Source organism: Mercenaria mercenaria, chromosome 2, assembly GCF_021730395.1.
Source record: "Mercenaria mercenaria strain notata chromosome 2, MADL_Memer_1, whole genome shotgun sequence".
NCBI lineage: Eukaryota > Metazoa > Mollusca > Bivalvia > Venerida > Veneridae > Mercenaria > Mercenaria mercenaria.
In genome coordinates, this window is record NC_069362.1 from 5484920 (window position 1) to 6061635 (window position 576716).

Consider the following 576716-nt stretch of genomic DNA (forward strand, 5'->3'; position numbering starts at 1 on the left):
TATCGGTCTTGCAATTGATACAAATATATCTGATGTCATAATAACCGGTGACTTCAACTACAATGTATTCAGTCCGATAACAAATCGCAAAATTACTTCAATCACACAACAATTTAATCTTGAGCAATTAATTGATCAGCCAATTCATTTTACCGAACACTCCGAATCTTTGATTGATCTTATTTTTGTTTCCAACAAGAACAACGTTCTCTATTCTGGTGTTGGTGAACACTTTCTTGACCAAGAACAAAGATATCACACCCTGTATTTGGACTTCTTAAATTTCAAAAACCAAAACGCCACTGCTTTGATAGACTTATTTGGGAATACGACCGCGGTGACTATGATAGTTTGAGAGATGCTGTCAAAAATCATCCATGGGATAACTACATTGATGTAGATATCAACACATATGCCAATAAAGTAATAACAACTATATCTGACCTTGCAAAACAAAACATTCCTAACAAGACTATTAAAGTAAGACCCCTTGATGTACCTTGGATGACAAATGACATTCGAAGAAATATACGTAAACGCAAACGTTTATACAGAAAGGCCAGAATAACATCAACACAACACTACTGGCAAAAATTTAGAACAGTTCGAAACGAAACAATCCTATTGATACGCGAGGCCAAATCAAATTATTTTCTTAAACTTTCTGACAAACTCAAACGCGGTTCTCTATCGTCCAAGGATTGGTGGAAAACTCTTAAATCCTTTATTTCTAAACCAAATAAGATAAACATTCCCCCTCTTCAAGACCTTAACACCACCCAAATAACATACTCTGACCTTGATAAGGCTAATCTTCTTAACGACTACTTTGTTCAGCAAACAAATATTGACGACGACAATAGAGAAGCCCCTGACCTTGGCCCTCCCAACTCCTTGTCCTTTCTATCTAATCTAATTCTACGCCCAGTCGAAGTTGAAGATGTCCTCAAATCATTACAAGTTGACAAAGCAGCTGGACCAGATGGTATCAGTAACAGACTCCTACGAGAAATTTCACATGAGCTCTCTTTCCCTCTTTGTAAATTATTCAATGCATCTTTACAATCTTGTACACTGCCGTCAGCTTGGAAAGAGGCCCATGTAACTGCTATTCACAAGAAAGGCGATGCATCACTTCCAAGCAATTATCGGCCAATTTCTCTTTAAACACAACTGAAAAGGTGTTCGAACGTCTGGTTTTTAAGCACGTCTTTAATCATCTTCAAGATATCAACTTTCTAACTACAGCTCAGTCCGGTTTCATTCCTGGTGACTCTACTGTCAATCAACTGGTCCTCATTTACGAAACACTTTGCAAAGCTCTTGATGATGGGCTGGAAGTTCGTGTCGTTTTCTTTGACATAAGTAAAGCCTTTGACAAAGTATGGCACAAAGGTCTTTTATCCAAACTAGAATATGCAGGTATTACTGGACCCTTGCTCTCTTGGTTTCAAAGTTATCTATCAGATAGGCGTCAACGGGTTATACTTCCTGGCACTCAGTCATCATGGGCTCACATTAAAGCAGGAGTTCCCCAGGGGTCAATCTTGGGACCTCTGCTATTTCTTATCTTTATTAATGATATTGTACAAGAAATACGATCTTGTATAAATCTCTTCGCAGATGACACTAGCCTCTATGTAATAGTAGAACAGCCTGATTCTGCCGCAACTCTTCTCCAGTCAGATATCCAGACAATCTCGTCGTGGGCCAACAAATGGTTAGTAACATTCAATCCATCTAAATCTGAATCTCTTCTTGTAACCAGAAAACGTAACCGTCCGCAACATCCGCCTCTACATATGTTCAATCAAGAAATACCTGGGGTCCTTGAGCATAAACACCTTGGTGTTTTTCTTTCTAGTGATTGTACATGGCATAAACATATCAACTACATCACAGACAAAGCATGGAAACGTGTTAACATCATGCGTAAATTAAAGTACTCACTAGACCGTAAATCCCTAGAAGTTATTTATACATCTTTTATTCGGCCAATATTAGAGTATGCTGACGTTGTTTGGAGCAATTGTGCCCAGTACGAATTCGATCAACTTGACAAAATTCAAAACGAGTGTGCACGTATTGCTTCTGGGACAACAAAACACATCTCTTTGGAAAATCTACACCAGGAAATCAATTGGGAACCCCTATCGGAAAGAAGATATAAGCCCAAACTCGTTATATTCTATAAAATGCAGGCAAATCAAACACCCGATTATCTCTCATCTTTGATTCCCGACGCTGGTAACCCACGATACTCACTAAGAAGCTCTGATGACATACATAATATACATGCCAAATCTGCTTTATATTACAACTCCTTTTTACCTTCAGTCATTCGTGATTGGAACCAACTACCAGCAGACGTTCGCAACTGCTCAACTTTGTCAGCCTTTAAAAGTCAAATTTACAAGAACAAAACGAAAACGCCACAGTATTATTACGTTGGTAGCAGAAAACTCCAAATTCTTCACACACGACTTCGCACTAAATGCAGTTCCCTCAACCATCACCTCTTTATGAAAAACATTTCTCCGTCTCCTTTATGCACGTGTGGAAAAATTGAATCAAACTTCCATTTCCTTTTCGAATGTAGATTATACAGTGCTTGCCGTAACGTCTTACTACTTAATCTACAAAACTATGAGATTGATCTCAACACATTGCTCTTTGGAAACCCATTCCTTTCAGACCAGGATAATACTATAATATTCACGCATGTTCAGAATTACATATCTGAGAGTAAGAGATTTTCGTGATGCCTTTCCTTTCATTCCGAGACAATACTCGCCCCCCCCCCCCCACCCCCTATCTTTTTCTGCCTTTCCTCTTTCTGATTACTTTAGTCTTTAGTACTTAACGTTGTTCTATTTTCTATTTTTAATTATCATTATCATTTTACACTATACAGATACTTGTATCACGACCTATTCCCACTACGAGTATAATATGATATAATGCTCTTTTGTGTTTACATACAAACTTTATTGTCCGCCTAAGGAGAAGAATTCTATAAGACATGTCTTTCATTCTTATCCTTTCCTTAGTATCATGTTAACTTGTTGTTGTAAATATACGAATCTATGTTATGTACTCTTTGGAATAAATATGTTTAAACTAAGCATTATTTTACTACTGAAAATTCAAGATTATAACATAAAATTTGAAAATTAAAAGAAAAATTAAAAAAGTAAAAACAACAACAGATAACTGATAGTAGGCTATATGTCTTAGTTTTAAATACGCAGTAGCACGGCGTTTAGCGTTTAAGTCACGGCATATAAAGATTCATTTAGCGTTTAAAGTGAAATGCGCCTTAGTTAACGTCACTTGATTCCGTTTCGACATTTTGTTTAATATAAAATTTAGCATATTCCACATTTTTGATATTTCTGTATTTTTTTTCTCTGCAAGCCTTCAAACACGCCTATTGACGTATATTTTGATGAACCGTGATTTCAGATCCGTCAGACTGGTTTCGTAAATCGTTTTTTTAGTTAACAAGTATCGATTTGCTAACAGATTATCATGTTTTCATTTTAAAATGTCTTTAAAATGGTGTAAAATTTGTTGTGATTTTTCTTATTTTAAAGTCGATATTTGCGTTAGACGTCAGAGCGACAAATTTGACGTTGAGTTTTGCATAAAAAGTTTGCTTTAATCTTGTCTCATGTAAAAACCCAAACGATAAAATTTGACAAAACACTAACATAATGATGAAAACTTTATTTTCTGTCGATTAAAGGAATAAAATTATAGGGTCATTGAATTCATTTTTTCGTGATATTAAATTACGCTACCTCTAACCCAAAATCATAAGATAACGGAATTGAGTACTTTTCTCCTATATTTCCTTTGTTTAAAGATAAATCTTTCTATTATAGTTTTCATATTATGATTAAATAATAAGCCTTTAAAACTCAAAGTGTCGAAACGGATCCCTATAAATTCAATTTAGGCGCATTCCACCTTAAGGTGCGGTAAATTGCGGCAAATGATTTTGCAACATTTAGCGGTGGTTGTGACATTCAACGTCAACCTCTTGCGACATTAAACGGTGGTTGCGACATTTGGAGGTACTAAAACGTTTATCGGTGCCACATATATAAAAAAAGTTTCAGGCATTTTACCATGACACATTATTTTGTCATTGTCATTTTGGCAATGACAAAACAGATAGGCCATTGAAAACGGTTGTTTATAAACAGTGATGATCAAGCATTTAGTCGTATTTATTTTAAAACAGGCAACATGTAGTAATTATACCAATTTAAGAGATTTCGTCAAGCGCGTATCAAGTTTTAACGGCTAAGAAAAAAAGGTGTACAAAAGAAACAAAATTCAACATAATCAAGTTTTGATGTATAGAAATATAAATGTGTAAATATAGTATATAAATGTATGAAACATGAATACAAATGTATATCTATTGAATAAATATAAAGCCTTGTACATGCAGGAGTTTACACGATCAAGTTAAACACTTCGATACAGTTTTATTGTCATTGCGTAATAATTTGTAATTTACTTTCACTACAAGAACAAAGATTCTGACCGAATTCCATTCTATCTCTATGTTTACTGCTTTATACCTGACAACACCAGTAAATAAAAACAAAACATTTACCTCTGAAGGCCACCATTTGAACTCCGAGTACAGATTCTCGTATGATTTAGTCTGCTTGCCCTTTCTTACGTTTCTGTTGAGTTAACAAAACTTTGTTTCCAAATTATAGTTTATAGACTCGCATTTCTTTTGTCGTACGCACAGCACCATGCATTGCTCAACGTCATGTGCTTTAGCCCCCCAAAACTTCGACGCACCGAATCCAGTTTCATTAGAAACAAATTTTTTAGAATTAAAACACCCCTGCGATTTCACGAGATTGGCAAACAACAATATTACAGACACGATATACGCGCACGGAGAATTGAAGTTTGTCATTGTTAAACTTTGATAAAAAGAATAACTTTGCGCATTCTTAAACCGTTCAAAGAAGTTGTTATAGAACTAAATGAATCTGCTGTAACAAATCTTTTGACTCCGAAACATAAAATTAGATTATCCAATGAAAATATAACACGTTTTATAGCTAGGTTTGTTCCATTGCCAAAATATAGATTTATTATCAGGTATCCAATCAAAACCTGATTTGATTGCATTAATACATTTTAACATAATATTTTATTTTTTCCCCATCAGTATGTTGATCGGGAACCGTATAAATCAAACTTTAATATTGTCTGCAAGCTAGACTTGGTACATTCAAATGCATATAAATATTTTATAATTTGGAATTGATACAAAATGAGCACTACAATTAATATCAGACTAGTGTTGTATATTAAACATGTGTTGTATTATACAGTTACGCGCCAATATATTTTCCCCGTGCTTTTCTGGCACATTTTAAATCTTCACTTTTACAATTTATAGATAATCAACATTCACACATGACTCATATTAAAGAACTTTTATACATCTCCATACTTATATATTTTGGTTATAGTTTATATTTTATATAAATATCATAACTTTTGTAGATCTTGCGTCATACAAGTTCCCGCCATTTTTATTGGTCAAGAGACGTGCTGGAACAAAACTTCTGAAATTTCTGACGTTGAATTGACGTGAATAGCAAATTTAAGATGGCGAAATTTAAACCAACTATTTTATAGGTTTATACAAAAAATGCCTGATAGAAACCTTAACTTCTGCATTAAAGTGTAATTGTCGATGGGTGATTGCGACGGAGAGTGACTTTCAATAATGCTCATAGAAATGAGAGATTTTTAATAAGATACCAGAACAAAATTTGTTCCATATTACCTTTTTTTCTCCAGATAAGGCCAAATGAAATAATGCGATTCATTAAAAATGACAGAGCCCATTTTTCACAAAAAGAGGAACATGTTAAGTAAATTGCCCTGTCAGACTAAACCAACTTTAGGCTAAATGGTCTACATGTTAACTGAACATTTTTGAAAGATAAATTTTCAGTCCCCCTAACCACGGTTTCACTGTATGGTGGCTACAACAGTAGACGTGTGTTTGGATCAGTCCAGTAGTGCCGCTCAAAACAAAAGTCAATGGATCGATATGTAATTTCATGAAGATATTTCCAACGTCTTTTTAAAATTTTATTACCAAACTTTGTTGAATAACCCAATTAATGTCCAAAGAAATAATCACCAAACTTATATTTAGCATAAATATATCTTCCAAATTCATAAAAATTGTGCAATTTCATGTCGGTTCTTAACAATTTTGCTTTTATTCATAGTAAACTCCAGCTATTTTGGCTTAATTAGTGTAAATATACATGATAATTTCTAGTATAAGTATGTATTAATTGTACCTAAATATCTTAAAAGGACACTGTTTGCGGAGCGTAGAAGAGGCATGAATGTAACGGTCTGGATAACAAGCGTACACCGGTTTGGATAACTTTGGATGTTTGCGGTTTGGACTTATCTTTCTATACCTGCTAATTTTAAGATGATAATCCGACAAAGAAGAATAGTTATCAACCACTTGTTGTAAGATTTTTTATAAATGTATATGCTTATAAAATAGAGACGTATACTTTGAAAGAAGTACTCATATGTAGACCAAGAGAAAATATGAGAAAATACACATTGATGCACATCTCACACTTAATGTTTACGTTAGTTTTTTGCCCAAAGAAACCTCCTCGTTGAACGGTATCTGTAAAGGGGATAGCTTTAGGGTCTTCCAGAAATAAGTTGAGTGATAGGTTGAATATTTAGTAGTTGCTATACATGGCTAACAGACGATTAGTTCACATTTTTGTCTTTCGATTTGTATTACACGCACCTTTCTGCTATTCCTGGAGTTAGTGTATAGGTAATAACTGCAGTCATATCAGGTTTTTTCTGACCTCGATATTTCGATTATTCGTATCCATAGGGTTACACTGTTGATACATGTGACTGACTACAGGCCTCTGCCTACATATGGAAAAATGATTCTTCTTCTTAAACGCTTTTCCTAATGATACAATTCCAAAAAAATTGATACAAAGCTACTTGGGAATTTTCAGAAACGCTTTTCAGTGTTTCCCACCTAACTAGAGGTGTACTGGTCAGGAACCCAGGCAATCCTTGCGTGTATCAGTGCTATACACTGGGCACGTTAAAGAACCAGGCTGTCTATTCGCAACGAGCTAGGCTAAGTTAGCCGGACAAGCCTGTATCTGATTTCTGATCTCTCTGTCGTGGGGGCTTTGTCTCACTCTGTCCCTCTGGTCAGATCGCTCTGTGTCTGTACTAGTAGAGGATGAATTATGCGCCCTGTGTGGCTGCATTTGAACTATGTAAAGCGCCTTTGAACGTGAAATTGATCATGAAAAGGGCGCTATATAAATCTGGTATAATAATAATAATAATAATAATAATAATAATAATAATATCATTTGAAAATTTCGTTTCGTATTTGCTTCTTGATTGCCATAATTTCCACTTGTTTTATTACTTAATAATTTAAACAGGAATGCTATGATCATTTTATATCTAATAGCTTTTGACCTTAGAATATTGGGGTGAAAGCGGTATCAACGTTTATGGAAAATATGTGATAAATGGTGTAAATCATCAAAATTTTCCTGATGCTTTCGTCTTTTCGTTGTTTTTTTTTTTTTTTTTTTTTTGTGAGAGGCTATATTGGATAGATCAAAACACACTGCCATCGGGAGTAGTTACCATACAGTAAGTTTAGATTAAGGTTATGGAATTCTATATTCACGGTTAATTCTTTTTTGTCTAGTTCTCGCTTTAATCAAACATATTAAATGAATATTTAAGTCCACATAGGCAGAAAAACAGTTACGTTAAACTTAAAATTTGAATTATGAATTGATTAACATGGACAGACAAATATTATAGAGTTTGTACTTGATATTCAAGTTTGCTTGTTATGCATTCAGTTTAGAGCGGATGAAAGGAAATAGAAATCTAAGCAATGCTTAACATGAATTATTTCATAGGATAAACCATCAGGGTGTGCTTTTCATCGAAATGTAAATGAGACTGCTTAATAATTTATGAAATTGACGTCAAAATGGAATCGGAAATTTAGATTGTCTGCAACCTTGTTGTTGTGCAAACTTTGAAGGTCGACGAGCTCCCGCTTTCCGTTTTATACATGTTCATTGTTGAAGATGATGGCAATGCAGCTGTTGAAAAAAATTGCATCAGCTCTACACGTCGTACCTATGTCAATAATAAAACAACTAATTTAAAGTAAATAAAGAGTTTATCTTTTTACACTGAAAATGAAGATTTTAAAGTATAACAAAAGTAGCATATTTGATCTCACGATTTTTTTTTTATCTGCAGATGGTTCAATCAAAGTAATGTTTAATTAACACTATATGTTTCAAACTTCCAAAAAGCCCACCCGCTTAGTTCAATAGGGAGAGTGCGGGGTCGTGAGTTCGATTTGATAAAAAAAACATTGTATCTGAAACAATTCATCCTCCACATGTAATTCAATTGAGGAAGTTGGCAGTTACTTGCGGAGAACAGGTTTGTACTGGTACAGAATCCTGGAACACAAGTGAAGCTTACTTACTGAAATACTGTTGAAAAAAACAAACAGCGTTAAACCGATAAAAATAAACAAAGACGAAAAACAACAACAAAAAACAACAACAAACAACAACAACAACAAAACACAAAACAACAACAACAAAATCAGAAAGACAAACTTTTCATCGTGCGTTAATTGACATTTAAGAAAGTCTGATTTAAATAAGGTTTCATGTAATGTAAATTCGTCGAATTATTTACCGAAGTTGCAAGTTGTCAAAACTGAATTTAATCAACAATAGACTGAAACTATTGAATAATATATGCAATCAACGTCAAACTGAAGTTGCAAATTCATTTTCCTTTCACATGGACGCTAGAGTGTGAATAATTTACATGAAAATGATACGTTAAGCTAGGCATTGCATTAATAATTGTTTATGTCATATCCAAGAGTTGCAATTGATTAGAAGAAATATAAAAAATATCAGCTCAATGGGTAATTCTAGACATTCTGCCGAAATCGATCGACATTTAACTTTTTTGATAAGGGTTTTGCGCGATGTTCGAGTCAGCAAAAACGTATGTAGAAATAATTGACTGATATTATGTATCGTATAGATATTGCTTTATTAGTAACCAGCCGGACCGATATTCACGGCACCTGGCTACTATGTTGGATATTGGTAGTTTAAACACACATATTTATAAACGTTTCGGTAGTGGCTGGTGGAGTTTAATTACGTAACGGGCAGACGTGAAACTGCTTTTAAAACTACATGTATCTGCCGATATTCCAAACTATGGACATGCTCACTTGGTTGTAGCACTATTTCAGTGAGAATATCCAAGATATCAAACACCTACTCACATGTTCTCCGAAGATATTGACAGCTTTAAACATCAATTCGATATGAAAGATGGATGAATTCCTATGTCTCGTCTTCCCCGGTCGGAGATCAGGTAAAAAAATGAATTAACCCTGACGTATCTGCGTCTCGCCAAGCGGTTGAAGATAAGAAAATCACCTCACCGGAGGAAAGAGGTGTAAAGTGGATGAATTCCAACGTTCTTTCCTTTGTCAAATCTTCGACTTTCCCGGAGATCAGAGGTGGAAGATAAATGAATTCCTACATATGTCTTCTATAATGTTTTCGCCTCGTCTAGGGAAGGAAAATATGTTTTCGTTTTGCAAATTTTCCTTCGGTCAGAGGTTCGAATTGGAATATGAATGAATTCTAACTTGTTGTCTTCTGTCCATTCTTTGCTTCACCCGGAGATCAGAGATGGATTTGACGTGTTTTCTTCTGCCATTCTCACCTTATGTTCGGAGGTTCAGTTTTATCAATGTTTTAATTGTTGAGGTGGTAACGAGGCTCTGTCGAGTTTCTAACAAAGCAGTTACCAATGGGGCTCATCCACAAACAGTGATATCATTGTTTTCTTGCACGCCATATTCAACAACTATAGAAATTAAATGAAACGAATGAATATTTAACTGCAACTCTTCTTACAGTAGCGTATTTATGCAAAGCGTGGAAAATTGACATCTGTAAACGGGAAAAACTTATTACCAAGGAGCTCACAACAAAGTTAATTTCTAATGACAATTTATCGTCTGCAGCTGTAGGTTTTCATGTAAAATTTTGTATTTTGCTCTGAAACAAGAACTAAAATATAAGCAACATTTTTTTTTTATATTTTACCCGGTTTTGCGTAAAAAATACAATTTACTACATACATGTCATTTACGCAATAATAGATGAACCATATAGAGACTGATACCTCTCGTCCATCATGTAGGAAAATGAATTCGATATTTGTCTTCTGTCCAATCTTTGCGTTGGAGTTGGAAGATAACGTCCACTTTTCACTGAGGCCGGCCTCGAGACATGCATAGCTTACTGATCAGTTGACATTGTAAAATTAATTTTGAATTGTATTATTATGCATTGGTGAACATGTCAGCGGAAACATCTAAAATCTGTAGTTTCGTGTATCAAAGCATGTTTTAATATTTAAAGTCCCAGTAGACTGTTTGAATCAATATTTTAAACCTGTTTGATTTAGAATCAAAATCAGCAAACGTTCGACAATAACAACTATAGAATAAATCTCAAATTGAACGAGATAAAAAAGACATGATAGTATAATAGTCTCTGATACATCTATAGAATAGAATTCCACCTTAAAAGCGGTACTAGATGGTGTGAGTGGGGTTGAAAATTGCACTACCTCTCCTATACGCACTTTTACAACTATCACAACCCGCCGAGTGGCATCCGTCAAAAGTTTCAGATAGGTACAGCAGCAACATCAACAGCAGCAACAACAACAACAACAACTTTTTTAAGTTTAAAAATGTAAAAAAAAAATGGAACAGATAAGTGCAATTCGAATATGTTTGTAATCACATAATCAGGAAACTTAAATTGTTTAAACATGTATGCACATGTTTTGACCTGTTGTTACATCCGTAGCTGACATAATTCTACGTTACCAAATTCAAATTACTTGCATTACACAGAATTGAAAATTCACCAACGCCGCTTAGTGATGTTACAATCGTAAAAGATCGATAATCATAAAACTACACATAAGGCAAGCAATTATCTCCATACCGTTAGAAGAAATATCAAGAAAAATAATTAGAAAATTAACATACATTAGTTTTGTCCGTCCCTACCTAGACATTTTTTTTCAACTTGACTTGTAAAATTGAAATGGTACACGGTATGTCTGCAACATGGAGCAGTGTTTTTCAAATGATAAGTCTGTATTTAATAATCCCCCTTACTGCATTTTACAAAATTAAATTGAACCTAGTCCATGTATCAACTGTAACGGGAATATGAAATTCAAAATTTAAGCACTCAGTACTTCTCAAACTCTTCTTTCAAAGAACAATCTAAATCTGGAAAGCCTCCCTCAGACATGTACAGTTTAGCGCCAGTCTATCTGCAAACCGACTGGCCACTGTACCCATTTATGAAGCTATCTATGTCTTATTTCACTGTTCCAGTATACATATATACATTTTGTAATACTCGATACTCGCTGCACTTTTTATAACTGCCATAATACTTGCGGCTTCATAATGTTATCAGTTACAATATCTTCTTGTGATTGATTATTTGAAAGATTTTTCTCATAAATATGTTTTAAGAAACATTTCTAAGAAAACCAACTCTGAAATACGAATAGAAGGTTGACTTTTCCTATATTCACTTCATTTTTCGTTTGTTGCACCCATGGGTAACAGCAGCCTGACAGCATTATCATTTACATTACCTCCTTATATCCAAATACAGTTTGTGCATATAAGATAAGTATAGTATTATCAATGATATGATAACAAAACCTAAAGAATAATTTTATTGTAGACGTAACATTATGTTATTTTCAGTTTTACAGGGATCAAGTTACTTCTAACACCCAGTTACAGTTGAAACATGCTATTTGGAAAAGCTGCAGATGATGCAAAGAAACTACCACAGAAGTAAACAATGCTGTGACCTTAACTGAAAGTTACACAGTTATTTTCAGTTATATACACATAACAAATCTTCTTATGCAATATTTAATATTTTGCGTATGTCTTTAAAACTCCCAAAACTGCATATCTTTGTTTGAATTCTAATACGCAAATTAAGTACAGCATGCTTTCTCTAACATATTGCAATTTCAAAGATACGAATCAAAAGATTTTATTAACATCAATATTTCGTAATATAAATCATAGTCAATAAGTTTGAAAATGAGAGATTGGATCGTGGAAGGAGTACAACCGCAAATTACTAGATTACATGTCTGTTGAAATTCAGAAAATATTTTAAGTAATCCTGAAGACATTTTGAAATTATATAGACAAGTATTGCATAGGTGTAAAGTTGGTAAATATGTTTCTGCCAAACATTAAGTTTGTAAGTGGATAGAACAAATGGCTATGTATCATATTGTGGACCATAATTGCTGAATTCAGACTAAAATAGACATTGAGCTGACAACTGACCCTGCTCCCCCGCCCCCCACCACCAGGAGGAATTTTCAGCACTATGATTTTCTTAAACCTTATGGTAGTTGGCATTCACAGACGAAAGTTTGCAAGATTCCGTTGGGGCTTTAACGAGTTACGGAGATTTAAAATACGTTAGCATGCAAATTTTCATTTAATTCACCGTTTATGTTAATTTAATATTATAAACATGCCTGTTGTACAATTAATCGTAATAAACAAGACACTTAGATATGTTTATACATTTAAAATTGAAATTATCATATGTTCATATCATTTTAGGTGAACAGATGTTATGTATTATCCATAACTTACGTTACCCTTTTTGAAATTACTAGAACATAGAAATTTATCAACAATGATGATTTTTTAAGTTGTAAAATACTGATAATGGCCAATACACAGTTCAGTAATTAAATTTATATATAATAAAACTGTCCCCAGAGTTAACTTATTCAATACGTCACATATGATACGTTACCTTTCCGAAATATGTGTTAAAGAAAAAATATTTAAAATTTTGGTATTACCTATATGATTAGGATTTTAAAAAAATTATACATTGGACTATAAATAAACATCACCAGACATGAAAAACATTATCAAATAAATGTATATAGATTTTATAATTCATTAGAAATATTATTTAAATGTATATTAAGAATATATAGCTCTTTGAATGTACCAGTATGACTGAATATCATAATTATCATTAGTATAATTAAATAACATAGACTCCGCAGGGTGAAGCAATATTAGTCCTAAGGTATGACCTCTGACGACTAAGTGTGACATTGAGCTTGAAGTGAAAATCGTATTCACTATACCAGGGTCAACACTCTTATTAGGGGCGGAAGAGGTTTCTAACGCTAAAAGGCAGATGGCCTTAGATTTCGGTTGTTGATGATAAATACAACTGCATTCAATAGAGTCTGGTCGAAAGGAGATACTCCTCGTAAACGATTGATCCTCCTAGCCATGTGATGTCGATCCTCCTCGCTGATTTGCTGTTTCTCCTGTGACCTCTGACAGCGACCTTGGTAACCATTAACAGCATTCTCACTACACTCCCCAGCCCTGTTCTATAAAGTGGGTTATAAGGGCTTGGGAGGCCACAAATGGATTCCTTGCAGAATCAGACATAACATGGATACCCTGCAGGATAATTAACAAGGAGGTTTTGCCAATAACGATTATACATCTAATGCAAAGCAGGCCACAAGTACTTCCTTCTTAAAACAGACGAGATTTCCCAATGGATGGTTAATTACTATACTGAAGCAGTTATTCCACACATTTCTTATAATAACAAAACTTAAGGTCATGGGATACCCTGACCCAAGTTCATAAACTTCCCGGGATGCCTGGAAAAAAATACCAAATTATTAAGGCCCTGGGATACCCAGAGCAAGGACCATAATACTGACACAAATGTATGCCAGGTGATACACATACTGCATTAGTTCATAAACTCTTGCACGGAGAAATGTACCAAATTATTACCGTGCTGGAATACCCATACTAATGTGTACTATGGGATACTCATTCTGACGTAAATTTCTAAAACACAGTCAAGATACCTTGCAAAACATACAAATCTGAGAAACTTGGGTTTTCTTGAAAGTTTGGCGGACGGATGGACATAGCTTCTGCATCTTTCACAAGGATAAACCTGGGATACCCAGGAAGCTGGGAAGACTTCAAACAGATGGACACAGTTTCTGCGTCTATTGCTGGACTGGGCTTTGCCTCTGCTGACACATATCTATACGAGGATCTAAAGTAAATGATCCAATACCCGAAGTCCCTTTCCTAGGCCTCCAGCCCAAGAATCTCTATTGCTTAAACCAGACAGGTCCCGCAACAGGTCCCGAAATACCAATACCCATCTGGGAGGGACTCGTGTTTCAACCAAAGTACAAAGGATGTTGTGGTTAAATAAAGACTGCACAGCCATATCTACCATCAGTTTTAGAGACTGCAGTCTAACACTGGAGATAAGTTGATCTTGTCGCCACTTAACCAAATCCACACGTCCACTTACTGATTAAGGGTAAGCAAGCCAAACAAAACCAGACCAATAAGTTAGACTCTGGCACAACGTGCCCCTACTGGTCTATCCATCAGAACAGGAGACCTGAACACATCCCATAGACCCAGCCCCTCCAAGTCAATGTTTCCATAATTGTGTAAAGCCATAGTTTCAGGAGCAAGGTCCATACAGTAATTGTTGTCATAGCCCAACCCTTTCCCCCGGAATGTGCACAGTAAGGGTAGTGTAAACTACCAACCTCGGAATGAAGGAATTAGTAAAATAGACACGAAGGACACTGATCCCCAAACAACGAAACTGCAGTTTGCGACGCAGGACAAGTATTGCTCAACATATATTTGTTCCATAGTTGCTGTCATGGAGATGGACTTGATGTACATGCACTTAGTTTAAATGCAGGAGGACGGAACCCTGTTAGAGAAGGTGGTACCAAATACAATAAGGTTTCTAGTGGTGGCAATCACCAGGCCTGTATGCCCTCATGACCTAGACAAATGCCCTCATGACCTAGACAAAACAATGATAGATTGACTGTTGGTACCCAACATTATTAAAAGGCAACTGCCCTGTGTGATTGGAGGGCAGTACTCTTGCGGGCTTTTGATTTTGATGTTGAATAGGGTTGCTAGTATGAGGTCCACAAACCTTTGAAAGGAAGTGGCCTCCGAACTTCACACAAGTGGCTTGACTTTTCGTAACAATATTCCCCAATAGTGTTATTTGTCTCTGACCTTAGGTTCTCTAGAAACCAGTTGAGGTTCAAATGACTGGAAATCAAATAGGTCCTCTGTCTGGCATAAACTTGTCAACTGGTAACGGAATTCACCCATAAAGTTTAAAGTCCCATATTTGCCATCAAAAGAGTTAGTTTTGTAAGAACTTGCCTTCAGACTGGGCAATCAAATGCACTTTACCTACTAGAGTAACATTATTTTCACTTGAAGAATATCCTATTTTGAGGCAGTTCCTATAATTGTCTTATTGAACTACCATCAGTATATACATACCGTATTAAAGAAAGTCACAGTATTCCAGTCATGACCATTACTGGATACCGGCTCCATAGAAGATACATGTACATGATATATCTACTTAAGGATACAGTTGAGATTGACAACATGTTGGATGAAGTCTATGTTGATGAATAAATCTACTAGTACTGTACATTCAAAACAATCACAGTTACAACATACAGCAGTTAACAAAATGTAAAATTTGTGTGCATAAACATGCACAAGATTTCTAAATATCGTGATATGCCTGTTTCAACTTTAACACCTTTATAGAGCATTGTGTTGGGCAATGTCTGTATATATTATAAGTATGTCACTACAATGTGCTTAAATAGCTGAATATATATATCAATTGTTTAAAAAATGTTTGGGTGCGTCGTGTTCTCGGGAAGGTGTAATCATGGACCATGTAATTAGGTTCTAGAATGTGTTTAGAATTGAAAGCAAAATATTAAAAAAAAAAAATTGTGAGTTTGCTATTTTTCAAAGATAAAGTATATGTTCACAATACAGAATACATGAAACTGTATAGCTTATATGTTAGGTAACGTACGACGTAAATTGTAACGTAGACTGTTTTTTAAATACATGGGTTTAAAGTTAAAACGCAAAGTAATGTTAAAACATATTTTGATTGAATTGTAGATATGCTTTTTCTAAGTGCTACAGTTTATTTAAGGTAACAGAACACAAGAGATATAGTTAGTTTGTTCGGTAACGTAAGTTGTAACTTAATTTGATATATTTATACGTGTTTTAAGTTAAACCTTCAGTTTGAAATGCAAAACTATGCTGTTGAGAACAGAATTATATTGTTGTTTTTTTTTCAACTGATAAAGTGTGTTTAAAAGAAAATGAAGACATACAATATAATTTGTATGTTTGGTAACGTAAAATGTAATGTAGAATTCAATGACATCTTACAAGTTAGAGGTTTGTTGATAAATAAGTATATAGTTGTATTACATGTAACTAAAGAATGTCAATATAAAATTGATAGAACATTTTTATGAAAAACATGTTTGAAGTAGGTATGATTGAAAATTAGCATATTTTGGAAGAATGACGTTACATTTTAAGAATCGCTCAAAGTATGCTTTCCCTTAACTTATACTAGCAATCTTTATATCATTGTTTTTGCTGAACTTTAAACTTTTGAATAGTAACTTCAATTTCTAATTACCTGGTCATCTAAATTTGCAATAAAAACTTCATTCCAAAAATGTTTTTTTTTAGGGTAATGTATCTTTTTCCGATATTTTTCTTCTTTAACATCACATTTTAGATATTAAAATTTAATCAAATTGCAGCATCTGGTATACACCTTGTAATAAAATATGCAAACTTGAAATGATTTACTAACATAATAGTACCATTTGTCTGTAAAAATTGATGAAAAAAATATTGGTTTTGAGGGTAACGTAATTTAAGGTGTTGTTACGGAGAAAAGCCCCACTCGCCAGTTGAAAACTTTATGCCAAAATGTTCACCACACATTGGAGTTTCAAAAAAATATGGTCCACAAAACCCCTTCTGGCTCATAGTCTAAAATGGAGTAAAAGCGTATATCTCAAGTTACCGGGGTGAGCTGTTTTATTTCAATTTCATCTTTGAGGTAATCATATTGAAGTAAAACAATTATTCATTCACATTTGTATCGTTTGAATATGATCATTTGATGTACAAACTTACCGGGAGGGCACAGCAAGAAGTGAATTGTGAGCACATTGTTTATGATGATAATTTAAGTAACCTTTGACCTACATGTGTATACTTATATCTCATCATTGTAATCAATTTAATCAAAGAATGACAATTCAATTACATACATTCCCCTGCCCTAAAGGAGCAACATGTTGACATTAACTGTTATTCACAAGTTACAGAAGACGACATCTTAGCAATGAATGATAATTTCAACTCAGTATTGTGCATTTAAACTGTTATAGAAATTATATAATTATATCCCGGAAGTACTTTACTAGTTTCCTGTCATTTAATGTTATTCATGCTTATTTCTCATGAATAAAATTAATCTTTTAAGTTGTTTTAATGAACAATATATTCCTGTTTTCAGACTTAATATTGTGCAAATAACAAAAAACCCTACCTATATAGATGTAAAGGGTATGTCACAGTACAATTCTTGTAAAAAATATTACGTTACCGTTATGTATGTAACATTTTAAACGGAGATGCCACTCGATTATATTGACTTAAGTAAATACTTTACTGAAAAAGGAATGTCTCATAAATATATACAATAAGAGAAATCCTACCTATTAAAAGTGCATACATGCAACTAACATAACAAATACATAGTTAGTAAAGTTTTGAGGTTCTTTTCAAACAAAGTTATGATCTTTATACCTTTCCAAAAGTTTAACTAAACTTTTTGCTAAACATGCACAACTGTTACCACGTTTTAATTAAAAAACGTTCTGTAAGTGGCCTCTTGCTAAAATTATTTAAAAAGGAAAAGAAATGCTAACAGACCGTGCTATGTATGTCACACAGCTTATTATTGCGAAAAACGTTGACATTTTCAATTTGTTTTAAAAATTAGAAGCATACTTGCAGGAACATTAGAAAATGTCACAAAGTTTTCATATTTTTATCATTTTACATCATGATTTATTATCTTGAAATGAAATTTAAATTCTAAAGGATTATACCTGTAACGTATTTTCAAAGTTTTCACATAAATGGAACAAACTAAATGTAGTAAAAGTAGTTTTAAACTAAGAAACATTTATATATTTTGATCAGATTCTGATTTAAACATTCTGTCTTAGATGAAACGTCTTAGCATTAAAGTATTGCAAGGTGAATTATTATGAAAGGTCATTTATCATCAAATAAAGAGTTCTAAAGAAATATAACCATATTTTCCTTATATTTTTAATATTAGCTGAATCTTGGAAATTTCAGAGTCACGTGAAATGTTTGTTTAGAACATATTTGCACAGGATAAGATAAAGAAGGTGCTCATGGTGTTATATCTTCAATGAAAATTAGCTCTTTTACATGGGGTTTAAAAATTTGCTGATAAAAAGACTTTCCCAAATGATGACAAGATGTCATCCGGCAGTTTCTTGACCAATATAACCTAAACAACAGAAAACTGCAATAAAACCTTGTACGTACCGTAAGGTTCGGTCTCTTTTCTCTGTTATTCTACTGGACGAACGTAATGAAATTTGGTGAGAGTATAGGACTGGACCAGCTTCTGTTGCCGTTTGTGTGGTGACGACTCACCGCTAAATTTTTACAACCTGATTTTAAACGTCAATTTATTAACGTATTATATTTTTAAATAGGTGTAAACGCTTTGTATGTTGCGTAAATTAAAATCCTTAAAGAGGGCCCGTACACACGAAAGCTTCTGCAGTTAGTATGTCTAAACGTAGAAAACAAAGTGTCATTCGTTATCATAATGTATTATGAAAACTTCCTATAGAGGTTTCATTAACTATCACAGTAGTGATCTGTCGTTAGGCGGTCGTAAAATGTCACCTCGTATTTGGAATTAGTGTTATTAATTTTCTGTCCTTTGGGGTCTTGGAGTCCATGCGATAAAGTTCCGCCTAACAAGATGCTAGGGGGCCTCAGTGATTTTATTAACCTTTACCCTGCTAAATTTCTAAAATGAACCGGTCCATTATTCAATTTGGGCAGTACCATTTGTTATTCGAAGGGGTGTTTAATGAAAATTGACTAACTGAATAGCGAACGGTGCAGACCAAGATCAGTCTCAGACGTTAAACCTGAAGTGATAGGTATTCATATGATTATTAATTTTGTAAGCATTAAAGCCTTATCGCACGGCCCATCAGGACCGGGCATATAGACGTGGTTAAAGAATGTGCCATAGGTTCGGATTTGACAATTTTTTCCCTTCGAGTCATATTTCTGTTAAATTTTCGTTTGACACACAGAAAGTGAATATTCTAACGTGTAATCGCAACAATAATGGAATTGATATTATTTAATTTTGTTCCTTCTGGTTTATATTTTGCAATATTTGCAGAATTTGCATTATATTGAATCGGATTTGAACAATTTCAGCCTTTCAAGTTATTCGCGCAGGGCCATTCGCGCATGCTCAGTGAAATTATGTCATTCTTGCTGTATATTAAAGTGTAGTCTTTTTATAAAATATTTTGAAGTGAATTTTGTCAAGAACAAGGTAAGTTGTTACCAACAATATTGTTTTTGACAACAATGCAATGGGTGCCAATTCACTTGCGTTGATCTAAATTTTAAAATAAACCAAACTCAAAGCGAGTCACCCTAAGTGATGACCTACTTACAATAGGAAACATAAATACATAGCATGCTTAGACTTTTTGCTTAGTTACGCATTTTAATAGGTTTATAGAGGTGAGTTGCAGTCAAAGTATTATAAATCTGTAATGCGCATGCGTGAAAATGGCAGCCAAAATTTGAAATTGTGATAAAAATTTGGATTTTATTGACTTTTATTGGGTTTAAAAGGCCAAAACCATTGTGAAATGGATGTTATGAATTGCTTTTAACACTATATTTGTAGTTAAAACAATTATTTTGACGATTTAACCAGTGCTCATGGATTATCATGCATGTTTTGTTTGACACTCTGTTAGTGTTATGAATGGGAAGAAAATCGAGAAAGCGAAACATATCACAGGGTTCCCCAGGGTCAACCGTCGATACTCCTGATAAAAGGCAAGTGACTGGTCAAGGTATTATTGACGCTAATTATTCTAAAAGCATGAATATGTCTGGGCAACAAACATTTAACCAACAGATGCCCCAGTTTGCAAGTTCCCCAAATCCTACCCCTAATGGACAAATGATGTACGGGGTACCTATGAACCAGTCATTCTGTCAGCAGCTTGGATATAATTCCCCACCACCCAAGTCACAGATGGTACCCCCTCAACAGGCCCCCCAAAGTACGAATTATTTTCAGCTAACTGTGTTCAATCGATTAGCAGATTTAGACACTAAATTGAAAAAGCTCGATAAAATTGACAATTTTGAGTCTCAGCTCACTACATTGACACAGAAATTGACCTCGATGGACGTTCGAGTCAAAACGTTAGAAAATAAAGTAAGTGAGTGTCAATCGCAAGTAACGGGCCTAGAGGCGAGTCGAGCATTTGATTCTCAAACATGCGACGAAGTGAGAAAGAAACAATTATCTATTGACAAATTATTACAAGATGAAAAGTCATGTAAGCATAAAATCGAGCAAGAATTAATTGATCTTAAAAAAGAAAATGCGAGACTTAACAATGAATTGCTAGATGTGCAGTCCCGATCGATGAAAGACAATCTTCTGTTCTTCGGATTTGATGAATGTGCTTCTGCGGAAGAAAGGAAGAACGAGAACTGTACAACTAAATTACACTCTTTCTTCACAGATTCTCTTGATATTGATGATGCGTCTGCAACCGTGAAACTTGATCGTACGCACCGATTAGGGACATACACAGCTGGCAAGACAAGGCCTATTATTGTCAAATTTAACTACCCCCCTGATAAATACATGATCAAAAACAAAGTTTCCGAAAAGAAGCAGTCGATTTCAGTTACTGTAGGTGAGCAATTTCCGAAAACAATAAAAGAGCGTCGCAGGCTACTAATCCCCGAACTGATCAAAGCCAGGTACAATAAAAAGACTGCGTCGCTCAAGGGTGATAAACTGATTATCGGCAATCGCTCATATACCGTTAATTCTCTGCCGATCAAAGAGTTCGAAGGATTACAAATGCCTCCAAGCACGGGTGCTAGCGGTTTTACGTAGGATTACGAATCGGAACAGTTAACCTTTTTGCTCTGGAATGTTCAGGGTATTGGATCAAAAATCAATGATAGCGATTTCATAAATTTTGTAAGTGACTATGACTTATTGTTATTCACGGATTTTTGGAAATCTAAATTGTCCAATATAAACATTAAAGGGAACGCCTCCTTCAATTGTCCACGGCCTAAATTTAACCACAGGGCAAAACGGCATAGTGGAGAGGTTGTGATTTACTATAAATTAGAACTAGAAAATAAAATTGAACTAGTTAGCCTAGATAACAAGGGTTTAGTCTGGTTCAAACTAAGAAAAGACTCGTTTGGGTATGAAAATGATGTATATTTCTGCACGTGTTATGTACCACCTGAAGACTCAAATGTTTACCGAAATAACAATTCAAGTCTGTACGAGTTTGATTTCTTTGACCATTTAGATGACTGTATAAGGCGATATAGCACTCTTGGTGATGTATACGTCACTGGAGACCTGAATTCGAGGACTGGGACCCTTTCAGACCGCATCGAACATTCCAATTTGGATCGCTATGTTAATATGCCTGAGTCCGAGCAGTGTGAATATATCCCCCCACGGCGTAATGACGACTTTCATGTTAATAACTTTGGAAACCGTTTGTTATATTTGTGCAAGCAAAATAATATATCGATAGCCAATGGACGCCTGGAGGAGGGACGTTTAACTTTTCACTCAATGTCAAGAAATGGACCACACTCCAGTACTGTTGATTACTTGATAACAAACTTTGCTAACTTTGATAAAATATATAATATTTACGTTCTAGATCAAACTGAATTTTCTGACCATTCGCCTATTTCTTTTTCAATTTGTTTTAATCATCAGGTGTATACGTCTAATGTTAACCCACGTGTAGATAAACTATACTGGAATTCAACTGAAACTGAGCGTTTCAATGAACTATTGGAATCCAATAAACATGTTTTTGACGATATTACAGAAAAACTATGCAATGGAGAAAGTGATATTAACACTTGTGTTGACTCCTTGTCTAAATGTGTACATGATATTTCTTTTCAGTGCTATCGTAGATCATGTTCCACAAAACCTTCAGTGAAAATGAAAAAGTCACCTTGGTTTAATAAAGAGTGTCGTATTGCAAAAAGTGACTTTTGCCAATGCAAACGTAACTTAACAATGAATCCATGTGATCTTACAAAAACTGCTTTTCTCAAAAGCAGAAGCAATTATGCTAAATGTAAACGTAAAGCTAAATCATTGTACTATAACAAAGAGAAAACTAAACTCTCAAAAATGAGTAAAAGGTCACCAAAAGACTTTTGGAAATATGTTAAAAAGTTTAAAAAATCAAATAATAATGTATCGAATGATATCAATTCAGATGAATTCATGAATTATTTTTCCAATTTATCTAAGGGTAATGATACTGGTCAATTTGATTTTCAAGACTCGGCAAGCACTCCTGATGAAATTCATATTGATCAGCTTGATTTTGAATTCTCAATTGATGAAATTCGTAAAACTATATCATGCTTAAAAAGAAACAAATGTTGTGACTTGAACAATAATGTTGCTGATTTCTTTAAAGATGCTAATGATTTTATTTCGCCATATTTGTGTAAAATTTATAATAAGATATATGATACCGGTGTTTATCCAAGTGACTGGTGCAAAGGGTATATTGTCCCGATTCACAAAAAGGGCCCTACAAATGACCCTGGTAATTACAGAGGGATTACCATAATCAATGTTATATCCAAGATATTTTCATTGTTGTTGAGAAATAGACTTAACAAATGGTGTGAAAATGAAGATGTATTTTGTGAAAATCAATTTGGTTTTCGGGATAACCGTTCTACTTCTGACGCCATATTCTTACTCCATACAATCAAACAGAAAGTTCTACATGCGAAGTCCAAACTTTGGTGTTTATTCGTTGATTATCAGAAAGCTTTTGACACTGTAATACACGATGCTTTTTGGGTGAAACTTGTTGAATCTGGTATCAGTTGTAAATTGGTTACCATGGTAAAATCTATTTATGCAAATGTTAGCTCATGTGTAAAAATATCTGCAGATATGTCAATGACAGATTTCTTTGATGTTTCACTTGGTGTTAAACAAGGAGAACCACTTTCGCCGCTTTTATTTATTTTATTCATCAATGATGTCGTCAATTCTGTTGATTTTAATAACTTAACTGATAATGATCTCAATCTATTGTCAATGTACATAATGTTATTTGCCGATGATATTGTATTGTTTACTACTGACCCTGTTAGTCTACAGGCACAAGTTGATAGCCTTTATCAATATTCTTGTAAATGGCGATTGACAATCAATATTGCAAAAACTAAAATATGTGTATTTGAGAAACGCAAAACTCGTATTCTTCCTAACATTTTTATTGATGGTGAACAGACAGAAAGAGTACAGGAGTTCACATATCTTGGTATAAAATTTACTTACACTGGAACCTTGTTTAAAGCAGTCAAAGCTCTATCTGAACAAGCTCTGCGGGCATATCATAGTCTGCTTACTATTTTTGATAGAGTAAAGTTAGATGTTAAAACAAAGTTGCATATGTTTGACTCTATGGTTGCTCCTATATTATTATATGGATCTGAAGTTTGGGGAGCTTACGATTATAAAAAAATCGACAAGCTTCATATCAAATTCTGTAAATATGTATTAGGTGTTCGCAAACAGACACCAAATGTTGCTGTATATGGTGAGCTAGGCCGATTTCCTATATCTGTGTTAAGTAAAATCCGATCATTAAATTATATGTTAAAAATCAAGAAAAACATTGTTTCTCCTATATATGCTATGTTCAATGATCTAGAGAGGAAAAATATTATAAACTCTTGGGCATCATGTATGGATATTTCTATTGATAAACTTGGTTTTACGTATATTTTAAATGATTTTAATCCCAATGTAAATTATATGCCAATTCTAAAGAGACGAGTGTATGATCAATATATTCAGGATTGGTCAGCAAGTATAAATACTATGTCCAAGTTAAGAGTATTATAGAAAGTATAAATGTACATTCAAATATGAAACATATTTAGACTTAGTGTCAGATGACAAACTTCGCAAGAGTTTAACATGTTTAGACTATGTTCACATTCATTGGAAATTGAACTTGGGCGATATGCCGGTGTAAATAGAGAAGACAGACATTGTAGAATATGCAATAATAGAGTTGTTGAATCAAAGTATCACTTCTTACTTTGTTGTGATAAGTGTACTGATATACGCAATAAGTACTTGGGCCATATGTCATGGCCATCTATGAACAAATTTGTTAATATCATGTCCTCAGAAAATAAATGTAAATTGCTTAGATTATGTAAATATGTAAAACATGCTTTTTCTTTACGAACTGATATCCTTGATACTTTACAAACTGTTCCTTAATTGTTATTTTGCAGACTGTTTGTATTGCAGTATATGTTGAATGTGTTGCCATTTTCATTGTATGTAATTGTATATGATTGTATTTGGCCAAAGGCAATTGTATTGTCGATTTGCTTCAATAAAACTTGAAACTTGAATTATTTTTTAATGTGTATAAATGTGATGTTTTTGAAGACGGAAAAGGGTAAACAATAGACCACGTGACTTTTGGCGTGATTTTACTACACATAAATGTACGTATGCTACTTTTGGCAGGTGGCGCTGTGTAAGGTTTCTTAGCTCACCTGTCACGAAGTGACAAGGTGAGCTATTGTGACCGCTTGATGTCCATCGTGCGTCGTCAGTCGTGCGTCGTCCGTCAACAATTTCTAAAAAAAATCTTCTTCTTGAAAACCAGAAGCCTAGAGCTTAGATATTTGGTGTGAAGCATTACCTAGTGGACCTCTACCAAGTTTGTTCAAATCATGACCCCGGGGTCAAAATTGACACCGCCCCAGGGGTCACTTGATTTAACATAGGAAAATCTTAAAAAATTTTCTTCTCAAAAACCAGAAGAAATAGAACTTAGATATTTGACATGTAGCATTGACTAGTGGACCTCTACTAAAGTTGTTCAAATCATGACACCGGGATCAAAATTGACCCCGCCCCAGGGTTCACTTGAATTTATTTAGATTTTCTATAGGAAAATCTTCAAAAAATTAAAAAAATAAACCAGAAGGCCTAGAGCTTAGATATTTGACATGTAGCATTGCCTAGTAGACCTCTAAAACATTTGTTCAAAATTGACCCCGCCCCAGGGGTCACTTGATTTTACATAGGAAAATCTTCAAAATTTTTCTAAAAATAAACCAGAAGACCTACAGCTTAGATATTTAACATGTAACATTGCCTAGTAGACTTCTATAAAATTTGTTCAAATCATGACCCCCGGGGGTCAAAATTGACACCGCCCCAGGGGTCACTTGATTTTTCATAAGAAAATCTTCAAAAATTTTCTAAAAATAAACCAGAAGGCCTAGATCTTAGATATTTGACATGTTGCATTGCCTAGTAGACTTCTACAAAAAATTTCAAATCATGACACCCTGGGGTCAAACTGACCCCGCCCCATGGGGTTACTGGATTGTATATAGAAAAATCTTCAAAATTTTCAAAAAATAAACCAGAAGGCCTAGAGCTTAGATATTTGACATGTAGCATTGCCTAGTGGACTTCTACAAAATTTGTTCAAATCTTGACCACCCAGGTTAAAATTGACCCAGCCCCAGGGGTTACTTGATTGTACATAGGGAAATCTTCATAAATTTGCTAAAAATAAAGAAGGCATAGATCTTAGATATTTGATATGTAACATTGCCTAGTAGACTTCTACAAACTTTGTTCAAATCATGACCCCCAGGGTAAAATTGGCCCCGCCCCAGGGGTTACTTGATTATACATCGGAATTTTTTCCAAAAAAATTCTAAAAATCATCTGTTTGACATTTGAAACATGTAGCTCATATTACTCAGGTGAGCGATCAAGGGTCATCATGACCCTCTTGTCTAATGATTAAATGAAGCTATTTATAAACACATCCCAATGTCCTGCAGTTACTGAAACATTAGGCATTTTAATTTATCAATTTGAGACCGCGTCAGAACCTTTGACTCGGTGTCTTGGAGAGAATTTTCTCTTGTACATACTTCCTGATAACAAGAGGCGCGAGTCAAAATAATCCGACGTATAAGCTTGTCTAAAGAGATAACAGGTCTAGGATTTTGTATGTTCTAGAAAAATCTTTGAAATCATGGGTGGTCCATATATGTAGTGCACAGTATATATTTTAAAACGAAGAAATCCTAGAATATACCATATGACTTATGGCGCGAATTTACTAAACATGTACATATGTTACACTAGGCAGTTGGCGCTGTTCAACGTTTTTCCAATTATTAAAGCGAACTATTTTTAAACAAAATCCAATGTCCTGCACAAGGGGGCATTTCTTCTTATTATAAGGTCCAATAATAGTCCAGATAATGGGCGATTTGAGACCTCGTGAAAAATTTTGACTCCTGTCTTCTGGTACATACATGTACTTCCTGATTTTATTATTAAGTGGGACCTTTCGGAAACTATTTTTGTGTACAAAAAATACGAATAAGGGGGTTATTCCTTTAGAGCATCAGTAACAGGGATATAAACAAGCTATTTTTATTTCTAAGGGGCCCAGACTGTCAAAAATAAATGTTTAACATTAGGTATATGGGCATTTTCTCCAACAATTCTCTACTCTTAGGTCAGCCCAAAATTAGAACTTGGTATGGCCCCGTAGGATAAACGATATGCTGTCTCACGATACATATGTATCGTGATACAGATGCAACGATTACAGTACATACCGCGATACGAATTGAGTATCGTAAGTAAGCATTTATGTGACAAAATAAAAAATAATCAAGACCTATGATTCGATACGTGTATCGCCAAACTGATGTATTATGATAAAATGAATTTCGAAATAATAGGCCTATGATACGATATGCGTATCGCCAAACTGATGTATCATGATAATAATAGGCCTATGATACGATATGCGTATCGCCAAACTGATGTATCATGATAAAATGAATTTCGAAATAATAGGCCTATGATACGATATGTGTATCGCCAAACTGATGTATCATGATAAAATGAATTTCGATATATCGTTACACCCTTAGCCCCTGCTGATTTTTCCTTGAGTAAGTTGATTTTTAACCTCACTGGCCATGTTTAAAGCATGAAAAGTGCAGTTTTTCAACTTTTTGTTAAAACATTAAATTAAAAAAAAAAAAACTTCTCCGAGGCAATGAAAAAGAATTAGGGTCCGGCCAAAAATTTAGGGTAGGTCGGGATACCGGAAACAAACTTTTTTTCTAACCTAATTTGTATTTATTTGTGACAATGCTTGTTTTAAATATTAAAAGAGGATTTTAAGTAATATTTTTGAGATAATTTCAGCAGGCTCAATAGAAAAAAAGGTGGTAAATCAGCTTATATGCTCCCTTTCATCTTTAAAAACCGTGAATCGAACATTATCTTAAGTGATATTGCTAGGATATTGCAGTTCCACTGGCCAGATAGCTCAATTGGCAGAGCAACCCAAAATTGAGGAAATTACGTATTGTAATTTGTGTTTTGGGGAGGTTCCAGGTTCGAATCCTGGTCTGGCTGTGCAAACTGTCGCGTTGTGAAGTTAACTTTTTCCAGGTTTTTTTTTTTATAGAAGATCTACAGGTAAAATATGAAAATGCATTTTATTTACTTATATTGCTGTAATACAGTTACTCTTGGAGGCATATTTGTACTCTTTGATTTTTTAGCTCTTGTGATCACTCGATGTCCGGCGTCTGTCGTCTGTCAACATTTAGCTTGTGTATGTGATAGAGGCTTTATTTTTCAACTGATCTTCATGAAATTTGGTCAGAATGATTATCTTGATGAAATCTAGGCCAATTTAAGTTCGAAAATGGTTCATCTGGGGTAAAAAACTAGGACACTAGGTCAAGTCAAAGAAAAGCCTTGTGTATGCGATAGAGGCTGTATTTTTCAATTGATCTTCATAAAATTATGCCTGAATGATTGCCTTGATGAAATCTAGGCCGAGTTTGAATATGGGTCATCTGGGACCAAAATGTAGCTCATAGGTCAAATCAAAGAAAAACCTTGTGTATGCGATAGAGACTGTATTTTTCAATTGATCTTCATGAAATTTGATCAGAATAATTGCCTTGATAAAATCTAGCGAGGTCAAGTTTGAATATGGGTCAAACACTTCGATTTTTGGGCCGTGCGACCATCTATTTGCTGCATCTTGCAGCAATTTGTTACTTGTTAATATATGTATAGCCAAATTATCAAACCGCGATGGTAGGATAGTAGGATATTATAGGATAGGTAAATTGAATAGTAGGATAGCGATGTAAGGATAGCGATGTTAGGACATTTGAATTAAGTTGGTCTGCAGTTCGCAGTTCGCAGTTTGCGTTTCCAATTGCGAACTGCAAACTGGTCTGCAGTTCGCAGTTCACGATTCGAATTGCGAACTGCAAACTGGTCTGCAGTTTACGATTCAGACTTCAAGGTGCAGTCTGATCCGAACTGCCCTGCGAACTGTGGACAACAATGCATTTCACAATTTGAAGCCCACAGCCTTTGGAATCGAATTCCAAACTGGGGACCAGTTTGCAGTTAACGGTTCGAATTGCAAACTGCAAACTGGTCTGCAGTTCACGATTCAACTTTCAAAGTGTAGTTTGATCAGCACTGCCCTGCGAATTGCAAACTAGAATGCATTTCACAATTCGATGGCCATGGCTTTGGAATCGAATGATAAACTGCAGACCGGTTTGCAGTTCACGATTCGAACTGCATGTGCAAACTGCAAGCTAGTCTGCAGCTCACGATTCAAAAAGAAAGTACAAGGAATGCTACTATTTTAATTTTAGTACTATGTAAGTAGTTGTTAAACAGGGATTATGGATCAGCACTCCCTCACTCTCCATTAGAATTGCAAACTGCCGGCTAGTCCGCGGTTGGCAGTTCACGATTCGAAATGTGAACTGCAAACTGGTCTGGAGTTCACCTCTATTAGAATGCAAACTGCCGGCAGGTATGCAGTTCTAAGTTTCCGGTTCAAATTTGTGAACTGCAGTTCGCAGTTCACGATTCGGATTGCGAACTGCAAACTAGTCTGCAGTTCACGATTCAAATTGAAAGCAAAAAGAATGTTATTATTATAATTTCAGTACATGTACTTAGTTAATGGTTGCTAAAACTGCCGGCTTGTCTGCAGTTTTTAGTTTCCAATTTGAATTGCGTCTGCAGTTCTAAGTTCGCAGTTCACTGCAAACTGGTCTGCAGTTCACGATTCAGAATGAAAGTACAAGGAATATTATTATTATAATTTAAGTACTAAGTAAGTGGTGGCTAAATTGAGGTTATGGGTCTGCACTCTATCCCTTTTATTAGAATGGCAAAAGTTTGCGGTTCTCAATTTCCATTTCGAATTGCGAACTGCAAACTAGTCTGCATTTCACGATTCAGAATCAAAGTATATTGGAACGTTACTCTTATTTTTTTATACGTTAAGAACGTATTATGTTATACAACGTCTGTCCGTCTGTCCGTTATCAATTTCGTGTCCACTCTGTAAATCTTGAAGCATATCAAAGGAGCTTGACACAAATGTTTACATCGGGATAACGTGCAGAGCGCATCTTCTGGATGGCTGGCTTCAAGGTCAAGGTCACACTTACGGATCAATCGTCAGATGAGTGTGTTTCGTTTCCACTCTGTTACTCTTGAATTATTTGAAGGATTGTAAAGAAACTTGGCACAAATGTTCAACACATCAAAAGACGACGTGCAGAGTGCACGTTCTGGATGTCTCATTTCAAGATCAATGTCGCACATAGGGGTCAAAGGTCATCGCTCTGTAACTCTTGAACCCCTTGAAGGATTTTGAGGAAACTTGACACAAATATTCACCACATCGAGACGATGCGCAGATGGCTAGTACAAGGTCAAGATCACACTAAGGGGTCAAAGTTCATACCTTCGGACATATATTGCTCCACATTGCGGTGCTCTTGTTTAATACCTAGTAAGTGGTTGCTAGATAGGGGTTAAGTATCTGCACTTCCTGTTCCTCCATCAGAATTGCAAAGTGCCGGCTAGTATACAGTTCTGTTTCCGATTCGAATTGCGAACTGCAAACTGGTCTACAGTTCACGATTCAATATGAAAGTACAAGGAATGTTACAATTATAATTTCAGTACATAGTAAGTTGTTGTTTAATAGAGGTTAAGCGTCTGCACTCACTTTCCCTCTATTAGAATTGCAAACTGCCGGCTAGTCCGCAGTTCCTAGTTTCCGATTCGAATCGCGAACTGCAAACTGGTCTGCAGTTCGCAGTTTGCAGTTCACGATTCGAATTGCGAACTGCAAACTGGCCTGCAGTTTACGATTCAAAATGAAAGTATCTAGGAACGTTACTCTTATAATCTAAGTACTAAGTAAGGGGTGGCTAAATGAATGTTAATGCTATGCACTCCCTCCTTCTCCGGCAGGTCTGCAGTTCTTAGTTTCCGGTTCGAATTGCGAACTGCAAACTGGTCTGTAGTTCACGATACAAGATCAAAGTTAAATCATAATTTAAGTACTTAGTAAGTGGTTACTTAAATAGAGGTAATGGGTATTCACTCCCTCCTCCATAAGAATTGCATAATGCCAGCTAGTCTGTGGTTTTCAGTTTCCGATTTGAATTGCGAACTGCAAACTAGTCTGTAGTTCACGATTTCAGATAAATATATATTGGAAGGTTACATTTATAATTTAAGTACTAAGTAAGCGGTTACTAAATAGAGGTAATAGGTATTCACTGCACCCTCCGTAAGAAATGCATATTGCCGGCTAGTCTGCGGTACTCAGTTTCCGATTCGAATTGCGAACTGCAAACTAGTCTGTAGTTCGCAGTTCGTAGTTCACGACTCCAATTGCGAACTGCAAACTGGTCTGTAGTTCACGATTCAAGATAAATGTATACTGGACGGTAACATTTATAATTTAAGTGCTAAGTAAGTGGTTGCTAAATAGACGTAATGGGTATTTCCCCGCCCCCCCCCCACCACTCCCCTCCATAAGAATTGCATATTGTCGGCTAGTCTGCGGTTTTCAGTTTCCGATTCGAATTGCGAACTGCAAACTAGTCTGCAGTTCACGATTCAGTATGAAAGTATGTTATAATTTAAGTACTTAGTATAAGTGTTTGCTAAAAAAAGGTTATGGATCTGCACTCCCCGTCCTTAATTAGATCTACAAATTGCCGGCTGGTGTGCGATTCTCAGTTTCCGAATTGAATTGCAAACTGCAATCTGGTGTGCCGTTTACAGTTCGAATTGCAGACTTCAAATTTGTCTACAGTTTATAACTTAAAATTTCAAAGAGCAATCTGACAAGCACTGCCCTGCAAACTGCGGACTAGAATGCATTTCACAATTCGAGGGTCATGGCTTTGGAATCGAGTGGCAAACTGCAGACTAGTCAACAGTTAGCGGCTCGAACTACGAACTGCAAACTGGTCTGCAGTTCATGGTTCAAATTGAAAGTTCTAGGAATTGTACTATTATAATTTCAGTACTTAGTAAGTGGTTTCTAAATAGAAGTTATGGGTCTGCACCCCCTCCCAGTCCATTAGAGTTGGGATATGCCGGCTAGTCTGCGGTTTTTTTAAGTTTACGATTCGAATTGCAAACTGCAAACTGGTCTGCAGTTCGCAATTCGCAGTTCGCGATTCGAATTACGAGCTGCAAACTGGTCTGCAGTTCACAATGCAAAAAAAAAAAAGTGTATTGGAACGTTACATAAGTGGTTGCTAAACAGAAGTAATGAACCTGCGATTTGAATTGCATACTGTCGGCCAATCTGCAGTTCACAGCTTACAATTCAAATTGCGAACTGTAAACTGGTCAACAGTTTACGATTCAAAAAGTAGGAATTAGGAGTGTTAAACTTATTAGTACTTAGTTTGTGGTTGCTAAGTAGAGGTTATGGCAATGCAAACTGGTCTGCAGTTCGCAATTCGCATTTCACGGTTTGATAGTATATTGAAGTTTGAAGTATATTGGAACGTTACTTTTATAATTCAGTACTTTACAAGTGGTTGCTAAATAGAGGTAATGAATCTGCAGTTTCCCCTAAGAATTGAACACTGTCGACCAGTCTGCAGTTTACAATTTACAATTCAAATGGCGAACTGCAAACTGGTCTGCAGTTCAGAATCAAAATGTAAGTATTAGGAGCGTAACTCTTATAATTTTAGTACTAAGTTTGCGGTTGCTATATAGAGGTTATGGGTTTGCACTCCCCCCACCCCACCCTCCATCAGAATTTGAAACCACGGCTAGACTGCGATTCGCATTTTCTGTTTCGAACTGGTCTGCAGTTCGCAATTCGTATACAAATTGCGAACTGCAAACTGGTCAGAAAGGGAAATATTGCCATGTCTTTCACTAGTAATGATGGCTTTAGTAATATTGGTAAAGGTTCATCCAAAGAAAGTACCTTTGAACTGGTTTTAGGATTTGGACAGTTTTTGATGTTTCGCCTTTGTATGTATAGGGAAATGTTACCACAGGCTGTAAAGGCCATGTTTTGTACGAATCGGACTGATTTACCATTCTTGGCTCATGGTAATCTAACGAACCATGTCTGTGTAAAATTATTTAAAATCTGGCCATTAGACGAGAAGATCTTTCAAGTTACCATTATGTACATACAGGAAAAAGTGACCGCGCCCTCTAGTGGCCATGTTTTGGCGAATCTAAGGAACTTAACAATACCGACAGAGGGTCAAAATTAGCAAACATTTTATTTGAATACATTTTTGTTTTCTTGCGGCCATGTCTTTTGACCAGTCGGATAACTTAAATACACTTGATGGAGATTCCCCCATGAAACATTTCTGTGTAATAATTTTGAAATCAACATAATTTTCTTTAAAACATCATTTCAAGTAAAATATATTTTAATAAATTGTAATCCTTGAAAAACCGCTCCATTATTTAAAAAAAACAACTTTCAATAAAGCCATATCCAGAAATAGAAATTTTTATATGCGCAACCGAGATAATATTTCACAATTTTTACTCTAATTACATTTTCTAGGTAAATGTTTATGAAATGAGCAACCGCTGGATTGTTTCAAAAACCTCAGTAAAACATTCCAAAAGAAAAGATATTATAACATCATGACAGCAAACGGGTTGGGCTATAAGCTATTCAAGAGTTACATTTGGCCATACATGGCTGTAGACGATTCCTTATAATGGGTGTACATGGCTTCACCAGACTTTACAATGAAATATGTAAATTACATGTCACAGGGCTAACATATATCAACTCCCGGCGTAGGTTCGTTCTGTTTTATTTTCCGTAATATAAAAAGTCTAAAACATAATAAGGATGAAATTAGCAAACGTGATAAAATAAAGATAAAATAATACAAAAATTGCACGCGCTATGGAAAGAAATACATATTATAAATATTAACGAAATCTCAAAATATACCTTACCACAGCGACTGGTGAATTAATTGAAGTAATCGAAAGAATTCTAAATGATTTTAATTAAGTTTTCTCTGGATTTTACCGTCTTACTCGTAAGAGTACATTAACTTTTCTGAGGGCAGAAGGAATTTGGCGGTAAAAAGTGCTAAGAGATTAAAAAGAACACACCACACAACATAATGAAACCGGGCGCTGTCGGAAATTTGGCTTCGCGAGGGAAAAGTATTAGTTTCCCGCTCAGAAAATGACTTAATGCACGGCGCACGTCACTATTAAGTATAAAACAGTATATAAAATGTTACGACCCGTGACATACACACTATAATTTCTACATGTTTTCTTTGTTTATATTTAAGCTTATCTATATTCGTCACCGGTAATTAATTTGGGCAGGTCCTACATATATATATATGTTAGCAATTTCATTGGAAAATTCCTGCAAGATACAGAGGACGCTCCGCTTCAAGAATCTTCCTTACTTATTTACTGTTCCAGATGTAAAGCACCAATGCACGACACTCTTATCCAAATGTTAGTAACTTTAATTAAAGGAGGGTGTATCGAACTAATAACCTGGTTTCATAGTTAGAGAGTGGATCACTGTGTCCGCTCTAAGTTTGGTTTGTTTGCATTTAAATTTATTTGTATAGTCGCCAATAGTAATTCTTCGGGATGACTCTTTAGCGTGTGATATGTAAAACACACAAACAAACACATAACCATTCAATATAAATGATAAATTGAAAAATAAAAAATGTTATGCAATTTGAATTACAAAACAATAAAGTGACAGGAATCTTCAATTTTAAAGACAATACCAATTTGTTGTGGGAAAATGAATCTCAGTACTGTATATATCTGCAGTGTGCAGTTCTAAGAAATTGCAGGCCCTTTACATCTATTCAGCAACCACTTACTAAGTATTAAAATGATAAGAATAACGTTCCAATATACTTTCATTTTGAATCGTGAACTGCAGACCAGTTTGCAGTTCGCAATTCGAATGGGAGACTAGTCGGCAGTTTGCAATTCTTATGGAGGGGGTGGGGGGGGGGGGGTGCAGACTCATATCCCCTACTTAGCAACCACTAACTTATTACTTAAATTATAAGGAAAACGTTCACATATACTTTAATTTTGAATCGTAAACTGCAGAACAGTTTGCAGTTTGCAATTCGAATCGTGAACTGCGAACTGCGAACTGCAGACCAGTTTGCAATTCGCAATTCGAATCGTAAACTGAAAACCGCAGACTAGCCGGCACTTTGCAATTCTAATCGAGGCAGAGGGAATGCAGACCCTTAACCTCTATTTAGTAAGCACTAACTAAGTACTTAAATTATAAGAGTAACTTTCCAATAAACTTTCATTTTGAATCGTGAACTGCAGACCAGTTTGCAGTTCTTCATTCGAATCGTGAACTGCGAACTGCAGACCAGTTTGCAGTTCGCAATTCGAATTGGAAACTGTGAGAACCGCTGACTAGCCTCCAGTTTGCCATTGTAATGGAGAGGGAGGGAGTGCACACCTATAACCTCAATCTAGCCCCCGCTTACTAAGTACTTGAATTATAGTAGTAACATTACTTGTACTTTTATTTTGAATCGTGATCTGCTGACCAGTTTGCAGTTCGCAATTCGAATCGTGAACTGCGAACTTCGAACTGCAGACCAGTTTGCAATTCGCAATTCGAATAAAAAACCGCAGACTAGCCGGCACTTTGCAATTCTAATGGAGGGGAGGGAGTGCAGACCATTAACCTCTTTAAATTAGTACTTAAATTATTAGAGTAACTTTCCAATAAACTTTCATTTTGAATCGTGAACTGCAGACCAGTTTGCAGTTCGCAATTCGAATCGTGAACTACGAACTGCAAACTGCAGATCAGTTTGCAGTTCGCAATTCGAATTGGAAACTGAGAACCGCTGACTAGCCTCCAGTTTGCCATTGTAATGAAGAGCGAGGGAGTGCACACCTATAACCTCAATCTAGCCCCCGCTTACTAAGTACTTGAAATATAGTAGTAACATTCCCTGTACTTTTATTTTGAATCGTGAACTGCAGACCAATTTGCAGTTCGCAATTCGAACCGTGAACTGCGAACTTCGAACTGCAGACCAGTTTGCAGTTCGCAATTCGAATCGTGAACTTCGAACTTCGAATTGCAGACCAGTTTGCAGTTCGCAATTCCAATCAAAAACTAAAAACCGCAGACTAGCCGGCACTTTGCAATTCTAATGGAGGGGATGGAGTGCAGACCCTTAACCTCTATTTAGCAAGCACTAACTTGGTAATTATTAGAGTAACATTCCAATAAACTTTCATTTTGAATCGTGAACTGCAGACCAGTTTGCAGTTTGCAATTCAAATCGTGAACTGCGAACTGCAGACCACTTTGCAGTTCGCAATTCGAACCGGAAACTAAGAACTGCAGACTAGCCGGCAGTTTGCAATTCTAATACAGGGTGCGGGGAAGCGCAGACACGTAACCTCTTTTTAGCAACCATTTTCTAAGTATTAATAAAGTTTCCTTTTAAAAAGGAAAGGCTTGGCTGGTTTTGGCATAGTCTACATAACTGGACAAGTGAGGGTAGGGGTCATTACATAAGATTCTATGCAAAACATGATTGCGATTTTCTACTGCTGTTCCCATGGGAACGCCAGTCTTAACTTTAGACGCAAGGGTATTAAACAATTCTTGGCGATTTGGGTTTTGAACTACTGGTGTCCGGTGCACGTACGAAAAACAACCCAGATTTTCCGTGGCATTCACCAGTAATTACAATACGAACTCTGATATACAAAATACGGTGGTATTGTGAAAAAAAATGGTTTAATATACCTTGCAGAGCTACTTCCTTAATTTGTTTTAATAACACCCCTACAACAATAATCGAACCAACCATAATAGTCCTGTCAAAAATTGGCGGCAAAATGTCTTTTGAGACACCTTTTGGCAGGTTACATCCTTTCAGGGGGTGTTCTCTAACAAATTTCACAACTGCCCGTTAAATCTTTTTAACAATTTCTACAATGGATAAATGTAAACTCAATCATGAATAATGTAAACGTCAAAATTGAGAAGTTGTCAGTTTATCGTACAGACTTACGTTTTATAGATGTATTCATATTGCTGTACACCCCCATTTTAATAATAGACAAACAAAAGAGCAACTGCAATCGGAAAACTTCCAATATTTCCGCATTGCGCAGCTTACGTCACAGGTCACTTGTTGCTGCAACCAATCACTGAATTTGTAACATATTGATCTCGGTTTGCGGCAGCTTCCCGGCTTTTCGTTTCATACTAACACACAATTGGGTACCAAAAAAACCAAAAACAATACATAGGCTTGGAGCCAAAAAGTTAGAGTAACGTTCCAATATACTTTCATTCTGAATCGTGAACTGCAGACCGGTTTGCAGTTCGTAATTCGAATCGAAAACTGATAACAGCAGACTAGCCGGCAGTTTGCAATTCTAACAGAGGGGAGGGAGTGCAGACCCATAACCTCTATTTAACAACCACTTCTCAAGTACTAAAATTATTATAGTTACTTTCCTTATACTTTCATTTTAAATCGTGAACTGCAGACCAGTTTGCAGTGCCCAATTCGAATCGTGAACTGCACACCTGTTTGCACTTTGCCATTCGTTTCCAAAGCCATGACCATCAAATTGTGAAATGCATTCTAATCTGCAGTTCGCAGGGCAGTGCTGGTGAGAATGCACTTTGAGATGTGAATCGTGGATTGCAGACAAGATGCAGTCTGCAATTCGAACTGTGAACGGTAGACCAGTTTGCAGTTCGCCATTCGAATCGTGAACTGCGAACTAAAGACTAGTCTGTCATTTGCAATTCGATTCCAAAGCTATGACTTGAATTGTGAAATGCATTCTAGTCCACAGTTTGCCTGGGATTGCTGATCAGACTGCACTATGAAATTCGAATCGCGAACTGCAGACTAGTCTGCAGTTTGCAATTCGATTCCAAAGCTATGGGCTTCGAATTGCCAAATGCAGTCTAGCCTACTGTTCGCAGGACAGTGCTGATCAGACTGCACTTTAATATTTGAATCGTGAACTGCGAATCAGTTTGCAGTTCGCACTTCGAATCGCGAACTGCAGACTAGTCTGCAGTTTGCAATTCGATTTCGAAGCTATAGGCTTCGAATTGTGAAATGTATTCTAGTCCGCAGGGCAGTGCTGATCAGACTGCACTTTAATATTTGAATGGTGAACTGCGGATCAATTTGCAGTTCGCAGTTCCAATCGTGACCAACTTAACTCAAATTGTACATTTTGAGTTACATTTTGAGTTCATCATCTTCTTCTTCTTCTTCTTCTTCCAATGTAAGGGTAGAGATCCTGACGGAACGTCTAGTACCCTGCGTTAAAACTGTACTGCCCGATAAAACAGCTGGCTATTACAAATAAAATTATGTACATCTCGCTCGGGTATTACAGACGTAAAACCGATTAACAAAGAGACTATTTAACTATGTATGGAGAACTCAGTTTCAAACCTTAGAATCATTTGAAATCCATGATGACAATAAATTTTATCATCGGTCAATGCATTGAATACTAGTATCGCCTACTTTATTATGTAAAACGATATTTACAATTGCGATCGTCTGGAAATTCTAAACAAAATACTGAACCAAAACGTTCAGTCTTGCCGACTGCTGCTTTTCCTACAATGAAATGCATTAAATAATTTATTACTTCAGCAATTGTTCATCTTGGAAGCTTTTAAACGGATCTGTTTGATTCCAATTTTCATATCAATATAATAAATAATTAAGTTACAATTAATCAGAATGTGGTTTCTATCAAATATCAGTTATCTCTCATGGGTACGGTTAGATGAAATCCTTTGTCATTTGAATTTCTGTCAAATATTAAACAACACAATAAATTGAAAAGCACCTATCCTCTAACGTATTTTACGCTTTTGCATGTTTTGAAATATACATGATGCACTGATGCATAATGTTAAAAATATATTTCAAACTACGCCGTTTCTGTTATCTGTATATTTGCTTTACATGCAGTTTTCTGCAGTGACTCTGCTGTAAAGACATTTTTTGAAGTCCAATTGATAAATTAAGAGTGAAGATTAACTTCGATCCCGTTTGCTGTAACACATATTTTAGAAACCAACAACGAAAATTTCTGTAAAGAGACATTACAATATATATATATATATATATATATATATATATATATATATATATATATATATATATATATATATATATATATATATATATATATATATACTGTAATGTGGTCTCTTAAGGAGTTAAAAGCATTCGTATGCTTAACATTGTACGTTTGTTTTGTAAGCGCAAAAGCCTGCAAAATGTTTCAAGTCACAATGACTTCCACCACAGATATAAAAATAGATCTATAATGGATATGTAATAATTATAAATAAATATACACTTACTGAATGACATGCTGGTCAGTAAATTAAAATTATTGTCCGGCGTCTGAATATAGTTTTGTCTGTTGACCAGCAAACCATACAATGAGTTTTTTTTATCACATGGCATCAGAACTATTTTGTATTATAAAAATATCTAAACAGATGTAAACCAGGGGCCGTGAGTTCGATCCTTACTTGGGACTCCATTGTTGTACTCGATCTTATTTGGTACACATTACCAATCATAAGAAGGAGGAATATGTGGTCTGTTATTTTCTTTATTTTTCTATTTCTATTACAACAAAATACTTCCTTTTTCTATCAAAGTGTACTCCGATCATATCTGGTTCAGATTTTTAGAATCTGTAAACCATAGATGGAGAGGCACAATGCCACCACTCTGACTAAACAACTGTCACACTCACTGATGCTTTAATATGTATATAATTGTTTAGCCTTAAACTGTTGGTTTACGGAACAGTGGAAGATGATAAAATAATGCACTGATTTCAAAATCCGCTTTTCCTCTTGAAATATTTGTGCCAACTCTCGATTTATCTCTAACACAATGAGACTCCCGCATTAAAACAATAATGAGATCAAAGTGGAAAAAAGGGGGTAAATACCAGCAAGGTGGTATTTTTACCCTTCTACACAGAGATCTCTAAAGATGTGAAACCACAGGAATTTTATAGAAAATAGCCATACACATGTATGTTATCTTATTGTTTCTACGAGATTCAAACAGACACGGAACCAAGCCTTTAAAATTGCAAATAATAAAGAAATTTTATACTTTTCCAACAGAAATAGAGAAAGTATATTTACTGTTGTTTCAGATACAAACGGACAAAGATTTTTATGAGATGTAAAGACTGTGATCTGGAACTGACACTAAAGATTTTATATAAGCTTTATAAAACTCAGCAATCATTTAATATGACTTTGTGAGGCAGATATTGGTTAAATATGAAGACATTAAATTATCATTGGAACTTTGTCGCTTTACAAACTGTATTCTCTGAGTAAATGATGCAGTTTACTTTACCCTTTATCCTGTTAAATTTCTAATGAACTTGTCCATCTTTTAATTTGGACAGTACAAGTTACTGTTAAAATTTTGTTTTACGTTTATCGCAAAATATCGTACAGTTTTCAGTCTTTTTTGTTTAATAGGAAAATTACGAAACGGGTCTTGTAGGAATTATCCTGATACATTATATATGTGAATATTAACCATCAAACAAATCATATATTACCAAATATATTGAATAATTTATATATTCATTGTTCTTTTTGAATATAACATCAATTTCAGCGTTGCGCTTTTGTAGTTTTATGTATGACATTCAATATTATGAAAACTATCAGCGGCAAAACGATGAAATCTGACGCTTTCAAACTTGTTTATATCATTCCAGATTCTCACTGCTTTGTAATGTCAAATATATAGTTTAAAATGCAATATTTCACAAATTCTGTAATAATCAACAGTCATGATCTTGTATGTTAGAAATGGCAAGCACTGTAAGTTAAAATATCGAGTACAAACGATGCATGGAAATTGAAGACAAGAAAGAGCTGTAGCAAATGCACTCCATCTTTAGGAAATACTTCTGACGTGCTATAAAGTTTGTTCTAGATTTTGAACAACCGTCTCTACATTAGTGGTTTAGAATATACATGTACTATTATTTCCCGGAAGCACAGAGCACCCCAAACACACCCATAGAACATACATTAACTATGTACACTATACCTGAAGCTGATTAATTTAAAAGAAAAATATAAAATATCGTCATATGTTTTCATGACAAAAAGTATAATAAACAAGATCTCATGCATAGTTTCTTCTTTGTATCCTACTGTTGTATTTTGCAATTGCTATACTGTAAGCATATTACATATTGTTCTTTACTTATTAGATCATTTATGATACCATTTTTGTAGTAATTGTTACCCTTTCTGAGAAATACAATTCATCCTAAAACTTTTTGTACCTATGTTTTCGTCCCCTTTTTCAATACCTATATTTCCACAGCTGTAACGTTAAGCGTATTTACAGCTCTAACTTTTTCATTTTTACAGCTGTGAATTTTTATACGCCCGTTTGAAAAACGGGACGTATTATGGGAACGCCCCTGGCGGGCGGATGGGTGGGCGGCGTCCACAGACTTTGTCCGGAGCATATCTTCTACATGCATGGAGGGATTTTGATGAAACTTGGCACAGTTGTTCAACATCATGAGACGGAGTGTCATGCGCAAGAACCAGGTCCCTAGGTCTAAGGTCAAGGTCACACTTAGAGGTCAAAGGTCAAATTCAAGAATGACTTGTCCGGAGCATATCTTCTTCATGCATGGAGGGATTTTGATGAAAGTTGGCACAATTGTTCATCATCATGAGACGGAGTGTCATGCGCAAGAACCAGGTCCCTAGGTCTAAGGTCAAGGTCACACTTAGAGGCCAAAGGTCAGATACAAGAATGACTTTGTCCGAAGCATTTCTTCTTCATGCATGGAGGGATTTTGATGTAACCTGGCACAATTATACACCATCATGAGACGAAGTGCCATGTTACTATAAATAGCTTATATTGTAACTTTTTCATTACTAGTCGTAGGGAAAAATCGAGACCACTTTTCTGTAATATAACATGCATGCTACATCCAATTATGAGGTGTATTTTGACCAATCTCTACCTGGTTAAGATTTTTGTGTGGACTTTTTTGGTTTTTTTTTCTTTTTTTTTTTAAAGATTAACTTCCCTTAGTTGTTACTATAAATAACTCATATTGTAACTTTTTTATAATTGACCGTACGGAAAAAAAAGATCACTTTTCTATGGTACAACATAGATGTTACTTTCACATTTTAGGTGTATTTTAAGTTATCTCTACCTGGTAAGGAGTTTTCTTTTTGTGGACTTAGAAAAACAAAAGACTTACAATGATTACTAAACAACCACAAAATTAAAATTCCATTTGCAAATACAGGTGCTAGAGTAAAGAAATTTGTTGTGACGGGCGTATATTGTGACATTCTTGCACTCTTGTTAAAGCTGTATCTCATTTGCATAAATCGAACTGTTTTGCAGTCGTTTTACAGATTTAAATTGAAATCTACAGCTATAAAATCATTTTATTTATATAAAATCTACAGGTGTAAATTTGAAATAGTCATTTTAAGTATACCAGATACTTTGTACCAGATTTGTACACAAGAGTAGCTATTTGGAAAAGTTAGTCAGGGGCCGATTATTATGCTGACGTTCAATATAACCGAGACTAAATACATGTACTGGTATAACATTGACCTGCCAACCAAAATGAAAATAACTTTTATTTACAAACAGTCTCTACGCGTGTACAATGTCTATGTTGCGTCTAATGGTTCTCAGTTTGCCAATGCAATTGCGCAGATAGCAAGGTAAAACAAAGCCTTCATGTGATTTTAATGCTTCGATCTCTTGCGTTGTTTGTAAAGAAAATTCCTATTGTAATACCGACCCGTCGGAATACGCAAGTACTTGTTGTTTATGCAATTTGATACCCTGCAAACTGGCGTATTGTGTTCACTGCATATGAATCTGTCAAAATAAAACATTACTTCTGGACAAATAACTCATTACAGGTTTTAAATTCGAGCCGTTTACTGAAATGTAAAATATTCAATTATTTAATAACCTGACTTATTTCAAATTCAATATCCAACAACATCATAAATAATAAAAGTAAAATTACACTGAACGTGGGCTTATTGGATCAATTTATCAACATTTCAACAGTGTCGGTACTGTAACGTGGAAAAAAAAAACAAAGAAAAATATCAAACATGGAATGTCACGTACCAGAAACGCAGCCTCCCCAAAACGAAACCCACAGTACGCAGACGCGCACACCACAAACACACACATACATACACGCGCTCACACAAAAAAAACCAACACATTAGGACAAAACGAACAAACAAAGGAACACAGAGGGGCACCGCCTTGGAACGGTCAGTGGCAAAAACACCACTGGGGAGCTTAAACCTGTTTATGGCGCGCACCCAACCTCACTCTTACCCCCACCATGTTCCAAAGACACGGGATAGTGAAAATAAAAGTATTCCCTCCAGGTGAATCTCTAACACACGTAATGGAAACAAAAAGGCATGGCATGTAAAACACAAAAATGCTCGTGTATAAATACATAAAAAGCAAACCTTTAGAACCAAAAACGTATGTACTCAATGCCTTTTCAGAAGACAGAGCAACAAGAGAAACACCCTTAAGGGCCCGACGAAACAGGCCAGAAGACAGATATCAAAACAGTTCAGTCCTGGTAGGATTTAAAAACTGCTTATCATAGAGTCCTCCCCCTCTTCTGTCAGACACAATCAAAGAGGGAAGCGTAGTGTCCAACTGTAAACGGGTTGAACACTAAACATGCGGTATGTCTCAAAACAGGTGGGTCGTAACCTCTTTTAATAAAACGTTTTATAAGCAGAGTTTACATGATTTTAGAGGCATTTTGTCATGTTTAAAGCAAGGAAAAGTTTAAGACCTGTCTTGTATTATTTACGCCACTGAAGTATTACAAATAACAGCAAACCAAATGACAGTACGATGAATGTCAGAAATGTTTAATAAATGCTGCGTAACAATGTCAATATATTTAGAGAAACTGTAACAATGGTCAGGTGGCACCTTTCCGGCTTTTAAAGGTGGAGGAAGTCCCCAGGTACCCCTCCGGATATTATTTCAGTACGGATGGGCACCTGGATAGAACCATCGACCTCCCATAATCAAGCGAGGTTTCGAACCCAGAGTGGTAAGGGCATGTGATTAGCAGACAACGACCTTAATGATTCGGCAACGAAGGCCCTCGTCAAGTTTTACAAAGTAATAAAGTATGATAAAATTATTTACATTAAATCCGATGACAAATATCAGATGAACACTATAACCGCAGTATAGTTGCAGGAATTTACTTTTACACTGCATTCAAATAAAATAGACATGTCTGCATCTCATACTGCTATTATCACGTTGATGATTAAAGTACTTTAATGAATAAAGAAACAGCATGTACATCACTATTTTTATTCTTCAAAAATATGTCCGTTTCTAATTTAAGTAAACTACAGCGTTTTTTGTTTTTGTTTTTGTTGTTGTTGTTGTTTTGACATTATATAGAAAACTAGCCACAAAGTCTGTTGAGATCAAGTAATCTGTAATAAAGTATATTCTTTCTTCATACTTACACTAACATTTTCTCAGAAAAAAAACTCTTTTATCTCTAGGCTCATCTCAACAGAGTTTACAGATACATTCTTTTTTTTTTTCAGAAAGTGATATTTAAGTGGATTATATGGCAGAGATATTTATCTTAAATGACTCTAACGTCTGATGCACATAAACTGCTAAACAGATTGTTTGCACTTGCAATCAATAACTATTGGAATGGTATTCTTTGTCCGATAAAGAGTAAAACACGTTTGGTCCGATATATCACATTGCCTATCAAAACTGGAAAATTCTTTCATGATTTAGCTTAAACAATGATTACAGGTCTACCGCTAATTTATATAAATATAATTGTTATTCGCTGCTCATTTCGTAAACGTTTACCTAGAAAATGTATTAGAGTGAAAATTGTGAAATATTATCTCGGTTGTGCGTATAAAATATCTATTTCTGGATATGATTTTATTGAAGTTTTCTAAATAATGGAGCGGTTTTTCAATGATTACATTTTATTAAAATATATGTTACTTGAAATGATGTTTTCAAGAAGCTATGTTTAATTCAAAAGTATTACACAGAAATGTTTCATGGGGGAATTTCCATCAAGTGTATTTAAGTTATCCGATTGGTAAAAAGACATGGCCGCAAGACAAAAACAAATCTTCAAATAAAATGTTTGCTAATTTTGACCGTCTATCGGTGTTGTTAAATTCCTTAGATTCGCCAAAACATGGCCGCTAGAGGGCGCGATCACTTTTTCCTGTATGTACATAATGGTAACTTGAAGGATCTTCTCGTCTAATTGACAGATTTTAAATAATTTTACACAGACATGGTTCGTTAGATTACCATGAACCAAGAATTGTAAATTAGTCCGATTCGTACAAAACATGGCCTTCAGAGCCTGTGGAAAATTTTCCCTATATACATACCATTCAAAGGTATTTTCTTTGGATGAACCTTTACAAAAATTATTAAAGCCATCTTTTCTAGTGAAAGACAAGGCTATATTTCCCTTTCTGGCTATATGGTATACTTCCTCTGAATCTACAGACCAAAGTACAAAGTACAGAAATGACTCCTTCATGACTCTCTGACACGCGTGCTACCCTTTCCATTGTGAAACTATGATGAGTGACTTAGGGCCATCAAGGTCCTCTTATTATTAGTCTCCACAGACAATTCAAGGGAGATGCATTGTTTTCTGTCTGTCTGACTGTCCGGGTTGTCAAATTCTTAAGCGCGGGCCTTTACAACTTGAAGGCAATGACCAGCATATAATGTAGTTTTTCATATCGTTGGCACATTCCACTAGGATTATTTTTGGCATTTTATAGAATCTGATTTTAATTATTTTAAAATAAATACTGACTCGTTAACCTATACAACAGGTTGAACGTTATCCGTATATTTTGCGATTCATGAACGGTGCCCGACGAACAGAGGACAGCAAACTACTCTTCAAAGTTCGACTAGGGAAGTGCTGATCAGACTGTAGTTTGAAATTTGAATCGCGAACTACCTGATAAGAACTTTAAATCTCTGTTTAACCACCATGTTTTAGAACTAAAATCAGAAGAATAACGTTCTTAGGACTTATTTTGAATTGCGAACTGCAGAAAAGTTTGCAGTTCGCAATTCAAATCGTGAATTGCGAACTGCGAACTGCAGACCAATTTCCAGTTCGCAATTCGAAACGGAAAGTGCGAATCGCAGACTAGCCGACAGACCAATTCTGATGGAGGGTGGGGTGGGATGCAAACCCATAACCTTTATTTAGCAACCGCTAACTATGTACTAAAATTATAAGAGTAACGCTTCTTATACTTACATTTTGAATCGTGAACTGCAGACCAGTTTGCAGTTCGCCATTTGAATTGTAAACGGTGAAAAACTGCAGACTGGCTAACAGTGTGCAATTCTTACGGGAAATTGCATGTTCTTTACCTCTATTTAGCAACCACTTATAAAGTACTGAATTATAAAAGTAACGTTTTAATATACTTTTATTTTGCACTGTGAACTGCAAACCAGCAGTTCGCAATTCAAATCGTGAAATGCGAATTGCGAACTGCAGACCAGTTTGAAGTTTGCAATTCGAAACGGAAAATGCGAATGCAAACTAGCTGGCAGTTTCTAATTCAGATAGAGGGGGAGGGAGTGCGAACCCATAACTTTTACTTAGCAACCACTAATAAGAGTAACGCTTCTAATACTTACATTTTGAATCGTAAACTGCAGACCAGTTTGCAGTTCGCAATTTGAATTGTAAACTGTGAACTGCAGATTGGCCGACAGTGTGCAATTATTACGAGGAATTGCATGTTCATAACCTCTATTTAGCAACCATTTATGAAACGTTCCAATACTTTCATTTGCATTGTGAACTGCAGACCAGTTTGCAGTTCGTAATTATGAACTGCAGACCAGTTTGCAGTTCGTAATTCGAATCGTAAACTGAGAACCGCAGACTAGCCGGCATATTCCAACTCTAATGGACGGGAAGGGAGTGCAGACCCATAACCTCTATTTAGCAACCACTTACTAAGTATTAAAATTATAATACTACAATTTCTTGTACTTTCAATCTGAACCGTTAACTGCAGATCAGTTTGCAGTTCGTAGTTCGAACCGCGAACTGTTGACAAGTCTGCAGTTTGCCATTCGATTCCAAAGCCATGACCTTCGAATTGTGAAATGCATTCTAGTCCGCAGTTTGCAGGACTGTACTTGTCAGACTACACTTTGAAATTTGAATAATAAATTGTAGACAGATTTGCAGTCTGCAATTCGAACTGCGAACGGCATATCAGTTAGCAGTTCGCAATTCAAATCGGAAACTGGAAATCGCAGACAAGACGGCAATTTGTAGTTCTAATTAAGGGCAGGGAGTGCAGACCCAAACCTCTTTTTAGCAACCACTTATATTAAGTATTTAAATTATAATATACTTTCATTCTGAAACGTGAACTGCAGACCAGTTTGCAGTTCGCAATTCGAATCGGAAACTGAGAACCGCAGACTAGCCGGCAATATGCAATTCTTATGGAGGTGTAGTGTGTGTGTGTGTGTGGGGGGGGGGGGGGGGGGGGGGGGGGGGGGGTAAGGTGGATGGGACACTTAAACTCTACTTAGCAACGACTTACGAAGTACATGTACTGAAATTATAATAGGAACATACTTTGTACTTTCATTTTGAATCGTGAACTGCAGACCAGTTCGCAATTTGAACCGGAAACTTAGAACTGCAGACACGCCGGCAGTTTGCAATGCTAAAAGAGGTGAACTCCAGACCGGTTTGCAACGCGAACCGCAGACTTGCCGGCAGTTTGCAATTCTAACAGAGGGGAAGGAGTGCTAACGCATATACTCTATTTAACAACTACCAACTTAGTACTAAAACTAGAATAGTAGCATTCCTTGTACATTCATTTTAATCATGAACTGGCAAACCAGTCTGCAGTTTGTCATTCGATTTCAATGAGTTTCGAATAGTGAAATGCCTTCTTGTCTGCAGTTCGCAGGGCAGTGCTGATCAGACTGCACTTTGAAATTCGAATGGTTAACTGCAGATAAGTTTGCAGTTCGCAATTCGAATCGTGAACGGCGAACTGCAGACCAATTTGCAGTTCGCAATTCGAATCAGAAACATAGAACTGCATACTTCCGTCAGTTTGTAAGTCTAATGGAGGGACAGGCAGTGCAGACACTTTAACTCTTACTAGGTATTAAAAAGGTAAGAGTAACGTTCCAATGTACTTTCATTCTGAATCGTGAACTGCATCTACTAGTTAGTTGTTCGCAATTAGAATCGTGAACTGCGAACCGCAGACTCGCCGGCAGGTTGCAACTCTAATGGAGAGGGATGGAGTGCAGAGTGCTGACTCATAACCTCTATTTAACTACATACTTAGCACTGAAATTATAATAGTTACATTCCTTGTACTTTCATTTTGAATCGTGAACTGCAGACCAGCTTGCAGTTCACAGTTCGAATTGTGAACTGCAAACCAGTCTGCAGTTTGCCATTCGATTACAAAGTCATGACCATCGAATTGTAAAACGCATTCTAGTCCGCAATTCGCCGGGCAGTGCTGATCAGATTGAACTTTGAATTGTGAACTGCAGACCAGTTTGCAGTTCGCAGTTCGAATCGCGAACTGCAAACCAGTCTGCAGTTTGAAATTCGATTCCAAAGCTTTAGGCTTCGAATTGTGAAATGCATTTTTGTCCGCAGTTCGCAGGGCAGTGCTTATCAGACTGCACTTTGACGTTTGAATCGTAAACTGCAGACCAGTATGCAGTTTGCGATTCGAATCGCGAACTGCAGACCTGTTTGCAGTTCGCAATTCGAATCGTGAACTGCGAACTGCGAACTGCGAACTGCAGACCAGTTTGCAGTTCGCAATTGGAAACGCGAACTGCGAACTGCGAACTACAGACCAACTTAACTGAAATTGTTAGGATAGCGATGGTAGGACAACGATAGTAGGATGGCAGTTCATCATCCTACCAGCATACCATCGCTATCCTATACAACGCCACTATCGCTATCCTACTATCGTCATCATACCCCTTCGATTTATGCAAACCGTCTGCGCATCACCATCGCCATGTCATAAATATACTTTTGCGCTTTGCAATCGTACTGCTGCGTTTCACCATCGCACTGTCGCGGTTTGGCACGACCCCGTCATTTAAGTACTAAAATATCAACTTTTTGCCACGCACCCCCACTAATTAGCGTGGTTTTCTGCCCTGCACGCCCCGCTTTTTAGCGAGATTTCTCTCCTCGCTTCCTGCTATTTAGATTTTTAAACTCGTGTTTCGCTTGATAGGATCTCGGGGCGAAAAGTCGAAAAAGCAAGAATTAGCCGTTATAGAATGTTGCTGATTATTGTCTCAGATCATTGGTACATTGTCCTACCAAGTTGCAACAATTTTTCAAAATATGAAAGATCGGTGTTTTTTATTGCGGTGTTACCTATGCAAGTGCTGCCAGGTTCTTTACGGTTCTTTATTTCTATAACCAAACTTGTGCCGGTGAATGACGAAACGTTCGTCCTTTTTTCACATTGAAATAAGAAAATGCGAGTTACTGATGTAGAGATGTTGTTTTTAACTTTAGAGAGGTTGCAGTTTCATTCTTGATATATAATATCATATGTGAGATGATATGATATGATATGATGACACGACATGACATGACATGACATAGCATGATATGTGAGATAATATGATATGAAATAATGACATGAAATGACATGACATAGCATGATATATGATATGATATCTGATATATGATATACGACATGAAGTGATATGGTATGGTATGACTAGGTGATATATGTCCACTGCCATCATGGGCTGTTTCTAATGGACGAACTGTGGGATCTGTCAATATTTATACGTGCGGCAAGGGTACTGTTGGTGGAGGGAGCGCCACGTGCTTACCTATTAAAGTGTGGGACAAGGAAATCATACCAAACTGCACTCGTGAGTATTTTAAAACTTCTCAATATGATATAAGGCATTCACTGACAGGGAATGTTGTCTAATTGAAAACTTAAACAAAATGTCAATCCATTTAGAAAAATATGCATTGTTTAAAAAACATTTTATAGAAAAAAAGATTAAGTGAATAAAGATTCAACACGAGAAAAAGGATATGGAGAAAGAAGTATAGTACCTCTGTGGTAGATTTAACTCACTTGCTTAAAAAGGTTATTATCATATGCCGGATAAAATTCCAGAATTTAGACAGTACTCCAGTTATATATCTAGAGGTCAGATAACAAAACTTTGTTCCTTGAGTTTTTGATAGTTACACTGTGAAACTCTCCACATGAAACCAGTGGTGGTGACTCAGTCATCGCAGAAACCATATTGGTAAGCCTCACACTTGATATTTTAACCTTATATCTCCTATTTGCGAGTTTTGTTCACTGCCAATGTGCTTACGACGCGGCTGCAAAATTTTGAGCAAGTATATAATGGACAAGAAATGAATTATCTCAACTTTAATTGGAAATAACCTTTTTCCAGCAATTTTAGACCATCCTTGCAGTGACGATAAGCAATGTTCCCTCATTAATGGATCCTTCTCGGCAAATGGACGGTGCGAGTGTGGTCTCTACAAGACATATGACGAAACTAAAAAAGAATGCGTGCTTGGTAAAAAAAAAAGGCCTTTTCACTAATATCATTTCTGTCGGCAACAGAATTATCTTATCATACTTAATACCCCAGCCACACATACGGCGCGGATAGCTACGTCTAGCCACGGATAGAAACGTAGTAATCCGTATCGATCCGTACCTGAGCTGTACCTCAAAGTAGTAATCTGTATCAATCCGTACCAACATGTCGTAGGGTGGATTTGTACATTTTGGTCCCTGTTAGCATCTTTATGTTTAATAGGTCTTTTTGTGAAATGTATATTTCAACATGTCAATTGTCAGTCTCTGTATTCTAAAAGAACCCGTTTTGTAGCAGGAATAGTGTATTCTAAATAGTTTAATTAGTAAAGTATGTAGTCGTATTTAGAGATTAAGATAGTCTCTCCGTCACTTATCCCATTTTGTTCGATTAACTTTTGCACTCGTCAATAACCAATCACACCACTCTCCGCTTTCTCCGCCATCATTCAAAACGTAAACAATGCCATTTTGTGCCCATTCAAATGAAATCCATTATTTGTGATTGTATATTTATATAACTACAGGTAAACATGTGTTATAGTTACTTTATATGTGTTTCATTGAATTGTATTGGTCGATTGATGTAATTGTATGTATTTTGTTCATTATTGATTAGATTTGTGTGTACGAATGTGTATATATAATTACAGGATCATATCATACAGGATCGTATCTGTTAATCCTTACTACCAACCCCAGGGTCCCAAATACAACCCAAAGCTCTCCCCATACAAAAGCTAGTACGGCGACAGTGGCGCCCAACGGGTGAATTTCAAAGATCCAAGAATGGTATTTTGGCACGCAAGAACGTTCACAGACTTCAAGGGATCATCCCTCTGTTGAGCAACCATATGGTAAATAGAGACAGCTATAAAGATCTGTGCACAGATGAAGTATAGTGAGTACTATAGTAAATAAGTATAAGGCCTTATAAACTTGAGGAATTACTACAAGTGTCTATATTCAAGGATGGAGATTGACCCAAAGGAAATTTGACCTTTGACCTTACAATATATCATTCACAGGATTCCAGTGATAGACCCAGCAAAGAGTGATTTAAAATATATTTATATTATGTTATTGTGTTTATGGAGTATTTTGCTTTGTGTTTAGGATAAGTTTTGTGTTTCAGGGTGTTATTTGAAATTTAATTGTGTCATTATTTACATTTGCCCTAAATTTATATTGAAGTCATTTTTTCTTTCTTTTTCTGTCTTTTCTTCACAGCACTTACTAACTGCATTATAACTAACAGGCCTTCTTACCAGTACTGTATAGATAGTTTACAGAGTAGAAGTGATAGATATACAGAGTAGAAGTGATAGCATTAAGTAGTCAGTGTGAGAAATTTATTTTTTTTCAAAACTAATATAAATAAGTGTTGAACTGGCCTGATCAATCTTTTCCCACTACAATATTATACATAAATCGTTTGTAGACCTACTGAAGTGCTTCAGATATTGATATATTACAGAAACTTTGTGGAAACAATATTCTGTAAGATATTGTGATATTGTCTATACTTAGAAAATTTAACCTTATCCGCGACTGATTGTCCTTGAAACGAGTCGGTGAACACGTTGTACTCGGTATTATTAACCGTATCGAAAATTTATAGCGTATATATAGTATATCAGTTGCGTGGCGCAGTCGGTAAAGCGGTCGGCTTTGTAATCTCGAGGTTGCCGGATCGAGTCCAGCTGGAGTCGGATTTTTTTTAAAAAATTTTTGACAGATATTTTTTTACATTGCACACACATAAAACATAAAATAAATATTTACATATCATAAGAGTACGCTTTATTTAAAGCTTATATACATAGTGCATATTCATACAACATATGTACTAATATAAGCATACACTTATAAAGATTATCACAGACATTTTTGAAGTGAAAGTGAAATACTAAAAGTGAAGTTGAAATATAGAAGTGAAGGTGAAATTTTGAAGTGAATGTGAAAAGTTTTCACAAATCATTGTAGTGAAGTAGTTAATCGAAATGAATAAGTAGTTGAAATATTACAGAAGGATTTGCATAATGAGAATTGCAAATATCAAATAGTGAAACTATTGAAAGTGAAATAAATAAAATAGTGAAAAGTGAAATAGTGAAAAGAAATTCACAATTCATTCATGAAATTGAAACATAAGTGAATACTGATCAGTCTGAAGGTATAGTAAGAAAGTATTGAAATTACTGTATAGTGAAAATACCTGGTCAGAGTTTAGAAATTAGTGCTGAATGAAACATATAGTGAATATGGTATAGTGAAGAAAGGTGATGAATGCTTGAAATGATGAATAATGCATAGTGAATAAATTGATGAATACTTGAAACAATGAGTAGTACATGGTGAAGAAAAGTGATGAATGTTTGAAATAAGTGAATTATAGAATTCTGAAATTTGAAAATAGTAATACTTGACTTAATCATGGATCCTCAAACTTCTGAAAGGGAACAAAGGAAACTAAGAAGAGCAGCTATTAGAGAACATCAACAACAAAGGCAAGTGGAGGATGATTTAAGAAATGAAAGATTGAATAGGAGAATAGATGATGGTGTTAGTGTAGAACAAGGAATGAGAATTGCTGGAGAGCAGCAGTGTAGACAAGATGGTAATCAATATGATTTGAGAAATGAGTTCAATCAAAATAGACTTCAAATGGATAGAGAGAGAGAGAACAGCAACATAGACAAAATGTTTATACAGGAGATAGTAGAAAGACAATGAGTTACACATATGGAGAACAAGATAGGAGGCCACAAGAGACACATGGAAATCATAATAAAGAAAGTTCTGATAGTTGCAAAATGTATAGAGATTATGAAGAGGATGTTACGAATGAGGGAATAACTTTAGCAGACATAAATAAGAGACATAATTTTAATGGTTGCTAACAGTGAAAGATTCGCAGGATCAGGTAGTAGTACAGGAGGCAGTTATGATAGACATAGAAAATACGAAACAAGTGAAAAAGACACTAGAAACAATTCATATTCAGGTGAAAAAACAGAATACCGCAAGGAAAAAGTGTATCTTTTGATGAAGTAGTTCAAAGGTGTGAAGATGATAATGAAATGGATCCAGATACAAGTTATATCAACTTGACTGAAGAAATAATGGAATTAGACAAGAAATTGACATTCCTAAGAGAGAGTAATGCAAACATATTAGATCAAACTAATGTTGCAACAAGTACAATGATTAAATCTACACCTGAAAGTAAACAAACAAAATTCACAGATCGTCAGAACGACAGGGATAAAACTACGAATTATAGAACGGGTGAACAAATCCGAGGATAACAAGAATGAAGATACGAGTAGTAAGAGGAATAAAATTTCGTCGAATATGGTGATGCAGTACACAATATGACTACCATCAACAAGGAAACACAATAGCAGATACTATGTTTGGTACTGACAGCATTAAGCAACAAGGATATTCTGAAATACCAACACATTTCAGAGATGGAGCTGGAAGGGTGTATATTCCAAAAAGCAATATTGACAGAAGATATGAGAGAAATACACAGCATAGAATGTCGACCTTGAGTATAGAACGACGATATAGTCAACGACAATGAAGATAAAGGTTACCATGTTAGACAGTACATGAACCAGATATAGTGAAACAAGAAGAATATTATGATAGAGAAAGGAGATTCATGAATCTCAGAGATACAAAAGCGTCAAGTGATCCATACTCGAGACATTACAAAGAAGATGGATTTAGAATGACAAATCAAAGTTCAGTTCAGTCAGACTTGGAAAAAGAATATGACATGATACAGAAACTGCATGACCAGAAAGACAAATAGATTTAGAAAGAAAAATCAAAGAAGAAGAAGAAGCGAAACTTTTACAGAGAATACACAGTTTAGAACTTGCGGGGAGTGAGCTAGAAAAACAGAGATTGCAAAGAGTAAAGCTGCAAAAAGAAATCGATAAAAAGATTGAACTCGAGAACCTGCGAGAACAGAAACTGAAGTTACTGAAAACCAGAGAAGAGGAATTAGCTTTAAAAGTAGACAGAAAAGATAGAGATAGACTAGAGGGAAGAGATAGAAATAGGACAGAGATGACAGATAGAGATAGTTATGGAATCAGAACTGAAGACAGATGTAATGAAGGATACACATATATGGACAGATACAGCGATAGAAATAGAGACAATGATATTTACAACGATAGACAACGATTCCATGAAACTGTGATTGACAGAAACAGAAATATGAACATAAATGCAAGACAAACATCTGATAACATTGTTAGTGATTATGTGGTGATAATGTAACAAGACTAACTTCTGGATTTGGAAACCAAAGATTCCACATTCGATGGTACAGACTTTAAATATGGAAAGTAGAAGTAGAGTGCATCGTTTTAAAAGCAGAATGTATCCAGAAACTATAATAGCACAACAATGAGAAATTCATTGAAGGGTCAAACAAGAAAAATACTACTCCCCAATGGACCCAAGGGCAAGCTCCAATGTCATACTTAGAAAATTAGAGGATATATATGGAACAACACAAACAGAAGATTCTATCATGCAAGATTTGTTTAATTCTAAACAAGAAGAAAAAGAACATCATCAGATTGGGCGTTACGACTTGAGTCAATTATGCAACTAGCAGTCGAGACTGGAGAAATATCTGAAAGCAAGAAAAATAGCTTGTTAAAGCAGCGCTTTTGGAAAGGTTTAAAGAGTGAGAAATTGAGAAACAATACAAGGGTAACTTTTTGAGTCTCCAGCAAATTTTGGGAACAGCTAAGGAAGAAGCGAGAATTGAAGAAGAAGAACTGAAGAGGTCAGCGGCTGATTACAAAATTTTTGAAACTAGACGACACTTCAAGATGAAAGAAGAAAAAGAGCCCACCACCTCCAATAAAACAGGAATCAATTATACAGCAAAAAACAAATGAAAACAGGTTCAGCCATGACAAACAGATGTCGATGATGCAACAACTGATGGACAAAATGAACAAATTAGAGAAAGAAATAGAGAATATAAGGAAAGAAGGTGCAGAAAGTAAAAGCACGACAAAGCATCACAACGAAACTATCAATATCATATAGAGGAAATTACTCAAGAGGTCGAAGACCCTTCTATCATCAATACTACGGACAACCTAGACAACCATATTACAGAGAACACTTTGATAGACAAAACCACAGATATAATGGTCCACTAGGCAACAGGGTGACGACAATAAAGATGGTTCTAAAGGAGCTGAAAATAGAAAGGCTGAAGACAGAAGTGATAAAAAGCCTACAAATGAAAATTTAAACTCCTAAGTGCTTCCATCGCAGGGCATGATGCTAGCAAAGATACTGAAAATTGCCCTACTATAAATATTTTCAACAGACTTGTAGGTTCATCAAATGAAACATCTATTTACTTGGAGGGCATAGAAACAAAAGCTTTGATAGACAGCGGTTCAATGGTTAGCTCAATTTCTGAAATGTTTTATAACACATGGTTAACAGACCAGAACTTCACAGTTTAGATGAATTTGAATTAGAGGTGAAGTCAGCGAACGGTACAATGGTTACCTTATCTCGGTTACATCGAAGCAACTGTAGAGAGTAAAAACTTCCAAGATGGTTCTTTAACAACTTTGTTCTTAGTGGTACCTACTACGGAATATCATCACAGTGTTCCTGTATTGATTGGCACAAACATCATTCGCGAATTGAAAGAGAAGCATAAAGAATTAGAAGAAACGCCTGACGAATGGAAAGCTGCATTTATGTCTGTTGGATCAGCGTCAGTTGGCAGAGTAACCACTACACAGGCAGTCACACTTCAACCTATGGAACACAAGAACAGTTAGTGGATTCGTTCGAAAAGTGAGAAATGTAGAGGCAGCTGTAACGGAACCAATAGATGATAGTTACATCAGAAACCTTTAGTATGTCCTCGAGTTGTCGAAACTAACAAACGCAGGAAAAAACAGCTCGTGTTCCAGTTGAAAATATGCAATTTATCTGCAAAAGTCATGAAAATACCACCCAGATCAGAAATTTGTCATCTGAATGAAGTGAAGGTTCTACGGAACATAGATATTGGAAATAATGACAAAGCTCCTAATAAAAAAAATATCAATTCTATCAGTGACAAACAATATACAAGTCTCCAACAAAGGTGTAACGTCTAATCAAGTCACAGCACCTGTAATGGAAAAAGAAAACTACTTACCTGATCATCGAGTCCTTCGTCGGATTACTACCAAGATTTCCAAGTCAAACGTCAGATCCATCTCCAGGTCTTCAGTGTCAGTCTGAAAAGAAAACAAACATGTTACACCAGAACATAATGACCAAAATGAAAACGCATACTTACAAGATCACAAGATTCTTTGCTAGATGACGAACATAGGTTACCTGAAAAAGAAAAAGAAACTTCATTTAATGAAGAAAACATAAAGGAAGAATTTGGTGTTGACATAGAAGATTCTAAACTATCGTCTGAACAAAAGAGGAAAGTCTATAATCTTTTTAAGAGATGGGAGTCTGTTTTCCCAAAGAACGATCATGATCTAGGACATACTTCAGCGGTTCGACACAAAATCGAACTAACAGACAACATCCCATTCAAAGAGCCTTATAGAAAAATCCCTCTGCAATCTACAACGAAAATTCGGGAAACCTTCAAGAAATGCTCAACGTCGGTGCAATTCGAGAATCAAAACGTCCCTGGTCATCAAATGTGGTTATAGTTCGTAAGAAAGACGGGTCAATCAGATTTTGTATTGACTACCGGAAGTTGAACATTAGAACGAAGAAAGATGCATTTCCCAATTCCCAGAATCGATGATACATTACATATGTTGTCAGGATCTCGTTATTTTTCGAAATTGGACTTAAAATCTGGTTATTGGCAGGTCGAAATGGAGGAGACAGACAAAGAGGGTGACAGCCTTTCAAGTGTGGGGACTTGGCTTCTATGAATGCAATCGTATGCCATTTTGGGCTCTGCAACGCGCCTGCTACCTTTCAACGCCTGATGGAACGGTGCATGGGTGACCTAAATTTGAAAGACTGCTTAATCTATTTAGACGACATCATTATTTTCTCAGAAGACATAGATTCACATATTGATAGACTAGACTCCATTTTCCAGCGATTATCAGAAAACAACAACTGAAAATTAATCCTTCAAAATGTCATTTCTTCAAAGATCAAATTACTTACCTCGGACATGTCGTTTCTAAAGATGGTATCCAAACAGATCCTGAAAAGACAAAGCTGTAAAAGATTGGCCAACACCTACATCAGTCAAAGAAGTCAGGAAATTTTTGGGGTTCGTCGGTTACTTCAGACGTTTCATCAAAGGTTTTGCAACCATCGCTGACCACTGAACAACCTTTGATTGGTTATCCTCTTAAATCAAGTAAACCAGCCACCAAACGAAGAGACAAACGACAGCCATTTGTTTGGGGAAATGAGCAGCAAAGCGCTTTTCAACAACTAAAAGAGAAACTGATAAAACCCTCCAATCCTCGCATATGCAAACTACAAACTCCCTTTTAAAACTACACACAGATGCATCTACGAAAGGTCTTGGCGCAGTACTTTATCAAAAAACAAGAAGGAAAGAACCGGGTTATTGCATATGCGAGCAGGAGCCTTAAACAATCAGAAAAAATTACCCTGCTCATAAACTGGAATATCTCGCTTTGAAGTGGTCAGTAACAGAAAAATTTCACGATACCTTTATGGCGCAGTATTCTCTGTTGTTACTGATAACAATCCACTGACATATATCAACACCTCAGCAAAATTAGATGCAACTGGACAAAGGTGGATGGCTGCATTGTCCAATTACAAACTTCACCATCTCTTACAGAAGGGCAAGAACAACGCTGACGCTGATGGTTATCAAGAATAACCGACAACACGTCTAATGAAAGCACCATCGATAAATCCGTTATCATGGCTATGTCATTAGCATCCTCAGCTGAGCCCTCACAAACTTCCTTTGGCAACATCAGTATTGACACCAGAATCTATGGAAGAAAACTAGATCCTATTCCATCAGATGAAGTACCAGCTGACATCATTCAGTCACACTCTTTGAGTTCAAAGGATTGGAAACGGGCACAACGTCAAGATCCAATCATCTCTAAAGTTATCGGACCACATGGAAAAGGCACTAGACCGTCAGCTAAGCGGGTCAGTGGCAGCGTCTCTCCAGCGGTCAAGTATTTACGTGATTGGGACAAACTTGAATTCAAAGAAGGTGTATTGTTTAGATCCGGTCAGTACAAAGGTCAGACATGCAAACAACTGCTACTTCCAGATGCAGTAAGAGATGAAATTTTCAATGCTCTTCACGATGACCTTGGCCATCAAGGCCGTGACAGAACAACTTCACTCTTCAAACAACGTTTCTTCTGGCCTGGGATGGATGCCTTCATCGAAGAAAGGTCAAACGATGTCCAAAATGTATTAGAGGAAAACATTGACAGGAACAGCACCGTTGGTGTCCCCTATCTTCGAACGCGCCTATGGATATTATTTGTGTGGACTTCCTTAGTCTAGAGCAGTCCAAAGGAGGCTTTGAACATATACTTGTGGTTACAGATCACTTTACAAGATATGCCCAAGCCTACCCTACCAAGAACCAAACTGCTAAGACTACAGCTAAAGTGTTATTTGAACAGTTCATTGTCCACTATGGATTTCCCGACAGAATACATAGCGATCAGGGAGCTAATTTTGAATCTAGTCTCATAAAAGAACTATGTATTCTGGGAGGCACAGAAAAGTCCCAACCACTCCATACCACGCCATGGGAAAACGGATATGACAGAAAGGTTCAACCAGACGCTTTAAAGATGCTTGGAACCTGGAGGGGAAAACCCAAGGGAAAGCTGACTGGAAATATACGTAGCGCCTTTGGTCCATGCCTACAATGTTACCATTCATGATAGTACCGGCTTTTTTTCCATATTACATCATGTTCGGGAGACAGCCAAAACTTGCCATCGACGCCTTGCTTGGTATTCATTTCGATGAAGACAAAGCCAAGACAAGGAATGAATATGTCCCCAAGCTAAAAGACAGACTTAGTTTTGCATATGAAAAAGCAAAGAAAACCGCAGAGGAAAAGGGAAATACTAACAAGAACATATACGACCAGGAAAGCAAGGGCCGCTATAAACTACATCCAGGCGATATTGTTCTGGCAAGAAATGTTTTCCATCAGGGGCAAGCACAAGATAGCCGACAAATGGGAGTCAGAACCATATATTGTTCTATCACAACCAGATAAGAACATCCGGGTGTACCAAGTAAAGAAGCAGAATCCGAAGTCAAGAAAAATTCGCACGCTTCACAGAAACCCCCTCTTGCCACTTAAAGCTCCATTGCCAATAGAAGATGCTGCTGCACATAACAATCACGTCCCCAAATATGTAATCCCTCAACGCAGAAATCACGATGCAGAAGATGAATCCAACAATGTATCATCCAGGCCTAAACGATCCCGCCGAGTTCCACAATGGCAACGCACAGACGAATGGATAATGAAGTAACTGAAATATCAACTTCATGATGATATTCAACAATAAGGATATATACATAGTGAACTGAAAAATACTTACCTTGGTGTATTATGAAACATGAATCTTACCTGTATAGGAATGTTTATTAATACTTACCTTCATAACTGAAGACAGAACAATTACCTGTTGAATAATGAGTGAAAAATGAAATACTTACCTGTATGCTCAAGTTATACAAAAGTATTCATGTGTAAATTTTGCATCGGAATGGACGATGAATAAGTGTGAAAGATAAAATAAATTGCCATTGCCATAAATGAATGAAAGTAGTTTTTACTTACCATTTTAGTATTGGAATGAAAATATAAATATGCACGGTATTTGTTAAACTGTGAAAACTATTCTACGATGAAATATACATGTTTTAAGAGTGTGAAATACGTATATGATATACTTACCTTTGGAAGTTGTCTGAGGAAATAGGGTTACCTTATAGCTGAATATGCTCCAACATGCTGATTCAATGTTGTAATATAGAATACCTCATTACTGAATTACTGTATTCATAGATATGTATGTTTTACTTAAAAGTGTATGACATGATATCAGAAATTATTGTTTAACTGTTATGTTGTTTATTACAGGTTTGCCTGACATAAGCATGCCAGTTATATTTACGGTGGCGAAGTTGTGTTGCATTTTCATGCAAATATTACATTAATATTGCATTGTTTATTATAAATGATATGTAATAGAAGTAACCACTATTATATTAAGGCTTAATAATTACGTGTTTGTTTCAGGATATAATATTCTGGAAGTAGTATTTGAAATGTCGGGACGACATTTTCAGCCGGGGGGAATGTGTCGTAGGGTGGATTTGTACATTTTGGTCCCTGTTAGCATCTTTATGTTTAATAGGTCTTTTTGTGAAATGTATATTTCAACATGTCAATTGTCAGTCTCTGTATTCTAAAAGAACCGTTTTATAGCAGGAATAGTGTATTCTAAATAGTTTAATTAGTAAAGTATGTAGTCGTATTTAGAGATTAAGATAGTCTCTCCGTCACTTATCCCATTTTGTTCGATTAACTTTTGCACTCGTCAATAACCAATCACACCACTCTCCGCTTTCTCCGCCATCATTCAAAACGTAAACAATGCCATTTTGTGCCCCATCAAATGAAATCCATTATTTGTGATTGTATATTTATATAACTACAGGTAAACATGTGTTATAGTTACCTTTATATGTGTTTCATTGAATTGTATTGGTCGATTGATGTAATTGTATGTATTTTGTTCATTATTGATTAGATTTGTGTGTACGAATGTGTATATATAATTACAGGATCATATCATACAGGATCGTATCTGTTAATCCTTACTACCAACCCCAGGGTCCCAAATACAACCCAAAGCTCTACCCATACAAAAGCTAGTACGGCGACAAACACTTGGTCAAAACGTATTCAAAACTTGTCCCAAACTTGCAAGTTCAACTTTTGAACATGCACAAAAGTTTGAGCGATCCGTAGCCATTTGAGTGTGACTTTAGTCCAACTTGGTTGAAACTTATTCATCCGTAGTTAAACGTACTAAACACAGATATCCGTACTGAAACGTACCTTGCCGTAGTTTGACATGATGTCATCTTTTTGTTCCCCGTTTCTCACCATTTTTCCCGTACTAAGACGTACTGCTCCGTACTTATCAGTGTCCGTTTCCCCACGGACCGATCCCATCCGCACCGTACCTCAACGCACGGACATATCCGTATATGTGACTGTAGCTTTACCAGTATTAATTCCGTCGTGTACAATTTCGCAATTATGTTCCTAACTTCATTTTTAAAACGGCAATTAATTCCATAAATAGTTCCGCAAGTAGTTTAACGACCTATCGTTTTGTACTGTAGCCATAAGGCGATTGAACTCTTTTTAAAAATACATGCCACTAAATTAATCGCTGTTCCGTGTACATGTTACCATCATCCAAATGGGTATTTTCACATTTAAATTGCAGTAAAACTATACGAACCTATTTAAAATCTGTTCGATACAAGAATTTTGTACTAGAATATTTATTTTTTCTGCTGTTATGTATCTGTTTCGTCTGTACGTGCGTGTTTATTAGCTGGTCGCGAAGGATACTGCGCGGAACGCCATAGCGGACTTGTTCAGAGCGACTAATGGTCGGTATAATCTGTACAAAATTCATCATATGCTGTGGTTTGGTCGTTATATTCTGTGCAAACCACATTTTACTCCGTGATTTGATTTGCATGTTATGTCGTGTACAACTCTTATCTTGCTTTGTGGTATTAATCACTGTGCAATGTGCAAACTACATTCAGTATTATGTTCTGTGCCGACTTATTATGATCTGCACTGTGTCTTTAGCAAGCCTATATATGCGATTTGGTCCTGTAAAATTATTATATTCGGTGGGTTGACATATTGTAGCTTTTACAGGACATAACAACCAAATCTCACAGCAAAATGCAGTTTTACCGGACAGGAAAAGCAGACTAAATCACATACCGGTAGCGTAATGAAGTTTGCAGATCACAATGCTATTTTTAAAGGGCAAAACAACTCGTATTGCATAAAGCATACACCATAATGCAGGTTTTACGGACCTTATGACGAAACCACCTAGCATACAAAGGCTTGCTCAAGATATTAAGGAAAAATCGCATTGCAAAAGTACATGACATCAGGACCAATGAATTTGCCGCATGAGTTATATCGATCAAATCATAGAATATGTTCATGTCAGTTATGGGGTTCTATAATACTGGGATTGTTTTATATTTGCGCGAAGCATTACATACCGTTTCATTTTTGCCCATTTATCTTTGAACCAATTGAAATATCTAACTATTTTCCCATGCCGATACAGCACCAGTTTTTTAAAGTCACACTCTGGTTTACCGTGATAATATAGAACATTTTACTTTAATACAAACACATAGATCAAACAGTTGATATGGTAAGCTTATTTTAGCAAACTAATGAAGGTATTATTAATTCAATTTACGTAAAACCAAACGGAATGGGCCACAAGTGTTGCCTACATTACAGGGTTGGCCTTTCCCAGTTATCACACGGAATTAATCAATATGAACATTATTTTCTGCTAGTGTAACAGTAATGTAAATAATTATTGAAATTAAACAGTTAAAAAATGTAATTGTTCCAAAGACGAAAAAGAATCACACACAAGAGAAAAAATCCATAAATGTCTATTGTCCGCTCGAAGTGCAACAAGGAAGACTAAACATTATTTTTGTCCGTTTGTAAACAGTGATGTTGAAAGTATCTACAATCACACCGGCCATAGCATTATTAGATTAGGTGGTTTCAACAATGCATGACTGGTGAATTTTACGCGAATGAGTGGACGAAATGACACATTTCCGGTCTTAGACAATTCACCCCATCACATGTCAAATCAAAGAAAACGATGAGTGCATCTGGAGCGAAAATGAGTCCGTTTTAACTCATATGTTAAGCTGAGATATGTGCCGTTCTTCAAACACTTCCCTACAAATTCAGTATGTTTCCTATAAACAAAATAGTTTCAGAATCAGAGTGATACATTTCCAGACACATACTGTTTAAGTCAAATGGGACTGGATTCCAGATCTTTTAAAAGCTGATTTTTCTTTTAAATTTATGTTAGGTCATATTATGAACATTAGATTTTAAGAAAGTGCTAAATCAAGAAAGAAAACGTGTCTTAGTTGGGACTTGAACCCGGGTTACTCCGGCAATAAAAACGATTCCACCATATTGACCAATAAACGCACCGTACTTAACGACCATTTATGTAAAGGCAGTTTACATATGGTATTGAGTGACAAACGCTTTTCAATTTTGAATGGAAAACATTAGTAAAACAATCAATTCTTATGTATCACACTGATTCTGATATATATATATATATATTTGAAATACCTCTTAAGAAATACAGAAGACCTTTATGCCACAACCTGTCGAATGTTTATCGTATGCCGAAGAAGACTATACATGTCGAATGTCTTATAAGTCTGATCATGAATATCAATAAACAGTAGTGGCCTTAGAGAAATCCAGCTTGATATTACTATATATCCTTATTTTCATTTAAATGCTATATAAATACTTTCCATTACTTTTCAAAGACAACTTATCAGAAATACAGGTCTGTAGCTCGATGGGATTGATTTGTCACCCTTTCTGAATTTTAGCATCAAACGCGTGTCTTTACCTCCAAGATTTCCATTTATGTGTGATTTACACCTTACATGTTAAGGAACCAGGGTACCTTCAGGAATTGTAGCGTCTGTTACGTCTTGCACCCTCGTTCAACTAAAATAACGAACAAACTTTTGGTGTAGCCGCCCATATCGGTTACCATAAAAATCCGGTGACTATAAATAAAAGTATACACACATCATATGCAAAAACCGATCTTGAATGGTTCCGATACTGTTCAAGCACAGTCATGTCGTTGAAAACAGCACACCCAAGAAGCGACGAAAACGATACACTCCATATTCTTTAGAAGCAATTTCTTTTTTTGCTTACTCCAGATAGAAATGCTACTTTAGTAACTCTTGTGTATCCTTACACGACTGTCTTATACCTGCCTTTATGAGACAGTTTTGTGTTACACTATGCTGGCAAAAACGATTATTCGTTTTTTATTTTGGTTGTCTTACCATGAAAATAAATAGAACATGCTACAACAAAAAGAGTATACCGTCCATCTGTACCGTGGCGGCACTTGACATTCGACGCAACGACATTTAACAAAAAAACAACATAACAGAGTATTTCTTGTCTTTAATTACCGTAATATTTCATGTCATATGCATCAATAACTGTGTGAAAATGGATAAGATATCATTCAAGAAACATCCGTGTGTACTCCGAACAACAATAGTCAGCCATTGTAATCATGTGGCGTCACATCACTAATTTCGCGGTATAGGTCAACAATTATGACAATCTCATACAATCAAACTATCATAGGTTACTAAATAGCATTCAAAACATTGAAAAGCTATCAAAGTCAAACTAACAGGAACACTCAAAAGTCATTAAACGCCAATTTATCAGTAAAAAAGTACTTATAGAGAAAAATATAATCTGTGACCCTTACGGAAATCTTAATGGAGGACTGATGCTTTTAAAGTTGAACTATTTTCGTCCCCTAATTGAATTGCTTAAGGTACATACTGTAAACAATGTGTTTTATCTTAATTTCACCTTGATGATGGGTTTTCAAGCACAATATCTAGTATATGTAGATATTATTTACTTTCCAACTGTAAAAAAGCCGCTGATTTTAACATAATATTTATTTGATTTCCCACATTTTGCTTTCATAAGAAACATAACTGTAAGCGGTATACGTGATCCGTGTTTGCGCGAATTGTTTCCCTTAACGAGTATATTGCTGCTCGATGACTGCTGAGACAACAATACCACCAAGAACAAAACATTAGCTGATGTATATTGTATACTTTCAAAGGCAAAGCTATGCTTCATCTATTATATTAAAGAACATACGATTGTTTGTTTGGCACTGACTTAGCTTTTAAAATGTGTTCCGTTATGAAGGGACAGTTTTCGTTAATTTTGCATATTTTTATTGCACGTCGCACTCATTATTTATAACAAGGTACGGCATTAACCTTTAGCCTGCTGGCGGCAAGTGATTTTGTCTTTGCGACCAGTGCAGATCAAGATTAGCCTACACATCCGTGCTGGCTGCTCATGGTCTGCACTGTTCGCTATTCAGTCAGTAAATTTTCAGTGAACACCCCTTCGAATAATAAATGGTATTACCCAAATTGAATGATGGACCGGTCAATTTTAGAAATTTAACAGGCTAAGAGTTAATATTTCAAGTTTTGACAGTATGATCCTCAATCAAAAGTGTAAGCAGGTAAGGCTCGAACACTCCATAATATTTTATAGTACATGTACACTGACCAAAGATTTTAGTGTAAAAATGCAATTGATATCTTGAGACGTGCCTTCTGTTTAACTTATAAAATGCCGATGACTACACAATGTTAAATAATTTTATCCCATCTTTGACGCCGTGGGAATGAAATAAAGCCATTACATACATTTAAAGCTTTGACGTTGTCGTCGCTTTAAGTATAGTAGACATTGGCCGAATTTACTTGGTCCATAATAGGTAAAGAAAGAGTAAAACATTGATGATTCAGCAGGAAAAGCTTATATGTGATAAAAACGATATTACATTTTTGTCTTTCCATCTTGATATTATTAAACTCGTTGTATAAAATTAAGAGCATCGCATTATATTATTTTATTCATCTCGTTTAATTAATTCAATATGAAAAGACGCTCATGTTATATCCTCTATTTGTATCATAGCTTGGTGTTTTTTCTTAACAAATTTGGTGCAGGTAATTCGTACACTCTGACTACAGGGTGCGGTAACTAAAAGTGTGCAGGTATTTAATACCCGCACGCTAGTTACCGCACTGTTGGATAGGAAAGTATGCCAGCGTGTCTGGAACAGTAGACAGCGATGTGTATTTTATTGATTTTCTGCTCTAGCATTGGTTTATTTTACCCGGGCTTTACACATTTGTAAAGCAAGGATTTTAAGTACTCACTGAACTGCTGTATATGGCAATGTGGAACGCCTACAACTACCATATATGGATGGCTATGATACAAAACAGAAAGAACATTAAAACTCTCGGGTAAACGATTATACTCGGGGGCTACGCCCCCTCGTACAAATCGTTTACCCTCGAGTTTCAATGCTCTTTCTATTACATATTCTATCGGAACTTGTCTAAAACAGTAAAGGCTCTGTTGTATTGTGAAACGTCATGCCAGTTGGCAAGGCAACACCTCTTTTTATCTTATCCGAGATGTAACCGCTGCTTGCTCTTAACGTTTCCTTTTTACTATAAAATGGATTTTGAAATTTTGTCCATGTCGAATAATAACAAAACAACTACATGCTCTTAACACTATTTTATAAGTTCTAGAATACCCGTCTCTGGTACTGTGACAGTGTCACCTGTTGCTCATTTAATTTCAAAGATGAAACCTGTACTTTACAAAATCGTTTCTGTTTCTTACAGATTAAAGCAGTTTGAACACAATGAAAGGATCTGAAGCTACTAGATGTTATGATTTTCATCGATAATGTTTCATATTCTCCTATATTGTCTATGGTTCTAATTCTAATCTTTACCTTGTACAATTTCTTAAATGGACTGGCCCATCATTCAATTTTGGCAGTATAACTTATTATTCAAAGAGGTGTTCACTGAAAATTTTCTGACCTGGTCTACACTTGTCGCAAAGGCAGAATCACTTGCCGCCAGCAAATACTCCGTACGTAACAGTGCCGACAGAGTGCCCAGCGAAACGTTGTTTTATATTCACAAATAGAATGTTGACTTTGATATAGTTTTTCAATCTGTCACAAAACAAATAATGGAAATTTCCCTAAATGACATTTTTTGTATCTTTGTACTGTTCGGCAGCTAAGTGCAATGTTAACTTTTAAGAACTTGGTGCAACTTCAGGTTGGTGCGCATCAGATAGACCTAGTCATTTAAAGTATTTGTTTGATATATGTCTTCTATTGCAGAAAAATGCTTCATGTAAGTAATTACAATATTCATACAATGAAGAGACGCCTTGGTAATTCGCGCTGGCATTTTTGTCAAATCTCTTTAAAGTTTTCTCGGTGCGATATATCTTTATGTACTATTTTAGCTAACTTAAAGGAACTATGAACGTTAAACACATTGGCCCAGTTGTTCGAAACTTTAATACACTGTTAAACTAATCGCTTGTTAAATTTTGATTCAAAATACTAGTCTTGGTTGGAAACAGAAGTATGATGTTTTAATTTTACTGTGAAGGAGTTTTAGTGGTCATAACCTTTCTGTTATACATTTGTTTTTCTAAGTTTTCTATAATGTCGAAAATCAATCTAAAAGTTAATCAACCGTTAGCTTAATCAACTGTTAAAATTTTGAACAACCGGGTCATTGTGTCTTAAATCATTCGTCCTCCTCCTAGATTAACTGCCCGCCGTTACATAACTGAAATACTGTTGAATGACGGCGTTACCCCCCCCCCCCCCCCCCCCCCCCCCCCACACCCCACCCCACACCACCTAAAAAAGTGAACGTTTGACGGTATCATAGTACTAACTTTCTTTTCAAAACGCATAACTGTCGGCTTGTATAGCGCCAGTATGTGAAGGGTCTGTTAAAAACAGTATCAACAGTTTGAAGTTCTTAAAAAGTCACTGTCTCTAGTATCGGAGCTGGTTTCGCGGCACGTGCTAAAACGAGAACAGTCAAAATGTCATTTGACATGGTGTAAATATAATCAAATAATAAGACGTCTGTTATAAAAAGGTAAAGATAACAATCTTATTCCATTTTGACGTATGGACTATACTTGAGACTTCGTCAAGACAGCGAGCAGCGTTGTCGTAACTTTGGCGTCTTTCCTTTTGCTGTTCATACAAATGAACGTCATCATTTTCAATGGAAACAAAAAGCGTCTTTAAAAAAGATACACTGCCGCATTAGTCAATGCACACTTTAAATTTAAGCTACGAAACGTGCATGCACTCTTCACTTTTACATACGATCGGATACTTATAAAGCAAAACAATATGTAGTTTTTAAAGTAAAATTTTCATGTTTTTTATGTAGAACATATTTTACAGAACACAAATGTTAGTCACAAATATATTAGTATCATAATTATATTAATCATAAATCATAATCTAGGAAACTTTGACAAAATAAGGCTAAAAAGGAGGGCCGAAAAGTAGGGGACGGATTGACCATTTTTGAAACTGTCAAGGGATACGAAATGACCAAAATGGGGACGAGATGACTAGGGGACGAGTTGAATGTAAATCGTTCACGGGAGGTCCGTATCAGTGTGGCAGAGTTAGCAGGTATTTTTAGTCGAACTCTGTCGCAGTTTCACTAACGAGGGATTCCCTCTTGAAGCAATAATCAAACATGTTTTACTTCTGATACGTTTCCAAGACAATGAAGTAAGTGAAATGAGTACTTTTCACCATGAAAATCATGTTTCTATTGTAATTCTCGTGTTTCGTAAAGCTGATTTTAAGGAACTGTAGTAGACAAATACAATATGGTTACAAAATATTATAATATTTAGAATTTGTATAAGTTTCATGTAGATTTCTATAATGCCGATGTTACTGTAAGAATTACCAATTAGTATGGTGTACTTCAGTACTTAGCAATTTTGTTAAGTATGTTCTATTCTCTTAATGAAAGTCCTATTATCGCATCGGCAGCAAGTTGTGGATTGCATCCGCTCAATGTGTACACAACTTATTGCTTGATGACAAAGAACACGGAAATGTTATTTGTTCACAAGGAGGCAGCAAACAGTAACTGTTGTTAGCTGTTAGTGTCGATTTGATCTCCATCAAATGTGCAAATAAGAAACAATTTACTGATTGCAGAGCATAATTCGTGGCCTCAACGCTAAACTAGTCTATCTGCTTCTATTTCTATATACACATAGACTAGTTTCGCGTTGATGCGACGAATTGTACTACAAAATAAAAATAATTTCTAGAACTGAAGTTTCAATGGCAAGAATTGAGTTTCAGTTATTGAGTATATATTAGTTGAGTAGCCTTGACCTTGAAATTATGACGTTGTTACTTGCAGATGCTAGTACATGCCTTTGCTGAGCTGGATTAAAGTGGATCTTTCAATTTGACATGTGTTTCAGAAAAAATGAAATCGTGAAAATATTCACTATATATTCACGGGTGGCTCTGAAAAGTGTTTACTGCCTTTCAAGCATACCTACAGAAGAAGCATAAAGCACATTATAGCCAAACTCTTTTCGTGTCCATGACACTCTCAATAATTTAAAATCGTCCCGTCTATGCTTTTGGACAGTTTGATCCTAAAACATTTTCGTAACGCATATTTTTAAGAAATATGCAAAAATAAACATAGGCATAAAGGTGGTAATTTGTCTGTGCTAAACGAAACGTGACTACTCCCCACCCCCACCCCGATGAAACTCATATTCGGATAAAATTTTCCGGATATAAAGAAACTCGGTTTTCGCCACCGGACAAGAATATCGGATATGGTTTAAGACGTTATACTTAACTGACAATTTTGTCCAATGATAAAAAGGTAAATTGATTTTTACGACGTTGACGTAATTTAAAACGTTCACTCGGTGTTGTCAAATGCGGAACCCTAGAGCGGAAGCCTATCCAGTATACTTTCTGTGACTCTCCCATACCGATATAACTGGTTGAAATTTTCGCTTAATAGCGTTTCAACAAAAGGTTTGGAGAAACGCAACTTTAAGTCAATACTGATTTTAATAAAAAGATCTTTAATTGATAAACGTCGACATATTATTTGGCGACATACGGGTGCTGAAAAAGACACATTTGTTTTATGATTTTATAAAAATGCCATTTAATAATCGTAATGATATAATAAGAGAATAGTGTTACTCTTAATTCACACACACGACTTGGTGCAAAGCACGAGTTATGAAATAGTGCTTCACTATGGCTTTACTTGTTTACAGGTACATAAAAGTTATATTAGAATCGAAAAAATAAATAGCATACAATACGATTCGGATATACGCCGCCTGTAAATTCTTCCGCAATAGTATAACCTCAAGGCATTGTTTCGATGTGTTATAACATATTTATTTATTTATTAAAGTCTCTTCACTGTACAGTACATCAATATACAACATAGGTTAAAGAAACAATAATACAATGTACAATGTTATTCATATATGAATTATAAGAGACTGAGATAAAATTGATTTCTACTATAAAAAGCCAGACAAAAGTTTATAAAAAACATATTCATATTTACTTTTACTAGTATTACCACTAATTAAAATTCTATATTAACTATCTAAAATCTAGGAATTAGACATATAACTACTAAGACAGTGCCATTTAAAAGTTTAAAACAGTATAACACGGTTCTTAATTTTCACATTTTTATAAATGCTCGCTTTGAATTTCGAATAACGTGAATTACAGCACAAGCTACACATGCACAGGCGACAAACACGCTTCACGTATCACGAAAGAAACCACCATATCAAATCAGATTTAATGAAAAATGGTAAGTGAATATATAAATAGTTGAATACATGTTGCAAGACTAAAAAAAATTTCATATACGGATGAAGCGTTTCTAAAGTCCTTGTGTATATGTGCAAAATAGTTAATGGCTTTTTGTTTATGATTAAAGCATTTAAACAACACACATACACGTTAAAACAGAAGCAATCGATTATTTCATAGATGTATTGCTGCGCATCAAGTTTGCTCTCTTCACCATGATAATGAAGCCATCAATCTCAGTAAGATAAAATGGATGAGATGTAAAAAAAAACTGAATTTTGTGCATTTGATATAAGATTTGACACACTGAATGAGGAGAGTTTCAATTATGGACATGTGTTGCTATGTTAGCAAGTATGAAACTAAACAAGGAAAATGAATAAAATAACGATTTCGTTTACTTATATTGTCTCATATTTTACAGATGACATTAGTTTTTTTTTACACTTTGAGTATCAAATCTACAAAACTGAAAGTTTACTATACCCTAAAAGACGTCTTGAATACTTTCCCTAAAGCATGTATAATATATTAATGCTTAGCAGATTCTTTCTGAGACAAAACATTTAAATTATCATTGTAAAATTGTTCGGCGACGCATGGGAATGAGCAAAATGCTCAGGTTATCCGAGCGACCCAAACGTAGGAAGTTTGTTTACCCATTTTCATTGTTGAAGTCAAAACACTCTTGTACCTATTACTACGTCATCTAATATGTGTAAAAACAACCAAAACTGTTGGAACTTTTATTTTTAGACATCAACTTTGATTTTGTAGAATTTGTTTACACAGTTTAGAAAAATTTTATTCAATTTTCAACACATACTCAAACTCACAATTGTCCATTCACAATTCTTGCTATTGCAAAAGGGAGGTAATAAGTACACTTTTAATGCAATAGTTGCTTTAATGTTAAAGAAGCAAGCATTGGTCAATTATTGATTAAAGAACTTTTTTATGTTTATATCAATCGAGCGATCCAGTTATCGATGCTAAACCCCATCACGGTAATTTCAAACAAAACAAGGGAAAAATGAATGACCGGGACCACAGGAATTGCTTCAGTAAGCACGATCGCTTGTGTAACTCATGCCCGAACAAGTGGTGTTTCATTGTGTATTTGAAAGAAATTAAGTGTCAGTTCACAACTACTTAAAATTTCAAATGTTTGACTTGTATTCTGTACAAAGTGCAATGTTCAGACCGGTTGCGATTTGAAAAAGAAAGAGTTTGTTTTCATTCACATATATAAAGTTTGGTAATCACCGACATTTTTTCATCTGGGGCGCGGTGGGGGGGGGGGGGGGAGGATTTCCTTTATTTCTGATTACTCTTTTATGTTTATTAAATAAACAAGAACAAAACATAATTTGGTACTTTTTCGTTTGCTCGACTAAACAGATAAACCCTTATTGTGATAAACCCTTGCATGTCACCTTCAATGCAAACGCACAGGAAAAATACTCATGGAAAATAAACTTAATACAAATAACTCACTGCAAAAAAAAACCTCAATGCAAAAACTCACTTGTGTACCAGTATTCTAATTTGTCACTGGTAATTGCATAATTTTAGCTTCATTTAAATAAACAATAAAATTACAATTAATTAGCAATTTATTCCGGACCAGAGCTGTCGTTGATCGAGCTTTTATGTCGATGTACGTTTTTGTAATTATAGTTAATTTAAGGAAGCTGCAAATACAAGAATGTCTTTAGGAACAATTACAGCATCGTCTTCGTACTGTTCAGCAAATCGGAGAACTCATTTTTATACTTCGTAGTGATGGAAGGAATCTTTCAAAGATGTGTTGATTTTACTACCCATTGCCTGCAAAAACACAATAAATACGCCGACATAAAATAGAAATGTTTGCGTGATTGAACAAATCTATTTGCCAACTTCTAGCATTTTCCAGAGTAAAATGATGGTAATAAGACAACCATAAACACCGAGGTTTACGAACAATCCAAAAGACATAGGACAAGCTTTTATCAATCAGCCTATGTTCTCGGCAATTTAAACAACAATCATAGATAGGATCGCAATCGGCGCCAGCTCGATAGAAAACTTCATGAATATATATTGCATCGAAAGGCGGAATAAAAGACACATTTAATGTTTTAATATCTATTCAGATGACAGTATGCTTCGTTGCCAGTGTTGCTCAGCAGGACAACCTGCAACTGGAAATGTTGATATCTCTGTAGAAATGTTAAACATTTGATGAAGGATTAATTTCTGAAGGTACCAATGTATTTCATATTTTTACAGAATAACCATGTTTCTAATATAGAAGTGACTGTAAAAGCTAACAAATTATTTTTGTTTTGGCAAAGAGTATTATTGTCTGCAGACATATTCCTTCAGCTTAAATGATTAATTAGTTTTTAGGCATCTCTGCTTGATATAGAAAGTCACTTCAAATATTTGAAGCTGCATCCGTACCCGTGTAATTTATGTAAAATAAAGTTAATTTTATTTTCAGGTATTATATATATATTGTTATGCTTGGTTGTAAATTATATATATACCCGAAGATAGAAGCACGTTGTTAAGTGCAAAGGCTTAGTATTGCTTAGTGACAAAACAAAAATATATGTATTTGCGACTTCAATTACGTCAGTGACGTGCGATGATCATCGTTTTACATGTTTTCTGTGTATGTCGATATCTTAACAAGTTACCAATATTTTTATGATATTTTCAAACAGTAAATCAAGGTACTCGGGCAAGAATTATGTTGTTTTCTTTTCATGCTATACATTTTTACGTCTCCAGTGAATTTCTTTATATATATATATATATATATATATATATATATATATATATACATGACAAGTAACTGTAATGTCTGTACACAAGATTGTATTATTTGAGTCTTTGTACTTTATCTTCCAAATTACATAGCACTTGAAGTTTTAATCTTTACATATAATGCTCAACTGAATATTTCATTGTTGTAATCGTTGGGACGACATTATATATACTAATTCAAAATAGAATTTCCTCACTCTTTGTGCTCCTACTTTTGATGAGTTATTGCTATGGTAAGTTATAGGTTACATTGATGCGCCTGTGCCTAAGGACAACCTTACTGCTATGCGTTACTGTACACTGTCAGGTATTTTGCACGTGATCTAAGCGGGGAGATGTTTCCTTTCACATGGTTCATGAGGTTAAAATTCTGGTAAAGAAGAGGTCGCTTCACTACCAATTTACCTTTCTTTTCGTTGCAACTGACCGCTCAAAGGTGCATCTTTTGTTAGACTATTCAAGATTATGTTTATGTTATTTTCAGTTATTTTGAAGTAAAATAATTTTATCCCAGATATTATATATTTTTATAAAATATATAACTTTTTAATTTTTCGCTCTTGTAAAGATAGAGCATAAAGCTGTGTTATATTTGTGGACAGAGGTATATGTACTTTCGCAAAGTTCAAATATGCTATCAGTTATACTTAATCTGTTCTTAAAATGGTTCAAAAGAATTCATAAGATGTTAAACCGTTTTGTTTGGGTTTTATTTGTTCTTAAGGAAAATACCTAAATGCTTTTGTACACACTGTCAAATAAGTTATAAGTTTTCCTCGAGATGTTTCTAGTTGTAAATCACTGTAATCACAACAATTTTCTTCAATAAAAAATAACATCGATTTGTTTGCCATGTAGTTTTATGTACAATCGACGTTAAATCGGTGGCAATTATGAATGAAGTATTACTAAATGCAATTGTTAAAATAACGTGACAATAACACTTTCGTGTAGTGCTTGTTTGAATATCTGCAATGGATCTACAAAGATGTTATACATGTATGAATGATATCAGTTATCTATTGAAAGGTATGATCTTTGTTTAACTTAAATGTTTTTGTTCCAATCATTTTGCCAATGTGAAAAGTCCTAATAATTACGACTACAATGTATATTTTCTAGTCTCATTTATTCATAAACCATAGTGGTAATCATATAACATGTACATTTTCAATAATGCGTATTAAAATATTTGTTCGAGCTATGTGCCACAGTCATGAACACTCGCCGAAATATATTATTGTAAATGCGCACGCATATCAAAGTAAATGAATGCTTTGACATATTGCAGTAGTTTTGACATAAAATTAATTTTATTTTCTCAAACACGTTAGCTTATATAAAATAACAGAAAAAGCAAAATGTCTTATATTTTTATGTTCTGTTATTTTAAGTCACGTCATTGTCAATTCATTATTTATTAGAAATAACGCATGCTTTTTCGTGTTATAACATCTGAAGAATTCCGAGGGACTGGTTGGTGACCGAGCCTGGCAGGGCAAGAATATTGTTTTAACAAGAAACGGACATGCGCTAACGCTAAGCCTAAAACACGTATAAAATAATAATAACATATTGTCCCTCACCGTCATTAGATTTCCACGAAATGCAAACTATTGTCTGCGTTGTATTTCCACGTTGACGTCATTTCCTTTTGAATTATCCATTTTGGGCCGTAAAGCGTTGACGTTTTACCACGGAACGCGCATATATAAAGTTGTTATAACAGCAACTTGAGCGCAGGAATCATCCCTCTGTGCACACACTTTTTCTCTCCTGTTAAGCCACCACCAAGAAGTTACAAAAACAGCAGTTTAATGCTAGAATGTAAGGAAAATGTGGAACCTATACTTTCCATGTGCATTGCCTAGAAATGTGCTTTGCCATATTTTCTGGCAAACTAGTGAAGATATTACCAGGCGAATTCTATAATGACAGATAAAAAGCGACTGTTTATGCGCAGCCATGATAAATTAAATGTTCTATGTGCTTCACATATGATTGAAATGTTTGGAAAGATTTATAACCACATTAAACAAAGGCTGCGAATTACAATGACATATTTTACATAGCACTGTGCACAGAGGCGCCTTTTTTTTTTACAGGAAAAGTTATTATGAGTTATGCTTAAAAGGCCTTCAACTTTACTGACTGAACACCAAGTTGCTCATTGCATTAACAATATTTGCATCAATAACATGGCAATCAATCATTTATCCTCTTACATTCAGCATTTTGTTATAATTATGTTCAGCTATGCCCTAGACGTCATTACGCACATTTCATTCCAAAAAGGAAATGAAACAAGGACGAAATATATAGTTAAGCAGAAATATCTGGAATGAAACTTTATTTCCTGTGTAAATGATCTTTAACATTACACTACGATGACAAAACAGTCTTTCATCTACTTTTATTTACTGAATTGGTTTAAACAATATTTTATTCAGTATAATTACAGTTGTTACAATAATACATATAGCAACATTAAGGATTGAGTAGGAAGCTATATTAGCTTTTTTAGAAACTCTCTCCATATACATAATATAGTTTCAACGGTAACAAAAATAAATAATCTATCTTACATGTTCTGCTCGCAGTTTATTCATTTATCATATGTTATGAGACATAAGTTTGTCAAGTTTCAGTGTTTTAGGCTGGAAAAGAAAAATACATTTAAGGAGATAAAATTTGAACTGTTTATATTAACTTAATTCTGAACATAAATAAACTTATTGTGTATTAATCTTAAAACTAAAATTAAAAGAGGGAAATGAGATAGAGAGGTAGAGATTAATAGGTCAGGAATGCCACTTTAGACACATGAAAATTTAAGGACTTTTCTTTAAAAGCTATGAAGTAGGGCCAGGATGGAATAAACCTTAGAAATGGAGCTATCGTCAAAGATATAGTTGTGAAAAAAATGTTTAAGCTACCTATCAAATCTCTTTGTTTTCTGTATATATTTGTGTACATGTAAGAAAATTGATTCATTTAGTGTGCTTGAAATTGAGGGATCACCATACAACAACGTATTTAGTGTCACAGTAGTTATTGGCCTTATATTGTTTAGGAGATCTGTGCGTTCCCTTTGGTGTAAGGGACATCTTAACAGGAAGTGATATGTGCTTTCTTCCTCCCCACAATCACACAATGGACTATTAACAATATTTTTTTAAGAAAAGATGTTCATTCAAAGAGCTGCAGTTAGTTCTAAGTCTCCCATGAAGAATCTGGTATTTTCTTTCGCCTGCATAATACTGGCATGGGACTTTCTGTACGTCTGAATAGAGTCGTCTTTTCAATATACTTAAAGTGGCGGAATTCCTGTGATCTAACGGAAGTTCGTTCCAATCAGTGACAGCCGATGGCAGAAATGAGTTAGCAAAAAGTTGGGTACGACAATACAGGTTTCTGAAATCGCCAGCATTTCTAAGATTATATGAAGAAGTTTGCGCAACAGTTTCAGGTACCAAGGAGGAAAGATATTGCGGTGTTAAGTGATTTTTCATTTTATAGAAAAGAGTGAGTTTGTGTTTTTGTCTTCTGACTTTTAGAGGTTGGAAACCAGTTTCTTTGTAAAGACTGTCAAAGGAAACGAGTTTGGTGATGATTCTGCATGCCTCGAGTTGAATTTTTTCAAGTTCAAATTCATCGTACTGGGTGATGTTATCCCATACGACATCAGAATACTCCAAGAGAGGACTTATAAAAGACAGATAGATAGTTTCAAGTGATTTGCGGTCAAGAGTAAATTTTAAAGTTCTCATTATATTTATACGTTTCCATGCTTTTTCTCTAATGCTTTCAATATGTACATGCCAATTTCCGTCGTTCGAAAATATAACCCCAAGATGCTTGTGAGACGTCACCTCGTTGATGAGAACACCATTCATATACAAAGAAGGATGCGGGGGCTACGGAAAATGAGTAGAGATTCTGTTTTCCGAGGATTAAAGTCGACCAGCCACTTATTTGCCCATTCATCTATTTTCATTAAACCCGAATTTAGGGTTACGGCTGCAGTGATGGGATTGTCAACGACGATGTATAAGCTAGTATCATCAGCAAATAGTTTGATAGTTTAACTGATATCGAGGACAATGTCATTAATAAAGACGATGAAAAGAAGAGGACCAAGAAAGGAACCTTGTGGTACACCTGCAGAGATATATACAGTATTAGAAGAACCTTCTGGAAGAACAACTTTCTGCTTTCTCTCGGATAAGTAATCTCGAAACCAATTTAGCAGTTGTCCAGATATACCGATAGATTCTAACTTGAAGAAGATCTTTGTGCCATACGCGGTCAAAAGCTTTAGAGATATCACAGAAAACTGCACGCAGCTCTTTTCCTTCATCTAATGCTTGGCAAAAAGTATTATATATAGAAACAAGTTGATTAGTAGTTGAGTCATTGGGAACAAATCCGGATTGGAGAGCTGTTATTGTGTTATTTGCTGTAAAGAAGTTAAAGACATGCCTATGGATTATTTTTTCAAGTGCTTTGCTTGTTGTGCTAAGCAGCGATATAGGTCTGTAATTAGAAACTAGCTGAGGATCATTTTTCTTGAAAACAGCACAAACATGAGCTAATTTCCAATGGGATGGCATTCGACCAGTGTATATGGACTTGTTAAAAAGCTGGCAGAGTGGTCTTGCAAGTTCCCGTGAAAGTTCCTTCAGAATTCTATTATTTACGTTATCGGGGCCTGCTGCTTTACCTACTGTGAGAGATTTTAGTGTTTTCGTTACTTCTTCCTCTGTGATATTGATTGAGTCAAGTTTTGGTTGGTTTGTATTGGTTTGTATTGATAGTAGTGTTATGTTATTATCATTTAATAGTGTTTGAGATTGAGAGAAATTATTAAGTAGGTTTGCTTTATCTGTATCTTCTGTAACAAAAGTACCGTTCTCATTTAGTGGTGGAATAGATGTATTTTTGTTGGCGATATGACATGTTTCAGTATCTTCCAGTATTTAGATGTTTTGAGGTTTTCGTTATGTAGTTTGTTTGATAAATTTTGTGACAGTTGTGCTTTTGTATTTCTTAATAATTATGTTGTTGTGTTTCTTATTTGTTTGTATCTGTTCCAGTGATGTTCATTTTGAGTTCGTTTGGCCTTATCCTATGCCCTCTTTCTCTTTCTAATATGTTTTCTTATTTACTGAATTATTATATCTTGACACATCTGATGACACTAGAAAATAATGTTCAACACAATAAGAGAGACACAGATGAGATACACTTTCGATATTTCAACTGTGACTGAGTTTTACATAGAGGATAATTCATAAGTGTCTTTTCATATTGAATTTATTAAACGAGATGATTAAAATAATAAAATGCGAGCCTGTGCCGAGTAAACGGTTTGTAAATCTTACAGTGTCAATTTACCATTGCAAATCATCATTTCTACATTAACTGTTACCATTATAATAATTATTATAATGTCGTGTTTTGTTCTTTATATAAATCCGGACACTTTTGATGGTTTTTGGACGATAAGTTTGCATTCTGAAACTACACGTGCATAAAATTTCGAATGTATAATTTTAGGTTCTATATAAATCTTTCAAGCTGATTTCATCATAGACAAGCAACCGAAGTGGGCAAGTAAAAGCTGTCAAAATCGACCTTCAGAGTGCCTAAAAATTCGGACACTATTTGGGTATGGAATTCCACGAGTTAGTTCTCCAAAAATAACAATTAATACGGTTTTGTCTGAAGCAGTCCTGTAAATAAATACATACGGTGGTATGTTTAGGACATGCATTTATTTTTTTAAGATTAAATTATCTCGTGCGCACTACATCTTATCTCGCTCGAGATAAGATGTCGTGCGCACGAGATAAGATGTTGATAGCTCAAGATAAGATGTCGTGCGCGCGAGATTAGATGTTGATCGCTCGAGATAAGATGTTGATCGCTCAAGATAAGATGTTGATCGCTCGAGATAAGTTGTTGTGCGCACGAGATAAGATGTTGATCGCTCGAGATAATATTTCGTGAGATAAGATGTTGATCGCTCGAGATAAGATGTCGTGCGCACGAGATAAGATGTTGATCGCTCAAGATAGGATGTCGTGCGCACGAGATAAGATGTTGATCACTCAGGATAAGATGTCGTGCGCACGAGATAAGATGTTGATTGTCGTGTGCACGAGATAATTTAATTTAAAAAAAATTTGCATGTCCTAAACATACCACCGTAAATACAGACATCTCCGTTCGATTTAACTTTTATTACCTGTTAATCACGCGATCATTTGAACGAGTTTCTAATTTAATATATAACTGCCAAATATAACAATAATATAATACGCAATAAAATCTATCTGAGCGACAAAAAATACTTTTACCTTTCTGCAGATTCTGGGATCAAAAGGGAAAAAAGTTCATGTAGAAGAAAAATGAGCCGATTTTATCTAACGAGTTGCTTCCCTTGTCTGCAAAATAATGGCATTATTTCCTCTATTAAAATAATTATTATAGAACAGAAATCGATTGAATTTCTGAAATAAATACCGATGGAAGTACAGAATTCTAAAACATGTTTTTTGCACCTGTTTTGATCAACTTAGAAAAAGAGTTATCTGCAATAGGCAGAATGTTTGTCTTATTAAATGAGTACCCCGTCGCACCTCAAATAACTGTTGCGCGCTGTATGACGTCATCCACCTCGACACACAGTGTTTACTTTTAGCGTTGCGGATATTTGAGGGTAGTTTTCTCTGATAATACTTACATTTATACACTGTTGTTGACAACTGGTCACCAAGGCGTTCGTTTACGTCGATCCTGATAATTCCAGTAAAAATCACAATCGTACAGCGCTTTTCAATGGTGTCCGAATTATTAGGCAGTGTCCGGATTTAGGTATTTCACTAGTATGATTATTGTTTAGCTTGTCCGTTTAACTATTCTTCATAGGTATGTAATTTCGATATTATAGTTTTGAGTTTACGTACAATTCCGGCCACGACAATGCCTACTCCTCCATATCTCATTGAATATGATCTAATGTGATTTTGTCTAGTTGTAAACCAATACATCAAGAAGCAATTTTCTGTATCAATTGTTACAAATGATTCATTTCGCTTATTGTAATTACAACATGACCCACGTGAAAGTGACAGAATGCGAGCAATGATTAGTCATCTTAATGTCTGCACTGCATAATAAATTTTGTTTCCTTGAGACAATTTATCATATTTCCACATAAGATTTTCTATAGAGATCAAGGAGTAATAAAGTCTGTGAAAAGATCTTTTGGAAGCATAGAACGCAATAAAGCAACATGATAGGAGACTCGGTTTGATTGAGTCTGTTCATGAGAGGTACTCATACCCTCTAGCACAAGCTTAAGCGGATTTCTATTGCTGTAACATTAAAATAAATCTATTCCAAAATCTGAAATGAGCAGAAAAATCTACATCACTGAGTCCAAGTACAGGGAGACTTTCTGCAGCTGCAACACGGCGCTTGAAGATTGTTGTTGTGATTTGCCTATTTCATTTTATTTTTAGATTTTCCAATGGAACTGTCATTTATAAATTAAATGTAGAAAAATGAATCAATAACATATCAAAAAGTATTAAGAAATACAGGTCATTTAATATGCACAGTTGTAAATGTAATATGCCTAATTGATAAATAAATGTGTTGCAGAAAATATATACACACTGAAAGATGGCAATAATTGGAAATGAAAAGGAGAAGAAGTTTTTCATTAGCATTGATAAAATGTACTCCAAATTGTACTTACATTTCATATGTTTCATTTGGACATTTAATAGTTTAAGAGCTTTTAAATTAAATGAACTGTTGGGAATTCTTTGATATTCTATATCCGTCAGGTACAGTTACTTACTACCATTATAACGTCTTCAAACAAGACTTTCCTGTTGGGTATGAAGCAGCTTTAATGATAGCTCTAGCTAGCTACTACATGTGGTGTTGTATCTATGACAAAACCAATTGAATATCAGCTAAATACCTCGAATATGATAAATGAAAGCAACAAAAACAATACTATTAGTTACACTGCTTGTTGGTGACAGGATACGGGATATACGCTGTCGAGGAAATCCATATCGAAGCTCGAGCCTGATATGGATTTTCGAGACAGCGTATATCCCGTATCCTGACACCAACAAGCAGTGTAACGATTTTATCTTGCCGACTACCTTTTACATCCTCGCTGTAATTAACATATTTTTATATTTATTTAATAAAGCTTCTTACAGTTAATACAGTGCAGACTGAAATTCTGCAATCTTCTCGGGTCATCATGCTTTGATTATCGTTGATTAACACCAGCCATAAAATGCAAAATGAACTGTATTTTGACTGAATCACAAAACACAGAAGCTCATTTATACAGGTCATGAACTGGTTTTGAAAAACTGTTATGGTCCGTCCTTTCGAAAATCATCAGATTACACGATGTCAGAAATGTCATAAAACTTCGGCTTTCGTCCCGTTTCCTGTTAATTCCCTCATCTTGCAGGTAGATTAATTGATCCTACAACAAACTGCTGTCTTATAAATGTGTTAATTCCTTTGCTTTACGAAGATTTAACTAAAACAACATTTCAACCTAGCAATCGCGGCCATCCTATACAGAGTTACTGTTCTTTTATTTCCACTAACTTCACGAACCTAATTTAGATAGGAAAAAATAGAACGGCAAGAAAACACTAAATTTTTTAACACGAAACGATATCTATAGCTGGAGCTTATAATCTGACTTGATTCAATTACGCTAGCGATGCGGCAGCCATTTTGTTTTTAATCAAAATTCATATCTGAAATAAACTTGCAGGATATGGAATATATCCTGTCTCCACGTGACGTCTATTGACCAATAGAAAGCAAGATAAATGTAATAATTAAACCTTATAACTTTTATATAAGCTTCAGTAATGTTCGTACATGTACGCGAAGCTGTTTGTTTTCTGACTTAAAAGCTACAAAATGGAATTGCCCATTGTTACGTCGCCATATCAAGCAGTAACATAGCGAACTAACGTATGATCCACCATTTTGTCTATAAACGTCTGTAAAGTGTAAATTTTGTTCGCGTTTGTCCTGATCTCATTAATCAGGAACGAAATGTAATTCATGAAAGGAAAATTTATCTATGATTCAGAGATATAAGCATATGTCTGGAATTAAGAATAATTTTCAAACATGAATATTTAAATCGTGATCGTTTTATTATTAAATAAAATAAGATTTAGCTGTAAAAGTTCAAAAATTGTTACTTTAAATGTAAAGTTGAAATAGAACAGACTCAGTCGAACCGAGTCTCCTATTAGTTTGCTTAATTGTGCTTCATGATTCCAAAGGATCTTCTCACAGTCTTTATTATAGATTGACCATTACTCAAATTACTTGTTCCAGTATGCTTTTAGAGCTCTAAAATAAAGTAAAATAAAGCTAATAATATTCAGTTGTTTATAACATGCAAACAAGCATCCGATGATTTAAAGCTTTCCAATCTAACTGGTTTAAAAAAAAGATCTGACTTTCCTGGAATTGCTTGCAGTCGTTGTATCTTTCAACAGTCAAAGTATATTGATCCTATCGAAAATATATTTATAGTGAAGCAGCTTGAAAATGCTACTTCAGATGGTTCAGTCAGTAATAAATTCATATTTTAAATATTCGTCGTCTTGTTGGGTATCAAAACATTACTTGTTATATCTTAATACAATGCACCAAGGATAAAGTGGTTTCAGTAATTAATGACATTTTGTTTCTTTAGCAGTCTGGAAATAGTTTAATCACTGAAACTATGTTCTTCTCACCACATCGCAAATTGTTTAAATCCTGTACAGATCAACTTAATCAATTATGATATACTTAATTGATATATAATAAGAAAATGTTTTCGCACAAACCGCAAAATAGAACATGAAATGTTTTATGCGACTTGTAACTTAACAGTTGAAAATTCCTGAAAGACTGCCAAGTCGATAACAATATAATTAAGGTACCATGAAAGTTAAAAGTCTTTTTAATGTTTGCATTGCATTTTTGACACATTTTATCTTTTATCAGCTTAATTATACACTTTTAATGTCTCAGATTGTGAAAACAATCACCCCATTTATCAGAAAATGCCATAGTTAAGAATCATATTCTTTTAATGTACTATTCACCATAAAAAATAAATATTAAGGTTAGAACTTATAAAGGATGTTATGCAAACTGGATTCTTCTATAAGCATCAGCGTTTAGACAAACTTTGATAAGGAAGTGGAAAAATATAGGTCATATTTAACGTGATACTATCGATGACACCATATTAATCATCATTTTTACTGATATCAGACAAAACATATTTCGCAGACACTCATATTAATAAGGCGATTCCGACATTTGGGTTTTGAAGTAAATAAAAATAATTTTATTATTATTAGAACGAGAATCAGAATGCTATGGACGCATGCCAGATAAAGTCACACGAGTTAGGTCTCTTAATAGATATAGGAAATCTGTACCAAGTGTAAAATATTTCTTTGAAAGTTCCATTCAATACACGTACAAATTTACTATCACCAGTGGAGCTTATTCTGACAATCATAATTTAGCACTTTTTCCAGATATTTACCTCATAATATCTCAGTCTACACAGATATTTGAAAATATTGAAAGTGCTTTTTCTGTAATTAATATCTCACTTAAAAATTGCGCTATAAATGGAATTCAGTATTTTCGTTCAAGCCTGGAAATGTTCCTGTCTTCATTTTCAAGTAAATCGTAGTGTATTTAAATCATCTTGTTTCTGTGCCTCTGATGCTTAACATAAAATTTCTGCTTTTCGCCAACATTTTGATGAAATAACACTGACATGTTTGTTAATAAACTTGTTTACTGATACCAAAAAACAAGATCCTCCGATAATTTTGAAAGGTCATGTTTAGTTACCACTTCGATAAAACTAATTATGAATATGCGGTTCAACTTAGTTGCTAAAACGACAGGGTTATGTAAAGCACATATTTGGTAGTTATGTCTCCCCCAGGAGACATATTGTTTTTGCCCTGTCCGTCCGTCCGTCCGTCCGTACGTCACACTTCATTTCCGAGCAATAACTGGAGAACCATTTGACCTAGAACCTTCAAACTTCATAGGGTTGTAGGGCTGCTGGAGTAGACGACCCCTTTCGTTTTTGGGGTCTGTCCGTCAAATGTCAAGGTCACAGGGGCCTGAACATTGAAAACCATTTCCGATCAATAACTAGAGAACCACTTGACCCAGAATGTTGAAACTTCATAGGATGATTGGTCATGAAGAGTAGACGACCCCTATTGATTTTGGGGTTACTCCATCAAAGGTCAAGGTCACAGGGGCCTGAACATTGAAAACAATTTCCGATCAATAACTAGAGAACCACTTAACCCAGAATGTTGAAACTTCATAGGATGATTGTACATGAAGAGTAGATGACCCCTATTGATTTTGGGGTCACTCCATCAAAGGTCAAGGTCACAGGGGCCTGAACATTGAAAACCATTTCCGGTCAGTAACTTGAGAACCACTTGACCCAGAATGTTGAAACTTAATAGGATGATTGTTCATGCAGAGTAGATGACCTCTAACGATTTTGGGGTCACTCTGTGAAAGGTCAAGGTCACAGGGGCCTGAACATTGAAAACCATATCCGGTCAGTAACTTGAGAACCACTTGACCCAGAATGATGAAACTTCATAGGATGATTGATCATGCCGAGTAGATGACCCCTAACAATTTTAGGGTCACTCTGTTAAAGGTCAAGGCCACAGGGGCCTGAACATTGAAAACCATTTCCAATCAATAACTTGAGAACCTCTCGACCCAGAATATTGAAACTTCATAGGATGATTGTTCATGCAGAGTAAATGACCCCTATTGTTTTTGGGGTCACTCCGTTAAAGGGCAAGGTCACAGGGGCCTGAACATTGATAACCAGTTCCGATCAATTACTTGAGAACCACTTGACCCAGAATGTTGAAACTTCATAGGATGATTGAACATGCAGAGTAGATGACCCTATTGATTTTTTGGGTCAGTCTATTAAAGGTCAAGGTCACAGTGGCCTGTTCATGTAAAATCATTTTTTGGAAATAACTTGAGAACCACTTGATCTACAATGTTGAAACTTAATAGGATGATTGGACATGCAGAGTAGATGACCCCTATTTATTTTGAGGTCACTTGATCAAAGGTCAAGGTCACAGGAGCCTGAACAGTGACTTGAGAACCACTAGGCCAGGAGTGTTGAAATTTAGTGGGATGACTGGACATGCCAAATAGATGATCCCTATTGCAGCTAACCATCAGTGTCTCTTTGACTTTCGCTCCTGACCCCTATTCTATAAAACTAATTATGAATATGCGGTTCAACTTAGTTGCTAAAACGACAGGGTTATGTAAAGCACATATTTGGTAGTTATGTCTCCCCCAGGAGACATATTGTTTTTGCCCTGTCCGTCCGTCCGTACGTCACACTTCATTTCCGAGCAATAACTGGAGAACCATTTGACCTAGAACCTTCAAACTTCATAGGGTTATAGGGCTGCTGGAGTAGACGACCCCTGTTGTTTTTGGGGTCACTCCGTCAAATGTCAAGGTCACAGGGGCCTGAACATTGAAAACCATTTCCGATCAATAACTAGAGAACCACTTGACCCAGAATGTTGAATCTTCATAGGATGATTGATCATGAAGAGTAGACGACCCCTATTGATTTTGGGGTTACTCCATCAAAGGTCAAGGTCACAGGGGCCTGAATATTGAAAACCATTTCCGATCAATAACTAGAGAACCACTTAACCCAGAATGTTGAAACTTCATAGGATGATTGTACATGAAGAGTAGATGACCCCTATTGATTTTGGGGTCACTCCATCAAAGACCAAGGTCACAGGGGCCTGAACATTGAAAACCATTTCCGGTCAGTAACTTGAGAACCACTTGACCCAGAATGTTGAAACTTAATAGGATGATTGTTCATGCAGAGTAGATGACCCCTAACGATTTTGGGGTCACTCTGTTAAAGGTCAAGGCCACAGGGGCCTGAACATTGAAAACCATTTCCAATCAATAACTTGAGAACCTCTCGACCCAGAATATTGAAACTTCATAGGATGATTGTTCATGCAGAGTAAATGACCCCTATTGTTTTTGGGGTCACTCCGTTAAAGGGCAAGGTCACAGGGGCCTGAACATTGATAACCAGTTCCGAGCAATTACTTGAGAACCACTTGACCAAGAATGTTGAAACTTCATAGGATGATTGAACATGCAGAGTAGATGACCCTATTGATTTTTGGGTCAGTCTATTAAAGGTCAAGGTCACAGTGGCCTGTTCATGTAAAATCATTTTTTGGAAATAACTTGAGAACCACTTGATCTACAATGTTGAAACTTAATAGGATGATTGGACATGCAGAGTAGATGACCCCTATTTATTTTGAGGTCACTTGATCAAAGGTCAAGGTCACAGGAGCCTGAACAGTGACTTGAGAACCAATAGGCCAGGAGTGTTGAAATTTAGTGGGATGACTGGACATGCCAAATAGATGATCCCTATTGCAGCTAACCATCAGTGTCTCTTTGACTTTCGCTCCTGACCCCTATTGACTTCTTGCCTATAGGACTTTGCATTGGGGGAGACATGCGCTTTTTTACAAAAGCATTTTCTAGTTCTAATTGCCTATGCAAGTGAATTATATGCATGTTCCTGGTATTAAGACGCCGCTTTAAATACATAAACTAAAATTTTCATAAAAAATATCCTTTACTTGAACAACTTTATGACGTCACCGCTTTTTGAAAACCTTCCACAATTCATTTAATCAGATAAAATTGAAAGTTCGACTTCCAGAAAAAGCAATAAATTAAGATAAACAGTCATATCAATTTATGCAAATTTCCTTATCCATTTTGTAACAAAAAACACGCTTTTTGTCTTCTAAAGTATTATCGATAGAGTCGACCATAACATGACCATATGGTTTTCAAAAATACCTGCAACATTGTATACATTTTATGAATTTTGAAATTTCTGAAAATATCTGTGGATTTGCGTATACGCACTCTTTCATCACCTTCCCTTCGATCGATTATTGCTACAGTTTTAAAGTTGTAAGATTTTGATGTTTTTCCACTCTTTTTCTTGCTATCAGCACACCAAACTAAGAGCCCGAGGTTAGACCTATTTATCACCTTACTGTTAATCATTTCTATAGTTACGTTTTATCATTATTATCACTATTATATTGTTATAACTTTGCTCATTCGGTGTAGTTTATTATTACACTCAGTTCCGGCGTCGGCAAAATCTAATACATATCTCTTACAATCCAATCACGCTTACTATATCTGTCTCAGTTTTCCCGGAATGGTTACAAAGTCTGTCTGTCTGTCTACCTGTAAACCAACACACTATAAGCTTACTTTTATACATCTAGTTTCAACTACTGCAGATATGAGCAATCACTATTCATTTAAATGTCTTTATTTCAAAAGGATTTTGTTTATGCTTTTATGCTTTTCTTAACAGAATGTTGTCGGTAAATGACACAGACAGTGCGTGATAAAATGCTTGTATGGAGAAAATAGATGTAAGGGCTGCAACAAAAAATAAGTGAATTTGTACCTTTTTTCAGGGATTAAAAAGAAAAAGATAAATGATCAAAAGGAGGTGGGGTGGAAATTCTCCTCTATTACATGGATTTTATATATTGATTTAAACATTTCAAAGTCACTATGTCAGTAGGAATCCATATGGCCAAATGTCATGGTTAAATCCGTATCATCTCTTGGAAAGCTCTAACTCTGTGGTATTTTACTGATTTACCTTTCCGCAGTATTTAGTATCAAACTCAAAAACTTCTTTCTTCAATGCAGCCACCTTGTTTTGCCCTTATCAAAATGGTAGTCAGTAATCCTACTTACAATTCCAATGTTACTGTGTAAACTGTGTATTGTATGTCGAAATGTTATATTGCTGTTGCCATCATTTCATTATTCACAATTATCAGCTTCTCATTTATTCTCCATAATGATAATCGACTCATTTATTTAAACATTTAAGGATAAAAATGATGTGTGAAATACTAGTCGCATTTTGTAAAAAAAAATGGTATTAAATGATTATGTTTCACGTCTATTATATCACGCGGAGGGGAAATGGGAGATGGGGGGGGGGGGGGGGGGGGGGGGAAGAAAACCTATGACCTCACGCACTCAAAGCGTGTGCTCTTCCACTAGGCTACTTAGGCTGTGCCAGGCTATTTAAAGTCATCACATTGACCACTAGGCAAAAGAAGCTATGCTATAACATCTGTCTTGATCGTTCATTACAATATCAATAAGCGGCAATTAATAACATTTAATTTTGATGTAACAACTGATTTACGTTATGTGTTAATAGTTCAGATGCCATATTACATAACCTGGCAATTATTACTTTTCATTTATCAAAACGTCAAAACGTTTTAGACAATTAGCATCATCACTCCTTATTTTGATTCAATATTAAATGCACTACACGTTATTTATTCCTTCCCATGTCTGAAGTACTTTCTACATCGCACTGATTTTCTTACCCGATTATACACTGTCCGTATATAAGTGATTATACTAATATAATTATATACAATACAATACTGTGCCTCTACATCGCCAAGTGTTTACATTTATATTCTAACTAATAATATTCAAATTGATGAATTAGCGAACAGCAATGTTCAACATTCTGCAGTTAGCTTTGCAAACTTTGAAGAAGATGAACTTACCAGATCGACTTATATTACTGGTATAATAACCCTATTAGACTGACAGAACTGATTATCATTTATTCACTGGGCTGAGGTTATTTAAACATTTATGAATACGCTGTATTTTTCAGTCATTATAATGAAAGGTCGTATCTGCCACTTACGGCTCTTTTCACTATATAAATGTGTATCAATATCTTATATTATGCCATATTATAAGGTCGTAAGTTGCAGGTACGACCTTTTTATTATAAATGAATGTCACTCTGTATCACACATACATGATTTTAAGTTTAGGTTGCGGCCCTTTGAGTTCAGTTTCCGAATATGTGTAGGTTAAATTAGGTCGTAAGTAACATCTACGACCATGTATCTATGAGTCGTCGAAATCATCTAACCTTAACAATGATACTTTTAAATCTTTAAATTACTTAATCTTAATTTATCCCTCTCTTAATACGTGTTCTACATGTTTACTTATATTGTATGACTACCCGGCAGGTTCTGAGTAAAACTTGTGTTGTGACTATTTCATACCAAATATTTAATGGAGTAGCTACGTAGGACGTCACGTCAGAAGTCTTCGTTTTATTAAAATTGATTCTAAAGAATTTAGATCTATTACTGTGTTTTGTACAATTGATACAATAAAGGCAATGAGATAATGCTTTATTTGTAATTGAAAACTAAAGCTACTTTAATGTATTTTCACTCAGGGCAAACAAGTCATCAGATATATTCTCAAGCTGTTCATAAAATCATAATGACTGACACATTTTATATTTCCTTGAGAAAAAAAAGCCAACATGTTCTTGAGATGTATGTAAGCATTATCTACGTAACTGCTTGATGATATAGTTGTATAAATACTGTCATATAGTGTATGTTAAATACTTCTTTCATTTTCTCTGAAGACTCTTTTAATAGAAGTGAAGAGATTTCTTATAATTGATAAGTTATGATCGTGTTGTTGAAAGACATGTTTAGCGTTTAGATTTACTTTGGAACATTTTTAAGGGTTGGTGTTGACTAGTGTATTCAAATTTAAGATATATATTAGCTATAAAGAATAGATTTTAATAGAAAAAATAATGCAAAGGATAAGCTGTATTTTACATATAACAATGTGAATTAAGAGACATTTTGTATATTATTATTATAATTGTAATTAGCAGTGTTTTTGGCTGTGAATATATCAATTTTAAATACAGTGTGTACAGTAAGTCGGTGTTACCTTTACAAATGCGACAATACTGTCTTTGCTTTTAGCACCTTACCTCGAATTCAGTTGTTTGTTTCTAGGAAAACTGCTGTAACATTGGCCAGACAGCTATAAAAATGTCATTGCCAAATGTTTTAATAGCATCGTGGCTGACTAACGTATGGTCAATCTTTTGTCCTACTAGGCTGTAAAATTGTTCTTCCTAAACGTCATGAATCATACTCTTGATTTCAGAAGGGAAACACTATAGGAATATATGTGGCAGCCTATAAATTATTTTTTTGTGAAATATAGTCGTAAAAAAGCTTTCGTAAGTTAATATGGAGTTTGAAATTTCAAAAATGGTTTACATTGATGACCGATGTTGAATCCAAACTCAAATCCTGAGTTCCAGTTTGAAATTACATCTTCAGATAACGAAACATACTGGGGTTTTAAAACATACAGCGCAACATCCATTGATGTGAGGTTTGCAACGTTTTTAATAATGACTTGTCTGTCTCAAATTTTTGAAAATATGTGCTGTTGTTTAGTCCTTTAATGGTTAAGTGCCAACAAAGCTTGATTCCAACTGCATCATATATTTTAGTTAACTAAATGATTGGAAGTTTTGAACTGCTACTTAATATGGTCTAAATTCTTCGTGTTTTCGTACAATGTACCGTGCAAATTGTTTTTAAAACACGATATCGTTTGTTTCTAAAGCAACCTGTATATCTTTTATCATCTGAAAGTAAAACTCTTCACCGCTTCAGTAAACTGGAAGGATCCCCTGTAGATTAAGGAATTCAATTATGATGTAGATCTACTACATAGATATGCAATAAAAATGTTTTCGGACAGATCGTAGAGAAGAAAAATTTGCACGTATTATGAAAATCCCTTTAAACTTTTTTATTTATATGTTTTAATGTGATCAAAAATAGATAACAAAAGCAATGGGAAACATTTTATCTAAACGTTAATCTAACTTAACTATTTATTCCAGCCTTTATCAGCTTCTGTTTACTTCTTAATGTTTTATGTCTTGAAGAAAAGAAATACGTATATCAGAAAATGCAAGAGAATTGAGTCTGTGATGCCCAAAGTAGTTTTAAGCCTACATACTTCTTTGAAAACATTTTCGATATATAAAGATTTAAAACTAGATATTTGACGAAGAAAGCGTTATGTTCTGTCCATGCATTTTTATTTATAAAGTAAAATGTGCTACTCTGTCTTAGATCTGTTGGACATTTTCCACTCACAATTTGCTTCGATCATAGTTTGGCGGACAATATTGTCAAGCAAAACAAAATAACCCAAAGGTATGCAAAATCAAATGAATTTATGATTAACGAAAAATATCCCTTAGATAAAAATAAAGCTAAAAGCATCCGCGATTACTGGTAGTAACGTAGTTACACATATTACTGATGTTAAGGTAGTTCTGCACGTGTGATAAACCGAAAGTGATATCGTGACGTCATTTATCCGGAAAACATCTGACACGTTAAATAATTCAAATTAATGTCTTAAAATTAGCTTGAAATGTGCGGTTCACTTTAATCATGATCAAATATCTAAAAAACAATTAGCACATCATTTTATTTCACCATATTATAGTCCATACGTTTATTTACGACTGCGAGAAGTTTATTAAACTATACATTGTTGAAAATTTTCTATTCGCAAAAATGTTATGAAAGTTGAGATTTTTCCATAGCCTCGGATTATAAAAAATTGCGTCAGGTCGATTTTTTCAAATCAATCGAGCATGAATCCAAGCACACGACCCATATTCTTTATGTGCTGAAATTTCTAAGGATATTATGAAATTTTGAAAAATCAGGGTTTAATCAAATTCTACAATGTTGAAAAAATTTCGACCCGAACGTGCAGAACTACCTTAATATAAGATACAGTACTTTAAATGATATTAAAAAAGATAATTCACAGATTTGTAGGCATGTTCCAGAGAAATTCGAATACATTTTGATTTGTTTTTCACTCCACTGTCCGGGTATATTAACATTAAAATCAACGTGATTTCGTGACTACGGTCATCGTACTGGCGTCATGACGTTTGGACTATAATAATAATAATAATAACTTTATTTAAAGAAGGTAACACATAAAGATATATAACAGTGTTAGAACATATTAAACATCTTAAATCTCAATATGGCCTTCTGTAATATTAATAAAACAGTTCAACACACAAAAAAATAGATAAAAACTGATTATCTAATTATAATATAAGACAGAATTTGACTCAATAAATACATTCTTTTATAGCTACAAACGATCTACGGCAGTATCAATTAAATTGTGGAAATGTAACATTATGTAGAGACTTACCCATAAGCCCTCTTTACACAAGGGAAACAATCTGTTTATATAGTAAAATTGTTTAGTTAACACTGTTTATTGATCCTAATCCTGTCCATGTTATATCAGTGCAATAGAAAAGTAATCTATCTATGTTAAATGCTATGCATGATAAGCCAGTCATGCATCTAAGAGTCATAAAAATTATTTCTTTGATTTTCACATATTTCTAGATGTTTTTCCCATACTTTGACGCATACATATGGGTAGCAGAGATTGTTCTCTTTCAAGCAGTAGCCTTTTTAGCATATTTTACCTCGTGAAATTCTGTAGGTTTCGACTTTTTCAAAAAATCGTCTATTTGTTGACAAATTTCACAACAGAAAATGTCACACTTTCCCCAGGGCATTAACTTATTTGATCTTTGCACAGTTTTCTATTCAGATTGCTAATCTTTGTGGCAGTTATACATGCTTCTCCCTGCATAGAGGTAAAAAGTGCATAGTTTGCATGGGGTACTAGGTCAATAGCCACCTAAGCCTACAGTATAGTCATAGCGGAGTTGTCTCCATTTTTTTCAAATATTTTACCAGGGATCATTTTTTTTCAGCTCAAATAACTTTTCTTCTGAAAATGATATTTAAAATACTTTTTCAAAAAAGCTTGAAGTTTGTATTTTTAATTTCACTGCCTACATTATGTAAACAGGGACGGGAGGAAAATGTAATATGTACCAAACAGAGCATCGAATTAGATAAATACGATTTATAGTAAAGATCATTTAAGAGGTTTACAGTTTTGTATTATAATCATTTGATAATAGAATGGCATCTCGCGGTTTAATGTATAACTTTAATGTTGATATCTAAAGTCATTCTGTTTGGACAGGTCATGTTAAGTTACTAACTGTTCAAGAAATATGTAACCAGTTTGAAAGCAATAGAAAGCCAATTGAAAGACTAATTAATTGTGTAATATGAAACATCATTTAGTTAGCATAATTACAATGGTAGTTGAATGCAACAAAGCAAAATAATAACGAATTTAGTCTGACTGAGCCTGTTCATGAGAGTTAATGAAATACATGCAACGCATCTTTGGCAACAATGTTTGGTTATTTATATATTTGGTTTATATCCGATTTGTGGCTACGTCATATCAGTTATGATCTGTACTACAGGTCTCAGTTATACTTACTCCATAGATCTCAGTTTTCACAGGATAATTATAGAGTCTGGCTGGCTGTAAACTTTATATGCTACAACAGTTGCAAATGATATTGGTTGCCTAGTATGTTGACAAGATTTCCAATGAGATGACAGACCATGACCAATCACATTAATATCTGCACTGCATCAAAATTATGCTTATGATTGGCCTAGACACACTTGATCATAATTTCATTAATTAGAGGAAATGGAAAAGTTTTTTTTTTTCAAGAAATTCGGGAGGAAAATACGATCGCAAATGAAAAGCAATATCCGCCTTGAATTGCAAGACATTGAAACATACATGATGTATTCTTTGGCATGCGAGCGATTTGTACATAATTGAAAAAAATGAATCTATGAGGTGCTGGTACGATCTGTCTTTTTTCACTAGTAAAATCAATATGTTTTCTAAAGATATCAAAACAAGGAACTAAGTTAGTTTACCGAAAGGTCTTGTTACTTATTTGATTAAAAAGCGTTAACTTTTGAAACCAACTGCGCACGAAAAATGAATTACGAGTTCCGAAAAATAATTGATTATAATTTTATATAAGTTCATATAATACACGCATACACATTGTTAAGTAGCAACAAGCTCATATTGCAATATATTTAAATAAATTAAATTTAAAAGTACTTTAATGATACACAAGTTGTGCGTTTTCCAAAAAAAAAAAAAAAAAAAAAAAAAATGAGCAGTTAATTTAATATTTTGTTGCATCGATTTGATAGTGTTGCCAAAAGGTAATAAACACATGAGCAGAAGGAAATTAAAAAGTTTAAAATTCTCTGTAAGATGAGTTTAGGATTTTGTATTAATAACTTCACTGTCTCTATGTAAAAATATCTATCTGAAAACTTGAGACCAAATTAAATGGCTATTTACATATAAAATCTTAGTAAGCATGTATTTGTACAGGATAAAATTTTCTTCAAACAATATATAGGAATCTCGTATACAGTGGTGTTTTATTAAAAAAAAAAACTAAAAAGTAACTCCTTTGCAGTATCTAGAATGCAATTTGTTACGACATATTGTCCTTCAGCTGCAGTCACTAGTTTTTCTTGTATTGCTCAAGAACTAATTCGCAGCCTCATAATTATTCTACACTGTATACTTCTATGTTTCAGAGTGTTATAAAATATGGGTATTTTAATATGGTTAATGAAATTCACATATTTTAGGGTTGGGAGTGATGTCAATATTATGTTGTATAAAGCAAGCATTTGGTGTATGATTTTTAGTATGATATTCCGTTAAAACACACGTTGTTTCAAAAAGCGCTGAAATGCTTTTGATATGATGTACAAACCAAACAGGCTACATGAAAAGTAACATATATCTGATACACGCATGCAGTTCTAATTCTGTTTCTAAATCGAAACGTGTTGCTGTTATGTGCATGACTCATTCGTCACATAGATTACAATTTGTGTCAAATGGTGTCTTTCCAGCATTAATCAGTGATTATATCAATGCAGCCGTAAGTGGGTAGAACATCTTTGGTAGAACTGCTAACATTTTGGGCGTCAGCTTTTTGCTGAACTTTTTACCAGGAGCTTGACTCTGAAGGGCACGTGATTTGAAGTAAGCAATTAGAACACTTGGACACAGAAGCCACACTAATGATGGTAATCTTAATTGTTTATTGCATTAAAGCTAAGCGGGCATTAGTACCATTAGATTATGTTTCAACAGTCGTCTAATTTTATTCAGTTTTAGCTCATCTGATTTTTTGAAAAAAAAAATGATGAGTTATTGTCATCATTTGAACGATTGTCGGCGTCGGCGTCGGCGTCTGCGTCGGCGTTGCCTGGTTAAGTTTTATGTTTAGGTCATCTTTTCTCCTAAACTATCAAAGCTATTGCTTTGAAACTTGGAATACTTATTTTCCATCATAAGCTGACCCTGTATAGCAAAAAACATAACTCCATCTTGCTTTTTGCAAGATTTATGGCCCCTTTTGTACTTAGAAAATATCAGATTTCTTGGTTAAGTTTTATGTTTAGGTCAGCTTTTCTCCTAAACTATCAAAGCTATTGCTTTGAAACTTGGAATACTTGTTCACCATCATAAGCAGACCCTGTACATCAAGAAACATAACTCCATCTTGCTTTTTGCAAGATTATTGCCCCTTTTGGACTTAGAAAATCAGTTTTCTTGGTTAAGTTTTATGTTTAGGTCAGCTTTTATCCTAAACTATCAAAGCTATTCCTTTAAAACTTGCAACACTTGTTCACCATCATAAGCTGACTCTGTACAGCAAGAAACATAACTCCATCCTGCTTTTTGCAAGATTTATGGCCCCTTTTGGACTTAGAAAATATCAGATTTCTTGGTTAAGTTTTATGTTTAGGTCAACTTTTTCTCTTAAACTATCAAAGCTATTGCATTAAAACTTGCAACAGTTTTTCACCATCATAAGTGGACACTGTACATCAATAAACATAACTCTATCCTGCTTTTTATGCAAGAGTGATGGCCCTTTTTAGACTTAGGAAATCATGGGTAGGACAATATTTCTATTATACAAAAAAAATTAGATGAGCGTCAGCACCCGCAAGGCGGTGCTCTTGTTTTAATTTTGTCATTCAAATGCTATATCACTTAAAGTGTGCAATTATAAATTTACATTAGAAAGAACTAACGAAACGTTTCATAATGTAGACAGTGAGGCAAGTGTCATTTCCATTAAAAGTTAGAATTACACGACACGTTTATGATTATTCAGTAATCTGACAGTACGACATACTTAATTCGGCAATACGGACATATTATCTCTAATTCAATAAAACTGCGACAGAAAATGTAATCACAGTGATACTGACGCTGTCTGAGATTCTGTGTATAAATCCATATGTAAAGAAACGCAACATTGGCACATACACATTTCATAAAAGCTCAACATGTTTGAAACATAAACTTTGTACTTTTGTTTTCAATTTTATCCAAAAACAAGACATGTTAAACATTATCTGAATGTTTATTATGAAATATATTTCTGCAGATTATCATAAACAGAATAACAACAAATAAGTCTGCATTCATCTCTTCAAAATATATATGAATTACAAAATGCAAACAAACCGCGAAAACTTAATTATGATTTTATTTTCATGATTAAACAGGCATCTTTATTCTCAGTCATTTTACCCAGTAACGACATTGCGGGAAAGTCAGGAAAATAATTAGTAAGACGATATTAACTTACATTTATTGTTTCTGGTTAGAACACAAATTCAGTAACTTAGTGAGTAGCTTATAGTTCAAACATCATTTTTTATCCAATGACAAGCGAAGGATTTTCAAAAAAGTAACCAGCTTATTTTCATATCATTTCATAACTGAAAAAAATGGCCCAGTAGTACAAAATTAATGAGTATTCATTGTTCCGCCTGCTATAGGGGAGGCGGAGCAACTACCAAAACAGAGACTGCATACAAGAAATAATGTGTCTATGTAATGAACGGACCAAATACATAAATATCAAATTGTGGGGTTTTTTTTGTTCTTTTTAATGCAAGCTGTACTTTCATAGTTCAAGTTTGACCTTTCTGCACCTTTCACTCTTTGTATTATCTCCACGATCAGTTACCTCTACTGGTCTAAAAATAAACCCGAGTGCACTTACTTTGTTTTGTTTCATTTTTAAAATTATACATGTAGTTGCTTAAATAGTACTGTTAGATTATTACGAGTTAAACCTGCATATGATATTTTCATCGAATAAGAATGTAATATTGTCTTCTACAAACTACTCGATAAGTGAGTCGTCCATTATGTATTTATAATTACATCCGCATGATTTTGTGTACAGACAATGTTGGCCACACCTCCTAGGGAAATTCAGATACAAATCTTTTCAACTTTTTTCTCAAAGACACCTTAGCAAAATAAAACAGAAACAATTTTTTTTAATCAGAAATTGTAAAAAGTCACTATGTACAAATGTGCAAATTAAAAAAGAAATATGTTTCTACTAATTTTCAAAGAAGGATTCCCTGTGTGGTTTAGTTTATTAAGACGGAGATGTCGCTGATTGATGAAAAAGGGGTGTTTAAACAAACTATAAGTCGGTTATAGGTCGGTTATAGGTACATTTATTGACATTCTAATGCATTACGTTTTGCCTTCACTACGCTACGCTCGGTTTCGGCAAACTTAATTACATTACAAAGTCAGTAAATGATCTATAACCTATACATAAAGTACTTCAGAACTGGAAAATTGAGGCAACAGGAGAAAAAATAAGACGTCTTGTTCTGATACTCTTGTGGTTAAATATAATCAGTAGAATCCAATATAGTTGTCTGGTATTTAATTTTGAGATATTTAGCGTATCACTTCGCCTTAAAGTTCATTCTTCTAGAAGATAAATTGATATAATTTGTTTCCCATATGTCCTTCTCAAAATTTGACTTGTACATAAAATGTTCTTTTTTACATGTATTACCTAACTGTTTTATCATCTTACATCACCAAATTTATAAGAAAAAAAGCAAAACTCTCAAACTTAACTTTATCCTGAGACTGAAAATGTTGAGAATACTGCCTACCCCAGTACACCAGCTGACAGACAGCTGGTGTCGATATACAATATACGTACACACGACATACATGTATCAAATATGACGAGCTATTTTAGCAATACATTTTACACCACAAACAATATATTCTTTGAATCTATCTTATATGTGTAGTATTGATTGTAGACTTTCAGGTTAATTCTCACCAAAAAGGCGAATGTTTATACGCGGTCCTAAAACCTTTGACTTCACCTTTCCTTTGAATAGTAAACTTGAAGATATCCAATTGCTTTCTTTCACTGAAATATTTCATACTTAGATTGTGTACGTAGAGCTTACATATTCATAATATTATATACCCTTCTCAAATGCGCTCATTTGATTGGTCGAAATGAGTGCACGCGCGGGTCCGCAAAAAGCGATATTGACCTACAAAAGTGATAATGACACTTGTGATATCACTTTTTCTTATATGTATGATATATGGGTCAGTCAAATGAATGCATTTTGAGAAGGGCATATAATATAACAAGTATAGACTTATGTTTCGGTCAATATGTGTTTTTACGGACCTGTAAAAACACATATTGACCGAAACATAAGTCAATACCTGTATAATAAATGCATTTATAGTTTATAATAAAATCTGGAATATTTTTAGTGGTAGTAATCATTTATACTGTATTCAGCCATACATATGTACAATTTGTACTATTCTTTAACCTAATGCAAAGCATTTGATAATCTTTCTGAATATAATCAGAAAGCAACTTCATATTTTGCTCGTTAAGTATGAAGGATGGATGTTACTGTGTCAATTTCGGGCTTATAATTTGCATCCATGTAAAATAGAATGGTGCCAAACGTCGCCAACAATTGTTAATCTCGATAAGGACAAGTTGTAATAGAAATGGCCTTATTTTATGCAAACTTCTCGAGCAGAACATTTTGTACAGTTTATCTAATATATAAAATAGTGACAATATTAAGATAATGCTGTATTGACGTTGACAGACCGAAGTTGTGTAGAAGTATTTTCTAAAATATTAAGTGGGTTATCAGCTCACGTTGTCTCGCGTCTTTTAAATAAAAATAATGCATATACGATAGAAGCAATCATCGGAAAAGGTACTTTTGTATAGTATATATTTACTGTTCTGTTCACAACATAGTTTAGCACTGTGCCAGTACAGTATACATAACATTAGTATTATTTCTCCCATAATCAAGTGTGTAGTATAACTTCAGTGTTCAAATAGGAATACACATGTTTGTTGTTATCTAAGGTTAGCTCTCTAAATTTTTGCTCAATATCTCTAACAATACGTTTGTAATGACATTTGTTCGATATACACAGTATTCCTAAGTAGTATTAAATATAGCGTTTTTGAAACATCTGACCCCACTTAACCTTTTGACCACTTCTAAAAAGTCGACCAATGCCAGACAATTTAAAATCCACAGGTTTTAAACCCAGTAAAAACCAACTAAAAAGTTTTAAATACATATGATATAGATGAGTTTACAGAATAAAATATATTGTTTGAAAGAAAAAAGATTTACTGATAATATAAATCCTCATTATGTTACAACAAAAAAACGGGAGAAAAATGATAAGGGCTACTTGTTCATCTTGTGGAAAAATGAAATCAAAGTTCGTTAAAAGTACAGGGGGTAATTTAGATATTCACAAAGCAATGTTACCTTTATTACCTAAGAAAGGTTTAACACTCCCAGGATATAATTATTGTGGACCAGGAAATCCCCTAGATAATGGACCCCCTGTCAATGAACTGGATGCAGTATGTATGGACCATGATTTTTGCTATGACAGTGGTGTAAAAAAGGGTACATGTGATAAACAAATGCTTTCCAATTTAAATAAAACTAAATCAAAAACATTTGGAGAAAAGATTGCAAAACATTTAGTTGTGAAAGCTATAATTGAAACGAAATACACACTTGGTCTCGGACAAAAATCAAAAAACGGGAAAAGGGGGTAGAGTATACCCCCGGAATCACTGCAGAGCCGGTAACTCTGAGCTACCGCTGGAGCAATGAATTAGCAGAAGAATTACACAAACCAATTAAAAGAAAATTTAGGAAACGAAGAGTGATAGTTAATGATATTGATGATACTTGGTCAGCTGATTTAGTTGACATGCAAGCTTTTTCAAAATATAATAAAGGAGTAAAGTACTTGTTAACCGTTATTGATATATTTAGTAAATATGCTTGGGTTATTCCATTAAAGAACAAAACTGGAGAATCTGTTACTGAAGCATTTGAAAAAATAATTTTAGAAGGACGATTACCAGTAAATTTATGGGTAGATGAGGAAAAGAATTTTATAATAAAAAGTTTGAATCATTTTTGAATAAAAATAAGATTAATATGTACCATACATTTAATGAAGGAAAGGCTGTAGTAATAGAAAGATTTAATAGAAGTTTAAAAAGAATAATGTGGAAATATTTTACAGCAAATAATACTTATACTTATTTTAAATAATTTGCAGGATATGGTTGATAAATATAACAAAACAAAACATTCTAGTATAAAAATGACACCAACCGAAGCTAGTAAAAACTTAAATAAAGGTACTGTTTACTTTAATTTATATGGTGATTTAAAAATACCAAAGAGTAAAGCAAAATTTAAAATTGGTGATCGAGTTCGCTTAAGTAAACTTAAAAGACATTTTGAAAAAGGATATACACCAAATTGGACAGAGGAAATATTTATAATTTATAAAATTAATAATACAAATCCCAGAACATACACTATTAAAGATTTAAATGATGAAATAATTCAAGGTTCATTTTATGAACAAGAACTTTTACCTACTACACAAGAAGTTTTTAGAATAGAAAAAGTTATTAGACGAGACTATAAGAAAAAACAAGCTTTAGTAAAATGGAAAGGTTATAGTGAAGAATTTAATAGTTGGGTTCCGTTTAGCGATCTTGAACAAATTTAATTTAGAAACTAAAAAGTTTAATTATATAAATGAGTAATAAAAGTCTTATTTCTAATAATAATGGAATAGAAACAATAGATCAATTAATTATTCACTTAACTAAACTAGCTGCTGCTTACAGAAAAAGTTATAAATTTTGTGGGAGAGTAAGTACCGGATTATATATTACAGCAGGTGTCTTTGGTTGCTCAGCTGCATTAGCACTTGTTCCAGCTATTCCTATATTTGTAGCAGTTGCTGGCGCTGTTCCATCAGTAATTACCATATTTACTAACAGACTAAAACTTGACGACAAGAAATTTATTTTAAAAGCACATCATCACAAAATAAAACAACTAATAACAAAAGCACGGATTGGAAAAGTAAATAAAGAAGAAGATAAACAAGTTATTCAGGATATTTTTACAATACTTTTAGAAATGCAGAAAGAAAAAAAATATTCAATGCCTTTTGAAACGTACATGAAGGAATTTAAACTTAACGGATATAAAAGTAAAAAAGAAGAAGAGCTGTATTAACTTTAATTAAAGATTTTTTCTGTAAGTATTTTGTATAAATGAGAAAAAATATATCAGTTGAAGGTAATATTGCATCAGGAAAAAGTACATTTTTAGATATTATTAAAGAATATAATCCTAATTTTAATATAATTCCAGAACCAATTCACGAATGGCAAAATGTTATGGACTTTGATTATAATTCATATAACCTTTTTGAACTTGCTGCTCAAGAACCTTCCAATATTTATTTCCTTTTCAGCTAACAACTTTAAACAGTCATATAAAAATGTTATCTTCTGCTAACAGTTTGATGGTGTTTCTGTCCTTGAACGTTGTTATTTAACTAACAGTAAACGTTTTTACAAAACAACATCACGACAATGGTGTTATAAATGACCCGAGTGGGCAGTATACAATCTTTTCTTAACTGATCTAATTATAAAACCATACGGAAAAAAACCCAATTGATGGATTTGTTTATGTTAAAACCGACCCAGAAATATGCTTTAAAAGGCTTCAAAAAGAAAACAGAACGGAAGAAAATAGAGTTGGTTTGGACTATTTAGAAAAACTACACAAATTACACGAAGAATGGTTAAACAGAATGTTTCAAGAAGGTATTAAATTTTAACAGTTGATAACAATTTAGAAAAAATGACTTTAAAATCTTATTCAAAAGATATAGATAATATTACCTATTTTTTAAATGTTCTTTAGATGTGTTTTTAGAGATTTTTTTTCTATAAGTATATTATATATAGATGGTTAATAGAAAGGTAGATAGAATGATTATGCCAAAATTATCTAGCACTTTAGGAGAAATAATGAATCCAGACAAAAATTCATATAAGAAAGTTCTTAAAAGAAGAAATGTTATTAAATCAAAACTTGATCAAATAGTTAGCGATGAATATAAAAATCATGTCATTGATAAATTACAAAATGTTATAGATCCTTATCTTTTAAAAAATAATTTATTTGGAATGGAACTGTGGTGTTATTAAATGAAGAAGAAAACGCTGAAAGATTATGTGATTGTCCAGACCAAATAATATTCGAAAACAATCCTAAAAAAGTAATTGTAACCGACTGTGATACTAATGATAGAAAAAACATATAAAAGCAATTATGCAGCGTCTAAAACCTTGGTATTAATTCTTGGTTAATAACAATGTGCTGCAAAGGAGAAAACCGAGTAAAATGTGGAATATCAAAAACTAATGGAAAAGATATAAGTTTAAATATTTTATTTCTTCTTAAAGATAATTTAAAACTTTATTTATTTTATTATTTTTTTAATATTTTTTTTAATTATTTTTTTAACCCTTTTTTCTTAACGAATTTTTTTTCAAAATATAATATATAGAGGGGAAATCGAGAGATCTACAAAAAAATTTTTAAAAAATTTTTAAAATTAAAAATTACATATAGACAAGACCAAAAAATCAAATTTTTTTAAACTATAAACGACCTTATAAAATACTTAATTGAACTTAAAACTTTAAAAGGTAAAAAAATAAACGTTTTTTTAAAATAACTTTTGCAAAAATGGATAAACCTGATACAATATATAAATCGCTTATTTTCAATCAAAGGTTTTTAGAAATTATTAACACAAACAAAATAAAAAAACTTAATCAAGCTTTTGATGAAATAAAAAAATAGAATTGGAAAAATTGGATTTCTGAGGAAGTGGCTGGAGAATAGATCGTTGATACCTTTATAAAAATGATAAAAGTAAGTCCTTTGGGCTGCTTAAGTTATTTAATTACCAAAACCATTACAACCCCAATGAAAGGATTAATAAATTTAAAAAAGATGATAATGAATTTTTTCAGATGGTGTCATTTAGTTTTAAAAATTTCCTGTTAAGAAAACCCCTCATAGAGTTTCAAATATAAAAACATATAAACGATTTGTTTATCTGGAATTAAATTTCCTGTTACATTAAATCAAATCCTAAAATAGAATTTTTAAATGAAATATCATTTAATATTTTTTGTTATGAAGAAAATATATTTACCCTTGTACATATCAAAATATAAATACGAAAAACCTGTGACATGTTCTAATTACTAATGATAAAAAAAATAATAAAATAAAAAATAAAAAAAATGATGAGATGTAACCCCTCAAGAACTGTAGTCCAAATTTGTTTGGATAAAAAGACTTTAATAGTTAATGTTTAAAAAAACAAATATCAACATAAAAAAACATTCTGTAAAAGCTGTCTGAAAACATTTTTCCAAAAAAGGGAATTTTAAAATGAAAACCCAAACTGTTTAGTTTAATGTTCCCAAGGTGTAAAAAATCCCAAAAGAGGGAAAAAAAGAAAAATTTAAAAAAAATTTTCATAAAGGTTTAGCTTCCCTTTTGTAATTTAGCTGATTTTGAATCATTAACAAAAAAATTTTTTAACTGCTTTACCCAATGAATCTTATTTACTAAACCATATCAAAATCATATAATTGTATTACGGTTAAAAGTTGTTTGTTGTTTACGATAAATAATCCAAACCCAATTTATAGGGCCCTAATGCAGTTTATAAGTTTATTGAAAAATTCTTGAGGAAGGGAATATTGTAAAAAAATTTTTGTTAATTTTAAACAAAGAACAAAGAATGTCTAAAAAAGATAAAAGTAATTTAAAAAAAAAAGTTTTGTCTACGTAAAAAAGAATAAAGGAAAATGAAAATCCTGCCCGGGGATCACGTCAAAAACGGGAAAATTTGAGGAAGTGCTCATCAAAATGAAATAAATTTTAAACTAAAAAAAAAAAATTTCCTTTTATTTTTTCAAAAATTAAAAGGGGTTATGCGGTTTTTTTTATGCAACAAATGGGAAATTTAAAAAAGAAATTAATTTTTTCCTAACAATAGGGAAAGAATATGGTTTTTATGATTTTGACTTGGTTTTTTATTGATTCATTCCAATTTTGCTCAATCAGGGGAAAACCTAGAAAAAAATATTCCAGATTTTAAATACAATCAACTAAATTTTAAATTGGGGAAAATTTTTGAATTATTAAAAAAAAAGGGTTTTCCATAGATTACAGGTTCATTAAAAAATTTAAAGAAACAGAATTCCCTTTTAAAGAAGGTTTTATTAAATTTTTAAATGAAAACCATTTGAAAAAGAATATGAACATGCAAAAAATATTTGGAAAAAATTTAAAAATTAAAACAATGGAGAATTTTGATCTATATTTTAAAAGACGTATTATTTTAGCTGTTTTTGGAAAATTTTTTAGAAAAATGGGAACCAAATTAGATTTTGGTATTATTTTAGGTCCTGGTTTAGTTGGGGAAATGTTAAAAATGACTGGTTTAAATTTTAGTTTAATAACTGATTTTGTATGTATTTTTTTATTGAAAAAGGATGAGAGGAGAATAGTTTTATTTAAAACAAATACAGTAAAGCAAAAAAATAAATAATAAAAAATTATGATCCTAAACTTGACAGCAAATACATTATGTCCTCGACCAAAAACCTTTACGGTTGGGTATGTGTCAACCTTTACCCTCTGGAAACTTTAAATTTTACCCGAAAAACTTTTAAAAATTTTTTTAAAACAAACTTTATAGTTGAATGGATCTTGTACCCAAAAGAATTACTAAAACCCCAACGTTTATCCTTACCCAAAAAAAATAAAATCCCGATCAATGGCTTCTGATTATAGTAAAAATTAAACAAATTTGAAATGGGGAAAAATAATGTAAAAAAATTAGTTCCAACTTTAATGAAAAAAAAATTATGTAGTTTTATAAAAATCTTGAACTATTACACAATTAGGGTTAAAAGTAACAAAAATACAAAAATTTTAAACTTTTTATTGAAAGCCCTTTGGGTTTAAAAAAGTATTTTGATTTTAATCTCAAAAAGATCTAAAGCAAAAAATTCATTTTGAAAGGGCTTTTTTAGTTAATGAAAAATTCTGTATTGGGTAAGACGGGGGAAAATTTTACGAAAGGGGGTTAATATTAATTACTAGATGAAAATATTTTTTAAAATACTAGAAAAAAACCCTTCATTTTTTAGTTAAAAACGATGTTTAACAAGAATTTGTTTGGTATCATAAAATAAAAGAAAGTTTTTTATTAAACGCCCTTTGTTATGTTGGAATGTCATTCGATTTTCAAAATAAAAAATGTATGATTTTCTTTAAAATTACTTTAAAAGAAAAGTCGAGGGAATTTGAAAAATTACTATTCACTAAACTGATTCTTATGTTATGAAATAAAAACCAAAGATGCTATGGGGTTTTTTATAAGGAAAAAAGATTTTTTTGAAACAGGATTTATAGTATTCAAAATTTTTTTTGAAATAAAAAAAATTAAATTTTAAAGATGAAGTGGGGCTTTCCCCATTGTTGAATTTTTGGATTAAAAAGTAAAATGTTTTCAATTTATTAAAAATAAGTAAATGTTAAAAATGAAAAAGGAAATTTAAAAAAACTTTTGTTAAGAAAACAATGTTCATAAAAATTATAAAAGAACTTTTTTTAATTTAAACCCCAAAGTAATCACCCTTTAAATTTATTCGTTCTGTAAACAAAATCTTTCCAGTTATGTTAAAAATAAAACATCTTTTCGTTTGACGTAAAGATAATTTTTGTAATGGTTTTTGATACTTACTTATTTTTAAATTAAAATTAAAAATTATAAAACCCCATAAATTTTTTAACTGAATTTCATAATTTTAAAAGAATTAATTAAATAACACATTTATTTTAAATTCTTTTTGAAAATTAATAAAAGATTCATTTTTTTATTTTTTTTACTTATAACTTTGAAGAATTACATTTTCTTTTTTTTTTAGTTGTAATTTAGTTTTCCCCTTTTTTAAATTTTAAATTTGCTCAAAAAGAAAATTAAGATGGAATTTTTTTAATTGTTACTTTTTTCCTTTTTTTGAAAAAACCGGAAGTTTTACATTTTTTCCATTGAAAAAAACCCCCATGGTTTTTGGGTATGACTTGTTAAAAACAATGGGGGTTTTCTTTAATTTGTGTGAGTTTCCAGCTCTCAAGGATGAGCCCTTTTTCTATTTTATTTATTTTTCATTTATATTATTGAATATTCCCATTTTATTAATTTTTCCGTTAATTTACTGTCTTTATTAGTTAAAAAAATTTGTAATGTTTTTTTCTTTTGTTTTACATTTTTAATTTTTAGTTTTTTAACAAAATCATAAACGGTTTTATTTGTAACTTTTTAATGAAAAATAAACAAAAAAATAACCAAAAGTGTATTGTTTGTCTTGATTTGAACATGTTGTATTTTCATTTGGTATATCTTAATTCTTTTCGGCGGAGGAAGTCAAAAATGGGTAAAAGTATAAGTATTAAAGTAAAAAACCCCAATTTTTCCAGGACCATAGATCGCCCAAATTTTAATACCCATTCAACCTTTTCTTTTAATTTAAAAAAAAAATTATTTCTACTAAACACACCCTAAAGTTTTTAATTTTTATTTTTTTTACCCTTGTTAAATTTAAAATTTAAAAATTGGTTTATTTAAAATTTTTGTTTTTTTTTTATTTAAGGAATTCGTCTGAAAGGGTTCCGTTGTAAATCAATCTGTAGTCCTTTTCCACAAACAAAGATGTAATCAAAGGTATCCCTAGACTAGAGCAACAACCTAAAAACCCCCTTTGGGGGTTTTTTTTGGAATTTAATCACCCCGCCCTACTTTTTGTTTTTCTTTGATTGGGTGTAAGAATGGTGTTTATCATATTTCTCTTATCTTTAGTTACGAAATAATCCCATTTCCAGTTTTTACTAACACCGTAGGGCCATCCAGAAAGGGCCCCAAATGCCTAGAGGGGCTAAATTTTGGGCATTTTTGCTCCCTTTGGGAAAGAATTGTTTTTCCAAAAAACCCCGCCAAAGCCCCTAAAAATCCCCCCATTTTGACCTTGCTGACATTTGTTTTTTTGAAATTGAAATTTTTTTCCCCTTTATTTTTGAACGTTTTTTTTAATTTGATTATTTTGTGTTTTGAAAAAAGAAAGGGGGAAGTTTCCACGTAATTGTTCATTTTTTGATCTAAAAGTATTGGAATTTTATTATTTAAGCTTGTGTAATTTTTCTTTGTCCATCTTTAGGTTAACTTTATATTCAATAAATTTGATGTCATTATTTTAAAAATTTTTTTTTTTTTTTAAACAATACAGTTCTTTTCCCAAATGTATTTATTTCAATGTTTTTTCATACAATACAATTGCGTAAACACGAATTTTAGCTGCTGGTAAATTTTTAAATTTTAGTGTTAATGTAATTGCTTGGGATCTTCTTTTTTTTCCCTTTTTAATTCTAAGTTAAAATGAACAAATCCAAAAAAATTTAAAAAAATTTAAATCTATTTAAAAGATTCCCAGTAGTTTTTATTTTGTTTATAAAAATAATAAAATTCTCATTTTATTCTGTATACTTGTGTTTTTTTGTTTCTGGATAAAAAACCCCATTCCCAACTTCAGGACAAGAGCCAAAGTGCATTTTTCTTTTGCGCATTAATTTTAAAATGATCTAATAAATGTGGATTATGTTCTTGTAAATTTACTTTTGTGGGCTTTTGGTAAAAAAAAATACATTTGGGGTTTTGTTACACCCCGTTATTCTAAAAGTTTTTTATTTTGTTGTGTATCATTTGTTGCGTCTTCATTTCCGAAGGTATGCCCATTTGTTTTGTAAATTTTCAGTATAATTAGATCAAACCCAAATTCTTTGAAAATTTAAAACGTGGAACCCATAGAATTAATTTTGTTCAATTACTTCCTGGATCACACATTAGTTTAAAAAATTTAATTCATATCATCTGTCGCTACAGGTTATTTAAATTTTGACTTGGGGTATAATATTATTTTCCCAAAACCCCTGAAAAAATGAAAAATTTTTTTAAGGGTTTTAGTATTTACTTCTTTACCCCCTTGGTTTAAAAGCCTTTCTAATAGCAAAACCATTTTTTCGTTTGGCCAGGTTGATTTCAGTGCTGCGTTGTTCTAAATAAAAAAACTCCTTTGTTCCAGTTGATTTTGCAAATCTTCAGATAGTTCAAAAAATCTTTACATTTTTTAATTTGTAAAAAAAAAAAAACAATCATATAAAATTTTTTCCCCATTTTGTTTAACCACTAACTGATCAATTAATAGTGCTTTTATTAATTAAAGAACTTTACATTAACATCAAAATTATTCCATTAGCAAGCTTATTTATTTTAAAAATTTACTTAAAAATAAGCTTTAAAAACCAATCAAAATATGAACTTCTATCATTAATTGTAAAGTGAAAAACCGTTTTTTTTGTTTTTTAAAATTATTTCCCGGACGATTTAAAGCTGATCTAATTGAATGGAGATAATTCATATCTTTCCCAAAATTGGCAACGTTATTTATATATTATTTTTTTTTTATTCTATTTTTTTTTTAAAATTAAAATTTTAGTTTTTATTAAAATTAAAAATTTTGTTTTTTAAAAATTTAAACTGTTAATACGTTTTTGTTGAGCTGAAGTTCCCGATCCCGACAAATTCTATTTATTCCATATGAAAATTCCCCCCTCCTCCTTTTATTTTTACTATTATTCTTTTCTTGTAATTCCTTGGCAATTAAATTACCAAGCGGGCAGGTTTTTTTTAAAAATTTTTTAACAATTTTTTGCTGCAGCTAAATTCCCCCTTTGTTTCCAAAACCCTTTTTTGTTCCCCCTTTCAAGTGTGCTTTTTCCCGCTGTTTCCCAAAATTTTTTTCCGCGTGCTAATTGAAAAGCAACTCCCCTTGAAAAAATTTCTTAAAGTGTCAAAGATACCTGTTTCCCTGTATGATTTCTTTTCCCCTGTGAGCATCAAAAAATAATAAAAATTCCTTTTTTTTGCATAACTTTTTTTTTTTTTTTTATTAAAACTAAAATTTTTAATTTCATTATAAAAAATTTTAAAAATTTAGTTTTTAATTTAATTTTTTAAAATTAGTGTAAAACTTGTTTCAACCCCTTAAAAATTAATTATTCTACCCAAAAACATCTGTAAATTTTATATTCTAATTGAATTTTTTAAAATATTTTTTTTAAATTTTAGAATATCCAAATCTTTTTGGTTCTTTTGTAAAAGGATAAGCTCTTTTTAAAACTGCAGTACTTAAAGCATGATATCACTGAAATTACCTCAAAAAGGAATTATCAATAAAATCCCAAAGAATATGAATTGTTTCCCAGGTTGTTATTTTGGGTTTTGTTCCCATTCGTATTTTCCAATTTTTTTTCTCAAATCAAGCAATGATGAAAATTTTATGTTTCCAAAAATTCCAACTTAAAATTTTTCTGTAATTGAAATCAAAATCTTAAAACACTTTCAAATTCAAACTTTTTGGGAATTTTCTGTTTTTTTCAAAACATATTACTTTTAATTTTTTCCCATTTAATTTTAATTAATATCTGTGTTCTTAAGAACCATTTTTTAAAAAATAAATCTTTCCAATCCCTTTCCATTTTTATCGAATTCTTTTATTGTATATTATTTATAATTTATGCAAGGAGGTCTAGTGTTTTAAAACTTCCAAACCAAAACATAAATTTTATTTTTATCTAAAATTTAAAGAACGACAAAATTTATTGTAAAATCACTTTGGTTTTTTTTTTTTTCATCTTTAACTGTTTCAGAAATTAAAACTTTTTTTTTTTCCTTTTAAATTTTTAAGTTTAAATTCAAAAAAAAAATTTTTTTATAACTTTTCATGGTTCTGGTAAGGTGAAAATTTATTTTTAATAGTTCATCAATTTTTTTAATACCTTCTTTTTTAGTTCTTCTTTTATTTCCCGCATCAATTGAAACCCAAAAATTTAACTCAAGTCATTAACCAAAACTTTGGTTACATGGACAAACGCATAAACCTTTTCCCCTAATTACTTTTTTAAATTTTTTAGATCTTTTTTGATAGGAAACCCGACTTTTTGTTAATTCTTTGAATTTTTTTCTTGAATGAAATTTAATGTTTTTTTTTGTTATTCTTTTATTTAACAAAAACAATTAAATCATTCTACTTTATGTTAAGACTTTTTTTCCGGTTATTTTATCCTTTTTAAAAATTATTTTGACCCTAAAATTTATTTAAGTTAAAAATTAAATTTCCTATTGTCCATTTGGGAAACTTATTGGTTAGATGTTTTATTCTTTTCCGTATGAGGATAAATTAAAAGTATTTTTTCAACCGTTTTTTTACTTTATCAGCTCGTCTTTTTCAGTTTTAATTTTTTTTGCGTTTTTTTTTTATTTAGATCTTTTTTATCTTGATTTGCTAGCTATCAGCCTTTTTGCTTTAGATAGTTTGTAGTAACATTACCTTTTATTTTTAAAATGTGTCTTTTATTTTTTTTTTTCAGGTTGATTCATTGCATAAAAAAGTCAAAAATTTTAACGGTTTGGTTTCCTTTCTTTTAAACACAGTATCCAAAACCCGCATCCAAATTTATTATGATTTTTTCCCATTTGTCAAATTCCCTCACAGGTCTTTACTTCGGAGACTCTGTAATTGGTGGTGTTTGGAATAGCTCTTCCAACTTTTTAGATTTTCTATTTCATGTTCTTATCAGCAAATGTTTTGAAATTTAATGCCATTGTTCTTTAATTAGGTAATGCTTTTAACTGACTTTAAATTTTTCTTTTTGACTTTTATTTTTTCAGTAATTGGTTTTTAAATTTCAGTGTACAATCCCGATTTGTAGCTTTTCTTATTTTTTCTCTCATTTTTTTTTCTCTAAGATCTCTCATTTTTGCCCCACTAATTTTTTTCTTTTTTCTTTCATTAAGTTTTGATTGCATTTAATAATAATGTAAAAAATGTAAAATAATGTAAAATATTTTAAAATAATGTAAAATTAAAAAAATGGAAATTCCAAATTATGATACAAAAAGGTAAAACCCAAAAACTTTACACAATTTTATCTTTTTATGCCAGATTCATGTTTTAGAATGTTAATATGTGGATCTTTTGGATCTGGAAAAAAAATCATTAAAGCAATATTCGAAAACCTCTTATATGATGTAAATTTTAATTGTAGCTAAAAACTAAAAAATTAAAAATCAAGATTTAATTAGCAACTTAAGCCAAATTGCAAAAAAAAATTAAAATAGATCCAAATGAAAAAATTGATATTCAGTGTCCCAAACCCAAATTAAACCCTTTTGGAAAATTTAAACGAAAAACAAAGTAGTAAATTTGATGATTTTGTATGTGAAGATAAAAAAAAATTCAAATGAAAAACAAATACTTTATTCAGGACGTCACAAAAACTTTTGGGTTTTTATTTAAGTCGTCTTTCATAAAAAACCAAAAAATATTCGAATTAACTGTTCAATTTTAAATTTTTTTTGAAAGTCCAGGTAAACGAGAAAATGATATGATTTGTAATGAAAAAAATATTAACCCCAAACCCTTTTTTAAGCAACAAAACAAAAATAGGTTTCTTTATATTGACAAACCAAGGGAAATTTTAAAAAAAAACTTTTGGTAATAAATTATAATTTTATAATGGGAGTTTTTAATGATTTTAAAACAATTAAATGAACCTGAAAATTAATAAATTAAATTTGTTTGATTTAAGTGATTTTTACTAAAAAAAAATACAAAAAGTTTAAAAGGGGCAGGATATATCTTACAGAAATAAGAACTGATAACACAATGAACGAGCTTTTATTGGGAGGTAATAAAAAAATCAACCTAGGAATCCGATAATCCCCTGATGTAGTTCCAGCGGTTTTTGTATAGAAAATTCAAAGTGTATGATGACTATAAATTGAGATTTAAAAGTATAAAACAAAAATAGAAACAGAAGTAAAGAATATGAAGAAATTTAAAAAAAGATTTTAAAAGATTTTTATTAATAGTTGAATTACAAGGGAAAAAAGAAGAAGAAATGAAAAAGGGGATTCTTTTTAAGCTTGAAGAGAAAAACTGATTTGACAGTATAACATAAAGATTTTTGAGTTAATTTAAACATTTTTTTCCCCCAAATTTAGAATTAAAAGATAGTATGATTAAACATGAAGAACTAAAAAAACAAGATTTTTGAAGTGAGAAAAAATTACAAAATATGTACAGTTAGAAATTAGAACAAAATAAATAAACTAAAAATTTAAAAAGAAAATAAGCTAAAGTTTATTAAATTAATTTCAAATAAAAATTGCAGAATATAAAGGAATGGAAAAGGGGAGCTTCACAAGAGGTGATGATCATGATACAGCTTGAGGACTTTAAAAAAGAGTCAATTCTAAAAAAGAGACTTAAAAAACAAAAATTTGAAATTGGATTGTTTGTTGACAACGTATAATTTAAAGTATGAGACTTAAGTAATTTACAAAAAATTACACGAAGATTGGGGGGCAGCTTAATGCTAAAATTTAAGAAAATAAAAATAAATGGGGAAAATTTTAGTTTAAAAAAACAGTTAACAGGAGGTTAATTACTGTAAAACTGAAGCAAATTTTCGCGTTAATAATCAGCTAGAAAATTTGAAGAAAAACAACTTTTGACCCGATTAATAATGTTGATGCAAGTCACAATTAAAAATACGCGATTAAGTAAACTTACAGGTTTATTACAAAAAGATATTAAAGAATTTTTTGATAAATTAAAAAAATAATAAATGATTTGGACTCGTAGTTGAAATATCGCTAAACAAGGGAATCAATCACTGCTAATACCAAGTAAATTTCTGCAATATAAAACAATAACCGTAAAAGTTTGGGGAAAATTACCACAATTTTCCCCAAAAAATTACAAAGTAAAATGTTTTTTTAAAACAAGAAAAAATTAGCTAGAACAAAGAATACTGTTGATAGTTTATCTGCTTCTGAAGTTGCTAAACAAAAAAGACTTTATGATTTGCGAAATAATTTTAAAATAAAAAGAAAGATAAAAAATAGAAAAAGGGTAGAGGAAATGGGCGTGAAGTGTTTTTTCTTTTAATACTATTTAATATTTTTGATTTAAAAAAATGAAAAAGTTTTTTGACCGTGTGGTGCCCGGGTATATTTAACATATAAAATATGGCCGGTTTGAACTATTTAAATATTTTGAAATTGGATCTTGAATTTTCGTTTTTTATAAAATTTTTTACACTAGACCAAAATATAAAATAGATGTACTAGTTGCTTTTGAGTGGGGGGTTTATAGTTTAAAAACCGGAACTTATATAATAGATATTTAAAATTTTTTTAAAGGGTGCGAGCCCTATAGGGAACCCGGGTAAAAAGACTAAAAGCCCCCAAAAAATCACATTTTATATTTGGTGGGGGAAATTTTAGGGCCTCAGGATATGCTTTTTTTTGAATATTTGATAAAGTAAATATAACGTGAGGCAGCTTTGGGGGCTTTGCACTGATCAGTTATTTTTAGTATAAGAAAAAATTAAAATTTATCTAAAAAAAAGGGCAATGTTTGATTTCACCTTATAACGATTCAGCATCTCAGAAGTAACATTTATGCTTTTGATGGGGGTTACATCAGATTCTAAATCGGATGAAACCCGTATCATTTTAAAGGAAACAGACTTTTGGGTTAAAAATTTTAAATTTAAAATTTTTAAATTTTATGTGTCCCCTTTTTAAAAACTTACTAATTTAAAAAAGATCAAATACTTACATTTTATAATAAATATAAACTGCCAAAGTTTTGCCAAATCGCCAATGGCAGGAATGTGGCAGTGTCTGCCCAAATTGGCAGAAAAAAAAAGGCGGCTTTTGATTGGGTTAATTTGTGTTTCCCCCATACCCTTTTTAAAAAATGGCACTTGATTTCCTTTGACTTTATATTTAAAACGCTGAAAAAGTAAAACGATCACAAGAAGTTTAAAAGAATTTTCTACAAAAGTAAACATATCGGTTAATTATGATGAAAAAAAATACCAATAAAGCGACTTTGGGGCCCCTTTAAAAACGATATTGATTGATAAACTTGTTAAAGAAAACGACACCGGTGTCGTTAGATTTTGAGGGTACAAGTGTACCGAGTGCAACCGAAGACTGTAGGTCTGACTGGGTCAAAGACCCCGAAGGTTTCAGCTTCGCGAGTTAGTATTATAAGTTTAGGGTTGGGTTAATTGCTGGGTTTAAAACCTGTGGATTTTAAATTGTCTGGCATTGGTCGGTTTTTTAGAAGTGGTCAAAAGGTTAAGTGGGGTCAGATGTTTCAAAAACGCTATATTTAATACTACTTTCCTAAGCAACATTGATGTATGGTTTTGTAAATGGATGGGTGCAAAATAAACTTTTTTGACGCGTCGTAGCGGTTGTGATATTCAATCTGTATTATTTTCTAAAAGTAAACACAAAATAACTTAAAACAATTTGCCATTTTCACCAAATACTCTGATAAAACATCTTGAAAATGTTCTTAACTTTTAAGCGTTTTACTGACACCGGGACACATGTGTTATATTAGTCAATCTACATTTTATGCAACGTTTAACAAATGAAGATTGATTTGGTACATCAAGACTGAGAGACATTTACTGATCCATTGAAATGTAGCTAGTGAAGCATTTATGTTAAACTTTGCCGGGATATATTAAATATTAGCGACTGAAACTAAGATTTCCCTGTTGCATATTCATCCTTCTTATACATAATTTAACTGGGCTTATAGGCGTTTTAAAGTGAATTACAATATTTGAAATTTGTAAACGTATCAATGATCAATGTGAATTTACGATAGTTACTGAATTTGTGGTGTATTGCTATTATTGTGATCATTATTGGTTGCATTTTAGTCATGAGGACGCTGTATAGAGTCAATTAGGGTAAATAAAAACAATTATTTCTCCGTTTCAACTTTTACAGCGGCTTTTATTTTCTCTGTACAGTTGAAGTAATCCGTTAAATTTTGTTTTTGGAACAATATGTTACTTTAACGACTCAACAGCTACAAAACTGAAATTACCAGATTTTTTAACAACATTTCTAGCAATAATATGGTAGATTACAACAATATTATTCTCTGAAGTTCACGGAAGCGTATTCGATCGTAAAGTAGTATAAGGGTATGGTGCAAAAATTGGCTGATTCCATTGGAAATAGATTCTTGTTATTAGTTTAACAATTGGCAGATTTGGAAAAAAATGCTACTTCAGATGGTTTTAAAAACAAGGATGAATATCCAATAGAAAAAAAACACGTTCCACGGATCCAGCTTCCTCAAACCACATCCCTATGGTAATGGACAAAGGTGGATTCCCCAGGAACAAGAACTCTTTCTCATCTCCATCTTTAGAATCTTTGTAAAAAAAACTGATTTACTTCCACATTTTAAAGGTATTTCCCGATCTCCTCATGTTAGTAAAGCAAAATACTTAAAGGGTTTCAAATGGATTACCATTCAGTGTAGATGTGCATGGCATATCTTCTGGACGGACTGGGCAGGCACCTCCTATACCGCTATACCCTCTAAAGTGTTTGACCCTTTCTGGCTACATGTTGTTTGGGCAAAATATCACTCTTTCTCTGACAATGCGGTATTTGGGTTAATAGTCACATGTAGCTACTATAGCGTGGTTTAAAGTCAGTCTGAAACCCTTATTACTACTGAGACTGGAGGTCTTATCATCCATAGATAACTTGTTTGTACCCTTAGATCAGCGAAATTGTATAGATATACAATATGAAAACATTTAAACCAGGTGAAATATGTTATGGACACTATTTTATCCGTTTTCTTTCGTAATGTAATACAACAGTTGCAAAATTTTGATAGCCTTCCTATACAACGATTTTATAAAGATAACGTTTTATAATGTAAAGTTTTACATCTGCTTTTAATGACACTTTACAACTTTTATCCACTTTTGATATCAAATTTTATTGTCGTGGAAACAAGCAATACGTATATCAGTACATGCCATACACTAGAATAAGTTTTTATTACATATAATTTTCAGCATATTTACATTGGAATTATTTCTGATATAATTCAAAAGTTAATGTTTGATTAAAGTAATGACAATATATTATTGGTGTATCGTATCTTTATAATATACGGTTTATGCTGTATGAAATAGAATAATAATTATACCCGGTTTAATAGTTATGTTCTTCGAAATCTATTGTATACTACAGACTTATCCGGGTAAATCCGCGATATGGCCTAAACGAGTTTTATGGTAATGCGATCAAGACCAAAAGGCCATATATCACCGAACAAAGTTAACTGAAAAGCATCATTACGAAGTTAGGAGCATAGAACGCAACCATGCAACATAGTGGCAGACTCAGTTTGGCTGAGTTTGCTCATGAGAGGCAGTTTAATGTTCAACACCCTTAACGCACCCCTAGCACCAGCTTAAACAGAGCTCTTTTGTAGTAAAATTATATGTTCTCTGTTATCCCAAAGGACCAGAAAACATAACAACATTGAGTCCAAACTTAGAATAAACATAACACATGTGCTTCTTTAAATGTTTTATTTTTGTGTAATATAGGCAGTGGAACTAAAAGTACAAACTTCAATTAGGCACAACCTATTTTAGATATGTGTGTATCTAACGGCATTAAAGTAGACAGTCTGGAAAACAAACACCCAAAAATATCATTTTCTGAAAGAGTTATTTTAGCTGAAAAGAAATGATCCTGGGTAAAATATCTTAGAAAAATAATGGAAACAACTCTGATGAGACTTTATTGCAGACTTACATGACTATTGACCTAGTACCTCATGCAAACCATTCACTTTTTTACCTCTAGTCTTTTTATTTATTTGTGCTGTTTGCGTGCCCTTTCAGGTAAATAATTTACATGTTATGTTATTCAATGTTTATTCTGCATTCCCTCATTTATCATTTTCCATATTTCGTTTGAATAATGAATTTATGAATTATTGAAATGCGCACTGAGAGTAAAGATTTTGAAGTGAGAACTGAAAATCTGTGTCCTTCTACTTTTTTTTATTTATTTGTGCTGTTTGCGTGCCCTTTCAGAGACCTGAAGAGAACACACGTTTATCCGTAAGTGTCCTACTGACCGGGTAACAGATGTGTAAGGCAATTAATTTTACAATTTTACTTTCTTATGCATATTCATATACGAAATTAACAATATAATATACAACGAGAACATACTTTTTAGACTGCTTTCTAATATTTGAACTTTTCTACAGCATTTGCGATTGCAAGTCATCATTTCTAAGTTCATGTTTTATCACTAAATTGATAATTTTATCAGTATGACATTGTTATTATCATAATTGTTGTTTCCGTGTGTTTTTATACAATCATTAATATACTGTTCATCCTCACTAATACATTGTGTATGCTTATCATCTAGACATATTATTTTGCGAGACACTGGAGTAATTCACTGACTTTCCTCGTAACTCTGACCACAGCCACACCTAATCAATACCCCTTCGAATATACTCTATCCGGATCAATAGAACTTTTGCTTCGGCTGTTCTGTAAATTATTTCACTGTCAGAACTGTTACTTAAATGCGGTTTTCGTCATATTTTAGCAATATTTTCAGCAACAAGATGACAAAATAAGATATATCACATTAATGTCTGCACTGAAGAATAATTGTGGTTATGTCTGCCATTGACAAATTGTTTTGATATTTCTCATTTAATGACTTTTCCTAGAAGTATTAGAGAAACGCAGTCGGACATGAAAATCGACGTCCATCGTTAATCCAAAGGCGTAAACATCTTATTAATTTTCATTCTACACGATAGAAGTTACGTAAACCAACATTTTCAATGAGAAATTTGAAAAAGAAACTAAGTTCTTCCGTGAGCAAAAAAAACAACACAACACTTTGAGGTCGATACTCCGAAAAATGTTCATTCAGATTTTCTTTTACGTACATAAATCAAATGCGTTATATTTTGATAACATCTGAGTACTGAACGGTAGCCAGAATCAAGATACTGTAAAGTTCAATATAGTGCTTGTAGCAATTATGACTGAGGACATTAGCAACACCATGATTTCACACTTTGGTACAATCTCTAAATGCCTTTAAATCGGTTGTATAACGTTATCACTACTTGTTAATATCCAGACAAAAAAAGTCAGGGAGAAATGTTTTGAACGAACTATTTATCTTTCGTCCAAACTGGCTCCAGATATTTGACTTGCTTGTCCATTACAGTATAACCAAATTACTATATGACCATATTATTATGAGTCCAGTTGTGATTTTACTTTATCTATGTTTGTAGTGTCATATCACATAATTGAGCAAATATTACTTATCATTCAAAGGATCTTGTCATATAAGTTAAATAATGTAGACAACAAGACGGTGCACTCAATGTTAGTCATCGTTTGACCGATTGTACTTTCATCTTAACTTTTAGAGTGAATAAGTCATCACCACAGGAATGTTTTCTCTAAATCAATTAAATTGCTATGATAAAAGCAATATCCCTAATATTGAATCGGTTCGAGGTTTAAGGAGTAAATCCATATGTATAAAATGCCAAGTTTTAGTTTGCTAAAGTTTCATAGTTTGACATGTTTAGAGCATGACTTTTGTTCATAGAGGAATTTATGTTCTCTTGAGAAATAAATCTATGTTATTTTTCAGTAGGTACGCATGAGATATAATTTCTGCTTCTGTTACTCTAATCCAGTCCATATAATATAACGTGCCTCGATTAATCACTTTCACGCACGAGTGGTTCACGGGTTGGGTCGTTTTGATCATTTTTATATATTCCTTCACAAATAACTAAGCAGGCAAGTCGACACTTCATGTATAAACATAAGTTCATCACATGTTTGAAGAGCTGGTGTTTTCCAGTTATGTTGCCACAGAGAGGAGGATGCAAGAAAAATGCAGATAAGTTTTGAACAAATTGTCGTTTTCCTTTACAGTGTATTTCATTAAATTAAAGAAGGGTGCAAGGCTGCAGCGGTTGGCCGCTGGGGCACATGAATGCATTGTGGTCTGGATGTTTTCAAGTGTTGTTTGTATCCAACAGTCATTTGTTGTTTGCGGTATCAGGGGCTGGGTTCTTTTCGAGGGAAATCCCCGTTTCTGTTGAAAAGTAGCAGCAATCGTCATTATTTGTTTGTTGCCGTTTTGTTGGGACGTTGAGTTTTGGTTATTGGGTGACAGTTTTACATGTCTTATGTCAAAGCTTTGACACGTCGCAAAATTCTAATAATTTAGGATGAAAGCTCAAAGTTTACACTGTTTATACAGTCAAAACTAAACGACTATCCTCAACGAATAAATGAAATACCTTTGAACATTTCAAGACCGAAGGCCTCAATACCTGCATATTTTACAATAGCATTATCAACAACATTTTATTTGTTTCACTACTGCCTTAGATATACACTCAGTAACAAATGTAATGCAAAAAATAAAAAATGATTGAAAATTTGAGAATGAATGAACGCATCTTTCTATGGTTGTTGCTACTAGCAGTTGAATACTTATAAAGCGTAATAATTTATCATGCTGTCCATTATGGTCATGTTGCTGTCGTTGCAGATGGTTATAATACTAAGTACACTAGAACGGATTTAGTAGATTTTATGTACAGAAAAGGTCGATGTTGGTGAACACGACTAGTGGTTAAGACGGTTCTTATGATGATATTGGAATGGACGATTTTGATGGTGATCACAATGATTATCAATTTTATTACTGACGTTGTTATTATGTCTCTCAGAGGAGATACTGGTCCAGCGCACTCGTACAGGATAATTAATTTTGTTTGTTAGTTTGTTCAAAATGCTTTTTTTACGCTGTCCGTGTTGATCACGTGAGCTATCTAAAATTTATATGATCCACAATTTTGGTATGCCTTTATCAGCATCTTAAGTTTGGCGTTCGACTGGCCTTCTCTTATTATTGGTGTTAAGGGCGTGCGCTTCTTAACCGTTAGAGGGGGCCTTGACCTACATGGTCGACCATTCAACCAAATTCCTCGAATTGACTGTATCTTATATTAAACAGGGTTTACAACTCTTCGGCCAATTGGTCTTTGGCCCGTCGAAAGTTGTTTATAAATGTGTACTTGTAAGTCAGTACATATTATATTTTATATATTTGTGGATCACTTTGCTACAAACCTCTAATATTTTATGTCCTTGAGTGCCGCTTAGTGGACGCATTGGTCGAGAGGGCTAAGACGCTTTCCCACAGAGGCGAAGGCCCCTGGTTCGGATCCTGGCTACTCCCATTGCGGTGTGTCCTGGGCAAGGCACTTTAACACGTTTGCCACAGTCGACCCAGCTGTAAATGGGTACCAGCAAACTGCTGGGGGTAAGGTATAAATGGTTTTAACTGTTCTTAAAATAGGGTCGCTCAAAAGCTCTGCAGAACTTATGTTAATTGTTTCAATTGTTTCACAAAGCGACGGTAAATAAAATTACTTTTACCTTTACCTTTACCTTTTAGTGCAGTTGATTGCTTGGAGGGTTAACTTTTGCGCGGCACAATGTGCCCGATCCTCACCTTTGCACCCGTGCCTGTTGCGTACAATGTATAACTCAACAAATTCATCAGTTTGTGGAATACTATTCTCCAGTATTTTGTGTGTTAGATATCAATTTATCTTTTCAGTTTTCCAGGTCCGCATAGTGGCGTGGGCGACATATATTATTTATTCCTCTGTGTGTGTGTTTGTGTGTGTGTGTCCGTGTGTGCGTGCGCGCGTGCGTGTCTGTCTGTCTGTGTGCATATGTCCGTCTGTCACAAAGCTTGTCCGCACTCTAAGATGAACATTCCACATCCGACCTTCACCAATTTCACGAAAATGTGTTTGATCATAATATCCCGGCCAAGTTTGTTAACTTGCCAAATCAACTCAGGCACTTCGGAATGAAGGCCCTTGAAACTTGTTTTTTTTTATAATCAAAGCACTGAAAGTCTGATAAGGCAGTCACGTTATAATCAAAGCACTGAAAGTCTGATAAGGCAGTTGTGGGAGACATGCGTCTTTTTCAAAAGCATCTCTAGTTTAAGAAATATAATATCGTGGTTATTTACTAATTGTTCTAATTTTTGTGGTATCCTCATGATGATGATGATGTTGATGATGACGTTGGGCTAGTAATCATACCTTGGAACGCAAAATTAAAATATTGTGATGATGATGATGGTGGCGGCGGTATGATGATGATGATTAGACTATGCATTTTACTGTACATCGGGTAATAATTACAGCAGTACTATGTTGACCTTTCGAAACTGGAAATGGTTAAGAATTAATCATACATTAAGTATTAGATTGCGTCACATTTTGTTCATTATACAGCAGTACAATCTATTGTTTTGTTTTATTTTAAGCAGATATTGAAAGTAAATTTCTTTTGGGCGATGGGTAAAGAAAACAGGCAATGTGGACAATAGAAATTTATGCTGGTGTTGGGTAAAGTAATTAAAATATCTTATTTGGTAGCAATACCTGAAGGGAAGTAGTCAGGTAAAAGCTGTATGTTATTAAACCGTTGTCTTCGGTTCCTTTTGCTCTACCATCTAAATCGGTTTATGACCACATTATTTATGTTAACGCTTTTTATCAAAAACTATTTTGATGGGGATGTTGTAGAAGCGAAAGATAAAAAGTCGATGGTATTGAAAAGTTGTATTTGGTCCGTGTTCTACCGTGTATGATACAGACTCTACATTGGTTTATGTCTGGAATATCTATGTTTACGCTTGTAATTAAATTGTTTTACTGTGGCTTTTGTTAAATCAAAATTTCTAAGGAAGTTAATTTGATCGAACTGATTTGAACGGCATATGTCATACAAATTTTGCTATCGAATTACGACTTTGACTAGGTTTTCAGTGCTAGATGGTGCCTGCGCATGCATGTATTATGTAAGAAAATATTCCGTATTACACTGCCAGTGGCTTAGTCGTACAGGAATTGCAGTAACATTGATTCTTGAATATTGCATTAGTATGGTATCTTAATGCCGCCATCTATTTAATAATTTTCGGCAGTTTTTTTCTAATTATATATTCTCTTGCACATGCACTGGATTCATATTTTTGTTTCCTTTAAATCCATTATCATGATGTTGAGAATTCGTTGATCATCTTGGCCTCGGAATTTCGGCAGCTTGATTTGCTAGCAGATATTTGCAATTTTGCATTCTCCTTCCATTGTCTAGTACATGTGTACTTATCATAAATTTAGAGCTTCAGCATCATAGCGTTGCCTATTTTGTTTCTATGCAATTTGGCTAGAAATCTATCATTTCATGCTTCATTTCATGATACTTCTATCTCATACAATATGCCATGATATTTCATTATTTTTCTGTAATGATATTATAATAATAAAAGTCACGGCCTTATCCCAATCAATCAGCATTTTTTATTTATTGTCAATAGTCAGAAGCGACAGACTGCTCTTACTGATATATTGTTAAAATCTAGGTCAGTTCTCGTCATGGTTAAAACAACATGTCTCTCAGAGTGCGGGCGAGTCTGTCACTTCTTATTTTCATGTCATACAGATAAAATAATGTTTACTATTCTAAAACATGGACTTAAGTTCTATAATAAGTGAACTTATTTTATAACACATGCTTTTGATATCGAGTTTTGTGTTATAAATTGTAAACAGTAGACTTGACAAAAGAAATGAAAACAATAACAACAACAAAATCCAACAACTGCACCACAAACAACAACGACAACAGATGTATCTGCATTTATATCTCCATCAAGTTTGTTAGTTTTAGTGGCTCCCTTTTATTTTGGCAGCCGGAATCCTGTGGAGGTACACGACTGTTTTTTCCTGCTAAAAGGGGTGCGTTTGTGTGCTTGTGAGTCTAAAGCTGTGCCCTACAGTGTTCTTGTATCTTACTTGTCTGTTGTGTTTTCTTTTATTTATCTTTGGTACATGAATGTCTGCGCTATTGTGGTTTACGTTGTAGTATAACTGTGATTAAGGAATGTAGAATTCCCTTTGTATATTCATCCTTGTTCTACTTTCCCCTTCAACTCCCCCCTCACCTCTTTTACCACTTACCACTTCCTCTCCCTCTATCTATATTTGGTATAAATTTATAGGTACTCCTTACATGTTATCTTTTTTAATGATAGACGTATTATAATCAAATACATACCAACCGCAATAATAAGGCATATCAGTTTTATTCATAAGGTTGTTCCTGTTGTTCTTGCTCCTTCATAATGTTAAGAAGAGTCCTAGTTATTTCTGTTATAACGACACGTTGTAGATTTGATCATTGCATTTGAATAAAATGGTGGCATTAATTGATATTTATTGTTTCTGGTTAAGGGACATTTTAGTTATCTTGTGAGTAACAGAAACTACTCGAGAGAAAAGAAAAATTAAAAGTTACAGACGGAAGAGTAACTGAGAGGGAGTGATACCCCTGAGAATACTTGTTGATCGCGGCGGCGATCATTTTGAATAGGACAAGTATATGTGCGCTGGGGAAAATATTTCATGATGGACCTGTGAATTCTTTACTTGTGGGTGAAACAGGTCTCATAAGCGTAAATACGACTAGCTTCTACTGATTATAAAACATACCGTACGATTTGTTGTGGACTATTTGTTGTTGTACTTTTAGTAGTTCAACCGCCACCCTTGTTTAAGAGCAACATTTAAAAAACACGTTTTTTTTTCATCCTCAAGTAATAAGTAAGTAGACTCGCCCAGTTTAATCAATCCAGACGCATACATAGAGCGCTTACTTCACCCGATTTACATTCGGAACATTTTCACGCGTTTCGGGCTTTATCGTATAATTAACATGGGATTTTTGAACCGTCCAACGATGTTGGAAATGTTTGTCTCATTGTTTATTTTTTTTGATAAATTTTAAAATGTTACTTCTTTCATTTTCTACCACTTTCCACCCTTGCCTGAAAAAACAGTAATGAGTTTGTACACTGTTCAGACAATTGTGCTCTGTTGAAATTTAACCAAACACAAGTTTACCTGCATAAACAGAAAGCATGATATGTCACCATGCGCGGATCAAGAGGGGGGGGGGGGGGGGGGGGGGGGGGGGGGGGGGAGCGGGGGTCCGGACCCCCTCTGGAAAATCTTTAAAAAAGGAAAGAAGACAAGAAGGAAAGAAAATGTTTGTCGAAAAAGGCAACATTAGGACTGCATGTAAAGTATATGCGGCTGCTGCTACATACGACCCCGACATAATTCATATTATTTATCTAAAAGAAACTAAGAATTTTACCTTCAAGAAAGCTTGATTTTATCATTTTTCCCAAATTTAACAGGTTAGTCCATAAAACTGTCCCAGAATGCAAAAAATGAAGTGCTAAATTTCAAAATTTCCAGGACCCCCTCTGAGAAAATTGGCTGTGTTCGTGCATAGTCACTATACCTGTCCAGTACTGGACATTATGGTAAACGCTTCTTTACTGCACAAATGACAATTTCGCAACTTCTGTCCGGTTTGAACAAATTTCTGGCCGCGATAAATCATTTGACTTGTTTCTCAATTGAATTGGACAAGAGTGAAAACAAAGATTACCTGCGGCAGATTGCTGACATAGATTTTGGTTAAAATGATAAAACATGATTATTCAAATAGATATTTTAATGTATATACTATAAAGAATAGCTAAGTGTCTTCTATTTTATATCAAATGTTAAAAGCGTGACCAACGATTTTGATTTTTTAAAAATATGAGCCGCGCCATGAGAAAACCAACATAGAGGCTTTGCGACAAGCATGGATCCAGACCTGCCTGCGCATCCGCACAGTCTGGTCAGGATCCATGCTGTTCGCTTACAGTTTCTCTAATTGCAATAGGCTTTGAAAGCGAGCAGCATGGATCCTGACCAGACTGCGCGGATCCTTGCTCGTCGCAAAGTCACTATGTTGGTTTTCTCATGGCGCGGCTCATATTTAACTGACTCTAACAGTGTTCTGTAGATAAAACTTCTTACAACGTACGAAATCTCTTTAAAATGTCTTTCAATTACAACTACTTATAAATAAAAGCATTTTCTTATTTTCGAAAAAAGAGATAAAAATTCGTAGGCGTGCAGTAAGTCTTCTGTGACTACTTGTTTTAAGAATCTTCTGTAAAGGTGGTATTTTTAGTTCAGGAGTTATACTTACTTTGTTTATATGAATTATAATATTGAACATTGTTGATCTACATTATATACGATTTTAACTATATTTTGTCATGAAAGTATATATAGGCCTGCTATATGAAACCGAGCCTGCACTATTTATAATTTTTATCGTGTTTGGCGACCTTTGGAATTTCAATATTTTCTATTTCACTTCGATACAGTAAGTGTCTAAAGGGCAGTTCTCCGTAAGCAATATTTTCAGCTATGTGTTAAACTGTTTTATACAATTTATCATTCAGTGTACAACAAAAAACGCCATATACCAAGAACGGAAGAATAATAACAAACGCTTTGCTACACGTCTAATCTGCTGTTTGAATTATATAATCGGTGGACATGTATGCCGCTTTTGTGACACGGGCTTAATAAAAGTTCTTTTATGTTTTGATACTTAGAACATCAGTTTTTATTTTTTTGCAAACTGACATGGTCGACGCCTCAATACAAGTTGATGCGACTTCTATAAAGCATCGATCATCAATACATTAAATGCCAAAACAATCTTTAGCGAAAGGGACAAATTAGTTATCTTTTTTATTTAACTAATCGTTTCCTAAAACAACCATTTTCTTGTTTATTTCTATTTTACACTTCACGTCTACCTAAAGAACGCATGCGCGCAGTTTCTATTTATAAATGAATTACATCAGGCGCGTTATCACGCACGTTGTAGTTCGTATGAAAGAGAAAAAACTAAATAGCGTGCCATTATTTATGGTTGTTTTCTTTTAATTTCCAGTGTTTCAAGTTGTTCATTGTCATACATATTTGAATATTATGAGCGTCTCTCTATGGACTTATGAATTCACAAAGCGATCTCACAGTATCTATGAAAGGGTTTTTTGTTCGTGTTGCGTTTTCATTGCGATAACTCTGAGTCGTATATTAATTTGGTTTGTTATTCTAATGATATCTAATTCGAATAATTGAAACAAATTCATGGCATGGAAGGTAAGAATGCTAACCATTTTCACTGTATACATGAACAGAGTGAATATCCATGTCTTGAAAGAATGGAAACAGTTATCTTGTTGTTAGTCAGTTGTAGGCTGTTTCTTAACTACATTAGTGTCTACATCTGAGAAAATGATAGAGAACCCGTCAAAACATAATTGTATTAGTGTCTGTTACTCACTGTTTCAGTTGTTATTCACTTGGTTTAATTATGTCGGCCAGGTAAATTAAGATCTGATCTATAGTTATAATTAGAATCAAGAGAGTAGCCAATCCAAACACTATTTATATTTTCGCAAATATAAAAGAAAACACGTCCATAACAATTAGGTCCACTACGCGACAACAGAATCACATCTGATACAGTTTGCTAAGTTTACTTCCTAAGAATGCCTTACAACAAGAGTTTATAATCACACGATTGCCGAGTGTCATTAATACAGTCCTTTAAACAGCCAGACAGGAGTTAATATTAATGTGTCAAGACAGTGAAAATAATAATCCCGGGTAGATTCAGTTTTATTGTTACATCGATATGAAGTGTCCTGTTTCGTCATGAAAGAAATTTTATAATAGCGAATGTTCATAATGTCTTTGAAAAAAAAAAGAAAAAACAGAAAAAAACAACATCCGAAAATCTATTGTTACAAAAATGGTTTTGCTTAGTAACGTTGCGTAATAAGTCAATGTAGAAATGAATTGGATAGGTATTCCATGACATTCTTTGTTACCCATTGGGAGATAAAAAAATATCCCGAATATTCATTAAAAATATGTGAGATGGAATTCATTTAATAATGTTTAAATATAAATCGGGATATTTGATCGAAAAACCTATTGCGTCACAATGTTATAATTGTTCAGTGTTTATTTAGGGTGCACTGGCACTGGCATATCAGGACAAAGATTTTAAATATGCCTTATACATTACATTTTAATGCTAAACCATGGGTACAAAATTATAAAACATTATTCAAATGTTTATTCTGTCTGCTAGGTATTTTATATCATTTAGGAAGAAAAAAAGTTTCAAATATGCTTAAAATGAGAAACATTTCAAAATTCGATCAAAATGACAGTTATTTTGCTTCCATGGCAGCATAGCACGAAATGGCGGATTTAATTTATTGTATATTTATTTTAACGTTATTTCTTTACTTCTGTAGAATAATATCTCTACTTTTCCCAAGTAAATCATGTTTTATATTTCTAAGAATAGTAATTAATCTTTTTAACAGGTTACTTGCTAATTAAGTTATTCAGCGAGTTTGAAATGATGTCATAAAACAATAAAAATGGTTATGATTATCCATTATCTTAAATTTCAATTTATCGTATCCTTTTGGAATTGATTCGTTTCCAAAACATCTTTCTGATCAGTATAATGATTTTTAGACAATAGCTGTTATACCAAAATATAAAAGGAAACGTAGATTTTCAGGAAACACAGAACACCCCCAACACAGCCAGGGAGCCATGCATCGCAAAATATGACCGCAACAAAAAGAAACTGTATTGGAAAAACGTAACTATCAAAAATTCAACAAGTAAATTTTAATTGAATGCAAAATACAAAAACAAAATGATTATGCATACATAGAAATATTCCGGTAAAGCAAATAGTATGATCGAACTGTTCTACACTGTATAAAATTGTTACTTCTAGACACCATCCATCATATTTTTCTCATTCGAGGAAACAAAGGAAATAAAACGCGAATATAGAAGAAGAGTATTAGACGATATACGAAGAATGAACATAAATTTCCGGTGTAAATCTTTAAGTACAGACATTTTCTTCGATGTCTATTAAATTGTCGTAATATAAATTATATAAGGTATTATTTTGCATGTTAAGGATGGGAACCTGATTCATAAATGATTGTTTTCAATCCAAACTAATACCTAAGTGTGATAACACTTATTAAATAATGTTACCCTACGGCTGGTGTTACGTGATCGTATAGAATATTGTTCCTTCGCGTTGTGTCTTTGGTGGGTAATCAAGAGCTCATATGTACGTGAAACGAGAAGAAATGGAAAATAAACAAACACACTGTCAGTTTTATATAATGTATTATTTGTTAACTAAAATGTGCAGAAATAATCACACGCGAGCCTCTCTCTGTATTAACGTATATGCAAGTCAAAATAGATAAAACAGTTAATAGTAAAATAGTCCCAAATGTCTTTCAATACAGCACACCCTGACGCAGAATTGGTGGCTGGAAAATAATGTGTGTACTCTACAAGTATCTATCTAACAGTGCGCGCCACAGTACCGTGGTCTTTGGGTTTTATAACAACTATGTGACCTTTGACTGTCTAGACATGAGGACATAGTTATTATTAGCTTCTTTCTAAATATATGTTTGACCAATGCCCATTTAATCGGGTCAACTATATGTCACGCGTATACCTGTGTGACCGGTTAAGGTATTTCATGTATAAACTGAAATATACGAATATACATGAAAGATGGAATGCTAGATATCATAATGACCTGGGTAAACTTTAAAGTATAACATTCGCCCCTTTCTAGGAAAAAGGATTAAATCATATTTAATTGATTTAATGCTTTTAACTTAAATGCAAAACAGCAATCAAAAATCTGATCAAAAATCTAAATGCTAGAGTAGAAGCAACAAAAATAATTAAGCGGAAAACAAATGTCTTAAACAATTAAGTAAGTATTTGTCCACTATAAATTTTATGCTGAGTGCACATAAGGTAAATTACAGGTAAGAGATAGGCGAATATTTGACAATAATATTTCGACAAAGTTTTGCCGGGGGTTAATTATCAGTTCTGAAATATGCTTGATTAACTTAGCTAATAAAAATATTAAGGTAACCTAACAACAAAAATGAGAGAGTATTTAAATAAAAATACAATCCACGCGAGTTATATATTTTTTTTCTGATTTTACAAAATAATCCACGCGATTTATTTTTCTTCATCTGTGTCCATCGGTCTTCTTGGTAGTGGTGAGTAGTTGAAGTGGCCTAGAAGTGGTGACTAGTTGGATCTCGAACTTGACCAAGGACTAAGGGCTTACATTCTGTCGACCCTGCCATATATCCGCCTGATATATCCGTCACAGGGGTTTACGATACTCATTGCCTTAGGAATAATATGTAGATAAACCAATATGGTGTTATAACGTGTTGTTATAACATATGTTTGCTTGGAGTAATCATATAAAAGTTGAACCAAAGTTCAATAGTAATTTGGTTGTGCTTGGAGATGTTATCGTTACATAGCTAAAGTCCTGTTGCTGCATTTGTAACTATAATGTACAAGTATTGTCCACATTCCAGATAACTAATGTATCGTACTTTTAGACGTCGTAAATGTTAACTGGAGGAAGAAAACGCACTTAGGTGAAAATACAGATAAACTGCGAGAGAGTGTCCATCACTAATGAGGCATCGTCGTTGACTAAAATTATTTACATGTCATGTCCATCGCATTATGTACAAGCATTGCGCTTGTTAAAAGTTCAAATCATATAGTAACACAAGTTCATATAGAATATACGTAATCCACAATTGTAACTCAAATATCACTATGTACAAAATATATCAGTCATATAAATTCATGTCGACATTATTTTTCGTCCACGTCTGGATACAATTTAACGTAATCTTTTCCAGCTGTTGGAGCGGAAGCCTCAATCGACTTTGGATTGTAGATCAGGATATTTTCCTTAGTCGAGGGGTCGGCAGCATCCGCTTTCTTCCAAGCAACCATGTAGTCAGATTTATTATTGCCTTTACTTCCAGAATTTCGGCGAAGCCAACCCTTAAGTACCTTATGGTTAACAAATTTGCAACATATGAACATAATGATCCCCAAAATTAAAAGTACAACTAAGATTATTGCAACATAAACCCAGAAAGGTAATCCTCCCTCTTCAGGCATTTCGACCTGTCTTAAATTTGCTAATTCATTAATTAAAGAGGGCATTGGAATCTCTGGTAGACTCTTAAGGTGTTCAGGTAGTTCCTGTTTTGTAAAGTTTGGTAATTTTGTTACAAAATCACCCCACAGGATCTCTGTACTGATATTAAAACTTGAGGTTATAAGACGAACTGTTTCGTCTGTTATTTGTCGGTGAAGGTCAAAGCTAGAGTGAGCCGTTAAAGTAAGGTAATCACCTTTCGCTATACAACCTCGTTGTAACTTAGTGATGCCCGCAGGCGGTGATAGAATCAATGGACTCGAAGTTACTCCTCTAACATCTTGACAAGTGAGAGATAACCTTACTGCATGGTCAGTGATAAATAACCAAATACCTGGGATTATCTGCGTCGCAAGTGGTAGGCGAACATTTGGCATGACTATCCTGTTGCAATAAGTATTTATCTCTTTACGATTTTGTAAATATAAATGAACCATACATTGTTTTGACATTTGTATGGAGTACAGGGCGGACTTTACCTCGCAATAACCTAGGGCCTTATTTGAGCAGCTGGCCAGTTCACTGTTAGTCAGAACGGCATATCGTGTCATATCTGTATTAAATGCAATTCCTGTGCCCTCAAGTTGGTATTTTGCAAGTAGTGTTTGTGTGTTTGGTGTTTGCGAGCTGTTACTTTGTATTGCGATGGGCATGTTTATCACTTTATATATGTTAAACCGCTCATACTGTCCAAGTACAGGGACATGCAAAATAATAATTATTTTGTTGGCCACTAACATTCCAGTACAGAGCATGTTTTGGTAATAAGACCACAGTTGAGTGTTTTCATCATACGGTAGTTGTAACATTGGCGGTAAATTAGATCGAATTTCAGATAGTATTGATGCGAGAGAAACTGGCTCAATAATTGCTGGTGCGAGATGAGATAGTGCAACGGCATCTAACTGTATTTCAAGGTGTTCATACAAGCTAAGGCCTCGGGAAATTAGTTCCTTAAAATTTTGAATTAGGTTTGTTAGTTGAAGGTATGTTTGTACAAATTCTGTGAATTTAACTAATTCTTTGTGAATATTGTCTTCGAAATTAGACAAATCTGTGTGTAACTGTTCCATGGACGTAAGGATTTGATTAATTGTTTCACGATTTTCAGACACACCTTGTTCCGTAACATTGAGTACTGTTAAACTTTCATCGAGTACATGCAGAATTGTTTCCTGAGTTCCTGCCAGTTTTGCAACATTTCGCCTAACAGCATTTATTTGATCATCCGTGCTCACGCCAAATAATCCGTGAAATAACGAGCCAATAAATGGAAGCAATGATCGCTTATTCCTAATGAATTTGTTGTTATTGAATTTAGAGCGCAATTTTAAATAAGTGTACTTAAGTCGACTCAGTTCCTGTTTTAAACTTTTTAGTGTAAGCACGAAGTTCGGATTTGTCTTAATAGCGTTATATTTTAATATGGTTTGCCTAATAGTTCTTTCGATCTTATCAGCATCTTCAGAAATGTTAGTGATAAATTGGTCATAGGGATCTAAGTCTAGAGTGAGTGCTAATTTCCATGCACTACGGGTGAAAGTAACCTGATTACTTTTCATAAACACCACGTTATCTCTTAACGTGATAGTATTGGCTTCGGGAAATATGGCAAGCAAAAGTGCAATATATATCTGAATAATCATAATGATGACCTGAAACAACAAACGAATTGTGTTGTCAGCTATTGGTTTCACAAGGATATCATTATACAGTGAATTTAACATAAACTGGTCTATTTTGATTTTGAGTCAAGATATCAATGACAATCCGCGGCCGTCTTCACAAGTTAATTCGCCTAAGGCAGTATATTCATGTAAATAATGTCATTACAATACGGTATAAAGTTTATATATTGCAGTCGAAATTGACCACTAAAATTACAATAATTGTGGCTATATACTCTTATGTATATAAACGCCACTGTCTTACTTTGACCTGTGAGTCAAATGCAAAATGAAATCATAAATATATACAAAATAAACTGAAGCCTTCCTACAACATTTTAGCTATAACGTTAAGTAGGTCTTTAACCTGAGCTTGTTTGTCATTTACAACGGGTGACTGGTTTGTGAAATTTGAACAAGCTGTCTGAATAACACCTCCAGGCGATTTTACCTGTCTTATTTCAGCAGTAGTTTTACAATGCGACAGTGAAGGTTTAATTTCCGGATCATTTAAAATGTTAACTTCCATGGGAGATTCGCTTGTAGAGTTTTCATTTTCTGAAGAGTATGGTGTATCGGTCGAGACATTAGTTATTGATTTATTGCGTTTAGATTGCACTTGTTTCTTAAGCTTAGTTAGCTCGGATTCACTATCAGTGCTATCAGAGGACGATAACTTTTCCCGTAGTCTTTTTCTACGTAGTTTTCTTTGAATTTCTGCTAGTGGTGGGTCACTATCAGAGCTAGCAGACGAATCAGTTCTTTCGCGACGTAATCTATTTGTTACCTTTTTGGGGACTGTTTGTGAGTCTGACATAGAATTGTCGCTATCTGCGTTGGATTCAGAGTCTGAGGGAGGTACTGCGTACGTCGATTTCCTAGTTCTCTTATCAATATTGACCTTGGGTGCTTCCAATTCATCTATATTGGCCGCTTTTATATTTCGGGCATGAGCATGGACGGTAGTAACATCAAGTTCATGCCTTAGCACAAAAGTGAGCGGGGTCTTTTTCTCAACAATGCGATAATATGGTGTGTACCTATGATCAAGTTTGCTTTTCCTGGCATTATTCTTTAGAAATATTGCCTGGCCTACATCTAAGGTAACCTCTGTGGCATTACGGTTTGCGTATTCTGCCTGCTTCCGTTTAGCCTTTTTCATGTTTTGGTAAGTAACTCTGAATGCTTTGTGTTGTTGCTCAAGGGCAATTTTATGTTCTTGTTCACCCATGTATCACCTGCGCGGGCGGAGTAAGTTGTCAAGAGGTAACTGAGGGTCACGACCATACATAAGAAAGAACGGGGAAAAACCTGTAGTTTCGCAAGGGCTGAAGCGATAGCTTGCTACAGCAGCTTGCAGACCTACATCCCAGTTTTGTGGTTCTGTTGTTTTAGACAGAATATCTTTTAGACTCCTGTTGAATCTTTCAACCTTACCGTTAGCATTTGGAGAATAAAAACTTGTTTCAATTTTTGGTATGTTTAATTCCTTAGTTACGTAATCCATTACCTCATTTACAAATTCTCCTCCGTTATCGCTAAGAAGTGTTTTCATTGTCCCGTATCGAGGGAAAATCTCCTCAATAATTATTTGGGCGACTGTTTCTGCAGTCTTATTCTTAATTGGGAACACTTCGGCATAGCCTGTAAGCCAATCAACAAAGGCTAGTATATATTTGTTTCCAGCCAACGTCTGAGGTAGTGGGCCGGTTATGTCTACACTGACTTTAGAAAAGGGGTAGTTAGGTATTTCTGTGTCCTGTAGCGGAGGTTTTTGTGTGCTTTGCGATCTCATTTGACAGACTACACACTTTGAAACATATTCAAGTACATGTTTGTACAAGTTGGACCAGAAATATTTCCGCTTGATAGCGTCGTAACACTTGTCCGCACCCTGGTGACCTAGCTCGTGATATTGTTTAAGTACTGCGGTTCGCAGGTGGGATGGGACACATAGCCTGAGGACGGGTTCACCGTCTGGGTCAGAGATATAATATAAGATATCATCCAAAACTACGTATTTGTTCATAGCTTTGGCTGGGTCATGAACTCGTAACTGCTTTCTTATCTGATTGAACGATTCGTCCTTTAATTGCTCTTTCGACATGTCTATGTCTGTTTGGTCTAAAATTGGTTTTGCAACATCCTCGGGCTGATTTGGGACATAACTTACAAATTCCTTTGGATTAAGCAAGTTGGTGTTAATAACATTGACCTGGAATGTATTATCGTTAATGTCAACATAGCGGTCAATTGCCGCCTCTTCCTCAGGACTATTTTCACATCATAGCCTGAAATAGCTAACGCCCACATTTGAACTTTCTTATTGGTCATTGGTGAGCTAAGTAGATGGACTAGTGGTTTATGGTCTGTCCGGCAAATCACTGGAGCGTTTCTAATGTACCCATCAAAAGATTCAAGCCCAATTTTCAATGCCAGGGCCTCCTTCTCTATCGTGGAGTATCGCTGCTGAGAGCGGCTTAATTTGTGAGACAAAAAGTGTATTGGCCTTTCGCAAGGCACATTTGGCAGAATGCTGTCTTCTGGGTCACAAGTTTGCACCAAGACTGCCCCGATACTGATATCCGACGCATCGGTATATATTACGTAACCTTTCGTAACATCAGGGTAAGCAAGATGTGGAATAGCAGTAAGGTCATCTTTTAGTGCTTGAAAACTTTGTTGACATTCTGGAGTCCAATTAAATCTGGCGTATTTGCGTGTGAGTGCAATTAGGGGTTCAGCCATGCGTGAAAATGCAGGGATCATTCTTCTGTAGTAACCTATCATTCCGATGAATGATCTCACTTCACGCACACAAGCCGGTGTGGGCAAGTTGCGTATTACTTTTACTTTTTCAGGATCAAGTTTTATACCCTTTTCACTGACAACAAAGCCTAAATAGTTTGTTTCTGGTTGCATAAAGCTGCACTTGCTTAGCTTAAGTTTAAGGTTGTGCTGCCTTAAGCGATTAAATACAGTGCTTATGTGTTCTAAATGAGATTCAAGTGTAGGAGACACAATAATTATGTCGTCTAAATAGGCCATTGCGAATGTTTCGCAGTCTTGCAGAACTATTGACATAAGCTCTTGGAACACCCCGGGGGCATTACAAAGGCCGAAGGGCATTTTATGGAAGGCAAATAGGCCTAAGGGCGTTTGAAATGCTGTCTTTTCTTTATCCTGAGGATCCATCATGACCTGCCAGTAACCACTTTTCAAGTCCAGTGTCGTAAAGAATTTTCCGTTCCCGAGTCGTGCTAGCATTTCATCTATTCTAGGGAGGGGCCACGAGTTTCTCTTGGAGACAAAATTCAAGGGGCGGTAGTCTACGCAGAATCGCTTAGTATTATCTTTCTTATTGACTAGAACGACTCCTGAAGACCAAGGTGAACGAGAGCGTTCAATAATACCTGCCTTCAACATATCCTTAACTGCTTTTTCAATAATGGGTCTATTTTTCAAAGGAGTAAAGTATGACTTCGCTTTTATAGGGCTAGCATCACCAGTGTCTATTTTCATCGTAACCGAATCAGTCTGGCCTAAATCCATATCACTCTTTGCGAATAAATCAGTGTTTTGTTTTATCAACGGTTCAATCAATTTTGCATATTTACCTGGACAGTTGATATCGCCCGGAGCGAATTCAGACATAAACTTTGTTTTGTCAGGTTCACAAGATTGATTTTGCTGATTTTCAAATGTAATTATATCCACCTCATTAACTTTCTCAGCTTTTGCGACAATACAATTTTTCTTCAGGCAAATCGTCTTGTCTGTGCTGTTTACAATCACAAGCGGGAATTTCCTATCTTTACGGATATTAACCACACAGGTAGTTACCAAAAGTCCCGGTTCAGTGCTTATGAAACCTTCTGTTACTGGTGAAATTTCGTATGTTGCCGGGGGAAAATTAGGATCTTTCTTAAGTTTACCTATACATTGGTATGCAGTTTGTGGATTTAATATAACCCTTTTGTGCAACCTAGCAATCGAATGAATATGTATGTCAGATTCTAAAGGCACATAAGTTTTACCTATACGAAGACGGTGTAAGTCGCAGTAAATACGAACGCCAAATTTAAACATCCAATCTTTTCCTAAAATAACATTTTTGGTCATATCAGATACTACATAGAAATTGTGATTTAATTTTGTTCCGCCAATGTAAAATGGAATATTTACTTGACCTAAAACTTTTAATTGACCTCTATTTACTGACTGCAAATTAATATTGATCTTTTTGGATAATTTTGTTTCAAAAGGTAGCGAGTCGTAAACTCGTTTATGAATAAGTGTTACCTCGCTTCCGCTATCTACTAGAGCTCTGTATTTATTTTTGCCTATCTTAACTAAACATGAATTTGGATTGCCTGCTATATTAACTTGATATGTAATTTTTGAATTATGTTGCTTATGTTGTCTAGAGCTCCCCAAGCCGGCTTCAAAACGTGAGGAGCGTGTTAGTTTAAATGTGAGGTATTTTGGCTGCTGTGTGTTTTGTCGTGCGTGTCTATTTGTGTTTTGTAACTGAGGGCACCTTATACGAATATGTCCTTTCTGACCACAGTGCCAGCACTCAATGTCTGCATTTCTGTTTAACCTTTGCTTGTATTGTACTGCATTAACAGTATTAGGTGGGGCTCTTTGTACACGACAATATCTCGCCGTGTGACCTTTTCGGTTGCATAGCTGACATCTACGGGTGGGGCGTACATGATCTATTTCCATAGGCTCCTCATGCCTTTGAGCTGTTTGTGAGGGTCGCCTATCAAAGTGACCATAATCTCTCCCAGATCTGAGTGAGAACCTCTTCCTTAAATTTTGTTCTTGATTTGCCGACTGAACGGCTGCCTGTAACGTTTGGGGGTTTTCGCGCATGACCTTGAATTTTAGATAGTCATGGGCGAGGCCATCAATGAAGAAACCTATTAGCTGCGTTTCTACCGCTGCTAAACCACCTGGCTGACCTGTGAAAGCCTCTTTTGCCAGGGCTAATAAGGATTCGGCATAGACCGTAACATTTTCATGTTTGCCTTGCCGCACATCACGCAACAGGCGTAATGCGTGTTGAGGGTCAGTGATTTCACTGAATCTATTTCTGAGTTCAGTTCTTAATTGATCCCAAGTATGTGTAGGGTTTGTTTCTAGATACCTTTGAATAAAATCTGAAACAGCACCCTTACTGCTTTGGTAAGCAATCATTTTTCTTCTTACTTGATTTGCGGAGACAAGTATGGCATACTTGTCCATTTCCTTCATCCACTGCCTGAATTTAGAAGGATCACCCTCATAAGGTGTTATGATGCTATCTATTCCCCGTGCCCCCATCATATTAAGAGTTTGCATTTCATTTTCTATCCCGTTTAGACCCTGTTGTAACGGTGCTTGTTGGTTAGCTTGCGCCATTCTAGAAATTCAAGCAATAAAAATCTAACTTACGTGAAGATGGTCTGTAATTAGTCCAATATTCCTCCCGAATCACTGACACTAATGAAACTGTTTGTTAATTACGTAATTTTGTGTCCATCACAGTTCTTGTAATGATTACGTAATCGTGGTCACGGCCACCAAAACGAGTCTTGTTACCCTACGGCTGGTGTTACGTGATCGTATAGAATATTGTTCCTTCGCGTTGTGTCTTTGGTGGGTAATCAAGAGCTCATATGTACGTGAAACGAGAAGAGATGGAAAATAAACAAACACACTGTCAGTTTTATATAATGTATTATTTGTAAACTAAAATGTGCAGAAATAATCACACGCGAGCCTCTTTCTGTATTAACGTATATGCAAGTCAAAATAGATAAAACAGTTAATAGTAAAATAGTCCCAAAAGTCTTTCAATACAGCACACCCTGACGCAGAATTGGTGGCTGGAAAATAATGTGTGTACTTTACAAGTATCTATCTAACAGTGCGCGCCACAGTACCGTGGTCTTTGGGTTTTATAACAACTATGTGACCTTTGACTGTCTAGACATGAGGACATAGTTATTATTAGCTTCTTTCTAAATATATGTTTGACCAATGCCCATTTGATCGGGTCACCTATATGTCACGCGTATACCTGTGTGACCGGTTAAGGTATTTCATGTATAAACTGAAATATACGAATATACATGAAAGATGGAATGCTAGATATCATAATGACCTGGGTAAACTTTAAAGTATAACAATAAGACCACATGAAATGTAAAGCATATTTGAAATTTAGAGCCATGAGAAAAAATAGCTGTAGTTTTTTGTTTGTTTGTTTGTTTGTTTTGGGTATAACGCCGTTTTCCAACAGTATTTCAGTCATATAACGGCGGGCAGTTAACCTAACCAGTGTTCCTGGATTCTGTACCAGTACAAACCTGTTCCCCACATGAATCAGAGGTGGAGGGCTAATAATTTCAGACACAATGCCGTTTATCAAATAGTCAAATAGTCAAGGAGAACATACGCCCCGCCCGAGGATCGAACTCACGGCCCCGCGGTCCATAGACCAACGCTCTACCTACTGAGCTAAGGGGCGGGCTTTGTTTTTAAAGATGTATATTTCTTGAAAGTGTAATATAATACATTTCACTTATAACTAACACGGTTATAAAGAAATTTCGGTTGTAACGAACAATTTAAAATGTCCAGTTCTTAACCCTTCTTTGTTCTATGTAAAATAAAATGGTTGTGGCGAATTATCGGATATAAGAACACATTTCAATTACATTCCAGAGTGCACAACCATTGTCACTAGGTTCCAGGTCATTGTCGTACTTAAAGGTCAAAGATCAAATAGCTTACTTGTTAACCTCCGATGGATAAATGAATATTGCACATTTCATTAACTCTTGTGAACGGTTTACTTTTTTGCCATCCTGCGCCTCAAAAGGATCCTCATATAGGTTTTATAGAGTATACAAATTGTACAAAAGTTAGACAACAGGGTAATATGACATTACAAAAGCTCAACTCTCTCTTCAGATGCCACTAATATCTACACGAAATCAAGCATATGTTATCAACTTAACAATTAATACTCATTTTAAGTAAAGCATGGCTAATAGAAACTCAAATATGGCACGCTTTTCTATTTTTATTATTCGTTTCGTCATTTCATTGTTGATTGTCATATTGCACAGATTTGTTTCATAATATCAACTAGTTTGTATAAAAGCTATATTTAACCCAGTCTATATTGAAATATTAAAAATTCGTTAGATGACGGACCATAAAATGTATTAAGTGATTAAATGATCTATATGTATCGCTGTTTCCTGTACTTTTGTTTTAATGATATACATTTGTTCCTATTGTTATCGATTTTACGAAGTATATTGCATCAATATGTCTTATTCTAGTATAATTAAACTTCCATATCTTACACAAGAATAAAACATGCTTTTATTACACCTTAGATGCCATTCAAATACAATTGATCTAAACACGTTGAAAACTTATTAATATGGAAAATATCAGAGACAAGTACCAGCTTAGCTCACCTGAGCCAAGGCCTCAAGTTGAGCTTTTGTGACCACTCAATGTCCGTCATCCGTCATGTGTCGTTCGTTCGTCCGTCAATAATGTCTAAAGAAATCTTCTTCTTCAAAACCACTGGGCAGATTTACACCAAACGTCACAGGAATGACCCTAGCGTGGGCCGCTTTCGAAATTGTTCAAAGAATTGAATTCCACACATAACTGTGGTTGCCATGGCAATCGAAGGAAAAATTAAAAAAAGAAAAGATTATTCAAGTTATGCCCCTGTGGTGAAAAGATGCCCCATCCCGGGGGTCCCAAGTTTTACATAGACTTATATAGGAAAAAACGTTAAAAATTTTCTTGTCTGCCACCACAAAACCTAGGCTTTTGATATTTGGTATGTAGCATTGCCTAATGGTCCTCTACCAAAATTGTTCAAATTATGCCACTGGGGTAAAAATAGGCCCTGCCATTGGGGACCCAAGTTGTACATAGACTTTTATAGGGAAAAAACTTTAAAAATCTTCTTGTTTGAAAGTTCAAGGCCTTTGATATTTGGTAGTAGCATTACCTAGTGGTACTCTCTACCAAAATTGTTCAAATTATGGCCCTCGGGTGAAAAGAGGCCCTGCCCTGGGGGTCCCAAGTTTTACATAGACTTATATAGGGAAAAATCTTCTTGTCTGAAAGTTCAAGGCATAGGCCTTTGATATTTGGTATGTAACATTGCCTAGTGATTTTCTAACAAGATTGTTCAAGTTATGCCCCTAGGGTGAAAGAGCCCGTCGTGGGGGTCACTTTTATATAAGTTAAATAGGAAAAAATAATTAAAAAATTATCTGATCATATTTCATAGACTGTTTAATTATAATTACCTGATGATCTCAAGTAATTAGGGGTCACTTGACTGTGATCTTGACCTACTGACCTTCTTTCTTGTTATTTAAAATACAGCCTTGAACTTTGGAATGCACATACAATTTTGCACACCGATCTTAACACTGACTTTCAGTGACCATGAATATGACACACTGACCTACTTTCTTAATATTTCAGGCATCAGTTTGATATTTGAAAGGTACAGCTCATATTACTCAGGTGAGCGGTCCAATGTCATCATGACCCTCTTGTTTTGTTAATCTCATTTAATGCATGCCAATATACTTCCATTGTCGCAGCTTGCGTCTTTGCTATATTGTTTACATCAAAGTTATGCAACTCACTAGACACATTTATTGTGATAAACTAACATTACAGACCTCTTCAGCGCTGTATTACAATGTAATACGACGTGGGTGTGTAAAATATATTGGAACAGGAATCTATTACAGTTACTAGTGGTGATTTTTTTTCTTTGACGATGATGAAAACATAAAATACGTGGTGTGTCTTATTACTAAGAAACGTTGAGAAAATGTGACTGATACACGATTTATTTGTCGGACTGCAAAAATAGGCTAGTATATTTTACCGTTGAGTACCATGGTTCCTAAAGTATACCAAGGGTATAACAGGTACAATGGCATTTTCTTTCTGATTTGGTGGCAGTGTTTCGGCTGTTAAAAATTTAACAAAACATTTACAATAAAAATGCAAAAATCGCAAACTGAAAGCCAAAGACTGTCAAAATTACAAGCACTGCTATTTTTTCAAAAATGTTACTTTTTACCAGGATAAATAAATATGATAGCCACATAACTAAAACAAAAGTGATATAAGACATTTGTTTTTTTTTTTTTTCTAAACGGAAACAGCCTTCCATGACAACCCCTTCTCTAACGTTTTAGGTAAAACCAAAGTCTACGAGTCGTTAAAATGTAAAACAAAAATGCATCTGTTTGGAGGAAAGAAAACACTTTACTCGAACTTTTAAAGGCAAATTTTATCTTCCATGGGGTCTCGGTGGCCAAGTGGTTAAGGTCGCCGACTTCAGATCATTTGCCCTTCATCGATGTGGGTTCGAGCCTCACTCGGGGCGTTGAATTCTTCATGTGGGGAAGCCATCCAGCTGGCGTACGGAAGGTCGGTGGTTCTACCCAGGTGCCCCATCGTGATGAAATAAGGGATGAAGGGGCACCTGAGGTCTTCCTCCACCATCAAAGCTGAAGAGTCCCCTTATGACCTATACCTGTGTTGGTGCGCCGTTAAACCTAACAAAATAAATAAATTATCTTTCATTAAACAGATACTGTTTTAAGGTAGTAACGATTAAAAAAGAATCAACTATTTAATAATAGTTTGTTATTTTACATAATTTTCGTAGGTGTTTTGATGCGAGAAACTCACATGGCAGTCAGACTAAGTGATAAATTGATATATTAAGAAGAATTTCTGTTGATACTAAAAATGTATAGATTTAAATAATCTGTAATTATCTATTATCTATGCCCTTGTGAATATCATTTACTGTTGTAGCCTTAATTGTTGCTATTAACGTATTAAATGACGTTACAAATAACATTCATTGTAGTAAGAGCATCCAGCACCTGGCATATTGTGAAGTATTCCTCAAGTAAATAAGTAATCTAGATGGCTTACCGAAGGTTGGTTGTTCTACCAATATGCCCTTCCATACCTGAACCAAAGCCCGGAGAGGCTCTTGAGGTATTTCTCCACCATCAAAAGCTAGGAAAATCGCCAAATGACCTAAATTGTGGCGGTGTGACTCTAAACCAAACAAAACTCATTGAAATACGGAGTTGAAGCAAAGTCATTAGCGCTCATTAGACAGTAAGATAACTTGCTGAGTCATATCTCCCGCCGATCGATAAGGGCTAAACAAATGAAATCCCCTTTTTTGTTGCCACTTTACTGACGTTTACAATTACACACACAACGACATCAACTACAAATAAACATTTCAATAAAATCTGTGAAAAGATCCTTTGGAAGCCTAGAAGCCAAATGATAGCAGACTCGGTTTGATCGAGTCTGTTCAAAACCTCGAATCATCGAGTTTAAACCAGTCTACGCGGATTTTCGCAGTAAATAATAAAACACAATAATACTCCTGACAAGACGTTTATGAAAAGGAAAGCTTTTGTTGACATTCATTGTACCAAAGTATAGAACACGCATGATAAAATGTCTTCAGAATTGGCAATTTTAAAGGTAAAAAACAAAAGAGTATTAATTATGTCTGAAAAATAGTGCTTCACATACCAGTGAGATTACCCATTGGTCAGTCTTCATTTAATTTAAGAGATAAATGAATTTATTTGATATATCAGAAACGGTTGACAAAACGAAGCTGTATGCCCTATTAGTAAATTGATTCTTATATGACACATAATTGTTTTATGTTGCTAAATATGTAATTAATTTTAGTGAATAGCATGCAAATTATGGTCATTTTGAATCTGTTACGTTTTACAATTATATAAGTAATACATTATTTACGTATAAAGTGTGTTTGTTGCGCAAGTTTATATTTTAGCCTAAATGGTAATTATCATTGCCTTACGTAAGGAATGTTCATGGAAACACTTGTTTCTTACGTCACATCCGCAGCTGATTCAAGTCGTTACATTTGAGAAATTTATCGTGACAGGAATAGTGATACAGTTAAAACTAAAACGTATATTAGGCAAATACGCCAACTCTCTGATGTGCTAGTACTCTGAACGTGTGTTCCAAATATAAGCTAATTAAGTAAACGACTGTAGGCAGAAAATGCATGTTGAGTATTGTTTAACATAATTAAATATTAACGTAAAATGTAGTGCCTTTCAGATTACAAAGAAATTGTTCTGCTGACTCTAAATTTATCTTTAAAGTTTCCAAAATTGCAACCATTTTTAAAATTGTCATTTAGGAAAGTGTATAGAGTTAATCTATTTTCATTGCAGAACAATAATGTTCATAAGTCGTATTTTGTGACTTAAATGTTCACTCATTTAAGTGCAAGTACAGTTATAGTGGTATTAGAGACGGAATTTCTATACTGTATTTTAAGTACTAGTCGCTAAATTAAACGTTCAACAATCTAAATATACTCCACTTTATTAATTATTTATTATCATTATTAAATGCACGTAATGCCTTTGTAATGTGACTGCAAATGTTTTGGTTATGCATCTCATGCATGGTTGTAACATGATAAAAATGGGATGTGCTAATGTTAATGCAAGCTGCTGTGTACTGGACATATTGAAATTTTACCTGTTTGTATTTAGTATATCGTTCAACAACGCTTTATAATCATTGTGACTTGACTTGGCAATTGACAAAGGACTTTGTGTCATCAGTAGTAAGAAAGCGTTTGATGTGACCGATATTCTGCAGCCCAACACCCAGAGTTGTATCAATATTGTAGTCATAAGTTCCGAAATGATATCTAACATAGTTTTTTGATGTTATCCATTACTGATGAAAAGCTGTATTGGCGGCGTAAAAGCTATACATTGCACAAACAGATGCTTATTTTAAGGAGACGATTACACAATGAAAGCTTCCTTTCAAATGGAGGTTCACTTTATTTAGACAGGCTGCTAACATGACAGATTACTAAAAGAACAGTTAAGTGCAAAGATGGATACAATAAATGACCTTCACTGATTTATTATGAAGACCTGCCTGCAATAGTCTGTTGTAAATCATAAATTACTTCAAACATAACAGGCTAACGTCTACAAGAGAGAAGGCAATACACTTAGTCAAGATATCCGAGATATAGAGAATATAAGGTTACTGTCTTATAAATTTAGATTTATTAAATGAATCGAAGAAAATATAAAAGTCGAGACTTTTATTTTTTTCGTAGACGAACAATGAGGTGTTATTTTGCATGTTAAGGTTAGGAACCTGATTTATAAATGATTGTTTTAATCCAAAGTAAAGTCAAAATGTGTGATTACACTTATAAAATAAAACCGCATAAAATGTAAAGAATATTTGAAATTAAGAGCCATAAGCAAAAACATAGCTGTACTGTTTTATTCTATTAAGTATATTGCTTGAAAATGTAATACAATAAACTTCATCTATAACTATTTTATGGTTTTAACGAACAATTTAAAATGTCCAGATTTTAGCCCTTCTTTGTTCAATGTAAAATAAAATGGTTGTGACAAACATGGTTGCAGCGAATTCGTAAATAAGAACACATTTCCATTACATTTCAGAGTGCACAACCCAGGCCACTAGGTTCAAGGTCACTGTCATATTAGAGGTCAAAGATCAAATAGCTTACTTTGCGACAATTATCTTCTTAACAACTGATGGGATATTCATGAAACAAGCTGGTTGGCATAAGGCATGTTGCACATATCATTAACTCTTGTGAACAGCTTTGTTTTGCTTTTTTCCGTTCTGTGCTCTCACAGGTTTTAAATAGTATACAAATGATACAAAAATTAGATAACTGTGTAATATGACATTATAAAAGCTCAGATCTCTTCAAATGCCACTAATATCTACACGAAATCAAGCATATGTTATCACCTATAAGAATTAATACTCAACGCTATAGAAACTCAAATATGGCACGATTTTCTATTTATATTATTCGTTTCATCATTTTGTTGTTGATGGTGATCTTGTAACGTATATGCCGCACAGATTTGTATCATAATATCCACTAGTTTGTATAACGGCCAGATTAAATTCAGTCTATATTGAAATATTCATACATTCATTAGATGACCGATCATCAAATGTATTAAATGAATCAACTGTATACATCGTTATTTCGTTTTTATGACATTTAGCTATCAGGCTACTGTACTCGATTTTACGAAGTATATTGCATCAATATGTCTTTATTATCCCCCCACCAAAGGTGAAGGGGATATTAGAAATGCTCTCCGTCCGTGCGTCCGTCCGTCCGTGCGTCCGCAACGATCTTTGTCCGGACCATAACTCCAAAAGTACTTGAGGGATTTTCTTCAAACTTCATACACTGATAGAACACATTGGGAGGAAGTGCAGTGTGCAAGAACAATAACTCTACCTTGCCTATTTTTTGAGTTATTCCCTTTATCTTATTTTCTTAAAAAATTTTGTCCGGAGCATAACTCCAAAGTACTTGAGGGATTTTCTTCAAACTTCATACACTGATAGAACACATTGGGAGGAAGTGCAGTGTGCAAGAACAATAACTCTACCTTGCCTATTTTTTGAGTTATTTCCCTTTATCATATTTTCTTAAAACATTTTGTCCGGAGCATAACCCCAAAAGTACTGGAGGGATTTTCTTCAAACTTCATACACTGATAGAACACATTGGAGGAAGTGCAGAGTGCAAGAACAATAACTCTACCTTGCCTATTTTTTTAGTTATTCCCTTTATCATATTTTCTTAAAAAAATTTGTCCGGAGCATATCTTCTTCATGCATGGAGGGATTTTGATATATCTTGGCACAAATGTTTACCACCACGAGGCGGAGTGTCATACGCAGGAACCAGGTCCCTAGGTCTAAGGTCAAGGTCACACTTAGAGGTCAAAGGATACAAGAATAAAAACCTTGTCCGGAGCATTTCTTCTTCATGCATTGAGGGATTTTGATATAACTTGGCACAAATGTACCACCACGAGACGGAGTGTCATGCGCAAGATCCAGGTCACTAGGCCTAAGGTCAAGGTCACACTTAGAGGCCCAAAGGTCAGATACAAGAATGACTTTGTCCGAAGCATTTCTTCTTCATGCATAGAGGAATTTTGATGTAACTTGGCACAATTATACACCATCATGAGACGAAGTGTCATGCGCAGTTCCCTTCTTAGAATTACTTCCCTTTGTTGTTACTTTAAATAGCTTTTATTGTAACTTTTTCATTACTAGTCGTAGGGAAAAATCGAGACCACTTTTCTGTAGTACAACAAACATGCTAAATCCAATTTTGAGGTGTATTTTGACCAGTCTCTTCCTGATAAAGATTTTTGTGTGGACTTGCAATTTTTTTTTTTTTTTTTTTTTTTTTTTTAAAGATTAACTTCCCTTAGTTGTTACTATAAATAACTTATATTGTAACATTTTTATAATTGACCCTAGGGAAAAAACAAGACCACTTTTCTGTGGTACAGCATAGATGTTACTCTCCAGTTTTAGGTGTATTTTATTAATTTTATTATATATAAGGTATCTCTGCCTAGTAAGGAGTTTTTTTGTGGACTTTAAAAAACAAAAGACTTACAATGATTACTAAACAACCACAAAATTAACATTCCATTTGCAAATACAGCTGCCCGGTGGGGGATTAGCCATGTCTGACATGGCTCTTGTTCTAGTATAATTATACTCCCGTATTACACAAGAATAAAATATGTAAAAAGATCCGTTGGAAGCAAAGAATGCAACCAAGAAGAGTAATAGCAGACTGAGTCTGTTCATGAGAGGTAATGGAATGCGCAAAACCTCTCACGCCCCTAGCACCGGCTTTAGCGGAACTCTATTACACATATGTTGAATGGATTCCATGATCTCAAAGGACCAGAAAATATAACAACACTGAATCCAAGTACGGGGAGACATTTTACAGCCGCCACACGGCACTTAAAGATTGTTGTTGTGGTAGTTAATAAAATCTGTAAACATGCTTTTATTACACCTTAGGTGTCATTCAAATAAAATTGATCTGAATACGTTGAAAGCTTATTAATAAGGAAAATACTACCTTTGCCTGCCAGAGACAAGTACCCTTTTTATGCCAATCTCATTTAATGCATACCAATATACTGATTACTTGAATTGTCACAGCTTGTATTTTTGCTATATTGTTTACATCAAAGTTATGCAACTCACGAGTATAGAATCACAGACAAATTGATTATGATAAAATGACATTACTGACTGGCGGTGTGACTCTAAACCAAGCAAAACTCACTGCAGTTAGGTAACGAATATGTCATCAACTATAGCAATTTACTACAGAACAGATAAATTCATACAGAATCAAAAGTCAAGCACTGATATCTGAGACAGAGTTTATTAACACCCATGGGAATATCAGTAATATTTCTTGAAATACGGAGTTGCACCAACGTAACTCGTGTTCATTAAACAGGAAGATATTTTGCAGAGTAATATCTCCCTCCGATAATGGCTGAAGAAATGAATTCTTAGACGATATTCTCATTTGTGTTGACAATTTACTTTTACAATTACACACACAACGACATCATTATAGTTCAATAAAATCTGTGAAAAGACCCTTTGGAAGCATTGAACACAGCCAAGTAACATGATAGCAGACTCGGTTGATTGAGTCTGGTCAAATCCTAGGATCATTGAGTTTAAAGCAAAACTAAATACTTTTATCTACTAGTAGTTTAACTAGTCTATGCGGACTTTCGCAGTACATCATGGCATTTTGGAAAAAAAAAAACAATAATACTCCGGACAAAGACGTTTACGAAACGGAAAGCTTAAGTTGACATTCATTGTACCTAAGTATAGAAACGCATGATAAAAAGTCTTGTGAAGTACATAAATGTCTTCAGAATTGGCAAATATAAAGGTAACAGACAAAAATATAAATTATGTCTGAATAATAGTGCATCACATACCAGTAAGATTACCGATTGCTCAGTCTTCTGTTAAATTAAAGAGATAAATGAATTTATTTAATATATCAAAAACGGTTGACAAAACGAAGCTGTATGCTCTATTAGTAAATTTATTTTTATCTGACACATAATTGTTTCAAATTATGGACATTTTGAATCTATTACGTTTTACAATTATACTACGCTATCATAATGTATAAACTGTGTTTGTTGCGCAAGTTTATATTTTGCCTAAAATGGTGATTATCATTGCCTTACGTAACGGAATGTTCATGGAAACACTTGTTTCTTACGTCACCTCCGCAGCTAATTATAGTCGGTACACATGAGAAATTTATCGTGACAGGAATAGTGATACAGTTAGCACTAAATCATATATTTAGCGAATGCGTCAACTCTGATGTGCTAGTACTCTAAACATGTGTTCCAGATATAAGCTAATTAAATGAACGACTGTCGGCAGAAAATGTATGATGAATAGTGTTTAGCATAATTAAATAAAAGCGTAAAATATAGAGCCTTTCGGATTACAAAGAAATTTATGCTGACACTAAATGTATCTTAAAATGTCTAAAGACTTTATATAACTTCTACAACCACTTAATAGTTATCTAAGAAAGTGTCTAGAGTAAATCTGTTTTCATTCCAGTACAATAATAGTCATAAGTCGTATTTTGTGACTAAAAAATTACACATTTAAGGACGCTCGCTACAGTTTCGTATTTTTTTTCTCAATAATAGATTTTGATGAAATGTTTTGTATTAATATATCATGTTAAGATGTATTGAAAAATGAAATAAAAATACTAGTTCACCAGCTTTGTTTCAATTTAATTTGCCCCTAGATATGGTGCTATTTTAAAAAAAATTCAAAATTCCTGTAATCCTAAAATATCTTTCAGTAAAGTACAATAATCAGCATAAATTTGATTACCTAAGCATTTTTATAACGGAAAACAATATATCTATTTGAAACATGCTCAGAGAAATCAAAAGAACATGATTTTGTAAAGAAAGGAATACTTGTTCAGCAGACCCAAAGGCTATTTTTGCATATTTTTGTCAGTTTTAAGTTGGTACTTCTGCTATTTTATCGAGTTTCACATAATAGAATTTAATCAAACTCTGCACATACCTTTGGTTATGTCTACCTAATCTAAAACAAAAAGAAAATTGATAGGTCACCATATTAGATTTCGCTTAAATCAAATTACAACGAGGTGGGGTGTGGCGGGCATTTATACAACGCATGTTGGTACGAAATACTCTTTCAGTGTTTGAGCAAATGACATAGAAATATATATAAAATTATCAAACGGCAGATTTCTTAATAAGCGGATTTTAAGGTGTTTCTGAAGCATTTTGATGGCATAGAACGATGAAAGTTTCCGCCTTTTTTTAACAAAACCTGTAGTTTACGAATGTACGGTACGGGAACGGTACGGGATTAGAAACAGCTGTGACTCAATGCAGAGTTTGAGCCCTGGTACATGTATAAATAACAGACTCCAGTATATGTCGGATTGAAGCAATTTGAACTAAAAGTACTTTAAATGTATATATTTTGTAACCATGGTGATACTTACCCTAACCTTTAGTCAGTATATTATACATTTTGTACATTAAATGCATGCGAACATACAATAATTTGCCGTACGCGACATTAGATAATCACTTCCGGGCATGCGCAGAAGACCGCACCAAGTCTGCAGTGAGCTACATCGAAACCAAAATGGCACGGTGTTGGGGTAAATATCGACCCGTCCGGAAAAACTGTAGCGAGTGCCTTTAAGTGTCGGGACAGTTATTGTGGTATCAGACACGAAATTTCTATACTGTAGTTCAAGTCCCATTTTAAGTACTAGTCGCTAAATTGACCGTTCAACAATCTGAATATACTTCACTTTATTATATATTTATTATCATTATTAAAAGCTCATAATGCCTTTGTTTAAAATGTGACTGCAAATGTTTTGTTATGCATTTCATGTGTACCTTAACATGGATGTGACATGCTTTGATGGGATGTGCTTATCTTAATGCAAGCTGTTGTGTTCTGGACATGTTGAAAATGATACCAGCCTGTATTTGGTATATCATTCAACAATGCGTTATAGTTGTGTCATTGTGAATTGACTAGGCAGTTGACAAAGGATTTTGTTACATCAATAGTAAGATATCGTCTGATGTGACCGATAGTCTGCAGCCCAACACACAGAGTTGTATCAATATTGTAGACGTAAGAAGTTCCGAAAAGATATCTAACATAGTTTGTTGATGTTACCCGTAACTGATGAAAAGCTGTATTGACGGCGTAAAAAACTGTAAATAGCGCAAACATTTCAAGAACACGATTACACAATGACAGTTTCCTTTCAAATGCAGGAATAATCATTATATTTCCCTTTATTGAGACAGGCTGCTAACATGACAAATCACTAAAAGAACAGTTCGGTGCAAAGATGGATACAATAAATGACCTTCACTGATTTATTATGAAGACCTGTCTGCAATAGTCTGTTGCAGTTCATAAATTACTTCAAAGATAACAGGTTAACGTCTACACGAGAATGAGCAATACACTTAGTCATGATATCCGAGATAGAGATTTCTAGCACCCTCGAAAATATTATTTTCATGAAATTTTTAGCTGATATAATTTATTTTATGTTTCACAGGATAATGCAAAACGATATATTTTCAAGTTTGTCAAGTGCAGTTTCTTTTTGGTCCAATATTTACTGTAATTAGCAGAAAGAAAATGAGGCTTATTTTAAGACGCAACGATTTGTCGTATAGTCATTGAAAGTGTTTTTTTCATTGTCGTATTGCAGCCACACACTCGTTAGACGAAGTAATAAACCTATGTTTACTAATTCTGATAGAACGAGAACTTTTCCTTTTTGACACTGAATTTATATCAGAAAAAATCTGTTTCAAACTATGTTGAAAACATATTATTAAATTATATATATTCTGTTACATACGTTTCAGTTTGATGTGAATCAAGCTCTGTTGACCAAAAAATTAAAACTGTTCTACATTCATGTTGCTTTTGTTACAGAAGCTTTTTGTTATGGTCCAGTATTCATCTAGATTACGCTTGTAATGTTAGGTCAGGAAGTCAAAGACAACGTACAATTATTATATCTTGATCCTTGTTTCAACATATTTTATATGGAATACTAGATCATTGTTATACATGTATATAAAACGTTGATTTGAGAAATATATTCAGCTAAGACAAATGTTTGATCGAACTGTTGCCAACTGTATATATCATTATTATTCTGAATATTTCTCTCTCTCAGTTAAAAAGGAAATAACGATTAAAACGCTAATATGGAAGAAAATTATTTCACGACTTACGAACAGTATTTGTCTCGAATAAGCATAATTTTCGGTGTATTTCTTACACTATAGATACCGTCTCAAACGACTATTAAATTGTCACAGTAAAGTGTCATTTTACATGTTAAGGCTGGGAAAATGGCGTCGGTTGGATTTCAAAAACCTCGTTTTTAAGTTTTCAGTTCTTTTCAAGAACTATTTCTTAGGACGTATATGATAGTTTTGATCGTAATATGCTTCATACACATTTCATTGAGATGAATATATCTATGCTAAATGAATGCAGATCTCGTAATAAAATCATCTCGCTGATTGCACAACAGAGTTGTTGGTTTATTTAGTAGTTAATGTAAGACTTTACGACTAATAGGGTCTTAACACTTGGTTTTGCTGTAACTCTGTGATTCCAGCAGGTATACAAATTTTGATTATATACCTCGTGTTTTTATTTCGATGTAAATGAGATGTGAAATCAAAATTTGTAGTCCTGTTTGAGCCATATAACCTAATATTCTGTGTTGGTGCGCCGTAAAACCCAAATAAATAAATAAAATAAATAAACTTTTGTAAAACATATGAACTATGACATTTTGCAATTTCTTCTATATTAAACATACGTATAGAAGAAAAGATTATTCAGTGTTAAGTTATATCATGTATAAACCGAATCAAATACTGTAATTAATTGTGCTGACTTTATAGATATATATATCTGCTATGCCACTCTATTGAAATATTGCTCAAAACTCAAAGCATGGCCTCGTAAGGATGAAGAATATTTTGTAATAAATTTATTAAGTTGTAGCAATTTGATCATACTTCGTTTAATTCAATGTTTATGTTGCTAAAAATACACGCTTGTTTATGTCCCTTCAAGTAAAAATCTTAATATACAGGTTTGAAGCATTTGACCTTCTAAAGGTAATTCATACCGACAGAACAGATAACGCATTTTCTCTCATTTTTAAGCAACCGTATATGATAAGAGCTTCGTGCTAGCGACGATGTTTCAAATATTTATCAAGCAACTGTTATCAAAGTTACTGATTTGCGTGTCATTTATTGCATGTTTTGATAAAAAGCACCGATGCTAATAGAAACACATTTATGACACATTATCTAAATTTTGCATCACTAGGCCACCTTATTCCTACGACTTAATCACACAGCTTTTATCAAAGAATCAATCGGTTTGACGTAAAATGTATTCAAATGTAGAAATTATCAACCATATTTTGTATTATAACACCCACAGACTTCCATGTTATTGTTGAACAGGCTCGGGTACCAATGTATCTCGAGGAATTCTGCTGCTGCAGGATACTAAAGTGTTAATTTTCTATTGTCAATTTTTAATTATGCACAACACGGTATGCTTTGTCACAGAAATATAATATATAAACAGTTGTTAATAGCACTCCGGTTTAAATACTCTTTGAAAACGCCGATATCAGCATTTTTATGCCAGAGTAATTTTCTGTACAAGTTACACAACTGTAAGATTTAACCATCTCATATGAGCGCTTTCATTTCCTGGCATTGTTTGTGTTACATTTTACTTTAAGCATAGTAATTGTTTAATTAAGATTATATTGTTGTTTTTTGCATTTCAATCAGTTATTTGTCAGTAATTCTGAGTGTCAATGTGGTTTTATTTAATCGTGTATTCAAAATAGCTGGCTTTAATTATAACTTAGATTCCGTTCAAATAAAATTGTTTGAACCTATGTTTAAAATTGTAGTTAATGATATAATTGCTACTTTCTTCTGTCAATCCCTACTTAATGTATTACAATTTATAATGATTTCTTCAATTGTCACAGCTTGCATCTGTGGAAATTATAAACGTTATTGCAATACGCAAATTACAGACGAATTAGCTATATTTAAACAACACTCCAGCTGCCAACAAAACTTCTATCAGTTATAAAAATCAAAAGGTCCAAAATGGTTTACTGGACTTAGAGGAGCGTCTGAATGATAAATTTATACTTGTTCCTTTTGGAATACATAATCCTCAAATTTGATTTTAATTACACTTACTAGGCAAGGAAATTTGACTGGACTAATTAAGCGAATTTTCATTGCCTTCGAAGACGGCTGCCAAATATGAAGTTTAAAACATATTAGCATTGGTGCTTTTAAGAAGCATTTATTACAAAGTGGAGTGAAAAAATGTCCAATGGCATAATAAGTAACAAGTAAAATATTTATCACTTAACCAGTTATATGCCTAGACAATTTCTTTGGTAATATGCCTAGACAATTTCTTTGGTTTCTTTGACTGTCATCTTTTTATGCATTTTATACATCTAACGCATCACCTCCTCTACCCTCTCAATCCCGAGAAAAGAACATTAGTAATATAAAGAAAAGGCCACGTAAATGTATACATACGAATAACGGTATCCTTATTTTGAGATTTGTTGAAAGATTAAATATGTTGTTGTTGTCATAAATAAATACCCGTCAGAGGTAGAAAATAGAAAAAAAAACCTGCACTACGTATATATGCCAAAGTGACCACTCTCTCTGGTGGCTATTTTTGACAAACTGTAAAATAGGAAATAGTGGAAAGCCACAGGTCGCCGGACACGACAAAAATGAAAATGTTGCAGGCTCGGTTTGATTGAGCATGTTCATGGATGGTAATGGAAGTGCAAGCTATCAAAGGATGTTAATGTAAATGTATCTTATGATCGGACCAAGATTTATTAATAACTTTATACAGACACTTTCATCTGAGATCATCTTGAACTAGCAGTGATAGTGAACATAACAAATGCCTTTTAGATAACTAAAATCACTTTTATGCAACTTTTGTTTTTCTTTAAAGATTGCAACCATTTTGAAAAAGAGTGTTACTTGCTTTTTCTTTAATCCAAGAAATATATTTAGAAGTCTTTGTTTTCGTTCCATTTTAGTTATATCGTCTAGACCTATAGATTTTATATCATCATTTAATGTGAAATGTAACATTTAAACTTTTGTATCGTCAGACACATGTTTCTGTAATTTCTACAAATCTGTAGACAGTGAGGCAAGTGTCACTTTTATCTCTCGTCCGTTACAGCCTGAAAAGATAATTGTGTACCACTTTGTTACTGCAGTTTTCAAAAATCCCACTTTATCACAGACAGAATTTCAATACGTCATTTTAGGTCCGAAATTGAATATAAGCCGCTGTTTCCCTGTCCAATTTTGTTTCCCTGTCCAATTTTGTTTCCATTAACCGGTTTGGGTAGTTGCACAAACAGATGGTTATTTTAAAATGTACTATGACTCATATATAATATCGTAGTAAACAATGGGAATACTATTTCTTTTTCGGATTATCCTCTGCAAATGTGACCAATACATTAAAAAAATGATATGGGGCTAAATGAATGCATAAACTGACCTTCGTTGATTTTATAAAAAAACCTGTTTACAGTAGTCTGTTAAAATGCATAAACTATACAGTGTACTTTAAAAGTAACAGGTTGACAGCTACAGTAAAACGAGCAACGCACCAAATTATGATATCTGAGAAAGAGATCTCTACACCAAAGACAATAGTTGTTTCTTGAATCATTCAGTTTAAATAATTGTTAACACATAAAAGTAAGTTGCCGCTTACAAATAAACCATCTTGCTATAAATTGTTTCGTAAAATCAAACATTTATATCGTAGTACCTTAGATAAGTCATTAAAAAGGGTGCTGACTTTGAAACACTTGCTCCTCACCTATGTGGCTTCGGACCTTTCTTGGGGCGCATAAGTCTACATACTTAGTATGGGAAGTCATCCAGCTGGTTAACGGAACGTCGGTGGTTTTACCTAGGTGCCCGCCTGTGATGAAAACATCAGAAGCTGGTAAGTTGCCATTTGACCAGTAAGTGTGTCACTGTGACATTGAACTCAACAAAAACAGCAACAAAACTCAATAAATGACTGCTAAAATGTTATTCAGTTGAATAGCTATTATTTTGTTCCTTTGATAGTTCAGATATCATTTTGAACTAAAACCCATGTAATTTCCGAAAATAAGCACCAACATATGTTTTACAATGTATTATATGTTGATTTTATCTGCATTCGCCGTCTGTAGACGTTGTACCAAACATATACGTAAAAAACAATCTCAAGCACAGCAATGTTCTTTGTAATTTAAATACACTCTTTTAGACAAGGCATTTCAAAAGCATATAGATATTATATTAACCACGATGCTCTGAATATTAATACGCAGTCAAGGAAATTGAATTATAAATGTTTACTTTCAGAACATTTTCATTCCACGTAATATTCTTAGAAAAGTACCAAAAGTTAAAAGAAACTCAATAATGCTCACTCAGATATAGCAGCGTAAAAGTATAATCTTGGAAATGATGTTCTAAATATTTATATACAATCAAATATAATAAGAAGAAATTTGGAAGCATGGTATACAATAGCAGATTCCTTATTACTGAGGCTGTTCATGAGAGATGATGAAATGTGCACAATATCTCTACCTACCGGATAAACAAGAACATTATTAGAGACATTGAATGGGCACCAAACATATGTACACGCTAGAAACAAGGGTTTAATTTGCTTGTATAACGGCAAACTGCATGGGACAAGTCAGTACATAAATATTTGTCAAATTATTTTGTGACTAACTGGAAAATTTATTAGTGATATATTTTTATGAAAAATATTCAATATTTTCTGAGATAGAGTTTGCAGAAATCCGTTTGAATGTCAATCTGATTAGGTAAAGCAGAAAAATTTGACTACCAAATTAGACAGGACTTGTACACGTATAAAACTCTCCCCGTACCTTTAATCAGAGCTGTTACATTTCGATCTCTTCAGATCGTTCAGCACGACATCTATGTTGTGTTCGTGTGCTGTTTAATTTTTCATCTTGAATATTTCGACCTGGGTGATTCAAATACTCCCGCTTTAAAAGCGTTGGCTATTGTTTCATCACCCCTTAGATATGGTGCTTGCTTTTAAATTTTGTCTTTTGGCAGTTTCTGTGATATGCAGGCTCCATAACCACAGATCCCCTCTTTAAATTCTAGTTTGTTTAGTTCTGCCCATTGTTTTCTCGTTTAGGACACAGCCATTATTTTATCTGGGGACCATACGCCGCTTTTCATTGAATTGCACTCTATTATCAAAATCACACTGATACCTGTTGACTTTCGTTGTACCTAGTTAGTAATACATGAACTAATTAGATTTAAGAACCCATAAGATTCTACAGACCTAACGGACAAACTGCTAGTGCATAGGCAGTAAAAGACTAATAGTCAATAATGTCACAGACAGAGTGAATTAGCCCCATGAGGAAACTTGTTTCTCCAACTATTAAGTTCAAACCAAGACACACACAGCAATAAGATAGGAAGCTGTTTTGCTCATGTTCCTAGATGGCTTTCAATTGAAATTATAATGTCTTTTGTATTATCTTCTTACCTTCACTGCATTTTACACAAAAAAGTCATAACATATACACTCATACATTCTCTACGATCTCCTATACATCCATCACACAAAACACTTGTGATATTTCATTTAATTAAGCTAGTTAAAGTGTATCACATTATAAAACACATTAAGGGATTTCCCTCAGTAAATCACGTTGTGGAAAAAACAAGAATCGATCTACAGAACTGGCATATCACAAAAGCTTTTGTTGACATTCATTGTATGTCACTGTAGTAAAATAAAAACAATGCATAATCCTGTTTAGTGCATAACCTGCTTGACATTCCTTGTAATTAAGTACAGTAAAACATCATGCATATTCCCATGAAATGCGTAAGCTACTTGACATTTATTGTAACTAAGTATAGTAAAACACTATGTATAATCACGTGAACTGCAATACGAAAATTAAAGTTACTGTAGAAGGTCAATTATGACATAGTCTCCTGATTATTATAAGAATATGCTTATTGATAAAATTGTCCAGTTTAAACCAAGACGTTCAGAAATTCATCCTTTTTAACAGAGACGGTTGACAACTTGAAGTCGTGACCTCTTTCGGTATACTGTTTAAACAAGTTGAAGTGAATTTATATTTGATATTTACCATTTTGCGGAAACAATATCAAACGTCTTTCTTCAGTATTTTGAATGGAACATACATTTCAAAACGCAGTGATATTTATCAGATATTTTACATCTATTATACATTACTGTATTACAATACTCAGTGTGTCTATACTATTGTTTGCTTATTTAGTGATCAGTTTAGCCTTAAATGAACACCTAAAATGTCTTTATTTTATAAAATCGTTATCTATTTGTAAGTTGCTGATAAATCTGCTTGATGTCAGAAAGTATATGAGACACGAAAGGCATTACAGTTATAACTGAATCAGATGTTATTAAATACACATTAAGCAAAGCTGTTGGTCCCTCTTTGATGTGCTAATTAATACTCAAACAATGTCTACGTTAGTAACCATCTGTAGGAAGGTGATAACTGATTAACACATTACAAATGTAACGTATTCAATAAAAATTGTAATGAAGGATATTTAACGTTACTAAACTAGATGTTTATAACTGCATTTTCAAGTTAGTTTAACGAAGTGTAAATACTATTACCTGACAATATAATTAGCTACTGGTATGGAAACCAGCATCACCGTCGTATTAAGTAAATAATAATCTTGCAAAACATAAGAACTGATTATTCTCTTTTTTATCCTTCTTACCTGTTAGAAACTTTATAATGCAATGCGATTGAACAAGACATAAAAATGATTTCCATATCAGATACATGTGTTTTCAGTTATTTATACTGATTTCAAAGACTTCATCTGTCTTTAAATTTGTGAAAATTTAGAATCCAGTTGAAAAATCTGGTTATACGAAACGTTTGCTGCATGCCAGACAGGATTCTCCCGTGTTTTATCCAGTGCTGGAAAAACTCATCTTACATCCAGGGGTGTAAATGACTCACGTGCAGAAATTTATGAATGAATGTGTAAATTCATACGCTACTATAATAAAATAGTGCTGAAAAGAAAATCATTCTTTTTTTATTTCTTCTATCAGTTGAAGAATACGGCATGCAATAAAAGAATCTATCACTGGTTGAAGGTGCAGATGGAAATATCTGACTCTTGGGTTACTGTTACGCGGTAACTCGGCAGAGTCTCTTTACCGCCTAAACAGTTACCCCCGAGCCAGATATGTCCATCTGCCCCTTCAACCAGTGAAAGATTCTTATAGCAATTTCAAAAAATACACTATAGACTATTACTTTTCTTAAAGATATTAAATTACATTTTTGAATAAAATTCATATGACACATCACAGTGTTTACACTCAGTTCCAAAAGTAAGTGTGAACTTAGTTTTCTGTTATTTTTTCTCGGTTATATTCATGAAAACTTATAATATAATGTTTGGTACCAAAATTTAAATCAGTTCGTAAACAAATTGGTGTGCATTTTAGATTTTGAGTTATACCTGGGAGTTAGTGTATGAAAAATTGAAACAAAAAAAGTCGGGGAATGTTTTGAAATATTTAAACTTAAAAAGTGCACACTTTCTTTTGGAACTGAGTATATAAGCTGTATTGTATCCAAACAGTTCTAGCTTCTTCTTTTAAGTATTTCATTACAGAACGATAGACAAAGTGTAAAATGTGTATAGTCTTGTTTTAGTCCTCAAAACAAACATGTTCTTTGTACAGGAATTTGCGTTATCTCACTGGTATAATTCAAGTTGTTCTTTAATACAAGCCCCACCAACTAATATTTATTTCACACAGTATTGTTGTTATCATTAGATAGATAGATAGATAGATAGATTTATTTCGGTAAGGAGTGCACATACATGGACAATTAAAAACAACATGTATAGTAAATACAACATAATAACATAATGCATACATGAAATTATAAATAGCCATGACAGGCACACCGTCACCAAGGATTACACAAAAAAGAGAAAACTCTTATTTCCATTGTGGTCCTTTGTGTTGGTGGCATGACATAGAGAGGCATAACAGAGTTTACAGAATTATGTGACTAGATGGGAAATTGAAATATGTTACTAGATGGAAATTGCACAACTATATCAATTAAAGAATTATGTGACTAGATGGAAATTGCACAACTATATCAAAAAGTAAAATGCGAGCTTAAGTTAAAATGTTCATACATCGAAAGCCATATGAATAGTTATTAAAACACATTAAATAGTTATTAAAACACATTAAAGTAATTATGCTAAACTGTCTAGTAAATAATTATTTACTAATGTTTTAAAAACGGGTTATTTCTCAGTCTGTGCTATACTAGCAGGCAACTTATTCCATAGGGAAATACCGGAAAAGAAAATGGACTCTGACCCAAAACCTTTGACCTTTGGAACAGCAAAAGCACCTTTGTGACTTAACCTTGTCCTATATGAATGAACAATATCCTGTGGGATAAAATTGTCTCCCATGTAGTCCGGGGCTAAGCCATTTTTTATCTTAAAAACATGACACAGGATAATCTGGTCTACACGTTTGTTGACTGGTAACCAGTTGAGAGATTTAAAGTGCTCTGGGCCAATGTGCGACCTAGCATCAAGGTCCAGAACAAACCTCATTAACTTATTCTGTGTGTTTTGGAGCTTAGATTTAAGTAACTGAGTCAGATTATGGTACCATATAGAACAGGCGTAATCAAAATGACATTGGATTAGGGCCATGACAAGAAGTTTCTTGGTGGGTTGAGTAAGATAACGTTTCTTCCGATATAGATATTTTAACTGCGTTAGCCTTTTTTAATACGGAGCGAGCCATTGAATCGAAAGAAAGGGTCTGATCAAGGGATGCAAAGATATTTGACAGTAGAAGTTGGTTCAATAGTTGTACCATTACATGTAATATCAAGAGTTGGATTTGACCTTATTCTATGTTTAGATCCAAATAAGATTGACTCAGTTTTACCTAAATGAAGTGACAACTTATTATCTACCAACCATTGACTGACAAGATGCTGGTCATCTTTCGAAAATTTTTCTACAGATGACTTACATTTACCTGAAACAAGTATGCCAGAATCATCTGCATATAACAAAAGCTTGTTTTTAACCACAGCTGACATATCGTTGACGTAAATTAGAAATAAAAGAGAGCCTAGTATGGACCCTGTGGAACTCCACATGTAATGGGAGCAGTAGCAGAATGAGTACCAGAGACATCCACCAGCTGTTGTCTACCTGAATGATATGACTGAAACCATCTTAAAATATCACCAAGTCCTGCTAAACGAAGCTTCATAGAGGGCGTGGACGGTAGCATGCATTTCCACTACCGTCCACGAACAGGCTCAATCAAACCGAGCCTGCAACATTTTCGTTTCTGTCGTGTTGAGCGACCTGTGAAGTTTCCACCTTTCTCTATTTCATAAGAGAAATGGAATAGTCTACTGTGTCGAAAGCCTTTTTGCGATCTAACAGAATCATACCTACTACATGACCTTTATCCATCTCCATCCTTATATAATCATTATTGATGTCACTACAAATAATATCACTTTCATAAGGTATGCCACATTTCCAACAGGCTTTACAAAATACACCTAAAATGTGCAAACGATAAGAAAATTAAAAAGCTGCTATTTATTTAAGCACGGATATCAGGAAACATAACATGAAACAAACAAGATAAAAAGATTCAGACATATCATATCAGAATACTGTTTCAATCTTACATAAGAATATATGTCTGGTTCAGTTCGCGAAGTGTTGTAAAAAAATGAAGTAACTGTTTAACAGACTTTTCAAAACAGCCATTGTATCGACATTGCTATAGCCTGGGTACAGTGTACTCAAAGTTCCGATTGGAGGCATGTGGTCTAAGGTTCCTTATCAGCATGTAGGCTTTTAGCATGCCACTTACACACGCTTGAGAATGATCGTGTAGAACCTTATAAGTGTTGGCCAGCATTTTGTACAGAATATATTAATACGAGGAACAAGGCAAATGACATGGGAGTAAATGGCATCACTGGTTAGATACCGTCTTATGTGACCCATATATTGCGCAGGTATGCATATCCAGTCCGATAACTTGCTGTTTTTTTGTCATTTTTATCGATTATAACTGATGGAGAATTACATGGATGGTAAACAAACCTGTACATTTCACAACAGATGTTTATTTTAAAGACATTGTTGCTCAAAGACACGGCAATATCCTCGTAAAAACTTTAGTTATACAATCGAGATATAAAATTTCTAAACAGAATAACTCTGGGCTAAATGGGTACAGTTGATTATTTTCATTGATTTAATACAAATATCTGTCTGCAGTAGTCTGTTAAAATGCATTCATGAACTACCTCAAAATTAACAGGAGTCAGACAAATGCACTATGTCGTTATACCTGAAAGTAAGATTTCTAGCCCCTGAGAATATTTTTTTTATGAATTGTTCAGTTAAAATATGTAAAACAAGCTGATGTGAAGAATTTATATTCACCGCTAACGACGTCTTAAGACCATTTGCTTTGTTGCCGAAATTGGCAGATTTACTATTAACAAAAGATGCGAGGCATAATCAAATTGTAATGAGTGCTCTTAAAGTCTTCAGCTTGAAAACAAGAAACATCTAATGTTTCGTATTTCAGACAGACAATTGTAACATAAAGCAGAAAACATCTTACTGATGTTTTCATTCTATTAGAGATAAAACTACTTGTTGGTGGCTCTGTAGAGAAAAATCAGAACTATTCGAATATTCGAAACTATTGAGGTAATTTGTAAACATACTCAATGAATCCGTACCAATATCGGGTAAATGATGATTTTCACCCATGAGAATACCAGTCCTATTTCTTGAAATACAGGGTTGAAGCAAAGTCACTCGTGTTCATTCTTAGACAATATTTTTGACATTTTACTTTTACTGACGTCTGCAATTACACACACAACGACAGTAACTGTAGATAAACATATTAATAAGATCTGCAAAAAGATCCTTTGGAAGCATAGAACGCAACCAAGCAACATGATAGCAAACTCGGTTTGATTGAGTCTGTTCAAATCCTATGATTATTGAGTTTAAACCAAAACTAAATACTTTATCTAGTTTAACCAGTCTACACGGAATGTCGTAGTCAATCATGGCATTTTGGGAGAACCGGACAAAGACGTTAATGAAAAGGAAAGTGTTGTTGACATTCATTGTACCTAAGTATAGAAAACGCATTATAAAATTTCTTGTGAAATACATAAATGTCTTCAGAATTAGCAATTATAAAGGTAACAGAGAGAAAAAATATTATGCGAGAAACAGTGCTTCATATACCAGTGAGATTACCCATTGCTCAATCTTTAGTTAAATCGAAGAGATAAATGATTTTTTAATCTATCAAAACGGTTGACAAAACGAAGCTGTATGCTTTATTATGTAATTGATTTCTATATAGCCCATTGTTTTATGTTTCTAAATATACAATTAATGTTAGTGAATAATATGCAAAGTATGGACATTTTGAATCTATTACGTTTTACAATTATATTACGCTATGTATAAAGAGTGTTTGTTGCGCAAGTTTACATTTTTGCCTAAAATGGTGATTATCATTGCCTTACATAACTGTATTATCATGGAAACACTTGTTTCTTAGGTCATCCCCGTAACTGATTCAAGTCGGTACATATGAGAAATTTATCGTGATAGGAATTTTGATACAGTTATCACTAAAACGTTTATTTAGCGAATGCGTCAACTCTGATGTGCTAGTACTCTAAAAATGTGTTCCAGATAAAAGCTAATTAAATGAACGACTGTCGGCAGAAAATGTATGATGAATAGTTGTTTTGCATAATTAAATAAAAGCGTAAAATATAGAGCCTTTCGGATTACAAAGAAATTTATGCTGACACTAATATGTATCTTAAAATTTTCTAAGACTTTATGTAACTTCTACAAGCATTTAATAGTTACTTAAAAAAGTGTCTAGAGTAAAGCTGTTTTCATTCCAGAACAATAATAGTCATAAGTCGTATTTTGTGACTAAAAAATTCACACATTTAAATGTTAAGACAGTTATTGTGGTATAAGACACGGGATTTCTATACCGTAGTTAAAGTCCCATTTTAAGTACCAGTCTCTAAATTGACCGTTCAACAATCTAAATATACTTCACTTTATTATTTATTTAGTACTATTATCAAATTGTTATCATGCATTTGTTTATAATGTGACTGCAAATGTTTTTGTTACGCATCTCTTGTGTATCCTAGCATGGATGTAACATGATAAAAATAGGATGTGCTAATGTTAATGCAAGTTGTTGTGTTCTGGCCATGTTGAAAATTATACCAGCCTGTATTTGGTATATCATTCAACAACGCGTTATAGCCACTGTGAGTTGGCTACCTATCGACAAAGGGCTTTGTGTCATCAATAGTATTAAGATAATGTCTGATGTGACCGATATTCAGCAGCCCCACTCACAGAGTTAAAACTGAAACTGAATAATTTGATTAAACGCCTACTTTTAGCTCGACTATTCGAAGAATAGTCTAGCTAGCTACTCTACTCACCCTGGCGTCGGCGTCGCCGTCGGCGACACACCTTGGTTCAAGTTTTGCATGCAAGTACGTACAGCTATTATTTAAAGGCATATAGCTTTGAAACTTCTTTTTCCTTTTTCTGGATCAATTACCAACCTCACTGGGTCAAGTCCCATAACTCTGACATGTATTTTGGGCAAATTATGTCCCATTTTGAACTTGAAAATCCTGATTAAAGTTTTACATGCAAGTTACTATCCCCAAAACTAATGCAAATATTGAATTGAAACTTCTTTGGGGTTTTAAAGCTAGTTGATAGCGCCAAGTCCCATACCTCTGACCTACATTTTAGCCAAATTATGCCCCCTTTTGAACATAGAAAATCCTTGTTAAAGTTTTGCGTGCAAGTACATATAGCTATTACTTAAAAGCATATAGATTTGAAACTTATTTTTTAATTTTCTAGATCAGTTACTAACCTCACTGGATCAAATCCCATAACTCTGATATGTATTTGGGGCATATTATGCCCTCTTTTGGACTTTCTAAAGTTTTACATGCAAGTTACTATCTCCAAAACTAATGCAGATATTGAATTGAAACTTTATATGTGCCTTCCGGTTATAAAACTAGTCCCATAACTCTGATATGCATTTTGGTAAAATTATGTCCCCTTTTGAACTTAAAACGCTTTTGATATTTTAACATTTTGGGTAATATTTTCCTGCTTTTGGGACAATATTTCGAATAGTCGAGCTTGGCTGTCTTATGGACAGCTCTTGTTATACAATGATATATTCAATGGCGTTGTACATAATAATAGTAATAGTTATTATAACAATATTAATAATGACAATAATGATAATAACAGCCTAAGTGTAACAAACAGTCATGACCGCATCCCTCCCCTTGAGGTCATTTAACCCCTATTGCGACTACAAGTGCTTAAAGCATCTGGTACGCCCAGACGAGCTGCACATGGAGATTCAAACCCCCCAGTTAATGGTGCCATCATATACTATTCAAGAAAGAAATACTACACACTACCCTACTCATAGAGCCTTACCAACAAGTGCGTTTATTAAACAAACCTTGTTGAAAAATGTTGAAATGTAAAAGCTTTTACAAAATTAAGAACTATCACCTGCTGTTTTCGCCTGATAAACAGTTATCAAAAAATTAAAAGCATTGCCGCGAAATCTCTGAAATACGGTGTCTTTAGATGTTTTGATTTGTCAAGTGATTTACTTTTGCGAAGTTCTAACGGCAGTTCATTCCAAAGTTTTGGATCAATAGTACAGAAACTTCTATCATTGAATGATTTGCACTTGTTGTATGGAACAACATAACGACATTCAGGATTTTCAGACGATCTCAAACCTTGTCTACTAGGAATATACCCTGTAAGTAATTCTGTTAAATACAGAGTTGTTCTGCCTGTGTGACAGCTATTCATGAAGAAAGTATCTTGAACTCAATTTATGCTTTCACCGGCAACCAATGTAAATGGTACAATGCTTGTTTAGAACTATCAAATTTACTCCTGTTAACGACAAGTTTTACGCACATGTTTTGAATACGTTGCATCCTACGCACCTCACAGTTAGCTACTCTATACAGTATGACATTGCAATAATCTAGATGTGAAATAACTAGAGACAAAACTAAAATTTTAGTGGCTGCTTTAGTAAGGTATTTTCGGATGTTCTTAATTCGTATGTAATTTAACATAGCTGTACGACATTTCCGATTTACATGATCTTTAAAGTTCAAGGTTTCGTCAAGAAATGCACCGAGATATCTAATTGTGCTTTCACGTTTGACATCATCACTAGCAGTGTTAATGGAATTTGTAAAACATATGTTTAATTGAGGTCTTCTACAAAACATAATAAATTAAGTTTTGGAAATGTTCATTTTCAGTTTGTTTCTATTCATCCAGTCATTGATTATATCTGCGCACCTTTCAAGGTCTCCGATCGCTTGTGATTGTACGGAAACAGATGTAGGACGAAAGCTTTTATTTGCAATATGATCATCAGCAAAACCATAGACTGATATGGATTTTGGAATGACATTAAAAAGAGTTCCAGCATAGGTGAGATACAGCCAAGGACCAAGGCAACTGCCCTGGGGCACACTGCATTCAAGATGGCGGTCTGATGAATATACATTGTTGATATTAATCTTACAAGTACGAGGCTTTAAATAGGAGTCTACCCATTGAAGAGCTGTATCACAGATGCCATATTTTGCTTTAAGGACATCTGGAAGAATGTCGTGGCCGACAGTGTCAAATGCCGCACTTAAGTCAGTCGCAATAACGGCCGTCACTTCCTTTTTTTTCAAACCACTTAGAAGATCATTTACCAACCGAAGTAGCGCAGATTCATAGGAATGGTTTCAATAGGGTACATGAGTTGTATCAATATGGTAGTTATAAGTTCCGAAAATACATCTAGCATAGTTTTTGGTGTTATCCATAACTGATGAAAAGCTGTATTGACGGCGTACAAAAACAGATGTTTATTTCAAGGACACGATTACACAATGAGAGTTTCTTTTCAAATGCAGGAATAATCATTATATTTCCCTTTATTGAGACAGGCTGCTAACATGACAAATTACTAAAAGAATAGTTCGGTGCAAAGATGGATACAATAAATGACCTTCACTGATTTATTATGAAGACCTGTCTGCAATAGTCTGTTGCAGTTCAGTTCATAAATTACTTCAAAGATAACAGGTTAACGTCTACACGAGAATGAGCAATACACTTAGTCATGATATCCGAGATAGAGATTTCTAGCACCCTCGAGAATATTATTGATATGAAATTGTTAGTTGATTTTAGTGTGTGTCCAGACCCTGTGTTTTGTTCACAGGAGATAACTCCTGAGGCTATTCAAACTTTGTATAATTATGTCCCTTTTCTTCTCAAAACACTGGTAGATAATCAGAGCCAAGACTGATGATTTTTTTTTCTAAAGAAAAATGATTATCTAGTCGGTAGCCAGACTAAGTTGATATATGTTCCACAGGATACTGCAAAACAATACATATTTACAAAACATCCTGTCAAGTTCAGTTTCTTTTTTGTCCAATATTTACTGAAATCGGCATAAAAATGAGGCTTTTTTTTAAAAAACGCAACGATTTGTCGTATAGTCATTGAAAGTGTTTTATTGTCGTATTTCAGCCACACAATCGTTAGATATAGGTAATAAACATATGTTTCCTAATTCTATTTATACGATAATTTTTCATTTTTGACGCTGAATTTATATCAGAAAAAAATGTTTCGAACTGTGTTGACAACATATTAAATTACATAAGTATTGTCACACACCTTTCAGTTTGATGTGAATTAAGCTCTGTTACCTAAAATATTAATACTGATCTACATGTTGATTTTGTTACAGAAGCTTTTTTATTATGGTTCAGTATTCATCTAGATTACGCTTGTAATGCTAGCTCAGTAGGTTTGAGACCAAATATAGTGTACATTTATACTTATCCCAAACTGCTTTTATTTTGCATAGGCATATTTTCATTCGAGATCATTGTTTATATGTATATAAGAATGTTGATTTGAGAAATAAATTCAGCTACTGTGAAATCATTAATATTCGTTGGGGACTAATTTTCGTGGATTTCGTGGTTGAGTCAATCCACGAAATTTAATCCTAACGAACAAGTAAAATTCCTATTCATTTTATGTTCAAACGTTGAAATCCACAAAATTCATATCCCAACGAAATTGCCGTTTTGACTAAAACCACGAAATTTCATGCCCACTAAATTAAATGATTACACAGTAAGTGAAACGTTTGATCGAACTATTGCCAACTCTATACAGCATTATTAAACTGAAACACTTTTGATAATAGTTTTCTTTTTCAATAAAGGAGATAACGATTAAAACGCTTATATGGAGGAAAATTATTTCACGACTTACGAACAGTAATTGTCTGGAATAAAAATAATTTCCGGTGTAATTCTTACACTATAGATACCGTCTCAAACAACTATTAAATTGTCACAAAAAAAGTATCATTTTACATGTTAAGACCGGTTTGGATATCAAAAACCTCGTTTATAAGTTTTCAGTTCTATTGAACTATTTCTTGGTTTTGATCGTGATATGCTTCATACATGTTTTATTGAGATGAATATATCTATGCTAAATGAATGCAGATCTCGTAATAAAATCATCTCACTGATTGCACAACAGAGTTGTTGGTTTATTTAGTAGTTAATGTAAGACTTTACTTTCGCAAAACATATGAACTACGACATTTTGCATTTTCTTCTATATTAAACATACGTATCGAGATTTAAACAACCATATAGAAAAAATGAATATTCAGTGTTAAGTTATATCATGTATAAACCGAATTAAATGCTGTAATTAAATACATTGACTTTATAGATATATCTGCTATGCCACTCTATCTAAATATTGCTCAAAACTCAAGCATGATCTCTTAAGGATGAAGGATTTCTTGTAATAGATTTATTAAGCTGTAGCAATTTCATCATACTTCGTTTACTTAAATGTTTATATTGCTAAAGACTCACGCTTGTTTATGTCCCTTCAAGTGAAAATATTTTATAGGTTTGAAGTATATGACCTTCTAAAGGTAATTCTTACTGACAGAACTGATAACACATTTTTTAGGAACTATATTTTTAAGCAACTATATATGATTAGAGTTTATTGCTAGCCACGATGTTTCTAATATTTGTCAAGCAACTGTTATTAAAGTTACTCATTTGCGTGTCATTTAGTGCATGTTTTGATCAAGAGCACCGATGCTAATAGAAACTTTTTAATGGCACATTATCTAAATTTCTGCATTATTAGGCCACCTTATTCCTACGACTTATTCACACAACTTTTATCAAAGAATCAATCAGTTTGACAACAGTAAAATGTATTCAAATGTAGAAATTATCGCGCATATTTTGTGTTATAACATCCACATATTTCCATGTGATCCTTCATCAGGCTCGGGTACCAGTGTATCTCGAGGAACTCTGCTGCTGCAGGATATTTAAGCGTTATTTTTCCATTGTCATTTTTAATTACATAATAGCGGAGCCTCGGTATGTTTTGTCATAGACCGGTCATACATAAACAGTTGTTAATAGCACTCCGGTTAAAATACTCTGAAAACGCCGATATCAGAATTTTTATGCCAGAGTAATTTTCTGTACAAGTTACACACCATCACGAATGAGCACTTTCATTTCCTAGCATTGTGTTTGTTATATTTTACTTTAAGCATAGTAATTGTTTAATTAAGATTATATTGTGTTTTATTTTTCATTTCAAATGGCCGCCAATTTTAATTTGCCACGCCAATATGTGGCAAAAACAGCAAGTACTTCTGTACATGCTATCTTAAAAATTCTTTCGCAAAAGTAAAGTACTTCAAATTCTCATGCACGCCATACTTTTCAATTTGATTTTATACCACCAACAAAGCAGCAGTCAACATTAAAAACTTAACTTTCCCATGGGAAATGCTATTTTCCCATAGGAATGCGGTCTTTTCCCATGGGAAATACACTTTCCCATGGGAAGAACATATGATAAATTTCCCATGGGAAAGTGGATTTCCCATGGGAATTTCCCATGGGAAATATATTTGTTTCTTAAAATGATAAATCATTATCTTTTAAACTTATTCTACACTAGGTACATCATAACATGACTTTGGAAAAAGTTATTTGTCATTTTATCATTTTACAGATTTTCCCATGGGAAACCGTTCCCATATTTTGGCCATGGGAGGACATTCCTATGGGAATAATTTCCTATGGGAAATATTTCCGATGGAAGACTTTTTAAAATATTCCCATGGGAAATATTTCCTACAGGACATATTTCCCATGGGAAATATTTCCGACGGAATGAATTCTGGTGGGAATATTTGATATAAAATGAGACATGTGTATAATTTTCCAAAATACTTGATAAGAAACTGAAAATTCTAAACTGAATAATACCTTTATAGATATGGAAGTCGTCGATACTGTCGTTAAAATTGGGATCAAATTGGAATTCTAACACGATCCGATCTATTTTCCTATTAAACAAAGAAGGCAGAAAACAGTAAATTATTATACAACTGTTCTGACGTCACAATTATTACGTCATGGCGTCAAACGGCATAGCGGCGCGCTGGAAAAGAAACCGATTGACGTGCAAATATTTAATGAATGTCGTCAAGGATGTACTTAAAAATCCTTGGTAACGTGTTAGAATCGAAATAATATATCTCATTCAGTGATTTGCTGCGCCCTCATGATATAATTCCTTCGCATCTGAATTCCAAACAATGATTTATTCAGCGACAAATCACTGAATGAGATATATTATTTCTTAAATAGAGTATGTCAAATGGGAAATAGAGAATGGTCATGAGTCTTCTACAGGCGATATTTCTTTTCACGGGGCTTCCGTGGCCGAGTGGTTAAGGTCGCTGACTTCAAATCATTTCCCCTCTCATCGATGTGGGTTCGAGCCTCACTCGGGGCGTTGAATTCTTCGTGTGAGGAAGCCATCCAGCTGGCTTACGGAAGGTCGGTGGTTCTACCCAGGTGCCCGCTCGTGATGAAATAATGCACGGAGGGGCACCTGGGGTCTTCCTCCACCATTAAAGCTGGAAAATCGCCATATGACCTATCATGTGTCGGTGCGACGTTAAATCCAACAAAAAAAAATCTTTTCACACTTAATTTAAATACTGCAAAATTACATCTAAACCACACTGCTGTGATCTGGAGTTACTAGTCATACTAACCCTATTAATGCTGGACACGATTGAGTCTATCTTTGCGGCCAGTGTAAATCATGATCAACTTGCACATCCGTGCAGTCTGATCATGATCTGCACTGTCCGCCATTCAGTCGGTATCCTTTTGTAAGCACCCCGTTTAACAGTTCATTGTACTGTCCAAACTGAAAGATGGACAGGTTCATTATAGAAATTCAGCAGGGTAATGGCTAAAATAGAGTTTAATATTCACTCTCTTCTACGTTCTAATGTCAAAAATCTGGAAAAAAAGGTGAATAAAACAAACACTGGCTTTAATCTAAATCATAAAGTGAAAAAAGTGTTCATTAATCGTTCTGTCTCATGACGCTACATGATCAAATAGCTCCTGTAATAGCTCCTGCGCTGGTACTAGATTGGTTTTCTAATCATATTCATTATGCATATTTCCTATAACCTCTTTTTGTGTTTAGCATACAATTAAAACACTGCGAAACTACAAAAAAAAAAAAAAACAACTGACAAAGGCTGTATTGAGTATCATCCTTCACCAAACTCTTGTTCAAATTATTTTGATCGTAGTAGTGGCCAAGTCTGCACTGTGACAAGGTCGTGCAACAGCACAATCGCGATTAAAACAAATCCCCATTAATGCTGGTTTGCTGTCATTATCACATATGAAAATATAATATTTATATTTTTACGCAGATGGTGTACTGAATTAAATCTAAAAAGATATTGCTAATCTAAAATCTTCTATTTATAAATATGTGTTGTTATTTTAATCTGAAAAATACTTATTTCGTTCACAAAAGAACTACGTTTGTAGTGTGTGGTCAGTTTGTTTTGTTTTGTTTTTTATCTCTAAATAACTCGGAATACCTTTTTTTGGAGATTACATATTATTTACGCCCAATAAAGAACCAATGTATTCCAAATATCGAGGCTTCACAATCTGTCTTGAGTTCTTAAATACTTATAAGAAATGAAGCTCAACAAATTGGCCGAGTTTTGTTAGCGACAAAATGCGATGCAGGGGTACATATGATTAGTTAAGAATCATGGGTTGAAACGTATTTTTTTTAAATTTTTAAGTCAGGGGCTGTGCTCATTTTTACATAATGCACAAGAGAGAGAGATAAAAGGAGGACATGTCTTCTATAAAAATGGTGGGGGAGGGGGTTTGGAACTCCACTGCCGAGATATAGTTTTCGTATAAAAACAACCAAAATGTAGATCCCTGGGCGTTTGGAAAGGGCCTCATACGACGCTTCCTATGCGATATATTGTTATCGGAGGGATAACCCACCGAGAGTTTTAAAGCACGAAAATGTTGAATTCTGTTAAACGAAGTATAACTGTGAGAATGGCATGTGGGTCCTCCATCTAGGTTTGTTATTTTTTTGAACATCCCGCATAAACATAAATGGTGAATTCTGTGTGTGTTTTAAGGGTCTTAGATATATTTTTCTTGCACACCGGACTGGCATTTCCGGTGATTTTACCCATGCCGGCAAAACCCATCTGGCACCCCGCATGCCAGATGACTCTCGTGCTGTTAATGACAACCAGTGGTTCATGCACTGATAATATATTGTTTATGTAAAAATACGAAAAAAAAAGCAGGTACTTCTCTCCGTTCCTGATAGTATATTTCTCGATTCAAAATACGTTAGATTACCATAAGAACATAAAGTTACGCTACAAACGCTAAAACTTAAGTGGAATTTTGCTATTGTGCGTAACGCAAAACATCATGACGTCACTTCTGCTTACGGGCGTTAATTTCCGGCGTTCTACTACTAGTATAAGAAAGAGTGCTACAAAGAAAATATTTCTACCTGTTGCCGTCGGGACGGATATTTCTACTCTCTTTGAAATAATATTGTCTATTCGTCACAAAATATTCTTTTTGTAAATCGTGAGATTATTATTAATACCGTTTTGCGTTTGCGTTTGGTGTGTATACATCCAACGTATTTTGGTACTATATTTTTGTAAACTACCAAAACTGCGTTGCGTGAAACGCATTTTGGTAGTGACTATCAAAACTCGGCCGTATATCGGTAGTGACTACCAAAATGCGTTGCAACCATTTTAAGGTGTAACAAAGCACTGTAGCAAGTCTAGAGATAGTCGGTTAGATGATATGAGATAAAATTCCCCGAGACCGTAACGTTCAGATATAGATATTCTTCATTTTTTGTTTGCATATACCAAGGCATTTTTTTCTTTGTTTTTCTGTTTTTCGGATTAAGTTTATTTACTATCCGGAGACTTGTTGTCTGCAAGAACAACACAGTACCCTGAATCAGTCACAGATATTCCTAAATCGTGTCAACATGATTCTTTTATATCTTTTTCGTAATTAAAACTGTATATATATATGCAAAAAAAAAATCCTAATGCCAGAGCGGGAACGCGACGAATGACATCACCGTCACACCGGCTGACCGTAAATTTTGCAAAATATGTTATTTGCAGTAACAGGTATGAGGAAACTAAATGTTAACTGAAATTTCACTTTCTTACGAGTGTTGAATATATAAAAGATAAATTCCCATTCTAGGCCGTGTCTTGATTCATATAAAGGGATGAAAATCCAAAGACGGTAACGTCCGTATATAGTTATTCGTCTTTGTTGTCTGCATATACCGAGGCAATTTTTTGATTTTTTTCCGGTTCCGGTTTATATACAGTCCGCCGACTGGTTGTCTGCATGAGAAACAGGGCACCCTGAATCACTTACATAAATTCGTAAAACGTGCCAACAAGATTCTTTTGGCTGCGACTAAAAACAAATCTGAAGCGCCTGTGATATATTACAGACTCCGGTAGGAGATCTAAACGGGATTCAAGCAGTAAAAACAAAAAGTATCTTAAATTTTATATTTTGTAACCATGGTGATAGTAAGTAACCTTTAGTCAGTATATTGTGCGTTTTATATTCTGAATGAGTGCGGACATGCAAAGAATTGCGCAATTTTGTCGCGTTCCAATTGATAATAGTTATTTAAAATAAATCAAAGGGATTAACTCCGCTGTCATTTAGTGGTCTGGGACGTAATACCCCATGTGCGCAACTTCACATGCTGGTAAATATTTCTGTAATGTTTCATGACCGGAGATGGAATAGTTTTTGCTGAGCATAAATATAGCTCTTTTTCAATAAATTATTAGAGACGCAACTCTGATTTCATTCAGTGGTCTGGGACGTAAAACCCAAGTTGCACAACTTAACATGCTGAAAAAAAATATTTTTGTAATGTTTCATACCTAAGGTGGAATAAACAAGGGCCATAACTCTGCTTTTCCTAGGCAGAGCCGGACGAAATAAGCCGGGTGCACAAATTTACATGCTGATGTATATTCCTGTAATGTTGCATGACTTTAGGTGGAATATAAGCAAACTTTCTGGACATACTGATGTCCGTGTGGGCGGACGGACGGACGGACCGACCAAAAAGAGCAAATCTAAGTGTCCCAAAAAGATCTAAAGATACTATAGTACTCATTCCATGTCAATGTAACTTCTCCCGAATGTGGATGCATAAAGGTACCGATTCAGCGTAATGTTAATTGTCTTCTAGCTTCACGCCTTATATAATTATTACCACCATCGCTAACATATTATTCTTTAGTCATGATCTTGGAGGTACGTGTACCGTAAGGGTTGGCACAGCATGTATGGCTAATGAATTTCATGGGTTTGAACTCATATCCGCCAGTCCTTTAAGGACAGAAAACTCACTAAGACCCTGTATTTATGAAGACATCGCTATGTCACTATGATCATACACTGGCACAACTATATCTATATATTTTTACTGACCGAACTGACAGTTATCTTCGCTGTGGATCGAAGACATGTCCCCTTGAATAAAAGTCCAGTGTGTTAAAGACTAGACCACTTTAGACAATATTTATCAGTCCGATGTAACCGTAATTTCTTTAGTCATCTTGTATGTAGCAAACGCTGGGTTGGCAGTGGTGCTGGGTAATCGCGTGCCTAGTCCCACGTTCTTGTGGGCCTTTAATATTTGCATATACTTGTGACAGCGAAGTTTCATGTAGAGTTCCACAGGAAACATGCCTGAAAAGAGCTCTGTACATACAGACGGGCGGACATGGTGATGCTTCCTGATTCCTTTCAATGAGATCGTTCATACCGTATTACCTAGGCATAATTTCACATAGCGCATCATCATCCATAAGTAAGCTCTATACGTGACGATCATGCCTTTTCGACGCATAGAGCTTATCTCGCATGTAAGCTCTATACGTCACGACTTGACGCATAGAGCTCACATGTAAGCTCTATGCGCTGTAAGCTCACTGCGGGTCCCTTCCTGACTTACACATAAGAAACGAAGATAAAGACTGCCACTGTCCATGAACTACGTCTATACTCAACTTATCTATTTTTATGAACTTTAAAACCATTATAACTAAATATATCAAAAAATACAGAAAAAAAAAAAACAAACAAAAAACATTTATGAGAACAATTTATTTACGACCGATTACTAATATCATGTTTTTAAATTTTTGCCATTCTGTCATTTTTTAATGTTTTTCTATTGTCTTTTTTGCATTTTCCAGCAAAAAGTCTTATTTCTATGATCGTACCGGTATAAATTGATTTACTCATAAAAGAAGACAGCTATTTACGATCGCGCTGTATGAAATTTTACAAGTAAATTAATAGAAAATCGACCGTTTTTTTGCTTTCTTAAAACGTTAATATCTTACTTAGAAATGCCTTAGGACTTGAGCTATATGCATTTTTCTGACACATATACTGGTGGTACGATGGTGAAAACGTGATGGTAAGATGATGAAAACGCGATGGTACGATGATGAAAACGCGATATTACATACACATTCACCATTGTACCACCGCACCACCGCGATTTCATCATCATGCCATCGCCATCGCCTTTTCACCGTTTCATCATCGTGTCATCGCACCATCGAGTTTTCGTCACCGTACTATCGTGCATCGCGGTTTAGTATTAGATAAAAAGTCACGATTGTCCAAACGGAACACCAGTCTTTATAAAATCAATTTATTTACGTCCGATACTTTTCCATACACAGGTTCATTTTTAGATTACACGCCACGCCTATGTTATATCGATAAATATGTTACTTTGCACTTTACTGTTCGTATTATAGTTAACAATTTCGCTTTACTGCATGTTTTTAAATTGATGGCATTTTTTCATTATCAAAGATTTTTCTAATCTGTTTCTTGCCTTTTCCAGGCAAAAGTCTAAATTAAATGATCGCAGTGGTTTCAAGTTATTTACTTTTTTTAACAGAATAACTATTGACGATCGCTCTGTATGAAATTTTCCCGGTAATTTTACTGCAAATCGTCCGTTTTTATGTAATTTTATTTAACTTAATACAAATATCTTAATGAAAATGCCCTGACATTCTGGCTATATTTGTCCCTTATCGATGCTGAAAGTTTGAAGCAAATCTATTGAATAATAAAAGCTGTACACGCGTTTCCTGTGTACGGGACACCTAAATTTCGCGATATAATCTTTAGCTAAAATTTACCTGTTTACCTGTTGCATGCTTACAGTTATAGATATACATTGTGGCAACGTTAAATGTCGCAACGCCGCTAAATGTCGCAACCACCGTTATATGTCACAAGGTTGACGTTAAATGTCGCAACCACCGCTAAATGTCGCAAAATCGCCTGCCGCTAAATGTCGCACCTTTAACGTTAAATGTCGCAAAAATTTGCCCATCGTTACATGTCGCAACTCCAACGCTAAATGTCGCACAGCAAAATAAGAGTTAAACAGTCTTTACAACTTAGAGATAAGATAAGAGGTAATGCATGCTTGCATGCATCAGTATGCAATGTGTTGATTTGGAAGGGCTGAAATGACCTTTTACTCTAATCTGCACGTTTGCTTTTCAGTGGTCCCGCACCATACATACGTTATATATTCTATATCTAAAGGTTTGAGCACTAACGTAGTACTCGCCACAGTACCAAATTTATTTCAGGTCTGAACTATGTAATTCTATGGAGTCCTGTTTAGCTCATGAGATATTAAGCTCGCGCTCCGTATTGTCGCGCGTTGTATCGCATGTTTTTAGTCGACTTTAATTTCGTTACACAACAGCCCGGGGGCCAGAAATTGTTGATGGAGGAGGGGGTGGGGGTGGAGGGGGGTGGGGGACAAGTTTAAAACAAAAGCGTCATCGGCGACGTGCGGTAGGTACGGGGTTCCTCTATTCGTATTTGTGGGAAAGTTTTTTTATGTACAGGTATGAAATGCTGGCTTGTGGTGCATTTTTGTCTATTTTTTTTGAGGTACGTACTAAAGGGGCACTCTCCTTATTTTAGGTGGTTAGCGTCTTTTCCCATTCACAATTTTGAAATACAGGTATGGAATGCTGGACTTCTACTGCATTTTTTATTCAAAATTTCGGTGTATGGGAGGGGTAAACCCTGCCATTTTCGAGGGCTCAGTGGCTCTCCCCGGGAACGTTTGAAAAACAGGTATTAAATGGTTGCCTCTGGTGCATTTTTTGTCTTAATTTTAAGGTACTGGAGGGGTACTCCCCTCATTTTAAGGGGTCAAGGGTTCTTCCCCCTGGGCAATTTTGAAATATAAGTATAAAATGTTCGCCTCTGGGGCGGTTTGGGTCTACATTTTGAGAAAATATTATTTCCAAAGTAGTCGGGTGTAACTTAGATGAGTATAAGTCACTACTAAGCCAACAAGGATGGGGTTGGGGGTGGGGGATCGGCTCGGGCCGCGATCCGGGCCTGTTACACAACAGGATGTTTAACTACGCGACACGAAGACTGTAACTGTGTTTTGTACCACCTGTAGAAAACGAATATTTTCTATTAATCAGCCATGGATTCTATTTCTTTGTTTGGAGGTTTACATTTCAAATCATAAGGTAACTATCAAGCTTCAATGGCGGAGAAAGATCCTATGTGGCCTTTTGTACATATTTTTAGGTAAAGCGGGAATTTTGATATTATTTTACTTTTAGTCTCTTAAAATTGTTCGGTTTAGTCTCATTCCCCTAATTATCCTACTTTTCCGCCTACCCACACATAACCCCCTCTCTCTCTCTCCCCCACCCCCTTCAGAAATGTAAATATTTATATTTTCTATTAATTGTCTTGGTGCTGTGTGTTTGTGTCTTAGATTTCTGTGTCGTTATTCACCCCGTTCCCCACCCATACCCAACCCCACAAACAAACAGTATCATTACCAAATCGTATTTAGTTAGAAGAAACCTCAGAAATTTCTGTCCTAAAACACTGGTCCTATTACCAAATAATAAATATTTTTCTTGCGTGACTGTTCAAACAAGGTGGAACTCAGGTGAGCGATCTAGGGCCAACAAGGACCGCTTGTTGCTATACGTAACAACACTTATCATTAAGATAATTATTTGTATTACATAACCCTGTTAATTTTTCTTCCCTCAAAAAAAGTAAATATACACAAGGAATTGATAGTCATTGTGTCATAGTGCGACATTTAGCGTTGGTGTTGCGACATATAACGGTGGGAAAAATTTTTGCGACTTTTAAACTTTAAAAAGGTGCGACATTTGCGGCAGACGTTTTTTGCGACTTTTAGCGGGGGTTTTGCGTTTTTTAAAACGTCAACCTTGCAAAATTTATAACGGGGGTTGCGACAGTTAGCGGCGTTGCGACTTTTAAACCTTTGCCCATACTTTGTGCATTCGGGCTTTAAATGTATTTTTTTTAATTAAAAACTAATCCAATTTAAGGGGTGCTTTTTTTTTGGGAAATTTTTTTTTAAACATTAAAAGAAACCAACCCATTCGGACTTTCTTTTTTCGTTGGGCGCGTAGGTAAGAGTGAACGTCGATGAAAATTTTTTAGGTTTTGGTTTGGGGTTCAAACCCCCGGAAAGAAGTTTTTTTTTCTTGATAAATTTTGCCCAAACTTTTTTTTCACGAAAGGGACGTTTTTAAAAAGGGTTGTTGATTCAATGAACGTTCGAAACGGACACTGCCAGGGGAATTGGGTTTTTAATTTGTTTTTTGGGTGATTTAAATTTTTTTATTTTTAAAAAAAAAGAAACAGAAACCCGAATGGAAAAATGTTTTGGTTTTTTTTGGGGGGGTTTAAACCCCGGGGGGAAACCGAAAGGGTCATGAAACTGTGGCTTTTTAACCTACCCAGTTTTCCTGGTTTTTCTGTACCAGTAAAAAACCCTTTTTCCCCCAAGAAAATTGCCAATTTCCCCCAAATGAATTTCAGAGGGGGGAGGAACGAATGATTTCGACACAAGGGTTTTTTAATTAATCGTCAGGGAAAGAACTTTACCCCCCCCCCGAGGATGGAGCCCCGCGACCCTAGGGACCAAGCACTCCCTACTGAGCAAGGGGTGGGGCCAAATGGGGAAAATTTGAAAAAAACAAATTCCCAAAACAGAAAATTTTTTAAGTCCAGGCAAAAAAATTATGTTTCCTTTAATTTTTCAATTATGATTCTTATAAATAATAAAAAAATTTTTTGTCGGGGTTCGAACCCGGGGGGTAGCGGCATGCCTTGTAGGGGGGGCAATGCATTTAAACCGATACGATGTGCGGGTCTTGATGGGAAAATCGGTTAATTTTACATTACTTTCCTTTTAAGGCTATTTCTTAAATTTTTCACCCCGAGATTACCCGAAAACCGATCCCCCTTTTAGTTAAGGGAACTCCCCCAAAGGTCATTTTTTTTGGGTTCAAGTATATCTTAACCTGTCGTCGTTTTGATTTTTAAACCCCACTTTCATCCCTACGGGGATTTACTTTAGTTTACCCTATGTTGGCCTTTTACTTGAAAACCTGTTTTTGCCCCAATTTTTTTGACCTGTCAAAAAATGGCCCCGGCTTTTATTATATTTGTTCGAGCGTATTTTAATTTAAAACAGGGAAAGCCGGGTAAATTGTTTTGACAGGTCAATTTAATAGAAAATACTTCGGTCTGCATGTTGTTTATTTTAAAAAATTTGTCCCAAAACTTTTTTATATATAAATGCTGCCAAACTTTAGTTAAAAAAATTTTTACTTTCGTGTTTTTTTTTTTTTTTTTTTGTTATTTTTAATGTTAAAAATTGGAAATTTTTTGGGTTTAAAATCTTTTTTAAAATAGCAAAAATTTTGATAAAAATCAGAGTCGTCCTTTGCCAAAAAAAACGAAAAAAACAAAGACTTTTTTTGTTTTTTTATTGTCCCTAAATTTTTAAAATTTTTTGATAAAAAAATTTTTTTTTAAAATAATTTTTGTAAAAACAGGTGTTTCACCCATTGCCAAAATGTAAAGTGGGTGCTTTGGAAAAATGTCTTTTTATTTTTTAAAATTTGTATTTTAAAAATTAGCCCAAAAAATGGTTTTAAAATTACGTTTAATTTTCTTTTTCTTTTTTTTTTTTCTTTCTTTCTTTTTTTTTTTTTTTTATTTTTTTTTTTTTTTTTTTGAAAATTTTTTTTAGTTTAAAGTTTTTAAAGTGATAGTTACAGAAAAAGGTTTTTAAGCTATTTATTATAAAAAAAAATAAAAAATACGTGTATTTGAGCCGCCCCATGAGAAAATCAACATAATGGCTTTGCGCCCAGAATGGATCAAAAAACCAGCCTGCCCCTCAGCGCGGGTTTTGGTCGAATCCTTGCTGTTCGTTAAAGTTTCTCCAATTCAATAGGTTTTAAAAAGGGGAACGGCTTTGGATCATGGACGGGACTCCCGGGGATGCGTGGCTTTTTGGGGATCCATGTGGTCAAAAAACCCAAAAAGTGGGTTTTCTCATGGCACGGTTCAATTTATTACAAACTAAATAATAAATTTTTAAAATATTTTAAAAAATAAAAACCCTTTCGGATTTTTCAGGTTATGCTTATTAAAAATCGGGCTCCTGTTACTATGTTTAAATGTAAAAATTTTAAGTAAAAAAAAATGAAAAGAGTTAAGATTATTGCGTTTTAAACCCCTCATCATTATGCGTGTGAAGTTAATTTTATATTTTTTAAAGGGGCACCACCCGAAATTTAAAAAAATGGTAAAACTATTGTTATGGAATACACGGGGAAATTTGGGGGTTATTTCTAATTTTTCTTTAAAAAATTAAAAAGGGTTTTGTTGCTTTAAAACAGTTTATTTTTGATATTAAAGGGGTCTTTCCCGATTTTAATTGGAAAAATTTTATTCCCGTTTGGGGGCCGGGGTTTCGTTTCCCCGGGTTCCCAACCCTTCCTGCACACCTTTTTTTATGAAATAAATTAAGTGTATTATTTTTTTTGCTTTTAAAAATGAAAAAGTTTATTTTGTCTGCCTTTGTCGATTTGGAGGGGAAAGATGATAGTCCAAAAGTATTTAATCATATCGCTTTTTCTATTAACATTTTTTTTTCTTTATTCTATTTTAAGTTATTATTTAAGAATTTCATTTAAAAATTTTTAACGGGAAATTTCCCCTTTTTAAAATTCAAAACCCCAATTTGATGGTTAAGTACTTACCCAAAAGCCAGTATGGAAGAAAAGTTTAAAGCTTGGGGCTAATTAAAAAGGGCCCCTTTAAAATTTTAAATTTTAAAAACCTTGATCACAAGCACCGCTTTGGGGTTTTGCACTTTGAAACTTGTTTGGGGACCGGATAGGGCCGGTGTACCCAGGGGGGCCCCTTTTTCAAAATTTAAAAATTTTTTTGGGAAAAATTTGCGAAAAAAGGGTTCGTTGTTTTTGGTTTTTTTTTTTTTTTTTTTTGTTTTGTTTTGTTTTTTTTTTACTTCATATCCTTTTCATTCGTTTTTTTTTTTTTTTTTTTTTATTTTTTTTTCTGCGTGCTTTGTTTTCCCCTTTATTTAAACGGAATAAAAAATCTAAAACGGTAGAAAAAGACTCTGAAATTTGTTGTGACTTTAAGGGGGACAAACCCTGTGTCCCCCCCGTTTTTTGGGTTTTTAAAAAAAAACATTTAGTTTTAAAAAACTTTTTAAACAGAGTTGAAAAAAATTTAATTTTTCATGGAGAGGTGATTATCTTTTTGCAAAGACTGAAATAAAAGTTATTAGAAACAATGAAAAGATCGTAATAAATGGGGGAGGTTATGGGAGGGGGTTTAGGTGTCATAAAACGGGGGAAAGGGGGGGAAGATGTGTTTGTGTGTGCGTGTTACGGTGGGTCGAAAGAAATTTTCCGTTTTCCCCTTAAAACGTTTTTGTGCGGGAAAAAGGGTTTGAGAGAGTTTTACCCTACACGGTGTTGTTATTACTGGTTGCACATTTTTTTGGAATTTAATGTGTAAAACATTTTCCCAATTTATCTATTTTTTTTTTCCCTTGCTTTTTTTGTTTTCTTTAATGTTTTTTTTTTTTTTTTTTCTTTTTATTTTTTTTCGGGTTCAAACCAGGGTTACGATTCTGTTTTTTGGGGGAAAAAGTTTAAAGAATTTTTTTTGGAAAGGGAAATTTTTAAAAAAAATTGGTTGAATTGTGTTTTTTTTACAATAAAAACAAGTAATTAAAAGGGGTTTCTTTTTTCCTTCTTTTTTGAACCCTTTTTAAACGATGACATACAGTGGCAAGTTCTTCGAAAAAAAAATTTAAAAAATTTTGGTTGTATTTTTCTTTCATTCCTTGTATAAAATTCATTAAAACACTATTTGGGAATATAAAAATTTTGGAGGGTTTTTCGGCCGTTTTGGAATATATTTCCTCCCTTGTATACCTCAAATTCCCCCAAATTTGGTCGCCAAAAATTTCCCTTTTAAAAAACAACGTGATTTTCTGGCAAATTTGGATAAAAAAAAATTTGCTCTTTTGGAATTGAAAAATTTGTAATTTTTTTGTTGCGTTTGATAATTTAAAATTTTTTTTCATTCAAATGCTTAAATACAAAAACCCCATGTAAATAAAAATTCTGTATTTATTGAAAGTAAGAAAAAAGGGGAATTTTTACTCCCGACGGCAAACTTCGGCGGGTAAGCAAAAAAACTGTAATTTTTTTAAATCAGCCGATATCATGTCTGTCTTTTCTTATTTGTAATATTTTTGTTTAAATTTTATGTTAATTTGATATTTAAATAGAAGGGTTATAAATGGAATTTTAATGTGGTAAGCCGGGGAAAACGGATCACACTTTTTAAAAATTAATCTTAATCTACTGACCTCATGGGGAGTTTTTGTTATTTTATCCCCGTTCAGCCCTGTAAAACAAAACTTATTAAGGGGCGGGGGGGAAAGGGTTTAAGGGGTAATCTAATATGTTAAAAGGTTTCTAATTTGTACATACTTTTATTTATTTACTCTTAGGAAATTTAAAATTATTTTCCACAAACCCCGGGTTGTTAAAAATTGTTTTTAAAATATTTAGAATTAGTGGTCTTGTTAGCTCCTAGACCATGGTATTTCTTCTTTTTATTATTTTAAATTGTGGATTTTGCCAGTCTGTATCCGTTTTTTTCAGTTTCATTTTATAATACAATCTTTTTTCTTTTTAAAAAATTCTTTTAAAATTAGACTTACATTTGTCACTTATTAAAAAAAAGGAAACTTTAAAAAATTTTGAAAATTTTTTGGGTTTAAACCGTGGGTTTGAAATTTAAAAAATCGACAAGTGTCGGTTCAATTGGGCTAACGCTGACCCTGGGAAATTTAAAGTTTGACAATGTTTTAACAATTGTTTTCTTCTTGAAAACTAAAAACGCCAATAATTTTTTTTGCGCGGTTAGGGGGAAATTTGAAGATTTTTGGGAAAACCAAAAATTATAATGTATATTTTTTTTGTTTTGTTCTGAAAAAATACAACTTTTTAAAACTTAATTTCAAAAAGAAAAGCGGCATTCTTCGAAACGTAAATACAGTTTACCCCGCACGGGCTTTCAGTGAAAAAGGGGAAATCCCACAAATTGCTTAAAAAGAATTTTCCCAATACTTTTTTACGTAAAGAAAGAAATGATTTTGAATCCGACAAAAAAACAAAACAAATTAGCGCCTCTGATTTGATGTTTTTGTGTTTAATATATTTTTTTAAAAAAGGGCAGCTTTAAAAACAATTTTAATTAAAATTCTTTTTTTTTCTTCAATTAAAATTCTGAGACTTGGGGTTTAAAAATTGCATTGCAGTTTTTTGCCCCTTCCACAGTGCGATTTAAATTTTTATAAAGGGTTTCCCCAAATTTTTTTCCGGGGCCCTCGGGCCCAATAATACCCTTTTTTAAAAAAATGAAACGATCTGGGGAGATGGCCTAAAATTGATAAAGAAGGTAGACAAGAGCCCTCGCAAATTTTTCCAAAAGTTTACTTTTCTTTTTGTTTTTTCCCATGTTTCAAATTGTCTCCCGGTTTTTTTTAGTCAATATGAAGGCAAAAATTTTAAAAAAACTTTTTAAAAATTTGCAATGTAAATTTCTTGGGCCCAAAATTTTTGGGAGTAATTTTCCCCCCCTTTTATGAAATTATGTCGTTTTATCATTTATAAATATTACTTTTAAATTTTGGGTAACCCTTAAAAACGAAAAGTACTCCAAAAAATCAAAAAAACGGCATATTTTTGAGGTTTTCAGGAGTTTTATTTCATATTACTTTCTCTTTTGTTTTAAAAAAAAGAATTGCCCAAATTTTTAAAAACCATTTGGGATTAAAAACCAAAAATTATCAAAAATTAAATTCGAAATGGTATGTCGTTTTTAAAATCTTTATATACACTACTGGGTTTTTCTTTATTCCCAAAAAATTTTATAAATTTTTTGAAAAAAGCTGGAGTATCTTTTTTCCCGGGGTTTAAAATCTAGCGGTGTCTATTACGTTTTATAATTAGGGGTTTGTGTCAATATGATGTAACGAAAGTTTTTATCCCAAAAGTCGTCTGTATTTTAATCCCGGGAAAAATTCCGCTCCCCGTTTTGATCTCGCTGGGGGTTTCCCTTTTGCGAATTATTTTATAAACCTTTTTTTTTGGATTCTACGCTTTTTTTAAATTTTAAAATGTTGAGAAGGTATCTGTAATTCGAAATCCCGTTCAGTATTATTTATTATTAATTAAACTATAAAATATTTATATTTATTTATAATATATTTTTTAAAATATATTTATATATTTATATTTTTATATATATACCCAAATTGTCACTTGTTTTCCCTGTTTAGAAAAGCGTACGAATTTTAAGTTTTTAAATTTAATGTACAGTACTTTTTTGTCTTGATGGCGTATGAAAAAAAATTTAAATAAATTTTTTTGACTTTGATCTTTTAATTTTTACTAAGGACGAATTGCAGCGGAAATTTTTTTTCAGCTAAGCACTTTATCAAAAGGGAATGATTTGTCATATGGGTTGCATTTTTTTTCTCCGTAAAAAATTTTAGGCCCAGTTATCTTTTTTTTGAAGAGTTTATTTGGGCAAAGGGTTTGAAAATTAGCGCATTGTAATGTTTAAAAATGTTCGACCCTTTTTCCGGGCCAAAAAAAATGCGTTTTCATTTTTTTTTCGTGTTTTTTTTTTTGAAAAAATTTTTTTTTAAAAAGCTTGGTTCGAGAATGTTTGCTGCCTAAAAGGGAGTTAAAAAATTTACCCCAAATTTTTTGTCTTTGCGATTTTGTTATACCCCCAAACCCAAAGTAATAAAAAGGTGTGTTCAAAAAACCAAACAAATTTTTTTTAAACCTTTTAAAAAATAGTCTAAAAACTTTATAGTGTGATCGAATCTGCCAATAGTTAATATAATTTTGGGAAAACGGCGTTCAGTTCCAAAAAATTGATGTGAAAAAATATTTTGCAGTAAATAGGCATGTATTTTACAATAGTTAACCTTTTTAAAAAAATTTATTTTTTCCCTTTTTTGTTTAGAAAATTTTAAACATAAATGAAAATTCAATATACATTCCCCAAAAATTTGCATAAAATTTTTGAAGTCACCCCCTGCCATGATCGTGGGCCAAAACCTTTCAAAATTGTCTTTGGTCAAAATGTTTTAAAGGGGGGGGTATTTAAACCCCATATCTTAAAAGAATATTGTTTTTTCTATGTGGGGGGCTTAAGGGATTCCCAATATTTATCGTTTTGCGCATAATTTATCGGGAACATTAGAGGTCCCGTATAGTTTCAGTTTCATATTTTAAAATCGCTTTTCGTTTTAAATTAGATAAATTTAAAGGGGATAAAATTTCTGTTTAGAAATTTTTTTTATGGCTTTTATATCCGTTATAACGTTTTTAATGATGTGGGAAACAAAAAATTCAAAATTTTTATGTTTTAAAAATTTAATTTCTATTTTTTCTTTTAAATTTTTTAATAAAAATTAGAAACTAATATTCTAGTAGTAGTAAAAGCAGTAGTAATAATGATAAAAAAAATTAATAATAATAATTATCATCACCCAAAATTTAATTTTATTTATGAGGGTTTACATTGGAAGTATAAATAAGTAAAAAGTAAAAATTTCATCTTCTTATTTTTAAATTTGGGCTGAAAAATTTGAAAACAACCCAATACTTTTTTAAAATATCACATAACCTAATTAAAATCACATTCTTTCTTAGATAAAACCGCTTAAAATAAAATATTGACTTTAAGTATCCATTGATGCAAAATTTTCAAATTTTTTGCCCAAACAAATTAAAAACTTGCAAAAAATTATATTATTTAAAGGCCCAAGTATAATTTTAGTGATATTAAATAGTGATTTTTTGACGGCCAAAGTTTAAAATATACTTTTCCCCTATCTATTTTTTTAAAGTTGGAGTGAATTTTTTTTGATATCTAATTCAGAATGCGTATTTTTTTTACCTGGTTTTCGGAGTGGGTTTTAAAGTTGCACATCGAAAAAGTCCGCTGGTACTGCCTTTTGTTACCCGACCCCATCAACCCCGGTTTTTTGGGGCGGGCAAAGATTTTTTTTCATTTTTAAAAAAGATTCAAATGGGAAGTTCAAAGGGGGCGAAACCCCCTGGGAAATTTTTACGGACTAATTCCCTATCAGTAAAGTCAATGGGTTTTAAAAAAATATCATTAATGAACATTTTTTATTATCATTTTTGGGAAAGTTTGAGAGTCATATTTGGGAAAAAAAAAAATGTCTGTGGGCTTTCGCTGAACTATTAAGAAAGAAAAAACATGTTAAAAAAGAAGGGGTTTTTTAAAAAAAGTGTGACGATTGTTTGGCATTTCAGATAATGAAATTGGGCTGCTATGGGGACTGATGTTTAAAGGGGAGCTGTAAAAAAGTTAATTTTTTTTTTATAGCTTGAAAAAATTAAAAATTTATTTATTGATTATCGATCTGCGGTTTCAGAAAATATTTACTCAAAATGAACCCAAAATGTACTACCCCAAAAAAATCAGATACTGACACTAAATCGTTAAGGAAAAAATATTTTATAGGATGTTTCCGGGCCGGTTCCCAAAAAAATAAGGGCCCCCAGCATATCAATGGGGGATATGAAAGGGGGGCCCCAACGGCCCAAATCCACCTGAATTTTTTTGAAATTAAGGGATTAGACCCCCAATAGTTTGTTTGTTTTATTCATTTTTATTTTTTTTACGCTGCGTGTTGAGGGAAATGAAAAAATGCCCCCCGCCCCCAAACCCCAATTTAAGGCCCCGGCAGTTTTGAATTTTAGGAGATTGCCCAAAATACCCCCGGTTCCCCCCGGTTCCGGCCCAAAAAAGGGTTTTAAAATTTTAAATAGTTTGGGAAATTAAAGGGAATTTTTGAGCAAATTCGCCCCCAAAACCCCCCGTGACAAAAAAAAAAAGAATCTCGTTTCCGGGGAAATGGCGCTTTCTCCCCGCGCCATTTTGTATGGAAAAACAAAATTTTTCATCGGTTTTTAAAAATTATCACCCTATGACCACGCTTCTTTCGATGGCAAAAAAAAACCCCCGTACTTCGTGTTTAAGCCCTTTCCCCATTTTAAATAATTTTGTTTTTGAAGCTAACATTTTTTAAATGTAGTTTTTAAAAAAACAAAATTGTAACTGGGATGCTCGCCCAGTTTGTTTTTAGTAAGGTTTAAGGGCCCAAAAAACGCTCTGACACGAGCTCAAGCGAGATTACAGCCTTTTCCATTCTGTGTATTTTTTACTTCCCTTTTTTTTTCCCGGATTTAATTTCAAAGCTTTCATTCATTTTTTGGCGTAAAATTAAAAGGGGGCCTTACTTCAAGGCCCCCCGGGTGTTGTTTTGGAAACATGTCTGGGTCTTGGCTCCAGTATTTTTTTGGGTTTTTTTTTAATGTTTTAAAATGTTATAAAAACCCCCGGAAATTTTGTCCCAAATGCCAAAATAATAAATAGATTATTTTTTATATAATTTAAAAATTTTTAAATTTTTTCTTTAAGGGTTGGGGCCCCATTATTTTTTTACACTCCTGAAACGACTGAGAAAAACTGCCACTGACCATGAATCATCTATACTCTACTGCTTTTTTAAATTTAAACCAAAAAACTTTAAAAAAATTTTTAAAAAAAAAAAAAAACCATTTTTATACGTTCCCTTGTTGTCCCGTACACAGGTTATTAAAGGGGTTTCACGCCGCGCCTTCTGCATAAAATTTTGTATATCGATAAATATGCTTACTTATACTGTATTTTTCCCATAACCCTTTTTTTCTCTATGTTTTTTAATTACTGGAAATTTTTTCATTTTTAATGCTTTTAGATTGTTTAAATTTTTTGGGTCTTTCTAGCCCAAAATTAAATTTTTAAAGATTATATCGTTTTTCCTTATTTTATTTTTGTATAGGAAAGATTTTTCGATCCGCGTATGAAATTTTTCTGTAGTTTTTATCCAAAAATTTTTAAAGGGTTTTTATGTAAATTTTTCTTATTTTAATTTATTATTCTTACTAAAATTTCTCTAGTGTTTTAGCTATATATGCTCGTTAGCGATACTGGAAATTTGAAGAAAAAATAACGAAATTTAAAAAATGTTTTACAAAGCGGATTTCCCGTTTTACCTGACCCTTTTAAAAATTTTCGCGTGGGAAAAAAATTTTTTCCTAAAATTTACCTGTGGTCACATGCCTGACAATCATTCGGCTTGGTCCGTGTTTAAAAATGTTTTTGATAGGGCAAAAAAATCTATTTTTTTGGGTAATGGGAAATTTTTCCCTTGCAGACAAAAGTGAGGTATAATAGGGGGTGAAAATGCAGAGACGGTAACGGTTTTTTAATTTAAATTTTTCATCGTGTTGTAGCAAAATACAGTGTTTTTAACATTCATTTTTCTAAAAAACCCCCCAAAATATTTTTTATCTCTTCATTTTCTGCACAGAAACAATTTTTTGTGTTGTTGCCTTATGAGGCCCTTTTTTCGATTTTTCCCGGGTTTCCCGGGTTTTTTACACTGCGCATTTTTGGGTTTTCTGCTTTAAAAATCCCCCAAACACCCAGAATTTTAGTAAAAGGGGAAATTTGTAAAACCCCCCCAACATGTACTTTTTTCTTCTTTTTTGTTAATGAAAACTTTTTCCTGCAAAAGAAAAACACTTTTTTAAAAAAGTAAGGAAATTTAAAAGGGGGCCCTCAAAATTTCGCGTGGAGGGCAAAAAAAACAAACAAAAAAAAAATTAAAGTTAAAGCCAGTGCCCAGAACGGAGTGACGTCACCGTCACGGGTTCAAGTGAAACTTGCAAAGTATAATATTTTTCTGTTTTAAAAGGTTTTGTGACACTAAATGTTAAAATCGTGTTTTTAGCTAAGTTTCAGTTCTTGAGCGTTTTTAAAATTTTTTTGTAAGTGGATTAAATAAAAGATAAATCCCCCTGCTTTGGGGTTTTCTTTTAATTTATATTATAATAATTTTCACTTGCCTCTCGAACCTTCACCCTTCCCAAAAACCTTATGAAAGTGTTATCCGAGTGTTGTTAGAAGAGATTTAAAATATCATTGAATTTATACATGTTTAAAAAAGCCACTACAAAGTTAGCTTAAACAGAACCCTTTCCCTTTTTCACAGTAGACTATTATCAGGATGTTACATTTGTGCCCTTTTTTTGGGCGGGTAGGGCCCAATGCTCGGTTTTCATTCCCCCACTGTCTCCCAAGGGGTTTGGGGAAAAAAAAGCTTTCTTACGAAAAACAGCAGATTTATTACGAAAAAAATGGGGGACTGTTAGATCATTTTTTTTGCCTTTTTGTTAACTGATTTTTTTATATAGCTTATGGGCGTCTAATGTGCCAAATGCTTTGTGACGTCACCAAAAATGCACGCTTTTTTAGTCAAAATTTTTCCTAGGGAAAGACAGGAATTGAAATTTTTTTTCCCCGGCACGTTCTCAAAAATGTATACTTTCCCCGGTTTGGGAAAGGGGAAAAATATAAGAAACTTTAAAGCCCCCCTGTGTTTTGACGGGGTTTTCACTACCGAGGGACAGTTGTGGAATGGGAAAAAAACCCAAAAGTTAGCGAGGTTTTTTTTTTCCAAACTGTCCAGAGGGTTGGGGGGGGGAAAAAAGCTGTTTTTTTCAGGAACAAAGTTAGATCATTTTTTTTTTTTAATTTTGTTCAAAAAAGATCGTGGAGAAAAAGTGGGGTTTGAATATTTTCTGATTGCCCTTTTTTATATAGTTTTTTTTTACGTCACAAAAGTGTCGTACTATGGGACGGAAACCCCGTGCACGCTATTTCAGACAAAAATTTTTTTCCCCCTGGAAAAAAAGGAATTTTTTTTCCCCCGGGGGGTTTCCCTGACAAAGTTTTAAATTTCCCTTTAGGTAGGCAAAAACACTTTTTTTTGGTGCGTAATTACCGTGGTATTTTTTAAGATAATTTTTTTTTTTGTTTATAAATTTAAGCATCGTCAACGTGAAAAAAAAAGCAGATATTCCTGCGTATTTATTAAAATTAAATGGAAGTTGAGGTAGATTGTTTTTCATTTTCTTGTTTGTTTTCCCCCTTATGCCCGAAAATCGGGTTTGCGCATGTTATTTTGTTTTTTAACATCTTGGAAAACCCCGGAAACAGAAAAAAAAAAATGTGATAAAAATAACTTCCCCCATAGATTTTTTTTTAAAAATCATTTAAAAAACTTGGGAGAACCTCATCTTATATTTTTTTCAATCGTGCAAAAAAAAGTCATTGGACAGGACACTCTTTTAATATCCTTTTACAATTTTATATAATTACACGTTTTATTTTAAATGTGCGCACACGCAAAGGGAGATTTTTGACCCGGGTTGTACACTAAAGTTATGTTTTTTGAGAGTTGTTAAAAACAGTAAACCCCTTTTTGCGCAAGACAGACTGACGAAAAATTTTTTTATTTGGCCCTGTTTTTTCGGGGTCATTTGGGATGTCTTTTAACCCTTTCAATTTTTGTAGTTTTTGTAAGTAGTTTTTTTGAAAAAAAAGTTTCCGGATGGGTAATACAGAAAAATACGGGGGCCCCCCATGGGGCCCAGTGGTTTTAAAGGGCGTGACTTCAAAAATTTCTTGCCCCCCATCGAAAGTGGGTTCGAGCCTCACTCGGGGTGTTGAATTCTCCCTGTGGAAACCAAAATTTGTGGGTTACGGAAGGGCGGTGGTTCTACCCAGGTGCCCGCTCGTGATGAAATAATGCCGGAGGGGCTTCTGGGGTAAATTCCCCAAAAATTAAAACTGGGGGAAAATCGCCCTATGGAAACCCTTTTATGTGTCGGTTTCGACGTTAAAAACCAACAAAAAAAAAAAAAACTCCAGAAAATTTCAGTGGGGGTCCTTAAGTATATGTTTATAAAAGCGGGGAAAAGAAAATAAAATTTTTTCTTTAAATGTCAACAAATGTAAAAAATTTTCCAAATTTCCCCCATAGAAAATTTGTATCTTTAGCGTAAAAGATTTGTATCTTTTTTGCGAGACTAAAAATTTTGTATCATTTACCTTAGTTTTGTATCTTTTAGCAGCTTCGATTTTGTATCATTCAGCGCTGTTGTATCATTTAGTTCGTTTTGTGTGTTTTTAGTTTTTTCGTTTTGCGGGAAATTGTATCCCTTTAGCGTTCCCCCAGTGTTTGATTCCCTTTTCCCAAATGAAATAAACAGCCCAAAGGGGAAAGATTTCCCGCTGCCAAAAAAATTAATTAAGGGCATTTTCCTTGTTCACGTGCACCAAAAATTTAACGCACGGGGGGACAGGTGGACGTATTTTTATTTTAAAAAGTGCCGCACCTTCTAGCTGCACTATGTATTTCTCGTTTTATTTTTAAATTTAAAAAGTGTACGCGTAAATTTTTATCTACACACGCGTTAAAAATTTTTTTCGGGCGCATGCGAAATTTTTGTGCTTGTTTTAAAATATTTACGCGGGGTGCATTTACATGTTTCCCAAAAAGGCGTTTAATTTTATGCATGCACGCTTTATTCTGGTGCTTGTATATTCAAAAAATGCATGCAAAATATGAAATACAAATACATTTTTATTTATGTTTTGACGTTGTTTTTGAATGAAATAAAACCAAAAAAAAAACCGTGTAATGCAGTTTTGAGGGTTTCCGTCGTTTTTCTTCGGATTTACTTGATCGCTTGTTGATATTTTGGAAAAAAACTGCTGTTCTAGTCCTTTTCGGGGAGGGCTTTAAAAAGAGAGAAAAAATTTTTTTAACGATAGATTCACCCCTGGTGTTATAAAAAAAGTTTAAAATTTTTGCCCGTTCCGTGGTTAAAAAAGTTAAGGTTTTTACGGGGCCCCTAACGGAATTTTTTAATTCAATGGGGGAAAAAACGTCAGCGTGAAAAAACAACCCGAATCCCCGCCCCATTTTTATTTGGGAAAATTTAAAAGACGTTTAGGTAGGTTTATATATTAATTCTGCATTTGTTTATGTGCTTTAGCTTAAATTTGTTTTTAAAATGGGCCCTTTCGTTTTTTAACAAATGTATTTAGAAATCCTCGGGATTTGCATATGTTTTTAACACGAAAAAAAATGCGTTATCCCTACAAAAAAAGGGAAAAAGAAATTTTTTTTTTTCAGCATAACCAAAAACTTGCATGTGTAAAATTCTTTCTATAGGGGGACTTTCATTTTATTATTTTATTCAAAAATTTTGTAATTTTAAAGGGGGCTATAGGGTTTCCTGAATAAAAATTTTTCATTAAAAGGCATTAACCAAAAACTTTTTCGCAGTGTTTAGATGAACGTCAAACACCAGTCTTTTTTTGTTGGTAAAGGGTTTCGAATGGGAAGTACTAAATGAGTTATTAATTTTTTATACTCTTAAAAAACAAACATGGGTTTGAACCCTTTCCGAAATGCATGTGCCAAATCTTAACAGATTTTCTAAAGTGAATCATCGGGGGAGGGGATCCCATTTCCGACCAAAACTTAGTATATGAACTCGCCCAAAAAGGGCTTTTTTTAGGGGGAAAGTGTTTTTTTACTCAGTAGAAAAAACTTTAAGCTTAACGATTTTTTTTTATTTAGCGAGCCTAAAAAAAAATTAAATTTATAACACTTCCGCTTTTAGACACAATTTTTTTAATCAATTCGTAGTGGGGAAAATAGTGCGGATGGCGCCTCGCCCGAGGGCCCATTTTTACGGGCCACCCCGGGTCTGTAGTTTGCGTTTGGGTAATTCTTTTGATAAAATCTTTCCCAGGGAAAAAATTTATACAGAAAACTTTCCTATTGGAATGCATTCCCATGGGGAAAAGCTTCCCCTTGGGAAAAAGTTTTTTTTTTCCCATTGGAAAGTTTCCCTTTGGGAAAAATTTTCCCAAGGGGGAAAAATTTCCTATGGGGTTCCCAAAGAAAAATTTTTTCCAAAGGAAAAATAAATTATCTTTTATTTTTAAAAAATAAATAGCCAGTGCCCTAAAAATATTTTTTTTAAAAAGTTGATTTTTTTTTCCAATAGTTTTTATGAAAAAAAAAAATAAGGTTTTCCCATGGGAAAAAATTTGATGGGAAAAAATTTCCCAAATGTTTCCCCCGGGGGGAAAACACCCCTCCCCTGGGAAAAACAATTTTCCTGGGAAATGGCCGTTTCCCCTTGGGAAAACGGCCTTTTCCCCTGGGAAAAGAAAATTTTTAAAAATGCAAAATTTTTTTTAATTTTAAAATTTAAAAGGGTTAGAATGATGAAAGTTGTTGGGGTGCTTATTTGGTAGATATGGGGGTTCAAACAGAAAGATTTTTAAGTCCAAAGCCTTTGTAGAAGTACTTGACGTTTTTGCCAATTATTGTCCGTGGCAAATTAAAATTGGCGGCCATTTTCAATCAGTTATTTGTCAGTAATTCTGAGTGTTAATGTGGTTTAATTTAATCGTGTATTCCAAAATAGCTGGCTTTTATTATAACTTAGATTCCGTTCAAATAAAGTTGTTTGAACGTATGTTTAAAATTGCCACTTTAGTTTGTCAATCCTTACTTAATGTATTACAAGATAATGATTTCTTTAATTGTCACAGCTTGCATCTGTGGTAATTATAAACGTTATTGTAATACGAAATTACAGACGGATAAGCTATATTTGAACAACACTCTAGCTGCCAACAATAAAAACTTTTATCAGTTATATAAAATCAAAAGGTACACTATAGTTTCCTGAACTAAGATGATCGTCTTATGGACAAAAGTCTACTAGTGCCATGTGGAATACGTAATCATCACATGATTTTTAATTATTATTCTAGATAATTTAGCGAATATGTTTTGCCTTCAAGGACGACTACTAAAATAAGGTTTGAATTGGTGCCTTTAAGAAGCATTAATTACAATGCGGAGTTGAAAATAGCCCATTGGTATACTAAGTAAAATGTAAAGTATCTATTACCTGACCAATTATTTGCCTAGATTATTTCTTTGGTAATATGCCTTAACAATTTCTTTGGTAATATGCCTCAACAATTTCTTTGGTAATATGCCTTAACAATTTCTTTGGTATATGACTGTTATCGTTTTACTCGTTTAATACATCTAACGCATCACCTCCCCCACCCCCGCCACTACCCTCTCAAACCGGAGAAAAGAACATTAATAATATAAAGAAAAGGCCACGTAAATGTATATGAATAACGGAATCCTTTTTGTCTTGATTTTAGAAAGGTTATTTTTTTTTGTCATAAATAAATACCCGTCAGAGGTAGAAAGGATAATCTGCACTTTCCTTGATATTCATATAAGGCAAAATAACAACTCTCGCTAGTGGCTATATTTAACCAACTGATTACAGCGAAATAGAGAAAAGGTCGCCGATCACGACAAAAATGCAGATGTTGCAGGCTCGGTTCATGGACGTTATTGGAAGTGCAAGCTATCATAGAATGTTAATGTACAAGTATTTCATAATCGGACCAAGAAGATTGATTAAAGTCCTTTTTTGTTATCTACATATACCTCTTTTATACAGAAACTTTTACCTGATGTCATCCTGAACCAGTGATAGAGGACAAAACAAATGCCCTTTTAAATAACTTACATCAATTATACTGCAACTTCTGATTTTCTGTAATAATTGCAACCAATAGGAAATAGAATGTTACTTTATCCTTTTTTAATCTAAGAAAAATATGTAGAAGTCTTTGTTTTCGTTCTTTTTAAGTTATATCTATGTCCAGACCTATAGATTTTATATCATCATCCAATGTCAAATGTAACATTTAAAAATTTTTATTATCAGACACATGTGTCTGCAAAAATGGTGTGTAAACGTTCAATAAAAATTTCTACAAATCTGTAGACAGTGAGGCAAGTGTCACTTTTATCTCTCGTCCATTACAGCCGGAAAAGATAATAATAATTGTGTAGCACTTTATTACTGCAGTTTTCGAACATGACGGAATTTCAATACGTCATTTTAGGTCCGAAATTAAGTATCAGCCACTGTTTTCCTATCCAAATTTGTTTAATTAATCGAAATTTGCAGTTGCACAAACAGATGCTTATTTCTCAGATACTATGACTCATTTATACTAACTTAGTAAACAGTGTTAATATTTTAATTCCTGTTTCCTATTATTGGGAGGGAATGTAGACGTGACCAATACATTAAAAATGGTATGGGGCTAAATGTATACATAAACTGACCTTCATTGATTTTGTAAGAAAGCCTGTTTGCAGTAGTCTGTTAAAATGAATAAACTATACAGTGTACTTTAAAAGTACATTTTGTTACAGGTTCACTGCTACAGGAAAAAGAGCAACGCACCTACTCAGGATACCTGAGAAAGAGATCAATAGTTGTTTCTTCGATTATTCAGTTGAAATAATTGTTTACACATAATATATGACGTTCAAAGTTGCCGCTTTCAGATAAAAGATGGAAACATTGTTCTATTTCAGGACTCTGTGGAATGTAGAGATATGAAATAAAAACAAATATATATATTCCTGTTCTAAAATATGATATTGTAATAAATGTTTTCGTAAAATCAAACATTTATATCATAAGTTTAGTACGTTAGATAAGTCATTAATAAAGGAAGAGGCTAAGAAATGGTTAAGAGTGCTGAAACACTTGCTCCTCACCGATGTAGGTTCGGGCCTTTCTTGGGGCGTATAAGTCTACATATGCGAAGCCATCCAGCTGGCTTACGGAACGTTGGTGGTTTTACCCAGGTGCCCGCCTGTGATGAAAAAATGCCTGGAGGGGCACCTGGGATCTTCCTCCACCATCAGAGGCTGGTAAGTCGCCATATAAACAATAATTGTGTTAGTGTGACATTAAACTTAGTGTGACTGCTTAAGAGTTATTCAGTTGAATTGTTATCATTTTGTTCGTTTGATAGTTCATATATCATTTAAAACTAAAACGCATGTAATTTCTGAAAATAAGCACCAACATATGTTTTGTCAGATGTTGATTTTATCTGCATTTCCCGTCTATAAAAGTTGTACCAAGTACAATGTATATAAGTAAATAACAATCTAAAGCATAGCAATTTTCTTTGCAATTTAAATACACCCTTTCAGACAAAGCATTTCAAAAGCATATAGATATATTCTTGCATAAAAACTACTTTTTTCACTGGATCCGCCCATGTATAAACGGGAGAAAATTCGTGTGCAAACAAGGCAATTCACGTGCTGTTAATACATGAAAATGCTTTGCAAGGGCTATATGTATGTATTTTTACGCACACTGGTATTTGGCATCTGCGTCTTGTTTCTTCCTTAACAACCTCATCTTGTAGCATTATAGATACAATGTAATCCATAGTATGTTTAGCTGTATCTGTTTCCAACCCCAAACGTACTGCCCCCATCAATGTACGCCCTAGCTTCTCTTAGAGTTCACTCCCTTTACAAAGCGTCTGTTCAGTTATTGTAAATAACTGTGAATAAATAAGTATTCTTGCATAAAACCTTTGTTTTTTGCCGATTTTGGGCATGCACAAACAGGGAAAAAACGTGTACAAACAAGCAGATTCTCGTGAGCACGCGCTGTTGGTGAACGTTTTGAATATGCTGTTGTGGGTCCAACGTAAGCAAATTATGGATCCCGAATCAATTTTGGCCGAAGTCGAAAGGTCCGAGATTTATGAAATCATTTCATCTGCATATTTTATAAAATATCATTTTTCAACCTAACTTTACTTTAACTTGTAATAAGCGCTACCTCTCTTGATACGCGACTGAATTGACGTTCCTTATTATTGTATTATTACGCGTATTAGACTCAAAGTAAGTTTACACGCCGCGATTTAATCCCTGAAAATGATAGGCAAACAACAATTTACAAAAATACAATTTCGTTTTCCAAATTAATTTGAGTCGAGAAAGTTGACATGCTAACTTTAAATCTTACACTAAAACTTTTAAAAAATGTTTGTGTCTAAAAAAATGTTTGTGTCTACTTTACACATCTATGCAGTCTACTGATACAGTGATGGTGTGTAATGTAAAGCATAAACATGACGAAGCGTAAAGTTTGAAGGATTTTTCCACAGTTAATGAACATTTGATGAACAGAAGGTATTTATTATATATTTTTCAATTTATTTGTAAATCTCACCAACCATGTTTAAGTTTATAAATCCAATCTAAGTTGATTATATCGATGTTCGAAAAATTAAAATTTTTGTGTTTATCAAACTTTGATCGCGATAGGGTGGGGTGCAAAGCAAAATTTTCTAGTTATAGGCCTAGAGATTTCATTCTTAACGACATGAAGAATATAGGTATTGATACCAGTTTCTATTAAACGATAATATTTACATTTAAAAAGCGTAAGGGGCAGACTATTAATTTAAACCAAGCAGAATTGTGTTCTGTCGGCACCTCACCTGCAAATTGTGTAAAGACAGGATGCCGTGTAGGGTTATGCCCTTTTCTCATAATTCCGAGCCTCTAAAGCTAAAGTTCCTACCGATATATCGGAAAAAGGGGAAGTCATGCTTATTTTACATATATTTAATATTAAAGAAATTACCACAACAAGAATGTCCGTTCGACATGTATAAAATACGCACTGTTTCTGTATGCCCTGGAAATGCATAAATAAAACATGTGTCCATAACAACCTGAAACGGCCGACTTCGATCGGCTAATGTCAGCTGGATAGTCTTGTTTTTTCGATATTTCCAGCACTTAAGTTGTGTTTTATGCAAGAATAGCGATAACGCACGTTTGTTTCGTGAAACATCTGCAGAATCCCTCGGGCTATGTTGGTGCACTCGCCCTACGGGCTCGTGCACCAACCAATCCATTGGGATTCTGCAGATGTTGTTACACAAAAAAACGTGCGTTAACCCTACATTCTTGCATAAAACCTTTGTTTTTTGCCGATTTCGGGCATGCACAAACAGGGAAAAAAACGTGTACAAACAAGGAGATTCTCGTGAGCACGCGCTGTTGGTGAACGTTTTGAATATGCTGTTGCTGGTCCAACGTAAGCAAATTATGGATCCCGAAACAATTTTGGCCGAAGTCGAAATGTCCGAGATTTATGAAATCTTTTCATCTGAATTTTTATGAAAAATATCATTTTTCAACCTAACTTTACTTTAACTTGTAATAAGCGCCTCCTCTCTTGATACGCGACTGAATTGACGTTTGTATTATTACGCGTATTAGACTCAAAGTAAGTTTACACGCCGCGATTTAATCCCTGAAAATGATAGGCAAACAACATTTACAAAAATACAATTTCGTTTTCAAAATTAATTTGAGTCGAGAAAGTTGACATGCTAACTTTAAATCTTACACTAAAACTTTTAAAAAATGTTTGTGTCTACTTTACACATCTATGCAGTCTACTGATGTAGTGTTGGTGTGTAATGTAAAGCATAAACATGACGAAGCGTAAAGTTGGAAGGATTTTTCCATAGTTAATGAACATTTGATGAACAGAAGGTATTTATTATATATTTTTCAATTTATTTGTAGATCTCACCAACCATGTTTGAGTTTATAAATCCAATCTAAGTTGATTATATCGATGTTGGAAAAATTCAAATTTTTGTGTTTATCAAACTTTGATCGCGATGGGGTGGGGTGCAAAGCAAAATTTTCTAGTTATAGGCCTAGAGATTTCATTTTTAACGACATGAAGAATATAAGTATCGATACCAGTTTCTATTAAACGATAATATTTACATTTAAAAAGCGTAAGGGACAGACTATTAATTTAAACCAAGCAGAATTGTGTTCTGTCGGCACCTCACCTGCAAATTGTGTAAAGACAGGATGCCATGTATGCCCTTTTCTCATAATTCCGAGCCTCTAAAGCTAAAGTTCCTACCGATATATCGGGAAAAGGGGAAGTCATGCTTATTTTACATATATTTAATATTAAAGAAATTACCACAACAAGAATCCGTTCGACATGACGTATAAAATATGCACTGTTTCTGTACGCCCTGGAAATGCATAAATAAAACATGTGTCCATAACAACCTGAAACGGCCGACTTCGATCGGCTAATGTCAGCTGAATAGTCTTGTTTTTTCGATATTTCCAGCACTTTAGTTGTGTTTTATGCAAGAATAGCGATAACACACGTTTGTTTCGTGAAACAACATCTGCAGAATCCCTCGGGTTATGTTGGTGCACTCGCCCTACGGGCTCGTGCACCAACCAATCCCTTGGGATTCTGCAGATGTTGTTACACAAAAAAACGTGCGTTAACCCTACAGTACAGTAAAAACACCATGCATAATCCCATGAAATGCGTAAGCTACTTGACATTCATTGTAACCAAGTATAGTAAAATACTATGCATAATCGCGAGAACTGCATAGGCTATTTCAAAATAAGAAATGTAAAGGTCACTGGAGAAGATCAATAATGTCATAGTGTTCTGATTATTATGAGAGTATGTTTATTGAAAAACAGTGTCCAGTTTAAACCAAGACATTCAGCAATTCACCCCTTTTACAAAGACGGTTGACAAATTTAATCGTGAACTGTTACGGTATGCCGTAAATATATCGTTAATAGTTAACTTTTTTGCGGAAACAATATCAAACGTCTTTCTTCAGTACTTCGAATGGAACATACATTTCAACACGCAGTGATATTTATCAGATATTTAACATCTATTATACACAATCTGACTAAAGTACATATCCTATTACGCTACGCATAGGATCTGAGAACGACCTATTCATGGCCTCGTTCTGACGACCCTTTCGCTAGCCAATCAGAGCCTAGCTTACAACATTTTGCAAATCTACCTGTAGCCTTGACTTTTAATATTTACAATTCTTATGTAGTATTGTGTCAGATGACCGGTTAGCTCAGTCGGTAGGCCACTTGCTTTGTAAGCGAGGGGTCCCGGGTTCGAGCCCTGATATAACTGCATATTTTTCTTACTCTTTGGCATTCGAACAAGTCGTCTGATTGGTTAAAATAAAAATAGCAATACTGGAAATCCAAAATATACAGAAGACGTATGTGAATTTGTCGTTCTCAGATCTTTGTTTAGAAGATCAAGTACTTCAGTCAGATTGCTGTTATACATTACTATATTACCATTATCAGTGTGTCTATACTATTGTTTGCTTATTTAGCGATCAGTATAGCCTTAAATGAACACTTAAAATGTCTTTATTTTATAAAATCGTTATCTATTCGTAACTTGCTGATAAATCTGCTTGATGTCAGAAAGTACATGAGACACGAATGGCATTACAGTTATAACTCAATCAGATGTAATTAAATACACATTAAGCAAAGCTGTCGGCCCCTCTTTGATGTGGTAATACTCAAACACATGTTTACGTTAGTAACCATCTGTAGGAAGAGATATCTGATTAACACATTACACATGTAACGTGTTTAATAAAAACTGTAATGACTTGTTTAAAAGGGATATTTAAAGTTACAAAAAATATACTTAACAACTGCCTTATCCAGTTTGACGAAGAGGAAAGGTGAAAGCGTCTGTAAATACTATTCCCGGACTACATAATTATCAACTGGTATTGAAACCAGCATCCCCGTTGTATTAAATGAATAATAATCTTACAAAACATAAGAGAGCTGATTATTCTCTTTTTTATCCTTCTTACCTGTTAGTGTCTTTATAATGTAATGCGAAAATTGTTTTTATAAAAATGATTATCATGTCAGATACATGTGTTTTCAATTACTGTTATTTAAACCGATTTCAAAGACCTCATCTGTCTTAAATTGGTGAATATTTAGAATTAAGTCAAATTTGAAACACCTTTTATTGTTACCAAAATGATATTTCCAGACAACATCAAATATTTACAATACTTGAAATTGCTTGATTTAAATCTGGTTATACGAAACGTTTCTTGCATGCCAGGCTGAATTTTCCCGTGTTTTTGCCGGTGCTGGAAAAACTCATCTTACACCCCTGGGTGTAAGATGACTGATGTGCTGAAATCTATGAACAAATGCGTAAATTCATACGCTACTATTGTAAAATAGCCCTGTTTTATTTAATTTCTTCTATTAATATAATTGAAGAATACGGCATGCAAGAAAAAGATGGAAATATCTGACTCTCAGGTAACTTTTCGCGGTAACTCGGCAGAGCCCCTTTACCGTCTAAACAGTTACCCTTTTAGCCAGATATTTCCATCCGCACCTTCAATCAGTGAAAGATTCTTTTTTCAGTTTTTTTCAAAATAAACTACAGACTATTACTTTTCTAAAGGACACTACTTTACATTTTTGAATAAAAATCATCGGACACATCACAGCTTTTATAAACTATATTGTAGACAAATAACTTAAACAGTTCTAGCCTCTTCTTTTAAGTATTTCATTGAATAACGGTAGACATATTGTAAAACACGTGTAGTCTTGGTTTAGTTCTGAAAACAAACATGTTCTTTGTACAGGAATTTGCGTTATCTCATTGGTATTATTCACGTTGTTCTTTAAATATCAGCCGCAAAGTTGAGGGTTAACCAATTAATAATATTTATTTCAAACAGTATTGTTTTTATCATTATTGGTGCCAGTACAAATAATATCACTTTCATTTAGGTATGACATTTTCAACATGCTTTATAAAATATACCTAAAAACGTGAAATTAAACAGCTGCTGTTTTTTAAACACGGATATCAGAATACAGAACATAAAACAAACAAGATAAAAAGATTCAGAAATAACATATCAATATTCTATTTCAATTTTGCATACGAATATATGTCTGGTTCAGTTCGCGAAGTGTTGTAAAAGAAAATGAAGTTTTAACAGACTTTTCAAAACAGCCATAGTATCGACATTGCTATAACCTGGGGACAATGTACTCAAAGTTCCGAATGTCTGCCTGCATCAAATGTCTGCCTGCATTAGTCTGTTAAATTGCATGAACTACTTCAAAATTAACAAGTGAACGGCAACCAGAGACAGGCAAATACACCTTGTCGTCATACATGAAAGTAAGATTTCTAGCCTTTGAGAATATTTTTTATGAAATGTTCAGTTGAAATGCGTAAAACAAGCTGATTTGAAGAATTTATATTCACCGCTAATGACGTCTTAAGACCATTTGCTTTGTTGCCGATACTGGCAGATTTACTATTAACAAAAGATGCGAGGCATAATCAAATTGTAATGAGTGCTCTTAAAGTCTTCAGCTTGAAAACAAGAAACATCTAATGTTCCGTATTTCAGCCAGACAATTGTAACATAAAGCAGAAAAAATGTTACTGATGTTTTCATTCTATTAGAGACAAAACTACTTGTTGGTGGCTCTGTAGAGAAAAATCAGAACTATTCGAATATTTGAAACTATTGAGGTAATGTGTAGACATACTCAATGAATCTATAACGATATCGGGTAAATGACGATTTTCATTGGTATTCACAGTACAAATCAAATTAGGAAAGGTGTTTCGTATACAGTATCCACAGGTACATTAACTATTTCAAAATCAGCAGATTCAAAACTAGGAAAGAGTACGACAGGACCTAAAAACCAGTTCGGCAAATGGGCACCATGCATATTGAACAACTGATAATCCATCTTAGAACTCTATAACCATTCATCTGTCATATTTTCTCAATTATTCTCAATTTTTTTTATGAGTTTGTCAATGTTTCAGAATACGTTGTTTGTTCTGCCTATGTTATATTTGCGATATTATATGGTATGTGTTGTGTTCTGAGTGTAAGTCTACCATTCTGTTTGCCCTGTCTGGTTTTTATAACGGTCTTGCATAAACAATAGCAAACACACATAAACACAACGCCATTCACGAAAGCTATTTTCTAAAATCTTTATCTCGTCGTAAGTTGCCGAAGCAGCTGATAATATTAGCTTCATGTCAGAAAGTATGTGTGCAGCGAATGGTGATATAGTTATAGCTGAAATACAATATTGTTGGCTATTTGATGTGCTAATACTCAAACATGTATTTATATTATAAGCAAAATTAGTAAGTATATAAAAATAAGAAGAATCAGGATCATTGTGTAACAAATGTAATGCATGTCAATTACATACGAACGTGACTTTATATATATGGTATGCCAAAAACAAATTCTATCATACTGCTTTTTGGAAAATAAAGAATGTATTATAAAGTTTAAGGAGATAGTGAGCATCGTTTCTGCGAAGACATTTGTAATGTATTTCAATTACATATATGTACGAACGTGCCTTTTGATATACCCCGATATGTGATGCCAAAAACAAATTCGTTTATGCTTTATTTTGGAAAAGAAGAAATGTATTATCAAGTGAAAAAAGATTCAAGTGGAAAGAATTCGGAATCGTATCTATTAAGACAAGTTAACAGAGTGAACAAAATCGGCATTTAAACAAAGTGAGGAATTATGATTCGGAAACCAAAGTTTCAATTGTTTCTTTCGCTTTTTGTTTCTCGCATAGGAATCAATACCTGAATACATGTATGACTGAAGCAACATCTAAATAAAACATAAACAGAATGATATAATGATCTACCACAACAACAATCAATGGTATGCATTATGATGCAGAAATAGGATTTAAAGAAAATTAGAGAGCATACAAAATTACTAATAAAATGAAACCCAGTCCTGTTTTTAGCTCACCTGTCACAAAGTGACAATGTGAGCTTTTGTGATCGCACGGCGTCCGTCGTCCGTGCGTCCGTGCGTCCATGCGTCCGTGAGTAAACTTTTGCTTGTGACCACTCTAGAGGTCACATTTTTCATGGGATCTTTATGAAAGTTGGTCTGAATATTCATCTTAATGATATCTAGGTCAAGTTTGAAACTTGGTTACGTGTGGTCCAAAACTAGGTCAGTAGGTCTAAAAAAAGAAAAACCTTGTGACCTCTCTAGAGGCCATATTTTTCATGAGATCTTCATGAAAATTGGTCAGAATGTTTACCTTGATAGTATCTAGAATCAAGTTTGAAACTGGGTTACTTGCGGTCAAAAATTAGGTCAGTAGGTCTAAAAATAGAGAAACCTTGTGACCTCTCTAGAGGCCATACTTTTCAATGGATCTTCATGAAAATTGGTCAGAATGTTTATCTTGATGATATCTATTTCAGTTTCGAAGCTTGGTTACGTGCCAAAAAAAAAAAAAACTTGGTCATTAGGTTAAGTAGTAGACACCCTGTGACATCTCTACAGGCCATATTTTTCATGGAATCTGTATGAAAGTTGGTCAGAATGTTTATCTTGATAATATATACGTCAAGTTCGAAACTGGGTCAACTGCGGTCAAAATCTAGGCCATTAGGTCTAAAAATAGAAAAAACCTTTTGACCTCTCTAGAGGCCATAGTTTTCAATGGATCTTCATGAAAATTGGTCAGAATGTTCATCTTGATGATATCTAGGTCAAATCGAAACTGGGTCACGTGCAGTCAAAAACTAGGTCAGTAGGTCTAAAAATAGAAAAACCTTCTGACCTCTCTAGATGCCGTTTTTTTCATGAGATCTTCATAAAAATTGGTGAGAATGTTTATCTTGATGGTGTCTAGGTCAAGTTCAAAATTGGGTCACGTGCCCTTAAAAACTAGGTCATTAGGTCAAATAATAGAAAAACCTTGTGACCTCTCTAGAGGGCATATTTTTCAATGGATCTTCATGAAAATTGGTCAGAATGTTTATCTTGATGATATCTAGGTCAAGTTCAAAACTGGGTCACATGAGCTCAAAAACTAGGTCACTATGTTAAATAATAGAAAAAAAACGACGTCATACTCAGTTCAAAACTGGGTCATGTGGGGACAGGTGAGCGATTCAGGACCATCATGGTCCTCTTGTTAAGTATCAGCCTGTAATTGATCACTAACCATTTCTTTTTCAAAGAACCGATGAAGAGGCATTACGAAAAAAGACTTATCTTAAAGACTTTTACTCAATGACAGTTTTCTAACAAAAATAATACAATAAAATAAAACTGTTCCTATTATTAACACGGGGGCCTCCACGGCCGAGTGGTTAAGGTCACTGACTTCACATCACTTGTCCCTCACCGATGTTGGTTCGAGCCTCATTCAGGGCGTTGAATTCTTCACCAGCTGGCTTACGAAATGTCGGTGGTTCTACCCAGGTGCCCACCCGTGATTAAATAATGCACGGAGGAGCACCTGGGGTCTTCCTCCACCATCAAAGCTGGAAAGTCGCCACATGACCTAAATTGTGTCGGTGCGACGCTAAACCCAACAAAAATATTATTAACACAGATTGCAGTTGTAACCATTACATTTAAGAGTAGCACTGGGATAAGTGAATACAATGAATGGCCTTCATTGATTTATTAGGAAGTCTTGTCTGCAATAGTTTGTGGTAATGCATAAACTACTTCAAAATTAACAGTTTAACGGCTACAGGAGAAAGAGCAACACACTTATAATGATAGCGGAGACAGAGATTTCTAGCACCCATGAGAATACTTGAGTCATGAAACGATCAGTTGAATACTACCGTAAACGTCTGACTACACAAGATATTATATTTGTTTAACTTTAGGCTGTTTGTATTGAAATATACCGATTTAGTATTATAAACAAGATTGTGGATAAGTTAAAACATATTGATTTCTCATAAAAGTTTTTCACCTCGTAAAATTGAAACATTTTATTTGATGAGTTACTTAAAGTAAACTTAAAGTGTAACATAAAATGATCGAATGTATTACAGCACTAATATTTAATTAGTTTGCAACTTCAAATGGAAAAAACTTGTTATGCTTTTTACTTATCGTATCTCAACATTACAATTACTTATATTGAACGTTGATTATTCGGTTTCCTACATTTTCACACTGAAAGCTGCGAAACTGCAACATGCTGACAGTGAAGAATACGTTTTATTTAGTGGAATCTTTTGCTAACCCGTTTGTGTTGAAATGCAACAGAGTTCAAAAGCTGAAGTTTTTATTGATCTCCGGAGAAAAACAGAAAAATGTTATAACATCCTAATGGAAATTTCATACAAAACTGAAGAAAGAAAAAGAGCTGTATTATTGAACATAGAGTGTTTCTAAAATTGGCAGCATATCTCATTACCAAAGTAAATGCAAACTGTGTTCAAAGGAAATACTCGTGCTAGATTGTATTTTGTATTTCTCCAGTCATCAGTCCGGCTTCATAGAAGTGTTGATGGTGATGTTAGGACGGGTGTCGTGATCTAACCTTTGAGAGGGTCTCTGTTCACAAACGTTATTCATTGGTTAATTTGCATACGTATGTCCGTTCATAAAATTTACCCATTTGTCAATTTGCATGTGTTTGTCTGGTCACAAAGGTTGTCTATTAAACAATTTACATACGTTTGTATGTTCAGAAATGTTAGCTGTTTGACTATTTTAGATGTATATGGGCGTCATTGTTTAATGTAAATTTTGATCATTTGTTTACAAAAACAGATGTAATTTATATATCTCTGAAAATAATGTTCGCCAAGTTTCCTTATCTCCATATCCACTACAGCTTTTAAGTGCAAGTCACAAACTTGTACTTAGGTTATATCACAAAGAATGTACGATATTAAGGGTAATCTTCTGTTAAACATGTGTTTAACTTGCCTTTAATATTCTGTCAATTTAGAGTTATCTGTCACGACTTCACTTTATACCTATTGAATATTGAGTTGTGCTTTATACTTACATCATATGACATTTATTATTTTCATCAGTTATTTTGTTAGAGACAGTTACCAAAGCGCGTGTTGAAGTATTACCGGGGGCAAACTCTCGGTAAAATGTCTCAGATAGTTTTCTCATACCCGTCTTAAAATGTCGAGCTAGAATAAATGCGCTAAGCAGCATATTGATACAATCAAACAAACGCCATGAAAATCTATTTTTCTTGAAAATATCATCTGAGCCATTTATCTTGTTTTATGCTACAAGATTGAGGACATGTATATATCTGAAAAATGATTGGTTAAGTACATAATATGACAAGCTGACAATCTGCATAAACACACATTTTAGCAAACTGCTAGGTACTGTATTCTTTCAAAAGAAGTATATATGTCTACACATAATTTATTATGATTTGTTCAACGTCCGTTTCTGTAGCAGTCGTTGAAACACAGTCTTGTAGGAGGTAAACGGCAAAGTGACATCTGCATAGCTAGATCTAAAACGTACTTATAAAAGACAGTCTTTAAGCATCAATCTGAAATTATAGAAGATCTTTGTTTCAAACGTTTGTTTTGTGCCTGTTACCGGGCTTAAAGTAGCATTGGTTCAAATAAGACGTAGAGATATATAGTAACCTGCATTTCATTCTGATACAGGAAGGCACCTGCGTACATTTGTACAACAAGAGTTGATGAGCAAGGCATGGTAAGGCACAAGTTATGTGAAATCAACAGCTGTTGTTACTCGAATACTTTGTAAAATAACATAATTATAGTACTTCACAGTGTGCAATCTTTATTCTAATCAAATAAGCAAGTGGACAACTCATGACTTACCCGGTAGGGGTTGTGAATATGACATCTTTCTATACCATTTATTGTGCAATTTATAGTACACTTTTAATTTTTGTATACAATTTTCAACTGCATTAAAGAATAGATATTAAACGGGGTTACCCAAAGTGGGGCCTGAAAAAAAAGAATAGATATTTTACGTTGATTACCGTAGAGAAATAGTTGAAAAAAGTAAGAAGGAAAGGGAAAGTAAGGAAAATATAAAGAAACCTTTTATGTAAATTAAAAGAGCAAGGCTTGAATGAAAATTATCAGAGGGAAAATGGCTGTTGCTTTGTAGTAAACATCTGTTGTACATCAAATATTGGACACTGATATAAAATTCCTCCATTCATTGTTGAGACTATGGAGAAAATCAGTTTGAAATACCCAATTTTTCAACATGGACGAAACATACAAACAATATCTTTAAAACAAAATATCGTGGAGTATTATTCCAATGATTGACTGTTATTGTAAACATCAAATATATGCAGGGAAGCAATATACAAAATTTGATCGTTAAATTACACATAAATGTAACACAAGATGTATAAAATCAATAATATAAAGATTACTTACAGAAGTCTCTTCATCGTTTTGTATATTCAAGAACACTTTTTAAAGGTTTCTTTGTTTATTTCAAGTGCTTTAAACGTTGGCATATTTATAACCATGTGATCTATACATCTATGTTATACTTTGTTTTTCCGACGGAACACCGAACCTTAAGTGGAATATGGTATAAACATAAGTAAACACTTTGTATTTTAGGAATAGGGAGAAGTAAATACCGAACCAAAATAAACCAAAAGTCATGCATTACCATTAATAACAGCATGTTAGAAAGTGTATGCATTTTAAACTTTGATTGACAACCACCCAGTTTTGTCTGATTTATTATATTCTCTAGAAGGCTGTGCTCTAAGTGCTCTTCAGATACATTAGTAATTATTTAACACACAGTTGTGCAATTACCATATTTACATGTTGTATTTTATATAACTACACATCTTAACACTTCCTAGAAGAGTCTTAGTTGTAGTTATCAAACTTTGCGAATTTACTAAACGCTTAATTTGAATAAAAATGGCGATTATATCAGTCATAGTCTAGTGGTTGGTTTTCTTCACAAATGGTGTCTATATTAATATGTTTCCGTCATTGCATCCTTATACTTTTGTTTGCCTTTGAATCACAGTAACATCTTAAGCGGAGCAAGGCCTCTTTCGTCAAATAATTTGATTTGAATTTATACGAATCGCTTGCCATTGGACGCTGTGGTTCGAAATTCGAAAAGAAATGCAGCCATTAAAAGCAGAAAATAGCCATGTGACTTAAATATTCCTATGTGAATTACAACCAAACAATTGTATGTAATGCGGTAGATTTCCGAGGGCATGAAGCTTGATTCACCCACTTGTTTACAAGTCGTCATCATTAAGGATGCGTATATTACAATAAATACAATATTTGAATCGCGTAATAGTGACAGGTACGAGTAATTTATTTATTCGATAAACTAACTCGAAATTCCGACCTCGTTACTCCAAATTTCGGCTTGTTAACTACCGTATACGAACATAGGTCCTGGCTTATGTATCTAGGGTAGCCCTAGAGGGTCTTACTAACTTGATAAAAGTGTTGTTTTTTTTTCACTCCGTGTCTTGTAAAATGACACTGTTTACAGTTTCAGCAAGTATATTGGTATATCTAAATAAATATAATAAGCTGAAAGCCAACTTTTTTAAAACATAATTCTTGTTATTTTAACCTGTACTTTTTGGATAAAAATGCGACAAAATCATGCACAAACGAAACTATCGTCTTAAGTGTTTTATGTATAGAGGCATACAGACACTAAATAGAAAAATGGCGCGAAAAAAAATGGTAGTCGCATAATGGCGGATACAAATAGTCCTCAGTTTTTTGCTCTGTAAAGCTATTTCCTTATTTTCTTTGCTAAAATCACATGACAGATCATGCTGACATGTAGTAGCATTTTCATTATGAAATACAACATGCAAATTTTCATGGAAACTTAATCATACACCATCAGTATAATTTGGGTCTCATTTTTTAGCTGATTTGCAGTTTGTGTGTTTGACTGAAATTATTTTCTTGCATCAAACATGACCCCACTTTTCTTTGATTTTTAGTTAGCACTGACAATATTCTTCAAGAAAATGTAAGTTACTGACATTTAAAATGGGTCCTGATGTGTGCTGCGTTCATTGGAAATAGGTCAGTTTTATATAGAATAAAGAACAACAACTATTTAGTGTGTTATAACCTAGAATTATCCGGTAGCAATTTGATACATATTATGCAATAAACAACTTCTGTTGTCATGAACAAATGCTCCACTGGAGTATGATCTGACATTCAGATTCTGTAACATTCAAAAATAAAAACTTAGTATCTTATGGTATGTTTTAGTGACAAAAACATTTTTAGTATGCTTAAGAACAGGAAAAAAGAACAACACAAAGAGAAAAAAGAACAAATGTATGAAGCTTCAAAAATATATTTTCCTTAACTAATTATAAAAAGTAACATATACTACCGGACTGTTTGACATACTATTTGTAATCATTCTTTTAAATTTTCAAACTTGACTTATTTCAAAGTGTGTTTTTTTTTTAATTATTCCGGATAGTACAGTACTGAACGCTTTTCTGAAAGATAGCCGAGGCTAAAGTGTTAAACAATGTAATTATTTAACCTATCTATTGCAAACAATTTTGACGGTAAAGAACTAATTATGACCAAGGGTTAATGCTCTTTTGCATGCTCGGTCTGATACTCCAGCCGTCAAAACACGAAGCTTTTCTTGTATGATACTTAGTGTTTCAGTTGTTGTTAATTTACGTTCATTTCCAGGTAAAGTTATCATGTGCTTTTTAAGTTTCTACAGATGTTGGGTTTAGTCTAAGGTTAACGTTAACATTAATATCTAAAACCGTATTTTTCCAGGAAATATATATACATCATCTTTAAAGCTGTTGGTGTGTTTTTCTAAAGTGAATGAATATGATTTTTATTCGAGTCAGGTTCATAGTTTGAAAAGAACTAGTTTATTTACCTTATTAATACCGAGAAATTTCAGTTGAATGTAAGACTGGTCGTTACACAAGTGTGTTATGTTATATGTATAATCCAAGAAATGATTTCACACCTCGGAACAAATGAAGTTGCAGTGGACAACAAAAATGCTTCGTGTACTTCAGCTTTCATAACAACCTTAGTGTCTAACTACCTGGTTAGGACCGTGACATAATATTTTAAAGAAATTAAAACACTAATATCATCAAAACAATAAATCCATCAATAACACAAAAATGTTTTAACATACAAAACGGAAATCGTCTTTTTCATTTAAAGACAATCAGGACTACGAATCATTGCCCTTAGCCTGGCTCCCTGGCTGCATGGTTATTTTTATATCAATACTGGAAACATTTTGTAAGAAAATTTTAAGCCTCTAAAATAGCACAATTTTATCTGATGGCTGAACCCAGGGGCAATAAAAAATCTCAATGTAGAAACAACCTTCTGGAGTTACTTCCCTCTTAATGAAGAAAACTGATATTTGTAAATAAGAACAAACATAGGGACCGGAGCCAATCTACATTGCCCTCTGCGGTCATTGCCTGGAACAAAATACCAGACTACAGTGGGAGATATTGTTTTCTAGCGCCGCCAAATAGGCGTGTGCTATGATCTTATGTTTGCATCTGAACTGGAGTAAGAGCGTATAATTTATGTAAAATGGAAATGTTATTGCAAAACATTAAAGTGCATATGAAAAGAAACTCGTGGGATGGAGACAAACACTATATTTCAGCAGTGTTTACTTGTCTGTCGAATTACGACAAAAGGCAGTTTATGATTTAGGTAATGACGTTTGTAATAATGGTTTAATGCTTTTCCGTCCATATTTCAGACTAGGCGCGTGCAATTATAATTTGTTGTTTAAAAGGTTGTTTACATTTTTGTGGAAGAAGTGTAACTCCGTTTATATTTGATAAAGAATTATTATGGCAATTGTGTGGTTATTTTCAGGGAATGTTTCTAAGCTGATTAAAAAAAGACAAAATTTATATGCACCGTTATATATAAGTGCAATTGACGTCAAAGATATCAAAAATTCATTATAGGCTTTCTTTATTGTAAACAATGGTGAATAATAGTTACATTGAAGGGGCTTGTTCAACGTGTGCGTTATTCAGTAAAATTTACATGTACACATGCATGAACACCGGAAACAAAGTAATTTAATGCGTTTAATTCCATAATGCTTTTAATTCCGAACCGATGTGTTATTATTTGATGAATTTGCTCCCGCATCAAAAATGTTTAACCAACTAGTTTATCAAATTTGGAACCGAAACCATTGTCTTCTATTAATTAGGAAATGGCGTAACTGAGAAAACGAGTTGTTTTTTCACAAATGAATACGTTACCGCCGTTTTTCGAATATATGACTGCTACCGGTTTCGGCAGTGAATCAAAGTTAAAATATCTGCATGAATACTGAAAATCTGTTTCTATGATGAAATCGCTTGTCGGCTTAACCAGTCAAATTGCTTGAATTAATAAATATTGGAATTATTTATAATTACTGAAGTGTCTCTGAGGTCTAAGAACACTGAAAGAATAATTATCATGTTATCATTGATAAATTCAAACTGCGCTCCTGAGAACTTATCGCCTGAGGTTTGAGTCTAGTCTCAGACCTAGTCCAACTAATTTGACGGTATTATAGGAAACATATAGTTAGTTTTCTTATGGGCAATATCACACTCGAAAGACCAAAATAGTGGATGAAATTTTCGATGAAATTGTCATCGTTGCCGATTTTGGTTTAAATGCTGATTTTGTTGCAAATATGAGATAAATTCAAATATAACTTGCATGTACGGCAATATGCGTAAGCGATAAAACCAATAACTTTACATGACTGTGCACTGTGATTTATTCTATATTATTTTGGTCCTTCGAAGTTTTGACGGTTAGATTGCCCGTCACAAATATATAAAACAATCTGACCGTCGAATTATTTTACTGGTCTGAGAACTCAGTTTAATAATCTAGATATTGTATTAATGTCTCAACTTTACCTTAAAGAGAAAATTTATTTCTTGACGGCTTCCTAGTTGTGGTTTTTTTTTGCTTCGTAGATTTCTCTACTTTGTTGGAAAATGGATAGACGCCCCTTAATGTATCATTTTGTCATTTTGACGAAATACAGTAGTGGTGATAGGTATAATATAAACATTTTACAGAGTAACAACGACTTAGCAACAACTCAGCAACAATTGACATGCTAGTTAAATTACACTGAACGTTTTGATTAACTCTATGCCATCAGCATAAAGTACGTGAAAGTTTCCTCGTAAAGGTCAAACTGCCCCGATAACTTGTGGTGACCGAAATTGCTGATGCAATCTAAGGATTGGAATAATTACAATAATCTGATCAATTGTAGACAGAACAATTCTTGTATATTACATTGAATAACCAAAATAAATCGTGTTTTTTCTCACTTTGTGACATCCAGTGTTGATATACAACGTCTGTTGCTGTAATGTCAGGTTCTTTTTAGAATCATTTTAGAAAGAAAGACAAAATACGTGAAATCGATGAAATTACAAAAACAGATTTAGTAACAAAAAAGGGGATTGTCAAAATAAAATCCAAAAGATATTGGTTACCAGAAAAGAAACGAAAACAAAACAATAGGTGAAACTTAAAGGAAATAGTTAAAATAGAAAAACAAAGCGACTGCCACAAATATTTTTCTTTGATATCCTTCTTGCCATTTCCATTTCAAGTTCCTTATATTTGTTATTCAACTCGCTTACATTTCGTGTTCGTAATTGTTCTTGGCGTTATTTCGCGGCGGAAATAACAGATAGGAAAATTCAGTCACCGTGATAAACACAATATCAACTGAGACAGATCTATCGTTGCGATCATATCTTGCTTTCGATTTTAGACAGAATCCGAACAATTTTCTCTGAAAGATATTCATTACAGATAAATAAAATTGTCTAAAATAGTCTGCCAAAGCTGCCAACTGGTTATTACAAATATAATGGACCACGTCATAGCACTGTAGCTCCTATTTATTATAAAAACGCAAGTGAACAAATGCCTTTCACCCTGTATTGGAGCCATTTGCCTGTTTGTATAGCGACTGCGATTGGTTTGGCTATGCTGTAAGAGAGTAATCGCATTAACGAAGCTAAAAGAGAGCATTTGTCATTAGTATTTCTATCAGGCTATACGTCTGTACTTGGAAGCAGTCGCCATGCACAATGTTATTTGTAAGAAGCGGTCAGCCGATGAGTCTAATGAATCACAATTAGTAAAAGATGGTCAGTGATTGATTGAAGATGGGCAATGGAATGAAATAAGATGCAGACGAAAGAAAGAATCTTTCATTATAGCTTTTCTGACAGATTAATTGTAGAAAACGAAGATAACCATTTTCTTAGGAAAAACGCTTTAAAAAAAAAGATTTGATTATTTTACTTATTCCAGCATGATTGCTTTTGATTTGTTAACTGTAAAGTAAAGCGCTTGAAGAAGTATAAAGATTAAATACTGTTTATTTCGTAATTTTAACAAAGGTTACATTAAGCGATTTCAAGGTTAGCATCATCTGCGGTGTTATAAATTCGCGAAAACGTGATTGTTTGTGTGTAAGGACATAATGCATGTTAACATTAATCCTTCTTATGCTGTACACGATTGGTTTTGCCGTGCAGTCTGATCATGATCTGCAATGTTCGCTATTCAGCCAGTATATTTTTGATAAGCATCCCTTTTAACAGTTAATAGTGCTGTCCAGATTGAAAGATCGACAGGTTTATTATAGAAAATTAGCAGGGTAAGGGTTAACACATATTTTGAATTCGTGAGTGACATTATTCTCGAATTCTAGCGGAAATAAAACCATCGCGAATGTTGCCGAATAAACAGTACTAAACGCTTACTATTTTTTAGATACCAATTATAACTAAAGTTAGTATTTTTGTGACGAAAGTTTATGAGATACACTCTATAATTAGATGTTTTGGTAGAATATAACTCATCAAAGCAAACAAATAGCAGACACGGTTTGGCCAAGCCAGTTCGTGAGAGATAATGAAATGTAAAACAAACCTTACATCCTACATAACCATATGTATACACACACATGAGCAGAATAAATCATAACACTGAGACCAGATATGGTCAAGCTTTATTCAAGTTCCATTATTTTATTGCTAACCGTTTCGATATTGGTCAACATAATATAGTAACATTTACAAATGAATTAGGCCACTAGTTACACCAACAAAAGCGAACGGCCCGCTCCATCGGCCTTTTGGAATATTTAATGTCTAAAACGTTCCATATTCATAAACTGAAATGATTTTAAAATGATGTTACTTTTTATATTCTAAGAAACTTTGATAAAAACCTGTACACATAAAGTATATGCATATCAATTATTTCCACTTGAAATATCAAGAGTTAAACAATAATTTGATGTTATCTCGCCATAATATTTATGAGCTAATATTTATAGCTTGTTTCTATAGCTGTAATTATAAAAGCTTTATTGTCAGTTTAAGCGCTTGAAAAGCATTCAAGAAGAAAATATCTAATTACACTCAGCCTTTTCTTTTCATCTAGAACAACGGCTTCACAGAAATAGAATTCCCTCAAATATACACATTTATTGCATGAACTTTCATAAAAGCTACAATAAATCACTCATTCCTAATGGCATATCAAAATAATAATAGTTTGGATAACCACTTTAAAAGAGAAAAGTGAGTTCTTGCACCATAATGTGAAATTAATTTTATTTTGTAACTTCTTAAGGAATAACTTAAAAAAAAAATGGGAACGTATGTTCAGTCCTGCTCGTTATTGTACGGTTTACTTTATACCGGAAAGGGTAATCCCCAAAGCTGCCTTGCCCTCTTAGACAACGCAAGGTTAGACTATATTCTTGTAGTAGTAAATGTCTAGTTGCAGCATAATCACTGCCATAACATGTTCCAAATTGAATATAGTGTATTAACAACATGGTTTTGATAATGTCGTTTGCAGCCTAAATATGACCCGTTTATTTTATACTATCACATTATATATTTATCTATGATTGTTATGCATGTAAGACTGTATCCGGTATTCCGTTTTCTCTCATCAGAGGGTGATATTTCATACCTTTACTGATACGCATACGTACCGGTATTTTATCATGTATTTCTAAAGGCTTCTGAGGTGTCAAAATAAAGAAGATTGCATTTTAACTAAACATGCGCATACATATTTTTTTATCTTTATTTATTAATTTTTGAATTTCAGAACTGTTCAGTTTTACATGCAACGAAAAGAATGATCAATTTATTTGGTATAGTTGATTTTACTATATGATTCGACGGTACAATAGTTTATGCTACTAACCGGTCAATAGTTAAACATATGTTTCCAGTGCTGAAGTAAAAAAATAAGTAAAACAATTTTGTAATTTATTTCTAATGAATATATATATTTAAATATTTGTTGAATGGCTTGCCAGTCAATAGTAAAAAATATTAACCCTCTGTCATTCGGTATTCGTGCAAGAATTTTTGACTATTGATCGGCAAGACATTCAATAATGTATATTGATAGGCGCTTATTACATTATTATTATATTACATATAAACGTTCCCGCAAGTGTCCATATGCGTTTACTTACAGAACAGTCCGTGGTTTGTTTTTCAGGACTTGGAAAATGTTCACTAGTCAATTCAACAGGAAAAATGGAACTAAATAAACAGTACGCAATTTCAGACTTAAAATTACATAGTGTGTTCAAATGTAATAATTTTGATATGCGTTATCTATTTACTTATTTTACCCTACAATCTAGTAATATTATAGAAGTATAATCGTTTTATTTCATTATACAAAATACCAATATATGTTGCTATTACTATTATTTAAACATGCTTTTATCAAGCAGATTTTCCATGCTGTTTTATATACAAAATGTCATGGATGTGCAACATCTGTTGCTACGACAAAACTAAAAATCAAATAACTCAAAGCGTCTCTCATTATTAGAGGGAAAGAGGGAAATGCGACAGTGTGAGTGTTTCTATATACAACATTACAATAACATACCAATGATATGGTTAGTGTTCTGTTTTCCTGGAAATAGTTCCCGCAGATATTTGCCGGATTTCTTCTTTTATCTTCATCAGTATTAATGTCTTTATTAATCAAAAATATATTGCCAGTTAACAGGTTAGTACTTTATTATCATGCTCTATTGCTTAAATGCGTTATCCATGATTTATCTTGACTTTCTTGCAGGTTCTGAGATCTTTGCTTACGCGTATTTCTTTTGGAAGAGTACCAAAGCAATCCGCAGCCAATTATGATTCGCTTGGGCAAGCACCGAAATATTTCTGCGCCAGTGAAGTTTCCCGCGCAAAAAGACTGGCAGATAGAGCTCTCACTGCTAGAACGGAACCAGATTTATACAGTATTATCGGATAATACGGAGTTAAGCCATCGCAATGACAAAATGCCTGGAGTTTTAACAAATAATACGAGTTTGGAATATAATAATTGGATTAATGAAAGTGTGACGGGAACTTATGATAATTCAAGCAAAAATCGCACGGAAATGGACTTTATGGATATTCCCCCCTTAACAGCACAGGATTATGTTCTTGTTATATTATACAGTGTCACAACATTCTTAGCAATAGTAGGAAATTCTATTGCAATTGTGATATTTACAAAAGGCAAGAGATCCAAAACGGATTTAAGACCCTTCTTAATTAATTTAGCCGTGGCTGATTTAATCATGGCAATATTCTGTATACCATTCACGTTTACATATCAATTACTCAATTCTAATTGGGTATTCTCAAGACCCATGTGTCCCATTGTGATGTTTTTGCAAACCGTCTCAGTGACCGGAAGTGTCATTACAAACATGGTCATTGGGATTGACAGGCTTTGTGCTATTGCATTTCCCTTAATTGCAACGAGGAATAGATCTTTACGTTATCGGTTAATAATTTTAATCATCTGGATAATTTCAGTAGCTTTTGCAGGTGTGCAGCTGAAAGTTGGGGACACACACTATGATAAAGATACCGGTTACACAGAATGTAAAGAAAATTGGTCTAGCGATGAATTAGCTATGTTTTATACAATTTTGGTTTTAATTTTGACATATTTAGTCCCGGTTATTATACTAACAGTTACGTACAGTATTGTGGGGTATATATTGTGGAAACGAAACTTACCAGGCAACGCTGACGCCAGTCGAGACAAAGTGCAACTGAACTCAAAGGTCAAGGTAAGGATTTTAAGAACAGTTATTATTTTTCATGAACTGTTGTATTCTAGCCGTAAAGGCGTATCCATCTGCGGATGGAAATACAAAATCACGTTAAAATTGTAATGAACAAATCACCATTTTCAGGTAGGCTTACAATAAAGTTAAAAACATATTCAGATTACGAAATTTATTACAAGTTTCATATAAATTACGGCCGCTCTTCTTAACAATTCTTTTAGAAATGTCAACGGAAAACATTTTTATTATCGAAATACAAAATGACTTGGACAGACTCAGTTTTGGTCAAATTCTTTTATACTTTGAAATCAGATTCTATGACAAATAGTAATAGTTTTTTATCGTTATCTATTCTTCTTTTTCAAATTTTTGGAATATCACCATGATCACTTTAAGAAACGTATCGGTTTAACTATGTAAAACGCCGATATATGTGTTCTCTTTTTGATGTTGCGCTTATCTAACAGTCTCATAAAATCGTTAATTTTACTGTTTAGGAATGTATTGTTTAAAAAAAAACTGTCGGAAGCTATGTAATTTAGTACATTAGACAAAAATGTTGATTGATTACCGTTGCTTCTTTCAACAGCGTAGTGATTTCTTAAACAAAAGAAATTAAGAATAAAAAATGCGATGAAATTTAAAGCACATTATGCAAAACGAATTTCTGTGGTCGTAATAAAAATATAAACAATATGTATGTAAGGTAGATTACAAACTTATATATCTAAAACATATGCCGGAGATATCGTTGTCATCAACATCATAACAAGATATGCGGAATTATTCAGCTTATAGTTTATCTAATGCCTGAAAATATTTTTGCAGGATATTAACATTGCTATTTGTAATTAGGAAGGATAGATAAAATAAAATGCCTTTCAGGGTTTTTCCAAGATAATCTGTAGTTCATTGTACTGTTGTATTTTTCTCTGCTAGCTACACGCATCATTTCCTTTCATTATACTCATGAATATGTTTAAAGTTAAAGTTCCATAAAATTGCAAAACAGGGAAAAAAATATCAACATTTTAACTGTTGCTTATTGTCTTACTTATAGTTAAGTTTCTTTATTTCTGTATCCTTATGCAAGCGAAATAACTGTAAATGTAACCAAGCAGCTTTATGCAGTTTTAAACTGTTTTGAATGGCAAATTTAATCGAAATAGACTGGACTCATTCTATACTAAAAACATTCAACAAACTTATCTGTTTTACTGATCCATGCGTACAGAAAATTTTTGCCAAAATGCTAAACACAATACAATAGCTTTTAGCAATATTTTTGCATGTTTATCGACCATCCACTGATTTTCGTTCAAGAAGTACAAAAGTTTTCGTTACAAATATCATCGTGCCGTATACAGTGTTAACTCAGTTTGTGATAAATTTGCTTTAAAATGCACCAGTTATGTTTAAATCCCACGGATATTTGAACCACGTTATACTATTGTAGTCTATAGCAAAACAGTTTATTACAAATGAACTCTCAACTAGTGTTGCGATTGATTTTAAAAAGAGTCATGATTAATTAAAGGTACAGATGACGAAATAATGCATTTGGAAAATAGTCTTATTCTGTTATGTGTTTATTGAGAAATATTCACACTCCCTCTGAGTATATTTCTGTGTGTTTACGTGGTGTGTGTTTGTGGGGGTGGAGGATGTGTGTAGGATGTAGAAAAAAGAAATTTACTGTCCGTTTAAGTACAAGCAATTTTAAAAACGCCTTTGCCACACATATCGTTAATAACTATATATAACTACAGAGTACTCTGAGCTAACACTAAAAACGTGTTAATCAGTTTACACTATACAGTATAGTCGCTTAGATATGCAGATATAATTAATGGAGACATGCTTGATAAACGGACCCATCCTGTACAAATTATATATTCTCAAAGCAGATACATATGCACTAGACGCATACAAAGGTGTTTTGAATGCACATGTTTCTGGCTACAAATTAATTACAACTCGGAAGAAAAATGATGTAATCTGGAAAATCTATAAACAGGATTATTAACAGGTATTTATCCTTTGATGTTGCATTAGAAAAAATAAAAATATATTAAAACGGTTACACAGAATGTGATTAAACCCCTAATAACTGCGTCGTTCCAGTTATTATTACAATGATTTATTTTTAGAAAAGAAGGACACCTTTTTTTGTTATATTTACTTCAACAGTGTTTCTATGCGTTTTTCACAACGCCAACTTGCATGCAGTTTGATTATCGAGGATTAGTTGGATATCATATGCACGAGTGGATATGCCAAATTGACTAGACTGCAAATTTGAAAATCAATTCATTTATTTTCATTAAACAAGTTTGAAAAGTCTTAGTTATCACTGCCCAAAAAATGCACACTATAAAGTGATCGAGCGTCTGTGTCTCATGTAATTAAATGAGCCGCGCCAACATAGTGCGTTTGCGACCAGCATGGATCCAGACCAGCCTGCGCATCCGCACAGTCTGGTCAGGATCCATGCTGTTCGCTAACGGTTTCTCTAATTGAAATACGCTTTCAAAGCGAACAGCATGAATCCTGACCAGACTGCGCGGGTGCGCAGGCTGGTCCGGATCCATGCTGGTCGCAAACGCACTATGTTGGTTTTCTCATGGCGCGGCTCATTAATGTCTTTATTTCAAATGTTTTGATTAAATCGCGTTCATAAAAATCTTAAGTAAGATAATATGACCGTAAATCATATGTTTTGGTTTATCATTTTTTCGACATAATCGTTTCCTCCTTGACATCATCATATTGTTTACATCCGGAAATAGATGTTTGGGCATGCGCCCGGGTTAACTGGGTTATTTTATAGATGCTAAGTACGATGGACGGCAGTTAATGGTTTCGTTGTATTTCCTATCGAACACTTTGAAAGTAAGTCGATGTTAACAATTTCCACTCCTTCAATATTTAAAACAAAATTATTTGATTACGAACAAGTAGAACAATTTTTAATTGTATTTAAATATAATTGTTCTTAGGAAAGTAGCTTGAATGCCATCACATGCCCACGTATGCTAAATAGGACAAGCATACTAGCCATGTTATAGAAAAACATGAAAAAGTCTTGGCGGTATGCATTACTGTAATTTATTATAGTAGCGTATGAAGTTACGCATTCATTCATAAATTTGGGTGTAAGATGGGCTTTTCAAGCACCGGAAAAAAACACGGGAGAATCCTGTCTAGCATGCAACAAACGTTTCGTATAACCAGGTTTTAATTCAAGCAATTTTAACTATAATAAATATTTAATGTTGTCTGGAAATATCATTATGTTAAGTATTTAATGGTAACCAACTTGTACACCTATCTAAAAATACCTGTGCAAGAACTTACATGTGTAATAAAACATTGTTATTTCTACATTAAAGTAATTGAAGTTACCTTGATGAAAGAAATCCTGTTGTCATTATAAACGCATTTAAAGGTCAGCTTTATCTTTAGAACATCTGAACAATTTTATCGGTTTTACTTAATTAAGGTTTGATTGGCCATGATAAAAAGGTAGAACTGTAAAAAAGTAAAACATAAGAGATTTATTTAATTGAAACAACATTAAATCTTGTAAACATGACAAATTTCTATTACGACAGGTCAATAGTTAAAGACTGTCATTATAATTAGATTTTATTAAACAACTCATAAGGAATTTTTTCATAAACGAGAAGAAAAATTCATGAAAGAAAGTCCTTTACAAAAACACAATAATAGAATATATATTATACTCGTACATTTCTTTTATTTGTTTTGGGTTTAACGCCGTTCAGTTATGTAACGGCAGGCAGTTAACCTGACCAGTGTTCCTTGATTCTGTATCAGGTCAACCCTGCTCTCCGCAAGTACCCGCCAACTTCGCTACATGAATCGGAGGTGGAGGACGAATGATTTTATACACAATGTCTTTTATCAAATCGTCAAGGAGAACATACGCTCCGCCTGGAGATCGAACTCACCACCCCACGATCTGTAGATCTACGCTCACCCTATTGGACTAAGCGGGCGGGCTCGGTTAGTCTAGAGCCCTGTTATCTTTCCATCTGACATATCTGTCTATAATACTGGACACTAATGTTAAGACATCCAGACAATATCAAGTATGCATCGCCAGTGTACTGGCTAATCGTATAAAAACCGCTAGGAAGAGAGATGTGTTCTGTATCTAATTAAATATCTGATAAATAAATTAGCTACCTGCTTGCAGGAAAAATTGTGTATCATGCAGACAGCAACCGCAACAACGCGAACACTGCATCCTACATAGTACACAGTGATGAATACGAAGGACATCTTGTTCATTATTACTGCATGTGATATGATAAGACACATTCTGTTTCATGTAAACACACATTTGTTTCCTTCTGTACCATTTTAGGTATATCATTTTAGGTTGATAAAACTATAGCTTTAGAATTCTGCAAAGATGCTTGTTTTTGGGTGTTTGTGACATTTATTCTATGAAATAAAATAGAAAGGCATTTAGAGCTTGCAATTTCAATAATAAATAGAGTCAGTTGATGTGATATTTTCGTCTGGTTTATTAAAAAACGAGAGTCTATTATCGTAACATAGTATGGCACTCCTGGATTATATTCTCCTGATTAATTTATTTCAAATAACTTCGGCTAGGTTGCTTCTTAGAAAGAAGCTTAATCTACTAATTCTGCATGAAAACTAGATGCAAACTCTTGAGTTAACAAACAAACATCTCTGCGCAAAATGAAGGTGAAGAATCGGTCGAATATGAATATATTTAACCCCTAAATTATTTTCTGTTTCAGTTTTTATCTAAAGGTTAGCAGATTACCATTACTTTAAAACCATAGATTTAGATTTAATAAAAATGTTTTGAGGCCTTTTGTATGCGAAATAACACAGTATAAAGACAACGTAAACATTGCGTGAAAATTAAGCTATTTTCCTTTACATTGGGAACAAATAATTCATTGGGAAAACTTAGCAAGCGTTTAAAGCTCATTATCTGACATCAAGATGCATCAATTCTGATCTAATTGTTGTCCTTTTTATATGAATCTGACAGATCTGTTTACTGCTAAATTAAGAAAATAGGGTAATGTTACATGCAGGAAGTCTCTGTAGGGGATGGTTTAACAATTTAAATGAATCGATGAAATTTCCCGCTGATAACATACATGAATGATGAAAGTGTCCTAACTTGACTTAACCCTGTTCAAAATATAGAAAAACCGTGTTTTAACGTTATTCATGATGCACGAAAAAGAGGTTATACGTCCACAGAAGAATTTTACGATGACGTAGCCTGAGCGAATTATTCTGACAACGTATACCTGATTTTGAGTGTATTAAGTAAAACACGAATTTTCTATACATTATATCGATCCTAATATGTACTTTATCTAAACCAGAAGATGAAATATAATAGCGCTCTATTTGGTAGCAACAAAAACATTGACGTCTTCGCCCGATAACGTAGCGTCATTTTAGTGTACGCGTGTAGCGTATTAGAATACCAGTTATCTATTTTCATATGCGTTTGCGTTTCTAACACACATATGAACAATTACGCACAGAGCTATCATACGCTTTGATAGTTTCATTCGTGGCGGTACTTGTTTTTGAGCTTCCCGTCGAAAAAAAAAAGAATAAGAAACAACTGTATTATTAGATTAAAGAAACTTCGAACCGAAGTAAACCGTTAGTTAAGAAACTTAAATCTGAAAATTAGTTTTAGGGGCTAAAAATAACAATAAAATATTTTAATAGCAGAACATAGTTGATACAAATTCATTATCATACAAGTATATTAGCAATGCAGATGGCACGACAAATAAGATACTTTTTAGGACGTTGTGGTTTTCAGCGGAATGGCTGCAATTTTCTTTGCAAATTAGCTAGGACATGCTCATGCCAATTCAAATAATGAATGTTGTTATGATAGCATTCGTAATGAAAACATCAAGGTAAAATTTTATCTTGCGTAATGATAATCAATCTAGATTAACAGATCATAATCCGCTACGCACTCCATAATAAATTTCTAGAAAATAAGTGTTTGGATATGGTTCAATAACTTGAACTGCAGTTAAACATTATACAATTCGTCCTTTCCAAATATATTTCTTAGGCGTAGAAAATCCGGTATCCCGACCTACCCTAAATTTTTGGTCCGACCCTAAATGTTTTTATGGCCTTGAAGAATTTTTTTTTTCAACTTTTTAACAAAAAATGCAGAACTTCACTTTTTATGCTTTGCGCATGGTCAGTGATGTTAGAAATCGACTTACTGATGCTCTAAATGCACAACCTCCTTATATGTGATCATTTTTTGACATAAATTTCCAAAAAAAAAAAAAAAAATTCCGACCTACCTACCCTACTTTTTTTGAGCATGTTACCGGAAACAAAGAATTTTTTTAGGCCTTAACAAAGACAATTAACCTCTTTTTAGACCCAAACGGTATTGTTTTTTAATAATGCTCAATATTGAAAGACACAAGTAAACAGTTTCCTTCATAATAATATAACTTTGTAGGAAAAAAACCCACAAAAATCTGACGTCAGCACATGCATAATCATAACAAATATATTCTGTTTATGCTATTTTGACATTAATTCCACTCTCTGCATTAGATAAATCATATCAGATTACCACGAAAGCGTTGCGATACTGTCTGGCGCATCGACTTAAAACAAATAAAGCTCCACGTGATATTGTTTCGCAAATTATGAAATCGTGTGTCACAAGTAATTTAACAGATATTGAATTGTTGTTGTGGTTTAGCAGTAGAATAACAAACTCACGAGAAATAAATATGTAAATATGAACTACGGAATTCGTTTTACTTACTTGTCCTAAATCTTGCACGAATGCCAGTCTTATTAATTAACACGGAATAAACAATGAATTTAATAATGTAATGTTCATCGATTATTTAACGAATATAGTTAAAAGGATTAAAAATAGTCGTGCAATAGTGGCAAGCATACAATAAGCAAAGCCAGTTCGCACGGTAGCTAAATCTTTATAATTATCTTTATTTGGCTGTCCCTTAATCACTTTCAAGCTTGTCTTATCATAAATGTTGCTTGTAATTGCAGCCAAATAAATATATTTATTCTTTTATTTACGTCTCATCTGTATACATCATATACATACAACATAGTCAGTTATTTAACAAATAAAAAGTATACAGCCGCTCTATACAGAGCTACAAGAGACAATGCATATTTAAAACCTAACAGTCAATTTAAAACTATTAACACAATGTTAATAAAACATTTAGAATTAAAATACATATAAAATACAGAATAAAAAACAAACAAACAAAAGCTGCCAATGGACGGCATGCTCGACTATTCTCAGTGTCTAATAGTATAATATAAGCTACTAGTAAAACTTTACCATGACAATAAGCATATTCTAAGTCGAAAAGGGGCCATAGTTCAGTTAAAATGTTTGATAGAGTTGCCTCCTCCTTTTACCGACTGAGGTCATGATGGTTAACAAGTATGCAAAATATCAAAGCAATATCTCAATGGACTTTAAGAATATTTGGGGTGGTACACAAACTTTAACATTACAATAAACATTTTCTAAGTCGGAAAGGGGCCATAATTCAGTCAAAATGCATGAAAGAGTTGCCTCCTCCTTTTTACAGATTGGGGTCATGATGGTTAACAAGTATGCAAAATATCAAAGCAATATCTCAATTATAGCAGAATAAATCATAAATGGCAACGTTTTATTTTTATGACAAGATAGATTTCGTGTTTCTGTTACGCAGATAAAATAACATAAGTATGACGTTTTGCCAGACCTAAAGCAAATTCGCCAAGATTTCCTTACCTACTTGTACGTCAATGAAAAACAAGATACATTCTTCTGTTAGAACTGTTGGTATCATTTTAGCATACTAGATCTTTATAAAATGATACAGAAAGAACAGTATGTTCTATTCTAATTACAAAAAAGCATGGAATGGAATGTCAATATAATGCAACATTAAAGTTAAACAAAATGTTCTGCGTTTTTTTCAATTTGCACTGCAACGAATGCGCTTCTCGAATGGCCGCATGGTTTGTGTTGTTATCTATCTGCATTGCACAGAAGTTTTTCTGTAAAAATGATCAATTTACTAATTAGATATTTAATTAGATACAGAACATATCACTTTTCCAGTAACTTTTTAACATTCATATGGTATTCTCTTGATATCTTCTCAGTATTAGCTTCTCACATTCATTTATTTGTAAACGTAAGTGACAGACGTTACAAGCAGGACATGTCAGATGAAACGATAACAAGGTTAGGTATACTCCTTGTGTATCGGCCATCAAAATCTTTCCTGAGACTATATTTTCCTATGTAAATGTCACGCAATATATCATCAGGGCACCTTGGTCTTTCGAAGGTAAAGATAACGAAGATAACGAATTATTAAGATGAAATATCAATATATAGCATGACCTGTGCAATGTTATATATTCTTTATTATAAAGGTTCAAACATCTTTGAAGAAAACAATTTTCAAGACAAGGTATGGAATAAAAAGATTACAGGCTTGATAAAAAGTTTTAATTGTCTTACTTTACTCGCTTTTCTTCCGATAATATATTTTTACTATTTTAAGATCCCACTTTAATCTTTATTCTTCTATTGTGCTGCCCTAAAGGCTTTGCTTCAGAAACTTGACGCATGTAAAATTATCAAAGGTTTTGGTTATGTTGCTTCAAAAACAAAGCTCATTACAAATGCCATTTTTAACTTATGTGAGACATGTATATTGCTCATTGATCATACTAACCTTAAATTTTGATATACTTTACAGTGAATAGCAATTTGTTACATGAATAATTAGATATTAATGAAGAAAAACTGATTACTTTGTTCAGATTTTCGATAAATAAACGTGTTATAATGACTATAGGTTGTCTTTCGTCCAGATAACTTCTTTGTCCTTAAAGTGGTAATAACATTGTTTTTGTTATATCATGTAAATGCTTAAACATGGATTTATAGATATTTTCTTTTTTTACTCTATACCATAGGTGTGTGTACCCCTAATAATATATAGCCTGAGGACATATGACGGTCTTATATAGACTTTGATGACACCGTAACAAAATAAATGCATACGTCACATTTGTATTTCTTTTGATTGTGGCACTAAACGTGGATAAAGATTTTAAAGTCACGCAGACATTTATAATTCTTCTTTGAAAGAAAACTCTCATAAATGGTATGAAATATCAAACCGAGAAAAATACAGATTCAATCCCCATGCTTAGTATGGTACATGTTAAAGCATATGTCAAGCATTAATAAAAATGAAAAGGCTAGTCATTTAATGAAATCTAACTTATTTCTGTTGTTGAGGACAAATAATTCATGAGAAAAACTTATCAAGCATATACTATAAAAATGCTTCTAATCAATCCAATTTCTGAATTTCTTTCACATGACTCTGAGATACATCCCTATAAAATTTAATATTAGGACATGCATGAAGTCTTTGTGAACGTGCTGTAACAACTTGAACGATGTTGTTAAAGAATAGTGTGGGATTGTTTTGCCTAGTGTCCTATGCTAACTTGTCCTTTTATAATTGTTTTAGAATTAGATGATACAGGGTAATAACTGACTCATAACTCGCGTTTAAATACATTTATTTTCCTTTATCTTGCCTCCTACAAGTTTCTTGCATTTCTATTGGTCAATAGACATCACGTGGAGACAGGATATATTCCATATCCTGCTAGTATATTTCAGATATGAATTTTGATCAAAACAAAATGGCTGCCACACTGCCGGCGTAATTGAATCAAGTCAGATTATTTATTAGCTCCAACGATAGTATCGTTTCCGAGAGTAAATTTAGTGTTTTCTTGCCGATTTCATTCTATATCTAAGTTGAGGCTCGTGAAGTTTGACAAAATTAGCCGTAAAAGCGGAATAACTCTGTATGGGATAACGGACGTTGAAATCTTGTTTTGGAAGTTAAATATTTAAATCATCGTGAAATAAAGGAATTGACATATTTGTTACTCAGCAGTTTGTTGTAGGATCATTTAATCTACGTGCAAGATAAATGATTTAACAGGAAACGGGATGAAAGCCGAAGTATCAAGACATTTATGACATCGTGATATCCGGTAACTTTCGAAGGGATGGAACAAGAAGTTTTTTAGTGTTTCTAATCTAAACCAGTTCATAACCTGTGTAAATGGGCTTTTGTGTTTTGTGATTTAACCAAAACACAGGTCATTGTGCATTTTATGGCTGGTGTAAATCAACTAGTGATCAAACAAATGATTTGTAGGATTCCAGTCTGCAGTGTAAGTAGCTTTGTTAATTTACAAAATGTGCTGATTATAGCATGTAAGTAATTGGTAGTCGGCAAGATAAAATCGTTACACTGCTTGTTGGTGACAGGATACGGGATATACGCTGTCCCGAAAATCCATATCAGGCTCGAGCTTCGCTCTCGCCTGATATAGATTTCCTCGATAGCGTATATCCCTTATCCTGTCACCAACAAGCAGTGTAACTAATAATATTTGCATAATAGTTTGAGTTACAAAAATTCCATGCAAACCTTTGAAACTAAAGAAAAAGACACTTTGAATGTAAACTCAGTCTTCATAGAAAACATAACTGTTAAGTAAAGAACAAAGGCATGGCCGATTTATCGTGCTTTACTAATAAGACAGGTGACATGAGAAGTATAGTTCTCTTCAGAAATCCCTGTTATTATTAGACTACCAATAATATTTTGTGTGCTTTGACAAAGTGGATAGGGCATGCCGCTAATGCAAATGAATGTCATAATAATAACATTCGCAACGAGAGTATCAAGGTAGAGTGTTATCTTATATGATTATCGTCCACTTAGTCAAACAAACTAAAGCAAGCAATGTATTGTATGATATTTGGCTAGATAAACGTAACTGACATTGTTTCTATGATATGCACTGCACTCTTTACATTATATATGCAGTTCAACCTTTCCTAAACAGATTAAAGTACAAATATTTTACGTCTCTTTAATTGTTAATATATTTTAATAAAAATATAAATTCATGTAAAAGGAAAACATTAAAGACCCCGGCACTTGCACAGTCGGAATAAATATATTCTGTTAATGTTTTATTAAACATTAATTCTGCGCGCGGTGTTAGCTAGAAAAAAATCAAGTTATCTCAGAAACGTAGAGGCTCCATTTGGTGCTTTAAATATTTAAGTCATATGATATAATTTTGCAAATTATGAAATATCTGTTTGAGAGGAGCACTTTTACTGATTGTAAAAATGTTGATGTTCATAGCAAGAAAACATCCGATTAACGTTGAAGGAATATATAACTTTGAACTACGAATTTCAGTTTTGCGGATTCGTTATATGAATCTTACAATGATTATTGTATATAACTAATTTAATGTCTTACTGTAAAATTGCCCGGAACAATAAATTGAATATTGAAACATGTTATTAGGTCGTCCTATCGAATATTGTTTAGGTCAACAAGGAGAAGTAGAAGCAGAAACAGATGCACTTTATAAGTCAGATTAGGAGAAATTCATTTCATAAGGTCTATAAGATGAGTCATTGGAATCATAAAACACTAACACGCATAAAATAGCAGGTTCAGTTCTATCAGTCTTGGTGGTAATGATCTGTGTAATAACCTTCACGCCAAGAATCGTTTGCACCTGCTCTGTTTTAACATAACGTTGAATTAACTCCATGATGAATGCTAAAACGAAGATTACGTGATCACTATGTACAAGACTGGAATGAGGTGGTAGCAAACCAGTCCAAGTCGTTTTACTTTAGAAAGTTTAGAACAGTGTACAAATATAAGCATTTAGATATACTGAGTAACGGTCTACATAGAAAAGAAATGTGCCCATAGTATCCTGAAACTGAAAGTGATAGAAAGGATGGTGTTGATATATCATTAGGAATACAGTCAAGAATGTGTATTCTGCTATGCAAACTGCTTTAAATCCTTAATATCATTAGATTATATATCATTAATCAATTTATGTTTTTGTGGTGTATTGGCCATTCATTTTTACTTTGAGCTACGACTCCATGCCATATATTGTTGTTGGTTATTTTGCATCACAGAATGTAGTTTAGTGTAATAGGAGAAACCGGAAAACAAAAGCAAGACGTCGTCGATCGGTCAACGATTCCTTTTCAGTCTTATGGGTTGTTCGCTTTCAACCAGGCATTATATTTTGGTTTACCCGGTGAAATGTAAAAAAAGTCTAAAAAGAGCACAGTGGGTATTCTAAGTATAGAAGACTGCTTGGTTCCAAGTAAAACTGTGCGTCATTTTATATCAGTTAAAAGAAAGAAAAAAAACTAGTTCCTGTTTTTACTGTTCACAAGCTTATTTCAAAGTTGACATTCAATATTCGATGTAATAAAGTTTAGTGCTTCCTGATAATGTTCGCTGGTTTGACAATCTGTTATCGAAATGAATATACCCCCCCCCCAACAAAAAAAAAAACAACAGACGACAGTAACAAAAAAGGAGATTTGTCTCTGGGAAGAGTAAAATTATTTATCATATGCTAGTACATGTTAAGTTTTTAAATATTTTTTTTGTCAATCAAATATTACTTACTACCATTTAGCCTGAAAAGTACCTTTGATATAAAAAAACAACAAAAAACAACAACAACAAGTATTGGCTGTTGAGCCATTGACTATGATTTAATAACCACAAGAAGAAGACAGTATTGACTGAATTAAAGAGAATTCCTATAGTTTTTTTTCTTTCATAGATTTTTTTTAAATTCACATATATGAGAGGAAAATTTGTGCTGAAAACAATGAACAAATAAAAGCAATAGGTCACCAGGCTTGTTTTTGTGAAAAAATGTTTTGAACACACCCACTGTTGCTGAAACTGCCAGCGATTTTTCAACATTTTCATAATTTTCTGCTTTTTTATAAATACCAACCAAAATATACATCCAGGCAGCACAATACGGTTTTTTTCTTTTTACAGATTTTATTATATACTTATTTGATATCATAGTCATATTTGTAATACTCTATCCTTACAATAATGGGTACAAATGGAAAAAAATATTGTTTCATATTTACTTTTGTGAACTTTTTTCAATGAAAAATACCCATAGTGAAGAATTTTTTTTTAATTTTGAAAAAACTCTTTCATAGAATTTTTTCTTTTTCTTCTTGTGTATAGATAATTGTATTGTGAGCATAAAAATGGCTAAAAATGTATGGGTCACCAGGCTAAATTTTATGTTAAGACCGCTAGAATACAACACCTGTTCGGACGGAAATGGCGCGAACCTGGCCAAATTGATTACATGTATGTCTGCTAAAAGTTAAAAAAAAGTTTTAAAAATTCTTAATTCTTTCTATAATTGAATACTAAATAATCTGAAAGGTGATATTGTCTTATCAGTACTAAGTCAATTATCTTACATTATATGAACAACACTGTCTTTGTACTAAAATGCGATGTGAAAACACAACCACAAAAATAGCAAGATACCTGTCAGGCATGATACTTGTCAATACAACATAAACCAGTATCAACATTTGATTACTGATATAACTTATCAAAAATGTTATTTCATTCAAAATTTCTCATATTTAAGATTGTCTGTAACATGTTTCAACAAATGTTGACTTCAGTTCAGTTTTCCATAGAAAGTGTCGGCTGCGCGGAAAGATGCGCATAAAAAACTATAGGAATTCCCTTTAAGCTATGATTTAATCTGCGGAATCGATATCGTGGATAACATTTTGCCGCAAATTTGTGTGCTTACGTTGTTGCCGATCATATTAATGTTGAAAGGAGAAGTGTTAACAAACAAAAACCTTTATACAGTTTGAGCAAGATAGATACAAGAAATTGTATTTTCAGGATATCATGTACAAATACTACATGTTCAAGCATAGACACGTATAAGCTTGAAACAACAGCCTTCCACGGACTTTTATTTCCTCAACAAGCCAAGCTGTTCCTTTCTAGAAGAAAATTTTATTATATTTGTGAATGGCAAAATATATACTGTATATGCCAATCTGCCAACAATTCTGAAGCTGAAACCGAATCATGACCTGAATGATAACTGCAACTGATCCAAGTATCATAATAGTTCGCTCTGTTTTAAATCAAGGAACATTTATGACAGTGCGCTTGACCGTTCCTTTGTCACCACCTGAATACTTTTAAGCCGAAGCTTTCTAAATGGCATGTTAACATTTCATTTAAATTTGACGAATTCATTTATCATAACATCTGAGGTTGAGTTAACATTGTCCGTAATTCTATTTCATTTCATGGTCTGAGGTGGTATATATGTAATAAGATCTGTGTATGAAATTGATAACACTTTATTGATTACTACAATGAAAACTTACTACGAATTTTGAAACTAGCCACAGTTGTTACGAATGGAAAAGTGTTAATATTGTAGTGGTTAATCAGTGGATGACTGTCATATTTATTGTAAAAATTGATATTATACAGATCAGTAGAATCTACATTTAACTTGAGTATATACTTCTGCATGAAGAAAAGATAGCTGGACTACATGTAACATTATGTATTACAAGACCACCCTCATGTGAATATTAGCTCCTCTATATATAACATTTATATGTCAGACATTATTATTTAAAAAGTCAGTTTCTTTTTGGTAAGCACCCTTTTAACAGTTAATGGTACTGTTCAAATGGAAAGATAACAAATTCATTATAGAAATTTAGCAGGGTAAGGGTTAGTAAAACAAGTTCTGTGTCTATATTTCCTACATAATTATGTTGTTGTTCATTGTATGCACAAACACTAGTAAAAGTGCCAAACGATTCAATGCGAGTATTTTCTTTATATTGCGTTCAATGCAAATGACGAAGACTGTCTAGTTTCACTTTGATTAATCTAGGCATACCGATGCCACATCTTTTAATAAAATATGCCAGCAAGCTTTTACATAGTTTAGATATACTGTAATAAATTTGATTAGTTTCAAGTGCATCGCTTATTAGCATGACAATGTAAGTGTTTATAAAAGCATATTTAATGGGGTACATGCTGTGTCTGTTTATAGAGACAGTCAGTTTGAATGCAAAACAAACAACTGCAAATTACAATTTGTACAACTGTATCGATACTCAAATTATATTATCTAGAATGTTTCGGAATTTTGCGTTTAACTGAGTGAACCGCCGTTTGATTTACTTGTTTACTGTGTTATTGAGGATGTATCTCCGCATAATGTCATAAAATTACCAAAATGTCAAGGTGTATGAACTTCCGAGAAAGAAAAGTCCCATTAACTCGTAAATGACACATCATCGGGCAATGGAAGCGATAATTAAGCCAGTTAAGGAAGAACCCTCCATCTTTAAAGGTTACAATGTTTGAAAAACTGTTCTGTATATCAAATGTCATTTAGAAAATCTGTTCAAAGTGGTCACGTTTGGTGTTACATCACTGAATGAAAGCTGATATTAAAAATTGTTTGATTAAAGAACAGTAGCTTTTATATATCATATATGTTTTTGTCTATGTTCTTTAATGTAAAATATTTACCATTCACATGGTGACTGTCTTTAAAAATGAGGTTTGCTAAACATGAAGAGCAAGTTTCCAATGTTTATATTGACATTGATGCAAAGTTTCTATTGTGCCAACATGTGAGCTGCTAGACTGAACATATTTAGCTGGAATATGTTCATACACAATTTAAGAACATCAGCTAGATGCCAATTACTGGTACATAATTTTACAGTTATATAAACATGTTTAAAATGTCAACATTTTACCCATTAAAATTAATGCAAAAATATTCATGAACTGCCTTATTTAGTCGAAAACTAATTCATTGAAAGTCTTTAAATTACTGAAGCGAAATGAGACAAACTGAACAGTTTATTATACCCGTCACTGATGTGAAATATTGTGTAACGTTTGTCTTGTCTTTAAGACGATTTCAACAGAAATTAGTCCGTAAAGTAAATGTTATTGTATTGTAACCATGATGAGGCACAGAGCCTCAGAATTGTCAGAAACTTAATGCTTTGCAAATGGTGTAAAGAGAAACATCCCTGGAAGTGTAAAATGCATGTACAGTTAAATGTTTAGAGTAGTCCACTGAAGCAGTACGCAAAGACACTTTCATATTCCCACTAGTAAGATATAGTTGTTCTATACCTTTGCAAATATGAGGATGCACTGAAGGAAACTTCTCAAATGCACAAGAAAGTAAAATTATATTTTACAGTTTTACAAGAATAATTCATTACTTTTTCATATTATTGACTAAAATAAAATGATAAAATTAAGAAGAGGTTAAGTCGTTTCATTTATCATTTTTGGAAGCTTTGTTTGTTTGTTTGTTTTGGGTTTAACGCCGTTTTTCAACGGCGGGCAGTTAACCTAATCAGTGTTCCTGGATTCTGTACCAGTACAAACCTGTTCTCCGCAAGTAACTGCCAACTTCCCCACATGAATCAGAGGTGAAGGACTAATGATTTCAGACACAATGTCGTTTATCAAATAGTCATGGAGAACATGCGCCCCGCCCGAGGATCGAACTCGCGACCCCGCGATCCGTTGACCGACGCTCTTACCTACTGAGCTAAGCGGGCGGGCCCATTTTTGGAAGCGCTGAAATGCTTAACACGTTGTGGTAAATGTCATGGCGACATTGTCAGTAGCTATTTTCTGTCCAAATATTATGTAATATTTGGCATGCTACGATTTGTTTATCTATCCGAATAATGAAGCAAGATAACAAATCTGCTAGTAGTCTTTGCTACAATGTTATTGTCATGACGTTTATTGGCATTATTGGCGGCATACTCTATCCACAAGAGAAAATACACACTGAAAGTATACATGACAAGAATTGTTACATTTTTGTGTGAAAAAAATCTTCAGTAGATATGAAAATGAAAATGCTTCTTGTAAGATATAGATTTTGATACTTGAATTATTTGCCTGAAACAAAGGATAACCGAAAAAATGTCCGGACATTCGGTCCAGCAATTCCTGAAAATATTCCGGACCAAAAAAAATATGCCGGACCGAAAAAAAGTCAGTGCACCGCATATGTTGCTTTTCTCTATCATATACGAGCCAGTGTGATTTTAAGTCCATTTTTCTTTAAATGTTCAGTCAGCCCTCTTATTTTGAAATATTTTCGAATGTTTTTTTTCTTTTCACCACAGTTGTCGGGCGATAATTTACGTTTCTTTCCCGGTTCTGCCCCGGCATAATATGTTAGTGACGCCAACTTTATGTGTTGTCCGAGATGTTGCGGTTCTCAGGGTAGGATAAATGTCGGTCAGTCAGACCGTATTCGGATTAAGAAACGGCGGACCACGTCAAAATTTTCCAGTCATGTCCGTCGGACCGACGACTTTCCGGAAGTCTGCTGAAACGCAAGTGATGAGTGAATGGTACATCGACATTTAATTTGTAACTGATTTTGATAATCGGCATTAAATGTTAATAAGCCCAACGAAAATTCCATCATTTCAAAGATCCCCAAACTATCTCCCTACAACAGTTTACTTATTATTTACAATCCGATAAAAATATGTTCGTACTTGAGGCTACTTAAAACCATGCATGTGTATTTGTTTTGTATTGCGGGCATTAGCGAACCTTCTTATATTTTCGTCACAACCGACTTATCTTACATTAGCTATTGTACGTGTGATTTTTTTATTATGCAATTCAGAAGTTACTCTTTAGCACATTCAACCTCATTACATTTATCTTGTCATTTGACAAGTGTGTCTGTAATATCTTACACTAATATTTACCAGACTACACTGTTCTGAGAATCCAGTACCAAGAAAACACCACGAACAAAATAACTGGAAAGAAATATTTGTGTATCTAAATAAAGTTCTGTTTTGTAATATGGCAGTCCTGTGTACAGAGGCAGTTGTCCATAATGCACACATCAACCTAAACCATGCTAGCTGTGCATCTGTTGCAGTACAAATTGATGAATACGTAGAACACATTGCACAGTTAATGGATATTATATAGATATTCCTTCATGTCTTTTAATGTAGATATGTTACTAGTATATATATAGCTATTTCAGAAAGTGTTTTTTTTCTATTTTCTATTTCACTGCTTCAAAAGTACACAAGGCAATTAATCATAATTTGCTTTACCTACTGGCATAATATCCAGTAACTGTTACATTGTTACGGACCAGAAACACAGAAGCAAATTTTTGTCTACGTAGTTAACGAATAGAACATATTTCAAAGGATTGATATCAGTTCTTTTGTAAACAGTAAAATTGCACATATAATAAGTGTGTTGGACATTTGTCTTCGCTTATTTTAGCCATCGGTATGTCGTTCAAAAAGTCCTCATTATATCTTGCAGAAAAACATATTTGGACTTGGCCAGGGCAGCTACTGTTATCGCAAGTTTCAATAATCTATTTGATAAGTCAGTCAAGTTTTTGATAAAGTGACCATTCTATAAACGTATAAGCTTTTAACTGCGGTGTCCCGTTAGGGCCATCTTGCTATCGCTGTCACCTCGTGTACGCGCGGTGCAACGATAACACGATGGTAATGACACGAAAGTACGATAGCACGATGGTCATGGGGCAAAGACACGATGACAAAGACACGAAGGTACGATGACGAAGACGCGATACTGTGATGACACAATGGTGATGGAGCGATGCTACCACAGCACAATGGCGAAGATGCGATTTTACGTCGCGTCTTCGTCATCGTGCCTTTGTTTCATCATCATCATGCACATGAAAAAGTATTCAATGGAAGAAAGCACGGATTCCACTATTAGGGGTAAATACAGATGCTGCTGAGTACAGAAAAGGGAATAGATATAAGGTACATAATAAATTTATAACCTTTAAAGGTATTGACTTTAAATTTAGCGTATAGGTACATGGCGACGTGACGATGTGCAGAGTGCTTGAACCGGCTTTGTAGGTCAAAGGACAAGGTCACAAATTAGCTTAAAGGTCAAAATTGTCCATCATATTATATGTCCAGAGCTTACCTAAATTACCATGCAAGGTATTTTGACTTTAAACTTGGCATTTAGGTAGGTGGCGATGAGACGATGTGCAAAGCACATAAAAAAGGTCTGTGGGTCAAAGGTCAAGGTCACCAAATTGAGCTCAAAGGGCAAATCTGTCCGTCATATTTCTGTTCGGACCTTACTTTATTAAGCATTTAAAGTATTGACTTCAAACAATGCAAACTTATTTCTGATTATTCATGCGCCGATGTCGAATGTTTTGCACACAACAGCAACAGCAACAAAAAAACAACAACACTTTTTACCAGAGTGCCATATTTGTACTGATATTTAAATTATCCTGTCCAGAATTAACAGACCTGTCAATCGTAGGATGCGTGATTGTTATATAAATTTGTACCGTTTTGTACCTGCCACTAAATTTGAATTTCCTTGTGTTTTTGAAGCGGTGGAAGTGGTTACGTGTATCAAAAAAGCGTTGTGATGCATTTTTTGCACGATACGATTTGTTTATCTAACTTGGTAATGGAGCAAGACAGCAATCTATGTTATTGTCATGGCTTTTTAGTATAATTAGCGGCATACCCTTTCCGATTTGTAGACGTTTTGAATGATTCAAGGTAGTCTGCTAACAAAGATTCCGGAATAGTTTGATATTTCTTATTCTGCTTTGTAGTACATTGGCTCGGTAAACTTGTTATCCTTTAAACCTTTGTACTACTATTAGAGTATTTTTGATTTTCCTAGCTTTGTTTCAAATTTTCTAAGTTAACCGAAACACTCTTCAATTTCATTTGGTCAATTTTTATGCTCCGAAGGTGGGCATATTAAAATCGAACTGTCCTTCCGTCCGTGTATATTCTTGTCCGGGCTGTAACTCTGTCATTCTTAAAGAGATTTTGAGATAGCTTGACATAGATGTTCACCATAATGAGACGACGTGTCATGCACAAGACCCATAGCTCCAAGGTCAAGGTCACACTTAAAGGTCAAAGGTTAAAACAGGGTCTGTTTCGTGTCCGGTCCATAACTCTGCCATCCATGAAGGGATTTTAAAATAACGTTTCATAAATGTTTACCATAATAAGAGGACGTGCCAGGCGCAAGACAAAGACTCCTTGCTCCAAGGTCAAAGTCAGACTAAGATGTCAAATATTAACAGGGTCTATTTCGTGTCCGGTTTATAACTCTGCCATTCATCAAGGAATTTTGAAATTACTTGGCTAAAATGTTCCCCATAATGAAAAGACGTGTCGTGCGCAAGATCCAGATCCCTAGCTCTAAGGTCAAGGTCACTCTGAGATGTTAAATGTTAACATGGTCTGTTTGTGCAGTCCGTAACACTGCCATCGATGAAGGGATTTTAAAATTAGTTGGCATAAATGCTCGAGGGCATTTGTCACTAATAGTGACAGCTCTTGTTTGTCATATACTGAGGATTCAACACGGATAATTTTGGGCATAACTGATTATGTTTAATTTTAACACGTATGAGGCGCTTAAATTGAACATGATGAAATTTTCTCGGCATAACTGAGTGCACTTGATTTTAATGCGGATAAAATTCTCTGGGCTTGAATGAGTGCATTTAATTTTTTAAGCTTTAAAAAAAATGTCAACTTTTATAATACTAATGATCATTATGGTTTTCTTTTAATATTATTTGGGAAAGCACTGGGATTTTAGCCAACACTACCGTTGCTATTTTGGATAACTGAAGTTTAATTATAATTATAGCAAGCCCCACAGAGACTTCGTGCCTATAATGTAATATTTTGAAAGGATTGGAATAATATCAAAATTAATAAAGATGCTTTGATTAAGCTAAAGAAGTAAGGGATGAGTTAAGCGAATAGTATGCGTTTGAAATTGTACGTCACTGTCACGTATATTTCAGTTAAATACACATTTCCCGAGTTATTTGTTTATTACTTAGTTAAATGATTCAACACTGAATAATTAAATTGATTTTGAAAACTAACAAGTAATAATCAGTATTAAATATAAATAAGCCCCACGAAAATTGATGATAATTTTGTTCATGATGTACTTTTTTAATGCATTCAGACATTAAACAAATCCTTTCTGGCCTTTTTAGGATCATTTAACAGGGCGCGAAAAAATGTGCTTCTGACCACAGAAATGATGTAGTGACGTGTTAAAGTTGGATATTTTCAGAATCTAGAACGTTACGTAGTGTGTATTTCTGAAAATATTTTTAATCGAGAAATATACTATACTTGTATGAGAAAACAAGAGAGAGCAGCTGTTGCCATCACGGTTTGTTTTTCGGCGAACGGAGTCTAAGAACGAATTCGTTACCTATGCCACGTGACTTCAGTTTGCAAATCAAACTACTTGGTAACGCATTATAGATAATTTATCAAAATGGAAGATTTATGCAACACTCTGCCTGATTGGACGAGAGTGTCAATTTCTTTCACTCTGTTGATTGTGCTACGCTGAGTGAAATGTAGACAAAGCGTTTATCCTAAACGACGCTGTTCACAGTTTTAAAGCTAACTTTGGCTCAGTATATTTAGCAAGAATATTGATATATCTCAAAATGATAAGTAAGTTTAATAAATATGATAAAAACCTGTTCAAATACCAACATATATCAAATTAAAGAAAGAGCTGAATACGGTCTGCGTATCACATGAATAAGGGTGTGATAAGAATCTTTTATGTAGAGAAGTGCTTTTTAAAAGATTTTCCTTGTTACAGTTGTCGTCTGTATATGAAAAGGTTTCTTTCTTTTGTGACTTATTCAGATTGCATATTAAAATGAGTACTTGTTTGCTTTGATATATTTGTTATAAATTATTTAACTGATATATTATATATGAATATTTTTCTTTAGTATGGTATGCAAATATTGAACTCAGTTGAAATCTGTTTTATTATGTATATGCTATATAATGACTGAATCTCATTACACTGAAATGAAGGTACGCTGCATACAGTTTATCTATGTGATATGACTACGGTCAAACTTTGCTTATGAAACAGAAATATTGAAATAATTACAATTGTATGTTTTGCTTAACCTTCACTTTTTTATAGGTGTGACGTCATTGTCCAAAGATTCATGAATAGCGAATATGCATTTGTTAAAGCGGGATCAGTTGGCCTATTTTAGAAATAAATAAAAATAATAAATAAAAAAAATCCTTTAATTGATTTTTTCTCATGTATTCTAATCAAACTTGATTTGTAGCATCTTTATTCGACCCGCAGCCAACTTTGTTCAGCTGGGACATTTGACCCCTTTTAGGGGCTGCTAGAGCTAAAACTAGAAATGCCTTTATACAGCGTCTCATGAACAGCTTGGTGGATCTTTGTCATACTTGGTCTGGAGCATCATTATAAGGTCATCTTCCAAATTTATTTATATAGGAACTTGGGCCCTATTAGGGACCACTATAGCTAAAAGTAGATATGCCTTTCTTCGCATTAACCACTAAAATGTAATGGATTTTTATCAAACTCGATGTGTAACAATATCGTAAGGTCTCCTGCTATTTTGTTACAAATTGGGATAGGGACAAATTTAGCTAAAAATATAAACACGTTTAATGACCTCTTCTCATGAACCGCTTCATGAATCTTCATCAAACTACTGCTGTAATTATTCGTCTAAGGATAAACGAAACAAAATTGCAACCCTATGAAACCTTTACGAAAAATTAAAAGAGAACCATTTAAATTGTTAAAGTGCGGTGTTTAGTTTTGCAATTTGAAAAATGTTAGATGAAAGATGAATGTTAGATGAAAAATTCATAAACTTCTTTCCTTATTACAATTCACCGACCATCATTTTTAAAGATATTTCTTGTTACTTTGCACAATGTTTTACGTAAAATTGAAAAAACTCATCTACGAATACGTGTCTAGTAGGCCGGTGCTGTATAAGCTATTAGTCTTTAACATTGCCCAGTTGAGCAATTAAGAGACTATACCCTGTTTCACGACGGCTGCTACTCAAGTAGTACATTAAACCTTGTTACATGTATCTTAATCTTTTGCAAGTTTGTCTGTAATATTTATCACCGATGCTTACAAGTCAACACTGTTTTGAGAATCCAGTACTAAGACAACATCACGATTGTACTGATTTTCTGCAAAAAAATAAAAGGAAAGAAAAAAGATATTTGTTTTTCTATATAAACTTCCGATTTATAAACTGGCAATCCTGTTTACGGAAACAGTTGTTCATAACACACATACCAACCAAAACCAGGCGAGTGGTGCATCTGCTGCAGTACAAATTGATTAATATGCGCAAAATATAATGTGCATCTAATGGATATTAATATATAGATATTCCTTCCTGTGTCATTTTAATATCATGGATATGTTACAAATATACAAACAGCTATTTCAGAAGTTCTTATCTATCCCCCCCCCACCATCCCATGTACGCAAGGCAGTGCAAAATAAAATAGTACATATATGTATAATGTGCTAAACATTCCTCTTTCTATGTTTTTTTTTTTTTTATTTTTTAATCCGCCTTATATTTTACAGAATAAGATATTTTGACTTGGCCTGAGCAGTTCTTCTTATTGAAAATATTAGTAATCCCTTTACAAGAAAAATTAATTAAGTAAGCAGCCAGTAAATGTATAAGATTGTTTTACTGTTTTATCGTATTTTTTAACAGCTATGTTAATAAAATCCATAAAGTTATCCTTTGGAAGCATAGAACAACACCAAGCAAAATATTAATTGAGGTACTGAAATCCTCTCCCCTTTCCCTTAGCACCGGTCTAAGCGGAGTATTACTGTAGTGAAGTTGAAAGTTCTCCAAGCTCCCAACGAACCAGGAAATATAACAACACAAAGGAAATACTATACAGCCACCACATGACGTTTAAAGACTTTTGTTGTGACATTTAATACAATCTGAAAAAAAATCTTTTAAGGCATAGAACTCAACCTAGCAGACTCGGTTTGATCGAGTCTGTTTACAAAAATGAGTGAGTATAATGACCTTACAAAGCAGTGCAACTAAAATTTCTATTTCGGAGTTTTGTATAATTTATCTATTGTTAACTTGTGCATTTATTCAGTGAAACAACAACACTTTAAAACCAGATAAAAAAACATTTGACATGATATAAAAATGATATGATTGTGTTCGTATACAACAGTACATTTTCTGTTTTGTAGTCACTTGATATGATATATCTAATACGGTACGCAGAATTAATGTCAAAATAAAATTTCGAGAATTTATTTATGATTATGTATACCCCGACGTCGGAATTTCTACCGTTATGCTTTTCATCGTATTTTCTGAAGCGTAGAAAGCGTTGTGGTATGTGTCATAGAGATACTGTCAGTAGCTATTGCAAAACAGCAATCTACATTGGAAGTCTGTTTTTGTAATGAAATTTATTTGTATTGCTAGCGACATGCCCGATCCTTTTTGCAGATACATTGTATATATGAAAGATTCTAGTTAATCTTCTGAAACGGTTATCTTCTGTAAGAGTTTGATATTTCTCATTCTGTTTTGGTAGTATATTTGCATAATAAACTGGTTATACATCAATTTTGTTCTTTTATAGAACTATTTTTATCATTATAGTCTTTGTTTGAAATTAACTTTTTTTTACTAACACACCTTTCCAATTCTTTTGGATGAAAAATCGGATTCAACACACTGTCAGACAAAATTTTCTGGACGTAAAAAACGTTAGTTTTCATAAGGAAAAATTAATATGATCTTTAAAAATATTATATTTTAAGTGAGCACACTAGATTGTCAGCCGACACCACTGTTGCTCTTATGAATCATTAAAATCGTAACAGCATGCTCCACAGAGACTTCGTGTCTGTAATACCTCTATTTCCTAATAATTAGCGGTAAACAGGTCTGTCAGATGCATGTAAAAATGACAGCAACTAGACACAATTGATGCACATTGGTGGCAGGCAACCAGCTGTAACATTGGCTATGTTGTTTTCAATGAATTATTTGTCTGATGATAAAAGAAAAAAAATGGTTTTCACCAAGCGGTAACTTGCCGATATTTGCATTACTTCGTACACGAAAGCAATAAAGTTTCACGTCTGTACTTCCGGTTTTGTTTTTGTTTTGTTAGAATATGTCAAACCCGACATGGAGACCTTAATTAGTTTATGCAATTACATCAGAACAACAAATGTCATGTAGGTTTGACTGCCACACTTCTGTACAAATTTGGTCCCAAGTTACTTTTGTTAATTGTTTAAATATCTGATGAACGAAATCTTGTTAACTTATTTCACAAAATATATGTAGCAGTCGTACTAAATCGTTTAAAAATCAAGGACTTTGTTAGCCTGCTGCAAAATAAAAAGTATTAAAGATGATAGGATTTATTATTATAGTAGCTTGATTTGGCTCAAGTGGATTTTGCCAGATCGGATCACACGAGGCGCGCAAGGGTCGAGTGTGATTTACCCTTGCAAAATCCACGGGAGCCGAATACAAAATCCCAGATCAAGCTACTATTGTAATGACCCTTTTATTATAAACCTCCACTTTTTTATGCCCCCCGAACGTGCGTCCTTGTGTTCGTGTAAATTCTTGTCCGGGCTGTAACAGGGTCTTTTTGTGTCCGGTCCATAACTCTGCCATCCATGAAGGGATTTTAAAATAACTTTGCATAAATGTTTACCATAATGAGACAATGCGTCCTACGCAAAACCCAGACCCCTAGCTCCAAGGTGAAGATCACACCTAGAAGTCAAATGTTAACATGGTCTGTTTCTTGTCCGGTCCATCACTCAGTCATCGATGAAGGGATTTTAAAATTACTTGGCATAAATGTTCTCTATATTGAGATGACTTGCTATGCGCAAGACCCAGGTCCCTAGCTCCAAGATCAAGGTCAAACTTAGAAGTCAAAAGTAAATTGGGTTTGTTTTTTGTCCTGTCAATAACTCAGCCATTCTTCAAGGGATTTAAAATTACTTCAAATGTAGGTTCAAATTTACGGTGCCCCTGAAGTGACATGTTACACACATTTTTTCCAATTAGGTAATGTGAGACTTTTTTTATTTCGTTTAAACGAAATCATTTCGTTTAAACGAAATAATCATTTCGTTTAAACGAAGTCATTTCGTTTAAATGAAATCATTTCGTTTAAACGAAATAACTTATTTCGTTTAAACGAAATCATTTCGTATAAACGAAATAACTTATTTAGTTTAAACGAAATAAGTTATTTCGTTTAAACGAAAACATTTCGTTTAAACGAAATAGTTATTTTGATTAAACGAAATGACTTCGTTTAAACGAAATGATTATTTCGTTTAAACGAAATGATTTCGTTTAAACGAAATAAAAAAAGTTTAAAGGAAATAAGTTATTTCGTTTAAACGAAATGATTTCGTTTAAACGAAATGATTTCGTTTAAACGAAATAAAAAAAGTCTCACATTACCTAATTGGAAAAAAATGTGTGTAACATGTCACTTAAGGGGCACCGTACAAATTCGCAGCTTTCGTCGTCGTAAACGAAATAACATATTTCGTTTAAACGAAATGATTTCGTTTAAACGAAATGATTTCGTTTAAACGAAATGATTATTTCGTTTAAAACAAAATGATTTCGTTTAAAGGAAATAAGTTATTTCGTTTAAACGAAATGATTTCGTTTAAACGAAATGATTTCGTTTAAACGAAATAAAAAAAAGTCTCACATTACCTAATTGGAAAAAATGTGTGTAACATGTCACTTAAGGGGCACCGTACAAATTCGCAGCTTTCGTCGTCGTATTCAAGATATTCATTTTATTTTTGTATATGCATATATCACAACATTGAGGCTTGGTAAGCATTTCTCCTATCTTGTGTTAAATATTAAGCTCTTAGGGAAAGGAAAGGCCACTTGCTAGACACTTTGAAGAGTATTTATTTGAAAGTGTGTGACGTTTATGTCTAATTTTTAATTCTAAAATTTCAAACGTTAACCAGTTTCGAAAGGGCATGCGTCCAGGTTTATGTCAAGACATGATGCAAGCGAAGGAGATATAGTAATAATCTCCACCTATAATTATGTGTGTGCGTCGGTCCGTCTGAAAATGATTTTTCCAGAGCATAACTCCAACACTGTGCTATGGATTTTGACAAAGCTCAATATGAAGTGCAGTCTGCTGAAGCGAATCTATCTGAACCGCATAAAGAGAATGGGCAATGTACAAGAATTATAACCATTATATCTGTTCATTTTATATACTTATAACATTTTGTTCTTAGCATATCTCCAAAACTGTTAAAGATTATTTGACTAAATCTTCAGACAGTGACAAGGCCTTTGAGAGAAGTAGTCATAACTGCTTTGCTTACTTTTTGAATGATCTTCAATCGTGTAATTAATGTACTCGAAACTCGAAAGGAAATTTTTTAAAGTCAATAGGTGATGAGAATGACAGTTAAGAAACTGTAGTGTGAATAAACCATAACAAATGCATACATACCAAGATAGATTCTTTATAACAAGTTCTCTCTTTGATCACCTTTGACACGAAATAGTTTTTTGGGAGGGAGATGGCCATGTCCAGCTTGGCCTTTGTTCTAAACTGAATAGAGCTAAAAGCATTGTCATTTATTGCTAACCGTATCTACAGTCAAGCGAAATTATTTTGTAAGCAAAAGTACCAAATAACAATAACGCATATTGCACACCGAGACATTTTGTATGCAGAAAAGCTCTCGAAAGATTAAGAAGCTGCTGTTTATATTATTCGCGATTAGCAAAATTGATATATGAGTGGTGTTACTACTTTATTATTGCTTTTCTTTTTAGCTCACCTGAGCAAAGCTCAGGTGAGTTATTGTGATCGCTCGATGTCCGGCGTCCGTCGTCTGTCTGTCTATCTGTCTGTCTATCTGTGTACAAAATAGGGGCTGCATTTTACACTGGATATTCATAAAATGTAGTCTGAATGATTGCCTTGATGAAATCTAGGTCAAATCAGCGTATGGGTCGTCTGTGGTCAAAAACTAGGTCAATAGGTCAGATCAAAGAAAAACCTTGGGTATGTGATAGAGACTGTATTTTTCAATTGATCTTCATGAAATTTGGTCAGATTAATAGCTTAGATGAAATTAAGGTCAATTTTGAAAATGGGTCATCTGGGGTCAAAAACTAGGTCGCTAGGATAAATCAAAGAAAAACGTTTTGTATGCGATAGAGGCTGTATTTTTCAGTTGAGATTCATGAAATTTGGTAGGAATGATTGCCTTGATCAAATCTAGGTCGAATGAAGATTATCTTGGCTTAAAAACTAGGTCACTAGATTAAATTGAAGAAAATACTTGTTTACACTTAAGAGACCACATGTTTGGTCAAATCTTAATGAAAATTAGTCAGAATATTTGTTTCCATGAAATCACTAGGTCAAACATGTTTACACTGTTATGGTTGTTTCTCAGGTGAGCGACCTAGGGCTATTTTGGCCCTCCTGTTGGAAATTCAGATATTGTGATTCTGATGTATACAGCCATTAAAGCAGGATATTTTCGGGGTCTATAGCGTTTAAAAACTTGTGTCTGTTCATAACTCGTCAGCGCCAAAGCGTTGCATGTTGGTTATTAATGACCTACTGGCTGTGTCTAAGGAAGCATTCAGTAGAAAAAAAGTTAATAAGAAATCAACAACAGCACAATAAGCTACTTCAAACGTTTTTGAAAGGTAGGGTTACGAAAGCTAATCCCTTAGGAGTATATCTTACTTTGTTATCACTGTGTCTGAAGCTTTGCCTGCAATATTTGTTTGTCATTAAATTTTACAAACAAACACGCTGAAGAAAAGTGAATACCAAGAAAACATCACGATTTTGAACCAAATAACTGTATAGGGGGTATTTTGTACCTGATAAACTATCTTCTAATAAATTGGATATCCTTTTTACTGAAACTTTCGTGCATAACATTGATGATAACCTGAACAAAGCAAAAATTGCACTCGCTGCAATAGAAAATGATAAACAGATAGCAACGTTAATGCAAATTTTGTTATATCACATGTCAATTACTCTACTTTCATGTTTTCACGAAGTATTGGGCCAATTCGTTTCACTCAACCCGGGACGTGCCGGTCACGTGAGCGGCAAGAAAATAATTTTCGCCCGTGTAATAATAAACGGACGCTTCGGCGTACGCCGGCCACGTGAGCTGCAAATAAAAAAACCCCATACATTTCCAATTTATTATGATTTTCTATTGAGCCCTTGTCAAAATAAGTTAGCAAAATATTTTATTTCTTGTAGTATGTTTCTACCTTTACTGTTATTAACCCAATTTTTCAGATTTCATATCGCGAATATATATGGTTTGGCGCTTTAGCTATCTCGCTAGACCGGCGCACATCGGCGTACGCCGGATAGACCCGGGAAGTGCCGGGTAACCAAACGAACGCCTGACCGGTTGCCTGAGGCGAAACGGCGTACGCCGCAAAAGGGAAACAAATTGGCCCATTGTCGGTAATGTCGCCGCACCGACCCGAGTTTAAGATCATGTCGTAATTAAGTAAGTATATGCTGGCAACGGAATTTGTTCAAGACTTATGCAGTCACCCCTTTACGGTGAAAGTACGAATTTTACACTGTGCTTGGGTACGCAGTTATACTTGTTGTAAGTTTTTAGAACACTGTTTACGAATACACAACCTCAGAAGATCAGACTTTTTTTCGAACTTTTAACGCTTTTGCTGAGTGTTAATGTAACAACGAAGTCGTCTTTGTTGTCGCTCAGTTTAAATCTTAAACAAACAATTTAAATTATAATTTGTGGAATATCACTTTGATGCCTTCAGCGAATTTAAGATATAAATAACGATTATAAGTTATTTTTTCGCACACCTGTGGCAGCAACATCTACATCCCATTCAACATTTCTGTCATGTAACTTACGACTGATCCAGTCTTTGTACTCTGACATTGTAACTGCGAGAGATATGAATCGAAATTGAAATAGTTTTAGTTTTCTCGACTAAAATTCAAATTTTATTCAGTAATGTATTGTACAAAGAAAAGAAAATGAAATTGTCGGTAAGATAAGGTTTATTTTTTTTTTAAAGGCCGACGTATTCTTATCTGTTGCCTGTTTACATATTACTGGAGTTATCAGATAATATATTTGTTCAGAGGTTAGACTACGATGACTGATAGACAAAGAACACTTCTATCTTTGTTTTCATTCTTATCTAACGTATTGAAATATATGGCACTGACGTTTACAAATCAACACGATTTTGAGAAGCCAGTACGCATGATACCTCACTTTCAGGTTGAAAAAATAAGGACTTTTTTTTTCTGCATCAGTTGAGTCTTGTTTATATGCATATGTGCGGTTTGTGCAATAATTAAATATGTAGAATGGCTCTACAACTTTGTCAAACATCATTTCTGTGATCTTTAAATTATAACTTGTCAGCGCCGTTGTGGTGATTAATGTCGTTCAGGTTGTATCTAAGAAAGCATTCAGTAGAAAAATCAACACTACATAAGAAGTTTTAATGGTTTAGAGGTAGGGTTATGAAAGCTGACTCGTTAGGAGTAGTTTTGTTACCACTGAATCTGAGGCTTTTGCTTGCTTTTTTTGTTTTTCATTAATCTTTACAAGCCAGCACTTTCAAGAAAGTTAATACCCAGAGAACAGCATGATTTTAACCAAATGACTGTATAAGATAATAGCAAACATAGGCATGTTCTGTACCCTATAAACTATCTAATAAGAAAATGGATACTAGTATCCTTTTCACAGAAAACTTCATGCATAACAAAAGCCTAAACCGAGAGAGAAAAGCACTCGCGCTACAATAGAAAATTATGAACTGACAGGACGTTAATGTAAATAGTGTTATATCACTGGTCCATTACCCCACTTTCATGTTTTTATAAAGGGTGTAATGTTGGTAATGTCGCACCGACCTTGGTATTTGAACATTGTCGTAACTAGTATGTAAGTACAAGCTGGCAAAGGAATTCGCTCGAGACTTACGCAATTATCCGGTTAATGCCAAATCATGGACGGCACCGAACTATAAAGAAAATGTTTTTTTTTTGTAAATAGGTTTCCGAACACACTATCAAAAGATTCAGACCTCAGTTTAAACCTTTAACAAACCATTTGTAATATAATTATTTTTTGGGCTATCAATCTGACACATGCTGCGTATTAAAGATATAAATAACGAGTATAGAACAGTTAATTTTTCGCCCATTGTGACAGCAACATCGGCATCCCATTCAACAATCACCGTACTCTTGTTTCTTTGGACTTACCCAGTCTTTGTACTCTGACATTGTAATTGCCAGGAATATGAATGGAAATTGAACTAGTTTTGATTTTCTTTTTTCTCGACTAAAGTTCAAATCTTGATCAATAATGTATATTACAAAGAAAATAAAATGAGCATGCCGATATCCGCTATGGCGGTGTTTTTATGCTCTGTGGAGATAAATTGATAAATATAGTATTTAGAGACATATAGTGACAGTGAAAAGTGACAGAAAACGGACTAAAACGGAATAATTCTTCAACGGTATTGTTTACTTTGTTGAATTACCATAAATGAATATAATAAACATGAATGAAAATAAGGACACGTTAGTGTCACAGCTATCGGACAGTCAGAATAGTCAGGATAGTCACGTACATGCTATACCTCTGGTGTTTTTGAAAGAGACTGATATATTTGGTAGCCGCAATCCTTCTAAGTCTGAATGGATTACTCATGTTGAACTTTATAAAGCTATCGGAGAGAGAATTGATGCCTCTCATATCAAAGGTTTACAACGGGTGCGTAAGATGTGGCGTGTTTACACGGACAACATAGAGGACAAAGTCACACTCATGTCCGAAGGGGTACCTTTAAGGGGCAAAACTATAAGGGTCTTAAACACAAACCCAGATCGTCTGGACAGCGAAAATTCTACTAAAATACGGATAAAAAATATTCCCTTATCAGTAGATGACGGTTTATTAGTAAGAACTCTTACATTACAGGGACTTGAAGTAATCTCACATTTTCGCGAAAAACTAAGAGTAAACGATAAACTGACGAACTGCGAAACGGGAGATCGCATAATCATTGTTAAAACTATTACCCTCAAGGAACCCCTACCTGCCTTTATGTCATTTGGAAAATTCAATGGCCGTGTACTACATTTTGGCCAAAATAAAACTGACAATAGGCCAAAGAAATGTACAAAATGTTTACAGGAGGGACATGTGTTCGCGGCGTGCCCAAACGATTGGATATGTACACAGTGTAATACAAGTGGACACAAGAAAGCTGACTGCCCTGTCAGCGATTCGGAAACGGATTCAGAGGAATCGGAGTCAACACCCGAAGCCGAAAGTCAGCTGCTAAATACCGAAAAACAAACATCAAAATCGGAATGTCCTTTTCCGATATCAACAGCTGCTAGTGATAGCACGAAAATCACGGGTAAAGTAACATTCTCGGCTGATACACAACAGTCAATGGATAAATACATAACCCCGAACAAAGGAAGACAGATGAACGTGACTGACATATCACCCCCAACACCAGTTGAAGAACTGCGAGACAAGCACTCAACTGAAACAGGGTCAAAGAGACAAAAGAAACAAAATAAAAAGAAAAAATAACTTTTTAAAATATTATGAGTTTTAAGTGTAAAGAACGAAATGTTTCACGGACAATGAATCAGATTACCGGTTTTAAACTATCACAGTATAGAAAATATGAAAATTATGGTAAATATTAAAAGTAACCTTTTGAGGTTAAAATATAGATTATATATTTATATAAACAAAAACACTTAGTGCACATGTACTTACATGTACATAATTTAAGGAAACCAGACGTATGGCTAGAGTATTATAAATACAGAATATGCACTACTGAGATTGTTATATTAGATGACATGTTTATACATTAATGGACTAATAATCGTATTACTTAATAATATGTTTAGACTACTGGTCGTATTATTAAGTAGCATATCTATAAGTAGTGTTTTACAAGTTAAATTAAACGTCATAATACTGAATAACATGCTTATTAGATTGTATATATTATTTCATACTGTTGTAAACGTAAATACATGTAATATTGCTTTTCTTTTATCAAAAGAATATATAGACGTGTGTTGTTTACAACTTATAAGCAAGCAATACATGCACGCACAAGATTTCTATTTCGTTTCGTGAAATTTGCGCAACGTACTTCTAGCTTGCTAGTTTTAAGATGTGTATAGCTACCAAGTTTACGACTTTTATTCTCCATCTGATTTATTAATACGTATACGAACATAAAATAAACTTTAACATATTAAAGTATACCAACTTTTGTACGCTACCACAACAGACGATACAATTTTATTTAGTGTATCTTCGAGAACTTATCTAAAGATACTTACGAGGTTTACGTGAACTATTATTACTATTGTATTAAGTTGTATAAATTGTACTTATTACTATAACATAAAGTTGTATAAATTGTACTTATTACTGTGACATTAAGTTGTACAAGTTGTACTTATATTGTTCTTACTCATATTATATATATGGGATGTGCCTTTTTATTTTATCGAATGGTCTGATTATTACATATAGTCGTACATAACATAGCAAAATCTATACATTTCAATGACCTCCAAAGAAAATAGTAATTTTTCATTTATCCATTTTATTTCTTTAAACACTCAAGGCCTTAGAGACAAATTAAAACGAGGTAGATTGATACAGTGGCTTAAGCATCAAAAATCTAATATTGTTTTTTTACAAGAAACTCATTTTTCGCAAGATTTAGAAAATGACATTGGGAATGAATTTCAGAATTGGGATTTGTATCATTCTTTTGGTAATACAAACAGTCGAGGTTGTACAATTTTGATAAGTAAGTCGCTAGATTACAAGAAATTAGATGAAATATACGATACTGAAGGTAGATACGTTTTGTTAAATATTGAATTGTATGAAAATGTTTTTACACTTTTAAATATATATTCACCAAACGATAAAAAGAATAGAAATTCATTATACAAAGAAATGACCGATTTACTGATTAATTCATGCCAAGGAGTTAAAATCATAGGGGGCGACCATAATGATGTCTTATCTCATAATGATCGTATTTATAAATCAAATAATAATAAACCAAAGAATGTTCCTGTAACAAATTTGAAAAAAAATGATCAAATCTCAAAATTTACTTGATATATGGAAATATAAAAATAATGATAAATCTCAGTTTACTTGGAGAAGGAAAAATAGTGTAGAAAAAAAGTAGAATTGATTTTTGGCTAGTTCAAAAGAACTTAATGCCTCTTATTTTCAGCACCGATATTCGTCCAGCTCTTATTCAGCACACTGATCACATGGCAATTTCTTTAAAATTAAAAGTTCCAAATAAAAGAGGTAAAGGCTTTTGGAAATTAAATAATGCTCATTTAAATGATCCAGAGTTTTGAAACTATTATAACTAACATTATTAATTCTTTAAAATCTTTAACAATAAATAGCTTTCAAACAAAATGGGAATTATGCAAAATAGAGATACGCGACTCCTCAATAAGATTCTCAAAGGTAAAAGCTAGACAAAGGAACAACAGACTACAACAACTAGAAAAAGAACTAAAAATGTTACTTTCCATACCTGATGCAAATCTAGACGAAAATACGAAGAGAAAAATCAATAAACTAGAAATCGAGATTGAATCATTATACAACCTGAAAACCCAGGGTGCTCAGATAAGGTCAAGAGTAAAATTCCTTGAAGAAGGTGAACGAAATTCAAAATATTTCCATAGCTTAGAAAAATCCAGACAAACGAAAAAGGTAATAACATCACTTAAAATTAATAATAATTCAATAACAAAAACAGAAGATATATTAAATGCAGAGGTCAACTTTTATAAATCATTATATGAATCAAAAACAAGTGTTGAAAATAACGATACTGATATTTACTTGCAAAACGCAATGCCTGAAAATGTCTTAAAAGATGAACAAGCTAACATATGCGATGGTAAATTTTCTCACGAAGAATGCTATATCGCTTTAAAAGATATGAAACTTAACAAAAGTCCAGGTCTAGATGGGTTAACCGTCGAATTCTATCTAAAATTTTGGCACTTTGGCACTTTGGAGGCCTATTTCCCTTCTCTGTGTCGATTATAAAATAGCAGCAAGAATTTTAGCAAAGAGATTGCAACATGTTCTCCCAACAATCGTTAGTTTAGACCAACAAGGTTATATAAAAAATAGATACATAGGGTTTAACATTAGACAAATTCAAGATATTATAGATTACACAGAAATATTAAACATAGATGGAGTTATTCTATTTTTAGATTTCAAAAAGGCCTTTGACACGGTCGAATGGAGCTTTATGTTTAAAATTTTAAAACGTTGTGGCTTTGGAAATTCCTTTTTACACTGGGTACATGTGCTTTATGCCAATATTTCAAGTTGCGTCTTAAATAATGGATGGAAATCAAATTTCTTTAAAATATCACGTGGGATTCGTCAGGGTTGTCCCTTATCAGCCCTATTATTCATCATTATAGCGGAAATTCTTGCAATAAAAATACGTGATTGTGAAAACATTAATGGTATTTCTGTAAATTATGACGGTAATGTTAGAAAAATCAAAATAACACAACTAGCAGACGATACTACATTGTTCCTCAAACATGAAAATGATATCTCAATTGCTTTACAAGTAATTGATGAATTTGGAAAACATTCTGGGTTACTACTAAATAAAGACAAAACAATTGGTCTATGGATAGGGAAGTCAAAAACGAAAATTATTAAGACTTTGAACCAAATAAAAATTACAAATCTACATGTTAAAGCTTTAGGAATTTATTTTGGAAATGACAAAAATGAAAGTGATAAATTAAATTGGGATGAAAAGTTAGCAGCGTGCCAGTCTCTTATTAACGCTTGGAACAAAAGAAATTTGACGATGTACGGTAAAATCTTAATCATCAAGTCAATTTTATTACCCAAAATTACATATTTACTGCAAAATCTAATCCCTCCAAAGTCTGTTTTGAATGAATTCAATTCGTTATTTTTTAAGTTTCTATGGAAAGGCAAAAACGACAAAATCAAAAGAACAACAACAATCGGTAATAAATTAGAAGGAGGACTAGATATGATTGATATTTATTCCTATTACAAATCAATAACAGTTAAATGGGTTAAAAGCTTAAAAGTATTAGACAATGCAAATTGGAAACTGATACCCAAATTTTTCTTAAACCAATATGGTAAAAATTTCCTAGTATTTAATATGAATACTGATTCTTCTAAAAGTTTACCAACAACAAGTTTGTCTATTCCATCATTTTACAAAAACCTCATTGAAATTTGGATAGAATTAAAACAAACCGACAAAGCAAATACAAAAACACTAAAAACATTTTATGACATAAGGAAACAAATCATTTGGGGGAATCGTTATATAAAACACAATGGAAAATGTTTGTTATTTCAATCATGGATTGACTCTGGCTTAATATTTATAAACGATATTATATTTGACAATGGTGAAATTAATACAAATAGTATATATCGAAAACTTACAAACAAACACAACTGGATTGCTGAGATTAGCATACTCAAAAAATCAATTCCTGGTCATTGGAAAGAAATTCTTACTTCTGAAGAGTCAATAAAATCGAAGGTAAAAACATCTTTTAATATGTACGTCAAACACAAATTAATCGAAAATACAGTAAACAAAGACATATACAATTCTTTTCTCGATGCCAAATTTAACAAACCGTATATTCACAAATATTGGGAAGAGCTATTTTCAAATAATATCAAATGGGAATCCTTTTACTATGTATTAAATAAAGTTGTAGTAGATAATCGAATAAAGCAATTTAAATATAAGACAATACATAGAATAATAGCAACAAATGCTAATCTATTTAAGTGGAACATAGAAAATAGTCCATTATGTAAATATTGTAATGAGTTTGAAGACTTTGATCACTTTTTCCTTGGTTGTAAATATTTAGATACCTTCTGGTCAAAAACTGAAGTTACATTTAATAGATGTGGTTTTTATAAATCATTTAGGAATCTGAAATGTTTGATTATTGGATACAAGATAGAACTCCGTGAATATGACAATATAAATTTATTACTAAATTGTATTTCATATTGCTTATACAAAACTTATTTTATGAGCGAAAGACGAACAAAAGTTTTAAACATTTGGAACATTTTATATTACGATATTTTAGTTTTAATCAGCTATTATGAGCTTTTTTAAAGAATATGTGATTGTGTATTCAAGTTACTATATAATCAAGAAAGTATTGCTCAGATGTATATCTCATATATTGTCTCATACTCAAATATCAATGTATGTTATTATAATGTATATGTTGAAATGAAAGAATAAACGGGTTGTTTCACGTTTGTGAAACAATTCCAAAAAGAAAAAAAAAAGAAAATAAAATGAAATTATAAAAAAAAAAAAAAATAAATTTCTTAAAAGGCTGACGTGTTCTTACCTGTTGCATGAAATTTTATTTTATTTGTTCAGATGTAAGACTACGATGACTGATACACAATGATCACTTCTAAATTTGTTTATCTTTTATTCTTACGTACGTACGTGCAATATATGTCACTGATGTTAACAAATCAACACGATTCTGAGAAACCAGTACGCATGATAATTCACGACAGTACCGTATGACTCTGCAAAAATAACCTTTTCCCTGCTAAATTTCTAAAATGAACTGTTCAGTCATTCAGTCTTATTATTGAAAGTGGTGTTCACCGAAATTTTACTGACTGAATAGCAAAAAGTACAGATTATGGTCCGTGCAGGCTGATCTTGGACTGCACTGGTCGCAAAGGCAAAATCATTTGCCGCCTGCAGGCCAAAGGTTAATAAAGCAAATCTAACCGAAACTTCTGATAAGTAAATTGACTGCCCTGCTTATAAAGCAAGTTGCGTTTAACAAAGATATCAACATAAGTCATTCAGGCACTACATCTGCTGCAGTACAAATTTATGAATGCGCAAAACACTTCGCTCATGGTTAATGCATATGGTAATTGTAAAAAAAAACATTGAAATCCCCGTTGTTTCTTTCAGGTTGAAAAAAGACCTAATTGGTTTTTGCTTCAGTTGACTCTTGTGACAGCCATCCGTACAATTGTTTCAGAATTCCCTCTATCATACAAAATATCCAAATACTGTAATATCATTTCGGAATAAAACCACAGAAGGGAACTATTTCTATATAAAATTGGAGATAAATGTATGCCGTGGCCGGATGGTCATTAGTACGTTTTAAGCCAATTTTATATGTACCAAAGGATTTTATTTTAAATTATCTCGGCTTGATCTATACTAGTATCGGTAATCGTTTTGGGTAAACAAATAAATAACCTACCAAACAAAGTATATTAGTTATCATGAAAATTGAATTTTTGTTATTAAAACGCTTGTACTAAGTCTTATAGCTCGAAACGTTATTTACAGTACTTTTTATATCAATTTTTTGTTTAATCCATATATGTCAGTCAGGTAATCACACTAATGTGTATTACAAATCAGTGATATTGAAATGCGTAGTTCAAAATTTCACGTTTTTATTTATAAATCCTTATCATTTTTCTATTGCGAAAAGCAACACAATTTCGAAATAAACAAAATCAGTTTTGATATCTGCACAATAAAAACTTAATTATTAATAGATCAATGCCCCGGACTGTATCGCGATTTATGATAATTTTATGTGATTTATCTAACACAATGCGCAAAATGTGTGTCTAAATAGTATAAACAAACTAAATCTCTTATGATTATGCATGCGCCGACGTCAGACTTTATTTTGTCTTATGCATGAAAAAATTAGAAAGAAATGTTTACTCGATTTCATTATGGAGTATTTCGACAATTATTTTATTTTCATTTAGAAATTTTGTTGGGTGAAGTTGCGCCGACACAGTTGTAGCTCTTATAGCGCCTTTCCAGCTTTTGCAGATGGAGGAAGAACCCAGGTGCCTCTACGTGCATTATAAAATAGGGGCGGGTACCTGTGTAAAACCACTGACCTTCCGTAAGCCAGCAGGATGGCTAATTCAATTGAAGAATTCTAATTGAAGAATTCTACACCCCATTGAGGTTCAAACCCACAACTGTGAAGGGCAAGTACGTGGATCAAAGTCAGTGACCACTCGACCACGAAGACCTGCAAAATCAGTTCTTATAGAGATGAAATGCTTAATACGGTGTGAGACGGCTTTGAGGTGCGGTTCATAGAAACATTGTCAATTAATTCTTTTTTTTTATTGTTTCTTGCGATATCGGTTAACCTTGATTGATTTATCTTGCTGAATAATCTAGAAACAAAATAAAAATCTACCTGCTTGATACTTTTGCTGGGAATGTTATTACAATGACATATATTTACATTTTTAGCGACATAGCTTGTTTGCTTTCGAAACAAATACAAAAGAAATTATAACTAGTCTGGTTATAACAAAAGTTTCCTGAATAGTTTTGTATTTATCACGTCATTTATTTGTGGCATGATAAGTTGGTTACACGTTTGTTCCACTATTAGAATGTTATAATCATTTTCCCTCGTGTTCGTTTGCAATTTCGAAATGTTTACCAACAAATCGTTTTCATTTTACTTGGACAGAAAACGGAAGAATCCATGCGGATGAAATAATATAAGCATAGCAGGGTGTGCCACATACTTTTAGTGCAAAGGAGTCAACGCTATAATAAAAAAGTGTTATGGTATTTTTTGTTTTGTTTTTGTTGGGTTTTACGTCGCACCGACACAATTTAAGGTCAAATGGCGACTTTCAAGCTTTGGTGGTGAAAGAAGACCCCTCTGTGTATTATTCATCAGAAGAGGGCACCCGGGTAGAATCACTGACCTTCCGTAATCCAGCTGGATGGCTTCCTCACATGAAATTCAACGCCTCGAGTGAGGTTCGAACTCACATTGGTGAGGGGAAAGCGATTTGAAGCCATTAACTTTAACCACTAGGCCAAGGGAGCCACTACTAGGCTTAACCGACACTCGCATTTATCAAGTAAATGGTTACAAATACTCCAATGGAATAAAACTTTTTTCTATTAAAAAGCAGGAAACCGATCTGCCATAATTATGTATAGATGAAATAAATGCACTTTGGCGACAACAAAATTTAAATGTATGTATGTCGATGGTTCTACCCAGATGTCCGCTTTTAATGAAATAACGCACGGAGGGGCACCTGGGATCTGCTTTTACCATCAAAAAACGGTATTGTGTATTTGGTTGACAATACAATGATCACAAAGAAAATGTGTCCAGTTTGTTTATGGTTTATTTGTACTTGAAGAAACATTCTATAATTAGAAATAATATTCTATCGGAACAGTCATGTTATGTGTTTTTCATTTAGATACCGTGTCTTGAATTATCTAGTGCATAAGATATGGAACAAAATATGGCAAAGATGTTCCAGTTTGTAAAGGAAGTAGATACAGTTTGACAGCACTCTTTCTCGGCTTGTTTATGGAGTCATATATAAGGCCAACGTGACGTCAATATTGCCGGGTTTGAATGAAAATATGCATTGATTTTCATATTAATATAAATAACTTAGTACAAAACATGAAGTTAAAAGTAGTAAATTGTATTACAATTTGATTTTTATTTCACCTTATCATGTTAATAGCTTGAGATACTGAACATAAAAGTTTGAAATTCAAAAAGTTTGGATGTACTGTATGATATTTATTCCTCTATGGAGATACATTCAGCGTTTTCAATGGTAAGGTTACAATGACTTATCTGTTAGAAGCAGAGAAGCAGATCTAATACTGTTATCGTTACATTTTGACAGATATGTTCTAGGTATTTATCATTTATCACGAATGAATCGAATGACTGTATCTAAGCTTTTGATTATCTGATATGTAAACTGACTATCATTTTAACAGATAAGTTGCAAGTGAACAACACTGATAACAACCCAAAGCAACCAAGAACTGCCCTCGCTGCAATAAAAATGATGAATAGCTTACATCGAACGTGCATAATCAAGGAATCATTTATCATAAATTTTATCATTTTTATTGTTCCAAACAGGAAACATAAATTCAATAGTCCGTGTATCTGTATCAAATTTATGTGCTGATAAATGACCAGGAAATATGTCCAGTTTGTTAATGGTTTATTTGTACCTGAAGAAACAGCCTATAATTAAAAATAATATTTTATCGAACAGTCATGTAGTATGCTGTTCATCAGATACCGTGTCTTGAAGTTTCTAGTGCATAAGATATGGAACAAAGATTTTCAAGTTTCGGAAGAAAGTCGAAAATATTCGACAGCACTCGTTTTCGGCGTCTGTACGGAGCCATATATAAAGCCAACGTGACGTCAATATTGTCAGGTTTGAATAAAAATGTGCATTGGTTTTTATATTGGAATAAATAACATAGTGCAGAACATGAAGTTAAAAGTAGTAAATATATTACAATTTGATTTTCATTTCACTTTATCATGTTTATAGCTTGAGAAACTAAACATAAAAGCTTGAAATTCAGGTGTTTGGATGTACTGTATGACATTTATTTCACTTTAGAGATATATTCAACATTTTAAATGGTAAGGTTACAATGTCTTATCTGTGAATAGCAGATCTAATATTGTTATCATTACATCTTGACAGGTCTGCTCTAGGTTTTATAGACTGTCGCGGACTGTCACGCTCAGAGAAAGAAAATTCCCCCAAAGCTCACGAATGAGCCGAATGGCTGTATATTAAAGTCGATGTTCTGTATCTTTTGAATATCTGATATGTTATCTGACTATCAATTAAACAGATAAGTTGCAAGTGCACAACACTGATAACAACCCCAAGGAATCGAGAACTGCCCTCGCTGCAATAAAAATGATGAATGGCTTAGATCGAACGTGCATAATCAAGAACTCATTTATCATAAATTATATAATTGTTTTATCATTTTTATTGTTCCAAACAGGAAACATAAATTCTATGGTCCGTGTATCTGTATCAAATTTATGTGCTGATATAACATAATAATAAGATGGCCATACTTCAGTTATTGTTTACGTGAGAATTGATTCCAGTTTTTGTACATTTCATCAGGGCATTTGTGGTTTCTGTTATTGAACCTACTACCGCAAAAATTCTTTATTGTACATTGATAAATGCGTTGTTTATTTAACCGACCGCTATTCAAGTATTTAAGAGTTATTGAGCCCGCAATATTTATCACAACATCTGTAACTGTCCGGAGTTTAAACAGTTTATATTAATTTGTCTTTAAACTTATTGATTGACATTTGCGAAAAACAGGAATACATGTATTCCAGTTATAATTGTTTTTGACAAATGATTTCGAATGTGTTATTAATTAAATCGCTGCAGATATATTCAAAGTAAAGTTTTTGTTTATCATAGTGTCACCCCTACTGAAAGGGCCAGCCAATTTGGCTTATGAGACACCTACTTACATTAAACAGCATTACTTCCAGAGTCATATTTTTAATGCCAGGCACAAGGCAGGTAGGCAATCGGTAACCAACCGGTATTTCTTCAGTAACAAGACCCGCCGCTGACAGGGCTCGAATCTTTGACGTCCCGACTGCGGGGCAGGTGCCTTAATCATTAGGTCACCGCATATGTATGTACATCTAAGAGGTAAGACAACACTTGCACAGTAGCCAAACAATTGAAGTAATATCCAAATAACGTAACCACTTCTAGCTGTGAAAGCGGACCAGTCCAGTTGCTAGTAGGTGGATAAGCAGCTACACATCTCTTTGTATTTAAGTATACAATGTACCTGTATAAAAGAAATAGAATTGTGGAATTATAATAATGGTTTCAGCAATACTATGCTAACTTTACCATAAAGAATTTTCAACATTAACAGGTTTTTCTAGAACAAATTAGGAGCATACAATCAATATAAATTAACTTTTATCATAAAAAAATTCCATTTTTCCAGAAATTATTTGTAGGTATAAAAAGTTAAAGAAACAAAGCCCGTGCCTATCAATGTTAAAATTCAATTTAAAACATGTGGTCTCTTTAACTCAATGAGTAATCAGAAATAATCGTTTGTTTTGAGATGAACGAAACATTCTTAGGAATACCTCAAGAAAAGAGGCATTTTACGTGAAAAAAACTTTACTATATTGACCGCGCCATATAAATACCATTAACAGATAAGTTAATCAAACCACAAAATACAATATTGCACAGAAAATGAATAAAAAACGTAGTACATGCAGCTGTTGTATTTTAATTTCACTTTTTAATCGAAAGCAGACATATTAACCTTGTTATCACTACATCGTACGTGCCTGCCTGTGAAATTTGCCACTAATGTTTACAAACTATCACGTGTAATACCAAAAAAAAATAAATAACTATATAAAACAGGGTACCTTATCGATCTTTTGACGGACTATACTCTTCGCAGAGAAGCGAGAAATGCACTCATTGCAATGAAAATTGACGAATAGCATTTCAATGCGTATGTGCTGTTGTATAAAGGATCAGTTACAATTCTGTTCTGTATTCGTGTAGTATTGTAAAGTAGAACCGACCTTAGCATAAGCAAATGTCGACACTAAACTATTTGTTGGTTCAGAAAGGCAGTCAAAGCTAGCAAGGGAATCTTTCAGAATCAGCTCGAAATTTTGGCAACCATCCGGATACTAGCATCTAACTCGCGTTATGTTTACACACTGGAACATGTTTGCCTACGTAGATATGTTTGTAGTACGTTGTTCAACATCTTACCCACACATTGCCTGACGGAATATACATTTGTTGTGTTTTGACACACCCTCACATCTGCAACAAAGTTAATAAATATAAATTGTTTATCTGATACAAGTATAACTATTTATTTAGTTTGTAGACAAAGACACTGATGTGATGTTATGAAAAAAAGACAAAAACAATAAGACAATGGTCTTTCTAATGTGATTGCTGACGTGATAACTGTTTTCAGATCTGCATGTTTTCTTTTTGTAAATTGGCCATGCAAGCCGCGATACATTGTGTCGTTTATCTTGCATGGAGTATTCAAGATCAGATGAGCCGCAACATAATTTGAAACATATCTGTTTGATTATATATCGATTGTTCTTTTAACTTGTTGATACATGCTATAATTGCAAAAGACATTAATTTTCCAATAATACGCAAAAGTACTTTTGACACATGATCTACTAATTAACAGAATGATATCACAGGTGTCTCTAAATTTGTATTATCTCGATGCACTAGGTCTAAATTGTATTTGTTTAACGTCATTGGTGTATGATGTCACATTGGTAATTGGCCAAGGTCTTTCACATCGGATGCGGCTGTTAGGCCGAGGCCAATACGACAGTTCAAAGACTAAAAAAAACGTCAATATGTAATTATAATAAATGAATACATTAAATTACCAAACAAATATATTTTAGAAAACCTTATTATCTTTATTCAGAAGTTTAATTAGCGTGAACGACAAAACAAGAAAAAGTCATTATTTTTCTCATTTATTTTCTGATTGTTTTATATGCACACTTTCTTTCAAAGGAGAAAACATTAAGCATACTTCTTTTAAACTTGTCTTTGTGTTTAAAGTCATTGCTGTCAAGCTCAAGCTGTAATTAGATGTTCGTCCACAGCAAGGACATTTCAAAGCCAAGTTGAATGTTCCATTTTATTTAAGAAAATGATTACAGTTTTCTCCAAGTCCTTGACTTTTTTCAACTACATAGCGAAATGCAATGATATTCTAATAAACAATTTAAGCACTTTTAACACACAATATACCAATTCACTGATGAAACAGTATCTTACGTGGCTCTCTAGGTTTGTGAAGTCAATTCGTCAGGCAGTATCTCAAAGGTCTTGTAATTTGATATGATTTATCTGACTCTATGTAGAAAGAAATGTAAGTGATGAAAGATACTTGTGACATGTATGTGTCGATATCTGAAATAATTAAACTCACTTATGTTTAGTGACATGAAATTGATAACTACCTAAAGTTATCTGGTATCAGGCCTCATTTCTCATGTCTGTAATGCCAATATTTCATACCTCCCTCCTCTTTCGAGACATTATTTTGCTAGCTTTCATTTTGATTTTCTGATTCTCATTGAAGCATTCAATTCATAATTAAATGTCCGAACTTCGTTGAAATCACATATAATTTATCATTAAATAATATTTAATTAAAGGGAAAGCCTTATGCTATCTTACTTTATACGTGTTGGTCGAAAGTATTGAATTGAAAAGAGACAGGACTTTTTCTCATCCGGATAGAAAAACATGTATGTAATAAAAAGTATCTTAAAATCACAGGCAATGTATTAGTTGAAGTAAAGAATCACACGGGAGTATTTATTATGAATATTTAATCAATATTACATAAAATAGATGAATGATCTAGCTACTGTTGTATATAAGTCAACATCACAGTTCCAATCACAAATCATGTGAATACTATAGTTATGCTTCGATCGAATACACTATATTGTTTACAATAAATTGCAAGAAAGCCTGTCAGATTCAGTCAGAACGTAACATCAGTTAGATTTGATAGATGCGTCACAATGCTAGGCAACGAGAATAAAGTTGCTATTAATTACTCAGTGTGGTTTTCTCTGGCTAAAAGTCATGATCTTTTCCTTTTACAAAAAAGAGAAGAAATATAAAAAACAAAACAAAAGAATCCTTATAAACTTATGCCAAACGTGGCGAATTTCTCAGTATATAAAATCGTACAGTAGAACACAAGCTTAAATCTACAAGAAATATTTTTAAAAAGATGGTCAGCAAATTGTAGTAAGACAAGAAGTTTAAAAGGTTTTCATATCATTTGTGTTATTCTATCATCTATCCAACATTTCCAAATAGCAAAACAAAACACCACAAATTAACAATCTAAATGGTTCTCTTTTAATTTTTCACAAAGGTTTCGTAGGTGTGCAATTTTGATGACGAATAATTACAGCAGTTGTCTGGAAGATACTTCTCTACCTAGAAGACTTTAATCGATCGGCTAATCGCACCCTTAACACCGACTGTATTCAGCTCTTTCTGTAAATTGATATATGTGGTTTTTGTTATATTTAAATCATTAGACTTACTTATCATTTTTAGTAAATCAATATTCTTGCTAAATATTCTGAGGTCACGAATTCGTTCTTAGTACGGCATTCGCCGAAAAAATTAAGTTAGACAGAATATAACCACCTGTCTTTGCCTTGAGTACTGAATTACTGTTATGGTACTAAAATTACATGAACCTTTTGACTGAAATCATTTCCTCTTGTATTTTTTTTCTGGACACATTGACAAAATTTCCAGGTTTATTGGCTCCGTCAGAAGTTATTTATAAAACAAACCAATTATCTGGCATCGACCATGTATAAGCTTTGCCAATGAAATAGTTGACTTCACCTTTCAATAAACTGATTCTTTGTTAAGACTTTAAACCCATGTTAAAATGATAGACGATGATTGATTACTTGGCAGGCGATCATAATTGTTTTAACAAAACAATAATTGATTAATATAAGTGAAACTAGCTTGAGATATAAGCATACTGGATACTGGTTATATTTTTGTAAGCAAGTGTACGTAAACAAGCTTTCCAAAAGACATTCCTGACATGCGGTTAAACATCTGTATATATTCTTATGTGTACTTTTGGCATCCATGAGGACGCATAATTGATAAAGGAAATACATTTATTTAGGGGTAATTAAGCTGCTTGATTTAACCTGTAAATTATTGCATTCGTTCGTGCGTGTTTAGATTTAAGTTCCCTTCCTCTGCGAAATGATTGTTCTGTTTGTATTGGGTGTCAAGAAACACAGACTTAGTTACCCTTTTTATAAGTTTAGGATGAACGCAAGAGTAATTTTGCCATTATTCGAAACACAGGACGACTCTTGGGTAGAAACACTAACTTTATATTGTTCTGATCCTCTTGGAAACATGGAATCAATTTAAGGTTAAGGCTTTGTCAGGAGCATGAGGGGTGTTGCGCATTCATGTCATTACATTTTACGATTACACCCGTAAATATCAGATGCTTTACCTGTACGTACGTTTGTTTTATATTTATTTGGTATTCTAAATCAATGACATGCATTGAAATATGTCTGATTAGGAAATTCCAGAGTTAGAAAAATGCGTTTAAACATGTCCGATTAGGAAATTCCAAAGTTAAAGAAGCCTTTCTGTAAAACATCTGAATACTTAACAACATATCAATGCTAGCTCAAGCCAGCTGCATGAGATTGAAGCTTTGTAGGACCACGTTCGTAACAGATCGCATTTGTAACAGGTCGCATATGTATCACGTGCTACAAATGAGATCGCATACGTAACAGAAATCAAGCACATATGTAACAATTTTTGTGACGAATGTGATCGATGCCGATTTTTGATGTGACATCTGATCACATTTGTCACATGTCATTTTCAATCGGAAAAATGAACAAAAAGTGCATTTTTACATCTTAAACACATTTGTAAGATGTTTTAGCTCACTTGTACGAAGTAACAAAGTAAGCTATTGCGATGATCCGTCCGTTCACATTTTTTTTGCGAATATAACAGAGACAACATTTATCATTTGATTTTGACAAAACTTGCACAGAACTTAATATAGATCTATATCTCGGTTCCTTTCGAAAACCAGCCATATCACCTTATTCGTCTAGGAGTAATGGCCCCTGGAATGGCAATAATTACTGATTTTAGCCTTGTGAACCCGATTAAGACCACGTGTTTTGTTATTTTGTCTCAATATGCATACAACTTGTATATCTATAAGATCTCGGTTCTTTTCAAAGACAACCGTATTGCACCATTTATTTGACTTCGAGTTACGGCCCCTGATTTGGTAAAAATGCTGCTTGTGAACACAGTGAAGACTACATTTATTATTTGATTTTCATTAAACTTATATAGGATCCCACTTCCTTGAACACAATAGAGGCCATATTTATTATTTCATTTTGACCAAACTTGTAAGAAGTTATATATCTATAACATCCCGGTTCCTTACGAAAACCAGCTATATAGCAAAATTTTTGCTGGAGTTATGGTCCCTTAAATGACAAAATTTGCTCATTTTAGCATTGTGAACAAGACAGAGATCACATTTATGATTTGATTATGACCAAGCTTGCCTAGAAATTATATATCGTAGGAATTATATAATCTTTTTTCCTCGAAGAGTAGCCATATCACGCTATTTGTCTTAAGAATTATGACCCCTTAAATGGCAAAATCGCAGATTTAATAACATGTATAGTGTAGTATAACTTATGTGAGCAATAGTGGGCCATGACGACCCTCTTGTTGATAGAGGGATTTTCCGGTTAGGTTAATATCTTGGTACTGGTTGGTTATCTGGCAATTAAACTTGCCAAGAATACTGAACGGTTATCATGACTGGTCTGTTCATAGTACTTCAGGTACATGTCACTTATAAATTTCCCATATAGGTTTTGGTTTGTAAGATTTCATTTTTATTAAATGCATGAATACATGTATATGAATATGTATGATTAAAGGGGAAGATACACCACATGCAATCCCTGTTCAACTTTTATAATCGGCAAATCGCTGGTTGTATCGCTTCAACAACAAATAAAGTGCACTCGAAATCAAGATCAAGACAGTCTCAACTAGCATAGAAAGTCTTGTTAAAGATGAACACTGGATATATATACATCTACGTATACTTAAAAATAGTGCCTAGCTTGACTATTCGAGGACTGCTAATGGCTATTGTTCTGATCCTGATGTCGTCGGTGTCCGCGGGTTCGTTGCAAGATAGGTTTTTCGTTTTCGTTTTGTTTATCTTTGTCAATTCGCATTACTTTAAACATCAAAAACTTAAACTGACGACAAATGAAATATGTCCAACTTAAAACCCTGACGTGAACTTTATTGGATTATATTTACTATGAGAGTTTTCTTGCAAGGCCTGGTGTCTGCATTCGTATGGAAACACTCTTATTTTGTATCTCTACGAGTACATGCAGAAATGATTATAAAAAAATGAGCCACGTCACGGAAAAATTGGCATTCGGACATTTTCGTGAATTTCCGAAAAGTCTATATTTAGGCTGACCTGTGCATTTATGCATCTGAATCAGGGTCAGAAATTTTCATATTCAGGTAGAATAAGCCTTCTTTGAAATAACAGCGAACGGTTTGGGCCATGATCAGACTGTGCGGATGCGCAGGCTGATCTGGGCCCACACTGGTTGCAAAGCCTCGAAGATTCCCGAAGGCCCATTTTCTCATGATGCGGCTCAAATAATTTTATGATGTCATTGACCTCGACGACGAAGACGCTAACTTATGATATGCTTATGGCAGTCATTTAATGATGTTGCGATGACAACCAACTCATTGAACATTTGCAGTATAAAACTCAACATGATACATATGTGCTTCTCATGTCAACCCCCATGTTGGACAAACACATTCGTAACACATTTTACATGTTACGAATGCGATCGCATACGTACGAAATCTGTTACAAATGCGATCTGTTACAAATGTGGTCCTACAAAGCTTTTTACCTTGCTCGTGGTAATTATGATTAGATCCAATTGCTTGTGCAAGAATCAATTCAAGGCTGCTGTTTATCCTTCACCATCTTTTACAGATGTAATGTTACCATATAACCGTTTCTATCAGTGTGACAAGCACATTCAAAAGCAACCTACGATATCAATTTACATATATTATTCTGTTTAGATTTTGGATTTCTTCTGCTGATTGCACGCCCACAGTAAAAATTCAAACCGTTGATGACATGATGACGTCAGATACGATTGAAGAAATTGGAAGGTTATTCGGAGACAAATACGTCAATTTGAATTAAACTATACCTCAGTTTTACGAATTTACGAACTGTCTATTTAAAAATCGTGGTATATTATAATATGATGATTCATTGATTTTAAAGTCCAAATGTGTTTTTACCCATCAAAATGCACAAAAAAACATTAATTTATATTAAACATGGTAATAGTAGATTGATACAATAGATAAATGGTTTGCTTTCCATATGTATCAGAAAATAAAAAAAAAATGTCGGGATAGCGGTCATTTAAATAGAACAGCAAAACAAAAAACAAAACAAAAAAAAAACCAACAAACAAAAAGCCGCCGACATTTATTTCTGGAAATTTGCCTTCAGATAAAAATAGAGTTCATGATTTTTATTACAAATGCTCTTAAATTGAAAAAAAATACATAGAGTCATGTCGATTCAATTTGGATCATAACCTTCAGAAAAAATAAGTCTTACCTTCATTTTGAAATGTTGGTGTCCAATTTTTAAAACTTTTGTTTTCAAATGGCGACGCCATTTTGTTCATCTTTGTTTTGATGAATGACGTCATATCACATGAACAATCTCGCAAAAATCGCCACACTTGATAATAATACACGAATGTTGTTTATATGAAAATAAACGTTTATAATATCTATACAAAGTATATAGTGAAATTAATTATTTGCTGACCTGTGCAAAATAATCATAAAAAGTGACTTTTCCACTAAGGGTAAAATATCATTTTTCATATAACAGTTAACATGAAAAGAAACACTATGCACTAGTATACAGTTTGATGATTACTTAAAATGCACTTAAAGTACTGCTGTTTTGTAATGATTTTAGAAGTCTTTATTGCTCAGTTAAATGTTCGATATAATCCTGTGGATGCTTAAGAAATGAAAATTTACAGAGCTCTTGTATCCATTTGTTTATTAAAAATGAATGGAATTTATTTGATATCCGGAACACTTGATGAATTACATTACTTTTTATAAATGTGAGGTTTTGCTGTGTGTATTATGTTTACGTGAAATATTCTAACAGAACCACCAACACCTGGCCCAAGGTCAAAAAGCAATCTGAGACTGGTACATGAATTACTTATTGTATTCATTGTAATATAGTTACACAATATTCTATATAAAAGCAGCTGAGATCACGGGGTTTCTGTACACTAAAAACTTACAACATGCAGGATGAAGGTATGCAATAACGATTACATACTGCATGATATCAACACAAATACGAACGTAATTAATGCCGTTTTGAAAATGAATATTTCGTATGCACCTTAAACAGGAATATGCAGTATCTATTTTTATTTGTTTTACAAAAAGTACTCTTAAGAGTGCCAACAAAGTGCTTACAGTGCAATAATGGGAGTAGAACTGTAAAAGACCAGTTATGCCAAGTTAATCAGGTTACAGGATAAATAAAGAAACGAGTTAAAAAACAATTATCGATCGATCATAATTAACATTTAGTGTCACCTTCTTCCTCTTATTAGTAACCCAGTTTGGATGCCCTAAATAAAGATAATTTTGCAGTCATCAATCATGTACTGGCGGTTGTTAAGAGAAGTTTTAGTTGAGGAGTATTAAATAATTGACCTGACCATATTAATGACAAAGCCGAAAAACGTGATTTATCAGTATCTATTGTTTACTTTATTAGAGGCATGTTGGGATGTATAACAATTATTAGCAGAACTCCGTATCCGAGTGGTTAAGATCGCTGACTTCCAATCACTTGTTTTTTATTGCTAAGGGTTCGAACCCTCGGTCGTACTATTCTTCATGTGAGGAAGCCATCCAGAAGGCAAACTGAAGGTCAGTAGTTTTACCCAGATATCCTCATTTGTCTGAAACCATGCAGGCAGAGGCAGCTGGGGCTTCCTCCAACATCAAAATCTAGAAAACGGACCAAAAGAATTATCATGTGTTGGTGTGATACTAAACCCAACAAATTATAATAGTTTATGCCATGTATGTGATAAAAATGCTGCCCGTGTGCCTATAAACTGTATAATGATACATATGTACTCAATTCACCAAAAATGTTCTCTCAGAACTTTTATACAAGACATATACACTTACAATAATCAATGCAGCATAGGTCATTTAATTATTTTCACAGAATATATATTGGTTACATGAAATTGTAAACATCATGACATGCTGTCGTTTATATTACAAGATGTCGTGATATCATTAATAAATTGTGTTTCATGTCGACTCTTCAAAGAAATGCTTAAATAAAGAAACGGCCGTAGAGGGAATATAAACCAATATCATATAAAGTGACCGTATTTATATCAGCATGTTGGTGGTGCAGTAAAACAGTAGATGCACACATACAGTTGTCTGTTCTGTCTTACTTGTTTAAAATGTGGCCTCTTTCATGTTACTATTTCTGGTATTGAAGGACATCATTACATTTCAATAGAATCAATGATTTTAGAGCTTAAATGATCAATAGCATACGAGTCGACAAATAATGAGTAACACAAAGTGAGATTTGTATCAACTACAGTAGCAAACTTCAGTCCGGAAACTACTCTAACATGATGAACGAATGGCAATTTGCCACAACGAGAAAATAAGATGTTATTAAGTATTTTTTTCTTTCATTCAAAAATCTGATTCAATGAAAGGATAATTATAGCCAATGTTAAGCGATGCAGAACAGGATGTATACTTTACTATTAAATAACAGAATGTACTGTTAAATATGTATATACCACTATGAAAACGTTATCGGTAAGAACTTACAAGGTAAACATTTGTAAAAGCTAGTTAGAGACACGTTTTTATCGTAATGTTAAACATTACTGAGACTGAAAGATTTGTGAAGTAGATATAGTGGTATATATATCATCTACCAGTTACGAAAAATGGAAACAACTTTCGTTTAGAAAGAGTCGCTTTGGGTTTATATATTGCAATAGCTGCTTCTCAATTTGTGATATTACATTTGCAATTGCTCACACGGAAAGCAAGGTGCAAAATGTTTCATAGGATTTGAAAGATCCGTTTTTTTCTTAATTTATACCTGTCGAAACGGGCCAGAATTAAATGTAATGTTACTTTCATTTTGAATTTGGTAAAAGAATATTAGTATTTTTTCCTAAAAATATTTCTTTCAGACAATACTCAGATTCATTATTGATTGCTTTAGACTTTAGATAGTTCCTAATTAGAAAAAAGTAATCATCGTGTATTTTCTTTAAGGGCAACAATTGAACTAGAATCGCGATGTCCTAAATTTCATTTAACTTTGAAAGTAAATAGAATGAAACCATTTAATATTTCGTAGGCGTAAAAGTTCGTTGATTCTGCAAAATTGGCAATTTCATTGGGACATGAATTCGAGGATTTCTAAGTCAAATAAAACATTCTTCTTCTTCTTCTTCTCTTTTGTGGATTGACACTACCTCGAAATTCACGTTAATTAGCCCCCCTTTCACAGTACGCATTTCAAAATGTCAAGCTATTCTGACACAACATATTACAATGGTAGTGTGGCTTTGACTGATAATCGTCAAAAAGCGATCATTACATTGTTTTTCTTACATCTGATACGTGTTTTGGTAATACTTGTCATTAATATTTATAAGTAAGTAAGTAAGTAAGTAAGTAAGTAAGTAAGTAATTCTTTTATTATAGTGACCTGTGCATAATGTTCCATGACAATACAAAACTATACTATACAATAATTACACCCGGCCCAATGGGCCTATAAGTCACTTTCAAACATAAATATTATTATAATTTCACATGATAAAAAGTATAAAATAAAGACACCATTATATATCTGACAAACTTTAGCACATATATATCCAAAGACAAAATAATACAAAAATAATCAACAACTGTACGCATTCAAAGTGCATTGGTGATTAGATACCAAATGATACAGAAAATTGGAGATAGTGAAAGTTGTTCACTCCATTAGATGCAAAATAACTACCTGTACAATGATGTTTTCCTTTTTTAAATATGCTTTTACAAGATACTTTGCCACTTTTCTTGGGCTATTACTCATTAAATGCCTTAGTTTATATTCTGGAGACATCGCATTATATTGATCAGAGTAGCTATCGTTAAAACATTCTTCTCTAATTCTACAATAGAAAGGGCAGACAGACAACAAGAAAATGTGTTTCATCTTCGATCATATTTGTATCACAAAGTTTACATAGTCTCTGTTCTGGGGCTTCACCCACATAGCGTCCAGTTTCTACTCGCAGTGGTAAAATACCACACCTGAATTGTGCCAGTAATGAACGTTCATTTTTCTGTAGATTTAATTTCAAGTAGTGTTCAGTATTAAATGCGTCTTTAAAAGTAGTGTATGTCCGCAGTTTAGACACATTTCTTACGCCGCGTGACCATAAATTTGAGTAGAATTGTCTAACTCCTGCTTTCGCTGATTCATTGCTGATAACGGTTTTTCTGTCAAAATGATCTGATAATCCCAATTTGGACATAATACCTTGCATTTCACTACACCAGTTATTGGCACATCTATTATAATCCATATTGAATACCTTTTTTAACAAACGATTATCGTCTAAGCATATAAGTCTGTTCCAATATCTTAACATAGTAATCCATCGTCGGTAATTGCTCGGGAGCCAACCTGCATCTCCAAGTAAGGCAAGAGTTGGTGCGAATCTGTGTACACCAAAAAAGTATCGGAGAGCACGATTTTGTATATTGTCAATAGCTTGTGAGTTTTTAAAACGCCAAACTGATGCACTGTAGTCTAAAATGGGAACTATGCAAGATTCATACAAAATCCGAAGCCCTTCAATCTATGTATCTTTGATATGAGGCAACCTAGGGTTCTGCCTGCGCCTTTCGCTAGTGTATCGCAATTGTAAGAAAAGTCACCTTTGAAGTGAAAAATTACTCCTAGGTATTTAAACGTGTCTACAGTTTCAAGTATATTATTCCCGATAGTGAAAGAAAAAAACCTGTTTGTTGGGACCGACCTTTTCGGAAGTGTAAGCACTTTGATTTGTCTGTGTTTATTAGTACCCTCCATCTTTTACACCAGCTGTGTAGCTGGTCTAGCATATGTTGTAAGTCATTTTCAGAAGTAGCTAACAACACAATATCATCTGCGTATAACAATATTGATAATTTGGCTTCCCCAATTTTAACACCGAGGTCAAGGTCATTGGCCTCTTTCACCAGGTCATTCACGAATATGGAGAATAGCGTAGGTGACAAGTTGTCTCCCTGTTTTACTCCGGTTTTGCAATCAAACCAGTCAGTGTATTTGTTATTTATGCGTACACATGATGTTGAATAATGGTATATGCTCTGAATAGAATTGTACATCTTCCCATCTACATGGTTGAGCAACAGTTTGTACAAAAGCATGTCTCTGTCTATGAAATCAAAGCATTTCCGAAGATCAATGAAACTTGTATATAAAGAGGGATTATTTCGCACAATACTATTTAATGTAAAGATATGGTCCTCATATGACCTATCAGACCTAAAGCCATTTTGTTCATCTGCTAATATATCACTTTCGTCCAAGTATTTATAAATTAACACATTATTGAGAAACAATTTCACAGAAGACATCACGATGACCGCATAGGAATAAGAGGGATAAGGAACTTGCGCTGTACCTTATTAAATGTTAAGACGTTAATTGGCTGACAGTTTCTAAGAAAACGTTTTAACGAATAATGCGAGGAAAAAAAGCCTCTTCGATACATTTCGCGTTCATTACATGTCGCATCATATACAAGGTGTAAAGAAAATTCGTTCTAAGGAAAAATGTAGCAAATTCATTTGTTGTAGACATGCATGGATGTTTCAGTACAATATAAATATAAAGTACTGACATGTTGCATGATCATAGGTTTTACTTTAGTGAATAATGTAGATATGTTTTATATGTTTGTTTTTTTCAGTGAAATAATGCGGTTGATTTCTCAGCCAGAACCTTTTTTACCGCATTTGACGGGATGCACGCGCTGTTTGTTTCTGGATCATATAAAACCATTTGAATATATATTTATGTTACCAATATATTAAACAATGCACTTCATTACCTCAAAAGTTATCAAAGGAATCAGAATTCGCTCGAAGGTTCTGGTAAATTATCCTGTTACTGTGACATTATTGACGCCATTGTAACCTAAAGGTATCATGATTGTAGTTAAAATTGTGGTTAGGGATATGCTTTATTGATTAACAGTGTAACCATCTTTGCTGATCTAAGCCAATGTATTATCTGTCAATATCATCAAGATTATGTTAATTCAAATAAAGGTTTAGCTGGCATGTGAGATTTCTGTTATTGTAAACAAAGATATCAGAAAAAAAAAAAAAATGATATCAGCTTACATCTCAGTCGCTGTATATTTACAGTTAACACCATTACTTGTTCCTTTTACTTTTTATTTCGTTAAAAACTGTTGAATGCATTGTTTATTTTTCCTATAGCTTTACGTTAGATCATTATCCTGTCAAACGTAACAGAGATAATTGTAGTCCAAAAGCATTGTATTTTACTGTCTTATACTATTTATATTATATTTCAAAAGTATATTAGATCCAAGTTTCATATTTGATAATATAAATATTTTTCCGAAGATAATTGTTCATTACAGTTTTCATAGATTCTTGTTAAATCTTATTTTCAGTAATTGCTTTTTCATAGATTTGTCAAACGTATGAATATCATACAAGTGTTTTTGGCAGGACTTCCGTTAAGTTTACGAGCACAAAACCATTTCAAATGACAACATTTTGCCATTTTGAAGTGAATTGATTCGACATTTTAGTTATGAATTGATTACAAAAATGTTCGTGAAATTGATGCCATCAGTGATATTGTAAATACTTCAAACTGAAATAACTTCCTCTGTTCAGACTAACTGCAGTATAATAATACCCTTCCGCCAAATAACTTGATCTGTCGCATTCGTGTCAAAAACTGACACCTATTAAATGAATACAGATTCCCCATGGAGCTAGACAGAGGGACTAATACCTTTGTAACGTTTTGTTTTACAAAACCTTGATCTGAATCAATTTACAAAAACATTAAACAAAACACAACATTTATCTTTGATTTAAAGCACACTTTTATCAGTAGCATCAAAATTACATGTGGGTGTTGTATAATATGATCATTACAATAATTTTCCTGTCACTTTTATATCAGACCTGAAATTGCTGTATTAGCTACTGAGCATTTTTCTTATAGAAATTAAAACTTATAACTTTAACATTATTGATACTATAATTAAAGAAGAAAACGCCATCTGCATTTAAGACCCTGCCAGCTGACTTTGTTAAAAGCTTATAAACAGCTGTAGGGGAGTCTCCGTGGCCGAGTGATTGAGGTCGTTGACTTAAAATTACCTGCCTATCACCGATATGGGTTCAAGCCTTACTCTAGACGTAGAACTCTGCATTTTTGGCATGTAATCCGGCTACTTACAAAAGGTCGGTGGTTCTATACAAGTGCCCGTCCGTGATGAAATGATGCCCAAAGGGGCACCCGGGGTCTTCCTCAACCATTAAAGGCTGGAAAGTCGCCATATGCCCTTTAATTGTGTAGGTGGGATGTTAAACCCAACAAAAACAATTTATTTATTTATTTATTTATTTATTTGTGTTTTATGGCGCACCAACACAGTATAGGTTATATGGCGCCAAACAGGACTACAAATGTTGGTCCCTCATCTCATTTACATCGAAATAAAAACATGAGATATGGAACCAACAAAAACAAAGAAAGAAAACGTTTGTCACAAAGAACAGAAAGTCGAAGTAGCTGAATGGTTCAGTTAACACTGATTGAAAGTGGCCCAAATATTAGCATAATTTAGGCTGTCATAAAAACAGTTTTGGATGAATTTATCCATATTCTATATGAATATTAGCACTTGCCACAATAGCTTTATGTAACTTAGCTTTGTGTATAGGGCGGCTTGACACATAAAGTATGTGCTCTTCACCACTGTACCTATGAGTCGTGCAACATCAAGTTGTAAAAATGAAATGAATGAACTGGCACGCAGAAAAGTGCCATTCAAATATTCCACATGACATTGCAAACACAACCAGCCGCGTCCAACTGTATAAAACCAGTTTGGTTAATTCCGAAAGACACGCATCAACACATCCCGACATGCACCAACAGTAGCCCGATGAACTCCCCGGAAACAATACCAGATAAATTCCCTTGCGAAGAATTAATGGCAAGTTAAGGCCTTTACGCGCGCGCAACGCTCCTTGCCTATCCGGCCCGAATCCGAAGCAACCCCCAAGCAAAACTGTTCACATGTCTTCTTCAAAGTTAATATCTTCCATGAAAAAGTGATTATGGAGATTTTTGTAAACCATTTGTTTTAAATCATTATTCATTATTCAGTTTGTGTAAGGACCTGGCTGGATCCTTATTGAAGGTGGGCACCAGTTCAACCGTGTAATCACTATGAATATCGTAGATGATAAGACAAAAGTGTTATGTAGTAATTGTGATGACCATCTAATCTGCCTTCTGTTCCCAAAAATATTTTATATTATATGTGTCATTGGTTACTTGCATTTGATTCAGATCAAAACGGCTGCTGTTTGTCACCCAAAAAACATCTACTGAGTCAACAAGCAATCTATCCATCCTAATATCCATGTGATCATAAAACAATTCAGGCGGCGAGACCACACCCGAAATCCGAAACCACACTAACCTATATCTCAACCCTAAGACAACAACAACAATCCTCTCCAAATTGTGACAATGCGAGATACTTACCTTAACACAATGAGTGAAACCATTAGGGCACCGCCATAGAACCATGTAAACTAAAATTCCGAATTCCGAGTATTTTCGTCCGAATTTTGGACAGAATCTCTAATATTTAAACAATTTCAACGACCAAAAGCTTCTAGATCACCCATTCGTCCAGACCCCCGGTCATACCGTACGAACCTCACCTGCCCGAACTAAAATGGACCAAGCAGAATTGCGCCGAACCGCCCCTCCAACATGCAGAGATACACCGCAACATAAAATCAAGCAGAACCAATTACCAAAGCATGTTCCGGATCTTGGAAAACTATCCCGGCAAAAATATCGTCCAACGGACGTAGCTGACCCCCAAAAAACTCAGACAAGCATCAAATGTCAGTATCTAATCAAAAATTTTAGTTAATATATTAAGAAATAAAGCATACAGTAAAATCTAATTTGAATCATAGAGTGAACAGGTGCTGGAAACAACCGTACGTTGCATCAAACTTCCATATACCTAAAAATGTAAACATGCCCGCAAGATCTCATTCCCAGTTATACACAGTGTTCGTCATTACTAGATGTAAGCGCCCACGACCTTGCCTCCAAACGAACGAAACCAAGCAGAGATGCATCGAAATGCAATAAAATTATATACAGACACCTCTTGGAATACTGAAACACTTTATGTGTCAAGCCGCCCTATACACAAACATATATTATGCAGCATTTGAAAGCAACCAAATTCAAACTATCGATGAAAAAGCAGAAGTAAAAGTCTTTCAAATGACTTTCTTGTTCCAATATTATTATAATTTGAGGGCAAATGCCGAATTAAGTGATACATATAATTCTTGCATTTCTGATATAATCGAAGTCAGACTCTCTTAGTACATAAACCTAAAAGACTTAAAAATTGTTAAAGGGTCTTGGTTTCTTAGTTATAAAAAAGAAGACTGATACATTTTCTTGTCATACAATAACCCATGTATACCATAAATGCGCAAGAACCGAAAAAGAAATTTAAATTTCACGTTTGATATTGTATGTAAATTTCGGCGTTTCTCAGCTGATACATGAAATTAGAGTGCAAATGATCATTAATTGTATAATTTTATGCCAAACGAAGGAAGTACATGTAAGACAAAGTAATTTAAGTTTGACATAAAATCCCTTGCTCTTAGAGCGTTATTTTACATAAATCCGGAATAAATCACTTGGAAGTAAGACAATGTTTGAAGGGTAATTTACGTGCTTGTCTCTTAGAGCGTAATTTTGCATTAATTTGGAATAAATCACGTTAACAACGTTATCTGTATAAACTGCTAATCACCAGGCTATATCGAATTACTGCTTTTGAAGAGAAAATATCTTGACTAAAAGAATTAAAGTTCCTTTAGGCTTTTAATTGTATGTCATAAATGCATAAAGAAGCTGCCCATTTAGATGTTATGCATGATAACATGATAGTTAAAAAAACCACTACTTTCAATGTTGCACCCACAGCCATAAAGGGGCGTAATCATAATCAATGGAATTGATAATAATTTCTTCACGATAATTAATATTCCATACCTTTGGCAAACAGTTTTGGAATCAATCACTGAAAATAGGATTTAACAAGAAATAGACATATTTATGTTCATAAAATTGTGGCAGCCTCATTAAAACAAAGGCATTATGAGCCTTTAAATGCATAGCGCAATATTAACAGCTGAATTGCTGTATTAAAAGGAAAATTTTTTCACTTCTTTTTAGTTTATTTTGCATCTTTTGTATGTAGATTTTTTTTATAATTTCGTTTTAGTTGAAAGAGTTGTGTCATCAATTAAAGTATTTCACTATCATTATTTATCATAGCAATACAGTTATACAGTCTGTGTCAATTTTGATATGTTTGATATCAAGATCACTAGAGGCAAAGAGCTTACAGCTTTTTTCTTTGACCCGATCGGAAAGTCTCACAGGCAAATAACTTGCAAAGGATGTATTTTTATAGGTATTAAAGTTATCTCCGTCGCCTATGGGAACACTCAAGATGGAAAAAATATACATTTATCCGAGTCATATTTTGTTATGCTTTTAAACGGAAACCATTAGGCAATCTTTTATACATTCCTGTAATGTATATGTTGATCAATGTAATACTGTTCAGTGTTGTATGATAGGTATTATAATATTACAAAGCGTCTTTGTTCTGTATAATTATGATTATTTATATAAGCTGGCTGTGGATGTTGTACAGCGATAATCAGCACAAGTAAATTGCGTTTTTAAATATTTCCTCGAGCAGTTATTTTTACCGGACACACTGACAATACTTGCTTCGTCATTTATGGAATCAAAAGGAACTTATGTACAAACAACATATTTTGTTGGCAGTGAACATGTGGAGATTTTGCCAGTTGACTTCTCTTTTCAGAAACATGCTTCTTTCTAAATATTTCTAAACCTGTGTTCAAGTATTCGACGATTATTGATTACTTGAGTTACAAAATTGATGGTAATTAATATGCGGAAGACTGAATTGTGAATTGTGCACTCTCGCCAGTGATTATACTTTTGTAAGCATGTGTACTGATGAAGCCTGCTCACAGAAATTCTTGAAATTTCAATAAAATAACCACGAATACTTTATTCAAGGAGCATGTTGCTATTAACACTGATGAGGGATATTGACACGACAAAGAAATTGTATTTATTCATGGTTGATTCAAACTTCTTGTTTAAGCATGTTAATTATTGCTTCCAACTTTACATGTCTAAAAATTATGGGGTCTTCTCGTTTCTGTTCTAGAATATACAATTCGTTTTAGTTTGTTTGTTTTGGAAACACTGTCATAAGTAAGCTCATATTAATGCTTTACAATCTGATTTGTCAAGAAAGGTGCATGTGTTTGCTTTTGAGCATTATACCAGACACGTAAGGGTCTCAAATAGAAATACATGCATTCCACAAGCCATCTGGGATGCTACTTTACATAAACAGCATATAAAGCCCTTGTGTTTTTTTTTCTAACACGAATTGTCGAGGAGCAAGTGATTCGGAGTCTGCGACACTGAAGGCTCTCCAAGGACTGACGAGACAGTCTACTACAGAGTAATTAGCTCTGTCAGTGATAAAACCTGGAGGAATGCTACATTTATAATCCTGCGTATAAAGAGACAGGTACACATTGACAGTTGCAGTTACTTGTTCAGTTAAATTTAGGCGGCCCCGCCACGTGCTACGAGACGACATAACAATGTTTAGCGGATTGAGATTTGTCGGGCGATGTTAAATAGGGCGATGTTTGAAGGGACAACGTTTTGCGCGGTCTTGTTTGGCGAGGGAAAACAATGACGTTTGACCAGGAGAAATTTGGCTAGGCGACGTTGAGCGGGGTGACGTTAAGCTAGGTGTCATATCCACTGTGAAATGGAACAGACCAACCGCCATATTTAGCATTGTCTAATTGTCATATTTCAGATTGTACTGTTAGCATTTTGTTAACGTATGCAAAACAAGTTCAGCTATTAGTTAGCTAAATTACTTAGCTAATCAGGTTACACGTTGGGTTTAAACCTATTATATACATCAATCATCATTATCAGTTACTGTAACAATGTTAGTTTTTGACCAGCGGGGGAGTAATAGAATTAGATCGCTGAACAGTTGTCCATCATTGTACGTCGTTTATATAGAACATTATTTCGTAGAAATCCACATGGGCATGTTGCTTTTAAAATTAACTATATAATTGACCTAAAAAGCTTTAAACAGAGCAACTACTTACTTATAGATGTTGCTATACCTAGCCTTTTTGCTCCACTTTATTGTCTACAGGCAGACCTTTTGGTGTCGTTTCACAATGATTATAAAAAGCGAAATAACCGAATGTGTTCTTATCTTATTTTTTACCAGTTTTTTACTTTACGTACTCATTTCTGTTACAAATGTCTGTACTCTTTTAAATTCGCTATTTTCAGAATATAATCAAGCGTAGTACTTTTCCTCCAGAGACATCAGAAAATATGCGAGATGCAGTGGTAGATTATCGTTTATTATGACCCCTTTTGAAAAAGGAGGGGTATATTGTTTTGCAGATGTCTGTCGGTCGGTCGGTCGGTAGGTCTGTCGGTCGGTCGGAATGTAGACCTATCCGTTTCCGGATGATAACTCAAGAATGCTTAGGCCTAGGATCATGAAATTTGATAGGGAGGTTGGTCATCACCAGCAGATGACCCTATTGATTTTGAGGTCTGTATGTCAAAGGTCAAGGTCACAGTGACCCTGAATAGTAAAACGGTTTCCGGATGATAACTCAAGAACACTTGGGCCTAGGATCATGAAAGTTGATAGGGAGGTTGGTAATGACCATCGGATGACCCCTATTGATTTTGAGGTCAGTATGTTAAAGGTCAAGGTTACAGTGACCCTGAATAGTAAAACGGTTTCCGGATGATAACTCAAGAACGCTTGGACCTACGGTCACGAAAGTTGATAGGGAGGTTGGTCATCACCAGCAAATGACCCCTATTGATTTTGAGGTCTGTATGTCAAAGGTCAAGGTCACAGTGACCCTGAATAGTAAAACGGTTTCCGGATGATAACTCAAGAACACTCAGGCCTAGGATCATGAAAGTTGATAGGAAGGTTGGTAATGACCGTCGGATGACCCCTATTGATTTTAAGGTCAGTATGTTAAAGGTTAAGGTCACAGTGACCCTGAACAGTAAAACGGTTTCCGGATGATAACTCAAGAACGCTTAGGCCTAGGGTCACGAAAGTTGATAGGGAGGTTGGTCATGACCAGCAGGTGACCTCTATTGATTTTGAGGTCAGTATGTCAAAGGTCAAGGTCACAGTGACCAGGAACAGTAAAATGGTTTCCAGGCAATAACTCAAGAACGCTTGGCCCTAGTGTCAAGAAAATTGATAGTTAGGTTGGCCATGACCAGCAGATGACCCCTATTGATTTTGAGGTCATTAGGTCAGAGGTCAAGGTCACATTGGGTAGGAACAGTCAAATGGTTTCTGATCTTCTTGTCCAAAACCATAGGGCCTAGGGCTTAGATATTTGGTATGTAGCAAAATCTAGTGGTCCTATACCAAGATTGTTCAGATTATTTCCCTGGGGTTAAATATGGCCCCACCCCTAGGGTCACATGGTTTATATAGACTTATATAGGAAAAAAATTGAAAATCTTCTTGTCCAAACCACAAAGTCTGTGGCTTTGGTATTTTGTAATGTAGCATCATTTAGTGGTTCTCTACCAAGTTTGTTCAAGTTATCCCTCTTGGGTCAAATATGGCCCTGCCTCAGAGGTCAAATGGTTCATATAGACTTATATAGGGAAAAACTTAGCATCTTCATGTCCATAACTTACATTATTCAAATTTGGACCACATGTATAGTTTTGAGTGGCAAGATGAACCTTGACATGAGTTGACCTTGATCTTGACCTAGTGACCTACTTTCACATTTCTGTACCTACAGCCTTCAAATTTGGACCACATGCATAGGTTTGTGTACTGAAAAAAACTTTGACATTGTTATTGACCTAGTGACCTACTGTCACATTTTTGAAGGTACAGGCTTCAAATTTAGACCACATGCATAGTGTTTTGTTCCAAAATAAAATTTGACCTTGATTTTGAACTGGTGACCTACTTTCACATTTCTCAAGCTACATGCTTCAAATTTGGACCACAAGCATAGTTTTGTGTAATGAAATGAACTTTGATCTTGAGATTGACCTAGTGACCTACTTTCACATTTCTGAAGGTACAGGCTTCAAATTTGGACCACTTGCATAGTTTTGTGTTCTGAAATAAAATTTGACCTTGATTTTGACCTAGTGACCTTCTTTCACATTTCTCAAGCTACAGCCTTTAAATTTGAACCATGTGCATAGTTTTGTGTACCGCAATGAACTTTGATCATGAGATTGACCTAGTGACCTACTTTCACATTTTTGAAGGTACATGCTTCAAATTTGGACTGCTTGCATATTTTTATGTTCTGAATTGAAATTTTACATTGATTTTTATCTATTACCTACTTTCACATTTCTCAAGCTACAGCCTCCAAATTTGAAGCACGTGCATAGTTCTGTCTACCGAAATGAACTTTACCTTGAAATTGATCTAGTGACCTGCTTTCACATTTCTCAAGCCACCGCTTTCAAATTTGGACCACATACACATTGTTTTGTACCTAAATGAAATTTGACCTTGAGCTAGTCTTGAAATTTGGAACATTCAAAAATGGCTCAGTGGTTGGTGCCAAGATCACTCTGTGATCTCTTGTTAGGTTAATAGGTTAAAGGTCAAGGTCATATTAAACCAGAATGGTAGAATTTTTGTTTACAGTGAGCATATAATTTCTGTTCCTTGTGCAATTACTGAATGCATCAAGGGGGGCATTTCGTGTTCGACGAGCTCTTGTATGAATAATAATGACATAGTTGACCATAAACTGAATTGTATATTGTTTTGCACTGCACTGCACGTAGCATTGAGTTCGATTTGTATAAGAAATTAATGTAGCCCGATATGTTTATATGGTTCACAGTGAGTTGGTACCCCATTTCGAGTTTTGTTTTCAATGCATCTGTTTAATTACAAGGAATGGTGCCTGTAGCAATGTCATTAATGATAGAGAGAAAACGAAGCGTAAATACAACGGCGTTTGGCATGATGCATAATTAAACAGAAAATATGTTACTGGTTTTTGATACAGTTAATGATAAGCTAGCTACACAGTTGCCGTTAATTAGTTTGTAGTAAATAGTGAATTCATCCAGTGATTAAATGCACTGTGTGATTTCTGAAACAATTATGAATGTACAAACTTTAGTTTTTACGCTGCATAAAATGTTTTATAGAATTTGTTTTCAATACTGCTGACATACTTTACGCTACCGAAAACTGAGAAACACTCACAATATGAAGAAAACGGCATTTCTACAGGCTGTCGCGTCTGTTGGGTGTATGCAAGTTAAGACGTAAGTTTGCAAAGGGAGTTAATAACTATATACTGTACTTATACCAACACTGCTGTAAAACCTATCTCTGTACACTTACACAAACATTTGTTTACAGTGTCCAGTATTTTACTTCTTAATCTATAAGAAATTTGAGTAATAATATTATAATAAATAAAAATAACTGAGACTCATACTACAAAAATAAACTTTAGTCAACTCGATCAATAAAAATGCAGTTCGGAAACTACTTTCACTGTATTTCCTCTGTGTGGCGAACAAAAAAATTGAACACATTCAGTGCAACAAATGAACATTTCAAAAGCGTGCATTTCCTTTCATTTAGAAAGTCAATACTGTCTCATTTCTAATGTTATGATATTCTAACACAATGCGTATATATGACATGACTGTTATTCTCAAAGGGACAGCTGTGTATGATGATTCTCAGGAAGTCATGGTTATCTTTTCATCTGCCATGTCTGCCTGTAATATTTATCGTTCATAATTAATAGTAAACACTTTTGAGGAAACATTTATCAAACGATGTCACGCTGACCGCGTAAAAACAAGAGGGAAAAGAGACATGCCCTGTATATTAATAAATATCTGACACGTCATTCAGCTAACTGTTAAAAATAACTTCCTCAGAAAAAAATTTTGATGAACAGTTCGAGGAAAATGTATCTTTTATAAATGTTGGAGGATACATTAAACATTTTCGTTCACCTTAATTACAAGGGTTGTCCCTTTACTACTAACATAATTTATTGATCCTCAGTTCTGAAACTGAAACTGCTTTATTTGATTAAACGCCTAATTTTACACATAGTATGTTCACCGGCGTTGTACATTAAATTATACCAGATTTATATAGCGCCAAAGGCGCTTTACATAGTTCAAATGCAGCCACACAGGGCGCATAATTCATCCTCTACTAGTACAGACACAGAGCGATCTGACCAGAGGGACAGAGTCAGACAAAGCCCCCACGGCAGAGAGATCAGAAATCTGATACAGGCTTATCCGGCTAACTTAGCCTAGCTCGTTTCGAATAGACAGCCTGGTTCTTTAACGTGCCCAGTGTATAGCACTGATACACGCAAGGATTGCCTGGGTTCCTGACCAGTACATCTCTAGTTGGGTGGGAAACACTGAAAAGCGTTTCTGAAAATTCCCGAGTAGCTGCCGGGGATCGAACCCCGACCTCAGGATTGGAAGGCCAGTGTGCAAACCACTGAGCTATCCGTCCACCAGTTCTATCCAAGAAATATTATGAACGGCATGAAGCACAATATACTCGTTTTGCTTGCGAGTGATACAGTCCTAATAATGAATTGGTCGCTGGATAAGATCATGTTAAGAAATCAAAACTAGTTAGTTTGATCTCCTAGAACTCTCCTCACACTAGAATTATCTGGCTAAGTGCCTTTCTCTTATCTGGATAGCAATGAACAAGAAGACATTCTCTTGTGGCGAAAATAAATACTAGTGTATCGCGTGCATTTTTGGATGCTTAAGTTATTGCATATTGCTTTACTGTGTTGATATCATAACTGGTAGGCAAATACATTTCATTATACTAGGTCCTTATATATTATACTTTAAAAATAACCTGTCCAATCTTATTTATGTAATGCTAAGGTAAATAATCGGCACTATATTGCTCTATTATTTTTTTCTTAAATTCTAATTCTAATTCTTTGTCATAACTGTGTTTTGCGACAGGAAGTCCTTTTCGTGTACTAAAACGTTTGAAATGCACATCATATGTTAGGCTTGACGAACGTTTTCATATTACAGCAAATGTTAGAATCAATGGAATTGTAATAATAACCTTCCATCAAATAATGCGTATCTGTCAAATTCATGTCAAAATGGACAGAAATCAGATAATAAAGATACGTCATGGGACTAGACAACCAGAATCAAACATTACTAACGTTTTCCATATTTCGTAGAGACATTTTGACACTTTGAGCTGAGCTTTTACAGTTTAGAGATAGTTATCACTGTTGAAGTATATCCAATTGAAATAGCCATACATGAATTTATTAACTCTGGAGGGAAGCATCTCAAATAACAAATTTGAGTAAACACTATACTCACTGTACATTATTTGATTTGAAATTGGTCTATTAGGTTTTAGACTTGCAATCCATTTATGTTACTAAAGATATTTTGATTTATGTTTAAATTTGTTTTGTTTTTGTTAGGTTTAACGTCGCACCATCACAATTATAGGTAATATGGCGACTTTGTAGTAAGACCCCAGGTGCCCCTTCGTGTATTATTTTTTCACTGGCGGTACTTAGTACCTGGGTAGAACCACCGTCTTTCCGTTAGCAAATTGGATGGCTTCCTCACATTAAATATTCAACGGTACGAGTGAGGCTTTAACCCATATCGGCGAGGGACAAGCGATCCGAAGTCAGCGCCCTTAACCACTCGGCCACGGAGTCTCCGTATGATTAAATAGAAGTAGGAGTGACAGGCTGACGCATAACACTTTTCTTTGTGCAGCAATTGAAACGTAAATACATTCAGATTATCAATGAAAAATATACGTAAAAGTAGTTAATTGAATGGAACAATAATATACGTTAAATGCTAAATAAATGATGCAGTCATTTACTATATGCCAGTAAAAGTCTTGCATTTCTGTCTGACAAAAGCTTCCGAAAATATTTTTTTTTGTTTCTAGGTATTTAAAAAGAGAAGACGATGTCTGATATATTTTCGAGCTGTACACCAGCAGATGGGGAATCCGAAATAAATACGTATTCCATATTGATATTTTATCTCATGAAATTTGAGAGAAAACAATTATTTGTTGATTTTTTTTAAAATCAGTTTTACTTGAACTCTAGTTAACCAGATGAGCTCCAAAATAGACATGCCCTAGAATCAAGACAATGTTAGAAGAATAATTTACATTTACCATTAAATCGTTTTCTCTCAGAGCGATATTTCACATTAATTTGGAATAAATCCCTTTAACAATATTATCTACACGTGATGCTAAAACTCAGCGTATATCTAAATTTTTTTCTGAGGAGGAAATGTAATGAATCTAAAATTTGAATTTCAGTGTAGAAACCATTTTAACATGTGAGCTTTGTAGGACCACATTCGTAACAGATCACATTTGTAACAGATTTCGTACGTATGCGATCGCATTCCTAACAGGTAAAATGTGTTACCAATGTGTTTGTCCAACATGGGGGTTGACATGAGAAGCACATATGTATCATGTTGAGTTTTATACTGCAAATGTTCAATCAGTCGGTTGCCATCGCAACATCATTAAATGACTGCCATAAGCACCATCACAAGTTCGTCGTCATCGACGTCATAAATTATCTGAGCCGCATCATGACAAAATGGGCCTTCGGGAATCTTCGAGGCTTTGCAACCATTGTGGGCCCAAATCAGGCCCATATCAGCCTGCACATCCACGCAGTCTGATCACGGGAACACACCGTTCGCTGTTATTTCAAGGCTTATTCTACCTGAATATGGAATTTTCTGACCCTAATTCAGATGCATAAATGCACAGGTCATCCTGAATATAGACTTTCCGGAAATTCACGAAAATATCCGAATGCCAATTTTCCCGTGACGTGGCTCAATTCTTATTATCATTTCTGCATCCACTGCCACTACCACTATAATATGATTACAACTTCAGCTACTTCTACTGTTACCTCGACTAGCTGAATTGTAGACCTACAGGCTCAGGTCACTGGTTCGAACCCGGTGGCGTCAACATGTGTAGCTATCTTTCGTTATCCAGAGCTGTTTCAAGTTGGGTGACAAACAGGAAGTTGCTATGTCGTGGGACAAATTATATATAACTTGTCATGGACGGAGTCGTTAGCCTTAAGTCTAGGGGCCGATCTTGTGCTGCGGACTAATGTCTTTGAGATTTTAAGAAATTACACTTTATTTTTTATTACCCTCACCCCACTGAGCCCGCCTCAGAGGTAAAGGCCTTCTTTTATTATAATCCCGCCGTGAAATAGCGGAGTTTGTGCATTCGTGCAGTTATATATAGGTTCTTGTCCTTGGTATAACTTGCCCATGCATAATTAGATTTCAAATTATTTGGTACAAATGATCAGCATGGATAGAAGGTTTGTTGCGATCATGATCCATGTTGCTATATCCAAGATCAAGGTCACAGCTTTGAACTAAGATTTGTTTTGTTATTTTGTTGTAATATATACGTTTGTGTCCAGATCATAACTCGCTTTAGTCAGATTTCCAAATACTTTGGTACAAATAACCACCATTTAGTGACAATCTGTAGTGATCATATTACACTTATTACTGCAAACGTCTCAAAGTTTGGCACCCTGTAGAATGGTTTTGATGAATATTATGTTTGTTTGTTGGATTCAGAGCGCCTGTTTTCAACAGTATTTAGGTAATACAGTTTAGGGCAGTTATAATCTTACCATTAGTCCTACAACGGACCAGTCCAAGATGATGATGATGATGATGAAGATGATGATGATGATGATGATGATGATGATGAAAATGATAATAAAAATGTCAATAATATTAAAATCAGTACAACAGTATTTTTGTTAGTAACAGACAACTTCCCAGCTTGAAACAGCACCGATAGGCGAAAATCGCAACAGATACGAGTAGCTTTCACCCGGTCTCGAACGTTCGTCCCTTGACACTCTAGCCGATGGTTAGTTCTTCCCATTAATTTCAATTGAAATTATACCCTGGCTCATATACGAGTTTACACTCGTACGTTCGTTTACGGGTCTGGTAAAACGCACCGATACACGTAAAGTCTTAACTGGGTGGATGAGAAACACAATATCTCTGGAAATTCCGGCCCGAATGCAGACACCAGGCCTGGCAAGAAAACTCTCTTATTAAATATAATCCAATAGAGTTCACGTCAGGGTTTTAAATGGGACATATTTCATTGATGTATCAATTGTCGTCAGTTTAAGTTTTTTTTGATGTTTAAAGCAATGCGAATTGACAAAGATAAACAAAACGAAAACGAAAAACCCATCTTGCAGCGAACCCGCGGACGCCGACGACATCAGGATCAGAACAATAGCCATGAGCAGTCTAAGAATAGTCAAGCTAGTCACTATTTTAAAGTATACATAAATGTATATATACCCGGTGTTCTACGGAAACAAGCTTTTACAAGACTTCTGTGTTAGCTGCGAATGCCTTGATCTTGATTTTAGTGCATTTTATTTGTTGTTGAAGCGATACAACCAGCGATTTACCGATTATAAAAGCTGAACAGGGATTGCATGTGGTGTGCATCTTCCCCTTTAATCATACATATTCATATGCATTTAGTAAAAATGAAATCTTACAAACCAAAACCGATATGGGGAATTTATAAGTGATATGTACATGTAGTACCATGGTACTATGAACAGACCAGTCATGATAACTGCATTCTTGCCAAGTTTAATTGCCAGATAACAAACCTGTACCAAGATATTAACCTGACCGGAAATATCCCTCTAATCAACAAGAGGGTCGTCATGACCCACTATCGCTCACATGAGTAATACTACATTATACATGTTATTAAATCTGCGATATTTGCCATTTCAGAGGCCCTAACTCTAAGACAAATAGTGTGATGTGGCTAGTCTTCGAGGAAAAAATCAAGATTTTAATGATATAATATTTCAATGTAAGTTTGGTCAAAATCAAATAACAAATGTGATCTCTGTCATGTTTACAATGCTAAAGTGAGCAAATTTTGTCATTTTTAGGGCCATAACTCCAGGACAAATGGTGCTATATAGCTGGTTTTCGCAAGGACCCGAGATGTTATAGGTATATAACTTCTATACAAGTTTGGTCAAAATGAAATAATAAATATGGTCTCTCTCTATTGTCTTCACAAGACTAAAATAAGCAAATTTTGCCATTTCAGCCATAACTCCGAGACGAATGGCGCGATATGGCCGTTATTAAAGGAAGTGAGATCGTTCATAAGTTTAATAAAAATTAAATAACAAATGTAGTCTCCATTGTGTTGACAAGGAGAAAAACAGTATTGTTTTGCCAATTCAGGGGCCATATTTCCAAGTCAAATGATGCAATGCGGTTGTTTTTGAAAGGAACCGAGATCTTATAGATATATAAGTTGTGTGCAAGTTTAGTCAAAATAAAAAAAATATGGTCTCTATCGCGTTCACAAGGCTAAAATCAGTAATTATTGCCATCTCTGGGACTATAACTCTAAGACGAATAAGGTGATATGGTTGGTTTTTGAAAGGAACCGAGATATCATAGGTATATATAAGTTTGTGCAAGTTTTGTCAAAATCAAATAATAAATGTTGTCTCTATCGTATTCACAAGAAAAATGTGAACGGACGGACGGTCGGACGACGGACGACGTACAAAAGATGATCACAACAGCGTACTTTGTCACTTCGTACAAGTGAGCTAAAACATGTTACAAATGTGTTTCAGATGTAAAAATGCACTTTTTTGTTCATTTTTCCGATTGAAAATGATATGTGACAAATGTGATCAGATGTCACATCAAAAATCGGCATCGATCACATTTGTCTCAAAAGTTGTTACAAATGTGCTTGATTTCTGTTACATATGCGATCGCATTCGTAACACCTGTTACATATGCGATCGCATTTGTAACACCTGTTACAAATGCGATCTGTTACGAATGTGGTCCTACACAGCTTAGTTGTATAACTTGTAAAAGTATAAATATCCAAACAATTCTGTCTATATTTTCGTCCATTTGTTTATGTTTTGCTGGAATATCATTTAATATCCAACAGTGAGATATCTAATTTCAGCATTCAAATATATTTATAGCAACATTGCATTGATACAGCGTCCATTTTAACCCATTTGTAAAATACCATAGAGCAAAGATTCCATATTGATTATGCCAAATTCAGTAATAGACCTTAAGATAATTGTTGAAATTGTTTGGCTTTGAATGCATAAACAATTTGAAATTAGACATATCGGTATCACAGAACTACATTTAATTCGCACATGAAACATGTAAGAGTTTTTTATGCAAAGTCATCAATCATAGCGAATTACAAATCTCAGCAAGGCACTATGTTTATAAGATTATTATCTATTTTATAGAGGTAAGTGCATTTAACACCTGTTTCGGAAATCCTTGATATAAATAGATCATATACTCGTAATAAGAGAATACATCCTGTAAAAATATATTTAGTTTTAGCTTGGTGTGCATTTAAGTATGAGAAAACTAATTGGTGTATTTGTTGAAAAAGCAGTGCCTTAAATTATCATTTAACGAATTTGTTCTAAGCATTTTACACCTATGTACGCTACAATCTGAATTTGGTAAACTGTAATATGTTAATCAAATACTTCACAATATTATCAGTCTCTCTTAAAATGCTCATGTAATTTTATTTCCTTTTTTATATAGACGGCAAGAATAGCGATTTCCTTCATGCCTTTGAGCTTAAATTACTTAAAGTTGAACACATCTTAAAGACGCCCCGTCCAGTTCTTAAAGAGATATGGCACAAAAGCTAAGAATAATCTCTTTATGAAACAGACATTCAATTTGATTTTGTTCAATTTCAAATTAATGTAAACTACGAAGTATAGTTAAACAACTGCTTCCTTGATTAATTATTACTACGAGAAATGTACTTAAAAGGGTCATCGGAATTCCTGTTGTAAACTTTCCTTAGACTGAAAGATAAAAAAAAGGATAAAGCCAGGCATGTTAAAGAATTAAAACATAAGTTAGTGATATAAACCTTTTTCATATGAAATTCATTCTTTTTTTCAAATCTATCCATTGCAGCATACAAATAAAAAAGAATATGTCAAAAACGTTTGAAAATTGGTCGTTATGAAATATTCTGAACTTGAAATATGAGGATGGCTTTTTAATTGACCAATGAACATTGTCTTCATAATCAAGACGTAACTTTTGTTATTCTAAATACATGCAGAGTGTTAAAACGATAAAAGTAGTTTGAGAAGGGAAGCATTAAATTATTTAGTAGTTATCAATATGTACAATTTGCAACTTGTTCTCCGAGCATAATTGTTTGCCTTAATCATACTTTCAAACATAGTCATATCTTATTTATCTTATTAAACAAAAGCTCCATACATGCCGGAGTCAACCGAGGAAACTATCTACATTTCAATTAATGCTATCAAATCATGTGCACGCGCTGCATTGTTTGATTGAAACATTGCATCGCATGTCATGCTATCATCTGTATGATCATATATTGTGATGTAATTAAACAGGTTGTTACAAATGGTATCTTCAAAGCAATGCTTGAATCAGACTGACACAAAGGCAGCAGTGACAGTGTAAAAACATGATGACATGGAAGATAATAAATAGCTGTACAGATTATTGCTTTTATATCCTTCGTTTCACAGTAACTGGCATGGACGAACAATTTAGTTTTCTGTTAAACATATTTCATCGACCACTGTTTCAAATATCCACAAAATAGTATATAAATTTTTACCAGAAAAACTAAGGGGTCAGGTTCCGAGGTTTTTCAACATAAGAAAACAGTCCATGAAATTAAAAACAAGGATTGCGTCTAATCTTATTCTAACTCATTTAAGCATGTTTCAGTCAGCATCTTTATACAAATGTCTTCGAAAACACTTACTGTGGGTTGTTGTTGACATTAACAATTAAGTTTTGTGTACGCTGCTGGATAATAATACCTGCCTACAGCACATTTATTGGTATTATTGGCAGCATACCTTCCACATTTGAAAGTGTTATATATCCTGCCTGATGGGGTATGCTTGTAATAGGACAACTGACTATAAAATATGCAATAAATGCTCCTGTCACGATCAGATATGAATCGTCACTATGTAGTTAGCCGTAATTGCCCTTTAATATATAGACGTTTCCTGGTTATGTGGATGTTTAGACATGTCAGTAAATGTAGTATATATGTATCTTTAAAGTACATTCTTGAAAATTTCACCATGCGATTGAAGCGTTTGGCGGTAAGTATGCAAGTACACGGATAAATATGCAAAAGATTGTAATTGGATTGTAATTAAAGTCTCTCTCGATTTTAAATAAATTAATAAATAAATAAATTTTAAATGAGGAAATGCTAATTGACATACCTCAGTTGGGATATGAACCTGCTTTCCTACGACGATGTCCAGACATTTTTCAATATTACCAGCATGTATAATAAATAAAGTGTATGACAAACCTTCGTGTGCGAAAGGCAGTCCGAATATCTATGTACACTCGTCTAAAACTCAGGCTTTTAAAGGTCATAGACGAGGTATAGAGCGATGCCCCGTTTCTTTGAATCTATACAAAACGCACATAGAAAAAAAACCTAAAAAACATCTCCCGCTAATACATGTACGAATGTGGCTATGATGTTATAATGTTTAAGAATCTTTTTTAATGTATGAATCACTGCGACTCTAAGCTGAAATACTCGCATGCCTTTTGAACAATGCTTTTATACATCTGATGCATTGCTAATTGCACTCTCTGATAAAATGAAACCGTTAGATTATATGTCCTTCGGAAAACTTTCACTGTGATGTATGTCTTAGGTTCATTGTCATATGTATTTTTTATTTATATTTTAACTGTTTATCTTGTTGGATAACAATAAACAAATACACAATTTAAATTTTTGTGCAATTGGTATATATCACGACTATTTGCTTTAACTGTTGATGTGTAAATTAAACATTGTATAACACTAAGAAAAGTATTATCTAACTAATTATATTCTTTATCAGAATAACCTTTTTACACCCGTCGTCTAATTTCATTTTACGAATGATTGTAGTGAAAAAATATTGTGTAGTTTCATATATTATGTATGTGATAATTTTTTTATTTATTACACTTAGCCCTAAGGGTGTTTTCGGTAAAAATTCCATTTGTTTACCAACGCGGTTGTAAAAGAAAAAATCCTTTGCCTTACAAGCACGTTAAAATTATAGTCACTACAACATACGAGTTATAGAGTGTTATGATACCTTACCAAACTTACTGTTAGCTTTTTCGTCGACGCCATCAATAATATCACCGATGTTTTAAATTGAAACAATGTGCTCTTTTGAGACAAACTACATGTAATAATACTTTTATCTAATACAGATGATCTGTCAAATTCTTGTCAAAAATGACAGCTATTAGATAATATAGATGAGGCACTATGCGAGGCAACGATACTCCAAGCGGGTTGTAACGTTTTTCCTCAATATGAACCTTTAAAGCACAAATTTACAATAGTACCACAAGCTTAGAATATTTGTAGTGTATATGGAAAATACATTGAGAAATAAGTTTCATACTTGACTGTCACTTCTTTGTAAAACTCTACTACGTTTTCTCGTGTAAAAATATTTAAGTGCTTTGAAAGTTATCAAAGTCATATGTTTGGATCTTGAACCAAAATTTCGAAATAACTAATCTGCTTCAGATATTGAAGGAAACTATTATGAATGTACATATAAGTCGTAACGGAATCAAAGTCCACATCTTGTCACCTCGTATCCGAAAACGATTTCTTGTTATTAGCCTGATATGTATAAAAGTTTTACTGTACGCGTTTTTGTATACATATTATGTAATTACGTTGAGACTTGGTTGTTCCATTTGAACTTGAAAGCAGGCGAAATACGTAACGAGTTAAAACCGGTTAATGATGCTCCAAACGTATGTAGTGTAAATAAAGTTTTAGAATTTATTGTTGGACAGTAACTATTTGGGACTCCATTGAACACGCATTCGTTTAAGCAAAGACTGACCAATATATATAACGAGCCTATGCTATTAAGTGGTAGATAAAAGAGGACTTGTTTTTAGAACGTGGCTTTTTTGTTTTGTTTGTTTTGGGTTTAACGCCGTTTTTTGCAACAGTATTTCAGTCATGTAACGGCGGGCAGTTAACCTAACCAGTGTTCCTGGATTCTGTACCAGTACAAACCTGTTCTCCGCAAGTAACTGCCAACTTCCCCACATGAATTATCAGAGGTGGAGGACGAATGATTTCAGACACAATGTATTTCATCAAATCGTCACGGAGAACATACGCCCCGCCCGGGGATCGAACTCGCGACCACGCGATCTGTAGACTAATGCTCTCCCTACTGAGCTAAGCGGGCGGGCTAGAATGTGGCTTTCCCTGTTGGATATTCTTCCTTGTTGTTTTTTCGTCTGCTGCATGTTATTATGATGTTGCACTTTTCATGCCATTAAGTTTCACGATTACACCAACCGTCGTTGAATTGAAAAAAAAACAACAACAAATATTCATTATTGCATGTAATTCCAACTAAGACATGAAATCGAAGAGAATAAGATCTATGTTGTAAACGTTTTAACAACATGAACTGCAAAACGATGTAAAAACATACACTGAGTAAGAAATCAAGGTAAAAGTTTCGATTGTGATTAAATTCTTTTCTCTCATAGCATTATTTTACATTAGTTTGGAACGAATCACTTAAACAACATTATCTACCTCTTAATACTGAACATTAGGTTATATTGTTTTATTTCATCTGAATAAATTGAAAACAAAACGCAATCTAGAAAATCTAGCAAATGATTTTTTTGTTGTTATAAATATTGTAAAATATTTAGAATATCTACATTGCAATTGCGCATTATCAATTGCGTTGCATTTAATTTTTAAAGTCATAGGAGACAAGAAATGCCATAATATGTCTTTTATATGATTAAAACAGAATAAAAGTACACGAGTATGGAATGCATTAGCGTTTAGATTTCAAAGTTTCTGTGACATAAGTAAACATATTTAGTCGTCTTGCATTCACCTAGTAGTTAAGATGAGGCGCACATCGCTCAGCGAGGGTTCTTCTGTTCTAGTGTAATATACTCAATGAGGTGATAATGTCACAGTCTTCTTTTAATAATTTATCACTCTAGGATTTGAGGCAAGATGAAATTCTTTAGCTTTGAATACATTGACAACTGTTAAACGTGACAAGGTAGTACAAAAATCATATTTAATCCGCACATGCTATATTTGTTGGCGTTATAATGCAATGTAGGCAAAAGAGAATTGCAGTTCTCACTATGTGCAACATTTCTAAGAATATTATCTGAAACCTGTTCAATGTCTTGAACACCTGTTTCGTTGATATAACTGATTCTTCCATTAGAAGAATACATCCTGCTTATATTTTCTGCAGTTGCATCTACAGGTAATTATATGATTATAACGATATTTTTCAAAGATATGTGTGTCACACACAATGTTGTTTATCATTGTTATAATCATCAGTTTGGCTTGAGATCTTCATTTCGAACTGCGTATTATGTCAATGAAATCGTTTTATCGTAAAGCAGATAAATATTTGGAAACACTTACACATAGAAATTACTGTTAAGCAAGGAAATATTACAGCCTGAGTATGTCTGCCAATACTGGGAACGCAACGACATTTATTCAGGGTTAGTTTAGCTTATATATGTGCGGCATCTGCACTTACTTGTATTATGGAACTGGAGTGATGTTTCATGCACCAACCATCAGCAGTGTTTTCCGTGATGGCAGTGCCTATAGGTGTTCCTTGTTTTTGTTCATTTTGTTTTTGTTGTCTAATTATGATTTGATTGTTTATATATTTTTGTCCGTCTGTATGTATTTTTCCGTTTTTATTTTATTATGTGTGTACACATTCATACATACACTTCTATATGGTCGTTATAACAAAGTGTTAGATAGAATATTTTGCGTAAGTTTGGCTTAATATACATTAATAACAACTATGCGGAAACGAATTACTATCGTGCTAGGAATTATCTTATTGTTAAAACGCGTTACCCCTACCACTTATTGGAATGCTCTACGTGAAAAAAGAAAACATATTTATCTACGGATAATTTTGCTGATATATTTACAGCATGCGCAATTGTTTGGAACATGGTGGGGATTATGCTTCGGGTTTGGTGTTGAACACTCTAGTAGAGATTTTGTCATTTATTGTACCCCAGACAACAAAGTTGTAAGGGGGTATACTGGTTTCAGGTTGTCTGTCTGTCTGTCCGTCTGTCCGTAGACACAATCTTGTGCGCTCCATCTCTCCTCATCCCTTTGACAGAATTTAATGAAATTTCACACAAGTGATCAGTAACAACAGTAGTTATGCATGGGGCATGTCATGTTCTTTCAGAAACAAAAATTGCAGAGTTACGGCACTTTTGTTTTTGTTACTATACTATATACATAGACACAATCTTGTGCGCTCCATTTCTCCTCATCGCCTTGGCAGAATTTAATGAAACTTCACACAAGTGATCAGTAACAACAGTAGTTGTGCATGGGGCATGTTAGGTTCTTTCAGAAAAACAATTGCAGTGTTACGGGACTTTGTTTTTTGTTACTATAGTATATACATAGACACAATCTTGTGCGCACCATATCTTCTTATCCTCTTGACACAATTTAATGAAACTTCACACAACTGATCAGTAACAACAGTAGTTGTGCATGGGGCATGGGGCATGTTAGGTTCCTTCAACAACAAAAATTGCAGAGTTATGAGACTTTGTTTCTTGTTAACATACTATATACATACAGTCTGCATATGCAATCTTGTGCGCGCCTAATCTTCCGAACACTTGCACATAATTTAATGAAACTTCACACATGTGACCAACCCTAGTTGTCCATGGTGCATGTTACGTTCTTTTAGATAAATATTCTGCATAGTTATGTGACTTGTTTTTTGTTACTATACTGTATACATACAGTCCACATAATTATGCAATCTTGTGTGTGTCAAATTGCAATGTACTGTGTCAGTGCATGAGGGGGGTACATTCATCACCTTTAGTGATAGCTCTAGTTTGTTATGTCTTTGCTGTCGGTATTTATTTGTCTATTATATAATATAATATTTTACTGCACTTAATATATAGCCATACACATACATGTATACTGTGGTTTCGGGTTTTATATGATGAACTGCGTTTTTTGAACACGTGTGCTACTGTTGTATCCTTTGTCATTTTTTGTCATTTTGTTTGTAAAACTCTTGATTCTTAAACCTGCTTCTTTCTCATCAGTGAAGAAAAGGGTGTAAAGAAAGTGCGTTCCACTTTAGGAAAATGCTATATTTCGACCAGTGTGTTAAACAAAATACAGAGTTCCATACAATTCACTGACAGAAAACTTGTGATCATAAGTAGTAGAACAATAACAAGTTCCATGAATTCAGATGAACCGTTCTTGAGAGCTATTATGTACAATACTAAAAACACTAAATTTTACATTAACAATTTAATCAAAGGATTTAAGGATAGTCTGACTCATATTTTATTTATGTCATTTAAAGCTTGAATCATGTCAAAATAAAAAAGGCGGGGATACAATCTACGATTCAGTTAATGTCTTCAAAGTATAAGCGCTGACTGCACTGTGCGTGTGAAGCAGTGTATCGCATGATACACAATCATCTGTATGCTTAGGTGTTTTGATGTTATTAAAACAGAATGTTCAAAGAAAACCGTCAAAGGGAATAGAACGGAACTTTCCGTGCACTGACAGTGTGTAGATGTATCATTTATATCATCGGCAGATATAAATGAAAACAGGTCTTTGCATTTCTCGTGTTGCAGTAACTCATGTGAAATCACAAGTACAGTTTACATAATAAAACTGTTATGATACATGTTTCTAATTATTCAAATACATTTATATGTACATGGATAGCCGGAAATCTATAAAGTGAATATTGAAATAAATATACGGAATTGATAAAATAGGGAAAAGGCATAGACTTCCATTAATATATATGAACAATTTTCAGCCCAGTGTTCAAAATAATGCTTATCAATAGCATTTCGCCAACCCGTATGATGCATATGATGCATATTTATCTAGTGTTTACACTATCTAGGGTGCGTTTGATTGTGATTGGTTGTTGGATAATTATAAACTCTATGCTCTCACACGATGTTAATATATCGCATTTTTATGCATTATAAGATAAATGCCTAACATATTTCGGAACGGCTTCATATCCTGCTAGATCATGTGTGCATTTAACAAGTATGCCATTAGCTTCCTGCAGTTGTAAAGTATAAAATATCTTCATTGTCTGTGGCATGGCAATAAATATGTAACTGTACTTAATAAAGTTGTCGACACCTATCATATTGAGAGGAACTACGTTTTGTGGCCAAGTCCCTTCGAGTTTTCTCTTACACGAAAACTAGGTAATATAAAGTTTCCACTTAATAAAATTGTACATACGTATTTATGATTAGTTACAATAAATGTATAATAATCTTTGAAACATAACTTACAAATGCTCATATAAATATATATGCGAAATAAGTTAGCTTGAGAGTCTAGGCTACGTTTTGACGATACTTAGAAAATTAAACTGCTGAAATTAAAGTAATCGAATATATGTAGGTTCCAAGTAGACTACAAAACAACACTGAAACTTTCAAATTTCTTAACCAACGTCCTTTGTTATCTTCACCAGTTACTCAAATATATTGACAAGTTAATTGCACCTTACCTTGTATTAACACATGACTTCATTTAAGTCGTCGCGATGTCTCTACTTGATACGGAAACCAACGTCTCATATCGAATAAAATAGACCTATGATAACTTTCTAGGCTTTCAAAATGTTTCATAGGACAAAAGTTACGGATAATTATGTCTCCTCTAGGAGACATATTGTTTTTGCCCTGTCCGTCCGTCCGTCCTTCCGTCCGTCCGTCCGTACGTCACACTTCATTTCCGAGCAATAACTGGAGAACCATTTGACCTAGAACCTTCAAACTTCATAGGGTTGTAGGGCTGCTGGAGTAGACGACCCCTATTGTTTTTGGGGTCACTCCGTCAAAGGTCAAGGTCACAGGGGCCTGAAAATTGAAAACCATTTCCGATCAATAACTAGAGTACCACTTGACCCAGAATGTTGAAACTTCATAGGATGATTGGTCATGAAGAGTAGATGACCCCTATTGATTTTGAGGTCACTCCATCAAAGGTCAAGGTCACAGGGGCCTGAAAATTGAAAACCATTTCCGATCAATAACTAGAGAACCACTTGACTCAGAATGTTGAAGCTTCATAGGATGATTGGTCATGAAGAGTAGATGACCCCTATTGATTTTGGGGTCAATTCGTCAAAGGTCAAGGTCACAGGGGCCTGAACATTGAAAACCATTTCTGGTCAGTAACTTGAGAACCACTTGACCCAGAATGTTGAAACTTAATAGGATTTTTGGTCATGCAGAGTAGATGCCCCCTAACGATTTTGGGGTCACCCTGTGAAAGGCCAAGGTCACAGGGGCCTGAACATTGAAAACCATTTCCGGTCAGTAACTTGAGAACCACTTGACCCAGAATGATGAAAATTCGTAGGATGATTGGTCATGCAGAGTAGATGACCCCTAACGATTTTAGGGTCACTCTGTTAAAGGTCAAGGCCACAGGGGCCTGAACATGGAAAACCATTTCCAATCAACAACTTGAGAACCTCTCGACCCAGAATGTTGAAACTTCATAGGATGATTGTTCATGCAGAGTAAATGACCCCTATTGTTTTTGGTGTCAGTCTATTAAAGGTCAAGGTCACAGTGGCCTGTTCATGTAAAATCATTTTTTGGAAATAACTTAAGAACCACCTGACCTACAATGTTGAAACTTAATAGGATGATTGGACATGCAGAGTAGATGACCCCTATTTATTTTGAGGTCATCTGATCAAAGGTCAAGGTCACAGGAGCCTGAACAGTAACTTAAAAACCACTAGGCCAAGAGTGTTGAAATTTAGCGGGATGACTGGACATGCCAAGTAGATGATCCCTATTGCAGCCAACCATCAGTGTCTCTTTGACTTTCGCTCCTGACCCCTATTGACTCTTGCCTATAGGACTTTGCACTGGGGGAGACATGCGCTTTTTTACAAAGCATTTTCTAGTTATAACCTTATTTAGATCTATACAGCTATATCTATGAAATATCCACTATGGACTATGAGTCGCCACCACCGGTTCTAAGTTAAAAACACTTTAATTTTCAATCTGCATACTCTGTTTAGGCTAGCTGCATTTAATCAAACTTGACCCTTCCAACAAACGGGAAACAGATATTTCAAATTATGTCAAAATATGACAGCAATTAGATCAGATTAATACATCACGGAGATAGAAGATTACCACTTGTGACGTGTTTTTTTCACAACTATTTAGTCTTGCCACTTTAAGCTTGATCGTAGTCACATGTTACCGTTTTGTGGATACGTTTTATTCAGCGATTCAATAATGGCAATGACACACCAATACAATTTAGGTCATATTGCTACTTTTAATGAGGAAGACCACTGATGCCCCTACGGGCTTTGTATCAGGAATGGGTTAGCACCTGGAAAGACCCACCGACCTTCCTTAATGAAGCTGGCTGTCTTCATGAAAGAACTCTTAACCGTAAGCGATGTTTTGAACCAAAAGCGACGAGGGGCAAGTGTTTCGAAGTCAGCAACCTTAATCATTCGGCCCACTATGTCGATAAGACTGATAAAATACACTTTTATGAATTGGAAATCATTTGGAAGCATGAAAACCAATCAGAAAAAAGTAGCAGTCTCGGTTTTATTTAATTTCTCTGTTAATGAGATCTAATGCATATTAAATGTTCAATACCCCTCACGCCCCACTAGCACCGGCTTAAGTGGAATTCTATTACAGCAAAATCAAATGGACTGCATTATCCGAAAGTGCTATTACGAGGATACTTAATATAGCTTCCACGCAACACGTAAAGGCAACAGTTGTCTTAGTTAATAAAATATAGGAAGACCCATTGGAAGCAAAGTCTTTTAAAGTCTACAGTTTGTATCCAATTCTCCAAATAATTTATAGAACTAATGTAATTTCTAACATACACATGGGCTTAACTTATTTATATATGTCTAGACGGAAAAACTACCATTCATTTCATGTCGTTGGGAGGATGAAAAGATTTTATAATTAATTGATCTGTTAATACAACTGCGATATAGACGTTATGCAAAAGAAAAACTATTTTATCATTATTAAATATGCAGAATTTCCCTTGAAGTCTGTATCAGTCTTACTGTTAAGAAACTTCAATAGGCAATTAATCAATTCCAGATACATTATACTGAACGTTCCTGTTAAACGTTTTGAACCATCATCTAATTAACGTATGCCAGCTAGATTTGGACAGTTACAATCTCTAATATAGAATGATAACACTTAAGCTCAAAATATCCGTTTGAGCAACAAAAATGCAAAACATTTTCAAGATACCAGGCAGTTTGGTTAGTAAATTCTGCATTCATGTACTAGTTCAAACATTCCAAAGCATTTTAAGAAAGCATATAAAACATGTTGTAATCACTTTTAATAAGCGATTTTTGCTGTCTTGTCTCGTCAAAAAATGGGGAAGATTTCACTTCATTTAGTGCATTTACTACTTTTTCACTGCAGCTAAAAATAGATAATCCTCTGAAAAAGAACTCTCAGATGTCACCCCTTATGAAAAAAGAACTGGAAAATTTGAAAAATGTTTTGAATGTGATTGGTTGACTTTTAATATGGTAATTTATTTATCAAAGATGTGAAATATTGCATTTTTGCACTTTTGAATGTTATAAATGTATTTAGATTTTGTAGATATCATGTATTTCATAGACTTGAATATCAGCTAACTGTCATTCACAAACACAATAAATTATTCGAACAATTGCCGAGACTTTACAATAACGTGTTTAACAAAATGAAACAATTATAAAAGGATACCTCACAACAAAAAAAAAAAAAAAAAAAAAAAAAAAAAAAAACAGGCGGACATCTTAGTAAAATCGCAGACCTTCTGAAAGCCAAATGGATTGCTTCCTCACTCTGCACATCAAGCGAGGTTTTGAACAAACATATATGAGGAGCAAGTTATTCAAAGTCAGCGATCTTTACCTCTTGGCTACGTAGTCTCTGCATGATTTCAACAAACATAAAAATAACAACACTAAGTACATGTGCTGAACGACTTTTAACGCATCCCAACCTCTACTTGCCATTTAAAGACTGTTTTTGTAAAGATATATAAAGTCTTTGTGTAAATTGTATGGAATGAAGTAGCTTAATAGCAGATCCGATTTATTTGGGTCTGTTGATGAGAGGTTACAATTAACGGAACTGCTATAGGTTTCCTAGTCAGAACGCATTAATTAATTTACAAATCTGACAATTTACTTACATATACTTTGCAAATAAAATGTTTGTTAGAATAGCAGGCTTCAATTTTCAATACTTAATACAATTTTGTTAAATCGTTAGAAACGTTACCATAATTTTGATGTGAGTCGGAATATAAACAACAATTATATAGGAACAAAAATAATCTAATCTAGAATAACATACTAAGAACATTATATCGTCAACAGGATACATATATAAGAATAACTTTTAAATGCGAGCTCATTATATTGCTTTTCGTTATGAAAGTAGATATAAGGCGTTTATATTAGGAACTCGTGTCACGCAATTTGAATTACAAATAAACATTATAGTTTTATTATGTCATTTCCTATCCTATCGGGAAAGCTCAATCTAAAATAGACAAAACATTTATTCTCTAAAAATTTAGCTTATTATATTAGCATGCAAATCATTTTCCTCATTCCTCACTACATGGAGAACTTTTGCCTGACTTTGCTTCTCCCAAAGGAATGATAAGAAAACTTATTGTACCAATTATATGCACGAGCGATGCTATAACCTGATAACTAGAAGTAATTCCAAGTTAACGTTTATCTATTTGCTGTTCAATATTCCATCTAAATTAAATCTATTAAAGACCATTTGGAAGCATAGAGTGACATCAAGCAGTATGTTAAATCCGTTACAATATGAAAACGTATGTTCAAACCTATAAAGGTCCTTTTTGCACTGATTAATATCGAGTGACATCGATTTGTCTGTAAATACATCTGTTGTAAGCTTACAGAAAGGCCCGAGTCTATGATGCAATGATTATTCGTATTCAGTAGCACATAATTAAAGTCATTTCTGGTTGACCGTTCATGTTTTATTAATCTCTGAAAGATGCATAGCAAATTTGACTTGTGGCAGGAGTTGTTATCTATTTTCGCAGATATAACCATCCATTTATATAAAGTAAATGTGCAAATATACAATCACATTAAATTAATTTATATATAAATAACTTAATAAATTACTGCTACGTTTGGGGTTTGAAAATTAATGTAGAAAAAACTAAGCTATGATTTTCGAACTAGGTCGTCCCACAACAGCTGATTTTTACATATACGGAGTTAAGTTAGAGAACGTTAATTCATTTAAATACTTAGGCGTTAATCTGTTCAAAAATGGAAACTGGGCTCGAACCCAAAAACTGATCGCTCAGCATGCCTCATTTTCATTACATAATTTGTTCTCAATATTTCAACAAATTGAACTTCCAATTTCTAAACGAATTCATTTATTTGATACGTTAGTAGGGTCCATCTTAAATTTTTGCACAGAAATTTGGGGGTCACATCATGCAACTGATATAGAATTGATACACCTAAAATTTCTAAGACGTATGCTAGGCGTAAAGAAATCAACTAATACCTCCGCCCTATATGGAGAATTCGGCCGAGTACCGTTGTACGTATTCCGAAAAATTATTATTTTGAAATACTGGAGTAAACTGATATCTGTTGAAAATTCTTCGCTGATTTTCAAAGTGTATACGATGCTGAAAAACGTCGTGGATAACAACATATCATATAAAAACAAAAACTGGGCCACTTATGTGAAAAACATACTAGAAGAACACGGCTTCGGTTATATATTGCAGACCCAGAATATAAATAGAAGTACATTTTTATCCATTAAACAACGAATTCTTGATAACTATTATCAATCATGGTATGCTGGAGTAAATAATTCGCCGCGTCTCCAGGCTTATTGCAGTTTTAAGCATAAGTTTGAACGCGAACAATATCTTGATTGTATACAAGACAGGAAGTATTTACTGTCACTTTCTAAATTCCGTGTATCTGCGCATAATTTGTTTATAGAAACTGGGAGATATAATAACAAACCCAGGGCTCAAAGAATCTGTAAATCTTGTAATATGATTCAAATTGAATCAGAGTTCCATTTCCTATTATACAGAGATTTAAGAAAGAAGTTCTTCAAACCATATTTTTGTCATTGGCCTACCTTGTGAAAATTTAATTTACTGTTAAGTTCTACCTCTAAACGGTTCTTAATAACCTCTCAAAATATATTTACTTTGCAAACAAATCTAGAATAGCCATTTAAATAGATATTTAGACCATTTTTGTCATGTGTTCGTTTCACCTCGCTTTTTCACTGTTGCAGACGTTAAAGGTCCATTACTAAGGGAAAGTGAGTTGGCAATTGTTTCATAGCCAGTGCATAGACTTCTGCAAGACACTAAATAATGAAGATTGGCAGGTCAAAATTTACAGAAGGTCTTTGGAACTCAAAGAAATGTATGTGTATTATGTTGAAATTTCAATGAATCGACAAAATGACCCCCCAGGTCTTTTTAACTTTCTTCATACTTCATAGAAAAATAATTGTACATACACTGCGATTTATTTCGAATTTCTACATGCCAACTTTCATTTTCCAATAAAATGAAATAGTTTCTGTGCTTTTTAAAAGAAATTAAAATGTTCACTTTCCTTAGTATTGGACCTTTAATTACTTTACCTTCCAGAAAATGTATTTTTGCAACTGTTAACTAAATAACTATCTCACTCTTCAGAAAATGTATTTTTCATGTTTTCTCTCTTTGAATAGTATTTGTATTGCTATAAACATTGTTTTATGCGAATAAAATCTTTGGTATTGGGTATTGGTATATATATAAGGATTTGACGAAAGCTTATGTAAATTCACCTCTTTGGAGTCCATATTCGCATACATACGGTGTAAAATAACGATTACTCATTTTTGTAATAACGAGTCGTGTTCATGTTTTAACAATGGAAAAGAAGGGTATCTTGTCTTCGAATGTAAAGCCCGCAAGGCCGACGCACACAGGGACGGCCTACTCTGCCCACGTGGCGAACCTCTGTGAGGCAACTCCATCGCATTAGACCTTGATAATATCGTACGAGTGGTTAATAGACACGTTTGGTTATCCAGTAAGGTAGGTCCTTCTTTTAGTTGCTTAGTTGGAGCACGACATGGGGTAATGGTTGGAAACTGACCAAATTTGGATTAGCGACAAAAACAATTGATAAGAGGAGAACTGCGGCCTAAACGAAGACAAGTGTGTAAGTGTTACTCTCGTCTTGATCCGACGTAATATTTTGAGAGCAGTTAAACAAAAAGCTGTTGTAAAAATCTCTTGAAAATTGCATAGAGGGTCTTCTTTGATATTTTATGATAGGATGCTTTACTCATATAAAGCTGATAGAATAAAGGTGCTTAAGTGTCTCTAGTTTAAGCATGAGCGGGAGGTTATATAGTACAAACTTTTTATGGTAGGTAGCTCAGCTGTAGATGACTTGGGAGGAGGGGCTGCTGCGGGTCAAGTCATTGTTACTGTAATAGAAAAAGGATTTCCGCCCATTGTCTTTAGTTTGAGTGCTTCAACTATCACCAAACTTGTATAGCTTTTATAAAGACAAAGGTCGGATTTGTATGTGAGTCACTCGGGTCAAGGTCAATTTTATTGTAACTAAAAATAGAAAATGGACATCGCTGAATGTCTTAAGTTTGTATGAATAGCTTTTTTAATGCAAATATTTTTAGTGTTGTAAACGCCAGTTATTCCTCGGAATTGTGATATAGATTACTGTGTGATTACTAGCATTATAAAAATTTAACGTTTGTATCAATATATCGGGTGTCAAACGTTTAAAACCTGGTTTCAGGGCATTGCCGTTTGTCTTATTTATTTTGTGAAAAAAAAATGCTTGCGTTTTGTTCTTCTTGTTGAAGAAAAAACACGTTTGTAAAAATGGTCCGTTGGAGGACTATAAGATCGTTTTCCCTGCTTTTTATTATGTTAGTTTAATTTTGAAAATTATTGTACTATCTTTACATTAATTTTGTACGTCTTTTATGTAGAATAACGTGGTAATGATTTTGAACATTCGTTTTCTTTTTAGCATTGCTCCGGGGAGTCTTGTGATCACTCGATGTCCGGCGTCCGTCGTCTGTCGTCCGTCGTCTGTCGTCTGTCAACATATAGCTTGTGTATGCGATAAAGGCTGTATTTTTCAACTGATCTTCATGAAATTTGGTCAGAATGATAACCTTGATGAAGTCTAGGCCAAGTTTGAAAATGGGGTCATAAACTAGGTCACTAGGTCAAATCAAAGAAAAACATTGTGTATGCGATAGAGGCTGTATTTTTCATTTGATCTTCATACATTTGGTCAGAATGATTTACTTGATAAAATCTAGGCCAAGTTTGAAAGTGAGTCATCTGGAGTCAAAAACAAAGAAAAAACTTGTGTATGCGATAGAGACTGTATTTTTCAAATGATCTTCATGCAATTTTGTCAGAATGCTAATCTTGATAAAATCTAAATCAAATTTGAAAATGGGTTATCTGGAGTCAAAAAGGTCAAATCAAAGAAAAACCTTGTGTATGTGATAGAGACTATTTTTTTCAATTGATCTTCATGAAATTAAGTCAGAATGATTGCCTTAGTGAAATCTAAGTCAGTTTTGAATATGGGTTATCTGGGGGTCAAAAACTAGGTCACTAGGTCAAATGCAATAGAGGCTGTATTTTTCAATTGATCTTCATGAAATATAGTCAGAATGATTGCCTTGATGAAATCTACGTCAAGTTCGAATATGGGTCATCTGGGATTAAAAACTAGGTCACTAGGTCACTATCATAAAAAAACTTGTTTAAACTCAAGAGACCACATTTTTGGTCCAGTCCTAATGAACATTGGCCAGAATATTTGTTTCCATGAAATCACGAGGTCAAACATGTTTACACTGTTATGGTGTGTTTCTCAGGTGAGCGACCTAGGGCCATCTTGGCCCTCTTGTTATTTTTAACTGATTAGTACCGCTCATGTTGACAAATTATTCCGATTTTTTTCCTCCGATGACGCATTTTGTTTGCCGTTACAATTTTCAAGGGGGTTGAGATATAAGCGTAATCGTGTTTTGTAATTATTTTTAAAGGCTGCAAAGTGCGTCGAATGAAAAGGTACTACTAGTGTTATCTAAAAACAAATTTCATTAGTTATCAAGCCTACAAGATTACACTACAAATTATGTCATAAATCTTCCTATTTATTGACAAAATGCACTCTGGAGACTAACTGCATGCAATAAGTTCTTTTGCCTGTACAACAAAGAGATAATAGATCTCCCAGTCTCATGGAGGAACGTGACAACTGATAAATTAAATTCTTTCCTGATGTGTTACAGTTCTAAATGTTAGTGAATAACCAACATGTAAACATGTAAATTAAGCATAGCCTTTAATAAAAAAAAAAAAAAAAAAAAAAAAAAAAAAAAAAAAAAAACGAAAACAATAGTCCAATACGAAGAACTACATTCAAACTATAAACTCTACGTTATATCCCGTAAAGTCGTAAAGTTTGCATTAAGTAAGCTGTCTTTGCAAACAGCTTCAGTACTGAAAAGGAAAAATGACTTCATTTCACCAAATATATTTACATCTAACGTATGCCGTTTTAGTTATTAATTAAATAAAGTGAGCAATGTAATTAGGATATGCAGTAAAGCAACGTTCTGTGTATCGCACGTTAACAACATGTCTACATGGATAATTAAAACATCAGATAATTTCGAATGAGTTAATTGAAAACATCACGCACAACTGAAATTAGTTGCAGTAACTGAATGTATCATATTGGATCATTTGTTAGTCGGGAGATATGTGTACACTGTAACAGTTATTTATTTCGGTAGCATTACATGTATATGTTAAACCATACCAACTAGTAAGTATGACATAGATTTGATTTCTTAAAGGCATTATCACTTTTTACGTCATCAATGCATTTCATACTAAAATGAAAACTGTGTAGTCTTGAATGTATTGAACACTTTAGTGGCTTAAGTTCTCAAATGCTTTCGTTATTAATTAGTATGTGCCAATAAACCATTTAAGCATTTAAGATAAATATGATCAGTCTTTTGCTTATACCTCTTTGTAAAAAGACTATGGGCGATTTACTATGAAACTGCATGTCTCACCGGGGAAAAGAGTTTTTGTGAATAGTATATGAAATATGTCCGAAATTATCGTTTTGGTGCAAAGGTGAATGGCCCAACATTCCTTCGCTGTAATTACTTTACCCTTTAGGACAAGCACCTGCTTATGTTTCCTGTGTAATTAACTAAACTGCCTATGAGTTTTTACCTATTTCTACTTGTTAAATTTACTGGCAGTGTCTGCCTACCTAAAATAACACTTTGATCTGGTCCTAAACTGGTACAATGTACATGCGTTTGTAAATACTTTTCTTAAACTTGTAATATTAAATATATACATTGAAATGTTGATAATGATCTCATGATTTGATTAGATATAAAATAAAATATTGAAATAGTGTAAATGATAAAATGATGATACATGTAATGTTTGGGTAAGGGCTAGTGTAACATCAAAGAAATATAACAAATGGCTTGAATAACATTTTAACAGTACCGTCGAATTGACTTTGTCTGCAACAGGTAGAGAAAGAAGTATTTTCGATGTTTCAGCAAAAAGCTGTCATGTGGTAAAAACGAATATTACATTAGGTTCGTCCACGCTTTAATTTATTCAATTTGCATTTTATGATTATATTAAAATCGCCAAATAAATACAATATGAAAAGACACCTTAAAGACGTTTTGTTTAATGACTGGATCACACTGGCATGATACAAGTTCAGGTTTATAGATCCTTTTAAGTGCAGTGTCTTGAGTAACACGTGATTAAGCAAACAATTTTAGTAATGAACTGACGCTACAAATATTACAAATAACACTGCTCTTTATAGACATACATTGAAGACTCTCATGTAGTGTAGGGACATTAAATTTGATCAAATTAAAGAGCCTTTTATCTGAATGAAATAACTCATTTCTGCATAACAGTATTGTATAATGTTCATCACAAGGTAATCTGCGTTTTATTACAGTGTAGCTCATATTTTCTTTCAGCAATGGACGAAAAGTATTTACTACTTTTCTATCACAATTTTCTTTCAGCAATAGACTTACTGCTTTTCTATCACAAGTTTCTTTCAGTAGTGGACGAAAAGTACGTACTTACTGCTTTTCTATAACAAAGTAATTCACTGATTTATTTTTTATAGGACGCTATCATTTATTATATACATTTGTATATTATACACTATTCTGGAACATTTCAATGGTGGTCATAGGAATATAAAATACCTAGACTTATTTTGAATATATGTGTGGTAGGGTAATTTCCATTACAATTTTTTAATATTTTGGACGTGAAACAGTTAGTTAGTTGGAAACTGATAACATTTTCAATTAGCACAAGTCAGAGTAACTTTTTCCGGTTAATAATTTAAAAATTTTCGAAACAATTCGTAATTTTATGAGAAAGAACATTTACAAATGGTAGAATAGATTTTTGTCTATAACGTGATTGGTGATAATATCAAACAGATGTTAAAAATTTTAAGTGTACCCAGAGGCGGCTCGAAGAATTATGTATAATTCCTTTCTGAATTAGGCAAAATGGATCCAAATTTCGAAAAGAACTCTGTTTTGAATGTCCTGGTTACAGGCTGCGTTTATAGTCGAATAATAAATGAGGTAATGCCTAACAGTGATAGCATTATGAGTTTATGTGTTATCCGTGCTGTAAATGCCGTGAAATCTTGAGCTTGAACAGCATGTTTATATTGAAAAAGTTGGTATGATTCAGACAAATTCTCACCGGCACCGGATGGATATAGGGTTATTACCTACGGTTGTTTTTTTCTATTTCTAATTAGCGTTAATCAAGAAACTAACGATATGTTAAAAGAACTAATTTGCAACACTTTTTTGTCTTTTCTTGTTTTTAATCTTTTTATACGTGCGACCTGAAGGAAATAAAGACACATTGTAAAAATATGCGGTAATGATGTATCCAGTTTTTAATAAAAAAGGTATCTCAAAAAGTGAACCCATTGTGATTCTATCAATACAGTCCTCAGTCTGTAGTTTTGACCGATTTGAAATTTTAACACTGACTACACTTACATTTTATATATCAATTTGATATTGTTTAGTTTATACGTCGTTGCGTCAGTGAAAGACATGGCACAAAATACCAAGATAGTATTCTACTGTTAAAGCCAGATGTGGTTGCTTTTATTCACATTGAATGAAAACATAACGGCACATTCCTGTATGTTAAGTACAATGCACTGTAAAATCAGATTTTGCCGCTTGGCTAAACAATTGCAATTTTTTAAAGGTAATCGGTTCGCATGGAGAAATATCTTAGTGATATATGGCTAATTTTGAGAATATACTAAATATAACAATAGAAGCCATTTCGTTAGTATAATTTCGCGAATTTAGACCATCAAGTGGAACTAAGTGAAAATAAATCCCTTGCGAAATTTCTTACTCTACAATATTAAGTCTGCAGATACAAGTATTCAGCAAAAGTTACTATGCTTCATACATTTATCCACTGCTTAATTATGTGTACTCCGGATGTTTTTGTACATTTGACTGCCAACACAACAAGTTTATAACTTTCCAAGTTATTGGCTCAGTCTAAACATATGAATTCAACACAATTACACCGCAAAGAATATGCATATGCTATGCTAATGCATCAGTTAAATCCAGCTTCTTCGATGTGTTAATATTCTAAAAATAGTTTCATAATTAAGAAGTTATTTAGGATATAAATATCAGTGACGTGGGTAATAGGTTGACATCCATCTTGCTAGGCTTAAATCAAACAGACCAGTATGATTTTACTGAAGACAGTCGGTGAAATGTGCTCTAAAATATTTATAATTGTCAGAAGTTAACATGTGAAATTCGTGCCACGCCAGTGGAATTATATACAAATATTTTAAGTATGTCATTTCCGATACCTGCGGGAACGTTTAATCTGGCACAAAATACATTTTCTGTGGCCAATTTAGGTTATCATATTTACATATAAATTAGGTTCTCCATTTCTCACTGTATAAAAGTTGCTATATCGTAACTTGCTTCTCCCTTCGGATATAATGAGGAAGCTAATGTGCACAAAAGATGATAAATGGATAACTGAAAGTTATTCCGCATAATTTTGATCTAGTTATTAAACAGTCAAATCTTCAAGATGATAATATGACTAGGTTTGAATGAGCTTAGGAACTCTGCAATACAACAAATTGAATGGGTATCGCACTCCCTATACTTCCATCATTTGGTGTCGATCTATCACAGATTTTGAAACACAGAAGAAACAAGTTCCACTTTCTGTTCTGGACAATTTTGAAGTAAAAGAATTCGTTTTGATTGTAGTTATTCTAGTTGTGTAACCACACGGAGTCTCATATAACGCGATAAAATCAGCCGTAACTGTTATTGTTGACTAGTCTATATATTACATAGAGTAATACAATCGATGTGGGTTCGAGCCTCACTCGGGACTTTGAATTCTTCATGTGAGGAAGCCATCCAGCTGGCTTACGGAAGGTCGGTGGTTCTACCCAGGTGCCCGCTCGTGATGAAATAATGCACGGAGGGGCACCTGGGGTCTTCCTCCACCATCAAAGCTGAAAAGTCGCCATATGACCTATCACTGTGTCGGTGCGACGTTAAACCCAACCAAAAAAAAGAAAAAAAGAAGTAATACAAGTTTGTAATTGGGGTATTGATTTTGGACAAAATGTGGTATTGAAAACAAAGAAAACAAATGATGTTCCAATTCAAGGAACACATTTTTAATTCTAATTATTCTCTTAATGATTTTGTCGGTTTTTAGTACACGAGTTGTACTTTAAAATTGAATAAAGTGCCCAATTCGTTTATCTACACAACTGTGGTGAAATTGGAACGGATAATAGCTTATATTAAAAGGCCTGCATGTTTAGATGCATGGTATAGCATTGAAAGTTTCCAATATCTATCAAAATTTTATTGATATGTTTATTTAGTTAGATAAATATTAGACTTTCTTGGTTCTTACTTTTACTAACATTGACGCAAATGATATACAACATTCTTATGTTTACATCTACTTCTAACTGCTTACTAGCTAACTGCGCTTCGAATCTTTTGTATCATAATCATTATGCCCCCGCCATAAAAACATAAAATGAGGGGAGGGTGGGGGGGGGGGGGGGGGTGGTGACATATAGTGTTACCCCTGTCCATTTGTGTGTTTGTGTGTGTGTTTGTTTGTGCGTTCGGGAAAGGGTGGTGATCGTGTCTGGGCCATGACTTTGACATGCATAGTCCGATTTCAGAATAAATTGCCACAAATGATAAACATGGATAGACAATGTGTCTTGCGCAAAACCATTTTACTAGCTTACTAGCTTAAAGGTCAAAGTCACAGTCCTTGGTTGAACTTAGCCAATTTTCACTACATAAGTGGTCTTCGTGTCCGGCCAATAACTTGAACACGATGGTCCGATTTCAGATTAATTTGAAACAAATGATAAGCATGGGTAGACAATGTGTCGTACGCAAAACCATTTCACTAGCTTAAGGGTCAATGTCATAGTCCTTGGTTGAACTTAGCCAATTTTCACTACATATACAGATTACTAAATTTTCTGGTTTTCCTATAATATTTTTCTTTGTAAATAAATAGGGCCAAGGGTCCATCTTTTAGTTTGTGAGCGGTACCATGCCTGTGAACTTTCTCATGTTGCGGGGGCATCCGTGTATGTGACACATTTCTAGTCTGTCTTTATTCGTTTTCCTTTCCTGTCATCTTGCATTGAAGAAAAACATATAATAATGCATTTTCATCGCTGCATACTATATTTTTTGCTTGATTACAGTGCCCTACTTTGGACTACATTGTCACATGTTGATAAATGAATGTGACTGCGATTATGCATTTTGTCTTGATCAAAGAATTTTTGCGGTGCTGCACTTTTCCATTTCATTTTTAATTTGGAAGGAGAACGAGATTAAAGCGTGGGTGTATAAAAACGACTGCAATCAGCGTCGAATGATTTTTCATGCAACAGTAAATTAGTTCGTCACGGCTTTAGCTTACAATCCTACACCTCTAATTAAATCATACTTCATTAATGGTGTATGCTCTGGAGACTTATTGTATTAAAAAGTTTTCTTTTCCTGTTACAGTTAAACGCTAACAGAAATACTGAAAACTTGAAAAGTAGTTAATAAAGTACATTCAGTCGGGCTGTTTCTATAAAATCACAGTTTTATACACTGTACAAAATTTAACAGCTATCTAGGTTAAAAAAAATTATAAAAGATCTTTTTCGAATCTGCATTAAATGTTAATCTTTTAGCTCCACGCATTGAAACTGAATTTATAATTTGCGCTTCAAAGTAAAATATCACTCAGGTAACTACTAGAATTTCAAACATTAACGTTAATTACGTAGCTGCATGTATCATTTGAGCATCAGATTTGTTTGGATGAATAGATTGAAAAAACACGTAAATATGAAAACGATTCTAATTGCAGAATTAGACCATCGTTGAATTAATTATTATGTCTCCCCCAGGAGACATATTGTTTTTGCCCTGTCCGTCTGTCCGTCCGTCCGTCCGTACGTCACACTTCATTTCCGAGCAATAACTGGAGAACCATTTGACCTAGAACCTTCAAACTTCATAGGGTTGTAGGGCTGCTGGAGTAGACGACCCCTATTGTTTTTGGGGTCACTCCATCAAAGGTCAAGGTCACAGGGGCCTGAACATTGAAAACCATTTCCGATCAATAACTAGAGAACCACTTGACCCAGAATGTTGAAACTTCATAGGATGATTGGTCATGAAGAGTAGATGACCCCTATTGATTTTGGGTCACTCCGTCAAAGTTCAAGGTCACAGGGGCCTGAACATTGAAAACCATTTCCGATCAATAACTAGAGAACCACTTGACCCAGAATGTTGAAACTTCATAGGATGATTGGTCATGAAGAGTAAATGACCCCTATTGATTTTGGGGTTACTCCGTCAAAGGTCAAGGTCACTGGGGCCTGAACATTGAAAACCATTTCCAATCAATAACTAGAGAACCACCTGACCCAGAATGTTGAAACTTGATAGGATGATTGGTCATAAAGAGTAAATGACTCTTATTGATCATGGGATTACTCCGTCAAAGGTCAAGGTCACAGGTGCCTGAACATTGAAAACCATTTCTGATCAATAACTAGAGAACCACTTGACCCAGAATGTTGAAACTTCATAGGATGATTGTACATGCAAAGTAGATGACCTCTATTGATTTTGGGGTCACTCCATTAAAGGTCAAGGTTACAGGGGCCTGAAAATTGAAAACCATTTCCGGTCAGTAACTTGAGAACCACTTGACCCAGAATGTTGAAACTTAATAGGATGGTTGGTCATAAAGAGTAGATGACTCCTAACGATTTTGGGGTTACTCTGTGAAAGGTCAAGGTCACAGGGGCCCGCACATTGAAAACCATTTCCGGTCAGTAACTTGAGAACCACTTGACCCAGAATGATGAAACTTCGTAGGATGTTTGGTCATGCAGAGTAGATGAACTCTAACGATTTTAGGGTCACTCTGTTAAAAGTCAAGGCCACAGGGGCCTGAACATGGAAAACCATTTCCAATCAATAACTTGAAAACCTCTCGACCCAGAATATTGAAACTTCATAGGATGATTGTTCATGCAGAGTAAATGACCCTTATTGTTTTTGGGGTCACTCCGTTAAAGGTCAAGGTCACAGGGGTCTGAACATTGATAACCAGTTCCGATCAATAACTTGAGAACCACTTGACCCAGAATGTTGAAACTTCATAGGATGATTGAACATGCAGAGTAGATGACCCCTATTGATTTTGAGGTCAGTCTATTAAAGGTCAAGGTCACAGTGGCTGTTCATGTAAAATCATTTTTTGGAAATAACTTGAGAACCACTTGACCTACAATGTTAAAACTTAATAGGATGATTGGACATGCAGAGTACATGACCCCTATTTATTTTGAGGTCACTTGATCAAAGGTCAGGGTCACAGGAGCCTGAACAGTGACTTGAGAACCACTAGGCCACGAGTGTTGAAATTTAGCAGGATGACTGGACATGCCAAGTAGATGATCCCTATTGCAGCCAACCATCAGTGTCTCTTTGACTTCCGCTCCTGACCCCTATTGACTTCTTGCCTATAGGACTTTGCACTGGGGGAGACATGCGCTTTTTTTACAAAAGCATTTTCTAGTTATAATTTGTTTCCAAGATTTTAAATAAAATCAGTTATATGGTGATATCATGCAATATATCAGTTCATGTGATTCTAAAAATTAGCTCGTCATCTTATTCAGTCTATTTCATACATAAATGAAAGCTTTATTTCTGCAATGATGCGCATTTCTGAAATTCTGTTATGGTTTCATGTTATATATATACTTATCAAGTAGCCATTAGGAAATTTAGAAATGTGTATTTAATTTTCAAATACTTCTGAGGGAGTCACTCCGATATGAGCATCTCGTATTTAGAGTTTCTGAAATGTTTCTAATATTATCTTTTTCGTTGAAAGGTAAACAGTTCGACATTCCTTTGCGTTAACTCACTGTTTCCTCAAGAACTCTCATCTGCGAACTGCCCAACGGCTTTACGCATACTGGATGTTCATACATGTATTTCCGTTAAGCAACTGAAAAAAATGCTGTAATGAAAGTTGACTACATCTACTTCTGAGTTTATAGTATAACAGTTATGTCTAACAGTGACAACATTATAAGCGTATGTGCTATCTTTCCTGCAAATGCCGTGAAATATAGAGCTTCCACAGCATGTTGATATTGAAAATAGATATAAAACGTTACAACATGTTTCAGACGAATTCTCATGAGCACCTAATGGATGTAAGGTTATTAACTCTATAGAATGTTTCCGTTAAGTAGGAACATACGATATATTAAAAGCAAAAGGGTTAACGAAAGGTTGATTAACATATTTCACATCAAAGTATTACATCGATGATATTTACCGTCGGGTGTTGTACAAAATTTAATGTGTATCGAGATACTAGCAAAACGAACGTTCAAGCTATTATAAATAAAGAAAATGTAAGTCAATTTGATTACATTTTGACATTGATTAAATGAGTCAGTCTTATTTATCTTTTTTTGAATGTTTGATTAATATCAAACTTTACTTCCATGCAGTTTTCAGTTATTTTGCAACTGTACACTTTAATGTATATTTAACATTTCTATAAACCAACATAGTCTTTTACTAAGAGTATGCTATATGTTTTGATAAAATAAAGAATTATTAAGTTCTTTTCAGATCAATGCTGTGATTTGATTTTCTGCAGGTTAAGTAACATATATGATTTATGAAATTTATTGATAGAAAATATACTACTTTTCCAGTGAAAATCATGGTCTAACCTTGGCGCTAAAATTTTGATTCCGGACAATGAAATATCAGAAATAAACAAACCTTTATCTGAATAAATAAAAATTAATGTTATAGAAGTAATACGCAAAGATGCAAGGTAAAACTTGTGATGAGCATTATGCATTGTCTGTTCTTTAGTCATTCAAGCATGCACACGGACAGAAAGCCGAAAGCTGGGACAGCTGAGACAGACAGATACTTTTATTCACGTAAACTGTACAGTTTTTTTTTTGTGATACATGTATACATATAAAAAAATATTTGTCAACAACAAAAGGTCATGTAATGCGGACAGTTTTGACAATAAGTAAATAGATGGAGGGTGACCAAATGACATAATGTTTATAAGACATATGTTCTACAAAATGTGTGAACAATGAGTGAACAATAATATATTGAGAATGTATGATGTCAAGTATTACAGTAAACTTGATTTTAAGGATGAGTCATAGAAAATGAATAGTAAATAAACTTTGAGAGGATAAAATATTCATGCTTAAGGTAGTTCTGCACGTTTGATAAACCGGAAGTGATTGCGTAACGTCATTTATCTCGAAAACGTAAAACAAAGCCTGGATTCGGCAGACGGAAAAGAAAATCATTTTATGAATAAATGGCAACTTTCGACTAAATGTATTACAATGACACTGTTACTATCTTTCTAAAGTTAAAATATGATATAAAAACATTTGACACGTTCAATAATTCAAAATAATGTCTGAAAATTAGCTTGAAATGTGCGGTTCACTTTAATGACACCAGTTGAAACTTACAAGAAGATGAAGACTGCAGTCAAGGATAAAAATGTGTCGAGGGCTTTAGTATACAAATGGCCTCACAGATTTTAAGACGGGACGACTGATGATAAGGACAAAGTGCATGTTGGTAGACCGTTAGACTATGCATATTTCCCGCAGTTAAAAGACCATTTACGGGACCAGAGATTTGATGATATGCAGGATCTTATGTTAAAGACACTCAGGTTCAACCATAGTTTGTGTAGAGGCTGGTATCAACATGTGTATACGGCATGGGTAAAAAGACACAGACTTTGTATTGACCATGGCGGGGAGCATTTTGAAAAGGAACAATTTGGACGGCGTTTTGACGTTATTTTGACGCGGGGACCTGCGCCAGTCAGGGATATGTGATTGTGTTTGAAGTTCTCTGTAAATCTCGTTTTTAGAGATACCGATATGAAAATATAGGTATTTACTCATTAAATGTTTTATTAAATGATGGTAAAATACTGTTCATATAGTTTGTACAGTTTCCAAAACACGCAGTTTGTCACGTTATTTTAGGACAACCCTCGTATGTATTTACGACCCTGAGAAGTTTCATTAAAATCTACATTGTAGAAATTCTATTCGCGAATATGTTATGTAAGTTGAGATTTTCACATAGACTCCCATTATGAAAAATTGTGTGAGGTCAAACTTTTTCAGATCAGTGTAGCAATAAATCAGGCACACGACCCTATCTTTTTTTTTTGCTGAATTTTCTAAGTATATTCTGAAGTTTTGAAAAATCAGAGTTTAATCAAATTTTACATTGTAGAAAAAGGTTCGACCCAAATGTGCAGAACTACCTTAAGTACTAGTACATCATTTAGCATAAACAGAATACAGTATTCAAAGTTTTTTTGTGCAGTGTGTTTGCGAGCATTTCATGAATCGCATACTCGCATTAAAAATAGAAAGAGAATCAAGAATCCGCCATTGGAGACGAATGTTTTACACAATTTATTTAATGTGTTTATTGTGCATTTGTAAAAAACGGGTGTTCAACTTAACTTTTATAAGTCGTGTAGTTCAGTCAATTAAACAAGAATATTATTACAAAGCTATCAATAAATATATATGTTTAAGTAAGTATAAAGATCTTTTCAACTGCATATAATAATAAAGACTTTGTTAAATATTTCTTTCAGGATTTCCGAGAAATGTACACTTGGGTCAAAACACGGTCTACAAAAAGTCTGTGTTTTATCTACTGTAACGTTGTAATATTTCTTTACACATTACAGTAGTAATCAAAATAGTACGGTAGTAAACAAATTAGCAAGGCAGTCAACAGTAGTTCGAACTATTTTCAATTTACTTGTTAAATCGGGAAAAGATCATTTATGGCTACAGAAAATTATAGCGCTCAAGAATTTCCTATCAAGAGAAAAAATTAATAAATGAAATGTTACGTCTGAGAAAATTCTAGAAAAGCAGGATTTACCGGACGGACACTGTAGAAGTCACATCAGAATTAGCATTAACCTCACAGTAATAAATTTTTCGTGACTTAAAACTTTGCGTTATCTATTTTGCATGAATCTTTTTTTTTTCAAATAAACACTGTACCATTTTTAAATTCTTGATCTAGTCAAACAATTGTGAGTTGTTTGATATACCTGCCGAAAGACTCCTGCAAAAACAATTTATTAATATGATTTATATAACATGTGAGGAGTTATGGCTGTTGTTAAATAAGTCGTTTGTATACTGAAGTCAATATGTCTTATCATGTAATTCATTTGTTTCGTCTTCAAAGATTGAATAACATGCGAAACAATATCTTCATTCTGATGTTCTTGTTTTCATATAAGCCCTAGATTTTTTTCTATTATAAATCATACGTCACGTTATACAAACAAAACAGTGTTTGTATGTTTAGTACATTCGTATGTCAATACGCTTTTATAGTAATGGTAATAAATCGAAATTATAAATACATATTAAAAACACCTCATTGTTTTTTTAGCGATTTTTACCATATGTGCATTATTTGGCCTAACTTTCCAATTAGTACAAATTGCGTTATATTCGCGATGGCTGATTTTCGCTTATATTCGCGAACAGAGCGACACGCGAATTCATAGTACAGAGCGCGAACGCTTAACAATGCGACTATGTCTTTTGTCTATTAATCGTGAAATAGAAACCATGCATACATTGTGTAAGAAACAATACCCGACGCAATGAGCGTTATTGTATATGTTGTAAAACCAACTTGATATTGAAGATGAGTATCATTTTGTGTGTATATGCCCGTGTTATACTATTATTAGACAAAAATACATTGAGCATTATTATTATATTCACCCATCGGTGTTCAAACACCGTCAACTTTTAAACTCTGTTTATAAATTTAAGTTGATAAAGCTATGCAGTTATGTCAAGGAATCATTATATATTCGTAATGCTATTTTAAACAGTTCATCCCCAGTTATGTGTTCATATTCTTTATCATATGACTATACTTTTCATTTGTATATTACACTATTACCCTGTATATACACGTGACATGCTAAAACAATGTTTAAAGATGTGTTTAGACGATGTACTTATGTATAAGTCTTAATAAAAGTCTGTTCTGTTCTTCTGTTCATTACGGAATCCATCAGATGCGAAAACTACAAAACTCTCTCTTAACTTTTTAAACAGTCACGATTCTGTCTCCAATAAGTGGCCTTATTCAATCTTTACTGTTTTAAAGGGCCGACAAAAATATTATTATTTTCTTGACAAGACTCTAGGAACGCCATAGAAGTTTAACTGCACTTACGCTTGAAGCTGGTGATATTTAACAGGAAATGAAAATACGTTATTTTACTGAGAATTATCCCTGTTTTAGGTTAAGAAAGAAAGCCAAGCAACTTATTTAGTGTTAGTGTTGAGCCGACTCAACAGTACTTTTTATTCAACGAGTTTAATAAATCCAATGTGAAAGGTCGCAAATGTAATATTCTTTTTATCATATGTAAGCATTTCCAGCCGAAACATAAATAATTCTACTTTCTTTAACTATTATAAAAAAGTCAATTTGACCAACGTCTCAGATACTTTAAACGACGTCGACGTTAAAGCTTTATTACACTAGTTTATTATCAGATTCAGATTCATGTAATGGCTTTATTTCACTTCCGCGACGTCAAATTAAGAAATAATTTATAGCAAAAGAGTGCTTTAACACTATTTATGCACGATGGGCGGTTATACGTCGGGCGTAATAATTTTACGAGGGCGCAGCCCGAGTGAAATTATTTGTACGACGTGTCACCGCCCGAGTGTATAAATAGTGTTAAAACACGGGTTTGCTTTAAATTATTTCGATTCTAATATGCCCTTAATCTAAAACAGTATATAAAATATAGTAGCGTTCTTTCTTGGTCGCAACAAAAACATTGACGTCACCGCACGTTAACGTGACGTCATTCTAGCATAAGAGTGTTTTAACAGAGAAAAGCATATTAGAACATGTGATAACATAGTTTACTCTGACATATTTCATAAAAGACGATCACTCGTCATGGTTCACTTTTAATCACAGGCGAAAATGTGACCGTAGTACAATAACTACAACATTCTATATGAGTTAGATACATGGACGAGTATAAGGATTTTTGCAGATTATCTAAGATGCTTTTATATAAAGATATATCAGTCATCATGCATCATGTGTATTGATGAAACTGGTTCTTTATCCAAGAAACAAAATGTGCGATTTAAGGGATAAAGTTTTAAGTGTTTAAATATGAAATATGCATACTTTTCCATACCTTTATTTCATGTTATAATAAATGTGAGTATTGCTCCAAATAACGTGTTTGTTTAAGGATATCCCTGTCGTTTTAATGACAGGCGAGGAAATACGCTCTTGAAATTTAGGAAGTTTTATGTTTTTCCAAGTGATAAAATTTATTTAAATAATTCTCACGTATCAAAGCTTGTTATTTTAACTTTGTGTATGTCATTAATAAAATGAACTCTGAGTTCAAGACTTATATTGTATTCTAAAGTGAACGATGTTCTGCCGGGTCTAAATGGCTGCAAAGACTTTTGTAATACATACATATGTACAAAATTACCAAAACGGCCCTGTATATTCCTTCCAGATTAAGGCTTAATCTTTTGACATACTTTCATTTAATTACCTATCTGATAATCGGTCTGGAATCTTTGCTTCCATTCCATACTATGAATTGATTTGGTTTTCTTAACAGTATTATATGGTCTTGGAAGACATTGTTACAGTAACAGACAAAATTTGTTCAATCATTCAACGAGTCCAGTATTACAGCTATTGTTTTGCATGTAAATCGTGTTTGAAACCTAATAAATATCAACATTTATGAACTCATTATACATATTATCACAAATGCAAAACTAAGCAATAAATGAAGATATAAACTAGAATAGTATTTCCGACTGTATGCCTGAAACAAAAAGGTATTTGCAAAATATCCGGAAAAAGGACTCGTATATACATTATATCATGAAAACTTGCAGATGTATGTTTGCAATGTTATTTATTATAACGTTCAGCTCGTATGTATAGTAAACATGTAAATAAAGAAAATGGTTAATCGCCATTATAAAGCTAAATTAAGAAAAAAGGTACCGTACACACGGGAATGAAATGGAAGGTTAATGCCCGAATCAGAGCAGAGAACAATTGTAATTAGACAACCTTGCGGTATCAGACATTGCCAGGGCAAACATCGATCAGTGGCAAAATCAGTTTAGAATAACAAAACATTATATTGTTTCTAGCTACACTAAACACATTTTTTGATATCTTATGACTGCATTGTCACTTGTGAAAAGTGTGTATTGTATAGGTCATCGACTTGTATAAATATTAAAAAGAATATAAAACCTAACTTATCTTATAAGAAGTAGTGTATAATCTAAAAACGTGTATAGACAGATACTGGAAAAGTACACACTTTTTATGGATGATTCACTAGCCAACAGAATTATGCCTTTAATAGTAAGCTGTAAGCGGTATGGTCATGGACATCCGGTAAAACCAAATATTAGAAGTGACATTATAGACACATGAAATAAATATTGAAGAAGCAGACAATGGGAGAACGTATAAAACATGTCCAGGTGCACACATATGCTGCAATACAAAGGAATCACAGAAGACATATTGTGATGCGTAAATTCAAAGAAGGTTAGAAAATCAAATTAATTTGAACTGGCTTAAGTACTCGTCTTGTCTTTTAAATTTTTTTTTGCTCGGCATGGTCTTGTTTGTTTGTGTTAACATTATAATTGCTTCATTCTAGAAGTATTTTCATTATTCGTTCTTCGCAAAAAAATAGATTAATTAACTCTTTGATATTTGTTTTTATAGTAATCAACAAGGAATCTGGTATTCGCCAAAGATCAATTAAAGACGGTAATATCCGTCTTTTTTTGCCCCCCCCCCCCCCCCGCCACGCCTCCATGAGTGGTGGGAGCATATAGATTTGCCTCTGAAGTAGTCAAAAATGCACATTTTCACCTTCTGACGCGCCTAGCTCAAAAAGTATTTGATATAGATTCATAAAACCTTGCCTGTGTATTAATCATGATATGAACTTGCGCACCTTTTATTTTTCATTTGGGTCCGCCACCTATTTTCAGAGTGAAGGCCCCTGAAATAGTCAAAAAAATGCACATTTTCATCTTGTGACGCGCCTAGCTCAAAAAGTATTTCATATAAATTGATTAAACCTTGCATGAGTCTTTATCATGATATGAACTTGCGCACCTCCTATTTTTCGTCTGGCTCCACCCTTTATTTTCAGAGTTATGGCCCCTGAAATAGTCAGAAATGCACATTTTCACCTTGTGACACGCCTAGCTCAAAAGGTATTTGATATAGATTCATGAAACCTTACATGAGTCTTAATCATGATATGAACTTGCGCACCTCCTATTTTTCATTTGGGTCCGTCCCCTATTTTCAGAGTTATGGCCCCTGAAATAGTCAGAAATGCACATTTTCACCTTGTGATGCATCTAGCTCAAAAAGTATGATATATAAATAGTTGAAAACTTGCATAAGTCTTTATCGTGATATAAACTCGCAAACCTCTTTTTTTCCGCTCAAAAAGTATTTGATGTAAATTCATGAAACCTTGCTGGAGTCTTTATCGTGATGTGACCTTGCACATTTGGCATTCTTCTTGAGAATCTTAGTGCTTATTACAGAGTTATGGCTCTTGATATAGACAAAATAGTGGATTTTTTGTTTGTGATGCTCATAGCTCAAAAAGAATATGGCCTATAATAATGAATCCTTTTCATAAAATGTTTGTTGAGGCTTTACCGCATTAAGATTGCAAGCATTTGAATTATTGCCCCTTATTTGTGACAAATGTACCAGTGGGTGTACATTCTGTGTCCTACAGACACATTCTAGTTTTATGTAAAATTAATTTAATTAATTGTATGTTTGATCTTTTTCAAGATTCAAAATGCAGATATACCGCGTTTTATCAGCCAATTATCTTTGCAACCTGCTTCACTGAAACAGATCATTTTCAGTATCTATGAAGAACAGTTGTCTATTTGTCTCATTCTTATGGCTTACCACTTTTCTAAATATAACAGTGGTGCAATTCAAACAATTCATATATTACGTTCAAGAAGTACTTTTGTCTGTAAATAAAATTAGTCATCGACACCTAAGATTTATTCTAAAATCAGCGTAAAAATACTTTCTAAAGCGTTAATGACATTGTCAAAATCCACTGTAATGTTCTTAAATCTTGTGGTATCTTATATCTTGTTTATACAGCAACACCTTCAATAACATTTACTTAGGAATCCATACGCGGATCCATTTATAAAAATAAAAAATGATTTTCTAGCGCAAATGTAGCATGGTGGATTTTAAAGACCTGTGACATCAAACATTGTAATAAAGTATTTGGTTCTGTTTCTGTAAAGGCACTTGTACTATATCGGAGATTAGAGGCCACCTTACTCTGAGTACAACGTTCCTCACACAAAATAGCAATCATGGAAACACAGTAGAGGGCAGATATACCGCCTAGGGAATAGCTTAAAAAGATCAAAATATAATACCAATTGAAAAAAAACAACACATACCAGAATTTTTTAAAAATATGTCTTATTTGCCAATAAATGACCTAGTTCAGAGGCCGTATTCATAAAGCATCTTAAGTATAAGTATAAGAAATTGATTATTTACTTAAGTATTACTTAGGTAAGAAATTTGTTTTACTTAAGTGTTATTCATAAAACAACTTCATAAGTAATTCTTGGCTTTTATTGTTGACGAAAACATTAAAAAAACAACATTAATTTCAGACAAATACAACATGCACAATTAGGTTTAAAGTGCTTTTATCTGAAAAACAACGTTTTAATCGTACTCACGACGCTATTTTGTTTTCTGACTTAAGTCATTTCTTACGTATCTTAAGTTTAAGCTGTTTTATGAATAGGACTTAAGTTTTTTACTTAGGCTTAAGCTGAAATCACCACAAACTTAAGTAAAATCTTCAATTTAAGTCAAAACTTATACTTAAGATGCTTTATGAATACGGCCCCAGGTAGCTTACACTCAGACAAATCATAACCATTACAAAAACATTAGTATCTTTCTTTTTTTATGGCTGTATCTACGCAAGCCGCCGTTTATGTGCTGTTGGTAATTTCACCGAAATGCAGAACGATTATTTTATATATATGAACATTTTCTTCTAAAATTTTAAACTTTTATAATGAAAATATTGAATCTAAACCGGCAGACGCCAACCTATACATTTATTTTTGCACTCAGCCCCGCATTATCGCTTAGATGTTATCTTATTTTAAGGAACTACAGCAATTACAAATGTACCAAGTTCATGGTTAATTTCAAATTTTAGCAAGTTAGTGTCAAAATGATAGCAAATGAACCATGATATATTATTATATATTATTATTTAGTAACTCATATGCAATGCTAATTTCTTACAGAAATAATTTGAAAGACATGTGCTAAGTCAGTTTTCATAATGTTAAAATGAAGCAATCTCATTCGATAAAAAGTTTCAATGTAAGTAATACCCTTGATAAAGACGGGGAAACAGTGCGTTATGTCACGAGATAACAGCAGACGTCTTTAAATAGCGATTATGCTCTCTCTTTGACAAGAGCACGTCACGGAAGATACAGATATAAATTCCATTGTGTTCCGTTCATGCTACTACTTCAGTTAATTTCCATTATCATCTATACAACGAGGAATCAAAGTGAAAAGGTCCCAACGCATATAAAGAACTTTATAAATTTTATTCGCTTTCATCTTCAGGAAGAAACGTGACCTTTTCGTTAACTAAATCAAACTAGACTGCTGTTTTCCATTGGTTGATGACAGAAGATAATTGAAAAAAATATCATATGTCTGGACTACACAGAAGTGACCGGTCTTGATGTTAGTTAATTGGATATTATGATACTCAGGTCCGCACATGTCGGCCACAAGAAATGTTCATATAAATACACTACTAATATATAATTTTCGAAGTTTTCACTACAGAACATGAACTGTAGAATAATGCATCAATGAGAAGAAAGCGTAAAGTCAATGTTCGAGTCAAAGCATGGAGCACTTAGAATTAGGATACCTTTGGGAAAAGACATTCTTAGAGAACATATCATTAGCGTAGTAAAGACGAAAATTCAGAATAAGACCATCTTTCAATCCTTTCAAGTACACTAAATGTAGGTCATGGTATATTGTATCATAAAAAAGTTGGTTGTGAAAGGTGTATATTGTACAGACTGTTTGTAGAATCAACTATATGGCGATAAAGCTGAAAATTAAGAACTGCTGAGGGTGAAATACTTGTAATTAACATGGTCTTCGATGTTCACATTTATTGGACTTTTGTATTCAAATTTATTTTCTGTCTCAGCGGTCGTCATTTTTCATAGGAACAATTAGGACGGCAGACATGATCATTGAAGATTTTTCCTGTGAGTCCGGTAAATTCGTACTTACGTGTGTATTAGTCTATTATATAACTGGTTTTGATAGGGCAATGGCACATGCAAACAGGAAATGGTAATTATGTTTGTATTTTACAGCGTGTATTAGTACATTCCAGTCTGAACTAATATTAATTTCAACTAATATAATTGTTTATAACTAATATAATAGTTGTTTAAGCCGATGATCATTATATGGTAGTTAAAAGGGTGATTTGCCGTATTTCGGTCATTTATTTGCGGTAGATGGTATAGTTAAATGTTCACTCGTGTATGCAGCAATACAGTAGTTTATCCGTGTATCTACAACCTGTGCCAAATTTCACGTTACTGTGTTCACCCATCATTTGTCCCCCCCCCCCCCAACACACACAAACGGTTACTGTATATGTCATACAGACGTTCAAATATTTCATATATATGTCAAACATCCCGGTAGTCGCGTTGCCTTCGGGTGGTTACAAATTCGAATATAACCTTGAAAACGGACATCCGTGGACAAATTCTGTACTTATAAGAAATAGTTTTTTTTGTTTCATTATATACAAACAAAATATAGCTTCAACGAAAGAATAAATATGGACCAGCCACGACGATACTGTTAATATAATTTGCAGCTGTCAAAGTTTAACTAATGTAACTACAATCAAATTCATTGATTTACTGAAACAATAAGTAATTCATGCATTGTTTTGCTATTCATTTTCGCAAATAAAATGAATTACCCGAACGAAATACTCCGGCCCAAGGGCACATATCTGTATAGATAGATAGATTTATTTCAACATAAAATGTCCAATTACATGGCAAGTGTGACATCAATACATACAACAAACAATAAACAACGATGAATTAATATAGCCATGTCAATCCACATTATATGTCAAGGATATCACACAAAAAAGAGTTTTAATAAACACTTATTTCCATTGTGGTCCTTGAGATGTAGTGTTATATGACATAGGAAGAATCGATGAATGAGAATTATTCCGAGTCGCCGTGAAACATTAAAATGACTAGGCTATGACTAGACTATACTAAAATGTTTAAAGCACATGTAAAAATCAAACATTTAAATAACTAGACTATCTATCTGAACAAATTAAAGCACATGTTGTAAAAGTTAAATAGAATTTAAAAAATATTCCTTGATCCTGGATTTAAAAGAAGAGGTAGTTCTAGAATCCCTGATACATTGAGGCAAACAATTCCACAGGGTGCACAGTAGGAATAGCATATCTCTTGCTATCTGACACTATCACATAGCCTGTCGGAGTTGGAACCAACCTTTACCCTGAACCTAGAAGAGTAATTATGGACAGCACTGACAGGGGTAAAATTATCACCGATATATGAGGGAGCAAGGTTTGAATTAATTTTGAAAACATGACAAAGAGTAATTTGGTTCACTCTATCTGCAACAGGTTACCATTCAGTTAATATTTGAAAAAATGCTCTTTACCTATATGAGACCTAGGGTGTAAACTTAATACAAATCTTATGAACTTATTTTGAGTGACCTGTAGCTTGTGTTATTGAACCAAACAAATGAAGCATAGTCAAAATGACACTGTATAAGGAAATATATACTTCTTTAACAAGATGTTCTTAATTTTATTTGACTTTAATACAAGTTTTCCTTTGAAGTGATACACACATTGTTTTATTGCCTTAACGCCTGCTATATCGGAAGATTAATCAGTCAATTATTACACGATGTATCGTTTTTCACTTGGAAAATTAACACATTTATGTTTGTTTGTTTGTTTTGGGTTTAACGCCGTTTTTCAACAGTATTTCAGACATGTAACGGCGGGCAGTTAACCTAACCAGTGTTCCTGGGTTCTGTACCAGTACAAACCTGTTCTCCGCAAGTAACTGCCAACTTCCCCACATGAATTATCAGAGGTGGAGGATTAATGATTTCAGACACAGTGTCGTTTATCAAATAGTCACGGAGAACATACGCCTCGCCCGAGGATCGAACTCGCGACCCCGCGATCCGTAGACCAACGCTCTTACCTACTGAGCTAAGCGGAACACATTTATGTGCCGAATTGCAGTTAGAATTGCAGTAATTATTCGATCCATTTTGAAGTCTCCGAAGTGAGTAATGCTACCAACCTGCTGCACAATATTTTTGTCAATTATATAAGTTTTACCAAAGATGTTTTCAAATGTAAATGATTAGTGATCTAAATGTTTACAGTATTTTAGAAAAAGCTGACTTATATGTGAAGTCTATATATTGCGATAAAGTGCAGAACAGATCGAAGCTAGGAATTAAACACGTAATGTACACATCTGTTTTCACAAATCATCTGATAAATAGAATTCATCCATTAAATGTGATCTACATTAATCAACAAACCATGTATCAATACAAAACAATACACAAGTGTCAGATCATTTAAGAACTGGATCAATTCCTTCTGGTGTAACTAATCAACACATGTAGCAAAAGCCATTTATACATTTGACGAACTACTAAAGCTTCCCTACTACATAAAATCTATTTCTGAAATGTCACATTAGGAAAAAATATGCGTTAAATAACATAGTAAGATTCCAATGAAATTAAAATAGGCAATGGTGACTTTTAAAGCATTTTGCTGCCTTAATTCGATTTAAAAGATATCGGACACGTTTCGTTATAAGCTTTAAAACCGTGACAAAAGCAAACTTACTTTTATACCCTGTCATATCTTAAAACCATAATTCGGAGAAAAATTCTATATCTACCCCTTAGTATCCTTATTGTTAATATTTGCATGTTTGTCAAAAGATATATCCACATATAGTTTTGTTTTTGTTTTGCAAATGAGCACGAATTAAACGATATTGATACAGTTTTTGATTTTGTTGCATTTTCAATTATGTTGTTTATAAAGATTTGTTCTAAATATGAAATGAATTTTTAAAATAGCACTATTTGTGAAACGAAAGATGCTCTAAGAAATAGCGCGTTCGATTAGTATACAACATGATATAATGAATATCTTAGTTTTACGTATATATATAGTTTTTTTTTCAAAACTGTTTATGAGACAATAGTGTGTATCAAACATCATTATGATTATTATAGTAGAAATGAACACATTGTTTGCTGAAAAGGCACATATTTCAAGGTACTATAGATAAATTACGAATTGCACTTTAACAATTTGCTAAGGTTTTTCATATCATTTACATTAAAACTCAGGTAATTTTTAATTTGATAAATTTCGGGACAAGAAATTATAATAATGAGGAGTTTACTGTCTTGATACAAAAGAAAAACATAAACATACTCCTAGACTTATTTCATTTTTCTGATACCGTAACGGTATTTCTTATTTTCCAGCATTATATCTATATAATATCTATACAACGAGGAATCAAAGTGAAAAGGTCTCGACGCATATAAAGAACTTTATAAATCTTATTCGCTTTCATCTTAAGGAAGAGACGTGACCTTTCTCAATCAAACCGAGCCTGCAACATTTTCGTTTTTGTCGTGTTGGGCGACCTGTGAAGTTTCCACATTTCTCTATTTTATAAATCTTATTCGCTTTCATCTTAAGGAAGAGACGTGACCTTTTTCGTTACCTAAATCAAACAAGACTGCTGTTTTACATAGCTAATGATAGAAGATAACTGAAAAAAGATCGTATGTCTGGACTACACAGAAGTGACCCGTCTTGATGTCAAAGGACATTAATTGGATACTATGATGCTCAGTTCCGCACATGTCGGCGACAAGAATGTTCATATAAATACACTGCTAGTATATAATTAACGAAGTTTTCACTATAGAACATGAACTGTAAAATAATGCATCAATGAGAAGAAAGCGTGAAGTCAATGTCCGAGTCAAAGTATAATTAGGATACCTTTGGGAAAGACATTCTTGGAGAACATATCATTAGCGTAGTAAAGACGAACATTCAGAATAAGACCATCTTTCAATCCTTTCAAGTACACTAAATGTAGTTCATGGTATATTGTATCATAAAAAAGTTGGTTGTGAAAGAGATTTTTATACTATAACCTCGATAGTTGAAAATTAAGAACTGTTGAGGGTGAAATACTTGTAATTTACATTGTCTTTGATGTTCACATTTATTGGTCTTCTGTATTCAAAGTTATTTTCTGTCTCAGCGGCCGTCATTTCTTAAAGGAACAATTATGGCGGCAGACATGATCATTGAAGAATTTATCTGTGAATCCAGTAAATTAGTACTTACGTGTGTATTAGTTAGTTTGTTATATAACTGGTTTTGATAGAGCAATGGCATATGCATATAAGAAATGGAAATTATATTTGTGTTTTATTGAGTGTATTGATACATTCCAACTAGAACTAATAATTACTTACTGTTTTTATAGATAGTTGTTAAAGCTGATGATCATTAGATGGTAGTTAGAAGGGCGATTTTCCGTATTTCGGTCATTTATTTGCGGTACACGGTGTAGTTAATGTTCACTCGTGATGTACTGTATGCAGCAATACAGTAGTTTATCCGTGTATATACAATCTGTGCCACATTGAACCTTTTTCCTGCTTATAAGTGTGCGTTTGTGTGCTTGTGCGTCTGTGTGTCTTGTCTTGTGCGGTGCCCTATGGTGTTGTTATATCTTACTTGTCTGTTTATCTATGTTAGTTAGTTGTGTGTAGATGTGAGTGTGATTGTCTTTGGTACATGAATTCTGCGCTACTGTGGTTTACGTTGTAGTGTAAGTGTGATTAAGGAACATAGCATTCCCTTTGTATATTCGTCTTTGTTCTACTTTCCCCCTTCAACCCTACCCCCTTTCTACCCCCCCCCACCCACACACACACACACACACACACACACACACACACACTCTATCTATATTTTGCATAAAATTAAAATGTACTTGTTGGATTTTTGATGCAACCCGTCTATAATATTTTTCCGTTACAGCTTTTTATTTGTTGTGGGCCTACTTTGCAAATGCGTGGCTCATAGGCTGTGTTTGTGGTGCTCTGTGCTTCCAAGAAATCTACCCTTACCTGTTATCTTTATGTTACTGTTTTCACCCATCATTTGTCTCCAGAGCTGTCTGCCCACATTTTTCTGTATTAATCGAAACAGAAATTACTTGCAATAGAGAAGTATAACATGACAAGCGTTGCCCTCCACCCGCACCCCCCCCCCGCCACACCCTCAAAAAAAGAAAGAATAAAACCGTAGAAAACGGTTACTGTATATGCCATACAGACGTTAAAATATTTCATATATGTCAAACATTCAGGTAGTCGCGTTGTCTTCGGATGGTTACAAGTTTGAATATAACAAAAAACGGACATGTGTGGACATAGTTTTGCACTTAGAAACAGCTTTACTTTTTTGTTTCAGTATATACAAAAATATATTTAACGAATGAATAAATAAGGACCAGCAACGACGATACTGTTAATATAATTTGCACCTGTCAAAGTTTAACTAATCTAACTGCAATCCAATTCATTGATTTACTGCAACAATAAGTGATTCACGCATTGTTTAGCTATTCATTTTCGCAAATGAAATGAATTACCCGAACGAAATACTGTGAGCCAAGGGCACATATCTTTAACATGATTTCTTATTTTTATTTGATTTTAATACAGGTTTTCCTTTGAAGTGGTACACTCATTGTTTTACGGCCTTATCGCCTGCTATATCGGAAGATTTATCCGTCAATTATTCCATGATTTATCGTTTTTCACCTGGAAAAAGAACACCTTTTTATGCCGGATTGCAGTTAGAATTGCAGTAATTATTCGATTCATTTTGAAGTCTCCACCACACGTGGAGAACCAAAGGAAGTGAGTAATGCTATCAATCAGCTGCACATTATTTTTGTCAATTATACAAGTTTTACCAAAGAAGTTTTCAAATGTAAATGATTAGTGATCTAAATGTTTACAGTATGCTGCTGAAGTCTGTATATTGCGGTAAAGTTCAGAACAGATCGAAGCTAGGAATTAAACACGTAATGTACACATCTGTTTTCACAAACCATCTGATAAATAAAATTCATCCATTAAATGTGATCTACATTAATCAACAAACCATGTATCAATACAAAACAACACACATATTGTCAGATCATTTAAGAACTGGATCAATTCCTTCTGAAGTGACTGAAAAACACATGTAGCAACAGCTTTCAAGCCATTTATACACTTGACGAACCTACTAAAGCTTCCATCTTACATACAATGTATTTCTTAACCGTTACCCTGCTAAATTTCTATAATGAATTTGTCTATTTTACAATTTGGAAAATACCATTAGCTGTTAAAAGGGGTGCTTACCTAAACGATACTGACTGAATGACGAACAGTGCAGATCATGATCAGGCTGCAAAATCAGTTGTGTCCAGCATAATAAGGGTTAAATTTTTCACATGACTTGTTTAGAACAATATGTTTCAAAAGGTAGTAACATAGTAAGATTTCAGTGGAATTAAAATAGGCAATTGTGAGTTTTAAATCGTTTTGCTACCTCAATCCGATTAAAAAAAAGAGAAAAATTCTTGCACAAAGTATATGATATTAATACATTATCTTGAAAATTATTTTGCGCGCCAACTTATCAGAGTGTACGACTTAAGTGTAACACAGTTTTTTAAGAACATTTTAATTTAGAGATGTCTTTTATATAAATCGTAGATCAAATATGAAAACCCTTTCAATCCGCGCCTTTATATTGCAAAAGAAAAAAAAACATATCTGTTTTGTAGCTGTGTAAAAAAAGAGACATTTTTTTCATATTATGGTAAGGACATTATGCAGATTATTATTCACATCATCATTTTAATTCCTTAAGTGGCACTGTTTCTTAATGTTCGCAATTAAACATATAAACGATTATTTTCAAATTTGCAGTAGACTGATTATATTTGCAGGATATAAAGTAACAGAAATAGGCTTGTTTTAAGTTTTTATTTCATTTCCATACATAATAATACAACACGCATATACATAACAGGCGGTACAACAAGACTGTATCATAAATCAAAGAAGATTTATTACTCTACGGACTAGCATAACATTTGTGGCCAAAGCAATTTCCGTTGGAAAGAAATAGATGGACACACTCTGAACCAATATCTAAGAACGGTGACGGTAACCCTACAATTATTATACATAAATCAGACAGGTCATTAGATATAGAGATTTATGAACATAATAGAACAGAATCAATTATTTGGCAATCAATGATTGTATTGAAACCATTTTAGCTAGATAGAGGATTGTTTGCGATAGAAGTTTTGACTTGCTTTTCATTGCTAAGAATATACCATGTTTTAGAAAGTTTTAGTAAATACTGCAATACAATATAACTGTAATATGGTTACTTCACATATTAAAAAGAAATAAACAGCAATTTATCACAGTTCAGTTGAATGTATCAGGCACTAAAGATGAATTGAATCTAATTCCAAAATATATCTTTATATGTAAATTGATATTATTCAGTGTATCTGTATAGTATGAGAAAAAAACAACAAACGATTTACACTGGACTACTCTTTGTTTGATTCTTGATGTTCTTACATGGACAATAGTCCAAAATTCTTATATAATAGTATTTATTATTTCTGTTTAAATATCACCTTATTTTCCAGTTAGTCACACCCCTCGCCAGGACATAGACGATTGCTAGGATGTAGATACAGTTTCCCTCTCCTATCAAATAATCGATTCGCCTTCAGTTTCAACCCTTGATAGATTGGTTCTATAATTATACATGAATTACATAAAAATGATGTATATGTTAGGAAGAAGAAAAGCGAATGCAACTGTTAATGAAACTATTTTTTATCGATACGCATACATGTAACACACATGTAGACTCTATTACCTTCTCTTATCTGTCCATCAAATTATATCTTGCCCGAAGTAAACCTTTGCATTCTTTGAAGTGATCTGATTTGTTAAAACGCAATGTAACGTTTTTAGACTTTGAATGGGACGAAGAAGACAAGGTGTAGCAAAGATAACGTTTATATATCGTGATTCGGAGTTGATCAGTTTTATCATAACATAATTTAGTTATTGTTCAGCTTATGTTTGAAATCTAAATATATAATTCTCGTTTCCCTTGATAACAGTGATGACTTTCTGGTACTGGCGAGATTTAATTGCTCTGTCATCAAGATTAATACAAACATGATAATATTCAATATGAAAATACGTAATTCATTCACGAATTCATAGATGTTTTGATACTGAACAAAATGAAATTTTGTATAACATTATAATAAAACAAAACAAAAATAAGATAATAATTTTATAACAACAGTGGACACCATTGTCTGTTTGAAACAAGCACAAATAGCAAAGAAATATGAAAGCACTAGTAAAAATATTATGATGAATTTAGCTAAAACTTGACAAAGAGGTACTGTCAAAATTTATCATGTTTTTGCAAGTTATGGTTGTTATGAAGTATTCATAGCTATTCATTTTAATAATGGTTATCGTAATTGCTTTTTAGGTCTAGTTACTTCTATCTTACATTTTCAGTACATTTTCAATTAGTTGCACTGCACAACGTTTTTCAACTGGGCAATAGGAGAATTACAGAAGCAAAATTTGTATTCGGCTTGGATTTTGTCAGACCTGGATCCCACCTGATTCTGCTTTAATAACCCTTTTGTTATATACATTTCCTATTATTACTGTTATATCTGCAAAACTGGACTGTAAACAAAACTGAAAACTCGTTTGAAACGATGATAGGTTTGACGCATGGTAGGTAGCAACTAAAACAAGTAGTTCCACCATTGAATATTTTTCCAAGTTGAATACAGGGTTTCGTATTTATTAGTGAAATACAGGCGATAATTCATAGGTATATAATAAATGTTCGCACTGTACCGAACAGTGTTAAATATTCTAATAATATGTCAATCTAAACGTGCACAATATGTTAGTAAAAGAATAAATAAGTGGCGTATATGTTACTCTAGCGATATCTGATATAAATATGTTGCAGTATGTCTAAGGATTTACTGACAAATGTCTCACGGTACCAACGTTTCTAATGTCTCACAGTGTCCAATTAGTTTATACCCTAAACATTCAAATAACAAAATCTATGTGTATCTAAGGTTAATATCCGAGTCAATGCAGAAAACAGAAGTAATTGGAATACCTTTGAGATATAAGATATGTTAGAAAAAAATCTTCCTTAATGTAAGAAAATCATGTTTAGATAATAAGCACACTTTCCTTCCTAAATTGTGTTTGTTTGTTTTTGGTTTAACGCCGTTTTTCAACAGTATTTCAGTCATGTAACGGCGGGCAGTTAAACTAACCAGTGTTCCTGGATTCTGTACCAGTACAAACTTGAACTCCGCAAGTAAATGCCAACTTCCCCACATGAATCAGAGGTAGAGGACAAATGATTTCAGACACAATGTCGTTTATCTAATAGTCACGGAGAACATACGCCCCGCCCGAGGATCGATCTCACGACCCCGCGATCCGTAGCTCAACGCTCTCCCGATTGAGCTAAGAGGGCGAGTTTTCTTTCCTAAATACACTTCATACAATTTATAACCTGTTGTAATACAAAACTTTACAAGTAGCATAACATTTATGCATTTTACGGACTGTTTGTGTTTTTAACTGTTCAAGAAATATAGGTTTTGCTGTATGTTCTATTAAAGAATTTTACCTCGGTAAAAACTTAAGGATTGTATTTTGTATAAACATTATCTTTTGAATTTCTTTCTAGTCTCAATGGCTAGTTTAAAACAAACAAAATTATCTTTAAACCTGTCAGGGAGAGACCATGTGTATTACATAAACAGGCAATTAACTCACCTCTTGTCTCATTGAAAATAATGAAAATAGAAACTATTTTGTCATGTTCTATTTCTTGTTATTACTGAAATTTTAAGCAATAGCGTTAATGGAACAACACATTACCGAATATACGCAGTTTAACAAGTTGTATGTGAAGATTTTAACATGGGTATAATTCAAGCTAGACAGTTGAAAGCAGCTTAACTAGTCGCACGGAAAATCAGACAAATTAATATTGACCCGATTTTTGTAGTTACAAAATAAAATTTTAGTAGGAGTAATAATTCAAAGTTACAATGTATGCGTTTGTGTTGTGAAGTTTGTACTGCACCTACTCGCAATGTTCCCGCTACACAGTTTACATCAGAGTAACTTAGATTAACTAAAGTTTTCTTTTGATATTTTGTTTGTGTTCATTAAGGAGGAACCTGATGTTTGCCAGACAACAGTTAAAAGGGTGATACTCCTCAACTTACTGATGTAAAGCTATCATTAATTTGCGGTAGACGATGCGTTTGATGTCTCAAAATGATACATTATGCAGTTACACACAAGTTTATCTGCTAATCATCTCCTCAACCTGTGTCTTAATGTAACATTTCAATTTCTTTTTTTTTTCTCACTGTTTCTCATCGAGAAAGAACGCAATTTCTGTGTTATTAGAGTAGTTTACCGCGTTCAGTATATACTTAAATACTGACAGACTGGGCTACAAATTGGCTATTCAGTATTCTGTGTTGCTTTAACAGAAATGCGTTACGGCCCCGCTTTTTTTGCCACGCTATTCCTGTGAATGATAGCAGTAAAGGCAATGTTTCAGAAACACTATTTTTATTTTATTGTTTTACATGTTTGATTCACCCGCTATAATGTGTTGCTACATGACGCAAACTTCAGTACGTGCTCACGTTCCGGTTATCTGTGACATTATGATAATGGTGCATGAGGCACACTACGCTATTATAGATCAGCCAATGACCGCCGTAATGGGCGTTTTATATGGTTCTTTTGTTACTATTTATAGAAAGGTATACAATAAATACAAATACAAATAAATACAAATACATTTACCTTGCGCAAAAAGTATAAAAATATTCTTTTGCACTTTACAATAACCTTAAAATAGATAACTTAATTTTATTTAAAAAAAAATTAATTTAAGAAAAAATAATTACAAATATCAAACACAACTTATTTACAGTATTTGCATATCACTAGATGATCATATTCCAAAAAAGGTTTTGTCATAATTCTATAACAATTACAGATTATACAGTCACTTTAAAATTCTGATTATTTGACATTATTGTCCTGCTTTTTATTTGTAAAGTCACTTGAAAAACTTTTTCAAAAAGGTGTGTTTTAAGTTTACATCTGAATTTATTTCCACTTTTGATTTCTTTTAAGTCTCTTGGAAGGGCATTCCACCAGTTTGGACCTATTACACGCACTGATCTATCTGCAAATTTTGTACTTGTTCTTGGTATAGCAAAGTTTATTTCATTTGATGATCTTGTTTTGTATGTAGTATTTTGAACAACTAAGATAATATGAGCCGCGCCATGGGAAAACCAACATAGTGGGTTTGCGACCAACATGAATCCAGACCAGCCTGCGCATCCGCGCAGTCTGGTCAGGATCCATGCTGTTCGCTAATAGTTTCTCTAATTGCAATAGGCTTTGAAAGCGAACAGCATGGATCCTGACCAGTCTGCGCGGATGCTGGTCTCAAAGCCACTATGTTGGTTTTCCCATGGCGCGGCTCATATGGAGCACTGCCTTGAATAACTCGAAAAATCAACACTAGAACTTTGTACATCACTCTTGCCTTTACAGGGAGCCAATGTAATTGTTTCAAGATGTTAGTAATTGGTTAATTAAATGAAGCATTAGTCACAACTCGTGCAACATGATTTTGGACTTTTGAAGTTTTTCAATCTGATATACTGGTATGTCGGTCAAAAGCCCATTGCAGAAATCAATATGAGAATGAATTAAACCATGCACTAGAATTTCTGTTGATTTTTGTGACAGGTGTTTTCAGATTCCTTTCAGATTTTTCAGCTGACCAAGTCAAAAATTTAGAGTATTTTCCATATACAACCAAGATCTCTAACATGATCAACGCATTTCACTTCATAACCACCAACATTTACACTCTTGATGTTAACTTTAGCTAGCTGATTCTTAGTTCCATAGATAATAATTTCCGTTTTTGAATTATTCATCTTCAGTTTGAATTTCGTCATCCACGTAATAATGACATCCAAATGTCATTATCAGTTTGCAACCAATGATATAGGCCACTCGTAAAGAAGGATTCCTTTTATATATGTAAGACCTATTTCTTCATTGATTTTGTTGTTTTGTTCATGTGCAAATACCACACTGGGTGCCATTATGATTTTCTACAGTAGTATTTACATAAAATCATGACTTGTTTATAAACTTACAGAAAACGTAGAATATTTGTAACTCTTCGAACTACACCAACTGTTTTGTGATTTCTGTTTAGATAGGTCACATTATATTAGAGCACTCTCTGGTTAATGTTATTTATAATATTGCGCTCAGACTTTAAATGTTATGGATTCCATCGAGTATACTTTTGTCTAAAGCATTTACTGTGATACTACTAGATTGGCTATGTTCCTATAGAATATATGCCAAAACAAAGCGACTTCTGTGTCTTGTTTATATGATCAAATTATATATAAGCCTTTGTAACAGAGATATCGGTGTCATTTAACAGTTACCTAGTACAGATAGTATTACAGATAAATACATTACCTTGTGAAAATGAAGCAAGTATACCATTTATTAATGGTAACAGAACAAGTGCTTTAATTTACTTATCTTCGTTTCGTTTTCACATTGTATAAACAGGAAATTTTACCGCCATTTCAATTTCAGATTTTTCTGAAAACGTTTCAGATATTAAGAAACTTATTGTTTGTAATTAAAACCAATTGACAAAAGCCACAAAGATTCAGGGAGAAGACACATTGCGTTTTAAATTACACAATACAATTAATTTATTTTCACCAAAGATGATAATCCCTAATTTCAGAGGTCTTGATCTTAACTTACGACAATATGAAATCAGATGAAATAATGTGCACTGTCAAGATATACATTTGGCATAGAACTAATTATATTACTTTATGAGAAATGTTATGTCAAGTACACAAATTTTCACCAACATTGGTGGAAGAGAGGTGGCAAGTTTGGAAAAATGACGATTATGTTTTATTTTATAACCTTTGTATCATGCAAAACGCATTTGAATGTGTTTGTCATGAAAAGGGCGCTATATGATTCTGGTATAATAAAAGATAATAATAACAATAATAATGATTATTATTATCATGTTTACAGGACGGTTGTTTTACAGCTGTTGAGTTTAATCTGTGCTAAAGAAGAATTACATTGTATGTTTGTACAATTAGGATGATTTTTTGGTTACAAGTAACACGTACATGTACTTCAAATGTAAATGATGAAACGTTGAATGTTTATTTTACTTTTGTAGAAACACTGCCATAAATTCCTGATGTACCTGTTTTAGAATAATGATAAAGTATCCTGATGAGGTCGTTTTGTTTAACAATTAAGGTTGCATTTCAAGTTGTTACGAATAGATATCTGGACTATGAACGTAAATAGCAGTAGATTATTTTTCGGCGACGCCGTCTAAATTCGTTTTGGTTACCTATGCCACGTGACTTCAGTTTGCAAATCAAACTACTTGATAACGCATTATAGATAATTTATCAAGATGGAAGATTTATGTTACACTCTGCCTGATTGGACGAGAGTGTCAGTTTCTTTCACTCTGTTGATTGTGCTACGCTGAGTGAAATGTAGACAAAGCGTTTATCCTAAACGACGCTGTTCACAGTTTTAAAGCTAACTTTGGCTCAGCATATTTAGCAAGAATATTGATATATCTCAAAATGATAAGCAAGTTTAATAAATATGATAAAAACCTGTTCAAATACCAACATAATTATATCAAATTAAAGAAAGAGCTGAATACGGTCTGCGTATCACATGAATAAGGGTGTGATAAGAGTCTTTTATGTAGAGAAGTGCTTTTAAAAAGATTTTCCTTGTTACAATTGTCGTCTGTATATGAAAAGGTTTCTTGCTTTTGTGACTTATTCAGATTGCATATTAAAATGAGTACTTGTTTGCTTTGATATATTTGTTATAAATTATTTAACTGATTTATTATATATGAATATTTTTCTTTAGTATGGTATGCAGATATTGAACTCAGTTGAAATCTGTTGCATTATATATATGCTATATAATGACTGAATCTCATTACACTGAAATCAAGGTACGCTGCATACAGTTTATCTATGTGATATGACTACGGTCAAACTTTTGCTTATGAAACAGAAATATTGAAATAATTACAATTGTATGTTTTGCTTGACCTTCACTTTTTTATAGGTGTGACGCCATTGTCCAAAGATTCATGAATAGCGAATATGCTATTTGTTAAAGCGGGATCAGTTGGCCTATTTTAGAAATGAATAAAAATAATAAATAAAAAATCCTTTAATTGATATTTTCTCATGTATTCTAATCAAACTTGATTTGTAGCATCTTTATTAGGCCCGCAGCCAACTTTGTTTAGCTGGGACATTTGACCGCTTTTAGGGGCTGCTAGAGCTAAAACTAGAAATGCCTTTATACAGCGTCTCATGAACAGCTTGGTGGATCTTTGTCATACTTGGTCTGGAGCATCATTATAAGGTCCTCTTCCAAATTTATTTATATAGGAACTTGGGCCCTATTAGGGACCACTATAGCTAAAAGTAGATATGCCTTTCTTCTCATTAACCACTAAAATGTAATGGATTTTTATCAAACCCGATGTGTAACAATATCGTAAGGTCTCCTGCTATTTTGTTACAAATGGGGATAGGGACCAATTTAGCTAAAAATATAAACACGTTTAATGACCTCTTCTCATGAACCGCTTCATGAATCTTCATCAAACTACTGCTGTAATTATTCGTCTAAGGATAAACGAAATAATTGCAACCCTACGAAACCTTTGTGAAAAATTAAAAGAGAACCATTTAAATTGTTAAAGTGCGGTGTTTAGTTTTGCAATTTGAAAAATGTTAGATGAAAGATGAATGTTAGATGAAAAATTCATAAACTTCTTTTCTTATTACAATTCGCCGACCATCATTTTTAAAGATATTTCTTGTTTCTTCTATTCTTAAACGGTGTTCTTGATCCTTTCAGTTAGATGTTTTATATATTATCTGAAATCAAAGAACATCAAATCGAAATGACTATACTATAAATGATATCATTTTAACAGAAAAATTATTCCTTTTTTAATTCGCTTGCACTCGCATGTGAGAAGTGGGAAAAGTAAACAAGAAAGCGCCATTTGAGTTCAAATATTACCGTTTTAGCAAAGTATTTTTATAAGTGCTAAATGTTAGAGCACCATTATAACCGGTTTAAACTTCTTGCTTTGTTCTTATTTGTATGTTTTACTACGTCTATGTCAGAGTATATTCGTGTATACGTTAATGGCTCTACTTTCTTTTTTATTATGTGCTCCTTAGTTTCGTAAAGAACATAGAATTATATCTATTTCTTGTTCAATCTTATTTTCGGTCATTGCTTTTCTTTATAAATGTGTCAAATATTTAAATATTGACTAAAAATATAAAATATTATTTAATCCATTGTTTCTGACTATCTGCTTTTATGGCCCACACTCTATACGCTCATGTGTAAAATGAAAAGTATTGATTTTCATAACATGTAATTAATTACAACATCTATTTGTATAGCAGCTTAATCTGTTTTTGACTTGAAACGTTAAATGTGTGCACACCTACAGACACTGCTGTAAGGAGCCTCCTTTTTTTTTTTTAGAAATATTACAGTTTGAAGAGTTCATATATGCACACATAAATAATTGATTGTCATTTGATGAAAACGTTGTTTTGCTACGTTACGATTAAGATTAACATTTAGTTACTGATAAAGCAGTTTGCATATTTCTGAATAATGCGGTGTTCTATTAAGCTAGCAAAATCTAGAAATTATGATATATATATACCAGTATATGTGAACCCTATGGCATCTTTGTTCAGATCATGTTATGTTATATTATCAGATGGTTTATGTTTTACACATAATTGGGATTACACGTTGAATTATATTTATTAATTAAGGAACTTTCTGTTGGTAATTATGAATCTGCGGTAACAACTAAGTTTGTGAACTTATATATCGTCTAGATGCCAATACTTGCCAATACTTGCCAATATCTTGTTCGAGACTTATTTTGCCAAGAGGGTACACAGGCAAAAATATTTGATGTGAAATGATACGGGTGGTCACAAGTTAAAGCAACGACCATGTAAATCAATGGGCTACAAAGAGAAATACAGCTAATACCTATCCTACCAGTTACAATGCAAATAAGTAAATGAAAGTTTAATTTAAATAAAAATCAAATTTGCACTCAATAGAAATTTTCACTAATGCCATAGATATGGGAAGTGATAGAAATTCGTTTATAATATATTCTGAAATATATAACAGGTTATTATAATTAAAATCATTTGGGCAGTTTGTGCAGTTACAGTTATAACATCAATGCTATCATATCTAAGGTAGGGCACTTAAAATGAGGGATGTCTAAAAATGGTTCAGATGATTTTTTAACAATATAGCCTTCCATAATAGTAGTTCTGAAAGAGACTCTATGTAAATTCATCAACTTTTGAAAAACTATTTCTAAATTGATTTATGAACACAAATAAAGCGTCTACAATACCATGCTTATCTCACCCATTCTTCTTAAAAATGATTATTTTATCCTTGCATGTTCTAAATACAATCAAAGGTTATCGGGGTTCATGCTGAGACTATAATCTGACTAAAGTACATCTCCTATATTACGCTACGCATAGGATCTGAAAACGACCTATTCATTGCCTCGTTCTGACGGCTCTTTCGCTAGCCATTCAGAGCCTAGCTTACAACATCTTGCAAATCTACATGTAGCATTGACTTTTGATATTTACAATTCTTATGTCGTAATGTATCAGATAGCCGGTTAGCTCAGTCGGTAGGCCACTTGCTTTGTAAACGAGGGGTCCCGGGTTCGAGTCCTGGAATAACCGGATATTTTTCTTATCCTTTGACAATCGAACAACTCGTCTGATTGGATAACATAAAAATAGCAATAATGGAAATCCAAAATATACAGAAGACGAATGTGAATGGGTCGTTCTCAGATCTTCGTTTAGAAGATCAAGTACTTTAGTCAGATTGGCTGAGACTATATATTATCTTTCGCTCAATTTTTCAGTTCAAACTGATAATAATTTTAGTCGAGATAAGCTCATTTACTTTCATTGAAGAGGTTACAAAACGCTAAAAATATGTATTAAAGTATCAGTTAGGTTGAGAAATATAGAACTACCTGCACATTGAAAGTGTATCGGTATTGCTTCCAGTAATGCCGAAATTGTTTTGTGATTATTGTTTGGATATGGTCACATTTCATTAAGAACCTCTCTGATTTATGGTGTTCAAGCTACTACAATAAGAGGTTTATTGTCAGTTGTTCCAACAGTTATAATTAATGTCTGAAGGATTTACTGTGATGCTGCCAGACTAGTAATTTTCTTACAGTTATCATGACAAGGCAGTGTGACATATTGCAATGCTGTTTATCCCGCCCGCTTAGCTCAGTAGGGAGAGCGCAAATTTTCTGATTGCGGGGTCGTGAGTTCGATCCCCGGACGAGGCGTGTGTTCCCCGTGACAATTTGATAAAACCTATGATTCATGTGGGGAAGTTGGCAGTTACTTGCCGTTTAACTGTCCGCAGTTTCATAACTGAAATACTGTTGAAAATCGGCGTTTATCCCAACCCAAACAAGCACACCAGTAGTGCTGTTTATCATTTTAAATTTATGTATGTATTTTAGTCTCTGTATCACAAAATATGAAAATTTTATTTCTTATTTTGTCTTGAATTGTTCAAACTAATTCATGAGAAGTTATATAAACATTTATCAATTTTGTTTGTCTAATACTGATAATTGATTGAAATATATAAGAATATCCTCATAAAACGCAGCCGATTGAATTTATAAGTGATCCAGGGGCTCCGTTGCTGAGTTGTTAAGGTCGCTGACTTCAAAGAACTTGCCGCTCACCGATGTGGAATCGAGCCTCACTCGCGTTGAATTTTTCATGTGAGGAAGCTATCCAGCTGGCTTACGGAAGGTCGTTGGTTTTACTGAGGTGCCTGCTTGTGATGAAATAATGCACAGAGGGGCTCCTGGGGTCTTCTTCCACCATCAAAGCTGGAAGGTCGCCATATTACTTACATATGGGTTTGTGTGACGCTAACTGCACTCCCCACCCCCCCACCCCCACCCTTTCGAAAAAAAACCCGAAAAAATACGTTAAATATTATCTCACTCATACAAAAATGTAATGTATTAGTTGTTTTTTTTATGTTTTTGCACGCGTGCTTGTAACGGTAACACAGGAAAAAGGCAATGAATTACTTTGTTTCTCCCAGTTCAAATGTTGGTCTCGGACGGGCATGTAAATGAATACTAGGTAACTGGCAAACGGCAAGATTGTTTACCCATGTATTCATTTGTCAAGACGAGGAATGAATAATCGAATTTGTATTTTAATTATACCGAACATGAAGTAATCGGATGAAGTTCCATCATTCGAGCTTTAATCTTACTTTGATTCCAAACAATACATTGATTATTTAGATTACAGTTTGTTTATCGGTTACTGTTTAACGTCAATGATATTATCCGAAACGAGTGATTTCATTTTTAATTGGTCGTGTATCACTTGAGTAAAGAACTGTGTTTGAAATTATTTTTGTCCGATGGCATTGCAGTACTTTTCAAATTTTCAGGAAATTTATCTTAGTAAATCAGCATTAACTTGCAGTCGTTTATTTATCAGGTTAGTCATGTGTATAGAAGGTACAAGAGGTGTGTTTTTGATTTTATTTGCCCTGACGTCATCCGAAAACAAACAAAAAAAAAAACCCCAAACAATTTCAAACACTAAATAGGTTAGTGTTTATTAATGTGCATTTACAAAACTTAATCAGCCTCGCTTAAACTATACTAAAGAGTTTTGAAAATTGTCATATCATGAATACGTGCATTGGAGTGATTTTCAGTTTCTGTTTTTTCTGTAATAGTTGTTTCAACAGATCAAGTGAGAGACGATTAATTTTATAGACGCCAAAACCAATGTGTGTGTCCTGTATGCGCTGTATCTACAGTCACAGTAATATAATACTAAAATAGTTTAAGATCAAACTTAAGATATAAATCGCACTTTTGCTAGTCTGTCTTTTTCCCTAAACCATTTTATTATATTAAATGGCAAATACACCTGTAGTGAAATTAGACTTCTGTGAGGTCATTTTTTTTGCCTGGAACTCTAGTATAAATACCTTTGATAATTCTCGTAGGATCACAGGTATCAATAGGAATAACGATAACATTCTGTGCTGTTATCTTGTTGCTTAACAATGATTAAATACTTGTAGGTAGCTATATAAACAGCATGATAGCGTTGTATTATAAACGAAGTGCGCAGGAGGTAATGAACCGATTTCCTTACACTAACAAGTATTATAGAAAGAAAACTGTTCACTATGTTCGTAGGCTATGATACAAGATTTCCAGCGAGTGTTTCGCGGTGATGACATAATCTCGTACATGTTCTGTAGACTGAATATTGTTTTCAAGATATTTTTTTTAAAATTTGTAATTAAGTAAATTTTATTATAGTGACATCGTGTTGTGTACAATACAAATACATATTAAGTGACATTTAACAACACCCGGTCATGTTTGGCCTATTAGTCTCATCAAATTTTATAAATTTTGAGATGAAAATAACAGTACATTTTAATTTAGTGGCATCGTGTTACGTACAATAAAAATACATATTGAGTTACATTTAATAACATCTGGCCACGTAGGGACTAAAAGCACTAAGTTCTGAGATAAAAATAACTGTAAATAAGTACACCATTGTCGTACGGTAAAAGTCATTTTAGTATTTTGTTAACTAATAAAATTTTTACTAATTCAAATTTTACTGCTAATGCCAGAGATATGCATTAAAAATAAAGTGAGATGATGTTTGATTAATGAAGCTGTACTTAAATGGTGTTTGATGATGATTGAAATATCTTGATGATTTTGAGCATTATGATAAAGTGCCAGTAGTCGCGTTTACAAATAAGTTATATGTATAAAGCGAAATCAATTTAGACTGTACTGGAATGATTGATGTTAAATTATTCGATTAAAAAGTTACTATTTCTCCACGACGGGATGTCCAGGACAGATATTTATTTGAGTGTAACCATTTTTAAGTTATATTTTTGAAATTGCCTGTTAACGGTGTTACAGATATAACAGAAAAAAAAAATAATATAAAGAAAATGGCTTTGCCTAATGCTGTCACAGGTGTCGAAAGAGTTCGAACCTTTTTGAAATAATTCCATACCTTTTTGTATTTTTGTATGATTTTCACATTTATACCAGTTAAAGGTTAACCTGTAATAACCCTTGAAAGTGTAGAGCGGACCCAAGTAAAATAGTAGCAGAGTTACTAAGTACCTTCTTATGTGGAACTCTGTTATAGTGAAATAAAATGTACCCCATCATAATATAACAACACAGAACCCAAGTACCTGGAGATATTTTACATCCGCCACACGGCACCTAAAGTCTGCTGTAATCATATCAAACAAAAACTGTAAAACAGTCCATTAAACGCATCAGGTAATAGTAGAGTCTGGTTGAGTTTTACATGAAAGATAATTGAATATGCAACATCCTTGATCTCCGAGGAGACTTATTTCTAGAATATCGAAGGAATATTTATTTCGTCCGTGCGCATGAGATACGAGACTTTTATGACCGTTCGTGAATATTTACCGTCGATGAGGACATACTAGCATAATCGGAAATTCATACATTAACAACTCATACATCAACACAACTAGATTTAATAATGACAGAACACATAAAAATTCGAACTGTTTTTATCTCGGCAACAGCTGTATAAATGATAATCTATATTTGTTGCATGAATGAGACTATTGTGTATTCAGAATTTGTGCTCTCAGAATACACCCATTCCGTTGTCTGACATAAGGTTTTGCATTGCCACGTAATAATTTATCATTTTGAAATTTGCTATCAATCTTTTCTGTTAGTATAGATGAAGCTGCCTATGATTGATCATGGTTGTCTTTTGTTTAGCTGTTATTGCTTTAAAGTCACACGTCACACAAATATGCCATATGGCTACATGCCAGATTTTGATCCCGGAGGAAGATTTCTGATGCCCTTCGAGGACTAATTTTAGGAACGGTTGGGTACCTGGGACTTTATAATGACTTAGTCAGCCGGCATAGAGTAAAAGTTTACATTCCAAGCATGCTTTGGAACCGAAATCAAAAAGGAGCAAACGATTCAGTGACTTTACTCATTCGACATTTCTTTCAGTAGGACAGTAATTCTTCATTTGATTTTGGAAATGTTTGTGGTTTCAATCATCCATGTGACGCGAGAAATTAACAAAGAAACTATAACGTATTGACAAAGGTCAGATATGTAAAAAGTAGCAAATCTGACATATTTCCTTAAGACTCTGACAAAGATTTACCAGAACTGTTAATGTCAAGTGTAAAGTATTTCCATATTTTGTCTATAATTAGTTTTGCTGTCCGCTGAAATCAACACCGCGTCAAACGGCTATAGTAATGCGACTGACCTCAGTGCGGAAACTTCACGAATATGTTCCTATTTGCATCAAATAGGCTATGAACGAATATTTAAACATTATTTTTCGGCAGTCGCTGTTAATGAATGTAAAATTATAGCGTTTTGATTAATCTATTTATGATGACATAACAAAGTTTTTCGTTGATTTTTCTTAAAAAACTGAACAGTACAAGTTCCCATTTGCATCTCATAGGCTATGAACGAATATTGATTACATTATTTTTCGGTAGTCGCTGTTAATATAAACTTATAGCTTTTTGATTCATCTATTAATTATAACATAACAAGGTTTTTCGTTGATTTCTCTTGAAATACTGTACAGTACCATTGATTTTTACATCAGTCTTAAAAAATTTAAGAATTTCAAGGATGGTAAAAAGAAATCAGTTGTATATCTTGTGCATATATTGTCAAAACAACAATTTTTAATGATAGTTTTCTTTGAATATATTCAATTTGGCAATTTTGATCCAAAATAAATGTCGAACATTGCAATCATAACATTTATCGACGGATTCATATGAACCATTTAGAATATCTCAGAAAGCACAGAAATATAAGTACGTAAGTTTCCAAGGAAAATTGGATTTTCCCATTATAATTCAAATTATTCAATCTATCTTCAAAAATTAAAAAATTAAAATATGCTACCAACCATTGAGACTGAACTGAATCATTATGCAAGACTTGTATCTAGATTTATCAAACCAGTACTTTTACGAAAAGGATACCCATTTGCTAGAGCCTGAACTCAGATCAAGTTTGATCACTCCGCAAAAATCGCTATCTAATTTCATTAAGGAGTAGACGGTCTTGTTCAAGAGTTGACATCAGTCATACATAGCGAACGATTAAGGCTGTGAAGCCTGTTATATTACTTTTTGTTGTTAATATGGTCCCATGCAGTATGACAAATACGCAGAAAACTTAAAGCAGATTACAATATACTGTGATGAAGCGGTTCGAGCTAATGCAATATTCTATGCATAATATTCTGCACATTGTTTTAAATTATGCAGCATCGTTAATGTACTTTGTATAATAGTTATCTTCAAACACATGCACGTTTTGTCAACTATTTTTTGTATGCATGTGTTTGTTTACCGTTTGACTAAACAATGGACAGCCTGAAAAAATATCTTAATAGTTTTACACAAACATTTGTAAGTTAAATTTATTAGTTCAACTGGACGGGATTTAAGCTAAATCTTGATTGAATTTCAGCAGTAAATATGTACATGTATTAACATATTGAATAGACTATATGCAAACTTATCTAAAATGTATCAACTTGCTTCAGACATTTAGATTATTTTACTGTTCGTATATTGGTTACTAGATGAAATCTGTTAAAGCTCTATAGTTTGTAGATTTCCCACCAATATTAAATGCAGTATATCACAGATGTCGAATATTTTACAGAACAAGCCTTAGGTTAATATTTCTGCATATGGAAGAGTGCGGTTTTTTCTTCAATATGTCTTTCAAAATGTAAATATACTATGAGCAGTATGAGAATATGAACCGTTCTAGAATTGCCCTGAAGAATTTCAATAATGGCCGGTAATGTTCGAATTGTTAGAATGCACATGTCAGTTTAAACCAGTCTGTAGGCATTTAAAGAGTTTAATAGAAAGTGAATATCGCATCTGATGCAGTGAGATATAAAGACTATGTTAACTTTGTTCCCACCAAACTTTAAATGTTACAATATACGATTTAGGAATCGTCCAGTACAAATCTAGAATTTCAGGCATTGTACTTTTTCCGTAATAAAATCTGTAAGACGAGCCTTTGGAAGAATAGAACACAAGCAAGGAAGACAAAAAAAGATTTGAAAATTTGTTCATCTGTTGATGAGAGAAAATGAAATGTACAATACAGATGTAAGAGGAATTCTATTGTAGTTATATTGAATTGACTCCAAAACCTCAAAGGACAACAAGAGGACCATGATGTTCCTGAATCGCTCACCTCTTCCCACATGACCCAGTTTTGAGTATGACTTCGATTTTTCTATTATTTGACATAGTGACCTAGTTTTTGAGCTCATATGACCCAGTTTTGAACTTGACCTAGATATATTCAAGATAAAAATTTTGACCAATTTTCATGAAGATTCATTAAAAAATATGGTCTCTAGAGAGGTCACAAGGTTTTTCTATTATTTGACCTATGGACCTAGTTTTCGAAGGTACGTGACCCTGTTTTGAACTTTACCTAGATATCATCAAGGTGAACATTCTCACTAATTTTCATGAAAAATATGGCCTCTAAAGAGGTCACCAGGTTTTTCTATTTTTATACCTACTGACCTAGTTTTTGACCGCACGTAATCCAGTTTCGAAATTAACCTAGATAATATCAAGGTGAACATTCAGATCATTTTTCATGAAGATCCATTGAAAAATATGGCCTCAAGAGAGGTCAAAAGATTTTAATTATTTTAGACCTACTGACCTAGTTTTTGACCGCAGTTGATCCAGTTTCAAACTTGATCTAGATATCATCAAGATGAACATTCAGACCAACTTTCATACAGATCCCATGAAACGTATAGCCTCTAGAGAGGTCACAAGGTTTTTCTATTATTTGACCTACTGAACTAGTTTTTTAAGGCACGTGACCCAGTTTAAAACTTGACCTAAATATCATCAAGGTGAACATTCTGACCAATTTTCATGAAGGTCCATTCAAGGGTATGGCCTCTAGAAAGGTCACAATGTTTTTCTATTTTAAGACCTACTGACCTAGTTTTTAATCGCAGTTGACCTAGTTTCAAACTTGACCTATATATCACCAAGAAAAACATTCAGACCAACTTTCATGTAGATCCCATGAAAAATATGGCCTCTAGAGAGGTCACAACGTTTTTTCATTATTTGACCTACTGATCTACTTTTTGAAGGCACGTGACTCACTTTCAAACTTGACCTAGATATCATCAAGATGAACATTCAGACTAACTTTCATACATATCCCATGAAAAATATGGCCTCTAGAGAGGTCACAAGGTTTTTCTATTATTTGACCTACTGACCTAGTTTTTGATGGCACGTGACCCACTTTCAAATTTTACCTAGATATCATCAAGGTGAACATTCTGACCAATTTTCATGAAGATCTCATGAAATATATGGCCTCTAGAGAGATCACAAGGTTTTTCTGTTTTTAGACCTACTGACCTAGTTTTTGACTGCACGTGACCCAGTTTCGAATTTGACCTAGATATCATTAAGATGAACATTCAGACCAACTTTCATACAGATCCCATGAAAAATATGGCCTTTAGAGAGGTCACAAGGTTTTTCTATTATTTGATCTACTGACCTAGTTTTTGAAGGCACGTGTTCCTCTTTTGAACTTGACCTAGATATTATCAAGGCAAACGTTCTGACCGATTTTCATGAAGATCTTATGAAACATATGGCCTCTAGAGAGGTCATAAGGTTTTTCTATTTTTAGACCTACTGACCTAGTTTTTGACCGCAGTTGACCCAGTTTCAAACTTGATCTAGATATCATCAAGTTGAACATTCCGACCAATTGTTATGAAGATTTTATGAAATATATGGCCTCTAGAGAGATCACAAGGTTTTTCTATTTTTAGACCTACTGACCTAGGTTTTGATGACATGTGACCCAGTTTCGAACTTGACCTAGATGTCATCAAGATGAACATTTAGACCAACTTTCATAAAGATCCCATGAAAAATGTGACCTCTAGAGTGGTCACAAGCAAAAGTTTACGGACGGACGCACGCACGGACGCACGGACGGACGACGGACACCGCGCGATCACAAAAGCTCACCTTGTCACTTTGTGACAGGTGAGCTAAAAACAAAATAAATAAAAAATACAACACTGAGTCAAAGTAAGGGGGGTAGGGGGTGAAGCTTAGAATACGCAGGAGCACTCTTTGAAGTTCTGCATTCTTATACTGTGCAGAAATTTTTTTAACGCTCATGCTAACATTCAGCTGTCAACGGCATCGGCCATAAAACTTCAGCTGTAATGTACTTATTTTGAATCTCTTCCAATTGCATCGTTATTTTTGTAAATATTAAATTGACATGTAAGTTCTAATATAAATATATTTCCTGCATTGGATTTACGATTCCATTAAAGAAGCATTTGAATAAATACTTGTAAAATAGTAACTGCTGTCTGGTTGATTTAATGCGATTACGCTTGTTTGTAATGTCTGTATGCACGATTAACTATTCCCATGCTAATGGAGTGACGAATTCATCCATATTTACATCATTTGTTCAGGTACGTTCAATTCGTGCCTTGATTCATACATTAAAAATTCGGTTTACAATTTGTCAGTATCTTTCATGATTTAATACAGTCATGATATTTTTTCTTAATCTCAAACTCTCTAGCATGCATGACTGCATTGTACATAACTAAATATACAGCTATATAAACAGGATTAGGCCGGGGTCGAATTGATTGTTCCAGATTGAGGTCTAAACATATTTGAACAAAAGTTCTACGCTCGAGGAACAACAGTATATATTTCATTTATTTATGAGACATTTTGATTTATTTTTAAGAGTACCATTCACTGTACAAAATACTCCTACTGTACAAAACGAATATGCCATTATCTTTATATATTCATTTTTGTCATATATCATATATTAAGTATATAATTCATCTCCGTGTTGACGCTTTTTATGTAAAGAGCATGCAGGAATCATTTATTTGAAATGAGGAACACCTATTTCTAATTTGAAGTTGTTATTTTGATACCCATTATTTCCAAACACTTTCTCTTCATACGCATTACTAAAGAGTAGCACAACGAAGTAACTGGTCGCATTTCAGAAATAGATAAGCTGTGTGAAGATCAAGCTGTGTGAAGGCAGGGCAAACATTTTATTGTGAGTTGATTTAACAATAATAATTACGCTTTCCTTTTTCTCACACAACACTTTAAGCAAAGTAGCCGTACTTTAAGAAGGATTATTGGTGAATAAGATACATTTAAGCCCGTGTTAAGCAGTCAGTCAAGGAAAAATGCCAAAAATGGCTACTTAAGCAGATGACCACTTAAAGCAGATGTGGTTTTACTTACTTTTTAAAACAAATGTTACAGTTCACACTAAAAGAGTAAAGAAGGGATCCAATGTATTTCTTTTTCTTACTGATCGTCTTTTGCCAACAAATAAAAAATATTTCATGAAATTTGTTCAATTCATGACATAACTGTTTAATGTATCGTATTATGTAAAATGGTATATGGCGCAACTGCCTGAATCTAACATTTCCTTTTCGTTGGTTTACATGTACGGCGAAGCTCAGCAAGGGTCTTGAATACGACGTTAAGCTAAATGTATGTGCATGCGTAACTTCCTTGTCAAACTTACAGCATCTGAAAAAATAGACTTCAAAGCTAAGTTAGACATATTCACTGTATAAATATTTAATGACAGACAGTTTTGACAGGAGTAACTTCTTTCATATCGTCAGAACTTAGTGTCTTGTCTTTCCGTCAATATATTAGTTATCAATTACTTCAGAACTAATCAGTTTAGCAACAATGAATGAGATGCTATTCTGCCAGCAAATAGATCATTTAGTGACATTTAACAAAACGAGTCCTTGAAACTGTTGGAGATAAGAGTGACGATGCAATACATCAGGATCACGTCTAACAGTGTTTGGAACTGTCCCTTTTGTATGTTGGCTGATTTATGCCATATTGTCTTTTCGTCTCAAACACGCAAGAACACAAAGACACTTTTGGCAAACTGCTAATTTGTCATGCGTCTTTGCGTTTCACGAAATATTCTATTGACAAATTGTCATAATGACAAGAAGACACAACAAATCGAGTTTATGTTCGAAACGAAGATTCAATATTACACAATGACAGGAATAAACAATAAAGCATTTGAGACAATACTTTTATTCTTACATTATATTGTCAGTTATTATTACCGATATGCTCAACAAATCATAAATGCAATCCTATTGTCTTACACATTGTTAAAAATTAAATTATGTAGACATGGTACCTGCTTACAAAGTTCTAAGGGGAACAACTCTGAATTGTGAAATAGCCTAAAGCCAACATAAAAATTGTTGGCAAAATTGAAAGAAAACTAAAAATTCCCCTTTCTCAGTAATTGATCAGGAAGACAAAATATGACTTACATTTGTTATAAACTCTTTGTCATTGATATAGAATATGCACACTGTACTATTGGCTTACACACTCAACAGTTATTTCCTAAGACGTGCAGAAGTCATGCTAGAAAGCTTAGTTGTGAATCAGAATTAAATGCATTAATTTTATTCAAGAAATGTTTCAGTTTTATAAATTCTACAGCAAATATTTTAAGTTTTAGCTTTTTAGATAAAGGTACTTTTATGCTTTCAGAATTACTTGGTTTATACAAAATTTGATATATCCAACAATCAGAAATTACAAAAAAATATATGAGTGATAAGACATATTTGTAATAATCTACGTGGATTATCATATTCATCATTTCATTTAATCATTTTTGAAACTGTTTCAGAGGCCTTTCTTATTTTGAAGCATTTCGCTGACTGTTCAAGAGCACTTCGCTGCAAATAGTGCAGCACAAAGGGCCGTTGTCATCAAATGTAATTTTAACATTTTGAAGTAGTGAATCCGTAACGAAACTCTGCAAAATGTGTATTATTATGTATTCTCGTAAGCAGTTTGGCATCCTTCGGACGTTACTATAGCTCATCGCACTCACTGCTTTCCAGAATGCCGGAACAGCGTACGGAGAATATGCACATTACGGCATCTTACAAATTGTAAGATGTCTAATTTATTGTTGCACAAAATATAAGCGGGTAACTTTAAAAGATGCACACCATTTTACAACTTAAACTGTTATACAGCTTGAAAGAATTTTCCGCGGAGGCCTCTCATTTATTATCATATGAAGACAAACAATTATAACGAATATCATCTACATGGACTGCATTCATGAGTGGAAAATTACGGATGTTTAATTAATGTGCTGGTTTGATTTTACATGTGGTATAAAATCGTTGATAATGTTAATATCATTTAATCGTTAGTAACCTTTTTAGGTTGATATTTGGTATGGTTTTGGTAAGCTTATAATAAATAACATGTGATAATATTTTACTATTTTTATGAGTTTTAGACTGTTGGCTAGTCTGTGATCTTGAATTTACTAAAAGACAAAAGAAAGTTCAGTGAAGTTTCAAAAATGCAGAAAGCCGGCTAATCTTAAACTATACATTATAAACCTGTTTACCCGAAGAACTTTGATATAGACTATATGTCTATATTTTAAAATCAGTGCAAAAACTTGCAATACAGGAGTTGTCCAGTTTGCTTCAGATATTTTTAAATGGTCGTTCTTAAATCAATAAATATTTCTGTTTACTTTTGTAGTTACCATGCCTAAACTGTTGTACATTTGTATTACTTATTTGTTGAGCAAATTGTTTGTCAAAGGTAAAAATATTATGTTATAGCCTCTAAAATTTTTGCCTTTCGGCTGTAAAAGCAGTTCAATAGATATGTTATTTTATAATTTCTTTGATGAGAATATATATGGGATATTCTTCATATTGTTATATAGTTAGCTTAAATCAATATCACTATGTCAAACTGTATTATGTATAGCTTAGATACTGATTTCTTTAGTAACGCTGGTTCTTAGTCTTTGATACATTTTCATTTACTTTATTTTCAGATTGTCAAGATGTTGGTCACTATAGTTGTACTGTTTGTACTATGCTGGCTCCCACTCCATACATTCTTCCTGGTGCTTAACTTCACAGAAAAGCTGGACCATGCTTCTCTAAGTCTCACCTACTTTATTTGTCACTGGATTGCCATGTCCAACAGCTTTGTCAATCCCATCGTTTACGGAACCCTTAACGACAGTTTTAGGGTAAGTTCTGATTTCTAATTTCCAACTGCATGTAGTGGCTGTATATGGATTTCAAAGACGTAATGGGTATATTATTTTCAGAAAAAATATAATTCAGTTTTCAAACAAAGTTGATGAATTCAAAGAATTTACTACTTTTATTAATTTTTCGTCTACCAAATCTAATACACCAAAGGATCTCATTTAGGTTAAGAAAGGGAAAAAGTAAAAGAATATAGGATATATTTTGTTAAGTTAAAATTTTGTGTAATCGACTTTGATATTCCCGCTGCGATAATATTATTAGCGTGAGACAAAAACTAAAGAATGTACGACCCGTCGGAAAAGTGTAAGACTGTCTATATAAAATAAAGAAAAATTTGTATTTAAGCATATTGCTTTCATCTCTAAATATTTAACCTTAACTGAAACGCACTTTTCCATCCGGGCTCTCCATGACTTGAAGGCTGCGGAGCAGTCTGTCCTAGTTTACTGTGAAGACACTGACACATTGCGCTTCCAAGGATGCTTCTGGAATTGTAGCGAAGCCGCCTAGTCACATTTTTATTTTAGCAAAGTAAAGAGAAACAAATGACATGGACTTAGTTCGGGCGAATTACTTGATAAGCTGGTCAAGATAATACTGCTGTACAGTATGATGTATGCAGATACATTATCACGAATAAGATAGATGCACCGTAAGCCAGTGTGTGGGCCGCGTGTAATGTTACGGTAATGTTTTCTAACTGATTTTAGAAGTTTGTCACTGTAAAACTTTCCAGTTATAGATCTTCGGGTGCACCGTGTATTTTTACAACAAGGTCTTTGGAATTGAAGAAATTGTTTAAAGAATCCGTTTGCAACTTTGAGATTTTGTGTAAAAACAGGTCGTTCTTGCCTTTGAGGTTCGAAATAATGTTACCATGTATCATGTCTCTTAAAAATTACCTTTTATCTGCAGTTTTATTTCACCCATTGGGATTTTTGCTCCTTGATCAAATGATGGGTCTTCCCCTCCCCACACTCCTTTAACACACCTGCGATAATTTCAAGTGTTTAGACAGAGTTTAATGAACACTTGCCGATGAAATGTCCAAAGATGCAGCTATTTTAGAAACTGTACATACCACGACCACTCTCCTACAATGGCTGATACAGCAGAAATGCTATGAGATGTTGCTGACGTTTTACGTCGCATAACACGATATATATATATTGAACTCCACATTTTCCCTGATAAAATACCTTACCCTACAATAAAAAGTGACTTTGGATAGGGACGAAAACCATAAACATTTTTAATTCTTGCAGAATTTGCTTGGCTGGAATATTCAGAGACCTTATTTCCTTTCTACCTGGAGTATCAGTGCTTACGACAAAATAAAACCAGAGAATACGAATGTGGTGTTTTAAAATGCTTGCTACTCAGCTATATACGAGGGTTGTCCCAGAAATCGCGAATTGTTTTATTATTACGAAAATAAGCGACGCATCAAATAATTACTTTAATTGATGTTATTTCAATGTATACTCGACAGGACTAAAGAGTTTAAAAATTAAATATCTGTTATATTATTTGAGTATATTTTAAATAATGGACGGCAGTCAGTGCTAGTCGGCGCACACTGAGTTTTCCTCCTACAAAAAGAAGCGGCTTCCTTGTAAATTCATGTACCGTACCCGGTATACATCTCACAGGATTAAAAGTCAAGCAGTCTTTAATGACAGGGCTCGTCCTGGAAGGCCAAAAAACAGCAGTGACATAATAGAACGTTGCTCCTATAAGACGTTTGATTGAAGAAGACGCCAGAGACCGTAGACCAGTAATTGCATAAAGAACTGTAAGAGTGTGTCAAAAAAGGTGTTATATTCTCTCTTCTTTAATTCCAGAGGTACTTTTGTATAACTTCCGACACCGTTAGAAAGTTAATCACTGGAAATGTTTATAGAGACAAGGTACTGAACGCTTTTAAACGAAAATACAAAAAAAAAGATGATGCTTTATTTGATCCATGACAATGCTGCGGCTCACAGAAATGCCATCGTTCGAAAGTTTCTGAGAGATGGAAAAGTGGAGCAAATCAATCATTCCGCTTGTTCACCAGATCTAAGTCCTTGTGGTGTTTTTCTCTTTCCAAGGCTGAAAAAAAGATGCTGGCTGGGCGCAAATATTTATCGATAACGCACCTGGATGTGGTATTTTGAAGTTTCTTAAGACCATACCTAGGGGATACTAACCTGCAGCGTTCACTTCTTGGATTTCTCGAAGACAGAAGTGCGTTGAAGTCAAGGGCGAATACATTTAAGGGATAAACTTAATATGATGCCTGTATACAGACTGTGTACTATATTCCAGCACGATTGTCATTATGTTTGGAATGGCCCTCGTACGTCATTATATCTGCAATTTTTATTGAATGTAGAGTTTGATATTAAATGTTTTATATTGACATTTATTGTGAGAAAAATTATACACTAATTGCTCACATCGTTCTTGTACATGTACGCATTTGTAAAGGATATTTTGTTTTTTCAGTAAGAGTCTGAGTTGTCAAAATTCAGAATGCTACACTTTTCTCAATATTAAGCTTATTTCAGGTTGTAGTTGTATATCTATATCACGTAGATAAAATATAATGAGCAACTCGAACAAATTAACCATACAAATTTTAGGAGACGCTTCTCATAATGTATGTAAATGTTCCAATTGTACTCGACGTCGTACAAGTATAATGTCGCAACCTCCCTATTAAATAACTTTATTTCTTCAGAAAACTTGTTTCGGGTTGAAATGCAATGATGATTCCAAATTTGAAGGATTCTTTACGATTTTTTAACATGGATTTGTTTTACAGATACTCTTATATGAGAACACTTGATGATCTCGAGCCGTACAGTGTTCCATAGGTTATTGCGCATTTCCCTCAAAATACATTTAATCAATTTTTGACAGAATTTGTATATTTTGTTCAACGTAGAATATGCTAAATGTAAGGATAAATGAATTAAGCAATAGTTTCAGCGACATACCTTTCATCTAAATTGTAATTTTGTCTTATGTAGTATTAAGTTCAAAGGGCTAAAACACTTGGATACCTGTTTTGAGGAAATCTAAAAGGCTTTAACGCAGACCATAAAATATATTTTATCACGATAAAGAACATTTTCTGTATAATTTTATATAGGAATACAATCTACATATCATTCTAAGATAAATTATATTTATCCCCTACAACAGTAACCTAGAGTTTCTGGCTGTATTCCATTCTCAATCGTGTATATCCTTTCCGCGCCCGTAATGTATTAAACGTATTAGCGTATGATAGTCTTTTTCACGCTTATCAACATTTATTACACGAAATTCATTTGAAAACTAATTCTGAACTGTGTAGGTCTGCAGCTCTTAAATACGGAAATATCTAACATCAGAGAGAAATACTGACACTTTTAGACAACATCAAAAAAGACGTTTTGAAGGATTTTGACGAAGTTCCGAAAATCTCCTTATACCCTCGCTCCGTTACGGACCTCTGTGGGATTTGTGTTTATTCCAAGTTCAAATCAAATATTTTTTCGTAGATGAAAAGCTGACATATCGTCCTAAAACTAAAAAGGGCTGAAAATTGACTTCCCATTAGCAAAAAAAAGTCCGCGCGAATATATTTAGACGGGTGACACACGCGCGTGACCCCTGACTATAAACCAATGCAGATTCGACTTACGTTTTCAAGTTTAACCCGTTTACTTTCATTTTCTTTACTTCCGGAAAAAGCTGAAGGTCGTTTGACGTCATTTTCTGACCCCCTGACCCCCCCCCCCCGCCCCCCTCCACACACATACTGGAACCGCCCATGAAACAACATGTCATAAAAAACGTTACATGCATTTGATAAAACGCCGTAATGAATGATGTTCGGAGTAACTCCTTGCTCAAGCATGATTAAGCAGATGTCATAAGATTATGACAACATAACAATGTGACTGTATACACAAGTTAAAATATTCATTAATCACAAAAAAAATGGCGTTTATTGTCAAAATCCCGTAATAAAACGTGTTTCTATCGGGTTGTGGACCAAATGCGAAACTATAGTTCAATGGATAGTGCGAAATTTATTGTGAGATTTAGATTGAATTGGCTGAATTTTTCAAATAAAATTATATATATATTTAGAGAACTATAACGTATTTGCTAAATGCTCTTCGTAAGAACACTGAACTACAACATAATTCAGTCGTTATATAATCAAAGCATTCTTAGATGAAAGTCAAATATTGAGATAGGAACCTGTGGTTTGCGCAAGAGACTTCGTCTGACTGACGATGACAATCATGCCAAATATAAGATAGATTGCATGATAAAATGTGAAACACCACATTTTATCAATTATATTCAAAGGGTTTAATAAATTCAGCGTGGATAGTCACAAATGTAAGATGAATTCTTTTTATCACATGTTAGCCTTTCTTGTCGAAACACCAAATATTCGACTTTATTCTGCTATATAAACAAGTCAATTTGACCGACGTGGCCTATACTATAAATGACGTCAATGTCAAAGCTTTATTACAATAGTGTAGTATCGTTTTTATTTAATGGCTGTATTACACTCCTGCAACGTCAAATATGTAATAAATAGAGAATATTAGGTTACTGTCATATAAATTTAAATTTATTAAGCGAGTCAGAGAAAATATAAACAAGAGGGCCATGAAGGCCCTGTATCGCTCACCTGAGCTATTGACCTAAAGATTATCAAAATTAACATTCTGACCAAGTTTCATTAAGATATGGTCATAAATGTGGTCTCTAATTGTGTAAACTAGCTTTTCCTTTGAATTGACCCGGTGACCCAGTTTTTGACCCGACATGACCCAAGTTCGAGCTTGACCTAAAGATCACCAAGATTAACATTCCGACCAAGTTTCATGAAGATACAGTCATAAATGTGGGCTCAACAAGCTTTTCCTTTGATTTGACCTAGTGACCAAGTTTTTTACCCCACCTGACCCAAATTTGCACTTGACATAAAAATCATCAAAATTAATATTCTGACCAAGTTCATTAAGATATCTTCATAAATGTGGCCTCTTTAGTGTAAATTAGCTTTTCCTTTGATCTGACCTGGTGATCTAGTTTTTTTTATTCTAGATGACCTAGATACAAATTGGACCTTACGATCTTTAAGATCAACATTCTGACCAAGTTTCACGAAGATATAGTCATAGATGTGGCCTCTACAGTGTTAACAAGCTTTTCCTTTAATTTGAACTGGTGACCTAGTTTTGACCCAAGATAACCTGATATCAAACTCGTCAAAGACTTTATTGAGGGTAACATACTGGCCAAGTTTCATTAGGATTGGGCCCAAATTGTGACCTCTGGAGTGTAAACAAGCTTTTCCTTTAATTTGAACTGGTGACCTAGATTTTGACCCCAGATGACCCAATGTCAAACTCTTCCAAGATTTTATTGAGGGTTCCATTCTGACCAAGTTTCATTTAGATTGGGCCAAACTTTTGACCTCTAGAGTGTTTACAAGCTTTCCATTTGATTTGACCTGGTGACCTAGTTTTAGAGCTAAGATGACCGGCGGGCTGACCCAATCAAGAACTCATCAAAAGTTTTATTAAGGGTAACATTCTGAAAAGTTTCATTGAGACTTGCTCAAAAGTGTGAAAATTTCTGCGTGATAACTGTTCAGATTGGGAAAAAATGCCATTTATGGAAAGATGTTTTTAGTGTAAAATAACTTACGGTGTTTTCCTAAAAGTTGAGGGCATCTACGGCGCTATTTAAATCATATGACATTTAAAACGGTTATTCATTTTCAAAGGATATTTGAATAACGAGACATGAATATCGTTAGCATTTTGAAACTTTTTTGATTTTTTAATATCTAAAAATGAACGAAATTATTAAGAATTAAAAATTCTAATCCCATACACAAACAATGTAAAATTATTTTTTGCCCACCACCAGATAAAAAGGTGTTGATGCGTGACGTCAGGGTGATCTATCCTATTTGATAAGAAAAAACTGTGGCTACAAACAACAGTTGATTTCTTTCTTAATTAAGATTAAATTCGACATGGAAAAGGTTGTGAAACCAAAAATCGGTCATGTGGTTTACGGAATACCTTAGTTATTATCGATTCCAAAAATGGCAAATCGACAGGATACAGTTAATTGGAGTGGTATTTGTTGCACAAACAATTTGTTTTTCAGTGTACACTAATAGAATGAGGTCCAATTGATTGGATACCAATTTGTAAAAATGTGCGTTTTGTAATATTATTAAACCGAATGCGACTGGAGCCGTGCACCTGTTGACTTTCAAAGAACAACTACCTTTGACGATGTAATTTAATGTTCGTTCATGATCATCATCAAATACATTCGACTACGGTACCTTCCATAGAAATCTGAAGATTAATACGTCAAACCGTTACCTATCTATTTATACTGCATTACCCCTCTTTACGAGTATTATGTGCAGCTGCGCGCCTGTACAAGAAATTTAAAAGTAGAATTGACAGTAGAATACTAGAATACACAAAAGCTAAATTATTGAATAGAGCCTTTGAAATAAATCAAAAATATTATAAAATCAGAGTAGTCCAAAATATTAGATGTGTACATGTACATGCTCATTTTACCTTCAACATTCATTATTTCATATTTCATTTTTAATCTGCATTGTAACGTCTAAAAGGGCCCTAATATGTAGAATGTAGCATTTTCTCAAACGTAAAATATACGATGTACGCAGATTTAAACAGTTTAGCCTACCGTTATTTATCATATTCTAGTAATATATTGTTTAAATTTACTTTTTTTTAAAAACCCTTATATCCAATATATGTCACTTGTGTACAGTTTTCAATACACATTCCGCCATTTTTCAAGCATATGCAGCAGGTTATAATATATTTAGATGCGACTTAGACGAAAAACAGCGTGAACTATTTGCCAAGTGAATTAGAGCGAAAATATTTCGTCTAAAATTGATTCTCAAAATAAATTGTATTTACACAACATTCGGAATAGACCGGCAATGTTGCACACCATAACACAGATACACAGCGATGCATACAGTGGAAAGAAACAACTCGATATTTATACATGAAAAGTAACTTTTATTTTGTAATTATTCACATATGCAGTTGAAAAAAGGATTATTTTCGGTGTAAGTAGTGTTCTTTCACTTCGGATTGGGTTATGTTGTTCGTAATTTGAAGATTAAAGGCGACATGATCTGTGTTCACTTCTGACTACATGTTATAAATGGCGATCCGATAAGACCTGACATAACCGACCTGACATAACCGATAGACGTCAAAATGTTAAAATATGTTATGTCAGGTCTCATTGATAGGACTAAAAATATGAGCTGATAAACAAACGCTAACCTTGTTTAACTTTGTGCCCGACCTCTCTGTTCTGCTTAACATTCTTGAATAATTTTGATTTGCTGCCATGCAAAATTTTTTCCGAAGTTCAGTTGTTTACCGAATTATCCATCTTCACCAAACAAACGAATGACGTGACTTATACACACGCCATAACGCCGCTTGATAGAACAAATAGGCAACCCGTATCCTCGATGATTTTATTCAATAACACTCCATTCCAGATGCAATATCTTTCTAGATTGAATTGCAGAAAGCTAAAATCCTGAACAAATGCTAACACGGGTCACTTTTCGTTTCCTCAAGCGTTTCCGTTATAAAAACTTTTATGTAGTAATTGCAAATACGGTATGCATACACTATACATTTGTACCATGGTCTCACGAACCTAATAAAAGTCCAGTTTATAATAATAATCGCGTAGATATGTTTTTTTTGCAGTTATTCGAAAGAACAAGATGGCGTCGTTTTAAGAAAAAAATTAAAAAGGTAGTCCGCCAGGCTACAAGTCACTGACTTGTATATATTTTTAGACAATTCAGATTAAAACCAAGTGGGGTTTTCCCTCATGACGCCAGAGTGTAAAAATAGTCTGGTTTACCTGCCCCTCCTTCACTGTCGTACTAAAATATATAGTACGACGGGAACCAGACAAGTCTAAAATAGCCGCAATATAGGTCATATTCATCCGCTTTGTTTTAGGTGCTCTTCTTTATGAGAGGATGTAGAAAGTCGATGCGCTTTGCCGTTTTGCACTAAGAAGTGACGGGCTTTCATTTCCACGTCTTAATTCCATTGGAGGCGGAGCTTACGCACCGCCCCAAAAACCCTATAGTATTGAATTTGTCTGTAATGTTTGAGATTTCACTTAATGAAGAAATAACAAACTGGCACAAAATCTTAGATGAAATCTTAGATAACATCAATCAAATATCATCCTGATTGTTTACAGACGAAAAATCTAATATATGGATTAATATGGATGCTTACAATTATTACTGTAGACCGGCAAACTATTTGATTACTGACCTAAATTTTATATGAATGCAAGTGATGTTTAGTATAGCAGACCATACGATATTCAGACTGGTGCATATTAATCATTTGACTGAATAGACACAGGGACACAAACAATTTTCAACATATTATTGTCCTATTTTATTGAACTGTCAAATGCATATTGATTAAATGGGCGGTGCATAGAATATTTTAATCTTCGGTTGATTTTCGGTACATTCCGTTTTGTATACGGAAAGTAACCAGCAAAATAGTTTATTTTTAAAGCGTGTATACGTATACGCAAGACACGATAGCTCAGTGGTCATCGTCAATAGCTTGAAACCTGGAGTCGTAAGATCGAACCGTTCAGTATCTGACGGGTTTTCCCACATAATTTCAACAAACACGTACGTGTACTTTTATCCAGATTCTTCATTTTATTTTCACAAGTATTTTTTTTTTCATTTTTATCTCTTTTATTAATTCTCATATAGATTATATATTTATAATTTATATTATAATTGTGATATATATTATATATATATATATAATATATTTTTTTTTTTTCACAGTTCATTTCACGAATATACAAACTTCGTAAATATGAATTACAACTAGCTAAATTCATCATTCAGTTTCATTCGCGGTGTCGGTACTGCTGTCATCGAAGTCATATGAATCATATAAAAAAATTAAAACAAAAAATAAAAAATGTGCTCACTAATGGGCTCGAACCAGCGATTTCCCGCATTCGAGCCAAATGCTGTAACCACTGAGCCACAGATACGATCGATGATAGTGTGTTTCATTAAATATAATAATTAATTTGACCTTTACCAAATTCTTTCCGTAAAACATACGGATAGAACCGAAGTTGGGCCGAATATTATAATATCGAATGCACATAGCGTGTAATGTATGCATATTTGACTGGTTAATTATAAAAAAATAGCACAATATATATATATATAGATATGACTTACCACCAGTCACGCATGAACGAAAATCGTTTGTCAACAACTGTTATGATTGTAGTTCACGTATTCATTAAAAAGCACCCAGAGCGTTAGTTTATCTTTTAATTAGATATTTATTTCAAATGTAGAGAACCTTTAACAAATAAATTTAACCTCATTTTAATATGACTTATACGGAATAAATTGTCATGTATAACTGATATTATTCAAAAGACGCTCTCAGTATTTTAGTGGTAGTACTCACTTTTATTGTGCGTAGATTTATATGATATGTTTGACTATTTTAAATCTATCACAACGTTCTGTTTATACACATATGTTTCTTAATGTTATGTATACATAGAAGTTAAATTGTGTAAATGTATTATTCATGACTTTAGGTCTAATATATCATCAAATGAGTTTTCTGATTTTTTTAAAACCACAACTGTTGATGTTTCTTCAAAGAAAGGCGCGTTTTGAATTTGTTTTCGAGTTTCTTGTTCACGCTATTAGTGAGTAACTCTGGTAAATCTTTTATCAATATAACTGTCAGAAAACTTTACGAATTTGTAAAGCCGCCGCGCATTTTTACGTTGTTTTACTTTTACCGAGACATAAATGTAACATGGAATACCTTTAAAGTATCAAAGGATAAAATATCGGTTTCCTGTCTTTCATTAAGTACCTTACCTATGTTTAAAAATGTGAAGACCGGATGCATCTGCACTTACTTCGCGTACATGAAAATGCATATTGTCCATCGACAAGTATCTCAGGTCGCGACTTTGCGACTTGTAATTGGGCTGTATTCAGGATTTGGCAACACGTTTGACTTTACTGTGTGGACGTTTTAAATTACCTGACCGTTACCTACGTCGGTGTTTTGCAACGTAAAATTACGTTCCATTTGATCATTGGATAATTTGTTCAAATTATTTTTCAAAAGGATAACGATTTGAATGGGTATTAGATATCCCTAACCAAATGCCTCCAATTCAAAATAAATCTAATCTAAACATGAACAACTTTATGAGCGGTACTCACGCGTTTTATTACAAAAATACCAACTTAATACCTTTGTTTATGATTCATATCTCATAAATATATGCATTACAAAAGTCTTGGATAAGATTTTCCAAATGCACATATGACGCGTTGGTGTTTTAGACTTAGTATACAATCGAAGTTTTGATCATTTTCTGTCAGATACAAAAAGTCTATATCCATTACAGTACTGTTTGATGTGATGTTATATTCCTTTTATTGTAGTATAAGTAGTTGTAGATACTCTACTATGCTTTTACAAAGATAAACTGTTTCATCCTTACTAAATAAATGCTTGTTTATTTCAGGCGGATTTGAAACAACTTATATTTCGATGTATTCCGATACGGACACGAGCGGGAACTGCACGCCAGGGTGCTGTGAAACTGAAATACCCAGCGGAGAAATACAAATTGAATTATAATGCGAAACGAAGTACACAGAGATTGAACTACCAGACTCAAAGGAGCTACGAAAGTCCTGCTTATGACGAATATTTGAATAGTTCATCATTCTCTAGAAATGCTTCCGCAAATTCCCCCAAAAGGACATATGATACCTCAAGATGAGACAACTTAATAATTATATGTTCTTTGTGATATGTAATAAAGTCATTGTTGTTATGATATTGAGTTTTCTTCTAAAAGAATACAAATTATTCACACGTTTCCTGGGAGAAGATTCCGCCGTGAGTTCGGAAAGAAGCATCAAATTAGGTAAGATATCTGAAAGGGAGTATGCTACACTAGTGTATACTCAGATTTAGACGGATAATAGCCTGCAACTACCAAATGATTAATAGGGTAAAATAAAATTGAGAGCAGAATGCAGTAACAATTATGCAAGGCCCTGCGTTATCTCCTCGCATGGTAAAGTACGAATTTTATATAGATTTAGCGATATTTTTGTTTCAGATATACATTGTCCTAAGAGTTACGCAATCCGTTAAAGAACAAAATTATTTGACTAACTTTCTTTACGCCTGTTCTAGAGAAAGACACAGGCGTTAAAGAAAATAAATATTTTGCCTATTCCTTCAATAAAAATTTTAATAATACGTTCATGATATTGCAATTATATGTGTTCGTGAAAAGTTGACTTAAATGTTCCAGAAATCTAATCATTTGAACATTGGTTGGCATGGTTCCAAGATAAGTCAGAAGACCGATTTCTGGACAAGGACATGTGAAAAACTTACATATATATAAAGAAAATACTTGTTTGATCTAATTTAAAGCAAGATACTACAAGGTTAAAGTCAACACATTATTTAAATTATAATTATTATTACTATTATACCAGACTTATAGAGCGACACGTTCAAAGGCGCTCTACATAGCGCGAATTCAGCCACGCAGGGCGCCAATTTCATCCTCTGCTATATTACAGACACACAGCGATCTGACCAGAAGGACAGAGTGAGACAAAGCCCCTAGAACAGAGCAAAATCCTTTTTAGATACAGACCTGTCCGGCTAACTTAGCCTGGCTCTTTGCGACAGTCTGTTCTTTAACGTGGCCGTGTATAGTACCAATACACGCGAAGCCGTCTTCCTGGGAAGAACCGCTACTGGCCTCTTAGTTAGGTGGGAGACACCCTAGAGCATCTCAGAATTTTCCAGTGACTGGACCGGGATTTGAACCCCGGACCTCTGGATTGACAATCAAGCATTTAAAGACCGATACAAAGAAAATAATGTCATATCAAACTTAGATATTAATTCGGAAATGACAATTTTTTGAACGCCATATTGTTAGGTGGAAGATTCTTATCACAAAATAGTACTGTTACAAACTTAATAAATTTAATGTCACATCACCAGAAGCATATGTGATATATTCCAACAGGCATACATTTTAATTAAATCAATAACAGTAGTAAAAGGCTTTAAGCATAAAATTATTTGAATAAAACGTATACTCCATACGCACAAACCTTTTCATTTAATCAGTATGAGCCGCGCCATGAGAAAACCAACATAGTGGCTTTGCGACCAGCATGAATCCAGACCAGCCTGCGCATCCGCGCAGTCTGGTCAGGATCCATCCTAGGCCTGTTCGCTTTCAAATCCTATTGCAATTAGAGAAACCGTTAGCGAACAACATGGATCCTGACCAGTCTGCGCGGAGGCGCAGGCTGGTCTGGGTCCATGCTGGTCGCAAAGCCACTATGTTGGTTTTCTCATGTCGCGGCTCATATATTGCGACTGACATGCAGATCTCGTATATCCAGTAAAGAGATGTGGTTCTTTTCATTTTTTTTTCAGGTTACATATACAGAAGAATAGGCGGAATTCCATAAAGAAAAGAGCTCCATTGTTTAACAGTGGTAGACCAGATTTTGGCCAAGCAATGGACGTATTTGAAATTTGTACAAATTATCATTATACACTTAATCATGTTCGTTCTTTGAGTGCTTAACATATGCTAGATTTTCACTGGACTCTTCTCATCCTGGTTTCCCAACCAATATAGAGATTCTTTAACATGAGTAGAAATTTAAATTTGTTAAGCGAAAGGAGAGATTTGAATATATGAACTATTGTATTATATTGAAAGATGTGTATTTACAACTATACATTTATCCATAATTTATTAGAAAAGCAATTTTGTTGAATGGTTGCACAACCAACCACATTCGACTGGAACATAATAAATTAGAAAGCTTTATGCAATTGTGGTTTGATAGTTGATGAAAAATCACAATATCTACCATATGCAAATGAAAAAAAAAGGGGAAGGAGTGAGTAATCAGAACGTTCAATAAAAATATAAAACATATATTAGTGAAAGAAATCTACCTCTATATCAAGTTTCTTTTTACTTCTTTTACTTCATTTATAAATCTCTAAGAGAATAATCAAAAAGTGGAAAATATCTTAAAATGCTTAAATGCGAGTGTCCATCATTAAACTAATGTTGCTATTTGTCAATATTTCGAAAACCCTTAACTTTGTTTTGCAGTCTCTGTCAACAATCTTTTTTAGCAAGTGACTTTTAATAGGTGGCATCCTATCACATCTTGTATAATTTATAGATATTTACACTCTTAAAATAATTTTCAGGAAAAACAGATATGTTCTCCCTGTTTGAACTAAACGGCCGAGTACATTTATGTGCAGCAGAAAACAACTCGGGCTTTTCTGCATGACACATTTATTTTGAAATTTGAAAATTTAAGAAACTAATATTCACTGCAGTTTATAAAGATTTGCATAACTTGAACAACTTTGACCGGCCCGCTTTTCATGCAATCTTGGCTTAGTATGTAAATGTTACTTCTTTATCGTTGAAGTGTTCTATTTGCAATCGTAAAGCTAGCAAAAGTACGTCCATCCTTGTTTGTTTTTTCTAGACATTGCCACAGAGGTAATTATTTGACCTAATTGTTGAACTCTTCTTGTTATGTCGGCTGCAGGTGAAATTGATACAGACGTCATTACAGGACAATAATAAGTATACAAACGCAAGTCCAAAATAAATGTGGTAAGAAATATTGTAAGGCCGAATTTGTAATCAAACTGAAAACTGGCAAAAATCTCGGTCTGAAGACAAATTTGAACGTAGGGTCAGAAACTGCTATTTGTCACTTACATAATATTCATCATAACAATGCTTAAAGTATCTTTACAATATATCATTTTCATATTATATTACAGAACGGCTTCTTTCAGCGGTACATATAGCAGACACTTCAAACATTCAGTCTCCGTGCTTTCAATAGATTACGTTTATTTTTTGTGAAATATTATGCTTATAATGCAGTCTAGGCTCCACTGATTAATTACTGCGCGTTAATTTAACGCAGCATTAGATCTTAGTTCTCTTCATGCAATGATTGATTTCTCGGCAGCGAAGGGTTTGCATCTGACTCTGTTTGAAAACCAATCAAACGAAGATGATATTTTCAGCGATGCTTTTGTTTATTTGCACCAGACCCCAAATGTTTTGATATTTATCACATATTAATACAAAATTAAGAATACGAGCGCACTTTCAGACGGGCGCAAAATGGCATTGGCCAGTTGTGCATGTAACATGATAGTACATAACACTTTATAGATTTATCTCATTTGTGCATATCAACATAAAAAGATTGATGTGACTGTATTTTATTGCGTTTAGATATGTAAACCATGTTGAGTAATGGTATAAGTATTCAACCAATGCCGTGTGCAAAATTAAATCTATCCAAACTATTTTCCAAAGTAATATTAAATCAGACATATCGTTTTAAATTCTAAGGCTTAAGAAACAGTGAAAACTCAGAAGAAAAATATGTACAACGGACACAAATTATTAGTAAAAAAGTTTTATTACAATTATTTTCTGTAAATCATAGCATACTAGTATGTTAAATCGTTCATATGTAGATGTTATACGACTTTCGTTCTCTCTTTAATTTTGCTAAGTAGCTTGCTACTGAGGGTAATCAGTTACCATTTTTACTGTGAAAACGATATCTGTTTGATAATATGTTTTATGTACTTGGTTTACAAAAGCGTAAGTTTAATCATTATAATTATTCTTTTTTCACGCAGGAAGTAATTATGGAGACCCGATAGATAATAAGTGATGCATAAAATCGATGGAAGTTGAAACTGATCAAAGATTAATTCAACATCTTGAACAAACAAAAATACTGGACAAAAACTTATCAAAAGGAATGAAATAGTCTGGCATTTTGTCTTAAATAGCTGCGGCATGTAAGGGAAATAAAATGAGGAAAACATACGTCCTGAATTAAAATGAGATATATTGCTGCGAAATGAAAGGTAAAAAAACTGTATCGAATAAGAAGGCAATCCGCTGAAGATGTGTCTGTTGTCTTGTCAATTTATTGAAGTGTAAGATACATCAAGACAAATAAACGATAACAGTTTTCTTAGATTATAGCAGGTAAGTATATAAGGCGGTGGTTTTCAGACAATAGAAAATCAATGTGTCCATTTGAGAATTATTCACAGTTTTCTTAATTGCATTAAAGTCATTGATACGTTTACAAAGAGTCTCCGTTTCATTCCTTTATCTGCGCTACTTTATGGATAAAGTATAACGAATGAGTAAAAATATATTGAACAACAGCTGAAAATATAGGAAAACATTGATTCCTGAAAATACCACTGTCGCATACATACATATATGTACATACATACATTGAGCAGAATTCGGATCATTTTGATTTTAAATTAACGAATTTTTGACTACACGGTCTGTCTGTGTTTTTTTTACTTTTTTTGATGAACTGCAACTTTCTTGAAATTATTAGATCATCGCCATCCGGGAATCCAGTGGGTTGTTACAGTAAATGTTGATCAACAGAGCGAAGCAACCTGGCTGTCAGAGAAAATCTTAGCATGCGTCATGTGTTGTCGCTGTTCACTTACTTAGCATACTTTTAACATTAGATGTTGTGTATATTTTTGTTACAATTGCATTGTTGTTTATGGCAAGCCTTCTTGTGGAATCCTGGTGCATTGTTGTTTACGGCTAGCTTTATTGGGGCCTCCTGGTGCATTGTTATTTAATTGTGGCTAGCCTTATTGTGGCATCCTGGTGCATTGTTATTTAATTGAGGCTAGCCTTATTGGGGCCTCCTGGTGCATTGTTATTTAATTGTGGCTAGCCTTATTGTGGCATCCTAGTGCATTGTTGTTCATGGCTAGCCTTATTGTGGCATTCTGGTGCATTGTTGTTCATGGCTAGCCTTATTGTGGCATTCTGGTGCATTGTTGTTCATGGCTAGCCTTATTGTGGCATTCTGGTGCATTGTTGTTTATGGTTAGCCTTATTGTGGCATCCTGGTGTATTGCTTTTTATGGCTAGCCTTATTGTGGCATTCTGGTGCATTGTTGTTTATGGCTAGCCTTATTGTGGCTTCCTGGCATGCTGATGCATTGTTGTTTATGGCTAGCCTTATTGTGGCATCCTGGTGCATTGTTGTTCATGGTTAGCCTTATTGTGGCATCCTGGTACATTGTTGTTCATGGTTTGCATTGTTGTTTATGGCTAGCCTTATTGTGGCATCCTGGTGCATTGTTGTTTATGGCTAGCCTTATTGTGGCATTCTGGTGCATTGTTGTTTATGGTTAGCCTTATTGTGGCATCCTGGTGCATTTTTGTTTATGGCTAGCCTTACTGTGTTAAGTTGTGAATACTGTTTATGGCTGCCTTATTGTGGCATCCTGGTGCATTGCTGTCTATGGCTGCCTTATTGTGGTATCCTGGTGCATTGCTGTATATGGCTGCCTTATTGTGGCATCCTGGTGCATTGCTGTATATGGCTGCCTTAGTTGTAGCATCCTGGTGCATTGCTATCTATGGCTGCCTTAATTGTGGCATCCTGGTGCATTGCTGTCTATGGCTGCCTTATTGTGGCATCCTGGTGCATTGCTGTATATGGCTGCCTTAGTGTAGCATCCTGGTACATTGCTGTTTATATCTGCCTTACTGTGGCCTCCTTGTGCATTGTTGTTTATGACTAGCCTTATTGTAGCATCCTAGTTGTGCATTGTTTTAAAGGGCTAGCCGGTTTTTTCGACGTTTTAATACATTGATGATAAACAGTAGCCACATAAATATAAATATTTCTCTAATAAATATAAAGTTGATGTTCACATCGCTCTATATTTTCTATGGTATTGCGCAGATTTGGGAACATTTTGATTTAACTATTTTTAATCACACAGACTGTCAGTGATATTGTCAGCAAAATTCAATTCTTTTTACCGATAACCCTCTTTGATAATAAGGGGTTTTCACCATACGTTATTCTTATTTATAATACTGCTTGTCTTGTCTTTTTATATAAGAATGTGTTTGTTTCACGTTCTTTACAAGACATATCTTATTATGTTTATTTTTGTTTGGCATACATTGTTATTTGAAACCAGCCTTTGCGGCATCCTGTTCATTGTTATTGAGGGCTAGCCATTTTGAGACTTCAAATAAATTGATGATTAAGGGCAGGCATTGCAGAAGCCTGACACAGAGTCGTGGGCAAACATGTCAAAACGCCGCTGTAAAAAATAAAAGTTTTAGTTTAATAAGACGATACACTAAATATAGTGAAATATCTAGGTCAAAGTATCAATGGCTTTAAAAAATTGCGTTACTTGAGAACCATGAAGTGTGCTAGTGTGACAAAGAAATCAAACAAACAAATAAACTAACCCAAACATGAGAGTATGAACTTTCTCTTTGGTTATTAAGCGGTTACGTTTTGAAGAAATATCAGTCAGACACAAAACGCAGATAACGCCAAAAAGAACGTAATATATTTTTAAAAAGATGTTAGCTCATCAGCCATTGGTTTACGTCAAAATTTGCAACTTAAGCAGAATGCTGGTTAAATCAATTCATGGATCTAAACATACAATATAAACAAAAGTAACAAAAGAGATAAATATTGTATTGCTATGTACACGTCATTAGTCAAGACTGGCAAACTGTTTAGTGACTAATGTGAATATGATACAATTAATCGCAAGAGGAACGACGTGCTCGAGACCAAAATCACTTTCAATCAATCATATTTGGTTATACAATTATATATCACTTTACTGCTGCCATAACAGACCAAGATGCGCGGACGACTTGCTATGAAATACCACCATTCATGCATAATTAAAACCCCGTTGCATACAATTACATATGGTCGGATAGATTTATGGTTTTGTCGAAAACGTTCAAAAACTATAAATAATAAATGACGAAACAAATTTAAGCAAGTGAATGAAGTGTTGCTATGTAATAAAAAAGTCCCCTAGTGAAAGGCACATAATTTTCTCTATTGTAGTATATCATAATGAACTGATATCAGTCAATGATGTATAAACATTATTATACTGGATATACGATATATAATAATACAACACTTCAACTAAAATTTGCATATACAAAAATCTACAGTTGCTGACTGTTTTATAACATTTACGAATATACAAAATTTAATTTCAATTTTGGTTACTTTTCATCTGAATATGTGGGAAAATTAGAGAAAACATGTAATGTATCTTATTAAAGGGAAGTCATTCCGAAGAAAATACAGAATGTTTTTTTAATTCTGTCTATATGACACATAAGCTTTTATAAAAATATTTTACAGACTGGACAGGAAAAGATCAATGTTGACTTTTAACCTCAGGTGAGACATTGACCTAAGCGCTAGGGGATCTGGGTATTATACATGACGCATTGTCATTGCGGGGAATATTTGTGTTAATTATTATAAAAATCCCTTAATTGATGACATAATTATGGACAGTTATGGACCAGAAAGGAAAAAAGGTCGTATTGACTTTTGACCTTCGTCAGTGACCTTTACCTTTAAGTTAATGATAAGGGGTCAGACAAATTACCTCATTATGGAAAACATTTAAAAATATTGGGCCAAATAATATTTAAATCCCCTCATAGATGACAGATTAAATAATCATACTAGAAGGACAATTTCCCCATCAGGCTGACTGCTGGATTCACGGAAGCCAAGCATATGTCTATTGATAGATATTTTTGTGTTGGGTTTAAATTAGTAAATAAGTAACATTTGCTTATTTATAAGTGGAAAGTCTTCGTAAAAGTTTTTTATCTTGGAACTATCCCAGTCTCACAGATCTCTTTGTGATATGTTGGATTTCTATTTATGACGAAGATAACAATCTAAAGAACAGTGAATGTCTAGATTAATTGTTAGTATTTCGTATGTTACCGAGGTAATTATTTGACCGAATTTAATAGTACAACCGTGCGATGAGAGCTTAAGAAACTGTGTACTTCTTTACCCTACTCGTTGTTTCAACCGTTCGACGAGACGTCGAGGAACCATGTGTAGATATTTTTTAATTACCTACTCGTTGTTACAAACGTGCGATGCGACGTCGAGAAACCTTATGTAACTATTTGACCTAGTCGTTGTCACACACTCGCTATGAGACGCTGAGAAACCTTTTGTAACTATTTGACCTTCTCGATGTTATAACAATGCGATGAGGTGTCGAGGAACCTTGTGTAACTATTTGATCTACTCGTTGTTACAACCTCACGATGTGATGTCGGAAAACCTCGTGTAACTATTTTACCAACTCATTATTTTAACAGTGCCATGAGATGTCGATAAACCTTGTGTATAAATATCTGACCAACTCGGTTTTATAAATGTGCGATGAGACATCAAGAAACCTTGTGTAGCTGTTTGACCTACTCTGGTTAAAACTGTGCGATGAGACACCGAGAAACCTTGTGTACCTACTCGTTGTTACATAACATATTGTAAAAAAAAACTACCAAAGAAAATAAATACAAGATATTGCATATGGGAAACTTTAAATACGCATTACGAGAAATCATCGGCATCATAAATGACACACAGACAAGATCGATCTGAAAAGAAGTTTGAACGTCATGCAGAAAGTAAATGGTTAGAAACAAATATCCACGAGCTAGGCTATATTCATCAGAAAAATCTTCTTCAGTACACAATTTTCAAATTACAATATTTACAGTGTGTCTGTACTCTACTCTACAATGCATATATAGCCGGGAGAAACGTTTCATCTAAGACAGCTCATGCAAGAGAATGGTAAGGACTGATCTTAGATACCTGCAAAAAAATATGTTTATTAATTAGAGGCTACAGGGTTGAGCAACTGTCTTATGAACGATTTTTTTCTTGTTGAAAGATGAGGTTTCTGTATAAAGGACTCAAAGTTAATTACTATTATAACAACTTATAAAACATACCATGAGATTGAGATATTTTATAATTAATGCAATGCATATTATAACCTATACATCTTTGCAATTTCCATGGTTTCAATGCTGCATTTCATTTTATCAAACTCTAGCTTTTCAGCATTATAGAGAAATATATGACCCATAAATTCTAGGTTGCTCATTGTGCCATCTAGGCTACGACAAATTACAAAAAAATTATTACACCCAGCAGTGAATGTGGTTTTTCTTCAGACAATGATTTCCCTCTGGCCGAGAGTGTGCATCAGGCGCTATTTGAAAATCAACCATACGCACATGATACTTGCAGATATGATTTTTGTGTGTAACATTATTACATATTTCAAGTGGCACGGTTGCTTTTGCCGACGCCTGTTATGATGTAGTGACTGTGCGTATGAATTTATCCCTATTGTGAATAACAGAAAAATAAGCGTCTACAACTTTGAGCTTAAATACGTTTATCATATGAATCTTTTACAGATCGAATACAGTTTTTACAATATTAAGCATGCTTTCTTATTCGCCAATTTTTAGTTTCATATACCCTTTGATGCATTTTTCTTAATATTTCAATTATTTACATTCAAATTAGTGATTATAGTTTTTGAGACTACAGTCTTGAAATTGTTACATAAAACTCATTGACATTTTAAGGGTGGTTTCTTTTTATTTAAAAAATAGTCCTTTACAGGACAGTTTTACGATATTACATGCTTCCACTGTAATATACTAAAATTAGTTATCAAATACGAAAAGCACAGTCTATTTCTGTGTCATTACAGGGATGTCTTTCTTATTTGCATTTTGAAATGCTAAACTTTTAAAATTACCCCCCTTTTATCTTAAATAAGTTTTAACTTTCGCTTGTATATTATATAGAAAAGCTACATGATCGATGATCTATCAAAACTATGCATGTACAATTACTTGATAAATTTGTTAAGACACTTGTTGGAAAAACAATGCATTTTCCCACTAATTTACCGGATGAATAGGTCTTTAAAGAATCTAACTATCTGGTATTAACCGGAGAACATGTATTTGGCTTAAAAATTGATTTAGGAATGTTTAATGAGGGACTAATTGCTCGGTAAAATATTCTGGAATGAATAAAATAATTTTATATTATGACTTCCTATTACAATTTGTAACACCGTGCACTAGATAGATAAGTTAGATGAACAGAGAGACGACGTGACATTTGCGTTGGCCCAGAATCATGTTAACGCAGCCTAGTCTAAGATCTATTTCGAACATATTCTTTTAACGCAGTCGTAATTTACCAGTGTAGCCTGGAAGTTGCAAATATAATAACACTTTAAATCTAATTAATTTTGACTTCATAACACTAAACAACAACATCCTTGTATCAAATGTTCTGATAATCAAAACTAAAACACCAAGCACCTAGGGCTATGTGGATTTAATAAGCTCTCTCAATTTCATTAATACACACTTTAATACGTTTATATCGTTAACTCAACATGGGACGAATTGCAGACACTATTAATGCCCCCTTTGAGCTAATGAAACATGTAAACGAAATAATTAGTGATAAGAATGATTCAATATAGACTTTATCACATACGGTGCCTGCTTAGATCTTTGCTTCATATTGTAGGTAGTCGGTGCCAGTAAATATTTATGCTTGCATACAGACGAATAAATGAACAAATAATGTTCGGACTTACGGACTGGTGGTCTTTTTAATAATTCTGTTAACGCTTTTTATATTATGCAATATTAACTTTTGACAATATTGAACTTATGTCGGCTGGTTTCACCAAATAGTATTTGTCTGGTTTTTGTTTTGTTTAAGTCATATTTACATAGCAACTTCCTACATTTTAAAGGAGAAGGTCACGTATTTCAGTCACAAACGGGAAGATGAGTGTATCTGCCATTGGTTTTGAAGCTTAAGAAGGGGACACTCAGTATTAAAATGCAATAATCGTTTTCATTTCATTTGACTGAGAACAAGAATACTCCACATTATTTTGCCATGTAAAGCTCAGGTGATATAGAAGTCTTCATGTTGCGTGTGAGAACTTTTCTTCTTTTTCAGTTCGACATTTCTTAGCTATTGCTTTAAGAGTAATGTAACATGAACTCAAAGAATCACATGTTCAAATTCTTTAAAGTCGCTTACCAATAGTTTAAAGTAATGATAACTAGTATACTCAAAGCATGAATCGTTTCTCTCATATCATATTCTAATAAAAGTATTTTGTCGCGTCTGGCTTTTAAAGAAATTCCAGCGCTAAATTTCACCAGTAAATATATAAGTGTGCAAAATAGCCTCGAATCTCAGAGTTTCAAAGGTGTGGTGAATGCTATAGACACCTTATTCTAACGTGGTTCGATTTGATTGTCAATTAAACAAAAAGAAAGGTCAAGCTATGTGTGTAATGTGATAAATAATGATTAACGCGTTACCTGTAAGAGAGCATTATAACATTAATAGTGGCAAGTTTATTATTACTGGAATAAGTAAAGTCCTGCATAATTTTGTTTAATTTTGTTTAGCATGTCAGAATAAAAGCAGGCAAGGGTTTATCGTCATATTTACCACAGCCCATGTTCCAGATGCTTGAATCATTAAACGTGACAAATTAGGCGACAAAAGAGGCGAAAGCCTAAAATATATGATAAAAACATATGCCGCAACTTGTTCGTTTTATTACCTTTGTCACAGAGCCAGATGCAAATTTATTACACTTTGCTATAAAGAATAATAAAACAAGAACTGTCGCAGGAGTGACGAATGATACCCCCACAATACGGCCTTGTCGCAGAAGTATGGCAACCATAAGAAAAAATGGCCACAGATTTAAGGAGCCATACCTACGTCAAAAAATGGTGGTTTGTAGCAAAGTCTAACTTGAGCTGTATTGTATAATATGTTACATCTGTGTACCAAAAATCATTTAAATCTGATCTGTCAGGTTTTTCATTAGTTTTTGTCCGGAAACCATTAGTGTTGTACATCTCAAGTCCGAAAGGGACCATAATTACGTCTTAAATGGTGGATCGTAAGCAAAGTCGAACGTGACCTGTATTTTATGATGTTACACCTGTGTACCAAAATATATTTAAATCTGTCAAGCTTTTCTAGAGGTATTGTCCGAAAACCATAAAAAACAACGGACGACCGACAGACCGACCGATAGGCAGACCGACCAACAAGCTCACTCCTATATACCCTCCCAAACTTGTGGAGATATAATTATTTTGTACAGACAAAACTGTGTAAAGTAAGTAAGATCCACAGCAACTTTTTTTCAGTTCATCAGTGTTTCGACTCAAAGGCATGATTATTTCACTCTCAAACACCTGCCATTTTGGATTTGTAGCAAAGGTGAAAAAGAAACAACAAAAAGTTAATCAATTTATTTGAGTTCAATGCTCCCATCCAAAAGTAAAAGTGAATGAATTATAGTAAAACAAGATATGTTGGCGATCTTTAAAATGTAGTTTATGTTATAAAATAACAGAATGTACAACGGAAGTGTTTCGTTTCAGTGTTGTAAATTTAAAATTTGTCCAATTCAACATAACTTTAAACTATTTATAACCATGATAAAGACATGTACATACTGATCTTATCAGGATGTATGACATATAATGCTAGTCGTTAGACTTCAGTTTTGTATTTGTTCGGATATTAGTTCATGAAAGTCATATAAAAACTACATTTTTCCTCGTATGACTGGGAGAATGCAATCATGGTTTAATTATTCAGCTCTATGACGTTAGCAAGGTTAAATCTACACAAACTCTTTAGCGAAGTAACATACCATCAGAGCATATCGTTTACAATTGTAAACTAAAGAGATTATTCATGAGGAAAATCACAAAAAACAAAAGTGAATTCTTTTTAGGACGTTTTTCAGTGATGCTTATGTTCATTTGTTTCTAAGTAGCTTACTATCAATTAGTATCACTAACAACCTTTACTGTCAAGGCGATGTATTTTTTGATGCTATGATTTATATAACTGGTTTACAAAAACGTAATTCGCATACCAGACGGGGATTTCCGGTATTTTTACCGGTGCTGGAAAAATCCTTCTTACATCCCGGGGTGTAAGATGACTCTCGTGCTGTAAATGACGTATTACGGACTACATATATGTAGAAGATTTATATAGTAATTAATATTTTATTTAAGAAACGGAATAAAAATCCAATACCTTGGCAGTTCCTCTTTGTTCCTTGATAGTATATTTCTCGATTCAAAAAACGTTTTTTTATCAAAAATTCATAACGTTACGCTGCAACTGATAAAACAAAACTGGAACTAAACATTGTTATTTGTCTTTGAAACGTCATGACGTCTTTTCTGTTTACGGACGTTGGTTTCCCGCACTTTGTTTAAATACGCTGCTATGAGAAAAAGTTCTAAAAAGAAAGTTCGATTGATTTTATTTTTTACTTGACTTGACTTGATTTTATTTTTATTATTATTTCTTGAAATCGGTATGCAAGAAACAAATTCTGTCACTGGTTATTTTGTCGACAGGAGCCTCGTTACCGCCTAAACAGTTACCCTCGAGGCCGGATATTCCAATCTGCACCTACAACCAGTGAAAGAATCTTATAATCTAACAACTTTACATTCATTTTTTTCTTGCAGGAAGTAGTAAATAAGACGGAACAAGTTGAGTCATAATTAAGAATTATAATGTATATATCGAGGAAAACTTAAACTATTCATGGATTATTAGTATAACATCTTGAAGAAGTCTCGCATAAACATTCAATAAGAAGATTCAAATGGTCTGTTTGCTTCCCACCTTGCCTTGTATAATTGTGGTATGTTAAAGAAGTAAAGAAAAACGTACGCATTGAAGTTAAGAGTATTTTATTCGCAGATACAGTTCGGTGCATAAAGGCAAGAAACGTTAGCAATTTAGAAGACAATATGCTGAAAATGAGTTTGTATGTCTTGTCAATTAATTGAAGTGTAAGATACATTAAGGCAAATAAACTAACAGTTTTCTTAGCTGCTGTTATAGCAGGTAAGTGTCTAAGGCGATGGTTTGCAGACAGCAAAAAATCTATGTGTCTATTTGAGAATTCCCAACAGTTTTCTCAATTGCATTAATGTCATTGATATGTCTACAAAATGCCTCCATTTCAATCGTTTTTCCTGCGCTATTGTATGGATAATATATAATATAAAGGTGAAAGAAATACATGTATGTCAAAAACTGAAATTAAAAGAAATCATTGATTCTTGAAAACACCGGTGCCACATACATATATACATACATACATACATACATACATACATACGTATCTATCCACCCATCTTCCCTCTGTCCTCCACACTTACATAAATTGCGTAGATTTCGGAACATTTTGATTAGCTAAGTTTTTAATAACCTGGAATTTTTTGCTTTTTACTCTCTATGATGAATTGCATCACACTTGACATTAAATGCATTAACGGGTTATCGTCATGCGGGGACCCATCTGATCGTTAAAGATCATCCGTAGGGTGAAGCTATCTTCCTATAAATACTACTCTACGATCTTTGCAAGAGTGTAGTTCACTTAATTTACATACCTCATGTAACTGTATGTATTTTTGTTTGACATGCACAGTTCTTTGTACCTAGCCTTTTTGCAGCATCCTGATGCATAACTGTCGAGGGCTTGTTGATTTATAAATTTCATTAATATAGATACTTCTCTTATAAATATAGAATTAGTACACTCATTGGTCTATATTTTCAATGCCATTGCGCAGATTTCGAAACATACTGATTTAGCTATTTTTGAATAACACGGACTGTCTGTGAAATTGTCAGCATAATACATTTAAGCATAATACATTTAAATAGACTGTTTCTTGAACATTAGCAAATAACTTGTCAGCATAATACATTTACTTATTGTTTTTCACTTTTTCCGATGAGCTGTGATACCCTTGACATTGTATGCATCGATGGGGGTCTCACTATACGTGATTCTCCAATGGATTTTTAAAGTATATCCGCAGGTCAAAGCCGTCTGGAAATCAGAGATACATTTATCATGCTTCTTGTATTTTTGCATTCGCATTTTATAAGACTTGGGCTCACTTTGCATACTTAATGTAATTGTGCTTATTCCTGTTGACAAGCAGTGGTGTTTATAGTTAACCTTTTTTGCGGCATGTAAGTGCATATTTGTTGAGTCCTAAACGTGTTATGACTTCTGATACATTGATGATTGAGGGCAGTCCGTTGTAATTTGCCCGACACCGAGTCGTGGACAATATTGCCGATAAGCAATATAAAATAAATACTGTCATACTATATTATTTAACTTACAGGATTTTCGTTGTATTGTATGATTTCCTGATCTTGGCCATAATTTTATTGCTTTAAAGTACAGCGTTGCTATGTAATCTTGAGGTGTGCTTTTGTGACACAAAAAACGGAAAAAAACCCAACGAACCCAAACGCTTCATGGAAATAATAAGAGTATCAAATATGTCTTTCATTTTTCAGCGATTACGTTTCGAAGAAATAGCAATCAGACACGTAAAACGTAAATAATGCATTTTGTGCAAATCATCGTTCGCTCATCAGCTGTTGGCTTAATTTGCAACTAATGCAGAATGCAGGTCATATCAACTCACAGACCTAATCATATCACACAGACGGAGAAAAACGTAAAAGAGATTAATACTGCTATGTTCATTTCATATGACATGACTAGAACACTGTTTAGTGACTAAAGAGAATATGATACAATTAATCGCAAGACGATCGGCGTGCTCGAGATCAAAATGACTTTCTATCAATCAGATATTCGGACAGACAATTATTCATCATTATACTAATGACAAAATAAACCAGTTCGGTCCAAGAAACTAGATTAAGACAGTCAACGTTTTACCTAAAGTCGCATTACTAGGTTGGTTATTCTAATGAACGTCAAATAACTGGAAAGTTTGTAGATGTGCTCATTTCCTCATGATGTTTCGCTGTATTCTTGAATGTCACATCTGCTTACTTCTCCGGCAATGTTTTTTCCTCCATAGATTAATGGCTTTATATATAGTTGTTGTACTTTGTACATGTTTATTCGTTATTATTTTGGGTACTTTTAGAGGACAGTTAAGCCATCAAAAGAACAATTAATGTTAACTGCAACTTGAAATTTCTGTTCTTTGATAATGGACACAAAGTTGATAAATAACTAGTTGACCTAGTTATTGAATTTTCCTATATGGAGTCATCTCGGCTCCTCCATGTGAGTTGGCACACAAGTTACAGATCGATCGTTCAGTGTTTGTAAACATTGTATGGTCAATATTTGTAAAGGACTACAGTATCATAATAAATATAAATTTCCTCATGAGCACTGTGCAGTAATACTGTTTTGTGATTGATAATGATTTTCCAGAATAGCATCTGCTTTTGAAATGGATGTAGATGTACCTACTGCATGAAATGTGACAAAATAATTGCTGCATGTAAATGTTGTATAAAGATTCATGTCATGACCTGATTTCAATGAGATTTATGATTAACATAAAAAAATGCATGCCTTGTAGAAGCAGGGAAACTTCCAGAAGAAACTAAACGCAACATATTACAGAGGAAAGGCTATAGAAAAACTTCATTACTCGTTGGCGGCAGAACATCATTAGCATCAGGAATGGCGCACAGGCAATATCGAATTGAAGGGAAGTTTGAACGTCATGCAGAATGCAAATGGGTATAACCTATACACACGAGATATGCTTTGTCCATCAGACAGAGGTTTTTCAGTATATACTTTTGAGATGACAATGTTTACAGTGCGTATGTAGCCTCTACGATGCGAATATATCCGGGAGAAATGTTTGATGTAGGACAGCTCATGGAAGAGATTTCTTGAGGAATAAACTAACATACCTGCAGACAGCATGTTTATTGATAAACAGCTACAAGTTTGTTTCAAAAACACCTGTCAAAGGACTCAAGCATTTTACACTGCCCGTATAACCGGCTGCTATAACAGGTCGTGTCAATTTCTGAAAATATCCCGAGATGTGTTTATAACTGATGCAATACATTTTATTTCCCGTACGTCTTTGGAATATCTATAGCTTAATTGCTGCATTATTCATATTAATCAAAGTGTTTCAACATGGCAGATGATTAATTAACTCATACATTCTGTCCCTGTGAGGACAATCAATTACATTTTATTATTGAAAAGTGATGCTCATTGTGCCACCTGGGCTCCGTAATAAAACAAATTGTTCATTACACCCAGCAGCTGATGCGACCTTTCTTCAGACATTTTTTTCTCCGCGGCCTATTGTACGCATATGACCCTATTTGAAAATCAACCAAACGCACATAATACTTGCAGCGTTAATGATATTATTATTACGTTTAAAAATTTTAAATTATTACATACAACAAATCACAAGGCCGTTTATGATGCAGCAAGTGTGCATATAAATTATTCCTATTGTAAATACCAACAGCACAAAAGTTTAGAACTTTAAGTTTGTTTCATAAGTAAATGTTAAATATGAAATGTACGTTTTATACATGAAACTTACCTATATAGAGCTAGACATGCAATTTGTACTCTACGCATAATTTCTTACTGGTCACATTTTAGTTTTAGTTTCAAAAAGTATTTTCATTTTATGCATTGTTCTAAATGTTTTTACATCAGTTATGGTAGTTTTAAATTGAAACTGCAGTCTTGTAAAATTTACGTCAAATACTTACTAGTTATTGAAATGGTGATCGCTTTTTATTTGAAAAAAAAAGAGTTCAAATTTACGAAAAGCAGGCTCATTTTCTGTACAATTACAGGGAAACTTTACTGAAGCGTTCTGGTAATGCTAAATTTTTAAATAGCCCCTTTTTATCTTGAAGTTTAAATTTTTATTGTCCTTTTCAAATAGAAAGTCAAATTACCAATCAAAACTAAATATGTACTGAAATTACTTGATTAATCATTTAGAAACTTACTATATTTTGTATGTCAATGTTGTTTTCAGATCATTAGAAATGGTGATATTTTCAATGAAAAAGTTATATATTCAAAGGTCTAAAAACTTGTTAGATTAACTGTATTAACATACGACAACGTGACATACGCGTTGGCACGGAATCATGTAAAGATAACTCAGTCCGAGTTTTTTTATCTAAATGTTTGTCTGTATATAAAGCAACAAATGTTGAATGTAGCCTGGATATTTATTACATGCCAATATCATTAAACCAAACAAGACCTAAAATCTAATTTATTGTGACTTTATAGCACTAAACCACAACATTCCTGTATCAACTATTCTGAAACGCAAAACAATAGGCGCTATGAGGAAGATAAGTTAATTAGTTCCCTATATTGTCTCAATATACATATTTACCAAATAATACTTCATGATGTTATTTCAACATGAGACAAATACCGACACCATGAATAATATGTTAATGAACAAGTAACCGAAATAATAAGGAAATATGTATTATGAAATATAACATATAAACAATCTATCATATATAACATGCCGTCTGATCATATATCACATGCTGTGTCTGTTTAGAATTCTGCTTGATATTGCAGGTATTCGTTGCCAGTAAATAATAATGCTTGCATACAACGCGGGTATCCCCGTCTATGATACTTTTTTCCGACGCATAAGATAACACATAATGTTGTGACGTCTGGACAGATTGTTTCTTTACTAAGTTTGTTAACGCTGTTATACCTTATGCAATGTAAGTATTGGGCAATTGAGCTGGATGTCGGTGGGTTTTCCCAAATATTATTAGCTTGTTTTTTCCGCTTTAGGTCATATCGACATGGTAACTTTCTATATATTAGAGGCGAAAGACACGTATTTCAGTCACATGTGGGCGCATGCGTATGTTGTGTTGTCTAGGTGAGTTTAAAGATGTTGCAGTAAAACATATTTTGAATAATTGTGGTAGACAGTAAGCCAAAACAATGACATATCCAGTTCTAACAACCAGGTTAAAAAGTGTCAAGAATAAGCTATTTATAGTACCAGACACAGATACCTTAAAATACACCTAAAATTTGAAAGTAACATCTATGTTGTACCATAGAAAAGTGGTCTTGATTTTTCTCTATGGTCAATTATAAAAATGTAACAATATAAGCTATTTATAGTAACAAACAAAGGAAAATTACAAAAATCCTTACCAGGTAGCGATAGGTCAAAATACACCTAATAATTGGATGTAACATGCATTTTGTACTACAGAAAAGTGGTCTTGAATTTTCTCTACGACCGGTAATAAAAACGTTACAATATAAGCTATTTATAGTAACAACAAAAGGAAGTCTTTCTTAATTAGGGACTTGGTTCTTGCGCATGACGCTCCGTCTGATGATGGTGAACAATTGTACCAAGTTACATCAAAATCTCTCCATGCATGAAGAAGAAATGCTCCGGACAAAGTCATTCTTGTATCTTTCTGACCTTTGGCCTCAGAGTGTGACCTTGACCTTAGAGCTAGGGGTCTGCATCTTGCACATGACACGTCGTCTCGTTATGGGAAACATTTGTACCAAGTAATTTCAAAATACCTTGATGAATAGCAGAGTTATGAACCGAAAAGAAACAGACCCGAAATGTGACCTTGACCTTGAAGCTAGGGATTTGGGTCTTGCGCTTGACACATTGTCTCTTTATGGGGAACATATATACCAAGTTATTTTAAAATCCCTTCATGTGTGGCAGAGTTATGCACCGGACACGAAAAGTGACGGACGGAAGGAAGAACGGATGGACGGAAGGACGCAGCCTATTTCTTTGTCCCCCTGCTTTCCTTCGAAAAAGGCGGGAGAAATAAAAAATCTTTTTGTAGAGTCAAAATCATTATTTATTAATCACATTGCACAGTCAAAAAGGGCCTACATGGCAGAGTGGTTAAGGTCGCTGACTTCTAGGAAGGTCTGTTGTTCTACCCAGGTGCCCGCTTGTGATGAAATAATGCACGGAGGGGCATCTGGGGTCGTCCTCCACCATCAAAGCTTGGAAGTCGCCATATGACCTATAATTGTGTCGGTGTGACGTTTAACCCAACAAAATAAATAAATGTACAGACAAAACTTCGTGTAAAATTAGTTAGATCCATTACGCGTGTAATACACACATGTTGCAATTCATTATCGTTTAGACTCGAGGACATCATCATTTCACTCTAAAAACATACCCTGTTCGATTCGAAGCTAAATAGTAAAAACAACACGTAAAGAGTAAAATGCTTCCCTCGTAAAGGCCAAGTGAATAAATAGAAGGCAGTAAAAATAAATATCGACAATCCGACTTTAAGAAAAAAAAGCATTAATATTAACAGAAGGTCAGCGAAGTGTTGCTTTACAATCTAAAATATGTTTAATGCGATATATTTATAAACTACATACGAATCAGAAATTTAAAGGTATTGAAGATATTGAAACCGTTGCTTAGCAAATAATAGCAAAAATACGAGTATACATTCAAATTTACAAAATGTGAGGCAAGTAAGGCTAGTAGGTACATTGTAGACTGCGATTTCATACTTGTTCGGATACTCAATATATGACATTTATGTAGGATATAAAAATAAACAAAATTTATTTCCACATAATATTTTAAAACGAGAATGCACCATTTGCCGAAATGACATAATTATTAAGCTTAACTACGTAAGCCAACATTAAACTACCAAACCTATTTACCGGAGCAATATAAAATGAAAGCATATCAGCTAGTTCTAAAGCTAAAAAAAACCGTCTGATTGATGAGAAGAGTTTCAAATTAATGAAGAAAGTTTTATTACAACTATTTCCAATGAATTACAGCATTTGTAAAATCGTTTAGAGGTGCAAGTCAATTTTGCTAAGTACCCCCGTACTGATTTTAATCATCTACTACACTTATACTTTGAAGGCGATTTCTTTTTGATGTACTGTTTTATTCTCTGGGATCACAAAATCGTAAGTTTAATCAATATATACCATTTAGAATGAATAACTCCGAGATCTAATTAGAACTGATGGTGCATAAAATCGATGAAAATTGAACCATACGGGTGAAAATTATCAAAAGCTTGAAAGTTTGTTTGGTTGCGCATTGTCTCACATAGCTGCGTCTTGTGAGTAATATTGTGGAAACCCGTTGTGTCATGCTAAATGCCAAATTCTCAAGGCAAAATGGTTTTGCCTAGTGTTTCATTTCGAATACTGACTATAAAACAGTACTTGTCAAATGATAAATGCAGGTAACAGTGAAATATGAAACACTAAATGTTTAATGCCAAGCCATTATTCAAATAAAGAATAAAATATATTATATATCATTGAGCATTCTGCAATAAGCATCGTCTATTTGACATAAAGCATTGGCTTTAGCATTAAGTATATAGTATGTAGCATTTCCTATTAAGCGTTTTTCAGTAAATAATTGGCATTAGACATTTAGTGTATGCAGAATGGGAATCGCGTGCGATCGGAAAAAAGATTAATAGTGATATATACCAAAAGGTTACACAACGTCTGAAGGTCACAAAAAGACATGGCGCTATTCAGAGTTCGACTGGACCGATATATGGCGTCATCAAAATGGAGGCCAATTTAAAAAAAAAGAAGACTTTTTGACTATCTTAAAATGTACTTTTAGGTTACACAGCAAAATTTCATTATATACTCGGTAAAAAAGTCCCGCGCTGCTGGATGTTTTCTTCATTATAGCGCAAATTAAAAAAGTACATGCATTTTTGGATTTACCATGGTCAACAGATACCTGTTACCAGGACACTGGTCGAAACAGAATAAAAATCGATACATAAATGATCAAGTTATAACAGTTTATATGCACTGGGGGTAAGCAAAGACAAAGTCCTGAATATGAGTAATTTATTCTATTGTTGATCAATCAAACACCTAGTAACTTAATTACTTAATTACTTTGTTTGTAAAATGAATTTTATAAAAGAAAATAAAATAAACTTGCGATCCTTATTCAAAGTTTGGCCAATGTCACAGCAATGGCTAATGTACTGCCAATGCGTCCGTTAAGACGACTAACTAATGAAGACCGGGCTCGTGCCCTGGGACGTTTACAAGCTGGTATGCGATCCCAGGATGTTGCAGCGATATTTGGAATTCACCGGAGTGCTGTTGTTCGTCTTAATTAGCGGTATCAAGCAGAGTGTCACATTCAGCGTGGAGGATATACGCATTATTAGTGTTTGGTAGTAAAACAGTCATTTAACCATTTTTGACAGAGGACCCTTAGGGACTTCTTTTATGGATTACTCAAGAACAGATACTTGGATTTTATTTTCGTTTTCAGTTCTGTGTTAAGCTTTGATTAAAGTTTAATCTGGTATATTCATGTTTGTTGTGTATCATATAATAAAAATATAGTCACCCAAAACATCCGTGTGTGCAGAACTTTTTTTACCGAGTATATTATTTTTTTTAATTTCCGTCCTGGAACATTCGTTGTCAGTTTATAACAATATTGAAGTATATATTAAACAATTAAACGATGTGAAAACAAAAAAAGATATCTTACCCACCCACTTTATTTCAACAATATATTTTCTTGTATATATTTGTTTCGTATATGCTATACCACTGAAATAATATGAATATCATTATAAACCACCTAAAAGTGGTATATACATGTCAATTTTGATATATTTGTAGCCTGTAATTAAACAAAGCCCATTCCCTGCTATACATGAACATCATTATTTACCAACTTCTGGCCCAGCATTTGTATTGAATTGAACTGTAGAATGATTTTAAACATCCGTAATTAATTAAATGTAATGATTATCATTCATGCATGCAAATAAGCCCCTACCTTTCTTCTAATGTTTCGTTCCTGAAAGATGTCATTTATTTTGATAGAAGCCTTTGAAAATTAAGATTTATAGTTTGATAATGATCTCAAAACTTTATTGAACAATAATGAAGTATTTGAACAATAAACTTCCCTTTGTCCATAGTTTCCATTGTTACCGTCCTTAAAGAATATGTTTGTCATAATTTTAGCCTAGTCTGTGGCAAGCAATTTGCGAGAAGGAAACTCTTCATGACTGGTATCACGTCTGGGTGATGAAAAATTTCCCATTTTCTGGCCTTGAAGTTTCAAGGATAACTTTATCAATGGTCAAGGGCTGGCAAACAAATTTATAAAATTTTTGGAGAATTTTCATAACAGTTCTATGACAGAATTCTTGCCATCACAAGCGTCTTCTTTGAAATAACATTTGCCAACGGCAAAGAACGTTTGGCGATCATTCACAAAGTTTTTTGGAATATAGATACTCTAAATAGAGAACGGTTGATGTATATAATATTTGACTGATTATTTAATTCTGATGGGCTAAAATAGTCCACTTAAATATATAACCCTTTTAAGAAATCCTTTAGTTGTGGACTTCTTATTGTTGAATGTATAATACACTGACTGCAACTTGTAAATGCTATAACCTAAGACCACAAATAGCTGCATTTTGTTTGTGGGTGTTTGCGTAGATGTAAGGGTCGAGCACATGAGATTCTGTGACGAGTTAAGAACGCGACTGTCCATGATGTGTTCCAATTGCCACTCGCTTTCCAAGGCAGGACCCAGAATCAACCAGCGCAAAACACGTGCAAATGTATGGACTTCCCAAGAAGATCTTTATTATCAGCAGTAACTGTTACCGATCCTGTAACTACCAGGCCCGAGTATCGTTTTTCCCTAAAGAATTTAGCTGTAGAGGAAAGCTCTTGTACGTTATACTTTCCGTCCAAAAACTGAATTACTATATATGCGTTTCATCGACAATAACTTATATTTCTGAAGTGTGTGAATACTTTGCATCTGTCAAGCTATGAAGTTAGAGAAATGTTTTCCCTAACAGTTCTTTTTAAATATCATTATTATTTACATAAGCATATATAGTTTGTATTTACTGGCAAATGTAGACGTATTTGAAATATTAATATTGTAAGATTTTTGGATTGCCTTTTTAATTTTACACCCACAAAGCTTTTGCCTCTTTGAACAAGTTATATTTGTGATCGGCTTTTGACAGAATACATACTTTTTCCTTAAAAGGATTAACATAACTTCTAGTTAGTACTAGGGACGTTTGTTAATATTCAGTCACATTTGACTCTACTTCGTTTCTGATTTCAGCGCGACCAATGTCACGGATCTATCACAATCTCTTTACCAAGATGCAAAACCAGTCTATGTCAGAGAAATCACGATCATCATATTAAATGCATTCTCTAATAGTAGCAAAGACTGTTGCACATTTTACGAACGTACGTTTAACATATCATACATAGTTTCCATATCTTGCAAAGTAGTCCTACTGGGGCTTAGTGTCGGTGAGATCAGACATTTTATCTTTACAGGTATAACATCTTTACAGGTATAGAACAATGTTAATTAAAACAACAATAAAGGAAACACATTTACAAATATGTTAAATTATTTTCAATAAAATGTTTGAAGCAAATCTATTGATGTGTTTCAAACAGAAGCACAAACATTTATGAAACAGCTGTGAATGCTCCAAAGACATCCTGTCAGTTTTCAATGGATGCTACGTACTTTTGACGAAACAGCGATATTTCATGGTTTAAGGGTCATCATGAATGGGTCAATAGTGCCGATAAATTTGAATGTAACAACAACAGCAAAGAAAGCAAAGTAACTGCCAAACGTAAAAGTGAAATTAGATGTAGTTATACTTATCATTTTGTTTTATTCCATAGTTGTGTCAACTGGAATTAAATAGAAAAAAAAAGAGTTCACTCGAAAGAAGAGTTCACGCACTCAGAACGATTGTGAAGTAGGCCACATGCAGAATTATATTACAGTATATTATATACATACGTAACTATTTCATCATTATGTCTCCTACACCACTGTGGTGGAAGACATAGTGATTTACCCCTATTTGTGTGTCCATTTGACTGTCACAAATCTTGTCCGCGCTCAAAGTCAAAGATTTCTCATCCGATCTTCACCAAACATGAACAAAATGTGTTTTCCAATACGTCCTCGGCCAAGTTCGATAACTAGTCAAATCGGCCCAGGCACTTCGGAAGTATGGACATTGAATTACCGAAAATACTGTTGCCAGTGATACAGGTCTTGGTGCATGGATGACTCAGATACATAATGGAAAAGATCAAGATTGTTAGTGGCGTAACATACTCATCCTGTGTTTACTTACACAGTTATTAGTATGTAGTATTTAAACCTTGCACACAATCCTTCATACTCACAAACATGCTATTCTACTATTACATAGATATTATGCGGTTTTTTGTTCATATATTCATATATGAAATTTGGGCATAATATATCTTTAAAATATTGTATAAATGTCGTTTCTTTTATTCAAAATAACATAATGCGAGATAATTATGTTTGTGTACTATGTAAAGTACAAAAATCTCACTTTTAGCATAAAAAAAACAAAACAAAAAAAACCTCCGATCAATTATTTGAAGATGATAATAGATAATTTTAACATTTGGTCGCCATTTGATGACGTCATAAGTCGGTCCACTCGCAGAATTCCGACTGGCAGCATGAACTTCAGACATTACGAAACAGATTGTATACATGTATGTCTCCATTAATCCTTTTTTTTTACAATCGCACGGGATCCAAAAATATGGCTAAGCAGACACACTAATTTTTTATTTAGCATTTAGCAATAAGCATGGCGCAGCAGCCTATGAACTGAAGCAATATTGTTTTCGTCACACTTACATGTAGATACATAAAGTTAAAATACCTTTATCAAATAAGACGACAGTACTCTAAAGATTAGTCAGTATGTCTTTCATTTTATCGAAGTGTAAGATAAATCAAGACAAATTATCAATTTGAACTAAAGGCAACAGTTTTCTTTGTTGTAATTATAGTCGGTAAGTGTCTAAGGCGGTGTTTTGTAGACAACAAAAAATCAATGTTTCTATTTGAGAATTCCCAACAGTCTTCTCTATTGCCTAAACGTCATTGATATGTTTACAAACAGTCTCCGTTTCAATAAATCTGCACTACGATATTGATAATGTTTGTATAAAGATGTAGGAAATATGTTGACGAAGCTAAATATCCTTGAAACCTGAAATTACTAATGCCATATTTAATTAATTTATTTATTTTGTTGGGTATAACGTCGCACCGACACATTTATAGGTCATATGGCGACTTTCCAGCTTTGATGGTGGAGGAAGACCCCCAGATGCCCCTCCGTGCATTATTTCATCACAAGCGGGCACCTGGGTAGAACCACCGACCTTCCGTAAGCCAGCTGGATGGCTTCCTCACATCAAGAATTCAACGCCCCGAGTGAGGCTCGAACCCACATCGAAGAGGGGCAAGTGATTTGAAGTCAGCGACCTTAACCACTCGGTTATGGAGGCCCCAGTGTCATATTTAAACATACATACGTGCGTACATACTAATTATCTTATCGCGGTTTCTTGTTAGAAAACAAAGACAAATATCAAACAGGGAATGCCACGTACCAAAATCGCAGCCTCCCCAAAACGAAACCTATAGCACGCAGACGTGCACACCACAAACACACACACGCGCACATACACAAAGCCAACACACGAGGACAAAACGAACAAACAAAGGAACACAGTGGGGCACCGCCTTGGAACGGTCAGTGGCAAAAACACCACTGGGGAACTTAAACCGGTTTATGGTGCGCACCCAACCTCACTCTTACCCCCACCATGTTCCAAAGACACGGGACAGTGTAAATAAAAGTAATCCTCTCCAGGTGAATCTCTTACACACGTAATGGAAACAAAAAGGCATGGCATGTAAAACACAAAAATGCTCGTGTATAAATATATAAAAAGCAAACCTTTAGAACCAAAAACGTATGTACTCAATGCCTTTTCTGAAGACAGAGCAACAAGAGAAACACCCTTGAGGGCCCGACGAAACAGGCCAGAAGACAGATATCAAAACAGTTCAGTCCTGGTAGGATTTAAAAACTGCTTATCATAGAGTCCTCCCCCTCTTCCGTCAGACACAATCAAAGAGGGAAGCGTAGTGTCCAACTGTAAACGGGTTGAACACTAAACATGCGGTATGTCTCAAAACAGTTGGGTCGTAACCTCTTTTAATAAAACATTTTATAATTTTACCAAATACATTTGGAAAATTACCATGACCCAAGATCTTACGAAGTTTGTAAACCACATCCCCATAAAAAACGGGTTTAGAAATACCTTCTCGCAGAAGTGTTAAATTCACTTTTTTTAGATATCTTATGTGATCGTGTGTATTTGACTTGCACTGTTGTTTATTTATACACTGTTTTCAGGACTAGCCGTTTTGTGACTTCCAAATACATTGAAGATTTAGGGCAGCCACCAAACTATAAATAAATATTGATAAACTGAATACAAAAGTTAATGTACGCATTGGTCTAAACTCTTAATGACAATGAACAGATTTCGGTACATTTTGATTTAGGTTACTTTTAAATAAGACGTGAAATTATCAGCATTATTCCAGCATAATTCATTTGTTTTTCCTTAGTTCGTTTTTCATTCTGTTTGATGATTGTTAAACCCTTGACATTGTAGGCAATAGCGAGGATGTCGCCATACGAGGCTTTTCGGCAGTTTGTTTAAGATCATCCACATGTCGAAGTCATCTTGCAGTCAGAGAAATACCTATAATCGTGCTACTTGTCTTATCGCTCTTTATAAAAGCTGGGACACCGAGTCGAGAGTGGTCAATGCCAAACATTGCAATATTAAAAACGTGTCACACTGTGTTGTAGAATTTTGGTTGTGTTTTACGATTCCATGAAAATATTTGACTGTCTTGGCTCAAGTATCAATGAAATTAAAATACAATTTTGATATTGAATCATGAGATGTGATTTTATGATAAAACAAAGCAATCAACCAACTAAAACATTTCATATAAATGGTTTCAGTATTAAGTTTGTCTTTCAATTTTACTATAATATCAGAATTCTGCTTAAGCCGGTACTTGGGGATCAAAGGGTGTTTGACGTTTCATTCCCGTTTAATGAAAGAGTCAATAAAATCGAGTCTATTATTATCTGGTTTTGATTTGTTCTGTGCTTCTAAAGGATTTTATTGCATATTTCATTTTATTATAGAGTGTGTACGTTTTGAAGAAATAGCAATCGAGCACAACACTCAGATAACGTCATTAAAACGCAATTAATATATGTACACAATATTGTAAGCTCATCAGCCATTAGATTACTTCTGTATTTTCAGCTAATGCAGAATGCTAGTTAAATCAGTTCATGATCTAAACATATATATAGACGAAACAAAAAAACTATAAGGGTTTAATATTGTTATTTACTGAATCAGATATGAATATGACATAATTAATCGCAAGACGAAAGACGCGCTCGAGATAAAAATAACGTTCAGTTATTTATCACTATACTGCCGACAGAATAGACAAAGAAGTGCGAATGACTTGCAACCAGGAAATTGATATCAGTTACCACCATTCATTCATAAATGAAACCCAAATGTATACACTTACATTGGTACGTAAAGTTATTGGTCGGATGATATATTGTTTTGTCGAAATATTTTTCAAATTCTAAATTGTAAAAGATGAAATATAAAATAGCATATTACCTGGGTTAGTTTTGACAGATATTAAAAGGGTTTTACCAAGACATTTGTTCTCTTTCAGGTTGATTTGCAATCATTTATATTTCGTTACATTTCAATACGCACAATAGTATGTTAGCGTCCTGGTGCCAGCAGAAAGATTTGAATTTGTTTTACGTACGACTTAGTATCTCCTACGTAGGACTTAGTTTCTCCTACGTAGGACATGGTATCTCCTACGTAGGACTTAGTATCTCCTATATAGGACATACTAGGACATAGAGATACTATTTACATAAGAGATATTACATCATACGTAGGAGATGCTAAGTCATACGTAGGAGACAGTAAGTCATACGTAAGACAAATTTAAATCTCTGCTGGCACCAGTAGAACATGGCAATGTGAAACGGAAAAATCCAGCGGAAAAATCAAATTGAGCTATAATTCAGACATTAAATGTTTTAGACTCAAAGAAGTTATCAGACTGAAAGAAGGTATGAAACTCCTTCAAATGATAGATACTGCAATTCAACGATTTCCACAATTGCATCCGTAAATTCCGCAAGGATATACATAGTGAATTAAATGTCACACCTTCAGTAGAAAAAGAGTATCATGCTATAGTTTCTTATTTTAGAATGAAATCCAGTAAACCTCTACTTCTTGGCATTTTAAAATTTGGTAGTTTTCAAAGTCAGGATCACCCAGATACTGATAAAATGTTGATACGATTAAACAAAAATTAATACTAATAAACGTAAAAACGTTTAATCATTTTTTGTGAATTTCTGAACTAAGGGGAGTTGCCTTTTTAACGCGGCTTTCCCTTTTTGATATTTACTCTTAAATGTTTTTCGCTATTATTTTGGTATTCGTTGTTATAAATGACTAAAGGCAACATCTGCAATTGTTACGATGATTAAATTACATCTATATAATTATACTGTACGTCTTCATATGTTCATGCATTAAATAAAAAAGCTAAAAGGTAACTGAAATATATGAAACATCTTCTAATTGCCGAAATCGTAGAACATTTACCTATAGATATATTAGGCTTTGATTCACCGAAGCCAAATACGTGTCTATGAATACAGTTTTGTACGAAGAAAAGTTAATATATTGTTAAATAATTACAAAATACAAAAACAATTCGAGCCCAAAAATTAGATTAAAACAGTCAGCTTTTAAAAAACGTATAATGACGTGTCGATTCCTACTACAACATGTTATTTGTTACAAAATGTATAAAATGAACGTCAGTTGGTCTGAAGTATTTGTTATATATTCCTATAGGAGATCGGTAAATCTACCCATATATTCATGAGCAAGTTCTTATGCATGTTAAATTCTTATTTTTTAGAAATATAAGTAAACGTGTTTTTAAGGCCAAAATTTCATAATTTGTTTCGCTGTTATTTATAAAATCTGCTTACTTTCCCTGCCCTGTTTACTCAGTCGATTTATGTCTTTGTGCATAATTGTTCTACTTTTAACACGTTTATTCTTTATCGTTATTGTGCTGTTTGAAACAATAAAATGTAACAAAGCAAAACAGAAGACTAGGTTTGAGTAACTATGCTCATGAGAGGTAACGGAAAGGAAACACCCATTAAGCCATCAAAAGAACGATCAACGTTTATCTTAATATAATAAGTTTTTGTTCTCTAGTAATTGCCACATAAGTTACCGATTGGCCTAGATATTGAATTCTCCTACATGATGTTATCTCGGCTTTTCCAGTTTAAGTTGACGCAGTTGTTACAGGACGATGGGGCATTTGTTTTCGATACAATGAAATGGTTGTAGATGGTCCTATTACATGAAATGTGACGGAATGGTTGCTGCTTGTAAATGTTATATAATGGTTCCCGTCATAACCTTATTTCAACTAAGACAATTTTATTAATCTAACGAACGCATACTTTGAAAAAGCGGGAAAACTTCTAGATGAAACTAAAAGCAACACAGAGGAAATTATAGTACATCTTAATTACTCACTGGCAGAAAATCACTAGTATCATGAAAAGCGCACAGGCAAGATCGAAATAAAAAGAATTCATGACGTCTTGGAGAATGAAAATCATAGATACAACAACAACAATAATTCAAAAGTAGAAACTTCACGGCAAAAACGAAATAATTACAAGCTCGATTTGATTGAGCCTGTTCATGCACGGTAGTGGAAATGCATGCTACCGTCCACGCCCTCTAGCCCCGGGTTGAGCAGAACTCAACATTTACACGTGCTACAAGTACAAAAAAAAAACAATATAAACATCCGCAGATGTGTTCATACGGCGGTGCACATGGAACCTTCAATGATGCATTAGCATGTAATTCCATGAAATATAAAAGGGCGTAGGGCACGACAATAAAACAAGTCACGAGATATTCATTCGAATAAAAACAGTTAATTCTCAGTACATAATTTTCAGATCTCAATATTATTTACGTGTTTTCTGTACTCTCTATATAAAACGTATAGCTTAGAGAAATGGTTGATGTAGAAAAGCTCATGAGAGTTTTGGTAATGAAAAAACAATAGCATGTTTATCAATTAACTGCCTTAAGGCTCTGTAAAAACAACCTTTTTAGAATGTTATAACCCATCGTTTCAAATTCTGAAAATATCCTGAGATTGGGATGATGTATAATTGATGCAATGCATTTTATAACCCAGACAATTTGCAGTTTTCATTGTGTCATTGTTGCATTTTATATTTTATCAAACTGTAGCTATTCAACATTGCAGAGAATTAATCTACCCATTCTATCCCCGTGTGGTAAAAATGCTTTATTTTGTAAAACATGATGCACATTGTGCCATCTTGGCTCCGTACTAAAACCTGATGATGAATTACAAAGCGTTTATTACACCAAGCAGTGGATGTTGCTTTTCTTCAGACATTGATTTCCCTGTGGCCGATGTTGCTATCTGAAAATCAACCAAACGCACATAAATCTTGCAGCTGCCCTGATATTTCTTATAAATACATGTGATTTGTGCTTTTAAAATTATTACATACTACAAAATTTGCCGGTGTAATGAAGTATTTCGACCCCCATAGAATAACGACCCCCCGGTCATTATTCTGTAGAAAAAGTGACCCCCCCCCCGGTCGTAGTATTATGACCTCCAGATCATAGTACTATGACTATGACTCCCCCACGTGAAGTAAACTGAACCTCACGAAGAATATTGACTCCCATAAAAAAACGACCCCCGGTCATTTGGTCAAATTTAGTGATAACTCATGTATCTAAGGCCTAATTGCTGCATTTTATGCCCCCACTCGGGGTGGGGGGGGGGGGGAGCATATAGATTTGCCATTGTCAGTCCGTCCGTCCGTCCTTCCTTCCGTTTGACCATTAGCCCCAGATACCATCACTTGACACAGAAATCAGAGCATTCCGCAACGGGAAAAGGGATTCTATTTCTAGACGATGTATCTTGGTGTATACATCTTTTTCAGGAAAATAACAATTCACAATACGTTCACAAAACACACCAGTGTCAATAATCCCTGCAAACTTCGGTATGAGGTAATTCTTCAGTAGAAAACTGCACAAGAAACTGCTAGCATAGAACTTAGTATTAATAGAAGTTGCAATACTTAGCAGTGGCAGTAAAGTACGGTAGCGGCAACAATAGAAAGTAGTAGTAGTAGTAGTAGTAGTAGTAGTAGTGGCAGTGGCAGTGGCAGTTGCAGTAGCAGCAGCAGCAGCAGCAGCAACAGAGGAATAAGTGACAGCAACAACAGCAGCAGGAGAAGAAGAGGTAGATGTACAAGACGTATTAGTGGAAGCAGGTATAGTAGTATCAGTAGTAGCAGTTGTAGTAGTAGTAGTAGAAGTAGTAGTAGTAGTAGTAGTAGTAGAAGAAGAAGTACATATAGTAATAGCAATTGAAGTAGCGACAGCAGTAGTAGTAGTACAATCAAAATGTTAACTATTGGCAATGGAGGGTATTAGAGTTTTAGATCGAGTAAAATTGTCCGTTAGGTTTGGTGGGGATCACTTTTTAATAGATATCATCGTCGAAAATCTTTTTAGGAGCCGGTGTTTTACACGGAAAGAGTAACTTTTTTAAAATAGAATAATGTCCGAGAATCGATATTGTATGAGAGTTCGAATGTAGTAATTTCGGCAGTGAGTATTTTACATGGAAGGAGTCACTTTTTCTATAGAATAATAACCGGGGTCGTTAATCTATGAGATTCGAAGGGAGTCATCTTTAGGGAGTCAGTATTTTACTTGGAGGGGTCAGTTTTTCTATAGAATAATGACCAGGGGTCGTTATTCTATAGAGTTTTCAAAGGGAGTCCGTATTTTTTAAGGGGAGTCAATATTTTACAGGATAGGAGTCACATTTTCTATAGAATAATGACCGAGGGGTGTGGGGGGGGGGGGGGGGTCGTTATTCTATGGGGGTCGATTTACTTCATAACACCGGCGCCGTTGATGATATTGTAACTGTGCATATAAATTAATTCCTATTGTGAATAGCAGCAAAACAAGTTTAGAGCTGGAAGTTGTATACTTTTTTTTATGTCAATTATATTATGAATATTGGTTAATTTATATTGTTGCCTCCGTTGCCGAGTGGTAGAGTCACTGATTTCAAATCACTTGCCCCTAACTGATGTCGGTTTGAGCTCCGCTCGGGACGTAGAATTCTTCCTGTGAGGAAGCAATTTTAACCCAGCTAAATTACAGAAGGTCGGTGGTTCTACTAAGGTGACCGCGCGTGATGAAATTAAGCCCTGAGAGGCACACGGAGTCTCCAGCCACCATGAAAAGCTAGAAGTTAGCCAATTGACCCATTTATTTGACCCAAAACACAAAATAATCTTAAGCAGTTATACACATGTAAGCGCACGTGTAGTGCTAGCAATGCATTTTTTTACACTAAGCATATTTTCTTACTGGTCATTTTCTAGTTTTAAATACTCTTTTCATTTTATACATTATTCTTAACGTTTTTAAATCAGTGGTTGTAACTTTTAACTTGGACTGTAGTCTTGTTATTTTTAACATCAGAATCGTAGCTATTGTAGGAGTAATCGCTTTTTTTTGAAAACAATATATTGTGAAATTTTACAGGGCAGTTATATGAGAAAAAATGCTCCCAACGTAATATTCTGAAAATAAGTTACCAAATACGAAAATCAGATTCTATTCTGTTCCTGTAAATTTAAGGGAAATCTTACCGGAGCATTTTAAAATGCTTAATTTTTAAAACTATCTCCCTTTTATATTTGATACAGTTTAACTTTCAGTTGTACCAGTTAAATAGAAAGGTAAAACGAAAGGTTCGAAGAACAAAAGACGACTCGACATTGCAATGACACAGTATCATGTTAAGGTAGCCTTTCAAAAATATTCTATCTGCATGTTTGTCTGGATACTTTCTATTTTCAAATATAATAACACCTTAAATCTAATTTATTGTGTCGTCATAAGGCTAAAAATAACCCCAGAACATCACCGGAGCAACTGTTCTAATATTCAACACATCAAGCGCTTCGATTAAGTGGATTTGATAAGTTCCCCTTATTGGCTAGATACACACTTCTGACAGTTAATACCTTTATATCGTTAACGTGATATGGAACGAATCGCAGACACCATTAATACCCATTTTGTGCTAATGAACACGTAAACGAAAAAATTACTAATAAGAATTATGCAATATAAAATAAAAACAATCTGATCATATATCACATACCGTGATTGTTTAGATTCCTGTTTGTCACTACAGGTAATAGTTGCCAATAAATATGTATGCTTGCATACAACGCGGATATCTGCATCTTGATACTTTCTTTTGACGCATAAAAAGAAGATGTAACGTGTGATCTTCTGGACTGATTATCTGATGTCGGCGAAATCTCAAAAACTATATATAGTATTGTTTGGTTTTATGTCATATGGAATTAAATCACACTTTTGAACATGTTAGAAGCTAATGTCACGTATTGCAGTCACAGGCGGGCACATGGGTGTCTGTCGTTGTTTTGAAGGTGAAAATAATTGACACTTGGTACTAAAATGTTAACCATCGCTTTCCTGGTCTTTAACTGAGTTATATTATTTTGTCTTATCAATTTTGCCATGGCACCTGTGAGTCTTATGTGATTTAGCAGTTTTCATGTTCCTTCTAAAAGGAACATTTCTCTTTTTTCGGCATTAGTTACCTATCGTTTGAAGAGCTCAAAGCATCATAAGTATAAATTCTTAAAATTCACTAAGCAATGGTTTCAAAAATAATAATTACTAAACTTCCATCCAAGATGAGATTTTAAATAATATCAAATGTATTTGGTCGCGTCTGTGTTTTTAAGAAGTTTCAATACCGTAACTGTTAGCAAAATAGCCTCATACCCCAGACTTTTAAAAGTGTAAATTTTTTATTTTTACATGGTTCAATTTGATTGCCAATTAACAAATAAAGTCAAGCTATGTATATTCTGCATACAACGACTGACAGGTAGGAGAGCAGTGTGACAACAATTTTCAAGTCGAAATGTCGTATGACGTCTTGGAGAAATGAAGTCAGTCCAGCATTATTATCAATGACATCAAAATTTTCCTACAAGTATGTAAGAATTAAAACAACCATGGTTTATTGTTTAATTTACCTAGGTTCGACTTTCAAATGCTTGTATATTTAACAATCTGAGCTTGCACTCACATTGTTTAATTCCAGAGCATCTGAACCATAATACATCATGCGATAAACCACCCGAAGATTTTGATTACTTAATAAATAAAACATGTTGTAACCTGTGCCTTTTATTGCTTTTGTCACAGAGCCAGATGCAAACACTTTAGTATAAAGAATAATAAAATTATATTGTTTAGACATAACACATAACTTTGTGTGAAATAAGTCAGATATACCGCGCGTATAATAAACATGTTAAAATTAATCATCGTTAAGATTCAAAGGCATGCTCATTTCACACAAAAACATAAACCATACATTAAAACATGTGCATACATAATTGTTATTATTATCGTGTTTTTGTGCATGTGCTAAAGTTTGTAAGGGATATAATTATGTCTTTAATCAATACTTTTACCATGTGAAATTAGGATAAGTTTTATTTTGAAAGTGACTTACAGGTCCATTGGACCGGATGCATCCATAGAATGTTTTGTATTGTCATGTTACATGTAAATCGATATGCACAGGTAACCATAAAAAAGAACTACTTTCTTAGTTACTTATACTATGCCGGATGCAGAGCAAAATAGAATACTTACATCTGAGAGTTTAAAGCTCTCATCTGAAATGCCAAGTGAATGAATCAAAATTAAAAAAAAACATGTAGACGTATTAAGTATATTTATAAACAACATACGAAACAGAAATTTGGATCTATTAGAGATATGAAAGAAGTTGTTTATGTCAATAATAGAACACATGTTATGTATAAAATATAGAATGTATATTATATATTGTTATCCTGTATGATGTGTGGCAAGTTAGGCTAGTAGACAGATTGCAGTTTCGTTCAGAAACTCATTTACACTGCATACTTTTAACTAAATTCTACATAAATGGCGAAATCCAAACGCAAATCAAAGGCCTGAAGGGCCTGAGTCGGCTAATGATTGATGTACTGACAGTATAGTCTACCAGTTTCAGTTTGTTTTTAGTTTTTTTTTTCTTAAAATTTCATAACACAGCTCGATATTTACCCAAAATATTACATCCGGATACGATTACACTTTTCTCCAGTTTTCAACAATATATTTTACAAATTGTGATGATACGAAGACAGCAGCAATTGGCAGTATCTGACATTGAAGTTTACGGTTAAATGACCTCTTATTTAAATCTTTTCATAAAAAAGTTGTTTCGTTTCGTGAAAGCAGCCAAACATAGACGATCTACTTTCGATTTCAAAAACTACAAGAAAATACAATTTAAAGTTTCGCCGATTTGTTTATTTCTCGAAAAATAAGAATTAAAATCATTTTTAATATCAGTAGTAACTAAACAAACCAGTGAGAACTTCTTCTTCCGATAATTTATCCGTTTACTGACTGCAAAATTCAACCCACGCAAAGTTTATAGAAATCATACGATGCGTGTTTACGTTCAATGTGGGAGAATTAAGGCTGATCGGCTATGTTACCTAACGCATCCAGACGATTCAGATTTTGTTTTTAAAAAAGCATTGTGTGCGTTTCTGTAATTTTATATACGTTTTTATACGCTTAGAAATTATTAAACATATTTAACGTATTTGCATTATTTCTATACGTAATTTACGCTAATACGCATCTTATCTGGAGCCCTGTGGAACTATTTTTTGTCTTTCGCTGGATGTTACCCAAGCTTTGTAAGCCTGCGCAATTCTTAAAATGCACATTTATGCTTAATGAGTTACATTCGAGTATTGCACAATTACAAGTCATAAATATGACAGATTACATCGTATATTGGTCATAGCAAAGGGAATTGACACAACTTAACTTCATTCATGCAGTGAACTGTTTGAAGTTTGAGAAATCTAATGGAACTACATCCCTTCACGTGTTATTTGGTCCATTTAGAGAATCGCTGAACAGCAAGGACTCGTCAAAAGGCTTACAGCCTTTAGCCGACTCAAAAATGGAAAGGAGTGTTTTCATATTAATTGAATAATTAAACTATTTAGTCTCCAAGTAACTGCGGAATGAACAATTAACCTACTGTCTCCAAAAACTATAGTAGTTTTCTGTTGTATTCTAAGGACCAAATCATTCTTAAATTATTGAAGTCGAACTCTTCCCCGAGTCAAGATCATTGCCATTTTGCCTATGACCCCAAAATAGGGCCATCGACTGACCACAGGGAATCTTCTTATGAAATGTGATAGCAGTAAACCGTATGGTTCGCAATTATCTAAACAGAAACAATTTTCAGTTTTGATGTCACTGTAACCTTGACCGTTGATCTACGGATCACTAAAACAATAGCGGCAATTCACTGACCACATGCAATTATCATATTCAGTTTAAGAATTTTAGGCCAAGGATTGCTTTAGCTATTGAGTGGAAGAAGTTGGCCCTTGACCTATTGATCCTAATAAACAACAGAAGTCATGTATTGACCACAGGCAATTATCCCAGTATGAAATGTAAAGACTGTACGCAAGGGACTTCTTTAGATATTGAGCGGAAACCGTTTCCAGTCTCAAGATTACTGTGACCTTGACCTTTGGCTTACCCTACTGAACCCCAAAACAATTAAACATCATCAATTGACTACAGCAAATCATTCAATGAAGTTTGACAACTGGTGCCAAAGCGCCCAGGCGTTATCGCCAAGAATTTAATTTTTAGCTCGAGGTAACCGTGACATTAACCTTTGAGCAACATATCTTAAAATCAATATGGCTAAGTTGCAGGTGATGATAGACCTGTCAACAAAGTGTGAAGTTCCTACATAGGAGCGTTTTTAATCATCAATCGGAAACCTATGGGACGACGGTCCGATTACTCTATGACGCTCCTTCGTGGGACGTACAAACATATCGTATACAATTAATAGCATCTTAGAACTGTGGAAGTTTGATAATTACTTGTATAACTATGCCGAAAATAGCTACTTGTTAACGTCGATTTCTATCACTAGTGATTGCGACCAGAAAGAAAATGTTTATTAGGAAATAGAGAAAAGTAAAAACTTCACAGGTCACCCAACACGACAAAAATTAAAATGTTGCAGGCTCGGTTTGATTGAACCTGTTCAATGAAGTCTTCTGTAAATCTCTCATTTCTCTAAAGGGTTTGTCAATATAAAGTTTCGGTTAACACACATTTAATGATGCATATTTGATGTTATATGTTATTTATGAGGTAATGGTAATGCGTTTTGTACACAAATAAGATTGATTTAATGTTATAAACTTGTAATTGATATGAAAGACCTAGATCTCGTATTCAAATGGATACTAATGTAGTTCATTAATTCGACATTTGAAAATTTATAATTTACTTTATTTTCAAAGAAGCGGAAAATCGCAAAACACGGAGCATGGGACAGCCAGCAACAGACGCCATGGACAATATATTGACGGCATGGACCACGTTGGAGCATGTTCAAGAATGGGACAGATATTGTAGTGGGAACTGAAGTCTTGATAATTACTATGTACAGTTACAGTGTAGTACATTCATTCACTTTTTGATGATATAAATGTTATACATTATTAATCTTCAGCAGTTCGCTGTTGAAGTATATATAACAATATATTACTATTTGGCTATGGTAAAGTTGGCAGTTACTTGCGGAGAACAGGTTTGTACTGGTACAGAATCCAGGAACACTGGTTAGGTTAACGGCCCGCCGTTACATGACTGAAATACTGTTGAAAAATTGCGTTAAACCCAAAACTAAAAAAGCTTATTTACAGTGGTTTTAGTGTTATATATATATTTTGTTTCTTGTGAACATTTAATACTGTTTTAATTGTTTTCTATATATAGGAAGCAATTATCTCCTGTGCTGTTATTATATCCGATGTTTCCTAATTCTGTCAAATATCTAAAACTATAAAACATACTTATGGCATATTCAATGCATTCTGTGTTAAAACGTTTAAATTGCATTTCACAATGCCAAGGGTATATCTTATATTTTTCGACAATGCAAAGAAGTAATTAACATGTATATCGTTTCTGTGCTAATAATACTGCCTAAGCTTTGTAATAAAATACATTTATGAATTTCTGTTTTTTGTATTTTATCCTGCATTAAGCATGGATTCCCTTAACAATTATTTACTATGCAGTCAAGAGTTTGCATCTCGGTGTTTTTCAACTCTACCAAACGTATATTTCACATGCAGCGGCACTAAGTGATATTTGTCATATATTACTATTCCTTAACGCTAATCTGGTATTATAAAATGACTTTAACTACTGATGCATAAAAGGCATATAGTCGGAATCTTTTTAATTTATTCTAATAAATTTTGAGAAGATCCTTTGGAAGCACGGAATGCAACCAGGCGAAACAAACCAGATTCGATTTAAGAGGTAGTGGAAAGTTCAACATCCCTCACGGCCCCTAGCAGCGGCTAGATATTGAATTGACTCTGTAATCAAATAGAACCAAAACGAATGAATTCCAACAAATAAAGACGTCATGTTTAAAGCGGAATACTGCCTAATCACTTTCAATGCCGTTGTCGATATATAATACTTTTTACACATGCAATACATGTATTTACACATTTTGCACGAATAAGAAAATGTGATCTTTTCGTAAATTTCTCAAGGTACTGATGGTATTAAATTCCAGGAATGAAAACAGGAATAGATTTGTTTCAAATAATTTATGTTATATTTAGAATTTACTGGTTAGTTTTGAATTTCTCAATTAAACTATTTAATGTAACGGGAAATCTTGTCCATGCTTGGAAATATGTATTTAAGAATAGTGAATCTGACTCAGATTTGTGCGTTTTGAATTCTAATATACCGTGATATATTTTTTGGTTTATAATAACACATTCAAACATATGGTTTAAAATTGAGTAAAAGACAAAGGTTGAAAATTTCATAAGATACTTTTGATCTATATTTCAATATTCAATATTAAAGACAATCATATAACTTACATGTATATTGGCTTCTGGACTTATGAAGCTGTAATTTCAATAAAAGTTCCCGTTACAAGCTTTGTATCTCTAAATTCTAAGGTCACTTAGCGCCGTTCCACCGAACAACGGTGTACAGTTTTCAAAATATATTACGCTTCAAGTGTAATGCATTTTTTTCTATGAATTGAAGTACACGTAATAAATCATGTGATGAATTCATTCCATTTCCCATAGTACTGTAGCTAAATAATTATTTAAAATCAATAAACGTGAAAAGGGTGTCTTTTTTATGGTATTTTTGAAGTAACTGTAATGTTTTACGCAAATGTAAGTTTAAGTGTTATAGTTATTATTTTTCATGGAGAAAATAGTTATTTAGAATGAAAAAGCGTGAAAATTGATTAACAGAGCTTGTAAAACTACTACTTTTTTGTAGAAAAAAAAGCGAATGAAAATTAAACATAATCAGCACGTTCCAATCCAACATGCCAGAGGGAAGACAAGTACAAATGAGAACATTGTTTTTGTATAACGTAGTGAAACCCAGTTCGAATCTGGAGATTAAATATTTTATATATGCCTATTTTTGTAACAATTTGATTGAAGGGTTAAACATCTCTTCTAAGAAACATTAAAATAAATTCGAATGAAATAATCTTTATAGGAACATGTAGTCATAGTACACAGTCACGTGTTTAATGTGTTGTTTTGTAGAGCTGACCATAAAATATGAATGTGCATATATGAGAATTCCAAATATTTTTACTGGCAAAATAAGATTAATATTCTAACAAACAAACAAAGCTTTAATCGTTATCTTAGCGAGTTTATGGATAAAGTATTGATATATAAGTTATATCTTATGAATTTATAAAATATAACACAAACGCTGAAATGTTAGAAAAATCAGAGTCTGCATGAACCCGGTAGATTCTTTTCAAACAATATTCCCATTTTGAATATACCATTCACTTGATTTTCAAATACTATGACTTCTGTAATAACTAGACAGAGAAAGATGTACACACAGGCCTAATTAGTCATGATACTGTATCGAGTTTGTAGCCAATGTCTAAATACTATGCACAGCCTGTGAAAAGTTAAGTACATTTTTAAGTTACTCAATACCATACCAAGTTCTCCACATTGTCTAAATATATATAATATAATTGTAATTTGCAGAACAACGTTATCTTAAATAGTGCCGAATCAGAGAAACTATTTATACCCTTCAGTGCTAATGAACAGGTAAATTGGGAATCCGAACAATGTGTTATAAAATATGAATACTCATACCATATGTCATGTGTGCTTGCTTAGAATTCTACTGGTTACGTTAGTAATTAGTATCTTCTAATAAATAATTGTGCATACATGCAAGGCAGACGGTATTTCACTTAATCTCTATTTGTCAAAACAATATTTTATTTTAGCACTATTTAGCTAATAAAAAACAGGGTTATGTTCGTGATGACCTTTCAAATTGGTGATACACCTGGATGGAGGTCCTTTAAGATCAAGCTCAGATTATGTATGTTTTTCTCAAAATATGTTCAAAGTGTATTTGCTTTCTTGTTTGTTTATTTCTTTGTTTGTTTTATTGTTTTTAAGTCATACAAGAAAGGTTCTGTACGTTTGAAACACCGGATGTCATGGCATAACGGCTTTTATCTTAGACTAGAAAAACAGAATAAAGACTGGAGCCGACAAGCCAACATACGTAAAAGTTAATTATGCCTTGGCTGCATCGAAAGCATTTCGTTAATAAACAAGTACGAAATTTGCCCCAAAATGCAGCACAAAGAAACTCCGCGCATATTAATCCTATTTTGCCAGTGGAAACAAAGCAGTGTACGTAGTATTGATAGAACAGGAGATGATATAACGATACTGGTGTCTTTGTTGAAGACCCTAGACAAATGGGGTATCTGACGTCTGAACCATTATTCCGATAAATATCTAATCAGTAATCGGGGCTCAAAATGATACTTTCAAGTTAAATGGTGAGGACGGACTAAGATGTACAATGAATGAGATACGACAAACATAATTTTATCCCGCCTAAGGGCGTGAAACTCACAGTTTAAAAGGAACAAAAACTTATAACCCAAGTGTTATATGTTGACGATTACGTTGGTGTATTTACTTAGAGCGATTGTTGTTGTTGTTGTTTTCTTCACCTCTTCCTTAGGAGAACAGCTTCTGAATACGCAGCAATGAACATTGACTAAACAGTTTTATAAACACCTTTATCATTATATACAGTCATATAATGACCAACTGGTATTTTGGAATGACAAACAGTTAATGTTGTGTGCAATCAGCCATCTCTCAAGAAAGACCATTGTTCCGATATTGCTACAGATAAGCCTGTAAGAAACCTACATTGAGATAATAGAGCAAGGATACTTTAAAATGGAAGTCACCTTGGTTAAATGCCAGTTTTTGCCTTATTGTTAGGTGACATTTGTATAAAGGTTGACTATAGTAATGCATATCAAACATTAAACACATAAATACTTAACTTAAAAAAAATGATCAAAGTATGAAACTAAAAATATAAGACACTGTTTACTCCAGGCGTACGTACTGTGTAATATGTTTGGTGTTGATTACCGACAGAGGAATGGGCATAGCCTTGCCTACATTAACATGACAGAGCCTTGTACCTTTAAGGAATTGCAATGTGATTTATAAACTTAATACATAGAAAAAACGATCCAAGGTGCCCATCCGAGCATTATTACAAGCAAGGGTATCACCCAGGTGGATATAAGCTAGGATTAATTCGGTACCACTTACCTTCTTATTGACATTTTGAGCACTGATATGAAATGACCGTGTAAAGCGATTGCTTTGGGTCAACATAACGCCTTATAATCATAACTGATTTTCTGTTTTCGAATAATTTACCAATACGTTTCCATATACCAATATACCAATGAGTCTGGTTCACTAAGTCTAAATAGTATTTAATAACAGATATAAATTATTAAGACATTCATGATCGTAAAGACATTCTAATTATCATATTTACAAAACAAAAGAAAAACATCATTATCAAATGATAATACAGCTTAATGTGTATGCATAAGTTTCTTTTGTTTTGACCTTATACTTAAAGAATGTAATAAACTAAACCCTAATTTTACCTACCTGACCGGCACAAAATTACTTTATCATTAAGACTATCCCAGAATTTGAAATTCTGTGAAATTTGTTGTAAATAATTATGCAATGGGATTAGCAAATTGTTTTTATTTATGTTATGTAATTTATTATTTATGTTAGGTGATCATATCATATTTAACTGATCTTGTAAAAAAACTTTATCAATAGATTAGATAAAGTTACTTAATTGTCTAAAGAGTAGGTATTATATGATCAATTAGTATCTAGAACTCTTAATAGGGTTGTAGAAAATCACATTCAGACTTAACAAGATTTTCTTTAAGGCAGCACATTTAAAGATAAAAAACAAAAATAAAACAAAAAGATTACAAAATTTGAAAAGTTCCATTTGCATGGAAAATGACAAAAACGTCATGTGACAGAGGAAGTATTAAACTCATTGGAAAATGTAATTGTAATATTAATTTTGTGCCCCATTTTTAAAGTGTTGCGGAAGCTTAAATAAGGTTAACATAGATATTTTGCATAACAGATGTCGAAATAAGGTATACGAGTTTAACAAAAATCAAAAAAAATCCCCATTACAAATGTACCTGAAGGACAATAACAATACTATGCAAAATGGTAGATGCAATACAACAAAAAGAAAACTTGCAACTATCTGACATTTATATCCGTATCTCATATCATTAATAAAGAGTTTAATTATTTTACTTACAAAACAGCACAGACATGTTAACGCTTAAACTGACTCTCGATCGCGTCAAATAAATAAATAAATAATTTAAGATATCTAGTGAAATTATGTTTCAAGCTGGAAACCCTTTAAATATTTTAATCGTTCTTAGAGCAAAGACAATGAATTAAAAGAAATTCAAAGACTTCTATTTTAACTACGTGTAAAACAAATACGAAATGCTCCTTAAATTTTAAAACAATTGCATTTCATGTTATTTATTGATATTTTATTGGCTAACAGAAGGTTTGTTATACGTTTGTAATTATTCATAAACAGTTATACTTAAATGTGTTATGTCATAGATCAAAGAGTAAAGACATTGTAATTATAATGATTATTTATTATAATCAATTCCGTATCCCTTATATTGAATAGAATAATGATCTCGATAATGTAGTCTTGTCGTTTAATTTTTAGCAATGCTTCTTGATTTTGAATTATTTTCAATAACAATAGTCAACTGGTCAAAAACGAAAATAAATACGCTAAAAGCAACCCTTGTTAGAGACCAATAAGGCACTCTAGTGCAGTTTCAGATCTATATTATAAGCTGTCGGCAGCCATATAACGTAAACAATCATATACGGCCGTCAAACAGATCTTTGTCGTGAAATCCTGCGTATTTCAGTTACATGTATAACTAAAATTTTGGCAGTCTGCAGTAAATTCAACATGCTATCAATTCTATTAACGAATGTGAATATATAATTCAGTAATCAATTGCCTTTTTTTTGCTAGTAGTAATTCCATTAAAAATGAAACTGTAACTGATTTTGATGGCATTAGCAATTATACAAAATTCATTTTACACCAATGTATGCTTCTAACAATAGTCAACGTTTTCCTTTTCTATACATTGACACTGGCATCACGGCTTATTTTATTTTCACTTCATCTGGCGATTTCTTTTTACATACATGCTGTAATCTTACACAGTCAAGATTTATGATATTTTCAATTATAGTAGAATTTCTACAAAAATATAGCCGTCAGAAAGGTATGAACATCACACCAATATTATAACATTATATGTTGTTACAATGTCACATCAGAACATATCAAACGTTCTTGAGCTGTTACAGTGGATTGTATGTTAGTGTACAAAAACAGCAAAACAATGGCATCTCAAATGGTACTATTATAATTCTAGTAAATCTCAATATATGCTGCAACGTGTGCATTTTATTATCTTTGTCATAGAGTCAGATGCAATAATAAGGTATAAAAATACAATTATATTGCTTAGTGAAATAATTCAGATCAACTGCTAGTGTAATAAGGAAGTTATAATCCATCACGGTATTTTATTATTTAGCCTCTAGGACATTATCAAACATGATTAGTTGGATTCGCAAAGAAAAAGCACATTAGGTTTTATGGCTTCCCCTGTAATGAAAAAAGGCCAACATCTGTTTATTTGCCTTTTAACAATGTATATAATATATAAATTTCATTTGATAGACACACACATTTATTCTAAACTTAACTTATTTGACAGAAGAAAAAATAAAATATAAGCTATATAAACAGAAGGTTCATTAGAATTTTGCTTTCCGTTTCGGCAGGTCTAAATTAAAATGTATCTATCGAATTTAAGTATTATAACAACACTATTAAGAAATTTGAAATTTAAATAAAATGCGAATAGTTCATCTATCTGTGAACTAAGTATGCAATATACTCACCGTCTGGATGTATGAATAGTAAAGAGAATACTTAAAACCTTTCGGTTTGGATTTCATATACGTGCAGCATGAATGCGTGCTGGACTTTTTTATTTTTATGGAGTGGAGTGTCAAAACGCAGAAAATAGAAAATAATATAAACTATAAAGATGTGTTTGATAGAAATAAATCGTAGCCAGTTATACAACATAAGCCAACTTCATGTAGGTGTCGAAAGGAAGAGTTTTACTTTTTACTTTGAACAACTCACGATAACGTCTTATCTACACTAGTGACATAATTAAAGCAATTATGATGAATCAATTCATATTAATGCTAGCGACCGGCTGTCAATTGTCAGGTAAACTACATAGTATAATTTTTTATGTATACGCATATCTAGAGATCGGAAAACAGAGTAATGATATGCTAGAACTTAAGGAACAAAGTCTCAATAGAATACAGGAGCTAATACAGTAGTTTACATTGAAATGCTATGTTATCATTCTATATAAGGCCATAAAGTCTGCTCAGACTTTATTTGACTAAAAGTACAGTCTTTTGACTATGTTGACATAACATTGCCATTTAATGTCTCCAAACCCTCATCCGCTATTATCAGCCCACTCAGATAGATCCACAGGGTGGGAGCTCATCTTAGGATCGCGGGGTCGTGAGTTCGATCCTCGGGTGAAGCGAATGTTCTCCGTGACGATTTGATAAATGACATTATATTTGAATTTGGTCGTCCTTCAACTCTCAAATTTATGTTGGGAATTTGGCACTTACTTAAGCAGAACAGCTTTGTACATAATTCAGGAACTCTGGTCAGGTTAACTGTCCTGCCTTTCGACACTGAAATACCTTTGCAAAACTATTCATATCGAGCAATCAAAGAAAATTATGAATAAATATAAATCTTATAGCTCTTATATGGATATGGATCTTTCTTAGTAACAAATACTGAAAATGTAGACACCTTCATCATTTTGTAGTGACATATCGAAATATCAGTTTTCGTGTATGAGACTGAAAAAGGCAATGACATTGCAAAGACGACGGCTTAATGGTAGACAATTCATGATTGTTGAATAAATGCAGGTGACAACCTCCTCGACAATGATGTTAAAATGGCAATTTTTAGATATATGTAATATGAAATGTTTATTCGAGCAGGAACGAAAACACTTATTATGCTTAATAATGTTAGGTAATTTACATGCTTCCCAAAATAACGGAGTTTCAAAATTTATGGCATTTTTTTCTTTTAAAATGGGCCTTTAACTTTTAGACATCTCAAAGTGGAAATTAGAAAAAAAGAAGAAAGTATGTCGAAACAGAAAAAAGCGGCTTGTAATATCTTCATCATATAACCCCTAAACTATAATAAAGTTTTATGTAACGTGCTTTACAGTACACTTACTCCTTCCACCGAATATGATTTGATCGATAATCCTTAAACTTCCAACGATCGCATAGATTATTAGAAGGTTAGCATCCAAATTAGAATTTAATGATACAAAAACATTTCTCAATAATTTTCAAACGGGATTTCAAACGGCAATGCAATGGAACATACACAGCTCATCACAACGGAGCAACGTACAATGTTACACTTCTCAACTATGAATACCAAAAAGAAAAGTTTTTGAATTGTCTGACTTCCACAGAATCGCACAAGTGTCGGGATTTACAGACACACTATCCAATATCTGTATGCAAACAACACATTTTAACTATCGAGTCTGATCAGGGAATTACGTCTGCGTCTTGAAAAAAAAAACTATGTGATACTGATGAAAAGTTTGATCAACGAAGATTTTGTGCAAACATCATTTACATATTACAATAGATGTCTATTAATTCTCAATGTATTTCCGGACGGGGAAATTTATTAGCCTGATTTATACATGTACATATTAATCAAACAACGTTAAAAACTAGGGCTGTTGAATCGTTGAATTAACGGACACTGATGATAAACCTGTCAACAAAGTGTGAAGTTCTTACGTAGGAGCGTTTTTAACTATTAATCGGAAACCTATGGGACGACGGTCCGATTACTATATGACGCTCCTTCGTGGGACGTACAAACATATCGTATACAACTAATAGTATGTTAGAACTGTGGAAGTTTGATAATTACTTGTATAACTATGCCGAAAAAAACTACTTGAGAACGTCGATTTCTATCACTAGTGATTGCGACCAGAAAGAAAATGTTTATTATGAAGTCTTCTGTAAATCTCACATTTCTCTAAAAGATTTGCCAATATAAAGTTTCGGTTAACACACATTTAATGATGCGTATTTGATGTTATATGTTATTTATGAGGTAATGGTAATGCGTTTTGTACACAAATAAGACTGATTTAATGTTATAAACTTGTTATGTAATTGATATGAAAGACCTAGATCTCGTATTCAAATGGAAACTAATGTAGTTCATTGATTCGACATTTGAAAATTTATATTAAACAGTTAAAAGATGAGTATACATAGTATAATCTAGTACCAAAATATACATTAGTTACTTCATTTGTTTGGTTTGATAGACATGTTCTTAAATGGTAGACATGGTAGACATGATAGTGTACCTGACAATGGGACGATATTTGTTTAATTATCTTCCGAGATAAAACGACAATAATAAAACATAATAAGTAATATCAATTTCTGCTCATACATTTCGGTTATTCTGACAATATTGTATTCTGGATTAAATAGTAGACATGATGTATTCAATGTACGATGTGCCAATCCGCTATAATTATACCTGCATGGTAACTATAGACTGTAAACAGATATGTATTGTAACAAATGAACCGGTGGTTGGGTAAGAAAATAGTTAAAACACTATCGCTCCCTGACTTTCACATTACCTAATTACTACTCTTTTTCCATCCGAGGCAAAGTAAGATTTTGGAAAAATTAGTTGTATGTTACGTGTTTTGTAAAAATACCGATGTCTTAGAACTGCTTAGAACAGTGTTTCATTGCAAGTGTTTCGTAGGCGGAGGAACTTGTAATTAATTTACTTTATTTTCAAAGAAGCGGAAAATCGCAAAACACGGAGAATGGGGCAGCCAGCACCTGACGCCTTGGACAATATATTGACGGCATGGACCACGTTGGAGCATGTTCAAGAATGGGACAGATATTGTAGTGGAAACTGAAGTCTTGATATTTACAATGTACAGTTACAGTGTAGTACATTCATTCACTTTTTGATGATATAAATATTATACATTATGAATTTTTAGCAGTTCACTGTTGAAGTATATATAACAATATACTATTATTTGGCTATGACAGTGGATATATATATATATATATATATATATAAGAATTGGAAACTGATGTCAACGAATTCTTTCGCAAAATTAGATTATGGGAGTATTTTGATGGAGAAGACAGTAATAACATGTCATTAGTTAAAAATAAGTCAAACTTTACCCCACCAAGTGGGCGCAATGATAAATTAGATGCATATATATTGACTACAAAAACATTGTGCTCAAACATCCCTAATGTTGACAAACAAATAAAACATAATATTACTTTAGAACAGAGAAAGGCTATAAATTCCTTAGCAAATGATAAATCTATTATTATCAAAGAAGCAGATAAAGGTGGAGGTATTGTTTTAATGAATACAGATTTCTACAAAAGTAAAGTATTAGAATTGTTAAAAAATGAAACTTATTATTCATCTATTCCTAGTAGTAATAGAAAAGAAGTTTTTGAAAAGATAAGAAAACTAACGGAGCATATTTCAAACTTAACTAAACAGGAAAAAGATTTCTTACTCAATTTTGATTTTAAAACTAGCACATTTTATGGTTTACCTAAAATTCATAAAAGTAATATTATTCAAAAGGTTTGTATTGATCAAAATTCGGAATATATTGAAATACTAGATCCTAAAGATTTACAACTGCGACCAATAGTTGCAGGCCCACAATGCGAAACTAGTCGTCTAAGTTGTCTTTTAGATATTTTACTAAAACCATTTATTAAAAAAGTACACAGTTACATACGTGATGACATTGATTTTCTTAATTTTATACCAGAAACGGTACCAGAATATACACGTCTTATTTCTTTTGATATTGTTAGTTTATATTCTAATATTCCACATAAATTAGGATTAGAAGCTATATCATTCTGGTTAGACAAACACCCAGAGTTAATATTGGAGCGTTTTAATAATTTTTTCATTATTGAAGGTTTGAAAATAATTTTAGAAAATAACAATTTTTCATTTGATAAACTATATTTTAATCAATCAAAAGGTACAGCCATGGGCACAAAAGTTGCTCCAACTTATGCTACTCTGGTTTTGGGTTACTTGGAAGAACAACTATACGAAAAGATCAAACAAGAAAAAGATGAAAATTTTGCTAAATATGTTCAAGAACAATGGAAAAGATTTTTAGACGACTGTTTTGTATTTTGGGAAAAGTCAATTTCAGATTTACTTTATTTTGAAAAAACTTTAAATTCATTACATAACGATATAAAATTCATAATGCAACAGAGCACAATTAAATTACCATTTCTAGATATAATGATAATTAAGAATGGAACTTCAATTATCACTGATATATATTTTAAAAGAACTGATTCAAAGCAGTATCTAAATTTCAAATCATGCCATCCTAAACACACAAAAACAAACATTCCATTTTCTTTGGCAAGGAGAATATGTACTATTGTTTCAGACAAAAATATACTTAAAGCACGTTTGAAAGAATTGGCCGCGGTTCTGGTAGAAAGAAAATACCCATTACAAGTTATTAAAACAGGAATTATTAAAGCCATACAAATACCTAGAAGTACATTATTAAGCGTTCAGAATAATAAAAGTGTAAATATTATACCATATATTTCTACATTCAATCCTAAAAGCAGGGAGCTATTTGGGATATTAAAAAGTAACTTGGATATTTTAAAAAATGATGATACTATGAAAAGAATACTAAACGACACGAAAATCATAAAATGTAAAAGACAACTTCCGAATTTAAAAAGTATTCTTATTAAATCAGAATTTAATGAAAACAGAACTTTTCCATCAGTACAAAAATGTAATGACCCTAGATGTAGTTTATGTATTTGTATTATTGAAGGGTCATCTTTCAGTTTAAATAATAAAATATTTCATGTTAAAGAAAGCATGGACTGTACTGTTCGAAATGTATTATATGTATTGGTTTGTAATGGATGTAATGAATTTTATATTGGTCAAACAGGAGATAAACTCAGAAATAGAAGGACAGTACATGACCAACAAATAAGAGACCCATCAACAAGACAATTACCTTTAAGTACTCATTTAGATTTATGCTCTAAAACCGTTCCTAAATTTTCTATATTTCCTTTTTACAAATTTCATAGTAATGATGTTTCAGCTAGGTTATCTAAAGAACGCTATTTCATTGATATTTTTAAACCGAAACTTAACCAAAACTGATGACGTTACAATATTAACGTTGTGTACACATGTGTACGCAAAAATGACGTTGCTTAGCAATTACACATTTATTGACGCCATATTGTTTTATTTGCCCTGATGAGTATAAACGAAACCGGTAGGCAAATATAATGTTACTCATGTAATGTTGTTTATTTTTTCTTTATAATATACTTGATCCGGTACAAACTTTTACATTTTATATATATATATATATATATATATATATATATATATATATATATATCGTTTCTTGTGAACATTTAATACTGTTTTTATTGTTTTCTATAATATAGGAAGCAACTTTCTCCTGTACTGTTATTATATCCGATGTTTCCTAATTCTGTCAAATATCTCAAAATATAAAATATACTTATGGCATATTCAATGCATTCTGTGTTGAAACGTTTAAATTGCATTTTACAATGCCAGGGATGTACAGTCGAATACCGTTACCTCGATATTCAAGGGACTGTAAAAATTGTATCGACGTATCCGAAGTTCGACGTAACGATATCGACGTTATCTGGGACTACTTTGTTTACTTTTGTCGGACGTCTATATTGTCATTATATCCAATGCTTTTTTCCAGAGGGTTTGAAAGGGGAAAGAAATAATATAGAACGTAAATACGATTTTAATCTTATTGACAAATTAAGCATTTTAATTTATTTAAATACATACATACAACTTTTTAATTTTTCAAAATATACATTTAAACATTAGCATTTTTATTCCTTCCCTAAACAAGTCGGAATGCAGCGGTACTGTTCCTGGTTGAGTAGTCATTTTGACTTTGCTTCGATAACGAAAATTTGCCAGTTAACAGATTGTTACTTAATGCTAAATGGCAGATTGGAAAACAGCTTTCCTGCTTTTATAAGACTAATTATTGGGAGTTAAATAACTTCCTGGCATTTAAGTTGGATTAAAGATTAAATAACAAACAAAACAAACACACAAACTAACTTTATTATGATTAATACATCGCCTGACAACAATAGGTTGATTTTCACACCTTACAAATAACATGGATATTTTTTGACAAGCTGTGATATCGACGAAACCAGGTGTAAAAACGGTACAGGTAAGTTCACGGGACTGAAAAATCTCATCGAGCTAAACAAAATATAGAGCTAAACATATCGAGGTAATGATAAATAATTACATTAAGATAAATAGGGAAAAATCGGGACCGACTCAAACACATCGTGCTAACCTGAGTATCGAGCTAACCGATATCGAGGTAACGAAATTCAACTGTATCTTATATTTTTCGACAATGCAAAGAAGTAATTAACGTGTATATTGTTCCTGTGCTAGAAATAAGCTTTGTAATTAAATACATTTATGAATTTCTGTTTTTGTATTTCATCCTGCATTAAACATGGATTCCCTTAACAATTATTTACTATGCAGTCAAGAGTTTGCATCTAGGTGTTTTTCAACTCTACCAAACGTATATGACACATGCAGCGGAACTAAGTGATATTTGTCATGTGTTACAATTCCTTAACGCTAATCTGGTATTATAAAATGATTTTAACTTCTAAAAGGCAAATAGTCGGAATCTTTTTAATTTATTCTAGCAATAAAATATAAAAAGATCCTTGGTAGCTCAGAATGCAACCAGGCGAAACAAACCAGATTCGAATTAAGAGGTAATGGAAAGTTCAACATCCCTCACGGCCCCTAGCAGCGGCTAGATATTGAATGGACTCCGTAATCCAAAAGAAACAAAATGAATGAATTCCTACAAATAAAGACGTCATGTTTAAAGCGGAATACTGTCTAATCACTTTCAATGCCGTTGTCGATATATAATACTTTTTACACATGCAATACATGTATTTACACATTTTGCACGAATGTAAATGTGATCTTTTTGTAAATTTCTCAAGGTACTGATGGTATTAAATTCCAGGAATGAAAACAGGAAAATATTTGTTTCAAATAATTTATATTATATTTAGAATTTACTGCTTCGTTTTGAATTTCTCAATTAAACTATTTAATGTAACGGGAAATCTTGTCCATGTTTGGAAATGTGAATTTAAGAATTATAGTGAATCTGACTCAGATTTGTGCGTTTAGAATTCTAATATACCGTGATATATTATTTGGTTTATAACAACACATTCAAACATATGGTTTAAAATTTGATTAAAAGCCAAAGGTGGAAAATTTCATAAGATACTTTTGAATCTATATTTCAATATTCAATATTAAAGACAATCATACAACTTACATGTATATTGGCTTCTGGACTTATGAAGCTGTAATTTCAATAAAAGTACCCGTTACAAGCTTTGTATCTCTAAACTCTAAGGTCACTTAGCGACGGTCCACCGAACAACGGTGCAAAGTTTACAAAATACATTACGCTTCAAGTGTAATTCATTTTTTTCTATGAATTGAAGTACACGTAATAAATCATGTGATGAATTCATTCCATTTCCCATAGTACTGTAGCTAAATAATTATTTAAAATTAATAAACGTGAAAAGGGTGTCTTTTTTATGGTATTTTTGAAGTAACTGTAATGTTTTACGCAAATGTAAGTTGAAGTGTTAAAGTTATTACTTTCATGCAGGAAATAGTTATTTAGAATGAAAAAGCGTGAAAATTGATTAACAGAGCTTTTAAAACTACTACTATTTTTGTAGAAAAAAAAGCAAATGAAAATTGAACATAATCAGCACGTTCCAATCCAACATGCCAGAGGGAAGACAAGTAACAAATGAGAACATTGTTTTTGTATAAAGTAGTGAAACCCAGTTCGATTCAGGAGATAAAATGTATCATATATGCCTATTTTTGTAACAATTTGATAGAAGTGTTGAACATCTCTTCTAAGAAACATTAGATTAAATTCGAATGAAATAATCTTTATAGGAACATGTAGTCATTGTACACTTACGTGTTTTATGTGTTGTTTTGTAGAGCTGACCATAAAATATGAATGTGCATATATGAGAATTCAAAATATTTTTTATTGGCAAAATAAGATTAATATTGTAACAAACAAAGCTTTAATCGTTATCTTAGCGAGTTTATGGATAAAATATTGATATAGAAGTTATATCTTATGAATTCATAAAATATAAAATCCAAACGCTGAAATGTTAGAAAAATCAGAGTCTGCATGAACCCGGCAGTTGCTTTTCAAATAATATTCCCATTTTGAATATACCATTCACTTGATTTTCAAATACTATGACTTCTGTAATAACTAGACAGAGAAAGATGTACACACAGGCCTAATTAGTCATGATACTGCATTGAGTTTGTAGCCAATGTTTAAATACTATGCACAACCTGAGAAAAGTTAAGTACATTTTTAAGTTACTCAATACCATACGAAGTTCTCCACATTGTCTAAATATATATTTTCCCAACAATTGTAAATTGCAGAATAACGTTATCTTACATTGTGCCGATTCATAGAAACTATTTATACCCGATTGTGCTAATGAACAGGTAAATTTGGAATCCGAACAATGTGTTATAAAATATGAATACTCATACCATATGTCACGTGTGCCTGCTAAGAATTCTACTGGTTACGTTAGTTATTAGTATCTTCTAATAATTGTGCATGCATGCAACGCAGATGGTATTTCATTTAATCCCTATTTGTCAAAACAATATTGTATTCTAGTACTATTTAGCTAATAAAAAAACAGGGTCATGTTCATGATGACCTTCCAAATTGGTGATACACCTGGATGGAGGTTCTTTAAAATCAAGCTCAGATTATGTATGTTTTTCTCAAAATATGTTTTAAGTTGACTTCCTTTCTTGTTTGTTGATTTCTTTGTTTGTTGTGATTATTTTTAAGTCATACCAAAAGGGTTCTGTACGCCTGAAAAACCGGATGTCATGGCATAACGGCTTTTATCTGGAAAAACAGAATAAAGACTGGAGCCCACAAACCAACAGACGTAAAAGTTAATTATGCCTTGGCTACATCGAAAGCATTTCGTTAATAAACAAGTACGAAATTTTCTCCAAAATGCAGCAAAAGGAAACTCCGCGCATATTAATCCTATTTTGCCAGTTGAAACAAAGCAGTGTGCGTAGTACTGATAGAACAGGAGATGATATAACGATACTGGTGTCTTTGTTGAAGACCCTAGACAAAATGGGGTTTCTTACGTCTGAACCATTATTCTGATAAATGTCTAATCAGGAATGTGTTCTCTATATGATACTTTCAAGTTAAATGATGAGGACGGACTAAGATGTACAATGAATGAGATACGACAAACATCATTTTATCCCGCCTAAGGACGTGAAACTCACAGTTTAAAAGGAAAAAAACAACATATAACCGAAGTGTTATATGTTGACGATTACGTTGGTGTATTTACTTAGAGCGATTGTTGTTGTTGTTGTTTTCTTCACCTCTTCCTTAGGAGAACAGCTTCTGAATACGCAGCAATGAACATTGACTAAACAGTTCTATAAACACCTTTATCACTATATACAGTCATATACTGACCAACTGGTATTTTGGAATGACAAACAGTCAATGTGGTGTGCAATCAGCCATCTCTCAAGAAAGATCATTGTTCCGATATTGCTACAGATAAGCCTGTAAGAAACCTACATTGAGATAATAGAGCAAGGATACTTAAAAATGCAAGTTACCTTGGTTCAAATGCCAGTTTTTGCCTTATTGTTAGGTGACATTGGTAAAAAGTTTGATTATAGTTATGCATATTAAACATTAAACACATAATTACTTAACTTGAAAAAATGATCAAAGTATAAAACTAAAAATATAAGACACTGTTTACTCCAGGCGTACGTACTGTGTAATATGTTTGGTGTTGATTACCGACAGAGGAATGGGCATAGCCATGCATACATTAACATGACAGAGCCTTGTACATTTAAGGAATTGCAGTGTGAGTTATAAACTTAATATATAGAAATAACGTCCCAAGGTGTCCATCCGAGCATTATTTCAAGCAAGGGTATCACCCAAGTGGATATAAGCTAGGATTAATTAGGTACCACTTGCCTACTTATTGAATATTATGAGCACTGATATGAAATGACCGTGTAAAGCGATTGCTTTGGGTCAACATAACGCCTTATAATCATAACTGATTTTCTGCTTTCGAATAATTTACCAATACTTTTTCATATACCAATGAGTCTGGTTCACTAAGTGTAAATAGTATTTAATAAAAGATATAAATTATTAAGACATTCATGATCGTAAAGACATTGTAATTATTATATTTACAAAACGTAAAAAGTCATTATCAATTGATTATCAAGCTTAATATGTCTGCATAAGTTTCTTTTGTTTTGACCTTATACTTAAAGAATGCAATAAACTAAATGCCAGTTTTACCTACCTGACCGGCACAAAATTACTTAATCACTAAAAATACCCCAGAATTTGAAATTCTGTAAAATTTGTTGTAAATATGCAATGGAATATTATAATTGTTTTTATTTATGTTATGTAATTTATTATTTATGTTAGGTGATCATATCATATTTAACTGATCTTGTAAAAAAACTTTATCAATAGATTAGATAAAGTTACTTAATTGTCTATAGAGTAGGTATTATATGATCAATTAGTATCTGGAACACTTAATATGGTTGAAGAAAATCACATTCAGACTTAACAAGATTTTCCTTAAGGCAGCACGTTCAAAGATAAAAATTAATAATAAAACAAAAAAATTACAAAATTTGAAAAGTTCGATTTGCATGGAAAATGACAAAAAGCTTCACGTGACAGAGGAAAAACATGTATTAAACTCATTGGAAAATGTAATTGTAATATTAATTTTGTGCCTCATTTGCCGCGGAAGCTTAAATCAGGTCAACATAGATATTTTGCATAACACATGTCGAAATAAGGTATACGAGTTTAACAAACATCAAAAAACGCCATAACAAATATAGCCTACCTGAAGGACAATAACAATACTATGCAAAATGGTAGATGCAATACAACAAAAAGAAAACTTGCAACTATCTCATATCATTAATAAAGAGTTAATTTTATTTTACTTAAAGAACAGCACAGGCATGTTAACGCTTAAATTGATACCCGATCGCGTCAAATAAATAGATAAAATTTTTAAAATATCTAGTGAAATTATGTTTCAAGCTGGAAACCCTTTAAATATTTTAATCGTTCTTAGTGCAAAGACAATGAATTAAGACTTCAAAGACTTTTATTTTTACTACATGTAAAAAGATTTAGTAAATGCTCTTTAAATCTTAAAATAATTGCAGTTCATATTATTTATTGATATTTTATTAGCTAACGGCAGGTTTGTAATATGTTTGTAATTATTCATAAACAGTTATAAGACTACTTATTATAACTAGAACTAGTTTTTTTCCCATGTTTAATTCATGCATTATACTGAAGTTGCTGTTTCATGCGGACACGTACGCATGCATGTATGGTTTTATTGCTAAACTTGTATTTCGTAAATTTAAGGGGCTATACTTATTTAAGGTAATTTAACAAAATAGTCTATTCGAGGTTTAAAAGTGCTCATTTATACACTAGTGAAAATTGACAGACATGGATCATCAGATGAACCTTGAGAGTTATTACTTAAGATAAGACATTCAAAAACTTTTATATAATATACTAAAATACTAAATGGGAGCCACACTTTATACTTGAATGCGTTATTTTATAGATCAAAGAGTAAAGACATTGTAATTGTAATGATTATTTATTATAATCAATTTCGTATACCTTATATTGAATATAATAATGAACTCGATAATGTAGTCTTGTCGTTTAATTTTGAGCAATGCTTCTTGATTTTGAATTATTATCAATAACAATAGTCAACTGGTCAAAAACGAAAATAAATACGCTAAAAGCAACCCTTGTTAGAGACCAATAAGGCACTCTAGTGCAGTATAAGACATCTATTTTAAGCTGTCTGTAGCCATATAGCGTAAACAATCATATACGTCCGTCAAACAGATCTTTATCGTGAAATCCTGCGTATTTCAGTTACATTATTATGGCAGGAGATAGTCTCCAGTAAATTCAACATGTTATCAATTCTATTAACGAATGTGAATATATTTCAGTAATCAATTTCCTTTTTTGCGTGTAGTAATACCATTAAAAATGAAACTGTAACTGATTTTGATGGCATTAGCAATTATACAAATTTCATTTTACACCAATGTATGCTTCTAACAACAGTCAACGTATTCCTTTTCTATACATTGACACTGGCATCACGGATTATTTTATTTTCACTTCATCTGGCAGTTTCTTTTTACATACATGCTGTAAACTTACACAGTCAAGATTTATGATATTTTCAATTATAGTAGAATTTCTTCAAAAATATAGCCGTCAGAAAGGTATGAACATCACACCAATATTATAACATTATATGTTGTTACAATGTCACATCAGAGCATATCAAACGTTCTTGTGCTGTTACAGTGGATTGTACATTAGTGTACAAAAACAGCAAAACAATGGCATCTCAAATGGTACTATTATAATTCTAGTAAATCTCAATATATGCTGCAACGTGTACATTTTATTACCTTTGTCGTAGAGCCAGATGCAACAATAAGCTATAAAAATACAATTATATTGCTTAGTGAAATAATTCAGATCAACTGCTAGTGTAATAAGGAAGTTATAATCCATCACGGTATTTTATTATTTAGCCTCTAGGACATTATCAAACATGATTAGTTGGATTCGCAAAGACAAAACACATTAGGTTTTATGGCTTCCCCTGTAATGAAAAAAGGCCAACATCCATTTATTTGCCTTTTTACAATGTATATAATATACAAACTTCATTTGATAGACACACATATTTATTCTAAACTTAACTTATTTGACAGAAGAAAAATAATACATTAGCCATATTTAACAGAAGGTTCAATAAAATTTTGCTTTTCGTTTTGGCAGGTCTAAACTAAAATGTATCTATCAAATTTAAGTATTATAACAACACACATAAGAAATTTGAATTTTAAGTAAACTGCGAATAGTTCATCTATCTGTAAACTAAGTATGCAATAAACTCACCGTCTTGATGTTTGAATGGTAAAGATAATATTAAAAAAGAAAGGTTTAGATTTCATATACGTGCAGCATATTAAATGCGTGCTAGACTTTAATTTTTATTTTTAGGGAGTGGAGTGTCAACTCAGAAAACAGAAAATCATATAAACTGTAAAGATGTGTTTGATAGAAATAAATCTGAAACATCAAAAATATAGTTGACCTGTAGCCAGTTATATAACATAAGCCAATTTCATGTAGATGTCGAAAGGAAGAGTTTAACTTTGAACAGCTCACGATAACGTCTTATCTACATTAGTGATACAATTAAAGCAATTATGATGAATCAAATCATATTAATGCTAGCGACCGACTGTCAATTGTCAGGTAAACTACAGAGTATAATTTTTTATGTATACGCATATCTAGAGATCGGAAAACAGAGTAATGATATGCTAGAAATTTAAGGAACAAAGTCTCAATAGGAGCTAATACAGCAACTGCTGTTTACATTGAACTGCTATATTATCATTCTATATATGGCCATAAAGTCTGCTCAGGCTTTATTTGACTAAAATTGGCAATTACAAACAGTCTTTTAACTATGTTGACATAACTTTGCCATTTAATGTCCCCAACCCCTCATCCGCTGTTAGGATATAAGCCCACTGAGTTAGCTCGACAGGGTGGGAGCTCATCTTAGGATCGTGGGGTCGTGAGTTCGATCCTCGGGTGAAGCGAATGTTCTCCGTGACGATTTGATCAATGACATTATATTTGAATTCGGTCGTCCTTCAACTCTCAAATTTATGTTGGGAATTTGGCACTTACTTGAGGAGAACAGCTTTGTACATTATTCAGGAACTCTGGTCAGGTTAACTGTCCTGCCTTTCGATACTGAAATACCGTTGCAAAACTATTCATATCGAACAATCAAAGAAAATTATGAATAAATATAACATTTATAGCTGTTTAGGGGGATACAGATCGTTGTTAGAAAAAACTGAAAATGTAGACACCTTCATCATATTGTAGTGACATATCGAAATATTAGTTTTCGTGTACGAGACTGGAAAAAGGCAATGAAATTGCAAAGACGACGGCTTAATGGTAGGCAATTCATGATTGTTGAAAAAATGCAGGTGACAAGCTCCTCGACAGTGATGTTATAATGGCAATTTTTAGATATATGTAATATGAAATGTTTATTCGAGCAGGAACGAAAACACTTATTATGCTTAATAATTTTAGGTAATTGACATGCTTCCCAAAATAACGGAGTTTCAAAATTTATGGCATTTTTTCTGTTAAAATGGGCCTTTTACTTTTAGACATCTCAAAGTAAAAATTAGAAAAAAGAAAAAAAGTATGTTTAAGCCGAAGCAGAAAAAAGCGACTTGTAATATCTTCATCATATAACCCCTAAACTATAATAAAGTTTTATGTAACGTGCTTTACAGTACACTTACTCCTTCCAACGAATTTGATTTGGTCGATAATCATTAAACTTTCAAAGATCGCATAGATTATTAGGTTAGCATCCAAATTAGATTTTAATGATACAAAAACATTGCTCAATAATTTTCAAACGGGATTACAAAGGCAATGCAATGGAACATACACAGCTCGTCACAACGGAGCAATTTACAAAGTTACACTTCTCAACTATGAATAATAAATCGTTTCTACCAAAACAAAGTTTTTGAATTGTCTGACTTCCACAGAATCGCACAAGTGTCGGGATTTACAGACAAATTATGCAAAATCTGTATGCAAACAACACATTTTAACTATCGAGTCTGATCAGGGAATTACGTCTGCGTCTTGAAAAAAACAAACTATGTGATACTGATGAAAAGTTTGATCAACGAAGATTTTGTGCAAACATCATTTACATATTACAATAGATGTCTATTAATTATTAATGTATTTCCGGACGGGGAAATATTATTTGCATGATTTATACATATTAATCAAACAACGTTAAAAACTAGGGCTGTTGGATCGTTGAATTAACGGATACCGACTTTACGAAATATTTGATACGTTTCGAAAGGGCTGGAAACAAACTAATAGTTTTCAAAATAAAATTGTTACATACAGTTGTACGTCGTGCTGGTTACTATAAAACTGACGTGTGTTTTTTGAAACTGGTTCAATTTATCCCTAAAATGTAACTTTTGATTAGATCTCATTTGTTGCAAATGTCCTATTTTGCTTTATCTTGCTGAAAGTGAAAGTACTTGGCCTCTTAAGATGCGTGTTGCTAATAGTATGCAGATCTTTTTGCATTATTTAGTTCCAAGGATTAACAAATATTTGCTAGAATATATATTTTATTGCATACATTACATTACATGATTTATTTAGTACTATTATTCATTACAATATACAGATCAAGTTATCGTTAAATATTATAGCGGAATAACAATAAAAAGAATTACTTTAAGTTAATTTGGCACATATGTAAGTATGATAAAATCTATAGAATCTATATGAAGATCCGTTTGATGTATAAACAAGACGCAGCGTTCCAAACTCATTAGCTATATGTGCTATTGCATAATAGTTAACAACATTGTGAAATGTATGAAATGTGAAAAAATATTTCAAGTTATATTATACCTTTGAAGGAGACAAGTTTTTTTTATTAAACATTATTAAAAGCGGCTGACAGCTGAACCACTAAGTAACCGCTCTATTTTAGTTGTTCGAAAACAAACTGACCGTGATTATAGCTGATGTTTTTATTGCTTAATACCGTTGTAGTCGATTACTCGTTCATCAGAGATTGCAACTGAAGTAATTTAGAAAGATCAAAACAAACAGAAAGCAATTACGGAGGAGGGTCACAAGACTATCTATTACTATAGATTAAAGACACGTTTCCAATAATTGAGAAAAAAAATGATATCAAACTTACAATATAATCAAATGATGTTCATATATTTTGTCAGTTGCCGTAAATATGATGTAAATTTATTTTCATAACAACTTGAAAGTAAATTAGACAGCGTAAAATTATTAGGATTGTAATAATGTAATGCAAGAAAAAAAAAACATACAAAGATATAAGTCTGCGTATGAGACATTTTAAACATACCTAAATGATCTAAACTGTCCCTGCGTTAGTAGTAGTTTTGTAGGTAATGGAAAGCATTCTATCATGTATCAGAAACATTTTGTAAGTTTTCTTAAAAATTGTTTTTTTCCAGGAATATTTTACACTACCCCTCGATTTCGCAATAATTTGTTTTAGAGGAGTTATATAATATTATCAAGATGGTCAATATAAGTTGGATGTGTGCATTCAAAACTATGAAAAGGTCTTATAATGTCTCTCAGAATACTTTTGCCTTCAGTTACTACTTTTACTGTCAAAAGAATAATAATCTCTTTAGGAATTTCTGACCGAAATAATAGTTTGATCATTAAGAATAATTTTCAAACTATTTTTATTGGAATGTTTATTTTATACAACTGTCCTGAAAACTGAGCTTATTTGAACAGATGCTCTTTCAAAATTTTCAAAGGAATTTTGAAAAAGAAACTCATCCGGAAACGGATTTACATCAATTGCATATCTTATAATCGAATTTAGTATATATTAACGCCTGTAATTAGTACGGCCCTTCTTGTAGTAATGAGTAACACGTTAGGTCGATATGAAAATGTGTCAAAACTTTAGAGATGCTGCAAAGCATTATTCGAAAACATGTTAACACAATCACGTAATTATGTTAAATGTTTTATTTACGAATGAGCATAGTGGATTACTATATTTCCTGTAATACGTATTATACAAGGTACAGTTCTCATATCGTTAACAGACCGAATCCGAAGCGTTGACGCAAACTGACATTCTCAGACAACATTGAACGTCAATGCTCAGTGTATACGTAGCATGTTCAATCATCTGTTCAGGGTATAATATTAGCCTTTCACCAAGTTGTTTAGATTATTGTCATGATCTGTTTATGTAAATACACAAAGAATGATCTATCTGTTACGGTAAGAATGCATCACTATTAACTGACATAAAATGGCTGGAATATTGCCGAAATGAGTTATGTCTTGGTACATGTGTTGAGGCTGGCTGTCATTTACTTTCTGTTTATTGAAGAGTAAAGCTGTCTTCGAAATTGTAGTTAATGTAAATTATAACAACGATGGTTATCTGCTATGAAAGGATAGAAAAAAGACACTAAATGTGTAGAGAAAGTAAAACCTCTAATAATTTAAGGGTTGTGCTTCTCGGAGGGGTGTCTCAGGAGTCATTTTGATGGGGTTGTCAGGTTGATAGGGTTGTCAGGGTTAACATTCAATAGTTGAAATCAGTTTACATCATCGTAAACTACAAATAATAAGCTGTCAAACTATTATGCAGTTATGTACATGTATATTTTACGTTGCAAATGCATTCCGGCTTAAGATGATATGTATATCTCGGGAGGGCATAAGTGCACGTCTAAAGTTTTATCAATATACTTAAGGGGTAGGTTCTAAAATTAACTATTAGGATGAAATTTAGACATTTTACCTCTACATCTACTGTGTAATGCTCAACAATCAATACTGGGTGGGAGGCGCTTATCTGGGACAGAATGTTAAAAGATTAGCAAGCTCATTGTGTGCAAAAGTAAAAGAATTCTATTACTAAGACTAAACACACACATATATATAGATTGAAAGGTTACAATTGACAGCCACTCAGTGAATGGGATAAAAGAATTGGGGCTAGACTATATGCAAAGGGAGAGACCATTTCTGGAACGCACAGTGTTTTAAAAGTATGAGCTTCATTACACTGCATGTTCCTCAAGCATTTTACACATATGATGGCGCTCATGATATTTTCAAGAAGATTTTTGAAGATATATATACAGGCAGGAAGCCACGCATCGCAAAGTAAGTCCACAACAAAAAGAAATTGTAGTTGAAAGCTATAGCAGACGGGCTGCTTCAAAATCGGAAAACAATATGTCTTATTTTGTCTTCGTTCGGAGTCAGTTGTGCACGACGAACAAAAATACTTTCTATTTAAGATCAGGAAATGACATGTTTATAGTATGTCTAATATGTTTATTTTCCTTTCTTGGTGCAACCTGATATATTTCCTGTTTTCATATAAGAATATTTAAACTTAATGTTTTTCTTGGGTTTATTTACAGACAATTTACAGTACAGTTTTGATTTTCTCAATACTACAACTAATAGTTTTGTGTAAACAAACCATTGAAAAAAGCATTTCTAAGAAGATAATAAATAATTATACAGGTACAGGAACCGTGTAACGATGGAATGAATTTGATTATCTAAATACATAAAGAGAGAGAGAGAGAGAGAGAGAGAGAGATGATATTTTCATTGCCAAATCAAATAGGTTCAGTACCATATCAATTTTTTCAGCTGTAAAAAGGATAATTTTGTTAATTTTAGTTAAACCATGTTATAAAAAGAACGTTTTATTGGTTTGCATGTAAACACAAAATATTTTCACTCGACGTGAATCCCATATTTTACATTTTCAAGGCACTCGTAAACATAATGCATTTGGTGTGCACTCTGTGAAAGACAAACAACTATCATTCATTTATAAGAAGAAAGGTAAAGAAAACAAATACATACGACCTACGTAAAATGATACAGCTAGTTTAAACGGAATAGTTAAAATAAATTCTTTCCATGTTGATATCGCATGTTATCGAAGTTGTCAAATGACATCTTAATCTGAGACAAACTTAATCATTGGCAAGATAAGACATCAGAGTTGTGGCCCTTCAGTTAGTCAAACAATGAGGTACATCATACTTGGTTCAATGCAGATACGTTTTGCTTTTTACAGCAACACCAACTGACACAAACGTCTTGTCAAGTTTGAAATGTTCTCGGTTCAGCTAGTTTTGCTTGAGACTATATGCAATTAAACTATCAAAAGATGTTAAAAATTGGTTTTACGTGATATCACAATATCAAAATAGACTTGTGAGTTTGTCTTTTTTTGGCCTTTATAGCACTTTATTTTAACAGACACCACTAAATTCAACAATGTTTACAAAACAGCATCTCATTCTCATATTTACCTGCGTGTTAATGATAATCTTTTATATTGTCTTGACCTATATACCAAAATTGATTCATAAAGTACAATCCTTCAGCTATACAAATTTGATCAAACTTGACATGCATATGTCCAATCTATGAAACTTTATGTGTGGTACATCAATCTATTATATAACCAAAGTAGTCAAACACTATTATATATAATTGACACTCTTAAGCATTTGTACCTGCTCGCAACTACTTTCTTCAACTGAACGCCCGAAAAGCACTTCTGTCTAATAACATGTTAAAAGCTCTCATCACTTTTCTTTTTCTTAATGAATACGTGTAATTGTTTCATAGTTGTATTTGCTTCTTACTAGAACATACTTATTACATCTGCTGGCCCGCCCGCTTAGCTCAGTAGGTAGAGCGTTGATCTACGGATCGCGGGGTCGTGAGTTCGATCCTCGGGCGGGGCATATGTTCTCCGTGACTATTTGATAAACGGCATTGTATCTGAAATCAATAGTCCTCCACCTCTGATTCATGGTGGGAAGTTGGCAGTTTCTTGCGGAGAACAGGTTTGTACTGGTAAAGAATCGGGGAACACTGGTTAGGTAAACTGCCCGCCGTTACATGACTGAAGTACTGTTAAAAAAAACGGCTTTAAACCTAAAACAAACGAATAAACAAAATACAGTTGTGCTAAATCGTGTGCTAGCGGGTGTAAGGGGTGTTAAGTCGTTAACAGACTCGATCAAATGAAATGTTCTATCGACATTATTGGTTGCTCTCTGTGCTTTCATTATAGATTTAATAAACCTTCACCCCAATAGTCTTTGAGTGCAGTATGGTGGCCATCAAATATCGTACCATACTTGGACACCATGTCGTTATTATTTCTCGCCCATTTGATAGATGGAGTCCATACATTATTTTTTTATATCATCTTTTAGTTAAAGCCAGTACTTGGGCTTGTGAGATGCAGTGTTTTTTATTTCCGCTGGTAAACAGAATCAAACTGCTGGAGTATTTAGTTCTTTTGCTTTGTTGCAATTTTTAACAATATATAAGTACCTGTAAGTAACCGCTTAGTAGCTGATGTTGTTCAAGTTTTATTTCTTTAGAATCGTTTTATTATTTTTTTTTGTCGTTTTCGTATGTAGAACGGAAATTTTGATAATGTTTTTCGTAGTAAAGCGTTGCTTTTCAACAACCTTTAGCAGTTTCGTCTTTACTTGGCCGTATAGTAGGGAATTATGTTGCAGAACCCATCATATTGTTTAAATTTAATTATATCAAACTTTATTAATACACTGACGAGATAAAGAAACGCCTCATTCAAACTCGGTATACAATTTTTCGTTAACCGTGATTCAGAATTAGAAAAGAACAATTCCATTCGCAAATTAGATGCTTTACAAGAATTTATGGTCAATAAGAAATCATTTCATTGTCGCATTATGCTTAAATCTTGAATTTTAATAGCCCGGTCGGAGAAATTGCATTAGAAAAATCAGTAGCGCGTGTGCCCATCTCTGCTAGCAACCACAGCAGCAAGGCGACACCTCATAGAGCCGCACCAGTTGCGTAACAGATACCGTGGGATTCTGGCCCACTCCTGGTGCAGCGCTGCTACCAGTTCCCGGACGTTTTCTGGCTGGGGTTGACGTTGGCGTAACCGCCGTCCGAGATAATCCCACGCGTGTTCAATCGGATTGCAGTCCGGTGAACACGCCGGCCAAGGTAAAACATTAATGTTTCTAGCCTGTAGAAAGTCCCTGGTGACGCGTGCAACGTGAGGTCGCGCGTTGTCGTGCTGATAGACTAATCTTTGACGTTGACGGAATAAAGGGACGACTACATGACGTAATATCTGGTCGATGTAACGCCTGGCTGTGAGATTACCTTGGCAAACGATGAGTTGGGACTTAAACCTATGGCTGATTGCTGCCGACACCATTACTCCACCTCCACCGTAACGATTGTGCTCCAAAACGCAATTGTTTGCGTAGCGTTCATGGCGTCGTCTATAGACACGGATACATCCGTCGGCATTCCACAAGTTGAAACGCGACTCGTCACTGAACACTACGTTCTGCCAACGCTGGCCGCGATGGTTGCGGGCCCAAATAAGACGTTGGTGACGGTGGCGTAACGTTAGAATTAGACCGCGGTAGGGCCTACGACAGGTAATTCCGCGTTCTCTGAGTCGATTTCTCACTGTATGTCGACTAATTGGACGTCCACGGTTACCTACAACTATACCTGACGTAGATTGCGCCGTCACAAATCTGTCACGTAAATGACGTTGACGTATATAATTATCCTGTCGTACTGACGTTACACGCGGTCTACCTGAACGTGGTCTATCGATAGATGTTCCCGTGTCTCTAACACGTCGAATAAGACGCACAATTGTCGAACGAGAGACGTTAAAACGTCTAGCAACTTGTTCCTGCGTTCGCCCACATTCAAGCATAGCCAAAACCTGAGCCCTCTCTTCAGAATTCAGCCTCGGCATTACGAAAACTAATGATTTTTTCAGAGAATAGCTGAAAATATGGTTGTCTGTCGTATTACACATGTACATGTGCAAAAATCGTTCAATCAAACCACATGGTTTACATGCACGGACTGCACGAGGAAATCATGACCAGGTACATGAAGTGAACAATTGGCTGAATGAAATCGCGCGAGTTTTTGTTCACTGTGTTTGTCGGTCAGAGTACATGTAGATTTACTACATTTCACAACAATTAAAAGCGTTAGGAAAAAAATAACGCCAAATTTCAATGAGGCGTTTCTTTATCTCGTCAGTATATATAATGGTTTAACAGGGTGGCTAAAAATGTTTAATTTCATACATTATTGAATGTTAATGAAACATACTGAATAGGAATATTTTGCAGGCCTTGCAATTGCCTATTATTATGCACGTAATACCATTAGCTTCATCTCCATTGAATATTTGATAGTTTCATTATATGTCAAATCGGTACTGTTTTATCATCAAAAGCTGCACAGTATGTTATTTTGAGACATAAACAGACACTGCTAGACTCTATACATATCTATAAAACGAGTACATATGTAATTACGTTCCTTCTATTTAATGCAGAAGGGCGTGCTATAGTAAAGGACAGTCAGAGAGGTTTCTCGTTTGTTTCTATCAACTCATTTATATTTTATTAAAAAACTCAATGGATTTATAATTCAAGGTAATTCCGGTTCCTTGTCGCATAAGTCACTATTTGGAACTACGCGTTTATCAGGCTATAAAACTGAAACTGAAACTGAATAATTTGATTAAACGCCTATTTTTATACAATGATATATTCAATGGCGTTGTACATAATAATTATAATAATAGTTATTATAACAATATTAATAATGACAATAATAATAATAACAGCCTTATTGTAATAAACAGTCCTGATCGCACCCCTCCCCTTGAGGTCATTTTACCCCTATTGCCAATACCAGTGCTTAAAGCATCTGGTACGCCGAGACGGGCTGCATGTAGAGGTTCAACCCCCCTCCCCCTGCCCCCACCCCAAAGTTAATAGTGCCATCATATACTATTTAAGAAAGAAATACTACACACTTCCCTATTCATAGAGCCTTACCAACAAGTGCGTTTATTAAACAAACCTTGGAGATATAAATGCTGAAATGTAAAACCTTTTACAAAACCTTAAGAATTATCACCTGCTGTTTTCGCATGATAAACAGTTATCAAAAATTTAAAACAAAGCCGCGAAATCTCTGAAATACAGTGTCTTAAGATTTTTTTTTAATGTGTCGAGTGATTTACTTTTGCGTAGTTCTAGCGGCAGTTCATTCCAAAGTTTTGGACCAATAGTACAGAAACTTATATCATTGAATGTTTTGCACTTGTTGTATGGAACAACATAACGACATTCAGAATTTTTAGACCTTGTCTACTAGGAATATACTCTGTAAGCAATTCTGTTAAGTACAGAGGTGCTCTGCCAGTGCGACAGCTATACATGAAAGAGAGATCTTGAACTCAATTCTTGCTTTCACCGGCAACCAATGTAAGTGGTACAATGCTTGAATAGAACTGTCAAATTTCCTCCTGTTAACGACAAGTTTTGCGCACATGTTTTGAATACGTTGCATCTTCACAGTTAGCTACACCATACAGTATGACATTGCAATAATCCAGATGTGAAATAACTAGAGACAAAACTAAAATTTCAGTGGCTGCTTTTGTTAAGTATTTTCGGACGTTCTTAATTCGTAGGTAATTCAACATGGCTGTACGATATTTGCGATTTATATGATCTTTAAAGTTCAAGGTTTTGTCAAGAAATGCACCGAGATATCTAATTGTGCTTTCACGTTTGACACCATCACCCGCAATGTTAACGGAATTTGTAAAACATTTGTTTAGCTGAGGTCTGCTGCCAAACATAATGAATTCAGTTTTGAAAGTGTTCATTTTCAATTTGTTTCTATTCATCCAGTCATTGATTATAACTGCGCACCTTTCAAGGTCTCCGATCGCTTGTGATTCTACGGAAACAGATGTAGAACGAAAGCTTTTATTTGCTATATGATCATCAGCAAAACCGTAGACTGATATGGATTTTGGAATTACATCAAAAAGATTTCCAGCATAGGTGCAAGGACAAAGGCAACTGCCCTGGGGCACACTGCATTGAAGATGGCAGTCTGATGAATATACATTGTTGATATTAATCTTTAGTTACAAGTACGCGGCCTTAAATAGGAGTCTACCCATTGAAGAACTGTATCACAGACGCCATATTGTGCTTTTAGGACATCTAGAAGAATGTCATGGTCGACAGTGTCAAATGCTGCACTTAAGTCAATCGTAATAAGAGCAGTGACTTCCTTTTTCTCCATACCAATTAGAAGATCATTGACTAACCGAAGTAGCGCAGATTCACAGGAATGGTATTTCCTGTATGCAGACTGGTTCTACGGCAAAAGACCGTTTTGATTTACATGTTTGTTAAATCTATAAATAACAGCTGATATAGTAAAGGACAGTCAGAGAGGGTAATCAGGATAAAGCTGATCAAATCTGTCATTTTTTGTTTTCTAAACCGACAAGTTTGAATATTAAAGAAATCCTAGCTGTTCAAAAGCTTGAGTCAAATTCTTGAGGAAATCATCTCAAAATGTTTCTGTTGAAAACAGTTTGCTTGTGTTACATATTGAATAAATAGAAAAGTATGCACATTGTAATTGTAATATAATAATGTAAGTTTGGTTTACGCTTATTAATTGAGTTTTCTCATTCACTCTTTCGGCTGCAATATCATGGTTCATCTACAGATATTTTATAGCCCTTTTGTTTTCAGACAATTTCACACTCCTGTCAATGGAAATATGCTGTGCGAGCGATTTAGAAATTACCTGTACCGAAACAGCATTATCATACGTTAATAAGACATAAATGACTTGACATAACAATTAAAATGTAACAGTTAATCCAATTTATTTGTTCACTTCTATGTGCGTAGTGTTAGAGTTTATCAACAGATCGTATGCTGTAAATGATAGAGTTTTAATGATATTGATAATAACCTTTAAATAGAAGTGAATAACGATATAATTTATTTTAATTATGACTGAATCAGAATTCAAACGCAAAACGCATGCACTCTGTGACTTTATATTCAGAAGAAGGAAGAAGGTAAAATATATGTTGAGAACCTGAAACAGAAATATTAGTTTTGCTTTGAGACAATAAAATCTGTAAAAAGATCCTCTGGAAGCAAATAATGCAACCAGGAACAATGATAATAGACTTGGTTTGATTGAGTCTGTTCATTAGAGGGAATGAAATGTGCAACAACTCTCACGCTCCTTAGAACCGGCTTAAGCGGAACTTTATTACACATATGTTGAATGGACTCTATGATCACAAAGGACCAGAAAATATAACAACACTGAATCCAAGTCAATATAATTATCAATTGGTTTGTACAGATTATTAGTATAAGGCTTGCTATTTTTCCATCACTAAAATATTGTATATCAATACTGATTTATCCCTTACATATATAATTGCTTGTCCGAATCTATGTCACATCACTTCGTTGAAAGAATGATATGGATAGGAAACAATTTGTCCTACTTAACATCAGCCTTGTTCCTTTTTGATGTTCATGTACTTCTTTTCCAAAATCCTTTTTGAAGTCATTGATAACATCGTGGTTATATGTTAGCCTATGTAATGGTCATAAATAATGGTTTGATGTTTTTCTCATTTATTGCTACCAATACAACGGTCTCTTGTCAATTAATAGCCTCAATTCCAAAAAGGGAAGAAAAGACGAATTTAAAAACCTGCTTGAAATTTAAAATTGTTAAGAAAACAAAGCCAAGATTCAATTTAATGTCGTTGTCAAATGGATATTGTCGGTAAGATTATCGCTGTCAATTGGATATTATCTTTAAGATCATCGTTGTCAATTGAATATTGCCAGTAGGATTGTCTGTGTCAATTTGTTATTGTCAGTAGAATTGTCGTTGTCAAATAGATATTGTCAGCAGGATCGTTCGTGTCAATTTGATATTGTCAGTAAGATTGTCGTTTAGCATGATTATAAACGAAAAACAAATTAATATTATGAATGTATATGGGCCGAATGAGGATAAAGCTGATATTTTTACGATTATTGAGAAAGAAATTAGTCAAAACTTAGAGGAAGATTTTATAATTGGTGGTGATTTTAACACCATATTGAATACAAATACTGACAAAAGAAATGGAAAGATTGATAGCCATAAAAACTGCAGACAGAAAATAAATGATATCATTAACATCGGAAACTTAATAGATATTTGGAGATTATGTAATCCATCAAAATTACAATATACATGGCATTCAAATACAATTCCAATCATCTCCAGTAGACTTGACTATTTTTTATTATCTGAGTGTTTAACGCACTATGTCAAAAATTGCACTATACAACCAGGCTACCAAACAGACCATTCATTGGTTGAACTAGAATTGGATTTTATTAACACAAAAAAAGGCCCTGGTTATTTTAAATTAAACAACAGCATTTTACTGGAAAAAGAATATCAATCAATAATAAGAAATGCCATTCGAGAAACCGTAACAATTAATAAGGATGCAAACCCAAACATTCTATGGGAAGTCATTAAAGGCACTATAAGAAATCAAACAATAAAATATTCCACCCATAGAAAACGAGAAGAAAATAAAATTGAAAAAGAAATAAACAAAAATATAGAAGTATTGGAAGAAAAGATTTTAAGCGAAAATAATAATAGCATTAATATAAAAACTTTAAAGGAAGAACTTGACAAAAAACAGCAGGAATTAAATCAAATCATTGATAACAGAATTAATGGAATGTTGATCAGAGCAAAAGCAATAAGTATTGAAGGAAATGAAAAAAATACAAAATATTTTGCAGCCTTAGAAAAAAGAAACGCAGAAAAAAAAACAATATACAAATTGAAAATCAACGATAAAGAAATAACTTCTCAAAATGAAATTTTAAAGGCAGAAGCAGAATTCTATAAACAGCTATATAACAAAAAAGAATCCAAAACTTGTGATTATGATTTCTTTAGACCCAATTCGCGAACTTTAAATGAAAACGAAAAACAAAAATGTGAAGGGATATTAAACGAAAATGAATGTTTCGAAGCTCTTAAGGAGATGAAGAATCAAAAAAGTCCAGGTTCAGATGGCATGTCTGTTGAATTTTATAAGATATTTTGGACAGAGATTAAAACGTACTTTATTCAATCTATTAACTACTCTTACAACACCGGACATCTGACTAGTTTGCAGAAACAAGGTATTATTTCGCTTATGCCGAAACCAAATAAAGACACACAAATTTTGAGTAACTGGCGCCCTATAAGTCTATTAAATGTAGATTACAAAATTGCCGCCAAAACCATAGCAAACAGGATAAAAAAGATTATCAATTCTATCATAAGCAGTGCACAGACAGGATTCATAAAAGGCAGATATATAGGGGAAAATGTTAGGTTAATATATGAAATAATAGATTTCGCACAACAAAATAAAATACCAGGACTTTTACTGTTCGCAGATTTCGAAAAAGCTTTCGATACACTAGATCATAACTTTATGATAAGGTGTTTAAAACACTTCAATTTTGGTGATTCTCTTATACAGTGGGTAAAATTATTTTATAATGATATAACCAGTATGGTAATAAATAATGGCTATCTATCAAAACCCTTTTCAATACTACGTGGAGTGAGACAAGGCTGTCCTCTTTCCTCTTCCTTATTTATTATTTGCATTGAAATCCTCTCAAATTATATCGAGACTGATGAGATCATAAAAGGCATAACAGTTAATAATGTTGAAATAAAACAATCCCTGTTTGCAGATGATGCAACCTTTATCAATAATGGTGCAAAACATTCATTTGAACAACTAATAGATGTTATATCGAACTTCGAGTGTATATCTGGATTGAAACTTAATATCAACAAAACTAACATACTAAGGATAGGATCATTAAAAGATACAAACCTCCAGTACTGTAAAGATAAAATGTTTAATTGGACATCCGAGTCAGCTCAAACATTAGGAATGATATTTACAAATGATAAAAAAGACAGCATAACGTTAAACCTGATACCCAAGATTCAAAATTTTACTAACTGTTTAAAACAATGGGAACATAGAAAACTAACACTACTTGGAAAAGTAACTGTTATAAAATCATTAGCTTTACCAAAACTAATTTACCCTCTTACAGTGTTACCAAACCCATCAAATGAAGTAATGAAAGAGATTAAAACACAATTGTTTAAATTCTTGTGGGATAATAAACCAGATAAAATTAATAGGGAGATTATTATACTGGACTACAAAATGGGCGGTATAAAAATGATAAATCTAGATTACTTCATAAATGCTATAAAAGCTTGTTGGATCAGAAGGATAATAGATAAAAGTAACCAAGGACAATGGAAGATCTTTTATAGTACATTATTATCTAATGTTGGAGGAGAACTTTTATTTGAATGTAATTATTCTCAGAAAGAAATTGAAACTATATGTAAATCCAACATTTTTATGAAAGATTTATTGACAGCTTGGGTAAATATTAATACACAGGACAACAATAAGAGCATAAGTAAACAGGTAATATGGAATAACACAAGCATAAAACTTGAAAATAAAACATTTTTCTATAAAGACTGGTACGAAAAGGGAATAAAGCATTTGGAACATTTATTTGATTACAGAACAAAAGCTTTCTATACTTTTGACGAATTTAAATTTTTATATAATATAGAAAACAATCAATTCTTGAAGTACTACAATCTTATAGCAAGCATTCCACAAACTGTTAAACAGGTGCTTAAGCAAGAGAATATATCTTATGCACGAAATGAATTACTTATAGATAAATTAAGAAAGACAAAAGAACCAAATAAACTACTTTACGACACGCAAAGAAGAAACAGACCAAAACCAATAATTAAGTCGGAAATGAAATGGTCAGCGATTATATCAGAGAACCCCTCTTGTTGGTCAAACATATACATGCAAACACAGAAAGCAACAATAGATACAAAAATACGAAGTTTTCAATACAAACATCTGATGAGAATCTCCCAACAAACAAATCATTATTTAAATACAAATTAACAGAATCAAATTTATGTTATTTCTGCAATATGCATGTTGAAACATTAGAACATATGTTTTGGGAATGTAACTGTGTACAACAACTATGGAACAAATTACATATGTACCTTGACAAGAAAAATCTCAAAACACAATTTAGCTTAGAGGTAGTCAGTTTTGGTATCGCTGAAAGGAACGTAAAACGAAAAAATGTGATAAACTTTATAATATTTCTAATGAAATCTTACATTTTTCAAATCAAAAATAGAAAACAAACACTCAGTTTTGACAGTTTCATATCATATCTTAAAATCAGGATAAAACTTGAAAAAGAAATTGCATTATCAAATGACAAAATAAACCAACATAATATCAAATGGTCTGGTTTTGAGGTATGAATGTAGATGCTGTTGGCTATAATAATAATAAAAAAAAAAAAGAAAATATCTTACATATTTTATTCTTCATCTATATAATAAAATGATACTTTCTAGACAGTGTGCCTACAAATTGATTTTTACATGATTGTAGCATAAATAACCATTACAATTTTTAGACAATTATATGAGTTTGGAGACGATCTAAACATCCAATAATATCTACTCTTTTTAACTTTTTTCTCTCTTAGATGTTTTGTTCTCTAATTTTTTTCATCTAAAAATATATATATAGAAAAAGTCTTCTTGTGACATCCATTACTACAAATGTTTGTTTAATTAGATGACCATAAAATACATGTTTTGTATCTATTGTTAAAAACATTTGTCCAAGTCATCATATTTTGTAAATGTATGAAGATTGAAAAATAAATTATAAAAAAAAAAAAAAGATTGTCGTTGTCAATTGGATACTTTTAGCAGGATTGTCTGTGTCAATATGATATTTTCAGTAGGACTGTCGTTGTCAAATGGACATTGTCAGCAGGATTGTCTGTGTCAATTTGATATTTTCAGTAGGATTGTCGTTGTCAAATGGATGTAATTGTACGTAGGGTGTATCAGCATTTTAGAGAGTTTACTCTCTGTTTTCAGTTCTGAGTTTATATAAATTTGCTACACAGAACTGCCATGTCTTGTTTTTCCGTTCTTTTCAATTGTCTGAACATTTTTTCCTTCTTACGTCTTAACATCAAGGTATATTACCTTGTTTGATGTTCTCAGCCTGCTTTGGTGTATTTTCTTTATATTTTCCTTAACGTTCTTTTATTATCAAATTAAATAATAAATACAGTACGGTCGCGATCCTACGAAAAGGCAAGGGACCGGCCGTTTTTTTCGTAATATCGCATTTTCGTTCGAGCGCAGCATAGGACATTTCGCTTCACAGCATCTTGATATCTACAGGTTGTAACCCGTGATATTTAAACAAATTTTATATGTACATCTGGGTCTACTACAAATCTTGTTCAAATCTGAAATGTAAAACGGGTTGTTTTGTTTTTCTTCACTTTTTATTCAATGTACATAAAACATATACAGGGTACATTGTTGCACGAGAACAAAAATAGCATTTGCCTGTACCGATTCAGCTACGGTAACCATTCACTGAATTGTTTTGGAATAATAAAACGACAATTTACAGACGATCTCAGGACTTAAATATTTTTTATCTGTTCTATGTAGTGATTGTTTTAGACGTATAGATATCGAAACAAGTATGACTGATATGCCATCTGATATGATAGTTAGAGAAGAAAAAAAATAACCACTAACACAGCGTATGTGTTTCAAAACACTTTAATTACTGTTTACGCCCAGCTAATTGATCGTGACACTTTCCACTCTAAAGCCATTATGGAAGGTGTGAAAACTTAGACGATACAGGTATTCGTAAAATCGCAACTAAAACAAGTTGAAAACAGGCTTTAAGGGTATAACAATACATTCGTAGGAGCGCATTTTTCGTAAAATTGCATTTTCGTAAAACCGCAACTTTGTAACATAGAAATAAGAAGGAAAGCAGCCGGGACCACAACACCTTTTCATAGTAAACCGGTATTTCGTTAAATTGCGATTCGTAGCACCGCGAATGCACTGTAGTAATAAAAATGATCTAATTCTCTTCCAAACACACGTTATCAGTTCAGAATGATAGGCTGATAAATGATTTTTCATTGGCCGCTTAAATAACTCAATTTTATTTGGATGCATGTAAATTCAATGTCATTTTGTAAAATATATTAAAGTTTACTGGTTATTTTTTTGGTTTTATTTTGCTATATTGTGTGCACTGACTAGGTGTAATAATACAACTATGACAGTTGAAAATATAACAACAATAGGTACACATTTCAAAGTATTATTTACTGCATAAATTACAGAGAATACGTCGTGAACACTTTTTAAATTCATGTTTCTGTTTTTATTTTCAACTCTGGTATGTATACATTACTGCATAAATTACAGAGATTACGTTGTGAACACTTTTTAAATTCATGTTTCTGTTTTTATTTTCAACTCTGGTATGTATACATTACTGCATAAATTACAAAGAATACGATGTGAACACTTTCTACATTCATGTTTCTGTTTTTATTTTCAACTCTGGTATGTATACATTACTGCATAAATTACAGAGAATACGTTGTGAACACTTTTTAAATTCATGTTTCTGTTTTTATTTTCTACTCTGGTATGTATACATTACTGTATAAATTACAGAGAATACGTTGTGAACACTTTTTAAATTCATGTTTTTATTTTCAACTCTGGTATGTATAAATTACTGCATAAATTACAAAGAATACGATGTGAACACTTTTTAAATTCATGTTTCTGTTTTTATTTTCTACTCTGGTATGTATACATTACTGCATAAATTACAGAGACTACGTTGTGAACACTTTTTAAATTCATGTTTCTTTTTTTTATTTTCAACTCTGGTATGTATACATTACTGCATAAATTATACAGAATACGTTGTGAACACTTTTTAAATTCATGTTGTTTTTTTTCGACTCTGGTATGTATAAATTACTGCATAAATTACAGAGAATACGATGTGAACACTTTTTAAATTCATGTTTCTGTTTTTATTTTCAACTCAGGCAGTCTAAATGGGACCTATTTACTTTTAAGTGTTATCCCGTATTACCATACAGTTATACATGTATGGTGTACGTAGAAGGGTATGGATATTTAATGATAGCCTTTAAAGAATAAAAAACGATAACTTCAAGAACTTGAACGATTTTTTGAAGCAAATTGTTTAAGTTACAAATAACTGCACTATGTGCATATTATGTAAACAATAGAAATAAAACGTTTCGTAATTTATAAGAATTCTGTTAAAACTTTTATGAAACTCTTATACCGGGGTATTTGATTATTGCTTTATAGATCTGCACGCGTTTGTGAAGGGTACAAGAATGCAACATTCCACAACATTAGAATCAGATAACATTTTGTGAAACAATTGTAACTGAGAAATGGGTATAGTATACTTTGTCTTTTATTTAGGAAACCGGAAGATTAATGGCAACTAATGTTTGCTCTAACCAATCCATGTTCGTGTCACTTCCTATAGGATGTCAGCAAACTTCATATGTTCCAAGAATAACACTTTCTGTAATTCTGTAATTTAGCGTAAATCTCTAATTTTAATATAATTGAATTTGAGAATCAGTTAAACAAAGAAGGACAAGATACGTATATTCTGCGATAAATAACGGTTGATGAACGGACCGGTAGGACAACATTGCGTCTCAAATTTCCGTATTACCACCTATTTATTACTACTTGGATACATTTAGTCCAGCATGATATTTATCAAAAGTTTCTAACGAGTTTGTAAAAATGAAAAAATAAACTTCCAGAGGTTTCACTTTTGATTTACCACGATTCGTCTTTCAAATGCTTGGACATTCAACCATCTTGACTTGCACCGTTGTCATTTAATTTCTGAGTATGTGAACCGTAATAAATCAGAAGATAAACTACTCGAATGCTTTGATTAGTCTATAAACAACATATGTTGCAACGTGTGCGTTAAATTATCTTTGTCACAGAGCCAGATGCAAACACTTTGCTATAAAGAATAATAAACTTATATTGAACAGACATAACGTTGTATAAAATAAGTCAAATCCACTGCGGTGTGATAAACAAGAAATAAGAATTCAACGCACCCATCTAATATGCCAAGCGAATGAATTTATGTAAAAAATAAATGCTGAAGGTCTGTTTTGAAGAAAACAGTATCTACAGAAGACATATTAAGTATATTTATAAACAATATACAAAACTGAACTTTAAATATATCAAAATATTATTAAAAACGTTGTTTATGCCAATAGAAGGAAACATAATATGTATAAAATATAGAATATTAGTACGTTCTAATGCTGTATGATGTGCGGCAAGTAAGGCTAGTAGACAAATTGCAAAAAGAGTGTTTTTCATATAAAAAAAACTCAAAGTATTCAGTCTCTAGGTCACTCTGGCATTTATATTTGACCTACTGACTCCCAAAACTATATGAATCGTAATTATGGACTAAGGACCAAAGCATTCTTAAGTTATTGATGTCAAATTCTCCTCCGTGTAAAGGTCATTGTGATCTTGCCTTTTTGCCTACTGACCAAAAAAAAACAAAGTTAATCCTCTCATTTTATTTATCAGTAGGCCATAGGGTTCGTGATTAATAAAGCAGAACCAGTATTCAGCTCACTGTGACCTTGACCGTTGATTTATTGATTATGGAAACAATGTGGATCATGCAATTATCCTATTCAGTTTAAGAATAGAATTTTAGGCCAAATATCGTTTAAGAAATTTTGCGGAAATTGTTTTCATTATTAAGGTCATTGTGACCTTGACCTTAGACCTACTGATCTTCAAAACAACAGAGGTCATCTATTGACCACAGGCAATTACCCTATTATGAATGAAGACACTGTTGCCAAAGCTTTCAGCAGTAACTCGATCAAAAACCGATTGCAGCTCAAGGTCACCATGGCAATGATCTTTGAACGTCAATATGGGCATTCGCAGGACATGGTAAACATGTCAACAAGTTCCTGCACAGGAGCGTTTTCAATTACCTACTCGGAACCCAGTGAACGGACGGACAAACAGACTGATGCACGATCCGATTACTTTATGACGCCCCTTTGTGGTACGTACAAATATATGCTTTACAAGTGATTATGTGTTAAAACTGTGGAAGTTTGATATATACTTGCATATTTATGCTGATAAATAACCAATTTAGAACGATTTCTATCTCTAGTGATTCCGACCAGTAAAAAATGTTTATTATGAATTCTTCTACAATAGAACATAGACATTCCCAAAATATAAATCGTCAGATTCTTGTAAGATATTGTCAATATTAAGTTCCAGTTTAACACAGATTAATGATACATTTTTGATGTTATATGTTATTTATGAGGTAATGGTAATGCGTTTTATACACAAATAAGATTGATTTAATGTTATAAACTTAAACTGTAAATGTTCTGCTCAACTACCGTCTATGAACAGGCTCAATCAAACCGAGCCTGCAACATTTTCGTCTTTTTCGTGGTGAACGACCTGTGGAGTTTCCACTTTTTCTATTTTAAGCGTTGTTTGTGCCGTGTGGCGGCCGTAAAAAGTCTCTCCGTACATTCAGTCAGAGCTGTTATATTTCGCTTTTTCTCAGATCGTTCAGCACGACTTTTATGTCGTGTTATTGGTATTGTTTAGTTTCTCAGCATGACCATAATCTAGTACCAATATAAACATCTTTACTTGTCTAGTTTGATGGACATGGTCTTAAATGGTAGACATGATAGACATAGTAGTCTACGTTACAATGGGACAATATTTGTTTAGTTACATTCCGAGATAAAACGACAATATTAAAGCATAATAAGTATTTATAATTTGGGTGATGAAAATTAAAAAAACTATCATTTCATGACACAACTATTCTTTCAGTCTGCTGACATGATTTATTGATACCTTACCGTATTGATAGCTTAATAATTCGCGGCAATAAAACAGTTCCAAAATACCGCTGTGATCCTGTTCGAATTGATGTGGTTTTAAGTACTGAAAACGAACAAATATGCATTTATAATATGTAAATGTGAATAACATTTTATTAACAAAAAACTAATTGCACGTAACTGCACAATGTTTTTTTTTTTCAAATGTCAGTTTCCCACATATGCGATTCAAGGATTTTACTCATTTCATGTAAACATTGAAATTCTGGATGTTTAAAACAGCACCAGAAAACAAGGAATTCATCTGAATGTTAAGAGTAAGGCTGTCATTTAAAACTGATATGAAATTACCTCCAGAATGAGATAACATTGACCGATCCTGCATCAGATTGCGCGTGTGGGGTAAGTTATTTTCACCATTTTCAGAGATTTGAGGCTCTGGCGCACATACCTGGCCTGCAGCCGAATTGTAAGAATTTGGTGCTGCTTGTGTAGTACATGTGCTATTTAATTGCGGATGGTTTGTTTTTGTTGCTGCAGGACAAATGGTTGTTGAAGATGGTTTAGATTTATTAGATCTGACAGTCGATAGAATTTCGGAGCATTGCTTATGCTTTTCTTCAGACACAGCCGAATAATTAAGTACGGACTGAACATTCTTATGACCGCGGATCTACATGATATCAGTTGCAGCAATACCTGAATCGCGAAGCTTCTGTACCAAATGCTTGCGTGTAGAATGGTTTGTCAATCACTTGTTCATATCTAAACCACCTTTCTTAGCCATTACTTTAAGAAGACTAGCTTATTTCTTTTCGCCAGTTTTAGTTTTCATGAACCATGTTTTACTATCAAATTTTTGTGAACTAGAACGATGTGAAATATAAAATGGATGTTCAGGTTGACAAAAGTCACTGGGATATAGCTTAAATATCTCCATAGGTAATCTCTCTTGGTCATCAGGTGTTGCATATATCTTTGGCATGACCTCTCGGCCATCACTTATGGTGGTTCCGGTCTTAGTTTTGGTCTGTCGCTCTTGTAATTCAAAATATTGAATACCATCAGATCCAGTTTTAAATTGAACATCGTCCCATCTAAAGTTCAAAAAACATGAAAAATATCAAACATTTTTTTTCGAAAGAATGCAGTATTTAAATGAGGCCACTCCAATTTATTTCTTGTTCAACAAAATCGTTCCATCGCTTCTTTTACAAAAGTTAAATAAATTTCATCAATCGTACCATGACATTTTGTACAAAAAGACATTTTGATTTATTTCAAAAGACCTATATGCAGAAAGAATAAGTCATATTCATCCAGCAGTTCATGTTTTATGGATGGCTCTAGTTTCCCTTTTGTTGGTAAGGAAACGCTGAAATTTAGCTATATCAGACAGCGTTTTCTTAAGGGTGTTCTTTTTTTCTTTACTTTCGATCATTTAATGCACATCTTCGTTTGTTATTGCAATGAATTCTTAGTCTGGTGGTTCATTTGCTTTAATGGTGTCCTTGTTGGATGCAGAATCAACCATAACAGTTGCAGGTTCTACTTACATGTTAGTAGGACATACAGCCGGAATTTCAGGTGGGGATCATGGATATGGTGCGTCATGCATGTCGGTAAACAACATTTCGCTGCCAAAACCCTGCACCTGTAGGAAATCAGTACTGGTTAGTTCAGTTACAGTTGTAACATTGTGCTGGGACGCAGTATTTTCTTCTTGTGGGGCAAATAAGTCGTCCCAAATAAGGTCGAACGTCCCTTGACTTAAGTCTTTGCTTATTTGTCGTGATTTACAGTATTCAGCCGACAATGTTTACAAACAAGTTGCGTAGACGCTTGTCTACATGTATGTTCAGATGGCCCAGATCAAACGTGTATTTTCATCACTTTTGAGCATGTTTAATGCTTACCAAGATCAAATTCATGTTAAGAAACGTTAAAACAAACAATTGAGATAATTTTACATTCTTATTGGTTTATTGATTACAGTGAAATAAAGAAAATAACTGGATAAGTCGTAGCGGCGACGAGCTTCAAAATGTAGTTCAGCTAGTCACTTGTCAACTGACGGAATATCACCGGTCACGTGTCAACTAGCGGAAGCAATTATCTCCTTTACTGTTATTATATCCGATGTTTCCTGATTCTGTCAAATATCTCAAAATATAAACTATACTTATGGCATATTCCATGCATTCTGTGTTTTGTATTTCACAATGTCAAGGGCATATCTTATATCTTTCGGCAATGCAAAGAAGTAATTACCATGTATATTATGTTTCTCTGCTAATAATATTGTCTAAGCTTTGTATTAAATACATTTATGAATTTCTGTTTTTGTATTTCATCCTGCATTAAGCATGGATTCCCTTAAAAATGTGTTTTCTATGCAGTCGAGAGTTTGCATCTAGGTGTATTTTCAACTCTACCAAACGTATATGACACATGTAGCAGCACTAAGTATTCAAGGTTTATGATATTTGTCATATATTACAATTCCTTAACGCTAATCTTGTATTATAAAATGAGTTTGACTACTAATGCATAAAAAGGCAAATAGACGGAATCTTTTTAATTTATTCTAATAAAATCTGAGAAGATCCTTCGGAAACACGGAATGCAACCAGACAAAACAAGGCAGACTCGATTTAAGAGGTAGTGGAAAGTGCAACACCCCTCACGGCCCCTGGCAGTGGCAAGATATTAAATGGACTCCGTGATCCAATTGGACCAAAAAGAATGAATACGAACACCTGAACACTCCATTTTTAAAGCGAAATACTGCCTAATCACTTTTAATGCTGTTGTCGATATATAAATACTTTTTACACATGCAATACATGTATTTACACTTTTTGCACGAATGTAAATTTGATCTTTTTGTAAATTTCTCAATGTACTGATAAGTTTTGAATGTCTGAATTAAACTAATGAATGTAACGGGAAATCTGCTGTTTGAAAATATGTATTTAATAATAGTGAATTTGACTCAGATTTGTGCGTTTTGGATTCAAATATACCGTAATATATTATTTGGTTTATAACAACACGTTCATACATAGGGTTTAAAATTGAATAAAAGTCAAAGTTGGAAAATTTCATAAGGTACTTTTGAATCCTAATTTCAATATTCAATATTAAAGACAATTATATAACTTTTATTCGCTTCTGGACAAGTGAAGCTGAAATTTCAATAAAAGTACCCGTTACCGGCTTTGTAACTCTTAATTCTAAGTCCACCCAACAACGGTGCATAGTTTACAAAATATATTACTCTTCAAGTGTACTGCAGTTTTTTCTATGAATTGAAGTACACGTAATAAATCATGTGATGAAATCATTCCATTTCCCATAGTAGCTAAATAATTCTTTAAATTCAATAAATGTGAAATAGATGTCATTTTGATAGTATTTTTGAAGTAACTGTAATGTTTTACGCAAATTTAAGTTTAAGTGTTATAGTTATTATTGTTTATGCAGGAAATAGTTATACAGAATGAAAAATAAAAACGTGAAAATTGATTAACAGAGCTTGTAAAACTGCTACTTTTTTGTAGAAAAAAAAACGAATGAAAATTGAACATAATCAGCACGTTCCAATCCCACATGCCAGAGGAAACTTTAAGGCAAGAAACAAATCAGAACATTATTTTTGTATTACGTAAAGGTAGTAAAAACTAGTTCGAATCAGAAGATAAAATGTTTTAAATACGTCTATTTTTTAACAATTTGATTGAAGTGGAGAACATCTCTTCTAAGAAACATTAAAATAAATTCGAAAGAAAGTAGTTTTCCACTGGCATAATAGGATTAATATGCTAACAAACAAACAAAGCTTTAATCGTAATCTAAGAAAGTTTGTGGATAAAGTATTGATATATAAGTTATATCATATGAATTCACAAGATATAACAAAAACGCTGAAATTTTACAAAAATCAGAGTCTGCATGAACCCGGTAGTTGCTTTTCAAATAATATACCAATTTTGAATATACCATTTACTTGATTTTCAAATACTATGACTTCTGTAATAATTACAGAGAAAGATGTACGTAAACACAGGCTTACATTAGTCATGATACTGTATCGAGTTTGTAGCCAATGTCTAAATACTATGCACAGCCTGTGAAAAGTTAAGTACAATTTTAAGTTACTCAATACCATACCAAGTCCTCCATATTGTCTAAATATACATTTTACCAACAAATGTAAATTGCTGAACAACGTTATCTTACATTGTGCCGAATCAAAGAAACTATTTATACCCTTCTGTGCTAATGAACAGGTAAATTTGGAATCTGAACAATGTGTTATAAAATATGAATACTCATACCATATGCCATGTGTGATTGCTTAGAATTCTACTGGTTACTTAAGTTATTAGTATCTTCTAACAAATAATTGTGCATGCATGCAACGCAGATTGAATTTTATTTAAAATAGAAAAAGTGGAAACTTCTCAGGTCGCTCAACACGACAAAAACGAAAATGTTGCAGGCTCGGTTTGATTGAGCCTGTTCATGGACGGTAGTGGAAATGCATGCTACCGTCCACGCCCTCTAGCCCCGGGTTGAGCAGGACTCAACATTAGATAGATAGATAGATAGATTAGATAGATTAGATAGATTTATTTCGGTAAGGAGTGGACAATTAAAAACAACATGTATAGTAATTACAACATAATAACATAATGCATACATGAAATTAAAAATAGCCATGACAGGCACACCGTCACCAAGGATTACACAAAAAAGAGAAAACTCTTATTTCCATTGTGGTCCTTTGTGTTGGTGGCATGACATAGAGAGACACCAGCCATTGCTCACAGGGATTTCACCAATGACTCAGGAGGGGATAGAGGAGTATACGTCATCAGTTATTTCCCTTTAACTGTGGATTACATTTGGACACCATATAGTTAGCTCCCCTTTCTTGCTTACGCCATTTGTAATCCAAATTTGGTCAATAATCATATCAGTAGTGTTTCAATCTTTCCATCTCATTAACACATGCTAAAAGTACAAAAAGCAATTTAGAGACATCCGCAGATGTAACCCCTATTTGTCAGAACAATGTTGATTTCTAGCACTATTTAGAAAATAAATTGACAGGGTCGTGTTCTTGATGATCTTTCAAATTGGTAATACACCTGAACGGAGGTGCTTTAAGATCAAGCTCAGTTTATGTATGTTTTCCTCAAAATATCTTTAAAATTTACTTACTTGCTTGTTTGTTGATTTCTTTCTTTGTTTTGTTTCTTTTTAAGGATGTACGATCGAATTTTTTCTAACGTTAAGAATTTTTTTCATACTCTGTGAGCTTGCAGAACATTAGTTTTCAAGACAAACAAGAGAAGAAAAAACATAGGTCACCGAACTCGTTTTAATTTTATAGGGCATTTTCTACACCCACTGTTTAAGAATTTCTGAAATTTTGTAAAATTGAAAAAATGGTTGTACTTTATAAAACATATAATATCCCATAGGGATTTCATGTCTTACAGGTTAATATGAATACAAGGCGATGTCAGTATTATATAAGCATAAATGTCACAAACAAATCTCTTTCATTTTTACACGTTGACATAATTACCCCACCCACTTTATTTTCAATGGAAAAAATATATATAATATATAATTCTGACGGTAAGATTTTAAAAATACTTTGCAGCTTTAATGACGCACAAAAATGCTTTAAAATGGAAAGAAAAAAAGTAGGGGTCACCGTGCATCTAAGAGATTTATTAAGAAAAAACTGTCAAAAACTGGTGAATTTTGATATTTTGTGTTCTTTTTTATTTAATTTATATTTTCCAGAAAAAATAAAGTGCTATCTTAAAAAACTTTTATTTCAGTTATAGCTTATCATTATATGTATCAGTCAGGAAAATATCAAAACGAAACCTGATCTACTTTCGTAGACATTTGAAATTACCTACCCCTATCCAATTGTAAAACTTACGTCAATTTTAGACAAATGCCAGCCAAAAATAAGGGTGAAAATTTTTTTTCGCAAAAAGCAGAATCTATTTGCTTAAATGGTACTTTATAAGCCATATTTTAATGATTTAGCATTAATTTTCGGCAAAACATTTGTTGGAAGGCAATATTTGAAGAAATATTTTTTCAAAATGGCGGATATCCTGAAAAAAACGCCCGTACATCCTTAAGCCATACCAAAACGGTTCAGTACGTCTTAAAAACCGGATGTTATGACATAACGGCTTTTATCTAAAAAACACTTTTTAAAGTGTCGCGGAAGGTTAAATTAGGTTTACATAGATATTTTGTATAACGCATGTCACAATAAAGTTTTAACATGATTTGGTCTTAAATACATGTTTAACAAAAGTCAAAACGCCATAAGAAAAATGAACCTGGAGGATAATAACAATGCTGTTGCACAACAGAAAAGAAACAAAATGGCAAAAAGAACTTTCAAATATCTGGCATTTATTTCCTTATCTCATATCTCATATCTCATATCATTAATAAAGAATTTTATTATTTTACATACGATACAACAAATGTTAACACTTAAATTGATACTCGATCGCCTCAAATAAATGAGAAAAAAAAACTGTTTAAAATATTTAGTGAAATTTTGTTGCAAGCTGGAAACACTTTAAACATTTTAATCGTTCTCAGTGCAAAGACAATGAATTAAAAGAACTTCAGATGTTTATTTTTACTACGTGTAAACAAATTTAGAAAATGCTCTTTAAATGTTAAAACAATTACATTTGATGTTATTTATTGACATTTTATTAGCTAACAGCAGGTATGTCATACGTTTGTAATTATTTATAAACTATTATAAGACTACTTACTATAAATAGTATTTGCTCTCATATTTGATTCATATATTATACTGTTATAAGTTGCTGTTTTGTGCGGTCCCGTACGCATACATGGTTTTATTGCAAAACTTATATGTCGTAACTTTAAGGAGATTTACTAACATAAGGTAATTTATCAAAACAGTCTATTCGCGGTTAAAAAGTGGTCATTTATACACTTGTGAAAATTGAAAGACATTGGTCATCAGATGAACCTTGAGACCTATTGCTTTAGATATGAAATTCAAACACGTTTACATTTATCCCTTTTAAGCCATCTATTATGCTAAAATGCGTAATATCAGAGATCAATGACATTCTAATTATAGTGAATATTCATTATAATCAATTCGGTATATGTATACCTTATATTAAGTCAAATAATGAACTAGATATTGTATTTATTTTCAATAATTAACTGGTCATAAACGAAAATAAATACGCTAAAAGCAACCCTTGTTCGAGACCAATAAGGCACTCTAGTACAGTATAAGAATATAATTACAAGCTGTAGGCAGCCATATAGCGTATATAGTGCAAAATAATTATATACGGCTGTTCACAAATCCTTGTCGTGAAATCCTGCGTATTTCATTTACATGTATCAGTATCAATCTGGCCGAATATATGCTTTAGTAAATTTAACAAGTTATCAATTCTATTAATGAATATAAATATATTTTAGCAATGAACTGCCTTTTCTGCGTGTAGTATTTCCATGAAAAAATGAAAATGTAACTGATTTTGATGGCATTAGCAATTATGCAAATTTCATTTTACACTGAGACATGCTTCGAACAAAATGTCAACGTATTCGTTTTCTATACATTGACATTGGCATCACGGATTTTTTATTTTCACTTCATCTGACAGTTTCTTTTTACATAGTTACATGCTGTCAATTTACACAGTCAAGATTAATGGTATTTTTAACTATAATAGAATTTCTTCAATATTATAGCTGTCAGAAAGGAAACACACCAAAATAATGTGTGATATTATACCGGTAAACTTATATGTTCTATCAATGTCACACCAGATCAGATCACACGTTCTTATGCAGTTGTAGTGAATTGTAAATTAGTGTACAAAATAGCAACACAATGGCATCTGAAATGGCACTACTATAATTGTAGTAACATTTCAACATATGCTGTAACGTGTGCATTTTATTACCGTTGTCATAGCGCCAGATGCAACGATAAGCAATGAAGAATAAAACAATTCTATTGCATAGTGAAATAAGTCAGACCAACTGCTAGTGTAATAAAGAAGGTATAATTCATCACCGTGTTTTACTATTTATAGACATTGTAACTAAAAAATTAAAACCGGAATTTTTAACATTTTGACTCCAAATATATATTGCTAAGTGCATCAGATAATATATATACAATATTAAAATGCTGTGTGTTATTTTTTAAAAGACATATTTACTCCAAAAAATTTAGTCCCCATAGCATTTTTGGAAATAGGATAGACAACTCCTGAATGACTATCTCATCAAATTTGCTGATATAAAAATAAACTTAGGTATTTTCCCGGGATACCCTCATTAAAGTCTGTTTCTTCATTTCATTCAGACATGGAATGTAAACAAATACAGGAACAACTTAACAGTACAAGGACATCAAACAACCTTTTTTATTTTCCTTCAGGACAGGTACACATGTTAGGTCATACTTGTAGTTAATAAACCAAAATGTAAAACAATTAATTAGCTCATCAAAGAAATGAAGACTAATAACTTCACAATATTTTATTACCTCCCTTCATTACATTTATCATCTACATTCTACATATATTTTTTATGGAATTACCTCCCTTTATCTCAAATAAGCTTTCTTATATTGCAATTTAATCAGTCAGTATTTTTACCTTAATTTTCAGACAAATAAATTTATATTTTTTTAATCCATGGTAAGATGAAAAGCATAAATTATATTAAAGAATACCATAAAAGCATTTATCACACATGAATGCAAGGTATACACAACAAATAATTTTGAGCCTTGTTGCCAATGACAATGTTGAAAAATATTAAAGCTCAGATGGCATAACAGTGAGATAAAATCTTTTTAAGTTAAGTTAAGTTAATAATTCCCATATTAACTTATGACTACAAAAAATTAAAGTATGTTGTTATTCCCATTTCAGTCCAACATAGCTAAAGAAGTAAATACTACAAAGACTGTGTATCAAATTTTTGAAAATAAAATTCCACCAACATATATTGTTCTTATTTCTTTTATCTTGATTATGTAGTGTACTTATCTGGAATGATGGAATATTTTGAAATGTATATTTCTTTATTCTCCTGGATGGAAAAAAATATATAAACAAAACAACCATTTATACCAACCAAATTGTAAAATACTTAAGATTCTTTGATGTTAGTAATTATATGTTGAGACATGAAAACAACATAAAATATCAACATAAAATATAACTAAAAAATTGTGGTACATCATATGTAGATTAGACTGTATTATACAAATATTTATATGAAAATATGTGACAACTCTGGTTAAATAGAATATTAGTTAACTTATGGTAAAATGTTGAACTGCTTTAACATTAATCTACAAGACTTTAGTGATGAATGAGTTCGTCTTACCATAACTTTGACATTTAATGTATTATTAAGAAAACTATAACATACAAGAAATGACACACAGACTGTATAAGTTGCTGAATGACTGGGTCAATCCCCACCAAAAATACTATGAAACTTAAAAAGTCCAATTAAATGTGTTTCTTTAAATTAGATTGATCACATTTTAACACTTCTATGACTGCAATTGTTAAATGCTTGCTTCTTACATGCATGCAATAATGGAAATAAAAAATGATTTAACAATACATGTATACAGTCTTGTCATGAACACATTCTGTACAGATGATAATACATAGGAAAGTCAACATATTTATTATATGGGTCCATCTCAGTTTACAGCTGGTGCATGGCTGTCTTGCACTTGAATATACATCATGCAGCACAGTTGGGGTAAATTCCATTTCACATGACAACACACTTGTAGCACTTCTGGAAATACAAATGTAAAACTTTATTACATAAAGAGAATAAAACATGATAGTTTTTAAAACAATTATAACATCATTTTAGACATTTGCAGATATTCTAATCTTAGAAATATATTATCAAGCAGCAAGTCAGGTAACTCTACAAATTGACATTTTGTCTAATTTCAACTTGTCTAAGGAATTACCTGTTTTAAGCAGCAAGATTTTGTTGCTACTTGGCTTGCTGCTTTATTTAAATTTTACATATACTTAGATCCACTAAATGACAAGTTATTTAATAGGACTGTCTGAAAAGATTGCATATTTTATAACATTCAATGTACATATTCAATAAAATGGTGAAAAAAATAAACAGATAAATCTGATGATGTTCACCTATGATCTCACCCTAAAACCTCCAACAACAACCTACAACCACTGATTAGTATATGATGTAATAATGATAAACTACCTAAAGTGCTTTTATATAGCATGCAAAAACAATGAACTTGAGAACTGCCAAAACTTCACCTTATGAGTAATATATGTTCACTTTTCCCCTTGTTGAAAGTGTTGTTTTTCTTAAAGCATTTGAAATCATAGATATTATAAGTACAATGCAACCTCTGTAGAGCAATACCCTGTGGGATATACAATATTTTAGTTATTTTGAGGTTGTTGTTCTGGAGAAGTAAATTTGATAGTTATATTTCAGCTTAGGGAAATTCTCATGATGTTGTTAAAGAGAGGTTTTTGCTTCAGAGTGAGCTACTCTGGAGAGGTTGTACTGTGAAAATTGCTTCAAACTTCATCTCCTTCAACTGAGCTAAATGAAGAAAAACAACAAAGGATTTTCCAAATTTAGAATTTCCTTGTTTACAATTTGACATTTAATGTTAGGCAACTATGCAGACATATTTTTATGTGACACAATGCCGCCTTTAACTATCTTATTCCAATGAACAAATTGTCAGTCTTGACAAAATCATGTGAAAAAATGATCACAGTAAAAAAATAATCCTAATCATTTTATATATATTGCAAAATCAGCTTTACAGAACTCATAAGTGAGAAAAAATTAAATTCAAATATTGCCTTTGTGATGTGCAGCACTGGCCATGTCTTTTTATCACAATAGTTTACCTTATTTATATCTGTTACTTTTATCATAACTTTTATGTCCCTTCTGCACTAACCATTGTCTTCAAGTTCTGAAATATTGTAAAACATTAATTCACACACATTCTAGGAATTCAACATAAAATCAGTGTCAAAGCATTTGAATATAATTGTTTTAATTATCTTAATACAAAGATACAAATGTACTTCATGTTTTTGCTGACTGATACAATATACTGAAATTTGTATTTCAATATTTATTTTCAAAGTACATGTTCATTCTACTTTTGAAATGTTGACATTACAAAGCTACCACACATTTATTACTAAACCATATCTACTATCATTATTTTGAATGGAGATATGTACTTAGTAAATTGAGGGATACACAAAGCTACAGGAAAGAAATGTTTATGCCAGGCTGACATAAAGTCCAGAAGGTTCACATCTTGTCAGGAATGTCAGTCTTATAGCTGTCTTGTACAGTTATCTCAGGAGCAAGAATGTAGCCATACAGCATATTATAAATGCTTTGAGACCTTTGTTTAACATACAAAAGCATAATACCTCCTGAATTTTTCATAATGGTAACATCTGCTTGGACTGCCACAGGGTAAGACAGGTCAAACAACTGTACATGTACATACTCAAACTTTTCCCTACCAAAACTGAAAATGAAAATTATACAACATTTTTTTCCTTTATTTTTGTACAAAAGATGACCTATGCATTTAATACAGACTTTTTACATATATTAATATAATTATATTAAAGTTAATAAAATATCTCATAACTCATTGTATGATTAAAATTATAATCATTAATAAACTATATCAAACATGAACCTGAAGTGTTCTAATTTATAAAGCTGCAATTAATACTGAAAAAAATGCAACTATTGTATACAATGTATATTAAAAAATATCATGAACCTGATTATAAAACAGTCTCAGTTCAAATGTAATAACACATGACTGTCAGAAAACCAATGTATGTTATACTTTAATGATATCATCATGACATGAATGCCATCAATAAACTTCATATATAACAAACTATACCACTATGTCAGTCCCTTTCTTGTTATTTCTACAGCTTCCAAAGACAGACTGCAACTACATGTATCAGACACTGAAAGTAAAATATACAAATAATCATTACACAAGAGAATTTTTCATGTTAAATAAAGGGAGTTAATTAAATGCAATCTGAGAATTTTTGCTAAACATAAAGGGAAGTAATTATCAATAAAATGAATGAAGAAAAATGCATATATAAGGGAGGTAATTTAGAAAAAAACAACAACTTCAAATGTCAGTATAATGATAGTTGACATTGACAATGACCTATATCAAGTATGCACAACATAAGAAACAGCAAGCACTTGAAAAATGCATTTATTTCCTTGCAATATCAAGAATATTTGACTGTATGTAAGGGTTCTCTACATGCTGTTATACTGAAAAAAACTTTAGTCTAAATATAGCTTAGATCTATTTATATCTTCAAAAAAAGGAAGTCCCAAATTTCCACAGCTATTCACAGGCTGAAAATTTTAGGTACTAATATCAACAAAGAGGTTGATATCTATACTTTTTAATAACTATCGTCAAAGGTAGGGAAAAACTTACTGGAAAGGCATAAACTTCTGATCTAGTCATTTCAATACATTTTCAGCTCATTTGCATATAAGAAGAAATTTACAGAATTCCCCCTGTTTCTCTTCATTTTCAAAAAAATCTGTAAGATGGATATAAACCAAAACATTCTCCTATGTGTCAGCTATCAGATATATATTTCAACAAAAACTGTCAACTTACCTTGTTTTTAGAAGAAGACAAAATTCCATGGCAACTTTCGCTTCCCCACAAAACTGTACCGGTGCACACATAAAAAAATCTCAACTGTGATTTTCAAAATAATACAGTCAGACCACAATTATTTCCCTTAAAAATAAAATGCTCTAGTTAAATGCCTACTATTTAGCCTTTAGGACATTATCAAACATGATAAGTTAGATTCACATAGACAAAGCACATATTGTTTAACGGCACCCATCTGTAGTGAAATAAAGGCCAGCATGTTTTGGTTTTTTTAAATACAATTTGTATGATAAACTTACTTGATTTGACAGGCATATGCATTTATTCTAACCTTAAACTATTTCACAGGAGAAAAACAAACAACAATGTTAGCAGAGGTTCATCTGAAATGTCCATTTTCGCTTTGGCAAGGTTAGAATAAAATGTATCCATCAAGTTTATGTATCATAGCAACAAAGAAGGCGGCTTGTAATATCGTCTTTGTATAAGGCATAATGCTTCAAAATGCTATATCCTACAATCTGAGTCCTTTCCTCGAATAGATTTGTCCGCTAACCATACCACTCAAAATTGAACTTTTAAAGTTCGCATAAATTATTAGATCTTGATATGTGTTAGATTTAAAAATACTTTAAAATTTCTCATGTATTTTCTAGCGGGGTTGCAATCTGCAATGCAATGATACGTACGCAACTAATTACAACGGGGCAACTAACAATGTTGGACTGTTTTAAACATAAATAATAAATCTTTTCTACAAAAACTTAGTTTTATTTTGACTTCCACAGATTTTAACATGTGTTATGATTTATAAATTGCATAGGTTATGCAATATCTGTTTACACAGTCTGAGCAGGGTAATACGTTCTATGTGAAATTGATGAAAATATTGATCAATGAAGATCTTGCACAAAACTCATTTACATATTTCAATAGCATGTACGAAAAAAGGATCTGTTTTACAGCTGTAAAACGTCTGTAAAAGACCTGTATTTTGGAAAAACAACTGTAAAAGACCTGTAAGTGGAAAACTGATCAGAAATACAGTTAAAATTTTCAGGTGTAAAATATGAAGGTCTCAATTTACAGCTGTAAACATTTTACTGTTGAAAGTTACAGCTGTAAAATGGTCATATCACAAAATTACAGCTGTAACAATTTTGGAGGGAAAACATGAGTATTGTCAGCCATCTTTGATGCATTTTGGCGGGATATAGATGGAATTCACTCAGACATCACATCTTGTAAAATTTTGGAATTTAAAGCGGTATAGAGTAAGTACAGATGTTTAATTATCTATTATAGTTGTAAAAGGACATGTATAAGTACATACATTAACTATTTCCTCTATACTGGAAGCTGATAAGTTTAAAAGAAATAATTACAAGATTGTCATATGTTTTCATGACTGACAAAGGAAGTTTTATAAACACGATCTGCGTATGTTCTACTTTGTATCCTACTCTTGAATTCTGCTGTTGCCAGCTATACTGTAATCATACCACATATACTTTACGTACTAGATAATTTATTTTGCCATTTTCATAGTAACTGCTACATTATCTAGAGAACTGAAGTTCATCCTAAAACTTTTTGCACCTCTACTTTCGTCCCTTAAAATAATGCCCTCTTTTTCAATACCTAATAAACCTAATAAATAAATTCTACAGCTGTAACATTTGGGCATTTTTACAGCTGTAACCTTTTCATTTTTACAGCTGTAACGTTTTTTACAAATGTAGCTCATTTGCATATTTCGAACTGTTTTACAGTCGTTTGACAGCTGTAAATTGAAATCTACAGCAGCTGTAAAATCAATATTGTTATATAAAATCTACAGGTGTAAATTTGGAATAAGCATGACTGTTATTTTGAACAAAAATACAGGTCTTTTACAGCTGTAAAATTTTGTACAGGAGATGTTTACTAACTGAAGTGTATTTACAGACAAGACAATTTTATTTGCATGATTTATTCGTATCACAGTTCTTAGAATTGATCAAATAACAATCAAAACAAGCGATGTAAGATCGTTGAATGAACGGACACTTACTTTGCAAAATGTGAATACATTTCGATAGTGCTGGAAAACAAACTAATATTTCTCAAAACACAATTGTTACATACAGCTGTACGTCGTGCCAGTTACTATATAACTGACGTGTGTTGTTTGTAATGTAGTTTTGCCCTTAAAATGTAGCTATGATTCGTTGTAAAAATTCACTTTTGCTTTAGCTTGTTGAAAGTGAAAGCACTTGATCTCTGTTGTTCACGTGACCGCCAGTAAGCAGATTTTTCTGCTAAAGACATTTAATCATTTAATACTTCCTTTTGCTTTCTTCTTACATTGTTTTATTTAGTCCCAAGGATTAACAAATATTTGCCAGAATTTATGTTTTACTGCATTCATTAATTACATGATTTGTTTTAACTTATTATTCACAGCGATACACAGATCGAGTGATCATTAAATATTCTAGCAGAATAACTACAATATACAGATCAAGTGATCGTTAAATATTATAGCGGAATAACAATAAAAAGAATTACTTTAAGTGAATCTGGCACATTTGTAAGTATAATAAAGTCTATAAAATCTATATGAAGATCCGTTTGATGTATAAACAAGACGCAGAGTTCCAAACTCAATTAAATGTTATTGTTAGCTATCTGTGCTATTGCGTAATTGTCAACATTTTGAAATGTATGAAATGTTGAATAAAAAATAAAGTTATTTTTATTTGAAATAGAAGTTTTGTATTAAACATTATTAAAAGCGGCTGACAACTGAACCACTACATAACCGCTCCCTTTTAGTTGTTTAACTGATCGGAAACAAGCTGACCGTGATTACAGCTGATGTTTTTATTGCTTAATACCATTGTAGTCGGTTACTCGTTCATCAGAGATTTGCTTCTGAAGTAATCTAGAAAGATCACAACAGACAGAATGCAATTACAGAGGGCAACAAGACTATCTATTATTATAGATTAGAGACTCGTATCCAATAATGGAGAAAAAATGATATCAAACTGACAGTATAATCAGATGATGTTCGTATATTTTGATAGTTGGCCTAAATATGATGTCTATTTATTTTACAACAATTTGAAAGTAAAATATATGACGTGAAATTATAACTGTTGTTATCATGTAATGCAGGAAAATTTACAAATATATAAGCCTGTGAATGAAATATTTTAAACATACCTATAACGATCTACACTGTCACCGAGTTTGCAGTAGTTTTGCAGGTAATAGAAAGTAATTTACAAAGTAACATTTTGTAAGTTTTCTTGAAAGCTGTATTACTCCTCGATGTCGCACTAATTTGTTCTAGAGATTTTATATAACATTATCAAAATTGTCAATAAAAATTGGATGTGTACATTCAAACTGTGACATAGGTCTTAAAAATCTCTTAGATTACTTCTGTCTTCAGTTACTTTTTCTTAATGTCAAAAGAATAATCTCGCTAGGAATTTCTGACCGAAATAATTATTTGAATATAAAAAAATATTCGAACTGTATTTTTCAGAATTTTAGAAATGCCGCAAAACATTATCCGAAAACATGTCATTCAATAATAACATAATCACGTAATTATGTTTTATGTTTTATTTACGGATAAGCATAGATATTATATCTCCTTTAATACGTATTATACAAGGTACAGTTCCTCATATCGTTAACAGACCGAATCCGAAGCGTTGACGCAAACTGACATTCTCAGACAACAACACGTCAATGCCCAATGTATACGAAGCATTCTCAATCAACTGTTCAGCGTATAATATTAGCTTTTCACCAAGTTGTTTAGATTATTGTCATGATCTGTTTATGTAAACGCACAAAGAATGATCTATCTGTTACGGTAAGAATGCATCACTATTTACTGACATAAAATGGCTGGACTATTGCCTATAAGAGTTATGTCTTGGTATATGTGTTGAGGCTGGCTGTCATTTACCATCTGTTTATTGAAGAGTAAAGCTGTCTTTGAGATTGTAGTAAACGTAAATTATAACAATGATGATTACCTGCTATGAAAGGATAGAACAATATAGAATTTATGCAATTATGAACATGTACATTTTACGTTACAAATGCATTCTGGCATAATATGATATGTATATCTCGGGATGGACATAAATGCACGTCTAAAATTTAATCAACATACTTAAATCGGTAGGTTGAAAAATTAACTATTAGGATGAAATTAAGACACTTTGCATCTACATCTACATGTAATGCCTAACAATCATGAATACTGATTACGAGTGGGAGGCGGTTGTCTGGGAGAGAATGTTACAGGTGAGCAAGTCTATTGTGTGCACAATTAAAAAGAACTACAATTACTAAGACTAAAACCATAGATAAAGACCGAAAGGTTACAACAGACAGTCACTCAGTGAACAGAATTGAATTGGGGCTAGACTATATGCATAGGGAGAGACGCATATAGGTTTTTGATAGTATGAATTAGAATGGTATTGCGTTTCTGAGTAAATTTCATTTTTCAGTCGCAGCTAATCACGGATATACATCCTATGACGATTTAGACAAAGACAACTTAGATTTGATGAGGCAACCTGTCAATGAAGAGGCAGGCTTTAACAAATGTACTTAAACATATCAATGTATAACTTACCATTTTCACCTCGCTCTTGGAATCGTTTCAATTCCAAGAAAATAGGTTCCGTAAATGTTGATTATATGTATTTTACAATTTTTTTACTCGCGTGGTGTTACGTCAACTCAGGAAGTCAGTTATTTTTCGCATTGTCATTTGCCTGATATCATTTTTGCGAGTAGTATTTTGTATATTGCCGGCAGACATATCCAACTTTTATCCGGACACAGTACATTTTTTAGCATTGCGTCCTGTGACATTTGACATGACTGGTGCTTAGAGAATTATTCTTGACTACTAAAATACCGCATTTCAGTACAGTGCTGTTATATTTTCTGGTCCTCTTGGATTTCGAAGTCCATTAAATGTTTACTGATAATAGAATGATAAGTGCTAGGGGAAGGGGAGCATGTGCGGCGTTTCAATACCTCTCCTGAACAGATTCGATCAAACGGAATCAGATTATATTTTGCTTGGTAGCAATCTATGCTTCAATGGCTTTTCTAATAGATTTTATTATGAATTCATTAGCACAATATATGTCAGAGGAACAACGTCTTTATCAAATTAGCAAATAACCCTAGTGTTATTATTAATATATATATCGTTAAAATGTGGTACATGAATTTTCTTTTTGGATTATTAATATATGCATATGAACACCTGACCACCAAATATACTAGGTAGTATCTTTAAATGGTTTGTTGACACGAGGCAGAGTAAAGTTTATTTTTATCCCCTTAAAACAACATTTCTTTATATACTGATTGATGCTTTTTCATCGTAACTATAGCAACGACAGGCAAAATATGTAAATGCATGACAATTAATAGTATATATATAATGTTTGGGTAGATTTCCCGGTAGCACATGAAACCCTTAATACAAGAGAGCCATGCATCTCAAAGTAAGTCCACATCAAAAAGAAATTGTAGTTGAAAGATATAGCAGACGGGTTGCTTCGAAATTCAAGAAACAATATGTCTTATTTTGTCTTCATTCGAAGACAGTCATAAGTGCACAACGGACAAAAGAACACTCTCTATTTAAGATCAGGAAATAACATGTTTATAGTATGTCTGATATGTTTATTTTCCCGTCTTTATGCAAGCTTATATGTTTCCTGTTTCATATAAGAATATTTTAACTCAATTTTTTTCATGGGTTTATTTACAGACAATTTTATTTTACAGTTATCATTTTTCAAGACTACAACTAATAGTAGTGTGTATACAAGAAGTTCAAACAAATGTTTCTTAGAAGATGAAAAATAACTCAAAGGTACATGAACCGTGTAACGATGGAATTGAATGAATATGAATATCTAATATGTATATATAGAGAGAGTGAAATAAATACGGTATTTTAATTGAGAAAATATCAAATATATTTTCATAGGTAACATATCAAGTTTTTTCAGTGGTAAAAATGATAAAAATTGATAATGTTAGTTAAAACATAAAATAAAAAGAACGTTTTCGTGGTTTTCATGTATCCTCAAAATATTTTCACACGTAAACCCCATATATTACATTTTCACTCGAGGCTACACCACTCGTAAACATAGTACATTTGGTGTGAAAGACAAACATCATCCATTTATAAAAAGAAAAGTAAAGAAAGCAAATACATACACTACATGTACATTAAATGACACGGTTAAATGAGTATTTAAATTGCATGCTTTCCATGTTTGATGATTATTATGTTTTATCAAAACTGCAGATTTCAGTTAATAATGGGCAAAACCGAATTGGTAAAACTAGACTTATGACCTTTGAATAGAAAAGGACATATTTAAGCTTGATACCACAATAGGTACCACCGTCTTATTAGTTATTATATTATTGCTATTATTATTAGTTACTTTAGTTATATGCCATTAAACTATCAAAAGATGATCGAAATTTCTTTCACGTTAAAAACAATATAAAATAGTCTTATGAGCTGTTTTTGGCCTTTGTAGCAATTTATTTTAATATACACAGCTAGATTCAACAATCTTTACAAACAACATTTCAGTCTCATATCTATCTGATTGTTAATAATAATCTTTTAATATATAGGCAGGGTTGCCTCGACCTATATTGGTTTATAAAGTACATTCCTTCAGTTATACAACCTTGATTATTTGACATTCATGTGTTCAATCCTTGAAACTTTATGTGTGGCACACCACCAATCTATTATATAACCTATGTACTCAAACACACTCAAACACACTATGATATATAATTGACTCTCTTATGCATTTGTACCTGACGGAGACTAATTTCTTTAATTGAACGCTCGAAAAGCACTTCTGTCTAATAACTGACATGTTAAAAGCTCTCTTCACTTTTCTTTCTCTGAATGAAAACATATAACTGTTTTAAAGTTCTATTTGCTTCTTATTAGAAAAACCCATTTACGTAAAACGATTCTGTTAATTCCCGTGCTACTGGTTGTCAGGAGTGTTACATTCGGTACATGTTTTTTCCATATCATCCTTTAGTTTAAGCCAGTGCTTGGACTTGTGAGATACTGTAATTTTGGTCTCCGCTAATGAACAGAATCAAACTGCTGCAGTCTTCAGTTGTTTTGCTTTGTTGCAAATATATAATAAAAGATAAGTATCTGCAAGTAGCCGCTTAGACGCTGGTGTTTCTTTAAATCATTATAAAGTAGTGTTAACCTAACATGACACATCTTAAGTTTGTTTTGAAGTACTAGTTTAAGGACCCAAACGTCTTTTTGACAATAAACAATTGTAATTAACATTTTATTTATATATTTTGTTTATATCACAAGAAATCTCCTGTCATTTGTAATAAACTTAACATAACTGTGACCATTGTTTTATAATTTCTCTAACATGAAACACATTTAAATGATGAAGAATAAGAATAATAAATAAGTATACATAAAAATATGCCACTTAAACATTACATCCTATCAAAAAAAGGAAATTAAGGTACCCGGTCCACAAGCAAGTTCTATAAAACAGTGTTATTAAAATATATCAAATATTGACGCCTACTAAGCTCATGTAATCTTGTTCTCATTTGAAAGTGTATAAATATAAATAAAATGAATAGGGTATTGAATATTTATCTCAATATGTCGAAACAAGTGACTCAGGCGAACAAATTTATGTATAATATGTGTATATGGATTACAAAGTATATCATGACAATGCATGTCAATGCATAAAAACAGTGTTAGAATTAAAATTGCACTTGACATATTAAATGCAGATCTGATTTGAATTTGAAATACAAACATGATGTATGACAATTATAAGCCATAGTTACTCCTTCGTTCGAAGTTATTTTGTTTGCCACAGAGTTATTATAGAAGTATAGTTTGATAATGCAATGTAGACATTGATATGGTTAGAAATTACTAGTGGTTATGCAGAACACTTAATGTTGCTTTTCTTGATATACTGAATGTAATACTATATGTTATACTATATATAAATGCTGACCGTTTTAATTTTTTTGTCGTTTTCGTAACTATTAGCAGCTTCATTTTCACTAGCTAGGCTGAATGGAATTTTGCTGATGTTTAAATTTAGATAAATCAAAGTTTATTGCTATATAATGATTTGGCAGGATGGCTAAGAAATGTTTAATTTCATATATTATTGAATGTTAATGAAACATTCTGAATAGGAATATTTTGCAGCCATTGCCTATAATTATGTACATAATATTATAAGATTATTTTCCATTAAATATCTGACATTTTATCATATGTCAAATCAGCACTGTTATATCATCAAACGCTGCACAGTATGTTATTTTGAGACATAAGTAGACAATGCTGGACTCCATACATATCTATAAAACGAGTATATATGTAATTACGTGGAACTTCCTTCTATTTAATGCAGAAGCACGTGAAATAGTAAATGACACTGTAATAGAGGTTTTTCATTTGTTTCTAGTAACTCATTTATATTTAAATAAAAACCTCAATTAATTTATAATTCAAGGTAATTTTCGTTCCTTGTCGCTTCCATTTAGTATTATAAGTCACTATTTGAAACTGTGCGTTTATCAGGCTATAATCAGCATAACCATAATCAAATACATATTTTTTGTTTTCTAAACCTTAAAGAATTATACTGGCTGTTCAAAAGTTTGAGTCAAATTTTTGAGGAAATTATTCATCTCAAAATATTTTAGCTGAAAACAGTTTGCTTGTGTTACATGTTGAACAAATAGAAAAGTATGCATACTGTTATTGTAATAGAATAATACAAGTTTGGTTTACACTTACTAATTGAGTTTGCTCATTCACTCTTTCGGCTGCAATATCATGGTTCATCTACAGATATTTAATAGCCCTTTTGTGTTCATTTAATGTTACACTTATGTCAATAGAAATATGCTGTGCGAGCGAGTTAGCAATTACCGGTACCGAAACAGCGTTACCATACGTTAATAAGACATAAATAACTTGATACAACAATTAAAATATAAGTTATTAAAAATCAAATTTAATTGTTCACCTCTATGTGCGTAGTGGTTTTTCAACAGATTGTATGCTGTCAGTGTTAGAGTTTTACTGATATTGGTAATAACCTTTGGATACAATTGACTAACGATATATAAATCATGATTGAATCAGAATTCAGACGTAAAATGCATACACTCTGTTACGTTGTATACAGAAGATGTTTTGAGACAAGTCAATATAATATTCAATGGGTTTGTAAGATAATCATTATTTCTAAGTATGCATTTAAAGGCTTGATCTTTTTCCATTACTAAATATTGTATATCAATACTGATATATCCCAAAATAATTGCTTGTCCGAGTCTGTGTCACATCGATTCGTTGAGAGAATTATATAGATAGAAACAATTTGTCCTACTTAACATCCGTCTTATTCATTTTTGATGTCCATGTGCTTATGTTCCAAAATCCTTTTCGGAGTCATTGATAACATCATGGTTAAGTGTTAGCCTATCTAAAGGACAAAAATAATGGTTTGATGCTTTTCTCAGTAATTGCTATAAATACAACGGTCTATTGCCAGTGAATTACTTCAATTAAAAAAAAAAGACGAAAAACGAACTTTTACACCTCCTTGGAATTTGAAATCGTTAAGAAAACAGAGACAAAATTCAATTGATATCATTCTCAATTGGATATTGTCGGTATGATTATCGTTGTCAATTAGATATTGTCAGTAGGATTGTCGTTGTCAATTGGATATTATCTTTAGGATCATCGTTGTCAATTAGATATTGTCAGTCAGATTGTCGTTGTCAATTGATTATTGTCAGTAGGGTTTTCTGTGTCAATTTGATATTGTTAATAGGATTGTCGTTGTAAAATGGATATAATTGTAAGTAGAGTGTATCGAAATCCTGGAGAGATTACTCTCTGTTTTCAGTTGTTTGTTTATATGAACCTGCTACACAGAAATGCCATGTCGTGCTTTTCCGTTATTTTCAATTTTCTAAACATTCTTTCTCCTACTTACATCTTACCGCCAGGTATATTACCCTGTTCAATGTTCTCAGCCTGCTTTTGGTGTCTTTTCTTTGCATTTTACTTAACGTTCTTTTATTATCAAATAAAATAATAAATAGTAATAATAATGATATTGCTTTTTAAAAATAATCTAATTCTCTTCCAAACACAAAAAAAAAGAATGGCAGGTTGATAAATAACTTTTCATTTGCCACTGTAATAATTCAATTTTATCAAGTACATGGTCATTTTCTACAATATATATATATGTCGATTTTTAATATATTGTGTGCACTTTTCACAGTATTATTTACTGCATAAATTACTGAAGATACGTTGTGAACACTTCACAAATAAACGTTTTTAAATTCATGTTTCTTTTTTATTTTCCACTCTTGTATGTGTAAATGGCACCTGTTTACTTTAAAGTGTTATCCCGTATTAGCATACAGTTGTTTGCTGTACGCAGAAGGGTGTGAATATTTAATGACAACCTTTGAAAAATAAAAATAACTACTTCAAGAACTTGAAAGATTTATTGAAGCAAATGGTTTAAGCTACAAATAACTGCATTATGTGGTAATTATGTAAACAATAGAAATAAAGATTTTCATAATTTTAAAGATTTTATGAAACTCTTATACCGGGGTATTTGATTACTTCTTTATAGTAAGCGTTTGTGAAGGGTGCAAGAATTTAACATTTCACAAGTTGATAGCTGTGGAACAATTTTAACTGAGAAACAGATATAGTGTACTTTGTCTTTCATTTAGGAAATCGGCAGATTTACTTATGTTTGTTCTCTAACCAATATGTGTCCGTGTCACTTCTTATAAGATGTCAGCAAACTTCATATGTTTCAAGAATAACACTTGCCGTAATTCTGTAGTTTCCTATTTTAGTCATATTTTTAATTTTAATTATTTTAAAATTTCTAAATTCTTTATCGAGCATTACCAGACTAACTGCTTATACTACTTTGTTGTTCTTTAAAAGAAACATGTTACAGTACAATATTTCCTCTGACAATTAATTGACGAATCTTTCCAAATCTGAAAAAAAAAAACAAAGACAAATATCAAACAGGGAATGCCACATACCAAAAACGCAGCCTCCCCAAAACGAAACCCACAGCACGCAGACGTGCACACCACAAACACACACGCGGATACACACAAAGCCAACACACGAGGACAAAACGAACAAACAAAGGAACACAGTGGGGCACCGTCTTGGAACGGTCAGTGGCAAAAACACCACTGAGGGGGCGGGGGGCGGGGGCTTAAAGTCGTACTGAATATCCAGTTTTAAGCCAAAAATTGTACTTGAAACAAGTACTAGTTGTTCAAAGAATGAATTAAAATTTACATATACATGTATGTGCTGCAAAGTAAAACACATACAACTATAATAATGAAAACACTAAACTGGTCCAAGAATATAAACGATATAGACAGTTTTAGTTAAGAAATAATTTATAGCAAAACGGTGCTTTAACACTATTTATACACGATGGGCGGTTATACGCCGGGCGTAATAATTTCATGAGGGCGCAGCCCGAGTAAATTATTTCGAACGACGTATAACTGCCCGAGTGCATACATAGTGTTATAACAACGTTTTTCTATAAATTATTTCGATTCTAATATGCATTTTATGGTAAAATTTAGATCAATTGTGACAGAACTGTTTCTTCGCGCATGCATGGCGCCAACTGTTAGGTCGTCACGCTCTTTGTTTATGTACGTCAGGACCGGAAATGGTAATACGACTTGCGGAAGAGTTCAGTTTGGGCGCAAATGACGGCGAATTATTCTGCAAAGTACAAAACATTTCGATTTAAACATGCTATTAAGTAAAACATTTGATCAGATTTGAAAGCACTACTTCTAGATGTATACATGGCTCTAAATATCACGGCGACGTGACGTCAACATTATTTAGTTGTGATGATTAAAGCATTGTTAGTCATATTAGAATATACCTTATACTATAGTTTTAAAATAGATTATTCAAATTGAATTAAACTTAACGCTTGAACAGAGACGCATACAAAGATTTCGAAGTAATCGGTATCATCTTGTCATAACATTATTTAACAATGTTAGAATGTCGTATTAGGTTAATAATAATTATGCAGTCCACATAATACTTGCATTTTATTTCATTTTGGACATATAACATTTGGTCATACGCATCTATGACTACGTGAAAACAAAACAAATAAACATGTCATTGGCTTCTTCGTAGTAACCTGTAAGAAAGATAATATAAAAGCATGTAAGATAGTTTTTCTTTCAGTTTATGTTCATTCTAACACACAAATTCGGTGCAAAACGGTGAAAATACATAAAAGACAAGCGTCTACAATGTTGACACTTTCACTGAATAGTGTTCCTTCCTTTCTAAGACAAAATACTGGAAAAAACACACAGCTGGCGATCATATTTTCTAAACAATTGGCTGTCGGACCATAAGCCTTTGATGCTATAACTAATAAGAATTCCGGAGAGTATTCTGACGAGACAGGATGTCACTGATACGCTTATGAACAACGCATTTCTAGCTGTAATTCAGGGTTTTGCTAAAATATTTAGGAAATTAACCAAACATTTAGCCTATCTTAGAGAAAATCCTGGATCAACTTAAATCAATCTTAGATAAGATAGTTTCTTTCAAAAACAAAGTTGAGTAGATTATTTTATTATATTTAAACAAGAATTTAACATTGTACATAATGGTATGTTAAACAGTTCTAATGTTTGATGTAGTACTTATCTTAATATCATATTTTACTCCAGACTTACAAAATCTTCTAAAATGTGTTGTGATGCGATATATTTAGCTGGACCAAAACGTTCTTACTTCGTTAAACTAGATAAAATAATTCATTGAACATACCATTTTTAGACTGTTACAGTATGACATAAAAGTCGTTGAAAAGTAACAACATCTTCGTGTAAATCTAAGACAATCAAGACATACCGTTTCACGAGTTTACAATCCACCATGACCTTTGTTTTTCGTACCGAATTTGGGAAAGCTATGCCGGATCTCGATAAAGACAGTATCTATTACAGTAAGATTTCTTCAACAGAATGAATTATAACTGAAATGTTACAAGAAAATTCTAAACTTTCTGTGCTCTAGCTCCATAGCTCCACTATGCTGTTTTCATCTATGTTTCCACTCAATATCTTAAAGAAAGATACTTATTTTAGTTTACTTTGACTTGATTAAAAAGATCCATTACCCCATACTGAATTACTGTTCCGTGCAATGAATACAATGTATATGTCGTGACATCCGAGTAGACATCCGAGTTGAACATTGACTGGTAAAGCATCTAATTATATAATAATACTTGTATTAGTAATTGTAAGAATATTACTGTAACATTGGAATATTTAACTTATAGGGACCACAAATATACTGTAATAAAATCAGTCTGTCTATATAAATAGGGTATATAAAGATGCAATTTAGACTTGGCATCCGTATTCAGTTAAAGCATTAACCTCCTACTAAGCTAAAAGTATCAAAAACTAATCTGACTGATCTCAAAATCGCATCCTGTTATAATTGCCTCTGTTCATGTTTTATAGAAGATTTTGGAATTACAGTTAACAATATGATACTCAGTTCAATTTGTATTGATGTTTATGTCAGTCATTACAGAGCACGGTGTTCTATTTCTTCTTACAGACTTTTAAATGTATGAGCACTTTTATAATGTCAGATTGCACTTGCTCTAGTTCAAAATCGTTTAAACAAGCAATTGAATATTATACCAATCATAATGTTAAGTAATAGCTCGAGTTGCTTCCACTTTGGCGCATTATGCTTTTCAAGTACTTGTAATAAATATAAAAATAGACATTTATGTATATTTAAATGTTGGCTTTTAGCTCATTCTTGTATATTTCTCTAAAAGAAGGTACAAGTAGAAAGGTTCTCGCCGTTTGTTTTCATAGACGCAATTTAGAACTGTTTTTCAAAATGACACTATTTTATCTACAATTGACATTCTATCGTAAGTTTGCATCCTGTCAATCCATATGCAATTATTTAGAGGTAAGACAACTGCTTTATGTCCAAAAATTGCTTGAATTCAAAGAGATTAATATTACGGAAAATATAATTTGTTAGTATGTCTAGTTATACGACTGACGAAGATAAAAAGATAGATACATGAATAAAATAACATTCTGGAATGGACATTATAAGATACCAGTACCTAAGACCGCTTAATCTTTGACTCACGCATCATTGTTAACAGGTCATACATAAATGATGTCCTAACAAAATAACACATCATTCATCAGTGTACGATTGGAACACTTTTAATACAGTATATAATTGAGTCGGTAGGAGAATTGTAAAGTGGCTAATATGTTACATAACATGATTTATGCAAAATGTCTCTTAAGAAAGTAAAATTATTCCGTTTATATCGATTTAAATATTATTCTTTCAAAGCATAATAATTGTATATATCCGCGGAAAATGACTGCGGAGAAAATTGCACTTAAACAGTCTATGAAAAAGACATAACACTTGGTTGTTGTTAGAAGCAAGAACTCTACCATTCAAACAGGTCCTCAATTATAAACATTAAACTAATTAAACTATGTTAGCTACAATTATTCAGACTCATTGTTTTAAAGTGAAAACCAGTGTTCATGTGATATAATGTGATAACAGCTGAATGGTTTATATTCATTTTATGAACACTTTTAAAGAAGCAAGGTAATAAACAAAAGAATTTTAAAAATGTCAGTCGTGCACAACATTTAATTAAAGTTTCGAAGCAACTAAATAATATCGGCATTTTAAATATTGTTCGTTAATTTAAATACCATTTCAAATCTATCTATCTGCGAAGGTTACTAAACATTTTTAGGGCGAACTGTTTATTGCTCAATTTTCTGAACCGACGCTAAATTGGAGTGTTTCTCTATCAGCAATAGTTGTGTTTCTCGGAAACTGTTTAATATTCACAATGTCATAAGTTTTCATTTTTGAACTGTTCTGCATGTTTCACAAAATAACATGTTAATTCCTGCAAAGGAGCAAACAAATTGATGTTAATATAAATATGTGCATTTTAACAACCTCCACGCACGCAAAAGGTCAAACAGGTATCCTCGCCACTGAGAAAACCCCTTCACGGCGGAGAAAAACAATGCGACACATTTAACTTGGCCATTTGAATCATGATAACATTAAAGGAAATGTTGAAAACATTCAGTCCTTTTCGATTTCGTTTGACTCTACTCACAGTACTTCTGAATGATTAAGTTGTTAACCGGTGCTTATTTTATCTTTTTCAATCAGTTGTTCGAAGAATTAGAAGAGTTATAGTTCTTGCCCTGGCGTAGGCGTAGCCGCTGCACTCAGATTTTATTGTAAGCGCTTTAGTGTTACTATGTGTTATTAAGTACTGCCTCTTTTATCAACAATTTTAACATAAGGGTTAGTCTTGATAATGGACAGAAATCTTATAGTATACGTTCAGGTATCCTTAAGTTCAGAGTCATGGGGGTCAAATATTGTATAGAGCTAGGAAATATTTTACAACAAATGACTCAATTATCCATATCCTCTAAATTGCTGCCCCTGTAATCATAAGACCTCACACAAGGATTGATCTTTGTAAGGGGCGAACATAGTTTGGTTAAGTCTCTAGTACCATGACGTCCAAGGTAACTGGGGTCAGATATTTTCAAAGGTGGGTGATAAAGGTTAAAGGTACGTTCCTCAATTTGACTTATAACTCATAATGATTAACTACTGTTATCTCAAAACCCCAAAATCTATCTCCTACATCAACATTCTCTTTCCAACACATAACGCATTAAAATATTTTTACATTCCTCCTACTAATTTCTATTTCATACAGTTTCCCTCAAAAGCCCACTGTCTCCACCTACCCCCTTCCCCACTTTCGCCCCTTCCACACACTTCCGAAACACATTTTTCTTACACCTAGTTATATCTTGTATCTTACACATTTATGCGCTCTTTCGATAACCCCCAACCTTTCAGATACATCTCTCATACTTATACCTCGTATCGGTTCTCAATATCCCTCATACCGCTTCCCCAACTTTTTTCTTTTTAAACCTCGCACACTTTCTCATATCTCATCCAGATTATTAGCATACAATAGTTTCATAGCTTTTACTAAAAGGTCGTTATCAGAACGATAGATGTGTTCATCGATGGCAATGATAATCAAAGTACTGAGAGGACTAATGAGGGCAGTACTTTGCAGTTTAAAGACTCGATGTAACCCATTCATATCAGGGAAGTACATACAGGCATTATGTAATGAACTGGTGTGTGGCAAAAAATGGAGTGGTCACAACTTCTACAGTGAACAACAATAAACAGTAACAGACAGGATGTCACTGATACGCTTATGAACAACGCATTTCTAACTGTAGTTCAGGGTTTTGCTGTGTGTGCACAAAATATTTAGGAAATTAACCAAACATTTAGCCTATCCTAGACAAAATCCTGGATCAACTTAAATCAATTTTAAATAAGATAGTTTCTTTCAAAAACAAAGTTCAGTAGATTATTTTATTATATTTACACAAGAATTCAATTTTGTACATAATGGCATGTTAAATAGTTCTAATGTTTGATGGGGTACTTATCTTGATATCATATTTTACTCCAGACTTACAAAAACTTTTAAAATGTGTTGTGATGCGATATATTTAGCTAGACCAAAACGTGCTTACTGCGTTAAACTAGATAAAATATTTCATTGAAGATATCATTTTTAGACTGTTACAGTATGACATAAAAGTCGTTGAAAAGTAACAACATCTTCGTGTAAATCTAAGACAATAAAGACATACCGTTTCACGAGTTTACAATCCACCATGATCTTTGTTTTCCGTACCGGATTTGGGAAAGCTATGCCGGATCTCGATAAAGACAGTATCTATTACAGTAAGATTTCTTCATCAGAATGAATTATAACTGAAATGTTACAAGAAAATTCTAAACTTGCTGTGCTCTTTAACAAAATAAAAATCAGTTCTACCACGCTGTTTCTATCTATGTTTCCACTCAATATCTTAAAGAAAGATACTTATTTTAGTTTACTTTGACTTGGTTAAAAAGATCCATTACCCCATATTGAATTACTGTTCCCTGCAATGTCGTGACATCCGAGTAGACATCCGAGTTGAACATCGACTGGTAAAGCATCTAATTATCTAATAATACTTGTATTAGTAATTGTAAGAATATTACTGTAACATTGGAAGATTTAACTTATAGGAACCAGAAATATACTGTAATATCAAAGTACTGAGAGGACTGATGAGGGCAGTGCATTGCAGTTTCAAGGCTTAATGTAACCCATTCATGTCAGGGAAGTACATACAGGCATTACGTAATGCAATGGTGTGTGGCAAGAAATGGAGTGGTAACAACTTTTACAGTGAACAACAACAATAAACAGAAACAAGTTCTTGTTTCGATAAATTTATTAAGTTTGTGTTCTATACACATCTATGTTATGTTCAAAAGGTAAAGATGAAAAAATCTAGTCTTGTTTAATAGCAATTGTTCATCGACAAACAAAAACCTTTCATTGACAGGTTTGATAAAATGAAAAAGATAAAGCTATACAATGTATTTTAATTTCTTCAATACTTCTGTTTGCACTCTATGTCCTGAAATCATGTATTCTTGACAGTCTAACAAAAGCAGGCATATTTTGAATCAAAAGCATTTCGTAATAACTAAAAATATGTAGAAAATGCATCAAAATTAACCTCAAATTCTAAGAAAAGGTGGCATAATTCATGAAAAGTTGGTGCCAGAATTAAGCACCTTATGTCATATGATGTGGGTGATGATGCGGAACAGTTGTTTTAAGTGTGAATGAAATATATTCATTAATGACAGTGATAGAGTGAACGTGCATCAAAACTTTAACACCTAAAATATTCTAAGTACATGTAAAACGGGGGGAAAATTCATAAAATAATCGCATATGAGTTATGCACCTTGTGTCATATGATGTGGGTGATGATGTTGAAAAACTGTTTTAAGCAGGAACCAAATCCATTCAGTAATAATAGAGCGAAAGTGCATCAAAACTTTAACATGAAATTCGAAGTAAAGGGAGGGAATAACTCATGAAATATTTGTTATATACCTTGATTTTTGGCATGGATCAATCATCTGGCTGACATAAAATAAATCCTTAATGCATTTTTCAAAATAGCTTATAAACATTTTAACAATCATAGTTTTCAAAAAGATGACATGCATAAAAAGAACAAAATATCTATAAAAAGCTTCACATTAATTAAAGACAATTTCTACAGTTTTCCTACCCCTGAAATTCTAACAAACAGTTTCTTGAAATTTTGCTCATTTATAGAGATCCCAAAAACTAATTCAAATAACTGACAACAATTTATGTAATCCTGTTTGTTAAATTTTTAATAACTGCCCTAATGCTAAATTACGAAAAAAATAAATAATAGCATTTCTTTGTTAGACTTTGATACTTGGCAAATTACATGTTAGCGTAATGTATGCTCCAGGTAAGTTACTTATCTGCATAAATACATTTTGAAATTTGCTACAAAAGCATTATAATTATGACCTGCTTTCAAAAATTAGGATCCTTATTTCATTAGATTGCTTTATTTTTCTTAAATCAACTATAGACCTTATCACAATAGTATATAAAAATGTCGGCAATTTGTAAAAATTTAAAAGTAAAATGTGAAGTTCCTGAGCAGAGAAAAAATGACTCTGTTTCACTATACTCTATATAAGCATTAATTTTCAACAAAAACATACTGATACATGAAAAAGTGCAGAAATTGTCTTTAAAACAAACATTAATTGAAACAAATACTGTAGATACCCGTAATGTAATGTTGTGAAGCTTTAAACCGTTTATACCCATAAAAAGGGGGGCGATCCTGTGAGTAAACAAGAGCTGTCTGTAAGACAGCGCGCGTCACTACTTGGCGATTTGACAGTAAAATGAATTTATGTCTCAATAAGAGACCTCTACTTTAAAAGGAAGATAGTAAAGATATAAAAAGTCCCTGCTACTATATAAGAGGGTTAAAGGTCAAGTATAGAAGGGGTAACGATGATGATGGTTAAGATATAATTTTGAGTATCAATTCATTATCTTATACAGTACCAATGTTATGTCCAGAAAACGAAGTCTGTCAAAAAATTTAAGTATTAAAGGGGGATAATTTGGTCAAAAATACAAAGTGGTATGGGGATTGTTACCACAAATGCAGATGATGATGATAAAGATATTGTACTAGAGTTATATCCAGAAAGCAAAGTTTGCAAAAACCTTAAGTATGAAAAAGGCATAATTCTGTCAAAAATACAATTAGAGTTATGGGGATTGTAACCAGACATGCAGATAATGATTACAAAGAATTTATTTTAATTTCAAGTCATCATCTTTTAAAGTACGAAAGATATGTCTATAAACAAAGCTTTTGAACAATTAATATGAAAATAATTCCAAGTATAACTCCTGGGTGACCTTGACCTTGGGTATAATTGGCCAAGCCCATGTACATATTTTGTATGCTGCACAATTTTTATGTGAAGTTACAGTAAGATATAAGCAATAGTAATAAAGATATGACAGAAAAATGTTGCCGAAAAACTTTAACCTTAAGTTTTTCCATATTTTTTCCCCAATAACGCATTTAAATCTAAGTCTTCGAAATCAATGAAATCGTCTTTTCCGCAAGACATGCTTAACACAAAAAGTTAACTGTTTAAAGAACTAGATCTGTGCAAGAAATGATACTGAAACCTGGAAATAGTATTTGATTGGACGAAATACACAATGTGTCAGAATTTCTTTACATGCCACAATTAACACAACTTGAAATTACTGCATGCCCGCACTTTCACAAGATCCTGATGCCATAACTTTTGACAACATATCCGTGGATACAAACCTTCCCTAGATGACATGTATATTTAGGATTTTCTCTCCAATTGTTTATTAAATTTTTAGTAACAATTTGAAATTCAAATTGTTTTTATACAACTTGCGTGGACAAGACATTTTGATTAACGATTTATAGCTGATTTCGAGATCAAAATATATAATTAAATAATATACAATCACGAATTAGGACGGTCCGATCAAGAACATAAATATGCCTTTAAGCTTTAAAATGTTCTTAATAGTTGGTGTAAAACAGAAGTAATCTGTTCATAGCTGATTTTACGAATTTAAACAATTACTGCCGATTATTAGAACAGATAATATGATAATTATAAAAAATCAAACTGTCAAATTAATTTCCCCCCAAACCAAATAAGTCATAAATTCAAACAGACGAATAAGACATGAATTTTTATGCCCCCACTTTTTGGGGTGGGGCGGCATATAGATTTGCCCTTGTCCGTCCTTCCGTCCGTCCGAGAATGTTGTGTCGCACCTAGCTCGTAAAGTATTTGACGTAGAGTCACAAAACTTTACAGGAATGTTGGTCAGCATGTGTAGTTGTGCACCTAGGGTTTCGCGTCCAGATTCATTCAGTCATGTAGGAGTTATGGTCCCTGACTTTGTAAAAATTGGTCATTTTAGTGTTGTGTCGCGCCTAGCTCCAAAAGTATTTGACGTAGAGTCACCAAAGTTTACAGGAATGTTGGTCAGCATATGTAGTTGTAAACCTAGGGTTTCGTGTCCAGATTCATCCAGTCATGTAGGAGTTAAGGTCCTTGACTTAGTAAAAATGTGGTCATTTTAATGTTGTGTCGCGCGTAGCTCCAAAAGTAATTGACATAGAGTCACCAAAGCTTACAGGAATGATGGTCAGCATGTGAAGTTGTGCACCTGGGGTTTCGCGTCCAGATTCATTCAGTCTTGTAGGAGTAATGGCCCTTGACTTAGTTAAAAATTGGTCATTTTAATGTTGTGTCGCGTGTAGCTCCAAAAGTATTTGACCTAGAGACACCAAAGTTTACAGGAATGTTGGTCAGCATGTGCAGTTGTGCGCCTGGGGTTTCGCCTCCGGATTGATTCAGTCATGTAGGAGTTATGGCCCCTGACTTAGTTAAAAATTGGTCATTTTAATGTTGTGTTGCGCGTAGCTCCAAAAGTACTTGACCTAGAGTCACCAAAGTTTACAGGAATGTTGGTCAGCATGTGCAGTTGTGCACCTTGGGTTTCACGTCTGGATTCATCCAGCACGGAGAAAATATTTTAACAGAATGCGAATCGGGATCTATAGGATGTTGCCGCATATTTATAGATTCGCCTACTGATAAGTGATAAACGGTTCTAATCGCCGCAAACTAATAAAGTTTCCCGATAATACACTTCCACAACTGTTTACGGTGTCGAAGCACGGCAATGAAAAATCAATTATCTATCGGCTTATCAGTGGCATTGCAATTCCCTCTCTATCTTCTTCCCAGCGGTAACGAAAAATCAACGCTCAGCGTACTCAAAATGGCCACGTCTACGATCAATTTTGCGCGCTCTTTCTGGTCACGTGAAGGAATTGGCGCGTCTGTATTCATACACTTCAATTCCTTTTTATTACATATTATTAAGAGCAACATCAGTCGGTTTTCAAACACATGAACATAAGAAAGAGTTATGCCGACATAAATAGTTTTAGTTTCTTTGCCATTAGTTAGTTATTTTATCGCTAAATTGTGTAGAAAAGGATCTATATTCTTATAGGTAATGTGGTCATGAAGTGGGTCACATGACCAAAAAAGGGTCCCTTTTAATATCAATCCGCTTTGTTGTTATCTGTAATTATATAAGTACAACGCATAAATTTGGGTAATTTGATACCGAAATATATTTGATTAAAATGTAGTTTAGACGTTTTGGGTAGTTTCTACTGTCTAACACGTTACTGTAGTCACTGTTTTCGCACAGAATCAAGAACACATTTTTTTGGAGCGTATTGAAACTAGTTATTAGGTTTCAGAATCGATCACGTGATCAAATCAAGCGTCTTTATTATTCTTACGCTTAAGTAGATCTATTATCATTTTTATTTACAATGCATTTTAGTTTTCTTCAGATACTGTTGTTAATATAAAATGTGTATTTAATCATATTTGGATCAAAAATATAATTGCAAAACGTCAAAATTGAAATTATGTTTGGTTAATACTTTGGAATTTGTTTTGTTTGTGTTGTCAGGTTGGTCATAAGCTCGACAAGGAAATTGACAGACGGTTTATCAAATCTGGGGGCACTGCCCCCAAAAATTATATCTAATCTGCTCAACAGCCTCATTTTCCTAAATGATTAGTACAATTATTGTCTGGTCTGAATAAAACATGAATATACTTTAAACCCTTTTTACATGAAATTAATAAAATCAATTTTGAGAAAATGTTTCATGAATATTGGAAAATATTGTCAAGTAATTAGGTTTCGGAAAAATGTAATAATTTGAATCAAGGAAAATGCATAAATTAATAAAATCTTAATGAACCTCTATACAATGAAAAATATTAAAAGTAAAATGTTGAAACGACTTTAACTGCTGTACATAAAAATCTACATAATAGTTATCACAGAAACCGTTAACAGTTACACACATTTATATGTTTGTAACCATCAAAATTTGTGGCTACAGTTTGGTTTTACATGTTTGCAATACGTGCATTTTTTTTACGAAGCTCAATTAATAAAATGTATCAATACAAATCCGATATTTTCGGTTATGGTTGGAACAGCTGTTGAAACATTGAGTATGATTTTATTTTCTGACCTTTAAATAATTTCAAAATAAAAATAACTTGATACACAAAAAATGTTTTGATTGCTCTTTCAGTGGTTCTCGTAACTCTTATTCTTTTATCATAAAAATTTGAACATTTTTGCAATGATTCATGTCTCTTTGAAATGCAGCATTTTCACGCGATTATTTTCATTTTGGCATCTCTTTATAACTTTACGGCCCTGTCTTACGGTAGATACAGACATGACGGATAAACAAAAATATTTCGGTAATATCATTTTTTGATAAGTCCATTCTTAATGTAATTGAGTTATTGTTTCGAGAAAAAAACATATTGCAGCTTCAATTACGTTGCATAACTGCATTTAGTCTAAAACGCGATAATTAGTTATTTTTTTACTGACGATAACAACAAGAGTTCTACAAATTTAGCGTCGTAATACAACACCGCTGGCAGGAAAATTGGCGATGATTTCTTTCTTGTTAATTCAATAGTGATATCTCCAATAAGCAGTAAATTGCAAAGCAGGCAGGCTCTTTATTATAAGCATGTTGTGCTTATTTTGTTAATATCACGTAAAACTTCCGCATAATTATTTCTTTAACTTTTTCATTAATAGTGTAAGAAAAATTAACAGCTTCTTTGATTCAGCAGACGTTGAGATAACGATGTTCTGCAATTAAAATTAAGTGTGTAATGGCGTGCAGATAAGTAAACAATATTTTAATCACCGACGGCAATGGTAATACGTATTTATACTTACTGCGCGTAAGCAGTCGAATCGATATTAAAGAATTTTAGGTGTCTCCAAGTGCTGATGAATTTCCGGAGCTTTGTTGCAGTCTACATTTTGAAACAGTTACTTAGTCTAGTGGAACAGAATGTCACGTGTATATATTTAAACTGTATTTTTATGATTTCTTAATACGTTAACGGTATATTTGTATGTGGTCTGCACGACTTAATCTCTAAATCTTGAAGTAAGGAAAAGTCACAAAACAACAAGGACAAATCTCTTCAAAACAAAACTCTACAGCAGTGTATAAGTCATAAAACTCACGATAGATATGGCACTTGTGTCTTTCATTCCAATTATAAATAACGACACTGACTTCCAGTTTGTTAATAAAATACCAGCATGATTATAAAAGTAAAGTGATTGAAGTGAATGCATTATTTTTAAAGCATATTAAGTTAAATAAAATAAATGCTTTTCGGGAACCAAGCCAAACCGGTAGCATTCTTACGCTTAATCATATGTGACTGATAAAATGTATTCTGGATCTCTTTCAAGTGCATTCAATAACTTTGGTGTAGAATCTGCCGTTTGTTTTTATAAACTCAATCACATTAAAGTGAATAAAATTATACTAAACAAGATTATAACTATACGAGGCTGTACTGGTGCAATTAATCGTGTCTGTATCTATTCATTTTAAACGATTAAATGATGTACATAGCAGACAGTATTATTTGAGCAGGACACCATTTCTGAATATTTCTTGTCAATCTATCTGAGTGGAAAAAAGTCTTCTTGTTTGATATCAAGTATAGATGAAAGTCTCCTTTGTAATAATAACATATATTATAGCGTTCTGAGTCAGTGTTACGTTGATAATACCAAATAAAGGAACATGCATTTGTATTTCCGTAGACTGAACTCAACATACATTAACACGCTCACAATCAAACAGTTTTGCTTCCACTTTCCATTTAATTACCTGTACGAAAGACAAACACTGATGCGAATGACCAACAGGACGTTTACCGCTAAAATTGTCACCTATAATTGTATACCGAAAGTAAATGAGACTTAAGCGAAACAAGAAATATCTTTAAAAATGATGGTCGGCGAATTGTAATAAGGAAAAAAGTTTATGAATTTTTCATCTAACATTCATCTTTCATCTAACATTTTTCAAATTGCAAAACTAAACACCGCACTTTAACAATTTAAATGGTTCTCTTTTAATTTTTCGCAAAGGTTTCGTAGGGATGCAATTTTGTTTCATTTATCCTTAGACGAATAATTACAGCAGTAGTTTGATGAAGATTCATTAAGCGGTTCGTGAGAAGAGGTCATTAAACGTGTTTATATTTCTAGCTAAATTGGTCCCTATTCCCATTTGTAACAAAATAGCAGGAGACCTTACGATATTGTCACACATCGAGTTTGATAAAAAATCAATTACATTTTAGTGGTTAATGCGAAGAAAGGCATATCTACTTTTAGCTATAGTGGTCCCTAATAGGGCCCAAGTTCCTATATAAATAAATTTGGAAGAGGACCTTATAATGATGTTCCAGACCAAGTATGACAAAGATCCACCAAGCTGTTCATGAGACGCTGTATAAAGGCATTTCTAGTTTTAGCTCTAGCAGCCCCTAAAAGGGGTCAAATGTCCCAGCTGAATAAAGATGCTACAAATCAAGTTTGATTAGAATACATGAGAAAAATCAATTAAAGGATTTTTTTATTTATTATTTTTATTTATTTCTAAAATAGGCCAACTGATCCCGCTTTAACAAATGCATATTCGCTATTTATGAATCTTTGGACAATGACGTCACAGCTATAAAAATGTGAAGGTCAAGCAAAACATACAATTGTAATTATTTCAATATTTCTGTTTCATAAGCAAAGTTTAACCGTAGTCATATCACATAGATAAACTGTATGCAGCGTACCTGCAGTGTGATGATATTCAGTCATTATATAGCATATATATAATGAAACAGATTTCAACTGAGTTCAATATTTGCATACCATACTAAAGAAAAGTATTCATATATAATAAATCAGTTAAATAATTTATAACAAATATATCAAAGCAAACAAGTACTCATTTTAATATGCAATCTGAATAAGTCACAAAAGCAAGAAACCTTTTCATATACAGAACAAAATGTAACAAGGAAAATCTTTTAAAAAGCACTTCTACATAAAAGACTCTTATCACACCCTTATTCATGTGATACGCAGACCGTATTCAGCTCTTTCTTTCATTTGATATATGTTGGTATTTGAACAGGCTTTTATCAAATTTATTAAACTTACTTATCATTTTGAGATATATCAATATTCTTGCTAAATATACTGAGCCAAATTTGCTTTAAAACTGTGAACAGCGTCGTTTAGGATAAACGCTTTGTCTACATTTAACTCAGCGTAGCACAATCAACAGAGTGAAAGAAATTGACACTCTCGTCCAATCAGGCAGAGTGTTGCATAAATCTTCCATTTTGATAAATTATCTATAATGCGTTATCAAGTAGTTTGATTTGCAAACTGAAGTCACGTGGCATAGGTAACGAAAACGAATTTAGACGACGTCGCCGAAAAATGAAATAACTACACAAGACAACATAGAAGTGTTTTAACTGTTTCTAGTTATTTGCTTGTTAATCCGCATGTGTACAACATCTTATTATTTGATGTTTTATTTACAAAGGTTTTCATATAACAACTATGATATGTCAAAATATTAAGGGAGATAAATAAAAACAATGAATTCAGTTACACAAACTAATATATATGCATATCTGCGTTCATGTGTAACAACTTAATAGTCTTTTACTGGTTAACAAGTGATATGTCTTACAAGTGCTGTTGTAACATTATATGACATATGGAACCAAACATGCCTCCATTAATCACAGCATATCAAAACAAGAAATTATAGCTTTTCCTTTCAGTATTTCTTCTTACATAAAAATCCAGCCGGAAAATCCGCGTCCAAAGCACGCAGCCTCTCCAAATCGCAATCCGTGATTGGCATAAACACAAGGATACAATGAAAAGGTAAAATATACAGAATTTTAAGCGTACAAATAAGGAAACACAATTGGGCACAACTTTCGAACATTCACTGGCCAATACACCATCAAATATTTTAAAAGGTCAATAGCTAAACAAACCATCAACTATTAATTAAATTTAAAACGTTACTTTTATACGATTCCTAGAGCTTTAGGGGTAAAATTTATACAACATTCCCTTCAGCGTCGGAACGAATTCCTTTCGATATTCTTCTACATACTGTAACAAAAGGCAAACCGCTCTTTGAATCTGGTTGCACATATAAAAGCTGCAACCAGCGGCAGTTTTCAGTGCCGTTTCGTAACCAGACTTGATAAGCGTATTAATTATTGGGGACTTTTTGGCAACTTATTGGACATAATATGTATTTCCATCAGAAACAACAGTTAGTAATAATTATAAACTTAGAAAGTATATGTCTTCTATTCATAGAAGTGATCTAATTCACGAACGTAGACACATTGCAATTAAACCCTCTCCTGAATTGATAAAGTAAATATTTCTGTCAATTATACAAATGATTGTATTCTAGACTTACACGGGTCGAGCAGAACTCAACATTTGCACATGTTATAAGCACCAGAATATAACTTAGAGACATCCGCAGATGTATTCATAAGACGGTGCATATGAAATCTTTAATGATGCACCGAGTGCAATTCCATGAAAAGCGGCGTATGTTCCCCAGATAAAATAATGGCTTTGCCCGAAACGAGACAACAATGGGCAGAAATAAATCAACTGGAATTTAGAGAGGAGATTTGTGGTTATAGAGCCTGCATATCACAGAAACTGCCAAAAGACAATACTAAAAAGCAGGCACTACATCCGATGGATGATTTAACAATATCAAAAGTTGTTAAAGCGGGAGTATTGGAACCGCCCAAGCCGAAATGTTCAAACTGAAAAACAGTAAACTAACATAACATTAATGTCGTCCATTGTTATTATGCGTGATGTGACATTATATAAAGGGACAATATTAGAATTAAACCGCGATGCTTCCTTTTATTTGATCAATATTGATCAATCTGGTATTGTCGATTCGTTTTGTTTTTCAATTACTACACATGGTTTTGCACAAATATACTGTAAAAACAGTAAAAGCTGCTAACTGTTACGTTCATGTCTCTCGTAAAATAGAACATGACAGCAAAAAGAAACTTTTTCAAAATAGATGTCTAGGTATAAAATGATTTTATCGTTAATATTAATAACTTTGTATCTTTTGAGATATATAAAAGGAAACATCTAATTATGTCTTTATGAGACCTTTATGAGACCTTACTACTGTAAGATAAAAACAAATATAGGAAGAGTAAAAACCAGAAGGTAGCTGAGTTTACAAACTTGCAAACTAAATCCGGCAACTGGAAAGTGGTCATTCGTAAATTTACAAGTCTTAGATCTAGAGACAAATATAGCGTTTAACACAATATGCTATTAACCTAGACTTGGTAGCATAATGAAAATTTGAATAGAGCAAAACAGAAACTAAAAGATTTATTGAAGTATAAACACTGCACAGTTTGAGGCAAATGCCTTTTTGCAAGACAATTAAATTGCTGCTTCGTGAATGGAATTGTGTCAGTTACATAAAGGCGTACTTCAGCCGAACTCCATTCTGTTGATACAAGAAAAACCCCATAAAATGTAATTTCTTTTTATCTTAGGATTCATTCCCTTACTTAAACAAATACTGACATGGCTGCACAGATGCGTCTAGTTAATTAATGGCTAATCTGAAAAAAACACACGATATTTAGAGAATATTTATGGCGCCTGTGTCTGGAGGCAAAAGTAGTTTATATATTTTTAAGAACGACCGTAACATCATGAGAGACTTAATAGAACTTTAGATTATATCTGAACTGAATTTAAACATGTGGCGTTTTTGCGCATTTAAAAACTTTTACACCACATGATCTTTTACACAAATTAGTTACTACTTATTATATATAGTTTCATGATGAATAACTGTAGTATCATAATTAAGTTGATTTTGTCCGTTCAGCATTTCCTACCTGACACGTAAGAGTCTATTATCATAATGAAGTATATTCATTAGTCCAAATTGTTTGGACCAAATACTTTTCACTTTGTACAGCATGTCGCATGTCAAGAATAAAATACAATATGATGTACACTGAATTATACTGGAAAATTTATGACTAGTTATGCCCTTTTACGTCATTAGTCCCCTACTGGTTGAAAACCAGTTTTGGGGACTATAGGAATGCTCTTTTCCGTCTTTCCGTCATTCTGTCATTCCGTCATTCCGTCCGTCCGCAATTTCGTGTCCGGTCCATAACTCTGTCATCCATGAAGGGATTTTAATATTACTTGGCACAAATGTTCCCCATGATGAGACGACGTGTCATGCGCAAAACCCAGACCCCTAGCTCAAAGGTCAAGGCCACAATAGGAGGTCAAAGGTCAACAGGGCTTTTTTCCTGTCCGGTCCACAACTCTCCCATCCTTGAAGGGATTTTAGTATTACTTGGCACAAATGTTCCCCATGATGAGATGGTGTGTCGTGCGCAAATCCCGGACCCCTAGCTCAAAGGTCAAGGTCACAATTGGAGGTCAAAGGTCAACAGGGCTTTTTTCCTGTCCGGTCCATAACTCTCCCATCCATGAAGAGATTTTAATATTACTTGGCACAAATGTTCCCCATGAGGAGACGACGTGTCATGCGCAAAACCTGGACCCCTAGCTTAAAGGTCAAGGTCACAATTGGAGGTCAAAGGTCAACAAGGTTTTTTTCCTGTCCGGTCCATAACTCTCCCATCTATGAAGGGATTTTAATATTACTTGGCACAAATGTACCTCATAATAAGACGATATGTCATGCACAACTTTCAGACCCCTAGCTCAAAGGTCAAGGTCACACTTAGCAGTCAAATGTTAACATAGCATGAACAGGGTCTGTTTCGTGTCCGGTCCATAACTCTGACATTCATTAAGGGATTTTAATATTACTTAGCACAAGTGTTCCCCATGATGAGACGACGTGTCATGCGCAAATCCCGGACCCCTAGCTCAAAGGTCAAGGTCACAATTGGGGTCAAAGGTCAACAGAGTTTTTTTCCTGTCCCGTCCATAACTCTGCCATCCATGAAGGGATTTTAATATTACTTGGCACAAATGTTTCCCATGATGAGACGACATGTCATGCGCAACACCCAGTACCCTAGCTTAAAGGTCAAGGTCACACTTTGAGATCAAAGGTCAAGAGGATTTTTTTCCTGTCCGGTCTATAACTTTGTCATGCAAAGCAGGATTTAGATATCAGTTGGCACAAATATTCCCTGGATGAGACAACATGTCATGCGCAAGAACCAGGTCCCTAGGTCTAAGGTCAAGGTCATATTTAGAAGTCAAAGGTCAAATTCAAGAATGACTTTGTATGGAACATTTCTTCTTCATGCATGGAGGATTTTGATGTAACTTGGACCAAATGTTCACCACCATGAGGCACCCTTGTTTTTAGAATTACATCCCTTTGTTGTTACTATAAATAGATTTTATTGTAACTTTGTTATTACTGGCAGTAGAGAAAAATCGAGACCACTTTTCTGTGGTACAGCATGCATGTTACATCCAATTTTTAGGTGTATTTTGACCTATCTCTACCTGGTAAAGAGTTTCTTGTGGACTTATATTATTAATTTTTTTTTTTTTTTATTTTTTTAAAGATTAATTTCCCTTTGTTGTTACTATAAATAACTTACATGATAAGATTTTTATAATCAGCCAAAAAAATTCAATATGAAAACAACTGTGGGTTTTTATATATGCACATTTTAATCCAAGTGTGTTGTTAAAATGTTATAACATATTGTATATGTAGTACAATATTGTTTATACATCATTGACAGATATCAGTTCATTATGTTATACTGCAGTAGAAAAAATTAGGTGCCTTCCAGTAGGGGACTTTGTATTGCATGGCAATACTTCATTCACTTGTTATTTCTGTAACTCGTATGGAAAAAACAAAACAAAACAGTGTATCACTATACCGTATGATGATATCATGTCTGTTTCGTCAGAACATTTTTAGACAGACATTATTAAATAAGGTTCCTTTAGGAAGAACGTGTCAAAAATTTTAATTACATTTTCGTAACTGTCGTCTGAGCTTGGAGGTTTAATCACTGAATTGTTTTTTTCCCGCTCTTGATATTGACATCTAAGACTGCGTTACTAATTTACATCGATTGCACAACAAGTTATAATGGGGCATTTGTCCTTTCTCTATGACAAGTGAATGATAATTATAACAGTATATGTGTTGAAATGCTTTTACGTTACGTCATAAGTATAACAGAAAGCATGCTGTTCATGAACTAGAGTGTGATAATTAAGACTTATGAAGCTTTTAGTGATGTTTATGGACGATTCATGTTAAAAGCCTGGTGAACATTTGCCAAAATACCTAAATACACGTGTCATTGCTAAAGTCAATACATGTATCTTCTTCTGACAGATTTATTTCCTTATTAGGTGTACACGGTACTTTCTGTGGTTAAACGGTTCGTGATTAGTTATTGTTGTTATTGTTTTGTTTACATAATAATTTGATTAGGTGACTGCTTCGCAATGCTATTACATTTCTTTAACATAGATATTTTGAGGTGGCCGCCGCACGGAAGTTAAAATTTGTTGTTGTAATAATAAATAAAAAAATATAACTTCAGTATAATCAACGTTTGAATTTAGTAAACACATTATGACTTTTGTCACTTCAGATATAAACTACCATTGTTTAACACTATTTTGACAGAAATCCTCTGCATTAGTAGTTTACATGATTATGTCGCAACGTAGAAAAGAGCTGACATTAGAACTGTAACTTATTACGTCATTTCATAAAAAAAAGATCCACTATCAAGCTAGTCCCACAGAAGTACTTGCTGGAAAATATATTAACTTGTAAAACTTGTAATTTAGGTAAACAAAATGGAAAGCGCTCTCCCATTTATCAGGCTATGCGTAAATAACCATACCAGTAACTTCTTTTATCCTCATTATTTATTGCCGAGCTTTGTAAACATCATTGAACACTTCACAGTAAAATATTCAAAACAGAAACATTATTACTTTCCTAAGCAATGGCTACGGCAGACATACATTGCATGAACCAACAATTCTAAGAAGACGATTCCATAATCATCGGGTACCAGCGGCATATTTGTATCAAATATTCTCTTAATTGAACGCTATGTAAAAGTTAATGTTCTTACGATGGTACGAGAAATATATAAAGTGCCTTTTAACTGCATTGAACTTTTTACGCCCTCAAACATAATTACTTGTAATAAGAAGTAAAACATTGTATGCGATGATTCCAAAAGTATGGAAGCCCTGGAGGGACAATTGATTTCCGTACTTCCTACTTCTAACGTTTGCACTTCTCATTTCCAACTTCTTGACTTCCTGCTTCTAACTTCCGCACTTCTGACTTCTAACTTCCACGCTTCTGACTTCCAACTTCCTGACATTCGACTTCTGATTTCCAACTTCCACACTTCTTACTTCCCCGACTTCTTGACTTCTTACTTCCTTCTTCTAACTTCCGCACTTCTGACTTCTAAGTTCCACACTTCTCACTTCCAACTTCTTGACTTCCTACTTCCGCACTTCTGACTTCTAACTTCCACACTTCTGACTTCCAACTTCCTGACTCTCGACTTCTGATTTCCAACTTCCACACTTCTTACTTTCGACTTCTTACTTCCCTCTTCTAACTTCCGCACTTCTGACTTCTAACTTCCACACTTCTGACTTCTAACTTCCAACTTCCGCACTTCTGACTTCTAACTTCCGCACTTCTAACTTCCTAACTTCCGACTTCTGATTTCCAACTTCCACACTTCTTACTTCCGACTTCTTACTTCCCTCTTCTAACTTCCGCACTTCTAACTTCCAACTTCCTGACTTTCGACTTCTGATTTCCAACTTCCACACTTCTTAAATCCGACTTCTTGACTTCTCACTTCCCTTTTTCTATCTTCCGCACTTCTGACTTCTAACTTCCACACTTCTGACTTCTAACTTCCAACTTCCGCACTTCTCACTTCCAACTTTCCCTCTTTGGAAGTAGGAAGTAGGAAGTGTGGAAGTTGGATGTCGGAAGTAAGAAGTCAGGAAGTTGGAAGTCAGAAGTGCGGAAGTTAGAAGTAAGAAAAAGGAAGTAAGAAGGCAAGAAGTCGGTAGTAAGAAGTGTTGAAGTTGGAAATCAGAAGTCAAAAGTCAGGAAGTTGGAAGTCAGAAGTGTGGAAGTTAGAAGTCAGAAGTGCAGAAGTTAGAAGTAGGAAGTCAAGAAGTTGGAAGTGAGAAGTGCAAAAGTTAGAAGTCAGAAGTGGGAAGTACGGAAATCAATTGTCCCTCCAGGGCTTCCATACAAAAAATAAACTCCTTAAATATTGGCAGTTTACAGGCGAAATGTTTGGCTTAATTGTTATTTTTTGCTTAGCAAACTGGAATGTAAAACCATACGAACATTTAATACAACTAATGAACGTCGAAAAGTGATAATAATATTTTATTTACTACGTAAGTCGGCCACTTTTCAATAATATTGCATGTTGAAACAGGTGTAAGTTAAATATATCAATTAAGTATTTAATGAGCTTAGGATTTTAAAATATCTTGTTTTTCCGTATTTATTTCTGCTTTCTGTTGAGTTTAACGTCATAACAACAATATGGGTCATATGGCGACTTTCCAGATTTTATGGTAAAGGAAGACCTCGGGTGCTTCTCCTTGCATTATTTAAAATATCAAAGCATTTAGATTTCATCAAACCATTGCAACCATTTTGAAATTAAAAGGTAATAAATAAGGATGCTTAGCACCTACAGGAAAAATAGATGATTATTGATGTATCTCTAAAATTAAATCTATCAACAAATACTTGAACATGCACGTAAAAGGAATAATATGTAAAATGTTTATTAAAAGAAGATGTACCTATAGAATGTAGTAGCTGTAAGTCAGTGTTTATAGTTTCTGGTCCTTAGTGAACATAAGGTTGCAACATTTACTTTCTTGTGATAGATTTCCGCGCAAAATGTGTTAAGGGCGTGTGGTGCATTGCATATTTCATTACATCGCATAAACAGATTCAGTCAAAACGAGTTTTCCATTCAGAAGTAAAAATGCGTTATATGCCTCCAAGTTAGTTTTTATAGATAGTTATGGGTTTCTTTGATATGTAGTTTATGGTAATAAAATTATTTTTTTATTTAACCAAATCATGCTCTGTCACCTTGTTCGTATTTATTTCGTCTTCATAGTAGTTCATTAACCCTTACCCTGCTAAATTTCTATAACTGACTGGTCCATCATACAATTTGGGCAGCACCACTTATTATTTGAAGGGGTGTTCCCCAAAAATGTACTGACTGAATAGCGAACAGTGCAGACCATGATCAGTCTGCACGGATATACAGGCTGATCTTAGTCTGCACTGGTCGCAAAGACAGAATCACTTGCCACCAGAGGCTAAAAGTTAGAGACTAAATATCCATACTTCTTGTTTGTATTTTAAATGCTTAAATCATAGATTGTTTATTTCCGAAACTAAAAAAAACTCTGTAAATCAATTATTTGACATAATAATGACATTATTTAGTCTCCAAATGTTATTGTAACAGGACTTATAGATCTGCGCAACAGTGTACTGGTATCATTGTGAGCTTTAGCCACTAAATCGAACGATAGTATGTAGATATGTAGTCCCAATCCGTGACTCTAGTTACGTGCAGCCACTAGTAAAAATCGGCGTAATCTAGGTACTTCAGTCTTTCAGAATTGACTGCAAGCATAATGATACTTAATGGCGAAAAGAAAAATATTTCTGAATAGCAAATTTATTCTTGTGCTTGTCTTGTGAAATGCACGATATGTCCTTTCATGAGCACTTCGTAGTGCCTGAAGAAAGTCACCCGCTGACCTACATTATCGATTTGTTTTTCCGCCATTGGTGACGTCACAGCTTTATTTCGTCACTATTGGTGCATTTCATTCATAGTCAGGTACCGCTACCGGTCGGAGGTGCACAACGTCCCAGGCTAATTCTAAATGTATTGGTGCAATATTATTTGTGTATTTACTACGATCTAAAGTTGAATTATAAAATTTGAAGACAAAACAAATACTGGGAGATATCTTATCATATATACATTGTATTCTCGTGTGCCTGTTCCTTCACGAACACCCGGAATAAACTTTGATGAATAAATCGAGTACAACTTCACAATGTGCTAAAATGCTGTACGTTCATGCATATATTTGATAACTGTTTTTCTATAGTTTTTTTTTATGCAGAACATGTCAAATAACATTTCTGTTCACGAGATAAATGTATTACATACAGCAACATAAAAATATTTCTTTCGTTTTTCATATTGTGAAGCTTATAATTTAGTGATTTGACGCTGAATAATTCAGATGCGAAGAAATTATATCACGAGGGCGAAGCATCTGAACAACAAACAATGATTTTATTCAAGAGCAAATCACTAAATTAGATATATTATTTCGATTCTAACACGTTACCAAGGACATTAAAGTACATCCTTGACGGCATTCATTAAATATTTGCCCGTTTTCAATTGGTTTCTTTTCCAGCGCGCCGCTATGCCGTTTGACGCTATGACGTAATAATTATGACGTCAGAACAGTGAATTGTTGTATAATAATTCAGTTTTCAGCCTTCTTTGTTTAATAGGAAAATGAATCGGATCGTGTTAGAATCATATTGTAATCACTACTGATTATGCCTGTGTTCGGACGTGGCTGAGTTGGACGTAATATCAGACTGAAATGAAATATAAGACATTAGTGATAATTACGTCACGAGTTGGACACGTAGATATGTAGATATTTCTAGGAGAATCTCATTGGAACAACAAGTGTTATTTTATTACAGATTGACGTTTAGATTAAACTTATTAATTTTATGCGAAACAAAATCTTAAAGTAAAGAAGTTTACTTAAACTAGCCACTAGACTGATAATTAATATATGTTTGCTTTTCCCTTTTTGACGAATTCAATTTCATAGAGACAAAAGCCAGTCTATTTTAGAGATTTTTTACAGAGGTTATCAGTCTAGTACAATCCGAAATGCTCTCAGAGAGATGATTGGCACCTATGGCTATTAGATTACCCGTGGATAATTTGGTACATCATGCTAATTGTCAGGGGTTAAGCTGCTGATCATAAATATGTTTACTTAACTGATTTTTAATGGTGTTTCTCATCTAGAATAACCATTTTGCTACTATTGAAATCTTGATGGGTCCTCTTGCAAATATATCTATCAACAAATTGTCAAATGCGATGGCAAACTTCAAGTACCAAGTACAGAGAAATGAAATTCATTTCTGATAAATTTCAACTCAGCTGGCCCTGCAGTTGTAAATCCCAGCTACCAGATGGTCTCAATGAGTTGCATAAACATGTGGTAGTAAACCACTGATCTCTATCAGTTAGGCTGTGGTCAGGTCTTGACATTGATTGATAACAAACCTAAATTTAGGTTTGTGAATTTTCAAATTGTACTAGACTATGACATTGGACATAGGAAATAGACTGGCTCAGTTCACTACATTCAATCATAAAATTAACTGTTGCATGTTCTCCGTGACTATTTGATAAACGACATTGTGTCTGAAATCATTAGTCCTCCACCTCTGATCCTTGTGGGAAAGTTGGCAGTTACTTGCGAAAACAGGTTTGTACTGGTACAGAATCCAGGAACACTGGTTAGGTTAACTGCCCGCCGTTACATGACTGAAATACTGTTGAAAAACGGCGTTAAACCAAAAACAAACAAACAAACATAAAAGGCTTGTTCAATTTACCAAATACTTCATTTTAACGTCAGGGATCAAGTGAAGCACTCTGAGATGCGGCGTGTTGTGGTGTTATATTGCCTTAAAATCGCATGCTTTCTCATTGATCTGCAAATCAATTAGAAATTATAGCAAGCATTTAATTTTATTAGAGTCATCAAGCGTGCATCCTGTTTTATTTCCTTTTTATCGACTCTAAACCGATTAAACAAATGAAATGATAATTTCCTGCAAAACAGTTATAACTTTTAGATTGCAATTTTTCAGAGATCCAAAATACAATTAACGAGACTCGTAGTTTTATTATGTCTCCCCAATAGGTGGCCTAGGGGATTTCGACGAAACTTCACAGAAGTGATCCGTACCAAGCCTAGTTGTGCTAATCGCCGGCTGCACAAGAGGTAAAAATAAAAATAAAATCTTGTGTGGGTTTCACAGGTCAAACTGCTGGCCGGATTTCGACGAAACTTCACAGGAGTAATCAGTACCAACCCTAGGAATGATCAGTACCAACCCTAGTTGTACATGTTATTACTTTAGCTGAAGTTCTCTTGAAGGTCGTGCTTGATATTATAGATACGTTTCTGAGTAATATACCTTATGCCTTAGGGCAAATCGGCACAGGCAGCTCTCAATAATCAAAGCGCTGAAAGTCTGTATTGGTTGCATCAATGCGCTGAAAGTCTGTACGGGTTGTATCAAAGTGCCGAAAGTTTGTAAGGGTTGTATCAAAGTACTGAAAGTCTGATTGGGAAATTTAAATTGAGTAGGGTTTCATTTCCTATCCGATCCTATACTATTATTCGGATAATTAGGCAAGCAGGTTCTGACTGGAATAAATTATTATTTCTATATTTAGTACCGAATCGAAAGCGATAGGAATGAGGGGCGTTACTTAAAATATCCCCGATGAAATGTATATAACAGCGCTTTCATCGGACAAAATATCATTCTGACTTCAGAAGTTTAGCCATCAACACGGAAAATTTCGAGGGCAATGGTGAGGGAGGAGGAGATGGAGGAGGAGGGAGAGAGGAGGGATGGAGGAGGAGGAGGGAGAGAGGAGGAGGAGGGAAAGAGGAGGAGGGAGAGAGGATGAGGGAGAGGAGGAGGAAGAGGGAGAGAGAAGGAGGGATGTAGAGGAGGGAGAAAGGAGGAGGTGGAGGAGGTCGACAGGAGGAGATAGCAGGGAGGTCGAGGGAGGAGGAAGGAGGTTGAGGAGTAGGGAAGTGAAGGAGGAGGAGGGTTGTGTAGAGAAATGGAGGAGGGACGAGAAAAGAGGTTGAGGAGGAGGGAGGTGTAGCAAGAGGGTGGCGGAGGGAGGAGGAGGAGTTGTTAGTGTTTTCAGTATCTCAAGTTGTACGGGTGATTTTAACGTCATTGTCTATTTATAATTACACGAGTCTAAACATGTTCTTAGAACTCTTTAATGGGATACGCGGTTATAACGAACGTAACATTTTTTATCATTATATAAACTACCCTGATCTTTCTCGAGGGTCTACAGTTGTACCTTAACAGCCCAATGTCGTAAGTAAATGTTTTTGTAAGTTCCACGTGATTTCCACATCGTTTTACCATATCGGGTTTATTTAAACATGTCCTGATGGTGTGAAACATTACGTCATATCGAAAAATATGGACTTGTTGGTACGGTACATATTCGAATGTTTTTCTGTCGCGTAATTAGAAACGCTGAACGTTGTTTCCATCGTAAAATGCATTAAAGAAATAACCTAGTTAACCGATAACAATTATTTTAAGCCAATCGATCACGCTATAAGTACATTTATGATTAATATGCCTTATTCCTTAAGATCGTTATTTGCTAATGAGTTACTATAAACATGACGTCATTTACACAAAAGTGGCCCATTTACTACTTACAAACTTCGGCTGAGGCAAACGGTTCCCTTACAAAATCACGGACGGCAAAGCGTTTAAGGTCATTTGTCATTCATTTTTGAAATTTAACGATCCTAGTCAAAGTTATTTGTTTAATTACCCATAACTGTATGAACACTATTGATAATTGCTATTCTTGTAATTTTTAATTTGTTGTGCAGAGAATAATTCATACATTTTTGTTATTGTAAATCATATCGTATTTTACTAAAGCTTTTCTAAAATATGATTTATTACATGTATTTAATATTAATAATATTTAATATCAATGTAAGTATTTCTTCCGGTTATGCGTGTGTAGTCGTTAAGCATGACTTTTGGGTCTTCATTGACGTTTTATGTCGTCTAAGGTAACTATTATTACAAACGACAAACTTACATCACATAAGCTTTAGATAAATTGTCTACGAGTATATTATAAGGTACTGAATGATTGGCATCGCAAAAGCGATTGAAAATCTTTTTCACGATGAAAGGGTCAAAGTCGGTTTATCAAAATATAATAGAAAAATTTAACATTCACTACATTTTGCTCTAAATGGTAAAGTCGTCTTGTTACTTTAGTCCCCATTTGTTTTAGTAGCAATATTCTTTTGCAGGAAGTGTTGCAATATCTTTGATATACAAAAACCATATTTCTTGTCATTTGTATTACCTTGTTTTCGTGCCAAATGAGATAGTTAATAAATGGTTCAGTTCAATCAGAAAACTTTCAATATTTTACTTGTAAAACCTACGAGGACCTGTGGTATCCATCTTTGTTTCGTCATTTGCTTGTTTTCATAAACAAGTCCAAACCACTTTGCATAAAGATGTATCTCAAAATATACAACACACATCGACAACTGAGATTAAACAAAAAAAAGATGTATGAGTGCCTTTAAAACGACTAAGCCTCAACATAAACAGATAATATTAGCAAATTCTTAAATAAAGAAGTGTCATAGAAAAGTTACTCGGCAGATGTACATGTTTTACTATAACACGTAAATATTACCGGACTGTGAGAAAATAAGTTATCTGCAGATTACAAATAAGACATCTTCGTTTTAGATATGACGGGAAAAGTATATGAACGTTATTTTTGTACAAAATTCAACAAGTTTTGTAGGACGTTTAAATTTATTACTCACGGGTGTGTTGAATTTATTTGATCTCAAAAGCAAGTGTATTTATGTGGTTTACATTTGCTGAATAAAACTATATGCAAAATATGTAAAATGTTATTGAAAACGCATTTACTTCTCAAAATAAATATTGTACTTCATCAACACCGTTACCTTGACGTTTGGTGAAATTATAGGATGCTCAAATATTTCCGTGCTGCTAATGAAGACAATACCGAAATAACTATGCATCCGAATTACGAGATGTTATCAGCATAAACAACGTCTGCAGATTCAGACGAACGTGCTACTTTATAAATGTACTTGTGTTTAGAGAAACCAATACCCAATTAACATATAAGAATGTCTAGCGAATTACGCTACCACCGACATTGTACTAAAACGCCAATTTCTTAGAACTCTTTTACATTTTATATTTAAAGTAATGATGACTTATTTTTCACAAAATCGTCGCGGAAAAGAATTTTAAAAAGTATATAATTATATTCTATCAGTACAACAGATGCATACAATTACTATAAATAATGAAAATGTCAACATAAGCGAAAACAGTGCATTTTACCTATCTGTTAAATCACTTCAAGATTGATAGCATAATCTTTTAGAAATCTGTAGGAAATTCAACCGAAGCAATTAGTTTACAGTCTTAAAAATGCTTTAAATAGAAAAGGTAATTAAACGAGATGCTCAAATAGTGCAGAAATTACATAGGTCAAACCTAGAACTCTTTAAAAATAGGATTTTAAAACGGCAGATTAGGATGTATTGCAGTCATTTATCTGCGACAGTTACTACTACATTCCTAATCGGTCAGTTTATATTGTATTACTATTTTTTAATAATGCATGTATTTACACGAAATTTCACGTACCGACATTGAATAGGTACTGCACCTAATTATTGATTTATTTTTGACTGACTCACGGTCAAAGTAACCGCATTAGGCGTTTTGACCACTATAGCATATTTTGCACGTGCAAGGTATGTGCACCAACATGCACGTCTTAATGAACACTTTGGCATAACTGACGACAGTCCTACTAGACAAACACATATCATCGTGAAATTGACACAAGAGCAACGCGCCCGGGCTGTCGGAACTATACAAAAAAATTCAAAATCGGTCACTTCAATGAATTGTACTTGGGTTAAAATTCTTCAAAAGAGCGTGGATGGTAGATGATCAATGATTGAAGGTTCTTGTAAAAGGAAATAACCATCAAAGTAACAGCTACAAACAAATTATATCAAAATTATTTTGAAATTGCAAAAATAATTACACACGTGTCGTAAATGTGTCCAGGCTAGCAACATTCGGACAGCTCGAACGCGTTGCTCTTTTGTCAATTTCACCAAGATATGTGTTTTTCTAGTAGGACTTTCATCAGTAATGCCAAAAGTGTAAACGAACACGTGCATGTTGGTACACATGCCCTGCACGTGCAAAATACTCAATATTAGCCAAAATGCCTAATGCGGTTAATTTGGCCGTGAGTCGCCAAAAATAATTTAATAATTAGCTGCAGTTCCTATTAAAATGTCGGCATGCAAAATTTCGTGTAAGTACATGCATTATTAAAACAATAGTAATACAAATAAAACTGACCGTTTAGGAATTTTGTTGAGTGTACATATTTTATAGTGAGTTATAGTTAATTCTAAAGATAGATTGCCTTGATTAATACTGACCTTTTGCGCGCTCCTTTCTCTTGTCATTCGGTTCCCGCTGTAAAAGAGAAACAATTACATAAAGTATGGATACTATTCTGCAAGGTCAACCTCTGCTACAAACATTCAACGAAAAGCATTGTAAAGAAATAGAGTAGTTAATATATTAATATACAACAATACGACATCCATGATACATTTGTTAGTTATATAGTTCATTAAAGTTGAAGTTATTGACTGAGATATATTGAAGCGTATATCGTACATCCTGCTGCTATGCGAATAGAACTTTACAAGAAATATCTTTAAAAATGATGGTCGGCGAATTGTAATAAGGAAAGATGTTTATGAATTTTTCATCTAACATTCATCTTTCATCTAACATTTTTCAAATTGCAAAACTAAACACCGCACTTTAACTATTTAAATGGTTCTCTTTTAATTTTTCGCAAAGGTTTCGCAGGGTTGCAATTTTGTTTCGTTTATCCATAAACTAATAATTACTGTAACAGCAGTAGTTTGATGAAGATTCATGAAGCGGTTCATGAGAAGAGGTCATTAAACGAGTTTATATTTTTAGCTAAATTGGTCCCTATCCCAATTTGTAACAAAATAGCAGGAGACCTTACGATATTGTTACACATCGAGTTTGATAAAAATCCATTACATTTTAGTGGTTAATGCGAAGAAAGGCATATCTACTTTTAGCTATAGTGGTCCCTAATATGGTCCAAGTTCCTATATAAATAAATTTGGAAGAGGACCTTATAGTGATGCTCCAGACCAAGTTTGACAAAGATCCACCAAGCTGTTCATGAGACGCTGTATAAAGGCATTTCTAGTTTTAGCTCTAGCAGCCCCTAAAAGGGGTCAAATGTCCCAGCTGAACAAAGTTGGCTGCGGGCCTAATAAAGATGCTACAAATCAAGTTTGATTAGAATACATGAGAAAAAATCAATTAAAGGATTTTTTTATATATTATTTTTATTTATTTCTAAAATAGGCCAACTGATCCCGCTTTAACAAATGCATATTCGCTATTCATGGATCTTTGGACAATGACGTCACACCTATAAAAAAGTGAAGGTCAAGCAAAACATACAATTGTAATTATTTCAATATTTCTGTTTCATAAGCAAAGTTTGCCCGTAGTCATATCACATAGATAAACTGTATGCAGCGTACCTTCATTTCATTGTAGTGAGATTCAGTCATTATATAGCATATTCATAATAAAACAGATTTCAACTGAGTTCAATATTTGCATACCATACTAAAGAAAAATATTCATATATAATAAATCAGTTAAATGATTTATAACAAATATATCAAAGCAAACAAGTACTCATTTTAATATGCAATCTGAATAAGTCACAAAAGCAAGAAACCTTTTCATATACAGACGACAATTGTAACAAGGAAAATCTTTTAAAAAGCACTTCTCTACATAAAAGACTCTTATCACACCCTTATTCATGTGATACGCAGACCGTATTTAGCTCTTTCTTTAATTTGATATATGTTGGTATTTGAACAGGTTTTTATCATATTTATTAAACTTACTTATCATTTTGAGATATATCAATATTCTTGCTAACTATACTGAGCCAAAGTTAGCTTTAAAACTGTGAACAGCGTCGTTTAGGATAAACGCTTTGTCTACATTTCACTCAGCGTAGCACAATCAACAGAGTGAAAGAAATTGACACTCTCGTCCAATCAGGCAGAGTGTTGCATAAATCTTCCATTTTGATAAATTATCTATAATGCGTTATCAAGTAGTTTGATTTGCAAACTGAAGTCACGTGGCATAGGTAAAAAAAATCGTTCTTAGACGGTGTTCGCCGAAAAATTAATATGTAGCTTTGTTTATTACTATATTATTTACCACCTAAGAAAACAAAAGAGAACTTTTTCGAATAATCAAAAAGACCTAAAGTGCAATGGTTCCACGCAAAATCATTACATGGAAGTTTTTACAAACATACGTATTTGGGACACGTGTATCAAGCAGAAATAACCACACAAGACAGCATTTAAAAATCATCAACTCTGTATAAATCTACTTTGCTCTATGCATTCTGAAGTACACTTTTTGTTATTAAAGAATTTATGATTGCTTCTGAATGTAGAATTTATATCACCTTCAATGTCTTTTCAGGATCTGTCAATTATTTTTGGCATTTTGTCTAGACAGGAAACTATTGGGAATATTGTATTATAGACTCGCTGGTTTAGAATTGTGTACGTCATACACTTCCGTCTATGGTTCTACTCTCTGTAATTATCAGATATAAGAATATTATATTTAGCTGATTAAGCCTTCCATTCATGATTTATCTCAAGAGAAAAGATCTCCATTTGGATAAAGTGTCATGAATGTAGACACATTGCAAACGAATTATTCCTCGAATTATATTCTAGATAGAAGATAGATGAAAAAAATGCATACGTGGATGCCTTTCTCCGGCTTGTAATTCGAACGGAATCAGAGAGCAACATACGTGCTCTATCGTGCTTAAATGAAAAATCGATTAATGTAAACGTCAGATAGTACCTGTTTTTTTATTTCTGCCTGTGATCAAAGGAGAACTGGGTCTTCAGACCATTAGTTTTATTTCCGACTTAAACGTCCTGGGTGTTTTTTAACATGAGAATGAAAGGCAGATGCGCACAAAGATTCCTTTTCAGGGAAGAGAGGTCCCAAAACTGATCTTGTAAGAATGTTTTATTGTTAAAATAACATATAAAATGCCTCGGTGATTCTTCAAATATTTTTGGTTAACGCTTGCATAGTTATCATTTAAAATTAGTCTAAACCGAAGTTTGTGCCATATATTGAGCCTGCTCCGTCTTTGGTATTTAAGGAATCCAACCAAATTATAAAAATCAAGGATAAATATTAAATATTCATTGTACGGTTCCAGCTAGTGGTATATTGGAACTCCTTGAAATGCAGTCAAACAGACCTCACGGTTGACTTTCATCAAGTTATTTTTCATTTGCCCAATCGGTTTAAAGACAAACAAGACATTAAGCAGGATGAGTGATATGTATGACTCTACTTTTTTCTGAAGCTTATTGTAATTATCTCTGATGTATGGGAATGCATGCAAACTAAATTAATTCAACATTACATAACGTCAGAAGGCTTATTGATTAATATCAAATTTATTCTTGGAAACATTATACATATTTCTACGTAACACCTATGCATGTCGTAAAGATTTTATCGCGTGTTGATTAAAATTGATATTTAATTTATTAATCCCTTAATTGGATTTTTCTTTATTTCTTTTTAATATACAGCTGCTAAAGACATCGGCATTACATCAAACACCGAGTTAAGACATGCATAGAAAGTCTACAACATTAATACGATTGTTCTATTATTCAAATAGTACATAGAAATATTTTGAAAAGAAGAACTACCTATCTAAACATAAATAAGACAATTGTTGCAATTATTTCAAAACTCAATTGATATAATGTAATTCACTTTAAATTATTTTGGAAATAAGAGATGGTCAGTAATCCTGAGATACTGTCTGGTAAAAGCTGTAAGTTTGTATTAGGTTTATGACCGTATGAAACGAATTAGATGAAATAACTACAAATATTTAAGAATGCACTACATTTCTGCATTCCTATTATTGTTCATAGTTTTTAATACCAGGACAAATGTATCATTGAAAAACATTTACTAATAATTTGTGATTATTTCACTTTGTAGTGACAATTTCGTGAATAACTGTTATATGTAGCATGCTGTTCGATAATACATAGATCACTTCACTATTTTCTATTACATTTTTTATAATGCAAACTTTTTCATTTGCCAAACATTGCCGACATTGCCTTTAATTCAAGACAGACATCCTGTATGAAACCAAGATATGATTTACAGCTGGTAAACGTCTGTAAAAGACATATTCAACTTTTTAAAATTAATATGTAAAAGATCTGTATGTTTATGGTGAAAATGTGTTTACGTTCTAAATGTCCGTTGTATTCTGCCAAAATGTGCAAAAGATGACTGACAGTTTCATGTCCAGTTCATTTTTTCCTCAAATAAAAAGGTGTAGGTGTACTTTTGAGACAAAAAGAAATCTTGTCACGTTTCATTTTTACACGCTTTTATACTCTCTACTGTTGAAATAGTGGATGTGATCTACATATTTCTTAGAAATATTTAACTTTTTTCAACATATATATTGTGACGTCATGACATTTTAACGTCATGAAGCAAGCAGACGATATGCGGGTAAAAATGTATGTAATTGTGTCAAAGCCAATCGAAATTTATTATTGAAAGAACTTTTGTTTGCTTTACATACAAATCGAAACAAAAATTCTGTTATGATTATTTGTTTTCATTTTTTTTTCGCAGCAACGTCTGTTGTCCACTAAATAAAAGATATTTGTAAGTATTCTGTATGTATCTGAAGATTTGTTATTGCGTACATTTATAACGGTTGTTCGCGAGATATAAACGACCTTTATTCGCCAGTACATTTTGAATGTTATACTTCTTTATCTAGTCCATTTTCAACATGTGTTAAGAAATTATAGTCCCAGCTATTACACAATTGTTATTTCATGATTCGATGTAATGAATATTTAAATCAGGCTTGACGGTAGTAATCCATAAGTTTTTTTTTTTGCCATAAAAGTAGCTAAGTTTTAACAAAAAAAGGTCCTTCAACTTTGTATGAGGATATCATTTATGAGAATAATATATGTGATTACGTACTTATTACCTTTATGTCTCCAGTGATCATTTTTCATTGTATTATCACTTATTTTGTTTGCATTAACTTCTTAAGAGCTGCAAATAAATCCAGTCAGAAGTATTCGGAAAAACGTTTTAAGTTAATTGAAATCACTATTCGTGCATCTTATTCAATTTCCTTTATCGACTTTTATCCAATTACATTCATGAATAATATACTTTATGCCAGAAATCACAACTGCTTGATTGTTTGATTGTACATTATGAATAAAGTTTACGAGATACACCGAGTTTTATAATGCATACATTTCGGTTTAATTGCTGGAAAGTAATTTTCTGGATTAGTTTTCTGTCAAATCCGTGCGTTTAACATTCACAAACCAGTGTTGTATGTGAAGAAAGAAAATGAAAATTAGAAAAAAGCAGACAATATAGAATAGATTCAAAGTACAATGCTGTTATTGAAGTTGATGTTTTTATGAGTATTAGCTTTTTTACATATGAATTTCATACACTTTACGTGACTGCTGCTTCAGAAATAATCAAGAAATACTATACCAGTCATTTAATAAATATCAAATCTCAGGTAGAAAGCTGTTTACATTTTTGACAGACTGCAAAAACAAATATTCGGTTAACCGCAATATGTCACTTAGTACTTTATATTAAAAAATCTTTACTTTTATTAATTACTAAACGCGTTTCTAAATTAAAAGAAAATATAAGAAAAAGAAAGAAATGAAAGCAATTGATAAAAGTCTTGTGGTATGACCCTGTTTACAAACTTTATAAAAAAGCATGTGTTTCTAACCATATGATGTATTTATGTACCATTGAGCGATGTCGTTTCTTTGCTCCTTTAAATAACATGTTTGCTTAGGAATGTTCTTTAACATTTTACGATTAATTCTGATTTAAAGCACAAATGAATCTGGAAAAGCAATATTTAGAGTCATGTTACTTCTGATTACATGAGAACATCAAAATGGATTTGACCGTATTTACTTTATACTTTAATTTAACTAATGAAAAACGTGATAATAATGTTACAGTCCTACAAATAAACCGTGTTTTAACACTTGTTTACCCAACGCTGAGGAAAATGTCTTTTATTTAGAACCACAATCGTTTAATAGATAAATGTTCATTATTTTATTAGATGTACGCGTATCCGTTACAAACATGTAACAGATCTACCCCGAAATGATATTTTTATTATCTGAGAAAACACTGTGTTCCTTCTAATGATTGACAATAACGACATTCACATTTTATTACATACTCATTCTCCGTTAAGTTACACTGGAACCGGAAACGTCAATATTTTTCCATACACCGACGCCTGAATTTCATATCGGATGCGTGACGTAATTCAGAGTGTGTTGTTGCACTACTTTTTTTTTCTTTTTTGTTCAGTATTGTCAATCCTATTCAGGCTATTAAACAAATTTATAATATCTACATTAGATATCTATACGTGTAGATGCGTATGTAATAAAACGGGTATTACCTTTGCATCGGGAAATATGCACTCGTTCTTCAGCGGAAGAATATTGCGCTCCTAAAGTCGCGCAATATTTCCGCTCTCGTTTTTCAGCGGAAGAATATTGCGTTCCTGAAGTCGCGCAATATTTCCGCTGAAGAACTCGTGCATATTTCCCGATACAAAGCTAATAACCTGTTATTATACTCTACACAATAGAGACCATCTCTTATCCCTTTCCCTTGTAAAGCTCATCTATCTATGTGAATGTTCTCATTTCTTTAATACTTTATAATCACGATTTTCCGTAGTTAAATTAAAATATGCCCAGAGTCATGGGCTTTCAAGCCACATCTTTCATAGCTTTATATATATTGCGAATAAAATTGTCATTTTAAGAGGATCACTAGTAATTCTTTTTCAATATGCGCGCAAAGTTTTCCTAAATATTGTAACAGCTACATGCAACAAAACCGTTCGTTAAAAGTACTATTTCAGGTTAAAATAGCTAATTTCAAAACTTGTTATTAAACCCAAAAATCATTTGAGTTTATTTTGTGTTTTCTAGAGGATACCTCATTTTTCCAGTGGAGTCCCGAAAAATTATGTACAATTTCTACACCAACATACCACATTTATTCTAGTATAACACTGCAAGTATAACAATGACATTGTCTGTTTAGAACATTACCGGGAATTCCGATAAAAAAATACTGATCTTAAAGGACATGTCGTCAGCTAATTGTCTGTTACTATTTTGCAGGAAAATATTTAGCAACAATATAGACACTTTTCTTTCCGTCTTTGGTGCCAAAGTATTAGCTACTTTAAAGACATTGAAAGAATAACACATTTTCTTCCTTGATATCAATTTTCTCTCTGTCAACCCTGATGACCATAAGTGCCGTTTTTGTTCTGTTTTCACGTACCTGGACATTAGAACAATCAAATATTTTAGTACAAAACGAAATTTACAAAACATCAACATCTTCTGGCCTTCAAAAACAAAACGTGCTGTAGTGTGAGATAAAATAACTTTTGCCTGGCATTGCTAAAACATATTCCGGTAAATTAATAACATCAAGAGTCATTATTTTCATGACCACTAGAGCATCCCATTGAAATTCAATTCTATTTCAATTCTTCCAGAATATTCAGGTTTTGTTTCATCTAAAGGAACTGTACTGCACAGGTTACATTAAACATAAGTATCATAAAAATTTGAATTATAATGTCTGATCATGAATAAGAGTATTCGTGCCTCATCCCCCAACGTTATTTCAGTTGATATATACTGCAATCTAAACTAAACAGCTTTACATTAAAACATTTCTTAGCACGCATCTCTCCAGATAGACGTCATTAGCAACTTCCATTTATGTTAAAACACATGAAACAAAATATAAGCTATTACTCTGATTGTCTGTCAATCATTAATTTCTCGAAGGATAATCATTTTATAGAAATGCTAGTTGCGAAGGAATGGATCATGCAGTACATGTTTAAAAATAAATAACTCGAGAAGATGATCCTATACCACAAAAATTGATTCACCAGAACACGTCATGCACAGTCTAAAGGGTCCATTTGGAGTGGATTTTGTTTTCTTTGTAATTTTCAACTTTTCTGTTGTTTTTTTTTAATGCTATAGTTTTGTTGGATTAAGGTCACCTCATCACAATTACAAGTCATATAGCGATTATTCAGCTTTTGATAGTGAATGCATATCTAAAGTGTCCTCCGGGCATTAATTCGCGCACGGCCTCACACCTTGGCAGAATCACAGACCCTCTTTACATGCAGTTGGATGACTTTTCAAGATAGAAGAATTCTGATAACTTACATTGTTGAAGTACTATTGATTTTGAAGTCAGTAGTCTTTACTATCCCAAACGTTTTTACCTAGTTAACATTAAATGTTGCTATGTACCATTGGTCCACACACAGCCTTTGTACTAGTCAGGGAATAACTAAATAGAACAAGTTTATTAATATACAACATACGGCATTAAAAATAAAATATAAAGCAAATTACTCTTCTTATATCTTTCTGAAATAGAAGACTTTTAAAATTTACAATTCATTCTTTGGTCCTGAAGTATGAGTCTTGAAAATCTGCTCAACCCGGAGGACGTGGACGGCCACGTGCATTTTCACTACCGTCTATGAAAAGGCTCAATCAAACCGAGCCTGCAACATTTTCGTTTTTGTCGTGCTGAGCGACTCTGAGTTTCCACTTTTTCTATTTTCACAGAATACGTCATTTACAGTAATTTCAGCTGTAAAACTTGTATCTTGATGGATGAGGAACATCTTTGGCCAAATTACCCTTCGCCTGATATTGATTTTGTCTGTAAAAACAACAACATACAGTCATTTAACATTTTAAATGGATTGAAATATATATTTTGAAAAATCATAAAAAAGAATAAAACGTACAAGAATATTTCGACAACCTGATAAAGCTGTCAGTAATATAAATCGTGATGAAGTGCCCTTCTCTCAATTTAGGAAAATTAATATTATATACATAAAGGATTCTTTTAATCATTTAACTTCATTATGTCAGTTGAAATCATAGATGATGTAGATAGAATACATATTTTATGAAAATGTTTATGCTACATACAATTAGAAACACTTCTATCTAACATCAAGTAAATCTTGTTAGAAAAAGTTATATTTCTAAAAGAAGCTTTAATTAATCTTTACGCCAGCTCCTGTAATCCCGCCAGTTTTTGTCACACGATACTGTGTAATTTGTTATATGTGCTATAAATCGAAGGATTTAAACGTTACTTTGGCATATGATTATGTACAAATATTGCATGAGTAGTTTGGACGCCAATACTATTGAACACATTTACTTAACAAAGAAATTATTATGTACTGCTTCATTAATGATTTTGGAATGAGTTTGATGTACATCAAAATTACGTTATAATGTATCAGTAAATCTTGTGAACTTAATTCTGTTTACTATTATCTTAACTATACTATGTATTAACTCGTCTCCAAAGAAATAACTCCACCGCCTCCGTAGCCTAGTGGTAGAGCGTCCGCTTCGAGTGCGGGAGGTCGTTCGATCCCCGGCCGCGTCATATCAAAGACGTAAAAATGGTACCAGTAGCTTCCTCGCTTGGCGCTCAGCATTAAGAAGATAGTGCTAGAACTGGTCAGTCCGGTGTCAGTATAATGTGACTGGGTTGGGTATCATGCCACGTGTCTACGGCGTGATATTCCAGTGAGGTAGCACTATAAAGTTGGGCATCGTGCACACTGCTACAAGTAGACACCGTCGTTTATACTGTAACGTGTTCCGAGCGGTCTATTATTTAAAAGGTTGCTTTATACAGCTTTACATATAAATGTATATATGAATTTTTCTTATGGCTTCCTGCCCATTGATTCTGTACAAATGATTCGTAAATGATTATGTGTTTCAAAATAATCAGCTTAAATTATCTGTTATATCATATAAAACAAGCACAAAACTATATCAACGGTAGCTTGACTTTTATAACTTATGCTTTCAGCTTATTTTAACACTATGATCATATGCTTTATAATCTATCCAAGAGTTAGTCCCATCGTATGTAGCTGGCTTCATCATCACAGTTCTTTTCGACGTTGAGCCATATTCACCATTTATGTTTTCTGTCTGGCATTGATTTTCTGTGGTTACATTTCTCGTTGTAGTCGTACTTTACACAAACGGCTGCTTGGGCTTTCGATCTCGGAATGTAATGAATTTGTCTCGGGGACTCATATTTGTATGGAAAATTGATGGTGATGCACATTTGCTATTTCTACATTCTGATGTTTTGAATACCTCTGTCTTAACATCTTTTAAAGCTGTATTTAATACAGGTGTTGGGTAGAGAAACCTACGTCGTCTCTCATCAAGTGGTGTTGCCAATTTTCTCTTCATAATTTTAGGTGTTGAAGATAAAGGTGCTTGGTCTTCCTCATAGGCTTTAAAGTCTGGAGGTTGGTGTTGCAATGACATCTGCATAGAATCAATCTGCCTTTCTAACAATGATATTTCGTTCTGCAACTTAAGAGCTTCATTCTGTCGCTGCAATTCTCTAAATTGCTCATGCAACAATGATAGCTCATCGTCATAGGTGTAGCTTACACCTTCAGTCATTGTATATCTCAATACAGAGTTGTGAGTCGAAGATAATGGTGATCTTATCCCACCGCTGCCGCCAATTTTGTAACGTGTTCCGAGCGGTCTATTATTTAAAAGGTTGCTTTATAAAGTTTTACACATAAATGTATATATGATTTTTTCTTATGGCTTCCTGCCTATTGATTCTGTACAAATGATTCGTAAATGATTATGTGTTTCAAAATAATCAGCTTAAATTATCTGTTATATCATATAAAACAAACACAAAACTATATCAACGGTAGTTTTACTTTTATAACTTAAGTTTTCAGCTTATTTTAACACTATGATCATATAAAAATATCTGATGCATCTACTTTTAACTGCAACCCGATACTTTCCTATAGTCCAATAACTTTTCCAATAGCTATGACGCGAGGCGTCAGTTAGACTAATGAGATATGTTACTGGTAGGGATATATAACAAAGTTCCAGCTTTTTGTATTTACAATGTCTTCAGTCTTATAATATTTATATCTGTTTCAACTAAACTGCGACCTGGTCACTAATATGTTACCATATCTCTGAAAGCTAGCTTTCTAGAGATGATGGAGGTTTATTAATGCCCAGTCAACTTCAAAGTCCCAGTATCTTTCAGTGGTCTGACTCTGTCGAAATTCTGCAACGATCTGATTAAAATATGGTGAATCTCTGTATTTATAGCAGCTGAGCGGATCACTCATGCATGACTTAAATTTCAATGACTGATCAATTATTTCTGATTCTATTGAACGCTCCCTACTTAAAACATCAATCAAGCGCCCAGTGACCAAACGTACGTGAAACGTACTTCATAACCAAACTTTCATCAAATAATTGACATGGATCAAAATTACATCTCTAAGGTATTAGTTTAATCATATCTCAACTGATTTAGATAAATGGCATACTTACTTTAGGTTTAAGAACACGATTATCAGCTATCAAAGATGACGTTAACTTGTTTACTACTGACGTATAAATGGCGTTTGTAAAACAAAGGGGAGTAACTCATACTATTCTGATTCTACCGTTACAATATGACTGAAAAAAAAATGTTGAAAAAGACGTTAAACACAAAGAAATAACTTAAACAAGATTCGGAAAAGTTAAATGCAATATGCGGCTACTTACCAGCTTTAAACATAATAACTGATTTTTTTGACAATATAATAAACGCTTGTTTTATTTTTCCGCGTACCCATTCCATGGAATTTATCTACAGCAGATCTAGATCACAGTATTACCAAACAGTTGCATTGGTGCATGTAGGACTTAAAAATAATTACAGCATCGTGCATTTTAGTAATTAAAAAGAAGTGATACTCGGAGAAGGAAATAGGTAACAGGTACAAAAACTCGAAAAGGTTAGTTACATCAATGTGATTGAGTGCTTACGTTATTCTGTAAATTGAACAAAGAATGGCAAAGATAATCATGTCGGTATAATTGAAAGAACGTAGTAAACCTTAAAATTGAAGTTCAAGCTGAACGGTCATGAGAATGTTGTTAGTATACACGGTATATATACCGATCTCATTAAATGTGTATTTATAACTGTTTTAAATCAAGAGCTGTTACCGAAACAACTAAATACACAAACGGACCACTGCTTGAAATGCAAAAAATATATCTTACTATGTAGAAAGTTCGACGATCTGTATTTGGTATCTGTCAAATCCATTATCAATTTTTTAGAATTGGACATGCGTCAGTCTATTTGACGCTTTTTTCCAAATATTCATGAAATACTCTAAATACAACAAGCAAATACTAAGGTTTATCGCAAATTTATACAAGTATAGTACATTGCCGACGTTTTTTTAAAAAAAAAAAATAGCGCACGTAATATATGAAACACTTGATTAAACAAAATTACATGCGTTCTACAAGTTTGGAACTCGAAGTAGTCGCACATTTCAAAAGAAATTGTTAGAAACTTGGGGTTGACAGAAACTGTCAGATTGCGTGTCCTACTGAATTTCTAGATGCTGTGTAGATGCTAAACGATTATTTTTTATTATTATTATTTTAGGGTTTGGCGTCGTTTTCACCATAATTTCAGTTGTGTTTCTGCGGACAATTAACTTAACCAGTGTTGTTTTATTCTGTACCGGTACACGCCTGTTATCCGCAAGTAACTACCTTCTTCTCCACATGAAATAAGAGTTGGAAAACGATTTTTTCAATCACAGTATCTTGTATCAAATCGTCATGGAGGACATACGCCTCGGCCGGGGATCGAACTCGCGGCCCTGCGGCCCGTTGATCTAGGTTCTCCTTATTGATCTTTGCTGATAGGTCTGATAATAATAAATACAAGCCACTTGTTCAATATAATAAAATCGGAGCTCAACAATTGCCTGTAAAACGCACTTGGAAGTCCTCTTATTCTCCGCATCAAAAGTAACATCGTATGCTAAGAATTTTCTTTTGTGCATTCACTGAATAGCTCATTATTATTTTACTCTACATTTGTTTTTATTAAAAAATCTGTATCAGAAAAAAATGGTACAAAGCTGTGCAATTACTTTTCATGTCAACAAAATATATTAAGGAATTAACTTCAAATGTTACTACTATTCACAAATTTATACCATTAGAATATCATTATCATTTTGAAATGTTGATGTACCTAATAAGACCTGTCTACTCATTCATGTTATCATCATTTTTTACCAATAATTAGAGGAATCAATAAAGTAACCTATAAATTAATGAAACAAATGTGTTTGTAAAATATACAAAAAGGCGTTTGATGTTCATCTTTACTGCATTCGACTTTCTTCTCCTTAATGGCGTTTAAATAGCACAGCAAATGTAGAATATACGTTGATTGATTCACTTCCGTGCGTTGAAGTAGATATTGCCAGAGAAAAATACTTTGTGCATAATGTTATTCGTAGTTGCTTGGGATGCCCTCATTTTAGACAGCTATTCCTGCAAGATAATCGTGCGTTATTGAGAGTCTGAAAAACCTTACTTAAATATTTTAATTTCTAACAAATTTGGGAATTGGTAACCGAATATATTCAGGTGGTCTGGAAATGTAATATTAAACAAATATAACATTTTAGTCATTACACTTCCTTTGTTGCCCGGCAAATAAGGAAAGGTATAAATTTTATTTATTTCAATAATATGATACCGCTGTTGTGTCAGTATATTTTAGGTGTTGCCCTAAGAGGCTACCGGCGAATAATTTGACGACATACCTAGCGTTAGCTCAGATAATTTCATCTTTACTTGGTCTTTAAATTCTCCGTTACATTTGCCTTTACTTTAATTGCAACTTTTGACACAACGCATTGCATTGTTATCATTTTGAAACGTTTTCACGGATAGTATAAATGATGAATTTATAATCTGGTCAAATCGTTTACTTGCTTGTACTTCAGCGTGAAAATGTCCTTATGTAGAATCGGGCAAGCAATTATATTGAGATATATGAATATTGATAACAATTCTGGGTAATAAAAGATGGCAAGATGTCTACTTTTCAATGTATAATTCAGATAAGGAATATCGGTACAAAACCGGTTTAATAGAATAGACATTGGACGCACGACACCAGGAGTTTTAAGTTTCTTCTATGTAAAGGTTAACATGGTACATGTCATTGTCTGTTGAATTGTTCTATCACAATTGAAATATGTTTTGCATTTACGACATACACTGCACCATACACTCACAAAAAGCCATCACAAATACTCCGCGCATATGGGCGTGGAAAATAACATAAAAAAAATCAGTACACAACTTTATGATGCAGTCAGTGATTCCTTGTTCGCCGAGCGCTTACGGTAGTCATATTGCGATTCTCAGACCCGTAAAAAATGTTTTAAAACTGTTTTTAATTTCTTTTTCTTCAGTACGATTCAGCGAAAACAAAACGAGTCACTAAATCTAGTTCTAACTTATTCACTAACTTATACATATCACTATTGACACGTAATTATGTTTAAATACACTCCCTCTTTAATATGATCTTATGCTTTTCAAGCTTTCCGGTGATATTTTTAAGCTGTAAGGGTTAGTATTATAAATTTTATAACAATCTTACACTTGACTTTAATAAAAGCATTGCCCGAGTATAATTTCAGTATCGATCGAGTTAAGGATACTACTGATATTATACGAAAATAAGAAATAAAACAATGAATTAGAAACCAGAGAAAAAAAACTTACACAAAGTATGTAATGCAAAAAAAAAAAGAATGTTCAACTGTAATGCAAACAAAGAATGTTCAACTTGTTAAAATGCAAGGTTCGAACAGTCAAAACTATCACTACAAACATATCACGTACTCAACCTACTGTGCCATCAAGCCAAGTATTGATTTCCATTGTATATCTTTACTTTAAACGAGAGTGCTACTGATTGTTTATTAATGTTTTGTTAAAAATTAAAAACGGCATAATACTGTTAGATACGTTTGCGCTCTATTATTAGTGGCGGAAGCAAAATATACGCGTGCGCAGTTGTGGTTTGCTGCTGACTTGGTGAAAATGTCTTAAAATACTGTCGCGTCTCGTTCTATAATTATATCAATGTTTACAAAATAAATAAAGCTACGGTTTATAAAAGTGCATGAGACAAACTGCGAAAATGTATATTCAAAGGTTCCCGCAATTCTGGAAACTAGAAACTAATCAACCATTGTGTCATGTAAATATATGAAAAAGTGGCGGCATTTTGCCTTTCGGTGACATTATTATTTTCAAAATCACAATGTTTGGGTCTTAGCTTCAAGTCATACGTCAACGCTTTTTGCATAATTACTTAGTAATACATGAATACCCCTGGAAAGACCCCTTTTAAATGTATGTGTCGCAGGACCGGTTGATCAAACTGCTCGTTCTGCAAATTCACTTATTTACCAGTGTTACAGTCATTCAGGATAACCTACCAGCAACCGATAGTGCTTAATTTCATAATATTAGCATTATGCCAAATATTCATGTTAAATTATCAGATACAAATTTGCTCAATATTTGGGCACCACATTTGAAGTAGTGTTCATTTTACGAATATTCTTATTTTCTCATTTAGATGGAAGTTAGCCACCGAACTGACCTGATCTAAGCAACTGATATCATATTCTTCAAAGAAACGTGATTAAAGCTAGATATGTATCGTTTATAGAGTACAGACTTGTATCTGTAGATAGAGTACAGACTTGTATCTGTAGATATGTATCGTTTATAGAGTACAGACTTGTATAGACTTGTATCTGTAGATATGTATCGTTTATAGAGTACAGACTTGTATCTGTAGATATGTATCGTTTATAGAGTACAGAATTGTATCTGTTGATATGTATCGTTTATAGACTATAGACTTGTATCTGTAGATAGAGTACAGACTTGTATCTGTGGATATGTATCGTTTATAGAGTACAGACTTGTATCTGTGGATATGTATCGTTTATAGAGTACAGGCTTGTATCTGTGGATATGTATCGTTTATAGAGTACAGACTTGTATCTGTGGATATGTATCGTTTATAGAGTACAGACTTGTATCTGTGGATATGTATCGTTTATAGAGTACAGACTTGTATCTGTGGATATGTATCGTTTATAGAGTACAGACTTGTATCTGTGGATATGTATCGTTTATAGAGTACAGACTTGTATCTGTGGACATGTATCGTTTATAGAGTACAGACTTGTATCTGTGGACATGTATCGTTTATAGAGTACAGACATTTTTCTGTAGATATGTTTCGTTTATTGAGTACAGACTTGTATCTGTGGATATGTATTGTTTATAGAGTACAGACTTGTATCTGTGGACATGTATCGTTTATAGAGTACAGACTTGTATCTGTAGATAGAGTACAGACTTGTATCTGTAGATATGTATCGTTTATAGAGTACAGATTTGTATCTGTAGATATGTATCGTTTATAGAGTACAGACTTGTATCTGTAGATAGAGTACAGACTTGTATCTGTAGATAGAGTACAGACTTGTATCTGTAGACATGTATCGTTTATAGAGTACAGACTTGTATCTGTGGATATGTATCGTTTATAGAGTACAGACTTGTATCTGTGGATATGTATCGTTTATAGATATGTATCGTTTATAGAGTACAGACTTGTATTTTGTAGACATGTATCGTTTATAGAGTACAGACTTGTATCTGTAGATAGAGTACAGACTTGTATCTGTGGATGTGTATCGTTTATAGAGTACAGACTTGTATCTGTGGATATGTATCGTTTATAGAGTACAGACTTGTATTTATAGATATGTATTGTTTATAGAGTACATACTTGTATCTGTGGATATGTATCGATTATAGAGTACAGACTTGTATCTGTAGATATGTATCGATTATAGAGTGCTGACTTGTATCTGTAGATATGTATCGTTTATAGAGTACAGACTTGTATCTGTGGATATGTTTCGTTTATAGAGTACAGACTTGTATCTGTGGACATGTATCGTTTATAGAGTACAGACTTGTATCTGTAGATAGAGCAAAGACTTGTATCTGTAGATAGAGTACAGACTTGTATCTGTAGATATGTATCGTTTATAGAGTACAGACTTTTATCTGTAGATATGTATTGTTTATAGAGTACAGACTTGTATATGCATGTCAAGTCACTCGTCCTAATTAAAGCGTATTCCCTAATGTTTAATGTTGACAATATACATGCAGAAACGCTGATGAGGCTCATAATAAAAGTCTTAGATTTATCTTTAACCAGTTCCCATATGTGGCTGTATGAAAACATTAATAATTCTCACTTATAAGTTTCTTTTATGGACAGGCAGTATAAGGCAATGTGAAGAATGAAGAGGTCGACCTGTCTGAAAGCAACATCCTACCACAGTTAAAGACAAAGGCATTGACATTAAATCACAATAATTGCAATGTATATCTGTAAGGAGGACAGTCAGCCAAGGATAGAACTAAACAGCCATACCTTTATTTTTGTGTGATTCTTGTGTGAAGTCGGGAACTCTAGGGAAGAGAGGAAGAGAGAGACAGAGATGGTACCAGGGATTAATAATTGTTCCAATATCGGAACAATTTAAGCAATATTAGTTTACCGTGAGCTGTTCTGACCCTGTCAACATTTGCAACAAGAAATCAAACTAACTTATTGTTCCGGAAATATTCCAGTCATTTCTGTCTTATAAAAATGTGATGAGTTCTTACCGTAACTGATACATCACTTATTGTACGCTTACAGACCACGACCATAAATAAAACGAGTGGATGAAAAGATAATATTATATGTCGAAAGGGAGATGGAGCATACAAGTTGTTGACTGCCTGACAGGAGTGCTAGACAGCTTTCTCGTTAATTCTTAAGCCAATTTCGGTATGGACCAATTTAGCCTCAAACAGTTTTGAAATTAACCTTAAAAATAATGGAAAGATGTATCTAATTCAGTATTATTACGTACCACAAGAAATACTGCAACTGAGTTACAAAATTTACATATTGTCAAAAAATGTGTCTGAGGTAAACATTTATTGTTTTAAAGTGTTCATCAAAATATGACAGAAGCTGCCATGATCCTCATTTAATTATTCTCATGTTACTTTTGTGAGAATTTCTTTTCAATTCTTAATAGACCTCATTTAGAACTTGATATATATTTTTAAGCATTTCCCTAATACAAAACTAGCGTAAGCGATGAACATTAGCATACATTTTGTGATTTGGATTTATTTATACCTAAATAAAACTTCAAGATAAAAAGATAGGTTGATAATTAACCGATGCCATTACAGATAATTCCACACGAAGAATGAAATTTAGTTATTAAAAATGAGTTCAGAAAAGAAAAGATGTCTTCCGACATAGCCATGTTTGTCAAAGACATCACACATTCTTTATCCAAATATAAATGAAACACATTTTCTGTTATCGCAAACGAGAAACTGACTTTAGATAAATGATCATTGCCATAACAGAACAAAGAATGTCGAATATACAATAATCTACAATGAATTAATCAGCTTAAAGAAACCATTGTTAGACCTGAATACGTTTTATTCCTCGATACATCCGTAATAGCTGATAAAATATGCATTTTAATGCAAATGTACCTCTGCTTTAAAACAAACTGCCAAACATTTAAGCCAGCTGTCAAAATGTTATTGGATTATATTGACAGTTTGATATTGGTCTGTTTTCACATACATTGAATATGAGTCTCTTATCTATACTCAAATTTCATCTTGTGTTCAAATGTAATTGCTTTCTGTCGATATTCGGTCTTTCTGATTTACTTCGATAGTAATTTCTGGTGAACTAACACTCCATCATAATGGTATTTAGCAATCATAAATAAATAAGCACGATCTAGTTTCCAAGCAGATATATACATGCTATAGCTACGAGTGGTCATATATGTATGCATTTACATAGTGCGAGCATTTATTTACTGCATTGTTACTATTGTTATTTTCACAAGACTTGCACATGGGATTCTTCATAACAAAATGTTATTTCAGACACGAAAGCTTCTTGTAATATCGGTACGATTGTTTTGTATTTTATATTAACTAAATATAAAACCGACTGATTGTCATTTTTCTACTAAATAAAAAGGTGCGACTAATTCTGTAGTATATGAAATCAAAGAAAAGGTAAATACCGATTAAAGGAGTAGAGTATTGAGTCAAACTTAGAAACTGTATATACAGGTATTACTTAGTCTATATGCATATGCTTAGTGTCATCGATAAGTTATATTTTCCATTTCAAAAGATAAAAATAAAGAAAGAATTCTTTATTCCCCTTCCTATATTCCAGTGTATTTAGTTCTGCCCACTGTTTTCTCATTTAGGGCAAACCCATTATTTTAACTGGGTACCAAACGCCGCTTTTCATGGAATTACACGCAAAGTTCCATGTGCACCGCCATAAGAACACATCTGCGGATGTCACTAAATTGCCCGTTTGTGCTTGTAGCATGTGTAAATGTTGAGTTCTGCTCAACCCGGGGCTAGAGGGCTAGGACGGTAGCATTTATTTCCACTACCGTCCATGAACAGGCTCAATCAAACCGAGCCTGCAACATTTTCGTGTTGAGCGGCCTGTGGAGTTATCACTTCTATTTTGATGAGATATTGTTGTATTTTTTTATTGTTTATTTGTTCAAACTTCTCTGTGTGAGAATTAAGGATCGTTCATTATTTGTCTGCCGATCATCATCCATCCGTATGACTTATTTACACGTTGGAATTATTAATTCCGATGCAATATTTACTTTTAAGTTTTGTTCGAGTTCGTACATAGGGCAGCTTTTAGTCTTAGGTCATTAGTTATTTGGTTTATTAAAAAAATGCATATTCTAATGTTAAACTCTGGCACATTCATTTTTTTTATCAATACTGACAATATTTAAACAGAATGATTATACACGTAGGATCTCCGACAACTTTGTTTATAAGGCTAATATGCCAAAGTTGTTCAGACTTTCTAAAAATCAACTTTGCAAATACATACGTAAGTAAGTTATGATAAATAAGACCATAATTTCCAACATTTCTAAAACTAGGACAATGTTCATAATTAAAAGATTTTCTGGACACGTATCAGATTTTTTTTTTCACTTTGATGAATTTTCTTTTCTATTAAAAATGCAAGTTCGTTTTCCTGGAAACGTTAACTTTGTGTTTTTTTGTTTTTGTTTTTTTTTTTCATAAGATATCTGAGAATTGTAATAACGAAGAGCAACTGAATGATCTACTTAAATAAAACTCGTCTGAATCAATACGTTATTTCATTAAAAGCGTAACCTCTTTTTCGTGTTTGTTTGTTTTTCTTAGTTTCCTATAAAAACGGGATCAAGAGACACTGTAAGTTAAAACAATGTTGTAGGATTCCTGAAATTGTTTTGAAAAACAGCTAGTCATAATACATATCAGACAGACATCACAAATTTTGGTATGTACTTAACGAATGATAATTTCTTTTAATGGCGTGTGGGATGTGGACGATTTGATTTTTTATACATGTTTCGATGGACAATACTGCTTGAAAAGCAAGTCTTTGTACCTGCTTTAGAATGTTACAATTATTATATTTATCAAAACTACAAATGTTTAGTTTTAAACATGAACTGTAATGTCATTCATTAAAGTCAACTGTCAAGATGTCAGAATATTATTGAATTGTTTTGTTTTTTCAAGTATTAGATATAAGTCTCTAATCTTTACTCAGGGAGTTGTAATTGCTTTCTGTCAAGTTTCATCTTTCTGAATTACTCCGATAGCAATCTCCGATAAACCAATGACCTATCACAACGGTATTTACTTATTCCAAATAAATGTAGGTTAAAAGCACGATCTTTGTCAAATAGATATAAGAAAAGTCAATATATGAAAGCACATTTGATAATGGCCCAGTACTCATTATGTTGATCTGTCGAAATTCATAAGTGGAGTCTTCATGTAAAAGTCGCAGTGTTGGAGACACAAATTCAAAGTGACATCATTATAATTTAAACTGGAATTCTGGTGAATGTTTTATATCGTTCAGTTTAGAGAGATCGAAATTTAGTAATTTTTACTTAATATGTCCATCAATGTAACATAGTCGTCAAAGATAATTGTGATCGAGACATCTCATTGTTTGACAGTAGGTACATCCAGTAAAGTAATACTGCGTCGAACCTTAAGCATATAAAATGACGTATATTATTCTTTTTCAAATATCCCGTAATATAATAGTAAACAAAGAACGACACACATTCTTATACATTTTGCGTCTGGTTAGGTTTTCACCATCTTGCTTTGCCTATATGGTGTTGTTGATGACTAAAGGTTATAGAGCATGTAAATAACTGGTTAAATGTCGAAATAATTCTCAATTTGAAACAAGGTGTTATATATTATATTATGTCATTTCATGTCATATCATATCATAGCATATCATACGATACGATACGATATGATATGATACGATACGATACGATACAAAACGATACGATACGTTACGATACGATACGATACGATACAAAACGATACGATACGATACGATACGATACGATACTACTAGGAAATAACAGCAGTAGACGTCTGAGCTTTCTTTCTATATGTTTAATTTTTCATTGCAAGCTCAATCAATGAACGTATCATGAGGCAGTTACATTTTATAATAAAACAATGACGTAACATCATAAAACAATACAGGAAACGCCGTAAATAGACGTGCTAAGACACGCAAAACCTTTTCTCTATAATAAGTCTGTGATGACAGACGTGGTTCTCTAATCTCAAAGAGCGATTTACTCATTTCTTAGTTAATCGGCTGCCAACAGTCAACCTAAACACTGATGTTGTTAAGTTTAGCCAAACAAAAAAAATCGCTAATATCCGTTGGAATTGACGAACAAGCATACTTTTTATAAAATAAACACAAAACTATCTAGTATTTTGACTTACATTATGATCATGTTTAATAACAGTTCATTTTGTGAAACACGGTTTCCACAATAACGACAATATAACTATGGACATCGCATACTTAATTCTTATTGTTGACAAAACTTTAAACTTTACAAATCAAAGTTCGTCTGCATTTTGAGACAAAGGCATAATTTTGTTTGTCCATAATGTTTTAGCAAAGCATTTTTTCTGCACTCAACCATTTTGTTTTGTATGAATCAGTTAAAGAGAAATGGAATCTTCAATATTACCCTTCCATCCATATATCCGACCAGCTTTATCAGAGTTACTTAAACATAAACATGTACGAATCGTCCTGTCAGATGACTGATTTTGGTACTGTCATATCTAATGCGTTGTCAAAAGAGCATGGAAGAATGAAAACATTTTTACGGATAAATTCAATTTCTTACTGGACCGACGATCTTCCGAAACACAAAAGACATATCCTCGAATATGATGACATGGTGTCCGGTAACTGTACGAATGTATGAATTTTACTAAATCTTTCATTCTCATCCTTTCTTATTTACATGTCAAAACTATTTAATGCTGTAAAGTGTTTTGTATGTCAGTAGCTGTTGCAAAGCTACTTGTTTAGGCCGAATTACGTTATAAGATGAAATGATCTATATTTTAACACCATGCTTACAAACTGGGGAAGACATATTATGTCATCTGATCAGTTTTCTCGAGATGTCCCCGGACTATTAAATGAGTTCTAAGAGAATAATCTGTCTTACAGTCGGTGATATCTTGCCCTAAATTTAACATTTGTTTACCGTTTAATTTGCCTATCGCGTCGTAAATGTAAAACGACGTGCCCTTAAAAAGGAATAAAGGTGTCTGTGACATACAAATAATTGTTTAATGGTGCTGTGTAACAAAGTTACACTACATAATCAGCCGTTTTGTCCGTGCACATTGCATGTTTTATGGCTTATTCGATGGAAATTTCAATACAATTTTCTGGTCACTGCCATTTTAACCGAATTTCGTTGGTGATACATATATTTATGCCAATGTAGTTTATTGCACTAACTATGTTATTATATTTCTTCAATCAAGGGATACCATGGCATCGCAAGTAATGATCTTACAGTTTCTGTGATTAGAACAAGATAAAAGAAAATTCATATCTGGAACGTTTAACTGCTAATGAAAACATATCCAGTACTTTTCCATTGATCTTAACATTTCCACTTTCTTCAGTGATTAAATAAATTTGACAAACACAGGCTTTTATTTAAGAAATAATTTATATAGCAAAAACATTTATACGCGATGGGTGGTAATACGTCGAGCGTAATAATTCCGTACGACGTATAACTGCCCGAGTGTATAGATAGTGTTCAAACACGGTTTCGCTACAAGTTATTTCAATTCTAATATTATAATAATATATTATTAAATTGAACAATTTAGACAGAATATGATAGAACTGTTCATTGGCACATGATAGGTCGTCACGTTTGCGGAATAGTTCCTTTAGGTCACAAATGATGCCGAATAATTGATCACAGCTAATAACGAACAGTTAGGTAGACATTTCGTTTTAAACATGATGATAAGTAAAATGTTTGATTAAATTTGAAAGCGCTAGTTTTCGATGCGTACATGGTTGCTAAATGTCAATCGTCGGAGTGGTGTCAACATAATATCGTTGTGATGATTAAAGCATTGCTGGCCATGTGATGGTGGTATTAGATTGATTGCTTAGGGATGATCAATTTTGAGAAAATTAATGCACATGATGCTGAAGATAACAGTCACAGTCCGGGGAAAAACTGATATAAAGTATGCCAGTCAAGTAAAAACAGTGAATAGGAGGATGGCAGAAAAGGAACTTGACGGAGACGCTGGATTAAAATGTTTTTAAAATTCTTTTATCTATGTGAAACCCGGGGAGCATATTTGTCTAGTGAGAGGAAGTTTGAAGGCATCTCAGCTTTGAAACAACAATATTAGAATCATTTTTAGAACATCTGAAAATGTAGATTTTGCACATCTTAACAGTAGCTGTATTAACCTGAATTTGTATCATTGTAAAACTTTTGCATCTAATTATTGTTAGAGTTTTAAATATTGTTTGGATAATTTTAAGATTTATAAAATTAAGATTTACTGTAACAGTTCTTTTTCCCTCTTCATAAAAAAAATCTTGAAATATTTTGATTTCAACATTGTACGAGTTCATGCGCCGCGATTCGTTTGCTACTAGAAGGTGTTACTGAAAAGATGGAATATATATTAAGGAGATTATTGATTTGGAAATATAGATATCAAGGTTTAGGAGTATATCATCAAAACACAACAGAAGTATTTTATAAACGAACAACATATTTCCCAATATTTTACATGACCATTACATGTTCTGCCGTACTGGCCCGTACGACGGATACTTAAAATATTCTGAAAAAGTTGCTCCCCTTTGAAAATAAATGCCATTTGTAAAAAAATAAAAATAAACAATTTCTGAAAACTGTGTTCCACCTGGTTAATGTGAATTTCACCACTCGTGCGCTATTGCAAATGCATCAAAGCGGACAGATGTAACAGTTCTTTGAAAATGGTGAGTTTTTAAAGGCGTTTGACGGTCCGGAAGTGAAGCCCTTTTAGGCAGTCCTTTTCCGGAATTCAGTGTTTATTATCAGTATACTGACACTTGTTTCGTAGAGTAATATGCATGTTTTACATGCTGTTCAATTTTCGTGTGAAACGATTCTTTCTTTCTATGATTTGGTGTTGTTTGATTTTTTTTTTATCAAAACGTAAGGCTAAGCGTTTACCAAGCAAATAAAAACAGGGTTTGCTTGATCGATTCTGATCATGAGAGGTTACAATTTGCAGCAGAGCTACTGCTTCCTAGTACCGGCTTTAGACAGGTACATTCAAGTATATTGAAAAATTCCATGATCTCTGCTGACGAGATTTATAACAACACTGAGATAGCCTGTTTGATAACACAAAAAACGGTACTATCTAAACTGTGTCAGAAGAACATTTTTTTTACAAATGTGCCAAATCTGTTTAAAGCTTTGTTTAAGAATGTTTACTGTTAATTTAAGTTGAATAAAAATGAGCACTTGATCGGTATTTCAAAGCTGATTACTACGTTTAACAACATTAAATTTCAGGTATAAAAGAATGCGATACAATACATTTTAACCAAATGTTTGTAAATGCTCATGAACCAACTAACAAAAAGATAAAAGTGAAACAAAAATGAAATCCAGTACAGCCAAATCTCACTCAAACTACGCCTAAAATTATTAAAACCAGGTAATTTTCAAAACGTTACAGAAGGTACGTAGACTTTTAGAACAGATAAATGCAAATGGGTCTTTAAATTTCAAAAGTTACTGCAATGCCTTCTGTAATGGAGGTATTGGTTTCATGGTCAGGCCACTCTGGATTGTGGACTTTCAATAAAAATGTATGATTCTAAGTATTTGCTTTACATTTTGTTTATTGACAAATGAGGAGAAGCTTCGAGAAATTATATTTTGTTTCTAAATTGCAGTGACCTCAAAATTCCTAGAAAAACTAGCATTATCCTGGGGAAGTTGTCCATATGTGCAAAAGTTTACTACAATAAATTTGTATACAGATACGTTATAAATACAGTTGTGCTAGATTTATTTATTGATGTTCAACTACTGAAATCTTCTGATCATGTAAGCGTTGTCTCCCTTATGATTGTGGAAAACCTAAGATGCGCTTCCAGGCAATACATAATGCATGGGAAGGCACCTAGGAAAAACCCCTGACCTTTTGTATATCCTTCATACCTGGTAAAAGCAACACGCAAATCAATGTGTCGCAAGTGTTTGTATGGTAAAGACATTTACCACTCGGCTAAAACCTACAGTTGAGAAGAAGACAATAAAAACAAACAATAATACACCACGTACAGCATTTCAAATGTCACCGTAGTAACTTTAGTACATTGTTTGAATTTCAAAGCCATTCTCCAAGCAAGAAGGTATCGTTCAACATTTTTGCAAAGTCGATGTCCGTCTATTCAATGACCCTACAGCTCTAATTATGAGCATTTGATATTCCGCCTTAGTACTGTGATTTGAAAGGAAATAGCAAATTACCGTCGTCTGGGAATACTTCAGAACTGTATAGATAGTTTTGCAATCTGTAAACGCAGTTTGCGCAAGATCTTTGTAAATTAACTTTTCATCAATATTACGCGGTTTTGTCAAAATACAGACATATTACCAGATCGAAATTTGGACTATATATTAAATAGGATTTCTACTTGCATACACATTACATGTACGGAACGGAAAGAATTTGTGAACATCATGCTATTTTATACTTCGCTTAAGTAGCAGAAGTGCAATTTTCCGCTATTCTGAATATTCTAAGAGACATACACTAACGCAATGTTATCTATTTTCACCATCGATTAATACAGATTTAGGCATGATGTATTCTGATAATTTGAGACATGTAAGTAAATACAGTTAACATTTTAAAAATATAATGAAAGCAGTGTAGCTTGTGGACTACAACGAGAACGAACGTGTAGGCAAAAACGGATACAATCATATTACCAATGATACTCCTAGGAATTGATAAATTTTATTTTGTGCAGGATTGATAAATAATCTGTTTCATTGCTTGATATATCCTGCATTTAACATATTTTGCTTCTGAATTTGTTCCCCACGTCCTAAAATGAAATATGATGATCTGACTTTTAATTACGTAACTCACATGTACGGGGTATCAAACATTGTGATAGCTAAAACATCTGATGGTTGTGCTGTCACGCATTTCTTAGATCAATCACAAATATTGTAAGGTTCAGTTTGTTATCTATTGACTTTACTGTGCAAGATTGCATTAGTTTATTTTAATTCAGTTTATTCCATTTCAGAGATTCAAGAGACTGGTTCTTTATCAGTTCATTTGGCCGCTTTCAGCTGTCTTCTTCTCTATTATAACATGATAGAGTTGCTTAACATTCGTAATGAGAAGAACGAAAACGATTACATTTTGCTTTAGAAACGATAGCTTTTAGACGCCAGAAACATTTTCAGCCATCTCAATTTTATGTTAAATTAGTCTTAGTACTTTACATCAGCTTTATTATTGTTATCTAATTCAGATAACGAATATCAAATGTTATTCTATTGAGGTTTATGTGCAGTAATGATAAATAGACTCAGGGCCGCTAACTCCTGCTTCAGTAGAACATCGATAATTATATTTGATTATTTGCACATTTCTATTTTACTTTGCTTAATACTCAAAATGATATTTTGCAAACTACAGACATGACCAGTGCTTTGTCAGCTACTGGTAAAGTGTACACTAAGAAGCTGTATAGTCAAACTTGGTACATATTACAAAACTGTTTTATGTTTTCGTATTAAGGTCAAAGGAATATTGCTGATATAAACACTGAAATAATTTACTGTGAACCTAAGGATTCAAATTGCTTTCTTTACGATAAATAATTATACATTTTTTTGACATACAAAATACATGTTCCTTGAAATGTGAGAACGACTTTTGTGGAGTGTTTATAAGAGAGATACAATACTAGCATGATAAATGAGACTATTTAAACTGTAATTTATCAAGTAGCATCTTGTGGGATCTGAAGTTTAAAACAAACTTGCACTTAACTGAATGAATTTCATCTCATCAAAATTACCGTAAACATGTACAAAATTCTGTAGCTAATCGACTATCTAGACTAAGTTAAACTTACCACAAAAGGAAATTTATTCATAACACTTGGCCTTTTACACGAATGCTTATGTAAAGATGACCCATATAACCTTTAGAAAAACAAGCAAATTCGATGAATTGGTATCCACCGCCGAAAGGGTTTATGGTGAGGAATGGCAAAAAAAGTATATCCGGCAAAAAGTTAAGGATGTTAATAAGAAGAAATAATTTCATTAGTCAAAATCAATTTAACAGAAAACAAATGTTTAATTAAAGAGTACATAATAAATGTACGATACTTTGATCCTGATTAAAGAATTTATTTTGAATGGGATATGCTTACTGGAATAAGCTTAGCTTTTAAAATTAAATGCAGTTAATTGAAATATGAGCTTGATGTTTAACTGGAACGAAATATTGTCCTTGAGTGGTTTGGCACCAGGTGTTGCTGTTTAACATGTACATTTGAACTTAAAAGAACAGATGTCCTTAAGAGAACACAGGTAAGATATCTTGAACATGACTGAGGACAAGGTTTGTGCAGTCACAAGTTAACATGTTGAAGGGTTGAACATTAAAAAAAAAGGAATGGAAATATATATGTGTATATATATTTATTTTTTTTAGGGGGTGGGGGTGCGGGGGAACGGGAGAGGAAACAAAATTTCACATGCTGATTATAAATATTGATGGAAAATTAAAAATAAAAAAGGGTAAAAGTTTAGTGGAAGGGGGGTGGGGGATACACGATCAGTGGTGGGCATGACTGGGTGGAGGAGTGAGTTGGGGGAATGGTTCAACTTGTATGTTGATAAATAATCATGGAAGGTTTGTAAAAAATCTAAAGGTTTGAAAAAAAAACCTAAAATAAGAATTTTTTTTTTTTGGGGGGGGGGGGGGGGGGGGGGGGGGGGGGGGGGGGTGTGACCAAGGCAAGTGGGCGACCAGCTGTGGATGCGCAACTTCTTATGTTTATGATAAATGTTCACAGAAAAGAATGAAAGAAATTTAATGAAATTCTGCCAAATGGTAAGTTTTGTTATGTACAAATATGTGGATTTTTAGACAATTAAATAGCAATAACTCTGCAGTTACAAAATAAATCCATACGAAATTGTGTTTGCACAACCACATTATAGTGCTCTAAATTCTGTTAAAGTTTCATAGTTCAAGGTCAAATATATCAAAAGTTATGATGCAGAAATTGCCATATCTACAGTACCCTATATAGATAACACTAGAAACTTCTAAGGGCCATAACTCTGGTGTTACTTGAGCAATCTGTCTGTTACTTGATGGGCCCCATAACCTCATAGTGGTGAACATGTATATGAAGTTTATATAAAATAAGGAATGAATTTTTTTATTTTTTTTTTTTTTTTTGGGGGGGGGGGGGTTGGGGTCGGGCGATTAGGAGGGGGAGGGGTGTGATCAAGGTAAGGGGGTGACCAGTGTGGGTACACAACTTCACATGTTTACAATAAATGTTCATCGAAAAGAATGAAAGAAATTTAATGAAATTCTACCAAATGGTAAGTTTGTTATGTACAAATATTTGTCTTAATTTACAAATAAATCTGAACGAAATTTTGTGTACACAACCACATTATGGTGATCTAAATTCTGTTTAAGTTTTATAGTTCTAGGTCAAATATACATAAAGTTATGATGCAGAAATTGCCAAATTTATAGTACCCTATATAGTTAACACTAGAAACTTCTAAGGGCCATAACTCTGTTGTTACTTGGGCAATCTGACTGAAACTTAACGGGCCGCAAGAACTCATAGTGGTGAACAAGAATATGAAGTTTTAAATAAATATTCCCAACCATTTCCTAGATATGGATCCGGACGGAAGGACGGACGGACAACGCCAAAACTATATCCCTCCGACTTTCGTCGGGGGATAAAAATAAAAGCACGTTATTTCCGAAATTATAATCAATGAGCAGATGAATGTGGGCTACAGGCTGCAGAGCTAAAGAGGGGATACGGTTACTAATTACGAAGAAAAAATTGATAATACTTGCACATTTGACAGACATTTGCTTAATATTGTTTCAAAGGCCAAAGGAAAATGTATTGCTGATTGCCAATAAAGTGAATCTGTTTTAAAAATAGGGTTGTATTGCTGTAGCTTTTGATAAGCACATATTCTGGTGATTTATCTTAAAAACTGGTAGATGCATATTAGTCTATTTTCTCATGCTTATGCACGGAAACAGAAACACGTCTTACAAACATTTCTTATCTTACTTATTTGGTAGTCTGGGGGCCACCGTGGCTAAGTTCGTTAGGCCGCTGCCCCTCTAAGCCTCACTCGGGATGTTGAGCTTTTCATGTGAGGAAGCCATCCAGTTGGCTTGCTGATGGTCGGTAGAAAGTCGCCTGTGATTGTGTCGGTGCAATGTTTAACCCAACAAACAACTATTTGGTAGTTAAGTAAATTGCACAAAACAGGTATTTTTGTTATGTAGCATTTCAAAGTGACACACACAGGACAATGTGTAAATTCTTCAAAAGATTTTGCACACTGCCAGAAGACATGGTATTAAATGCTAGTTTATTTATTCTAATTATCCCGTTGAACAATTATAATGTTAAAAGTAATATTTCCAAGAGTATTAATAGGAAAATCATACTTTTTTACAAAATATCTTAATAAATTTTGTGTTGATATTCAAAAATATTAATTGGGTAATTCACGGGTAGTTTGTTATTAAATTTCTGTGAAAAGATATATAAAATGGGTATCTCTTGCTTTGTACTGATTATATTTTTTCCCGAGAGGTATTGAACGGTTTGAAACCCCTAACGCCCGTTAGCACCGGCTTAGCAGGATTACATATACCACTAATGTTATGCCTACGCATTTACGCTTAAAAGAAACCAAGGATATGGAAGCTCCAATCCAAAGGAGAATTATTTTGATAAACAGTTTTTACCACAAGACTTTATCTAGACGTGGCACTTACATATCCAAAAGTTTACAATGACTGAAAATAAATATTCGAATCAGCAAAACGTTATGCTAAATATCCTATAAATGTTCAAAAACGTTTTCCTTATCTACTTAGAAGGCTTTTAAAACAAATTTGAATAAAATGCATACTTTTCCGAAACTAACCAACATATGTTTTAATTCTTCAAAAGACCAGCTGAAAAGCAAACAAACAAACGACAGCTAATTCCTTTTCATAAACGTTGGATCATCTGGAACGATTTGAAAAATATTTCTAGTAAAATGTACGAAAACTTGATCAGTCAATAGTTATGCTTGGCTTATATCCCAATTAGTGATAGGTCCTAAGTGATTTACTTAAATGTGTACTGTTTCCAGTAATATCGGCCCAGACTGGATGCTGGGAGGTAAATATTATGCCTGCCGTACACCAGGCTGGAAATAAGTGTTGGGGACTTTCATCTACTATCCACAACAAACAAGAGACTTTACTTTTACCTTTTCTATCTTTTAAGCTAAAGTAGTGAACTGAAACAGTATCAGTTCAGCGCTGTATGACATGTCTATTGCAAAAAAAGAATCAAGCATGTTATATTAGGATCGGCCTCACAAAAAACCCAGTGAATTATCCAATAGTTTTAAGACAAATACAATTAAAACAGATAACAACTGTTACATTATCTAAATTAAAAGCTAAAACCAAAATTGCAGATTATCCCACTTAAAAATATAAAGAAAAAGTGTTCAAATTCTGAGAAATATATTAAAGACGCCTCGAAGCAAAGAAAACGACGAAAATGTCTTTATTTACAAGTACCTCAGTTGACATTCTTGTCATTTGAGGTTTACGGGGATAGGGAAAAGTTAAATTTGAAAACTTCGAAAGATCGGTTAATGCAAGAGCAAGTAAAATCATAAAATTATGATTTTGAAAAATGTCAGAGAACAGTAAAACGAAAGTATTACATATATATATTGCACTTCATCATACACTCATTACAGTCGGTTATTTGAAAAGGAGTTAAATATCGGTTCAAAACAACAATGATTCTAATTGCCCGCCTATTCAGACCTTTCCAATATAACCTACACTAACCTAAAACGGACTTCTTAAAGTAAATGTTCGTGCGAAAAATGGCGTATAGCCGTTCATGTGCTTTACAAAGTCGCGCTTAACATGCTTGCCAATGGAAGACTTTCGATGTTCTATAGTAATCATTGATAATCGACCAACATATTATAAATGTCTAAAAAATACATGTACTTATTATATTCAGAAAACGTACCCGGGTCACAATACAAACTGCTCCTTGCCAAAGGGCAAAGGAGATAAAGGGGTACAACGTTTGTATTTAACCACATTTCAATGTAATACAAGGTCATGTGAGCCGCACCATGAGAAAACCAACATAGTGCGTTTGCGACCAGCATGGATCCAGACCAGCCTGCGCATCCGCGCAGTCTGGTTAGGATCCATGCTGTTTGCTAACGGTTTCTGTAATTGCAATAGGCTTTGAAAGCGAACAGCAGGCTGGTCTGGATCTATGCTGGTCGCAACGCACTATGTTGGTTTTCTCATGGTGCGGCTCAATTATATGTATACATATTAAATTGTAATATCATTCTAACTGGATGTTATGATTAAGTATATTGTTGAGGATGACCAAGAAGAATACAGTTGGTTATATCATTTTAACATATATTCATCAATGATCATTATCTTTAATTAATAATTATATATACAGTGCATTCGCGATGCTACGAATCGCAATTTAATGAAATACCGGTATACTACGAAAAAGTGTTGTGGTCCCGGCAGCTTTCCTTCTTATTTCTATGTAACAAAGTCGCGGTTTTACGAAAATGCAATTTTACGAAAAATGCGCTCCTACGAATGTATTGTTATCCCTTTAAAGCCTGTTTTCAACTTGTTTTAGTTGCGGTTTTACGAATGCATCGTCTAAGTTTTCACACCTTCCATAACGGCGTGAAAATGCTTTAGAGTGGAAAGTGTCACTATCATTTAGCTGGGCGTAAAAAGTGATTAAAGCGTGAAAACTTAGTAATTAAATTCAAAACACAAGCTGTACACTATGACACAAGTTAGTGGTTAATTTTTTCTCCTATAACTATCCGATCGGATGGCATACAAGACACACTTGCTTCGATATCTATACGTCTCAAAGAATCACTGCATAAAGAAAATAAAACAACATTTAAGGCCTGATCGTCTGTATATTGTTGGTTTATTATACCAAAGAATTCGGTTAAGGGTAGCTGAGGGTATCGGAATATGCAACTGCGATTTTTTTTCTCGTGCAACAATGTACCCTGTATATGTTTTATGTGCAGTGAATAAAAAGTGAAGAAAAAAAAAACCCGTTCTACATTCTACATACCATCTGAGTTTAGATTCGAATATGATTTGTAGTAAAGCCAGATGTACATATAAAATTGGTATACATGTAGTCCGATACGAGAATCACATGTATAAATATCACGAGTTACGACGTGTAGATATTAAGGTGCTGTATAGCGAAATTTCCTATGCTACGCTCGAACGAAAATGCGATATTACGAAAAAAACGGCCGGTCCCTTGGCTTTTCGTAGGATCGCGATTGTACTGTACTCGTAATACACAAAACAGGAATGCATAACAATGTAGTATTCTTACTTCTAAACTTAAAATCATGAAATATTATTATATTTAATAATACCTTTCTAATCTTTAAAGTATTATTTCTAAAAGCTGTTTGAAGTTATCTTCCTGTTGAATTCCAAAGTATATTTGTACGACTATACCCCCAGCAGAGTTATTGAAAAAGTGTCTTCTTACGGTTGTAAGCGGACACTTTATAAATAGAACTGTCTTGTATGACCGCACTCTATCAGTTAACTACCTGCACGTGGAATTCGTGAACGAAGTCATAAACTGTGCCTAATGCAAAGAATGTCTATTTTCAAGTTCATTAGATTTTTGGCTATCTTGTTAAAGGTTTCAATATTTTAGAATTGCAATGTAAATAAAGCTTTTTAAACAACACAAGAAAGATTTATTAATTTCCACTTGTCACCTAAAGAAAAAAAACACCGAAAAATGTAGACATATATCTAATGAGAAATGGAGAAACCAGAGTTTCTACATAAAAGTAATATACTGATTGTAAACAGAAGGGCCATTATTGCTTCATACCGCAGACAGCAGAGAACATCTGCAACACCTGAGGCAATTCACAATCAAATTAAAAGTCAAGTGGCCCACGCAATGTGAAAAATAAGGTGTTCCGTTAAGGCCAGCGCCTGCTCCCTATGAACGCGAAGGCACGAGTGTACGATGGCGAAGCGCGATAGAATGATCCCAAAATGAATAGGAATCATCTACTCTGCATGTCCAATCATCCTATGAAGTTTCAACACCTGGGTCGAGTGGTTTTCAAGTTATTGAATGGAAATGGCTTTCCATGTTCAGACCCCTTTGACCTTGACCTTTACTAGAGTGACCAAGAAATCAATAGGGGTCATCTACTCTGCATAACCAATCAGCCTATGAAGTTTCAAAATTCTGGGTCAAGTGGTTCTTAAGTTATTGATCGGAAATGGTTTTCCATGTTCAGCCCTTTGTGACATTGAACTTTATTAGAGTAATCCCAAAATCAATAGTGATCATCTACTTTGCATGACCAATCATCTTATGAGTTTCAACATTCTGAGTCAAGTGGTTCTCAAGTTATTGATCGGAAATGTTTTTCCATGTTCAGGCCCCTGTGACCTCGACCCTTGTGTCAGAATAATTTGTATATTTAATATATTGATAACGTAACACATAAGCACAGAAAGTGCTTGACTCCCTTTTCATGTTGCCATTGCTATAATTTTTGTTGAATTGCTGTTATTAATAGAAATTAGGTCATTTATGGTTGATTTGGGTTCATTATATGGATAGCTGGGTCCCAGCTTCGCACATTATGTCATATACAAAAGTTAAAGGGAACCAGATATTTGATAGAGCAAGTACTCGTTGTAAAACGTTATGTTTAAATTTTGACCAATCAGAAACAAGTTCTAAAAATAGCACGTCTGCTGGGGTATAAATAGGTAGATGGATGACAGAGATTCGGTATCCAGAGGTCGAAGAAGACACATCGAGGATTCAACTAATAATTTATCCCAGTACCTTGAGAAGGAGACTATTGCAGTTACCCTGTCAGGGCGGATAAATTATTAAAAAGAAGACTTTGGAAGTTTTTAGACTAAAGAAGAGTAGCAGAATGTCGATAAGGTTTCGAGCTGTAGGGCCAGCGCATAGGAGTTTTACATTAAAGGTAATTGAATGCTATAGACGATAGCATATATAGGCTGAGCATCGGGAAGCTGAGACAGAGACCCAGAGTTTGGTAATCTACTGAGATAGTAGGAGAGTTCAAGCTTATAGACGGTTCAGCGCTATTGGCGAACTACAGCCAAGGCATCGGGGATATACCTATATGGTAGTTGAATGCTACATATAATAGCATATAGGCGCTGATCATCCAGGAGTTAGGGCAATCATATAGAGTTGAGAGGACAGAGGCCGAGCATCTATGCGATGGGACTCGTATGTTGTTGATTCAAAGACATTGTCTGACGGGAACTTCAACAAAAAGACCAGTCAAGTATAGAGTCTCCAACCTATAGGAGTTCGAGCTAATCATTTTTAATTGAAGATTGTTAGTTTGAAACATTTAGTGATTTGCCTGATCCCTGAAATTGTCTAGCTCATAATAAGAAATCATTTACGAATCATTGGTACACGAATCATTTAGGCAAGGTAGCCAGAGGAAAATTCTATATATGAGATATCTGGTCTCACCAACTGTTGTCAGCTAGTCTAAGACATAGTCACCTTAGCGACTGGACCCAAACCATTGTTCAAGATACTAAAGGCTAACTACTTCCCTGGGTCATATAACCAGTATCCTGACACCTTGATGGAGTGACCCCAAAAAAAGAGGGGTCATCTACTCTGTAAGTCCTGCCATCCTATGAATTTAGAAGGTTCTAAATCAAACTGTTCTCCAGTTATTGATTACAAATGAAGTGTGACGGACGGACGGAAGAACGGACAGCTCAATATTGTAAGGCATGATGCCTCACGACCTCGTTTCATGCAACGGTTTTGCACTGCTTTTACGTCCTATCTGTATTTTGTTTTATATTTTTATTTCAAAATTGTTAGGCTATCTGTCAACTACACTTTAATCACAGTTTATTATTTTGTAACCTTTCTATGCATTGACAGATAACCAGATGCATTATTAAATTGTTGTTTACTAAACTACATTCCAAAATATTAAGTCACGTGTTTGTTTCAGTAAGTGAAACTTTTCACTGTAGCTTTCGCAGGGATTTTTTTTATAAAAGTACGCAATGTCAACCTGAATTATTCAACAGTTCAATCAACAGTTACCTGCTGTATTAAATTAAATCGATGTTTTCATGTAATGTCCATTGGTGACTTTGTAAAGCTTCATAAAAGTTTATGTCAGTTGAAATTTTGACAGTTGTCAGACATCTTGGATTTTTGTAAGTATGCACCGGGTAACTAAATCTCTGTTTAGACGGACCGAAATCGATTCCTTTTCTGCAGAAATAATTAGTTTCTTATTGTCAAGTATTTGATATTTAATACTTGGCATGTAGGGATGATTCGCAGCGTTCTAGGTTGTTTCATTTTTATAATTTGTCCGACTTTAGCTGTTTGTTTTGTTTAGAGGTTAAGCTCCGACCTATTTGCATATATGGAAATGTTCGTATTCCGAATGACGTCATGGTCGGCCGAAGTAAGTTCGTAGCCTCAACTCGGTTACGGATCTTTCCGGGTATTTCCGACCTTGGCCTTATTTAGATTTGGTACTACATCCTCATTTGCATACCATGCATACCAAAATAGTTAATTATTGGAACGCAAGAATCATCACTTTGCCTCCGTCTCTTGTACATACAGGTTGTAATTTCTGTCGCTCTCAGATCTTTTAATTATTTTACTTCAAAACTTGTAACAAAATTGTTCAAACTTTGAAACATCAAGGTACTTATTACTAGTTAACTATACAGTTGTATTTATTAGCTGTATTTGGCTGTTTTTCTCTTAGAAAAAAAAACTCTGTAAATTCTAGTGTTTCAGTTTCGGTCCGTCTGCTTCGCGACTTTTGCCGATAGTTCATAACTGATTTTTTTTTTATTTGTGTCTTAATTAATAATTACTGTTAAGGCTCCTCAAAAATAAAAAGTTGTTTGAAGCCGAAAGGAACATTGTCAGTAGTTTATTTAACTTTGAAATAATTTTGAACTCGGGCGCTACCAGCCTTTATATTTGGGCGCTACCAGCCTTGCCTTAGGCGCTACCAGCCTACAGGGTCGCGACCAGACCCTAGTTTATTGAACTTGTTGATTACCCCCCAAAAAAACAAACAAGTAAACCCATATAGTATTGGAATTGGAGGACTTTGTCCCCTGACTGTAGGCCCTTTGCCCGTGGTCTGTTTATTTACATTTTACCACACCCAAGTACAGCACCGCAGGGGCACTACAATATCTACTTGATTGTTTCCTCGTCAAAAAATTGTTTGCCATTTTTAACAACTTGTATATCATGTAGTGATGAACTGCCACCCGTTTGAAATTTGAATGCACGAAAATTTCGGGTAATACCACTAGCCGATACAGTGTATTTAGAAAGGCACACGATAATAATTTAATGTTTATGTTTCGAAAAAAAATATGCCTATTTATTTATTCATTCTTTCATTAATATATATTCAGAACATTTATCGTCGTATAATTCAGATACAGTTACTCGTTTTTCTTCAAAAGAAGAAAACCTCGTACTGTATCTATTACAAATTTCATCAAGCTAGGAACTGTCTATCTCTATCGGAAATATAACTGTGTCGTATTACACTGATGGCCGGTTGCAGGACAGAACGCCCGATAACTCGCGGATCTACGTTGAGCGACGGGTTGAGTTATCTACCTATAATCTCGAGATTATCCCAGAGTCAAATGGGTTGCGCATGAAAATTCAAATCTCACTCAGTTGAGTAATGGATGATCGGCGAATAATGTTTATTTAAGCATTTACATATATGTGTAGTTGGACGGTGTATTGTGTATACATGATAGCATATATCAGATTGAAAATGCCTAGGCCAAAGGGGGTGTTGTTTTCTCCCTATGAGAAAGAAGTTTTGATTGATCTTGTAGAAAATAATAAAATAGTTGAAAGTAAATGCAACAATGCAAAGGTACTATTTCAGAAGGAGGAGGCCTGGAAGGAGATAGTATCATCATTTAACGGTCGGTAAAGATGTTTTCTTTTCTTTTTCTTTATTCTTTTGTGAAATTCTTATGTAGTTTCAGTTTTATTATTTTACGCTCAGCATATAGAAAACATGCGACGTGTGCACAAATTGTTATTTTTAATTGTGACTGGGCCATGGACATTATGCCGAGGGTCCAGGGTTCGAGTCCTGTGTGGTACAAGTAACAGAGAAATGCGTGGATTTTCACCACTTACCGCTGCCCGAATTTGGTTTTACTAGAATGGAGTTGGCATGTACTGTTACGATATTAGGAACCTCGCCGCATATATTTAAATGAAATACTACTGAAAGCTGGGCGACTATACTAAGTATGGAGAGCTGTCCTACTCGACCCGGCGTCGGCGTCCTTCCGCGTCCGCAGCTTAATTAAAGTTATGATGCACTTTCTGTTTATCTCTGTATGTACTTTATATTTTTTTTTAAACTTTAGATAGTTATTCCTCTTTATCACTCACATCCTTTGCCACAAGGGCCATAACTCTTTACACAGATATTTCAAGATTTATACCCCCTTTTCTACTTAGAATTTCAGTTCAGACTTTTTATGCAATTCACTCTATCTCAGTTATTAATAAATTATTTTGATTCAAACTTACAATAGTTGTTCAAGATCATCATTCACATCATATGACACAAAGGCCATAACTTTTCCACTAATATTTTATGAATTATCACCCCTTTTTACTTAAAATTTCAGGTTAAAGTTTTGATTCACTTTCACTCTGTCTCAGTTATTACGAGATGGATTTTAATCATACGTAACAAACCGGTCCATATCACGCACTAACGTGCTATCTTAGGTAATAACATGCACTAACGTACTACACTACGCACTAACGTGCTACACCACGCACTAACGTGCAACACCCACCCGTGCTACACCATGCACTAACGTGCGACACCATACACCATGCACAAACGTGCGACACCATACATCATGCACTAACGTGCTACACCATGCACTAACGTGCGACACCATACACCCTGCACTAACGTGCTACACCATGCACTAATGTGCTACACTATGCCCGACCTACAGCACTAACCAAAATGTTAGCCAAACATCAAGGCTCACTTGAGAGACACCAAATATGCACGGGGGAAACTCAAGGCCTTGTATTTTGCCGAATTAATAAACAAGATTAGAATTTTGAATTTTGTTTTTACGTAACAACAGGGGAAGCTTAAAATATTTTTACTTTAATACGATAAATGATAATACTTGAAACACTTAATTATAAGTGTAAATGAATTTTGATTAACTGAAGATCAATAATACATCTCTGAAACTAGAATTTCCGCTACAAATTTTTCGAGAAAAAATTCCCCAAATTCTAGCCTCGTCCGATAAATGAATTCCGTCTGGGCGAAAGAAGCCCGCCGTTTTGTAATCAATATCAACATGGAAAACACTTCCTCGGCTATTTCTGGCAACTTCCCTATGACCTATAAGATTGATACGACGACATTTATTTTCCATTGTCTTATTTGCCTCTTTTGCACGTGCTCGCCAAACTACGTTGCAATATATCTAACCACACAATTACGGTAGACTGGAATGTTGAAAACAGATAGGTAATTTCACGCGAAATATTCCGGCGCAAACTATAAATGCTAGCGGATGCAAGGTCGTTTCCCCCAAGATTCATAAGTATTAACCTAGGATTTCTGTATTGTAGCATTCGGCTCTGGATTTCTCTATGAAAGTGCTTTCACTTCATTCCTCTAACGCCAAACCAACTAATGGAAAGATCTTGCGGCAGCTTAAGGTTGTCCTTACCAGTGTTCGCCGCACTTACACCAGCCCAAAACAAGATTGAATCTGATATGATCCAGATATCTGTAGACAAAAATGAATAAATAAATAGATAAAAAATGAAGGTAAAGAAAGGAAAAACTAACGCGATCCGTAACTAGCTTGAATATTAAACGCGTTTCGCATGATCTACTGAGGTACCGTATTGGCTGCAGTTAGATCTGGTCATATTCAAGGTACTGTTGTTAGCATAATTATATTGAAATTGCGTTAATCAAGTTGATCAGCAATATTAATTAGAAAACGCGTTTCGCATGATCTACTGAGGTACCGTATTGGCTGCAGTTAGATTCGATCATATTCAAGGTACTGTTGATAGCATAACTATATTGACATCGCGTGTTGGGCATTGGCTTCCTCGTGGGAAAGGAATGGTTGTGACGTCAGCACTGATGACGACACATTCGTCCGGAAAACTCCGACATTTTACGGAAAAGTTAAAGAGGCATTAACAATAATTGAAAGTCACACATTCGCTAAAATAAACCTGGTTATTCGATAAAAATAACCATAAATATTTTAGACACAGACACAAGCGATTGTTCAATAGTATCTTCATGGACCATTGTAGTCATTATTAAACACTACTGTGACAACTCCAGTTTCCTTATGTACCCAGTCTCACTAGCCCGCATCGAAATAATCGAGCGCGCTGTCTCCTGTGACAGCTCTTGTTATATTACCTTATCGTTTATTAAAACTAAATGTACGTGTAGTTTTGTTTTTATTACAGTTAAATTGGTAGTAAAATGGTAGATTTTCTACATGTTGCCATATGTTCTTGCTATTTCAGTTCTCTTCAAATTTTTGTTATTTCTATAATTATAGTAATTTTTCAGGATGAGTGTAACACAGAGAACTGAGAAACAGTTGAAAGACCTATGGAAAAATATAAAAGCCCGTGTGAAAGGACAGGTGGCAGCTGTAAGAAGGAGTATGGCTAAAACTGGGGGAGGACCTAATGATGAGGCTGTAGATACTTTCACGAAAAAAGTATTTTCAATGCTACCGCAACAAATTCAAAGCTTCAGTAACCCATATGATGATGATGCAGAGTTTCATCAGGATGAGCAGGTATATTGATAACTGTTCAAGTTTGGTGAAGGTCGGATGAGAAATGTTCGACTTAGAGTGCGGACAAGAGTAAAAAGCCGATTTTTCGATAATTCAAGGGCCGTTACTCCAAAATGCCTGGCCCGCTTTGGCTAGTTATCGAACATGGCCGAGGTCTCATGGTCAAACACATTTGTTCAAGTTTGGTGAAGATCGGATGAGAAATGTTTGATTAAGAGTGCGGATGATGAGTAAAAAGGCCAATTTTCCGATAATTCAAGGGCCGTAACTCCAAAATGCCTAGACCGATTTGGCTAGTTATCAAACTTGGCCGAGGTCTCATGGTCAAACACATTTTGTTTAAGTTTGGTGAAGATTGGATGAGAAATATTCGAATTAGAGCGCGGACAAGAGTAAAAAGACCGATTTTTGGTAATTCAAGGGCCATAACTCCAAGACGCCTGGACCGATTTGGCTAGTTATCGAACTTGGCCGAGGTCTTATGGTCAAACACATTTTATTTAAGTTTGGTGAAAATCGGATGAGAAATGTTCGACTTAGAGTGCGGACAAGCTTTGTGACAGACACACACACACACATACACACACGCGCACACACACACACACACACACACACAGACTGGAGTAAATCAATATGTCTTTCACACCACTGTGTGGTGGGAGACATAATAACGTATATCAGGTGTTTACAAATCGGTTAGAAATATGCGTCCCAAGGGTACATGTGCATTTGGCGGTAACGAGGCTTGCCGATTTACTGTCCACCCGCAGGAGGCCGACGGGCGCATATTTTGATCATATTCGTAAAAACTCCACTGATATTTTTGTGCATTCCCATTGAATGTGGGTTGCATAAAAAAGTGTCTTGTCCATGCGTGGGTGCGTCCGTTCGTCCGAAGTTCATGACACGCCTAGGTCAAAAAGTGTTTGGTATTAATTTATGAAACCTTGCATGACTCATAATATGAACTCTTGCACTTCCTAATTCCAGATTTACGGCCCCTGAAATAGTAAAAAATACACATTTTCACCTTGTGACGCGACTAGTGGAGGCACACACTGTGTTCTACGAACACATTCTACTTTCTTCCATATCAAATGTTGCAATTTACAGATATATAGTTGACATATACAAGGACGTATACAGAAAAAGACATTTGTTAAAGAATTAAATTTTACTTTTTAATACGGTGTTGAACTTAATTTTATCGTCTGTGCGTCAAACAATATATCAAACAAATCATCACTGTTACAGTCGCAAAGGAATACATTCTGTTTCTAGGTAATAGAGCTGGTTTAACCCTTGTCATGGTGGACACGATTTATTTTGGCTTAGCAATAAGTGAAGATCATGATCAGCCTGCACATCTGTGCAGTCTGATATACATATGCATTGTTCACTATTCAGTCAGCATGTTTTTGGTATGCACCCCTTTTAACATTTAATGGTGCTGTCCAAATTTAAAGATGGACAAGTTCATTATAGAAATTTAGCAGGGTAAGGGTTAAAAGAAGGGACAGGAAATTATTTTCCTTGTAGGATTGCAATTCAATTTCTAAATCACTTTTTACTACATGATGAAAATTAATGATGATTCTATCACCAGCATAAAACAATATCACAAAATTTTCTAAATATTCTTATATTACGTTCCAACACTTATGGTTTACCGTCAGTATTCCCCTTACAAATTTAAATACTTTAAAGAATACACTGCATATATTTACCTAAACATATTTGCCATTATAAGTTATTCATTCTTGTTTTCCGTCGCGCACAATAGTGATACTAAATATATTGTAGAATAATTTTTAACACTGAATGTTGCACCACATCTCGAATTCAGAATTTCAGATGACTATTTTTTAAACACTATTCTGTTACAGGTAGAAATGGTCATTTTGAATTCCACTTCCGGTGGCGCATGTGGTGGACCTACCGATGTCATAGTACAGCCGGGGGATTATACACACAGTCAGCGAGTACCTGAAGAAACAACAGAAACAACCGGGTCATTTTTGTGTACAGAAGCAACAAAGTCAGCATGTAATGTATGAAATATGACGTCCTCCCAATCGTATGTGACTGAAAAAAGAAAATCAAAATCAGACATTACAAAACCAGACAAATTTAAGGAGGTTGCGTTAAGTTTGGCCGAGAAAGAGCACAGACATAGGATGAATTTTATGGCCGAAGAACATAAATTAAAAGTGGAAATGCTTGAGGAGGACAGAGCAAGAAAAAGAGAACTTTAATTTATGAACTAAAAAAAGAAACTTTGCAAATGAAGAGACAAAAACTTCAAAGTGATTCATCATCATTGCCGGCATCATCATCATCATTATCACAGAAATTTAGGCAACCATTTTGAATGTTTTATAATGCAATGATCGAAACTTTTACAATTATTAACATTATTTTTGGAATATGAACTATTTATACTCTGCACATAAATTTTGTTTTGTTTTTGCTGTTTTTCTTATTTTCAATTAAAGGGTATAATACACGTTTTTTTCGTGGAAATAAATTGAACCATTTAAAAGAGAAGCATGACTGTGATCATTATACTTCCATTGATTATTCGAAATGTCGGATCAACATATTTCTTATAGCCCTGCCACCCTCTTCCCGTCGGACGTGTTCCCCATCAACTTCCTCTGGGAAAGGCCGCCGGTCGTTGTCGTCGGGTATTGGCTCCATCCTCATTCTCGCCATATTGTGTAGCACTGCACACGCTACTATAACAACTAGAGCAGTACTTAATTTTACACGCAGTTGGTACCTTGTGCATGGGAAGCGTCTTTTCCAAATTCCAAAAAGATTTTCAATTCTTACCCGGATACTAGACAAGTGTCTATTAAATCTTTGCTCTCCTCGGGTCTGTGGCTGTAAAACAGGAGTTAACAGATACTGCCTCAATGGATATCCACTGTCGCCAACCAAAATACCGCTAATGTCACCATTCGCAAATTTTGCACACAATGTACTATTGTCGAATATTCGGCTGTCATGGGTGCTACCCGGCCAACGTGCTACAATGTTAGTGAATTTAAAGTCGCTGTCGCAAACAGCCTGGACATTTATAGAAAAGTACCCCTTTCTGTTGCGGAAAAGCTCTGCTTGATCTCCACCCGGACACAGTATTGGGACATGGGTACAGTCTATGGCGCCAGTAACACCGGGAATTCTTCCAACATTCATGAAATCTCTTTGAATTCGAGTGGCTGCGTTGTCCGTGGGAAACACAATAAATGTACGTCTCAAAGCGGCGATAGCATCTGATACCGATTTTACTACCCTACTTACAGAGCTCTTGTGACCTCCCACAAGATCCCCAATTACATTTAAAAATGAACCCGTCCCAAAAAAACTCAATGTAATCAAAATTTGGAGTCGAGGCGGGATGTAATACTGACCATTCCTTCCATGAATATCACCACCAATCATGTTTGTAAGTTCTAGCACAGTTTCTTTGCTTAGGCGGTATCTTTGAAGTAATTCATCATCATCAAAGTAGGTAAGCGGATTAGTTCTATCTCGTACAATGCGCTCTCTCCTTAAATTTCTATCAAGTTCCTCAAACATATCCAGATAATCAAACACAGACATATCAATTTGCGTCGTGTATACAATTGAGAAGAAACCATGTATATAAATGAAATATGCTTTGACACGGCGCTAAACCTGCTACCAACCAGGTTTGTACCTGAGAAATCATTACCGTGAAAATTTCGTCGTGCAACCCACCCATATCTTGGCCAAGATTTGTAACGGTTACCTAAGAAGGCGTTTCGTGCAACCCGTATGATCAGCGGATCACAATAACTCTTGCTTAACTCTAGCTTATAGTTGTCTTGCAACCGGCCAAAAGCCATTTGCAATTAGAGAAACCGTTAGCGAACAGCCTGTATCCTGGCCAGACTGCATGGATGCGCAGGCTGGTCTGGATACATGCTCGTCGCAAAACCACTATGTTGGTTTTCTCATGGCGCGGTTCTTTTGTTTCCAAATGAGCGTGAATGTTGAATAATTTGGTTAACAATAATAATTATAAATGTATTATCTTATTATCCAAATCTGGAACATGTATATTATTTTATTGAACATACTTTCCTTTCTGCACATTTTAATTGTCGTGAATTAATCTTTTCGACGCATGGTAATTATTATTGTTATACTTATAACTTATGTATATTATGTTTATTTAAGACTTCTTTAATTTGAGACCTGTTTGTCGAAGAAAATTTAAGTAATTCTGATATGTGTATTTTTGTATAAATGTATAATTATAAATTGACTGTATGATTGTGTAGATGTGTGAATGAAATTTAACTGAAGGCCATACTAGAAATAAGTTGTTTAATATTTGTATTTGTACACTAAGTATGTAACCTCCAGAAAATAAAATTAGTATTATCATTACTATTAATTTTATGATGCTATACCGTGTATACACATACACCCACTATACATGTGAATGCTTTAATAAACATGAATCGTCGATCATCCATTACTCAACTGAGTAAGATTTGAAATTTTCATGCGCAACCCATTTGACTCCGGGTAAATCTGGAGATTATAGGTAGATAACTCAACCCGCCGCATAGCGTTGATCCGCGAGTTATCGGACGATCTGTCCTGCAACTGGCCATTAGTTTTTATAAAATATGAGTGGACCTTACTTCAGGAGCTTTGTAAATCATTGGGGACGACCTGTCTGTTCAGCAGATTAATAATAATAAAAAAAAACAACATTACACGATATAGATGAACCAATCGGATTGCATGATACCTTCATTTTACTTTATGAATTAATACGTTATCATGCCAACTAATTTGTTCACTCGTCGGTTTAATGTGTTTAATATTGACCTGCTCAACTGGATGGTTATCCACAATAACATGTCACGGTACGGACTTGGTCGCGTTAAGGGTAATATGGCAATCACTGTTTCAATAGCCCCCTGCCTGAACCATCGGTTCAGGATGGACTATTAGTATAGGTAGATACTCCGTCATGTTGCAGTTTTAACTGACTGAAACTTGCTCTTTATCCGTTAGTTCAAATAGTTCCTCCTTAGAACAATGCATTCTTCCTAGGAAACACATAGATCTTCATCACACTTTTGTCTGTTACATCCTTTAAACCCAACCATTAAAATCGACAGAGTTTAATCATAAGATAAATATAGGACTAAACGGGTCCTAGTTTTAACATTATTGTCCGTAAGTTTTGACCTGGCACTCATAAATATTCCGTATATTTCCGTAAATTAATTTTCGGTGTCGAACATAAATAGCGTTATAATTAAATATTACATATATCGTTCTTAACTGATATACTGTCACATGTGCAGGTAGCTGTGCGGACAAAGCGTTTACCTGCCAATATCAGGATTGTGGGTTCGAGTCCAACGTCTGACCATATCTTTTTTCCCCAAATTTTATATGCAGACTTATTACTCATTTGATCAAACGTATCGTGATATTTATGGTTCATTAATTAAGAGTAATCATATAAAAAGTGGAATAAAATTGTTTTAAAAATATCTTAGATAAAAAGACAAATTACCTGTCAACAGCGTTCCAGAAAATAAATACTACAAGAGAAAACACTTAAATTAATGAAATATGACACATAAAATAATGTAAACGATAACATTATAATACATGAAATTGGAAAAAAAAGATATATTCAGTAAGTGATTTCGAACCCGTGGTAACGTGCGTGGAAGTCAGACACCTTACCTCTACGCCAGTGTGAAATTGATTAACTTAACATGTTACTTTAGTAATGTAGATTCTTTCAGGATACTATCATTGCGTAAATTAACGAAAATGCCCGAAAATATTGGCGAAGATTAATGAGTGCCAGGTCAATACTTACGGTCAACATTAAAACTGTTTCATCTCTTATATCACCACATATTATGTTCAACTTATCGTAAAACTTAAATACACACACCTTGTAAAGTTAAATAATTAATTTAAGACGATTTCTTACCTTCGGTCTGCTAGTTTGTTTTGATCGGTTGCAACAGGAAGAGGGAATGTGCGGTCATTTACAGGGGGTGATATTGTATCTGTCGAAAAGGTTGATACTTTTTTTGTCGGAGGAAGTGTACATAAAGATTCATCGGTATTTCCTGAACAGCTACTTACTTAATAAACGCAAAATATACTTAACGACTAAAAGATAATTCGACTTTTTGTTTCGAGAACAGGAAAGTACAGTGTCTTGCAGATTAGAAAAAGTGGGCATGCAAAACGGATGCTCTCGCAAAATTCATGCATTATTAGGGGAGATATCTTGGAATATTGGACATTTTCAAAGTTTCAAAACGTTATTTTATTGAAAAAAACTATAGCCAGTATGCCAAATGCCAATTAGCCATCTCGCCTCAAGTTACAGTATGCACAAAATATTTTTGCATAAAAGGTTCTACAACATGTACCTTCATAGAAACTGGATGATAAAAATTTGTCATCATTGAGCATTGATGGCCGCCAAAAATGCAAAAAAGACATATCTTCTAAATTATGGAAGATTTGGACAGGATTATTAATGTATATATTATTTTTGTTGCTAGAGGTACTACAACGCGTTTCTGAAATCTGTTCAAATATGTATTTTTCAACCTTGATACTGCTTACAAGGCGTTTGCTACACAACTAAAAAATATACTCTCTTAAGTTGATTGCTTTTAACCAGTATTTGATTACCCCAGAAACAAAGAGTATCTGCCTAATTCTTCGTATATACTTGCATTGCTCCTTTAACAGGCTTTTACAAACTTACAAGTGAATGCATTCTAACTTTTGACTTAATATTGTCCCATATTTAACTTGCATGAAACAAAACCCTTCAAACTATGGAAAAAATCCTGGTTTCAGGTCAAAAGATTTTATATTACATAAAAATGTCCAATGCTTTAAAACATTAACCTGCTAGCATATTCTGGTTATCTCTTAGTGTTCCCAGGGAGATAAACATAACAACGTAATAGTTTAACTCTTCTATTTCTAAGCGCGTACTGATATATAATACATTTGTTGTTAAACATAAGTCCCACATATTGCTCTCTGCAAATATTGCACTTATTGTAGATTTGCTGTTTTGGACATGACCCGGTTAAGGATTCTCTAAATGTCTGTTATTTACGGCTACATACATTGTACTTGCATCAAATCTCATTTTAACACGAAATGTTTCATTCATGTTTAGACAGTTGATATTCTTAAAATAGTGGGCCCGTAATGACACTCAGCAATTTCCGTGCGAGTACGTATCATCGTATGCTTCTTTCGTCATCTTCCGGTCATAACAGATTTTGTTTTTGAATGCAACCGGAAAATGCCGAAATCGCGTAATCAAATGAAATATATCGACTGTCATTACAAGTGTGCTGCCTTTTTCGTCAATTTTGCCACCTCTATACAATGGGACAACAACATAAAATTGTCTTAAAATGTATACTGATTTACACTTTGTCAAAATTTCTAAATGATACACACTTTCAAAGTGAAAGCGCTTATATCTTTTAATAATATAGGAATTTTCTTGAGGAATAATGCAGAATAACACATATTGTTTACGTTGTACATCATATATTTTTTCTTGATTACAACATGAAAAAATAGGCTATGTAAAAATGTTCTCGTAGTAAACTTTAATGTTCAAATCTTACGTTCGCAAGTACAAATGTATATACTTATAAATTTTGATAATGTGGAAGTTGACCTCAATACAATCGACACTGTTTATTTTCCAGAACAGGTAAATCCAATATTTGCTTTACAATAGATCTATGAAGGATTATCTTTGAACACCCCTGGACTTATTGGACTCAACTGCCACATTATCAAAGTTTATTAGTACAATTGATTACTTAAATATGTTGACAAACATGCAGAAATCAAAATATATGCGTACAGCTCATTAAAAAGAACGCCCAAGTCATAAAGTATTATAAAGCGTCTGAAATATGATTAAGAACTATGCTGTAATTGAAATTATGAATTAGGTGGGTGGGGTACATGATATGATTTCTGAGGAATTTCGAAGTTACTGTAAAACAAACATTTTTCCAATGTGACAATACATTAAAACCATGAAGTGCTGAACTCTTACTTTAATTAAAAGACTAAAGTGGGAAAAACCTACTAAACTTCAAAGTTTAAAAATATATTGAACACGTTTTCTTTAATTTAAGGTGAAAATTAAACCAGAACTCTATGATAAAAATCGAATAGATCATTTCGGACATGTTTGACAGTGAGAAAGCAAACATATCGTACGTATTAATTAGCATGGATGATTTGCACTGTGAATAAATACGATTTACACTGAACATATAATTTCACGAGTACATACTCATATACATATAAATGGGGGTGTTTGTCATGGGATTCGATCCGATAAGGCTGGTTCTTGAGTTGCGAGCTGAATAATGGTTACCGACTACTATCCGCATGGCGCCTGGCATAGTGGTAGGAGTTGGGAGGTAATAATAAGCACAATAACGGTGTCTCATAAGCCAAATTGGCTGGCCCTTTCAATAAAAGTGGCACTCTAATAAACAAGACATTTACTTTTACATTTTAAACACTAGGAATATGTTTGTTTTACATATAAGATCAAAGCATTACCCATCGTGAAAATATAATGCATGTGACGTTCACTGTTGATATATAATCGTAATTCTCTATATATTTTCACATTACACTGAAACAAACAAATACACTATTGCATATTCATTTATATAAAAATATTAACAAACAAACAAACAAACCAAAACGAGAACAATTTTTATTTTGTATGATGAGAGTAACACCGAAACGACACAATGAACTTTTCCCAGGTTTTGTTGGTGGGGAAAGACTCCAAGTGCCCTCCAGACATGTTTTGGGGCTTAGACTAGTACCTAGATCGAGACACTAACCTCAGCTGGATGGCTTCCTTACGTGAAAAGTTTTACACATCAAGTGAGGGTTCTATCCCACGTCAGTAATGGGCGGGGAATTCGAAGCCAGCGGCCATGACCATCACTCTTCTTTTGCAAGTATAAAACTTAAATATCCAGTTAAATTTCGTGATCATAAATGATACTCAAAATGATATTTACGGTCAGAAATTACAAATGGTTTGCTGAATACACCATACTTTTAATTACAAAAGTTTACACACCATGTGGTCGGAAAGCACGAAATTTACGTTCTTGAACGTATATGTGAAACGTCATGTTTGAAATGTAAACAAAGGAATAAAAGTTACTGTTTTCATGTTCGAGGAAAAGATCGAACTGTGATTGTCAATGTTCCCGATACGGAATATATATGAATGTATAAACATGAGCCGTTTCATCTTACAGGACTTACAAAAACATTGTAAGAGATTGTTTATTTATTGTATTTATGTTCTAGTAACCTTTGACATTTTACTCGAGGACAAGCCGGGTTTGTTACACATACGTGTCTGTTGTTGGGCTGGAAAAAGATAGGTCCAAAATTTAAACTAAAAGCTATATTGCATACATTCCTCGTTATTTCTGTGCATACTATTCGATTGTTTAAAGGTTAGAATATCAGAAAATTGCAGAAATTAAAACATATCTTTGAAAAAGTCCCGATCTTTCATCATTTGTTTGGTTGGCTCATGATTACAAATTTAATGTTAGTAGGTCGTGATGTCCACGAAGCCGTGTAAAGTGATAATTTTGATGACACGTTGGATTTATTTTATAATTGTGAGTGATCGTTAAGTGATCAGAAAGATCGGACGGTGTGATGTTATAAAAAAGTGATGCTTTATATAGATTAGAAAGTGAATCGTACTATACAATAAGGAAATCCAAGGTAAAACACTACTTTTATTTCGTTCACTGAAGAAAACATGGCGGACATATTTTTGTCGAAAAGCGGTGCACGTGTGATCTGTGTAACACAGTTTTACGACGATTTCTTAGAAAACTAACGCTCAGCTCATTTACACTGACATATCCTTGATTTATTAATATGTATATTGTATAAATATGAGAGACTTACGGTACCAAATATTTGCACCGAAAATTTCTATGCATTTTCTTCTAGTACGCTTCTTGGGACATCCTTTTGAGTGTTTTTGATACTTTATAATTTACTTGGAGATACATTTTCTCATTATTGTCAGTTTCTCTTTGATCCCCGTGCATTTCTCGTGCTGTTACGACAATTTCAGTTTTACATAGGAATTTTACATATGTCAAAATAGTATAGGCATTAAAAGGAAAGTACTTCCGAATAAAGACTTGCTCCTTTTTGTGGAGGTTATTTCCTTAATATACTATTGAAATTATAAATACCTCTGATTAACTAGGCATTTGAGGATTTGGCACAAATTAGTGGACGTTGCGTAGTTGTCATTTTGGTATATATTGCATAGACATGTTAACGTGCATTTAATACACGTTCGATGTATTTGTCAGTAAAAATACATTTTCTTCCGTTTCTCTGTCATACTACATACAATAACGATGATGCTAATGATAAAACCTTTATATAATGAGGATAACATATTACATTGTATCTGCTTTATAGTTTTGAACATACTTCATTTGTAACTTTAAGGAAAGACACTTAAATTTCTTGCCGATTACAATTACCACCGGCTATATAATTACGATATGATAACGCGGCTGGAGTACGAGGTGCAACTCTATCTATACAATTGTTTTACAGTATGTGTGTGTTGTCTCCCATTTGATTAACTGAGCATAATTCTAATGGAAACGTATTTGCAATTGTATTCTTACTTCAAGGTTAAATAGTTAATTTAATAGTAGCTGTATCAGTCATATTCAATATTTGTCCGTTTCGACCAACACTGTGCTTGAGATGAAGTTATTGATAAAGAACATATGTTTCATTTTTCGTTTTGTTTTGTTCTGTTTAGCGTCGCAATGGCCATAAAGGCGCAGCACTGCACACACTTTTTTATGATGGCAATAACCATTAACGCATCAGTCTATGATCGCAATAACCATAGACGCACGTGGAACATGCCAATCTATACATCACACTCATTGTGTTTATGGCCGCAATGGCTATAATCAAAGACGCACATGAAAATAACTGTTATGACCGCTAAAACCATAAACACGCCCTGAAATGTTTGCCTAAAATTAGAGGATACACGGGTTTACCTCCTAGCATAGATGATCGGGCGAACCCTGGCCTCTACATTTGAAGTTGCTAGATGGAATTTCCTCCCCACTCCGGTTACTTCACCTTTGAACCAAGATCAGGTGAAGTAATCCAAGACCTAAAACTAAGAATAAATACGGACTAAATGATCTCCCTTGGTTAGCAATATCTGAGACTAACCTTAAACAATGGGACAGATGACGGACCGACCAACGGTTGGCCAGACTTTTCCACAACAGCAAACTGCCATTAAACATTTGTGTTGACATTTAAGGCAGTTTGTCCTCCAAACTTCTAGAAAGATTTAAAATTTGTTAGTGAGGTCTGATGTGTTATTCGGCCAAGAGCCAGACACAGGATAATGTTTACTGTGCTTACTACAAATGTATATTCGCCCATAAACGTTTCGACCTCAAGGACGTCCTCATTCGCACATCCTCGAAATGGACTAAGAGTACGCAAATAGTTACAAAAATAATAAGGCATTATTTCTATAGCAATAAGCACACATTTTTCTTTCACTAGCAACAATTAAAATAATACAGTGTAGTAGCGGTTTCTCTGAGTAGTTAAAGACACATAACGACCTGGTAAGGTGAGATAGAACAAGTATGAGACTGAAATCTGAAAAGTAATAGGGCCTTCGTGGACAAGTTGATAAGGTTGCTGACTTCAAAATCACTTGCTTCTCACCGATGTGGGTTCGAGTCTCACTCGGGGCGTTGAATTCTTCATATGATGTAGGCATCCAGCTGGCTTACGGAAAGTCGGTGGTTCTACCCGGGTGCCCGCCCGTGATGAAATAATGCAGGGTGGGGTATCTGGGATCTTCCTCCAGCAGTAAAGCTGGAAAGTCGCCATATGACCTATAATTGTGTCGGCGCAACGTTAAACCCTACAAAAACATATTATGTTGCTGGGATTTGAAATTCATAATTTACAAGCTCGTCTTTATCTACACTCTAGTTAGGTACAAAAACAATACATAATTATCTTTAAGGGTATTTATTCCAAATGTACATGCACTAGAAAGAACAGATATCAATACAGCAGATACAATGTTTGCAATTTGATCGGAAAATTAAAAAATATCAGTATTATATTACATAGAAAATGTCCAATGCTTTAAACCTTGAACCACCTAGCATTATTCTGGTTAGCGTTCCCAGGGAGCTAAACATACTGTTTACGTGATTGTACATCATAGCCTTTCCTTGACAGCAACATGAAAAAACAGGTTGTGTAAAATGTTCTCGCTCGTAGTAAGCCTTACTGTTCTACATTCATAAGTATAAACAGAAAATATAGTACTTCACAGTTCAAACTTCAGACTTCACACTTCATATATAATGCTTAACTGACATGCAAATAATAGGAAAGTCTGAAGTGTGAATTTTGAAGTTTGAAGTCTGATGTTTGAAGTCTGAAGCCTTTTTTGGGCGTTTTTTTCCTAATTTTAAAACAACCTGGAATTACCAAGATTGGCCTTAATGAAGTATGATTATGGCTGAGTTAGTTTTGACTTCAGAGGCACAATTTGAATGAATATCGTAGAGTATAATATACTGTAAGAGAAGAAGATATTAAAAAGGTTTTCGTTTATAAGTCCGTTTAAAAGTACTGTCCCTCGGATGGGATCATTTTGAACCCAGTGGCATAATTTGAATACCTTTAGTACTAGAGGACGCTAGGAAATGCCACACACCATATATCTTATTTCTATGCCTTTGTTTTACACATGAAACATTTTTTAACATATTTTTCTTTCGTTTACTATGGCATTGAATGGAATTGTTCTAGCAATTTTCATGTGCGCCACCCGTTGATGTATCATTCCAGTTAGATTGTTCAAAAAATCCCAATAGTTTTTTCTCAAGAAGATTTAGAACGGACGGACGACAGACAAGAGACAGTGATTGTCCTCTTATTTATCGAATATCCATAAGTGATATAATCTAAACTCGAAAAGTAGTTTATTTTGCTAGAACATTTAAAATGTACACAATAATACTTAAAACTCAAATAATAGATAAGAAATGGCATACACATCTATGCCAATACACAAAAAGTTGATGACGTCAAGACACGTGATGTTTAATCTATGAAGTGCGAAGCGTGTAGTATGAAGTCTGAAGTGTGAAGTATGAAGTACAAAGTGTGAAGTGTGAACTCTGAATTTGGTCATTAAGAAAACCACCTACACTTCTGTATTATTAAGAATCTGAAATATAATTAAAGAGAAAGTACTTCCAAATAAAGACTTGCTCTTTTTTGTAGAAGTTTTTTCCTTAATACACTATGTAAATCATAAGTACCTCTGATTAACTACGCATTTGAGGATGTCGACACAAATTAGCGGACGTTGCTTAATTGTCATTTTGGTATAATTATATTACACGGGCATGTTAACGTGTATTTAATACACATCCGATGCATTTGTCAATAAAAACACATGTTCTTTCCGTTTTCCTGTCATATCACATATAATAATGATGATGCTATTGGAATAATGATGATGCTATTGGAATAATGATGATGCTATTGGTAAAACTTTATATAATAAGGATAACAGGCTCTAATAGTTATGAACATACTGCATTAAAAATGTATTACTTTCAGGAAAACCACTTAAGTTTCGTGTCAATTACAATCGCCGGCTATATAAATAAGCTATGATAACGCGATAGTGTTTAGAGGCGTTTGGAGTACGAGCCGCAACTCTGTCTATTCAATTTGTATAACAGTATGTGTGTGTTGTCTCCCATTTGATCCACATTTACTTCTTTATTACAACGGGAACGTACATGTATTTGCAACTGTATTCTTACTTCAAGGTTAAATAATAAATGATTAAAGCTGTAGCTGTATCAGTCATATTCAATTTGTGTCAGCAGTAAACTTCGACCAACACTGCTGGTGCTGCTGCTGCTTGAGATGAAGTTATTGATAAAGACTATTTTTCATTTTTTGTTTTGTTTTGTTGGTTCATATGGAGACTTTCCAGCGTTGATGCTGGAGGCAAACCCCAGGTTCCCCTGTGTGCATTATTTCATCAAGGGCGGGTTACTGGCTTCCGTAAGCCAGCTGGATGGCTACCTCACATGAAAAATTCAACGCCCCGAGTGAGGCTCGAACCAATATAAGTGATGGGCAAGTGATTTGAAGTCTGCGACCTTAACCATTTGGCCACGGAGGCCCAAATACTTTCCTGATGTCACATACTAGTAGTTCTTATCACGCCCTGTATGTTTCTTTAACTGCATGCTTACAGGGACCGCTGTTACAGTGTACTATTTTAATGATTGTAAGTGAAAGAAAAATAATGTTTAAACTTGAAGCGTACGATGAATGTTTGACCAGAGAGCGACCAATCAATAACTGTCATTTTATTAATCATATCAGCAATTAACTCTTTAGAATTACTTGTTAGGTACATGTTGTATATTGTACACCTAACACATTACTCAAAATGCGGCAAGGACTTGGACCCCGACGTCGAATTGCTTTTTAATAGTTTAATACTTTAATAGGCACATCCATAACAATAGTCAAAGTGTAATTATCCAGTGATATTTAAATATTATACTGGCAACTAACGTTGTTTACATAGATTTTAAAGATGCTATAGATTAAGCAGTCAATAATAGTCTAGACGTTTCACTGCTAACATTATTTTGCTATACATTTGAATGTATAAAGTCCAAACAAAAATAACCTCTCCAGAAGGTCAAAACATCCAGCTTACTAAAGGATAAAGCCATATAATCATAACACAATTCTGTTTCAGCTAGTACTAGAGGGCATCATAAACAAATGCAATCTTATTACGTAACTTGGCTACGCTCTACCCCACCAAAGGATATATAAAAATGCCATAAGTGTATTTTATTAACTTACAAAATATCAATTTTACATTCATTCTTCGTCAATACAGGACATATGTTAGTGATAAAAAGCGTCAAACTATAACATCATTATAAACATTTAATGGTATTCATTTACTTTTGAATTTACCTTTCTTGTCATTATTTGTCATTTTTGTTTAGGAAAAGAAAGATTGAAATACTCTGTCAGTACGCACAGAAAGTTATATCATAGTCGTCGTTCATGCATTACGTTTCCATGAGAGTTGAAAACCGAATATTTCCGATATTAAACTAAAATGATGTAATTAAAATATTACTTGATAAGACCGAATGCAGTTTGTAAGCACATTAAAGGCTAAAATGTAATTTTCAATAAACGAACATAAAATATATTGATTTCTCTTTAAATCATATTTCTGATAATTATTTTCTCTAATAAATATCAAAAGTTTGAATATTGAAGAACATAGAATGGATTTTTTTTAAGCTATTGTTTTTTATTACCTCCCTTAACGGCTCTTACTGTAAACGTTCATGTGCATATTCAAAATGGCGCCTTTCTAACCATGTCATCATGATAACATTTATTTGGATAACTTTTATCTAAATTTAACATAAAATTCTAAAGCATTAAGGAACTTTAACTGCTGTAAAATTATCGCCACAAATAAACTATGCGTGAATGAATGAAGAATTAAAGGAATGAGAATTTAAAATAACGCAATAGATTACATAATATAAATATGGCCAAAATAAGATCATTTTCATTCTGGTGTGTTTTAATGTAATTTGGCTTAAAATAAAATCTACAGATTGAAGTACATAGCGCAACAACATAACGTAATAGCAGAATTGGGATTATTGATTCTGTTCTTGAGAGATAATGATATGTGCTATCTAGTACTTAACAATATTCTATTCTATCTGAACATGAAGCCCGTGATTTCAAATAACCAGAAAATATAACAAAACTGAGTTAAAATACGATGATTTGTTATTACTTTCGCCGTGCGGCACGGAAAAATTCCAGTTCATTTATCTATAAAATCTTACATACGTAGTTTACAATAGTAATAGCATAAAGTTTCACATGGCATGTCTTATACATTCGAGGCACTCCAGTATAGTCCTACAATCTAAGTTGTTACTAAAGTTTTGGCAAAAAATGGAGAGGAGATTTGTTAATTAAAAAACAGAATATATAGTATGAGGATAGATCCTGTACAGCCTGAGCATAATGTTGTGCCTCCGTTTGTTTTTCTTATCACTTGGCATTAATGGAGGTATACATACAAACATTGTTTGTTTGGATAAAATATCCTTTCGCAATTAAAAAAAAATCGTTCACAGAATTTGGACGGTTCTCATATGTTTCGAATAAATACGGCAAAATGTACAGTAACTATTGAAAGAAAACAGTTACATCCATTTTGTACGAAAGACCGGTGGTGACTTAAGACATCACACTTCAAACTTCAGACTTAACAAATTACACTTCAAACTTCACATTTCAAACTTCAGTCTTCAGATTTCACACTTCAGATTCATAATTCACACTTCAGACTTCATAATGCGCAATTCATAGATTAAATATCACGTGACTTGACGTCATCTGCTTATTGTGTATTGGTATAGATGCGTACGCCATGAGATGACTCTTAAGTATTATCCATTGTGTATATTTTAAATGTTCTAGGAAAATAAACGAATTCTCGAGTTTAGAGTATATTGCTTGTTGATATCAAAAATGAGGGGAAATCACTATCTTTCATCTGTCCGTTCAAAACCTTCTTGAGAAAAACTATTGGAATAATTTTTTAAACAATCACACGAGAATGATGCATGGGTGACGCACATGGAAATTGCTAAAACAATTCCATTCAATGCAGAAATTTGGTTGCCACGGTAAACGAAAGGAACATATGTTTACAAATGTTTTTATGTAAAACAGAACGGCCTAGAAATTAGATATGCGTCTATGGCATTACCTAGCGGTCCTCTAGTTTTAGAGGTATTCAAATTTATGCCACTGGATTCAAAATTGATCGCATCCGAGGGACAGTACTTTTAAACGGACTTACAAAGGAAAACATTTTTAATATCTTCTTCCCCTACAGTATATTACACTCTACTATTTTCATTCAAATTGTGCCTCTGGAGTCGAAAGTAATGCAGCCATAATCATTATACTTCATATGTCCAATCTCGGTAATTTCAGGTTGTTTTAGAAATAGAAAAAACGCCCGAAAAAGACTAAAACATTTCAAACTTCACTTCTCAGACTTCACACTTCAAAGTTCAGACTTCACATTTCAGACTTCAAACTGCCGACTTCACACTTTAAACTTCACACATCAAACGTCAGAATTCAAACCTCATACTTCAAACTTCACAATTCAAACTTCAGACTTCACATTTCAGACTTAAAACTGCACACTTCATACTTTCCTATTATTTGTATGTGTATTAAGCATTATATTTGAAGTATGAAGTTTCTTCTTAATAAGTTATTTATTTCAAATAAAAACTTCTCAGAAATTATTAAATATATAAACTAACTGTAAATGTAGAGCTAAATTAACCAAGAAAAAGTCCCAAATCATCAGTCGATCGTATTTTGCAGTGGTATCTATTTATGCCGTGTACTGCGATACACGACTGTGGTATGCTAAATAGTAAATACATACAAACTCATTAAATATATATTTACATAAACAATACGTAGAAATGTTCACAAATTAAAATGTTAAATTTGGGTCTAGTATGCTTTTAATATTATCGTTATAACAACTGCTGTATCGTTTACATTAGTTACTTCAATTTTAAAGGCTTTCAAGTCATGCCGATAGAAATATCAAATACTAAAGTTGTAAACTTCCTATATTGGAAAACCGTCCATTGCATTCTCCCGGATCCAAATAAATGACAAGTATTGTTAAAACTACCAAAAGTGGTCATAAATTTAAAATACATCTGTTACGGACATGACTCAAGGGATCGCAGACGGATTAGGAAATAAAAATCAATTATCTTCAGATTATCCTGCCACGGCCATTTCCTTCAGGATTTGCCTTTGTGTAACAGACGAGAAAACGATCACAGAAAATTACATGAAGAATAAGCAGGGCTACTGTACTTGCCCTGGTGTCTATGGGATATATAATTCTCAGTTATTAGTCATGTTGAAGATTTCAAAGATCGTAATCAATATATCACAAATCAGCTTCTTCAACAGAGCTACCGTTTTTATAAATTACGTAAATACTTTGCTACATTTTACTATCGTAATTCAGATTTGGTTTTAAAATACAATAGCATTTTAAAGACACTTCTACGAGAAGGTATATTAAAACCCGTTGTTATGAGGATGTGGTTTACAAACTTCGTAAGATTTTTGGTAATGGCAATTTTCCAATTGTATTTAGTAAAGTTATCAAACGTTTTATTAAAAGAGGTTATGACCCAGCTGTTTTGGGACACACCGCATGCTTGGTCTTCAGCCTTTGTACATTTGGACGCTACGCTTTCCTCTTTGTGTTGACAGAACAGGTGTAGACATCTATAATAGGTAGTTCTTAAATTCCAGCGGGACTGAGCTTTTTTGATTTCTGTCTACTGGCCTGTATCGTCGGGCCCGTAAGGGTGTTTCCCTTGTTGCCCTGCCTTCTGCAAAGGCATTGAGTACATGCGTTTTATGACTGTAAAATTGTTGAGAAAGACGTTAATCCCGAACACACACACACATGCGTTTTAGGTTCTAAGGATTGGATTGCATTTATATGAATATACAAGAGCACTTTTGTGTTTTACATTAGATGCCTTCTGTTGCCTTTGCGTATGTTAGGGTTTCACCTGGTGGGGATAGCTTTTATTTACACTGTCCTGTGACTTTGGAACATGATGGGGATAAGAGTGAGGTTAGGTGCACCATAAACCGGTTTAAACTCCTCAGTGGTGGTTTTGCCACTGATCGTTCCAAGGCGGTGTCCCACTGTATTCCTTTGTTTGTTTTGTCCTTATGTGTTTACTTTGTGTGTGTGTGTGTGTGTGTGTGTGTGTGTGTGTGTGTTGGTCGTGTGCGCGTCTGTGTGCTTGGTCTACGTTTAGGGAGGCTGCGTTTTTAGTACGTGGCTTTCCCTGTTGGATATTCATCATTGTTTTTAAATTATATTGCAAACTTTTAAATGTCACTGTTTCTTTTAAACTGTTGACTCTATTACCAACAAACTTTATACAACGATTGCTCTTGGTAAGAAGCAGGTGCAATGTATCTGCCATTAAAAGGTCAGGTAACTCGAAGACTAAAGTCTCTGGGACAGATTTGGTAAAAGTTTTGGTAAAACGTTAATTGCACTCATCTAAATTTGATTTATAAATTATTTCTTAGAATATGTACCCATATCTAACCCCTGCCCACACTTATTTCTACACCCTTCCTGCCCGTTACACCCTATACCCTCATCCCGCAATTTTCACATTCCTCACACTTACATTATATATTGTTTTCAGATTACCTCATACACCCATTGCCTTTACCGTACCCCTCCTCACACATACACCCTCCGGTACCACATACACTGTAGATTGTTTTTAACATTTCTTACATTTTATTATTATATTACATATCTTCTATGGTATATGTCTCTTTTGGGTAAAATAATGCTGGTTAAAGTGTTAAGTGGTTACAACTGCCCAGTTTCACCATATATTCTTAAACATTAACCTATAATTGTCAAACATAATTTAAAATTGATCATAGTAAGGGGCGGAAATCTTTCAGTTTAGGGCAAGATCACTGGGTCAGATTTGGTAATAGTGTTGGTAAAAGGTTTAGTGCATCTGTTTCATTTAATATATGATTTAGAACAAGTATTCCTCTAACCCTCCCAAGGGGCCTGTTAAGCCGAGTGATTAAGGTCGCTGACCTCGAATAACATGCCCCTCAACGATGTTGGTTCGGGCCTCACTTGGGCCGTCTTCACGTGAGGAAGCAATCAAGCTGACTTACGGAAGATCGGTGGTAGCCCAAGGTGCCCGCTTGTGATGAAATAATGCCCGGAGGGGCATCTGGGGTGTTCCTCCGACAGCTAATGCTAGAAAGTCGCCAAGTGGCCAATAAATGTGTCGGTGCGATGTTAAACCCATCATGATAAACAAACAAATTCCCCCACCCACCACCATTTAATCTATACCTACAGTATTTCAAATCACTTCCAAACCATTACACCCTAATTCCCATATATCATTTGCATTCAACATTCCTAATGATAACTAATGTTTTGTTAGTTTTTTGTACCACTAGTACCCTTCAACACACCCCGCCTCTACTCCAAAAACAGTGCTATTTTATATTTCTCACAACGTATATATTTTACTATTTCATAGATTTCTAATAAACCCGATGCATGCTGCGCCTCCTCGAGCTCCCTCTACCCCCTCAATTATCACTCAGCTTTTACATTACTAAGACTAACTTAAACCTTGTCTGCACGCCTACACCCTCACCCCTCCCTCCAAAAAGGATAATTATATTCCGTTTTATAATATTATTTATAATGAGGCGTTGATAAAAGATGTAGTGTAAAAAATAATTCGGCCCATTCGAGAACAAATTATCAAAAATGCATTTTTTAATCGGTACCATGGACCAAAATAAATACATTTACAAAATTTGCTGTAAGTTAATGATATGACGTCCTCAATTGCAATTTTATATAATAGAATTTTTGTGAAGCATAACTGTCTATTTTCGAGTACTGACGTTAAATATATGTAAGAAAAAAGTAAAACAAATCATAGCAAAATGTATTAATCATTTTAGGTATATAATTTGGTACAAAATTGATATATTCTGTTTTGGTAGTAGCTGTCACAATAACAAAGTTTCAGAAACTGTCGCACTTGTTTGCACTTTCTCTTTACAATTATGTCTTTTAGGTTTACATCAAATTCTATCAATTAATAGCTAGTTTTACGCTATTAATGCAGTAACATATTTGACCTCGCTGCCGTACTTGTAGGTAATTTAAATAAGCAAGTCGAATTATATCGAGTAGAAACCCACAACAAAGCGAATGACGTGACAAAATAATAGAGATAACAAAGACAAATAAAGAGAGTTCGAAATACCAGCGCAAACAATCCTTTTGAATGGCATTATGTTAACGAGTTAACCAATTTGAGAATTGCAATTTCAGCGTACTTGTATCCTTGACAATGCTTATCATTTAGATTATTGTACTCTTTGTATACATGATACGGGAAATTGCGTTTGCATAGTAATTACTACTGATTATTCCAATGAATCTTGCCATTTTCATAGTGTAAGAGTGCATTTCTATTAACTTTCATCCTCATCACTCACTCTGACTATTTAAGAGCAATGTATGTGTCAGATTCTCATTATTGACATAAAAGGAGATAAGATTTGTTGCTTTTTATCGTGTTGTGACATGTGGCTTATGGCATACAAATTCTACACTACATGTGCTTCAACCATATTCAAAGTGCTGGACTAGTGTTGTTTTATTATATCAACGCATTAATCACTTTACTCTGGAAAATGCGGAAACCTTAATAGATTCAAATTGTATAGTGATGCTTTGAACTAGACTTGTTCATTAAAAACAGAACCATCTAAAAGTATAACTTATTTTGATCAGCTTCAGCTGCGGAAGTAAAACCAAACTAACACATAGACCATATATCTTTCTGTACCCATTGATAAATAGTACAGTAACTGCTACCATGTCAACCACAGAGTAGACTGTTTTCCTTTCAGTTTCGTTTGATAAATGCATAATAAAACTTTGATAAAAATATGTATAAAAATTCCCAATATATATATATGTCTACATGAAAATGTTTTCTTTATTTTATGGGTGTTTCGAAGAAATATATTAAAACTTACAACTTTTTATTTAATGACATTGCGTTTTCCATTGCAATTAATGCATTCAAACATATTGATATATTCTAAGTCATCCTTTCAAAGCATCACCGCCAGACTTGTACTAAAACTTTATACGAAAGAGTAAATTCTAGGCAAAATGATTATCTAACATTAAATCTTTTCATATCACAGTGATATTCTCTGTTTTACTATTAGCAGTCATAATAACATTATCATAATAAATATCGCACTGTATTGTTCTTTCTCTTTATCTCACCTATACATTGTCTTTGTCCTACATTCTTTCTGTCTATTTTATTTCCAGAGTAAATCAGCAACTCTTCAAAACCGCGAATTGACCTCGGCTATCACAGATTGAACCATGAACAATAGTTTACTGCAAAATAAACCCCAGCAAATTATGGTACCAAATACTTAAGATAAAACGAAAATACCAGAAGTAAATGCAAATGTATAAATAAAGTGTTTCATCTGAAAAATCAGCACATTAAATCCTGTGATTACATTCACTTAACGTATTGAGGTTTTGGAACAACATTGAAACGTGAATGAAGCCTTCAGAAAGTTAATTATTTGGCTAACTGATAACACTTAAAGCAAACGTTTTGTCGATAACAGTTCATTGACAATGTGATATATGGAAATAGCGTTTGAAATGCAACTATTCCAATCAGATCTAAGAGTGCACTTGTATTAACTGTTATCTTAATGATTGACTGCAGCTATTCTTGTGTTTTCTCGTGATTGGCAAAATGTGATAAGATTGATTGCAAGACTAAGAGAGGTTGTTATATGGTGTAGCGTCGGATATTACAGCAAATATTTTCAGACTACCATCAAGGCTACTTCAATCATATACACTTCTGAGTTCGTACGTAACGTCTCAACACATAATTTGTGAGAGGACAAAATGCGGTGTCAGCAGGCGTTTAGTCCATGTAATTAATTGATTAAATATCGGAAATAAAATAAAATATAATAGAATTATAATTTGGGAAAGGGTACCGTTTTAAGATTGTGACATTTACGCTTCAGCCCTACCAAACAGAAACCTTGCTCCTAAAGGTGACCTAAAATTATCTTTCTTTTTTTTCAACGGCGGTGAAGGAATAATGAAGATCGTTTACAGAGATTTTACAGATCAGAGGACGCGTTTCTTACGTCATTTAATTTAACCGACCGGACTATTGTCACATGCAATGTACACAGACAGTAACAGAATAGTTATTGTTTATATAACAGACATTATCAGAGTGCCACTGAGTTCCAGTCAGAACAGTTACGTTCAAAGAATGTATCCTCCCCTAATGCAAAGCCCTGTGAGTACATAAGGGTATGTACAGATGTATTTTATATGTTTGTTTTGTTGGGTTTAATGACTCAGTTAAGGTCATATGGTGACTCTCCAGCTTTTATGGTGAAGGAAGATCCCAGGTGCAACTCCTTGCAATATTTCATCACGGGCGGACACCAGTGTAAAGCTACCGACCTTCCGTAAGCGAGTTGAATGGCCTCCTCACATGATAAATTCAAAGCCCTCAAAGCCCCGAGTGACGCTCGAACCAACATCGATGAGGGCAAGTGGTTCAAAGTCAGCAACTTCAACCACTCGGAAACAGAGGTCCCGTATTGATGTGTAAACTTTAGACATGTACACGAAAATACACTATGGAATTTATTATTAAAGTCTTAATAATTATGCCTAAAAGAAGGCAAACACGACACTTTAATATATTTAATCCAGTTCGACCGATCTTCATAAAAGAGTTGTTATCCATCAGTAAACGTAACTTTAGAAAAATATGCATCGCTTATGACAGAACTGAAATATTTAAGGGGATTCGTTTTACTTAAAGTTGTTTGATTTTAATACACCTATCTTTATTTATATGGAACACTGAAGAAGGTTCGAGTATCATTCTTTTATAAGCTATAACTAAAGTACAAAATACAGGGATATTTAAATAAGTTACATACCGATCAATATAATTTTAGAAAGTTCATGTCAATATGACCTTTGACCTTTACATTCCCATGAGTCATATTCATGTCTATTTACTTCCATTGCAATTAAGTTCCTGTACATACAACGATTACTACATATTTTATGATAGTTTCGCATTATTGTGTCGAGTTCTTCCCTTATCACTTCATTATCACACTACTGGCATTTTCATTCAAAGTACGAAACGATGCCAGTCTATCTCTTTTAATGGTCGGTTTTAGAAAACAATAGGAATGTTAAAATAAAATTTTGAAATACTGATATGAATTTTATGTGACCATGCTTCTACGAACGTTCTCTAACTGTTACATTATGTAAAATGTCGAAAACTACTTTTGCCCTGAATATAAAAAAATGATTTAAATCCTTAAAGCCATATGCAATTATGCACTAAATAATTAAAAAAAATGGGTTTGAACAGTATCCGATATTCTGATATTTATCAATGCCCATCCTTGATTGAATATGTGCAACAGGATTAACATATTATCGCCCGTTTACAAGGTGCTGTTACATGTGATGTCACTATTATGTCACTTTCATTATGTCGAGTCAGTATAAATGCTTTAACGAGATTTATCCTGTTTTCTCATATTCTCAGGGCCTAAGGGGTTCTTTTATTCCCAGTAACAAATTAACTATTTCATAAACATTATTTGGGTGTTATTTTGTAGAAAATTCACTTGTCTTTCAGATGGAGCCATGCGAAATGACAGAAATTATCCCATTTAATTATATTGTTACAGTATTTGATACCACCCCCAACCTCAGAAATGGACCAAGAGTTTCTCGTATTCCTGTGGATTTAGATTTGACTCTTCATTACAAATAATTTGTAGAATTTAAAACATGAAAATTACCAATGTGTAATAAAAGATATATCCTACAGTAAATACATCAAAAACTATGACAATTAATTGCATAATGAATAATTTATGGCAAATTTGCAAACACCACCAGAAAAAAAGTAAGGATTTTTTTGAAACCTCAGTAAAAATGCCAATAGTTTCATCAATTTGCGTTCAAATCACTCGAATTTTTCAGTGTGTCAGTTGTGTACCATTGCTGTCTAGCAAATAACAAACATGATATCATTTGACGCCTTTAAGACAAAAAGCGAGAATATGAGAAACCCTGAGAATACGAGAAACAGGGATATAGGATTTATACCTGATACGTATACAACAAATATCTGTTATCTCTATATATCTCTATAATTTTGTTCTGCATATAGTTGCATTTATTAACTCTGCTATCTCAAAACGTGAGCAAAGAAATTAGCAGCCTACTCCCTTGCGCTGAAATAATAACTTATCTAATAAAATCTGAAAAGTAGATCCCTCGAAAACACCTAGAACAAGGCAAACAGTGAAAATTGCAGACTCGGTTTGATTGAGTCTGTTCATGAGCAGTAATGGAAAATGCAAAAACACTGTCCACGCCCCCTAGCACCGGCTTAAACAGTGTTCAATCTTCAAATCTTAATGTGTTGAAATCAATGATCCCGAAGGACCAGAAAATATAACAACACAGATGAAGTCGGGGTGACGTTTTACGGCCGCCACACAGCACTTAAAACACACGCTGTTGTGAAGCAAATAAACTCTGAAAAGTAGATCCCTCGGATGCACCGAGAACGAGTCAAACAGTGAAAATTGCAGACCCATGTTATACATTTTCTATATTAACGTATGCCAAATGTTTTAATATGGTTTCCTTTGTTATTAATTTGTTGACATATCAATGTCCCATAAGAAACGGAGAAAGGTTTCAGAGACAAGCTGCTTGACAACTGCATGAAACTAATATTCTCCAGGGCATTTGAATTTACAAACTACCTACACCTGCTGTCAGTTATATATGTCTCATTGTCAGATAAAATATAAATTTTTAATTAAGCTTGGTGTAAAAGATAGTTTTCAGTACTTTCAGCAAACTGCGAGCTAGTAATATTAACAAAGATAATGTTTTAGACCATCTCGGTAGCCTTGTAGTAGAGCGCTCGCTTCGAGTTGGGGCGGTCGTGGACGTAAAAATGGCATTAGTCGCTTTCCTCGCGCGGCGCTCAGCGTTAAGAGAATAGTGCTAGGACTGATCAGACCGATGTCAGTATAATGTGACTTGTAGGGGTACCATGTCAAGTGTCTACGGCGAGATATTCCAGTGAGGCAGCACTATATTATTATTATATAAGTTGGGAATTGTGCTCACTGCTACAAATAGACACCGTCGTTTATATGATTGAAAAATACCAATATTCAACATGTCAAATACCAAAGTTACTTATGACTAACAATATTAAATAATGGCAGTTTCTATTCCAGGACGAATGAACAAAAAAAAGGTAAAAAGACACACACACCGAACATAAATAACCTTAACAATCTGAACTAATCATTTGCCAATTTAGCAAAGGTCCAATGGGAGGAAAAAATATAGACTAATATTCGTTTTCGTCTAGTGTAATGCCGATAAATATTATTGAATGTTTTAATTCTGCGGCACTATGGCATTACTTATTATGTCCAAATACTAAAACACAGTTCCAGATTATCTTCTTTATTTTTCTTCAGTGGAAAACCACACAGTTTAAAGTAACAATTAACAGTTTTCACACGGTTATCCGTAGAATATAACAATTAGGAAAAAGATAGTATTAACAATTCTAGCGTTCTAGCGGAAAACCACGACGTTTCTACTTGGAAATCCAAATCTATTCTCTTCAAAAATCTGCTGTCTTGAAAATATATTTTTCTTACCATATAATAACTGACCAATTAAAATGATCCTTATTGTGACTGTAATTAACAGTATAAACCAATCAAATTCAAGAAAGCGTACATGGTAATAAAATTACAAGTATTTAAAATATTAACAAGTTTTGACAGCAATCAACACCTTATCAGTTAGGAAATCTTAACATTTAAATTATCCAGACGTCACAATGACCTTATCATAAATACATTTATAAACCTTTTAGCACATTCTGGACTATAAAGATTAAAGTGCATAAATGTGTCAAAGTTGAGACAACAATAAAGTTTTGACAAGTGTCATAAAAACAAAGAATTGAAAGAATTGCAACTTATACATAATTAGATATTTTACACTTTTTTTTTGTTGATCTGGTCTTTTACAAAAGTTATTAAATTCTGTATTGAATCTTCATTGTATACTTTTTTTATTCAGATTATTTTTCTACAAAAGAATTATACCGATTTTCAGCTGCACAACACTAGTAGCAAAATGTATTAGCGAATAAACAAATTTGTGACCGATGTTTGAGATTAAAATAGTTAAAAAAAGAAGAAAGAGACTTACTGTAATTGCTCTAACGACAAACAAATGTTAGTCGAATTGTTTGACTGGAAAATGATTACCAAATCAAAAGTTTCATTTTTCTGTTGGGTTTAAAGTCACACCAACACAGTCATGTGACGATTTTCCGGCTTTGAAGTTGGGGGAAGACCACAGGTACCCCTCCTTGCATTATTTTATCACGGGCTCCAAGGATATATAATACAGACAGTACCACGCGTAAATGTATTCATTCAGTGTGACAAAGACATTTCAAAAGCTTAACACAAGTGTTACCATTAAGCATCAGACATTTCAGTGCTGAAATCACAGTCATTTGGTAATGCGTTTGTTCATGTTTGCTCACAACAAAAGGAAATATAAAGCATGTGAAATTCCGTCGTTGGCAAAATATCGTGCCTTTGTTTGTTGTTCCTCATCACTTGCCTACATACAAATATTGTAGTTTTAGTTAAAAATCTCCTTTCGCAAATAAAACGTTCACAGTATGATATGTTTTATCATGTAGGTTCTAATATATTTATTTTTTTATTAAAACCGGTAATTGTACAGTCGCGATTTCAATATAAAGTTGCATCCGTCTTAGAATGTCAATTCTAGCCATTTTTTACTTAAATATCTTAAGATATAATTTTCTTAATTAACAGAAAACCCTTATCAAATGTATTTAGCTGTATTTAGTTACATTCGTAATAAAAGCAATACAGCAACAGTAAACTGTAAAAAAAAAAATCCGCTACTTTTCAGTAGTACCTGTTAATCCGTGTACTGCTTCATAAATATTAAATAACCTTATTTATAGTACTGTAAATACATTTAAACGTTTTAGAGTTATGTTTACATTAACTATATGTAGAAATATTCACATTTTCAAAAATCAAATTTGGGTTAAAACCTTCCCATGCATCCTTCTGGATCCTAATAAATGACAAGTATTGTTAAAACTGTCAAAACATAATCCTATATTTAAAATTCATCAGTTACAAGCATGGCTAAAGGGACCGCAGACGGATTTGCAAATAAATTAGAAAGATTTATGATCAATTCTCTTCAGATTCTCTAGCCATCGCCATCTCCTACAGGATTTGCTTTTGTATTACGGACGAGAAAACGATATCAGTATATTACATGATGTATTAAATTGGATTAAGCAATAGCAACAAGAAATCTGCAATTCAGATTGCCTACTTGATAAGGATTTACTCGCCCTTGCGTCACTGTCGCCTTGCATTCTAGTTAAAGTTATATTGTAAACTTCTAAATTGCACCATCTTCTCAACTTTCACCATTAGGAAAAACTTTGCAGACATTTATACTCCCACACAATCATTCCCTCTAGATTTTGTTTTAACATTTCTTACACTTCCTTGATAAATAACTTATCTCTTATGGTATATGTCTCATAAGGTCAGTGGGATCAAATATTGCAGTGGTGCTGGTTAAGTGGTATGGCAAGTTTCCCACTTTAATTGTATTTTCTTCCATATTGCCCTTATAATGATGAATCCTAATAATTTATAATAGTGAATCTTAGTAAATGGCAGACATCTTTCGGTCTAAGAACCTCAAAGGTCTAGGTCACAGATTAAAAGTGTTAGTAAAGGCTTTATGGTAAGCTTACCAATGTCATTTATATCGCATATTTTTTAGGACAAGTATCCCCCACTTTTAACCCCTATCGACACTGTGTTTACCCCTTTCCTATCCCTTGCACTTTCCAAACCCTAATTCCGCATTTTTTGCATACCTCACACTAACTTAGAACTCTTTTTGTTTCCTAGTTTACCTCATACACTCGCTACACTGTCTTAACCCACCTACCCTCATTCAATCATATACATTTTTGCACATCCCCATATATCTCTTAATTGGTTTTAGTATCCCTCCTTATCCGCTACGTTCGCATGCCACTCCAAAAATGTTTATTTTTATATTTCTGACTGTATTGTCTCTTAGATTCCCGATACACCAGGTGCATGCCCCTCCCTAATCCTTCTACTTATCACCCATCTTCTTCATTTCACACACTTACTTATACCTTACATTTACCCCTATAATTACATACCCAGTACTCTCGAAAACATTATTATACTCCGTTTGATATATTTATAATAAGGCGTTGATAAAAGATGTCTTGTAAAATATCATTCTGCCTTAATTTTTCTGATCATCCGAAACATGTTTATTTTTATCGGTTCTATAAAATAAAATAAATACACTTACAACATTTACTTTAACCTATTTAACTTGTGGCATGTCTTTTTACATTGGAATTTGATATACCTGAGGATATTTATTAGAATCTTCATAAATAAAAATCTGTAAAAAGATCCTTTGGAAGCATAGAATGCAACCAAGCAGAAAAAAGCAGACTCGGTTTGACTGAGTCTGTTCATGAGAGGTAATGAAATAAGCAACACCTCTCAAGCCCGCTAGCGCCGGCTTAAGTGGAACTCTAAGACACATGTATTGAATGGATTCTACGACCCAAAAAGACCAGAAAATATAACAACGAATCCAAGTACGGATTTTATATACTCTAATGAAGCAAAACAAGAAATATACCATAATGATTTGCTATCTTTCTACTAACTGCACTGCATATTTGACGTGGTTATGACCATACATTCAGGAGTTAGCCTCCTCGAAAACAGTCACTGACACGGACCCGGCGAACGGCGATATATTTCAACAATGTCGTGCCTTCATTTTGATGCTTTCATTAAGTTTGCATTAATTTATATTGATTTGTAAATTTATTTTACAAATTTTCATGAGCAATACTTAAGTCGTAACAAGTTGTTTTGTCAGAACACTAAAAATGTATTTCAGGTACAGGAAAGTGCGTTTGAATGATAACTTGCCAGTCTGGCCTTGCTATCAGATCATTGTCATTTTTATGTCGTAAGAGCATATTTCTATTAACTTTCATCTCCATCTATTGCTTCAACTATTTAAGTGCAGTGCTTGTTTTAAATTCTCATTGTCGACACACAATGCGATAAAATGTGTTGCTTTTGTAAAGTGATAGTTATATGTTTTAAAACAAGCTTTTTCTGATGTATGACAATATAAGACAAAAAGGGTATTACATATCTGCTTTATTAAATGGGTGGTATGAAGAGATATTAATTTACACTTATATCATTTGTTGTAATAACACATCGTTTCCTATTGTAATTTGATGCATGCTTCAAACATCTGAAAATATTTGAAATAATCCTTCAAAAGCACCACTGCCAGATATGTAATACTACAATTTTAAATCAAATGGTAAATTTTAGGAAGAACGATATCTAGCATGAATCTATTTAATGTCTGTTTTACTTTTAGCAGTCAACATAACAGTATCATTAAAAATGTCGCACTGGGTTGTTCCTTCTCTTTATGTCTGATACATGTAAATTTCTTTGTACCAATCACAAAATCATTATCTTCAAAGAACCTTCTACATTTTAATGTTAATTTTATTATGGACGAATCGAATTAATCTTGGCTATCCCAGGTTGAACCATGAATAATAGTCTACTGCAGAATAAACCACTGCCAAATACGACACCAAACACTTAAGAAAGGACGAAAATATCAAAGGCAAATGAAAATATGTGAAGTGTTTAATCTAGAAAGATAAGCACATTAAATCCCTCGAAATTGAGTCGTCCTAAGGTATCGCGTTTTGGGAATTGCAGTTGAAATGAGAATGTTTCTTTTAGAACGTGTATCAATTGGCCAACTGATAAGACTTTAAACGAACGTTTTATCGACAGAAAAGTTTCGAGCAGGCGATGGAAATAGAGTTTGAAATGCAACTATTCCTATTAGATCTAAGAGTGCACTTGTATTAACTGTTATCTTCATGATTGACTGCAGCTATTCTTGTGTTTTTGCTTTATCGGCACAATGTGATAAGATTGATTACACTGTAACGAGACGTTGTTATATGATGTAGATTGCTTTTGAAATCACGGTAGATAATTAGATAATTCAATCACGTACACATCAGAGTTCGTGTGTACTGTCTTAACTGTATATGGACTTTGAATATATTATTCAGTTATATAGGAATCCTCTAAATGACATCATAATACGGAATATAACAATTGTAAGAGTATTCATAATATAAAGAAGACATTTGTAAAATGTACGAAATGCAACAAAACAACATATTTTGTAAC

At 33.6% G+C, this 576716-nt stretch overlaps 3 protein-coding genes and 1 long non-coding RNA gene across 4 annotated transcripts in view; 1 reads left to right on the plus strand and 3 right to left on the minus strand.

Moving 5' to 3' along the window:
- LOC123561933 (uncharacterized) overlaps positions 1 to 5212 on the minus strand; it is a 24489-nt gene extending 19277 nt beyond the window's left edge. The window contains exon 1 of the mRNA XM_053523132.1: positions 4631 to 5212. The gene's annotated coding sequence lies outside the window, so the exon portion shown is untranslated. The remainder of the gene's footprint in view (positions 1 to 4630) is intronic.
- Positions 5213 to 73623: 68411 nt separating this feature from the next.
- LOC123563089 (QRFP-like peptide receptor) lies at positions 73624 to 369469 on the plus strand. The gene is made up of 4 exons (XM_045355667.2): positions 73624 to 73757; positions 218791 to 219790; positions 358251 to 358451; positions 369154 to 369469. Exons 2-4 carry the CDS (start codon positions 218855 to 218857, stop codon positions 369412 to 369414), a joined length of 1398 nt encoding a protein of 465 aa, XP_045211602.2. The 5' UTR covers positions 73624 to 73757; positions 218791 to 218854; the 3' UTR covers positions 369415 to 369469.
- Positions 369470 to 458978: 89509 nt separating this feature from the next.
- On the minus strand, positions 458979 to 463467 carry LOC128550244 (uncharacterized). The gene is made up of 5 exons (XR_008368175.1): positions 463312 to 463467; positions 462553 to 462622; positions 462059 to 462159; positions 461516 to 461583; positions 458979 to 460394 (listed from the first exon to the last, which is right to left on the minus strand). It is a non-coding gene; the product is annotated as an uncharacterized LOC128550244 (long non-coding RNA).
- Positions 463468 to 547835: 84368 nt separating this feature from the next.
- Positions 547836 to 548867, minus strand: LOC123561935 (putative nuclease HARBI1). The gene has a single exon (XM_045354597.2). The coding sequence runs from the start codon at positions 548865 to 548867 to the stop codon at positions 547836 to 547838; it is 1032 nt and encodes a 343-aa protein (XP_045210532.2).
- Positions 548868 to 576716: the final 27849 nt, after the last annotated feature.

What these genes read in the sequence shown, in the direction of transcription:
- LOC123563089 (XM_045355667.2), top strand. Translation starts at nt 218,855, where the DNA reads ATGATTCGCTTGGGCAAGCACCGAAATATTTCTGCGCCAGTGAAGTTT. An exon ending in AACTGAACTCAAAGGTCAAG is followed by an intron (nt 219,791 to 358,250) that starts GTAAGGATTTTA and finishes CTTTATTTTCAG; the next exon opens with ATTGTCAAGATGTTGGTCAC. An exon ending in CCCTTAACGACAGTTTTAGG is followed by an intron (nt 358,452 to 369,153) that starts GTAAGTTCTGAT and finishes TGTTTATTTCAG; the next exon opens with GCGGATTTGAAACAACTTAT.
- LOC123561935 (XM_045354597.2), bottom strand. Translation starts at nt 548,867, where the DNA reads ATGTCTGTGTTTGATTATCTGGATATGTTTGAGGAACTTGATAGAAAT.